Here is a 559,085-nt window from a genome sequence, read left to right on the forward strand (position 1 = left end):
TGATTGTGACTGTGAGGATAATAGACCTCTTCCTCCTCTCTCTTGGCAGTAGATTTATGAGGGAAGCAAAAGATTGCTCCAGTCTGTCTCCTGAAGCACTGAAATGAGCCTGGCACACAGCTACAAGAGTATTTCTGTTAGCTTCCCTTTTTTTGCCTTGATCTTTTGAATAGTCCAAGTCATCCAAACAATATTTTATTTTTTGGAAGGGAAGTTGGGAAAAGCTATTTTTAACCAGGTTATAATTAACACAGGAAGCAGCTCATAGGTTTCACAGCGTACACAATAGCTTGCAGAGCTGAAAAGCTGCCTTAATTTGGAGCGTGTGGTGCGACGCTGTAGGCAAGGATGTATACAAGTAACATGTTTGGATTCAAAACACTTTATATGTCAGGAATGCTCAGTTTCCATTTTTGCAGCAGGAACCAAGGGATGCCGAGGCCATCTTACTCAAAGCAGTTTTTAGAGAATCAAAGAGCATGAATCATGTGCTCCTAATTTTAAGGCTGACCTCTTAGCCACTGAATTGTTTTCCTTCCAAATAATACTCAGTTGTACAAGCAAGTCCTGCAGAGACACAGCCAAGCCAAATAACCAGAGAGAGGCAGCCAATAGAATAAAGAGCCTTAATGCTGCACACTCTGACTTTAGAATCACAGTATGTATTTGTTTTATAGGTGATATTTAGGTGATATTTTCTAATTTTAGAAATGATCCATGGGCAGCAAGGTGTAATTCAAAATTTAATATGGTTAAATAGCACTAGTAATAGTAGCCATTCATGTTAATAGCTACTACATTGTAGTGACTGATTTCATTAAAGAGATGGCTGATCCATGAGAATGCACTCAGATCCCTTTATGGAGTTGGTGGTCCTGGGATGAATGGACGTTTGGAATTTTTACATCTGCTGAAAAGTCCAATTACAACAGTTAAAAATGTGTGAAAGGCAAAAGCCCTTATTTCAAAGTGAAATACCTTGGGTTTGTAATTGGCATGATCAATGATTTTAATTGGATTTAATTCAAGAAGCCTATAATTTTAGTGCCAGAGGACATGTCAGCAGCAGAGACTTGCCTGTTTGGTGCTGGCTGTAACTTGTGAAAACTTCAGGTAACTGTTTGGTAGAACAAAGTATTGGGTGTTAAGTTAATTTTTGGCGATGACAGGACACTACTAGAAACTGCAACTTCTGTGGTAATTTTGAAAATAGAAATTTTCTATTTTTTTTCCCCCCTTCCTTTCCAGACACAGCCTTGGCAAGACCTACAACATAGTTCTGGGATCTGGTCAGGTGGTGTTGGGGATGGACATGGGTCTCCAGGACATGTGTGTTGGGGAGCGACGGACAGTCGTTATCCCACCTCACCTTGGTTATGGAGAAGATGGAGTTGGTGAGTGCACATCCACGTAGCATCTCTAGAGTGATTGAAACACAGGCATGCATGTTTTATTAGCTGCTTGAACAGGATTTTTTATAGGTTTTTCATGTCATTTTTTTGGACACTCCCCCTCCTCCCCGTTCCCCAGTGGAATGAACATGCTGTCTGTCTGTGTTGCATTTCGAGTCATGCTGTTGCTGTGGCCAGTAGAAAGACTGTCACAGTACAAAAGAGAACACATGCCCCCGGTGATGTTGCTTTGTCAGAACAGAAAGCTCCAGGCAGTCTGGTGTTGCAGAGGGATGCAAACACTGTTTTCCATGACAGGCAGTTGGGTGCTTGTGTTTGGACATGGGATATGTTATTCAGGAAACAGAGCTGTAGGGGACTGGTCAGCACTAATATGGTAGGAAATTCAGAAGATACATAAACTGAGCGTAAGATGTGAAACAGTGTATTGGTGCTGTTAAAACTCCAACACAAATACATTTTAAGGCAGCTTTAGGGTATTAAGGCTTATCAATTTTTAATTACAAGGACAGCAGTAATAAAAAGAATGATACAGACAGAAGTGACAAGAACTTTCATGTCCAGGTACGTTGTTTCTGGTCTTCTGGGTTAAAAGATTTGAAGGAAAGCAGTCTATCACGAGATCACCAAGATCACCAGATTCTGATGTGTATGGAAGCAGTTGCATGAATTGCTGTGTTCTTTGAATAGCTCCAGAACAGTTTGTAGTTTATAAAGACTGTCAGGCATCATGTGCAGAGCTTAATGGAGAATTAATTTGTGTTAAGAGATAAGAATGTATTTCCACTCGTAGCTAATGCATTACCTAACTCGTACCTCGTTACTAATTTGAAAAATTAGTAACATTATATATATGCAATGTTTTATATGTGGTTTTATCTATTATACATTATATGTAATTTCATAGCTCTACATAATAAATGGAATATTTCCTCATAATGTGAAAAGTCTGCTGTGTAAAATACCTGTCATAAGTATTTGCCATTGTTCAGGTTACATTTGATACGTGTTCTGAAACAATGCATGATTTGTTAGTGTGTTGGTATTTACCCTGTTATCCGAAGAAATAACTTGTTTGCAGTCTCTTACAAACAGATTAGAGGTGAGCTTGATTTTTCTTTTTCAAAACTAAATTAAACTCCTTCCATGGTTTCCCTGAGGTAATATCCCAAGCGGTTGCAACACTTGAGTCTCACAGAAGTATGCTGATACACAGTGTATTGGCAAGATGAAAGAAAATGGATTATTCCCACAAGTTTAGTTTTTAAAAGTAGAAAAAAAATACATACAGTTAGAATCATGGAATTATGGAATGGTTTGGACTGGAAGGGAATTTAAAGATCAGCTAGTTCCAACCCCCCTGCCATGGGTGGAGACACCTTCCACTAGAACAGGAGGCTCAGGGCCCCATCCCAACCTAGCCTTCGTCATTCCTGGGAATGGGGCATCCACAGCTTCTGTGGGCAATCTGTTCCAGTGCCTCAGGTTTTATTATGAAAGGTTCCTTTTATGATCACCCTTGGTGAAATGATCAGGAAGATTTGATGGGCCAGGGACCACACTAGAGAAGTGCCTTTTGGAGCAGGAAGATAAATTTAATTGTGGATTAAAAGAAAATACCCCATTCAGTGTAAGTGAGCGTAAATGTAAGTGATGGATAAACCGTCTGTGTAAGTGAGGATTAATACCCCTCTTTGCCATTTGTTGTGACAGAAGGAGAAGTGCCTGGTAGTGCTGTATTAGTTTTTGACATCGAACTGCTGGAATTGGTGTCTGGCTTGCCTGAAGGATACATGTTTGTATGGAACGGGGAAGTCTCTCCCAACCTTTTTGAAGAAATAGACCAGAATCATGATGGAGAGGTTCTTTTGGAGGAGGTAAGCTGAGATGATGGAAGTACCTGCAGTGGTTTTCTTCTACCACCATCAATACTAATATTGAAGGATGGAGTCTTTTCTCTTTTTTTTCTCTTCTTCTGGAATGATGTTTGTCATCAAGGGAACAGGAAGGCAGGGTGCCAGCTAAAGCACGGCTATTCAGCTTTAGAGTTACAGAAAAAAGGACTGTCAGAATGGCCATCCTGCGTAAGATCATTTACTATTGTGGTTTCCTTGGTCAGCAACAAATCCTTAGGATATAAGTTTAAGAGGCAGAGTTTGTATCCAACATTCCTTTGTTGTACCAGCCTTCTTGGTGTCTGTCTCAGTGTTAGCTGGCAGTTTGTGGTGAATTCTTGAGCCAAAGCTGAGCCTGCAGCAGTGAATCCTGGAACTGTCTAACCTCTTCTGGAGCCTGGCAATGCTAGTGCCACTCCTCTGACACGTGTGAATTGTGGACTGTGCAGTCAAGTTCTTCCCCTTGCTTGCTTTTAAAATTGAAATTGTGAGAATGTCATTGGGTGCCCCGGTTGAAAGCCACTTGCTTTTGCTACCATCTCTGATGACATAAACCTCTATGAGATTTTCCTCTGCCTTTTCTTTTAACTCAAAATCTATTCTTTTATTCTCTTCTGAAGTCTTCTTTGTCACTTTTCTCTCCTTCTGTTTTGCCCCTTCTTTTCTCCCTGGAGTGATGCTGCCTGCAGTGCTCACAGGGCAGGTTGTGGCCCTGTGGAATAGAATGAATGCCTTTGAGGATTTAAAAACCGAATATGGTAAAATTGAATTCTTGTTTTCCCTTTACCTACCACTCTCTTCCACCTCTTTGTTTTTCTTCCATCTCTCTTATGTTTACCTCCATGTCTGTCCTTGCAGGCAAGAAAAAAGCTTTTACTGCTTTAGAGAAAGAGGTAGGGTGAGGCTGTTGCTGTCCACATCAGCAATCACTCTTGTGTGTTGTTCCCTCTAAGATGCAGGTGGGTTTCTGTTTTACAGTGTGAGGTTCATGTGTCACCATGCAAAATTACTGCCCTCCATCCATGCAGAGCTGTTCCTATGTCCAGCTTGTCCAACCATCTTCCTCCTAAATGATGAAAAAGACATTTTCTTGTTATGGGTCCAAAACCCACTGGAGCGAGTGAGGGAATCCCTGCTGAGCTCCAAAGAGTGATTTAACCTCATGTGTCTGTTCTAATTAGTCCAGTTTGGGTGGAAAACTTTATAAGGTAGTAACAGTGTCCTATCTACACTTATTAAGTAGTAAAATGCTGGATACTCTTCTTTTTGAAATGTCCTTTTTACTGTGAGCTGTTTTCTTCTCCCTTCCCCCCTCTTAGTTTTCAGAGTACATCCAAACTCAAGTTGATACTGGCAAAGGAAAATTAGCTCCCGGCTTTGATTTTGAAAAGATTGTTAAAAATATGTTTACCAATCAAGACCGGGATGGAAATGGTAAAGTTACTGCTGAAGAATTCAAGTTGAAAGATCAGGAGGCCAAAGAGGAGCACGATGAACTGTAAAGATAAGGAAAAACCCAAGAATCCTGAGCTGACCTACTGTTCAAACATGTGTACCAGAAGGAGTTTTGGCAAGCATGGTTCTGGAAGGATTGCCCTTGGATAGCCTGCCTCTGCCTGGGTGTGGGTAGGCTGTTAAAATAGGATGAGATTTTCAGTTGGATTTGTTAGGTATACCTGAAAAAAGTGTTAAGTGCCTCAAGGTGGGATGTATAGACAGGTAAGGAGTGTCCTGCTGTATGTGGTGCCATGAACCACATGTGTATGTGGGGTCTGCTTTCATGCTAAAGATCCAAAGTTCTCATGGAATAATACATGGTGAGTTGGGTGGATGGTAGAGAGAAAACCTACCAAGTGCTTTTAAAAGAGTTTTAAACACTTCTGTGTCAGAAATATATGTGTAGGAAAACAAAGCAAAATATTCCCCATAACAATAACCTGTAAAAATTGTCAGCTGTTGATCCCAGTTCCTTTCAGAAGGCATGAGTACTCTTCCCAGTAACTGAACAAACTCACATGGATTTTTGCCAGCAGGAAATCTGATTTGCAAATTGCAGAACATGGCTGTGCCATTGCAAAATTTACATAAGCTGTGACTGAAATTAAACAGACCTAGAATTGATACTGTGTATGTGTTGGGTTTTTACCTCATGGAATAAAAGTTTCCTACCATCTGTGCTGTGCCAAATTAGTAACCTTGACTCTTGCTGGCCAGTGTTCCCATCAGTCATTCCAAAACCTTTCTAGCTGTGACCTTACTTATAGTTTTGTTAGACATTAAATATTAATGTACAGGGTCCAAGTGCTGTCATAAATACCGGACACAGTTGATTTTGTGTTGGGCTTCTGTCTCCTGTTTTGGGAATTGATAGATTAAGGAATAAGTACGTAGAGTTTACGCAGCAGAGCAGTCTGCAGTGGCAAACAGACAGACAGTGATAGAATCAAGAAACAGGCCCATCTGTTTGTGTGTGCTAACGTTCTGGCCCAGCCCTCTACACAAAGTGAGCCCTGGGAGTGCTGCTCAGATTCGGTGACTTGAGACCTGTTAGCTCGACAAATGCAGCAGAGCTGCTCAGTGCTAAATACACAGAGCAGACCCATCTTCTGGAAGGCCATGGGATCCCCCTCAGTACACAGCATGCAAAGAGCACAAACACATAGAGTGAGACACTGTCAAAGAGGAGTGGGAAGGGAGTTGTGCTTCCATTATAAGCTTTGTGTCTAGTTTCTTGCTTTCCTTGATCTGTACATGTGGGATGTAAGCTCCCTGAGATGCTCTTTCTAAAAATTGGTATTTCAGTTGGATGAAAACATTTTGTATTGGTTTTTAATGCAGTTCTTACAAAAAGTGCAGTGAAGTATTTTTTGAGTTTGATACCATTAAATGTTGGATAACTGATCTTTTTGTTAAATAAAATGTTGATTGACTATTAATTTTAAAGTTTCTTTCTTTTTTTTTTTTTTTTTTTTTTTTTTTTTTTTTTTTCTGGAGTTTTGGTGGGTTGGGACCATGAGTTGGAGCAAATACCCCTCCTGCAGCTCTCTTCCCTTAGTCACAGCAGGTTTACCCTGAATATGTTCAATACTGCCATTAATGTCCAGGAAAAATATTTTAAACTACAATAATAGATAATTTTATACCAGATGTAGAAGCTGTGGATATCAGGGACAGGCACTTCCATTCCAGAATTTGGGTCCAGAATGGCTCCTTACCATCTTGTGAAAGCAGCTCTCTCAGCAGACAGTTTTTCCTTTTGCTTTACTTGGAAGTAGGTTGCTCACTTTTTGCTGTGGTTCAGATGCAGTCCCTTCTGTGTGCTGACAAAGCTGAGAGAAGGAGTGGGAAGCAAGTTGTGATTGGAGTACTGCCAGAAGCAGAATTCAGTGTGGAAACAGCTCCTTACTCTGTTCTCATACGTACCCCCCAAAAACCAAGTCTGTCTTGTGGATATCCCCGCTCCTTTCAGGGGGATGGAACTCAATGATCTTTAAGATCTCTTCCAACCTAGACCATTCTGTGATATCCTGAATTGTGTTGTCTGAGAAAACCTTAGTGAATGAACACAATGTTTTTGCATGGAGGAACATTTCAGATGGATCCCAGGAGGCGGGCTGAAGAGTTCCTGGTGTACCAGGATAAGAGAGTTGTCCTCCAAGGCAGATGCAGGAGAAAGAGCAGCACTGAACTGCCGTCAGTTGGTGATCCCAAACATTGCTGTGCTGGACTTTTTTTGAAATGCTTGTCAGGGATGGGATAGCAGGGATGACTTTACCAGTGCTTCTGGCTAGGGTAAGTACATCTGAAATTCCCATGCCATTGCTCCCTAGGACTTAGCAAACACAGATCATGATCCATCTAAAGATGTTTTTCCTTCAAGAGGAAGTTTTTTTTGCTCCCTCACCTCATCCCTCCAAGCCTGCAAGTTGCCATTTTGGAAATAAGAATGCAGCTTTGGGGGAGATCAGAGAATATATGGAAAAAGTTGCAATAAAATAATGGTGTTTATAGGGGGCATTACCCAGACAAAGGCAACAGAGGCCAGGTCTGGCTGCTGTATTAGGCTAAAATGCTTAAAATCCAGGATTTCTGATCACTAACATAGACCCAGTCCTTTTCCTTTCTTTTGGCAGCTATCAGCTTGGGGCCGCCTTCCTCAGCAAAGGGTTGCACTTAGGTTGAATCCTCCATCTGTTGCTTCTCAGGGTGGCAGCCCCTCGAAGCGAGGGCCCTCTGCCTGCCAAGCCAGAGCCTGGGGGCGGGGGGAGCTGGCTGGGAAGTGAAATTGTGCTGATGTGGGCTGGGGGAGCTCAGCACAGCCCCTGCTAACCCAGCTCCAGTGATAAATAAATCCTTTCAAGTCACCATCCTGTTAGAGAAGGTGGCCTGTGAGGAATATGGATATAAGAGAGAGATTTTCTACATCAAAATGTAAAGTAATTTTTTAAGGAGAAAGTAGCTATTTAGAATTAATCTAGCCATCTGTTTAGAATTCATCTCTGTATTAGTATTTTATTGTTATTATTTAGAATTTGCCTATGTAGAATTTATCTCTTAGTGTCTACTATCTTCTGGTATTTATAACTTATATATTTAGAATTACCTATAGAATCGCTGTATTTTGGATTTATTTATTTATTGAATTAGTATCTAGATAGTTTTTTTACCATACTTAGCTGAGATTACTTTATAAAAATAGATTACAACTCTCAAGGGTCATTAAGAACCAGATGTAACTGGGCTTAGCTAATGAGGGGCTCTCCAGAACTCAGGCTGTTTCTACTCCTCTAATGAAACAGGCAGGTGCTATTCTCAGAGCTGGCAGCTGACTCTTGTTTGGAAAGGAAGTTGCTGGCAGCCAAGGTTGGCAATTGGTGACTGAATTGTCAGGGGCTCAATGGAAAAGAAAAGGAGCATAGGTGCATACCCAGAAAAACCCAGGTATTTATGAATAATTTTTTTTCTGTGTGATTTTTGTGTTCTAATTTGATAGCAATACTTTCTGCTTTGTAACTCCATCTGGTCCAAGTATAACAGACATTATACTTAAATCCGAATTTGCAGTTGTTGAACTTGAATATTATGTTTTTCTTTGTGAAAAAAAAAAAAAATTGGATTTTCCTTTAAACTTAAAGATGACATATTTAGCTAGTATGGGGTGCAAGTTTTTCACTCAGTTCAGCACTATCAGTGTTTGTTTGACAGTGAGAGGACATTTGAGCTGGCTGCAACACCCGCTAAGAGGAGGATTCATTTTCAGCTAAATAAAGGTTCCAAATACTTGACCTTGGCCATGTACCACAGACAGAACAAATACTGTGAGTAGAAGAAGAAAAAAGAGTAACAAATTCGCTTAATTTTGTTTATTCATTTCTTTTAACTTTAGATATACTCTTTTGCCTATGGGAAAATGGTCTGGGAAATGCTTACCTTTCTTTCCAAACTAAATCATAAATTAAATAAATTTTTAGGGTTGCAAAATGTTTCTAGTTAGAAATTTTATTTAGAAAGACATACTACTCACAGTATTTGTGTCTTAAAACTGAAAGGAGGATCTTGATAGCAAGTGCAAGAATTAGACTGGCTGGAGAAGGATGACTTAACCTGTAGCTGTAGAATTAATTTTCTTTGCAGTTAATTTTGTTCATGGTTTAGGAGAGGCAACTGATAATAGAAATTCTAATTTCTAGTCAACAGTCTAGTGATAAAACAATGGGATTTTGATAAAGTGGAGGAGGATATTTAAAAATTAATCTTGTGTTTTCCCTTAAGTATTACATAAGCAAGAGTTACGGTTGGCAGTGGGATGTGATACAATGAACAGACAATGATAATCTGTACAGCACAATGCAGATTTTTAAAATCTGACCTCCTGGCTCAGGCTGATTGCATAAGTACCTGTTTTGTCTATAAGGCTGTATGAATGGCATTTCAAGAAGTAAATTATTTGGCATGGAGATACCCCTTGTACAGCAATGGGGTTCTATCAAGTAACTGCAATGTGGCTTAATTGCTTTCAATTCCTAGCAAAGGTTTACTGCTCTAGCAGATCCGTTACACAGCTTCTGAAACTAAGAGGATTTAACGATAGGAGAAAAGTGTGTTGGACATCTTAACTTACCTGCATCTTCATGGAAGGGCAAGAATACTTTTCTTTAAGTGATTGTCATTGTGGACTGAACATTTGGTAACTGAACATTCACTGTCCAGCTCCTTAGAGGTGCGATTGGAAAATCTTCCTTACATAATGCTTGAAAGACCGTGGTTTCACCTGAAATCCTCTACCAGTTTTAGATGTCCGTGTAGTTGGAAAACCATCTCATTTCCTTCTGATGTGGGTGGGTTCTAGGGAGGCTGAATACTAATTTCTGTAACTCAAACTAAAATGTAGTTGGAGATCTGTTTTGGTAACTGCTTTTAAAAATGCTTCCTTGTCCTTTCCTATGTTGCTCTGCTTGTGCTCTTCTGTATGGTTTTGTTTATTGTTTGTTTGGTTTTTTTAAATTGTGGGTTGAACAAGATCTTAATCATGCAGAAGTAGTGGTGGTTTGCTCACCCACTGAGTGAGGCTGAGGAAAACTTCTGGAGAGAGGATGAGTTTATGTGTATCCTGAGGCAGGTTTGATGAAAACATGGGACACTCTTCCCTTCTCAGAAACACTGCACAGAGACCAGAACTGTCCCCCTCCTTTTCACCAAGTGCTGGGATAATCAGGGACATCCATTACACTTGTAGTCAGAATGCCAGAGTGTTGCTGACACATCTCATGCTGTGAAGCTATGATCAGCTACACTTCACATTCTCTAAATTTTAGGTGTTATCTGTATTCCAAAGATAAACTGCCTGCAAATGGAAAACTTTGTCCCAATGTAAACTTTGGGAGTAATGCCTGGTAATTAGACTCTTGCAACTAGAGGCTGGTTGAGTAAGCAGTGCATCCAAACACCTTGATGTTTTTTCAGAAGGCCTTTGCCTTTTGGACTTCTGTTTGGCAACTATGACAAAAGAGCCAGCATGACTGCATGTTTAAAAAAGCTCTAAACCCAAATTCCCTAACCCTACTCCCTCTCTCCTGTAACTGTAGCATTAGCCCAGCTGATGTAAGTTCTGAAGGTGCCTAAAACCCCAAATGTAAACTTAAAGAAATCGTATATGCTGAGCTCCCCTGGAAACGCTGCAGCATTCCCCAATCCTTGCTGTGCCTGGGTGGTGCAGACCGAGTCACTGGGTGGGCAGCTCATGCTGATGCCTGTGAGGAGTCACATGTAGTAGAGCCCTGCTTGTCCTGCCCACGGTGCTGAAGCTGCAATGCAGGCACAAGGGAGGCTGTAGGAAGGCTGCTCCCTCTCTCTGTTTTACCATGACTCTCCTGCTTTCCTTCCTGCCCCAGGAAAATGGAGGAGACAGGGAGGGAGCCCACAGGGACTGGGCCAAACTTCACAGCCAGGCCCTGTGACCGCTGACTCAGCAGCTGTGCTGCTGCCTACAAGCTCTCCCCATCTTTTGGCTCTGGCTGACAGGCAGCTGTTGCTCCCATCTCCTCCTGTCCCTGGCACTGCCAGGGTGCTTTCAGCTCTTCCAGTTTGCTGCTGCTGCCTGAGTCATGCCTCTGGAATGGAAGCAGCCAAGGCACTATCCTCAAGATCCTCACCTTGGTTGTTCTACTGGTTTTCTTCTCAAGGCTCCCTCTGGCCTCCTGGCTGTCCCTGTGTTAGACCAAAGGAATTGCTTGACCATAGGTTTTGTACATGGAAGACATCAACCTTCAAACACTCTGCCTATTCTAGATGCAGGCTGGAATTTCTAAAAGGTCCCTGTGTTCAGCAGTTCCCTGATGGCACAGCATGTGCCATGTGATTTGTGAAAGGATGCTCACACTACCTCAGATTGTGCATTGAGCCTCTGCCCTGCATTCAAAATACAGGGATAATTAATTTCATTTTACTGCAGAGGATGCAGAGGTGGGGTATGGAAACTATCATCTCTCTCCCTTTCTCAGAAAAGTTCTAGCAGGTTTGTAATAACACATGTAAAGCTGCTGATTCAGAAAAAAAGCGTCTGGTCACAAGTCACAATTTTAATAACAGACCACAGTCTGTAAGGAAAGAGGCCATTTCTTGAGATGTGTATTAATTCTGGTAGAAGAGAATGCAGATCTAAGCTCTCCTACATTTTCATTACAGTTCCTCAGGGAATGGAAGATGGCACAGTTTTTGCTCTGTATAAAAGAAAGCAAAGGGGAACAATGATTATATTGCACATTAGGGCAGTTGTATGATTTGCTCTCTTTTATTAATGAATAGATTTAGTACAGCTGAGACCTCACAGGAGCAGGGTCACAACATCATCTTTAACTTATGCTGCAACATATCTGAGCAAGCTTCTGAGATTGTGGCTGTATTAGGCTGTATCACTGTACAAAATGCTGAGAGGTGCAGTTGTGCTCAGTACAGGGGAAACACTTTCTGAATAATTTTTTTGTGGTGAGGGTGGTGAAACTGGCACAGGTTGCCCAGAGAGGTGAGAGATGCCCCATCCCTGGAAACATCCAAGGTTAGGGTATGGAAATGGGGCTCTGAGCAGCCTGGTCTAGTTGAGAATGCCCCTGCTCATTGCAGGCAGGCTGTGGACTCTCAGCTGTGAAACTCTCTGTTGTTACAAGGATGGGAAATTTTATCTCAGACACATTAACTTAAAACATTCTTCCCATTTCATAGAAGATAAAGAAACAATAAGGATAGAGAATGTTTTGCAGTGATGCAAAAATACCAGAAGAAGAAACGCTTTGCCCGAATTGGGTGCATAGAAGCATTTTTACTGAAGAAAAATTTATGTATGAAAAACTTGTGTGAAACTATGTAGCATGTGAATAAGATCCTTCAAAGTAGAGCTGAGACTGAAATGTCTTTGAAAAAGCAACAAACGCACACTCTCTTTACAGAGCATTTACATCTTCAATTTTACAAAATAGCCACGTTTTATAAAATGCTCCTCTGAAATGCCTGATTAAAAAGGACTGAACCACAGTATCCCATCAGCAGCAGTTTATCACATCTATAAATCCAATTTAGATCTCGTTATAACAGGAGTGTGAGACAATAAAGAACAGCGTAACAGCAGTAAAAGGAACTTGTAGTTGACAACTGATACCATATATATATCCCATAATACCAAAATGAAGATAAAAGTTTTAAATTAAATCAAACAGTTCCGTAAATGAGTAATAAACACATCTAAGATAGCACATGTGTGCTCTTCTGTCCAGTTGCCTCCTGGAAGGAATGGAGTGACTTGAGACTGCAATTTACAGGATTTTCTGTAGAATGGAGTTGGCAACTTCCAGGGATTCATCTTTCACCAGGACAATATCATAAGAGTCCATGTATTTTTCCAAAAGCTCATCTACCTAATTGCAGAAGGGATGAAGAGAAAGACCACCTTAGTAATAGAATTAATTATTGAAAGAGTTTTTATCATTAAAATATTGCTCAATCTTTCCACCAAATTCTGGGAATAAGCCATGCAAATAATGTATCACTCCTACAAGTGAATTCTACAGGAGGATGCAGTAGGAGTGGCCTGACCTAAAGTGCATTCCAGGATGTAATACACGTTTATTCCAAGGTCTCACACACAGAGGTACGGAAAGAAGAACTACTTCTGCAAGGGCAGGGAGAAATATAAAACTGTAGTTTTCTCCCTCCTCAATGCAAATGGATGTTCATTATAAGTTAGCAAATAATCAGTCAAGTGTCACTTAAAACCCCCAAAAATTAAAAGAAAAAGAGGAGACACTGCCTGGATTTGTTATTTGCGAGATTATAATTTTTCTCAATTATCTATTCAGTACTGACAGGAGGAGAGGCCACAGGAATTTAAGAGAATTAATTTTTACAGCCTCTGAATTTCACTTCTCTAGGAGACACCTCTTTGGAAGTAGTTCTGTACAAAACCCAAGGCAATATACTTGTGGCTCTGAGGTTATGGGTTAGAAAAAAATCCATGAAAAATGTTTGAAATTTAAGCCCAAATATAGGCTAAAGACTTGGTTTGATATCTGAACCATATTATAATGAACCTGTTTCTAACTCCCAGTGTTCCATCCAAAGCTTACAAGGTTATGTAAGGCTACTTACTTTATCATTGAGATAGCCGATCTTAAGAATGTGCTCAACATTTGCTACTCCATCTGCCATACTCAAGTCGCCTTGAGAATCACCCAGCAGTATGATATTGCTGTTGTCTTTTAGCTGTTTGAAGTACTCTGTGTTTTTCAAGGCACCATCATGTTTGTTGTAAACATGAATCAATTCTCCTTTAAATCCTTTTAATATTCCCTATGGGAAAAAAAGCAACACTGGAGTTATTTCTGGTACCATTCAGGCAGGACAGAATCTAGAATGGAAGAGGTGATATTACTGTTGAGCCAAGATTGAACTACATAATCTGTGCTGATGAACAAGATAAATTAGTTTAGAATAATGTCACAGTAGTGACAGCACAGTTAAGAGCAGGCAGGCAGTGATTCTCCCTGCTCAGAGGAGTGTATATATCTCTATATATACATCTATCTTGTAGTGTGTAAAAAAAGCTACTAAATACCACAAACATATGTGGTATTTATCAAACATATTTGATAAGAAAATATTATCTCATACATACATTTTCATCAAAATCCATGAAATTGGAAACCACTTTGACATTAGAATGGTAGACCCCAGCCTGGTGGATTACTTCCTCAAGAATGTCGCCAATCCCAGCAGAAAATATGAACACAGGAATATTATGTTCACTGAGCTTATCAAAGAAGTTCTCATACCCTTCTCTGCAATACAGAATACAAATACAAATCAAATCTCAAATAAAGAAAGCCAAGAAAAGTCTGAGATTTTAGGAGACAATCACATCATCTTCGGAAAAGAGTTAGTATTTCCTGTGCACTTTACTGCATTTCTTTTATTTCACCTTTTCAGGTCAGCAAGAACCATCAACCTAACACAAGGCATGTTTGCAAGAAACTGCTGCATCAAGCTGTTTAGTCTTGATCTGTATAATTTTTCCCCCAAAAATATCTAATCATGTTTTAAAGATTTAAAAACACTTCCCCCTGCCCAAGTGCTCCAGAACAAGCAAGCAGCTAGCAGACCTCACTCTAGCTACTATCAGGCTGTACATTTCCTTTCACTCTTCCTCGCTTAAATATGTGACTTTCTATAGGGTCATTACTATAAAACAAATTTTGCTTTTTAATCTTGAAAACATTTATTGTTGCTCTCTCCTGTTTTTAGTTTTTTAGTACTCAGTGCCCTATGTATAGTATTTGAAGAACAAGTAATATTATTTCTATATGCTTTCTCCATACAGACATAGATTGGTAGAATTTTACATTTTAAAAAAGTATTGTGAAAGGTCTGGAAAGAATTTTAGCTTGCGGATGAAGATTCAATCCACATGGACTTAGGTTTTCAGACAGGCAGAGATTGGGAGCTTGTCTGTTGCACAAAACATAAAGATTCAGTCAGTGTTATAAACAAATACTTCTACAATTTAAATTCTAACATTCTGTTTCAGTATTCCACAATTTACAGACAGGTTTAGAGGGCTTTCAAAGAGGTGGAAGCCATAGCACATTTTGAACAAGGATTTTGCTGTCTTTTAAACTTGCTTTCAGCCACAGAGGAAGAACAATTTTTAATACAACATATGAAACGTGTTCCTCAAGTGTTTCCTAAAGGAATTAAGTTAAACTTTACATTGCTCTTAAAAAAAGAAAAGGATCACCAGTGCAATTTAAAGAGGATGAAAGTCTACAGAAAATTAATCTTGTAGAGAAGGGACTAAAAATAGTTCCAGACTTCTGCTTTATATATTATTAGAGATTATTGTCTGCATTTAGATGCAACACACCAATTAAGTGTGTTACATGGAGAACATGGAGAGCTCAATGTGGTCCAAGGATAAGGTGTCTCATTCTCAGGAACCTATGTGGGTTTTTTAAATTTCCCTTTTCTTTTTTTCTCCTCCCCCCCAACACTCAGGAAGAATTGACAGAAAATACTCTGAAAGAGATTGATATAATTCAAATCAAAAGAAACTTACTTCAGCATAACATCAGATTCTCTTACAATTTCTGCAAACTTGTCCTTCTGTAAGCCTTGTTCAATGAGTAGTGCATGAGATTTATGGTACCTAGAAATAAACAAAAAATGGGCTGAATGTTGGTTACGAAGGGTCACCTTTCATTAGATTGCATGATGAAAAGCATCCTGTATGGTTAATTCTTGCCTATTCACGTTGAGAGCAAAACAAAACCAGTTGTACCAAACTTTAAGAGATTAATTCAGTTAATGTGACAGCTAAAAGCTAAGTACTGCCATTAATTTGCTTTTAAAAACTTACTAAATCTAATCTTAATACAATCTGAAAATAAGTGTCTCTTACCATTCTACCATATATGGGTATTTCTCTTCAATGGTGAGAGCTGGATCAATTTCAATGGCATAATAGGTTTCTTTCAGCTGCAATAACTGAAGGGAAAAAAAACCCCATATGATGTTTAATATATTTCATGAAATACATTGGTATTTGGTCTAAGTAATCAAAACAAAATTCTTATCAGGAAATAATGACAGGTATCTGTACAACAAACCAAATGCTCATAGGTTTTTTGTTTACCTTTTTCCGACACTCATCTGTGATGATCTTAGAGTTATCAATGATGTCTGGGAAAGGGGTGAAAAAAAGAGAGTCAAACAAGACAGTACATTTCTTTACTTTGCTCTACAACACTGTAAATGGCACAGATGACAATGTCTCGTGACATACCAATATGCTTCCTCAGAACTCTTCTTACCAGCAACCACCAAAAAGCACATTTTTCTTCGTAAGTGTAAAGATGCCCTTCCCTTCATCTCTGAGTTACAAGGTCAGTTACAAGCTTTGGATCTGTTTCTTGAGATTTAATTGTTTCCAAAATCATCCTGAAGCATCCTATATGTTTTCAATTTCCCACGTCTTGTTTGTTCCAAAAGACTACAGCATAAGGATAAAATTGCCAAGAATTCTAAGGCGTTTACTATCTGGTTCTTGCAGGTGTCAGAACTATGATGGGCTCTTGAAAAACAAAAGTCAGCCATACCACATTTTGCCACTAATATCTGAGAGTGCAAAGTTTAATGCTTTAATTGTGAATGGCAACTTATCTGTTTTAATTCACACAGATTTTAATTAATATATATATATACACATAAAAACACAGTCACTAGAATACTTTGTCAGTAGAATGTACAGATTAGGTAACAAGTCAGTATAAAATCTCATTAGGAAATAAATTGAATAGAAAATTAAAATATAGGAAAAACTAAAAGGAGCGAACAAATAAATCTATAAAAAAAAGTACTCACTATGACAAGTTGGACATCTTTTTCCATTGTAGGAAAATCTACTTAATGTCATATCAAAATCTGTAATAATCTATTTAAGGAAAGAAAAAGCAAAACTGTCTTACAACATAGAGGAACAAAATAAAGAATGGCTAGTAATTCTGAACGATCAACAATAGCTGCAGCTGAGTAGCATGTGTGGCACAGAAGCCTCCCTATTCTATTGAGCCATTGTCATGGAAGCTAGCATATCCCAGAAGAGTAACATTTTTTCTAACAAAACTGTTTTTCTCATTCCTTTGCTGAGAATATTTCCTGAAATTACTAAGCTTCTATGCTTATGTTATTTCCTTAACTAGTGTCTGGCTGAGTTACGGTTGAATCAACAAGGGCTATTAAAAGAGTTAACATGCCTAAGTTTTGGAGATTTCTTGAAGGTTGAATTCTATTACATATATATAGATATGCTTAATTTTTTTGGCATAGAGTAACAATCCCACAGTTGCTTTTACTCCAAACTTGTTACACCTTTACCTGAAGTTTGGCAGCTCCACCTTTGATGAGGCCACAAATAATCTCCTCTACTCTTGCTGGGTCCTTAATATGGACAGTCTTCTTCTGAAATTCTGGCATCTGTGAAGAGTAAGAACAAAGACATAAATACACTTGGAATGGAAAACTTACTAGGCAGTAGCTGCTGTCCATCAGATTGGAAGCTCTGCATCTACAAACAGTTTCATGTGACATCAGGACGTGGTCAGGACAGAAAGACAAGAGTAAGAAGAAACAGAAAATACTCTGGATATATTAATGACTGTACTGTTCTGTTTGCTTGCAACATCTGTTTTCATTTCCTTTCCTAATGTCATATTAGTCAATAAGTTGACACTCACAGAAAAGGTCATTATATTTGTAGGAATAAAGGGAGATATGTAGGAACAGGACATATGGGATCATCTTGTGATTCAGATATGTCACTAGGAGATGGTGAACCATAAAACTAACTCTCTTTGCAATTAATATGCCCTTAAAGTATCAGCCGAGGTAAAGAAGACATCCATTGTTTCCTTGAGAATGCTGAATGAGTGTCAACTGAGTACTTCAATACAACAAGGCTGTGCAGTAATCCCTCCTCCTTAGCCAGTCCATCAATTACAACCATTACCTATTTCACTGCACACTTTTGAAATAACACATGATATCACACTGTATATTCCTTTTGGATGAAGTATATTTCTTGAATGTTATGATAAATGCTGTATTTGGTGTAAAACAAGAAAAAAAAATCCAAACCCACAAAACCCCATTCTTCCCCAAACAATTCCCCAAGCCTTTGTTTACTCTAAGAGTTTACCTTCGAAATAGAAGAACAGTAAAAGAGCTATTTATTTACAGGAAGTTCCCAATGTAGCATATATTTATTTCCTTTATAATCATGTACGGACCCATTCTATAAAAAAGGCATCGGACATTTGCAATCTGCCTAAACAGGCATTTATGAGTAGAAAGACTTTATTTTCTGTGTATAAAACTTCAGAAATGATAAAATGTTAAGAATTAAATTTTTAACATTCTGATCCTTCAGCCTTCCTTTTCTTATAGCTAGCATGTAATCTTTGCTGCAATGAGCTAAAAAAAAATAAAAAATGGTGGGAGAGCTTCTCTTTCAGGACAGTTCTGGATCCAGAGTTCTTGTATCACCAATTGTCAGTAAGTCATGCAGAACTCTTTCTTCCAGCTCTTGATGCTACTAAGTCTTTTCTTCATTAGTAACAGCAAATTTGCAGTCAAATTGCAATTTGCTTATCACATAAGAAAATGGTAGCATTTTTAAGTATTGCAAACATATGTTTTTCTAAGGGAAAAGACACTTGTGTGCCAGACACAAGAAGGATCTAGATATACCTTGAAATATCAGCTCTAGTCCACTCTGTTCTCAGGTGGGAGCAAAACATTGCAGCTACATCCTTAACAGGTGAGCAGAGGCTCATCTAACTCATTCTTCAAAACCTCCACTCACATATTCCTCATTTTCCTTAACTACCTTTATGTTTAGAAACATAAATGTTTGCTTAATGTCTAATCTTTCTTACTGTATTTCAAGTCATTCAACTTGGAGAAAAACTTTCTTTTTCTCAGATGCTTACTGGATAAATTTTTCCCTTCTATCTGAATGTAAAACCCCAGTGTTCTTCAATCTTCTTTTGCAGAACACAATTTTCTAAATCTCTGATAATTCTTAATATTGTCTTGGCCTACCCACTTGAACAATATTATTTTTCCAACACAGCATCCATGATTGTGGGTAAAACCTTTCTGCTCTGACAAGGCCTCGGCTGAAGGGCCACTTTGGCCCTGTCTTCAGGTAGCATCTTCGCATGTACATTAAAATACAAGCCCTATGTTAGCAGTAATATTGTGAGAACGATTCAAATTCAGTTGGTAATGACCAAATATTCTTCAAAATGACTCCTAGAAAGAAATAGGTATTTGTGAAAAGTGTTAAATTTTACATTTAGTCTTCTGGATTGTATCTTTTCTTCCATGTCAGTGCTCCTACCTTTCAGTATAACAAATAATTCTAATCCCACTGTGGTAATGGTTATTTCCTGGCTGATACCCTCAAAGACACTGCTGAAAACAGAAATCCTTCTAGAACCCTAATCATGGTTCTCTGATAAATTTCCAAGTTTTTCCAGCCATTAAAATTTTTCACCTATATCACAGTATCTTTGTCAAAAATTCTGTCCTGAACAGGGTATTCTATACTTCTTTCCTTTAAAAATCTCATAAAGAAACAAACTGTATTAATTCCACTTTGATTAGAAGAATTAAGGTTTTCCTTTCTGATCCTTTGGCAAAGACATTTTCTGTAAAAGTGGTATCTCCTAAGCCATTATCCCTGAGTTCCTTGTGTTGTTGCAGTGCCTTGCTACTACTTCTTTTAGCACAGTGAAGTCACAAGAAGTACATTAGGATTGACTTCCAGCTCTTAGCTGCTTCCCAGGCTGGGAGTCATTGAGAAAGCTAATGAGCGTTGACAAGAAATAGAATTCCTGAATAATGTCTATTAAATAAGTCACTAATCTTTTGAGATATACCTTTACAAAGTATTTCTTTATTCACGTTTAGCAGCACATCTAGCTTCACAAACCAAAATATTAATGATCTGTAACTCTTTTAAGGGGCTTTACAGTATTTCTTTTGTATGTTATATGATACTGGTAAACAAAAGTGAGCTTTCCACTTTTTCCTGCATATACAATATTTTTACAATGAAACACAAAGCACATTGACTTTGGACATTTACCAAAGCATTTTGACGAAGTTTGGTGATTTTTTTACTGTAAATTGACTAATCTAATTCCTTTAACTTTCAGCAAATTATATATATAAATTTAGATTTGGAATGCAAAAATTAAACAGTGAAATCTAAGTGCATACTTTTCTAAGAAGTAGTTCAAGTACTATTTGGTTTACTTAGATACTAAGCAACAGATTTCCTAATATAACTAACTTAAACAGATGTTGGGGTAGATAGAGAGATCAGAGGAAGGGACTGGACGAGGAAAATTGGATTGTTTGGTACTGTTTGATTTCAGACTGAGCCCTTTCGTAAGTTTCTGAAACAACCTGAGGAATAGATCTTGGTAAACACTTTAGTAGATCATGTTAAACAAGACATTGCTTAAGATTGTAAATGTGATGAAAGCTTCCTGCTTTGATGTTGTAAACTCCTACTCAAGATCAGTTTATAAGATTAATTTATTTCTAACACACTTTTAACTTTTGCACATGAACTAGTTGAAGAGTATTTTAATTTAGGGGTGGGGGAAAGTCTTCTGCAGCAAGTATAACCCAGACATTTTCAGTCTCACAGGCACTTTCAGAAGAAAAAACAAGTCTACATTATGAATGTGATAGCTGATAACGCCTCAGACAAATACAGTGAGACAAAATAGCCACTTTTCTCATCACTAGTTCCTTGTATTAATATTTGCAACTGAGCATTAAGTAGCAATTCTTTAATTTAGTCTTTATCATTATTACAGTAGAAGTAAGTGAAACTGTCTAAGGAATGTGTAAATGAAACTGAAACTGCAGCCACCAATTTTCTGGGAAACTCTCTCCTCTAATGTTTTACACTTCTGCCCAGTTTAGCTGTTGTTGCAAACATTGTTGCATATTTGCCATTCTTCAGAGTTGAAAGAGAAAAGCAGATTCTAGTTGGAAAGAACTGATAAGACAGATGAAAGAGCAAAGGGTTAAAAGTTCAGTCAATTTGATAAAATTTTTGTTTCTATTTACTGTTTAAGAAAATTCAAGCAGTCAACTCAGTGTGCACATGAACCTCCCAAAATTCTGATGCACCAGTTGACTGGGATGAGCACAGATAGAAAAGCAGCCAAGCAAAAATCTCCACAGCACTTAACCAAGTCAAGGAAGCCTTTCAGAACCAGGAGCTTCTACATACAGAACTAAAACTATACAAGCACAGGAAAAGGAACTCATAATTCATTGTGACATCTAAAGTACATAATGGTTTATCACTTAAGTGCCCCTGTTTATTATATATATATATATATATATATATATGTAATATTATAAAAGTGTGAGAAGAGTTTTGCTTTCTTACCAAGAGTATCTGTATGCTACTGAATAGCTCAGAGGCTGAGCTTAAAACACATGTATGACAACTCACAAGGGTAATTTGTGGTTGGCATATACACTAGCCACAAATACATTTTAGTTTCCAGTCTCTGACAATTTTAAGGAGCCTTTGAGAGAAGGAAAAACAAAACTGAAAAATATCATTTTAAAGGCTGAGCTTAGTTGGATTTATGAAAAGGAAAAAGATTATCTGCTTGTTTGTGATAGCAGGTACCTGGAATAAGGATGTAGGAAATTATTTTGTAACTAAGAATGTTGTGGCCATACCTTGAGGAATGAACAGTAATGGATTCACGCAGGTTTGGAAATCCCCCAGTCCTACAAACCACAGAATGGGTCATTTACAACAAGGATAGTTCAGAAAATTACAAATCTATTTAGTACATAAGACATGCATCTGTGTAGCTGGGTTAAATAAAGAGAAGTATTTGTCATAAGGACAGCACTGAATTCTAATTTTGAAATGGCATTTCTTATATACCACTGGATAACAGAAGTGCAAACAGAACTGCTTTTATGTATCCAAGTGCTGCTTAATATGCAAGTTGTATGTACTTCTTAGTACATACATACTTCTTAGTATGAGAGGCAGCGTGCTTTTAAGTGCATGCTGTGTCAATTTGATTATAAAACAGTTGCTAGTGATAAAACCTGTCATTCATTTTAGTGATCTAAGTGAATTTGCAGCTGACATTGTAGGCATTTCCAATGAGGCATCCCAGGAAATTAATAACTGATTGTGTCCCCAAGGAGTAATGTCATGTTCTGGAGCTAGGATTATACTGAATTTTTCAATCTACTAAGTGTTAGAGATAGAGCAGTTACTTTCCTCCCCCTATACAGTAAAACAAGTCCCGATGATTAACACAAAATTTTAAAAATGTCAAATAAAAAACTCCATACAAAGATCAACTGAGTGACCTTTTGTTTTCACTGTCAGTAATTTGAAATAGGGAAGGATGAGTTGATGAATTACTTGCTATCTTAACTACAAAGAGATATGGCTCATTTCACAATCAACTCTAGACACAGAGCCTGAAATATTACTAATAACCCAAACTGTAGGAGGCTGTCATCATAAGTCTGCTAAGTAATGCTTTGACGAAGGACATAAAAAACTGGTGCAGAGTATTTTTATACTGACACCCTGTAAGCCTACACTACTTGGCAAATACCAAGTTTTCTTATTTTATAAAGACTCATCTAGTATGGAAGTCTCCCAAAATCCAAATCATTCCTAAGTAAACACCCTGGATTTTGGGTGGACAAAATGTTATGAGAAAATATCAATGATTGACAGAGTACTTTGTTAGATGTCAGTAATTCGGAATCACAGTAAGAACTGTTCTCACACTTGGAAATGTATTAAAATACTCCACAAAACTTCAGATTACCATAACGTCATAAAAGGGATAGGGCAATACATAAGATCTAAATAAAGATCTAGCTGTAATGCTATAGACAGTATGTGAATTTCAAGTACAACACAATTTCTATTTTCCTACTTTATTGATAAACCTGCCTTAGACTAGACTAGGTTTCAAACCTGTTATCTTTTGATAGAGAGAAAACACAAGGGTGGGCTGGCAGGGAGAGAGCACTTATCCATGTTATTTCTGAGCAAGGCAAATGGAAATCAAAGTGATAAATTGGATAGGGGCAGATTATTTGTAAATTTTATTCTAATCTATGGTGAAAGCTTCCAGGTAAGAGAATATAAACCAAGACTAAATGATGTTTATTTTGGGAACTGCAGATGCATGATTTCAAGGTCTTAGACTAGCTATCACATATATTCACTTATGGACATGCACCAAAAAAGGCAGGGCATGGTAGCAGTGATAGCTGTGAAAGTTGATACCCAGAAGCTACAGAAACTGGTTTTGGTGTTCTTGGTGGAAGAAAGTAACAGTTTGGTGAACATATGAAGAAATGGGACACATTCCTTAATTTACTTGTTATTTTCCAGTAGGTGTGGGTTTTTTTTGTTTGTTTTGATTTTTTTTTTTTTTTTGGCTACTATCACAGAACATTACTTGCTCTAGAAAAAAAAAAAAAAAGCTTAAAAAAACTCCTGAAAAGCATGCAAGCTTCTCCATTTAACTTCTGCTACTTGCAACATTTCAGTTGCAAGAAGCAGGGGGAGCCATAACAAAATCCACAGAAGGACACTGTGAGGATCTTTTCCTCCATATGTTATATAAGTATAAAGCAAGACAGCCTGTAATTCAGACAATTTGAATTCTGGCCCATAAGGGCAACAGAGGTTTCTCTTAGCTGCCCCAACTGTTAGTAGGCTTATATTTTAGACAGGAACATCAAAAGGTACTGGTAATCCCATCAGTCACTCCATTATGTGCAGGTTGTCAGGAAAACTTTACTAGTTATTGGGCACTCTGGTAGCATGATCTGAGCTCAGGACAGGGACTCACTAATTTATAATTCCCAAAACCATAATACATTTTATATTCCGATGATGCAAGCTCAAATATGGTAAGAAATCCTTAGTAACTAGTAATTACCAAATTACTATTTTAGTAGTTCTGCCAAGAAATAGCCTTAGGACTACTTAGCTAAAAAGTAGTTATTATGGCAATGAAACAACAGAACACTAAGTATCTTCACAGTAGCTTGATAACATGCTGTAAAACTAAATACCCAGCACAGGTTATATGAAATAACTGAAAATGTGTTCATTGCCTAAGCTATTTTAATACATGGACTAGGATGCACACTAAAAATAATTTTTCCTGGTTTACTTTGTTAATCTATTTACATCTTTTTATAATTAATGTGCTGGGTTCTGATACTTAATTTGGAAAAAAACCCACCAAACTCTTATAAAAATCTGGAGAGAGCGCTTTCACAGAAAACATGACAACAGTGTTCCCTCTTGTGTTTTTAAAGGAGAGTACCTGTGCGTTGAGCTTAGGGCACTCTTGATTCTTCTGTCCTTGATTTTGTCCTACTGCAACAGCATAGGTGGCAAGCAGAGTCCAGAGATGCAGGGCTTGCATGCAGGCTGCCAACAAAAACCAACCAAATCCTTTTAAGAATTGGTCTGCCATATTATGTGATCTTTCTATTCCTGCTGTATAAAATAAAAGCCAACATGCATGGTACATAGCGACGTCACTGTGAAAATACCAACACTTCTGAATAGTCTTAAAAGTAGAGGAACATTTTAGTTGAATTAACCTATTCAATGAAAACCACTAAGAATACTTATTCCTTTGATGCCGTTGCTCATTCTATGCTATCAAATGCTAAATTTAAAAATACAGCTTTTTAAGTTTTTTCCACAGTCACAATTAACAGCTGTAAGTAAGCCCTCAGCTCATAACCTTGGCCTAAAAACACAGGCAAGAAGACAGAGTCGATAGCGCTGACAGAAGCTGCACACACTTACCAGAGGGTTTTGCAGGAGCAGCTGCAGAAGCAAAAGAAAATTCCTCTTGCTTGAGACACACTAATATAGCAGCACAGGGTGCAGTTGAGGGCGTTTCCAAATACAGCCTGACTAATCCCCGTGCAAAACCCCAGAGTCCTGTGACGCACGTCAGCAATGCACAGCAGTTTGTTATGCTCAGCAGTACAGCCCGACGGGCTTGCAGATCATCAGCTGGTTCACCAACAACAAAACCTTTGACCTTCACTGAATGAACAGCTTTCATGGATGCAGCAGGCAAATTTGGGCTGCTCTAACAAAGGAAGGCACTTGTTTTTCAAAGCAGAAGTTTATTAGTTCATTACTTTTTAGCCTTTTTACAAAATCTTTCCAAATATTTTAGGATTTCCTGTTGCATAGTGCCACAAATTTCTTAGAGCTTCACTGACATGGTTTCATTAATGTTTACTAGGTAGCACACATTTATTCATGTAGAGAGAACAAATGAATTAATTAATCTTTGTTTTGGCTGTAATTATCTGTGTGATACTGAAACAGGAAATGAAGGAGCCTTGTTTGTCAGGATTTTTGAGAGACAAGGCAACTCCACATAATTTTAGAAGTTTGTCATTAGGCATGCTGCCTGATCAAAGACCATAACTAGGTGACATAGAAGATGGATTAAAAAGAAATAGTTTTTAGGGTGAGGGGATGAAGGAACTATTGTCTAATCGTATATTACATTTTTAAGTTTTGTAAATGCTTGTAAGTGTCATGCAAAGCTGACTATTGCTTTAGCAGCAGTGCAAGCTTCTCTATACTACCCCATGACTCATGTTCAACCTCAGGTTTATGATCTCTGTTTCAGGATGCCAGGACTAACCACCAACAACAGGCCAATTCATACATGGCCACCAATGTGACCAGTGCAATCCTCAGAGCTGAAGCAAGGGCAGGTTACAAGTGTAGCATGTACAAAACCTGTAACGCCATAAACCCTCCCACAGTAGCAGGACTCCAGAAATTCATTAGTTATGAAAATTTCCTTCAAAAGAGGGTGTGCTTTCTACATTAAAAAAAAAACCCAACAGACTTTCTGAATGGTCCAGTATATCCATATATTTGTGTCTACATTCCAACTGTAGACTACCGTGTAGTCTATCAGGATTCCTTAGTGTATCTGACCTACATGTGCACTTTCCTTTTGTTTTCAGAGGTGTTCTCTGTTTTGAGCCAACAAAACAACTCAAGTGAATACTTTATCTAATACAAAACATGCAACTTTAATCAACATTTATCCTCTTAGAATTGACCAAGATCCTCCTAAATGTATGTTAAGGTCTGCTGTATCCTGAAGCAACAAAAGAGTTTGAAAGATATGTTCAAAATATAACATACTCCCTGCAAAGACTGTATACACTAAATGAAACTTACCTGGCCATTGGTATTGCCAGGATTCATAGCTACCACTTAACTACTTGTTACAGCATTTGTACACTGCTGTAATAGGTAACATTCAGAGAACTTTACCCTTCATAGTATTTTAATACGGGCAGCATGCTTTTCATTCATCTTTTTATAGTGTTTGGGAAATATAAGTATAGCGCAGTGTCTTGAGTAAATATGAATTATTTGCACAACAAAAAGCTGCAGCTTATGTCCCTGCTAGATTTCCAGTGTTAAAAAAAATCTTATGAATAATGAAGTAAAATACACTTGCTAGATGAATCATGTACTTCATGTAAGACATCACTTGATACACTCAGTTTGCAAAGAACCTGCCTTTGAGCTTTTATGTTTTTGTATTATATATAAACGAGTCTTGTGAGCCTCATAGATGAGGCTGGGATTTGGTGGGTCAGCAAGCTGGCCTGTTGCTATTCTGGTATTCCTCAGCTACGATTCAATGAGAAAATTAACTCCACTGCTGTCAAGAATCTAAAGAAAGTTAGTTTCTCTTTCAGAAAGCTGGGGAAACAAAAACAGGGTGGTTTTAAAAATATTATTTTATTTATTTTTTTAAGATTAAAAAGAAAAAAGAGTTACAGAAATTATGTCCAACTCTTACAGACTGTTTTTTGGTACACCAGACTAATTGGAAAGCATTCTAAATGAACAATTACAGTCTTAGTCAAAGTCCTAGAAAATGTCATGAGCAAAATTTCTGTAAACATTAATACAGCCAACACCTAATTCCTAGAAAAATATCTACTCTCTTTATCAACAGTGTACTTTCACTTTAATGAAAATGCTGCACATGAAACTTCTCATCGACAAAACAAGAGTGTCTTTGCAACTCCAAGAAATCTTTGTATACAACACTTTAATTACAACAGCTCCTACTAACCACATTCTATTACTGCTGATTTGAGTCAGTTGAGCATTTTGTTTACAGTGTTTAAAGTCTGGTGAAAGAGGATTTTTCTAAAGAGAGAGAAATAAACTCCAGCATGACATTTCTACTCTTGAAATATGGAAGGTCATTTAAACATATTTTAAGAACCACAAACTGGAGAGGTGTAGTTATTTCAACAGATAGAATCTATTTTAACATTTTCTCTTTGGCTGAGGGCCACATCTTGACTACAGAATATTCTACGCAGAAAGAGAGAAGAAAAAAAGAACAACACTGAAAACACTAGTTGATTTATAATTTATGTAAAACTGGGAAAAAGTTCAGCTTTATATTGTCGCGTGTTAGGTGAACTTGGTTTGTAGAGGATGCTCTCAAATATGAAGTACCGCAAGTTTTGGTCTAAAGCAAATAAAAGTTGGTTCTACCAGTCCTTCTCCACCCGTGACCTAAGCTGCATCCATTTGTGGAAAGAATTAGCATGGGTATATTGCCTAAGCAAGTAAGCTGCGCTTTTTCTTTAATAAACTGAATACTTCAGCTAAACTGACATTAACTTTTAAAGATAAGAAAGAGGTCATGGCTTTTTAGACTATTTTCTACAAAAGTTAGAGGTGACCTAATTCTGTCTGCAGTGTAAACATTAGCTAGTGTCAAGAGCTTACTAGCTTTTATTCCTGTTAAGCAACCCTTCCACAACAGAACAACAACTTTTGAATACATCCTCATATATTTAGTATGTTGCTCGACTTTACCTGAACAATACCTTGATTTATTGTAGGGATCGATTTTATCATTACATTAAATAACTGTATTTGTTGTCTAATTTTGCTTTCGTTTTAAGTTTACTTAGTGCATATTTTCCAAAACAGCTTACTTAATATAACCTCATGAGACAGGGAAAGGTACCTGAACCTTGGGACTCAAGTACCAAGACCAAGCAGAAGAAAGGAATCAATACAACCCAACTGTACTCAAACATGGTTATTATTCATGCCCTAGTGAACTGAGTTAATGAACAGCATAATGATTCCAGGAAGAGCTTTTTATATCTGTGACAATTACAAGGAAAGTAAGATCAATGGTCAGTTTGATGAAACTAGGGTACATAAAGGTTTAGAAGGTTGCCTTGCAGGAATTTTGGATACCACTTATCTTTGCAGTACAGGTTTGGTGTAAAAACCCATGGTAGCCATATTTATAGTTGCTATGATGTGATACAGAACTATGATTTGTATAAGAATGTGTGTGTCTTTCATAGAGATCACTTGTGGGGAGTGTAAGCAATTTTAAAAACAATGAGCTTGAACATCACTTTAAATGAAAAAAGTGCTAAGAACATATTAAAGACTGAATTCAACAAATTGCAATAAATCCAGAGATGACTCATGCTAAGAAGGTGAGGATCTTGTGTCAGTTTGACACAAGACAATGTGATACCAATACACAATGGTATCACAAGACAAATTCAACACCTTTTTTAACAGAGTTGTTGACCTGATCAGAGATCCAGCTTTCTTTACAGTTTAAGAAAACTGGTGATCATCTGATACTCTGATCATTTATGGCTGTACTGAACACAAAGCTTAATGTCAACACACGCACTAAAGCAACTCTTTAAGCAATTCTTGTGTTTAACACATCTTTCTGATGAGAGAATAAAAGATATTGTAGCATCATTGTCCCTTAGGCAGCTTCTTCTTGTGCTTACAAAATAATTCTAAAAGAAGGTATTTCTTTTGGTGGTAGATCAACAGACATTTTGAATCTTACAAGAAGATGAAGAATTAATAGTAACTAAGGTCTACATTCCCAGTATTTCATGTGATCCTGTCAATTACTAGTTTGGGCAAGAATTTAGTCTGAGAGAACATGAGAGGCACAGAACATACAGAACAGTGCTGTATGTTCTGAGGTGAATGAATACTGGTCAGGACAGGCATTTTTTCTCTGATTGTGTATAAGGGGAATCACCCCATCTCTGTGCTTAGTTCCCATTCTGTCACTGTAGAGAGAATTAACCTTTATAACTGGCAGGCTAAAATAAAAGGTATGTATTATTTAGTTATCAGTTAGTATCTGGAAATGATGCAGAGATCTTCAGTCATTTCTAATGAGTATCTAGGACATACCACACCTACCTAGCCAAATTTAAACTGATGGGGGTTTTTATCTTCATTGTTTCTCTCCTACCCTTGTAAAAAAAAAAAAAGATTATAAATATATTCTAAATGTAAGCAAGTTCAAATCAATACAATTTATCACACTACACTTAAATTTTAAAAATAGCTTCTAAAGCACCAGAATTGAAAGAAGAACTCAAGGTTGTAACACCCTTTCATTGTTCGGCAGAAGAAAGTGGAAGCTTTTTTCTTGGCCTTCATACATATATTTCACTGATGCCTATGCTTGCCAGGACTTTCTGGATAAAATCTTTATATCTTCATTATGAAGTAGGGGCTTAAATACCAAAACCAGTTCTGGTTTCTCTACCTTACAGGGAGTAGACTAGTCCTGGGAAAGGTGCTGAGAAGGGCAGTAAGAATGAGCCATGAGAAAATATTCATACAATGAACAATTGAATATTGCTAAAATTCCTTAACCTGGAAATTACAGGGTGGCTTAGAAAGGGTTAATAGGGAAAGATTGTTCACTATCTGTGACTACCTCTTCCAGTATAAGACATAGAGGTCATCAACTAAAATTAAGAGGAGGGAGGCTCCAAACAAAGGAGTCAGCTACAAGTCACACAATTAGGTAAAGTAGTAAAATGTGGAATTCCCTTTTGTTGATACTGTGAATTTACACAACCTTAAAATGGTACTAGGTAATAACATGAAAAAAAGCTCATCCTAAGTTACACTGCCTCTGAAATACAAGCTGCTGGAGGAGAGAAATCATTCTAGCAAAAAGATTCATGACACATCATCTCTTTCCTATGCTTTCTTTGGGCCCGTTACAGACCACTGTGAGACAGATCACTCTGTCAGTATGAGCTAAGACTTCATGGAAGGCAAGTCAGCACTCCCTGTTGGTAACATGTAATGACAAGGAGAATAATTTGCTTTTCATTATAATGTTCCAGTTTGATCACAAATATCTTAGTTTTAACTCCATCCTTCCTTTTTCTTGCCATTTCTTCTTCATAAAACACAGATATAGAAAATTAATTTTTGACAAATAAGATTTTTTTTGAGTGGTACTCTCATTTTCCTTTAGTACTGCTATGGAGTGTGTGGAGTCTGCCTGCCTGAAAGATCCATTTCCCTCTCACATTACACAGAATCTAGTGCTTTCTTAAAGAATGCTTACAGGTGAGGCTGCTGGTACAAATAATCTTTCTTCAAAATACCTAGGCAAACTGTAGAATTCTAGGAACTGGCAGTATGTAAACATATTGTGTTACATTTACAAATTCTTATTTCTTAACTAGCTATCAGGTAGGCAAAAGCTCACCTTGCATAATAAGGCAATTTTGATGAGCTGTACTATTTTCCCTACAAACTGTATATTTGCATGTATACCTTCTATAATTAAATATCTTGTCTATATCTACATGGACATGCATTGAAAGAACTTAAATGCTTGTTTCCCTAGAACCTTCCCATGTAACACTATCTAGAATGGAATTTGCATTAAGGCCAAGGCTTGGACTGAAGCAGTTGCTGCTGATTCTCTTCTTCTCTTATCTGCTTCTAAGAAAAAAAAAATCTGCTTAGATTTTTTTTTTCACTAAGCCTAAGAATGCTGTATCTAGATCAAATAAACTCTGACCCTTGAATAGTGGAGTTTTGGGACTCAGTTTGAAAGCAAAGTCAGCAGGACAAAGTTTAATCTACAATACCTTACCAGACACTACATGTAATAATGTAGTGCTAATATAATATCCCAATTAAATTACACATTGAGACTAATGAAGTTTTTAACTGTTATGTTCTCTTTGATTACAAATCCTTTTTTAAAGTCCTTGAAAAAAATTGCATTAAATATAAAGATGAAATACAGCTACCAAAACCTCCTTTTAATGGTAACAGGCAGAAGCATCATGACTTGAGGCATGAAGGATTGTTTTGACTCCACATCTCATTTTCTGAGTGTTTCTCACTGCTGAATCCATTCAAAGATGCACTTAGATGCCTTATTTCTTGTATGCCTGTGTACCTGTCCTCTGGAAGTGTTCAAAACCAACAGGTAATAATATCACTACTATTATTTGCACTCTACTACTGCTTAAGTACCAATACCACTACTACTTTGTGCTAATTCCTACCCTTCAGTTTCACTTATGATTTTCCCATGGGAACATGCAGACCAAACTGAGGCTTACCCATCACTGCAAAGGCAGATGCAGCTGATAATAGTAAGTGTTGCAATAATAGCTGCTGAGTGAAAAAAATCACATTTTTGGTCTCATAACTAGTAAGATTCTGACAAAGATAGAAAGCTTTAAGGGAAAAAGATTAATGGAATATTTCAGTGGTATTAATTCTGTTAGATTAAGGTAGAGAAAAACAGCTCCTAGGTAAAAAAACCCAAAACTATACCACAAATAAACTTGGATTATTCCAGTGATCCAATTTGCAGAGCAGACAAACAAATCTTTATATGCGCAGAAAGGAAACGACAGTTATCGAGTGTGGAACAAGTAAGAACAAGCACATTTGAACAGGAATTTTCTTGGTGGCAAACCCAGCTCTGAAAGTCTATATTCAGACACTTAATGAATCTTCAGTGTCCAAGCCTGGGCTTTGCCCCAGCCCTTTAAAAATATAATATAATACAAAATTAAATAAATTAACTATTTTAAAAAATAGATATGAGAGTAGAAGCCACATTTCCTCTTAGCAATAGGTATTATTGCTATAATTTAGAGAAATATTATTTAAACTTATTTTTGTAATTATTTTCTGAGGTAAGTCAGTGCAGTTCTCTATTCTTCTGAGATATTAGTGAATGAAAATACCGTAGTTACTTTTAGTATTTAAACATGGTGTCTTCTTTCACCAGTGTGCTGCAACATCAAACATATGTCCACTTGTACTAAAAAATGCCTTCTCTCTTTTTTTTTGCATTCATACAAAGCACTCTTGATGATTAGCCAAATTAAAACAATTCTGTGGACTTTTAATGGACACTGATTTATTTTTCTTGAACTATCAGAAGCTCTACACAAAAAGCCTAAGAAAGACTTGACTAACAAAACAGCCACAGATTCCCATTTAATGGCACACTGCTCATCAAGTTGCTGCATGATAGACATTGGACTAAAATTTTGCCTACTGCAATCATAAGTTCTCTGATGTTTTAAAGCAGCTGACCCCTGGTGATTGATGACTTTTGGATGGGAGAAGGAGACTGACATGCAGCAACTGGTCAAGACGAGCTGCATGAAGACTGTGCCCCAGGAAGAAGCAGTCGCTGCAGATCAAGTCACTGCTGCACAGTGCCACGACTGCAAGAAGGTCAGTCAGACTTCACACCCTAACTTTTATTTTACACACTCTCCAGGACAATATAATCGACTCTCTTGCCCAGTCTGATCTGGCCTTCTATCCCTGCACAGTGGTTAGGAAAGGAAGCCAGGAAGAAAAGCTGTGAGGTTTTCCTGCCTCTCAGCTGTGCTTAGCCTGATTTCAGCGCTGAGCACCTGGCAGGCAGCAGAGACGTGGCTGCTGCTGTGGTGCAGCAGGAGCAGCTCAGCTGGAGGTGTCCGAGCGCGGTGGGGCAGTGGCCGAGAAAAGCCGTCGCTGTGGGCCAGGATTCCCTAAGGGACACGTTCCCTCCGACGCAGCGGCCGCCGCCTCGGACACGGCTCGCGGCGCGCCCCCTGCTGCTCGGAGCCGACTGCTGCAGCTCCACCGCACCGACAAACGCACCACAGGACAGCAATAAAAGCTAACAGTCGGCTTCTCTTCTAGCATTTTTCCTTAAGCTCTCTCCAGTAATAAACCGTCGTAGGAGGTGAAGAACACACTGTAGCTCACTTGTACAAAATACGCTTGTGTATGCACACATGGCGGGAGGAGTGGTGGTTGATGGCTTGAAGGCTATTACTGCAAACTGGAGCTAGGCAACACAGAAAAGGGTATGTACTTTGCATGTATGATGTCATTCATGCAAGTGAAAATAACAGGTAAAAGGCAGCTGTGGTGGGGGTTTTGGTACGATTGTTGGTTGGTTGGTTGGTTTTTTTAAAAGAAAGAACTTCAAAAGTCCAGGCATTTTGCAAGTCTCCAGTCCAGACTTACACAAACTGTGACATTTTTACGTTTACAGGTACATTGCTATTGAATTCACCACTAGTATTCTCCTACTTAGAAATGCATGGATCCATACCCTGGGTCTCTTCAATGCTTATATTGATCAGTTTAGATACTTTCTATAAAAGCTAGTAGTTCTTGTTAACTCAAGACTGAATGGTATGATTGCAATGCTATGTAACTTTAATTCATAATATGAACAAATTTGCAATGATATGCATATTGAGACAAAAAATATCCCTTATTACTGCTTATATTGTTTGACAGTTAAGTTAACATTTAAGACTTGCAATTAAGGTAACATTTAAGACTTGCAGTGTTTGCTATTGATTTTAAGCTGCAAAAAGAGTTTAACAGGACAGATGCCATTATAGCTCAACTGGTAAAAACAAATTATCACAAACAGGAGAATATCCAGTCACTTAAAATATGACTTAATACATACCAAGCATTTAATAAAAGGTAAATATATTTCAGAGCAGAATGAGTAATTGAAAGATTGCTTTTCTGTCTTGGAGAAAGACTATATGAAAGATAAAAGAAAGCTGCAAACAAGCACTTCTGAGCCTATACCTACAATCTATATTGTATCCTGACATGTCTACATCGACTACTTGGAACGCAGCCTTCAGGTATAGATCATCAGTACATTTTTGGTAACTGCTATAACTTGCATAAATGAGTTCTAAAGAAACTAGTGTAGAATTATAGATTTAATTAATCTTCCCATACCCATCCCTTGTAAGAATGTAGGTTTCAAGACCTACTGAATTAAAAAAAACCCAACCCCTCCTCCCCTCCAAAAAACCCCAACACAAGCAGCAGCAATTTCAGAAAATTAAAACCTACTTCTGAAACAGATAGCTGCATTGAAGGATCAGCTCACTATACTAAAAGAAGTAAAATATTAGTATGTATGTAATTTTGACAGTGAGAGGAGAAAACAATGGAAATCAGTCCATTTTTATTCTCCTGGGATACAAATTTCTTAAATTTCCAACGGAATTATTTTACAGTGAGAACCCAAATGTTACTGCTATCCAAGTGGTATCAACATGCATTGTCCTTAGGGTTTTTCACGCCCTGTGAAAACTTGCTTTACAAGCCACATGTTAGGTGACTTATATGATACACAATGGCACACATTAGGCAGCCTGATATCATGCATATCTAGGTGGCACGTGTTATGATTATCTCTGCAAACAGCGTGTGGGCAAAAACAACCTTGTTTTGCTATTTGGTGTCTACCACCATCAGTTGATTTTTCTACTGAGAAATACAGTCTAAAGAAAACCCGAAGTTTATAGAAATAGTTATATAGCATCTCCAGTACCCATGTCAAGTTTAACTTGGTTTTAAAATGTTAACAATAATCTAAAAGCAATTCTAATACTCTTGTAATGTAAGGGCTCTCAGTCACATGTCAATAGACAGCAGTGGTATTAGGCCTGAGCAGTTCTTTCGCTTTTCACTACTTAGGTTCACATATCACGGCACTGTACTTTTTGAACAATATTATTCCCAAATGAATCATATCACTGCATGGCTCTCGAGTGCATTCAGACAGTGACAATGTCCTGCTGAGGCATCATTAGAGGGAGTCCATCTTCCTTCCATTCCCCTTTTAGTGATTCCAGTTTACTCAGACTCAAACTCTTTTCCAGCTCTGTATATGAATAAAGTACACACGAAGGAGCTGCAAATAGCAACCACTTGGATTCCTGAATATGTATGTTACACATTACATACTCCTCTGCTTTTTACTCTACTGAGAGGTCAACCTGCCAGAGTAACGTCACAGTTACTATAACAACTAGTTACCAGCAACAAGACAAGAATAAAGAAGTGGTGTGTGCTGCCAGCTGTATCTTCATCTGTGGCACAAATGCTCTTATGCCCTATGAAACAAGAACATGGTCTCACCTGAGACTGCCAGGTAAAAGAAAATAATAATTTAAAAAATACCCCCTCCCCCCAACCCCTCTAACAGTCATACTCACAGATAATGCTCCTTTATTTCTTAGGGAAGTAGATAAATAGCAGTTATTAATTAAATATCTGCTTATACATAACTGGATTATTCATTAATTCCTTGCTTCTTATAATTTCCCTCCAGGTAAACTCTAATACTGCAAAAATCTCTGCTTTTCTTTCCTTCTTTAAAACAAAAAGTGCACTGTCCAGAGACAGTTGTGCTGTTGAAATGTTTCCTGTAAACTGAGAAACTGCTTTGAGGTTGATTCTGTTGTTGCTGAACTTTGATACAAAGTCTCTTTTTAATGTAATTATGCCTCTCACTTCAGGGGCAGATTGAAGAAACAGACAAATGTAACTACACATTTACCCAGTTTTTGGATAACAAACCAGAGAAGAGAACCTCAGTTTAAGGTTCAGCAAGCTCTGTTGCGTTTCTTATTCTAATTAAAAAAAAGATCAAAAACAACAAACCAAACCAAACCACCCCAAGAAACAACAATAGAAAGCTCCAAAACCAAAAAGTGAGGAACAAGCTGCTGAAAAAAACCCCAAGATTTTAACAACTTTGTTTATGAAACAGACAACAAGAAATACTGTTACTCCTCTAAGAAGGTTTTTCTTATGTTACCTCCATATTTCATTTAATTTGGGCAACTGGTTACAGGAGAATGTTTTTGAAAAATTTAGGCAATGTTTTTCGCTCTAGTTCGTGAACACGTGCTTTCTGCTGAGCTGATAAAAGACTCGGCAAGGAGTAACCAAAAATTGAAGTATATTGGCAGTACAAGTATTTGCTGTATAAGAATCCGCAACTTAATTTCAAACTTACCTGTGGCTTGAAAACTCCAAAAGACTTAATGTTACTGTAAGGTTTAATCTCTTTCTAAAATCGCCAGGAAACACTTTCTAAAAAGTTACTCTGAAAGCTAATTAATTGTTAATTATCCTTGTAAATGAAAAGGTAGCAACCTTGTGGCTAACTTTTGCTTTCGCCTGGCTTTGGAAACACTTATACAGTTTCAGAGAATTGGCAACATGGCTGTGCAAATAACAGAAGGCTTGGGGAGAGACGGCTGTTTCTTACCACACCGAGTGAGCCTTCATGTGACCATTACTATTAATGCCTCTGTTACTTCAGAAGTGGAGCTGAAGTAACTCTGTCTACATTCATGAGTGCCTCAGGGAAACTCCCTGTTTGCAAGCTACACACCTTGCATGAAGACACAATATTGACATTTCACTTACAAATTTAAACCTTTTTTATCAAATAAGATGAAGTAATTTTAAGGTGTCTCCATTATGCTTGAATATTTGTTCCAGGCTAATTGGCGTGCTTAAGGAATTCATCTACTGAAACGTGAGCTAGATATTTAAGAATTACTTGATTTCATTATTCAGCAAGGAAAGAGGGTTACCCTTTCCCACAATGCTTGTGAATCCTTTCCACTTTTCTTCAGAATAAACATTCTTGGCATCATAATCCTTAATATTAACATGTCTTAAAGATGTTCTATTTGATTTGTAAAAGTCCCTTTTTAGCACTTAAAGACAGCTGTATTTTTTTTACTTACACTTGGGTTTTATATTCATCTACATTTATTTTGACTCAGACAATTTGACTCTTAAAAATTTGTTGTAGTTAATTATAATGAAATAATATTTCATTCACATAACTCAGGTATAAATAGGGCCTGCTCCCTACTGCTTTTGATAAAAGTTATACATCACAGTAATTCTGACTCTAATGTGGATATAAAACTGAAGTACAATGTTCCCCAAAGAAAATTGGAACAAAAAATCTGCTGAAAAGACGAGAATGATCCCATAATTTTAATCTAACACAGAAGACCAGCCTGGTATGGGAAGAAAATAAACTTCAATAAGGCAGTATTGTTCCTTACCACCACCCTAAATTACACTAAGTTGCAGACTGGAAAACAGTATCTTCTCCTCCACAGCTCAAAGAAAGGTCTCTCTTGTCATAAAATAAAACTGATACAGTGTCTTGTAAATGACAAACATTGAATCAAATCTGCATTGGTGGATAAAAGAAAGTTCTTCAGAAGGCAGCATATTCAAGTAAAATGCATGTACACATTTTTGCCCATACTTGACAAACTCAACTCCTTGGTATGACCTTTACATAACTATTTCACTTATTTCAAAGAAATTGCACAGCCTGAATACACGTCCACTGAAAATACTACTCAAGGAAGAAGATTTGCATCTTTAGAAGTAAGGATGTTTCCTAGATGAGGAAACTGCCAACCTGAGTATCAGCTGAAATGCTCACTCTCTGAGTGTGAATGCATTGCATCCAACTGACAAAATGTTTCAGCATGAGAAATTGGATGTGCTTTCAACAAGCTTCATTTTTCCTTCCCATTTTAAAGCTGAGAAAACCTCTAACCATAGAAGCGGAATTTTGGAAATGTCTACTTAGGGATTATAGGTTTGTGTCCAAAAACATAGCTCTGAAAATGTTATCTGAAGTACATGCTTGAGAAAATCACTTACCAGAAATCGAATTAGCATTGACATGACGATTTTTTTCCCTTACCAAAGGCAAAATCTTGGCAAAGTTCAAGTCTTCCCAGACAAAACACCACTTAAACATTGGGCAGAAAGTTAATATAAATACATTTTAGCAATTATTAGGTACTTTCTAAACTACAGCTCAAATCAGGTATTATGAACATGAGTTAGTGAAAGCATTGCATTTGCTTTTTGAGCACTCATATGATCAAGCTTATAGATGCTGTTATTTTATTGTCCACATAACACACAAGTAAGTTCCAGTATTATAGTACTAGAATTAAAAAAAAAAAAAAAAAAAAAAAAAAAAATTTATAGTTAACCAGTGTTATGTCATTGTAAGTTTTCAAATGAGTTTTATAAAATCCTACTATAGAGCCCAAAGCCTTTTCACAGCAATAGGTCTAAAACCTCTCTAAAGTGGCAATTCAAACTTTCTGCTTTCCCACAAGCTGTTGGAAGAGGGCTGGAGTAACTAGAAAGCAAGGTATCCCCCTCCAAACTGTCAGATGATATGATTGATAATTAGAAACAGTATTTTTCCAACAGTAAGTGATGTCTCCGCAATTAGCAAAAACTCAAAGCAGAATTCTTCTTTGAACCCACGTTATCACCAACTGCACCGCACGAATTCCGCTGGCAAGCATGGCAATGCGTAGCCAAGTGCGTACATAGGCAGCTCGTAATTTACATACGGAATCCTAGCTCTCATGAAAATCTGTTTCCACGTGCAATTATAAAAATCATCAGAACTTTCAGTAAAATTCACCAGGGGTGATCACAAGATACCCACTAGCTAACAAGTGCCTTGAGGATTTTGGTTCAGTTCTTCGGTAGGGTGGTGTCCAAATCACAAAATTTGAAGGACTTCCACATAATCAGCACGTTGTCCAAACTAAGATTTTTTTACGACCCAGTTATTTATAAGCAGATATTTAAACAATTTCCTAAACAACAAGTATAACAAGGGCAGCAAGAGAGAGCGAGTTCCATCTTCCTTTTATAGTAACCCTGAACAGACTGTGCTTCCCAGTTTCAACAGATGGTTGAACACGTGTGTGCGTGTCCATTTTGCTTTTAATCAAACTGCAAGCAGGCTTGCAAATTACCTCCAAGACCCACGGATACATTTGTATCTTACAGGTACCTATGGGCGGGACAGGACAGGGCAGGGCAGGGCAGGACGGCGCAGACCCTTTCCACAGGCACCTTTTCCGTGCTAGTGGGTCATGCTGAGGCGGAACTGTTCCTGCCTCCAGCGCCTGTCCTTACAGAAATCCCAAACCGAGCTCAGGGTCCCCCCTCTGCCCCATGGATATCCGCCTGGCTCCACGGGGGCGGCCGTGAGGAGCCGCCGGCCGCAGGAGAAGGACAAGGAGAAGGGCGTGCGTCCGGGGCCCGAGGGACTCTCGGCCTCTTACCACGTACCATCTCGATGATCTTGGTCTTCTTACCCGTCTTCTTCTTCATGGTGAAGATGTACTGCGCCAGTACCACCCCGCCCACCAGCGCGCACACGCTGGCGCTCGCCACGGCTCCCATCTTGGCCACGGCGGTCCTGTCCATGGTGGTGGTTCCCGGGTCGCCGGGAGCCGCTGCGGGGAAGCGGGCGGCGCCCTCGGTGTGGGCGAGAGAGCGGGGCCCGGCCGCTCCTCCCTCACCGACCGCCGGGTCGGCAACGACGGCGCCGCACGCGCCCCGCCGGCCCGGCCCCTCGCCGGCCCTACCACCACAGGGAAAAGGGGGAGCGAAAGGATGGGCGCGCGGGTGGAGCTGGGCGTCTCGACGGTAAGAGGTTTCTGTGAGAGGTTTGAAGAAGAAACAGCACATGCTCTCGAGTGCTTATGGTTGTTGTTTTTTTTTTCTCCTTTCAGAAAATATAAATGAAATGTTTCTTTTCTTTGCTCTTCCCCCAAGTACAGGACGAAGTGAAAGAGCCCAACGGCCCATGGCGTCGCTTCCCAAACTACATTTCCCAGCTCTCCCCTGGGCGGGGCGTGGGGCGGTGAGTGGTTGGTGCCGGCGGCGGGGAGGGGTGGATGCCGGAGATGGCGGCGTCGGTGGCAATGCGCCTGTAGCCCTGTTGCTCTGTTGCCCTGTGTCTCGCCTCGGGCAGCGCCTGAGCGAGAAGCTCCTGTGAGGAAGCGGGGCTGCCGCCCCGGAGCGGCTCGGACTGCGCCGTGCCAGAGAGCTGCCGCCTCTCGCCCAAGTAAGCCACCGCCGGGCTCCGTCTCCCTTCTCACGCTCCACAGGGATGTGTGTCTGTGTTTGTGTGTCCGTCCGTGTCCCAGGCTCGGTGTAGGTGCTGTGTGTGCTGCTCAGGGACTCTGTGAGGGAGGGCAGGAGGGAGTGAGGGCGTGTGTGTGGAGGGCTGTGCTGTGCCAGCCCGCGCTCGGCAGCAGCAGGTTGCCTAGCGGACATAGCGACGGGATAAAGGTGAGAAATTAGCGGGTTTGTTTGCCGGACTTGGTTTTCTTGAAAGAGGAAAAGGCGTGTGCTTGCGGGCTGCGTTTGTTCCGAATCCCAGCTTTTGCCCTCGTTCCCGCTGGAGCTGCCGGTGCGGGGCAGCCCCTCGGCTCCTGCGCGGGCTGTGGGATCGAGCGTGTCCGGGTCCACAGGCACTGCGGAGCTGTGAGTTTTGAACTAGGATTATGTTATTGTCTAGCTGCCCGCAAAGGGATTAGTCTCCTCGCTCCTTCCCTCTTCTTAAAATAACATCAGGTAGGGAGCAGAAAAGCTGATTTGTGCTCTGTATGACCGAGTTCTTTAGTCGTGTCACTGGAGCATCTTCAATGCGATTATGCAGTGGAAGTTTTGATGTCGTCTGTTTATGTCTCCATTTACTTGTCTAAAAATAATAAAAAATAATTTCACTTTTACACTTGCAGAAGACTTGCATCAGAATCTTTTTTTTTTTTTTTCTTTTTTTTTTCTTTTTTTTTTTTTTTTTTTTACTGGTATTCCCTGGTAAGAGAAGAGACCTCAGTTTTGTGACTTGGAAAACTTTTTTATTTCTTGGTGCTTGTAACAGAAGGCATTTAACAGTTTTTAGAAGCCTGGGTTTTTTTTTTTTTTGCCTTTTCTTCATATAACTAGTAGTGTCTATCATTACTAATTTAACTAATGACTATAGGATTCCTGGGGTTGTTTTCTGAACTGTGTAACCAGAAAGTCCAGACACCTGGAATTAACGTTTATTTAGCTCACAGTAGTGCAATGTGAAGCTGAGAGGTATAATATACTCAAGGAAACCTGCTGCTAACGAACAAAAAGTTTTTTTAATAAACATTTACATGTGTTTATATAAACTTTAACAATGGTTTGTTTCCTTTGCAGTAAAGAAGAATGTCTTTGTTTAAAGCTAGAGACTGGTGGTCCACCATACTTGGAGAAAAGGAAGAATTTGACCAAGGCTGCCTGTGTGTTGCTGATGTTGATAATAGTGGCAGTGGACAAGGTAAATTCAGACTTAAAATTGCTGGCTTTTATGCCACACAGCTGTAGGCTTGCTTTGACCAATGCATGCTGAAAACTTGTTAGCCTGGCTAGTTGGCTAGTTAGTTTTACGTGTGCTGTCTTTAATGTGTCCTTGTAGGCTTAAGAAGGCAAATTCAGTGCTCTCTGTTTTTTCATATTTGTATGATGCTAAATGTGCTGATTCTTACTTGTGTTCACTAGTAACTTCTCTCATGCCTTATTCCCTCAATGGTAGATATCTTTACAATAAAGAATTTTCAGTTAGTCATGGAAGCAAACACATTGTGACTGGTAAAAACCCAAGCGGAGAAGAAAGGCAGGTGAGAGCTAAAAAGTTAAGAATTTAGAAAAACAAATGAACAACCCTTTTGATCTGGAAAATAAGTGATGGTTGAAGTAAGTGTCTCTGCTTGAATAAACCCTGTGTTTCTGTGTAGTCATTAATAATGTGAAATTATCTTTGCTGTCAGGGAGAATTTTTGTGTGTGTTTTTTTAAAATTAATAAATTCTTGGTGTCTTTATGATATTATTCTCACCTTGGAGCTTCATTTTTGCCCAGTAGAGGTGCTTGAGTTTGATTCCTTACTGCCATACTCTTCTAAAATTATTTTCACATAAGATTCTCCCTTTTCAGGGACAATTTGAATTAAGTTGAACTGTTACTGATTTAGTGTACAACCTTTTTCAGTAGAAATTCTCAAGTCATTTAGGTTGGAAAAGACATTTAAGATCATTGTCCAACAGCTAATGCTGTGTTTGCTACTAAACCATGTCTTTGAGCACCACATCTGCACATCTTTTAAATACCACCAAGGCCGGTGATTCAGCCACTTCCCTTGGCAGTCTCTTCCAATGCTTCACAACCCTTTTGATGAAATTTTTTCTAATATCTCATCTAGGTTTTACAACCCCTGGTGCACCTCTAAGCCCTTCACTTGCTTTGTTGCTATTCTTTGGTCATGCTCCACCACCTCAATGACTTTCTTGTAATGAGGGGCCCAAAACTGAATACAGTATTTGAGGTGCAACCTCACCAGTGCTGAATACAGGGGTGAAATACTTCTCTGGCCACATGGTTTCTCATACAAGGCAGGATGCAAGTGGCCTTCTTGACCACTTGGGCACATGCTGGCTCATGTTCCAGCTGCTGTCAACCTTCACCCTAGGTACTTTTCTGTTGGGCGGCTTTCCAGCCACTCTTCCCTGTCACTATTAGGGACACGAAAGAATGAGCAGGCAGCAGGAGGTCATGCAGGAAAGTTCTCTACTTTATTTTTTCTCACTCCGTATATACAGTTTTATAAGCAGGTCAAGATTGGCTACACAGGTAGCCATCTCTTTGACCTCGTTGGTGAACATCACCATTAATCATCTTTCTCCTCCCAGAGGAGAAATATGTAAACAATAGATAATTTCTAAAAATATACATAGTTTACTTGAAGCGGCATGAGAACAAATGCAAACAGTGAAAAGCAGGCAAACTTGAGGCAACACTTCCCCAAGCCTGTTGTGTTGCATGGGGGTGTTGTGACTGAAGTGAATTACCTGGCACTTGGCCTTGTTGGACCTCATAGGATTGGCCTCAACCCATTGTTCCAGCCTGTCCAGATTCTGCTATAGAGCCATCCTACCCTCCATCAGATCAACCCTCCCACCCAATTTGGTGTCATCAGGAAACTTACTGAGGGTGCACTTGATCCGACATCCAAGTCATTGATAAAGACATTAAACAGGACTGGCCCCAGTACTGAGCCCTGGGGAATGTCACTTGTGACCAGTCACCACCTGGATGTAACTCAATTCACCACCATTCTCTGGGCTCAGCCACCCAGCCACTTTTCTACCCAACAAGCAATGCACCTGTCTAAGCCAGTTTCTATCTGTGACTATCCAATTTCTCCAGGAGAATGCTGTAGGAAATGCTGTCAAAGCCATACTAAAGTTGAGGTAAACAACATCCACAATCTGTCTCTTTTCCATTAAGCTGTTCACCTTGTCATAGAAAGAGATCAGGTTGGTCAAACAGAACCTGCACTTCATAAACCCCTGCTGGCTGGGTCTGATCCTCTGGTTGTCCCATACAAGCTGCATGCTGGCACTAAAGATGATATGCTCCATGACTTTCCCTGGTACTGAGGTGAGACTGACTGGCTTGTAGTTCCCTGGATGCTCGTCCTGACCCTTCTTGCAGATGGGCATCACATTTGTTAACTTCCAGTCAACTGAGAGCTCCGTGGTCAGCCAGGACTGATGGTAAATGATGGAGAGTGGCTTGGTGAGCACTTTCACACTCTCTCAGTGTTTCTGGGTGGATCCCATCTGGCCCCATAGACTTGTGTTTGTGTCTAACTGATGTAGCAGAATACTGAGCATTTTCCCTTGCTTTATGGGGGCCTCATTCTTCTCCCTGATCCTGTCTTCCAGCTTCGGGGCTGGGTACCCAGAGAACAATTGTTACTCTACTGAAGACTTAGGTGAAAGCAGCTCTATGTACCTCAGCCTTTTCTTCATCCTTTGTCACTCTGTTTGCTCCCATATCCAATAAAAAACGGAGATTCTCCTTGGCCATCCTTTAGTTGCTGATGTATTGCCAGAAACATTTTTATTGTCTTTTGTGGCAGTAGCTAGATTAAGTTCTAGTTGGGTTTTGGTCCTTGTAATTTTCTTCCTGCATAACCTTATGATTCAGCTGATTCAGCCCCCCTGATTGAGCTGCCCCTTCTTCCAAAGGTCATATCTCCTCTTTTTCCTGAGTTCCAGCCAAAGCTCTGCGCATCCAGGATGATGTTCTTCCCTGCAAACTTGTCTTTTGGCATAAGGGGACGGCCTAGCCCTGTACCCTTTAAGACTTCTTTTGTTACATATGTTCAGCCTTCCTGGGCCGCTTTGCCCTTCAGAACTGGCTTCAGGAAGTCCATAATAGCTCTTTTGCTATTTCCCCTCCTTCCTTCTCTAAGAATTGAAGATAAAATTTTATGATTGCTTTGCCCACTGCAGCATCCAAACATCACATCACCTACAAATTCTTCTCTGTTCACAAACAGCAAATCTACTGGGGCACCTTCCCTAGTTGGCTTCTTCACCAATTGTGTAAGGCAGTTATTTTTCATACGCTCCAGGAATCTCTTACACAGTTCCTCTCTGCTGTGTTATATTTTCAGCAGACATCTGGTAAGTTGAAGTATTCCAAAGGAGCAAGGAATACTGGTGACTGTGAGTCTTCCTGAAGCTGCTTGTAGATTATTTCATTGCCTCTTTGCTCTTGTTGGGTGGTCTTTACAGACTCCCAGCATGACATCTGCCTCATTGGCCTTTTCCTTGATTCTTACCCTCAACTCTGTTGCTGCCATCTCTGGTGCTGACAGATATTCACAAACCTGCAAAAAATGTAATTGCTAAAGTTAAACTGGAAAACAGAGCATAATGAACATTAATTGAATCATGTCTATCTTTCTAAAAAGATAGAAATCTTTTTAGGGTATTATTTGAAGCACTCTGTGGCAAATTGAATTCCACATGTGGAATGTGTTGTTTTGTTTGCGTGTTTGTTTGCTTTTTAGATAAAGTTATTGTGGGCAGTTATAAGGGATATCTCCGAATCTTTAATCCACATCCTGTGAAACCTGGAGATGAAGTACAGCCTGAAGACTTGCTCTTGGAAGTGCAGTTGCGAGAACCAATATTGCAGGTGGAAGTGGGAAAATTTGTTTCGTAAGTAAATGACAGGCTATGGTGCTGTTTATTTAAGTCTTAGATTTTCTTCCTTTGTTTTGGGGGGTGAGTTTTCAGTTTCTAGATGGACAACTGTGTGGGAAGACAGAGACGGTGCTGAAGGCAATCTTGACCCAAATATTTGCAGCTGTGTTAATTACCAAAGAGTGGGAACAGCCTTGCCCTCACAGCTATGGGTGTGATACAAGAGTGAGTTAGCAGTTAGGGAGTCAGTTGGAGTCTGCTGGCCGTGTTGTGAGGAGGGAGGGACAGGAGTGTGCGAGGGACAGAAAGGGTGAGGTGGCTATTCTAGGGACATGAAAGAGCTAGCCGGACCTCCAGAAGGAAGAGAGAAGAAGGAGAGAAAGAGCCAGAGCTGCCCATGGGATGCTACACAAAAAAGGTGTTAGAGGCTTTTAGGTAACAAAGTGCTGATGCTTGTAGCCTTCTTTGGTGTCAGTTGTACCTCCTGTCACAACTGTTAATCACGTCTATGCATTTGATCTGCATCTTGAATCATCTATATAAGAGAGAATTTTTGCTTAAGATATATATACAGGATACTCTTCTAGATAGTTATACAATTTTTTAGATGTATATAGAACAAGAAAAACTTAGCATTGAAAATTATCTTTTAAGGCGTTAAGAATACTTGACTAACTTGTTATGGGCAAGGATGTAATACTGGCCAATTGTTTCCTGTTTGATAGAGTATAGAACATCCTTAGTTCCAATGAATTTAGAGGGAACAAGTGGCCAGGTAGAGGAGAGATACTGTGACTCTAAGGAAAACACCTTATAGTTAACTGGTTGTAAGAGAATCTACTTAGGAAAACTTTATTTTAGTAATAAGTTCTTGAAGGCTTCATTTTAATTTTGAGCTTCTAATGTTGTAGCATGAACTTAGTTTAAAAAATGAAAGTAAAAGCTGTACTAACCATGGGAAAGATTCATGCTCTGAAACCAAAGGTCAGGTACTCATGGAGTGACCCTTTGCAGGAATGAAAATGTCTTACTCTGTGAAATGAGCTAAAACATTTTTTGTATTCACAGCAGAAGTACTTTGCTAGAAATACTATTTGTATTTGGATGAAGAAGAATGTAGGGGTTGGAAGGTTCCATGTAGCTAGTACAAAAGTGAATTAAAAAAAAAGTGGTGTCTGATATTGCTGAAGAGTGCTTGTTTGGAGGGATGATCTGCGTGTTGTCCCTCCATTAAGGATTAACAGCACCTTATTTCAAATGAGTTTCAAAGCAGACTGAGCAAATAGTTGGTTTGCTCTTTGTATTTGAATCTCAAAATATGTTCTTAAAGGATTCATTTTGATTTTGAAATTACCCAAACCTTTGCATTTGGCCTACACATGAGAACAACTTTAATGTTGTTTGGATTTTATCCTGTATGAATTCTATTCGAATTTATCTGAAAATATGTGTTTTTATACCCTTTTTTTACAGTGGTACTGAAGGACTTCATCTGGCTGTGTTGCATTGCCGAAAACTCTGTGTGTATGCTGTTTCAGGTTAGTTTACAGATCCAAGCTTTCCAGTGATTTTATGTGTATTCTAAAGTTTGGATTGAGTTAATGTTAAACTTGGCATATGCAGTATTTGGTCCTCATTGCTGAGGATCTGCAGTCATGTTCTTTTGCTCAAGGCCCACGTATGAAGAGGAGATATTAGTAATTAGGTTTAGCAGAGGTTTGCTGGTCTGCTCCTTGCCTGAGATGCTGTGATGTGTGTGATGGGCTGTGGTTAATAGTGATTGTGGGCAGCTCGTTCTCACTATGGTTTTATGAAGTGGTATTGTTCAACATGCTGATGAAAAAATGGCTGTATAATGCCAATGTACTTAGCTCTTTAAAAATAAACAATTACTATTCTTTCTGAACTCAGAAGTCTAGATAATTTTTTAGAAAGCCAGAACATTGGTAAGGTAGCCCATGAGAAGACAGGAGGTTTATACTGGTAAGCGGGTAAAACCACTCTGTTTTTTCCTAAATCCTTTCTTCTACTGCCTTTGGCTGGAAATTCTATACAATGTGTTCTCTCCGTATGTGGAGAGCCCAGTCATGGAATACATATCCTATGCTTTGATTTTTTTTTTCTTCTATATGCTTAAAGCAAAGCACAGATTTAAGAGATTTATTAATGGTACACCCATCTTCAAAATTCAATACATAACATGGTGTTGTTAATTTTCTCCACGCAGGGACACACTCTGTGATTTCTTTCATTACAAGAGCATGGTTTTCTTGTAGGAGCAGCTTGTTTCTTATTTACAGGCTTGTAGTTAGGTTACAAAAATGTGCTCTCTTTGCCTGTCTGGAGACACCTGTGAAAGTGGTCTTTGCTGAGGAGGAATTCTTAGAGATGTACTGCAGTTTTTGTGCTTTCTCTTTGCTGTAATAGTGTTTATGCTTTAGGATTGTAGCCTACCAATATAATTTTTATTAAAACAATTTATTTTAAAATTTGCATTGAGAGCATATGATAGTAAGTCTAGAAGTCTTTAGTAGTTATAATTTGCTGTTTGGTCTACATGGCTTAAGCAGTTAAGTAATAATAGAAGTAAAATTTTGTTATCTTTTAATAGACTTTTCATACTAATCTGTGAGCATTCATGCTTTAACGGTAATTTCTGTCATCTGAGTGGGTACTCTCAAATGAGCTCCTTTGAGAAATAACTGTCATTACTTCTTTATGCTTTTAAGGCAAATAACACACAAATAACACTTTATTCCAATTAAGTGGAATCTTTACTGCTTTATACATGTTAGCATATCTGTTATTCATAAGAAAAAACCACTATGCTGCTTGTTTTGACAAATGAAAGCATCCTTCAGGGATGACTAAAGTATGGCCTTCATATTGTATTACAGTCAATATACACAGACTGACTACTTTCTAACTTGTTTATCCTGAAATATTGCTTATTATCTAGTTACTACTCAGCAGGGCTTTTTCCCTCATGTCTCTTCCAGTCTTTTCCCTCACGTGGACCTGCTTTAGGGGTAATTGTTTAAAACTGTTTGATTTGATTGAAGAAATTGCCTAAAAGGTTACCGTAACCTACAAATCTTTCATAGGATGTTGTTTAAGTAGTTGTTGGGATAATCTTTGTATAATTAAAGCTGTGGTAGGATTTAGCACAAAATACCTTTTTCCCAGCTGATGTGATTGTTCTCAAAGATTTTATTTTATTTTTTGTTTACTAATATTATTCCTGAAGTATTACAGTATGTAATGAACTTTACTTTCTTCATGGGATTGAAGAAAAACTTGATTCTTGAAAGAGGAACTTAAGTTTCTTTAGAAGGACTTTTATTTTCTGCTAGTTCATTGAAGCAGTCAAGAAGTTAAAATTCATGCTGACCTATTCAGATAATGTGATGTATATCACAAACTTATTTTTATTACTGTATGTTTGTCTTTTATCTTTGCATTGCTGACCACTCCATTCAGTTTCAGGCAAAGTAAAGGCAAGTGATGAGTGTGCCCTAAACACAGCTTTGTCATTTGGTAGCTAATGACCAGCTAACTTGAGACAGAGACTATTGCAGCTGGAGCTGGCTGTTGTTTGTAGTACATTTACCAAATAGCTAGAGAATAATAAGAATTCCCCTTTGAGCAGGGGGAATCAAAGCTTTTTGGCTGGTCTTAGAGGTGTGCTCAACATGACAAATACATTTAAGTAATAAAATCTCAGCCTTTTACAAGGTTTTATACCATGTTTAATATAATGAAACCTAATTTCTGGTTCTGGCATTTAGGAATTTTGTAGCTTGGTGGGGTTTTTTTCTCAGAAAGCAGCAGTGTGAGCCTACATATCTCAAAAGTCACTAGAAATTAAGTTACTTTTTCTTGAGAGTGTTTACACTGATACTCCTTTACTTCTTCTACTGTATGTGGTTTATGAATAAATATTTACTCTTTTTTTTTTTTTTTTTTTTTTTGTAGGAACTCAGGGGAATGTGGAGCATGGGAACCAGTATCAGATTAAACTTATGTATGAGCACAATCTCCAGAGAACTGCATGTAATATGACTTATGGCCCATTTGGTGGTGTAAAAGGTAAGCTCCTTGTATATTCTTTATAATCAGCTGTTTAAGTGAATTTTGAAAGGCAGCATGGTGCTGCTGTGTAGAGACAAACATTATTCTATGCATGATGGTACTTTTTATCTGGTGCATATTGAAAATAAGTTGAAATAAGTGAAGAATATTAAATGCAGAGTAGATTTTTTTCTCACATTTTGAATTGGATATGAGTTTACAAGGATAATATTGATTTTAAAAAAATGTGACAAAATTCCAGGCTCTTCCCTTGCAAACTACTTCAACATCTAAAAATGTTTTCTTCTGTACTTTAATTCTGTTTTACTTTTCTGTGCTTGCTTATTGTGGACAAATGAAAAAGTTAACATCTTCTTTTGCCGAACCTAAGGTATCAAGTATTTTGAAAGATATGTAATACAGACTTCTAAAAAACTGCTTAAACTTAGACTGGGAAAACAGAACACTGGACAATAATATTTATGGTGTGTTTGTAGGTTTGAACAAGTTTAATAGATATCAGTATTTTTTGAACTTGTGAACTTGTTTTTGTGCTCTGATGTGGAATCATTTAGATTGGTTTTGCATAACATCATCTTTTCTTCAGAAGTAAAGATTGCCCAAAAATATTTGGGGAGGTGGCAGTCATCAGCTAAAGTAATGTCACTAAACTGTAGGCAGAGTGATAAGTCACTTTCAAAGACACAAAATCTCCTGCATCAATGCAGCAAATATTTGCAGACAGTCCCTCAGTTCTGTACCTGTAATAAACTTCTAGTAATAATGCTTCTTTGCCTTACTCTAAACTCAGGCTTGTCCCTGGGCTTAATTTCAGCTGACCAAAATCCTTACTAATTGCAGGCATTTTCACCTACTAATTTCTTACAGCTGCCTTGGGGGTAATGGTCAACTCATGTGGGTAAGAAGTATAATGTTTATGAGTATCTTGAGAAGTGAGTGTATATGGTATGGGCTTGTTCCTGTTAAAAGCAGAATACACAAAGACAGTACAGAGGTTCCTAAATCTGAGAAGAGCAAATAATATTCTCTGACATTGTACAGTGGAGTTGCATTAACAAATGGATAGGGGATAGTAAAGGAAGTGTTGTGAGTGTCTGGAATGGTCCAGAAAGAATAAAACAAGTATACATGTACCACCATGCAGTTCTGCAGAAGAAAATCTCTGGACTTTTGACATGCATGTTTGTTTGCTGTGGAGGTGTGGCCACCAGCTCAATCTTGATGCCAAACTGGTCTCATGAGCTGTGGTGGATGGAAGAAATCCGATGAAGAAGGTGTCTTTGCAAGCTAGGGAGACAGGAGGTAATGTTTATCCTAGAGCCTACTCAGCAAGCCAAACACTTTTCAAGACCGAGGATGGTTAAAATGAGGGCCAATCCTAAAAAAGCAGCAAGATCAGCAGAAAGAACTCCAGTAAGTTCTGTAAACTTTTCTGAGTTTTCTGTGTTAGCATGTCGTGCTAATTACCTTTTCCTTTTTTTTTTTTCCACCATGTTCCAATTCAGTGTGTGTGTTTATTACCGTTGGACAAAGAATGATCTCAAGTCATAAATAAAGAAGGCAGGGATTTATTTTATGTAATGAATAATACATGTTCATGTTGTAAGATCAAGATGCTTTCTGCTTAAGATCTAAATCTAGGAAAATTATAGTGAATGTTTAGATACTTGATAGGAGACTAGTAAGGCATGTGTTGAGGCATCAGAGAAATTGGCAAAATGGTCACTGGGGAAAGTTCCTTTTGGGAATTGAAGGAATATTCTTTTTTTGGTAGATTTCCTGGACTGAGTGTTCTTTTTATGTGGCTTTCCTGGACACTTAGATTTCTTATCAAGGACATGTTTTTAATCTTGCCCCAAGCCTTTTGCAGTGAATCTATTTCAGGTTTTTTAAGTACCATTTTTAATATCTTGTTCTCTCCTTGAGGTTTATGAAGGACGGTATTGTGGTTTTATTTCCATTTTGCAAGACCAGCTAGAGTGGAATCTCCAGAAAGGAGATCTCTCAAGTGCTGTTGATTTTAGTAAACAGATGCCTGTCCTGGTCTAGCTTGGCATGTTATGTGTATTGTGTTTGGCATATGTTCTGGGGTGCCACTGACGGTCTGTAAACAAACAAACAAACATACATTTATTTTTTTTTTACCATCAGCCTTCCACAGGCTTCTCTGGAATTCTTTTCAGGCATCTGCTAACTGTGTCTCTTGCCTTCAGCAGAGGTTCATGGTGGTGCTGTCAACCTGCAGCAATGAGCCTACTTTGCTAGCAGTCTGCCTTCTGCATCACAGTGTGGAAGTAGAGTAAGAAAATCCAGGGAGAAGTTTTGCATTTATTGCTGTCTGTTTCTACTGTGACTAATACGTGTCTTACTGCTGTACTCAAGCATGTTTGAAACAATGTGAGGGTGAAAGAGGCCCTTCACAGGTCATGTTCACAGAGCTACTGAAGCAGACACAGGAGAGTGGCAGTTGAACAGAAGGAGGAAAGCGTGCATACAGGGAAAGCATACTATGGGTGGGTTGGGGAGGGGGGTAAATGTCAGTCCCCCAGGAACAGGATTTTCATCAGAGTAAGCAAAGAGTACTGTAGGAGTTGACACAGAAAGCTTGATCTGTTAAGTTGCTCAGTCTTGCTCAGATTTCTCTTGCTGAAGGTTATGCATTTTTTTTATGGAGCTCTTAATCCTATACTTTCTGTGGTAAAGCAGTGCATTCTACTCAGCCATATGATTTAACACTGACAAAAGAAAATGAGGGAGTTTGCAGTCCTGAGGGGTATGGGACAGGTGAAAAATAAAGTTAGGACCATGAACTTTAGGCAAGCAAACTTCCCATTCTTCAAAGGAGTTAGTTGGACCCCTTGTGAAATGGCCCTCAGGCACCAGGAGTCAGAAAATGGCAGATCTTCAAGGGTGCCTTTCATAGAGTGCAAGAGCTCAGGATCCCTAGGTGTGAGAAATTGGGAAAGGAAGGCAAGAGATAGACATGTCTGAGTTGAGACCTGCTGGTCAAACTGAAGGGCAAGAAGGAAATGCACAGCCAGTGGAGAAAGGGAGAGGTGACCTGGGAAGAATATAGGGATGCTGTCTGGTTAAGTAGGTTTGTGGTCAGAAAAGTCTAGGTACAGCTGGAGATGAACTTGTTGAGGAGTGTGAAGAACAACAAGAAGGGCTTCTACAGGAATATTAACCAGACAAGGAAGGTCAAAGGAAGCAACACTAGCAAATTGGTAAGAGTGGAAGGCTGAGGAATTCAACAACATTTTTGCCTCAGTCTTTCTTCACTGGTAATCTGTCTTCCCACATGTCTCTAGTAGTAGAGAGCAGAATGGTGACTGGGGGAACAAAGTCTCTTCCCACTGCAGGGAAAGATTCTTTCTGTGACCAGCTGATGAACATGTCTATGCAACCTCACTAAGAGGCATCCCAGAACCCTGATGGAATTGTCTAATGTAGTTGCCAATCTGTACTCCATGATTCTTGAAAAGTCATGGCAGCAGGTGAAGTCCAGGGTTACTGGAAACAGGGAAGCATTGAATGCATTTTAAAGAGGCTGGAAAGGAATCCCCCAGGAAGTAGTGACCTCACCTCTGTGCCTGGAAACATCATGGAAAAGAACTTCCTAGGAGCTGTGCTAAGGCACATGGAGATCAGGGATGTGACTCTAGAGAAGCCAGCATGGCTTCACTATGGGCAGGTCCTGACAGATCAACTAGAGTCGATAAGGTAAGGGTTATGGATGTCATCTATCTGAACTTCTGTAAAGTCTTTGACACACTCCCCCTCAACATCTGTCTCTTTTAATTGGGGAGAGATAGTTTTGACGGGTGGGCTGCTCACTGGATGGTGAGTTGGTTGTATGGTTGCATCTAGAGCATCTAGTTACAGAAAATCCTGAGTTTGAAGGGACCCATCAGGATCATCCAGTTCAACTCAAGACCCTTTGCAGGACACCCTAAGAATCACACCATGTGCTTCTTGAACTCAAACAAACTTAATAGTGTGACCACTTCCCTGGGAAGCTTGCTCAACCACCCTTTGTGTGAAAAACTTCTTTCTGATATTCAACCTAAACCTCACCTGACTCACCTTCTGGTCATTTCTTCAAGTCCTGTCACTGGTTACAAGAGTGAAGGATCAGTACCTGCTCCTCTACTTCCCTTCAGGAGGATGTTGAAGAGCATGATGATATCTCCTCTCAATTTCCTCTTCTCTAGGCTGAACAGACCAAGTGATCTCAGTTGCTATAAGACTTCCTCTCCAGATTGTTTGCCATCCTATAGAAGCATAGAATGACAAGTGGTGCTCCTTGGGCATCCATAGTAGGGCCAGTGCTCTTTAGTGTCTTTGTCAATGATCTAGGCAGTAGGATTGAGTGCACCCTCAGCAAGTTTGCAGATGACACCAAGCTGTCTTGTGCGATTGACACACCTGAAGGATGGTAGACCATTCAGAGGCACTTGGACAAGCTTGAGAAGTAGGCCCATGGGAACCTGACAAGGTTCATCAAGTCCAAATGCAAGGTGCTACACCTGGGTCTGGGCAATCCCAGATGTGAGTACAGACAGGGAGATGAATTAATTAAGAGCGGTCTTATAGAGAGGAACTTGGGTGTTCTCATGGATGAAAAGCTGGATATGAGACAACTGTTTATGCTTACAGCTTGGAAGTGTGTCCTGGTCTGCATCAAAAGCAGTGTGACCATCAGGGTGAGGTCATTGTCTCCCTTGTGAGACCCCACCTGTAGTGCTGCTTGTAGTTCTGGAGTCCTTATCACAGGAAAGACATGGAACTGTTGGGGTAGGTCCAGAGGAGGGCCATGAAGATGATCAGAGAGCTGGAGGATCTCTCCTACAAAGACAGGCTGAGAGAGCTGGAGCTGTTCAGCCTGGAGAAGAAGGATTAAGGGAGACCTTAATGTGGTCTTTAGGTGCTTAAAGGGAGCCTAAAGGAAAGCTGAGGACAAATGTTTTGTACTAGAAGAGGGACAATTTAGATTGATATAAGGATGAAGGTTTTTTTACAATGAGAATGGTAAAACACTTAAGGTCAGATTGGATGGGATTCTGGGCAACCTGATCTAGAAGATGTCTCTCCTCATTATGGGGGAGGTTTGGACTAGATGACCTTTAAAGAACACTTCCAACCCAAACTATTCTATGATCTGATGATTTTATTATCTCTGGAATTGTTTCACGTGTTTGAAATCTAGAAACAAACACCACTAGATGTGTATTGTGTTTTCATTCAGCATCTTCAAGGTAAGTTTTTGATGTTCTATCCCTGTCAGTTTATGGCAAGCTTAGACCCTTGTAATATTTTGGTCTATTTGACAGCATATCTCTTTGGCTGAAATCTGTTGGAGATGTAAAACATACAGTATACAACTGTCACTTCTCAACTGGTTGCTTTTTTTTTTTGTCTCTTGTATTAAGAAAAAAGCTATTAGTGATTTCTCCGTGGGGAGTATTGTGAAGCAAATAAAGAAACTTATTTTGTAGCCTAGTTTCTAAATTTCATTCTTGCTACTGTTGTCAGATTAATGATTTGATCTATAAGTAATTTTCACACGTGGAAGAATTGAGACAGATGTTCTTATACCAGGAACAGACGAAGAAACAAAAATTTAAATAAAATTTATTCTCTTCATAGAAAGCTGAAACTAAATTAAAGAAACTGTTAAAGCTGTGGAATAAACCCCCCAAAGACTGAGAAGTTGACCAGTGACTTGCATAGATTAACAGTGTACATTTTTCCTAAAAAAAATAGCAGGGTGTGAATTGTGGTTGTCACCACTAGATGGTCCTCTTACAACAGTTACCGCTCAGCATTTCTAAAGCTGCATTTACTATTGAACTGATTCTACAGGTATATTTACTGCAACACTTAGTGAGATATAAAAAGCACAAAAGCACTTTCTGAAAACCTCTATAGCTAAAAGTCTTTTATTGATTGAAACATAATGTATTCTGTTGGTTGTAGAACTTTAGCAAAAAGGTGAAATTAACTCTTACTTTCAGCAGAACTACTAAAGGCCCAAGGGTGTGAGAAATAACTATGAAATGCCTTGTAAGTTTTGCTAGAATTCTAAACAAAGTTAATGGAAATGTTTAAAAATAGTAAATGGAAAACTCAAAGATGAAAATATAGAAGTCAGGCACAGAGTAGGCAGAGTTGGTTGTGACTTAGAACTTTAAAATCTGTGGCAAAGAATTGTAATGCGGATCTTTACACTTCTTTGGTGCTTTAGCTATACATTTGTTCCTGTCTCTGAACACTGGTGCTAAAATGAAAACAAGAAACTATCAAGAAGGGTCATACATAGGAAGATCAGCTATTGATTTTATATTTTAAAAAATCAGTCCTGTTAGACCAGACTTTCAAAAGTTGAACTCAACTTTAAGACACTGCCTTTGTTGTTTAGAATGCATGTCTCCTTTTAATTTCTCTGAACTCTTCCTGATGGTCTTAGAGCTATAAGTTGAGTTTGTGCTCCAGTGCTCCAATTCTAGCATATGGGTCATTTCAGAAAGGATGATTCATGATAAAATGAGTCAATTATGCTGAACCCTGGTTTTCAACCAAGTGAACTCTTAACCTAGCCACAAAATGTCACAGCCCTTAAGTAATGAACAGATTGTAAACTTCATGGTTTACTTCAGATATAAAATTTAAAGATCTTGAGGATAGTCTACCCTAAGCTGTTTTTTTTTTTTTTTTTTTTTTTTTTTAGAAAATGAAGGTGAAAATGCATGTGTCTTTATGATTTATGTTGTACCCTTACTTATGGTGAGGAGTCAGCCTTATAAAAATTTTACTTTATTTAAACCCATTCATCACATAAGTTTTATAAGGTCAGATTATACTATTATGGCATCATGCAGTTACTCCACCAGAGACTTTTGTGCTAAGAATTCAACTGTCATTAGATGAAGTGATGTTTGCTGATAGTTTACACTAGCTTGGAAAGTATTTTCTGTTTTCACATCTGTACTATGTTCTGAGTCTTTATGAGTCAAATACCAATGACCTGGTATTTGGCTCAAGCTCATACCTTCGGATGATGAGCTCATTAGAGAAGTTAAGTTTGGAAGCAGCCTGGGCTGTGGCAACCTTGGCCTGGTTCAGTTTGTGATCTCAAGGAGCAGGGTCTTGGTAAGAAGCAAAATCAGGACCCTCAGCTTTGGAAGAGTGAACTTCCAGATGTCTAAGGAGTTGGTGAATGAGATGCCCTTTGTCCTTAGGGACAAAGTAGCTGACCAGAATTGACACTTTTCTTAGAACACAAAATTCTCCATTGCAATGTGTGTGAAATCAAGCAAAGTAGGGGAGACACTGGCATAGGTGAGAGCAAGCATCTCATCCTCAAACTGAGAAGTAAGAAAGGAATGCACAACCAGTAGAAACAGAAGACAGGTGACCTGAGGAGAGTACAGGGGCATCGTTCAGGTGTGTAGGGTGGAATCAAGAAAATCAAAGCACTGGTGGAACAAGTCTTGGTGAGGGATGTGAAAAATAACAAAAAGATATTCTTTAAATATACAATGCCAGAAAAGAAAGGCCAAGGAGTGTGCACTCCCTAGTAAATGACAAAGGAGAATCAGTAACAACAGATATGGAGAAGATTGAGGTACTCAATTTTTTGCCTTGGTCTTCACTGACAGTCAGGTTTCCCACATCTCTCAAGCCCCTGAACCTCTGGTGAGAGTTGAGAGAGCCAGGTCCCTCCTGCTGTAAGTTAAGAGCAAGTTTGGGACTACTTGATGACACTGAATAGCCATAAATGTGGGTGGGTCCTGATGACATGCATCTCAGGGTCCTGTGGCAACTGACTGATGCTGTTACAAAGTCACTCTCCATTGTATTTGAAAAGTCATAGCCCTCCGGCAAAGTCTTGGTAACCGGAAAAAGGGAAATACTTGTCCTATTTATGATAAGAAGAGAAAGGAAGATCTGAGGAACTTCAGACTAGTGAGCCTTTCTTCTGTTCCTGGGAAAATTATGGAGCACATCATCCTGGAAGCAATGTTAAGGCATGGCTTCGCTAAGGGCAAATTATATCTGACTAATCTGGTGGCTCTCTGTGATGGAGTTACTGCTCCAAATGGTTAACAAAGGACAGTGAATAGATATCATCTACCTAGGCTTCACTAAGGTGTTTGACATGGGCCCACATGACATCCTTAACTCCAAACTGGAGAGATGTGGATTTGCTGGATGGAATGTTTCGTAGATAAGAAATTGTCTGGATGGATGCAGCAGGAGATTTGCAGCCAGTGGCTCTATGTCCAGGTGGGAGCTGGTGACAAGTGGTGTATCTTAGGGGCTCTGTCTTGCTACCAGTGCTCTTCAATATCTTTGTCAATGATGTAGACAATGGGATTGAGTGCACCCTCAGCAAGTTTGCAGATGACACCAAGCTGTGTGGTGCAATTGACACACCTGAAGGATGGGATGCCATCTAGAGGCACCTGGACAAGCTTGAGAAGTGGGCCCATGGGAACCTGACAAGGTTCAACAAGTTCAAGTGCAAGGTGCTACACCTGGGTCTGGGCAATCCCAGATGTGAGTACAGACAGGGAGATGAATTAATTAAGAACAGTCTTATAGAGAGGAACTTGGGTGTTCTCATGGATGAAAAGCTGGATGTGAGACAACTGTTTGCACTCTCAGGCTTGGAGGCCAAGTGTGTCCTGGTCTGCATCAAAAGCAGTGTGACCATTAGGGTGAGGTCATTGTCTCCCTTGTGAGACCCCACCTGTAGTGCTGCTTGTAGTTCTGGAGTCCTCATTACAGGAAAGACATGGACCTGTTTGAGCAGATCCAGAGAAGGTCCATAAAAACAATCAGAGGAGTGGAACCTCTCTTCTCCAAAGATAGGCTGAGACAAGTATGACTTTTCAGCCTGGAGAGAAGGCTCTAGGGAGACCTTGTTGTGGCCTTACAGTATTTAAAAGGGGCTTACAGAGAGGAGGGAGTGTGACTTTTTCCAAGGGCAGATAGCAATAGGACAAATGGGAATGGTCTTTACTAAAAGAACAGCGGTGTCCCGTCCCTGGGATTTTTCAAAGCTAGGTTGGATGGGCCCCTGAGCAACCTGACCCTAGTGGGTCCCTTCAATGAGCAGTGACATTGTTAACTTGACCAGGTTGCTGTGAGATCTGTCCAGTCTGATCCTGAATGTTTCCTGGAATGATGGACTATTTCCAGGACTCACCTTAGTGCACTACCTGTTCCAGTGTTTTACCATCTTCCTTATTAAAAAGTTCTTCCTTATGTCTAATCTAAATCAACCCCTTTTTATTAAAACCTTTACCCTTTGTGTTATAACAACATTTTCTTCTAAAAGTTTGTCTGCAAAAGTAATTTAAAATGTTGTACTTGGCTGGTAAACCCTAAGTGATGGAAATTTTTTTTGCTGATTGAAAGTCACTGCTGATTGAAAGCTTCTGATAAATAAGTTGCATGTTTTTCCATTGTTAAAGATAGGAATGGAGTAAAGCAAGTGAACTGGATATAGTGTTTTAGTTGAGAATTCCTTTTCTTCTTCTCCTTTATCAGTGTGCCTCCATTTCATTTTCTAAGGCATAAGTCTGGTTTTAATCTAGAAATAGTCAAGTCTTATTAAACAATAATAAAACAGTGAGAAAAAAAATTAAAAAAGTTAATTGAAAAACAGTGAGAAGGGTTTTTTTCTGGTAGCTAGTAGTGTTTGGTTTTTGAGCCAGTATTGTTACATTTTGTGATTGATATAATTTGGTCATAATTTTATATAATTCCTATATTTTGTTTTTCATGGTTACACCAAAATCATGTATCTAGTTATTTTAATTAAAATAGTGGTGAAATGGATTCTGTTCTACCTGTACAGAATTTTGGTTAATCAATTTACCATTGTTGATATCAGTTGTATGGAGTAGTAGTAGTAAAATATTTTCATGTAAAAATATTAAAACTCATTATAGATGCATAATCACACAGAGATTAGTTGAGATAATTATCAGCTGCTTAAGAATCTCATGAATTTACATATTGGCACTGTAAAAGATTTGCAGCGAATATGCATGAAGCAAAACTAATTTTTTACCCAGTATGAATAAATTCATATTACTTCATTATTAATTTTTATTGTTTTTTCCTAACATGATGTTTAGATAATTGGTGTTGAAATTACCTTAATTTTGTCCCTACAACATACAGAATAAATTCTCACCTGTGCCTTGAATTTGTCATGTCCATATTGAAGGTATTTAGACATGTCATGTTTTCCTGCCGGTAGAGAAATCTGAGAAAGAAGACAGTAGGTTGGAAAATTACTTTTACTCCTACTTTACCATTTTGTGCTGGATGGGTTAGGTTTAGTAGCCACTTTATACTGTTAGCTTAAGTCTTGAGAAGCGGTCAATGTACTTCTTGTGCCTGACTGTTCTTTAAAAGAGAGATTTACTGGTGTGGAACCTGCTTATAAGAAATGACGGTATTATGCTTTTTATAGGGGAAGAAAAGTGCCCTTTTTTGTTCTTTGAACAAGTTTGCAGATCAGGCCACAATTTCATTCTTTGCCTTGTTTGCTTTGAGTCAGATGTGACTTATGTTTGAGGAAAGTTTATGCCATAAATTTCTGCTGAAGTAATGTAAAGAGTAGAGAAGGGCTTTAAAGTAAAAATAAAGCCACTGTTACATGAAACTTAGGCAGCTTTACAGATTATCACATAAATTTCCTGTGGTCAGTTGTGCATAAGACTGAATGCTGGGCAGGATAGTAGCTCATATATGAACAAACAGTGGTGTGTAAGAAGTGGATACTGGAGTTCTCTGCTTTGAGGACTGGTGAATTAAGTGCAGGTTTCCTGAGCTGCTCTCTGAAGTGCTTAGGTAGTGTGTGAATGATCACATGCTCTAGTAGGAGAATGCCCTTTCCCAGGTGAGCATTGAGTTCTGTGGTTGTTCTTCAGGGAATAAGTGGTACATTAAGGTCGGTATATAAACACTCTGAATACTTCCAGTTTGGTGGTTGTGGGTCTTTCTTTTATTTTTTTATTTTATTTTAATTTTTTTAAAATTTTTTATTATTATTATTATTTTTAATTTTCTATTTTTCAATTTTAAAGATTTTTTTAATCTTTCTAAGAACTAAAGAAACACCATATTGATAGCTTACCAATCGGGGACACAATCTGTTGGGTTGTTCTTGAATAGAATATTAATTTTATTTAGTGACAGGCAGAAATCATAGTTTAATAACTTTGCTTTCTTTGCTGCTGAATTATTTTGAATGGGGTTTACTTACAGATAATAGTTTTGCACTGCCAAAGCACTATTACTGCTTTATGTGGTTCGACACACTTGTGTTATCTCATAGTCTGATAGTTAAGTAATAAGTGAATTAACCACAGTTTTCTATAACTCTTTAAATGAATTGATAAATGATTTAGTATTGGATTCCCCTAATAAGCACAGTCTTTGAAATTTACATTTTCATCTGAAACCTTAAGGCATTAAGTCAGCTTCCAGAGTAGTTCGGATTTATTTGAAGTTGTTTCATGGAAACTCTGCCACTAAAAGCAGATAATAAAACAATAACAAAGGGAAGGAAAAAAGAAAACACAGCTTTGACATGACAACGTTACAAGCAGAAAAGTGTGAAAATACGTTGAACCTCACATTTTCTCAGCAAATGGCCTTGAATTCATTTTACTTTTATTATAGCACTGGCCTAGAGGCAAAGTATGTTTGAGTGCTACAACAAAGAGAGTGCTATATGGAGGAATTTTTAAAATAATGAAATACAACATATGCATAAACCATGCAACCTTGTAACAGGAAACTTTGTGAGGAGGGTAGACTGTGTTTTACTTTTCTACAATTCTGCAAGAATAAATTTTATTAGGTGCTAGTCAGAAAAAAAATTATCAGCTGAGTTTTATGCTGTAAGGTGAAATTATTCTTATGAGTATGTTTAAATACTGGAGCAGTATAAACTCAGACTTTGATTTATTGGCTAGTTCTGTTAAGGAGCATAATATTTAATGGTGCCTTCCTGTTAAATTGCTTCTGCATAAGAGCAGGTTTTTGGAAAGGTTTGGGCTTTGAAATTTTTTTATGGAATAGATCTGCTGATGACTACTTCTAAATGGTTTCTCACTCAACTTTGGAAAACCTAGTGGGGTGTTTTAAATTTTGTTTTCTAATAATGAGTTAGAACCTCTTCTCTAAATTGAACAATTGGATGAAAAAATAATCAAGGGGAATATTCTCTGACTCTCTTACCATCTGTTTCCTTTTACCTTCTTCAAGTCTTCTTAACAGTAATGATTGTAGCCTAATGATCACAGCCTAAATGAAATAAAAGTTCTCATTGCCTTCAGTATGCCAGAACTTTGCCTCAATTATGAATTCCTAGGTAAATCTCTTAACCAGCAATTTGTTTAAAAAAAGAACTATAATTTAAGTAAAGTAAGATCAATTTGCAGAAGTACATAACTTTGGGAGCAGTTGTATATATACGTGATGGACTTGTTTTTCAAAACTTTGGTAAATTATGTATGACACTTTTTCTAATTTCCCTTGTTGAAGTATGGTGCCCAAAAGTGTGCAGTCTCTGTGCACTGGTAGTATAAAATGTTTTGTATTTTACATGTGGGGTTATGGCTCCTGCAGGGCTCCTGCCAAGAGTCAGTGAGGTCTAAGGCAGAACAATAATTACCTCATATGTTTTTAATAGCACATGTATATTAATTATGACCTAATCTGTCTTTTGTCTTTTTGATGACATATTGTTGACTCATTTTAATACATCATCCTATTTGAATCTCCAGACTCTTCTTCTTAGTGCTATTGCCTGCCATTCTCTGGTTTCCTGTGAGTCAATTGTCTGAGATCACATCAGATGTTTTATTTCAGTTTAGAGATGCTGTCTCTGAAGTTTAGAAATGCAGTGTATGTTATTACCCTGTCTAATAAATAATTTGGCATGATGAATTTTCTGTTACTTCAAACCTATGTACAGCTTTATTATTCACATATGTACTTTCTTATTTAAATGTTCCAGTGTTTCATGTGAATGCCTTTGTCTGTAAGATTTGTTTGCTGTCCCATAGTTTTTCCTCCAAAAGAATGCAGTTTTAGTTTCTAATTATTTAGCCTATTTTGTCTTCTCAAAGGCTCTTTCAGAAGTGTGTGTATATAGCTTTTGTTTATTTTTCCACTGGCCATCAGTGATGACTCCATTACAAAAAAAGTCTCCAACCTATAGAAATTTGTTTGGAGAGTCACCAAACTCGTTACTTGCTTTTCCTAGAGGGCTGAAATATACTTTGTACAAGCTATAATGCTTTATACTAATTTTATTTTGAGTTATTATGTTTGGTGTAGATAATTCCTATAAAATCACTTTACTACATCATTGTGGTAGCTTAATCCTTAAGTATCATGCAGCTGCTCACTCACTTTCTCCCACTTCCCCCTCGTGGAATGGGGAAAAGAATCAGAAAAAGGTAAAGGTGCGGGTTGAGACAAGACCAGTTCAAAATTTGAAATGAAGTATGATGATAATAGTAATAAAAAGAAGAGAGAAATAAAATCCAAGAAAAAAAAATAATGCACAGTACAGTTACTCATCATCCACTGACTGATGCCTAGCCTGGCCCACATCAGTGATCATCCTCTTTACAGCCAACTCCTCATTTGAGTGCTCTCAAATTTTTGTGTTTCCAAAAGTCTTAAAATACAGATTAACAAATTGTTCCTGCTTGTTAAACCTGTGATTTCATTTCTGAGATTTCCAAGAAGGAAACTAATAGGATGGTGATTTTTTTTTTGATAGAGATGTAATTCACTGACTCATTTGACCACAAAGTAAGAGTTAAGCTTTTCTGTATGTTGGTTACTAGCCTAGGATATATGTAGACAAATTACTTGAATATGAAAAGTGGCTGTGTTTCCTTGGTGTTTTTCAGCAAGTTAAGTCAAGCTGTTTATTTCTAATTTTTTAGGGTATATTTGAAGATATATTGGACTTTCATCTAATACTCTATACAGTAAACCCACACTTTTGTGTTGTAAGCTTCTGACCATCTGACTTTGTTATAAATATTCTCAATGTGTTCTTTGGCTGTGACTGCAGTTATTCTGGGGATTATTCTTCAGTGCATATCTTTAACAATTCTTTAGCTAAAAAAATTAGTAAATAGTCACACAGAGGGGGTAAAGTTGGAAGGTATCCCTCGAGGTCATCTAGTCCACAAACCTTGCTTGTCCCTAGAGCATGTTACTTTGGGTTGTTTCCAGATGGCTTTTGAATATTTCCAGAGGGGGAGACTCTAGAAATCTGTCTGGGCAGATTAGTCCAACGCTCAGCCACAGCTTCACTGTAAATAAGTTGTTTTTCTTGTGTTCAGGTGTAACTTTGTGTGTATCAATTTCTGCCCATTCACTCTCATCCTATTGGTTGGCACCACTGCTAAGAGTCTCTGTTCATCCTCTTGACACACTCTCCCTTCAGATACTTACTTATATACATTGATGAGGGCTCCTCTCAGTCATCTTCCTGAAGCTAAGTAGGCTCAGCTCCCTCAGCCTGTCCTCACAGGAGAGATGACCTTATCCCTTAATCATCCTTGTTGCTCTCCCCTGGACCTGCTACAGGAGCTCTATAATGCTCTTGTACTCGAGATCCCAGAACTGGACACAGTGCTCCAGAAGTGGTCTCACCAGGGCAGAATACAGGGGCAGGAGCACCTCCCTCTGCCTGCTGACAATGCTCTTCCTAATGCATCCCAGGATAACATTGGCATTTTTGGCCACAAGGGCACACTGCTGGCTCATCTTGCTCTTTCACCCAGGTTCTTCTCCATGGAACTGCTTGGGCCAGCTGTCTTGGACCCCTTGTCCCTCTAGGACATGTTTCCCTGGGATTCTTCGAGAAGGTCCCTGAAGAGGCCAGAGTTAGCACTCCTAAGTCCAGGGTTGGGATCCTACTCACTGACCTGCTTCTTCCTCACAGGATACTAATGATCTCATTGTAGCTAGCCAATGCTGCTCCCAACCTTCCTATCTCTAGCCATACATTCTGTGTTTATTAGTAAAGGTGCAGCAGCACACCTTTCCTACTTGGCTCCTTCACTACCAGTGCCAGAAAGTTATGGTCAAAGCTTTCCACGAACCTCCTGGGTTGTTTATGCCTCACTGTGTGGTTCTTCCAGCAGATGTCCAGGTGGTTGAAGTCCTCCATGAGAACCAGGGCCTGTGACTGTGAGGCTACTTCCAGCTGTCTATATAAGACTTTACCTGCTTCCTCCTCCCCCTCAGGCAACCTGTAGCAATCACCCACAGCAGTGTCACCCTTAATAGTTTGTCCTTTAATCATAACCCGTAAGCTCTTGACTCATTCATCATCCTCCCTGAGACAGAGCTTCATTCATCAAAGAGCTTTGGGAAGTGCTTAGCAGTCATGAAGCTTCTCAGTCTAAGGAGACTATAGAAGGAGAAGTAGGAGAAAAGAGGGATCATGTAGTTCTGTTTCACTGTAAGTTTTCAGGTCTGTTTAAAATGGAATTTTAAAGATCATAAATTTATGGTGGTGACTTAAGATCTTATTGATAACTTTTGAAAGTACCTAAAATACTGAAAAATAGGGCATGTATTCAACTTCAGCTTGACTCAGTGAAAGGTCTGCTGCTGATTTATGATTCACTAAAAACATCCATGTGCCTGAACTATTCAATCAAATGTTACTGATTTCAAAGGACAACTGGTGACAGTACTTGTTTGTGGGAGATTTGCTAGTTCAGTAAGATGTTCTATAATATTTATATAATGCATGATGGGTGTATAACTTCAGATGAGAGCAGAAAGGTTCACAGACTGGAATTTCTCCTACTTGGTTTAGAAAAAGTGTGTGTCAGTGTTGTAATGCCTAAATGAATGCAAAGCTCTTCGAAGAAGATTTCTGCAGCTGTTAGGGCCTGAAAAGTAGATACTGAACAAGTTATGGCAACAAACAATTTAAGTAGAAGAACTTTACCATCTCTTCGTGAATTGTCATTTTTCAGGCTATATCCACACATATGGCCATTTTCAAGGCCTCCTCTGTTTATTCTATCTAGAATTAATCTTCTACATTAAATAAGATAATAACTTTGAGTGACCCTGATTTCACAGCTGCCTGAACATTGTTACTGAGAATATTTCTTGCACTAGGTGAAAACATCCACTTTTAATTGTAGAAAAAAATATTCACTTAATATGGATGCTGTAATAAGCAAATTTTTATACTATGATCTGTTTAGGGGAAGAGACTTTACCTGGCATGTGTACACAGTGCCAAATACTATGGTTTTTTTCAGTAAGAATTTTAGTATGTTGAACATTGCAGCTATGATACTTTGAGATCTTTATACTGCATGCTAGTCTATCCTACTCCTTTCAACCATACTAGTGTTTTTCCTAAGGGTCCTTCCACCACCTCAGGTTAATATGAGATTTAAAGGCATCATTCCCAAGTCACCTGATTTAACTATGTCATCTGTGGTAAGACTTGAATCAAGAACAAAGGAGTGTATCACAAGTCTCTAAGGGATTAATTGTGTGAGTGAGGGTTGACTGGCTTTTGGAGATATTTCAGTAGTTCAAGATTCTCTTTCCATCTGAAATCCTCCTTATGTTTTATGGCAGGCAGAAATCTTCAAGGGGTTAGAATACAGTAGGATGGGTGAGAGAAGCAAGGATATTTTTTTTCTTGTGGCAGCTCTGGCTCCATGCTTTACTATAACTTGACCAGGTAGGCTCATTACAGAGAGCGCTGTTAGAGAGAGAGCATCTCTTGTGTTGAGACTTATGAATATGTTTTACTGTAATGCTTTAATATCCAGAATGGTTTAGGAAATAATTAAAGCTAACAGTAGAATAAGGACTCAGTGTTTTCCTTAAACAATTTTAGTTTCTCATAAAGTTCTTCTCTTCCTATCTACTACTCTCTTTTTATTTCCTTCTCATTGTAGTGACTTTGCAATTCCAGCAAAGCACCCAATTAGTGTCAGCTGAAATGTATGTACACTTTGTGCATCATTTGGGATGGGTACTTGCATTAGCACTGAGTGATGCAGGGCAATTTCCCTCTCTGCTTGTGTTCAGGGTATTGGCAGTCAGATCCTCTGGCCTAGGATGAATGGCCACAGCTGAATCCCTGAACTTTGATTCTTTTTGTAGTTATGCAAGGATAAGCCACCAGACCACCAAGCTAGTAAATTCAGAGTTCTCTCCGAATGTACTCTGACATGTGCTTCCTGCACTGGGTTAGGGAGGTGATGTAAGACTTGCCTTTTACTAGGCATACATTGTTTGATGAACTGCTCAAGTTATTTTCAAATGGCTTTTCCATTTGTCAGACCTGATTTCTGAAGTTCTTTTCTCACAGTTGCCCCACCCAGATCTCCTTTGCTAAAAGAGCTACACTTGGCAGCAAGTAGAATTTTCCAAAATGGGTTTGAACTGGAGAAATCTGTGTTCCCTATGCTGTGAGAAATTTCAGGGGCAAATTTCAATAACAAAGGAAAAGGAAGACATACTTGGTTGTTTCAAGTCAGGACAGGAACTTGTCTTCCTGTGCATGGAAATATAGTTTATGTGCATCACTTCACTGGTCACTTTTTTATCATATTAGGAAAGCATTTCCCATGTATCATTTGGGCTCTTAGGCTCCTGAGTGTGTTGTAAATGCCAATTAATCTTTTAATTTTATTTCATTGATGCTTCCTTCCACATGAGGCTTATTTAGTGAGGCATTTGATTACCATTGACGGTGGTTAGAAGTTTTCTCTGCTGATGTCTTCCTAAACTCTGTAATTTTATCAGTTTTTTCTGATTTCCAATTTATCCCACTGCAGTTTTCGTTGCCTGATGTCACATGGTGCTCAAACCCTGTGATAACATAATGTACATTTTATGAAAATGATTTGGTGCCAGAGAGGAAGCTCAGAGTACAGGAAATCATTAACATGGAAAAAAAAAACCTGAGCTCCAAAATTGCTTTAATTAGAAACTTATTTCAAAAACTACCACCTGCCTCTCATTTTGTCTTTGCATTAACTCTAAAAATACATTGTGGCTTAAAAGTATGATGTAAATATATTAATGCCCCCCTAGAATAACAAAACTATGAAACAACAGTAGCTAGGCTTGTGTTTAAAAGTAGCACTTTCTGGCTAAGGGACATTCCTCTTGAGATATAAGCTGCTGAAACTATGTAGAGTACACTAAGTGATTCCATCTGATATGCAGAAAACACTGTGGTTTATATTTTCGCTTTATAAATGTGTCACTAGCAAGGCCAACTGGCTGCAATAAGCTTTTTGAAATGGACATTTCTGTTTGAGTGTTTGGAGGACTGCATTTCTTAAAGTGAAATGTAAAAACTCCATTCACTAGACACACATTAAAAACAAATGGCTGAAGGAAATAAGCTGACTTATAAAAAGCCGGAAAATAAAACTTCATACACAATTTAATTTTCTTTAATTATGCTTTACATTAAGAGTTTGGAAAACAGGATAATAGTACAAGCTAGTTAAAAATTCCAAATTTGAAAATTAGTGAGTAAGAACAACACAAATAAGCTGAACAGAGGTGGTGGGTATATTAAGATGTGCTGCTCTTCTTTTAAAAGCCAAAAGAGTCTCAGTCACGTGCCTCTGTTTCTTTGGACAGTGCAGTTCAGTGCTGCAATGTGCTTGCAGAACATTGGAGCGCTCTAAATACTTGTAATATTATGTCATGTCATATTCAAGTGTGCTACTACTGTTAAAATGGGAGATTTTAACAATGGTATTTGTGTGTGATTGGGGATTATGCATGCTAAAGATGAATGCTTCCATTCTTTGGCATGAGCTGTAGCTTCATATACATTGCAGGAAGTGCTGTAGTGTTTCTCTTCATCACTTTCATGATATTATGGAATTGGTAAGAATAAGATTGATATTTATAATATAGAGAAGAACAGAAGCTGTTACTATTTGTTAATTAAGCAGTAACCTCAATATTTGTAATGACTTTTTTTTCCTGAACTGTAATAAAATGACTTTTAAAAAATGTAATATGTCAACTAGATTCACTTCATATCAATTGTATCTGCTATAGTTTTCATCAGAAGAGTAGAAATGAAACTTAGTTGTATATTTTAGACAAGCTTAAACCCTAAAAATTGTGGGTAGCAGTTGTCTATGAGACAGTTTTCTCACCACTATCAGTATAACCAGGAATACATGAAAATTAATTTTATTACAAAATATATATGATTTCTGTGGTAGTAAGGGCATTCCCTTTGCAATTAAATGTCTTTTGCTTTTGATCTATATCAAACAATGTTTAGGACTTTTCTAAATGTAGTAGCAACATGGTAAAAATTTAAACATACATAACGTTGTTATTTTTTTTCTGTGACTTAAATAGTTTTATTTACAGTTTTAATTTTTCATACTTGGTTGGTTTTTTTTTTCTCTCTGACATTATATCTCTTTGTTTAAAAAAAATGAAAACCAGGAAGCCTTAAAAAACCCCGAGGTACAAGTGTGTTCTGGTACAGTGCTGTTTAAAATAAACATTTCAAGCTGCGATCTGTAATCGACTTGTCTTCAGGTTACAGGTGCCAGGGAGCTCCCCTGAAGTTAGATGTTGGAAGTTAAAGTTCAGGAAATAGGGCTGTCAGACAGCTGCAGATTTCCTCTGTTAGCACACTGCTGATGGTAGGAGAATTCATAGGAGACTTTGGAAGGGGATTTGAAGATTCTCTATACCCAGTTTTACAGGTTTACATTTTTGATAAAGGTAAATAGAAGTGGGACCAAACAGTTACTGCTATGAAGTGATGGGAGGGTTTACAGTGTGCCTGATGCTGAATGTGAACATATGAGATTTTGAGGTAACAGAGGTAGTCACACAGACACCTGGGTTATGAAGCACTGTTTTCTTGCATGTAAAATAAAAATGCCACTAGTTTTTTGTAGTAGCCAGTGACTATACTTCAAAATAACAGTATCTGAGAGAGTGTGGCAACCAGTGGGCTAGCACCTTTTACTACATATCAGTATATGTACTAGTTTCTCAGGGAACTTTTACTGGTTAATCATTATTTTATATAGCTGGCTCACTCATATTCTTTCTAGACGGCATCAGCAGTATGACAATGATGCCAGCAGCTGTTGGGAAGTGGAAGCTGCGTATCGTTAACATCGGTAGCATACTAGTACAGAACTTCTTAATTTCCCCCGCTGGTTTCTAGTCTTTTCTGATCAGGGGCATGTGATAGAACTAAATCCTGTGAAGAAATTTCAGAGCTTAGAGGAACAGAAATCTGCTGTAGATGCCTTCGAGTAGTTCAGAGATAAAAAACAGAATGACTTCTTTGAATGTCTGATATGAATGGTTCTTTTGTTGTTATCATCTAGTCCAATCCCACTTCCTGAGAAGGTTTGGCTAGAAGTTGTTCAGGATTGTGTTCTGTTGTATTTTCTGTAGGTCTATGGGAGAAGATTTTACAACCTTTCTGGAAAATGGGCTGTAGTGTTTGGTGACATTCACAGTAAAAAGCCAAACCAAAACAATAACAACAAAACAACAAAAATCCTCCAACCTATGTTCAGATAGAATTTCATGTGATACAGTTTGTTTCTGTTTACTTTAGTCCTGTAAGTGGATGCCACAGAGAAGACTCTGTCTTGCTCTTGTCTTTTCACTAGAGACTGAAATATTCAACTTTGCCTCAACCAAATGAATGTGAATTGCACTTTCAAATGTCCTTCTTATCTGACGGTTGTTGTTGGCAACAGGGTTTATGATGCATGTTATGAATTATATGCAAAATCTGGAAAAGTGGATGGTAGATCTTATTTTAGAAAGTGGGAAAATTTGAAAAAGAGATGAAGGAGGAGGGAAGGACCCTGCTGCTTGATCTTCCTTTTTTTTTTTTTTTTTTTTTTTTTTTTTTCTTCCTTGCTTTTACACTAGACTAAATTTTTATTGTGAATTCCAGTAACAAGGACAAGTAATGAGAGGTACTTTCTGGCCTTTTACACTGCTATTTATTTTTAAGTAGTTAAAGTTTCTGTGAAGAATCACAGTGGAGATGAACAATGTTTTGCACTGTACATTTGTTGCTTTTCAGATATTGACTATTTTGTTGGCTTTTGTTACCTGTATGAAACTGTAAGAATGAAGTTTTAGTCTATTTTTGTTTTGCTTCACCTTCCCATGTTAGAAAACTTATTAAAGGATTTAGGGTGGAATTTAGTGAGCAGAGAATTTATTTGGGTCATTCATGCATGCAGACTCATTCCTGAGACAAAATAGAGTATTTTAATTGAGGTGAATACACATTTTGAATTACATTTGAATAGACAATAGACGTTGATGTATTTCATGTGGTGTTTGCAAAAAAAGAGCTTATGAATTCAGGAGAATGCATCTATCAGCTACTGAAAGTGTTAGTCTTAATGGTACAGCTCTCTTTGAATGTCTAAAAAATATTGTTTGCACAAATTATTACCCTTTGCATATGAAGTGCAAACTGTGTAATCAGCTTCTGATCTCAAAATCTTCCCAATGAGACTTTGAATTTAGATTGGTGTACTTGAGGCACGACAAACCATGTCTTATGATATGTCTTATGACTGCTGAATAATGCATGAGGCTTGGAGTAATTTACTCCAAACTGATTTTTTTTTATTTGATATTTTTTAGACCTGTTAGTAATACAGAGTTGGACTTTGTTTGTTTTTTCTTTCCTTGAAGACAGAAAATGTGGATGTAAAACATGGAAGACATCACCACTGTATTATTTTCACAACAATACATATTTGTAAGACTTTCTGTTATGTTGCTTAAATAGGCTTGAAAGAATAGAATTGATTATTTTACACCACAGCTGTTATGACTACTTGTAAAGTATGGAAGAATTTAGGAACCAGAATAAATTGGTGTTTTGGGAACATTGAAATGTTTCTTTAAACTGAAATTGTAATAGTTATATCCTTAGGAATTTTGTTTTGAAATAAAATATCTTGCTGTGGGATTTTTTTAAATTTTTAAAAATATTTTTTTCATTTTTTTAGCGTATGCTGAATATTATTCCCTGTACAGTCTAGTTTGTTTATTTTAGAAAGTAAGCTTTTATCGGGGTTGGAATATTTAGTGTTTTTCCTCTTAGTAAACATTCCCATAGATGAAAACTTACTTTTGCTAGGTTTACTTATGAGTACAAATTCAATTTAACTCACCATTTTACTATCAAAACTACACAAATAACATTGCTTTGTTTCCTTTGTATTTCTTTCTATTGCTTCCCTTAGGTCGAGATTTGATCTGCATACAGTCCATGGATGGGATGCTCATGTTGTTTGAACAAGAAAGTTACGCTTTTGGCCGGTTTTTACCTGGTTTTCTTCTGCCTGGTCCCTTGGCTTACAGCTCTCGCACAGACTCTTTCATTACAGTGTCTTCTTGTCAGCAGGTTGAGAGTTACAAGTATGTGTTTATGTTCAGTAATTATAGTATACTTCAGTGGTATCATTTACTAGGTAAACATTGAAAGTAATCTTGTTTAATTTTTAGTGCACTGGAGTATCCAAAAGCCAAGTAGTTGCAGGAAAGATGTATATGTTGAATGATTACTTTCTCAGTACAGTCATAGAAGAAAGTGTGCTGTGAGCCCTGAGGACTTTATGGTCCTATTTTATTTTTATAAAGGTAGTAAGTCTACTAGTTTATCAAGGCTCTGTTGCTCTTAAGTGCCAAGTTTTTTCCTTCCTTTAATTCAGTCTAGTCTGTGCTTTCAGCATTGGAACATGGATGAAACTGTTGTGAACTATTTTAGTTTGTGACTATATTAAGTTTATGGGTTCAACATTTAGAAAAAATAGAACAATATGGGAAGACTGCACAAAACATTTCCACTTCCTCCAAGCACAGGACTATGTATCATAAGGCCAACTGGACACAAATCTAATAGAGAATAAAAGAGAGAATGTGAAAGATTTTGAAAGACATAGGAGGGAGCATTTGTGTTTACTGTGGAGGAGGGACTTGAATCCATTGGGCTCTGTGATGCAACCACCATGTTGAGAGTTTATCAAGTCTCCATCTGTTTAGAATTGGATGGATGCTTGAGCAGTGGGACATTATTGGGGCTGTCTGCTGTGAAGCCTTTTTCAAACATGATCTTTCCCTGTTGCAGACCCTTGTTCTCACTGAGAACTAATGTTAGGGTTATTGAATCTCTATCCCTAGTGGCACATTGGGGTGTGGTGGTGTTTTGGGCAGAGCTAATACCTCTGATGACTAAAATCTATACTCCTTAAGATGGATGAAAAAGTGGCAGAGGGTCAGGCTTACAGAGCAGAAGTTGTTCACAATTCTAACCAGCAGCCAAAGATGAGTGATGATGATACTGGAGCCAGTGTTTAATATCTTCATCCTGGATAGAAGGACAGAATGCATGTCCTGAAATACAAGGACACTGTCAAATTTTTGGAAGTGGCTAATAAAAAAAGGTTTGGTAGGGGCAGCCATTCAGAGGAATCTCATGAGGCTGAGGGAATGGGCAAGTACCTTAAGGATTTTTTTCAGAGGTAATCATACATATTAAAGAAAATAAGAATGCCCATTTTTATAAATAATGCTATGGGAATAGGGAATGTTAGTTGAACATGATGCTTTGTCACACTACCCTGTTCTGTCACTTGCTGTTCTCAAGCAATATTCTTTTTATTTTCCGGTTTAAAATTAATCAGATTATAGCTATCATATATTGTTTTCTTAAAACTGGACAAGATATATGTGTTGCAAGTAAAAGTAATTTAATAGAAAACTTGTAATTTTCCTAAGAATTTAGAATTAAAATTCTAGTACAATATTAGAATAATAATATAATATAATCTATTAATGTTGCCAAGGAAGAAATAAACATTTTTTCCTTTAAAATGAACATCTCATATGTTTAAATTATGTTCAGATTCTTGACCTTTACAAAAAATGTGACTACAGTTATTCATCAGTCTGTTACTAATTCGAAAGTGTTCCATCCTTACTATAGTTTTAAAGGAATTTTTCACTTGGTTATTGGTCTTTAGTGTCAAATGTTAAGACACTAATGGAACTAATCTCTCTGAAATATTAGGACATTAGAACAGAGTAAAGTAATCTTTTTTAAAATGAAGGAAACAGAAATGCTAAGGAGAGAAGAGGTTATTTTTATGATATTGAATAAAAATACAGCACTTCTATCTAGGGTTTTTAGCAGAATACATTGCCAAATTTCAAATTATCCATCTTCTTATAGCTCTAACAGACCAATAGCTTCATTTGAAAGCAATTTTTACTGTGTTGATCCTGAATTCTTTCAAGATCTAAAAGCAAAATGCCTCTTATATGCTTGATGTGATAGCTGACTTGAAAGTGGCTTGAGTTTTTTCAATCTGTGGCTTGAGTTTTTTTTCATGAAAGACTATATGCAGGTAGCTGATACTTAAATGTCAGTATGTATTGCTGTTTGATGTGAGCTTGATTTGAAACCTCCGTATTACATCTCTGATTAGTTAATAAAATGTTAAGGTGGTTTCCAAGACTCTCAGTAAAATATGGTGAAGAGAAAATTTTTATTGGGTCAGGATTCTTCTGGCTCCCTTACAACTCAGCTTATTTGGTGATTCTGTGAATCCACTTCTGTGAACTTCTCTTATAATATGGAGGACTGTTAAAGACATCCTAGTTGTACTAAAAACAGCTCTCTCAATATTGTTAATTACGTCATAGTATTCACCTTAAACAATTAGATTTCATACTCCAAGTACATAGTTTACTTCTGTAAGTAAAGCAATTTTAGAAATACTTCAGTAGCAAGCAGAGAATCACTGGATAATTAGGGTTGGAAAGAATGTCTGGAAATCATCTAGTGCAAGCCCCCTGCCAAGACAGGGTCACCTTGAGCAGGAATATCCAGATGGGCTGTGACTGTCTCCAGGGAGGGTGACTCCATGACTTCCCAGTCAGCCTGTTCTTCTGCTCTGTCTCCCTCAATGTAAAGTTTTTCCTCATGTTGAGGTGGAACTTCTTGTGGTTTAATGTATGGCCATTACGCCTTGTCTTTTTGCTGCACCACAATACATGCATGAAATGTGAGAAATACTGTTTTCATCATTTTAAATCTCCAACTTTGACAATGAAGAAAAATATGTACTGTTATTTTAGATTGAGTTGGAACGTTCATAATTGTGTTGGTTTAAGCTTAGGAACTGATGGCACTCCATGACTTTAAGAATTAAATGCTGTCTTTTTGGATAAGTTTAAGTTGGGTCTTACTCTATTGTATATTTCACTTATGTAGAAACCTTCAGTGTTCCACAGATTATTTATGTGCCTAGAAACAGGCACATACAGGAAACGGGGTAGATCAGTGAGTTATGATACCAGCACAAATTTAGGAAACAGTTACAAAAGAATCAGTGAGGACACAGTTTTAACAATGAGGATTGTACAGGTGTAAAGAGGACAGATAGATGTGCAGAGCTTTTATGGCAGTTTTATCGTTTGTTCAAATTCTTCATTGCAAATTTTTCTTAGTATGGCTTGTTGGCAGTTAAAATGGAAAGTTCATGGTGGCTTTACCAACTTCTGCTAAATGTGCCACCTATGGTTTCCAGTTTATTGCAGTCACTTAGATTGGAGCCACTTAGTTTACCTAATGGAGGTGCTTGCAAGTTTCACTATTAGACGAAGCAGATCATATTTTTGAGTGGTTTAGGAAGTTTTTTAAAAGCTTAGTAAGAGCAAAAAAAAGTCATCATTGGTTAGAATTCCAATTTTACAATTTGATAATTTATTTCTTCTCTCTTTGTGGTCTGTACTTCTATTTACTATTATTTAGACTGTTGAATTTATTTTAATTCCACATAAAATCTGAATAGAAATGCTTGTTTTAATCTCTACCTTTACACTTAGCTGCTATCCTATACTGATACTAGTCTTAACATCTTTGCTGATGGTAGACATGTTGCAGTAGGCTTTCTAACCATCCTTTTAGACTGTGATTTTACTGTCTATGTATACTTACTATAATTATTATTTTTTTTACTTAATGTAGAGGTATTGACTACAAAGGTATAATGTTTTTTTAAAAATATTTTTAAACTGCCTGTAACAGATACCAAGTGCTGGCATTTGCTACAGATGCTGATGAAAGACAAGACACAGAACAGCGAAAACTCAGTTCTGGAAAAAGGCTTGTGGTAAAACCCATTTATTTTACATACTCTGTATGAACACTGCACAAGTATTGAAATAACTGGTGCTAAGTAACGAATAAAAACACTGTCTGCTGACAAAAGGTCTGATCCATTTGCTGCTAAAGGCAATGGAAAGACTCTGGTAGATTTCTATTAAGGTTTCTTTGGGCCTCAGTTGTTTAAGGCTGGGCCTTAAAACTTGCTGTTGTTCTAATGAGAAAAGAAAAACAACTGCTGTGGAAGTAGCTATTTCCAAGGAATTCTTTGTAATACAGAAGCTACACTGTAGTAAGATAGATAAATAGGTACACCTGAATTATTGCTCATGTTTTTAAATGATGTCTGATATGACTTTGTAATGTAGAAAATTAATCTCATTCTCCTTGAGGAATCCTTTGTACTTAGAGAAAAAATCATGGTGAAATGTTTCCATAAATAGTGTCCTGAACTCTTTTTGTGAAAAACCTGTGGATTCAATAGTCTTCTGGTAATTTGTTTAATGTTTGAACTGCCCACTCTTAAGAGGAAGAGAATTTAATTCTTTGTGGTCCTGAAGTGGAGGTTGCTTGTCTGCTAAATATACTGCATATATAAGATACTAGATTAATCATATTTCAGGTACAACAGTGAAATACTGGGAGAGCATCTTTCTTCAGCTGGTTAATTGTAGAATTTTTCAAATACACATAGGCTGAATCCTACATATAGAAGTAGGAGAAAGCAATTTATAAATAAAAAAAACTGGAGACTTCATCAGATTTACAGCAAATAAAACAGTTTTTTGAAATCTAAAATGTGAAGCATGCGTGGAAAACAAATGTAACAAGCTGGGCTTTTCCCTTTAACTTTTAAGGTGACACTTCCAGTTTCATATATGCCAGGGGTTATTTGCTGACACATTCTATGCTCTTTAAGCGAAATGATTGATGCTGTTCATATTGGAAGTGCTGACAGTTGAACTTTGATATTTTTTACTTCAAAATTTTAAATTTCTGTTTAATCAGTTTGGCAGAAGTCAAAAGCATTTTTTGCATGTGTGTTTAGCTGAAATTTCTCAGAGGAGCTGAAGAAACAAACCAATAAAATGTGTCAATAAGCAGTAGTATTGTTTAAAGATAGATGAGGCAGGATTTCTAGGTAGTTGTTTATTATATCAATTATGTAGTTAGAGAAGTAAACAAACTATGACATATACGAAAATTCTCCAGGTTAAAGGGGTGTACATGAGTAACTGCAAGCACAAATATTGGCTTACACACCTAAAACATTTGTCTAGTTTTCCATTTACATATATTGGTAGAATAAATTGTCACCTTCTGCTCTCTATCCTTCTCCTTAATAATCAAGGAAATGTACAGAGGCAGATGAAAATTATTCTAAATACCTATTCTTGGATTCATTAAAGTATAAGGCATTTCCATTTTGAATAGGATGTGTATTTTAAATTCTAAATGTACTTAACTGAACTGCATAACCAACAATTCATGACTGTTTTAAAAAGAAGTTTTTGTTGCTTGAGTCACATTAAGGAAAGTTACAGACTGCCCTCAGAATAAGAGGATAATTCTTATCCAGAAAAAGACCTTGATTTTGCTTTTCTATCTATGCTAATGATAATGTAATTTGATTAGTTCTGAGCCTTCTCAAAGTTTTGTCTTTAATATACAGTTGTCATTTGATTTCTGGAGCATGCTTTTTCTTTTGAAGGTGGATTGGGTTTTAAACATCGGAGAGCAAGCACGGGATATATGCGTTGTCTCATTTAATCAGGGAGTTTCTTCAGTTTTTGTGCTTGGTGAGAGAAACTTCTTTTGCCTAAAGGATAATGGGCAAATACGATTCATGAAAAAGCTTGATTACAGTCCGAGTTGCTTCATTCCTTACTGTTCAGGTTTGTAAAAGGAAGATTTAACTTTAGCTTGGTTACTTTTTTTTTTTTTTTACCACTTAATAAATTTTTTTTTTTGAGTAAGCAGATTGGATGGAGCATTGGGGCTGGTGTAGTGGAAGGTGTCCCTGCCCATGGCATTTAGATTAGATACTAGAAAGAAATTCTTTACTCTGAGGATGGTGTGACACTGGAACAAGCTGCCCCAGTGCTGGCAGTGTTGAAAGCCAAGTTGGATAAGGCCTTGAGTGACCTGGTCTAATGGGAGATGTCCCTGCCCATGTTAGTGAGGGCTGGGACTTGATGGTCTTTAAGGTCCGTTCTAACACAAGCCATTTTATGATTCTGTGAGTCTACGATCTGTAGAATCATAGAATTTGGAGCTCTCTTTTTGAATGAGGCAGGCTTTTTTTTCAGATGTTGCTTTTTGTGAGGTGTCATAATTTTTAGAATCTAAATATTTTCTTATCGCCAAATTGACGTGCTTGTCTGGTGTCTAGGCTATCAAAGCAACAAATACAGAATGACAGTCTTCGAAAGAGTAAACTAATATTTGAGGACCTTCTATTTGAGGACCTTTTGATTTATGACCTTCTGATACTTACACATTCTTAAAATATTAAAGTTCATTGTTATTTCGTTGATGGAAACAACTTGGTTAGATAAATAAACTCTATAAATGCATACACATTTAATTGGCATACAGAAGTTAACGAATTAATGAATAGTGTAAGTAGCAGATATTTAATCAATGTGTATTTTGTCATATCTATCCTAGCATATCTCATACTGGCATGTCAACATGGCCAGTATGAGTCTTTGTTTGCCATGTTTTAAATTACCAAACATGGTTGGCCAGAGCCTTAGAAAGTTGTGGCATGGATTGTGTAATATGCAATTGAAATTGGTATCCATAATTAATTTCATATATCCTTGGTTAGTGTCAGTGTAACTTCCCTAACTTTAGATGCTTTAAAATGAGTTAATTTATAGCAACTAATTGCTAAAAAATAAAATGCAACTATATAATGTCAAAGTAAAGTACTGGCTTTTGAAAAATCTTCCGTCCTAAAATTGCTTTCTTTATCTTTGAACAGTGCAAGAAGGAACAATAAACACTTTAATTGCAAACCACAGTAAAATGTTGAATGTTTATCAAGATGTTACTTTGAAATGGGCTACTCAACTTCCCTGCATTCCTGTGTCAGTAAAAGTAGCAAATTTTCAGTAAGTAACTTGTTTAAGTTTACTTTTTACTTAGATTAGTGGCTGGTTATGTAATTTGCTTCTAGGTTGTAACAAACGGTTCTGAGGTATGTAACAAATTAGATAACTTCTAAAAAGAATATTCTGAGTTTCTTTCCTTTGTTTTGTAAAATGTTCCTTTCATTAATGAGTGTACTAGTACAGTACTAGAATTGCTCTATTGTGCTTTATGTTTTCTGGATTTTTTGAGTGAAGTTTGAACCTGGAGTCTCATAGCTTCAGCCCAGTAGCTTCTTTTTGAAAAGAATGAAAAGTGTGGTTGTGCAATCTGGCAACGTCCTTCCCTGAGACAGGAAAATAGGGAATCTCACTGGAAATCTGTTCTTCATTATGCATTTAAGAGCATATGCATTCCAGAGATGATTTGTTGGAACAGATGATTAAAATCCAGTGTTAAATTATGGAAATTAAGGAACTGTTTAAATTGCTGAGGGCTGCACTACAACAGACTTTGCGGTCTTTTTGTAAAAGAAACGTAAAACAGATTAGGGAAAAACTGGTTGGGTGAGGGATTGGGCGAAGAGAAGGTGGGACATGTTTATAACTTGTGCTGCGACTGTCACTGAAATAAGCAAACCATAGAAAGGTTCAGCCAGTGTTTTTAGACAGCCTAATTTATGCCTGTACTGTGTGCCTCCAGAGCTGGGCTGGGTGCTGGTTGCACAATGCCTATGACCATAGGGGATGCAGTAGGAGTGTCCTTGTCACATAGATCTTCTGATCCTCAGCAGACTGGTTGCTGCTGTGCCGACATACACTGGATTGCTAAACATTTTATCATAAGTCAAGCATTTTACCTCCAAACAAATGGAAATAGAACATCTGACTAACTAGCTTTACTGAGTTGTGCGGAATAATCTAAGGGATGTTTGTGGTTTGTTACTAATAGATACCTAATTTTTTAAAAAAAATTATTCATAATTTATTTTTTTTAGACTCTGGAGAGAGTTGGGCTGGTTTTCATCCAACAGGTGTTAACAAGTGAAATATAATGAACAGTCTCAGTGGGCCACTTAGTATAACCCAGAAGTTAATTATGCAGAATATGACAGTACAGCTTTTGAAGTATGGAAAAAATATTTGTATTACAAAATTTTGGAAAAAACCAGACGTTTACAATAGCAGATTGTACTAACGTTTGTATATACAATTACTTGTTTGGAAGCCCATTATATTGAGCCATCTGTTTCAGTAATGTGTCTAAAATGTTTATGCAGATTCTGCCTGTTCCCTGTGAACTTCAACACCCAGCAGTTTGACATTAGGGAGAAATCTGAGAGCCTAAAATCTGTCCCAGCTCAATATGCCAGTTAGATTCAGAATTCCCACAGACCTACAAATGCCAGGGTTTGACTTGGGGTTGTGTTCTTTAGCAGATAGAGAAACAGCAATCTATTTATGCAAACCTCTCGATACAGGAAGTGAAGGAACATCAGTGTGCTTACACCCAATGGCCTGAAAGGCAAGGAGAAGTCCAGGACTGTGTGTTTCTGAGCTGTGCTTTTATCTGTCTATTGGAAAGTATGCAGTATGCTTGTACTTCCTCCTGGCATTAAAAAAAACATGAGCTAAACAGCAAAAACAGTAGTAAAGCCTATAGAGATAGTAATTTGGCTTTAACAGGGCATATGTGATTGTTTTGATGTTTTAAAAACTATTTTGAAAGGGAATTCTTTGTGGGTCAATGTCATAGTGATTTTCTTGTACTCAGGAGAGACCTCAGTCTTAGCTGAGGCCTCTGAGCACAGCACTGCTGCAAAATAAATAATATTAAGGACTTTAATAAGCATAAAGTTGTTAATCCTACACTGCTGAAAGATTGAAGTGCCTTAAATATGATGTATGCCAATTAATTGCTTTCTTCACTTTATTGCAATAATTCTTACAAAGTAAATGGAGCATTCTGAAACAGTTGTCTCTACAGTTCATACACATTCATGTTTTGTCCTTTAGGCATAATGGCTGTTACTTCTAATGTGTGACTAGCTTGCTGGATAAGAAAAACACTATTAGAAGCTATTTTAGGTAAATCCCTTGGAGCAGGAGTAGTGATTGTCTCACAAATGCAGCTTGTAATTCCAGTGTATGCCCCTACTTATTGTTTATGAATTGACTTTTCCTCTTAAAATAACATATAATACAGCATTTCTCTACTGCAATACCAGTATATAGATAAATATAATAATATACTACAACATTTGAGATTAAATTCCAGTACAAACTGCTTGATTTCCATCACATTTTTAGAAACGGGGAAGTAAAAATAAAATCAAGGAGAAGTGGTCACTTAGAATACTTTTTAGGTGTTACTGCACTCTAAAAGTTATGCATTTTTAAGCTGTTAAATTACACTTTTTTGCCTTCTGTTAAAACCTGAATGCTGTCTTTTAGGATGTTGAAAATTTTCTACAAAAGCTTGTGATCAGGAACTTGAACTGCAGGCAAAATTTTGAGTGTTTATCTTATTCTGGGTTTTCTCTGAATATCTCTATAACTAGTCACTGAACTGGAAGTTCAGGTCTGGTAATTGTTAAAGAAGTTTGTCCCTTATTTTGTTGGAAGTTTATATTCTGGGTCTGTTAATATATATTAGTTACTGTTTCTGACATATTTTTAATGTTAAGGAGACTCTTACATATTTCACACTGCTTAGATTGCTTCAGAAGTGTAACCACTTACACTGACAGCTTCAATTAATTTGAACTGCTTATGTCTTTGTCTCAGCACAAATTTATCTTCCCTGGAGATAAGCAGGGAAATGAATAAGCTTGCTTGTACAGTTATATTTTTGATTGCCCTGTGTTGTTATCCTTCAAGTTATGGCTGTGCAAACACATTCTCACTGAAGCTGAAACTGTTGAAGAAAATGGTTTAGGTGTTCTGCCTGAGTTAATTAAAAACCCCCAAACATCCCCCCAGCAAATCTACAAACGGCCCCTTCCAAACCTTTCTAGAGTGGTTTGAAGAGAAGCTGTCCATATGCTGCAGTTGAAATCTAGGAAAGTTACACAAAGGAATGACAAGAATTCCTACTCTGCTCAAAGTTTCAGTGTTGAAATAGTAGTTGTAAGCAGCAGTATTTACTTGGTATCAATCATAATTATGTAAATATCTTCAAAGAACTGACTTTAAAGTCCATTCCCTTTTGTCCTACCCTTGAGTTTCCGTTTTTCTGTTTCATGAGACACCTCTTTTCTAAGACCTTCTTTATACCTCCGCATCTCCTTTGGAAAGGACGTTTGAGCAGTATCTCTCACACTTACGCATTATAAATGCCATGAAATTGTCCCTGGTTGATACTTCTTGAGATGTGCTAAGATTTCTCTATCTCTGTGTCTTTCTTTCTCTTCTCACTTTTTGTGAGCTCACAAGTCATATTTGTTTTCTGTATTTGAATTATTCTGTCTCCATGTGCTTGACCACAAAAGGTCCTTGGAGTTGATTATAATACCTAGACAATTACTTTTCTGTTTATTAGACATTTGGCAGAGCTGTTTCTAGGAATACATCTTTTAATGGCTGGTTGATTGCACTGAGTATTAATTACTCTGTCCTGGTTGGCCTGAAACAAGAACTTTTTGTTACAGTGCATTCAGTCTGAAGCAAAATAGCTTGTGTTGCTAGCCTCTGGGATATTTGTCACAAACATCTGAAATGCCAGTGTGAGTTGTTAGAACACATAGATAGAGTATTATATATACACACGTATAGAGTTTGGATGTAGTCTCTGGAAAGGGGTTTCTGTTTTGATTGCTACCAAGTTATGAGCCTATGTTTTGCCATAGGAAAGTGTGAAACCCTTAAACTGGGGACTTTTCTTTTTTTCTTCTGAACATTTTTAAAGCTCACTACTCTTCACTTTATTTCTTGGTTTTGTTTGTATACAGTCTTCAAGTTATATCTGATAAGCCTGTGAATGCTAAAAGGTAGCCTGACTTTTTTCTTTTAAAACGAAACAAACTGCAGACTTGCTCAAATACTACTTTTCTTCAAATCAGTGTTTCATGATGTCTCTAATTTTCTTATTTGTACTTTTGACTGTCCACCAAGAAATTAAGTCTGGTGGTATCCATATGGCAAAAAAATGTTGATTTCATGTGGAATTTATCAGCACAGTTCTAACAGGAAGCCGACCTTAAACTTTAGGGAATGTGTTGTGGGAAAGAGATTTCTTCTGTCTCTATTCTACTGGGGACTCTTAGTACTTAAGGCACCAGTTTATCAGCAAACATAATGTTTGAATGAAGGATACTTTCCCCTCAGCCACATTAGAATTTGGTTTGTAATACCCGAAAGAAAAAAATTTAGAGCCACTGTAGTGAGGCAGAGATTTGTGAGTTTGTGCTTGGGGTAAGTCACCTGTTCCGAATATGGCAAATTGTGATTTAATTTTCCACATTTGTGACCCGTTACTTCAGAACCTGTGGCTTTATATAGTCAGTTGTGCACACTGTTGTCCTGTGCAGGTCCAGGAGTTGGACTTTTGTGGGTCCCTTCTAACTCAGCATATGGTGATTGTTGTATTTGTCTATAGGCAATTGGATGCTTTGCATATATAGTGCCTCTTGTTTTTAGGAGCTACATCTGGGAATTAGGATACAGTAACCAATTTTGTTTTGTGATCAGTTGTATGTACCTCTATATCTGTGAGCAAGACTGTTCTTCATGGAAGAAAGATTCTTGAAAAGAATAAACCACATAATGATGTCTGTGCATGTGCCTTGTAAATTGTGAAGTTGCTTTTATTATCTTGGGTTGACGGGTATGGACAAGTTGATGAAAGTAGCTAGAATATTTGTTTTCACTTTCATGTATTTGACAGATAAATATAATTTTACTTGGTAGTGGGACAGCGTGTTTTCTGAAGAGGAAATATAAAGAAGTCTGGAAAGTTTTTTTTATGCGAAAGTAATTTATTACCTCCCAAGAATTAGAATTTCTGAGTTTCTTAAAATATTAAATTTGCACCACTCAACCTTTTAAAAACTAGATTTTCATTATTTGAGATGGGGAAAAATATATTTTCTTTTTTAAACGAATGAAACTGTTGAAAAGTCAGGACATAAAGTAGACTATATGTGTTCTAAGTGACAAGCAGGGTTACTTAGCAAACTTTATCCATGCTTCAGCTTTTTATGAACTTCAAGTCTGCCTAGGTTTATTCAGAACAGTGATCCCATAAATATAGGTTCCCCTAGAATCACCACTGATTCTGTTTTTCTCAGTTTGTAATCAAGAAGTGGTTTTTGTCTGTGAATTGCTAGTGCTGCTTCTCCAAGTATGATCACTGCAGTCTTGAGTGTTGGGGTCATGCCTGAACTCCTAACATTGGTACATGAACCATGAGCCCATTATGACTGTGTCAGATAGTAATATATTAATCAGTCATCTCTTAAAACCAGCTACCCATAGGCTATTTATGTTGATTTTTTTGGCATATACAGTTTTGTATTTCATTTTCCTGAATTAGAGGCTAAAATTTATTACTCTAAGGTTGCATTTTGTAGGCTGAGATGCAGGAAATACTTACTGAAGTACTGAAAAGCTTACTGAATCACTAAAAAATCATTGATTTAAATTGCTATAGTAGTGTCCAATTTTCTTATGACTTATAAGACAAAAAAAAGTAAATCATTGCATCTAAAATTTGTAATAGTGTTCTTCTATGTCTTTCCTGTTGCATAAATCATAAAGAAGCAGAGACTATTTGATTATGAAGGGACTGAAAATTAATTTTCTATGTAATCATGTTAATAAGTGTTTGAATTTAAAAGAATATTAAAATTTGCAATCAACTTGGAAGTGAGGAAGTATTAGCCTGGTTCAAATATGAACTTGAATTTAAAACTTTTTTTTCAGCGCAGAATTGTAGTATGTTGGGTGGTCAGAGGAACATGCATTATATGTAGCTCCAAACAGTAGAAAGGTAACAGGAATTGAATTTAACTGGAAAAAACATAGAGAAATATTGTAGTTGAATTAAGTATATAAGGTGTAAAAGTGCAACCACATATATGGTAATAGTGGGTGGAGTCAAAATCAAATTCACCTCATTGAATTTTTTAGCTATCCAGATACTTGAAAATACTTTGTTCTTCATTGCTGCCCATCTGTTATTCCTTATTATAACTGACATCACCACAGCTACCAAACTGTTAAAGAATCACTGTATAAAAATGGCAAAACTTACATATAAACCCAGCAAACTTAGCACTTATTACACAGTTTTATGGAAAGAAAACTGCAGGAATCAAACTTTATAGTTTGCTGGAAGATTTTCCCTTTCTGTATAGCAGTACTGTAATAGAGGCAATGCCAGTTATGACACATAGTATGAACTGTTCAGCTATATACATGTAAACATATAAATTTTTATTTGAGTGTTCTGGAAGAATGTTGCCTGATCTGAGAAGTTAAATGCAGAGATTTTTAGAATCTTTGTACTTTAACATAGTTGCATTTTAAAGCAATGCTTTTTACGGAAAAAAAAAGCATCTGTTTTTCTCATTGCTGATTTGCCACTGGATTTTTGAGAGATGGCAGAAAAAAATATGACCCTTTTCAAAGGTCTTTTGAAGAGATAAATTTAATACTTGTATCCTAGCCACAAAATATGAATGTGGTTGTATTTCTTTTACTTTAGTAGGATTCTGATCCTGAAAGACAGAGATGATGCCACATACTATGTCCATCATATTGCTGTGATTCAGGACTGGCTTTTCTAGCAAGCTAGCTTCAAATGGTGTTTACTCTACATGTAAGCTAAGCACATGCCCATATTGCCAGTTCTCCTAATTTTATTGCATGTCACTTATTTGCTTTTTAAAAGAAACTACTTTTTACAGTCATTTGATTTTGTAAGGGTTTCAACTCCAGAATAACACTTAAAATATTCCTACCTTTCTCGTTCTAGAGAAAACCTTAAAAGTGGAAATACTCAAGAAAAAGAAGACAAGTATTTTAAATAAGATCTCGTATTTTAAATATTGTTTAAACAAACATAATGGTTTTTTTTTTTTTTTTTTTTTTTTTTTTTTTTTTGCTAACCTGCTATTTGTGCCAGTTGTGACAGAGTGGACTATAACTTGTATCAGGTTCTGAATTCTCAGTCAAGCAGTGGCGGAGTTTATGGATGTATTCTGACACTCTACCCTTGAAAGTGCTGGATGCCTTGTTTGAAAAACAGTTTTATAAAAGTTTCAGTCTGTTGATTTTTAATGTCTTGATTACTATGCTATTAAGCTGAAGAGGAGCATATGGCACATTTATGTCAAGCTGTAGAACTGAGAGGCAGCAAGCAGTGCAAAGTGCTAGAGATGCTTTGAATAAGCAGCTTTGTTCTTTACCAGACAGGGTGAGGCTACAATTATAAATATTGTTGAAGTGATAGTGGAAAGTGTGCACACTTTTTCCTTAGTGAAATGCTGGTGAATTTTGAAACTTGCAGGCAACTCTGAGGAGAAAAAAAATGTAAAGTAATTTGAGTGTTTTAAATTTATGTAATTCTTCAAGCTTTCAGAATAAATCTGTTTTAAAAACACATTGTGGTTACTCTTATTAACATATTTATAATCTGTGCATAGTCTAATTTTCCTTGTGTATCTCCCAGCATTATATTATAGGAAGCCAACCATTAAAAATAAACTGTAGATTTTATCAGTGAAGCTTCTTCCATCTCTTTTATGTTGGAAGCAGAGCTCCTAGGAGCCTCTCCAGCATGCCTGAAGTGGTATGGGCTCTAACCACCGTCCTGAAGTGAGAGAAGGCTTAGAGGAAGGATAAACTTCTGAGGCTCTCCATATCCTAAATTCACATGGCATAGCTGTTGGTACAGCCTTTGAAAGCTGTTATATTACCTGTCTGCTGGTGGGGGAGCTTGGGCTTGAAACAGACTGTAGATTTCACATGAAGGAAGTGCAAATGCAGAAATATGCTCGAAGAGAGAATGAAGCATGGAGATGTTTTAAATGTGTCACAGTTGGTCTTAATTTTTTTCTTGTTGATAATGCTGGTACTGTCAGAGAAATCACAATGCAATTTCTCTTGTTTCTTATTATTTAGAGCTCTGACACTCTAGGCTGCACTCTTACTAAAGTAATCAGATTTGCTTGTCAGTCCTCACGTTCCTTTTCAATGCTGCTAATGCCACTGTCTTAGATATGGAACTGTGATTCTGAGAAATGCAATGTGTAAATTATGAATTTTTCCTTTAATACATTGTACTTCAGTGCTCTTTATGTTTTTTTGCTTAAAGCAAGAACATATATTTCTGGAGACCTGTGTCATCACTCTGAATATTATGTTTTAATTCTACTTGGTGACAAATTTTGCTTAAAAACTTCAATTTGGATAGCTATCTGCTGTAATTTTTAAATAAAACTCCTATTGCCTCTGAAATAGTTTTTTATTTTACATTTAAAACAAGAAGAAGCAAAGTTGATCAATCCTTTAGATAAAATTTTGCATTTTGTATGCAACTTTTGTAGTTTGAGCTTAAATTTCCTGCCTCGCCTGCCAGTGTTAGTGTGTGGTGTGTGTGTTCCCTGCCCGGAGGGACCAGAAGGTTGTCTCGTGCAGGGATGTCTGTCCCAGGGTATACATTGTTAAATAACAATGATAAGATTCCCTTTTGCCAAGAAAGTGGCCTTAAGATGTTATACTAACCCTGGTAAAAAAACCCCACAGCTTCTCCACGTAATGTGGTGTGGTAGCTCTCGGAGCTCACCTATATGAAAGCTCTGATGCCCCGCAGGTGGCAGTAGTGCTCTGGGAGAAGGGACCCCCTTCCCAAACTTCTGTGAATAGCGCTTGGTTTTAACTTGGCAGTAAAAATAAAAACAGTCAATTTCCTTTCCTTTCCTTTTATTTTTTCTTTTCCTTTTTCTTGCTTTGTTTTGTTTTGTTTGATAGAAAATGCTTCTTTTTATTTGGTTGCTGGACAGCATTTTAGGCAAAGAGTCTCTTTCAAAGAGGTAACTACACAAGGAGAGCTGCAAAAGCTAAAGCCTGGTGAGAGTTTGTCCTGGTGCTTGCTAATTTGTTGTTCTGCTGTGTAGTGTCACCACATAAAGTTGCTTGTGGAGAGGCCTTCACTCAAAAGTTGGGAACAAAAGTACCCTTTTAGGATTTGGGAGGTAGAGAATTCTTCAGCTATTTAAAGTGCCTACATTCAGGTAGGCTTTTACTCAGTTCTGGCTCTCTGCATTTCAGTGTTTATAAAAGGTGATAAATGTTATCCTGTTGTTCTAGTCATAACTTCTGTTATTTTAATGGCTTTTCCATTGGTTATCAAGATGAAATCATGTTTCATTTCCTTCTTCTTTTGCATGCATTTCATGATTTTTTAAACTAGATGAGTATGTGGTATTCTCTTAAGTTCAGTCATCCTAAGATATCATACAAATGGGAAAGATGAAGAATGCTTTTCTGTAAAGCAGCTAATTTATGCTATTTAATATAATTACATATTGTTAAACAATTATATTTGAGCACTATATTTACATTATTTGTTTGTTTGCCCTCTGCAGAGTGTGAAAAGGATGTTAAATATATAATATAAATAGTTTAAAAAGAATTCTAATTTTTGAGAGAAATTTGATTGTCTGTTTTCACTTGTGATAGCAGAATGGGGAAAGCTTACACATATTGCATTACTTCTAATGTAAGTTGAACCAAGATTTTTTTACTGAAGACAGCATTTCAAAGAAGCCTGAGAGTGCTCCACAGATGTGCAGGGCAGTTGGGTATCAGTAGTTGCTTACATTGAGTCACACTGGATGTACTTTGAATATTCAGCTGTGGATTTTGGATTCTGTGTTTAATAAGAGTAAGATGGCTTTATACTTTTATTTCTATTAGTTCACGTTAGAAAATTCCTACAGTTAGTTACTCCTAGTCTGATCATCCTTCAGTGTTTTGTCAAATACTTCATGTAGTTACAGCTTAAAATGACACTGAAATGGTAGTGAACTTAGAATAATTTAGGTTTTCAAAAGCACTAAACTAAAAAGTGTTATTGAGGTATCGTCTTGCTTATAATTACCTCAGAGGGTGATATAATGAGGAGAGAAATGGATTCAAAATGCTTGAGCACAATTCCAGGAATTAGTTTCCTAATTTAGTAGTTTTTAAATAATACATTATCGATAAGGAATGGAAAGTAGTATTGCAGATAATCTTATTTTCTAAAATGGTTGGTTTGAGTAATAGCAGTTAAGACTAATTCTGAAATTGAGGTAGAAATTCTATGAGATATTATAAATATAAATAATTCAAGCTGCAAATGGTGTCAATAACCAGACTTTATCTTAAGAGTTGTCCAAAGTTTAGCATGTGTCATTCAAGTAAAACTCAGAACTACAGATTCAGCTTCTAAATCGTTTGAGTGATCAGTTTGGTATTATATAACTGGAAACATGCAAAGCATTTTAATTTCTTCAAGAACTATGTTGTGAGCAATTTGTTTAGTAAGAGAAGACCTACAAAAAGCATATGCCGTTATTATTACCCAGAATCCAATAAAAGATAGTTTTTCAAATTATTACCATATGTATGTAGGAGCTGCTTTGTACTGTGAAGTTATTTTAGATATCAAAATAATTTGTTTTATACTTTGAGTTCCTCACTGTTAAAATGTCCCTTTAGGTTTACTATTACTCTGACTATTGTGTGATGCATAGTAAAAAAACCCAAAACCTTACAATAAAAGAAATTTAACAAGTAATTGAAATTCCAGATTGTATTCAAAATGTGCCAAATGAAGTAATGGTATTTGCAGGGATATTGTGTGAGAGCAGTAGCTGTGGGGAAACTACTATAAAACTGTTAAATGTGCTTCCCCTCCCCCTGCTGTCCTTAACCACTGTTAAAAAAAGATTGAGAAAATAATGCAGTTTTGACTGGCTGACAAACATTCCAACAGAGAAAAGAAGCTATTACAAAAATATATTAGAACTGCTTAGCCATATTTTTCTTATTGTTTCTATTGATGTGCAAATTCATGGACCGCTTTTAACAAGGGAAGATTACTGAGAAAGGCTTTTTTATACTTATGTATGTTTCATGTTGAGCAATCTTCTTGGGACCCAGCGGAACACTAACTGAAGCAAAGAAAAAGTACAATTTGTAATGCTGCTTTCTTAAGCTAATGCTTTTGTCTCTGAGATAGCGTAGATTTCAAGGATGCCGTGACTATCAGAAAAGCTGGTTGAAACGAGTTAATTTTAAGATAGAGTTTCTGAATGTGCGTTCTGTAATGCTGACTCGGAAGTTAAGCCAATAATAACTTATGTAGGTAAATCACCTCATTGATTTAAATGGATCTTATTTGACAGACTGATTAGCTGCAGATAACTGCCAGCTTAGAGGTGTATAGCAAACCACTTTTGAATGTATTATACCTTAGTAGTCTATCATCAAAGATTTATAGCTAACTTTGTAGTTATATTTCTTCATGTGCTTTTGATTTACATTCAGATGTCCTCATGGATCTTTCCTTAGTAGATTAACAGATGCAGATCTTTGGGAGAAAATATTTAAGATCATCCAAAGCCATTGTTGGACAATTCTAGAAATTGTCTTGTTTTCAGAAATTTTCTTTCTCCAGCTGTAGAAAAAGCTTCTGACGCTGTTTCTCTTGTTGTGCCCTCCTACCCCTTTAAAGCAAAAAAAAAAAAAAAAAAAAAAAAAAAAGGTAATTATTTGCTATAATTCGATAACAAAGAGAGGGGCAGTGTGTTTGGTAGCATGCTAGCATCTGCCTCAACAATGCCCCATTTTTAAAGACTTTCCTGCATCCCTGACCAATATGGCAAAGCTCCTTGCAAATATTTGGCAGATGTTGACAAAATCCTGTATATTAGGTGTTATTTGCATGCATTATTAAGATTGTGTTGTGGTGCAAATACTCATAAGAGTTTGTCTCCTAGCATTGCTCATATAGGAGAACTCAGGGTTAGCCCAATGTATTTGTTTCACGTGCCATCCACAATTCTGTAAATCTGTAAAGCACAGATTTGTGTTCTACAGAGCTTTTTGGATGTAAGAAAATTAGGATGGGCAGTAAAAGCAACAGACCCAGTCTTGAGCAAGGAAACCAACTATAGTCAACAATAAATAGTCAAGTAGTGAGAGAAACCAGGACTCATTCAATTCCTGCTAATAGTTTACAGTTTGTCAGAAAGTCCCTTTAGGCTGCAAGCCCCAAGCTCACAGGTCACATAAAGGTTATGATGTTCACAGGATGGCTGCTAGCACAGTACTGGATATGTAAGTTGAAAATCAGTATTAAGTCTTCCACTTTCTTTTCTTTGAGTATTTGTTGGGAGAGTCTTGGCATCTCCAGGCTTACAAAAGGAGCTTCCTTTTACCTTTTTGGTAGGGAATGCTGAAAAATGGAATGTTAAAAATTGCAGTGGTAGACGGAAGCTTTTCTGTTTCAGTAAGCAATAGTCCCAAAAAGAAGACTGTTTCTAATTAAGATGAGCTTATTTAGTAGATAAGAGGAACTTTGTGTTTGAGCCCTTTTATGTGTATTCTGTTTCAGAAGGCAGTTCAGATTTTCATGTTCCATCTTCAGTGAAGGGCTGACTGGAGGTGCTTGTTGTCCAAAAAACCCTCACAAGCAATTCCCATACATTCATAATTCAACAAGGAGATTTATTTCTTTCACTCAGTAACAATTGCTTTCTATAAAAAGAGAAAGCTTAAGTTTACCTACAGCAATTACTTCTTTGTATAGTGCCCAGTAGGGTCTTCATTCCTGTGTGCAGTTATAACTATACAGAGTTCAGATGATCTGCAGCATAGTTTTTCCAGATTATTTGATGGCAGCTGTAAAACCACCAGTGGGATTGTAGCCTTAGAGTGCTGTAAAAAGACATTGTGAACAGTACAGTTGGACTATCAGTGGTTAAAATTAATCTGTGACATCTGTTGGCTTTTGTATTACTATTACCATGGAAAATTTTGGATTGAGGTTTCCTATCTGTGTGTTCTGGAGCCATGCTACAAGACCGTGTAGGAAACCAGTGAGAATTTTATTTCTTTTACATAGCTACCTGCCTTTTTATTGTATTAGAGGAGACATTTGAAAGTTGTTAGTGTATGTAAGTAAAAAGAATTTTTGTTAATTCTGTATGAGTTATAGCTTGAACTCTTACATAAATTCGATATTTTACAGGGGTTTAATTAGTGTGATAGTGAATTAGGCCTTCTTGTCCAAATAACTTTTTAAATCAAAGAATTAAATTTGGTCTATCTTTCCTTTTTATGGCGGTTGTGTTTGCTATATCTGCTATATCAGTATCTGCTATAAAGTATTCTAAGGATGGAGTAAGAGCAAATTACTGGCATGAATGTGTAATGTTGTGACTATGAAAGTGAATATAGTAATTTAATCAAAAATAGGCATTAAAAGAATAAAGTGAAAATTTATGCTCCTAGAATTTGCTGTTAACTTCTGTGCTGGTCTTTACTGTTCAGTTTCTTTTCTGTTAGGAAGAAGCTCTAAATTCAGCAAAATACTAGCAGTAGTCCCTATTGTCTCAGTTTATTAAATACTTTTCTAAATCTTGCATTTTTATTGTATGGATCAGATAAACAAAGCAAGTGACATTTTTGTAGGAGCAATGAAGTACTTTTCCCTTGAGAGAAAAGATACTATAGTGCAGCTAATAAAACACTCACTTGTATTGATTCTGAGGAGTGTAAGGGGAATGCTCTGAATCCATGTGGTTTCCTTTCATATGGATACTGCAGGGAAGAGCCAGTCAAGGTTTGGAGCCAGCACAGTAGCTGCAATAGCAGCCAAAGATTTGGTTAGGAGAGCTATTGAAATCATCAAAGTCCTAAAGCTGTCTTCTTTGTGAGCATCTTCCATCTGTTCGTGATTTCTTCTAACCCCTCTTTACTCTTCCCTTTCCCTTCTATTCCATTTAGCAAATTCCTTTTCCTGCATAGTAACCTAAATATTGCAACTTCAAAAGACTTAAATGAATAAATAGGTTACAACTGTCTGGTTGATTCAACTTGTTTGTTCTGATCCTTTCCATTACCTCTCCTGATTGTACAGATTCACAGATTCTGAGGGCCCTATAGTCATCTAAGACATTCTTAGGTGTGATTGCACCAAGTGGGAGTAATATTCATGAAGACATCTGAATTAAGGAATAGGTATTATTATTAATGTTATTGCTTCTGTGATTCTTCCCAATTTCTTAGTAAGCTTTTTTTTTTTTTTTTAATTTTTTTTGTGCAGAGACTTGAAGGGTGTTATAGTCACTCTGAGTGATGATGGCCATCTTCAATGTTCATACCTTGGAACTGATCCTTCACTCTTCCAGGCTCCTAAGGTTGATTCTAGGGAAATAAACTATGAAGAAATGAATGCTGAAATGAAAGAGCTTCAGAAAATCATCAGAGAGGCCACAAAAACACAAGGTACACTTCTTTCTTGTTATGTATTTTTACATGTCTTTTTAGCACTTTAAAATGTTTTATTTTCAGACTTTACTCAAAGTTACAGTTTTGTAGAAAATCTAGTATTTAAGAGAAATAAATAAATCCTAGATGGTAAAGCCCTTGGATTGTGTTTTCATAACGTTGTTGGAAGCTTAAAGATGTTTACATCAGGTTGCAGATAGTTCTCACTAGCGCAAGGATTCAGAATAAAGACTGCCATGGACTACCCAAAGGCGAGAAAACTTGAAGAATTTCAATGATCTGGTGTAGTTAGGCTTCAGAGAGAGTAAAAGTATTGCCAAATTCTATTTATTAATACAAATGACATTTTAAGTTATGAAATTAACAAAAAATTGCTTTTTAAAGCAACTTTTCTGCTGGTTTAACTATTCAAAAGCATATTTATAGAACAGAGTGGCATATCTGATTATGATAAATTCTGGAATTTGTATACATTGCTAATAACTTGCATTGATTTTGTTCAAGTAAGGGCACATAATTTCCACAGAGATCCGTCAAAGTTTATGTTTTCATAACTGTGGTTTTATACATCCCAGCCTGTGCAGGGAATTGGAAGCATGTGATTTTACAGGAAGCTATGGAAAAATCTTCAACAAATAGAAAGAACAAATTAATTTTTTTCCTTGATGATGGGTAGCATGTTCTTAAAATGCATCAAGGAAATAGTCATGGTTTTACTATGTGAAAAAAGAAGTGAAAAACCTCATAGTTGAAATTACTGGAAAATAAAAATTATTTACCTGCAGGCATGAGTTTGATTCTACAACACAAAGACTTCTTTGTTTTGTAATTACATGTAACTTCATCCATTATCATGGTAGACTTATATCTGGATTTTAATTTTCCCAACCCAGTAATGTGTTATTTAAACACAGATGTGGATAAATTCCACTGATTTTTACCACAGTTCATCCTTATAGGTATTTGACAATTTTGTCTATCATAACCAAAGGAAAGAAAAGCATGATGGAAAGAAAAAATCCGTTTGAAGTGAATCAACTTCAGCTTATTAGTTTCAGCATGTTATCTGGAAGATCTAAGGAGAGAGAAAGGATCTGTAGCTGTCCTTTTAAAATTTTGTAATAACTGTCATGGTATGAATGATAAATTTGTTATGAATATTTTTTATTTTTTTCACCATTCTTTTTTTTTTTTTTTTAATTTCCTTTTCTTCCTCAATTTGTCTAATCTGATTTAAGTGGTGTTTTCGAATGAGGTTTTTATGAATGCTCTTTTTGTTGTGGAGAGATGCCCTAATGATGTTTTGTTTGGCTTTAACGGCATGTAAAACTTGTATGAGAACCTTTTTATACAACAAAATATTTTACTTATGAAGAATACCTGTCAATTTTGGATGCTTTGGCTTTGTTTTATTTTGGCTTTTTTTTCTTCAAACTTTAGCTTGAACCTTGGTTGCCATTAAGTTACTCCTTAGCACAATCTATAAAATTACCAGTTGGTTTTCTTGTCTTTTGAATTCATGCTTGTGCAGTCAGACCTTGTGTTGTTTTGAAAATATCTACCCTTATATGGAAATAATTTTTCTTTGTTTCATTTTGACTTTCAAACGTGGAAGGTATTTAGAATTAGGTCATCTTATTAAAAAAAACTTTAGAGTAGTTATTTCCATAAATGTCTTGTATTTCTGTCCAGTGCTGACCATTAAACTGTTGAACTTAAGCTGTTTTATACATTTTGAAGAATAAGGATTTACAGTATAAACTGATGAAATATTTTAAATCTTAACTGTTATACTAACTTAAATCTAATGTTACTTGCATCAATCTGGATGACATAAGTGATTAAACATACGTGTTTTGGCTCAGTTTAATAGTAACAAAAAGCCAATACTTATATGTAAACCTCAGTTGTGATCTCTCTTGTACTTCTAATAGAAAAATAACTGTATGACAGAGGTTACATCATAGCTAGCTTGAAGAAGCAACCCAAAGAGAAATGGTTAAGAAGGGATAGAAAAAGAATGGACCGTGCTGAGCTTTATGTAGTGGCAGGACTTGTTCTTTGCAATTGTGGCAGTATGAAACAGGCCTAAACTTCTTTTCTAGGTGATATTTTCCAGGAGAAATATGTTTAGGTTTTGCTTTTTTCTCTTGTAGTAAAGGGAGGCATTTCTCTCTGAGCACAAGAAAGTGAATACTTATTTTCTGCCTTCATCAAAATCTTTTCCCTTGACTCTCTTGTTAGAAAAAGATAATGTGCTGTCTACTAGTTCTAGGTCATTTTCAGGACCCTGTGTGTCCTGAAAATAATAAAATTCTTGCAGCTTTCTGAATGTGCTCATGCTCTCAGTTATTCACTTAATATGTTAATTGCCCCTTTACATCAACTCTTTACTCATTACTTTAGGAACTATATATTTCCTGTTCAGATTTTTCATTTTCCCATATGTTTGGGATATTAAAAAGTAGAAGTGCTCTTCAGAAAAATGCAAATACCCTAGAGCTCTACTTCTGGACTCTAAAGAGAAGCTTATGTAATTCCTCAAGGTTTTTAAGGCTTTAATTTGTATAACTTGTTTTTTACATGTGTGAATCAGCATAAGACTTTGTATCATGGATATAAGTGAGTTTGTAGCATTCTTTTGCCTTGTAAGTTGACAGTCCTGGAAATCAACTGGTGACATATTTTAATCAAGCCACATGTAATGGTCTATACATAAAACTTTGATATACCTTCTTATGCAGAGGAATTTGCTGAAGATTAGAGTGTTAGAATAAAATCTTTCTTTTTTTAACATATTAATTTTCAAATTATTTAGATGAAAGTGCCATGAGATGTGTGGTGTTATTTTGGAGGTAGTTATCCATGCTATATGCATGTGTGTATATGCTATATCCATTGGCATATGCATGTGAGGACAAAGTTTAAAAATACCTTACCAGTTACCTTACCTTGTTATGGAATGCATCTAAATTCTTTTTCATACATAAATCAGAAACCCAGAATGATATCCAGGTTTAAGTTGACTGTAGAAATCTAGTAGGACTTTGAGAATTGATGCTGTTGAAGTTGTATGATTTTTAGGAGTGTAGCTGAATAATGGTTAAAGGAGAACTGATTTGCTTTTTTCTTTTTCTTTCAGATATTTTGCCTGAGTCTGAAAAACAGAGAGATGTAACTGTCACAGCAGAAGTTTCACCTGATTTGGATGAAGAATCTGTATGTACCTGTATAAAAAGGGAATTATTCTGAAAAAAAACATTGATTTCACATGAATAAATGATGACTGATCATGCATAATGATTCCTATTTACATTTGTGTGACTGAGCTTCATGGCCCTCAGTTTTCCATCAATTAGAACCCAATTTTATTAAAGATTTTAACTAGAATTATTACAATTATTCATTTATCTTCTGTTTGAGGACCTTGAGATTCTTGCCTAAGCAAATGTAAGTGAACAAGAACTTAGAGTCTGGAACAACTTTGTAGTGGTGAGAAGTACTGGTGAGCAGTTATAAACACTGGGGGAAACAGTCAAAGTGTCGGCCTCGCCTCTCTCCAAGACAGAATACTCAAACTACTCCAGCTGATTGTAAGAAATAATCTTTCTCCAACAAGCTATCATTCAGTATTCTTTAGTGTTGCAGCCTAATTAGTTTATTCATGTTGTATACATAGGTGGTTTACAAATTTATTCAAATTAAGAATTGGGAGAGGTTATATTGTCTCTTAAAACTCTTTGCTTTAAACATTTCAGAACATACTTGTTGCACTGTAACATCTTTATCCATTTCTGGCCACTAGTTTTGGCAAAACTGATTTTTCACAGCTGCTGACTGTTTAAAAAATACATTAGGATATTATTCTTTGATAAATGGACCTCTTTATAATGTGTGCTAGTGTCCTAGCACTTGTCTGTGGAAAAAAAGAACAGTGTGACGTGGTCTTGGCTAGCTGCAATAATCTGCTCACAACACTCGGACTGTTAGGTGCAGTGAATGGTCTAATGCTGCTGTGCTCATTTGCTCAACCTTCCAGATGCAACTGGTCTGTTTCATGTGTAAGTAACTCAGTCTATCAAGAAAGCCACAGCCTTGAATCTTTATCTGCCCATATATCTTAGTTTCCTGTGTGGTCTGCTTTTCTGTGGGCTCTTTCAGTAGCTGCCTAGGAAGGAAAAATCTGATAAGATACTTTGTGGGGAATGATCAATAAGCAAGTGTAGGAACTATTTTAGGGCTTCTTCAGTTACCTTGGGAACAACAGGATTTTCAATGCTACTTCTGCTCCTGTGAAAAGTCTGAAATTGCAATGTGTGTGATAAAAGCAAAGAGGATATAGAGTATTAAAATTGTGTAGATGAACAAGGGGAGAGCCATTCTGTTAATTAATGCCGTCTCCTGTGTGTATCCTCTGACCCAAGAAATCCAGGTGATTTCCGAAAGCTGAATAAGGTTACAGATATGGTAAGGTTCCATATCTTTACACCCCTGCTATTGTTTCAGATTCAACCACTGGGTCGCCAGCGAGCATGACAACCCAGTATGAAAGTATCTGTCTTTTTTCGCTGAGAAAGGTGCACAGTACACAAATGAAAGTCCTACTTCTAGAAGCCAGGGAGCCTACCAGCTTTCTGACTTCTTAGGAACTTTGCACATGTAGCCCTTATACTGTTTTAAATTTACTCTCCTATAATGAGAAGGTGTAAGTTCAAATCAGTAATCTGGTGTTATAGCAGAGGTGAGAGATGTGTTTCTTTATAATAAAGAAAATGTTCCCATTTAAATTAACTGTAGTGACTGACCTGTTTCAAAATGAAATATAAGCGTAAAATAAAATTAAAATTGAACCACAAGGTCAAGATAAATTTTGAAGTAGATGGAATTGCCTATTGAAATAGGAATTGGCAGGAGTATTGAAGTGCCTGCTAGAATTTTCTTTTGAAGTTTCAGGTATATTTCTGATTGTAAAATAGTGTGTGATGATTTTATAGTTGATGCTATGTTGTATTTATAATATATTGGCCAATTGGAAATCACCTTTCCCTACTGAATAGCAGAAGGTATTTCCAGAATTTGAATAAATACACAGTGAAAATTAGTGTGCCAAACAAAACAGTTTCAAATATTCGTATATGCATCAGATTGTATTAGTTTCCTATATGTACAACATTCATGACCTTCTGCTATCCTTTTGCAAGGAATTTCAAATGGAGACTTCACATTTTCAGAAGGAACTCAGAAATGTATTTTGTGTATTTTAATCTGCCATAGGAATGATAAGTCCTTTAATGTTAATTCTGTGTTTACCTAGTTGGTGATAGGAAAGTAATATTGCTTTAATTGTGTTTTCTTGTTCATGTGGAACATCAAACATGTGAACATAACATTTTTCATCTTTTTTTCTTCACAGCAAGCCATTGACAGTGACGTAAAAGCAGGGGCAGTACCATCAGTCACAGTAAAGGTACTGTGCCTAGCTCAAACAGTAGCATTTGAATAGTGGTGGCAGATAGTAACAAGCTTATTGCTTTCTGTCTTTTCACTTAGAACATTAAAATGAGTGAGTTTTGAAATGCGATATGTACTAAACCTTTTTTTCTCCGTAGTATGATAAGGTGTCATTCTAGCAAGCCTTCTGCTACTGTCAGAAAGTGATTGTGGTTTTATTTTTTATAGGCTTATCAGTAAGCTATTGCAGATATTATTAGGACAGAATGCAGTAGTTTTGGAAGTAATGAGAATATTTTTCCAATGGCAATAAATGTTTGGTTACTCAAATGGGAAGTTGATAATCTTCAGCTGCCTTTTTAGTTATCAATAAGCAAGAAACACTTTCTTTTGTATAAAGAATTTCAAAGCTATAACAATTCAAATGGTAGGACAGTCTAATTGGAAAATTGCAGTTCTTCATGAGAGCTCGTGCCTGTAACTGATTATTAAGAAAGTGTGTGTATGTGTGCACATGCATGTGCATGCAAGTGTCATTTTTCCTCAGTACTGCCTAAAAAAATCATGATTTTTATTTCTGACTTCAAGATGATCTTTTAAAAGTATCAGTGAAATTTCATTTTTGAGAACCTTGCGAGTTCTCTTTCTGTCTAGAGTGAAAAATTCAGAGGGTAACTGAACTGTTTGAACCAGATCCCCTTGGACTAGTGTGGTTTACTTGTACTTGGTCCAATATCTTTCTCTGCATTTTTAAGTGTTAAAAATGATCCAGGATAAAACCACTATTTTGATAAAGTCAGTGATAAGTCTGCTCAAAGAAGTTCAATTGAATTATGTATTTACATATTTCATAAGCTTTTTAATGGGAAGACATAATTAATTCCCCATTCCCTTTTCTTGTTTATGCATCTTGTATGTTTTAGTGAAACAAAAATAGTAAATGTAGGACTAACCATTAATTCAATTTTTTTCTAGAATCTTTTTTCTGCAATAAGTTCCTATAACTGGTATATTGTTAAACCTAAATCAATGTTGATGTTAATTATGGTAAAGTAGTCAAATTAGTTTCCTAACATTTGAGTAACTTTATAAGTAATAATATTCTAAACTGATCTAACCTGGCTGTAGTGAGCTCCTTGGTAGACCAGCAATGCAAAATAGATGACATTAGATATATGGTCTCTTTCTGTGCAGACCACATTCAGATCTCAGTCACCACAATACTTTCATTTTAGATATGAATTAGGGACACTGTTTTGATATCCATTGGTGTTGCAGAGGAGTAACTGTGCACAACAGAAGCAATGAGGGCCACTCTATATTTAGCCGGGCTTTCATTATCTGTAGTTGTTGTGCTGAGTATCTGGTATGTTTTCTTATATTTTTTGCAGTTAAAAAAATCAAATAAAACTTGAAGTTATTCAGAAGACTATGCATTACTGTTGGCAGTTAAAGGAAGTAATTTCTTTGGTTATCTTTGATTTTATTATTCTTGTGTTTTTTTCCACTATAATCACCTAAAATTTGCAAACTTTTATATTTCTTTGGATTAGAATGAATGCTCATGACACTTGCAGAGTATTAAGCATTCAATTCGTACTTTAGCTTTTGTTTGTCTTGGGTTAAAATTACAAAAAACTTGAGAAGTCCCCTCAGGTTTTTGTAATCTTTCAAGTTACTATATCTTGTTATTGGCTGTGAGGCAGTAAGAATTGTAAAATGAAAATACTGATTTTGAACTTGAAATTTTAAGTTCTTAATTGTTGTTGCCGAATTAGTCTTTGCAGATCAATTAGTCTTTGAAGATCTTTTTTTATATCTTTCTGTTGGTTATGGATTTTTTTTCTGCTGTAGAGATTAATTAGTTGCTTCATTTAAATACTTCTGTCTGTCCCTTGATCTAGATAACAATCCAGAGCAGAGTGACTGCGCAGAAGCCAAACATGGCTGTGTGTGTGCAAGCTCCGCTAGCAGTGACCTGTGACCAGTTTGTCTTTGATGATTTAGGTAAATTATGGCACTATCATCACAGCTGTTGTATTCTGTTACTTTTTCTGAGGCTTGAAAAGGTGTAGCCCAGCTCCAGTGAGTGCATTGTTGCAGATATACAGCAGTTAAAGCAGTTACAAGTTTGTCTTGCCTTCACCCCACGGCTTTTAGACACTGCTTGGTGGAGGAAGACGTTGTAGATAGGAATGGAGTTGTTTCCCTGATTGTGGTATGATGTGTGACAGGTGAAGAGACAGGGTGGCATCTTCATGATGGTGGCGAAACCCCCCCTACTATTCTGTAGTATTCTGCTGGGTTATTTTGTTTTAAATGCCAGTCTTGGTCTACAAACAGGGACAGTAAGTTTGTCAACGGGGGACAGTCTAGCATCTGTTCCCAATGTAGCATCAACTGTTAAGGGATCATTTTTCCAACTCTGTTGGTAAGACTGCAAGTGGGATTGCCTTTAGGACCACGTGGAGCTGAAGGTCAGACAAGTGTGCCTTGCTGCTTCAGTTGGAACTGAAGGCCATTTCTGCTCTGAAATGGGAAGTAATAGTCCCTGTTGAAACAGGGCTTTACTGAATGCTACTCTCATTTGAAGGGGCAGTTCTTACATTTGCTCAGTCTGTGGTAGGAGCAAATGGCTGATGGCTTTGTAAAATACTAATATTGCAATGTAAATCTCATTTCTTTTTATATTCTCCATGTTCATTTTGCTGAATTGTTTTATATGTTATGCTTAAGATACTGGGAGGCCCTAGTTTGCATTTTGCAAATTAAGGATTTAAAAAAACCCCATGTACAGTAATTTGATATAGGTGAACTAATGGAAACTATCATAATTTAGTAGAATGATTCCAGAAGTACTAGAAAATACATTGCTTTCATTTGGATGATCCTCTTACTTGACTTAATTTTATATTGTTTTCAGAACCAGATTCATCTGAAACTGTGGTTGTGTCTGTCTTTTTGAAGGAGAATTGTTCTCCATCAGAACTAGAAGGAACTTGTATAGTTTCATATAACATACCAACAGGTAAGCCACTGGAGACTTGAAAGTGATGTGGATTTTTTTTGAGGGCTTTTTCTTTATGTATTTCTTGCAAATGTTCTTTTGAAATATTCTAAAGGCAGTAGTAATTAAAGAAATAGTGTTTATCTAGTCTTCAGTTTTAGTTACTGTTTTATGTTGCATCAATTTGTGTAATTGGTTTTGCAGAGGTAAAATCATAACCTTATTACTTGGGAAGCAGCTATACCAGCTTTCCCACTCTGTCCTATCAATTTGCTTCTGTTCTGCTCCACCTCTTGAGTGAGAAGTTGATTAGATCTTTATTCACCTTTCTGGTCTGCCAAAAAATGTGATGAAAATGCCTCCCCCACAGAGAATGAGACCTGAATAAGCATTGGGAGTGATTATTACTCACTTCCTTTTTAACAGATGAACATACTCATTCCAAACAATAAACTAACTCAAAGAAATAGAAGTCAATTTGTTATTTTATGATGTTACAGTATCCTAATGATAGAATATGTAAATTTGTTCTGCTATCCATAACTAAAGATTTATTAGCTTAGTGTTCTACACACAGCCTTGTGAATGTGTCAGGCTACTGAGAAGCTGTGTTTAGGCAGGGCTTCCATGCTAAATGCTGCATAAACCAGTTTAAGTGTCAGTTCTTCACTTCTTACTGCTTGGCTTTGCTCCTGCACCTCCTCCCCTGTTGTGGTCATACAGTCACCAGTTGTTTCTCAGCCAGATTTGCTGATTTGGTTCACTGTGCAAAGACAGAGCTGTGCCAGCACAAATGGATAGATTGGCGTGAAAGAAATGCATGTGTACTAAGGGCTTCTGTGAAGGACGGTGGTCTTGAGTACCTTATCCAATATGGACACTTCTATATAAATATTTTCTTTGTATCACTTCACACTTGAAACATTGTGTTTATGATAGTAGTCTAGGCTGTACCATGGTTGAAAAGTTTATTTCTAGAAAAATAATGAAATGCATGCTTTTAAAGGAAAGGAAGCCTTCCCTTTTAATTGAGAGCCTGCAGGAACAGCATGTACAACTTCAGTCCCTCTGTCCAGTGATTCTGACTGCATATTCCTTGTGAATGAGATGCTGTGCATTCATAACTGTCCAAATTAGTGATGTGGCCTTAGACAGGTTTTTGGCATAACTGAATAGGTAGCGCACTAGTGAATGTCTTGGATCCTTTGATTTTGAAAGCTTGCTTTTTTGTTTTGCTGGTCTTGTTTCTGTAATTTTGCTTCCTAAGACCAAAAAATAAATGTAATATTTTGGGTAGTGCTAATAAAACTTACATTTGTATTTTAGATATTAAGTTGGATTTTGTAAGCCTTTTGATTAGGGAAGTAAGAAAATCTTGCATCTTTAAAGTGTTTGATGGTTTATATCCAATAAAAAAAAAAAGAACACGCATACATGACATCTAACAGAATTATAGAAACGGAAGAATAAATTTTAAAAACTTATCTTTGATTGTTGAATTTCAAAGTACAGGAACATAATTAGGCTTAGGGCTAGGATCTGCTAATTCTTTGATATTTACTTAAATTATTATCTGAGGTAGTTCTGTGGAATTACATACAAATACTATTGCTACTTGGCAGTCAAATCCTTAAGTGCAATATCTTAGTAAACAAACTTTAAGTGCTTTTTTGACTTCTTTTTATCTGAACAGAGACTCTTTCTTCTTTACTTCTTGAAGATATCTATATTTGTGGCCAAACCAATCTTCAGTCTGTCTCTGTGGGATTCATACAGCTGAAGCTTGATGAGTCAAACACTTGGATGGGGTTGCGCTATTGATGAATGTGGTCTCATGTCTAGTTTTTGGCTAGTATTGTGTCTTTATGTATTGTCTACCTAACAAATGTGGCTTAAGTTCTTTAAACCCTGTTATATTTCCTTTTTCTTTTTTGAAAAATTTAGTAATATCTCATGCAATTTTTTTAATCTCTTTTTCCTGTTGCTGGTCATATGGCAGAGCTTAATCCTGAAGGTGAGTAAATGCAAAAAATGCAAAGTTTTATGAGTGGCAGTATATACTGAATTAAACATACTTGGAAGGGAGCTGTTACTTTGCCTATAATTTTTATAAGTTCTTAATGTTCTTGATTTGATGGTATGAAGGTGTGGATATAGAGACTAGAAGGTCATAAGGACATTTCTTGGTGAAGCATGTTGTACTTTCTCCTATGTAAACATGGGAATTTGGCAAAGTATTAAGTTCCTTACACACTGCAGTTGGAAATTGGAAACGAATTATACTTTCTTTCTTTATCTGTTTTTTTCCCAGTTGTAGCAGTTAGGCAGCTAAGTTATATCTTTGGTGCAAATGAGCTATTTGGGCATTTATGCTGTTTGGGCTGAGTAGCTCTGAGAATGATGTCACAACATGTCTTCCTTCCAATTCCTATTGCAAACGTCTTATTCAAGGCTGCAAGGATGCTTTCTGTCTGAGACTACGAGCAGTACAAAACTTAGCTGTGATTGTGGTAGATCCAGTTCTTGGAAAAGTTACAATTAAGAGACAAAAAAAATTGGAAGCTTATGTATATGTAGACTAAAAAGAGAGAAGGGTGATTTTGCAGAGTAGCTGTAGATGTGTTGAAAAGATGTAGAAGACATTTTATGAACTTAAAAATAAATATATTAAGTACACATCGCTTCATGTTTTGGAAAGGTAAAAAAGTTGATTGCCATAGATTTAGAGATCCACTCAAAGGGAGTTTTCATTTCTGCAGTTTTCCTAAACGAAAGTTATAGACATATGTATATTTGAATCTTATTTTTCAATACTTATGCTCTTTTAAGCTTATTAAGTGCAGTAAAAAGAAGCAAGAAGGTAACTGTTGCCGTTCCCCTCCTTTTCTGGTTTCCAGATATTTTAGTGGACCTTGAGGTGTTGTACAAAAAACAGATGCTTGAAACATCTCAGTAAGATACTGCTCTTGACAAGAATAGCTGTGACCTTGTGGAATGTTTCTGCTATACAAAGTCATAAAAAGAATTAACTATCAATAAACTATAAAAAAATAAGTGTATATCGTTTGAAAGAATGCTATTCTAAATATGAAGATTGGGGTTTTGTTTTAAGAAATATTGAAACAAAATAAAAACTTTATCCTGAAAAGAATATTGCAGAGTACAGTAAACTTTGTAGAATTATCTGTGACAAAATCTTTTGGGGTTACTGTGGGGTACACTGGACTATGTAAACTCAGGGTCATCAATACCAGAGCAAATATTAATTCTCTGAATATTTAACATCCTAAATTGGGAGATCTGAGTTTTAATACTTTTTATCATGCACATTAATTTTATGTTTCAAATATAACTAAACAAATGCATGAGGAATTTTGAAATGAAATAGTATCTACAGGGCATATGACTTTTATTACTTATAGCAGGTAAATGCATAGTATGCCTTTAAATACTAGTAGCATTAGATGGCATCTGCTTTGTTTCAGATTGGAGGAGAATCTGAATTTTTATTTCCACTTTTTTCTTTACTATAGTACTAAAATTGTGTATCACGCGAAGTATCATAACTCTAAATGAAGTGAGATGTGTTGCTAGACAGAATATCAACAGGTTGAGGAAATTCTGACTCCCACACATGACTACTACTTTGTTTCCTTAGTACCATTTAAAATTCTGAAATACTCTGAAACATTTCCCAGCAAGTTTCCACTGTAGTGATAAATTTTGTTGGAGCTTTTTGGTTTCTTTTTCTTATATGTAGCTGTTTTAGATTAATTGACTAGAAATCTCCCCAGTCTCTCCCATAAGCTTGATAATACTTGATTTAGTTTTGATTCGACCTTTGTCTGAAATATTGAAAAGTTATGTTTATGATGAGGCAGACTGACAGCAGACTGTGCAGAAAAAGGTGATATGAAAAAACAAGAAAAATGTCTCATTTTAAATATAAAATAATCAAAATCTTTTTGCCTACTTTTGCTACCATTTTTTTCCTGTTGATACGTCTCTAAATCTAAGTTCAGTACTAAAATGTTTGTGTTATGCTGTCATCAAGAAAAATTTTACTTTTCCCATGAGATGATGAAGATATAGTTGACTGAATCATTCTGACAGATCATGGGGTTATTTTCAAGTATTCCTTTAGGAGTTTTCCTTGGAACCTGGAGATACTCTAATTTCAAAGATTTGTCTTTGATTTGAATGTATTTTCTCTGATTTTATATTTATAAGCTGCTGCAGAATAGTTACTTGGAGGCATTATCAGCCAGCCAAAAGAGCTTGTGAATTATCAACACAGGGAATAATCTGAGCCTTATGGCAGCATTTTTTCCCTGAGATGAGTCTTAGAAGTAATTTTTTTCATTGGAAGAGATCTGAGAAGCAGCAAACAAACAAAATTACTAGCAAAAAGGATTGCTTGGATGGCTACTGAATGTTTGAGCTCAGTTTTGATACTCTCTCTATATACCCCTGTGTAGCTATCAGTTTCATGACTTTTCTGACAGTAACTTACTTTTTTCTCTAAAAATCTATTTTGTTAAACAAGGTTTTCTTGTAGGTACTTCATCAAAAAATTGTCCTTAAAAATCCCACAATCTTTCTTCTCAACAGAGCAAGTACTCCATATTTCATAGCAATGAGCATTTTTGCCTTTTGCATAGAACATACCAGGCAATTGCTGACGTGCCAGCAATTTGAAACAGTATTTTTATCTGAGAAAAATTTTGACACATTCAAATGTGTTTTCTAAATATTAGTGTTTAAACTTCGTCTTTTCTCCTCCACCATTCTGATGAAATTGTTTGTGATAGTAGATCCCAATATTCAAGGCAGTAGCCAGTTCTGCAGTTCTGTTTTATTATGATGCAATAAGTTGAAAGATAGAATTTAATATACTTTTGGGTAATAACCTCCATTGGATACATTATTTCTCTAAGTCACAACCTCTGAGAGATAATTTAAGAGTATATTAAAAAAAGGGTAAGTGTGCTCATAAAAAGCATTTCGTTTGGGATATTCCTGATGAAAATGTTGATGCTTCAATTCTGTATTTGAAACCTTGGGAGTAATCACACAGCTGTCATTTATTATATTAAAGTGATATTGTTTGTCTAGAGCATTTAATAAAACTAATCTTCATTTCATGTTAATTAGTATAAATACAGTATGCAGTAGTTTTGTTAATAACTGTTGCTTTCTCGTCCATATAAAAATGTTCACTTGAGAAGGTAATTAAAAATATTCAAATTTAAAGATATTTTAGGTGGATTTAAAAAAAAATAAATTATATAGTTTTTGTTTTAATGAATACCTTATTCACATTACCTGTCTTGTTATACCTCTTTGGGGACAGTGGTATAAAGTATCCTGTATTCAGAATGTGGAAATGAAAAATGAATCAGTGTCCTTTCATTTTAGGAATACCAAGAGTTTCACAGTGTAACTTCAGTCTGCCTTTGAAGTTAGTTTGCTTTCCAGTTCAACCTTCAAAAGCAGCAAACCACAAGCTAACTATTGATACCAACAAACCTCCTATCAGTTTTGTCACCATTTTTCCAGGTAGGTTTTTAAATGTAAAAAGGTGTTAGAAGCTCCCAGTGGGAATTGTTTGTCCATATGATGTAATGAGGTAATTAAAAAAGTTAATGTTAGTATATAAAAAATATATTTTGAAAGAAATTATGGCATAATAGTTCAATAATAATACACTTGGACAAGTATACCTGCCTCTGGTAAAACTACAGATTTCTTTACATGGCATAGATCTAATTTTTATGTATGCAGACAATTTTACATAAAATTGCTTAAGCAGTGTTGTAATGGGGAAAACAGGCAGTCATTTAAAAAAGGGTGAGCAGGGCAAAGCAGAAGTGGTAAATGTTGTACATAAGGGGTATAGTTGCTTTGGATGATGACTTTTGGAGGATTTGATGTATCAGTCTGAAGCTGATTATATTTAATAATTTTAGTAGCCTTCTTGGACCAAAAAGAAGACTTGAACATAACATTATTTTCTGATGTGCAAACCCAAGCTATATTCTCTATTCTCATTTCTAATATCTATTCTCTATGTTCTCTATATTCTCATTATATTAAAGTGGCATGAAGGAGAAGTTCATTTCCACTTAGGACTGGAAAAAGAAGAATGGCATTGAGTACTATAAAGTGTAATGTTACAAAAATAAGTTTTGCTGTAATTATGTGCTCACAATTTGGTAGAGAGGAGGTGGAAGTAACCACAGGAATACTCTGTGGTGCAGTATGTTGTAATCATAAGCAAACAAAAATTGAAGATGCATTACACAAAGTGTTTCCATGCAGGAAACCAATATCATGTTACTGTGCACTGGCAAACTGAGTGCTAGTTGCTGATATTAAATAAAATATAATGTATATAACTCAAAAGTGTAAAAAAATGTTATCTAGAGATTTCAATAGAATTAAAAGAAAGTGACTCATTTAGCTTAATAATACACAGGCAAAAAAGGATTGACTTCAGTAAATATTTTGTGGCTATATCATGGGTTTAGATGATCATATTAGCACAAAAGGAAATTAATAAACAGGGCTTACAGAGTGATTGTGAGTATGTTCAGTCTGGCAGTGATTAAGGTGGTGGAATTCAGATGACTAAAGTTCTGGAACAATTTCCTGAGAGCTGTATGGGCCAACAACTTTGCTATTTTTTTTTAAGGAGTAGCTGCATCACTTTTAAGGCTTATATAATATATATTTGTCTGAGAACAGTGATTTAGGCTTTGTTGGTGTGGGGTTTTTTGTTTTTGTTTTAGCATAATTCTCTTCATTTTAAGGGTAAATACAGCTTTTCTCTTAACTGGATGTGCTGTGTAATGCTTGAAACACAGCAACATTCTTTTTAAGGGTCACTATTTCAAGGTTTTAATAATGGGTTTCCATTATAGCTAAGCAATAATGCTTTCAGAATAGCACACTGTATTTGATTTTTAAGCTAGGGATGCATTGTTGAGAATACAGCACAAAGTGTAGGACCAAGAAGGCATTAAAATGTTCTGGTTTTTGTTCATCCCACTTACAGTGGAATAAAAAGAATAAAACAGTGGAATACAAGATAAAAACAGTATGCTGTTTATTATGTTTATATTTATTATTATGATGTAATTTTGTGAAAAACCTCTGAATTATTGGTGAATGCAATAAAAGTTGTATCTCTTTTCCCTGTTTTGCCTTATTTTTAGAAGTGGTGGGAGTAGTGGTGACAAAGAATAGTTTTTTAAAATATGGTATTCTAAAATTAAACCTTTTAAATTTGCATGATTCACTATGCAGAAAGAAAAGAAAGGTGAACATGGATGGACTTTGCAGAGTAGCTGGTTTTAGCAAGCTGGATGTTTGTTTTGCTCTGTGCTTAAACCTAAAAAGAGAGTGGGCTTAAACATTTTAATGATAATTTCTGCAAAAGTTTTGCATAAATATCTGAACTAAAGGTGACCTTGCATCTGGTGAAAGGTGGTAGTCTTTGGGCTCTATATTAATTGGGCTCTATACTAATTGCAGTTATTTTAGAATGTACAGACTGAACCTCTGAGAAACCAACCTTTTTGTTTTCAGGCTGGTGGAGGGAAACTGTGTGGCTCATATTCTACCTGTGAATGAAGAAAGGGTGTACCAAACTGCTGATATTTGTTATTTTTGAACCCGAAGAAGGGAAACAATCTAATTCATCTGCTGATGCAAAGATTGATATAGTCCTGGCTATGGATTGAGGTTTGCCTTATGCCATTATCAAATTACAGAAAATGGTGCTTAACTTTCTTTTTCAGACTTTGTTGATCCGTCTGAGGGTGACCAAGCAAATGCTCTGGGATTTCAATTTTTAACTGGCTCAAAAACCACTCTTCTTGCTTCAAAAACATCACGTAAGTTCTATCAGAATTATAGTAAAAGAAGCCTGCAGTTAGAATATGTACAAAAAGAGAATGTGGATCATACAAAGAAGGATAATCAGTGTTTGCAAATTAATACAGGAGTTTCAGTGTTAATTGACGGTTTCTTATTTCCTCTCAAGTATAAAATGATATGACAAAATTTTGTACTTAAAATATAGTACAGTACAGTGGAACTTCAATTCTCTGAAGAAATTGGATTTTCTTAAAGCTTCTAGCAATGTTTTTGTTCATAAACTAATACTGTAATTATAATAATGGCAAACCTCCTCATCTTGAAGGCATTTCAACATCTTTGTTTGGAATTAGTCACCTACTGAAATTTTTGAAAGGATTAAAAAGCAAATTTCTAACTTCCAACTGACTTCTTGACTTAAATTAGGCATCAGACTCTCTTCTTTACATCTAAGTAGATGCCTATCTCTTCTCTTTAGGTGCCTGTTTACCTTTGTAAGTAAGAGATTATGGATTCAAGATTCTTCTTATTATGCTTAAGAAGAGTTGTATGAATGTATACATGCAGATATGCTGTTATCTGGTCCAGTATCTCTTGTATAGAGCAGTTTGTGATTTAAGTAGTCCTGTTTCAGCCACCCGAATTTGTGCTCTTTGAAACAGATAGGTTCTCTTTATTTTCAAGAGTTTATGGTCTTGCTCTGTACAACTGCTCAACTTGCTAAACTCTTTCTTGGCATGTGTCTTGGAACCAAATAAGTTCAATTGTGTTTACCATTTTCCATTCTAGCAGAGCACAAAGTCTTCATTTATTACAGCAGATTACAAATTGAAAACCTAGAAAAGCAACTGTGCACTGCAGGGGGTTTAGTTGGAGCACTGTGTGAATGCTTTGTGGAAACTGCTTTGAGTGAAAAATCTCAGTTTGGTTTGTTGATGTGAATTTTTTTCAACACAGAGATAATATTCCTTACTGTTTTCAGAAATCCATATTTGTGATGGGCTGTATAAATATTGGTGGATTCAGCTGTGAGCTATGAGATAATATTTAATATGTTTTCTAATGTAATCATGTGTGCTAAAACAGAAATCATCTGGACAGTAATTTTCACTGTACCAAGAATCATGTACCAAGACTTTTGCATTTCTGAGGATCAAATCCACCTGTATTGTTTTTTGTGTGCATTATTTAAATACTGTTTTATTGTTACTTTGTTTTTAATATTTCTTTGAATAGGAGGTCTTAACCAGTTTTAACTAAACTAGAAGTGCAGTGATAGTTTTTAAAAACTAAAGAATTGAGAGGATTTACAAATAACTTTTTCCTGGATTGCAGTTTAAATCTTTGATTTGGGCTTTTTCTTGCATAGTTGTTAAATTTGGTTGCTGTAAGGACAAATTTGTTTCTATGTAATGAATATCTTTTAGTTTCTACTGAAGGCCATAACTTTTAATCTCACATATCCCCACCCCCAATCCTCAATCTTTTTCTTTCAGGTTTGTTTATTCACCAGCTAGGAATGATGCTTGCAGTCTTAGAATAAACTTTCCCACACTGCTTTACTTGTGAAGTTCACTTTACAAAGGAGCTCCACAATATCTGTTTCTCTTAGTGTGGCCACTCATTTACTGTGTATGGGAATCCTAACTTTAGAAGACAAATGAGTAGTATGATGTCACTTTCTGTGTTAGCAGCCTGTTTCCAGCATCCTCTTCATGCATTGAATTGAGTTGGTTAGAGAAGGTTTTAGGGGGAATTTGGTAATTTGAAATGGTACCTAAGTAAAACTTATTTAAAGGTAAATATATGTAAAACCTCAGATAGTCAAGCATAATTCTGAATATTTTTATAATCAGAGGCTACTGATAATACAAAAGCATTGTTTGGTAGAATATCATGATACTGAAATGATTGTGCTTGACTGAATAGATCTTCTGTGAAACTAATGAATGTAGATGAAATTATATTACTTGGTAGGTACTTAGTCTGCTATGTAACACTGAGCTTATGCCTTGTAAAAATACTTATATAGCATTTTAATGGAGGAAATGTTCTTCAAAAAGAAAACTGTGTGTGTAGATAAACTTGGACTAGAAGTAATGGTGTTTCAGAAAAGTAAAAGTTTTTAAGATCAAGCCTTATTTCTGGTTTTCCACAAAAGGAGTTAATCATGGACAATGTAAGAAGACCTCTTCTTCCAGTATTCCTTATCAAATGGACCTTAAGGTCTGATTGGGAAGAACTGCATGTAGTAATGAAGGTTGTCAGATTCAGTTGGGTTCCATTGCTGAAGCTGCAAACAGGAGCAATCATCATGAAAACAACATCTGTTTTCATGTTAGTTTTTAATTCTATTAGCTAATCCATTCTGACCAGTGTAGCAATTGAAGATATTACTTCAATTTATCAAGACTGTTGCAAAGAAACCCAGCCTGAAGTACTGTGTACTTCAAGTACATCTTGACAGAAAAAATGTATTAAAAAGTAGCTTGCACCAGCTAGATTAAGACTTAAAGGCAGGGTTTTTGTTGCTGAAATTTTTAAAACTGTATTTTAATCAAAGTTTTAGGAGTACTTGACTGCTAACTGGGGCTGTTCTTTTTTTTTCTTCTGATGTGAGTTAACTAGCTGAGAATCTTCTGAACTTCCTACTGGCAGAACAGCTATTCCTAATGCAGATTGTGCTGTTTGGACAGCTTGTTGTAGTCTGAAAAGACTTTATAACCTATTTAATTGTTGGTTCCCCTCAGTTTCCTGCTTTTCTGATAGAGAATTTTCTGAAAATCTGTTGTAATTTTCTGTAATGGACCTTATTTTAACAAAAAGCTTATACGTGTTGGTTAACCATCATAAAAGCATGAGATGAACAGAAGCACTGTTATTTCTTTTTTCCTTTTCACTGTTTTTCTGCTTAAAGCATGTGCTTAGATTAACTACAGATTCTCAGTTTTGTTGTGTTTCTAAATCTAGTTTGTCTTTTCTGAGACTTGGAAGATCACGTAAAGCAAATGATTGCAATGTTCTCTACTCAGGCCATGGTAAAATTAGATTGTGTTTGTATTGACCAAAAAACAGTATATGGTAACTAAATGTGCAATTTGGAGGAAATTAGTTTTGTCCATTTTAAACCATTAATGTATTAGATATGTCAATTATAAATGGAATGACTGTTGATTTGGCCTGAAAACATCTGAGCTAATTTCCGTCAAGGAAAAATCACTTAAGGCAAAGTATGATGATACATCCAAGTAAGTCCAGCCATTACATTGTGAGTGTTTAAAAAATGGATATTAGGTCGAATGCTATCTTTAGCGCAGATGGTGTTCTTTTCTTTAACAAGCATGTTTTTAAATAAAACTTGCTTCTTTCCTGTTACACTGTAAACAGAATTTGTCATTCTGTATTCAGTGAAATACATATCCTGGGAATGCTGCCAGTGGTAATGTCAAACAATCTTGAATTACTAATGTTGAGAAAATTTAAAATAAGTACATGCAAGTTTAAAAGAATTCTGGTTAATTTGATTTACTGTGGGCCTTTTTAACAAGGGTGAAAAAAAAGGAACAATTTTCTGTCAATTCCTCATAGCTGCATTGCTGTCTATTCTTATTTTGTTAGTTATTGCGAGATGTGTAATGAAAAGATGTGAGGAACTTATGTTTGAAAATGCTTTATCTGAAAAAATTAAAAGGCTGCTATGACTTTCCACAATGTTTTTCTCAATATTTATTAGTTAATATCAGTTAGTTCTGTTAATTAAACTAGTACTAATATTAGTCCATTTTGCTTTCCTAGAAGCTGGAGAGAGGGCTGAAAATGTGAACTAGAAATAAAATCTCATTCCACTAGCCTGGTACTTTGAAATTCACTAAAATGTGATGTGTTAAATTTATTTGCTGGGACAGATTTGGTTTTATCAGGATTTGGTTTTTCACTTCAGTTTATATTAACACTTTTCATTTCTGCGCTGAGCAGTTTTCCTCGAGTCATAGTATGTAGTTGGATAAGAATCACTTTCTACTAATATTAGTTGTATTTAAAGTGAAGCATAGCGCAGTCAATAAAATACAAGCATTTCTTTAATACTAGTGAGTGTACATGTTTTAAGGAAATCTCTTGTAGGCTTTGGATACAGTTAACAAGTTCTATTTGTGTGTTAGCTGAACTACTGTATAGCAAATTTATGTGTCTGAAAACTGTGTTTATTAGTCTTGTATTTGTTCTTATACTCAAAGAACGATACAGGATTCAGAGTGATCAGTTGGAAGACCTTTGGCTGGTAACGAAAGAACTCATATGCCGACTAGAAGAGCATTTCAAGAAGCAAAACTGCAAGGATTTTGCATGTACCTTTTCTGGTTCAATTCCCCTGCAAGAATATTTTGAACTAATTGATCAACATTTTGAGGTATGTTACATAATACGTGTATTGCTAATGGTCTGCTAGTTTAAAATTGGCTTTTAGTTCAATGATTAATCAGATTATAACTATACTATCATAGGGATTTGGCTTTCAGAAAATACAAAGCTGTATCTAAGGGAAAGACCCTTCAGATTTAAAAGAACCTGCTTTTGTAAAAGTAGCATTGGAGGCTCAAGGAAGTTTGCCAGACCAGATATAAAAGCATTTCAATTACATTTTCCTGTTTGGCCATGCAGGTGACAATGAAAAATCTTCAATAGTTCAGCTAGCTTGTAGAAATAGCTAATAAAATAAATGCATTCTTTCCCCTATACCTTTCCAATAAAAAAAGAGAATTTGAAAATTTCTAATAAACTCATCTATTTGGGCAAAAGCAACAACACACATATGCAAGAATGAGAAATACCATTGGGTGTTCTTTCATGCTGCCAGATTTTCTTTGAGGTGGAGCTGTCACCACAGAAAAAGATGGAAGTTGTTATTGGATTTTCTGGGATTTTTTTAAGGCATCAGCCTAGATCCTAGTCTGTATTTCAAGCTCTCAAGTAGTTATTCTATTGTCTTTCAATTAATTTGAGAGTAAAAAAAAGTGGGTTTTTTTTAAGTGACTCTTATTGTAAAAACACCTTAAACCTAGGTTTCTTTAGATTGTATAACAAGCTTAAAAGTTTGAAATACAGGTGTGATTTCTGGGATGCTAATTTCAACTCTAATTGTGTTGCAACTGGCTCTTTTGAGATTTCTGAATTTTTACTGTAATTATATGGTCTAAAGAATGTAAAATGATCTATTAAAGACATTCTTATGCTTCCATCCTTGTTAGTTTCAACACACTGTTTTTTTGGCAAACTTAGGAGAATATTATCTCATTTATCCCTTACCTGTGATGTCCCTTTTTCCCTACTACTTCTAGTAAGACTTCATAGTATTTCTTTTTCCCTTAGCATCTCTGACATGTTTTTCTTAATAATGTGCTGACAGAATGACATTTGCTTATTTTTAAATATAATTTCATATGTAAATTTAAGAAACTTATATTTTCACTTCATTTTGGGGCACTTTTGCTTGCATTTGGAAGGTTGTGTGTCTTGATGTTTCTTCTGCTAATTATAACATCAGCTGTATGTAGATATCATGGCTTTTTGGAAGACTCATCTTTAGTAATTTTTATTTTTGAGGCATATACTAGAAAGTGTACACCAAGTGCCCAGATAATAAAAGTTCCTATTTTATCGTCTAATAATTTTATCTATTACATATTCTTTTGTGAGCACTTCAAGGAATTTTGTTGCTGTTAGCTTATCAGTGTAAAGGGAAAAAGGATTTAACTTAATAAAAAGACAGTCATTTGAACAGTATGGAATTCAGTACTTCTATTCATGCTAAGGGAATAACCATTTGCTTTCTACTGCAATGAATATCAAGTCTAGTACACTGTATTTGTGTCATAAACAGCATACCAAACCAACAAGAAGCCTTTGTGTCTTGGTGATGAAATTTCATTCTTGTTAATTGGCTTTTTGGTGAGATATTTATGCATTTTCACAGGTTATTGTGGCTGTTGACAATTAGTTTTGATTTCAGTGGCAAATGATAATTCTTGAAAGCGTTAAGCTTTACAAGGCGTATAAAGTATGAAACTGGCGCAAACAACATCATATTTCAGTATTACTCTCTGTCTCAAAAAATTTTCCTATCCTTCTCCCATTTCATTTGGAATGTGCATACTTCAATGTATATGACCCTTCACCTGAATTCTTGAAAACCCTTAAATTGCAGCTACGTTTGAATGCTGAGAAATATCAGGAGCTGTTATCTGAAAGGGCCGTACAGTTTCGAGCTATTGAGCGGCGACTGCTGACACGATTCAAAGACAAAACTCCAGCTCCTCTTCAACATCTGGACACCTTGCTAGAAGGAACATTCAGAGAGGTCAGTACAGTTTGATTATGAGCCTAACCTTTCTTTATCTTGTTGGTAAAACCCAGCTTAAAGCACATAAGCTATGCTTTCCTGGTTACATTTACCATCCAAGAGACCAGGAAGCAGTAATTTGTTTAACCTAATAGTCCCTGTAACTTTCCAGATGATTTGCAATAGTTTTATTTAATCTGTGACCACAAAATCTTTACTCCTGGGTCATACCAGCTTGACAGCACATCATTCTTTCCTAACTGATGTTGATAGTGTAAATATTTTATAGTTCATGTGAAAATATTTTATAGTTCATAGCTTGTGTAAATATTTTATGGTACACTGTAAACTGGTGGAATGATTTGGCTAGTGTAACATTCACAACAAAATTGTCTGAGACTGACCATGTCCTTCCTATGGGGATTTATGTTCTAATCATTTCAGAATGTGATATCTGCAGAAGAACACTGTTTAAAAAAAGAAATCCTTCCCAAACCATCCTCATGCTGGACAAAGAATAAACCAATTTTTCTTCCTGCCTCAGCTCTGCGTTGCTTTAGGATAACATTTTCATGATGTGTCCCGTTTGTTAAGAAGTTACTTTATATGTTTTTGGGCTTTTCTGTTGGAGGATCTGATTTTACTTTCTGACATGCCTTGTTTGAGAAGCTGAGTCAGAGTCCTTAATAGAAAAAAGACTTACCTTTGCAGTGTGTTGTGTATCAGAACAACTAAAATCCAAAGGTATTAAGGAAAAGTATTTTCCCCTATGTTTTCATCTAAGAAAACATTTCCTTAAATTGGTGAAAACAGAAAACTGCCTTTCTGTGTATGCTTATATGTAAGTCAGATTTGCTTTTATGTCAGTCTATACTGAGTTCACAGTAATATTCCAGTCACATGTGATGATTTCTGTGTTCACATGAGATGATTTAAGTTGGAAAGTGGGTATTTTCTGGTTGCTTTAATAAATACTAGCTATTGTGCTAGTTAGGTTATTCTTTAACACTTCAAAATGGCATGACTAAATAAGCCTGAAAGATTGACATTAGTGAGTTTCTTCAGTCTCTTTTGCTGTGTGTAACTTTTTGCCTTTAAACTTAAGAGCAACTGGGATATGCTTGACAATTTCCTTATGTAGTTGATTTGAAAGCTGAATTCTAAGAATATGGCAAAAGTTAGGTTATTGAAATAGACACATATTGCCAAAGCTTATTTTATAAAGTCCTTCAAACCAACATTAGATGGGTGCTTTTTTTAACATTACTGTTGTAGACTTTTTGAATTGGAGTAAGTGCAGTTGAAAGAAGAATGAGGAAAAATATTTCTTTTCAAAGAACAAATGTTTACATTTTTTCATAATTGTTTAAACTTGGTAGATTTCTTAGTAGATTTCCTTTGTAGTTTCTTTTCTTTGTGGGAATCCCCTTCCAAAAAAGAAATGTTGTTATTGTTACTATAAACAAAGCGTAGTAAAATGGTGATTTCCATGGAGACCCCACTGTTGCATGTGTTGCTTTGAAAGTGAGAGCTGTGGTGGGATTTAATATTGTCTCTTCTCTGGGGGCGAATTGGTCAATGTTGCATTTTCTGTAATTTTTCTTGTTTCTTCTTTCTCTGTTGCATTTTCTTGTTTTCTTTAATTCAGTATCATATTTTATATTTATTTGAACAAGTATGTCTAATGCAAATAGTTGAGATATTCAAAATATGATAAATGTGTTTTCTGAAAAGGAGTAATGAGGCCATTTAAATATGAACAGTATGAAGGCTCACTCCAGAAATTCTTTGAGGCATTAGCTTTTTGACATTAAAATAAATACACCTTTTATTTTCTTACAATCGTCTGAGAATCTCATCTCCTCTTGTATGTTAAATATTTTTATGAGAAAAGAGAAAATTGCCTTGTTTTATTCCTTCATTTTTCACTAAAGTAATTGTTATGTGCAAAGCAAAGTAAGGTTTTTGTTACTTCTCACATTGTGTTTGCATTCAGAAGGGAAATGTCTGTGTTTTGGTTTTATAGTGTATTCTAAACCTTTTCATCTTGAGCAGAGAGGGGTTTCCAGTTAGTGAGTGTGTGATTTTATTAGTCTTTTTAACACAGAATCTCCAGGACTTGGGCACTATATGAATTACATTCTTAGGAAAATAACTGTTACAGCGTGGGTTGTTTTTTTTTTTTTAATTGAAGCTTTAGTATTATAACCTCTGCACATCCATAGGGATATAAAGATGCCTTGTATTGCTGCCTGTATTTCCTTGCAGATGTATAACCTTTTTATGAACAACCTTTTAAATACAAATCAAATAATGAATATTCAACTCGTGTAGTTTCACTGCCTAGGTGTGTACTTTAAACATGTTCTGTGTAGTTTCTTTGCCCACCTGCAAATTGTTATAAATTTCTGAACTGATTCAAATTTTACAACTAAAGTAGATTGTAAATGTTAATTTTCAGCTTCAAATCACAGTTGTGCTTGTGTGATAGGTAGGTAAATATTCAATGCACGTTGAAGTTATAGTTGTCAAACTGGAGAAAATTAATCAAGCTGCATTTCATTCCCTGGTAAAAAGCATTTCTATTTTTGAAGTAATTTTTTGCATTATTCCTTCTACGTTACCAACAAGGCATGCTTTATTCAGTGTCCCAATGAAACTACTGATTCATCTATTATAAGACAACTTTAGCTCTACTTTCCGTCTTGACAGTAATGAAATGTGTAAGCAGGCATCAGTGTGGGCAATGACAAAAAGCTTGCTTTTAGTTTTATAGTCCTGTTTACATTTTCTTCTAGATTTTGACTTTCTGAAGCAATATTTAAAATCTAAATAGATTCAAGTGAGTGTTAACAACAGTTAACAAATCAGGCGTTCCATTCTGGAAGGAAAAGGAAAGCTGTTATGTACATAGTAGTCTTGCATGTTTGAAACAGGAAATGTTTAAGGAGGATTTGTAGGAAGGTACTATGAAAATAAGGAAAAAAATCAATTTGCAATGGATGGTATTTAGATGCCTGTGAAATTCTTGATCTGCTAAAAAAAATTTAGCAGTGCACTTGGACATGCTGCTAAGCACTTGCACTAAGAAAGGATTTTAATTTGATACATTTAAAAGCCATTGAATGGTTGTTGAGATTCCATATATGTTTTGTAGTTTAAAGGACTTCAAATATGAAATGAGATTGCAGCAAATTTTATGGTAGCTGTTGTAAACAGCATGTACTTTGTATAATGCTGCCCTACTAGAGACATGTTATTGCTTGAAAGTGCAGTTTAATGATCTTTTATGTCTACAATGTGTTTTCTGTCATAATAGAAAAAAATACTCGTAGTTTGGCAGCAGCTGCACATTCTTACCCTGAAATCATAATTTTCATGCATTGACTCTTGGCAAACATTACTTGGATTTCCAGGTACAAGCTGGAATTAATCATTGTCATAAAAATGAGATGCTTCAATTTCTTATTTCAACCCACATGGATTTTATCCTACTGAATATAAGCAATATTAGCTGTAAGCTGTGTTTAACCCTGTTTGGAAGCCTACCACCATTACATTCTTTTAGGGAAGGAGGAGGATGAATTTTAAATAGGGGGTGGAGTTCTCTGAGGGCACTGACTATTCTTGAACCAATTTTAAATACTTAAAACATTAATCTGAGACAAGATTGAGCAGTTCCAGTTTACAAAAAAGAATGTAATTACAAAGCAATCACTTCTACCTTGCATTGCTTCTGTTTTACAAAAAAAAAGTAGAAAAAGCGAGACAAATCATGCTTTTCCCTGTATCCTCACACTTCCAAAATATATGGTAAAGTTTCTGTCCTATTCTTTGATGACGCTATTGCACAGTACCTCAGGTTTCCCCATGTTCTGAGGTCTCTTCGTCCACCCTGTAAAACGGCTGACTTTCTTGTGCTTTCTCATGATGAGATCTTATCTTTTGCCCTTGGCACCAGTATCCCTCTGACAACTGCTTATTTGTGCACTGTCAAGCCAATGCACGAATTAGTGCTGAGTGGCAGCAGCCACCTACGCAGACAAGAGGGATGATACCCTCTGTCCCAGTAGAAACAGTTAGTCTTTCTCCCCTCCCAGTCTGCAAATTAAAATACAAACAAACAACAACAACAACAAAAACCATATAGAGGAACTGAATGATTTTTTGCTCTTCATGTTACTGTAAAATTTTGTGTGGTCATTGGAAATGACAGTTACTAGGAATGGACTGGCAGAACAAATCTGACATAAATGGCCAGCACACTTCCATAACTTAGACGTCTTGACTTAAGAAAGACATGTTTGCCAAATTTGGTCCTTTTTTTAAGATCAGTGGTACATTTTATCTTTTCCTGCAGGTACTTTATAAATTTGAGACCGTCTTCCATTAGTGAGAGGACCTAACACACTTTTTGAACCAGAACTAATTGATGCTGTAGATTTGCTTCCTTTATTTTCTCCTAACTCAGCTATTCCTCTGTGTTAATCTTATTTATATTAGTATTGAATAACCTGTCTCCCAGAAATACTTGGCTGTAAGTAGTAATAAGGTGATTTTCAATGTGATTTCCTGATCCTACTTATTAAACAGTTAGAAGCTGTCCAGATTATTCTGCTGTATGTAGTATAGAGTTTGTATTTATCTTATCTTGATCTTCCATCTTGTAAATTCTGTATATGAATTGCATCTCGAAGAGATAAATGCATGTGGAAATTTTTCACCTAAAAACTCTTCTTGAAACAAGTGGAAAAGCTTCCAAATAGTCTTTTTTGTTTCAAGAGGTGCTCATAGGTTTTTCTTATCAGGTAGTAGGAAATAACACAATTCCTACAGATTTGTTTTCCAGTATGACTTCCCTCATCTCTTCTGCCTTCTGAACAGTAAGTGTAATTTTTTACCATCAGTCTGTTAAAAGTTAGCAGCCAAAGGAATTCCATCAGGAGAATCCAATTTAATTACTTACCTGGCAGTAAACTGTATAGCAGTTTGTTGCCTGTTACTGAGAAAGCTTTATCCACGTATAAAGGTAGCCCTTTTCCTTGAGGTCTGTGATGTGAGCTGTCCCTTCATATACAGCCCTGGATGTTAGATGGGCATCTTGAAGCACTCAGTAGAGACTTCTGAAGAAACAAGTGAAGGATTTGGAAGACAAATGTCTCTAAAAGAATGCACTGGTTCTTTTAGGTAGTAATGTCATGGGAGTTATTATTTCTCTTTCACTTGGAAATCTTGAAGAAAGGTGCATATATTTTCAGAACTTTGTGAACTTCATTACACAGCTGTTTCTCTGACATAAACTAGTTTAAACAGAAAGATGGACTATATAATGTTTTTGAGATGAAATTTAAACAACTATGCTATGAATCCGAACTGCAAAAACTTAGGACTAGCCCACAGTTTTATGTTGCAGCACAAGAATGATGCTTAAGTGTCCTTACTTTTGTTGTTTGTTGTAGGTGTGGTTTTTTGTTTTGTTTTGGCAACTGTTTTGATTCTTTCAGAGCTCTTTGATCCCATGTCATTTGCAGAATGACTGTGAGTAGCTGTACTACATGACAGGATCTGTTCTGCTCTCTGGTCTTAGAAGTTGATGCTTAGGTAATTAAATCTAAAACTAATTTTGTGGCATTCTTTTTCTCAAAGAAAGAAAAATATTTAGAGCAGCACACAATTAAAGTATGTAAGATCAGAGTTGCAGCTCAAAGAACATGCAGCTCATGTTAAACAGTTAACTGATTTCTTTTCTTTTCTTTTTTACAAAAATCTCCAAAGGGGAAAAAAAAAAAAAAGCTGTGATACAACACTTTCCAAACTAAATGTATGGAGAAAAAGAAAATCTTTTTCATCCCTGAGCAAACTTAGAAGGCCAAAGGAAGTGCACTAAATATTTATGTTTCTTGAGATTTCAGCAGAATGTGTAATTAAACTAAATTTTGGACAGAACTTAAAAGAGCTTGCTTAGAATCCCTCTGAGCACATCTTACTTAGCCAGACACTTGTGAGGAATTTTTAGCCGAGTTCTACTCATCATGCATGTTATGTCTGTCTTTTGTTGTGGTTTGTGATTAAGCAAGAGTGTTGAAACCTTGTCAAGCAATATTTTATGTATTAAAATGCTGTGTGCTGGTTCTTATCCATTTTATAGTGCTTGATACTATCAGACAAAGTTAGTTTTGGGTGTAAATAGTTACATGATTGAGAGAGCTACTTGATTCTGAATTGTACCTTCCAAATCATATGATTTCCTCTCTGAAATTTGGCACTGCATATAAAAAGCAATTAACAGTTGACAAATATCTAAAGGTTAGCATATTTTGTCCTCCTTGTTGAACACTTGTGATCACTTTTCAGTACAGATCATTAGCTGATTTAAACCCTGATTTTTCCTGAGAGCATGGTTATAAGACATGGGGTTCTGGCCCAGTGTCCAAGGACTTGCCTATTCCTGGGTCTGTTGTCACACATCTGGTTCACCTGTGTTCAGCATCAGCTAGCTGTGAATGTGATGCCACCTGGCCTTACACCTGTGTCAAAGTCAAACAAAAAAGTGTACTAATACACCTTCCCATAGTACTGCACTAACGTAGCTATGTGGCTCCCAGATAGGGATGGTTTTCCATCTCCTATCTTCCAGCTCGTGTGGAAGAATTCTGTGATTCTGTGACTGTCTGCACCATTCTCTGCAGCTCTGTTTTAGTCTCTTGCTGTGCTGTTGGGTGCTGTACTAAGCAGTATTTCAGGTGCTCTGTCTTTTGGTCTCAAGGTATATGCTCTAGGTTTGATTTTGTATCTCTCCTGCTCATTTTCTAGAGTCCAATTAACTAAAACTGGTGACAAGTCTTCAAGCTTTGTGCCATTCCTGGTACTGAATTCTCCCTCTACTGAAAAGAAGTGTATTTGACACTTACACTGTGAGGGAGTTTTTAAATGTGCACATGTACATGGATTTTCTTGTTATAGTGAAAAATAGACAGGTGTGTGCAAAAGAGACCCTTTTGGAAGGTCCAAAGTTATTTTCATGTGTTCAGCAAGAGATTTGGATCTCGTTGCTATGTTTGTGCTTCCTTTCTCCCTTGTTCGCTTCTGTTTGTTTCCCATTTTTCTCTGCTATCAGAATAAGATTCCCTCAGCTGTTGAATGAAACCCTTACGTTAGATTTTTGAGTCTGTCATTCTGGTTCTTTGTTGGAGACTCACATGCTTGAGCTGACTTCTGGCTAGACAGTTATTTTGTTCAAGGGAGATGGAAATACTGTTTCAGAGTGTTAGATAAAGTAATTTCTTTTGATATTTCTGTAATGATTTCAGCACAAAGATGGAAAATGTATTGAAGGCAAATGCTTTTGCCCTCCGAAGATGTCAGTGTTTGTGTACATGTGCACATGCATATCTATAACTACTCATCATAACTCCGTTTTAGTCTTCAGAGTTGTTCCTGGTTGTCTTTTTAGTACTGTTCTATATAAAATCCAGATTTCTGCATCTGTGATAGTTGATGTTAACAGGTCCAGCACCTAAAATACTGCAGAAAAAAAATATATATTCTCCTAACTTTTCTGCTTATTTCTTTTCCATCTACTGATTAGGAATCCAGTCTCTTATTTTCTTATCTGCAATTTACTACAGTATTAGGTGTAATACAAAGTAAGTGTGTTCATTACAACTTTTGAGGTAAATATAGTTTTCTAATGTTTTGAAAGGCAAAGTACTGTTCGTTGCAGTATTTTAACACTTGCAGTGTGTGGAGCACTTGGATTGTTGGTGATTTGCAGTCAGTGGCAAATAAAATTCAATATGTCACTAAAACACTGGAAATGTCATTAAAGGTCCATTAACTCTTTGTTCAAGCCCCTTAACTCTTTTCCTTGCTTATTAATCAGTTGATAAAAATCTCAAAAGTGATCCTTAATGATTGAGTATTCTCTCTCCATGGCACTTCTGACACACAAGGCCTCAGGAACTTGACATTTTAGAAATGATTCATTACTTGATTAGTAAGGACTTTTACCTCAAAGCAAAATCATTAGGGTTTATCATGCATGACTCAAAGGCTATATATCACACTCTCTCCTGTAATAGTCATTTTCCCCAGATAATGTCAGTGAAAGCTACACCCATAGTATAAATTAGCTCTTTTTGGCTTGAATAAATATGCTGTTCCTTGGAGGAGTTATATTTAACTTCTCTTGTTTTATTGCTGTTTCTGCTAAATGTAGTTTTTCATAGCCACTAAAAGTAGCTTGCTGGCTATTATATATAATTAAAATTCTGAATTTTACTGGTGTTCAAATAGTGTTATGTTTCTATTTCTTTAGACTTATTTAACTTTAACAGTGGAATACTTACAATATCATCAAAGCCCCTTTTTATTAGAAGATGTATTCCAAAAATATCTGCAAGTAGTTAGCTGTACTTGGGAAGCATATTACTGGCAAAAATCTTCTGTATTTTGGTCTGTGGTAGCATTACTTATTTCAGTGTGGGACAGTCTTCTGACAGGTTAGTCAGTTTGTGGGACAAATAGGTTAAATTTTTCACATTATCAGTGAGAGTTTTTTTGGGGATTGTGTGGTGTAGGTGGTTTTTTTTTGGTTTTTTTTTTTTTTTGAGAGAGTTAGATACATGTAAGAGCAGGAAACAGCAGAGCCATCACAAGAGAAAGAGATTGGCAGTAAAATGTTCTTGTGTGGGTAGATATGGCAGAGTATGCCTCAACTTGAGTGTGTTGGACTGCATTCAGCCTAGTCTGTCATATTTTCCACATAGGAGGGTTCCAGCTACACTGTGCTGTGTCCTACAGCCCCATCTACTGAATTACTCCCCTTCAGCCTGTGAATAGCCAGCTTTGAACACCCACTGCTCTGTTCAAATCAGTAAAGGACAAGAGGTGTGATTTTTATTAATTTTTTTCCAACCACTCTTGGGATGGGATTCCCATTTTAGACCTATAGCACCATTGTGACCTAGCAAAGGATTCCCCAGACTTTGGTTCGGTCCTCAGGGGTGTGGGGGAGATTGTACCCTCTGGTGTATAAAGACAGCAGTAAAAAATGATTTTTTTCACTTCTTGTGATGTAAATATTCTCTGGCACTTTATGTCATTTGTTTCATTGGCTTATGACTTCTTGAAGGGGAAGAAATAATATTCCTTTGTAGTGGTAGATTTTTGTATCCTCAGCCTAATATGAGGTCACCAGACCATGTATGAGACTTTCTGTAGGGACTGAAAGAGCCTGTGTGCATTTAAATGAGTGAAAATAGAACCAGTTGGCTACAATTCCCCGAGGATAGGAACACTGATAAGTTTAATTTCTTTGGAAGAAGTGTCACATCAGATAATCTGAATTATTGGATACCGTTGTTGAAGTTGAAATCGTTGACAGCCTCACTGGGAGAAGTGTACTCCATAGGCAAGGGAAGAAATGCTATGCAGTAGTGTAATCAGAACTTGAATGAAAAAAATTGAGACCATTTTCATGGAAGGAGGGAAATACTCTTATTTCATGCTCCCTAGAAAGTTTTCTGTATCAGCCCTGTAATTTTGTAGTATGGAAACATCTGAGGTGTAAGATATATATAGCTAAGAAATAGTGAGCATGTCTGGTGGAAGTCACAGTGTTTACTTTTGGAGTTTCTTTACATGGTCTTCATAAAATTTCTCATTTTATTTGAACAGCCCAGCTGTGATGAATTAAGTGATTATTGATTATTTGGTTGATTTCTGCTTGCTGTACTAAAAGCATTTGTGGTGGCTTGGGATGTGATTTTGATAGTTTGCCTTTGGGTGGCTACTATATTTGTTTTAGCAGTGTCTGTGTGAGTGCAGTGCCTTCAGATAGCTGAAATAACATTGCACTAGATAATTTTCTGCTGTAAGGTTGAGATAAGTATACTGATTTCTTTGATATACAGGAGATGAGAGTTTTGCATTGTGGATGAAGGTTAACTGTATGTTAGTTTCAAATTCACAGAGTATATTTTTCAGAGACTTTCATACTTGGATTCAGTGAAATGCCTGGTTATACATTCATTATACCAACAATAAATACAAAGGAGGAGAGCTACACAATTAATATAATTCAATAGCATTTTATGCCAAACTTAGATTTAAACCAAACAAAAAGATCTCCCTCCCCAAAAGAAAACCAAAAACCACATAGGAAGTGTTTGTTGGCCAAATTAATTAAATTATTTACTCATGTAATGCTTGCAGATCTTTGTATGAGTTGGGTAATGAAGTGGATTTGAGTGCTGTTGTAACTGTACTGTAAAACCAGCAGTACCGACCTATTTTGTATGCAAACTTAAGCTGGAAATGTTTTACATCAGTCTGTACAACTACTTATTTCTGTTACCATATAGAGAATGAGTATCTAAATTGGTATTCAGTTGTTTGTGGGTAGTCTTGCAGGTGTGAAATATGGTTTAGTCACTGGTGATGGCTGGCCCAAAATGACTTGTGTAGACCAAAGTCAAAGATGGAAATAAGACCTCACATTCAGTCCCCTGCCTTGCACGCTCCTGTTCATCTCAGTTAAGATTCTGCATGGTATTACTTACTAGAGGCAGTAGAGTAGTAGACTGTGGATTCCTGAAGAAAAAAAAAATTCAAAAATAGTATGATTTATCAATAAAAAATAAAAATTTCTCCTTGTGTGTGTGTGTCCCTTGCAGTCAGCTCAGAGCTGCTGCTTTAGCCACTACCTTTCTGCAAAAAAATGTAACTTGTGTGGTCATTCTCCCGAATTAGATCTTTTTAATAAAAGGTGCAGTTTATGTTGGAGCTAAACTGTTGGTAAAATCTGTAAACTGACAAAAACAAAAGGGAAAAGAACTTTCTTCTCCATTTCTTCCTGCCAGTTGGCATCTCAACGGGTCTATTTTATGTCTCAGTTGTGCTTAACTACTAACTTCTACAGAGTAAGTATTTCTACATTGTGAAACCTTTAATTATTCTATTGTGGATAGTTTAAACCAGTGTGAAAAGGGGAAAGTTGGTTAATGAAGGAAAATTTGGCATAATGAACTGTGGAGTTCAGAAGTCAGGAATGAAGACGATGGTAATGATGAGTATCATAACCAAAGACATAATTTCAGGCTTTTATTCAAGAGAATGTTCTGTCCATTGTGCTTGCTCTGAGTTCTTTGACAACGTTTTTGTGGCTGCCAATTTCTTGGTTTAATGTTAGCAATTTGTTTTGGACACAGACTTAGTGTTATTTAGATATCTTAAAATTAAGTGTATGCTTGAATTTCTTGTTGGATGGACAACAAGGACCCAGAAATGTTGAATTGACAGAGTTTGACAATAACAACTGTAGTCCTTCTTTTTCCAGAAGGCCTCTTGGTGAGCCTAGAAAACTATATATATAGCTGCTGAAGGCTGTACTTGCCAGTTAAATTCCTGTAATATGGGAAGGAGAAGTATGGAAAAAGACATTATATATCACAGTAACTGGATTTTTTTTAAAAGTATTTTAAAAGGAATCATTCCATTTCCTTTTAGGAAATTTGAAAGTGTTTGGAATGGATAACATAAGTTTTATCTTGTTCATTGTTTATATTCGTAAGGCTAGTCTACTTAGAAAAAGCAACACCTATTAAAGGCCTTTGAATTCAAAGTCTTTCATGTTACAATGAGTCTATTTACTGCTGTCAGTAGGCTTGTAATATATTTAGCTAGAAGAGGTTAACAAGCATACCTTGGAGTGTTACTTTTATTTTCTGTTCTGTGACACTTAGCAAAATCCCATTATACAATTGAGTAGTATTATAATGTTAAAATGTTAATTTGTTCTGCATTCCGTTAAAATTGGATTTTTTTTTCTTGTGCACTGGCCCATGCATTTTGTATAAAACCTATAATTTAAACACTACTCCATAGAAATGCTCCAAATTAGTAACCTTTTGCCTTTGCTACCTTAATTATGTCTCATTATTTCGTACTTAAAGAGCAACCTCTAGCTACTGGTTAAATATTTGCTAGCTAAATAGATTTGTCATGTTAAAGAAAACAGTAGCGCTTGCCTCAGCTGTAATGTGTTTGTGATTTCAGAGTTGAGAAAATTACATGCTTTATGTGCTTTAACTTCTTTGAATTTTCTTTATTTTTTCATTTCTCCATAATGAACGTTTCATTAGCTATTTGTTGCATTTCAATAGGTAATTGAAAATCTGTCTTAAAACAAGTATTTTGAAAAAGACTCATGTTTCAACATGCTCTATATCTTCTAGTTACATTTATTCCTTCTAGCTTTTATAAGCCTCTGATACAGTAAATTTCTTGTTTTATTGTGGAAGCAAATATAAAGCAGATTACTTGTTGGCTACTAACAGCTATATTTCAGGTTTTTACCTCCTTTTGGGAGGAAGGCTGTTTGTTTGATCAAAATCCCAAGGAACAGTATTCATTAAAACATCTGATGAGTTATCTTTTCTGACAAGTTTAAAGATAACTTCTCTTTCTTCTTTTAATTGTATGCCAAAATTACACTGCAGAAGTTATTATCAGCTTGCAGGATGATTTAATCTTCAGTATTTTATTTGCATCCACTAAATTGTATTTTTTGCCTTTTTTTCTTTGACTTCTGCTATTTTTTAATTTGTATAAAACCATGTGAAGAAGTTATAATTTATATTTGCAATCAATTAGAATTCCATAATCTTAAACTCCCTGTTATATCCAAAGGTATCCTGTTTAATGTCCTATTTTTACCTTTTTTTGGTCTCTTTTTTGTTTGTTTCTTTTTGGCTTTTTGTCCTCAAGATCCACAGTAGTGGAAGCTCGTTTACAACAGATTTGTCTCTCAGACTTGATTTCTACCCAGTACCTAACTACCGCTCTCCTTATCTGGTTATTAAATTCTTGTCTGCATTTGTCCGTTTGCTTTTGGAAGCCAATGTCTCCAAAAAGTTCCATAACCAATTTTTCCCATTTATTTTCTTACATTAGAGGTTAAAAATTGCAACTGGCATGGTTATAGTTTGAAGTGTAACTCTCCATTTATGTGAATGGTGGTAATACTGCTAACTTTATTTTTAAGAAAGGCAACGGGGCAAATGGAGAAAACACATTGATGCAAATCTTCATGTTGTTCATGTGTTTTTGATTCTGGGAAAACCCATCTATGGAACAGATAAATATTTGCCCTCTAGCGTATACTTTTGTTCCTGTAAAAATCGGTTTTGATTTCTGAAACATATTAAACTTTTTCTCAAAAAAAGCTAAATGGTAGGGGGAATACCAGCAATACATTTATAGGGAAACTGGTGGGCCTGTCCAGTTCTAGGCTAAGTACTTCAACCTTGGGAGTCGATAGTTTCTCTCAAAACTTTTTTATGTGTTGTTTTTTGTCACTGTTTATACATTCTGTATCCATAAGCCTTGAAACCATTACATCACTATTTATGCAAAGGTTTGAGTGATTTGTTGCTTGTTGTCTGTACTTATTCTTGGGTTTGTATGTAGCGAGTCAATCTGTAAAGGCATTGACTCCCAAAGAGGGCCTGTTTAATATATAAATATATATATATATAATTTTTTTTTTTCCAAAACTAAAAAAAGCTCTGTGGAAACCCTTCTCTGAGAAGAGTTTTTGAGATTTATGTGGATTACAAAGCATTAAGAAGGGTCATTCCTTAATTTTCTTTACTAGCAAAAATGCCAAGATACACTTTTAGCAGATATTAGTAAAATTGAAAAGCATGCTTTGTGTTTGGGGACTGGCGCCAACATCTGTGTTTGGAACACCCAAGACAGGTCTAAGAGTAAAGGCTTTTCCTCATTGCCCTCAGAGAACTGAAAGAACATGCCTGTGACGTTCTGTTCAGTTGCATTTGTGATATTTACTTCCCCCCACTCCTTTTTTTTTTAAGTTAATTTTTTTTTTAAGTTAATGGCCATTGCAAAGGAGTTTTTAGTCTCTGGAGAGAGGAGAGGGGAGAGATGGGGGAAGGAAAGAAGAAAAGTAAGAACACTTTGTGTAGATCACAGGTGCGTTTTTCTAGTAGGAGGTTACATTTAATTTGTGTAGTATGTTTTGGTAGTTCCAGAGCAGATACTCAGCCAGAATGATTTTTCATGGGAGTTGATAGCTCTGACTGTTAGCACAAGCTAGGATCTGTTCTCTAGCCCAGGTAAGTTTGTTCATTTTTTAAAAATTGAAACATGCAACAGAATTGTAACATTTCATTTAAAAAATTGCAGTATCTTTTTAAAAGAGAGTCAAAGTCTTGTCTCATTTCCTGTGAATGTTATAATAACCTATGTTGTCTCCTAAGGTGGTGTTGGTTTTTTTTTTTCTTTCTGTATTTTAATTCTGGATCAAATGAAGAGGGCCAGCTGTCTGTGCATATGTTGCTTTTTCAGAATAGCGTGTGTGTCAGGTGAAAGATATGAAAGATAGCTAAAATGATGCATTTGCACAACCAGGCTTTTCTAGTCCCTATTTCAAGAGGCTTTTCTGTGCCTTGCTGAGACACTTAATTTATTGTAGTTTTGTTCTGAACTTGAGGAACTGTCTTTAATTCTGTTCTGTCTAGGAGTGTTTTAGATGCTCTAACACTGAAAATAGTCTACTTTATTAGACCAACTAAATATTGGCTTTAAATGTCTAAATTCTGGTTTGACAATATATGTGCTTCAAAAGAGTACGCTTCTTACAAGAAATAAATTGCCCAGATTTTTGCCTCTCTTTTATTAAATTTTGCATCGTGTATAGAACATATTTGCTTTCAGTGGAAAAATAGATTGTTCCAGCAGAGTGCAGCAAAAGACAAATATTGTAAATATGTTTGGCTTTCTTGTCAAAAGATGGTATGTTGTAAAAAAAGAACTTAAAGAGCCCATCATATGTAAAATATCGAATTATGGAGGAAATTTATAAGAAGATTGCAGTCTAATTAAAAATTTTCTGCTATTTTTTTCCTTCTGAAACATTGATAGAATTTACTAGGAAAATTATAATTAAAGAAGTGTTAGTATATAATTAGATAAATGCTAAGATCTCCCAAACATTCCTGATAAATAGAAGCAGAACTTGGAACAGTAGGTAGCTGAATGCTACTGGTTAGTACCAGTATTTATCTGAGGCAATCTGATGGAAGGGTTGAAACTACAATTCAGGATTCTTGCCTTCTTTCCGATAATTAAACTATTAGCCTCCCTTGTCTTTTATAATTTTAGCTACTAATATTTATTTCTTTGGGTTTTTTTGTTTCTTTTTTTTTCACCTGCATAATTGCTTAGAGGTTTGCAAGTCTAATGGGTTTGGCCTTTGTTTCACCATAACATGCAAACATTTTACTTTAGCCTTTTAAAGCTTTAATGTTATTGACCCCATTAAAAAATGTATTTTAAAATATAATATGTAGTATTATATTAAAATATAAAATCTAAGTAAGAGTAGTATGCAAATAGAACTATCTGGATAATACATACAATTTGAGTCAGTCCTAGAGAAATTGTGGGGGGAAATCCCCAATGATGCCAAAGGATTCTTGCATGTTCCTTATGTGTCTGCATGTCTAAACCAAACTTAAGGATTTTTTTTTTTTCATATGGGCAAAACTTTGCTAGATAGGAGCAATAAAGAAGAAGTGAAGACACCATCTAAAAAGTATAGTTTTTTTAACATTGGACCCAGTAGTAGTTTTCAGAAACTGAAAAGAAGAAATTTAGCCGGAAAACATGTTGATGAGTCTAAGAGCAACATATATTCAGTATTTTCTTGGCTAAATTTTTGAATATGTATATTCAAAAATTGAAAATTAAAATAGATGTATAAAATATTTCTTAAGAAATGTCAATAGAATGTGGTTTTCCTTAACTCGTCTGTTAAAATTCATGTAATTTGAATCAAGCCATCGTTTTTTACTAGTAGTTTCTAGTGTTGTTCCCATGTCAGAATCTGGATTTAGAGCTGTAAGCAGGGTTATGTTTTCACTGTTTGGGTTGCTGCCTGATCCCCTGGTCGTCCTGATCCTGGGTTTCAAAATGCCTTGCACTGCCAAAGTTGAAGTGGGAACTGTTCCCAGAGAGTTCATTCTCAGCTCATTAATCAACATGAGCAGGTCAAATGAGAGACTGAGGATGAGTGAGTCTGCTGGGATCCCCATCCAGTCATTTGTGGGCACTGATGACCCGTCACCTCACAGTCTGCTTCCCATCTGTCAGCGGGTCCCCTTCCCCTCTTGTCACTAGTGGCCCTTCCCTGACACTTTTGCCCAGTAGAAGTGCAGGGTTTGTTGCACCAGTCCCTTCCCCATCTTCATTGCTGGTCAGATGAGGACAATTCCCCAGGGCACAGTGGGAGAAGTAGCATATGAAGAAACTAATCTTGCCATGCTGAAGGGGCAGGGATGTTTGGAGAAAAATCAGATCAGGGCTTTTAGGGGACTATCCCAACATTTCAGTCTGCTGCAACCAATAGTTCCCTAGTTCTCCATGTTCTCTGGATCTAGCAGCTGTTGGTAACAGCCTCTGTGATATGCTGGATGATTTTCTTTTACTGTGACTTTGGATCTCTCTGAATCCAATAAAAAAAAGTTTTTGTTAAATTTGGAAATTCCCATGTTTGTTTCTGATCAGGCTGTTCAATACAGTGTGAAGTAAATACAGTGTGAAGTTTTGTAGTACCTACAGACTCTAGTTAGTCTCAAGGCATCCAGTGTATTGCATGTTCTGGAAGCACAGAATAAAGTTTTTCTTTTTTCCCCCTGAAGATCTTGCCTTTTCACTTTGCCAAATCCTAACCAAGTTTTGAATTTAACTGTTTTACTGTCCTTGGGTAAGGATGAGGGCTAGAATGGTAAGAACATGGAGGTATTTAGGAAAGCTGTTACACAATAAGATGGATCTTGTTAATTTATTGGCATCTAATACTGTTATTTGTTTAAATTTTTGGATCTGTCTCAGTCTGTAGTCTGAAGGGAATTAGTTACTGACCTTTCCCATACCAGAAAAACTTAGCAGAGCAAGAATGGTGCAAAGCTCATCTGGTGTTCTTCTGGCCTTAGCTTTGTAAAGATTTTATTTACCAGAAGACAAGGGGAAATATATATTTAAGAATCACTCACTAAAAAGAAAATGTGCTTGTTAGAATGGCCATTATTCCTGTGAAAGTAATACTTAATTTTACAAAGCACATTGTTAATTTTGGTAAACTAAAGAAAAAGTGGTCAAAAAATACAGGCCATAAGGTTCACAAAGAAAAGTTCAAAATTCTCTCCAAATAGTGAGGGACATGTGACAATGACTAATTTTAGCCCTACCCTATGTTATTGTTTTAATCTTAACATTTCTTTTGTGGTAGCACATTGTGGCCATACTCAAGTTGGAACCTTTCTCTGTGGGCAGTCCAAACTTAAATTACCAATCGTTGCCTCAAATACTGTACAGTCTAATACAATATTTATCTTTCTTTTTGTAGCATAATAGATACCTTCACACTGATGGATTTTTACTTATTTTTTACTTTTTGACTGATTCAAATTTGGAAAGAAACGAAGATATAAAATTAAGTGTTTGATTGCAGACAAAAACCGTATTGTTTTACTGAAGCATAGCCTTAATACTATAAAAATGAATATTTTAAATTGGCACTGACTGCAGTAAGGAGCTGGCCTATGATTTTGCCTTCTGGCTGGCTCATCTCTATATCTGCCACCAGAATGGACATTCTTTGTAGGTAGTTTTTATTTGTATTTTCAGGTGCTAGTTGCTTCATGAATTCTGCTAGGGAGACCACTTGTAGATATAAAATTACAGTTTGAAAAACTTGCTGAGTTTTCAGGTGGCTGGTATAGATATATCATAGAAAATAATAACATCAATAATATGAGCCTGGACACAGTAATAAAAGCCTTTAGTATTGAGGAGTCTTTGGGATAATCACTACCCCTTGATAATTATCATAATGGGATTTGGTAGGTTGGTTCTGAAATTATTTTATGATGAAGTCTATAGTGTTTGAGAACCACTTTCTGTAAGTGAAAGGAAGATTTCAAAAATTGGGCAAGTGGGAAGAATGTTCTAAGGAAGTGTCTACAAAGAATATTCTCACTGGGTTTTTTTGAGGTAGGAAAAGAGAAGGTGGAATGATAACTTGAAGATAATGTGATGTGGCCATGTCTTTTTGCTTCAAGGGTGATAAAAACTGTATGCCCCTGGGCTGAACTGTTTTACTATAGCACATGAACTGCATGCAGGGACAGAGAAGAGTTTCAAGGCCCTGGAATACAGAGATGTCTTTGTTATCATGATATGAGACCCTTTGCGGCCTTCTTTTTGCTTTTCCAAGCACTGCAACTAGTAGGGGGTATTTATGATCTGCACAGAGTCTGATTGTTCTTGAGGTTGTGGGGCAATAGAGAAGGAGATCTAAACCTTGGATGGATTTGTGAAGCCCCCGGGAGAGGTGAGTGCAGACAATTTTGAAGTAAGGTATTGTACAGGAAAGCACTTTCTACCTACAGTTCACAAGTGCTAGTGAAACTAACAAAGACAGATCTTAGCTCAAGGGAGGTACATATGTGTGAAAGGTTGTTACTTTTGGGTAAGAAAATAAGAATTTAGGAAACCTGAAGGCCAGAGAAATACAGTATGGATCGTACTTGGCATAAAAGATGGGTAAGGTGACACTGAAGAAAGGAAGAGAATTTGGAACTTTCAGACAAAACGAGACAAATTATTTTTACACCTACAACTTCATCTTAGTTTTTAAATCCACATCATCCATGGAGGCCTAAAACTTATTTAAAGCAGGAATGGGCATTTAGATTTTGTATATCGAGATTGGGAGGGAAAGCAGGGGGGGAAGGGAAGAATTCCCAGCAAGTACAGAAGCTAGTCATGCTTCAAAGAAATAATAAATATTTGGTAAAGAGAGAGCAACATTTATGCTGCTTTTACACTTTTGTCACTCAGTTGATTTTTTTTTCATCTCGTAAAGATAATAAATGAATAATCATACAATATTTGTGTTTGGAAGTTCTTCCTTGGTGTTCATGAAGAGTATTTATTTTCCATCAGCCTTTTACAGTGTAACATTGATTGGTGTGCATAATGTATTATTCATACTGTTCTAGTTTCATCCCATTAGCAATGCCAACATTATGCTGAATTCTGCAGTGGTAATCTTGTATGAAGTCTTTGTACAGCGAATTATGCTGTGGTTGAGATCCTGTTTCACATATAGTGACAAGACAGAGTGAACTGTGGCACCTTATTGATACCACTCAGACTCTGTTCCCCTTCCTCCATCCAAAGAAATGAGAATTTTAAGTGTACTGTAGACCTGTAAAGGCAAATTGCGAAAGGCAGAAAGTATTTCAGAATGGGTTTATTTTGGATTCTTTTATTATATCTTTGTTTTCCTGGTTGCTAATGCCTTTAGAAGAGCCCAATGACTAAACCCATCATATTGAAAAAATAGCAAGAGCAGAATTAAAAACATCCTTCAGATAAAAAAAGTCTGGCATTTTGGTCCACGTGTGATTCTATGGGTACAGTTTTGATTGTGTAAATTGTTCTGTGTAGAGCTGATTTAAATATGTGCCAAATCCAACTGCTTATCATGGTTAAGATTACTGAAGATCTATCTAATGCTAATACAAAATGAGAAGCATTTCGTTTATATCTGTAACATTTACTTCTTTATCATTTAGTACAGGAACTTTTTTTCATGTGCAATAGGCCCAGCCCAGCATGCATCAGATTCAATGATAACCTGCTGGTTGACTGGCTGATTTGAGCCTGGTGTCCTTAGATGGATTCTTAAGGTTTGGGTGGGTTTTTTTGTTCCGAAATAAATGGACTTATCCAAAGACTTTTCTGAGAATCTAGGTCATAATAAATTGAAAGGTTTAGACAGGCGAATGAAGATTAATTTAAAAATATTGTAGTTCCTCACTTACTTATGATGTGGGATAAGAAGGAAGTAAAATTAGATGTTTGAAGAGCTTTTTTTTTCTCAAATGTTTCATTGTTTAAAACACCTGCATAAACAAGGAAACAGTATCTTCTTGGCATGAATACTTAAAAAAAAATCCCTTACTTAAAGGTAGATACGTCATGAAGGAGAAATGGTTGGCATCTGTGAAACTGTATTTTGTTGGATTTTTTTTTATCTTTGTATACAGGGAGAGCCTCAACAAAGGTGGAAGGTCTGCTGGGGAAATTGGAAGCTCACAAATTCAACCAGACCCACAGTTCTGAAAAAAATGAGATGAGAGTGGCAAAGAGTGTCTAGATTTTAAGGAATAAATAAGATGAAAGACAGACAGCTTGAGGGACAAATGGAATAGATTCACTAGTCAAGGAAGGAACACCAAAAGAATAGAATTAAAAAGTTTTGCTTTTTAATGGTGATGGCAGGAGAGAGTGATTATTTTTGGTTGAAATTGAGTGCTTATTCCAAGAGGCAGGATTGTACTATGGTCTTTATTGGAGCTGGGGAAAAGACTTGCTCAGCCTTTTGAAGAATAACTAGGCAAGCATTCATTAACAGGTTCTAGATATTCTGAAAGACAGTTGTCTTATATATGCAGATCTTTTTCTATTTTTCTGTAAAAGAAATGTGCATGCTGGAACTTATGTCAATAAAACACTGACCTTTCAGAGCTTAAATGAGTGTGAAGTAGAAAAAACTCAGTTATTTACAGTGGTGTTGTCATGTCTTAATTATAGTAAAATTGTGTGTGAGAGATTTTGAGTAGATTTAATATAGAAAATCTGGGTAAGTTAGTGTTTCAGTAAAAGCTTACATATTCCTGATTTCTTTGCTTTTACCATAGATTATGTAGAATAGACTTTGATTCATTGCCTGATGTGTTTATGATCAGCTTTTTAGAAACATGCTAGAGTAGACTGTGTGGTTAAAATAATCCGTTAATTGCAGCATGCTTATATGTGATGTTAGACAATTATAACAACTTATTTTATAATAATTAATCAAAATCCTAATTAAAACAAGATAGGATGAATCTATTTGCATGCAAAAACCAGAGAAGAGGCTCAATAATCTGGCTGGCTCAATAATCAGTAAAGCCTACTCCCCAGGTTATTTCCTTACCCCTATACCTGATATTATCCAGCATATGAGGAAAACAGAATTTTGTGATATTTGACCTTCATAATGGTAGTTATATCTGAATGTATTCCATCGAATAGCACAGTTATGGGGAAAGAATTTAGTCTGGCCAGAGTAAGATATGCCATAGCCAAAGAGCTCAGTGGATTATAAAATATTTCTTCTCACTGTCTTGCAGTTTGTATTAATTTAATTTTTGGCATTCTAAGTTTTGCATTCCCTACTTCATTTGGGTCCAGCTTTGGTGGGTGCTATTCCAGGGTCTTTTCATCTTGGTGACTAGGGAGCTTAGTAGGAATTAAGGAGGGTTGGGACCTGGAATCACAGTTCCTAGGGCCATGCTTTAACTCCTCTGTAAAGGGTCCAGCATAAAGATACAGAGCATCAATTAGATGCTTTCCTGGATTTGGCTTTCTGAGTCTTTAGTGGGTAGCAGGAGCTACTGTAAAGCCCCAAGCTCCCTTGGTTTTCCCAGCTGCAGTGAGCTGAGCCAGCAATAGAGATACAGGGACAGTATAGACACAAGGTGATGTTTTGTGCTGGAAGCTGCTGGTCCCAGTTAAAGAGGCACTCGCACTCTGTAAGGCATCACTCACAATGCTGTTCACACACTGTAAAAAGCATCCCTTTAGGTGCTGGAAACCCCAGTACCACCTCCAACCTATGTGCAGTGTGCTGGGCAGACACCCCCTGTGGAAAAGCTTCTCCCTTTTGGTCATTCCAGCTATTAAAGAATTATCTAGGAAAAGAAGCAAACAACTCTCTTTAATTTCCACAATAGAAATGGAATGGTGTTCTTGGGAGACCTTACTGCATGTTCAGGTAAAGACAAGGCCATGCAAGTGATGTAATTGCTGATACAGAGGTGGAGCTGCCAACAATCTCCTCTGCACAATGTGTTGGTTCCGTGTGTCTGGTGGCCAAGGCATTTGTGCCACGCAACAAATGTGGTCTTCCCCTCCCCCCTGCTTTCCCTCCCAATCATGATGTACAAAATCTAAATGCACAGTTCTGCTTTAAATAAGTTTTAGGCCTCCATGGATGATGTGGATTTAAAAACTAAGATGAAGTTGTAGGTGTAAAAATAATTTGTCTCGTTTTGTCTGAAAGTTCCAAATTCTCTTCCTTTCTTCAGTGTCACCTTACCCATCTTTTATGCCAAGTACGATCCATACTGTATTTCTCTGGCCTTCAGGTTTCCTAAATTCTTATTTTCTTACCCAAAAGTAACAACCTTTCACACATATGTACCTCCCTTGAGCTAAGATCTGTCTTTGTTAGTTTCACTAGCACTTGTGAACTGTAGGTAGAAAGTGCTTTCCTGTACAATACCTAACCAATAATTTAGAAAGTGTAAAAAATCCAGCAACAGCAACAAATACTGTTTTGGCATCAACATTTCTCTGTGTATGTTAGTAGGTTTCAAAAATAGTATTTCTACCAGGTTGGTTTGGTAAATTTTGATCTTTACACTTTTCTGGTCAAGGGTTCTAAAGTTAGAGGCTTAGAGCTGTGTAAACATTAAGGAAAAATAGATTGGCAGATTAATCTGTCACATTCAACCTCTAGATGTAAAAAACCCCTTGATAGACTATGTTAAATCATTTTGCTCATGGGATGCTCTCTTCTAGCAATTTTGTGTATTCCTTCAAATGTAGCTTGGGATCCACTCGTGACTCCTGTTTTATCATCCGTTTCAACTGCTGATTGATTTTAGCAGTGAAATTGTAAACCTGGAGTATAAGAAAATGGAATTTTCCATGTCTTCACAAATTTCACATTACAAGCTTGTGGGGTGTGTAAGAAGTAGTAGGAAGACTGATGAAGAATGTTCAACTAAACTAAAACATCAGTTTTACAATGTAGCAAAGGTTAAAAAAAAAAAAAAAAAGACTCTTAGTGAGGACTCTTAGTAAATTTTGAGGAAGCAGTAGAACACTGCTAGAAGAATTGAACTAAGGTGGACCAGGAAGAAATTTGGGAGTGCTTGAGCTTTGCTGAGGGTTTGCTATGGTTTGTGTTTGTTTTCTTTTCTTGAAGTGAAAGGTATACTAAAGTGTACTGAGATTGTACAGAATGCACTGGCTATAGAGAGCCTTATGGCTGAAACAGTAGGAGAAACTGTTCTTCACAATCACTGTTTTTAAAGCTAATGCTACCTTCAGAATGGATGTCTTGTTCCACCTCAAGGTTATTGTAATATTGAAAGCATACTTAAGGCAATGACTTCATAGCACGGATTGTCATCTGAAAAAAAAGTATTAAAATATTTTGAGCTTAAGCTGGAAGTAATGTTATTACTCTAATTGTATTTTCTTCTACAGTTTTATGATCTTGAGTGTAAATAGGAAGTAATGTTATTATTTGATTTTATTTTCTTCCACAATTTTATTTAATTTAATGTCTTTTAACACCTACAAATCTAGAAATCCAAGAGCCACATCTTTATGTCATCCTGAATGTCTACTGTAAATATGTCTCCTTCACGCTTTAATTTTTTTCTACTTTCCTTTTTCTGCCACACTAAACTTCTCTTTTTTATGCTTTTTCTACACATAAAGCATTATTCATTATTCTGGAGAAAGCTGTCCCTTCTCTTGAGCTCTTTAGCTTTTTTGATGGAGCATTTCATCAGAAAATGCCAAATCACTAAAACTGTTCCATTAATTAGTATTAGCCAGTCTCCAGGCTTTCACAATTATTCATAGTTATCAGAATGTTCTATTCAAACTTCTTCTGTATGGAGCATATGTGAACATTTCTTGCTCATCTAGATATCTGAAGTGATTTGCATTTCCTAATGCATACTAAAGGAGGAGATTGAAAAGGAAACATTTTGAAATGAGGTAGCTGAAAAGTTATTTTCCACTCTTGATATTTTTGGGTTTAAAATGTTTTTTTGTTGTTCATATTGATAGCATGACTGTCTCAAAGCTCAAACCACACAAAATTAAATGGCTCAAAAATGGAATGGTTTCATAAATTCAACTGGAAAGTTTAAATACTATGGGTTTGCATTGAGATTTTAAATTGCCAAATATTCTGCAAAATGAAAGTGCTAAAACTTGCAATTCTTGTTAATCATATTTTTCAAGCTGTTATTCAGGTATGTTTTTATATTCATTAGAGAGAGGAATCATTTAACAATTTCTTGTATCAGAGAGATGTCTGAATCCTTGTTCTCAATTCACTATTCTCAGTATAGCATTCCCTTTCCAGCTAAATTCTAAAGGGAATCCAGATGTTTATTTAAATATTCATAACACAACTGCTGTTAGAGCTGGGAGGATCATAGATACCTGTGTTCGTTTCACACTACATTCATCTTGTAGTTAAAAATATCATATTCATTACAGTGCTAGCAGATGAGCTCTTTGACAGGAAGAGGCATTTTTTCCATCCTCTACAAGTAAGGCTTTATGAAAAGTAGGCAGTAGAGCTGTCTCAGAAAACATAATGTATTGAGTATTGACCCCAGCCTCACAAAAGAAGCTTTGTGTACTGTATTTAAATATTGTGTTCTCAAAGAATTCTGAATTTATTTACACTTGCCTTAGCACTGGACATATCTAGAAAGGCCATAAAACATTTTAAGGAGCCATTGAGATGGAGCTGAATTACACATTTAAGACAGAGATTTTATTGCATTGTTTGTGGAAGAAGTTTACTATCTTGCCTGACAATCAGTGAAGCGAGGAGGAAAAAAATTGAGACCTGCCAGATTTGTGTTAATTTGCAAAGCATCTGAAAAAGACTATTTAGTTGGTGCTTGCTGGCAAAGTTTCCTAAGAATTATGATGAAAATTTTAAATTTTAAGCATATGTTAACTGATGTGGTGAAATCCCGATTTGTATTAAATATTTATATCAGGCCTGTTTTTTCCCTTCAGATATTTTTCCATGAGTGTAAATGGTTATGCTGATAGAATGTGGTATGTAGGATATATATTCCGGAGTAGAAGGGAATGTGTGCAGTGGAAGGAAATTTATGCAGAGGAGCGTGAACGCCACCAAACAGGGAATGTGGGGTATGTGTATAGAAAGTCATGGGAAGATGCACACAGCAGTGGGAATCTGTAAGGTGAAAAGGAGGAGAGGAATGTGCTTTTTGGCTATTCTAAGAAAATAAAGCATCTGTAAAGCTTTATTTTTATTCCAAACTGATACTGCACATTTCTGCTTTTCTTCTTATTACTGAAAATGGCTCAAAGTCACAGTCTCTCCTTAAAAGCTTTAAGGAAAAAGCAAGAGTAAGGAGGTATGATTGGTAATGCTAAAATACATAATAAACTTATAGTCAGCAAAGATTATGTAGATTATCAAATTACTAAGGCCCTGACACCACTCCATTCTTCACTTATTAATGGGTGTACTCCTACACGTTTCACTGTGGATTTAAATAATGTATTTAAGCATCTAAAATGGAAATTTTTAGCAAATGAGAACAGGAGCATTAGAGGAAAGCAACAAGATGAATGAGCACAGTTTTTATAAAACTATTGGAACATCTTCTGTGGAAGATTAGGTACAAAGGGTGCTTTTTTCAGATGTTTTCTTTCATCCTTACTCATGCATTCTTTTTCCAATATGGTATCTTGTCTAGGTATCACTGTTAGCAGCTGTGACTTTTCCATCCAGATTCAGATGATGGTGAATGATGATAAAACATATTTGCACTCTAAGCTCATAGCAGTGGCGTTTTATAAACATTGTAATAATGCATTTAAAAGTTGTTTGTGGGGTGTCCAGCTTTATTTAGAAGACAAGTAATTCCTGTAGGCACGCAGTATGTACCATTACTGTCTGAAAGAGCTAGACAGGTATTTGAAACTGCTGGGTTTTTTCATTCCTTTCAAACCTGGGGAAATAGTTTAATATACATTGAATTTGCCAGAGTGAATGGTATACATAGGAAGACTAACAGTAAGGGGGCAGAAATGAAGGCTTTAAATGCCACATCAGGAATAAGGTTCATGGACATGAAAGAAGTTTGTTTCCATCGGGTTACCCCATCAGAGAACAGTCTCTTGGGACAGAGCACACTAGGAAAGCTGTGCAACTCAGCAGCTGCAGTGCTACATATTGTATGATTCGAAGCTTGCTTATTTTCTTGTTTCCTGCAGTGAACAATGATAGTGGGAAGTACTGGTCAGAAGGGATAAATTTTAAATCAGTCATTGGGCTTCCTGCCATGTTTCCTGATGTTTGGGCCACCTTATTTATAAACTCAGGAGAGTTTAGTAATTATTAGAAGAAACTGTAATTAATTTATAGAGTTCTAGTTATTTTGCTGAGTACTGTCATTGGAAGTACAATGAAGCCTTTAAGTAACATTCAGTCACTGTATAAAGCTGTCTTGTGGCTGCTAAACTTTCACATTATGCTGAAGTTGGATATAAACACTCCTTTTATAACTTGCATGTCACTGAAGTACGCAGATGTCTTGGCTCTGAAAGCACGTTTATGAAATGAGTGCAGTGCTGGAGTTATGCCAGGACTGAAACTCAGTAGTTTGAGGAGGAGTCCTAATACCTCTCAGGATGGGAGGTCAGCTGAAGAAGTGGGCCTCCGTTGTTCTGGAAGCAGAATACTAGCCCTGGGAGAATGTGCTCTGTGCATATTAATTGTATTATGCTACAGTTCACTTCTGAAAAATCTGTGCTGTAACACTGCTTTGGTTCTTATTGAAAAAGGCCAGTTCTGTTTAGTGTGGGTATTTCAAGTTAAAAATGAAAATTAGAAGATAAAATCCCCCAAAAGAGTAAAGTTGTATTATTTTTTGACCTAAACGCACAACAGTTTTGTGAAAAGTGAATAGGAAATATAAGGATTCCTCAAGCTAATTTTACACAGCTGATATGTGGATGTGCATATATATAGTATGTTATATATCTAGTGTGTGCAAATATGTATTTATGTGTATAGATTCATATGAATATAAAAAGCAGAATTTATAAAGGTAACTCTAGCATACCTCTAGCAGCATACATTCTGTTTGATTTCCAGAATGTTTCAGTTTCTTAAATGTGAAATGTTTGTACTAAAACAGGTGGAATAGCCTTGTCTCCATGGCTTCATGGATTGAAACGTGGCTGTACAACATCCAAGTTGGATGTTATACTTTCTCTTGTTTAGACCTCATATATTATATAATCTGACAGAAATTTGGTGGAACAGATTTCTTTTTTGGATAACTTACATCGTAGTTTTGATCTGTCAATTGAGACTGAGGTGTGAGATTTTATTCTAGTTAGTTAGCACATGAGGAATTGATGGCAGAGGGTTGAGCCAGGAGTTGAAGCACTTGTTTTTTCAACACTCAGCCTCTTTCTTCGTTTTGTGATAATGATGAAATGTGAACTAAAATTAAAATTGGAATCATATATATTTTACATCTCAACATTACCTCTATTTGGCAAGATCCTCAACTCTGTGGCAATAGTGAAAATTAATCCATGAGAGTTCTGCTTTTGGTAGGGTTTGTGTACACATCTATAATAGGCAGATAGGAGTTACTTCTGGCTGTGCTGCAATTCCGAACTCAGTGTGCGAAGTGGTGTGCCTAAGATTACTGGGTTAAAACAGTGCTAAAAGCACCTCAGTAAAATTTCTGGCTCCAGCTGTCTTGCACCTGACTGACTTGTTCTTGTTGTGACTACAGAATCCTGTGCCATCTGTAAATACCTTCTTAGATGTGGGTTTTTCAGATCCTTCTAGAAGGATGTAGAAATACCAGTTACTCATGAGACCTCTATAAAGGGTCATGCTCAAGAACCCCTGAGATTAGATAAATTGGGAATAGCTGCAAGTTCCTATGGCTGCAGTTAATGAAGAGGTAGTGGCTCAGTTCACTTCTGCCAAAAGACAGCATAATGCACCATTGGCACAGAGCTTGGCCACATAAGAGAGCATGACTCCTTATTTCTTTCTCATTATTCCAAGGTATTAGGTGCTATCTTTCAAATCTATGATGTAGTAAGACACTTACAAAATAGTTTTGCTTGAATGCACAGATCTCATATAGTTTCGTACTCAACCTTACAGACAGTGTGGGAAATTGCTTTTAAATAAATACTGGATTTTGGAAAAAAATTATTGTTGCTTTTTTTAATTGTCTATGTTTTTTGAAAAAATTGGCTAAGGTATTAAAGCTAGCTGCTACCAAGAGTAAGATAAAATATTTAGTTTCAGATGTTTTTGTGCAACGTCTTTTTCAGGAATACTAAGTGTAATAGAAAATTGTAATATCTCCTGGCTACTGTAATACACTGCAGTTAAGCTGTAGAATTGAAAAAATCTAGTTGTGTCTCACAGCTCATTAATCTAAATATGTGTTCTACCTTTTTGCAAGTAAATTTTGCTTAATGAACAGTGTAACAAGTTAGCTATAGATATCAGGAAAAAAAAATTGAGAGGGAAATAGAGTGATGTGGGAATGACTAATGTTAGTAAACAGAGTCTTTATTTTAATGTTTAGTCTTTTCACGAAAACATAGAATGGTTTGGGTTGGAAGGGACTTGAAAGATCACCTAGTTCCAGTCCTTGGGGCTATGGGCAGGAGCACCTTCCTCTAGGTGCATACTGGCATTAAAAGTTGCCATTCTCAGGCTGCCCTTTATATGCATTACTTCTCATTTCATATATTAATAATACTAATCTACTATGTCAATACGGTTGGAAACAAACGTAATTAATTATGGATTCAAGAATATGAATTCATCTTAATTCTTTTGATGATTTATTTTATCAAGTGCTTGGCAATAGTTTTCTCATTAAAAAGTTATTTTTAATTAATATTTTCCTTTATAAATGAAGAAGCTAAATATAAATGTTTGGGTTTAACTATTAGATCACTATAGTATCTTCATAAGCAACTACACTGCATGTGCAATCCTTAGACCTGTCTGACATAGAACTTGGGAAAAGCATTGGCTGTCATATTTATATATTGCCTCTTAATCTTTAGCATCAGAAAAATGACCTGTCTAGTCTGTTAGGAGAATTTGGGGAAGTCTGTACCTTCTGTTTTGCTGTCATGGGCTTCAAATGCATTTTGTTTCAGTCAAAATTACTCAGACAGTTGTTCTTGGGGTAGAGTATGGCGGCATGTTATAGATTCTCTGACCATATTGCCTCTTGAGAGACACCCCAGCATTCCCTTGAACATGGGGATGACATGCCAGCATGTGCCAGATGTCATCAAGAGCGCACTAAGACCTTGGCATCTGGGGTACTTGTGGGCTCTGTGTGCTGTGGAGCAGCTTCCAGGCTCTTTGTGGGGCAGTGGGTACAAAGCAGAATCTGCTGTGCTCCTTGGAATGGTAGAGACAGTTTGGGCAGACTGGCAGGGAATCTTGCATGCACAGAGCTGGCTTTGCTGCTTTGAAGCTTCTGATACTGGAGGAAGCAGTGTAGGAAGTGACCCCCATTTTGGCTTCGATGGTATGCATTTACTGTGTGTTAGCAGAAAGCAAACATCTGCCTGGTTACCAGGATGTGGTCCACTACAACTAAAACAATGTGTATTTATAATGTTGCATCAATCTCTCATGTTATTTCTAACCACTGTTATCTACAGTTCTACAGCACAGTCAAAAGAGGAGATGACTGATGGCAATAATAAAAATGAGAGTGTACTGTAATAAATGGCAGATGGGTGAAAGTTTTTTCTTATATTAAAAACACCAGTCTTTACTTTTGAATTTTACATAATCCGTGGTAGGTTCCCATGCCTTATTTAGGTACCTCACATAACAATGGACTTTAAGCTGCTTAGATTATTTGTATTCTCCAAAATTACTGGAAGAGATTTGGTGCATTTCAGCATCAGTCTATTGTACTTAAGTAGGCTACATATTTCTGATTTTGCACTTGTGACTCTTACTGATGTTTTTCAAAGGAATTTTACTTTATTATTTCTTTTTTATGTTCAGCAAACCCTACTGTCTCTATCTATCTATCTATAGATATTTATATCTGTCTATATATCCACACTAGAATTTTGCAAAAATGCTGTGGATGACAAAAAGCTTTTTTTTTAGTCCTTTGAAGGGTTTGCAGAGTAGAATGTTTCTCTATTGTTTCTCGTGTGCTTGCCTGTTCGTTTTTCATTTTAAGAAAGGCAGGTTTGTAAATTAGAATGACATCATTAGTGAATGAGAAATGTTGTGCACTTCCTGGATTAATTTGCCTCATTCATTCATTCATTCATTTTTTTCTAGGGTATATTTGTGTTAACTAAACTAGACTATCGGCACTGTTTCTTTAGGTGGAAAATCTGAAAGCCGTTTCTGTTCTTTTCCCTGTTTTCAGGCACCGTTTGAAACACCTTAGATAAGTAGTCAAACTGAAGGTTGCAATTAGTTGTCCAGAACATGGGAATGGAATGCTGGTCTGGCATAGCCCAAATGAGTTGTACTGAATTTGGCATGGAGCATAAAAGAAGGTGAAGTCACTTTTAATGATATGTCCCAATTCGTAAACAGGTGTTTGCCCAAGGGGAACACACCAGTCTTAGTTTGCAAGCATTATGGCAGAGTGATTCACAGGACTATGTGAACATTTCTAGCCCTTCCCTCCCCCAAAATATATTATGTCAATCCTTTTAGCAATTCATGTTCAGTGAGGTATTGCTTGCAGCAGTGAAAGAGATTGGATTCCAGAAATTGTGGCAGTTTTTATCTATTAACTCATCTAATGAATGGTGTTTAAAATTTTGATTGGCAGCTTCTTTTTCCATCTTAATTAAATTGCTCCTTCACCCCAGTGTCTTTGAAGGACAGAGCCTTTGTTAAAAATGTCAAGTTAGTCTTTCATTGTTTGTTTCTGTGGGGAGCAGAGCTTGCTGACAAGTTGAGATAAAGGTGGGGAATCAAGAATATGCTTGTTAAAATGCTCATTTTAAAGGTCTTAATAGTACTAACTAGGACAAAGAGGGAAATGTGCTCAGTCACATTATTCTTCTCCACCTGAGATGCAAAGAGCTTGTAACATTTCCACTATATAAAATTTTTTACTGAAGATAAAGATTAAAAAGAAGGCAGTAAGTAATTTTGGAAAACAAATACTTCTGAAAGCATGAAAGCAGTTAAATGTGTAGAAAAATAAAAAATTATTCAGTCAAAAAGTATTCTGTTTTTTGGCAGAATCCTTGCTTAATTTCCATTGAAGGGAAAATATCAAATCAGCATTACAGAGAAATAATATAGCTGGTAAGAGAGGAAATATTGATGGAGAAAGTAGTTGATAAAGGTCTGCTTATTAAAATATCTGGTTTTAAATTAAGTGGGGATTAGAAGCATATTATTTTAAGGACGGCAATTGTGAATTTTTAGATTAATCTCCTACAATTTGTATTTTAATATGCATCAGCAGAAATTGCTTTCTTGAAGCATTTCAGGGCTTTATTTGCATGTACATTTGACTTCAAGTGTCAAAGTGCAAAATGTACTATTTGAAGTTCAGTGACACTTCTCATGTGGATGTATTCCTGTTCATCAGAACCTGGTGGCTGTCAAAAGTTTGTCAGTTTAATATGACAGAATTTTCTCTGGCTTGAAGAAGACACATAAACCCAATTAGAAACAATAAAGGTCATCTTATGCTATGAGGAATGTGTTTGCCATTTACATTAACCTTGTAAGCATGGAGGACTGTTGCTTGTAAAATTGTCCTTTATGGTCACAGCTCTTTCCAAGGACTTTACAGATTCTGACCTATTGCAAAACACTTTGCTGGCAACTGAAATAATCTGATGAAGAGTTGTACTTTGGTATATAGCCTATAGTGATGTACAGTTGTACTTTATATCTAGGGTATGTTTTATATTCAGTTCGTAAACTTACTCATCCTTTGTTTGCCATCATGTTTTAATTAAGCTGGCATGCAAAATTTTTGATAAGCTGATACCACTTATGGAAATGAAGTTAAAATTGCCCTTAAGTCTTGGCACTATACTATATGATAATTAAGTGATCTTAGGCAAAACTAAAGCATGACTTTATTAAAAGGAGACTGAGTTAAGACTCAGAAAATATAGCAAACCAATGTAAAAAATATCCAAATTAATGATTAATATTAAGGACCATTCAATTAATGCTTTCTAAAGCAATTAAAAATCATGTTGGAATGAGAAAAAAATCAGGCTGCCATCTTCTAGCAGTGACATGAAAAACGTGGTGGGATTTTGCTAACTTGCTTTTCTATTAGTTCTGGAATGAAAAACTCTATATTATAGAAGAAGATTAGGGAGACCAGTTTCTTTTTTAAACTTGGCATTTTTACATTAAAATATTTTTATGGGCTGCCAAGCAATCAGAGTAAGGTTGGAAACAAAGTGGTGAATATGCAATGAAAACATACTTTTCTTGCTGCCCACACAGTACATAGCACTATAGGTTAATGTATTAGGCTTTCAATTATAGGGATCTCATTCAGTTAATATGTGGAATATATTTGTTTTGACAAGTATATTTGTACCTACTATCACATCATCAATTTTTTCAAGGTCAATGAAAGTAGTTGTAATGGGATATAAGGAAAAGTTTTTTACTTTTTAAACTCCTAAAATTTACCAGGAATAAGTCCAGACACAGAAGTCTCATGTTTTGCCTGACAATTACTCAAATTAGCTGCTAATTGCTTTCTTGAGAGAACAGTTTGCAGCAGTGAAGATGTGTCCCTAAATATATCCTTTCTGTATTATATATAGTGTATGCATGTTGCCTATATATGGAGAAAATGACTAATTCTCCTTCTCTCAAAATATCTCATTCTATAAATATTCTATCCTATATTCTCCCTAGCTGTGGAGAATAAAACCCAGAAATCTTCAGTAGTTGAATCCTGACAATCTGAACTCCCATGACGAATCCTGAGTACAGCTAGTGTCCCAGCCAATTTAGAGGGCTGTGCTTTATAAACAAAACACAACCCTTGCTGGGAAGTAAACACCTTTCAAACAATGCTGTATTACCACGGAGCATAACTACTTCTGTGCTTCCACTTTATATGGAGCTTTTGTAGTACAATCAGAAGTTTAAAATATAGTGGAAAGTTTAATTACAGCCACCCAAGACCTTGCTTGATAGTATAATCATCTTGTAGCAAATTGACAAAAACATCAGTTTTGTAGTCATAAATGCCGCTGATGCTTTCCAACACATTTCACAATGCATTTACATAGTAAAAACTCTGTATACATACTGAGATACTTTGCTCATTCTATGAAATCTAGGAACACACTGCTAATAAAATCTAAAATTTATGTGTGAATAAACTGGGCTCTTAGAAAATGAATTATCAATTACTTTTTGGGTTAACATAGATGAGAGGATATTTTGCTTATTGAATTTGTGGCATCAGATGTTTTTGAAGCAGAGATGAATGGAAGGTAATGGAAATTCAGTTGTTGCAGTTGAATTTGTGACAAAGATTAAGGAAAAAGCTCTAAGAACACATTTAGTGCAGGTGTGAGTTTTCTTTCCTGCAGAGGTATTTGTGTGTCTCAAAGCAGTATCGGTTGAGTTGAGAACAGAAGATAGAGATAAAAGACCTCAGCACAATAGAGAAGAAACCTGCTTGATCCCCTGCCTATTTAAGTTAATTAGTTAATAGCATATTTTTCCTAAAGCTTTCTTCTGATTGGTTTTGAAATGCATGTATAAGGGTCAATATGAGGGAACCTTCAGCAAACGGGAATGTTAAAATGTTATATCGTGTTTAAATCTTTTAGAATCTGTAGAGTTTCAGTTACCTGAAACAGGTACATTCATACTTTTTACCATTAGAAGTGTTACTTTATTGTTCATTTAGGTTTTTTTCAGCTATGATGTGAGGTAGTAACTTCAAGAAGAGAAATGTTCAATATATATTCTTAACTGATCTAAAGGGAGATGTTTTTGTGCTCATCAAATGATGTAGTAGTTTCCAACAGTTACTAAGGAGAATATGAAACATTACTGTAAAACTTTCAAAATCTTCACGAAGTTTTGCTCATATTTAAGAACAGTAAAAGTTTGGAGAGACAATTCTGTGTACAAGGAAGGTCAATAAGAAGTGGCAGGGAAGGGCAGTTCCAGATAACTGAGTAAAGCTGATATTCAAAAATTAGATGAAGACTGAGATAAGTGTAAGGATATTGGCCTGATATTAATCATGAATAGCATAATGGAATGGCTGAAATGAAATTATGTTAGAAAGTTATTTCGGAGTATAATATAACCAGTACTGGTTGATACAACTCTATGGAAAGATATAAGATAGATATTTCTCTTCTTTTATTATGTGTTTAGTTTGAACTACTAAAAAAATATTTCTTATTGAATTTTACTGTGCAGAGGTTAAGAAAAAAAAACATATGTTCAGGTTTGTTGTTGTTCAGTATAGTTTGTCTCCCATTTCTACTGTTTGTCCTGGGTATTACTTTGCAGAATCACCACAAAAAGACAGGAAAAATTGCAAGTACCTGAAAATAAAGGAGAGGGGACAAAAACGATATTGCTTTTGAAAGACCTGTAGATGGATTGCAGATTCAGATAATATATTTTTTTGTAAAATCTGTTTGTATGTCAGCTGTGCAGCATCATCATCAAAGCTGAAAGAAAAAAATAACTTGATGTCCTGTCATAAATAAGACATACTCCTAACTCATCCACCAGTGACCAAAAAAATCTTTTGCAATATTTTCATAGATTGATAATAAAGAAATAAATTGAGAAGCACACAGATGAATCTTGTTGTGAACTGGAAGATATTTGAAAAGAGAACAAGTAGTTATGGAGGGGTAAAACTCTCTAATGGAGCAATGGGTGAACTGAGAGAGGCACTGGCTGATATCACATGGAGAAAAATAGATAAGAGGACCACTCACTAGAAAAGACTAAATGAAAGAGGTCAGTTTTCAGTTAGCAGGGATAATTACTGCCAGAAGTACCCCTTGCCATTTTGAAAGGGATTTTGTCCATCAGTACTTTGATAGTAACTCTTGATAATGGTAGTGATCTTCAAATGTTGAAAATGCTAAATATTAAGTTGGAGAGAAAGATTTATTTTATTTAACAGAAAGCTACTTTTTATCAAGTGAATTATTGCATCAAGGTTACTCTTTGCTTCAGTTTGTTTCAGTTTTTCAGTTTCCTTGAATATTGTTATGACTGATAGCAGCTGAAGATGTTTCCTCCACACACAGAAAACTGCTTTTAAAGAATAGAATTATATATTAAGAGATATGCATATATAATGTATTTGTATCTAATTATATATTAAGAATTAGGATTATCTATTGGAAAAAATGTGTTTTTCTAGGTTGCTTATATTCTGCATTTGATTTTTTTCTTCATGTTAAATCTCTATTATGCTGAAGCCAGTGACATAGCTTTCTTTTCTGGTTTCATTAGATTCAATTCTATGTTTTATAGTTGGTCAATATTTATTTTTTTAAAAAAACATAATTACTATAAAACAACTGTGTAAAAATCTATTTTTAGTCTTGTTAACAAACGAAAAATAGACTAAGAAGTTTGACCTGCATATTCTATATTTAATAGATTTATTTAAGTTTATTTTAAAGTGCTCTGATTGTACTAGAAAAGATGACTGCAGGATACAATAATGCTTTTTCCCCCAAATAAAGCAAACCACATCAGTGAGATTTTCTGAAGCGTTAACTTCCTAATAAATATTTAGGCCACCTTCTGTATAACTTGGCTTATAAGCACTGTGATACCGTAAGCTACCAGAGGTATGTGAGGTATATGCTAAACTGTTTTTGAGTCTTCCTTTTGTTAATACTAATGCATTTTATAGTATGGATGTGTGGTTAGATCTACAGTATTTCATACTGTGTTTCAAAACCTCCTTGCTATGTGAAATCTGTACAGTTGTCTGTGATAAAAATTCAGGCAAAATACTATTAACAGTTTTCAGATAAAGCTTTAGATGCTTATAGCCAGAAATAAATTTTTTGGGGGCTTTATAAATCATGAATCAAAACCCAAATAAAACTTTCTTCTTAAGGGAACTAAAAATATTTGTAGATAATTTCTCTGTGGACTACTTTTCTGGTTGCTTTTACCGATTTAAAACATGTACACAATAAAGGAAAGTTTTGGTAATTTTGTGTCTTTAATACTGTGCTGCTGTATGGAAGGAAAATGTACGGTAAATACCAGCATGTAACATGATCTTATTTCTGTTCTCCTTTTTAAAATTTGCTGTCATATTAAGACCTGGCTGAGAATTCATGCCTTAATGTGTATGCACCTCAAGACACCTATTGTCCTTCGAGGATATATTGAAGAAAAATGGATCAAGGAAGGAAGAGTAGGCTTCTGTAGTCATTTACAGGAGATTGGTTGTCCCAGTCCAACAGGAGTTGTGGAAAACAAAACCTAATGATATCGTGGGTTGTTTTGTACTTGATCCTGAGGAATCACTGAGTGTCTCCAGTGTGCAGAACAGGAGGACTGATAAGTGGTGTGACATATTCATGCCTCTCTTCTCTTGTTTTAAGAAGGCTTAGGGTAGTGCCAAGTAACCTGATAGTCTTGGGGATAGCTTTGTTTTTTACTCCAGAAAAAAGCAATGAAAACTGCTTGCAGGATATATACCTTTCATAGAATATCCTGAGTTGGAAGGGAATCATAAAGATCATCAAGATCCAGCTCTTTTGAAGATGAGTAATATTTTCCAAAACAAGTAACTTAGGGATGCAGGTTTTTTATGTATTTTAAAAACTATTTCCTCTACCACGACTCTGTATGTGGGTAGTTCAGTCTACTGAGATATGGGTTGCTAATCAGCCAAGTGACATGCAGACTGTAATGTACAGAAATTTGGTAAAGTGGTAGTTAAATCTTTGTCAACAGAGTGTGCAGAGAGTCAAACTGATACCTGAGGAAACTTCAGTGCCTGTAGAGATATCCATGTGTGTGCTGTGAGGGAGAACCTGTGCCTTTAACTGAAAACCTCCCTGTAGGAAGCAGTGGAAATAACTCCCAATGCTTGCAGTGAAATGCTGGGAGTGCTTCTCAAGTAGAATTAATGACCTATGTCTGTGCAGGAAATTAGGAATAGCTAACCTACAAAATTGATTAGTATGCTTAAATTGGTAGATGTAAAAAATTCAAACAAGATCTGTCAATGCTTGGTGCAATATTAAGTTCCAAATGATTCCTTGATTCTGTATGTCATTTTTAATGAAATCTAGAAAATTATTCTCATCACATGGAATTGACTGTTTTCTATATTTTGTTTTTGTTTTGGAGTGTTGTGAACACTGGGGGAAAATACCATTCATAGGCATATGTGTTGCAAAAGCATTGATCTTAGTTTATTTGATTGTCACTTGAGGGGTAATCACTAACTCATGCCTATAAATGCTGTATTAAGGGTAGCTGGTATTGTAAAAATTAAAATTTGTAATCTCCTCCAAGCTTTTTAGCTGTTTTTAGGGAAGAAGAAAGTGATGATCTCCTGCACCTCCATCCACTTTAAGGGATCCTGATACAGTGTTGTGAGGCACCAGAATACATCTGTACTGAAATACTCAAACACAGCAGCATCTTGCTTACAATCTGCTGGTCGTTTCAATAAAGTTAAGGGAAAGACATTTACTGATAATGAATTGATTGGCTTTGATGAGATGAAATTGTCCTTTGGTTCTATCTCTCATGCAGACTTCATGGCTAAGGGTCATCTATGGATATCTCTTGAAAAAGGTGGGAATGCTTTGCTGTGGTATAGGTGGTTGAGATACACAAAAGCGGATTTCATCTAGGGAAATTTGATTTTCTCTGTAGTCAATGGAGACAAAAAAGAGTCCTCTGGAGTCAAAGACACTGAAAGGTAGATACCTTCTTTGGTTAAAAAGATGGATAATGGTCTCTCCACTCTTCTAGAAAGGAAATTAAGGGAAACTTGCTACCTCATCTTACAGTTTGTCTTTGTGGATCTCACTCTGTTTTAAACAGCTGTGGTCTTGTATTTGCTCCAAACGAAAGCAAGAGTACATATCTTCCTGGTTCCTCCTAGTTTCTTTGCACTAGGCGGGGTAGAAGGCACTTCTTCCTCCAGGTCCTTTAACGGTAAGCTCTGCAATGGAGTTATTTCCATTGGGAAATTATTTTTGTTTTATATGTTCCCATAGGAATTTTCCATTTAGTAAAGAACATTGTGTTTGGTTCATATTCTCATTGCACAGTGGGTTCTCTTTAGTAGTTCTTTCCACAGGAATTTTGCTCAGTAATTCTCTCCAGTCCTATCATTTAACAGCATGCCAACTGTGTGCTTCCTTACATGATCAGTGGAGCTCAGGAAGCTTGTTCTATACCTTATCTATTTTAATGTATTTTCACTGTTAACTTTTGACAAGTGGCTCAGCATCACTCTAGAGGAATTGCTTACATGGAACCTGTCAATGTAGTCTGATTTCAGCTGTATGGACCTGCAGTGTGAGTCTCAAATGCCATCTTTCTTTATGGACTCCTAATCAGATTCAAGGCATCTGTTGGTAACAGTGGAAGCAGGCACTGGAGGTGGTCCTAGAAAAGATATGAATATGGACTGTTCATGAATATGAGTGAAAGTAGGCAAATGTTTTTCCTTAAGTTCCTATCATTTTATCCATGTTGAATTTTGTCCTCATCCATAACAAATCCTTCTTTCCCCCCACCTCTCCTACCCTGACAGACACTAAAGGAAACGAGGGTTGCTACTCTTTCAGGGAATGTAACTGTATAACTCAGGTCACGTTTCTGAGCTCCACCAACTGAAAACATCAAAGTGAATTTGTTCTGATATTTGGCCAACTTACTTAGTCATCCCTCTAGACAGAACGTTTATCTGGATTTTTGGTCTGCAGTGTGGCTAGGATGTACGCTACCCAGATGTGTTTTCCTAACTTTGATGCAATAGAATAAAATACATCTTGGTATGGCCAGTAATAGTTGAAACTAAGTTAAAACTATTAGATTTGACTGAACCAGGGCATGAACTTCAGCTGTATTACATCAGGGAAACAAGAAAAGTGTTTAAATTAAGCTTTTTATTAAGCAAAATCTTTTCTTATCAGAAAGCCTATCTCAGCCAGAATCAGTAAAAACATTTGTTACTAATTTAGTGGGGTGTTTTTGCATGTGGTTATATATTAGTGTTGAAAAGTGAGCTCTTTCCTGCTCTACGTAATTGAGTGTATATCCAGTAGAATTATCCTTAAACTTCTGCTCAGACAATGAGGATATTTTTCTAGATTTAAACCAGAGGAAGTTACAAGGTTAATTATCACATTTCAGACACTGAATTGTACCTGACACTTCCTATCTCTACCCTGTGCTCCTCTACATTTAGCAGCTTGTCCCATCTCCTTCATAAAGTCAGCTGCTTGTTAGAATAAATGAGAAGTTGAGGAATCAGATGTTTGCTTGGAAGGTTGTTATCTAAATGCATTAAGGCTTGTGCATTTGGTGATAGGCTATTTGTCAAAATTTTCCTTCATGGATAAAATGGCATTTTTCTAGGAAGTAATGTTGAACTGTGAATCTTTTTGAGTGTGACTCCAAAGACTTTGTAAAGGTGACAGATTCTTCCCCTTAATTCCAAGTGGCCTGAACTGTCTTGCTTTTCTATCAGCATTCTAGTAGTGAGGCTAGGTCAAAAACTGGTAAGTTTTCCACACAGCTTTTTTTCAGTAGAGAATTGATGCTAAACATACTGCTAGGTGTTTCATTATACAGTTTAATAGCTCTCCCATATTTTCTTTAATTTTACAAAGAAAACAACAACAGGGGATATGAGTGGAGCTAGTAGTTTGTCCTACAGCACATAGGTAAAAAGTTGTATTTCCAGACATGAGTGAAGGACTTTTGCCATTACTGCCAACTGTGAATTGTTTTTTGTGATATTTATCAAAGACTAAGAGGCTATAAGTGTATCATTAAATACTATATTTTGAAATGGAAGTCAGAAACGCATATAGCTTTAGCTATGTTTAGAAGTACAGCAGGAGAATGTTATGATTAATAGTAAAGTCTCACTCCTGTGAGGATGTATGTGCATATATAATTGACACACTTACTTTTTCTGAAACTAACCTATAGCCTATGGTGAGACATGCATACTTCACTAGAATAATCCTCAGATAAAATGATTTTCACACTCTAAAATAATCACTTATTTTGTGGCTCATCTTATTTTGAACACAAAATGAAACAGTTTTTGGGATGAACCTTTTTTTATTTTGATGGGTGGTGTTGGTTTTTTTAAAACTTTTTTTTAAATTTTTTTTTTTTTTTATTTCTGTCTAGGTTCTAAATCTTATAAATCTTGTATTTACATGGAAGAATGCACTGCCTGAGTTTGTGTGGCTAAGGCAGGTGTGCATGTAAAGAAAACTGCACCTGCTTGTGTAGCTGTAGGCTTTGTGAATTAGCATTTGTGCTTGTGAATTAGCAGGGTATTTCAGGTGGGAATTTTCTTAATTTTTCACTTTGAGAGAAGATGCAGTTCCACATGTGCAGAAAAATGAGTAGTACTATATGTCCATTATCTGCAGCACAACTAATTTGGTGACCTAAAAATATACGTTCCTGTCATCAACATTTCATCAACACCTGAAGATGTGCTGTTGAACAGGTTGTAATGTTACTTGAAGTGTTTGGTGGTGTTTTTTTTGTTTTGTTTTGTCTTGCTTCTGTAGATGAGGGATTCAGGCAGGGGTATGATAAGCTTTTTCTACTTCATTATTAGGTTACGACTGCCTGCTCTGTGACTTGGCAGTAGGATATTTTTAGTCTTACCATACTTGTCTTGCCCCTAGAAACTACCTCACTGAAAATAATCATACCTGTATGGCATCCAGTTATGACTTAGAAGTTTAATGTCATATGAAGTAGGATGCAGTTTGTAAAGGTTTTTTTTTTTTTTTTTGCTGGGTATTGTAAAGCAAGCATTGATGTGATCTGTGCTGTACTTCATCTATGGAGAAACACGAGAGTTGTCTTTATCTAAAAATTGTTGTAGCACATGGAAAAGTGAATTTTTACTTTCCTAAATGATGCTCTTAAAACTTACAGTTTTTTTGCTAATAAATCCAGTGTCCTGGGTTGTAGTATAGGATGTATTTTATCACCATCTTCATGAACTGATGAATCCAATTGTTGGAGCAGTGCTCTTCCCAGGCCTCCCTCCCTCTGGGGTGCCTTCAGTTAATGGCCCATCAATGCCTTGCCCATGACTCATAGATAACTCCCTCTGGGAGCTATCTCTCTTTAATGGGCCATCAAGGACCCCATGTTGGTATTTAATAGTTGTACCAAATAAGAATTGGTTACTTTTATTCACTGTTGCAATTTCTCACATGGAAAACTGCTTGCAATATTTACATGTAGGTAGGCCATTGAGAGGAGGTGTCAAGTATTTAAATAATCATCTTTCTCTTGCTACTATTGACCATATTAATTTACCTGGTATCTCAAAAACAGTAAACTCTTAACAAAACCCCAATCAAACTCAAAAAGCCAATAACATATATAAAAAAAAAGCAGATAGACATGAGTCAAGTTAAAATAATCTTAAGTGTAATCCTTACTGCAGATGAAACACTAGAGACAAAAGGAATTCCTCGTTTGTGTTCCCATGGCTTTATATAAGGAAGCTCAGTTAAGGATGGACAGGAGTGTAAAGCACTAAGATGTGTTTAAATAAGCAGTGAACTGGCAACATCAGTTGGAACAAGTAGGTTTTTGCCACTGTATTAGTATTGCTAAGACAGAAAAAAAATTGAAATTTATTTATGCGCATGAAGAGCTAGCTGCATGTTCAGAATCAAAGGACTATGAATTTTCTTACAATTAGAATGTACCAATTTAAGGTAGAGCTAACCAGGTGGTCTTCGTGCTTGGATTCTACAGGAAAGGCTGTTTATATACTTAGTACAGACAAAACAGAAAATTCCTATGGAACAGGGTGACATTGATCAATCAGGGTTTTAATTTGGGTTTAAATGTATAAGTAATCAAGTACTTTTGGATAATACACTCAGTTGCCTAGGGTTCTAAACCCACTAGATATTTTGCAATAATTTTCAAAAAAAAAATCTATTCAAGCTATAATGGTGTAGAAAAAAGCTGAGGAGAAAGACTTCTGAAGAAAATGTGTATTTTCCTATTGAATATTCTAAAGAGGAAAAAATAAAAGCTGGAGACTTTTTTTCCTTTTGAATTGACCATATTCATACTACTATGCTGCTGTATAGCTGAAATTATATTTACATTATTTGCCAAAGATTTTCTTACTGACATCATTGTCACTAGTTCTTAAAATGAAAGAATTAAAATAAATGATGCAGCATGATTCTCTGTGGCAATAATCCACTCCCACTTTGGTTTTGTGGCAGTAAGACACAGCTTTGATACTTGCGAAGTTTTAAAAGAGAGTTCTAAATTTAAACAGTACATACATTTGGCTCTTGTCAAGTGTTTGAGTTGACTGTCATCAAAATGTGTAACCTTTGTTATGCTTGCAGACAGTATTGTTTTGTTGCAAAATCCAATTTAGAAAGGTGCAGTAGAGCTGTCAGTGATAATTCTGTCATGGAAACAAGAGAAGAAAACAAAACCACACAGCTTCATTGGCATCCCTCAGTACTTCCTTAATCTAACTCTTCTTGTTTCCAGAGGCACAGATTGCTGTAGTAAATACTTGTGACATTTCATGTTCATCAAGTGAGGCAGTAGATTTTCATAAGGTAGCTGTGTGCATGCAGATAAAGCATGGATCATCATGCTGCAATGTCTTTTGTCTCTGTTGTCTTCTGTCATCAAGGCCATGTTGAGTTTCACTTGAAAGTCGAGTATTTGGTGTCTAGTGAATTGATGCTTTGTTGCCATCATGGTGGTCCCATGCAATAGCTTAAAAAGCTGCAGTCACGGTTAGCCCAAGCTGAGACATTCTCATCAAGGTTGGATAATTTTGGCCTGGGGTACTTAATCCCAACATTCACTCTCTCGTTGCTGCTGCCGTGCTGTGGGAATGCCATGATGTTCAGAAGTGGTCCCTTGTGAGAGAGGCATGGCTGTTCTTCCTGGTGATGGAGTGATCGATAAAGATCGTTCTCTGACATGGATATCTCCGCCCGCATTCCATAAAGCTTTAGTCACCTGTCAAAAGCTCTGTGCACAATGGCTGTTGAGTGAGATGGTCTGCACAGGGAGTCAGGCTGCTAATCAGTACTTCTCTGTCTTGGAAACTACTGTGAGGCTTGCATGTTTTAAAAAAAAACCAAACAAGTATTTTCCTAGAGTAAGGGTTTTAAGGATTTTATATATTAAGGTAAACAAAGGGGCTTGTAAGAAAAACCAGATTTGACTTTTAATGCTTACAAATCTTGTGTGAATTAAGATATGTGATGGAGACTTCTTAAAACTACACAAAATAAATGGTCTTAGATCTTGTTTCAGGTTTGGCAACTGAGTTGTATTTCCTTCTCTAAAATGGGGAAAAAGGTGAGACGAGTAGTGAATGTCCTGTGTCGATAGCAATGAAGAAATCATAATTAGCAATTCTCAGGTCTCCATTTTTTCCTGCTTTATATTCATTAGCATCCTGCTTTATGAAGATCTAATTCTGCTTAAAAATAGTTGCAAGGAGTTGGCTCAATTAACTTCCTTGCAATAAATTATTCTGTAAAAACAATTGCCAGAAGAGACCTGTGAGCTTCAATGTCCCTGTGTTAATTTCCAAATAATTAAATTTCCAATGTTATCTTTCATATTTTAACAAACTTTTCATACAAGAGTTGCTTATAAGTGCTATGGATGACATGTAAAGTAATTCTCTATTCCTTAAATGCCAAAATTCTGTTTCTTCAAACTTCATTTCTGCTAAAGATAAAGTTACGTCAAAATTCCAGAAGCTGAACCCAATGTATTAGAACTAAATGACAGTAAGACTAGTTGGCTAATTTTTCAGCAGTGGGGAATAGCTGTTTTTTCCCTTCTGTTTAAACAAAAAAAGAAAACTAAATTATCTGTCACTTTTCCTGTTCTCCATTTTAGGACATGGCATAAAATCTGGCAGAGTTTTTAGTCCCAATGGTGTTAGGGAGTCCAGGAAAATATACTACCAACACAAAGGAACCTCCCTGGAACTTCGTGCTCATTTCTTGCCCTTTACTTTTTCAAAGTTTTCTTCAACTTTCTGTCCAGCTAAGAAGAAAATGTTTTGTATTTTTGGAATTATATTTGTATTTTTTTTTTTTTTGTGTTATTAGAGTTAGCCTGAGAGAGTCATTATTGTGGTCGTTATTGCCTCAAGAAGTTTGTCTACATGTACAAGAGTGGGCTATGTTGCAAGTCTTTTTCAAGAGGCATTACTGATTTTGAAATTATTGCTGGATGTTATAAAATGCCTTAAAAATATATTGCCTTACCACTAATGATGGAGAACTCTGACTGGTTTTAAAACTTGCATCTCCATTAGTTTACAGTTTTTAAATGCCTGACATCTTACAAGGCCTACTTAGCAATGAAGCGAGCATGGAGAGACATCTTTTTGCTGAAACGCTTAAGGATGAAAACATGGAGAAATGTTCTATGCTTGGAAATTATTTGAGTCAAAGAATTATAATAGTGTTGGGATATGAAGTTCTCAAGATCATAAAAAAATCTGGATTTCAGCTCTACCATTGCAACTGTGAATATGAAATTTAGTAAAAATCTTTGTTTAGGGAGCAATTCCTTACTTCTATTTACAATATGCTTTCATAATAACTTAACTGGCTGTTGCTTTTCTGTACTTACATGTATTGGAGCAAAGTAGGAGTCTGTTCAGAAAAAAATGTAAAAATTATATAACTTTAAAACAAGTTTTGATACATTTTAAAAATATATGTACAATATTGTGCTTCCAATTTTAGTGTCTCTTAAATATTTCCTGGTCAGATACTTTCCTTTCTTTCATAAATTTTTGGAATAGAGTTTGAAAAATTTGATTTTAATTTTCTTTGTTTGAAAGCTTTGTGATATTAAAGAAGAAGAAGAACGAATAATATTAAGTAGACAATGATGGGTCTTAAGCAATATAGATGGACTTTTTACTTAATAGTTTCCAGTTGGTCTAAAATACTCACATGTAAGCTACATTTGAGACTGTCAGTTGCAATGTATTTTCCTACTTATCCTGTGAAAAAGTGAGACAGGGAGGGGTTTTCTTTTTAAATAAGATCTTATATCTATCTGGAAAGATGATAAAATAGATATTAAACAGATTGAACGGCAACTGTGAGAACCGAAAACAAAATTAGGAAATTATGGAGAATCAGGAGTCTGAAGAGACTAGAATCTCAGATTGCAAAGGGTGGAGATCATTTATCTTCCTCAAATATTACAAAATATAAGTAGAGATGCTCAGGTGAAAATAAAATAATTAAAAACATGAATGTCATGTTGTTAAAAATACTTATTCCTAAATTCTGCAAATGTTTGAATGAGAAGCACCAGAACACTTCTAAAATTTGTAGCTCATGTCCTGGGAAATTTTTAGAGTAATTTTACTCCATGAGAAAATATTTCCCTTTTTTCCCCCCTGCTATCAAGTATTTACTGTGTAACCATGTATTGTCAAGGAATCTTTAGTCTTGAGGCTTTTTAAAAATTACTCCATCTGTGTGTGCCTACATTATAGTGTGGTAATTCTTATTGTGTTTTCCTGTGTCCTGGATATTCCAGGTCTCAGAAAGCTATATTGGGCCCCTTCATCTGTTAAAAGAATGATTAGTGCTTAGAAGTGTTTTTTTCTCTCCTTAGTTTTTCTGCAAGTGTAAAGTAGAACTTGTGTATATACGATTACCTGAAAATTTAATTGCTATGTTTCAGTGACCTGCAATGCTTAAAGACTGCACTTCTCCTTTAGAAACTTAGGCCTACCACTTTTATAACATTTGCCCTGTATTATTGTGCATGAGAACTGTAGAATTTTGTGCCAAAGAAAAACTTCTATTAGTTGTTCTTCTTAAGGGTTTTTATGAAACTACTTTGAAAATAGGTTATGATTTTGGTACATCAGACATTGTTTGGGAGTACTGGGATATTTGTTTTACACCTAGAGCCTGTGAAAAGGTGAGCATCTCCTTTGTTCATGGTTATAAAATGGGAAGAAAACCTATCCTAAAATGAAGGCTCCATAAGATAAAAGGCCATGCCAGTTACTTCTCTTTATGCTATTTGTGTTTCTGAAGTACGTAGGAGAGTGTCAGTTGAAATATAGCGCAGGGTGAGAAATCACCTGGGAATTTATGAATTACTAGAAAGTAGCCTTTGCTTTGTAAGTGAGGTTCAGGTAGTTGTCACACAAGGATAACTCTATTTATCTGGATCTTCAGCATAATTAATATAATCTGAGCATTATCCATAATAGGGTGCAGGTAGCTTGCCAGGACTTCTGAATTATGCTATCCCAACCAGTGATGACATAGGAAGCATACCAGTGAATGAGCACACCTCATCTGCATGTTAAATTCATTCTCATTCGTTGTTCTTCTCAAATTTTCAGTTGTATATTGGGCAGGAAAAGACACTAGATATTTGAAGGCCTCTGTTAGACTGAGAAGATTTTACTGTTGTTGCTTGTCTCAGAAAGATGTATACAGTGCATACAATTACTGGTTACGTGGGTCCGAGACAGCTGGTGTAGATCGCTCCTTAGTGTGGTGGCTTTGTCACCCAGAACTCTTGGAAAGTGACTGTGATATGGAACTTCACCTTGTATAGAACATGAGGTGTGGAGAGCATCAAGGCTTTGGTCAGGACAGACTGAATGCCAACACAAATGCATCGGTGACGTATCGGTGATATTATTCCTATTCTCTGACCAAAGTATGTTATGTTGGTTTTCACTGCTTGGGATTAATTTCTTGGTTCTCCTTCACATGGTTAGCTGGGGTTTTTTGTTTGTTTATTTTGTTACTTGGCTCTGATTTATGTAATGTTTGGACTCATGAATGTCCTGTGGGTTCTCTGCTTTATTTGGAAAGATTACATTTTAAAATCTAAAACAAAAGCTATCAACACATTTTGTTTGAAATGCTTAATATTTATAGTTCCCTAAAATTCTGTTTTCTTTATCTTCCCAGTCACATGGGAGCTTGGAGGGAACACACATACATCTCTAATGCCAGCATTGCGGGTTAAAAATAGTTTTCCTCCATCAAATGCTAACAGCTGGTTGGCTCTCTTTCCCTGCTGAAGATGCATCATATAGTATTTTCATTTTCCTGCTGTTGCCAAAATGTTAATGGATCAGACTGCAAGTTTTACTGTGTAAATTCTGTCATAGTACTAATTACACTGTAACTGCATTTCTGTGAGGCTTTTCACAACTCCAGTCAAGCATCTATTACCCTGTCTTGCAGATAAATAAACAGAAAGTGGTTGAGAGGTGCTTTATGTTGGTTTGAATAACAATCAGATAATCAACGCTTCTGTAAACCAAGTATTATTTGGGTAGCATGGAGACATAATGGCATTCCTGAGAACAGATCTTCTAAATTGTGCTCATCTGGAATGAACCACTAACCTGTATACATTTCCTTTACTTGAAGTACTCCAGTGCAAATACTGTGGAAAGTCTCTTGTCCTATTGATATTATAGCAATTGCCTATTGAAATCACTGTCATCTTCTCTTTTCACAAGTGATGGAAAATGTCTAAGCATTGTATTTCAAGAATGAAGATATTAATAGCAATATTTTTCAAAATATCTTTTTTTTTTAATGCGAGTGGACATTATTATATACAATGACAAATTACTTCTGAACCAAGTGTCATATAATAGCTTTTCTGTTTTTCCCCACCTTGAAGTACTCAGCAAAACTCGTACCATATTAGAAGAAGTGAATCTGTTACTTTTATTTTATTTTGAAAAATTCTTTCATAATGTCTGGCACTTAATGTGATATTGCCTTCATAGACATGATCCATAATGTTTATTTTTTGGCATAAAGCTGAAGAAACTAGGGCAAAACACAGAGAGACATGAGAGTTAATAAAATAACAGATGGCAGCTGTGTTCCAATGGAAATAATTATATGCTGCCTTTTTAATAGCATAAAAGCAATATGTTGTTTTTGATTAATACAGTAGGCTTACTGGTCATATGGAGATTAGTATGTGATATAAGCCTGAAAATTAGTTTGTTGTCACGTATTATGTGATATGATGGGGATTAATTTCAGGAATGCCTTAAAAATATGCTCTAAACAAAATCCTTCCTACACTGATTCTACTAGATAGATTAATCCTGTTGCCATATGGACATGAAATTGCCTTGGGTATGCAAAAGAAAAATCTAGATAAATGATAACTCATTTAATATTCTGTGGTTTTTGTTTATGGAAAACAGAATTCCTCAGGATCTTCTAAAGGAAAACAAGAGTGTGCCAAAGGTAATTTCAGTGTTGAGCGTTCACGGATGGTAAAATTATATTTAACAGATGTTTGTAATTTTTGCAGGTAATAGCTCTAGCAGATGCAGCTGAAGAAAATCAAGCCAACATGTTCCAGGCATTTACAAAGTTGAAAAGTGCCACCCATCTGGTGATTATGCTGATTAGTTTGTGGCAGAAGCTCAGCACTGATCAAACTGCTATTTTGGAAGCTACACTTTTGCCATTAGCAGAAGATACACAAGAGCTGGTAAGAATCTGTAAGAGCTGCTTGAAAAATGCTCTTTGACAGAGCTTTAAGCCCCTTAAGCACACTACGCTAATTTCACAGGAAAGTGGAGAAGGAGGAGTAGATTATAGAATATTTCAATAGAGGATATGGGTGGTGCCAGTTAAATTCTGCTTAACCTTTCCTGACCAAGCCAAGTAGAAGTGTCTCACATAAATTTAGCTGATTTTTACCTTCTGTCCTGTGGTTAGGACAAACAGAATAATAACCCCAGGTTTTGAAGACTCTAATATAAATACTGTATAACACACATGTCCACATTCCAATAGAAATATAAAATGTACACCCAGCAAATACAGTACATGCATTTAAGTCTATTAATCATTTGCCATACTTTGTCTTCTGTATATTTACAGTGGTTTATATAATTGATGAAAGTTATCTAAGCAAAATACTGTGAATAACCAATTTCCTTGTATTCCAAACCACGTGCTATATAGTTCTGCATTCTGTAGATGTCTTGCTAATTCTGTTTTGATTTAATGAGTGTGACCAGGTGAGATTGTGTATAAAATCTGGAGAATGGTCTGTGAAGAAAAGTCATGTTCATGTATACACCTCAGGTCCACAGCTAAGCCCTACTTTAGTCCAATTAAAGAATGTCCTCAACTTAATTAACAGTTGATCCCAAGTTAGTTTCAAGAATTATCTTAAGTACACAATAATTTTAATTTTTATGCTCTGCACAGGGTTTTTGCAATGTACAGTGCATCCAGATTTTGGTGCATACCTGGAATACTTAGAATGGTTTGTGGTCTTTGAGAAAGTTTGTGCTGGGTTCCAAGTGAATCTAGGATCTTCTGCCACTTCTGCCGGGGGGAGGGGGGCGCAAAGAGTGTTTTGGCATTTTTGCATGATATTGACTCATAGCAGGCAAAGCAAAACAGTTTTGTTGAGATTTGTTTTGGATTTAGTCCTCATTTGAATTTGGAAAATCAAGCTTCACAACTGAGGAACGTGCAGTCCCATGAACTGAATTCAAAGAAAGTTCCTACGAATCTCCTAAAAGCCCAAACAAACATTTTTTACGTGAATATTTTTTATTTTACCATCAGGAATTGGGTTGCTTTGACGCAAATTTTGATAAAATATGGTACAATTTGTTGTATCCTGTAATGCAGGATATTGCTTCAGCCTGTATCTTGGTGTGGTTTAACGTGGTGGTTAAGAATGTTCTGTGTTGAAGCTGTAAGACTTCACATAAATCGTGTAAGGATGTATATCCTGCAGAGCAGTCAGGATGAAAAATGCAAACCAACAATAACTGGAGGTGGAAATAGAAACAAAATCTTTACAAAATACTAATTATGTGCCATATTGTAGTTGTCATGGTACCACAGAAATCTGAATGTAATTTAAAAACTTAGGCAGGGAATGGGGAAATCTTCTGACATACCAATGATATTTACAGACAGAAGATCCTAGCTGATGTTCAGGTTTCCTCTTAAGCAGTGAAGTAGAACACTGCTGAAAGAAAATACTCTAAATAATTTTTATTTAATCTTCAAACAATTCTGCATGATGGTTTATTGTATTTTTATTTGGAGGGTATGTGTTAGAAGACAGTTTGGATGCAGTCTACATCTCCAGAACATATTCTGCCTTGTGAGCATTAAACCAGTGTTTTCTTAAAAAAAAGGGAAAGGTTTGGAATACACTGTTAACATAAAAAGAAATGCCTCTTTTACCAGAACATCAACATTATTCTCATACATGCCATTTCATTTAGAACAGATTATATATTGTTTTCTAGACCTGGCAATCACTTCAGTTGGATATTTAGCAAACATGAAAGTGACATTTTCTGTTCTCGTTGTGTCATCATTTTTTTCAGACTGCCAAATCGTTTCTGTTGCTGCAAACTTTTGTCTAAAGACATATAAAATTTGGGTTTTCTTGTCTGCAAAGATATAGTGGAAGAAATACTGCAAATTTGCATATTTTTTGCAAATAACAGATATTTGGCATCATAATTTGTTTCTGGCAATAAACTTCTAACAAACACCTAAATAGCACTGCTTTGATAAAACTGACTAAAAGGGTTGTTCAGTGTTGGAAATACAAGGACTTTCCTCTTTTTCAGTGATTCTTTAATGAATGCTGTGCAATTGTAGAAGTATAGCATCAGAAATTGAATGAGATTTCTCAGGTGTCAGTGTGATAAATGAGTTATCATTCTGCTAATGAAGTCATTAAGAAATTGATGCCAAAACTGAAGAAAAGTAGTTGCAGGGAAGTTAGATGTGGTTTGTCCAATGTACTTTGTTACTGTGGTGCTTTTGGAGAGAAAATAATCCATGATTTGTTAAATTTGTTAAAAATGTACCAGAGATTTTGTTACGTAATTAATTTTTTTCAAGAGAGTTGGTCATTGTTCTGTTAGCCTAACATATTTGTTATTAGCTTGTTACAAGTGCGAACAGCAATTTGAAGTCCTACAAAATCTGAAATTACCCCCTCACACACACATTTCTAGGGGATGTTTTTCAGTGATTATCCTTTGCCAAGCTGAGTTTTCTGGATAGAAAAAGATATTTGAAAAAAGCTGAGTTTGTGATAAAGCATATGTTTACAATAGGAAATCCGTTTGGGAGAGGAGGGAATTTGTCCAGACTAACTTAAAGGGTTCAAAGGGTTCATGCTACATGGGGTAGTTTTGATATAATGGTTGGATGGCGTCTGGGTTGACTGATGGCTCATATGCCTGATCGTTAAGGTATTAATGCTTTCTTTGTTTAAGACATTACAAAGGGAGAATATGTCTGTCGATACAAACATTCTGACTTTAAGACTGATGGAGGGCCTTTGGCAGTACAGCCATCAACAGCAACTTTACTGAAGAGTAAATATTTTCATAGTTCTCCTGATGTTACCAAATAATGACACACAAGTGCTCCATTGCTCAGAATCATTCCTTGCTTGTCACAGTCACATTTGTGTTACTGTAGTTAATAGTAACAGCTATAAACTGGTGTTGAGGAAGTACATTTCCATCTCTCTCTATTTATGTTTGGAGTCATACCAACCAAGTAAATGTCTGTATCAGATCTTAAGATTTTATTGAAGTTCTAATTTGAAAGAAAAATATGCCTGAGGGTGAAATGCATATTTTAATTGACTGTGATTTACAGTAATTAACTTACATTAGGGACTATAAATTTATCACTTTACAGTGTTGACTAGATAAAGTTGAAAAGTATACTTTAAGGCAATGATGAAAAAGAAATGGTGCCAGAAAAATCTCCTGAAGTGCCTATAAAAGTCACAGGAGTTACTATCAAAAGTGTCTCTGCATTCTGTAAGAAGATGATCTGAATGTAATTCACGAGAAAAAGAAAAGATCATTTGGGAAAGCCTAGATAGCCTGCTACGTTTTATGCATGATAGAAGATGGGTTTTACTCTAGAGTTCTTGAGTAATGTAAAAAATACCATTTTGTGGAAAGAATCCTTTACTGAGATTAAACCCCAAAAATCAAAGGTAAAGGTTATTTCTGTAGTCCCAGCAGAATTAATTCTGTCATGACTGACATTAGAAAAAATTTTCTCTAAATTTTCCATTGCTGTCTAGGACTTTTGAAGCTTTGAGCTAATAGTTGCATCTTTGGCAAGAGTAATTTTTATAAACTCTAATGTTTAGGATTTGTTGGAAATTGCCACTTTAATTCTTGTAATTAATCCAACCTAGCTCTTGATTGCATTACAAATCATCTGGAATTAGTTGTTTGTACCTTATATTTTCTATATTCCACTTGTCATTGCAACCAGTTTTTAAATGCAAAGCTCCAACTGTGTACCAGAATGAAATATTTAAAAATAGGCTGATATATTGATTTAATTTAAACAAAAAATTCTGTTTCCTTGTTTTCCACAGGCAAGTACAAATTATCTTTTAGTTAAAATTTCTTAAATGTAACAAAAAAAACCCCACCCCAGACCCAATACACCAACAAAATCGCACAAAACCACCACAAAGCAGTGGGCCGGGGTGACGGATAACTTGCAACCAGTTTTCCATATGGTTGTATTCTTTATTTTTGTGAACAGACAAGTTTACAGCAGATACATTATGTTTATTCCCCTCCTCCTTTTTAGAAACAAGGTGGACGATGCATCTGCAAATATGTAATTTTAGAGAGAAAAACACGTGAAATTTGTTGCCCTTTTTCCCGCTTGGAAAATCGCATTAAATGACATTGAATAACTTTTTTTATTGATCAAAACTAATAAATGAGTCTTCCCCTATTTGAATCAATGCCATCCAACAGAACCATTCAGAAAGACTCTTCTGGTACAATGAAACATCTAAGTAAAAAAAAAAATGGGGGCAAGAAGCTCTTAAATCTAAAACATTTAATCACCAAAATAAAACGAATATGCTTTCAGCTTTTCCCAAAAAACCCCATAATTTTTCAGTAAAAAGGTCAGTGTCAGCTTGAAGTTTAGTTTGGTTCAGGGTAACATAAGATTGTCAAGTGAGGGCAAGAAGGTGGAGAAATAAGATTGCCACTCTTCCCTGGGCAGGGAAAGTCCTGTATTAAGGAGAAAGGTTAAAAATGGAGTAGTGATGCCTGGTTCCTGTCAATGTCCTTTCCTTATGTGTGTGTATGTGACCCAGCTGGACAATAAGAGAAGCAAGACAGTATGGTTCAAGTACCTTGAACATTCTTTTATAGTATGTTTTTATATGGAAATCAGCAGCCTGCTAGCCTGCTTTCAAGAGGACCAGAGTATAGCAGAGATAAGTAGAATCATAGGAGCTTTAAAGTTGGAAAAGACTTGCAAGATCCTGGAGTCCAACCTTTGTCACATCCAGTCATTTCCTGAACACCTCAGGAGGTGCTAGTCACCACCTCCCTGGGCAGCCCAGTCTGATGTCCAACCTGAACCTCCTCTGGTGCAACTTGATGCTTTGCTGTCTTGTCCTGTTGCTGGCTGTGCTGAAGAAGAGGCCACCTTCCGCCTGGCTAAAACCTTTTCAGGGAGTTGAAGTGTGTGGTAAGGTCTACCCTGAACCTCTTTTTCTCCAGGCTAAACAACCCCAGCTCTCTCAGTCACTTTTAACATGAGTAGGTGGACAGAAGGACACGTGGTTGTAAAGCCACTAGATTTCTGCAACTGTTTCTACTTTTTTTTATCCTTAAAAGCAGAGTTTCAAATTGATTATTTGACAATGTTAAAATGTCTAAGCACAGAAGACCAAATGTTAAGTAACTCAGACAAAAAAGGGAATTTGAAGAGGTGATCTTACCACTACTGCAAGCACTATCACAGTTCATTTAAGCGTCTGGTAATATTTTTTTTTTTCCTGCAGTTAATTTTATTTACTGAGAAGCCAGTGGATTATGGCAACAATAACAAATTGAAGACAAATTGCACCACTGTCTAGTGATCTTTGCAACTAAATTCATGTGATTCCTCACAGTGAATTCTCTGGGTAGAATAGAAGAGTGCCAATATTCTGTTGGTCTGAGAAAGAAAGGCTTAATGTGGTCTGTTGGAAACTTTTATGGATTACTGAAAATCTATTATATATCTTTATCTGATGCTTTCCCCTTCAAAAGATTATCAAAAGAAGCTACGCTAAATTGTATTTTCAATTTTTTTATCATTTGCTGTTTTTCTGGTTATTTGATATGAAGGAGCTGTAAGATTTTAATTTTTTTAACAGGCTTGGTTCTGGTGGTTGGCAATAGTAATGGTTTTCAAAAAAATAGAGCTTTCGCTATTTCTTCCGTATGACATAAAATTTATTTAAACAAAATTATGCAGAAATATGTTTGGTATGCATTATGAATTGTCTAACTACAAAGGACAGAAAGAATTCTTGTATTCTTGTCTTGTTTGGTTGTATTCTCTGAAAATTTATCAAGTTAGAACAAGCAGTTGACCTTGGTAAAAACCTTATGCTAATGGATAATCTGAACATATCTATGCATTTTATATGTTATATGTATTTTAATTAAAAAGTTTTGAGAAATAATCTTAACTGGAGCACTCATCTTATTTTTTCTGCTTATATTGGAGATCCTGAAGCTAATCTTCAGTGCACTGTCTCTGTTGTAAGCAGAGACTTACTTAGGAATCTTATTTCTTGGTGTAAATTAGTCAAGGCAGAACTGTGTTCTGCTTTGATTAGTTTGCTTCCAGCATATATCACCTCCATTTAAAGTGATTTGGATACCCTTTGAAGTACTGCAGTTGTCCCAAGAGATGTACTCTTTGTTTGATAAATTAAATAAGCTTCTGTTATCAGATATCTTTCTTTATGTAATATTTCGATGGGGACCTCTAAACTTTCTCTTTGTTAGAGTGATCTGTCTAGTTCAGGTACAAAGAGCCATTTTAGTGTAGTAGTAATTACTGAGTATGTGGTGCATACCAGGCGTTCAGATCAGTTGTCATCTAAACTGCTTAATGACAAGAGTGATACATCACAATGATTACAGAAATGTTGTTCAGCAAAGGGTCTTAACACTCAATATATAAAATCAGTGGCTCTTTTTTTTGCTTTTCTTTTTTATCTTCTAAAGAAGTTTATTGTCAGTGGAGAATTCCCTTGATATTGTGTCCTAATTGCAAGATCCTCAGACTCTTGGTATGCAGCCTTCCAGGAAAAGGGTTTACAAGAAGGATAGAGAGGGATTTTACACAAGAGCATGTAGCGTTAGGTCAAGGAGGGTAGGTTTAGATTAGGTAATAGGAAAAAAATCTTTGCTATATGGGTGGTGATTCACTGGAACGGGTTGTGTACCCCCCCAACAATGGAACTGTTCAACGCCAGCTTGGATGGGGCTTTGAGCAACCTGGTCTAGTGGAAGATGTCCCTGCCCATGGAACTGGAGGAGCTTGAAAGTCTGTTTCAACCCAAACCATTCCGTGATTCTGTGTATTGATCTGCATTATGCTAGTATGAATGTAATGGGATTTATGAGTGATTGCAAAATTCTGATGGAGTTGCTTATATATTGAAACAACACATCTGTTTCAGCATCCTTAGAGCATGACCTTCATGTTTCCTAATAGGATAGGGTTTATAGAATTAAAAATTGCATATTTATTGTTGTTTTTACTTTGATTGTCAGTCGTCAGTTCAAAACTATGATGCTTTTATTATAGTAGCACTCTGTTAGTAGCATTGTATCTAACCATAACTCCTGGCGTTTTCTGAGGGAATGAGTTACTCCTAATAATTTTGAGAAGCTCTCTGTGTATATTAAACATGTGACAATGGTATGCACCTAAATTCATCATTTTCCTTAGATCTCCTGGTCAGAAAGGTTTCTGAGAGGGTGTATCAAGACCTAATAACCAAACTAATCTTTGTTATTTGGGGGAAGTGGGGGAAACCATTTCTGGTGAGACTGCTTGTGTTTCTGAAGTTGTTGATGGTTGTTCTTGTTTTTGAGTTGCAATCATGTAGCATTTTTTGGTCATTACTAGGTAAGAGATAGCTATTGCTCACATGGTGTGCTGTTGTGAATTCTGCCAACTGGAATTGACGACGACATCATGTCACACAGATAAAGATAGGTAGATAGAGATATCATACAGAGGATGAGTTTTTCATCTTGTTACAAGATCCCAGAGAGAACCACTTTTTCCCCAAGAATTTTCAAAGTAATAATTTTTTCAGATAGATTTTTTTTTTTTTTTAGTTAATGGCAAGAGGCTTTGTCCTAATTCCTAGATTAACAATGATATGCCAGTATTTTCTCATATTTGCACAGGTAGTGAGAGATTTACATTAAAATAAGCCAGATTAAAGGAACATAAAGATTGCATAATTTATGTCTTTCATTGTCTCCTGGCTTTTTCAATGAAGTGAAGGTTTGATAAGGCCAAAAATATGATTTGGATATTTCAAAAGTAAAACAGCTTATAAATCAAATCTGTAAAAACAGTGGAAGAGTTAATGAACTTTGTTTAAGATACTTGTTGTAGGAAAAAAACCCCAAAAAAAACCCTAGCATAAATTTGAAAGCTGGGCATCCAAGTAAACATGCCAGTCCAGTTTACCACTGTCCTCTTTGTCCTCAACTGTGCATTTTGGGAGAATAGCAATTCCACAATTTGAAGCAACAGAGCTGAGTTTAAAGATAATGGTGTGTAGATCTAAACTAATGTGAGAATTTAAATAGGAAACAAACTTTAAAACAAGTGCTTTCCAGATCTAAAATATTTTAATGTGTGTCCTTCCATATTTCACAGGTTTTGGAAACACAATCTCATTAATCAGTATTTCATAGCATAATGTATTGTAACCTAATAAGAGAGAGAGTGAAAGATGAAAAGTTCCTCTCCAAGAATATCAGTGATATAAAAATGGAGTATGGGCTGAGATGCAATGAGAAGTTTCAATAACCTTGTTTTAGCATGTGTTTTATCTACTTTTTTTCCTCCAGGCTGAGTGTAACAAGATCTGATCCCTTTTCCCCATATTAAAAATTATCTTGCTGGACCTAATTGTAGTGTTCATGTATGGCGGACCTAATGCTGGATGTGACCCATTCTTCAGCAAGATGCACAACTCCTGGTGTGTTTTCTTGCCTGTAGACAGCTTTGACAACCTCTGTGAGACCCAAACAGCACCTCAGTTTTTCTAACTAACTGGCGAAAAGTCATTGAGAAAAAGAAATATGAAGTGTTAGATGATTTCATTGCTAAAAATCAAAACAACAGACTTCTGAAGCTGGCAACAAAAGAAGTCAAGCCATTCAATTCATGTAGTGCTTACAAAAGTTTCTTTCATCAGTTCCCAGAATGGATCAATGGTCATAAGAAGTCAAGCTAAATAGAAAATTAAGATGAAAATAATCTCTCAAAAATTCAGGATTGGGAATGGTGTCTACAGAAACTCATGAAGTGCATGAACTTTCATTATTCTGGATAGGATGCATTAATATTGCAAGAAACAAGCATTACTAGATGAATAACTGTAGAATTATATAGTTAGAATTTATCTTTTGAAGAAATATGCCCTTTTCCCTGCTTGTTACCCAGTCTTGAAAGACCACTGTAGCCCAGAAAAAATGTCAAGAAACCAGGTGTTAGGGAACACTGTATTGCTCCAGTTTTGAGATATGAGACAATTTGAAAGAAGAGTTGAGTAAGATAGATTCATTACTTGTCAAGAAGAAGCATACTGATCTAATTCTAATCTAATTTTAACCTAATTTTGAAAATCCTTTTGTGCAAATGAAGAACATTCAATGCAAAAAGATGCAGCCCATATGGAAATTTGGCTGCATATACAGAGGTTAAATTCTAATGGAGAAGCTAATGAAACCATCATCTATAGTTATCCTAGTATATAATTTTTTTGGTGAAGCATGCACTTTGCAGAGAGTAAGCTGCTAATCTCCAAAAGCATCTAAGGGTTAAGCAGTGTTAGAAACATTATTACTGTTGTCCCCATCCAGTGTTTTGCTTTCTTACAGGTTTTGCTTTCTTATGCTCTTTAATCATGTTACCAGTTTCATTAATATAGAAAACCCTACAACTGCTGATAACCATAGCGTTTTTATGTGAGCGGGATTTTGCTCAGAGTTTGAATTGAAAAATAAATTGAAATCTCAAAAGATAGAGGTCATCATCCTCATGCATGCAGCTGTCAGAACCTTTATTTAGTAATGCTCACTTGGCTAGATAAAAACACCCACTGCTTTTAATATTGCTCTTCTTCAGTTTGATTTTTCCATTAGATTATTTTAGGAGCACCACTCCTAAAAGGAAAATATCACCTATTCTATAACATAATTTTAAAAACACTATTTTGATTACTAAGCCATATGCATTTTTAACTTTCTTTCCATATCTGAAGACGCTACAGATGTAGAGTTTGGCAAATCTTGTTTTAAAGTTAAATGTCCATAGAATAGAATACTCCAAAAACTATATTTACATTTAATGCAGATGTGTTTGGTGGTTTGTGAATTGAACTTCAGAGGACAAAAGTACCAGAGAAACTAAAATGACAAGTGTACTTTCCAGGAAAGAATCTGTCATAGAGATTTTTCTCAGGTGAAGTTGCCATAGGCTATCAATATATGCTTACCAAGTAGGACTCAAAATGAAAAGTTCTTGTAGAGAGTTGTTTGTGCTCCTGGAGTTCCTATTAAATAAATATTTCTACATAGAACAGATAAAGTTACTGTTTCTGTTACGACTGTCAATTACAGCCCAGCTGTACAGGAATTACAAGTGTGTCTGTGACAGACTTCTAAATGAACCCTCTTTATTCACAAAGGATTTTTGCTAAATCTGATTTTTGCAACCTATTAAGCTTAAAATGTGAGAGACTAGTACTTGAATTAGATCTTCTTAAGTAACTGGAAAATAATTGCTGGCATAAATACTTAGTATTAAATAACTCTGCATAGATCTGTTTTACTATACTTGTACCAGTTCGACAAATATTGTAAAGAGATCTCATACAGTTTCCTGTAAAAGTCTTGATTTGTTTCTGTAGTCTTTTATTTGTTAGTCTTCATAGAGTCTTCAAGCTTTTACCTTAAATATCTATTATATCAGGATCCCTGCAGAGCTTGATTGCTCATATTGTGGTCAGAGTTATCAAGATGTACTTCTCTGGGATTTGTATTTTCCTTTGTCCCTTGTTTGGCTTTTATTTCTTGTGTTTTAAGTAAATTGTAATTTGTTTGGAGTAGGCAAATTTGTTTGGAGTAGGCAAACTTTTAATAAGATTTAAATGTCCATAATGCCTGTACTGTAGCTCTTCACAGCAGGTTTACTTCAGAGTACCATCTCACAAATAAAGATGATTTCCATGATTTAAAATGAAATCAATTCGTCTACTGTTTTTCATATCATACTAATTTCCTTCCCCCTTTTTCTGTTGTTCTGTCTATTACTTTGTCTGGGATGTCCAAGTATATCCTCACTTTGATATTGCTTTCATCAGTCTGTGAATTCCTATTAGAACTGAATTTCTTTAAATGGCAGAAAAAAAAATCAGATCAGTTAATATTATGAACATTATGCAACATAAATGATTTAAAGAAAGATATGATTAGAGAGAGCAGGTTTAATAAAAGAATTTCAGTTGTGATTTTTCTATCGTGTGCTCGATACAAATGTCCTTCTTAGGCACTTAATTGATTTGGAATGTATTTAAGCTTGAGTAATTTTTCTGGATTTTCATCAGGCTTGAATTCCAATCGTCTGTAGGATTTTGGCAGTTCCTTGTTTTTCATTTATCCCAGTGGTAACTTTTTGTTATTTACATATGTAGAGGTACTTTTGCTTTGGTTTTTTGTTTGTTTGTTTGTTTGGGTTTTTTTTTTTTGTTTTGTTTTTTTTTTTGTTTGGTTTTTTTTGTTTGTTTTTTAAACACAAAAGTGAGTTATAGAAGATTCCAGATAATCTATGATTGGTGTTTTGAATGCTTTTGAATTGTGTTAAATAAAACTGGATTTATATTGGTACAAGGATAATTTGTATTTCTTATTCTAAGAAATAATTTTTTCTTAGAAAACCTTTTCTTAAAAAATATACCCTTGACACTGTTCAGATGTAATACATTACTACTTCAGTAATATTTTGCTGCATTTTTTTTTCTGAGTGCTAGGTAGATATTGAGTATTTGGTTTGCCTTTTTCTTTTCTTTTATTCTGATTCTTTTCAAAAGGTCTCCGAAAGGCTTTATGAATTCTTTTTTAGCTGTAATTTTTCAGGGACACTCACAAGGAAGGTTTGTCATTTCCATTTCTGACAGCACAGGCAGATGTTGTGTGCTACTTTATGGATTCTGTGGCTTTTATCTCCTCTTTGAGATAAACAGATCGGTTAGAAATACCAAATATGCTTGAAGAATATCAGTTAGGAAGACTGCGACCACAGGAAATTCCTGGCCAAATTTGCTGATGGTCTGTGCATCTGTGGATACTACCAAGTCAGTACCCATGGATTAGTGGATTACTGGTTTGTATGTGTAACAATAAGAATTTTTTTTAATTGCTGTAAAAAGAGTGCTGAGAGACACATGGGTGATGTTTCTTGTGAGTTAGCACATACAATGTTTTCAAATACAGAAACCTCTTCTTTGGTGGTTAAGCATAAATGCCAGGATTGTAATTCATATTGTGAGCTTTCAAATATTCTAGCATTTTTGAAAACTGATGAAATCACTATTGTGTCTGAAATAAAGAAATAAGATATAGCCAGGCAAGTTCCTGAGTTAACAGCTGTAAGAATTCCGATAACTTGACTGGCACCAATTTTGCATAGTTTATGCACTATATTTGATTGCATTTGAATTCTTTCAGAACTGCCTTGATTGTCACTCCAGGATAAATTACATCATAGGCAGCTTGGAAAATGGCTGTTGCCTTAGCAATATTATTAATAAACATAAAGGCTTTCAAAATAAAAGATACCCAATCAAGTGCTTGTCTGGCTCATGCACACAACTTAGGAATTCTGTTCAAGTTTGACTGATACAATATTAGAATGATTTATTTATACTTAAGACAAATAGTATTAATTTGTGGATCTCTGAAATATACTAACTCTATAAATGTGTTAAGAAGGTGTACTAGATGACTAGACTTGCCAAATCTGATCACAAGCCCTGTCTCAAACTTCTCTCTACATACATGTGCTCTGTGTATCTTAGTAACAAAAATGTGGAAATCCTTCTCTCAGATCCGGTTGATGTTGTTTTTGACCAGCTAAACTCTGGGGGAAAGGAATCTTGCAGTCAAGTGTCAAGCTACAAACAAGGTATTCTGGATGAAGCCTTATGCCAAAGTGAGATTGAATGTATAATTATGGTTACATTCAGATATGCCATGACATTTGAGGGTCCTTTGTGGCAGTTTGTATGGAACACAAATGATGTGTACTAATATAATGTTAGCCATGCTAGTACCTCACAAGTCTGCATTTGGTCTTCAGGCTCCTGTAGTGTATTTGACTTGGTTAAAAGAAAATGCCAATCTCTACCTATTACCTAAAAGAGAAAAACAATAATGTATATATGCAAAACATGAAGCCCAGCCTTTCCCAGTGAAAAGTAAAATTGATGAATTAAGTATTTTTTCTTATCTATTTCAATTACATGAAGAACTTTGATAATTTAATAATGCCTCTTTCTGTGAGTCTTGACTGACGTCACAGTCATGCAAAGCTTGCTGGTTTACTAACATCACAGTCCTATTGAAGGTGTTCCTTTTGGTCCTCAAATATGCAGAATACTACACAGAAAGCCATTAGTGAATATTACAACTGTGGCAGTAGAAATATTCTGCAGTGTAGATTATAGACAAGAACACTTTTATTTTCAAATATCTTTCACCTCTTTAGCATGTGAAGAGTTTTTCTTATTCCTTCAATTCTCCCCTTGCACCAATAAAAATTGCTGACAAATGTGGTCTTGTTTGCAGCTGTTAATTCTTAGTTGTCAAAAATCACCTGAACAGTTTTCCAACGAGTTTTTTTGTTTGTTTGTTTGTGGGTTTTTTTCCTTTTTTTTTTTCTTTTTTTCTTTTTTTTTTTTCATTTAGAGGTAGCTGTTGTGTACTCTTTCATTAATCATAAAGGCTGCTTTGGATTCAACTGGACTTATTAGGTCAGCAGACCTTGAATTGGAGAAGATAGTTTTATGGTCTACTGAGAAACCAGTTTTACATGGAAATGAAATATAAGAACAAGGGTTGGAAAATGTTAAGGCTGTGGTATAAAGTAAAACATACCTGTGTGAGCCAAGGACAGAATACTAGCCACTTTTAATTTCCTGACTTTTGTTAGCTTGTAATTCAGTGCTTTTATTTAAGTGCTTTTGCTGCATTTTTACAACTTATTTGGAGAAACATATTGGCCAGCTTCTGAGCTACTGTATGCTGACAACAGTTAATCATGTGTTTCTTTGTCTTTTAGTGAAACTCAAGATTCTTATGTTTGTGTTGTTCTTATTTTTCATGATTTGTAGTATAATTAGGAGTGGCTGGGTTGGCTGTTTTTGGTGTTTTGTACATATTAAGTTTCATTGCCCAGAATGTGGGAATGTAGACAGCATTTACCAGCTCATTAACCTCTTTAAATTGGCTGCAGAATGGATGATTTCCTGTCACCATCACAGGTCAGTGGATGCATTGCATTCTAATGGACTCTTTAGAATATTTGAAAGGTATTAAGCTACTACAGCATTGATTGATTGATTGGCATGATTTTTCTAATTTATGTGGGTTTTGTTCTAATTTATGGATTTTTTTATGGGGGGCACATCCAGATAAGATAATAGGTTGATGTTGTTTTTCTGAAGTCAAAAAGGAAAATGCTGACTAAGAAAACCTCACTAGGTGATTCTGGTCCTCTACAAAATGTAAATATATTATATACACCCATCACATTTCCAGGACACTCAGTACAGAGAATGTTTAGATAAGGATGAAGTGCATATGACTCTCTGGTCTCACTGGTGTACTTGACTGCTAGTAAGCATCTGCCCTGGATCTGTTCTTAGGAATTTAACAAGTTCAGGAAGGTGGCCTTTAATTCTCTGTGTTAAAGATAGTGTCCCTTGCAAAAGCCATTATGTATTTAATTGAAGAAATCCATAAACGTTTTTGCTTAGTGGGCTGTAGCAGGGTTGACACCATCATTCTTTCAAATGTTACTCTTACTGAGTCATGTAAATTTGCATAGGTGGGCAATTTTGCTGTTCAGCTGAGCATTTTCAATCAAGTAGAACACATTGTGAAAAAGGGCTTAAAAATGAGAAGATTCTGTGTTTGTATTAACTACAATTGGATATCCAACTTTTCTTTTCTGAGTACTTGCCTCATAAAGAGCAAGCTTGGTGTTACCTTCTGTTAGTTTAGCAGCAAGTAGAGCTGGGTGATTCCAGGTTGTCATGTCAAAACTACTGAAGTCACTAAAGACTTGCCAAAATGAGTGCCAGCCCATCAGGAGCATTGAGAGGGCAGACACTAATACTACAGTGATTAAATATACTTTCCTGTTCTCCTGTTCATGTAGGCAGCACATCTATAGAACTGGTTTACAGGTGGCTGAATACTAAGCGAGTCATGAATTCAGCAGACCACAAAGTCCTTTATATTGCTTGTTAACTCTATCCAAGCTCTGTAAGATTGTAGTGAAAAGACATGAGAAAGCTTTGTGACTGTCTTGCAATTCATTAATTATAGATGCTGTGGATTAATCACATAGGCTCATGACAGAGTGTAATCTAAGATTCCAGAATGCATCGGGAGAAGTCAATCTGCATGTCATACTGCAAAAATGAGATAGATGTCATATATTAGATTTTATGCACTAGCCTAATAACCTTGTCACCAATAGTAGGATTTCTTCTAAGTAGGAATCCTGTCCAGGATTCTTACTTAAAGGAATGCCTTTGATTTGTTTGAGTCTCTGAATACCACAGTACAGGTCACAGACTCAAAACTAACTTTTAATTATGCTGTTCAAGGTTCTTAGTGAAAAGAAACTTACTTGCTTTTACTGAGTGTAATTTGTTTAACTGGAAGTGACTACTAAGCTGGTCTTTTCATAAATATTTACTGCTTGACACTATGCTGAAATCAAAGTCCCTGTTCATCACAGCACTGACACTCTTGTGCTCATAACTTAAAGTTAATTGATATGATAAATGGGTACTGAATAATTGTAGCTTTGTGTTGCAACCATGATGTTCTCTGCTATTGGCATATTATGAGAATAATTGTGATTCCAAGAAATGTCTAGTTGGATACATATTCTTTTCCTGGCCTTGATGTATCATCAGCATAATATTATATACTACATATTATGCTTTTATTTACATCTCCATTCTGTTCTTGATTTTGAATGTCACAGCCAGGAACTTCTAGTTTTCATTTTTTAAAGCAACAACTGAATTTAACTGTTCTGTCAAGTACTGTCCATACATTGTTGCTATTGAAATTAGATTTCTCTGTCTACCTCAAAGTTAGAACAAGTTTGTTTTTTCAACTTTTGCTTGTACAAGTTGCAGTTGGATGTTCACCACACTCATTAACCCCAAAACTATATTTTATGTATCAACATAGTTTGAAAATTTTCAGTCCATGATTTGTCCATATTCTCAGTCCATGTATTTTTAATATGCTATATCATATTGCACTTTACCTGATTTTATTTAATTTCCTTTTCTCCAATGCAGGGTTGGGAAGAAACTGTGGATGCTGCAGTCTCTTACTTGTTAAGAACTTGTTTGTCAAAGAGCTCCAAGGAGCAGGCCCTGAATCTCAGCAGCCAGTTGTCCATGCCCAAAGATACCAGCAGACTAAAGAAGAACATCACCCTCTTCTGTGATAGATTGGCCAAAGGTGGTCGCCTTTCATTAAGTACAGACTCAGCCACTCAGCAAGCTGCTGTCATGCCAGGTAAGACATGAAGTTCATGAATGTTCATAATCCAAAATATTTTTTGCATATTAAAACCAAACATTTTGCACATTTTATCTTTTTGCAGTTTTGTTTTTCATTGATTGTGGAAACCAAACACTGTTTGTGTTCCTGACACAAATGAATGACTTAGGTAATAAGATAATTTGAAGTCTGAGGTTTTTTATGATTTTATTCAACCCTTACTATTGCTCTTACACAGTATGCACAGTAATACAGCAAATAAAACACAGATGGTCATTGTTATGCTGAAAATTCTTATCGCTTATTTCTTTGCATGTTTCAGTTGGATGTGTGCATATGTATGTTTCTAGTGTGATAGGAAAAGGAGGAGTGAAAAGTCCTGCTTTCTTGATAAAAAATTAATATATTTTTATTAGTGGCTTTATGGCATATGCATATCACAAATCATGAAATAGTGGTAACACTAAATAAAAGATCTCCAGCTTTAAAAAGTATTAATTGAATGGGTGATATCTCACAGAAAGCATGAAATCGGAGATGAAACTAATTTAAGTATGTGTTGAGTAGTATTTCCCATATAGAATAAGAATGTGGGTACAATTTCACAGTACACAATGATTTACATGAATGTCATGGAATTACTATTTTTAAAGAAAATTTTATTCATGTCCTTTTCTATATTCTACTTTTTAGTCATAGTGGGAGCAAAGTTATACTTTTTCTGTAGAGTCTGAAGTTTACTATCTTTGTACTGTTGCAAGATATTTTCTTCTTGCTGTTTTCCTCCAGTGAAAGAGATAGATAGACAGACTCTTAGTAAACGTCAGATACTCCTGGTGACTTGGAAACAGGTATTTTTTTCCCCATCTTTCTGCGCCAAATCTGGATTGGCTGTTCATTCAACTTCATACTCTCCTAAACCACAGTATCACTACTGTCTTTGACCTCAATGCCTTCCATCTACAGCTGTCTTCACATCTGTAAGGAAAAATTTGTATTTTGTATTTACATCATGCTTAAAATAGGGAGTTTATTTTGTTGGCTTCATGGATATTGTTTTTGATAAGGATTGGAGTTATGTTAGGACAGTATCTTGATTATCAGTATTTTGCTTTCTTACATTGCAAAGAAAAATTAAATTCTTGTTTAATATAATATGAATGACCTATACAATGTTTCAGTAACTCAAAAGTCCTTGTTATGTGCAGCCCTTCTTTACATGTGCCACTATAAATGATCTGGTAAAACAGCTGCAGACTATGAAGTGGCAGAAATTCTAGAAACATATATTAATTTACTTTAGTATTACACTGTTGCCATATCTGGAACCAGACTCATAATCATGTGAAGTGAGGAAGTGAGGCAGAGTAAGTGTCATATTGGCTTTGCAAATTTCTGTTCGTATTTCTTTACAAGACTAAAGTATGTGTGAAGGGCATTTCATTTGTTGAACTATGATTATATAACCATTGTTTTTCCTTCTAAGAATTTTTAAAAGGTGTGAATAGCTCTAGTTCAACTTTTTCCACCTAAGCTAATAAGGTGAATTGATATAATAAGGATATTCACTTCTTCCTATTCAGTTGACTAGTGTTATTGAGTTCAGGGAACTATGCAATTAGATTATGATTCTGTTATGAAAAGAGTAAAATTTGTAAATGTTGTAAACAAATTAGAAGAAATATCGCTCTTGATAGACTTTGCATTTACTCATTAACTGTTGAAAGAATATAACTTTTGAAAAAGATTGAAAGTAAAAAATGTTATCTTAATTAATGAGAAGCTCATTAGAGAGAAATACTTCTGTCAAATGCTCAGAATAACATAGTATGTAAATTACCCTTCAGCAGAATGTGCTGTGCGATTTGAAACTCTGTGTGTTTGTCTTTGAACAGATTGAGAAAACTTGAAACTTCTTTTTGAGAATAAAGGTTTTACTGACACTTTTTAAACATGTTTGTCTTGTCGCCTGTTCAGGTTTTCTCTGGCCGTCTCTACCTTGGCAAGTAATGTGGTCTGTTAGAAGCAGATCTGCAGGCAGGAGTTGAGGCTGGCAACATGACTTGTATCATATCTGTCTTTCAGAACTAGCTTTGTGCCTGTACTGGTTCTTCATTAGCAGTTGGAGTGCTCTAGGTACATTCCTGGAATTCATTTGCCTGGTTAGATTTACCTAAAAGAAATTAATTCCTGTGCTCAAGATCACTCCTCAGTGTGAAAATAGTGTTGTTAGTGGGGATAATAAAAAAAAATTTAGTCACTGTTGAGTCCAGCTATAAAAGCACCTGTTGTGTCTACACATGGAAGAAGTGGAGAATGTTGCCTTATAAAGGGAAACCAGTATACAGAATAACTGTGCTGTTGAGTCAAGAGCTCTTTGATAATGCCTGGAAAATAGAGGCACTCCTTTTCCCGGCCCTTAAAGGAGAAAACAGGAATAGCTAGAAAATAAGGTAGAACCATATGTGGAGTGGGAGACTGAGAATTGTATTTGTGTCTGAGGATTTATGGTTCAATACTGGATGGTAATGTAGGGGAAAGTTCTTCAGGATGTTTAAGCTCTAAGCCAAGCCAAAGATGGTCCCATAATTATTCAGTAGCGTAACCAGCATTAGCTTGAGGATTTTGTTGAATGCAACTTTTTCTTATGCCCATTCTTTTTCTTAGTGATGAAACCCCCTTTTTCCATAGCAACCAACTTCAAAAATTTTAAAGTGCCTAGGACCTTTCTAGTAGCACTGTAATAGTAGGCCCAATTTCTAGAAGTTGTCTCTAATACTTTCAGGATAGTGTACTCTGAAATCTGGAGAAATTGCCTGAAGCCACATTGAAAAGCTGATGATTATCTTGAAGTGTGCAACTATTTGAAAGATGGCTTCAAAAGTAGTTGTTAGTATTTGTAGTTATTCCAAGAGTGTATGTTAGAGGTAGACTGTGGCCTCTCCTGTGTTTGGTTTGTTCACTATTTTTCTATAATAGCCTCAGTGGTGGAATATGGGCATGAATGTTAAAATTGTGGTTTTGCAACAAGTTTGCAGTAGTTTGAGGCATATTGAGAGAGCAGTAATTCTGATCTTGATAAATTAGAGGAAAGGTCTAAAATTATTAAGACAGTTTTCAGTTGAGACAAGTGCCAAGGATTCTAGCAAGTAAGAATCTGACAAACTAAAATTTGAGGAATAGTTCCATGAGCACTATTGCCATAGGATAGGCTCATGCGGTTACATTGGACCATCAACTGAATAAAAGACAGCAATATGTTTCCACTAAAGGTGAATTATTTCTTTCTATTCTTCATGAGTAGGATGCACAGGGGAGTACAATTTAAGGAAAACCTGGACAAATTGAATGGAGTTCTGTTTTGTTTCTTCTGAGGGAAAAATAAAGAGAAATGTCTCAGGGGAGACATGATAGTTTTCCAGTATGTAAGATGTTCTTATATGGGTGATTAAAATTTAATCAGAATCATTGGCTAAATATGATTATAACTGTAAACCACATCAGGCTATATCATGTACTGTGTTGCCTTTGGCAATGCATAAATGGCTGGATGAGAGGAATGGTGAGGGGTTAAGGGAGTGGTGCCAACCCAAAGTGTGGGTCAGTGCCAGGGAAGTGCTTGGAAAGGTGCTGTAGACCACCCACATTGTCATGTATTGAGTTTAATGGGTGTGAGAATTTATAGCATAAATCCTGATGACCTGCAGTGAGTTAATTCTGTAGCTTTTAATGGTCTCTTATAATATCTCTGTGTTGTGCAGGATTGCTTTTAAAACCTTGATGAGTATTAAATGTGGGTGTTTGAAGACTTGTTCAGATGTCAGTCTGATTGGAGCTCTGTTTACAGTATTGCTTCACCCATATTTTGGGAGGCTCAGTTACTCTTTGACTAGAATGTGATCCTGCTTTTCCTATAAAAGGTCCTGATGTGATATGCAAATAGTGGCTGCATGAGTTCAAGGCTTTGTTCAAGGAAGGATTTTTAAATTTAAATTAAGAGTTCATTTTTCTATAGACCATCCTTTTTCTTCTGCCTTGTTTTTTTCACTCGACTTCAGTATTTTTGCTCTCTTGGCTTCATTAGGAGACCATTTTGCTATGCTTTAGCATGATTTACTCACATAGTTGAATATAACTGGAGCAGTAGAGAAAATATTATTTAACTGGAAAGTCAATTACTGGTCTCTGAAATCTGTGAAATGCCCAAGACTGTCATCTTTGCAGATGGCTGAATCCTTAGAACAGAGATTATGAGAAAAAGGATGAATATTTTGCATCCAGGAAATAGACTTGCAAATAGTTTTGTGTAAGTGTAATATTTGAAAGTTTTGTAAAGTTAGAGCTAGAAGACAAGATGACAGTCCATCTACTTTTCCCCTTTGTGTTGCAATGGGATTAAGGGATTCAGAACATCAGTGACCAAGTTTATCTGAACTCTTAAACACTGAACGATGTCTTGATAGCTGTTATAGTAGCTTAGTGTACTTGTTGGAAGGTTTTCCCAATTTTTTGGTATACATGGTTTTCCCTGTAAATCAGAGTGTTTTATTGTGAACAGTGAAAGAGGAGCTGGCAATTAATGATGCTCTTTAATTGTTTAAAACTTTGGAATGTTTTAAGTACATTCCTCCAGTTACTTTTATATGAATTGTGACAAAATGCTAGCATTCTTTTTATGAATGATTTTCAATCTCACTCCTTGTTTTCTGAAACAGAATACTTTTCCTTTAGTCTGTGCAGGAAGTATATTGTACTGTACTCCATCTGAACTTCAAGACCCTTTTCTACAAATTTGTTGCATAACCAGATGTTTCCCATTTTGTATTTATACAGAATCAGCATGGTACTGTTTACTTGACTAGATACTTTGTTTTCATAGTTTTTTTAATTTATCAAGTTGATTATAATTTTACTTTATATAATAATGTTTCTTCATTTAGATTATGAATGGTTAAATGCAAACTTTAAAGACAATGTTTTTACCACATTAAGTATATATATGCACCCAGAATCTATATTCATACTTTAGAAGATAAATTTTTTAAGGGTTTCTTTTCTTTGCATGAGCTTATAAAAAACTGTTTTCAAAATCTTGTGGTGGTATTTGTGAGTGAATACTGCCCCTTTGAAAGCTGTTTTCTTCACTGGAAAACTGGGATGAAACAGAATGTGTCATATATCCTTAAGGAACTCTCTGTTTACATGCTATTAAACTTGGGGAGAATGTTAGTACTAATTGGAAAAACATGTGGATTTGAGATCCTGGGGGAGTAATATTAATTTATATATGAGAATTAGACATAAATATTGCTGTAAGTTCTTAGTACACTGAGTATATCTGAAGAAAGACTAGTAATAGTTTGAGCTGAAGAAATAGCATTTTTGTAGTTGCAAATTCCTTACACCCTTAATTAAGAATTCTTCACTGATCATTAGCCGATGGGAGCATTCAGTATAAATCAAATATTCTCCAACTTTAACAGACTTAAATTCAGAATGTCTTGAAAAATGTAGTGGTGTTCATTTGTACTCACACAGGTTCCAGTCTGTGTTTGTAATGTTATCTTGGTAGCAATTACAGTAACTTTTTTTTTCCCCTGGAGAAGTTAGAACCATGTAGTTGGAATTTCAAGTAGCCTGAAGGCAGCACAGATACAGAAGCTGGCCCTGAGGCCCAGACAATGCTTTTGAACCATCAGCAGATACTTATAAAAATCACGTGAGGCTGACAAAGCATGGCTTAAGATCTTTTACTGTAGCTAAACTATTGTGAGCTTGAGACCATGATGCATTGTCAGTTTTGTGTCGCCCCTCATGGTGGTGCAAAGTGTATAAAAATATACATTGTTTTTCACAAATGTGATGCAAGTCCAGTGTTGTTTATTTCTGCGGAAGATTATAGTCCATAATGAAGTGTGATTCTCACTTAAGATATTTACCTTATATTTTCTGCAGGAATAAAATACAGAACTACTTTCTTGTTTTCCATTTAGTAACCCTTAAAATAATGTTTTTAGATATTTTTTCTTATTTTAGTGTCAATATATTCGGTATTTGTAAAGCTTTTTAGAGCGGCCTATTAAATCTATGTAAGGAAGTGTATTCACAAAGGTTTTTGAAAGTACTTGAAAGGATTTTGTAGGCCTAAGCACTGCTCAGCATTGACTGAAGAAACTGGTGGTCATTAACTGGTCATCAACTAGTGGACCGAATTAGATTCAGCATTTACCCATCTTTATCATAGTATCCCTCACCTGTTTCCACTATTCCTACATACTTCCATTCAAGTGGCATCTACAAAAGTGTCTAAAGGACATTGGTAAGTATCTTTGAATTCAGGAAATCTAAACCTTAGTAATAGTGCTTATTTCTCATTGCAAATCACTTTGCTAAGGATTTTTTTCTTAGATGTACTTGGAGTCTTTTACTGCCCAAAGCACTGTGTCAATTTATTCCTACAGATTTCTCGGCACAGGCCAAGACTATCAAATATGAACTTGACATTATGTGATTTTAACTGTTGTAAGGCAAACTCTAACTCATTTTTTCTAACTTCCTTAAAATCGTACAAGTTGGTCAATTAAATAACTTTAGGGGTTTACCTGAGAAGTTGGTTGTTTACAATTAGTGAAAAAGTATTGGTGAATGTATAATATAAAACTGAACTGCTAATTTAAATAGAAAGACAGTAAGATTTTTCTTACATTTGCTGGCTAAATTTATTTAATGTATGTACATGAAGTGTAGCTATGTTTCATTGAAGTATTGCATTCATTACTCTTCATTTTCTTAAGTGCTTAAAACTTGTATTTACCTGTTTTGAAAGATAATGTATGTTTACAGGTTGAAAATGTGTGTACTACTTGCATTGAAACCGAAACAGATCTATCATCACTGTAAAAGTCTTTCTGAAATTCCTGTATTTTTCATAGTGCCTTAAGGCAAACCTATATTTGGTAAAATAAGTACTTTCTATATTCTCCTTTTATTTCTTCCTTCTAGTAAGGCTACAAATATGGCTCTGATTAATTTTTTTTCCTCTCTGGTTTTCCTCAACTTTTTTCTGTATTTCTCCTCTCTGCATTTGGCTTCACTGGTTTCCTTCTCCATCCTGTGCCCTTTGATGTCCATGCGACTCTGTGACAGTCTCTTCACTGTGATAGCTGGAGCAAGTAACCCCGTCACTAGCCACCCAGGGGAGTAAATGAGTCTGACAGACAGAGGTAGCACCAAAAGGGTAGGAAGACCTTTTCCTGGTCAGCTGTCAATCTGGGGCTCCCAAAGCAGTAACTGCAGGGAAAATCCTGTGGTACCAGTCTAGCAGGCAAGGAGATTTTTTACAAGGTTTGACAAAGGCGTAACAGAGACTAAATCCATAAACAGTGCAATCATTGTGAACTTCTGTGTCCAATTTGTGCAGCTCTTCATGGCTGAGCTGCTGTGCCAGGTTAAACATAACTTTCTTCTCTCTGTCTAATTGCAATGATAATAACATAAGAATGATAAGAGCAAAGAAGTTGCTCTGACACAGCCCTTAGCGTTGTCATGCACTCCTGTTAAATTGTGTTGGGTGCGCTAACAATGAGACATGATACAGTATAAAATGGGACATGATATAATGCTGCAGCTTTAATTTGACTTCTGGTTCTTTATGTGGAAAATATTTTTTCAGAAAATTATCAGCTGTTCACGATGGACAGTTCTTTTAAGCCTAGAAATAAGTGAATAGTAATATATCAAACGTTTTAAACTAATTGTTTGGGTTCTGTTCTTGAGACATATCTTAGTGAAAAGGAGGGGGAGTAGCAAGTCATTAGGGAGAATTTTGGGAGAGCTTACAGCAACAAGTTTTTGTGGTTCCTTAAGAAAAGCTTAAGAACAGTTTAGTGGAGCCAGAAACATGATTGTTTGGCTTCCTGATATGGATCTTTACTCTTTGTAATTTCTTTCCATTGTGACTTCCTCAGATCCTCAGAACTTTTATTTCTATTGTTTTAGTAACTTTGGTAATTTATTTATGTGCAAAGAAAAATTGAACTGTGAAGAAAAAAGTGATGTTCCCAAGGTCATACTGTAAAACCTATGTATAAACAGTGTTCAAATATGCCTTACAGTCTTGTGTTGTAGCTCCTATGTATACTTTTTTTTTTAGCTGTTTTACTGTTAAAAGATTACAGATAAATAAGTTGTGGTTAGCCTAATACTTTGCAGTGTGTTCTTGCATCATTTGGCTTGGTTCAGGTAAGCACACTGAAAACTGGAAATTGAATATCAGGTATGAGAAGAAAGCAGGGAACAATGTCTGAGGTGGTCTTTAATTTGAATTCACTTCATCAACTTTCATCACCCTGCAGGACTCAAATGATATTTCTCCAAGTGGTTAATTTTCAGGGATTACATAAACAATGGTAAAGCATTGGAATTTTATTTTTTTAATTGAAATGAAAGCGCTGATAGAAACTAGATACTTTTTTTCCCCCAAGGTATTCCAAGTTCCAGAGTTGTGAAAAGGGGAAAAATAAGATGGAAGACTAACAAGACACATTTTTTTTACAGTTGTGAAAAGGTTTTTATTATGTTGTTTAGAACATCTCCCCTCCTCAATTGATATTACAGCTGGCAAAAACCACAGGGGGAAGGAGTACAAAGGTTAAGAAGGCTAAAGCAATAATATTTTTAAAAAAATGAATAATTTAAAGAGGAAAATGTCATGCATAATGAATAAAAAAGAAATCCCTCTTGAGATTTGGGATTCATTCATTTGTGGTACTGTGAAATTTAGTTGGCAGCATTGCAATTCCAACTTGCCTCAACTAAGTACAGTTTGGATCAACACATTAGTGCCTTGGTGTGCACGATTCTATTGCTGGCTCTATGCGTTGAAATCCATTAAATTTTAATATGTCCTACTTAGGTATAAGTGGTCACAAATGATTCATAATGTTGAGGTAAGCTTTTGGTGAAAATAATTGTCAGTTGAAAAAATTTCCCCTAATGATCCTGCTTGTCACTAGACTTTATTTTCTATGTTGTTTGAAACCTTTAGAGACCACAAGCAAAAATAACCTTCTAAAATCTGCATTAATAAGGTGATTGTTCAAATCTATGGAAAAAGAATTTCTAATGGAGAAAGTATACAGTCTCTGACTTTCCATTTCAGAAGATTCAATAGTAGCAGGTAAAAAAGGTAAGGCTAAAACCTGGACAGTTATTTTACGAGGCTGAAAAAATTATGCCATTTTTAAAAAAAAAAAAATTAATAATGTGGCATAATAATTTTATTTAAGGTATGATATTAATAAAGATTCAGTCTTGTATGTCTAGTTAGTCTTGGGATTTCCACTTACCAGATTTCTTGGTTCCTCCAAGGGTTTTTTTTTCTGTGATATTTAAAGAACAGTCTAAGAGAACAGCTTATATGATGAAGTGCACTGGTACTTGTACATGAGCTATAGGCATTTGAAGACCATAAGTAGCTCTGCAGTTTGCGTGACATTACTTCTCCTTTCCAATCCCTATCTGGACAAGACCACCAAAAAATTACAGGGATTGTCTACTTTACTTCAGTACAACCATGGCAAATGATCCATCCACAAACATTTACAAGCAGAGAGATGATACCAATGAATGAAGCAGGTTATGGCAAGTATAATGACTTAGTTTCTTCTGACTGGGAGTAGCATCCTTCTGTTAGCAGAAATGCAACTGTTTACACATCAGGAGATGTCGTGGCCATTATTTCAGGTACCACGATCCCTTCATTTTGCATTTGCTGTTCTTTTTGGTTTTCTGGGACACTGAGGTTGAGAAAACCTGATCCTCTTACAATGCCATAATTTAGGTGCACCTTAGCTGAAGTTGCTAGAGTTACATTATTATAAACTGTCCTAAGCAAGTGTGCCCAGAATGAGATAATTGTTTGCATAGTTATTTTTATGTAAATGTTATCACTGAATTTGTCTTACAGCTTTTGAAGGTCAGTTTAGTCTTGAGTTAAAAAAAATTAAGTGAATGTTTGGTCTTTGGTTAAAAAAAAAATAATTTAAACCCCACTTGAACAATAAAGGTATCAATGTTATTTTTTTCTTAATATTCAGGTCACTTTAAAATGAAGATGTTTGTATATGTGGGATTGATTTCATAATTTCTATTATCTGGGCAGTGTAATTAACATGTCTATGGAACTCTGTAGTGAATTAACAGTGTAAAACTATATGTACATCACTAACACCATTTACAGCGTATTTGCTCTTCCACATTACCATAAAGGAGTCCAATAAATCTAAACCTAGTGAAAATTTCATATTTTGTACATGCAGAACTGATTTTTCAATTACTTCAGACTTTTTCAGAGCCTAATCCAAGTCCTGATGAAATCTGTGGGAGTTTTTCCATAGACTTCAGTAAGCTTTGGCTCAGGCCCGCACTTTTCAATTTTTCAAACAGATTTGCCAAAAATCTGCAGAGAGCCAGGCACTTGGAAAGTTTTTACTTGCAAAGTACAGCTGATTTTGAGTTGCATGCAGGAAAGTTCCCAGTGCTTTTTCGAAACAGAAAAAAAAATAGTTTTAAAGGTCTTTTAACTTTAGGTAAAAGAGTGGCTTTAAGATTTGAAGCTGAAATTGCCTTGGGTCTTAGTCTAAGCATGACAAACTCTGTACCAGAAGATTGTTTTTTAAATGCATAACTGTATGATAACCAAGCTGTAAACTGCAGTTTTAATAAAACTTTAGCTAAAATTTTCTTGGGTTATGAGTTTCAGAGAGCCAGGGATGTCTGTACTAATAAATGATTTCTCTCCTCTGTCTGTCTTTTTTTTTTTTTTTTTTTTTTCTCTTTTCTGCTGTGGAAAACTACACTGCAATTAAAGAAGTATTCCCTGAGGTTAACTGCACTAATTTGAGAGAGTGCTCTTGAACTTCAGGGAACGTTTTACCCAGCCAGATCCATCTGGTGATGTAGGGCAGTTTTCACTGCCTCTGGGGGCTTGGATCCCAGACTTGGAGGTAGATGAGGTAGATGTGGTTGGACATGCTGAGTTTTAGAGATGGTGAGACACAGCCAGTGCCTTGGCAAGTGGCACTCACGCCCTTGCATATCAGCCTAAGAATAAAATAGTGCCATTTTAATGCAGCATCTTGGGTTATGTGCGACAGTCAGTGAGGTGTAGAACCTTTCTCAAATTCACTTGTATTTTTTGTCTCTCTGAGTGATCACCTCTAGCACAGATTGGATGCAGATCTGGCTGCAGTAATGCTCCTGTGTAGCAACGTTGTGAATTACACCCCCATAGTCTTGCACCCCCATAGTCTTGTTGGATTTTTCTTGGGGAGAAAAAGGGCAACATTTTCCTGAGTCTGAATGCCTGACATTGTTACAAAGCTGTGTATCATCAGTATTAGACTTGCAGATTTTTTTTTTCTGGATTTTTAAAGTATGAGAGCATGTTTATGACTGTTCCACTTTTTTGTGAGCAGTCAGCTGTTAAGTCTACTCATGAGCCTGGAATCAGTGGTTCAGCTAATGTTCACATGATAAGTGAAGGCCCATAAATTCATGTTTCCCTTGTCCCTGTGTTTATTCAGACTCAGCCATCCCTAAAACTTTGATCTGGTATCTAAGTTGGAAAATGTCATCAAGTCAAACATATAAGATGCTTCATGACTCTGGCAGATTAAATTTTTTTTAAAAAAATATTTTTTCCTAATTGTGTCCTGGCTGAAACACAAGGACTAATGACAACAGGGCACACAAAAGCAAAGAGTTCATAAACTTGAATCTTTAAGGTTTTGTTTTGATTCGTTTATACTTTGAGGCAAAGCTTTAGCTCACCCTTTACTAATTACAATATTGCTAAAGAACTATTAAAAAAGTAATGTGTAGTTAGCTATATAATGCTGAAGTCTTTTTTTTTTAGGATTGTAAAAGCCTGCAGCAAACTGGTAAAAACCGCAGGCTGGATGAGTTTCATGCAATTATCATGATAGGCTGCATATCTGGTGTGCTTGCTATATGTTATAAGTGCAAATACCGCAGCAGAGTGCATTGCCAGGAGCTCTCTGTCTTTTGATGAAAGATGTACTTTATTAATTCTGACCCTAACCAAAGCTTGACTTATTCCACTTTAAGAAAATTAATTAACTGTAAATTAGAGATATCACCAAAAAGCGTATTTCTTCAAAGTTGGAAAATGATTAGGGGGATGTTCCACTGTTTTAATGGAGTTTCAATTTTAATGACTTACTGTCTTCTGTGTAACAATAAACAGCTGTGCCACACTGTGTTTCAAAGAACATTTACTCAGCCTTTAAATTTACCATTAGAGATCAAAGAGAAGGTCTGATGTATATGGACGATGAAGGATGCCTCAATTCAAATGAATGGGTGAACAGAAATAGTGCAACTAGAGGTAATAAATATTATGAACAACCTTTTTAATGTAAGTTGTGTGATGCTGAACTATATTAAATTTTACAGCTCCACTGAGAAATTTTTGTAATTATCTTAAAACTTTCAGAGTATTGATAAGCATGTGTTTCTTCTAGCACTGTTTTCAAATAAAATTTTCAGTCAAAACTGAAGGCTTTTAAAGTGAAAACAATTGTTGGTGACACTCTTGAAACCAGTTTAGAAAGAAATGGGTGCTTGAATTACATATAGGAATTTGTGGAGGACATTTCAGGGTAAAATCTTGCTGAGTGATCAGACTTTCCAATCTTAAAATCTATTTAAATAGACATGAATTCGTTGGGTTTTATTTTCTCTAAAATAGAGCAGGTTTCTTGTAACTGGAGTAGCCATTAGGGGTATTAGGTTGCTGTTCAGAGATGCTTAAATGAAGTTATGAACTGACATTCTCATTTGAATCAGGTTGTTAATAAAGCATGGAACAATGCGACAGGAGTTACACAGGAGATTAAAGTTAGCACCATAAATTATGTTAGATTTCCTGGATCTGGTTACATTTTACCAGAAAGTTGTGGAAATGGAGGAGATTCTATGGAGTAGTGTAAAATAGACTGCAGCCAGATATGATGAAGTAGTTAAAGATGTTAAGATCTGGTGAGAGTCATTATGTGTTACACACAGGATTTTCTTATGCTCCTGTGATTAAAAGTCCTTCGGAAAGTAACACAAGTTCTCATGATGCCTTTGGCAGTAAACAACTGCCATGTTGCTCTACAAAGGAGCTGTATTGGCAGAATTAATACTTTGCAATATTTTCCCAATGAGGAGAAAAAAATGAAGCAGTTGAGCTTGGCTACTTCATTTAATTAGTTATCAAGGGAAAAATGCTTGTTGTACAATTTTACAACAGATTTCTCAAATAATTCCAAATAAAAATTACTGGTGTCTATGTCAAAAAGAGCCTTGTTTTTGGTCATTTTTGCAGCACATTAAAACCAGTTTTCTTCTAGCTTAGTGTGAAATTGATTCTCATGTGTATAAGTTGATTCTCTCTGGATATTGAATTGCATATACATGACATCATTTTGGTTAGTGTAGTTACGGTGTATATTGTAAACCCTGTGAAGAAATAGAAGAGGTGTTGAGTTATACAACTCACAGTTAATCTACTCTGAATTTGGGTCCATGGTATGCAGAAGATATCGCTTCCAGCTTTGTGATTCACTGTAAAATAGGAAGCTTTATTTGTAACACAACATTGCCAAACCAAGAAAACACTTTATTTGTTGTGTCAAATCATTGTTAGTTAATGTGGGTATGCCATTTCTGCAGGCATGACCATCAGTGGTTGGGAATAGATGTTAAGGGAGTGAAAATAATTCATTTGCAGACCTGTGGTAAGGTTATGCTAAGGAGAGCTTTGTTATGTCTGGCCCACTTGCTAATGTGAGGGAAAGATCTTTTTATGCTGTTTGGATACTGTTTATGATGTTATATTTTTGTCAGTTGAAGAGTTCATCTTAGTAGAATGAAAAAGGGATAGTTACAGAGGTATATGCAATTATGACTCACCATGGTAGGCTGCTTTAAGAAATTCTTGGCAGGTGCAGCAGCCTGGTCCTTCTGAACAGTGAAATAATTGCTTTGATCAAGAAGATAGGGATGATATCCTGGCCCCATTGAAGTCACTGGGAGTTTTGCCATTGACTTAATTTAGTCAGGATTTCTCCTGTTTACTTGACAATTCTCTGTTACTATTCTACTAACATTCATGTAGTGATTGGTGACCTGACTTAGCAGAATGCATGAGAGCAAACCCTGAAGTAGACTTCATTTTAAAACTACCTTCAGAGTCTGAATTCACATCAGGTGGGTCTTTTTTCAGTGTTTGGACAAAAGGAAGGTACAGAAGATGGTTTTTATCTTATTGCAAATTTGGTGTTAGTAGAAAGGAAAACACAACTATGGAATTCCATTCTGGGAGGAAAAATAACTAGAAGACTGCAGAAGCCTCTTTTTCCTTGTAACTTTGATGCTATGATGGCAACGCAATACTCTTGTCATTGTGACAAGTACAGAGAAAAAAGCATAAAGAAAATACAAAAATTTCATTGATTTATTTCTATTAATTCCTACTGAGCACCAAATAGGAAGCACTCAGCATGCAGTATTAATAGCTGTCCCAAACCCTTTGCAAAGACCAACTTGAGCAAATCCCACAGATTTGTTGAAATCTTCAAAGGAGAAGAAGGTGAAATCTTCAAAGGATCAACTGAGGAAAAGAAGAAATAGTAAGAATATGGAAGTGCTTAATACTTTCAGTTATAATTATCTTGCTTTTGTTGTATATCAAATGCAGAGAATCTAATGATGTGTTATCACTTTTACCATAGGCTGTAACAAAGAGGTGATTTTTTTTATTATTTTTTTTTATTATTTTTTTTATTTTTTTTTATTGGTACTTAACAAATTCAGCCATTTAGATGGTACACAAAAAGCCCCACAAGTGTTAGAGAGTTCACAGGCTAAAATGGACAGTTTGCATTAAGTAGCATTTCATGTTAGACAGAGTGCAGATGCTGCTGCAAGATGTAATATATTTCCATAATCAGTGATAGATAACAAGAATTGTTTAACAATCCATATCCTATGTGTGCACTTAAGCCATGGGCAGATCAATAAAAAAGCATTAAGGCTGGTGCCAGCTGAAGATATTATACCTGCAGGCTGTTTGGCTACATAACGGAAACTGGAGCTGGATTTCAGTAACTCTATTTAGGTAAATCATTATCTAGACAACGTCTTTTCCAATTTCTCCTTTAGTTCTGGGTCATTTGGAATGGGAAAAACCCCCTATGTTTAGCCAATGGAGTTTCTTTTTTAGCATTTTTAACAAACATTTTTTCTATATATGAACAAAGTATAGCTAGTGTTTTAATTTAAATTATGTAGTGCTTCATAACAAAAATATAATCACTTCATCATTTAAATTAAGTTAATCATGAGTTCATCTGTTAAAATTAATTAGAATAATCTTTCTCAAGGCTTTGAAAACCTTTAACTTGTTGTCATATATTCACAATGTTGAGGGATGTGTTGCATTCTAGATTCTAAATCTAGGTCTGATTTCATAAATTTTTTATGAGGGAGAAAGTACATTGTTCTGTAGGGAACTGTTGAATATGAAATAATGATCAAAACTTGAATTTCAGGAAAGAACAGAGTTAAGAAGCATTTAGAACATGTTCAGAGGGGACACTGAATCTTCAGTGTAGTCTTACACTCTCAAGATAGGCTACCATTGCTCTGCTTCACTTGCTGTTGTAGACATGACCAAATTAAAGCAAAAGGGTAGAGAAGCCTTTCTTACAAATGAAATGTATCCATGCCATTTGTTTATTCTGTTTTTGAGGTCATTAAGCTTATTTTGTGGTGGGGAGCCAAGACAACCTAGCATGTTTCAGTAATCTTGAGAGAAGATTACTTAAAGAGAATAGAATCATAATGCCACAGTAAGCTTGGCTATACAACAAATTCTTTATATGAATTCAGACTTTTCATGGAAGGAAATTAAGAAGCATGATGTTTACGTAGTGGGATTTTTTTTTTCTTTGTGGTAGTTTGTGGGGCTTTTGATGGGAGTTGTTTATTTATAGAAATTGTCCCACATCAAGTTACTGTTTTTAATGAAGGGGTTCAGATCTTACCAAGGTCTGCAGGAGTAAAAGTTGGTATGAAGTCCAAAAATCCCCCAACCCATCAGTCAAAATGATGTAATTGTTTTTTCGTACATTCTTCTGTGTAATGACATGAAGAGAACAATGTTTGGTATTAATGTTTGTAGTAAATTTGACTCTAAAATATTTAGAGTAACTTCAGATACTCCACGATTGTGGGCACCAAGAGATTGCTCATGGTATTAATGAACTGTCAAAAAACGTTGATGTCACATATCACAGGTGTGGGGTCAACAAGCTACAGTGATGATCTTTGGATGCTATATTTTTAGGTGGTCTTTGGTTTGCCACTCAGATACAGATATTTGGACTTGTTAGTTTGTTTCAAGTAATGTAGAAGTAGAGAAAGTATAACTAGTGAGTCTGTGCAGTGGCAAGATAGTTTAAAAAAAGAGGAGGACTGTAAAAAGAACCAGTAAAGGAGGTATAGAAGAAGCGGCAGGCATGGTGTATAATCAGTGGCTTCATAAAGTCCACCAAATAATTTCAGGCATTTCAACATTTGCAAAATCCCAGCCTTGTTTGAGAATGGCTTTAAACAATAAAAACCGATTTTAAATATTTGACTTTTCAGACCAAGTAGTGTTCATAGCCTAGAAAAAGGGATACTAGTCTGTTCTTTTGGTCTGGTTCTGTAAGTGGGTGTACTGAGTATTGCTTGGCTGAGTTCTGATAGCAGGGGGCTGCAGGGGTGGCTTCTCTGAGAGGCTGCCAGAAGCTTTGCTCATGTCCAACAGAGCCAATGCCAGCTGCCTCCACGCCAGACCCATCGCTGGCCAGGAGCCATCCCATCAGGGATGGTGGCAGCACCTCTAGGATAGTGTATTTAAGAAGGGGGAAAAAGTTTGTTAAGCTGCAGCTGAAGAGAGGAGTAAGAACCTGTAAGAAAAACAGCTCTGCAGGTGCCAAGGTCAGTGGAGAAGGAGGTGGTGTTGGTACTCCAGGTACAGGAGCAGATATTCTCCTGCAGCCTGTGGTGAACACCGTGGTGAGGCAGGCTGCAACCCATGAAAGTTGATGGTGCAGCATATTATCCACCTGCAGCCCATGGAGGCGGATGTGTCCAAAGCAGGTTGGGACCCCATGGAGAATCTGGCCTGGAGCAGGCTCCTGGCAGGACTTCTAAACCTGTTTGCTTTCTTTTTTTCTTGATAGGTGTGATTGGGCAAAGCAAGCGATAAAATCTCTCCAGTTTTGTGTTATTTGTCCAATACTTCTAGTTGTGTTTGGAATAGTATATTTCACAATTTAGTCTTTATCTTGCTTTGTGTACTTTCCTTGAAGATGATGTGGACATTTCTAAGTTATGCTTTATTTAAAATAAGCATTACAAAATGTGTATTTGAGTTGAAGTATACTTTCTCTAGTGTGTACAGCTGATGTATGAACAAAGAAAAATGTAATTTGGAGGGGAAGGGAAACAGGGACTTCCCTTTGCATACAATTTTCACTTTGTACTTTAGCAGATTTCAGGGTATCCAATCACATTTAGAAATTAAGTGTGTTTTAAAAATGAGTAGGTCCTTGTCCTGGTCAAGCTACAAGGTGATCCTTAAAAACGAGAGAATTAAATAAGCAGAAGGCATAGAAGTAGCAGACTGAGAGTATCACTTTATTTGCTATGGCACTTTATTTGTTATCTTAGACAGTAGCAGCCATGTCAGCTTTTAAATAAAATGAAACAGAATGGTTAATCCTCTGCTTTCTCATCTAAAAAGCCATTTGTTTGAGACATAGCATTTTTATTGTAAAAGCAGACCTTGCTTTTGACAAAAAAAACCAACTAGCCAAACAAAAAACCCCAAGCAATGCCCCCTCTCCCAAAAGACAAAACCCAAACAAACCCAAAACAAAACACAGAAAAAAACAGAACAAAACAAAACCCCCCAAAACCCCTCTGAATTTGAACAGTTTTCCCTAGCTATTCATTATCTTCTAGCAGATGGAGTTCATTTTATGACCTCAGTCAAACTGAATATCTTCCCTATCTCTGAAAAGTTCAGTGCTGGGATTCTTCCCAGTTATTGAAGATTTTTGGAAGCATGTTTTTTCAGATTTTCAGATACCTTGTGTTTGATCAATAGATACTTTGCAATTTTATAAAGTCGATTCTATTTAAGGTTTATCATGTGAAACACATGAAACTCCTGGCTACTTCTTAAAATGCTTGCAGGAGATATGAGACAAAATGTTTACATATGCAAAATTGTTTATCCCTCAGTTATATAATTTTCGTAGCATTTGAATGGTAGTGACTTTAGTAAAATTACGTGATTTACACAGGTATAGGTGAGGTACTAGTGAAAGAATAAAATTCTATGCAGTGTGTAGAGTAAAACTTTCTGAATAGGAAGTTCTGTAAACAAAGGAAAAGGTTCTTTCTATAGGATAAGATGTAATTTTAAACTGCTATGTACAGTTTTTTGCCCATTTCCTCCAAATAAACTAAATTAACTAAATGGTATTATGATACTTAGTGGAGCCAAAGTTGCCTTTTCTTTATTTCCCTAAAGTCAATCCCAGAGATTTTAATGCTGTAGAAGGTTGGGCTAACGCAAGATAATACTTGGATTTACTTGCTCAGTGGAGAATAAAGTGAATTAAGTATTAAATACTAGTGAAAATAAAGTAAATATAAGTAATTTATGTTTCTTATTGCAGTGTTGGAGCAAAGATGAGTTAGTATAATTGGATTGATTCTTAGCTCCCAGTGCAGTGAGTAATAGTCAGAGTTGGTAATTATGTTAAAACAACATTTTTAATGACTAAACAAATGCAATGTTATTTGTGTTCCACATACTATGGACAAATCTAATATTTAGGTACAACTGACAAAGTAGAAATTTCCAATACATGAAATTAATGCTATCTTTGATATAATTTTCAGGGAAGCATGAATTTTCAGCAGAGGTTGCTTTTCAGTTGTGGCAGGGAACTTCAGCATTACAAAAAAGAGAATTCTCTTTTTTCCTTATGAATGCTTTGATTTTCTAAACTCTTAGTGCCGGAAGAATCTATATGCAGTTTGCCTTATAAATCCAGCAGATAGATGTTGGTTTATTTCAATAACATTAAAAGAGGATGCTTTCATCTGTTTATTTCATCACTAGATAGATAAATGAATAGATAAATAGAGAATAGTTATTTATTTAAGTTCTAGGAATTGGATCACTATTCATAATTAGATAACAGATAATTGGATAATTTCAGAATGCTAATAGATATATCTGTTTTGATCTCTATTCCCTATATTTTTTATTTGGAGGGGATGGAAGGGAGGTAAGAAAAGAACCTCCTTGTTCGGAAACTCCACCTCTGTGTTAGAATAAGGTAATTTAGTCTCATTCATAAACAGAATTATTTATCACCATGATTTCTGTTCAGGGATGATTCAAAGCCCTTGCTCTCTCGGTAGTCAGAAACCTAATTTCTTGTAAAAATTAATTTGTGAACAATTCCTTCTTGTTCTAAGAGTGTCTTCTATTTTACCAGACACTAAGGGTTTCTGGCCTAATTGCATTATTGATAAATATCAGTCTGTTTCCTTTTTAGTGGTCTTAGCTCAGCAAGACTAGTCATGTGTTCAATAAGACATGTGATTCCTATTATATGATCTTTGTAATCTTCAACTGAGGTTTTCCAGGTTTATTTAACCTGTCATGAACACAGTAACAGGAATTGAACTCACTGTTCCAGATGTCTTACCAGCATCTTGTTCAATAGTGTTACTCCTTTCTTGTTCCTTGCAGGAAACATTTTCAGGTGGATTTCAAAATGTTACTAGTCATCACACTCAGACCTTTTCCTTCTGTCAGCCTGTGATTATTTCTGTGGGTTTTGTGTCTTCTTTCACTTCCATAAAACCATAATTTCTCACTCATAATATTAAAGCAACTGCAATTGCTATTGAAATAAGATATTTGTGTTTTGTTGCTAAAATTTGACATTTTGTGTACTAAACTACTTTACAATAGTTTTCTGAAGTGACCAGTTCTGTATACTTCTCTTTCAGTAGCCCATCATAGTAGTGCTAGGAAGTATTACTCTACCAATTCAATTTTTTTTTTCTGAGCAACATGCATTCTTCAGTACCTACATTTTAATCACAGTTACTAGTCCACTGTCTTCTGCTATCCACAGCATATCTGATATTGCATCTGATGTCAGTATGTTTTGTTCCTGTATTCTCTGGCCCAGAGTCATGCATTAGCATACGTCTGAAATGCTTTTTCTTTGATTTCACTCTGTTTCTCATCTGGATTAGGCATAGGTCCCTCATCAACTGGTTCTGTCTTACTACTGTTCTATCAACGCTGTCCCAAACATCCAAAATATCCAGCATAACATGGCTTCATGCGGCTAATTGCATTGTCTTTTATTTGTTGTTCACAGCTAAGATCAAAATCCCATTTTCACTAACCTGCATCTTTTACCTTCCTCTTATTTTTAAGTGTTTTGCTTAGGCCGATATACTGTAAACTCCCTGCAGATAAATATTTATTTGTTCCCCTGACCCAAAGACTGCTCATTTTGACAGCCTTTGCACTATGGTTGTGCAATGGAACACTTTGGTAACTCATGGGTTACAGTACTGCAAACCAGGCCACCTTTACAGCCTCTTCAACTGAGTGCAGGGAATGAGGACTTGATTTTTCTTCACTAGTAAGTCCAAAATTTGTGTGTATATGCACATATATACAAATATATGGTGTTCATGAATTGAGTCTTCAACTGGAAGAAAGTTTCATATATGTGCTCTGGGAAATACAAGTGTTTTAAATGTGAACAGGAGCAAAATATTTCTTTAAATTTTTACAATGATGTATACCAGGAGGGTTTGTTATCAAGACTAAAAAAGTCAGTTTTAGTCTGTTTGCTTTCACTGTATGCTGAAGAAAGGTTAGAGACTACCTACAGAAATATTGTGAAAGCTTTTTTGACAAGCACGCTCCAGAAATCCCAGCTGCTCCAAACACTGTCTTTGAGGTGCACTCTGTTGTATGGGCAGATAGAAACCAGAACTGACATTGCAAATGCACTGAAATATGCTTTTAGGAAAAATAATCAGGAAAGTATTTATCAAAGGGAGCATTGCCTATTAAAGTTTTTGATGTAAATTTCTATAAAAGTCTGAAGGTCTACTTTACACAACTGTGTATTACCAAAACAATACAGTGCGTCTCTACAGATTAAAAAAAAGTCTTACTAAAAAAAAAATTCTGTATAAAGTTATTTATGTATTTCATATGTGCATATATCCAAATACATATATATGTATATTTATGCACACAAAATGAGTTTATCTGCTTAAACCAAAACAAAAGCCTTGCATATTCTTGCTCAGCAAAAGAGTAGCATGAAATTAGTTTGTTGCTGAATGAAGAACATTGTCCTGAGAATAGATTGATGAGAGTATATTCTATAACTTCTGTTACTGCTGTATTTTAAGCATTTTGAAAGAAAACCATGTTAAGTTATGATAAACGAAAGTTTTCCTTAGTGATACACTGAATATGGGGAAGAGGATGTGAGACCCAGTCAGTAAAACCCACCAGGTGTTTTGTGAGGCAGTGTACTCTGAAAAAGTAGTGATTTTTGTGGTCATGTTGTTTGTCAAGAGTTGATATTTGCCTTAAAAAATTCCTTTGTAAGCTGATTTTTCTTTTCTGTTGTGCAAAAGCAGATGGAAATCCTCCAAACACTACAACATTCACTAAGTTGCCTCTCCTAACACATATCAGAACACAGAGCATCTTTTTCAGCCAGTGTGCTCATCAGGTGAATAGGTGGCTGGATGGAACAGTGCACTTATGTGGCTGAAGTGCAACTGTAATCATCCCTCCTTTGTTCACAGTGTGTAACAAGTGTCTTTGGTAAACATTGGGTGGCATTTATACAGTTCACTCTGCCTGCATTCTCAGTCCTGAGTCAGTAAGGGTACTACTGAATGCTGATCTTGTGTTCTTGGCCAAATGTCCAATAATGTGTCTTTAATGAAAACAGCTGTTGGATCTGCTCTTAGCAATGTGTTTCCCAATGCCATTTGTATGACTTGCATACCACATGCACTGAACCTCATCCTGGAAGAATGGCCAAGACTATTTGACAGTTTAAACACCACAGTTGCTCCCATAAAGAACTTCTGCTGCCAAAGTACCCTGAACTTTGTAAGTCAAGGTTTTATGAACTCAGGCATGTTCAAAATATTTGAATGAGCTACAAGCTCAAACAGAAGCCATGCAATTGATGTGAATTATTTTTGCATAGTTCTCCATGCAGATAGTGACAACTCATTATAGGAAAAATAAGCTATGGAATTTAAGAACTGGAAGTTTTGTTAAGCATTTCAGTAAAACATGACTAAATCAGAACAACAGTCTAGTATGTCTCTCTGTGCTTCCATTGAAAATATGTTTTGGTGATTTTCTATGACCTTGGACTACATATTCCGTTGGTATAATTTTTCCCCTAATTTATTATTCTACTGGAATGTAATGCAGAAATAGTTTCTGTCATTTTGTTTAATTTGGTTGTTCAAAGGAGACAGAAAACAATGGAATTATCTGACAGCAGGATTGTAGCCACTGTTAGATTTAAGGGATATGTTCCAAAATCTGTAACTGATTATTTAGTGACTCTATACTTTGTAAGTGATTGTCTGAACTAAACCTGGGCTATTTGCTGTTGTGAATTGTAACAGTGTTTGTTACCACACACCCATTTAGGAGGAAAAAACAAACAAACACACCTTTTTCTCTGCCTTCCCTCCTCCCTGCCTTCCTTTCTGTCTTGGTGCCCCACCTCCTCTTTCTCCTTCTGTCTTTCTCTCCCTTACTTTTGCCCTTCCTCATAGTTCTTATCCCTCTTTCTCCTTAAGCTCTGCAATGGAAATGCATTTATATTCCTGGAATGTGTGTGTTAAAATTATAGCCTCTAATCCGGGGCTGGTGTGTGAATAAATGTTCCATGGATCTCATAATACACTCAAATATATGTTGTCTTCTTCTATAGATTGTGTTGTTTTATCATCCATTTTAAAAGCAGCAATAGCATTACTTATCTTCACAGCCTGCATGCAGTGTTTATTTCAACAAGCAGGCTACTTTCTGATAGGCAGATCCTAATAGAATTTACAGGACTTGAATAAATTCAGCTAGCAGAATCAGTACAAGTAATTGATAAACTCTTTTAGGGAGAATAACCTCTAAAGCATTACACTGCATTTTTGTGTACACTTTCATAAAATTGTTGGCAGGATAGAAAACTCAAGTGAACATGGTTTTGGGTATAGCTTTTTTGGATCTCTATGAAATAATTTTACTATTTAGATTATCTTCATTTTATAATATTATACATATGGATGCAAAACCTACTATTTACAGAGCTTCCTACTCACATTTTGACTATCTTGCTGCCAAAGACTGCTCAGGAAGCTGTTTTTTCTTCTTTCTGTGGATTTTTGTAAGAGTTAATTTTAGAGGAAAATGGAAACTTTATGCATAATTTAGGTTGTGATTGAGTGGTAGAGAAAAAGGAAACTCAAATACTCTACCTCAAAGTGCCTTTTCATTTTTTCTGATGTATACCACTTTTGTTTTCCTGTTTTTCAACTTTTCAAGCCATATTAAAATGCATAAAACCATGGTGATAGGAGCCTGTAGGAAAACTGTCAGTACTTAATTTTTGTTCAGTATGTGTTATATGTTTATGTTTCCTTTGGGGTGTGGGTATCTTTTTCCAACTTAAGGACCAAAAGTGTTACAAAAACAGATGTAGTGAAAATAAGCAAGAGAAATCTCATTTCCTTTGGTGAACAAAGTTCGCAATTAGCTTGAATGTAATTTTATGCATGCTATACCCTATCAAGCAGTTTTGTTGACAAAAGCTTGCTTTCTTGGATTTATCACAACTGATAAAAGATCTGTGATGCCAGACAAGAATTTAGCTACACAGAAAAGGGGGAAAGAGTGGGTCAGATGTAATAACATATTCTAGATGTTATTCCTGCCAACAATTAATGGGGGAAATTCATTTTATGAAGCTCTGTTTACAGACTGACATCTGGAGGACTTCTCAGCTTGGATAGTTTCCAGTGTGTAGATTTATGTACTACTATTCCTCATCTCTTCCCCGTTTTTTCTTTAAATATTTCACTTTTCAGATCTGTACCATTCAGTTAATTGTGAATGAATGTGAATTATTTTGTTGCTGTGATTTCTTTTAGGATTCTATGTGCATAAAACCTGAAAATGCTTGCTAAAACATTCAATGAATACTTGTTGAAGTGTATTTAGAGAGATAAAAAATTCAAAGAGTTCTTTTAACTTTAAAAGTTCTGACAAGTGAAGTCAGAATATAGACCATGAGGAGAACTTTGGAAGTATGAAATGAAAAGCTTGTAGTCCTAGCAGAAAAATCCTGGTCTACCATGGTTTAAATGTTATATTCAGTAGTTTGAATTTGTGCCTTATCCAGTTTCTTTTTCAGTCTAGTGCAAGTTTGAAATTTGGTTTGAATGTTTCACTTTTTTCAGTGTGTCAATAGCCTTAGTGTGGTCTCTACACCTTCCTTCCTGTGGGAAATCATAGCATGTTGCCAAGGGTATCCATTGTTATCTTGAGGATGTGTTATCTGTGCCAATTGAAGCAAGAAAATGGAATTTCCTGTTAGTTTCATTGGAAGAAGTGGGTTCCACTTGTGTTGAGGAAGGCCATGTGTAGATGAGGGTCCAGTCATGCTACCCAGCTCTGTGTATCTGAACACGTTAAGGGACATGCTTAGCAAATTTGAGTAGCTCCTTCATTTAGAAGGTAATACTGGTATTAGAAGAGCAAAGTAGAAATGATTCTGTAATCCTTGATCCTGTAAGCCTTATTGTCTCAAAAAAAGGTAAAAGTATAACTATTATATTGCTTTCTTGTCTGGTCACTTACTTAAATAATTATTGTCACAAAAAATCCTAGTGAAAACCTGCCCCACTGAGAGTAATGTTTTTAGCACGTGGAATGTCTTTATAAAGCAGTAGTATTTAAAAAATGATTCATAGGAAACAGTTATTGGCATCCTTGCAGAAGTAACATGTAATTATTACTCTTGATATTGATGCTGGTATTACTGCACTGTGTGTTCTGTCTAAATTTTCTTTTTATGTAAAATAGTATGCCACTGGTAACATTCCAGTTGTCAATATTCTCAGTAAAATAAATTTATGGAAGAAATTAATTTTGCTTTTAGTTGTAATAAATTCTGATGGTATTATAACAAGTAAATCTCAAAGTATCTCTCACATTAAAATCAAAATCATGACATCCTGCTTTCTTTTCACAAGCAGTATGTTGTAGCTAAGGGCAAATAGAGCTTTTCCAACTCTTATTCAGTTGCTGTTTTATTCAGTAGCATTAAAAACTAATGAAATATCCTGGCACCACAGGCCAACAGTCTTCAAGGACTGTAAGTTATTGAATTTTGGATTTTTGAATCAATGTTAGAAAAGTTCTCTATTTCAGTGTAGAAATTCAATAGATCCTAATTGATTTGGTGAGTTTTTGCTCATGCTGTTACAAAATGTTATAATATTAAAATGTATTATGCTGTTCTTGATAGTTCTTTGGGGCAAGAAACCTCAATTTTGTATCCTGCGTTTACAGGCTAGTGTATAAGAGTGTAGATTTTATCTGAACAATAAGAATGAAAAAAACCCCTAAATTCACTTTTAAAACACTGATTTTCATTTCCTTAAATCTTGTTGTTTACGTTTTAGTCACAATTTTCAAATGGCAGCAGAAGTATTGTTTTACAGATATTAATTCCCATTTAAGCTGTTGGTACATTTATATTTAATGCAATGTCAGACATGACCCCACAGTTACAGTATTTTAACATGAAGAGGTTTTTCTAATTTCCAGTTTCTCTTCCATTTTCATAACAGGTATCCTAAATATATGAAGCTGTCATGGATTGCAAGTCTGCATGCTGACACACTTACTCCTGACCTTTCCTTCCTACTGACAAAATTTGCTTGCTATAAATCAAACATAAATCCTGTGATGCACCTTATACTTTCTCTCAGGGTGTATTTTCATAAAGTAGCTTGTGTCTTTACTCTTGCTTAGGAGCAAAAGATGCTGTATTAGATCTCTGTCTGGTAGGACTGAGTGTTTTCTAAGGGTTCATTGGAGCTGCTGTGCTTTACCCTTGGATTTCTGCAAGGCATGGTGCATTGGTTTGCTGGCGCTTCTGAAACTGTCAGGGAAAATGCAACTCTCCTACTGAGGAATGCAACCGTATTTTTAGTTGTTTTACTCCTTTAGTTTAGTAAAGGGAGGATAGGCTGTGTTGCTGCAAATTTGACGGACTTTTTATGGGGCCTGGAGTAGAATGTGTCTTCAAAATAGAACAACTCTTCCATGAAGGTAAAAAGTCTGCACACCGTTGGGAGTTGGTGTGCTGCTTATAAATGTGCTTTCAGAGCATAGTGGATGAGTACATGGATTTGTTTTTTTGCTAGTGATGTTCCTGGGAGGGCTGTGAGAAAAAGATGCAGCTCAGCTGTGTACTGTATTGTTGGCAGTGCACTTACTGTGAGGCCATCTTTTTGCTGTAGAATAGTGACACATCCTCCAGTGTCCTGACCACAGCTGCTCCGAAACAAATTTACATCAGCCTATTTCACTGCAAACCACTACAGCTGGTATTACTACTACCAGATTTTACCTCTCTTCAAATTTTAAACATAGGCATTTAAACCTATTTGAAGAAAAAGCTGTAAGTAATTCTGCTGTCTAATGAACAGCTCATAAAACAATGTTGAAACACAAAGAGAATGTTGTACCATACATCCTATAATCACTTGAGTAAGGCATGTTATTGACTCTGAAAGTGTCCCTGTTTTTTTCATATCTTTATTAAAAATACTGTATTTAATAGCTCATACAAAAAAAAATCAGCACGTTGTTCTTTGTGGCAAGCTAACAATCTTCAAAAGGTTTGTTGATTTTGTAAAGTTATTCCATTCACACTTAATTACTTTATTATAAAAATAGCTCCCAGTAATCTGATCTTTAACACAAATCACCTTATTTTCCATATTTTATGTGGAACCAGTTTTGTATATTCTGTGCTCTTCATTCATTCACTTTTTTTCAAGATGACATAAGTAGTAGAGAGAAGTCATTAAAGCATAATCAGCCTTCTAAACAATGGTAATAGTTTTCTTTAGCAAATGTTTCCTTGAAGTGAAACTAAGGACTATTTTAGTTTTGTATGTTCCTGTCAGCTAATTTATCTCCCCTTTTCCTCAATTATGCACCAGTGAATTTGTTTTGTTGCATAAACACTCCATTAAGTGTCTTCCATTTTCAACTAGGTGGCTGTGCTACAATCCCAGAGTCTGATTTAGAGGAAAGGACCATTATACCAGGCTCCACAGCAATGTTTGCCAGTCACGAGCAGACCACAAAGCAGAAATCCAAGCCTGGTAAGAAAAGGAAAATTATGTTATTTCACTTGGAGGTGTACAGCTCATCTTTTCAGAATGCTTGTGGACGTATGAAACAAATGGCATATATTTCAGTCTTTGTTGGCATAATTTCTAGCATTTCTTGCTACAATAGTACAATGTGTAGGATTCTGAGCTTATTCAGCCTCTTCTGTCAAGAGCGGCTCAACTGTAAAGATCAGTCTTGGAATTAAATAACTTCACAGTTGAATAGTTTTGTGCTACATAATACTTGAATGTGATTCTCACAGGTTTTATTTGTGATCTTTTCCACAGAGACAAAATGAAACTGAGGGCATTTTGGTGTAATAAAGGCTTTTTTTTTTTCCTGTGGTATGGTGGTTCACTTTGTGCCAGCTGATTAAAATATGGTCATTACTTATCTTTTGTGGGGAGACTTCCTAGAATTTCAGAAAAATATTATTGGATATAATAAAATGAAATTGTACTGGCTATAAAATATGCTGCATACAGTGATGACACATTTTCTGGAAAGACTTCATGCTGCCGGGAACTGTGATATAGTGTTAACATATTTTAAAAGCAGCACTGTAAAGTACTGCCTTGCAGTTTAATAAAGTGTCTGGTAAATTCTCAGGGTTTGATTATAGCAATTTCACATTTTGCTTACTAAGTTGTACCTTCACACTTCTTTTCCCCTTTCCTTGTCTGATTTTATACTATAATATTTATTATAAAGTGTATTTGAATGTTGCTTGTAAATCAGAAGTGTTCATTATGGATAGGTGTTGAAGTTAACAAAAGCAGCTTAGAGGTTGCAACCAACAACAGTCAGAAATAGAAAGTCCTTATGCATCTGCAAAACTGAGTTAATTGTTGTTTAAAAAAGCATTCACATGATGGTTTGCCCAGCTAACTGTAGCACAGACAGGCAGAGAGTTAGAATAGATAATTTCAATAGCAGAATTTACATTAACAGATTTTTAACAGTGGGCAGGGAAGAAGGATATCTAATGCAGCAATGTATAATAATGTCACAGTGTAACTTAAAACTTAAAAATTAGTACCTGCTTGCAAAAACAATCTGAAAAATCCCCTGAAGGCCTAATGCTCTGACTTTTCTAGAGTGCTAATTACTTGTGGTCCTCATGGACTTCAGGTCATTAGAAGAAGAGGGCTTGTCAAAGTTGACATAAATATAGATTAACCTTTGCCGTCTGGGTATATTAAGTAACCTCCTGGTAGTGGAAAAGTAGATCATCTCTCTGATGTCGCATACAATCCTGATAAAATTCCAATTTCAGGCAACTAGACTAATAAATCACAAACATATGGCAGGGTATTTCTCTCTGTCTGATGCTCCAGTCTTCTGATCAAGCACGTATTTGTTCTTCAGTCGATAGTGTTCTCCTATATTTAAATAACATTATTACTGAAAAGACTAGCACGAGTGGAAAAGTGTAGAAATGTATTCATGGGATCCAGAAACAACAGCATGGGGACCTGCATATCCTAGTGTAAGTCTTAGCCCATGATATAACTTGAGACTTAGGTCACATAGCTGGCTGGCTGTTGTTGCTTTGTAACTATAAAAGACAGAATGAAAACTTTGAAAGCATTTAAAAAGTCTTTAGGTTTACAGCCATGTGTTATACGAGTGAGTTTAATTCATTCATGGTAAGAATTGACTGCCATCTGCCAGTTAGTGCTGCAATATAGAGAACACCTAGAATATCTGCCACTAAACTGTCTGGAAATTCTAATTGCTATGAGTGTAAGAGCCAAGGGAGCTACTTAAACCTGAAGGTAACAGTAGGCATGAAATCACAGCCTTTCAGTGTTTTTCTGTAGATGATATTTTTGGACTGAATTCTTGCTCAGGCCCCACAGACTGCAGCAGGACCATGGTGATTACAAAGGACCCTCAAAGAGTATTTCCTGTATCTTATGTATCTTTGTATTTGAGTTTGCATTTAGTTTACCTATGCGCAGTAAATAAAAGAGAAAAAAGGACAAAGTAGACTAAAAATAATTTTTCTTGCTAAATCTTCTTTCATTTCCTAGTGGAGTTCAAGATAGATTCTCATTATAAGTTGTGAGTTGGTTGTTTGATGACCCTAGTAGGTTACTTCCAGGTTGTTCTGTGATTATATGATAAGGTGTTCTATGAGCTGTGCAAAGAAAGAACTGAGGGAAATGAGGGACTGAAACCTGGAAGACTGTTCTGTGACAAAGTCTGCTGTAGGGCATCATCCTGTCGCAGACTTGCAAGTTATCTCATGCAAAGTATTATACTGAGGCTTTCAAGGCAGCTGCTAAGCATGTGGGTGAGACTTTTGGGTTTACCTGGAATAGCTACTTGGGAGAGCAGAAAATGGCATCTAGTAGTCATCTACAAGTCTGTGCAAGGACAGAATTAATGGTTTTAGCCCAATCATGGAGTCTCTTTGGGAGGGGAATTACTGGTTTTATGATGTTTTAATTGCTGAAATAGTTATCACTGGGTTATTTTTCTTATTTATTTTTTTTTAATCCAAGTATGTTGGGATTTCAGAGTAGAGAATGGGATCACATTCATGATATTTGAAAGCTAATGGTATTGCAGTTGTGGGAGTAGATTCTTTTAGATGGCTTTTGCTTTGAGTAGGTGCAAAATACTTCCTTGGACATTCTCTGTCCCAGTGAATGGAAAATAATTCTTCTGTTTCTTGCCATCTCAAGATATGGAGTCTTTGTGCATTGCATTGGGAGGAATAAGGTTAGTGTGATAAATCTCTGCTAATTTTGTTCTTGCTGTTTCAGTTAGAAAGTGGACAGAGCAGCATATATTGCATCTAGACTCTGCACATAGACTGCACAAACCTAGTGGAGAGTTTGAATGTAATTTGATGTTCACTTGTTATGTCTTTACTACTTCCATGAGCTCACAGCTATAGTACCAATGCTGACCTCTACTGCATTTGCAAGTATGAATGTAGTGATTTTAGACTCTATGTAGGTACCATGGAATTCCTTTCTCTTTTGGTGTACTCTTCCTACTTTCTTCTGTTTTCTTCTTAACAAGTTATGAATTTCTAACTAGAGTTGCAGCTACTTGAGTGGTTTGATTTTATGGAGAAGTTTTCACGTGTTCTAGAAGGTAACAATTAACAGAGATTTGTGAAGCTCCACTTCTCGAGCTCTCACTTGTGCTAGAATATTTCTGGTGGAATTAAGTGAAAATATGGTTTGTCACAAAGAGCTATAAAGAAGTTCTTATACCTGCAGGCTTTTTAGAGGAATTTCTAAGAAATAAGGGAAACAACCTTAAAAGAACAACTAAACTGTGCTGGTGGTGAGCTTTAGGGTGTAATAACAACATATGTGTTTATCAGGATATACCCCTTAAAGTAAGTATTTTGAACTCCTTGTGTGCTCTGTGCTGCATGCTTCTTATTGTGAAAGGGAATTTCCTAAGACCATCTTTTCCAACCAATATTCCTACTAAATATTTTACACAGAAAGGATTTGGTAGTTTTTTTTTTTTATGAGTAAAGAGTTCTATGCTGAAAAATCATGACTAACTTCACTAAATTGATGAAAAAGCAGATGAAAAGTTAGTATGAATAAAAGAATGTTTGGGTTGAAAAATATATCTTGGTGTTTTTGTTGGTTTTGTTTAGGTCTTTTATTTTGTTTGTTTGTTTTTTGTGTGAAACAACTGTGCTGAATACTTTGTAAATTCCTTACTTGTTCAGGATTTTACAGCACCTGGAGTCAGATTTGTTAAGCGTGATGACATGCAGGTATTGGAATTTTCGCAACTTGTAAGACTTGATTTCCTGGCAGAATTTTTCATCTAAGATCCATTAAATCTATTCTGTAAATGATCTATCTAAACAAGAACAAAAAATCTTTAATGTTTAAGGGAAATATTCGCCTGACTTTGCCATGATAATCCATAATAATTGTCTCTTCCTGAGAGAGCAGTATGGCTCAGTATTTACATTTATTGTTTAAACACAAATATTTCTGAGAAGCTATTCATAAGACAAAAGATTTAGCTTTTTGATTTGCTACTGTGCTTCCACTGTTTTAGTTAAATTGTTTGTATGTTGCTGTCAGGCAAATATTTAGATGACTTTAAGATTAAATTTTGAAGTTATCATCTTCTATGATTATATTCAGTAAAGTAAATAAGCTTTCATATTCAAAGCATGTAAGACCAAACCCGTGTCAGCATTTATATTTATGATTGGAATAGATTTTTATTGTCTTTAGTTTGAATCTGGCTAATTATTTTTGATTAAATAGACAGGCAGCTATACTTAGATGACTGTGAGGTTGAGCTATAAAGTACAGTAAATCAAGACATTCTGAGTCAGATTTTCAAAACACCCTCCAAAGTTTCACCCAGACATTGTACAGCTGCATGTCTTTAGTATATTTTATTTATTTTGTTACTTTTTCTCCAGCGTTGAATGGCAATGCTCATGTAAATGTTGTAGTTCCATTCAAGGGTAACTTTAACTTCACCCTTTTAATCAAAGATTGCTGTTTTTAATAGCCTAGATAATTTTAGGAACTATCCCATGGTTCCAGCCCACAAAAATGTTTAGTTCACTAACTTTTTAGTAAACAAGATTGAATTGATTATTTTTCTTTAAAGGGTCTAGGGACACATTTAAATTTATCTATGTGCTTAATTTTTCTTATGAATACCCAACTGTGTGAAACTGCAAACTACATCTGCTAAGTAGCTCATCAAAAAGTGATGTAATATAAGATGAAATTTTTTGATAGTATTTCATGTTTTTGATTTTAGAAAGGAGGACTCTTAAATGCTTGGCTTTCTACAAAGAGTTATATAATGAAGAGGTTTTGGATATAAATTGCTGTCAGCTCTCCACTGAGTCTTTTTATTTTTGTGCTATACGGTTCTTAATATTATTTATTGCCTACACATATAAGGAAAGGCATATCCTGGAATTTGTTTTGAAGGGTCCTTAAATTTGCTGTAAAAACTCTAAAGTAGGTCTGTGAAAGATTTCTATTTTCTCTCAGACATATATTGTTTCTATATTGGACTAATAACTGCCCTACATTTTCAACATGCATGAGTAAAGTACAGATGGCCTTACTATTGTTACTGTAATTATTATAATTTGCTGCACTAGTAATCATTTGGATACTGATATTTTTTGCCAATTACAGCAAAAGTATTTGCAATGTACAAAGCAGTTAATTTTTCCAGGTTAGACAGTATAACAGGACAGAAATGAATTGCAATACTAACTGTATTGTACATGAGAATTAATAAAAGGGAAATGTTTAAGCCAAGTTAAGGATAATTTTGAAGAAATGTCCTTACTGTCTGGAGGGGGATTTCATGCCCTTAGTGAACTTTCTAAGCAATCAGCTGAATGAATCAGTACTGTTGGCAACAAAGCCTTTTCAGCTGCTCATGGCTACAGTCTTGAACCTGAACTTCTGTCTGAAGTTTGGTTATTGCACTCATGGCAAGAGTAGAGATCAACAGACTTATCTTTTAAAAATCATTGAAGACCCAATTAACAGGGCACATCTGAAGGGGTAATTGTGATGCTGACAGTTTTAGTACAGTTTCAAGCATTTTGACAAGTGATTTGCAGCACAATATTTGGTCATTGCCTAGCAAAGACTCCTGAAATTAGAAATAAATTTGTAAAAAATGAGGAAACTTGTGATGGCCTCAGGTAAGTGAAAGTTTCTTCAGACTTGACTGCCTTAGTTGCTCACTTAGGTATTTCCCACTGGTGTATTGTGGTATTATGAGACTAGATCCTTGTTTCTTTCTGTATGGACGTTGCTGTGCAATAGGAAAGATACCAGGAGCCTGCAGCTGGGCCCACCTAATACTTTAAAATTGCTAAGCTAATTGTTTCCACAAGAAAAGGTGCAAAGAAAATCACTGGGCTACAAAAAGCCCATTTTTCTGGAGAGAGCTGAAGAGATTTATGGAGGTTTTCTTTTCCACAGAGTCTGTTTTTCTAAAGAGCAGTACAGCTTAAGAGATTAGCGTGAGAATTCCTTCATTAAGTCAATACCAAACGAAGTGCAGTTTCTCTTTCTAGTAGGAGCTTGTATATACATCTTCTCTGAAATGTAATATACCATATGAGAACACAGCAAGTCTTACATATGTTCTATTATTTGCAGATTGTACTATATTATGATGTATATTGCCAACTGCAGTGAGTAAAGAGATCAGTCCTGTGTTTGCCCCATACCTATAGTTAGTATAGTGTTTTACAAAATATTTTCATTTAGAGGTTAAAAAAAGTCTCTGATTAATTCTGCTTTTGTTTCATGACTGTCAATGTAACAAAGAACTGAGGACTACCTTACATTCTGCTTTGTGGGTTGTCTCAGAATTTGCTGTGACATCACAGAAAAGAGGTAGGGGATGAACAGGTCATGGTATAGCCTGACCCTTTTCCTCTAAATTTGGTGGCTTCAATAGAAAGAATTGTTGTGTATAGTACTTTGTTTTGTTTGTTAACAAAGAGAGAATTCAAAGGCACTCTTAAAATTATTGGCAAAATATTACTATTGCTGCAGTAAAGGAACAGCAAAGAGCAGTACAAGGTATAACAACATATTCATGGCCATATCCAAAGCTTTCTGGAATCTATCAAAAAGCTTTTTCTTAACAAGGAACTTTTAACAAGACCAGAGCATGAGAAATCCTGAAGGATAATGGAAGGTAAGGAACACAGAAAAGATAGGTTGAGAGGGCATGCTAAATATGAAACAAACCCAAAAATCAAATCTAAACACATTTTTAGGAATTATGATTAGGTTTTGTAGGCAAGAAAGGGGAATTGTAGCACAGTGGAAAGAAAAAAAAAAGAGAAGTTTAAAAGATTTTTTTGTGACTAAACATTGTTTTTCATATTTCCTTGGCAGTTTTCTTGCATAATTAAGAGCTTAAGAGAAGTAGATGATTGTCTGTCACTAGGATTCATTCACACACTTGTCTTCTGCAAGTAAAGATGGGCAGGAAAGAAACTAGTCATACTTCTGTTATTTGCTACTGCTTACTTTTCATCTGTGTTGTTGTAGATTAATACACCATTTTCCTTATGAGTGTTTATAAGACTTCTTGTGTTGCTTTTGTTTCCTCACACCAGTTATTTCCTCCACTGCATGAAATATTGCCATTCAAAGTGCACACTACAAATATGCCCAGTATTTTGTATTTGTTCTCATGGTTTTGAACAAACTCTTTAGCTGGAGTGAAATCTTTTTACAGAATACTCAGTAAAACTTGTTTTTCAACACATGTGTTTAGCCACTTAATGCATTACTGACTCTCCAGTTCTACAACACAGATTTTTATACCTAGTTTTTCGTTTAACTGGGAAATCATAATTTTTGTTCGGAACATGGATAGTTTTGGATACATACATTCTTTGGATTAGTGCATTATTCCTGGCTTCACTTCTTTTGTCAGATCTTTGTTGGTTTCTGATATAGTATACAAGTATCTGTATTATCTGTATTACTTTCTTGACCTTATAGAATAGTATCTATAATTTACATTCTGCTGTTGACTCTTTATATTTATTAGTGTTAGATATTAATGGTTCCTATATGTTAATGTCAGTCTTTGAGAACTGTAAACATTTCATTCTATTCTGATTTCTAATGAGGGGTTATTATTAAAAAAAAACCCCAAAAAACCAAACAAAAAAACCCACAAAACAAAACAAAAAAAGAGAGAGAGAGGATAAAAGGACAGAGAAACTCATCAATGTATTATTTGAATGCCTGCTCCACATTCCAAGAAGAATTTAGATGCTGCCAGGCCTATTGAATCCTGCTCAGGTTTTCATAGCCTGGACAACACAGTTGACAGACAGACACTTTTTGGCTTCTGCCATCCATCTTTGTATGAAAGAGGTAATTAAATCAGAGGCATTAAATAGCACAAAACAGAGCCAAGCTCTCCACTGTAAGATCTCCTCTACTTCTGAAAATTAGTATTGCAAATTTTAGGAAATCCCAGAAACTAATTGAGCCCTCCAAGGAGGAGTTTTTCTGACACAGAAACCTGGAATTGTATGACTTAAGTTTTATATAAAGTCAGATTACACTTAGTAAAGGTTACTTCTATCCTAAAACTCTTTCACTGACATTTTTTAGAAACCTAAAGTTAGTATGTGATTTTTTTTTTGTGATCATCTGATATATCAGATGAGTATCAGTTATTTGTTAATTCCAGGATGAACCTTTAAAATGGTTTTTCAGGTCTTTTTTTCCAGGTTATACAAAATGCCAAGACTCACTTTATAGCTTGTCAACATTGGCCACCAAATGGAGATTAGCTCTAGATCTTTAGGAACTGTTTGCTGGAAAAAAATGACATTGTGGAGGTGTTAGAGGTTATTTTCCAAAATATCTTCTTTTAGAAGTAATTTTAGCATCTTGCGCCCCTTTCTCCCCTCACTGTTCCAGAAGGCAGCCATCCATATTATGAGCTAATGGCTTAAACGTTCTTTAGAAAAAAGAAAAAAGGACTGTTTTTGAGATACAGGATTGCATGAAAGCACCTGAAACTTCTAAGATCAGCCCTCTCCCTGAGGGCTGACTCTGCAACCCCCTGAAAAATAAGGGATTTGAATGGAAACAGTGACTCTCAGTTAAAGAACTGCTGACATGCCTCAAAAGAGGGAGCACATTCCCACATGCTCTTTGTTGGAGAGTGTTACTGGAACTGCAGATATGTTTTCCATGTCATCTTGTGGAAATTATCAGTGCCATTATAGGCCAGTGTGGAGCTTTGCTGCAGCTTTGAATTGTCACAGAATGGATATTATTGGTAATATGGATGATGTATATTGCTAGTTCACATCATCTTAGTTAAATAATATTGTGAATAGTATTGAAATATTTCTGGGTCTGGAATCATATTTTTCTTCCTCTTCATAATTAGAATGAAATAGCCAAAATGCTACTGCACCATCAAGGTTCTACCATTCATAGACTTTCTATGGAGGCAATATGATTGCCATGCTTGTATACAGGTGGGTGATACTGTGATGCTGGTGTTGATATGTCTCAGAAGAGGTTTGTACCCCAAATCTCAGTAGTCAGTTGTAGATAAAAATGTTTCTCACTTCGGTCTGCTGGAGCAGTACACGTTTTGGTAATGCTGGCTGTAGTTCTTAAAACTGGTTACTTAAAATGGACACTAAAATTCTTATTTTACATTTTTATGATGTACCATTAAGAGCTCTTCCACAGTTTTTAAATTCTCCACTCATTTCTCCAGAGTGAACATATGCCTAATCCACATTCTACTTTTAGAAGCAATATCTTTTGGGGGCCCATCCCTGTGTGCTGCCACAACCATCATAGCTGATGGACTGTCACAAACTCCTTGGTTCTTGGATTGGTTCTCATTGCCTGTGGTTGTGAGATGCAGCACATGTGATTATGTTGTACCTAATACTTGAATCTATCGTATTTTTAACTTCACTGGAGAATTAAATGTAGTAGTTATTGACACTTAGACTGTAGTTAATGTAGGTCTTCTGATGTTTACTGATCAAGGGGCAGATCAATTATAATGGCAGAATTCAAAAGTCAGGCTTCCAGAACTGATTCAAGTTCACCACAGTGATGAGGGTGATAGGATGAATTTGTTAAGGAATTGTTTAGTAACCTGGGACCAAACAATATTACCCTTGGGAAGATTTCCACAAAAAGGACAAGCAACAGCAGAACCATCGCCCTTGTTATTGAAATCAACAGTTCCAACAATTCAGTGCTTATAACTTACCCTGAGGTAAGCAGTTATTTTGTCAGCCTCATCAAATATTTCTCAGCCATCTCTGCTGATCACATTCTAATTCTGAGTTATTTTGTATTGTTGTACTCCACAGAGTATCCTTTGATCTGTTAGAATAATTATGTCTTCCTGTGGTTGGGTGTCATCCTCACCAATTTAGTATAAGCCATACCAAAATGTTTCCAAAAGTAGGATATGAGGTTGACGTAGGAATGAAAAACAGGATAAGTGCTGAATTTGTATTAACTACTGGAACATACAACCAGATGTACTCCTGCTGCACGAGGCAATGCAAGAAGCAGGTGTGTCTTCCCAGCCTGTGTTAGTGTATGTCTGAACCCATGCATCAGGGTTACTAAACAGAAGGTCAGTGCACAAGGCTGAATAAGTTTAGGACTTTGGAAACATAGGCTGGGAGCAAAAATAGTTTGTATTTTCTAGAACAGGTTTTGTTTTCAAATCTTGGTTCTAGTTTAAAGGGAAAAATAGAAAGATTTGAAAAATATTAATCAGAACATGATATGATATTAAGAGTGGTGTTAGAGCTAGATCTGATTCTTTTCATGGTACCCCCAAAACAAATGTATTATATCACTTAAAGAAGACACATTTCTTTTATTAATATCATGTTATTTTGCAGCCCACATTGCCTCACAGCACAAGGTAAACCACAAGAGAAACCCTGTAGCTTGCTCAGTTTCTACATAGAGTAAAACATTTTGTGGCAGCTGTAGGCTACATAGCTTTTCAGCTCATTCTGTAGTTACTATCTAGGAAATAAGATAAATAATAAAACCTCAACCCTTCATTTAGTTGTCTTTAAAATTTCTTTAGGGCACTTGCCCTGTAGAAGGCCCTTGTGTTTATGTTCATAATTGGATTAAATCAGTGACTTATTTTTTCTAAATGTATGTTGTCTCATAGATTTCATAGATATCTTCAGATCAAATACCTTGAGTGTCATGGACAGAGTGATGGTCTGTGTAGCACTGTGCAATACACCAGCTATGTGTTAGTACCCTGGAGAATACTGCTTTAGAAGTTAGAAGTTTATTTTGTTTGCTGAAAAATAGCCTTAGCAAAATGTTGTAACTTTGATTTTGATGTGATCTCAATCCTATTCAAGAAAACCTTAAATGGAAAAGTTAAGAGTAAGAAACAGTAAAATTATATGGAGTTAGAGTCAGAGGTCTCCTGTGGCTCTGTTTATCTCTGTTTAGAGAATTTTCTTTTCTAGCTTTATTCTGTTGTGTATATGCCAGAAAATAATGTATTTTTTTTTTCATGTTATGAGTACTAATAATCTGTCACTTTGAGCTTGTAACTGCTGTCATTAGTGGTGAGAAAGATGAAAATGGAGCAAGGTGTAAGAACAGGGAATAGAAGACAATAGCACAGTACAATTAAATGTACCACATCACATGGGGATTAGTTCTCTCCCCTGTAGTCATAATTTGGTAAAGCTTTTAATTGTGGAAAGTGTGATTAAAAACACATGCACGCTTTCCTCTGGGCTGCAAGGCTAGCAGCATAAAAACAAGCAATCATTGCTACTGTTCCTCTGGCCTGTTGCAAAACATGCCTGAAAAGATAAGTTCTGCAGAGCTGGGCTGCCATCAGTACCCGGGGTAGCTGACTCAAAACTAGAATGGTTGTATCTGAATGAGCTGCAGCCTAGAGTGGGGGAAGTTGCCGTAGCTTTATCTTCTCATCCTCTCAGCCACCAAGTGTTTCTCTATTCACTGGTGCCAGGACAATTTATAATGACCAGGTTGTAAGGCAGCTTTAGGGAGCTGAACAGATTGAAATTTCGAAGTGTGGTTCAAGCTGCTTTTTTTCTAATCTTAATCCATATAGTTATAATGACCATCAGAAGGAAAGGTTACTGTCTTAGGGGGTCAGTAACTATGTCCACAGCTGCAAAACTGCTAGTTCTGCTGTGAGAGAGGTTGGTAAGTGCATCATGATGCAGGGAGGAGAGCACGAACATCCCTGTGGCAGCAGGCCATAGCTGTGTCAAGTATAAAATGTGATTGTCTTCTAGCTTTTGACTTGATCAGCCGTCTGAATGATTCCCCTCATAGTGGCAGGAGCATGAGTGCTTGATCAAGGAATTAAGGGAATGGGGAAGCCACAATTGCCCCACCCTTATGTTAGCTTATGCTGTCACAGTAGCTAAAGCACAATCAAACCCTTAAATAGGAGCATTGAGAAAAGAACCCAGAATGCTAGCAGGATATTTTAAATTGTATGCTATGCCTTCTTAAATGTAATTGTAAAGTTATTCTGAGTTCTCTTACCTAATGAACCAGTGCTAGGAGTACTAGTTCATTTTTATGCCATGGAAGGTGGTTTGTACCCCTGGTTTGTGCCTGAGATGTTTTAGTTTTCTGAAATTCTTTTCCCAGGGAATTTTCTGTAAACATGAGGCATGTTTTTCTAACTGTAACTTTGTTTACATGCCTCTGCCTAGAAGGGACTTCCTGGTGTGTCCTCTGGTCTGACCAATGTGATTTAAGAGATTTGCCTTTGTTTTATCAATCAAATTGGTCTGTGTGGAATAGTATAAAAGAGAGATATATCCCAAAAATAAGAGTAATTTTCAGCCTTCTGAATCTAGGAGTCTGTGTCGTTGTGGTGTACAACAGCATCAGTGATTTTTGTATGATGGGGAGCCTCTTCATTCTTGGGTTTGCTGTCCATTGTGCCAGAACTCATTTATGCTTTTTCCTGGCAATTTTCTCACAGCTCTAAAATTGTGGACCCAGGACCTAATCCAGCAAAGTTTTTAAGCACATGCGCTGCCAAGCATATGTAGTCTCACTGGACTCACTAGGAACTCACTAGTATAGTAGGCAAAGTGAAAATGCCCTCTGATCTTTCTATATCAGCTGTATTTGGTCCATCTTGGAGTAAAATTGGTTGTAAGCCTGAAAGAAATGTCATATTAGGACAGCTGCTTCTCCTGTTCTCCTTAGCATTTGCTAGGTTTTGTCAAATGGAGAATAGGTCAAGACTTCATCATGAACATGAAGCTAAGCCAGTTAAAATACCCTTGAGCAGCAGTTCTAACATTCTGGAATATTTATAGCTTACAGCTAAATTTTAGGATAACAAACTGTTTAGGGTTTGTGTTAGTTAATTTTCTCTAAAATACAATTTTTATTCTGGATGAATTCCAGATGTCTGAGCAAGGACTAGAGATCAGTTTGGAATGGTCTAAAATTAAATGCCATTCTTGCTTTTCTTTTCCCTTTGTTAATAGGACTTTTCAGAGAGGCTATCTGATAAACATAGTATAATAATTTGCAATAACAATAAATTATCATAATAAAATTATCAAATAAATTATCAAAATAAAAAATTTTGTTTAGTACTAAACAAAATAATTGTATTTCTTTTGCTTTCTGAAGTACTGTTCTGACAGTTATGCACTGACTGAAAATCATGTGTCATATCTTGTATTTCAGAGTTTCTTTTCAGGGTCCTTACTATTTGATATTTACAGTCATGTAATATATCATGGCCTTAATTGTGTTCTCTAACACAAAGACCAACTGGAAAACATAGACTGTTTAGCCAAAATTGATTCATTTTTACATTAAGTGATAACCTTTAAGATCTGTATTTCAGATTTTTTTTCTGTTGATCAGCTTTGTTTTGAATTGATACCCCTTCTATTCCGACTTTTTTTTTTTTTTTTTTTTTTTTTTCTCTCTCCAGTCTTGGAGTCATTTTGCTTACCAGGGAATATTAAATTCTTTTCAGTACTCAGCTTGTAATATTCAGTAGAGGTGTCGAAGGTTGTAGCAATTATTGGTAGTTACGAAGGTGAAGGTGATCAGGACTGCTGGATTTTCTGTCCAGATATGATGGCTGCTCTGTAATTCTGTGATTTTGTAGTCTGGGTTTCATTCTGAAGATTTAGGTAACCATTTCACAGTGTGTTGCATGTTTCTGAATTTTAAAGAACAGTCATAGGTGGCATGTAAAACTTACTATATTATATTTAGAGAAAGGTAGTTGAAATAAATGCAAGATTTCAATCGTTTGCTCAGTGATTAGAGTATGCTTTCCCCTAGCTGAATTTTGTCTTGTCTGTATTTACTATCCATTTGTTTCGTCTTTCAAATACAGGGTCATTCTTAAGTTGTTTTAGTCAATGCCTATCAGGGTTCCCTCCAGAACTGAGTATTGCCACTCAGTTCTTATTGCTCAAAAGAATGATTCTCTGCCAGGTTACATTCCTGAGCTTCTCCAGAAGTGTGAATGAGTACTAGTTGTTACAAGCAGGAATTTATATAAGCAGCTACAAAAAAGGCAACAAAGGCATTGGCTCAAGCTCTTCCAGAAGCACCTCTCATAGGTTTGTATGTGAAGCTGATTTACAGAATCACAGAAGAGAGGTGAGAGTAATATATAATACAATTGTAATAAATAATCAAAAAGTAGCTGCCTAATAGTAAGTATCCATGCAACTCGGTGTAGAAAATCAGAAGGAGTTTCCCAACTTATCTCTGTAAACCAGAAGGAATGCATTTGTGGAAAAGATGGTAACAATTGAAGTTTATATAGGATTTTAAAAATTAATATAAGATAAATTAGGTATTCTAAACAATTTTCTAATTCTCAAAATCATCTGCCTAAATCATTATTTCAAACACAAACAATTTTTTTAACAGCTGTTTAGTCTTGGAATTATCTGTAGTTTTAGTACTTCTCAAAGTAGTTATCTATCATGGTTTACCTGCTGAGTGCCCTGTAGTTGTAGGAGAAACAGCCTATTAAAAGCAACCTGAATGCTAATGTCTCTCATTTTCAGAGTAGCAGCTTTGAGACATACCTAGTTCTTTTGCCCCAAAAGAAGGTAAAGAAGGTGGAGGGGCTCTTTCTTAACTCCCAGTGATACATTCTGCTACCTCTTTGAAAGCAGGTGTTTCATGCTTGTCTGCTCGCCATTATCTGCTTGCACAGAAAAATAGAAGGTGGATTTGAGTTCCTAAGGTAGGTTTTTAAAAGCCGTTTTAGGTCTTTGGAATGTGATTTTGCTAGATATGTATTATTGTCCATATTGCATATCCATGGTGATATGATTTGTTCTCTATTTTTACAGCAAATGGGATGAGTTTTAAAATCTGCAATATACATTAAGCAATGCTTGTTGCCTGATTTTGTCATAAGTAACAGTTTCAGGGGAAACTATTCTTGGCAGGCACTGCTTAAAGTAGAATTAACAGGCTCATCATGATGGAGATCCCAAGAGACCTCCTCTCTTTGTACAGATATAAAATAACTGAGAAAACTTTCCATAAGAGTCTCTGTATAGACATTCCTTTGTTTTGTGAACCTCCTTTCTCCCAGAAAAATATCTCTCTCTCCTACCTGTTCATATTCGTTTGCCCTGTCATATGATGCCTCTTTCCACCTGCCATTCCAGTAGAAGCTGGAATAATTATTTTTGAGTTGCTCTGGCAAGAGGAAATTTTCCTCATGTTGAGATGATTTTGAGAATTTCTAAAAAATTTACTTTGATTTCCAACATAGATTTGCAGTCTACAGAAATGGGAGTGTCTTGAAAATAGATTCATCTTTGCTGAAGTGGCAGAATAATTCTGATACTGGGACAGTGATAAGTAAACTGATTTGTCAGGTATTTTGGTGATATAGACATTGCCACTGGACAAATTTTTTTGGCATAGACTCAAATCTTTCTCTTGACAACTAAGGTTGGGCATATTAATTTTGTTTAAGGGTGCTCTACATTCAGGTGAAATCAGAAACAGTATCATGTGACTGAAGGAGGCTTAGTACAGATTGATGTGCTGAATAGTGATGCTTTGAAATTATTTGTTCATAAATTTATACAGAGATAAAATACACTGAACATTTATGAAATCCAGTTTTTTTAAAGACTGAACAAACCCTGAATCCATTTTCAATTTGCTTAAGTCCTGTCCTGTATAACAGACACCTGACAGCAGCTCTTGATTTATTTTGGGCCAATGAAGGATAACAACATTATATGGAAATATTTTTCAAAATCTAAGGAGCAATTCAGTTAAAATTTAATTTTAATAACAAAATGGAGAAAAATATTTTCAGGTGTCTGCACCCCCACACTCCCATTCAGGAAAGTGTATTAAAACAGAGGTACATTACAAATTTGGTATTCCCGTCTTTATTTCTTCCGTGCTGTCTCAAATCATTGCTATGGTTTTAGATGGTGTGTAAATGACTGAGTATTTAATAGAAAAGGCAAAAAATGGTAGCCAAGTACCTGCAGGAAGTTTGACAGGCGTGGAAATACAGGACACCAACAATGGCAATGCAATATCAAACACAAGAAGTACAGTTTTGTTTGAGTATAACTTATTAGATTGATCCAACACAAAAAGGGTGTCAATAGGAAAGTATAAACTTTTCCACTTTTGGAGGATATGCAGAGATCTGTGCTATGATTCAATGGTGCACTTGAAGCCTGAAAGTATGTTTAGCCAAGTGCATTACTAAGCATGTGGTAAAATAAAGAAAACAATGCTAAACATGTGCGTAAGACACTCCTTATGCTTCTGTGACTTGAAATACATGTCCCCCTGCTTACATCCCTGAAATTCTACTGAGCTCACAGCAGTGGAATGAGGCAAAGCTGCCAGTATCTTATATTTTATTCATTAAAACTTTAAACAAAAATGTCTTACTAAATGATGAACATTTTAAATCTCTTCTGGAATGCACTTCTGAGTTATTTTAGGTATAATTTATTATTTAAAGGTTTATGCCCGTGTAGTTTTGAATTCAGCATCAGGATCTGTATAAGATTTATGTAGAGCTATTCATATTTAATTGGAATGTTTATCCAAATATTCAGGTTATTTACTTAATCTATTAGATTTGGAAAGAAGCAGAGCTTTGCCTTCTTCAAAGGTCAACCCTACTAGATACCTAACATTTTAAAAAGATAAAAAGAGAAGACAAGTTTCTACTGTCTCAAATGAATCCATAGGTCAGGGTTTTGTTCCACTGACTTCACTATTCAGTATAGCAAAAGTAGATGGCATAATATTTTCTGAAATTGTTTTGAATATTGCTATTGGTTAGTATATTGTAACTCCAATTTATTTAAGATCATTCGTACCACTGATAGGTTGCCTTTAAATTAAATGCACTTCTCATCAAGCACGAATAGCTGTATTTTGACTACTCACTTCGGGCCCCTACGAAAGTGTTTCAATATCTGAAAACACAAGCTGAGCTTTGGTTCAAACCTTATCATTCATTCCACCTACATTAGCAGCTTCTGGATAGTTAGTGAAGAAAACAGTTTCCTCTAAAGAACTAGTGAAGATACCCATATCTACCCCTATCTTTCTCCATGGATTGTTTTGGATCTTGCTCTGATGCCTGATGCAGGAGGCTACGTGGCATTGGGGGAAGCTCTGCTAGGTTCAGGCATTCATGTCTGACAGTGCCTTTGCTTTGGAACTTCTCATGCCATGCTTGCACATTTTGCTAGTCCCACCTCATGCACTTCTGTCAGCCACTTCTCTGTGCAGCTGCAAAAGTGTTTGAGTCAGTCCTGGAAAGTTAAATGATGAGGGTTGGAAAAATGCTGTTGCCGATTTCGGAATGAGTATTGTTTATGCTTTTTGACTACGTTTGTAGAAGTGTAGCATCAGCAGATTATCTGTCTGCCTGGGGCTGTGGAGACCAGAGCTCTTAAATTCAGATTCCAAAGGGTAGGAATGAGTAACAGGTTCAGTGCAGTTTGTACAGTTTACACTGCAGTACTTAAAAGCAAGTGCATGTGACAGTAGGCATAATTTGTGGTCTAAAATGTGTAATGGCTGTGCTGAGCAGTGCAGGGCAAAAACCACTCAGTGTTTGTGGAAGGAAACAGTTTGTGTGGAGAGCTTGCTGTTCACTCTATCTATATTTCAGGGTGTTTCACTTCCGACTCTCCCTAATCTGGTCCAATGGACTCCATTAGTGGTTGGAGTACATTTTCTAGCATTGCTCTATCTAAAAGGACTCTCATCTGTATTCTTTTAGTTCTGTGATATATGAACCACAGTACAGAAACTGGGGATGACTTCAAAAGCTCACTTCTGTTCCAAATTTAAGTTGCAATGTAGATGCATCCAGTATATGTCAATGATAGTGGCAAAATAATTAACTGAATATGTTATTTAATTTTTACTCATATTTGAGTAAAATGTTTCAGTAATTGGTTTTTATTTATTAAATATTCAAGTTCTGCCTATGGTATTTAAGTTTTAAATGAAGTATTTCCTTATGGTAATTGTGATTGTTTTCATCTAGAATATTTTGTCCCTCTGTTTCTGTTTTTACCTGAATACTTCCTGTTATGGATCATTCAAATGTTGATATTATTTAAATATATTCCCACATTCAAGTAAAGATTGAAAAGTATATTTTAATCTCTAATCTCCCTGTTCTTACCTACCTACCTACAGCTTTTCCCCCCACTTGGAATAGGAAATGTTGCTACATTGTGACATATGACTTAAAGGAACTTTTCTTAGTGCATCTGTCACTGCTTTATACTGAAAAAAATTGAACATCTTTATCTGGTAAGGGCTATGTTACTGTATGAAGAACTGGCCAGATGTGTCTTTATCAGTGGAATGAAACATAAGCTGAATATTTAAGTACCTGAGAGATACCCTGCATACCATCCATGATCAGCTTTTGCAAAACTAAAAGTGTGCCTTTTTGATAAAAAAATTACTTCTGACTGTCTTCAATACTGGTTTAGTTTGCCTTTTACTACTGTCCAGGACTTCTCCCTTTTAAGGCTATGAAACAGCCTTTGCAAAATTGATCAGCTTTTCATTCTGTTTTGTGGATGCCCTGTTCAGTTATCTTATTGTAGCAGCCACAATTACATTTGCCATTCAATGGGTGCATCTTTAATATAAGCAGAATAAAAGTTAACTAGGTGGTGTGCTGTGCAGTCTTTTTAATCTACAACCCTTTTATAAATGCATGAATAACAATCATCAGATTATGAAATTTTAGAATTCTTCTAGTCCAAGAGCTTGACTAGTCAAATATTATGGGAAGTTTTGAAAAGTCTCAATATAATTTTGAAACAAGTTCTTTATTGCTCAGGTGCAAAGTTTTGCAATCAGTTTACACTTATCCATAAATGAAATGAATCTCTAATTACATGCTCAGTGCACTTCAGGATCTGTGTATTATTTAACAAAGAATGGTGTGCTCAACACATGCCAAATTTATAGAGAATTAGATTTTCATGTGGTTGGGATTTTTTCAAGGGTTCTTTTAAAAGGAACCAGCTTGAAATTTGATGTGACTTGATCACCTTTATCCTCTGTATGAAAGCTTCCCCATGCATAAGGTCAGTCTAAAAGTGTTCACCACAACCACTTTTCTTATCCTTGCTGCTTCTGTAGACTCTTAACTGTACTTTTCTCAGTCTGATTTAAATGTATTTCTATGGAGAAAGGAAAACTACAGCTGTACCTTATTAGGTTTATGCATCCAACTCCCCCCTGATTCAAACACATTTCCTTTAGAAACTGTCTTGGTAAAAAGTGCTTCTTTGAGGGCACTCTCCCTTAGGCATTGCTGGTCTGACAAGCAAACCTTTTCTCAGAAGAATGCTGTACAAGGGATGAATATCTTTCAACTCACTTGTTTCTTAACTGAAATGAAATTTTGTTTGATTTTATATTCTCTCATCTTGTTCTGCAGGATAAAAAAGGAAGTATACTTAAAAAAAATAGAACAAAAACTTTGAAGGTTCATTATAATACCTTTTTGGATCAACTATGTATTTGTAGTCAGTTCTAGTTTCACCATTTGTATGAATGTTTTTAATATTACAAATTGAATATTCAAATATAGCAAAAATTCTGTGATTGTGTTGGGCCCTGGTTATAAAGCTATGACAGTAAGTTAGTGTATAAAGCAATGGTGCTATTCAGAGACAGGTGGTTTGCAAAACTGAGGCTCGAGCTAGTTCAGATCTTTCTGGATTGTCCAGAAGATATTTATCTCTGCTTTTTGGTTTAAATGTAGAAAAGTATTTGGAAGCTAAAACACTTCACTGCCACTAGGGAGCTGTGCTCTTAAAATATTTTGTTGTAACTATTTTGAATTGCAGCATTCATAGTTGTTCTTATGCAATGTACAATGAATTTGTGGTTCTCTATTATGTTTTAGTGAAGTATATCAAACTACTTTTTTGAAAAGAAGTGTAGGACAAACCCTGATTTTTTTAAGTGTTCTTGTAGTTTAATCTTTTATAAGACAGTATGTGAAAAATAAATTATCCTCTTTACAAAAATTACTGTATCTTGTTTGTGCTTCCTTTTGCCCATGTTCAGTTATCATAAGGAGTGCTGTAAATTGCACTGATTCACAGGCTTAACAGGGGCAGAAGTTTAAAGATCTACATCAGGAAAAGACCCAGAAAGGAAAAAGCAACCAAATTGACTTCATAATTGGCTCTACCATAAGACTTTATAGTTTTGATTCAACAGAAATGTGAAGGCAGTTACAGAGAGAGGCATTTCTTTCTCTACCTCCACTTCACATTGGTCAGGTTGGATGGCTTCATGTGTTTGAACTTGTCCATAGGCTTCTGAAGGGAAAAAAAAATGTATCATGGCTTTATAAACATGGTGGCTTTAAAGAAGAGCACCTTACATCTGTGCTAGTGTAGTCCAAAGTGATTTAATAACTTGATCCGCAGAACAGGGAAACCTCAATTAGAGTTTTGGTTTAATCAAGTTTGTAAATTAATTTGGCTCACTTGGATCTGATCAGATCTAATTATAAATCTGTATCAGAGATTAAACACATAGCTATTACTGATGAACCTCTTACAAAGTCCCTTTCATTTTAAGTTATTTCATTTGTTTCATTCTAACAGAAAATTTCGTTCTAACAGAAAAACCCTTGGGTGCTGAAGTAGAAGGAACCGTTGCTTTGTAAATCTCAGAGAAATTATAAGGAGCCCTCTTTTTATTCTTTTCTTTCCTTTTTTTTTTTTTCCTTACCCTACGGGGTTGTTTTTGAAAGATGACCTATAATTTTGTAAGCACAAAATTATTTTTGCTGTTTAATTGTATTTGCTGTTTAATTGTAAAAAAAGCTGTATTTTGGGAGTCACCTACTCACTTGATTGCACCTGCCTACTAGGTAGTTAGATGACTAACCCCCTTAATTTGATTCTCCAGTTAATGGCAAAAAGAGCTCTATTAGAGTGAAATACTGAGGAGTGAAATAAAAATAAAAAATGGTGCTAGATTTTCTTCCTCTATTTTTCTAAAACACAGTGTAAATTTGTTTACCAAGATTTTATTGCTGTCTCCTCTGGCTGCAGCCTTGATGAAATTTAATTTTATTAGTAGATTTCACTGACGTTATGTTTTCTGACATTTCTTATTTTGACTGATAATGTCCTATGAAAAGGTCTCTCTGTGTGGTATATTTAACTGTGGTGGAATTTCACTTTCCGTTTGTATTCGCATATTTTTGTTTTCTGTCATACAGGTGGTATGTTAAGCGAAATAAATGGTTGCAGTGATATTTTCAAAGTGGCAGTCACTGTTTTACTGATGTCCTTAATACATGTTGGAAACATGTCTTTTTTCAAAAAAAAAAGAGACCAGCTTGTCTTCAGTGCTCCTGATTCATAACCCATTATGTCCCATACTAAAGATAGCCTTGCTCATTTACGCTGATCTCATTCCAGGAATGTGTTGTGTAACAGCTGGCAGTATGCAACCAGAGGCGTCATCCCAAGTGCCTGCAAATTATTTCAGCAGAGGCTGTAGTCTCTTAGGACCTTGCATGCAGTGTTTGGCACTTCCCAACATATGGCATCTACTGGCTGTCCTCATACACTATATTAGCATGGTGCTGAGCCATTATTTTAAATGTTTTATATTCTGGTTGTTTGCGTGTTTGTTGCTGTTATTTAAGTAGGCAGGAAGGGAGGTTTCTCCTGAGGCGTGGAAGCAGCAACAAACCCAGTATGTTCAACTTTCTGCCAGAATTACTTTTCCTCTATTGTCTTTCTGAGTTTCTTCCTCTGAAACAGTATACCAGGTGAAACTGAGAAATAGTGCAGGTATATTCACTGGGCCGCGTGATTGACAATTGCTGGCTCTTTTTATAGGCAATAGCATGAATAGTGAAGGTGGCGCCTGCAATTACGAATAAATGTTCACTGAGATACCATAAAAATCTCTTCCTGAGGAAAGTTGTTGGTTTCTCTTTTTTTTTTTTTTTTTTTTAATTCTGTTACTATACAGTGTATACTCATCATGAAAGGATACAATTGACAATAATTATTTTTCAAGAACACTTAGATCTTTATTTTTAAAGGATGTATACAGTAGGTTATCTGTCTATTGTATTACATAGCAGTGTAAGATCTTTTCATGATGGTGTAGTGTACTGAAATTGATTTCACAGTGTCTGTTTTCTAAAGGCAAGATTGGAAACACCTGCTTTGGTGTTTAAAATAGGACTTAGAAGTGGACAAAATTCCTAAAAGAACAATAGTCAGCTTATGCTCTACTTTAGCCTTAGAAATGCCCTGAATGCACTAAGGATGTCTGTTGGACTGAAAGTTCCCTTATTTCACTGCCTCTCACCGAGTAAGGCGGGGATATGCCTAAAGGTTCCTGGAGTTGCGTTCTTCAAGCATTATTAGAATACACCCACAATGTCTGCTTCAGAGCACAGCTCAGCATAACAGCTATACATACTCAAAATAAAGAGGTTTTTGACCAAGAGACAGTGGCTGTCTTCAGTGGGAAATTCTGTCCTTGATCCATTTCAGCTGAAGAGTCTTGGTAGGCAGTCGTGCTTTTGATAAAGAAGAGAGATGAAGTTCCAACACCTGTTTTTACATGTAATTACAATATTTTCTACTCACTGTACTTACTGTCTCTAAGCACAGCTTTTTGTGGTTTTGGACCCTTTACTGTGAAGATTTTTTCTGTGTCCATAGACTGTGTTAGGCAAGTGACCAGGACTGCAGTCTGGAATCAAATGTCCACTTCTTAGGCATTTCAGTCCTTAATGTAGAGATTCAGGAGGAAGTACTTCTGGATATCTCGCATAATTCCAATTCAACTTTCGACACATTGGCCATCCAGTCTGCAGAATCAAATGCAGAATAAATTAAACTGCTATGTTGTTGCCTCTTGTTTTTGCAGCCTGGTTTTCATATCCAGATTTGCAAGTACACTTAGGGTCCTAATTTCCCCTGGATTAGATCCTGATTTGTACATATGAATGCATATATCTATGGAAATTTTGGAAAGGATCTGAATGCCAAGTAGATGGATAATTAGTTCTAAGGAAGGGAAGGATAGAGACGAGTAACTCTGAGGTATCTATTGAAGGTGTCAGGAATACAAGAGAGGTAGATGAATATGATTGGGGGCATGGAAAAGAGCAATGAGGGAAAGAGGATTCATCGGGGGTGAAAAATGTGAAAAAATGAAGCCCATATGGATTTCTTTTAGCTGCTTTTTCCATTGCTGAGGTCTGCCTTGTTTTGGTTTATAATGATTTTCCAAGTACAACTTACTTTAAAATAAATCACTGTTTTCATCAGAGTTTATGCACTTGCAGTCCTGATTCTGTTTTTAAAGTGCAGCTGTTGAGAATCACTCAAGATAGCTTACATTTCTTTGTGTTTTCCCTGATAAGTTATAGTCAGATTTTTTTGTCTGCTATTTCTCACACAATGTCAGAATGGGTCTTGTAAAAACTATTAAAATGGAGTTGACAGGCAGAACTAACAATTCTTCTGGGGTTTAGTGCATTTTTAAAAATTTTTGATCTTACTTCAGACTCAGTTTTTAGGCTGACTGATCTGCTCCCTGAAAAGTAGGCCTGTGGACTTAGTCTCAAGACACTTAAAGATTCTATGGTCATGTATAAAATTCTGTGGGGGAAAAAAAGATCCTTTAGCCATACTGGAGGATTAAAATAAGTCCATTAGGGAAATAGATAACTATTTTTAAGAACTGTCTGTGAAGCAGCATGAATTAGCTTGAAGATATTGGTCCTGCTCATGTGCAAGTCCATTGAAGGGCTTGTTTGAATTTTTCTAGCAGCTAAAACTATGCTTTTGATACATTAAACGTACAATAAAAGATTTCTATAACTCTCCATGGATATGTGATTGCACATTACTGAATGGATGCTCTAACTGGAATATTCAAGCAAACAAACAAAAAACCACCCTCCAATCAACCAAACAACAAAAAAATTAATTCTCTACTTCCATTTTTTTTCTTAAACTATACTATCATCAATATTTTAAATTCTCACATTTATGGTTTTAGGCCAGTAAAAAGGTCCTATGTTCTCATTCATTCAGGAAATACTGTGTAGTCAAAACATTCCTTGATGCTATAACCTTTTGCAAGAGATGCTTGAGGTTGGACTATAAGATCTGTATGTTTCTTGACAATTACATTATTACAAGAAACAACAACCTGTATGACAAACTGACAAATTTATAAATTGTTCTTAAATTTTCTCCACGTAAGTTAGATATGCTCAGATAATTTTTAAAATTGTGCCTGACTTGGATTGTGCTGACCTTAAGTCTGAAGAACTGATTATATCCTGTCTTAACAGAAGTGGATTGGGCTGATATGATCCTAGCTTATCTCTTAATTATGGGTACTTTCTCTGATTTTATGTATATGTGTTTAACCAATTGTCCTGCATTTTCTGTATGTCTAAGGAGGTTAAAAGGAAGACTATATTTTAGCATGTGGAATTCCATATTTGAGCAAAAGACGGTTGGATGAAATTGAAGTGAATTGGGAGATGACTGGATCTTTGAGTTAGTTGAATAGACTCCGAGATTACTACTTTCTTCTCCTGCTGGTCTTTTGCTGATCTCTCTTTTGTAGCCTGTATTGTCTTTGCTTCAGTTAGAGATTTTATTATATGGTATATGGTATTTTTTAGGGGTTCACAGCCATTCTGAGAGAAGGGAAGTACTTGGAAAAGGCATCAGAGCTCAGGTTTAGCATCTTGTGGCACACTTTATATGTCAGATGATGGAGAGATTATAGTTCCACTTCTTAGCTGTATTTTCTTCGTATGACCATGGTTATGTCCCTCCTCCAAGATAAAGAGGTTAAAAAACTCCCCGAAGTTATTCAGGGGCTGTATCTTAATTTATTGGCAAGGAAAGATTGCCAGTTTCTTAAAAAAGATCTGCCCATTCCCTCTATCTCCTAGAGATATTGGCCACATCTCTAGATAATCTAAACCAGTTTATTCTTTCCTTCATGTTTGATGATGATGTAATTTGAGTGATACGTGAATTGGAAAGCAGAAGACTTCCCTCTGTGTATGAAAAATGCTGAGACTTTCAGCTTCTTGCCTCGAAATTTGTTCAGTGTATTTTTGATGAAGTGGAATGCAGTAGAAGAGGCTTGCTTAAAGTCTTGTCTAATTCTTATGCCATCACCTTTTATAAAATTAAGTACAGATTTTGGTCAGGTTGAATAACTTTTTTCTGGTTTATGTATTTTATTAGAGGCCAGTATATGGGATGTTCTTCATTCAAACCAAAGGAAATATTCCTGAATTGTCTACATATTGTCATTGGTATGATTCTGTAAGGCTTAGAGTTTTTCTTAAAATTACTACATTTATCTAGTAATTCCTCCTGCACTTGTAAATTTTTAAAATTTATTTTCCACTGTTACTCCAGAGGCTGAAAACAGTAGCAGCCACATAAAAAGAGAACAAGTACCTTTTAACTGGCTAATAATGATGAGAAAATAACATTTTATAGTCTAATACTTACTATGCAAATGAATGGGGTCCAGATTTTTCAGCTATCTCTCTTCATAATGGCATTTAAATCACTGAGGCTATTAGGATTTTATGATGGAGTAGCCACATGGGTACCCAATTCATTAGTCACCTCTTTTAATGTGATAATTGTGATGTTCAGACCACTGAAGTGAATGGTTTCCAGAATGTGTTTTAAAATCAGTGGACTGTTATACTGAGTAGGAGTGGATTTATGCATGTGATTATTTCATCCACCAAGCTGGAATTTAAAGCTGTTAACAGTTCTTTTGTATGTGCAGGCTCTCTAATTTCTATTGCTATCACAGTATGAATATTAAGGATATTCTCACATGTTTGCAGGATGCAATATACCTGGAATTATTCATTCTAATACAGGTAAAAGTAATATTTATTTGACACTAATCTTTGTGTTGCATTGCTTTTCTGCTGTCTGGAATTTTCAGAATTCTTTGGTTCTTCTGAACTCCAGTATTAACTATTTGGAAAAATAGCTATGTCACAATCACAGGAATTCATACAGACTGAAAAGGTGAGCCTTTAAATATGATGAGTTTTCTTCTGTTGATGAGTAACCACCGGATAACACCTGATCGTGAATTCTTCACTGTGCCTAGTGACAGCTTCGTGATAGAGTTCCAGCCTACTTGTCTGCTTGTGATGGGATTTTTTTTGTGTTACTAGGGTCAGCTTTCATTGAAAAAATAATTAAAGCAGGGAAGTATTTAATGGAAATTTAACCTGAGTCACACTGTTCACGACAACGCAGTCTGTTTAAATGTCATGAGTGACGGATTAGGAGATTTACACTGGCTTTGCTTTTCACTCAATGGTCAAAATAGAACCAGCTCAAGAAGAAGGGTAGCAGGAAAACCAATTAAGCTCCTGCTAAAGTCATTGGTTGAACTGAGACTTGCGAGGCAGCTTCTCAGAATTTACCGCATACTTTCATAAATGATATTGTGTTGACATTCAGTTTCTCAGAAGTTCCAAGTGTTCCTTGGCTTTGCTTTAGGCCTCACTGCTATTTGCAGCTCCTGCAGAGCTTTTAAAGCTTTCCATAGGGAATGTGTGTATCTATGCTTAATGCATACTGGCTTCAGATTGTGAACTCCTTGCATATACTTTTATCACACTGCAAATTTCATTTCTATTGGAAAACTACTTGCATCCTTGCCTCTTTTTTCAGAGATTTTTTTTCTGAGTAGATTTCCAGGCTCATGGCACAGTGCTAGCAATGGAAAAATTTTGCATTCTGAGAGAAAGATGGGTAGGTCTAGAGAACAGGTCCATCCAGTTATATTATGATACTTACAGCTTTTTCAAAGACAAACATCTTTGTTGAAAAAATGGCTTAAACTTTATTCTTAATTTATTTTCTCAGTGTTGAATTCTGAACAACCCACTGCCCTTTTTTTAAACTTTTCTGTTGATTACAATCTTCATCAATACTGAACAGATCATAAAGTGAAGATAATCAAGGGTCATCTGCATGATGAACAGCCACTTTAAAAAGGTTGCTTCTCTACCAAGTAGTTTTGAGAGAGGAAAAAATTCACAGCAACATGATAATTGGAGGAAAAGAACAGGAACACATAATTTATTGATTACTTTGGTATGTAGAACTCTTTCACTAAATGAAGAGTAGTTTTTTTATAACTCTTTTTGCTATTTTTTTTCCTTCATTTAGACACTGAAGCTCTTGGAAGACTGTACTTTAGCAGACCTGTGGATGCTGAATTTTAGACCTCTGATTCTTTAGAAAGGTTACAATTATCTATGCTCAAAAAATCTACTAGGAGCAAGAAAGAAAATGGAGCAGAAAGGAAAGCTAAAAGCAGCTGGGTCCAATGGTGGGACTTCTTGTAAATTAATGAATGAGGTACCAGAGTGTGTTTACCTCAGCACTGGCTGTCTTTGCTTTCTACAAATTCTTGCACATCTGACTTACTCATGCCTGGCAGCACTGCCTATGATATCTATTGAATAAAAAGAATATTAGATGCAGAAGTATATTTGACTAAAAACTATTAATTTCTCTTATTTCAGGCTAGGCTGGGTTTTTAAAACAATGATTCTTACTGTGGTTTCACTTCGTTTTTTGGGGATCTTTCTGTGTATGACTAGATAATATATTTGATACTGTCAATGTCTAAATAATGCAGATACTGATGCATTCAAAGTAAAATATATAGGTAAAGAAATGCCTCCAACAACTCCAATATACCTTGAAGCTTTAGTTTACCTTGGGGCTTCATGGGATTTAGAGGTTCTTTTAAGACCTGGATTCACAATTAGAGGATGCCTTACATCTTTTGCTTCTTTTAGGATGAGATACCTTTACAGTTAGAAAAAAAATAGTGCTGCTCTTTTACAAAGACTGCTACAAAGAGTTGCAGGTGTGTGTGTAATTTGTGTTTGGTTATGATAGGGTTTTTTTTTGTTGCTGTTATTAGGTTGTTTTGTTTGTTTAATTCATAATAATCTAGAGTTGACTTTATTAATTGGCAAGTGGAGAGGAGTTATATTTTGTACATGTTATTTTTTATCCCAGTGTCTTTGAAACTGCTTTTGACATTCTTAAATGCATGGATTTTGATGACATTTCAACTTCAATGTGTAGTTGGTTACTGTTTGTAACAAATTTTTATTGTGAGGGATGAAAAAGTCATTTGTGTGCATTCTTCCTTAGTTATAATTTATTGTCACATTATAAAGCTGTCCTCATATTTGGGATGCAACAGTTTGCTCATGTCATATTTTGACAGTCTGCTTATTTCAGTCAGTTGATCCATAACTAATATAAAGTTTTTCGGTCACCAAGCCTTTACCATTCTTACAGAGTTTTACTCTCCTTGTCTGTGCTAATTTTAATAAGTAATTTTAGCAGAGGATGTTGTGGTTTAGCAGATCTACACTTGATTATTAAATGTATCAACTCTTGGATAAATATAACCCACTCCAGGTAGATTATTACTTTCTAGCTGAGTAGAAAGTATTGCTTTGTATTGCTTTTTATTACTTCTTTCCAAGATAAAATAATTGCTAAATAAGCATGCACTTCTTCCTTCTCCATCTCTCCACTGTGCTCTCTACAAAGCACATTGGTGCTCTTAAACAGCTTTCTAGTAAGATTCATTCAGGCCAAGTGTAGTTTTAAGATGAATTTTGGTAACATATGAAATCGTTGCCAGCAACACCACATAACTGGTGTCTGTAATAACTGGGAAATTTCTTTCAGTAATTCACTCCGAAAATAGATTACTAATGTGCTTCTTTTACTTACTAATAAGTATTATTGTATCTTTTCAGTCCCTGCTATTTGAAGGTAGATATTAATTCTGAGCAATAAATTGCATTTAGTGAACTACAGCAATCCCAACAGCACATCATTCATCATATTGTGTCTTTGAAGTCAGCCTAATTTTTTTCCCCAGGATTTAATTGGCCAATATTGGCCTGGATAGTGGAGATTTCCTATCAGGTTTAATAGGGTAGCTTCAATTAAAAGTATACTTATAATAGTAAATGTTATTTACTAAGTATTTTGAAGTTTAAGACAATGTTTTGTGTTTTATTATAAAAATTTATCTATTTTTAGTCCCACCTGTTGAGTTGGAAATTTGGACCTGTGTGTTTGCAGTGAGCTGAAAAACCTAAATGTGAGGACAAAAGAACTGATTTGTAAAAGTTCCTCTGAGTAACTCATAAACTATCGCTGAGAGCGCCTCAGGACTAGTCCCAGCACACCACACAGGAACTAGGATTGGCTGAAATAAATGTATCCACTTAAGACAACTGGAAACTACTAAAGTGGGGGTGCATTAGGATAAATAGATAAAATTACACAAGTCACTGCTTAAGACAGGTGGTCTGTCAGGCAAAGGCATGTTTATATTGCTTTTATATTTCTGACAAAGGTGATGTGATCATTAATCAATAGTTGTCTTGCTAGATTTAAAGGTAAAGGGTGCCCCTAACAACATTAAGTGAAGGACTGCGGTAGAAGCCTCCTTTAATAAATAACAAGATTTTGCACTTACATTGCAAAATGCCTTTCATCTAAGCAGGATAGAGATTTATAGAGGTGGGTATGTTATGGTGCATTCATTTCAGAACAGGAGGAGCTGAAGTATATTAAGTTTGCAATTTAGCCAAGGTCATGGAGAAAGTCAGGATCAGAAGTAAGTTTTAGGGTTCCAAATATTTTCTTAAAAGTTATGCTTCATGCCAAATAAACATAGCTATGACTAGTAATTCTACCACATCTTGCGGCTCTTGCATAATTGCTGACCAGTGGAACTGCTTATGGAGTAATACCTCATTCCAGGGATGAGAGCTTCCTTCCCTGACATAGGTTGGAGGGCCTTCCCTTTGACTGCAGTATGTCCAGGGTCTCAAAACATGGTTTATGTTAGTAAAACATAACTATGGTTAGGACAATCTACCTGCTCCATGATCTTTGGAAGCTGCTGCTGAATTTTTAATTGAGCAAAAGCTGTAGATAAAGTTAGAAAGCTTATCCCTTGATAAGAAGGTCATTTATATAACCCTGATATTGTGTTGTTTTCCATGGTACTAGGGAAGCTTGCTCTGAAAAATGCATTCAGGTGAACAGTGATTTTGAGTGCTGTTCTAGTGGACTTTTCTCCTAAGTTATAAATTTTTGGAAAAGAAAATACAAATTAGCAGCCTGTATGATAAATTACCCCCATTTATAGACATGCAAGAGCCTGTCAGTACTGTATCTTAGAATGGTTTTGCAAATAATCAGTTACTTTAAACTGGATTGCGCTAAGAGTGGGTGTGTGTTGCAAGATCACTTAAATTAGGGGGAAGAAATTTTAAAGGCACCAGCTTAATTTTGTTTTCAAGCTGTTACTGCTTTTAGTTTCTTTCTCAAATATCATGTACCTTAGGAATCGTAGCAGCCGAAAATATGGTACAATAAAAGTTGAAATTTTTTAATGTAGAAAGCTTGCACACATGAGAAAATAATGAAATGTGGAATGTTTGGCCTTCATACTAGAAGATCACATCATACCACAAATAGCATATTTTATTAAGTCATATTCTTATCAACTGTGTAAAATGAGATTTAATTTAAAATGCTTCCAGAAGCTAAATTCCGGATATTTGAGGTTTTTCTGACCTCATGGATACTTTGTAATCAAAGGCATTTGCATTCAGGCTAGTGATTCTGTTCAGTTGGCTATTTCCAGAGAAGGTACAGTGCAGAGGATAAAGTCCAAGAACCGAAAGTTCCAAATGATTTTTTACATTCGATATTAGCCTCACTTGGCAAACACCTTGCTGAGGGCATTGGTCTTGGTCTCATGGTCTGACACTGATCTTTTCTTATTGGAATCTTGGGTCCTGCCATTCTAGGCAATCTAAGGAGCTGAATGATATTGCAGTAGATTTCAGGAACATCTTTTTTTGTCATGTATAGCAGTTCACAATTACACAATTTGTGTTTATACAATCTAAATTTACATTTTTCTTGTGGCTAAGTATGCTAATGCTGGGGGTGTTTTCAGAATCATGGAGCATGGACATGAGGGATTATTTTTTTTTTTTTTTTTTTGTCAAGTGAACTTTGAAAATGCACACATTCTCAAATTATAACAAAAAAATATCCATGTGTCTCTGCTATCCAGTATCCTTGTACTTCAGTTCAGAGCTAGAAATGGTAATGCATGCAGAGGCAGTTAAAAGATTTTTAACACAAGCCTGAGTCTTTATTTACCTGTTTTGTCTAATTCTAATGTCAAGAAGTTGAATGCAGTTCTGGTTGTATTACTCCTCTCCATTACACTTCTATTCAGTTTTCTCTTCCTGGCTGCTGTGTTCTTTACATTAACTCTGATTCAAAAAAATCCCCATGCATCTTGCTTCTGCTTTTATGTACATTCAAGATGATTTTTTTTCAGAAAGACTCTTCATTATATGCTTACATCAATTCAGTAATAATCTCAGCTTGAGAGACCTGAGAGAATTTTATTCCCCTTCATGGGAAGCTTGATCCTATATATTTTTAGCTAATAGGAGCTTTGCCTTTGATTATTACTGTGAGCAAGATAGTGGTCAAAATTTCTTATTTTTCCATAGTTTTATCTGTCTTGGGCCATTGCTTCCGCTTCTCTTTCACCAGTTTCCATATGTCGTCACAGACTATAAAGCTGCTTCCTTGGTTATGCTTTATGTTAGTTGCAAAATTCCACTGTTGAGTGTTCACTCTGTGTTATCCGTGTTCTTGTGGAAACATCTTTTAACATACATGTTAAAATTATTTCCTAGCACTAATAAAGCACCAGGATAGAAGGAGCCTTTGTATGAACTTAGACTGGTTGCAAAGAGCATGCCACAAGGAAAAGTTTAAAAGCCCTATAGGAATCTATAGACGAGAGAGGATATTAATTAAATGTGTGTTTTGGAGTAGTGCATTCCTTGGGGAGTAAGACCAAGGACCAATTCCATTGAGTTACACTAGGGATTAATTTGGCCTGCTGTCTTTGATGTTAAAAAACTGGGGACAAACTCATTTCTTTGGTATCTGCTTTGAAGAAGAAAATGTATAAGGGTGAGGCAGCAAGTTTGCATATTGCCAGAGAGTGTGTCGATGTGGTTCTGAAACAGTCTGTCTGCTGACACAGTATTAGATTTCTGGTCCTGTTCTGTGCATGAAAGCAGTGAATATTTAACTACTTTCCCCCCCCTTTTTTTTTTCACATACATGTCTCTAAGTGCTACAGAATGGGCAATATTTCAAAATGTACAGTATTAAGACAGAAGTACTATTTTTAACAAGTAAATTAGCAGAAATCTAAAATTGAAGTCAGCAATACTGGCCAGATTTCTGAAGAGAAGTGAAACTATTGGAACAGGCAAGGGGAAAATTCTCTGAAACTGGAAAATTGCTGTATTCCTAAGGCAAAGCCTTACTGATAAAGGGTTAATCAAACTGACCCCTTGGTGACAGTGAAAGTCCTTGTAAAATTTGGTTGTTGATCTGTAACCTTACTCCCTTTACAGACAACAGCTCTCCACATAAACTTGTATGTTCCTTGTGAAATCTTTAACAATAGACATTGTAAAACAAATACATAATGCTGTAGTGTTTTCCTTCAGGAAGAAAAAAGGATGGTGGTTGTAAATAGTTTAGCTCTTAAAAATTTTCTACTGCTTAGGATTATGATGAACATGGTGTGTGTACAGTGACAGCTTAAATAGGTATAAAATCATCTGTGTATTAGGATGAAATTGGAGATATTGGCAAAGCTTTTCCAATAATAAAGTAAAAAGTGCTTCTATCTGTGCCATGTGTCTATTCAGTCTTAAAGATTTCGTCCAGAATCAGTCTCCCCTGTAGATGTGATAAATATAAAGTCAGTTTAACAGGGATGTAATATTTTCAGTCATCATTGTGTAAACTGGAAGTTTTGCAGAAAATGTCTTTGTACTAAATTCCCATGTGCATTAACAGTCAACCTGGGAAGGAGCTTTTATGGGAAGATTTGTATTTTTTGTATGGGTTGTGTTTTTCTTCTTGCTGTTAAAAAGTCAAAATGGGGAAGGTAGTTAAGTAGAAACAGGCTCTCTAGGGTTACTGTTTTGTTGGTTTCGGTGTTGTTCTTTTTTTTTAAACTGAAATGCAGCTTTACTGTGCAATTAAGTTTGCAAGATGTGAAGGAAGTAAATATAAAGCTTTTTGCTGTGTTTACTTAGCCTTCTTTTTTCCCTTTTGTTTAGAAGGGTTTGTTTGCAGGCTGATCAAAGGAACGAACGTACACTTGTGTATTATTTGATAGCTCTGTTAAAAATCACTAAGAAACAGGTTAAGAGTGTAAATACTCATCCCAACTAATACTGGGGTTTGAGGCAGTAAAAGACAGTCATATCCTTAGCTGTGAAAATCTGCCAGCTGTCTTACACTTTGGTAAGTGTTGTTTTTTGTCTTCAGACCAAAAAATGCATTGGGTGAAATTGTTTTATTTAGATACAATCGTGCTTAGTATAACTTTCAGTATTCCTTTTACTTAGTATTTACTTAGTATTTCTTTTGAGACTTCTACCCAGGAAGTTTATCTTTATTTGTAGATATGGTACCTGTGGTCGTCAGAAATGAGATTTTTCAGGTGTGTCATTGTGTCATTTTGCTTGTGCTCCATTTACTGCTTTACTTGGTTCTGGCTATGTAGGAAAATATAATTTCTGCTGCAAGTTGCAGCAAGTTTATACATATATTTCTGTCTTAGCCAAAAAAAAATTTCATTTTATGATCCATAGCTCAGAGTTTAATTAAAAAAAATATAAAAATGAATTACAGCAGTCCATCACACTCATCTCTTCCAATTCCATTTCTATTAGCACTGATGATTTCAATCACTGAAGTAATTTTCAGTCTTTCTATCAAAGCATCAAAAGTGCCTGATCAAATCAGACTTTTGTAATGAGTAGTAAAAGTAATATTTTGCCGTTTAGAATATCTGCATTAGATGATGGAGCAGTAGTTTCATTCTTCTGATCTCTGATTATGAGAAAGAACCCTTACTGACAGTTTGACCTGATTGGAAAGTATTTGTTTGTTATGTTAACCGTAGACATCTACTTTCCTATTAAAGTATGGGATTGCATTAATTTCCTTTGGTCTCTCTCTAAAAAAAATTGATGAAAGAAAGTGTCAATGGTATTTGAATGGATTCAAATGCCTCTATTTGATAGTGATATTCATTTTTCTTTGAGATGATTAAGATGGAAAAGTGGTGTTTTGGCTGAGTTTATTGCTATGTATTGGTAAAGAGAGAATTTTAAAGTATTTTCTAAGGTATTATAAATATGCTATTACCTTTTCACAGTTAAAAAAATGTATTCATATTCAGAAACAATTTTAATTTTGTAATCATGAAGCTTTGAATTTGCATAACACCGTAGAATCCTGACTGGAATTTAGCCAAATGACTGCTTGGGTGTGGCTCATTGCAGCAATGTAAACTTCATCTGCAGAAGGGATCTTAGCAAAATCTGTGGCTTTTAAGCACTGGATTTACTATTAACTAATGATTTAACATAATTGAATAAATTAATTACTCAGTGTGGTAGTCTATTAAGTAATAAATAATGTAGTTATGGAATTTTAATTTATGAAAGGTTACAACGAGTGGTATGTGAACTTGTATGCAGAGTATTTGTTTTCGTAATGGACAGCTAAACCATAATTGATGGGTCTGTGCTTAACTTGTATTGGAGGTTACATTTGCATAATTTTCGTGAACAGTCTTTTAGAAGACTTGGGTGTAGCGCAGAGAAAAATCCCTTATTTATTATGGGATTTATTATTTACTTATATATAAATTAATTATATATAATTAATTATATGTATAATTTAATTATATATAAATTAATTCCAAGTAATAAAGAACTTATTTAATGACACTAAATTCACTGAGTACTTAGTAAAGAATCTGTGTGATTTACTTCATTGTGTATTTAACTGTGTATTTCAAAGGAAAAGAAAATCAGACACAGCAACGGTACAGATTTCTCCATGCCATATTCCCATGGTATATCTGTAATTTATTTGAGAAACTAAGTCAAAGGATATGTATTAAAATTTTTGGCCTCTGAGGTTGTCAACTCAGAGTTACTTGTTGTTTTCTAATGTTCAGGCTTCTAATGCAAAGTTCTTTAAAATTTATTAATAGTTAAGACCTAAAATTTCCAAAAATCTAATAACTCTGTGCGTTCTAAACTTGTCTGAAGACATTATTAGAAGTCAGTGTCAGTTTTGAATCTTCCCATAGAAATCTGAGAGGAATGTAATTAAATATGATAGAAGTGTCAAAAAGGTCTGTCAAATTCTTTACATTTTTTTATGGTGTTGATTTCTTGGCCACTGGTACACTGATTAAAGACATCAAGATCCCTATACCAGTGGTACTGAATGCGAACCCATATGAAATGAAGATTTTGAATTATTATAATATTCCTGATCTGTTTAATTCCTGATCTGTTTAATCACGGAGGTGATGTCGTAGTGAAATGTAGGAGATATATGGACTTGCTTATACTTTTTGTATGAAGTTCATGAGGCTTTCAAATATCTGAAGACTTGATTTTTATAATAATAATAACAGCCAAATCAACTTTGAAGCAGATGATTTTATGGTTTTAACTATTAGATGCTGCAGAGGAAGCAAATGCCTGACAATAATTCTTTTAGTATTTTTTTTTATTATTCAGTTAATTTTCCAAGTAAAACTTCTATGTGGGGGAAAAAATTGTCTTGTAATGTCTTGTCAGTGCTTCCTGTCATTCAGCTGTTTAAGAAAATTAATCAATTTTTTTTGACAACCTGTAGAACAGGTCTTTGCATTTGTGTCTTCTTGGGACTAAGATGATGAATTTGTTATTACTGCCCCTTAGAAGGAGGTTTTTTGTGTTAAAATGTTTATAAGGAAGAAGGCTGGCTTACTATAGGGGCTACGCTTGGGAAGAAAAGGCTGCTATCAGAGTAAGGAGTACATGTTTTTCTCCTAGCTTGTTTTCTTTGTAACCTCTGGACAGACTTTCCACAGGTGAACAGGAAATGTCAAAATGTAGTAGGTTAGCTAGAAGAAAAGATAAACAGAAGGTTGTTTCTGGATTTGTAATCCATAATTACTGCTAGAAGCAATGTAGGATCCAATGACTTACCTCATTGAACTTAACAGTGAATTTTTTAACAGCTTCTTTCCAAATCGATACTTTTTTTTCAAGATTCATAAGGAGTATTGCAGTAATAAATGGAGAGGACACATTTCTCAGTTACTGATTTCAAGAAGCAAGGAAGGGTATTCTTCAAGGGAGCTCTTTCCCATCTGCATTGATGATTCAGTTTTTATTGTCTGTCTAACCAGCTCACTTGTGAAACAATTTGGCCTGATTAGGCTTTCCTTGGGAATGAGATCCAACTCTTGAAATGTTTTCAAAATAGAAGCTATTCCATTCCTCTGCTTTCAGAGGTAGCCTGTAAGCAGTCTAATCTTAACCTCACTCATAATTCTATAATTTGCATCAGCACAGAATAAACTTGTGTTACTGATAGTTTGCAATCCTTTCCCGAAACATACCTTCAAACTTACTATCAATAGAACATTTTGGTTAAGGTCTTGGTGTTTAGTTATTGAAGGTACTTTGGAAAATTCATTCTTCAGATGTACAAAGTAGTTGTTTTGTCTGGAAATCTGTATTAATATATGTCAAGCAAGTGCATTGTCATATGAAATCAGTGACAGCTTAGCACTTAGAGTGATAGCAGAATAACTCTCTGCTCTACTAGTTCCAGTTTGCAAGATGGCATAGATAAAACCCCCCACATTAAGTAGACAAGCTCAAATGATAGACATCTATTTTAAAAGGGTGAGAGATGATTCTTACTCATTACGTGATAAAGCTAATTGCTCTGTATACCAGGCAAACAATATGTCCCACAAGCAGGAACTGGGTGAAGAAACATATTTCTATTGCTAACTTTGTCTTTCAATAGAATATTTGCTCTACAGTCTTATTTATATGAGGATGAGGGGTGCAGGGATGATACGACACTGCAAAACATATAGTTACATATACTTTGAAGTTGTGCAAGCCAGTGGATATGCTCCTTGTTAATGCTTGTGGCTGAGGATTCAGACCTTTTCTTGTTTTCCACTGCTTTTTCAGTTCCTGCATCAGGAAGAAGCATTTCTCTGTCACTAAAGAAAGAGTATGACAGTTACTTTGGTGGAATACTACTCCTTACAAGAAGTCATTGTACTGAGGAGTAGCAGCATAAAAGAAAAAAAGAAAGTAAAATATTAGGATCCACTTTTATGAAAGAGGAAAGTATTTTAGATATTTATGGCTGAGATTTAAGCCTAATACTGGCTTTAAAAGAAAATGAAGTTTTCTACAGACTTTCTGCTTTTCTTGTGACCATTCATTTGTTTGATTTTATTGGTTTTTAATGTTTTCACTCTTTGGAATTTTTGTACAAACATCATTGCAAATTCAACATATTCAAATAAAACCTAATAAATCTGACAGAAAAATATTGTATTACAGTTCCATTTAGATGGTGAGAACTCTGCCATTGAAGACTCCTATGGCTTTTTTATGACTTTATTTTTTAATGTTTGGTTCCTAGCTTCTATAAATTATGCATGTTGGCTTTTCATTAACATAGAAGGTAAACATAATTCATTGCAAAGAATTCTTTGGTCACACATGATTGAAAAGTTCAGAAAGATCAAAACCACTTAGCTTTGTGGTAGGAACAAAACTGTATTTCATGTGGAGGCTCCAGCTCCCTGATTTTTAATATTGATTTCCCCTCCCCAGTTTCACAAAACTTCAGGAATGCTGATACATTACACAAAGACATTTTGTAACTGCTGGAACTTGACAAGGAACCCACAGAGCAATGTTAACCTCTTCCTAACAAATGAAGAAATTGTTGCATTGCTTTTTGTATATATAATGGGACTCATGTATTACAATAATTATTTTTACCTACAAAAAGATTTAAGGCACTTTTTTTTTTTTTCAAAGACATTATGTGGGTTGAGAGAGAAAATTGAAGATACTGATAAACTGAAAAGATCAAGATGACAGCAAATAAGGCAGGCTTTGTTAGCAAGATTGGTAAGGTTTTGTGGGATTTGGTGTTTTAGTCTGAAAAAGTTTTATGTTCATAAGACTTCCAATGAAAAGTGTGACTTGAAGAAATAACGACCGAGATGTATGAAGGAAAGATGATGCTTTTAAAAATGCAGCAGTGGAGAAAGATTAAATTTTACAGTGCTGAAACCAAGAGCTTTCTCTACTGTGACTATAGAAAGTAGAGTACATCATGAACCTGGTGTATGGGTCATCCAAAGCAAGGAAGAACCCAATCAGAGGCAGAGAGTGATTTTAGTACTTTAATTGAATAGTTATGTAGGAATTAGTCCAAAGATATTGTTAGCTAGAGAAAATGAGAAGTAAATATGAAAAGTTGATGTGACTTTTAGTACTTATATCTGAAAATTTATTTTTTGAATAACAAAACTATTATGAGAGAATTCTAGTTCTTTACATGCAGGAGATCTATTATTTCTAAACTATACCTGATCTCTGAACAAAATTGTGTGGAAATACATTTCTTGGTTAAAAAAAACCACTCCAAAACCAGTATATAATGACAAATATTGATATAAATAAAATATTAATAAACTGTATACTCAGAAAAGGATATGCTTTATCGTAGGAGTTTGTAACTGTATCAGGATACAGGCAATGTGTTTTATATTCTTTTTCAAAGTCCATTATATTAATATTTCTGATTAATGACTACATTTAGATTCACTCAATTAGTTGGACAAAAAACCCAAACAAAACAAAACCTCAAAAAACATTAAAAAAAACCAACAAAAACAAAACCAAAAAAACCCCCACCCAAACAAGCAAAACCACTGTCAAAAATCCCACACAAACATGAAAATATGCACATGGGCAGTATTGTGTTCAGTTTTGGTCCCCTCCAGTGCAAGGAAGGTGTCAGTAAGAGTGTGTAAGATCAGCAGTGGACTGTGAAGCTGAGAGCTGGAACTTTTCTGTGAGGAGGAGTAGAGGTGATGACACTTGTTTAGCCTGAAAAAGAGGATGCTTTGGATAGTCGTTCAATGTAGCTTGCCAGTATTGAAGTGGAGGTTTCGAGGAGAAAGAGCCTGGCTTTCACAGAGCCGCAAGACAGGAGGAGAGGACACACAATGGTTGTGAATTGAAACAGGACAGGTTCCCAATTTATATAAAGGGAAAAAAAACCTCAGTGACTTCCCATGATGAGGATGTTAAAACTTTCATATAGGCTTCTAAGTGAGACTGGGACATGATCTTCTTTGGAGGCCTAGATTTGTTAGATAAAACCCTGAGCAACCTGATCTGAACTCAGTGTTGACTCTGTTTGGAGCAGAAGATTTGATATAGACTACTTTATTCAGAGTTATTTTATGAATCTGAAGAATAAAAAGTCTCATACTGTCTTAGTATGAGTAGTGATTTAGTATGTAACTGAAGTACCATTCATATGCCACTGGATGAGAGAAGTGTTAAAATACATGAAATTATTGTAACATAGTTTAGAGATTGTAAAATAGCAGGAGATACTTTCTCCTTACATATTCATGTTAGTTTTTGTGTTTAATATGCCTAGGTTTCACTTTGCATGCACCTAGTGCAATCTTTCCATTGTTATATTTGCTTCAGAATTACTGATCTATATATGTACTCCTCTTTTTTTCCTGAATTAAGTCAGTGCATATTGTGGTCTTAAGTTTTAAAATAGGTTTTTTCAAGATCATTTTACTATTGTGCTACTATAAATGAGATATCACTAGAAAAGGCAATTGTAATTTGAATAAAAAAATATGGCAATTCCCATTTTTCAAAGGTACGTCTTAAATATGTTTCAAAAGACATCCTGAAAGCATGGTGTAATTTTAGTTAAACAAACTGGGTCTACCCTCTCAGTGCTAGCCCAGTGTCAAAGCCACAAGATTAATTGTTTGCATTTTAAGGCTTGACTTAGGTATCACACTGTTATTTACATAATTGGGTAATACTTGGACAACACGTGCAAAAACTAGAAATGAAGTCTTGTGAATTTGTCCTACAAAATTCCTGGCTACTATCAGCAGAATTCAGTGCACTGAGATGATATTCAAGTACCTGAAAATGAAATAAATAATGAGATTCATTCTTGCTAGTAATTTGTAAAAGACAAGTATTTAGTGCTTTGTAACCCCTTAGATGAACTCACCTCAGTGAGTTGCAATCTTGTGTAAATATGAGTATGAGATTTGTTATTTTTACAATTGATTATCTAAAAAAAGGGGAGATGTAAGTAAAATTTAAAAGTTAGCCCTTCACAATAACAGACCAAATTCTGTTCTGTAAATTCAGATTATTATCAACCACTTGTCTTATCCTCCAGATTGACATGGGGGATTTTATGAAACTGTAAATTACACATAACTTCTATAAAATCTCTGTTAATTTAATTTTGAAACCAATTCCAGATTAGGAGATCAAAACTGAAAATAATTATTTTGATGTTAAACAATGGCTCAACCCAAAATTTTAATAAGTATAAGGTGGACAGAATAATTAGTTATTCAATTAAAAGTTTTTAAACTCCTGCACTATTTTGATACATAGAGTAACAAACCCACAGGGGTATTGGAGTAAAGCAGTGTGCTGAGGCACATGTTAGTAATATTCTGCACCTTATTTTTGAAAAGTGTCTGAGAGTGACTAGCCATAGCAGAGCATCTCCTCCATGCTAGTTATGGAGGCCGATGGGCCACTGGTTCTCTGTAAATCTAACCCCAAAATCTTGGCTCAAATATAAAGCTTGCTGAAAGGTGAAAAGCGGAGAAGGCACAGGTAACCTACATAAGTGTCTCTTGAGCTAATTCCCAAGTTTTCCATATAGCTTTATATGGGGCTTAACTACTTCAAGAGCCTTGCAGCAGTTTTGTACATTTCAGCTCACAGCCTTTCCTATACAGGGGATTAGAAATATTGTCACGTACTGGATTTATCCAGTATTTATCACACACCTTGGAAAGTGGTCAAAACATAGTACTGTGAAAGCTGGCTAATGATAGTCCTGTGAACTATCAGATATGAAAAATAACCATGCTTTCTGAAATATCAAGGTTAGGAAAGGGAAGTTATGGGGTCACGAGTGAAATGCAATGCATGGGATATGTTTTGCAATTGCTGGCTACATGTACTTGACCTTTTCCAGTTTTCTTCTGAATAGCTGTGCCCTGTGAACTGGATAAATGTTAATAGTTAAAATAAAGTGGCCCTAGTAAATCCCTCAAATTCCATAAAGGATGATAAATAATGGCCTCAGAGTGATGTATTCCGCATGTGTTTCGTTTAAGTCTCTGCAGTATTGGGAAATAGTATTTGGCGTGGCCACGCTCCCATCATAAAAACAAGTAATCAAAATCTTTCTTCGGAACAACCACTGAACTGCATTCACAATCAATTAAATTGGCATCTCTACTGCCTTCATATTGATCTTAAATGTCTGAGCCTGATAAAAGTTATATTGCGCTCCTTTCTTACCTCACCAACTGCAGTTTCTAACCAGAAGTTCTTTTCTCAGAGGCTGGTTGTAGCTTTTAAGGTAGCTTCGAGGACGCTTGAATAAGGCCGGCAGGGAAATATTTCCCTTGGGAAAAGGGGAACTAAAATATAGCTAGATGAGGGAGGAGATGAGTGTTCTGCTAGTGATCCTGCTTTGCATCCAGAACCTTCAGAATACATTAAAGAAACTGTTGATGACTCCTCTGAAGAGGAACCATTCCTGTACAAACGTTGATGTCACATGTTCACTGGTTAATATTGATAGCTTTTTATATTTTATAATATAATTTTTATGTAAAACCCTGTAGAATGTCAGGCTTTCCCCAGCAGTTTATAGGATCTTTGTCTACAAATCTATTTCTTAACAGTGATGTCATATATTCATACACACATATGCACACACATGTATATATTCTAATAATTTTAATTTAACCTTCTTGTGGTAAGAAGCATGACTGAAATTGATAAATGTGAAATGGTAACTTGGAACAATGTTATATGGGTTCCTAGAATGCTTTTGACTGCAAGCACACAGAACACTGTGGCTGCAGTTTTTTGTGTATCTGTGCTAAAAACGTTGAACTGAACCATTTCATGTGCCTAATCCATAGCAGCTGTAATGGTCAGTGAAACTATGTCTGAAAACCACTTCTGTTGGCATTCTGAGCTTCTTTTAGTATTGATTTAATTTTAGTCAACCACTCGAACTTTAACCAGAATAAGCTGGTGCCAGATTAAGCATTAATGACATATGTATGCTGTATTCTTCAGAAACCTCACACAATTGCAGATTTCACTTGCCTATATGACCACTTTGTAACTAATCAGACCAGACGTGCCACTACAGAGAAACCACAAACACAGCAGTATGCACTGATAGATATTATACAGTCCAGTCTGTTAACAAAGTGAACAATTGCCCAAATAATGATTTCCTGCTGTGGACTTTTGTGCTTTGTTTGTTAAATCCTATTTTCCTTCCTACTTTCCTGTTGACTACAGCAGAACTGAATTTTATTCAAGCTGACTTGCACTGGGTCAGCAAAACTCTTCACCTTTGTGGAAGAAAAGTTAACTCATTGAAGGCTGTGTGAACTTGACCATATCTTTTTGATGCACTGAACTCCCACCCACAGCCAAAGGGAAGGGGTTAACAGTGCTTTATGAAATGTGGGAGAAATGAGGAGCTGAAGAACATATTTGCTCATGTGTTTAAGGCAAAGCCAGAGTTCACTGGACCATGATTTGCTGTTTTCACTTTCTAATTGTTCATTCTTTTCTTTTCTTAGTATTTTCTCACTGCTTTAACGATTTAGCAAAAGACTGTGCAAAATATATTGAATAAAACATTAGCAGTGATTGTTAGTATAACATCACTACAGACCTGAAGGTGTAGTGGAAATTAATCCTGTGGAATACCACATCACTAAAGCGAATGGCAACAGCTCCTCAGCATATTCATTCAGCTGCTAACATGGAAGTAAGGTAATTTGTGACATAATTTGCAGAAATAAATGTATAAATACATTTATATAATGATAGGCAGAAAGCAACTTGCTGTTGTATAGAAGGGAAATAATTTATTAACATTCTAATGTTTGCATGTGATATAATTTTGTGCAAATTTCTAGGACGTCATTAATTAACATTGCTGCTTGCTACCTTTACAGTTAGAATAACAAACAGTCCAGTAGCCTTTAGGACATTAGAGCAGTTGCAAGAAATGTTTTGTATGGAATAACTTTCTTGCAAGTACAGGAAAGGAAAGGTCATAGTTTTTGATCAAGAAGGCTCACTCAAATCTTGGTAACTTTTGATGACCTTCCTCTTTCATAATTCATCCATGGATAATTTTCTTCTAGTAAACTGACAGGTGCCACACAACTTGCTCAGTTTTATACTCTGAAAATATTAGGCTCACAGGGATGCAAATGATTTTTATTGTTGGAATTAATCATCAGCAGATAATGATAAAATATGTTTTAACCTTCGTATTTTCTTCTGTTTTGCACACCATAAAACCTATTGTAGGGATATAATCAGTCAAGTAAAGATTCCATACTAGCACTTTAAACCCTTAATTGCTACACACACTTTCAATCTAAAAGCCATGTTTTACCAGAGTGGGAAATTGTCACTGTGGTAGATAGAAATACTACACTTAGAGCAGTAAATAAGTGTTAAAGTTGCATTTTCTTTTGAAAGAGTTTCATATTGTGGCTTTCTCTGATCTTCCAAACCACTCAAGACATCTGAATTACATTCATGTTTTCCCACTTTTACTGAATTTTTTTGTACTTTCATCTACTCAGATGTTGGGCATGCAACAAAGGAATGCTTCTCATATCTAGGAGAGAAAGGTCTGAATCTAAGCCTCCCAAAATTGCTTTCAATAGGGCAATATTTGCACAAGTCATTGACCTGGCTATGTCGTGTTTCCTGTATCCTTTAGAGCCCTTTGGAGTGTAGAAGGGCATCCAGGCATTTATTTTTGAATTCTGGGACAAAATATACTTCCAGTTGGACAAGTTGCTCACCCCAGAATTAAGAAAATGTTGTATTTGGTCCACCTCTACAATATAGGAAACAAAACAAACATAAAAGCAGCTTCCAAAATATTTAAACTGTCGTTATTTAAGGGCATCTGCCAATTATAGATGCGTTGTGCAGGTGTCCAAAGTGGGTCATACCCACTGCTATTAGTTTCTTTGGAGGAATCCCTGAATCAGTTTCTGTCCTTCAACCACAGTTGGTGTGCTTGTTTCGCTACCTTATTTCCCTTCCCAGAAATGATGCTAACTCCTTGACGCACAGTGCCTTAAGCAAACTTTCACAGTATTTGCAAGAAGCAACAGTGTCAATGAGGATTTTTCTATGCTCATTCTGCAGATCTGAGCGTAAGCATTTCTAGATTTCATTTGTCAGCAAAGTGGTCAGTGATGCAAGTAATAGTAATTAGATATATGTACACAGAGAGAAGCTAAAGCAGACGCATTACATGAATTAGATAAATATAGGAGGAATTAGAACCAAAATATAGAATTTACTTAACTTGAATCTCACACTTCGTATGGTAGACCATGATAATTTTATGATGTGTTTATACTTATGGAAGTCAAATTCACTAATTGCAGGAACATATTGGAGAAATAACCTGAATCATTGCCCTGGCTCTGAAAGCTGAGTTTTTCCAGACACTGATGGCTCTGATTTCTTTTCACTTGAAGTTCAAAGGAAGTGAAAGAACCTCAATGATTAATAATATTTCAGAATAAATAATTTAATGTATCTTATCTGGCTTGTGGAGGGGGAAAAAAAAAGCTAAGAACCAATTTAAAAATCTTTGTAATTAGCTCTGACATTTTAGATTTCCAGTATGCAGAGTTCATGAATCTCAAAGCCTAACTGTTCTTTGTTAAACTTTGCTCTGCTATTACGGGAATTATTCTTCAGTATTGAAAAGACAGCTTCGGTATAGGAATATATAGCAAATTTTTTTGAAGTATCAAGAGAAGGCAGTTGATGTCCTAAGTGTCTGCATTTTTTTTGTGAGGTAAATAAGCAACAGTGATGTCTTTTGTATCTATTACATATGACCTTTAAACGCTGCTTTGGATCATCACAAAAAAAAACTTCAGTGGAGCGGAAAGGTGTAAGTTGGTGTTCCGCCACCAGCTGCTTGGTTTCCAACCACATGATTCACTATTTTCCAAAGTTTTGAGGGGAGCAAAATCAGTATCAGGCTACCAGTATCTAACCAAAACCATTGAGGTGTGATATTGGACCAATGTTTTCTTATCAAGGAACTCTGAAGGAATTTGGGTAGAGGTGCAGCTACTTAAGACCTGATATGAAGGGTAGACTTCATTGTAATCCATAGAATGGGGAAAAAAATCAATTGCTTCTACAGAGAAATTAGGTTAGTGCATTTTTATTGTGCAAATAATGAAAAAGAACGAGGGGCTGAGGTTTCCTCATTATATTTCTGTTTTATCATATTTGTTCAAGCCAAATTTGTGCATCTGTCTTCAGATCCCGTGATTACAGTCAACCTGGTTAATTAAATGCAGCAACCAAATCCTCTCTCTGTCTAATGAGGTAAAAATTTACTGCCATCACTTTAGAATAAACTGTTTGTATAAGGGAACATCATTGATTTTAACATGGATTATACAAAATATTAACAGAAAAAAAATTACAATCCAAAATTCTGATGTGCAGATGGGTTTAGGAAAGAAGAGTTAGAAGATCACTAAAAGGTCTGATGTCCTGTCCAAGAAGGCACTGAGGCAGGCATGTAAACGTGCTTGCATTTCCTACTCTGAATTGCAGAACAGGCATAAGTCATCTTCAGTAATCCTGCTAATACATCCTCCGCCCTGGGCATGCTAAACCACTTGACTATCCTGCCCCTGTTCTTTTTGAAGAGACATTTATATCCTGAGTCACATAATTTTTACTTCTTTGAATTCAGAGACTTCTGTCCTCAGCAGCTGGTAAGCCATATAATATTTTTCCTGGCAGGAAATGCTGACTTGGTCCTGGTTTGTTTTCTGTATGGTTTTATGTAATGAACCTTGTGAGATGGAACATAGGATTTTGCATGTTTGTCTAGACTGGTAGTGACACTGTGAATGGTCCTGTCTCTGTCTTGTTACACTTGGTTGTCCATGTAAAGCTTTTTTTGTGTTATATTTCTACGAAATAGCTTTATCAAAAAGCAGCAAGACCTTATTAAATCTTGGCTCCAGACAGAACTCAAATATTATAATACACGAGTTCCTCCCATCTCCCTGTAATACACTGGAGCAGTTTTGTTTTGGCAATATCAAAGCTGAGAAACAGCCTTGTAAAGCCTTGGCAATCCTTAGTGAGGCCATGGGTGACGCAAATTACTTGAGAGACACATCTGACCTCTATTCAGAATGAATAGGAGAAAAGCAAGTAATTTTTCCTATTTAGATGCTGGAAAAGTTATAAAATACACCTTTTCTCTTTTTTAAATATGATGAAATTTATGACCTTCCCATTTCTAGAAGCCTAGTTTGTATCTATATTGTGTCATTGATGGAAGAGGATAAATGAAGTATAAATTATCTTGATTGTGGCACATATATTTGGAGTGGGAAATTGGGACTTTCTCCTTAAATTAATTCTGCCAACAAGGAGGCAACAAGATGACATGAATCTCAAATTTCATTATCCACAGTGGAAATATGGTTATCTTTTTCCTTTGATTGTTAAGAGGAAGTTGGGAGGGTTATGTGTGATTCTATAACTCTTCTGTTTCCTTTTGTGTTGGAAGAATTGTTATTGTTCTCTGCTGCCCTTGCAAATAAAACAAATTCAGTGGTCAGCAGACGTGCAAACTGATGGATGAGGAATGAAAAATAATCCTTCACCTTAGTTTTCTTTATCATTAGGCCTTTTTTGTGTGTGACAGCAAAACAGATAACCCAAAATTTTATAGAAGTCTACTACTGGGTGCCAACCCATTTGGGGGGTTACAAATATTTTGGGGTGGCTTTAGCTTGTTTTCTGGAAGCTTTGGGAGCAGTGAGGACTAAGCATATTTTTCAGCTGACTAGGGCACTAAGATTTAAAGATTTCTTCTGAAAATGTTGCTATTGAACTTGCTTGTTCCTTCCTATTTATGTGAGAGGAGGTAATTTGTAATGTGATCATTAAGATCTGGTTTAAAAATCTGAACAGGGTCTCATTAGGGTTTATACCTGTGTAGAGATTAGTTCTTTCTCTGAAGTGCGATCGAATTCAAAATTGATCAATCCCAACCAGAGAAGGAATTTAGCAAGCAATGGGGCAGTACAGTTATGCATTTTCTTGCGAATTTTCAGTGGCATATGTGCAACTTTCCTGGCGAGAAGTAAGTTGGTTACCTCTCACTTGCCTGGACATGTTTCTTCAGGTTGTGTGACAAGAAGTTACCTCCTTGCTTGATGTTTCCCAGACCCATTCCAAGAAAATCTTTGCACAGAAAATAATTCAAAGATTTTAGCAATTATGACTGACCACAGAGGACAGGTTTATTTTTGTCCCTGTTTTAATGTGGAGCTAGAATTATGGAGCCAGTTATTTCAGCAACAAACGTCAAAAGTAGATCCTTTTTTTTTTTCCCTGCTGTTCTCTTTCTTGCAGGAGTTTTGTAGCTAGAATTTCCACATTTTTATACACCTACTGGGGAAAAAAAAAAAAAAAAAGAAAAAGAAAAAAGAAAAGCCACACTAACCTGCCTGTGACATTTAGAGATGAAAGCATTTGGTGCCAGCAACAACCAGGCATGATCACTGCAGTGAACCAGTTTATTAAACTCGTGCCTGAATCCAGCTGGCACAGGGAACAGTGACTCAAGTTCTCCCTGTGGCAAGACATCAGCACACACTCACTGCCTGCCACCTTCGCTGGCTCGAGTGGTCAAATAAAACTTCTTCTCCTGGACCAGGTCTGAGACCTGTGGCACATTTTAATGGCCTGACAGAAGGCACGAGCGACTTGGTGTGTCTGGCACCGTTACTTCAACAGTGGGGGCTGGATTTGTACTTCACAGAAGCGCCATGGTAGTGTAACGTAATTTGAGATGAGCTGCCTGGCTTAATCCAACTAAAAGCATTCATAAATGTGATTCTAGTTTGAATGTATCTGTTCTCTTTTTCTTGGCCCGTTAGCCACTAAGTTTCCATTTTCCATTATGCTTTCCTGATACAACCATCTCAAGATACTTATTCATCTTCCAACTGTGTTCATCTCTTTGCCTTTGGCCAGCTTGACCAGATGTAGCTGGTGACCTCCAACTACCCTCCCCCAGAAGCAGTTAGTGATGTTCCTATCCATTTGTTTCCATTTGATTCTGCTGTCATCATTCACTTGCTGCAAATCTGCTGCTTGCTATTTGTATTTGACTTTTGAAGTTTAGTTTAAAAAAAGTGATGAAGGAATCGAGTACAATCCTAAAGAAAGAGACGTGGTATTGTGTTTCTTGATCATACAGAAAGCAGCTGAGCTCAACTGATCCTTCTTCATGTGGAGTTTTGTTACCTTCTGACCTGCCTTTGAACTTGTCTTTCATAGTTGCCACAACACCATTTGTTTTTGCAGGCTAATCAGGCTGGGTGGATGTATATGCAGGGGTTTCCTGGACTCCTAAAGTGTGGTTTTGTCAAATTTTGAATACATGAGATAGGAAGAGCAGACAATGCATAGTGGCATGTCACCGTAGCTAATGCTCATGTTACCACATTCAGTCAGATGATGGCTGAACATGCAGATACTTGAACTGATCACTTATCTCTAGAGTCATATGGGGAAGACAAACCCTCCTGGAATTCTGTGGGTTTTACATGTTAAGAAGTGCGAGAAGTGCCTATTGTTGGCTAGGTGACGTGAATTTTTTGTGGTTTGTGGTATGTTACCTTGTTCCTGGTGTATAAAATAAGTTTCAACATATATTTAAAGTTTTACATAAATGTGGCTAAAAGTAGTGTATAAAATTCTGAGTTCTAGTTTTTCAAAACATCATCATCATCATCATTATAATAATCTTTAATAAATAATGATAATAATTTTTAAAGGGTGTAAAGAGAGGAAGTGTGTGTATTTGTGGTTGTCGTATCTCTTGGTCTTTATGGCAATACAACCCAGAGTCTATGTTGATTTAAAAAGAACAGTCAAAAGCCAATTACATGGCTGCTCATACTTTGAAGTTGGGTTAAAAGAGGTGTATAAATATTATTATTCCCTATGGGAGATTTTATACAGTACATGAAATCTTAATTTGCTGTAATTACTCTATGAAAATTGTCTGAAGATAGTACTGATTATAGAATTTGTCATAATTTCTTATAATGAAGAAACAAGAGTAATGCGTATAAGCTTTTGAATTAATCCTGTTTTGCTGTGTATTCTCTGTTCTTCTATTTGTACTCACTTATGTAACTGGGGTAATGAGTATGAATGTGGCAGGAATGGCTCACGATATATATGCTTATCAGTTCTCATAACAAGGAAAAGTGAAAAGTAGGTGGAATTTCCCTGTTTCTGCAGCAAACTGGTAAATTCTACTTTGGGCACACTGTTGCTGTCAACATTGTTTATTCTAAAATACAAGACAGGACACCGTGGCTATCAGGAAATTCCAGCAGTTTTCACAGCTGGACATTTCCCACAGGAGTTCCAAGGAAGCTTACATTGTTCATGTCTAGACTAAGCTGTAGCAACCAGCTACTGCTGGGAAAAATCCTCTAAGGATGGATGGAGTATACAGGACCAGTGTGGTCCTGTGTGCTCCATCCATTTCTGTCTCATGGTCGAAACATGAGGATGGCTTTGCTGATAGCAGAGGAATGCAGATTGAGTTGCAGTCTTCCCTCTCCCAGCTCCACCTCCCTTCCCACTAGCACTGCTTGCAGGCAGTGCAGTCTCAAGAGCAGAAAGATTAATTTAAGTGAAGCTGCATCCTACCCTAATAGATACTTTTCCCACAGGACTGAGACCTCAGATACAAACGTGTATTGAGTCATACCCTTGAAACTGGAGGGTTTATGAGGAGGGCTGAGGTCAGTGTGGATGAAGGGGCAGATGGTGGTACAAGTTGTTGTTCTTGTTGTGCTGCTGAAGGTCTTAGTTTGCACCAGCAGAGGATCTGCCTATAAGGTGCTTTCCATAAGTCAAGCAGAATTTCAGTAATTTGCACTAACAGCCATCTAGCTCATTGTGGAAAACTGGATGATTTCATAAATCAGGAAGAGAAACTGCTTAAGAAGCCATTGGGAATCATGCGTCACCAAAAATACTCAGTTAATTTGCTCTGACAGGCCTGTTGGCCGTGGTTGTTTATAGTGTTTTAGCACTCTGGAATTTGTTTCACAGGCTGTGACCCTGTTATAGTAGATGCTGTATAAACGGAGAGCAGCCTGGCCGCCTGTGCCCGAGCTTTCAGTCAGACAACAAAACAGGAGGGAGGAAGTGGAAATAGAGAAGACAATGGAGTACAAGGGGACAGTGTTAGTTGCATGCAAAGCAGTGATTTCAGCATGCTTTAAGCCTTACTATTATTCTACTGCTGAATTACTGCTTCATTTTGGGGGAGGTGGTAAAAGCTCAGTTCCGATAATGCTTCTTGGGAAAATTTTGCATTAGAAGCCGTAAAATGCCTAATGTGTCCCCGAGTGGGAGGTTAAAAGAGGAAAATCACCAACAACCTGGCATTTTAGTATTCTAGGAGGAGCACAGTGTGGGTTTTATTCTGTTTTGCAAGAAGGAACTGATTCCTGCCTTCTACATCTTCAAAAACGCTATGTCCTCTAGGCTGGCTCTGGAGAGGGTGAATGCACACGTGTCTTGCTCAGTTGAATGTGCTCCCTAAATCTTAGTAGATGACACTAGTAGCTGTTACTACAAACTTTTGTTTATTATTTAAGCTCTTCTTAATTGCACTGTGGAGAAATTTGACCCCATCAAGTCATTACTGAGGTCTCTCGCCAAGTATAGGTAATCCAAATTCCATCTTCACCTTGTGTTTTATGTTTAGACGGTTCTGCAGGTTCATACCATAGAAAGTAGTGCAGGAACATAGATGGAACTGACTCCCTCTGGTGTAATGTATAGTAGTATAATGCCTAAGATAGTTGTTTGATCCTTGCTGTTTAGCCTCATATGTTAAGGACCTGAGAATTTTATTTTCCTCACTGGAGAATGGTAATACAGAATCCCTGTGTGCACCTGCTGTTCAGAGGAAGGCTCTATTTGCCATCTCAGCTTAGGTGTTCACCTTTAGTCTCAATTAGTGTAACACAGTCGTCACAGCCTTTAAAAGAAAACTTTGAGACATCTTAGACTCACTCACCTGAAATATGGAAAACTAAATATGCTGCCTGGTCCATGGGGCTTGTTGACTTCACCTGTCTCTAAAATGTTGATGTGATCGATGCTGATAAGAAAGGAGGCATTGAAGAAACTTGGCCTCATTGCTGCTGGGCAGGCAGGCTGTACAAATAGCCTGAACTCAGAAAAAGAAAAATATTGAGTTCTGGGTCTTGAAGACAGCCTGTGCTTTGAAGTACTTGCATGATCTCCAGCCTAAGGAGAACATAGACCACAGGCAGGCAGAATTTTCAGATTAGTGAGGAGCTTTGTGGGCAGGACTGAATGGCACAGATTCACGTATGTTTCTGTTCTGTGCAGGTATGATCATACTATATAAATATGTTAATTAATAACTTACTGTTTACTACTGTAAACTCTGTAAAATACTTTACATAATAGCATAAAATGTTTTCACTCAGCAATAGGAGACGCAGGGCCATCCCTTTCTCCTAAAGCTGTGTTAAGGTAAGCTTGCCTGCCTTTTTGGGGTACTTACAGGGTTAAGATGGTTTGGATTAACGAAATATAGTGCTTTACTTCATGGACTATCTAAGTGGTATCATTAAATATAACTTTCCTGACCCCTTTGATGTATTATTGTGCTCACTGTGGTAGTGGAGGATAACTCATGCCCTTTATTGCAGAGAAATGTAATGCAAGATTCTTTTGTTTCATGGATGAGAAAACCATATAAATCAACTGGATATAGTGAAGGGTTTGTTCTTTAATTAAGTCATCCTTTCTTGTGTTTTTACACAAGTAAAGGATTTTCATTTTCATTCATTCTCAGGCTAGTGATTTATGGGTTTGGCACTCTATACTTGATGCTGTAGGAACTCTGAGATGTTCATTGTTAGGCTCAAACTATTTCAATAATTCTGTTGCTTTTTGTCTCCATGTGTAATTTTCATTCAAAGATTTACAGTTATGCACCCCATGGATCCTCATATTAAATTGTATCATCTGCAAAAATGGATATAAATGAGTCCCTTGGCTATTTTCCTCATAGTTACACAGCCTGCATATGGACACCACACAATAATACTCACTCCTATTGATGTAAGAGCCAAGTCATGTTATTGCCACTGTCTGTAGGTGCACTTTTTTGTACAGTTGTTGTAGGATAGCATTATCCTTGCTCCATTTTGTCCTTTAATATGCCTTAGAAAGCTATGAAAAGCAGATAGATCTGTGTTGCAGAAACATTTGCAGCAAGTTCTATGTTATGTTAGTCAGAAGGCAACATTTTCTCAAGTGCACTTAACTTGATTAATTTTTAAAATTAATTTTTTTAAATTAAATTTCAATTTACATTTTTTAAATTTAATTTTTTAAATTAATCATTAACTTCAATAGTCACATATGTTGACCATAGTTTGTGAATCATTTGGGTTTTGAAACCACTTGGGAGTTACTCTTTAAAAGCTAGTTTAAATTAAGAAAAAAAAAAGCATTTCCCTAAAGACACAGTTTTGATCTATAGAATAAAACAGAATGTCACCTGTAGCTTTCTAAGTCAAACATGAAGCATTTTCCCATTATTAAAAAAACCTACACCACTCATTTTAGAAATTTCAGTTCTCAAAACTCAGCCTGTTACACAAAGATTGGTTCTTATGGACTCCCTGTATAGGCATGCAGAGCCCACAGTTCCTCTAGCTGGATTATTCTTTCTTTCTGATATTTTTCTATTATAGATAGTTTGGAGATGTGTAAATCTGTTGCTTTTTTGTGTAACTTCTTAGTGCTTCGTGTAAGTTTTTAGAAATATTTTAAAGTTTAAAAAATATTGTTTTGGAAATAAGCATAAACAGGCTGGTAAAGCTACAAGGATAACTATAATGGAAGCAGGGTTGTAGCAGATAGAACACGGCCTTTTTTCTTTTCTTGACCAAGCTGCAGCAAATCAAAAGATACGGAGAACTTTCTAAAATTTTGATGGATTTCAAATTACTCTGTTCTGGGCTTGTTTATGCAAAATCACTGCCATTCTGTTTTGTCTGGTTTTGATCAAAATTCTCTGTGCATTAGTAATTTTGTTTTCCTGTGCACATCACCTATGATTTGAGCATATTTGCTTTTATCTGAGATGTATAAAATAGTGGGCAGAGAAACCGTCCGTCCCAGAATTCTGGCTTCAGTAATGTGTGGGGTTTTTTGGTTAGGTTGTGGGTTTTTTGGGTTTTGTTTTTGGTTTTTTTGTAATCCTTCAAATTGCAGTCCACCTTCTTTCTTGCTCATGTTACTAGACACAAAAAAAGGAGCTCAAATGCAGCACTTAATATGACCTTTGCATGACTCCATAAAAAGCTATGTCTCCAACTTGAGAAAGGGGTTAGTATTGGCCTACAAATGAAATTTTAAGGAGAAAGTGTCTTGTTTTTGATTGCTGGTTATATCAGTGCTGAAATAACAGTTTGACATTTTAAGAATTTGACTTGGAAATGTTTGATTAGTTGAATTAGTGCTGCTTACAGCTTTTTAGGTGTTTAATTTTCTGTACATTAATTTGTCTAATTATAGAATCAGAAAGAGAGTGCTCTTTGATTTTGCAATGTGTAAGTTAATCATATACACTATTAGAGGTGTTCCTTTGGAAAAATATTGTTTACTACTAATTGTCAAAGTAAAAAATACCTTTCATGTTTTCTGTGATTTTTTTCCACACATCGGCGACTGAAGTATTCCAGATTCATGAGAATAGGAAAGTAGTTTACTTACTAATTTTTTTGCTTCCCTTTTGCTGTTCTTATACTTGGCTAGTTATAAAAAGAAAGCTTTTGTTGTTGTCCTGCATTATTCCTATAATTGAATAATCTTTGATTTGGTTGCACATCGTGCAAGTACATACTAATTCTCAATTTGTGGCATAAACTTCATGGCTTTGGGTTCTTCAATATGGTTAAAGATACTTGATCTTATCACAGCTTCACAGTTACTTTTCACAGTCAACCATGCATTACAAGTGGCCTTCAGTTGTGGAAAAGCATCTATTATGTCCTTTTGGGAAAGTGAGCTGTTCTCTGTTGCTCTGCTTAAAACCATCATGTCCCGTGTGCATACCAAAAAAGGGCTGGGGGAGGGAAGGCTAGACACCAAGGAGTCACTGTATATAGTAGGAGTCTTTTTCTTCCCACTGCTTAAAAAGATAAGTAGCTGAAAGAGAGTCAAGTGTTGTTTCTCTATAAATTGTGTGCCAGCAGGTTTATCACTAAATGCTGTAGGTTATGTTGAGTGAAATAATCTGGAGGAAGAAAGGGAGGCTAAAATAACAGAGCGGTAGGACTATTTTGACTCCACAATCAAACTCTCCTTGACTTTTGCCCTTTGGGTGGAAAGTGCTTATGTTACAAAACAACATGAGGTCAACCTCTGGGTTCTGCAGTTTCTTTCTTTCTTGCTGATCTACACTGAGGGAGTAGTAACCTCCCATTCTGTGCTTTTGTGTTAAAAGTTATGTACTTTTACTGTTTGGGCAATAAGAATGGCGGTTGTTTTCCTACACAGTGTAAGAAAAACGGCTGAATTGAAGAATGAAAAATTGCCCAGGTAGCACTGAAGAGGCATCCATGCCTAGGCTCAGAATGAAGATATTCTGAAAAAGATGGGAGCATCCACTTTTCAAATATCTCATTACCTCTGAAGCAGTGTACAGTGCTACAGAGATTTTTAGTCATGAAGTGGATATATTAAAAAAATTGGTTTAGATGCACCCAATTGATCTGATAGCACTCTATAAAAATTCTACCAAGTTCTTTCAGGAAGATAGGTCATACCTGATCTAGTCAGCTTTTTTCAGAACTATTCCCATTTTAGGATGACAACTGCTTGGTCAGTGATCCAGTGATGGACCCATGACGTGGAAGAGGTGTGGGAGCCTGAGTGTATTATTTAGTGGCTTTGGTACAGTGGAGGAGGCCCCAGCCAGGAAGCAATAAAGTAGTTATTGGGTAATGACTGTGGAGGCACCACATATAAGGTTAAATTGATATATGTAAATCACCAACTTCAAGATGCTGAAGCTGCCTCTTGGTGCCCATCTTTTTTTTTTTTTTTTTACACTAGTGGGGATCAAATAGTCACTGTTTTGATAAATGGTATGCTGCTAACCTACATTAAAGACCTTAAGGGAGGTGAGCTTTTAAATTCCTTTGAAACGTAATGGAATTTGGGTGCCAAGAACTCTTCTTTTTTAAAAAAGCTGCTGCCTCATTTACTTTTATTAAACTGCTTTTTAAAAATCATGCAAAACCTTTGGAAGTGGCGCAGGGTATACAAGCAAATAAGCACATCTTACTTCAAGGGGTCTTGGCTGTGGTAGAAACCAGCTGGGATTAACTGTTGATGGCTTTCTACTGTTGTGTTGGAAGTGTGATGTGTAATACTCGTGGGGGTTTTTAGAGGTCTCTGCACAGGCTGTGTGGGATCATTTGAACAGAAGTGTTTCATGTTGGCCGATTGTTTGGGCTCCATAAATGTTAGTGAAAATGATGTATTCTAAAAGTGAAAAAAGCCTGTAATTTATTGGAGGTCCAGCTCCTGTCTTGTATGTGATCCTAACGTCAGCAAAATCTATAGGAACGTGCCTGAGTACCTTTCACTTGATTATGTACCTTGTCTAAAAATGTATACCTGTTATACATGCTAACTGTTAGAAAATCTGGTGTGATTCTCATTATTACTCAAATTCAGAATAGATTAAACAATGCTTAAGGCTCTTGAATTGAAGTCTCAGTCCTTGTGTATTATGTAGCTTTAGAGTATCTGTAGGGTATCCTTGTGTAGTATGTAGCATTAGGGTATCTATAAACATTCGTACATACAGTACAAAGGTAAAAATGGGTGTGAGTAAAATAGATATACACAAGATGTTACAGTGCTCTGTTAGCTGCAACTTAACAAACAAAACCTGAGATCCTTTTAGGAATGTATAATCCTTTCCGCTTTTGAGGTTTGAGATGCCTTTTCTTTGTTTGTAAAAATCAGTGTTTTGTATTGCTGTGTATGGAGTCTCTTTATGGGGAGCTAAACCCAAGAAATTATCCTTCTTCAAACTAGTTTTACTGGGGTTGGGTCTGCAGTTTGTTTCTCCTCTCATTTTTCACATGACAGTGGTGCAACACAAGTGCAAACTCCAGTATTTATGGGGAAGGGATTTTTAGTTTTTGGTCTGGGTTAGAAGCTTCCAATGTAGTTCACCCTACTCAAGCAATACGAAACAGTTTTTAGTTGGTGCTCCTTTCAAAAGTATTTGTAAATTTTTTTTAGATTGCAATCTGAATTATTCAACTTTCCATTTGCAATGGAGATGGTTAGAAGGTTTTTCTTGGCCACACCCAAGACTCTTTTGAACAGTGTTGAATTATACAGTTATTAAGAAGTCGAAACAAAACCAAAAAAACCCCCTTCAAATCTTACACATCTGTCAGACTTTAAAAAAAACAAAACCCTTGGAAACTGTGAAGCATTGTGGCAGTGAGTAAAACAGAAAACTATTGCAGTCTGCATTTAATAAGAGATACTGGGAATTAGGTCTCTGCATAGGCTTGCAGTTAATCTTGTGTACCCTGCTGGCTGAGTGGGTGATCACCAGGGGAACAGACTTGCTTTTGTTTGTGAAGGTATGTGAAAGAAATGCACAGTAAACATTTGCATAACATCTTATATCATGTAAAAAATGCAATGAAAATGAAACTGAGTCAAGTGTAATTTTTTTAAAGTGTTCTTTAATTGTGTGAGTGCAAATCTTTCAAGTCTTCAGTTATAAATTCAAATTTAAATTTGAAAGTTAAGCTGTAAAGTTAAAACAGGAAAAGTACCTTAATCAGAGTTATGCAAACCTATAGAATCAGCATGAAAATATTTTTGTACTGCCACATGTGATACATCACTGCTTTGCTGTATAAACACAATTAAAGGGTGCCTTGGGGACTTCCTCAACAAGAGATTAAACAGGGAAACAAGACTGGCAATTCTAACACTTTGCATCTGATGATTTAATCAATCCAGACAGGCTTTCATTCCCAAAGATGCATATTCCCTGAAATATGCATTTTAAGAATTTACAAGTGCAATTTTCTAATGGATCACAAACACGTTCTTATTCTGCCTCTCAGTGAAAGAAACAATTTGTAACCTTTACACAGATAACCATTATTTTTCTCTCCCTCTTCGCCCTCTGTTTTTTTCCCCCCTTTGTCAGAGATTAGCAACACTTTAGATTTGTGAGTGGAGCTAATTGCTGAGTGTTGTCTATATGACCTTAGCAAAATCCTACTGCTTAAATTCTTAAGTCAAGCTTACTTGTTTTGTCTGAAATAAGTTAAGGAAGCAGACTGTAGGCTAGTCTGGAGGTGGGCATTTCTGCATTTCTGATGGGGAGGGTTGAGATGAGTAGCTAGCAAGCCCTTCAGGGAGCATGAGATCCGTTTACTGAAGTAGTGGCTTGCTGAGCATGTATCAGGTGAATATACAGAACTGGATCCCGACAGGCTGGAATGATGGGCTGAGGCCAATTGCATGAGGTTCAGCAAGGCAAAGTTCTGGGTCCTGCACTTGGCTCACGACAGCCCCCGGCAGTGGTACAGGCTGGGGATAGAGTGGCTGGAAAGCTGCCACATGGAAAAGGACCTGGGCTGTTGGTCAACAGCAGCTGAACATGAGCCAGTGTGTGCCGAGATGGCCAAGAAGGCAAATGGCATCCTGGCCTGGATCAGTAATAATGTGACCAGCAGGACCAGGGCAGTGATTATCCTCATGTACTTCCCACTGGTGAGGATACACCTTGAGTCCTGTATTCAGTTTGGACCTCTCCCTACAAGAAAGATGTTGAGATGCTGGAAACAAGTGCAGGGAACGGCCACAAAACTGGTGAGGGGCCTGGAGCACAAATCTGATGAGGAATGGCTGAGGAAGCTGGGCTAAAGCCTGGAAAAAAGGAAGGCTCATGAAAGATCTTAGCTCTCTCTACAACTGCCTGAAAGGAGGGTGTTGCAAGATTACTTCTCACAAGTAATAAGTGATGGGACAAGAGAAAATGGCCTAAAGTTTTGCCTAGGTTTAGATTGGAAATGAAGAGGAAATTCTTGAATTTCTTTCAAATTCTTTAGGGGATTATCAAGCATTGGTATAGGCTGCCCAGAGAAGTGGTTGAGTCACTACCCTGGAGGTGTTTAAAAGACATTAAGTGTGGCACTTGGGGTCCTGGTTCAGTGATGAACTTGGCGTGTTGAGTTGACAGTTGGATTTGATAATCTTAAAGGATTTTCTCAACCCAAATTATTTGATAATTCTTGGAGGACAAGAAAAATTCCGTTTTTGTTAACTTAGTTTTGATGCAGGCTGTGTTTTGGATTATAAATTATTTTTAAAAAATTCCAGATGGTTAAAATATTTTGTAAAAGAAAACGAATTTCTTTTTGGCTTGAATGGTTTTGATTGTCACCCTTATATCATAGCAAAAATGTTGGAAGAATTCCATTCATAGCCAAATCCTAGAATGCATTGCTGCAGCATACTGCTCAAAGTCTTTGCCTTGGGTTGGATTGAGTCTCACCATGGGCAGAAGGCAGGCATCATCTTTTCTACTAGTTTTTTGGCTCCCCAAAGTGTGCCACACCTTTGTCCATCTTGTTTCTAATTTTGAGGAGGCTAGTCAATGATATTGGAATACTTTGAGATTTGTATATTTTGCAAATGTAGAAATACTTACGTATTTATGTCTTTTTGTATGTCATGTGTAGAGAATGGGTCTCATCTTTCAATTGTTACAGTGATCATATGCAGCTACTTTTGGGGAGGTTTTCTCTTTCATGGCTTCATTTCTTAGGTCCAAGCTACTGGAAACAGTTAGTTATGAAAATACAGTCTTTGTAATGGACCCTAAATTCCAGTACCTAACCAACCTGAGAAATAGACTGTGAGAACTGTTTGCAGCTGCTGGCTCTTAGCAAAGAGCAGTCACAGCTTACAGCTCTGCAGTTAACTCCTTTTTCCTTCTCCATGGTGCACCGATGTGCAATGATTCTCTAAAACAAGTTTTATTAACAATTCAATTGTTCTCCTGCTACCAGAGATTTCCTTTAAAGTAATACAATTCCTAGTGGCTTAATCCGAAAAGATTACCCAAAGGATCAAAATCCCTCATTAGCTGGTTGTGAAGATCACCTAATTTCAGAAATGGAGTTTACACATTTTCAAAACTAAATCCAGATGAAAAATACTGTCTTTTAAATCATCTTCATGGGCTCATAAGAGAGAAAAATGTATTCAAAAGAGTAAGAAGTAGAGAGGTGATATTAAAAAAGACTGTTCTTTTTCTCAGCCCTCAGTGCAGATGATAGGAATGGTGAGTTGAAACTGTAAGACATGAAATAAAATGAAAGTTTCAAAAGAAAAATATACAGACATGGTATGTATTTACGTACTTGATTCCAAAAAAGTAACTTTAATTCAGAATTATTGTACTGTTACATCCGAAGCCTTCAACAGTACTGCAAAGTGATGAAATGTTTAAGATTTTGTTAACTGTCCAGGAATATTCAGTAGCTAAAAAAATAAATAAGAAATGGTAAGGGAAGGAAATGGATTTTAAACCCCATTTAAATTAAACCTGTTTATTAGTATCAATCGTAATAGTAATACTTGTATTTGAATATAGTGTTACCAGGAGGGAACATTCCGTCTATTTGGACATGCTGTGAGATCCAGGCAGCTGCTGTGCCTTAGACATTCTTAAATAGTAATAAACTGGCACTCCTAAACCTGACTTATTTATTATTATGGACATAAAATCCCACAAAAGAAAGCCAGATGTTTTGGGAAACAGTTTGATTTCAGGGTTTTGAGCTGTGTGTCATGCTTTTCATTATAAGATTTCCTATTCCCAGTATATCTGTATTTTTATGTCTTCTGATAAGGCTTCCAAAAATTCTTGCAGATCACCCATTCCCCACTAAATAAGTTGAATGAAAATTGTAAGGATAAAATGTGTGTGGTTCAAATGCATGCTTCAAGGTTTAGTCTGATTTCAAGAGTAATGTGAATTCTGAGGGTTATTCAGAGACAGCAGAGTGCTTTTAAGGCTTTGCAAACTTGTTCAGCTCAAATTGCAAAAAGTAAGCTGGGGAAGTTTCAGTCTTCAGAACACTGTTGAAAACATGTCCTGTATCAAATCCCACTCCATGTGGTTGATCTATGTGACTTCTTCTCATTCTTTGTCCCATTTTTACATTGTTTTCATTCTGTCTCTGAAAAATTCCATGAACTCCAGTTTGTCTGTGTTTCCTTTCATATATATCATCCTCCCCTTGCTGGCAGTGTTGAATGGCTTGGGTTTTGGTCCTCTGTTGAAATCTCTCTTGCATTTCAAATTTTGTATTGGTATAGGCTGAATGTTGACCCTCACTGAAATTCTATTTCCAAGAACATTTTTTGTGTGGAAGCTTACACTGGCATATTAATTTCATTATATTTGCATCACAGGAGGGTTGATTGTTCATCTTGGGCACTGTATTTTGCCAAACTGGATTCCTTTAGAAGGAGTTTTGTAATATCTGTAGCAACTGTTGCTTGAAATTGTTTAAGATTTGTAGTTTGTGTATAGCATTTAATTAAATTTTATCTGCGCATTCTCTGATGAAATGGGACTTGCTAAGGAGTTTGGAAGTCAAAAATTATAATAGTAGAAGAAATCATGGCCAAGCAGAAAGTAATGTTGGTTTAGGAAGTAGTCTTACTGGTTATAGAAAATGACTGTCTAAAGGTCAAGAAAACAGAAGAATGGAAGAACATGCATGGATGTGGGAAGTGTGTTCACAGCAAATTTTTAAGAAGCAGCTTAGGTACATTCAGACTGTGACTTGACTCTTGAGATAACCTGAAATGCCATATTTCATCTGGCCTAGGTTAATAAAGCAGCTGTGAATGATGCATTTTTACAGATAATTTTCTGAGAACAGTTTTCTTTCAGAAAAGTTTTATTAACTCTTGCGTAGAATTTTGGTACCAGGCAAGGAGAGAAGGAAAAAAAAAATCCAAGTGGTGGAATAAGGAAGTAATTTGAAACTTGGGTAGCTACAGTTTTTTCTCCTCAAGCTGCAGTTTTCTGTGATCTTTGGGATTTGAAATTGTCTCTGTTTTAGTTGAACAGAGGAAGAAAGTAGTGAAGAAGGGGACAAATGAAATATGCATTTTGCACATAGAGAGTCCTGAATTGCACTAAACTTCATCTGTCCTGACATATGTGAAATAACCAATTAGTAACTTAGCGGCCAATACCACTTCAGATTATGCATCCTGACAAAAATATCATTATCCTTAGTTGAGGGTTTTTTTCTGTGCTAAAATAGTCAATATATGTGCACCAGCACTGATGTAAATAATTATATAGGAAACAAAGAGAAGACTAATGTGTATCAACATGCCTTATATTTCCTAGAAGGTAGCTTCAGAAGACCAGTGCAGAATTTTAAGATCGGTGGCTACCGATTGATACTTAGAGCACAGAAAACTGCTGTGTTTACATGTGTTTATGCTTTATCATATTTATGGGATGAAAAAATGTTTTAAACAGCATAGAGACTGGAGAAGAAACGGGGAATATAGATTTATTTTCAATTCTTGGAGTAGATGCTAAGCATAATAAATGAAAATAATGGAGTAGCCGAGTAAGTTGTCTTTGAAATAAGTATGAGAAGGATGCAGAGGGATGTTTCTAGGATTTAGGGATTTAGGATTGAAATCTGAGTAAGTATGTTCAGTAGAAAAATATCTTTTAAAAGATAAGTCTTGTAAGACTTTATCAAAATAACTTATCACAGCAAATAATAAATCTTAATGGCTATTTAAAAAGTGCATCATATTAATTTGCGTGCATTTTTCTCTACTTCTAAATGTGTTTGAACAAAATGTTCTCAAATCAATGTCATAAACGCTGTCATTTACAATTCTGAATGTACTCTTACAGATGTGGGTTCATGCTTAGGATGTGTAGGTACCTTACATTTTTGGTGGAATAATCAAAGGCTAAAAAATAAAGGATTGAAATTGCTTGAATACTGACATGAAACATGAAGTGTCTGTTTATGTAAATGGTGGAGTTTATGTCATTTGGATCTTAACACTGAGATTGGAGTGTTAGTGATCTTCTCTTTTTATGAGTGCAAATAAGTGGAGCATTTTCAGCACATGTTGGCCCCAAATTTAAGCTTTTAATTTTAATTAATTTGAGCAGCCCATGTATTTTTATTGAGACTTCGTTGTTTTCAGAATACCTCTGAAAAAAAAAGGGTGTTCTTTGGATGTGTTGCATATGAAATTAATACACAAAGAAGATTATCTAAATTTCAGTCTTTCTCCTTTTTATATCCTTCTCTCCCTCCAAGTTTGAAAACTAAGTATTTAGTATTCAAATTTTCTTCTTGCTTGTATCCATAGCAAAATGGTTTTTTGCAGATACAGTACTTTCTGTGATGGAAGATTCTTCTATTTTCAGTGATTTTCTTTATTTGGATAAAAATTTGTTCCAAGTCTGAAATTAGTAAATGGGAAATAAGATTGTACTATATTGTTTCTCTAGTTAATATAAATATTTATTGCATTTATGTGTACAGCCTAGTTTAACATATTGAATGCGTTTATTACAGGTAGAATATAGAGAGCAAATAAATCAATCTATAACATCAATTTACTCCAGGTATCTCTCATCAAATGTGACCCTTTGTACCATGTATGCCTGTTGATTTAAACAAAATTTAAAATGAACAAAACCCAGTGTCCATGGTTGTGTCTTAAATGGAGTCTGAGAAAGAACATAACTCATAATGGTTTTCTGTATTGTACAGTCACACCTACTATTGCACCTCTGAACCTCAATCAAGGGTTGTTTCTGTTCCACAGACTCTGGCTGGAGCAGGTGTAAAGTGGAAAGCAGATTTCTGACTGCTGAGCCCAGCAGCTAACAACTTCCTGTTGTAGTTGCTCGTGCATTCCCTGTAGGGCTCCTAGTTCCTTAAGTGCAGTAGAGGTGCAGCTGGATAAGGACAGTTATCAAAGTGGTAGTTCAAAGTGAATTCCATGTACTGAGTTCATAAACTGGTACCCTGGAGTACCAAGCTGGTGCCTGGCTGTTTCTGACTGGTTACTGCACTCCTGGATAGAACTGGCATGATTTCTAGGGCAAAACACAAATGTTATGTGCTGCATTGATACAGTCAATATACAGACACCGTACCTGCATCGTATTTTATTGACAGTCTTATCATTAGTTTCCCTAAAAGCAAAGGTCATGTGCAGGCACAAACTTCCCCTTTCTTAAGCTGCTTTTGTGTGTAAATGTTTGTATGCTTGAGGTCTTTTTGCTATGCAATAGCTTTGTTTTTCCATTTGAACTTTAATGTTAGGCTTAGCCTAGTTGCTTCTGGCCAAATCTTGAATATTCTTGAACACAGTAAAATCTGATAGTGTATGTACTATTTTGATTAGACTATCTAATTAGCTGTGGTAAAATATTCAGCACTTTGGAGTGGAGATGAGCCTGGAGTATAGTATAGGATTCTGATTTTGGATCTATAATATCAACTGTGAGGTTCAGAAATGTTCAAATGTCATTTGAATGGGAATGGCATGTATGTACAAGTCACCTGTGAATATCTGGATTAAAAGCCAAGAGTGATTTACATCAAAACATAATATAGATTAAATACAGTTAAATAAATTAAATAATAAAGTTAATATGTTTCAAAAATAATTGTATGTTACTGTGCTATTTTGTGGTCTGCATTAAAATGCAGAGAAAAGGGTGTTGCAACCCTTTGATTAATGTGCTTTTCACCAGGATATCAATAAAACCCCCAATGCCAGCCTTGTCTGTGAATAAATACCTATAAACACAGTATATAACACGTTTTTACATAGTTGACCTTTGAACAATTCCATATGGTTTTCATTTATGTGGAATTGTTCTCTCTTACTAGGCTCCATTCAAAAAAAATTTATTTTAGACTTGGTTTAAATAGAACAGACACCCTAAATATCTTAACAAGCATAGCTGACCCTTTGTGGAATTCGAAAAAAGGATTGCAGCTGCCATGCCCATGGTGTGCTTATATCTGGGTTGTGGAATGAATAAGGTAGAGCAATCCTTGGGAGAGTTTGTACAAGTGGAGTGTAAAAGCTACACAGGGGGAACATATTGGCGCTGGTCAAAGAAGTGTATGTGGTACATAAAATTCCCAGCAGTTGTGCTGCAGTGCCACTACATGCACAATATATTGGTTAACTGGTAATAGGAAGCCATTGTTTTCTTTACAGACAGAAACATTAACTCCTGGCATGTCATTGACATGTGCATAATGTAATAACTTAAGTATGTGTCACTGTTGTAAGGCAGGTGTGAAACCAGATATTCAAGCTGAAAGATCCTGCAGCCGGCTTTAGAGTCAAGAGAAAGGCCAGGGGATGCATGGTCTGGAAATAGACAATATGAATGCTTTAGGAAGTTGCTTTCATTCTGTTACAGAAAATATAACATCTTCATACATAAAAGTCATACTTAATTTAATGCTATCAGGGTTTTTTCTTTCTCTTTTCTTTCTCCCTTCTTATCTTTGGAGGAAAAAATATCAAGATGCCTTTAAATGATTTTTTTAATTCTTATCTTGTTTTTCTTTAGCTATAAAACTACTTTCAGTTTTTCAATACCTCTGCAGTATAAAAAATAGAACTTTGCATGCTTGGTCTTAACAAAATTGTTTTTTGCCATTTTTGAGATAGGGGATTCATGTTGATATTGCAAAAACCAGATTAATCTCTATTATATTGAATGGCAAATTATTTGAAAATAGTTGTGTAATAATATTATTTTAATTTTAATTATTTTTAATTTTATTTTATATCATATACATTGATAGCTTCAGTATTATGTCATTCATCTGTTCTAGCTACTGAAAGCACCAGCTCTTAGTCTGATGACAATCTGTGCTCTAAATAGTCATTTTAAAGTGTATGGTCATTCCTGTTTGTAATGAGCAAACTTTCTCTGCTCATAAAACCCAAAGCAGCCTTAATGCAGAAGTAAAACTGAGGAGTGATTTAGCTGTATTATGATCTTGATTTTGGATTTACTTCTGTCCTTGTTGCTAGGAACCTTCAGAACAACATATGTTTTAAATGTACAAAATGAGATTTTTAAGTACAGAGCAATCCAATGGATAAATCACAGATTCAGAGTTCTGTAAACTGTCTCTGTCCTACAGAAAAGTAATATTCACATCATTGTGGTATAAAATATGTCTAAAGTTACTTAAAATTTCCTGTATCAGATATTTGAATGTAGGTTGTATCTGTTTTAAATCCTTAATTTGTGGATTAGGATAATTTGCAGAAACTGCCCACTGTTTTCCTGAATGGTCTGGGTCCTTTTTTTTTTTTAACTGAGTAAAAATTCTTATAAGTGTGAAGTCATACCTGATATTTTCAACTTTGTGTAGAAATTACTCCCTCCACAAATCTGAAGAGTTGGAAGGAAAAGAACATTTTAATTTGTCATCGAGACTCAAATATTTCACCATTCACAGAGAAAATTTCTGTAATATAATTAAAAAAAAAAGCCATCCCTCCAAATGAATCTTTTGCATGACAGTGAGAAGAACAAGAGAGTGAACTGTTTCCAAGTTATAAAAGTGGGGGGGGTTGAAGCGAAGGGTCTTCTTTGCTCCCTCCAACTTGTTTATGAGTTGGCACTACAGTGGCTCTGCAGTATATTCCTGCTCTCCCCAGGGGTCAGCAACAGTAGGGGGAAATGCAAAGGCTCACCCCTTCTGAACCATCATTTCTGTCTTCAGAACAGGCTCCCATTGTGGCTGTAGCTTTTGAGAATGGTCTGTGAAGCCTTGATGTGAAGCAAAGGAAGTCTGCCACTGACTACAGGGGTCTTTGGATCAGGCCCTGAGCTTTTAGGTCTGTAACTGTCATGGAAAATAAATACTGCACTTGAAGGAGCAAGCTCCAGGGTCTCCTAAAAGTAGCTTAAATAGCTCAGAGAGGAGCAGTATAATAACTCCAACTTTCATATAGTAGGTTCTCACTAGTTTTACGTCCCAGGGATACTGCTGGGACTCCCAAATCACTGGTCAACAGTTGTAATGATACATGGCAAATTACCTAGGTAATGGCAGTTGGATAAATCACCTCCAGCCAATGCTGATTAGTCAAGCAAGGGGTGTGCTATGTATTAACTGGAACCAATTCCCCAAAGACAAAATCAAAGGGAAAATGGACCTGAGAAATTTTTTTAACCCAATATGATGATTAGCAGTCATTAGTGAAGATGATTTATTTTTCCTTATGGAAAGGCTAGTGAGTGATTTAGAAAAGCAAATGTGAATGTGTAAGTTTTTACAGAAATTGCTGGAAGGGATCAGAGATTTCACGGCAGAGCTGTTCACCTTTATAACTGAATTTCTGTTTATATTCTTCAAATAAGGCAAAACAACACAATGGAAAATTTCAGGAAATTCTTGATTGCACCCAAGGTTACAAACCAGACACAATGACTTTGCATTATCATTTTCATAAGAAAGAAGGGAACAATGACCACTCACAAATATGTCAAATGTATTGTGGGCGGTGAAATAAAGTTGAAGATCAAAGTGCTGTCAACTTGATAGGAATGGAAGGTGCTGAATGTGTCATAGATCTTGACACAGGAAAGTGCTGTGACTCGTCCTAGCCAGAGAACAAACTGTTTCTGGAACCAAACCAGAAAGTCAACTGAAGTCACAGAAAAGTGCTATATCTTTCATACCTCTATCGAGAAATGGAGGACTTCTGATCACATCTGATGCTCACACTGAGCTGTGGAAAAGTGAATGTAGCTTAGGCTGATGCAAATTACAATAATAACTTGGATCATAGAATGTTTCAAGATATTTTTCTGGCAGTAATGGATCATGTGTTAGTAAATTGAGCAAGTAAAGGAAGGTGTTAGTGAAAGGTAGGTTCACTGATGAGCATTAAGTACATCCTGTACTGGGCAGTGATGCAGGAGTCCATGGTGGTATTTTTGGAACTTCCTTTATAGAGCATTGTTGAGTGCTAGAATTATCACCTCTTTATGAAGGCAGAGGCAGGAGAAAAGAAATTACCTATTTCTGTTGCAGAGTTCAAATTATAACTGCATTATTTTCAATTTGGGCATGTGAACACAAGTTTGGAGGCTCCCATCTTGTTTTACTGATCATATTGCTGGTTTTATGCTGTTGTGATATTGGTCTATGCAAGATTTGCACGTATCTTAATTTGAGTAATTAAGATGATGACTCACAGAATCACTCACGTGGGGTGCCATCTGAAGATTGCAACGATTTTTGTGCAACATTCAAAGCCCTCTGAGAGTTAGAACTGCTGTTTATATTTTTCTCTAATGAGCTTGCTTTCCTAATGTGACCTGCCCACCTCTGGCTCACCTGTAATCTTTCTGACAAAGAAACATTACAAGACAGTTATTCTTTTAATGCTGTGGTCTGCACTCCTGACTAATCTTTTTTTCCTGGTAACTTGGATATAATGTGGCAAGAGACAAGCAGATATGATTCATCACCTACTGTAAAGTGCAGCCAAATCATACATTAATTCTAAAAATGAGTAGAGGTTGTATGACAGAAAGGAAGACTGAGGTACTCATGGAGGATTTGTGAATACAAAGTGAATACACTGAATACAAAGAACCTCACCTGCTGCTTGATTAAAAGAACATTTACCTTTTTAGTAGCTTTTCAGAGAAGAGTAATCCCACTGATGAATCTTAATCTTTGCATACTTTTCAGTATTTAAATTATAGATAGCATAATGTATCTGGAAATTCTGTTAAATTCTTCCTCTGTGACAGTAAATTCCATGGGCAGTTATATTAATGATATAAGAAGAAGTGAGCATCAGTGATCATAGGAATGAATTTCTACTCATTTTAAATACTGTCCAAGTGCTGCAGGGGCTTAGGCAGATTTTTATTAAGGATGTGGCTAGAATACAAAGAGGAGTAGTAGCAATTGAATCTTGTTTCCATCTTAGCTGATGTTTTGAAAGGTTTTAAGTGGTACTTTATTTTTCTGGGATTTCAGCTTGTTATATTAACAGCCAAAGCTGGATTGAAAGTCTATTCTTTAAGCATCTGTAGTTTCTTTCTATACTGAGAAAAATAGAGGAGCTGAGGCTTTCTCTTCTGAAGAGGAGTTCCTTGTGTCTGCAGAAAACACTGAGTCTTACCCATTTTCCAGACTTTTTGTAGGTGAACTAATTGTCTTACAGAGGTGATTCTTCACTTTCCTAAGGAGTACACAGGGATGATTTTTCTGTCCCTAGGAATTTGTTCCCTCATGCTGCTATTTCTAGTTTCAGCCAGTTCTCACTCATCTGAGAATGACTTCTGTAGCTTCCTGGCTGACTCTTCTCTTCCCTTCTTCTTTGAAGATGCTCTTTTAGCAAAAATTACCAGAACGCTCATGACTTTATGGATCATACTTCTGACCTTGCTTTGAGTCACTGATGGAATCAAAGGCTCTCTCAGCATCATTCTTTTTTTTTCCCTGTAGGTTATTTTCTTGCTAATATCTGATCGAGAGAACCACCCAAATACTTTTATAAAAAAAGAAAAAGCAATTATTTTCAGTGGAATAAGGAGATCAAAGGTCTGTCTATTTTGTTGTTTGGCCTTACAACAGGTTATGCCAAAAGGAGAAAGTGACCCTTATGAATCAAGAGGGCAGTCTAATGTTTCAAACTGGCCAAGAAATCCAATTTATTATTTATTTATTTGGAGGCTTACACCATTCTTAAGTGAATAATGAGTGAGTCGTATTTTCTTTGTGCTTAAGTTTTAATATGGGTGACCAAGAAGTTGAAGTTACACTCCCAATAAGAAATGGATCAACTAGCAGTTGTAGTCCTAGGCGATGGCTGCCTGAGTTTGCCACAGGAACAAAATGTCAGTTCTTTCGTAACATTAACTTTTCCAGGATGCCTCATCTCAATCCCAATTTAATCCTTTCCTTGTTGTATGTAGCTGAGAACAAAATTTGTTCTTTCAGTGCATCTCCTAGTTTATTCAATGGACTCTGTTTTTCCTTTAGTTAATGAGAACATGCTTTTCAGTGTTGTGAAGATATTTCTTGTAAACAAAGAAAACAAGTGGAACTTCATGCAGTCTGAATTATCTAATCAGAAGAGTGCTTAAGATAAAGTCAGGAGGGATTAAGATTCCTGATATAACCATTAAATTGGATAGCCTTTCAAAGGTTCAGAGAAATGGGGCGGGGAGGGAGAATAGAAGACTCTTGTTGAAAACGACATACTATATGTTATGTTGTTACACTTTGGAGTTCTTAGCAAACTGAAAGTTGACTTAAATAAGACATTTACTGTGATTGTATTTAGCTGCTTTGTTTGCATGGTGCTGATACCATAATCTTGCTGAGCAAGAAGATTTGCAAGTCATTCAAACTGAAAATAAATAATGATCTAAATATTAAATATTTTTAGACAAAATCTCTGACAAACAGATGCTCAATTTGTTATAATTCAGCCTGCATGTCCACCCATGACGGACCCTTGTCTGAGCATTAGAAGTATAAAGCCTAAATCTGCTGAACTAAGTGGTGCTGCTGCTAGTTTGGCAGTCTTAGTAACCAAGTTGGGCTGGGGAGAAACTAGGAACTGCATGTACTTAATTCCTATGACAATGCTTTTCTTAATTGCTATGGTAATATTTAGCAAAATTCAAGGAATACTCTAAAATCATTAATTGTCTAAATGATAGATCATATTTTGGAATATAAATTATGATGAATAGCTGAGCAGCAAGATGATTTCCTTAAAGAAGCTTTGGCTTCTGTGTCTTAGGTCTCTTTTTTGACCATTTGTAATTGGGGAGTTTTGAGGAATAAAACAGAAGATATGACATGAGAACATAGCTTTGCACTATCCAAGCTGGGGCCTTTGTGGCCTGGAATGGGGGGACAAGCAGGTGAGCAAAAAACTGTTTAAATAATAGTAGTGAGTCATGCTCAGCCTGGAGGCCAGTCACAAATGAGATTTGTCTGTGACTAAATGCTATCATCCATCAGGAGAAGGATAGGAGTGTGCTCTCATCAGGTGTGCACTATGTGAAATTGGGGTGAGCAGCTTTGACCCTCAAGGTCAGGATATGTTCATCCCATTCAGGATGGCCCCGGCAGGCTGGAGGACAGGGCCAAGAGGAACTTCAGTAAATTCAGCAAGGGTACTGTGAAGTGCTGCAGCTGGAAGAATTAACCCCTTACAGTGATACTCAGGAGGGGCTGGCTGGGAGCAGTGGGTGAGAAGGGCCTGCAGAGGTTGGACAGGTTGCTGAGCATGAGTGCCCAGCACGTCCTGGCAGAGATGGAGAACAGCACTGAGCCCTGATGGGCAGGAACACAGCCCATAGGTCGGGAGAACATATTTGTCCCCGCTCCGCTTGGCACCTGTTGGATATGCTTGGCTACATGTAGGTACTGCATCCAGTCTGGGACCTCTGGAAGGACCAATGGACCATTTCAGGTGGCCAGGACTGGAGCTTCCCCACCAAGGGCAGAAGCTGGGGGACAGGACTGGTTCACCCATGCAAAATGCAGGTATGCCTGCTTAATGAAATGCCTTCAGTAGATTCTGTAGTGCTTAGATTCTTTTCAGTTTACTTTTAGATGGCTTTAGTTTCACAGTAACTTTAATGAGAAAAATCAGTTTTAATTGTGCCTATGGGTATGTTCTGATGATTGATATTTAATCACTCACCTAAGCAGAGGCATGACCATGGCTCTCTTAAGACACAGATGAATGTGTTTGTACCATTAGCTATGTTGATAATTTTGAACTGATTTTTTTTCAGTCTCTCCTGTTGAATTTGTTTCATTTTAAATAAAATATTGATGAGAAAGCCCACAATGAAGGGCTGTGCCATTGAGTTCCTTAGGAAATAGAGATTTTTGATATCTTATCTTTGCTTCAGTGAATTTTAATTATAAAAAAATGTTGCATAGAATACGTCAACCACCTCCAAGGAGCCAATATATTGATAGGCAGGGCATGCCCTACCTATCAATTAGCTGGGGAAGTAGTGGAATTCAGCACTTGACCTGAAGACTTTCCTTTTTGAAGTATATCTTCTACCTGGAAGCATTTTTGTGGTCCTTGGTTTTTGAATTGTAAAAATTTACATTTTAAAGTTAAAAAAGTCTATTCAAATCTTCTTGATGAGTTCTAATTTTAATTTGATCTGTAACATAGTACTTGAGATTTTTAATGCTACTTTTCTTCATTTTGTGTTTATCTTTTCTGCTTCTCTGGTCATTTTTATTTCCAAGTAGTTTCACAAAAACATGTCTAAAATCTTCTGGATTTAGAACTACTAGAAGTGAAACTTCATTCTGTAAGACTAGTAGCTAGTGTAAGGTGGAGAACTGTTCTTGCCATCTATAGAACATTTGTTAACAATGTTTATTATCATAATGCTAAAAGTATGTTATTACAAAATTTGTATGAATAATATTTTTGTGCAAGTTACAGCACACAACAAGGTGTGCATTATAAATATTGTGTCTTTGACTGAGTGACTTAAGTGACTTGAAAAGTAGAATTTCTGTATATATCCACACAAATGTATTCGTAGCATTAAAATTTTCCTAAACTAATTTCTTTCGAATGGTGGGAGAGATTAAAAAGGAAAGAATGATTCTGTATGATCTCGTGATGGAAAGAACTTTGAGCTAAAGACTGGACTGTAATTTATAACCTCTTCCCATTTTATTTTTTCAAGGTGGCTGTATGTTTTAAGCATATTGTAGTTAAAGATGGAAACAATACTGCTTTGTGATTTTAAAGGAACTTATCTTCACTGATTTGTTGAAAAACATTGGTGTACACATCCTGTCTATTTACAACTCATACAGTTCCACATAGTTTAAAAAACAGTGAATTTATGGTAATTGTTATTTCATAATGTAGCAGCTAATATGTATATTCTACACTATGATTAATTTGTCTTTCAGCATCAGGTGCACTAAAAAAAGAAAAATGAAATAGCCCAATCAGCAACTTTTCATAATTACAGTGTCAAAGTCAGATATGTGATCAGTGCTCACAGGCTGCAGAGCATGCAGGAAAGCAGGATGGGGTGAAATACCAACCTGTTCTAAGAGAGATGTCTTACATAAGGAAATGGATTAGTCTGTGGTTGTGAATTCCTTTCTCCATTATCTGTCAAAGGAGACTTTTATACTGTTAGAGTAGAAGCCTAATTTTTGCATAATTACCATTAGGTGAGCTGAATCCTACTCTCCCTCCTTCCTCCTCCCTGCATTTCCCCATATAATGAAGTCAATTCCTAGATAAAACTAAAGCTCATAATGAATTAAACATTAACATTATTAGTGTGTCTGTAAGATAATGTTCTAATGCTTGAAAGAAATTGTGTCTTTACTAAAATCCCAGAAACTCATTCCATGTAAAAATCATTGCTGTTCTGCTGAAGTCAATGGACTTTTGCTGATTTTTGTGAGCTGAAGATCTGGCCTGTCCTCTGGAGCTAGTGTGGAGGACCTTTCACGTTTGCTTTTACTTTGTTAAGGTCCCCAAAACACAGTGCACTGCCATATATTTGTGTCAGTCACTTTTTAGTTATTACCTGCTCATGAAGCACGTAAAGATTTGGTAATTAGTTGTTTTTCTCATAAGTAACCAAAATACAAAGCAGTTTTTGCTATCTGGATGTTGGCAGGAAATCAAAATGTTAAGCTCTAGTATATACCTGAAATAAAACTTGACATGAAACAATGAAATGTATAGAGAGGTTTGTTTCATTAACACTTCTGTATTCGCATAACAGAGGGCAAAGTTCTGCTTTCTGTTGAATGGAATTCAATTTCCTGATAACATTAATATGAAAGGGGAATTTGGCCTCCATCTTCTTAAGCCACCCTGTCTTCGTTATGGATAAGCTAATGATTGTCTTGGTCCACTGTGATGGTGTGGACTTTAGATTTGAGACTGAAAAAGAGAAACTTTCCTAAGTATCAAGCAATGTAGTAGGTAGGTGCTGTTTAGTCAACCAATGTTTACTAGCATCAGAGAATATGATGAATTGCACTGAAGTGATACCATCAGGTTTTTAAACAGAGTTGTTCCTTTTTTGGTTTCAAGAAAAAGTTTCAACCACTGGATAAAATTATGTGCCAATTATGTATAACTTCTTTACCACTAGAATAAAGGAAGCCATAATTTTGTGGATTTATGTTTTATTGAGTTCATCTGTTTTCATTTATAAATAGAATGTAAGAGAAGAAGAAATCTGTGCTGGTGGACAGTGAAATAATGCGGCTTTTATACATTTGCAGTGAAATGGTCTCTTTTCTTGACAGGTTGAAAAAAGACTCAGAAAAGACAAACCTACTTTAAGAATGTCAGTCTCGAATAAGGTAGTTGTTAACGTTGATCTTGAATATTATAGTTAATAATCAGCCTGCTCATTTTAAACAGTATACTCACACTCCTCCTGGAAAAAGGATATTTGGGAGGAAAACAATTACTTCTACAATTCTTCAGAGAAGAACTTAGGCTAAGTCTATAAACTCCCATATTTGGGGCATAGTTTTTGGTTTTTTTTTTAATTGCTTCAGAAATTCCTATGGATCTAATTTCATGATTTAGAATGTTTAAACTTGTCCTTTTGTGTGAGGCCTTTTTAAATTAAATACAACTTAAATCCAAAAAGCCATGGTATGAGTTATGTAGTACATAGGAAAATACATAAACCGGGGCAATAAAGCAAGAAATCCAAAAAGTTTCAAGGCTAAAATTCTGCTGTTGCCTCTAGCTTGGATGATTGCTGTCTGGAAAAGCAAACTATATTTTTATTTTAGTTAGATAGACTTGTTCATGTAAACTTCTTGAGAATGATAAATATAGGTGCTTTTAAATCTTGCTTCTATTTGCTACTCAACAGTAATCCTATGTTACTTCAAAGTCTTGAAATTAATCCCTGGAATAAATCATAATTAGGGAGGCAAGCGGTACAAACAGGAATGAAGTATTTAGTGTACCTGTCACTAATGAATAATTAATTTCTCAGAAGTATATTAATCTAAGTATTAACATATAGCTTGCTAATTGAATTTATGGTGTATGGAGTACAGGATGAATATATTCTAAAGTATCCTCATAGATCCCTTTAGTAGTAATTAGGACTATAAGGACAGTCTTGTGGTATTTTCATTACATCATTAAAATGAAATGATTAGTTAAGTAGTCTTGTACCAGAGCCATACCAAAGGGGTAGTGTTAGCTTAAAAAAGGGAGTATTTCTACTTCAAAGATTTAGTAAATTCATGATCAAAATAGTGTGTGTGTATAGATGCAAGTATGTTAATTATACAGAATATGGAAAGAACAGTTACTGATACTAGACATCAAAGGTAAACTAACATTCATTTCAAAACAAGGTATATGCAGTCTGTAACACACACCCCCTGTAAATCCCCAAAATAGCCTCTTTAATAGGTCCAGATTTCAGTAATTTTCAGTGAAATTAGAGTATTTTGGTAGTTGCTAAAAAACTGCTGCAGTATTTACAAAGGTTTGTTATGAGAGTGTTTGAGGTTCAGCGAGCATCTCAAAGACAGAAAGCATCTTCCAGAGCTGGGCTTTTAAGGTGTCTGTGGTTAATTTCAGTCTGAACTGTCCACATCTTTCGGTTGACATCAAGTGCTGTTTTTTTTTGTAGTTGGGTTGTGAATGGTAAGTATTGAATTTTACTTTTTTTTGTAAATTTAAGATAGTTATATATCTCTTGATTTTGCCCCCAAAACATCTACATCTTAGAGCAGTTCTTCAACAGGGTGTTTCTGATCCAAATCAAAAACTTAAATCCTAATCCTTTACTTTTTCATTTTGGTTGTTGGGATTTTTTTGTTTGTGGTTTTTTGGTACAGCTATTATATTGCAATTAAAGACTTAATTCAGCATAAGAAGAAGTAAAACTTCTGTGGAGTCAGCTGGGAGGTGAGGGGCGAAATTTATTTCCTGCCAAGATACAGGGATATTTTGCCACTTTTAATATTAACTCTTAGCAAAACATGTGTGGACTCAGCAGTCTTACTGCCTATTGTCTACATGCTTACATGTCTGAGCAAGGGAATCAATGTGACTTCAGCACAGGAAGCTTTGCTCAGCATTGCTGGCACCAGCAGTGGCAATGTGGTGGCACAAACCAGCAGTCCCAGAGAGCACTGAGAAGAAGCAGCAGGCAGGCCTGTAACTTGTCTTTGGGGCCACATCTTCACAGAAGTGCCTGTTAAAATTCCTGATAAGCTTTCTCTCTCTCTCTCTCTGTGGAAATATATGGAAGACTAACTAACCAAATCTGTGGAGAATTATGAGACACACAATTGTGAAAACTGAGCCTAGAAAAAACAAAGACTGAGCTAAGATGAGGCCAAATCTGGGGGGAAAGGCAAATAATATCATTAATAAGAATTTGCTTCAAAGAAACGTGCAACTTTCCCTTCATTTTCTCTTTGTAATAAAAATACCCTAAGGATGCTGTATTTTGCCTTCCTGCTCAGGCCAAAAAGAAGGAATGTTACTCATGCAAAACTCCCAAAAGATCTATCCAATAAAATTGTATTGCTTTCTTTGATTGCTTTTCACTGACTTAACAGAGATTTAGATGACCTGATGTACATTAGCAGTATAGATATCTTTGCTTCTCTGTTGTGTTCAAAATAATTCTTCTAATATCTGTCATAAATTACATGTACCTGTCCTAAACCTAAAAGGCTGACAGCAAGAGCCTACTCAGAGTTAGAGCTACTACAGCTATTTCTCTTTTTTCCTTACATTATTCCCAGCAGGTGGGATGTAAGGAAATATAGGCGTCATTATACAGAACATCTGAGAGGTCCTTTGCAAAGGTGAGCCATCTGTTTACTACGGAATATAATTTTTAATGATTGTTTTTCAGCACCAGAGCACCAATGAACAAGTTTTAAAAGGTCAGAATGACTGCCTATATTTTGCTGCCATGGGAAATCCATTAGGCAATAATTTAACCTGTATGCCCCTACATACACATATGCAAGTTCCATATTGTATTACACATCTGTCATCTACTTTGTATTTCCCCAAACAGTCTTTTTGACTCATAGACTGTGTTTTCTTTAAAACTGTAGCCTGCATAATTCTCTGTGGAGACAGAGGAAAGAAAAAGGATTGCAGTGCATTGTTTCCAGAGTGCTTGTGTATAGAGGGATGATTAAGAAAGTGAGAGTGAATTTATTTAAGATTGGGAAATAAAGCATGTAAATCAAAACTGGATGGATGCCCTTGTGAAGGGTCTCTTTTTGGAATTAAGATGATGGTAGAGTGTGCCACCAGGGTGCTAAAAATATACAAGCTGTAACAAATGTTATTTAATGCATTTGTCTTCATATTTTTTGCTTAATCACTTTAACTTCCTTGAATGAACCCAGATGCATGAGGCTAATCCAGCCAGTCGATCACTGCCTCACTTCTGTGGCAGTAACGTGAGGTTTCTTTGGGGCTTAACTTCATCATGTGAACAGAATAGGAAGATTTTGTTCATAAAAGCCCATGACATTTTTCTCCAAAAGTGAAAGTGGCATGTGGAGAGAGTTATGCTGCTCCCTCAGCCATTGTGTTACACTTGCCACTCTTAAATATACCTGGTATTCTGTAGCCCTGTGTAGACTGACTTCCTTAGGCTTCTCCAATCTCAGCATTATTCTCACTGTGCATCGGGAGACCACTGTGAGAAAGTTTGGTCTCTCACTAAATGAAACATCGTTCGTGAGAAACCATCCTAGGAAACTTTCCAGGAATCATAAAATGTAAAATGGTGTCATTTTTTTTTTCAAGCACTGAGTCAATAATCAGTAAGAGAATGGGGCTGCTCTAATGTGAGTATACACCTCGAAAGGATGCATTACTGATTTAATTTAATGACTTTTTACTGTGCTATCCCAGTTCTAGTTAATGAAAAAAATAGTTCTGCAAAAATGTTTATGATTTACTGGTATATGTTTTAAAGAAGAACCAATAAGGTTGGAGATAAAAGATGACAGTTGGTGTTCTTAAATTTTGGTGTGCCAGACCAATTATATTTATTATATATATAAAAAAATTTATATATTTATATGTATAGATACGTATTGGTATATATTTATATATATATATAAAATATATAATAATAATTTACTTAAATAATTTTGTCTTAATAAAATTGTTTCTTCGTTAAAATTTTTTTATTCCTAATTTAGGATAGTCAAAATTCTATGAAAGCATAAATTCTTTAATAGAGCTTTTGGGAGATGGAAATATTGGTATATAGAAAATCAGGAAATAGGCAATAGATATATTGAGAGACTTTTTTTTTTTGGTTATTTAAACATTGATTCTAAAATCTTACAAAGTTCGTGTTCAGGTCTATTTATCAAACTCTGGGTTTTAGTTACAAATTTTACTTGAATAATGGGGTGGAAAAGTGACATAAGCCTGATGGGTTACTTGCTTCAGAATTTGCAGCTTACTCTTGTCTTTGTGCATGTAATGGAAAACCTGTAGCAGAACTATGTAATTTTGCAGTGCCTAGACAACATGATCTTATCAGAATGTCATTATCCATACTGTCAAGACTGCAGATATCAACAGTAGATGTATTTTCCCGTGAAAGACTGGAAGGGGCACTGTATTCACAAAGCATCTTTGGTATTTCCAAGATGGCTGGAGTTAATTTCAATCAAACCAATTAAGTTCACAAGCTATTTAATAATACTGATATTTTCTTTTGTTGAAGTTTGTGGAGAGTATTAATTTTTAAGAAAATAAATTACATATCCTAAACGAGCATCAGCATCAATGTTGAAAAAATCCCTGCCTGTCCAATTACTAGATAAATGTTTGATACATTTAGTTGCTTTCAGTTTTTCTCCTGCTCTTTCTAAAATGAGAGATATGAAGTTGGCTGGTTCTTGAAGAGGTTTTGGTAATTTTAAGATTTAATTGAAACATCTGAATCTGCAGGAATTTTTCCTGTAGTATTCATGTAGTTGTTATAAAAATTAATCAATTTGAAAAGAATTCTTTCTTAGTTTTGCAGCAGCCTTTGCTGTCTGACTGGGGGAAAACTTCAGTGTCCTCCCCTGCAAGGCACAATAGCTCAATTTATTAGTATTCACTATATGCATTATGTTTCCATTTAATATTTCTCCCTTGTCCTTTATGTCCCTCTCCATTTTCTGTGCATAATGTTCATTCTTGTCTAAGTACAGGAGGAACCAATTATTGTTATAGTATTTCAGTAAGGTGACATTGTATATCAAGGCACATTAGGCGTTTAGGAAATACCACAGATAGATGGCTGATGGCTTGCCTGCTCTGATATTTTATTCCTCCAGGTTACAGACAGCCAGGCTGTGTTTGCTTATGCCTGTGATCTTTGGGAATCTTTGTCTTTAGCCCAGCAATGGCTAATGATCTTCACAAATATTGCAGAGAGATGTTTAGTGCAGAATTTTAAGATAGCTGTGTCTGTATTCCCTGTTCAAATAACAAAATATCGTCAAGCTTATATAAGGACTTAGCTGCAGAGATACTCATGGAGTAACTGGACTAGTACTTATTCAAACTCTTTTGATGTGTAAATTATGTCACTGTTTCCAAAAGAGCTGCAGAACTGTAATGAAAATTTGTGTTTTCAAGGGCTTTAATTGACTGTTTATTACAAAGTAAAGATGCCTATTTTTGAATTTTATTAACTGTCATTCCTAAGTGACAATTAGTACAATTCTCATAAAAATTTTAATCTGTAAACCTCATATTTTTGTCTGTTTTACCCTTTATGTCCTTTCTGTCATTACCTTGACAGTTACAATCTTCTCTTCATCATGGCTTCCTCTCCCTCATCTATCCTGTTTAAAAATTATACAGATTTCTTTTTTTAGGATAATTTTTCCTCTATCTCTGATGATCTCTGTTATTTTGTCCCTTACCACATCACATTCAATCTCTCTACAATCTAATTTATAAACTGAGATATTATCCTGCAATAAAGTGTGCTTTATTCACAAGATGATTTAATCTTACGATATTTTTATAAATATCTGTTCTCTGAAATCTACACAGATAACTCTTTTTTAAGTTCTAAATATAGGACAACAGTAACACAGAACATTTCAACCAGGGTACCAGTAATCTAGCAACAAAAATGCCTGTGTTACAAGGTTTGAGTTCAAATGTTCAAGGGTAGAATTGGCTGTAATGGTATATCTGTGAAAAAAATAAGCCTGTGGTGAAGTTGGAACCACAGTGCCAAAGCACAACATATAATTGGGCCTAATTTTTTCCATATGTATCAACAAAAACAGTCTTTGCTTCCATGAGAGATGAAAGCTTTCCTTTCTGTCATATTTTTATTTTGTATATAATTCCTAACTCTTTATAATTTCATAGGCTTTTATAAAAACATGCCTAGATTTAGGGAGAGATGAGCTGTCACCCTGGATTTGAGTTTATGTTTCTAATAGAAAAGCCTTTTTTGGTGGGGAAGGAAAAACATGGCTATTTCCCCTCCCCTGCCAAAAGGGCTACTATGTTAAAATCCTTGTACAGTGCCTGTGAGCTATCCAAGTTGGCGTGGAACAATCCATTTGTGAATTGATTTAAATACCTCATTTAAAATAAATAATCTAGTGGAATTAGTGTCATAAATCTTCATAGAATAAGCTTACTATTTATATAAGATCGAAGAAGTGTTAAATACATTTCTGTTCTGTCAACAATGTATGGCGGTGTTTCTCCCTCTGTTCAATTTTACGCCAAGTCCCAACCAAATAAAGGATGCTTTTTTTTTTTTTATGCATTTGTTCTGTTGTTTAATGTGGTGTCTTTCCAAATAATCTTTCTTCCTGCTGTCTATATGTTCAGCTAACACATACATGAATTCTGTAGAAGACTGATGGTCTAAATTACATTTCACCTATATCATGGTGTATTATTTTACATTCAATAAATTCACTATTATCAGGATGGTTGAGATATCCTCTGCTCTGCATTTTACCTCCTCTTGGAAGTTACACACCCAGGCATGCAGACATTGTTGTACTTTTTGCTTCAGTGCAGGGCCAATCAAAACTGCCAAGCAGAGTATCCCAAAAACCTTCTCGCAGGTGACATTGATGCAATGGCTGCTAGATCCAAGTACTTTGCTACATGTATAAGCAATCTTTTGCCACACCAGTCTGCTTTCCCTGTTTGTGTAGTGGCAGCCACTGAGACTCCCAAGTGTTTCACTGTGTTCAGAACATAGTTAGGGCTCTGCATGCTGCTTAAACAGCCTTCTTGTGTGTCTCCTAAGGAGAAAAAAAAGAAGTTAGACTTCATGGAAATGTCTCACAGGATGCCAGCGGTACCTTGCTGGTTTACTAGTTCACCTCACTTCAACTCTAGTTACATCTAGAATTTGTTTTGTAATTTATCCCTTCCTTAACTGATTCCATGGACGTGAAGGGATTATTTTTCTCTCTGCCTTTACATCTACACAGAGTTTAAAACATTTTGCTCTAGACATGGTTGTTTTGCTAGGAGCAGAGCTGAAAGTTGCTCTGGCAATGGAAGGAGACGCCACTGAAGCGACCTTTGAGTTCCTCATATTGCTGGCTGTGCAGACCTTACTTGGATGTGAATGTGAGCTTAAGCCATCTTCAGAGTTGTTTCTCATGGGCTGTTATGTGTCCTGTAAAGATGATGTATATAGTGCAGCACACCTTTCCCAAATTACTTTATACATTCATTTTCTGTTTGCTAGGGGGAAAAAAAGAAAAAGCAGGCACTGAAGGAGGAAGAAGCAATTTTCCTTTTCTGATGAAGCTAGACAACATCTAGCTAAAATCAAGGAAGGTGGCGTACCTGATTTCCATGGACCCCCACTAATGTATTTTTGTAGAAGCTGCCTTATGCATCTTTGCAACTGGTTTAAGAGACTCCAGAAAAAGCAACCAGGTCAGAAGAATGACGCAAAGAAAGTTTTCCTGCCTTGTTCTCATTTCAGGTCAGCCAGAAAAATATTCTCTTGGACCATAGGTGACTGCTAATGCTAGGGCCCTCCTGTAGTAGGAGAAATCCCTTTGGATTTCTTCCAAAGAGTTTCTTTGAGTCTTAATGGAGGTCAGCCACCTTAGAAACAGGACCTGCTACTCATGGGTGTTTGCAGCCTCCAGGTGCAAGCCCTTTTTTCTTCAGTAGTCTGCTCCTATGACTTGATTCACTTGTTTGACTGGTTCTGCTTCCCTTTGTTGCATCTATTCTCCACATGTACCGTGCAGACCTTTGAAATCTCCAGGCAATGGAGCCTCACCTTCAAGTATAGGGCTGAGAGAAGTGAGAAGTCTTACCTGTATGCCCACTTCAGACTTGGATCAAACCCACCACTGAGCTTCTTATAGCACTTCTAAAAAACCCCTGCTAGCCGGAACCCCTTCTGACAAACAATAACCATATTCCTTCCACCCAACTATGTCAAATGAACTGGACTGCACAGTAGATACATCTCTTCTCTCGTTTCCTCTATTGACAGCCAGTGGTTTTGCTTCCATTAGTTACTGTTTCCTGCCCGAATCACCCGTTTTCATCCTCTCATTCCATTGCTTTAAAACTGTCCTTTCAGACTTTCAGCTGTGCTTGTGCTTCTCCTGCCATGGTTCCTCTCTAGCTGCTCCGAACTTGTCTTCCGATCTTGGCAGTGTGTTTTTATTCCAGTCTCTGAATCTCCTCTTCATAAACTCTAGCATTTTGGACTCCTTCTACCTTCTCAAACAGAATTTCTTCAGCCAAAATTTTAGGAATGTAATTCTGGCCCTACTCAATTCAACTGGCTGAGGATTTTGCCATCTGTCTGTGTTGGTTTTTTCCCATGTGTTCGGGCACTATTTGCATACATAATGGTTACATATGGATCTGTCTCAAAAAAAAAAAAAAAAAAAAAAAAAGCTGAACTTCATCCAGTCTCTGTATAGTCAGATGATTGATATATGACCAGGATAGACTAACAAAAAGAACATTCTCCAATGCACATATTGCTTTGATTACTGAGGTTTCTAGAACGTCCAAATGCTGTACAAAATGAATAACAAACATCAGATGTTTGAAAAGTTAACTCAATAGAAGTCAAGGACATAATGCTTAGTAGCAACTTGCTACAAAGGGTTCAGGTTTTTCTATTAATGGAAAATGACACAAAGATGCCCGTAGGCCAGCTCAGTATTTGTATTAGTAAGTGACCAAAACTGTGTGTCAAGGCACTCACACACATACTAATCACTTGCATTTGTAACTGCTTCCTCTGTCATCCTGGAAAAATATCAGCATTAGGAAATTGTGACTAATGGTATGAAAAAAGAGGACTGAAACACTTATCTTAATAGGCACTTTATCGGAGCAATCTTTATAGGTGTCAAAGAAAAAATAAAAAACAGTTTGATTAACCTAAATAAGATAGAGTGTGAATGAAGCAGGCAGTTCTTTTGAAATGTAAGTGAAAGTGACCAAAACAGCTCCTACAGTTTGCTTTTATTACTTATTATTTTTTATTGCGTTTGTTAGGAACATGAACAGTGTATGTACTCATTTCTTTAACACTGAATCAGTTTTGTGCATGTACGAGCATGAAAGAAAGTCTACAATGTTCATCTGTTTTGATTTTTGGATATTTTTATTCCTTTTAAAATCTAATATTTCTGGATAAAATTTACATCCTTTGTTCCCTTGTTTAAAAATAGGGGGGGTGTTTTTGTTTTGAATAATTAGTTGTGGCGTCTGATTGTATAAGAATTGCTCTATTGTTTGGACAGTATGACAGCCTCTTGTGTTTTAAGGATTTTTTTCAGGCAAATGGCTTTTGAAAATGGCAGCATTTCAAGATTATGAAACTGCCGCTGATGGTAATGGTTCTGTGATAATTAAACTGTCCACAGTGTCTTTCTTTTTTTTTGTGAAACTGAGACAAGGGTAGTTGTGATTTCATCAAAGGCTTTGTTTGAGCTCTGGCATCTGGCAAGGCAGAGCCCTCTGCTTGCAGACTGAGCTGAGTACCATCCTGAAGAGTTTTCACTATACATTTCCTTCATCAGCTGCATATTCATCACATTTCATCTTTGCCCATCTTGTAAGGAGGCTAGTCAACTTCTTGGTGTTCTCTGTTGACAGAATGGCCAATTTGTCCTCTTAGTAGTAATGTATTAAAACTGGTTTGGGGGAGCTTCTTAAGCTGATGATAACTTGGAGTTTTGTTCTTTGCATGACAGTTGTGTAAGAAAGCGCAGTAACCTAAACTGCCCTTAAACTAAAACTAAAATTATAAAATACATTGCATCCTTGCATTGAAAATAAAAAAAGGCTTTCTTATAATGTTTTAAAGGAATGTGCATCCTATTCTCTGAAGAGGTCTGCAATAGCCTGTGTGTCTGTCTTTACACAATTGTGTTGTTCTCCTTAATGCTGTAGGACTGGTCAAGAATTTACAGTTAAGGGTGAACACAGGTTCTTGTAGCTGGAGCAATCCTGAGAGGTTTTCACAGATGCTTTTGTGTGAGTGATTGTGCCATGTAGGCAAGAGATATCTACTATTTTCTGGAAAAGCATTCTTGTAAATCGGGTCTCTAGAGATTCATGGGAGCAGAGCTATGTAGCCTGGCATATAAACTTTGTTCATATCAGTGGTGGCATATTGTTGTTGAGGCCTGCTCAACAACAATATATATGCTGCTCAGTTGGTAACCCTCATGTTAAATGCATTGGACTTCCGGGCATTCAGAACCTTATGGGATCAAGTCCTCCTACTGAGGATATTGCTCAGCTCTTATTCTGTCCCTTTTCATAAGGTTTTTCATTCAGCGCTGTCTATTAACACAGTCTAATTAGATCTCAATGTAAGGTAGAGAGCCAATAGATAGAAGGTGAAATTCAGTTTCAAACTTACTTGTGGTGTGATGCTTGTCACACATTTTTAATGGAGGTAACCATTCTAGACTGACAGCCTCTTGTTACAATAAATGCATCATTTAGTAGCTGTATGGTTTCTATTGACTTGTGTGTGTTGGGATGAGATTCTGTTGTGGTGTGTACAACAATTTTGAGGTTGAGAAGGAGGTGGCCCTTCTTCACTAGCAGAGAGAACAAATTGAGTCTTATGGGAGCTAGCTCCAAGGGGAAGGCTGGAAATTCAGAGCTGTGCTAGGGAAAGACATAACTGTAATAGGAAGTAAAACTGGGTAAATTCCACTTCTAGTGAAGAAGTTAAAAGGAGAACAACATTTTACTGTGAGAAGTATTTTGAAGAAATTGAGTAAAAGGGAAAACAGTAAAGGAAGATGAAGGGGATTTATGCATAGAAAATAGGGTGATTCGGAGTTTGGGTAACTAAGGAATTTGAGTCAGCAAATACTCAGAAAAGCTTAATAGGTGAATTTTAAGAAATTAAAAGCTAAGAGGTTAAGAAAGAAAGTAGGAAGTCAACAAATACTGGCAAACAATAAGTGGACAAAAGGTCTTTAAGGCTATTTGAGATAACAGCCTGAAGTGTTTGCAAGTACAGCACTAAACAGGCAGTACAGATTTCTGGTTAATTCTCTCAACACTCTAGCTTGTGGCCCTTTCCTGTAGTGTGGAGTTACATGAGGTGACTAAGCTGGTCCAGGATCACCCATTGCTGGAGAGAGGAGGTTGTTCCCCTTTCTTTCTCCTACTCCTCCTGCCTTGCCCACGTGCTAGCCCTTTGTTCACTAAACCATCAGAAAATAAATGTTTGTGTAATTTGTATCACTTTAGCTTTTCTTGCTGTTCATGTGATAATTCAGTAGTGAAGTCTGGTGGTCTTAGCACCAGTACAAGGAAGAAATGGAAACAAGCAACTGGAGTAAGGGACAGGAGGTAAGCACTCCATTTTGTATTAATGACTCCTTAGAGCAGCCATCTGCCTGTCTCTACACTGTGGCTGCAGTTTTACAGGCATCTGAATCATTTAAGTTCAAACTCTTGCTGAAAGGAGCAGGAGCTATGCTTGCCTGTCAGCCGTGTGTTTTCCCTGCCTTGTGGTGACACTACCAGTGCATGGTGGGATGGTCAGCTGAGCTGAGACAATTAGCAACCTGACAAAAGGAAAGATCTATTTTCAGCAGTGTCATCTGTTGCCTGATTTGGCTGTGTGAGCCTGTTTGCAGGGACCCAAGAGGAGGGAGGAGGAGGAAGGGTGGACCTCCATTCTGGGCTGCAGCCCATACTTAGATGAGCTTCAGCCAAGGGTGAAGCCAGCCCATAGGCTTTTCTGGTCCCTGCTGCATTAGATTCTGATTCTGCAATGTGGATATAGTCTTACTTGCCCAGAGGGAAGAGAGTTGTAAATAAAGAGGCAGTTCACAAAGTTATGGTAAAACTTAGTTTAAAGTGTTAAGTTCTTCAAGCTTTTTGGATAGAAGGTATTGTATAAATACTGTTTATATTAAACTGCAAAAATAACTGTTTAAAATTTTTGGAATAGCTGCGGGAAATAATTTTAGGCCTCTGTAAGGAATGCATGTTGTTTTAAAAGAGGGAAAAACACTGAAAGAGAAAAGTTACAGCAGAGCAAAGAACAGCTGGGATAATGTAGTAATGTGGGCATTTCAGGTATGCCAAATAACTACATCTGAGTTCTTTAGGATAGAAGAAGGGGGTCTTACTGCATTGAGAAGGATTCCACTTAAAAAGTGTGTAACTTTAAAGAGAATTGAAACAGTGGGTCTTTTTAGTAGTCTGGGGTAGAAAATGAGAAGATATAGGCAAGACTTGAAGTGCCATGTATGAAAGAAATTGAGGAGGAATTGCACTCTGTTGCCTTCTCTCTAGAAGTTCTACAATATTAATAACTGTTTGCAGATCGTTATTAATATTGTAGAGCTTCCAGAGAGTAGGCAACAGAGAAGCAACAATTGCAGTTTTCAGAAAAGAGATGAATAAGTATTTGAAAGAAAAAATCTAGTGACCATATGAAGATTTAAGTGAGGAGAATGTCCTAGGTGGGTTCTTGCTCTGGATGAATGGAAATCTGTGTGTGAATGGTTCCTGGCCAACAGTGGTAAGGCAACACAGGTAAAAAACCGTATGTGCCAGGCTCTGATAGAGTGAGTTTGCCATGGAAGTCGCAGTGTGTTTTTGGAGTGTGTACTCTAGTGCAGTCACCAGATCTGACGTCTGTGGTTGTATGTGAGCAGAATACTCTGTAGTTTGATCAGTCTTTAGCCTGGTGGGTGTTTATCTGCTTGTCAAATTGCACTGTCATATCATGCACATTCTGTGCATTATATCATCTTGCTTGGTGCTGATACTCATGTGCTTTTTAAAGAGAATGAGTATGTTCTATGTGGTTTTGCTCAAACTGAGCACATATTTTTATATGCAGATGGCAATTAGAGTGAATATATATAGGGCAGAGATTGGGACTTCCTTCCTTTTAACCACAGCCTCCTCTGTTCCTGTGTAGTTACCTAACATAAAAGTAGTCACGAGCAGTCATGCATACTCAAGGTTAAAAATGGTTTCTCACAGTAGTGTTATACAACCTGTAACTAGATGCCAAACCCCCAAAGTGCACTGAATCAATAAAAATTCCTCTTGGTCTGCATTGAATAAAGTGATACTGAAATGGAGTAGCCATATCGTTTTATGTACCCACATCCCTCAGTACTTTCTTGCAGGTGACAGAGTTTCAGCATTCCTTCCCTCATTTCCAGACTGTAAAGGAAATAAATGGTGACAGACGAATCTCAAAAGAATTAAAAGCTCAATTTCTGCAGTTTTCTGTTTAGAATATTTATTCATATTAGTTTGACCCAGAAAGTAAGATGGGAATTTCATGAGAACAAACATTTTCATGAGTTTTCTGGGATTAAATTACTTTTTGTTTTAGTACAAGTTTTACATGTCATGACATGATTCTGATAATGCTCTGTGTTTATGCTTTTTAGAAATGCATTTCTTATATAGTTTTCAGCTATGTGCCATGTAAATGGCTAGCCTTGGCCATGTTAATAGAGACCTTTAATTGTAATTTATTTTTTTTCTAACAAAGGAGACTAGGGCTAGGACCTCTTAAGTGTCCTATTTTGAACATATGAAAAAGTATATTATTCCAAATGCAGTCATGGAGGCTGAGAAGAAAACCCCACCTCTCCAACCTATTGTTTTCTTCTCTGAAAACTATTGTTTCTCTTGTCTGTAGACTCAAGAGGATGATGGTAGTTATAGCTTGCATTTTCCTTTCATTGTGTTACTCAGAACACTTATGACTGGGCTAATTCTCCAATAACAATTGATTGCTAATTGCAAAACTGTAAACTCACTGAGGATCCAAGGCATGGATATTTTGTATATGATAAAGTTGCCTGCATAGTGTATCTCAGGTAAAAGATGGCTATCCTCTTCAGCAGTGATGAGGTTTGAAATATCGAGTGCACCTTTTTAAGCAGGGTAAAGTTGAGGCTGAAAATGAATGAGATATTAGTATGCTTTGTCTTGTGCAGCTCTAAAATGGTTATTTAAATTGAAAGTGAAGTCAGGAATTGTAAAGGTCTTAAAAATGAAAACAAAATTAAAAACCAGGTTAACTGATACTCCAAAAATTTTACTTTGAGGAAAGATTTATGTAGGTTTTTAGTTTATTCAAACTGCTTCACCTATCCTTAGAAACACTAATAGTACTTTGGATTTCTGTAGCACCTTTCATCTGAGAACCTCAAAGCACTTTGCAGGCATTAATTTAATTAAATTTCACAGCACTCCTGTGAGCTAAGCAATGTTTAAATAAGATCACTTCACCCAGTACTGAAAGGGAGCCACCCCTGGGGTGGAATGTGGTAAGTATTCAAAAGCACGTAGCAACACTCCACAACAGCTCAGGAGACAGTGTGCAGAAAATACTGTATCCCACTGAGACTGTGGGGTGAATCGTATTAGACAGCATATCCCTTTGCCTGTTACTTTTCCTTCTTAGTTGTAGATTATATTCCACCATCTTTTTGATGACTTTGAGGGCCTGGGAGCTTGCTGCTAGGTCCCCTCAAATGATCTTTGCCTAATGAAGTCTGCCTGACTTAGCTCAAAGTGCTGCGATGCTCTGTTCCAACAGGATGTCCCCTCTAATAAACATGGTCCCTCTTACATTCATGCCTTGGTACTGTGATGCTGATTTATAAAGAGGAGGATATCATCTGTTCTGTGACTCTAGTTGTAGAGTGGCAGCACTTTTTTCATCTGCCTCATTCTTGTAGCTGATTTTACTTTTATTTTTTACTCTTCAAAAACTGAGCAAATGCATTGAATCAACAAAAGTCTGAGACACAAATCTGCATTTTTCCATGGAATCTTAACTTTCAATATGCTCTGTATGACATCCAAACTAGAAAATATAACTGAGGTGGGGAAAGGGTGAAGGGACTCGTGCCAGTTGTGCTTAGTTCTTAATTCATGCTTTGGTAACCCTGACTGGGACATTGATGGGCCAACAACACATTGGTTATTGAAAGCAGATGGACTTTTTTTCCTATTGTCTGCAATGATGACATTATCTTGAGATAAAAAGAAATTTCTGTAACAACTCTTACTTTCTATTTCTTTTCCATCACATTTTGCACTATATGTTTTTGTTTTACTAACCCACTGAGATGCTGAGCATACCCGCTATTAAAAAAAAAAAATAAAAAAGAGAGTAGTTTTTTGGTTTTAACCTCCTTTGTATGCATTTATCCTTTGCAATTGTCTACCTTTCTAGCATGACACTGAAAATCTCCTGTCTTGTAAGGAGTATAGGGGAATATAATGAGAAATTCTGTTCTGTCATAGTGAAGGGGCAGGTGGTTTCCATTATAAGCTCAGCTGGAGCTTCCTTCCATGCCAGCAGCTTCCCACAACTGAGCTGCAGTGCTTGTCTCTGCCCTTTTTGGTGGGAAATGTGGAGAGGAAGTGGAGCACAGCCCTGACAGATAAGGGATTACTCACATAGCTTCTGTCACAGTTTGGGATTAGGTTTAGTTTTGAATCCATTTATTTTGTGAGTCCTGTTTGTACTTGTGACAGTCATGAATGAGGACATTCTGCTGGCAGGAATTTGGCATCTAAGGAACAGGGTTGGAAGCACAATGTCTGGAAGGGTATGAGAAGGCAAGCTATCCAGTTTGGTCTCTCCTGTCTCTCCCCTGCTTAGAACAACAGGGCCTTTTACAAACAGAAGTGCTGTCTGTACCTGTGCTATCCCCTCTTGGGGCTGCTGCAGGAGGGAAGAGTACGTGACTGGAAATCTTTTTGGAACACAGTCTGACTGGGGAAAAAACCCATAGTTTACCCAGCTGTGACCCCTTACCCAGGGAGGGACAAATTCCTACTTGAGTTAGGAAATTGGTGTGCAGAGGTGATAGACTTACCAAGGCACTTACAGGATCTATTAGCAAATGGAGAGGGGAGATGCTGATCCATGAGGACAGGAAAGACAAAGAGAGAGGAGACTCATTCAAAGAACAAAATTTAAGCTAGAGCCACGGTGCTTCATGGTAACATTTTCTAGACTAGAAGAGAGGTGAATGATATGATAGAGACATAGAAAAGCTTGAATGGTGTGCGGTCAGTCAGGACATCTTCAATTAGATCAGTTTTCTTTTGGAGATCTGTCCAGCCTGGCCTTGAACGTTTCCAGTTATGGGGCATCCACAATTTCTAAATCCTGAAAATTCTATAATTAGGGCCATTGAGTGAAATATCAGGCAGAAGGTTGCAAAAAAACTAAAGAGGATGCTCCTCTACATGGCGTGTAAATTGCAGTACATATTCCTGCAGGATGTTGTGGAAACTCAAAATGCAAATGGATTGGATGAATTTATCAAAGAAGCATCAATTGAAAGCTAACAACATTCCTGTGCTTTTATTTAAGTAATGTTTGAAAGATTTTTTTTTCTTAAAGGTAAAGAAAGGTTTGGGTTTTTGGCAGAAATGGAAGGCACAGAAGGAAATGGAAAGCAGGAGTTACCCAGTTTATTCTAAAAAATTGGATCATGCTTAACTTTAAACTTGTGAGTACTGACACAGAAATAAATTGAAATGTGTGTACTGAAATGTAAGCATGAATTAAGTTTTTCCCTGGTTGAGTGCCATGGCATGTGGCAGCATGTGAACAGTGCAATTGCAAGTCAACAGATTTTAATTTTTCCCCCCCCCCTGCAATTCACTGTGAAAATAAGTGAATATAAGTCATTGCCAGAGAAATTTTGGGGGTTTTCCCCTCTATTGGCTAATTAGGAATTGGAATCAGTAGATAGGGAGCAAGATGTGTAGCTGTTTTGGGACGTAAGAAAATATGCGGGTGATCAACAAAAGCACTTCTTTCTCTTCCCTCCTCGCCTTGCTGCCAGGACTGAGGGTTATCTGTCCAGTTTACAAGGGCTACAAAATGTGCCTGCTCTGTACTTCTGTACTTGCTGGAGATAGCTTGTAAGTGCCCGTTTGATCCCTTTCAGCTTCCCATCATCATGCTGAAAGACTGTTAAGGAGAATAATCATAATCACGTTCCAATGAGATCTGGGTAACTCTGAACTCATTTGGGAATTAAAGTTCTAAACAGAGTTTTAAAATGCTGTTATTCCAATTTGCTAAATTGGCAAGTTATATTTTTAAGCAAACATGCCACCTGAGCAACTTTAAGCAGGTTTTTGGACTAGAGAGTTTACTTTAATCCTGAAATTTAATTTTGTAGGAAGAACTAATCCCCAAGTTAATTAAAAGAGGATAAATTGAAAGTATTAGATATGACATATCCATAAAATGTTACAATGGATTTGTTTATTTACAAAATGCTTATGATATTACAGTTTTAAATGCGATTATTTGCAATACAACATGCATTTACCAGGAAAAGATAGGAATTCTAGCTTTTAATTCAGCAAGTGACTTTTAAGGTCATCAATAAAATAAAAATTCTAGTTCTATCCATAGAGAAACAGCTAAAATTATGTTAATCTTGTTCTTTACATTTTATATTTTGGAGCCATTTTTATTCCTGTGTCTGCATTCATAGTGAAGGAAACAAGCAGAATGACAGCTTCAAACTTTAAGAACTTTTCCCAGCTTAATTTTCTTTGTATTCCAGAAATAGCTGGCCTCTGTGTCCCAGGTTTTGAATGAACTTCCAGTTTATTTACACAGCCGTTCTTAAATTTGGTTTTCTATTTCAGCGATGGAACAAATCTTTCTAATTGTCTGGAAGAGCTCAGCAGATAGTTCAAACCAGAAGCATTGGCTTAGCTGGCAACTGGTCTGACCTGTGGCTTAGGTAGCAGAGAATGAATGGCCCCAGCTCCTTGGGTCTCTGGTCACAAACTGCAAACTGTGCAGTATTCTTGTTGTCCCTTGAGGGATATTGTTTATTTTTATTTTTGCAAATCAAATATAAACCAGGTGGCGAAAGACTAAATAGCCAAGCTGTAGTCAGGAAGTGGTTAGAAACAAAGCAACAGTAGCCTGTTGATTCTCAGCCGGGTGACCAGAGCGGGAGACCTGGTCCAGTATCTATGTATATCTGAATTACTGAGCTGCTATCTTTGGTCTTGCCTTCTGTGGAACAGCTGCCAGGAATGACTTTAGCACTTGAGGCTATGGTAAAAGATGATGTAGATGTGAGTGTAATTCTGTTCCTGGTATTGTTCTCGGTTTGTTGATGAACCTGGTAAAATGATATTTTTCTGAAATGTTATGTTTACACTGTGAATTCTGTTACCTCAGTTCAGTCAGTGTCCAACAGAGAGCTTGCACTGCTCTGTCATTCAATCTTGCAAGCCTGGCTGAAGGTTTTACTACCAGCCACAGTCTTTTGGTCAGTGCCATCCATGGTTCAAAACCGGACTTGCCCTTCCCTCTTCTACTGATGCATCTTGGTACAATTGTATTGCCATACTACTTATTTTTCTACTTCATGTGCTCAAATTTTTAGGACAGTGAACAATGATGTAGTTTGTCTTTAGCTCTCTAAACGCTGCTCCTCTGACTTTCCTAATTTCCTCTTTATTGATAAAGTGTGCATCTTTCATAACAAAAAGCTTATTCTACCATTGCTACTGTGTTATGGAACTGAATTTGAAGGCTTCTGGGGAAATATGTCTGCCACTGCCTCCTAGTGAGGAAAACATCAGCATCCTTCCCAATCAGCAGGGAAACTTCTGGTATAAAGTTTCAATGTGCAGAGTAGCAAATTTGGTAAACAGAAGTACTGTTATTTTATAAAGAAAATTATCTTGCAGTAGAATCACTTAATAAAGCAAAACCTTTTGTGTAAGCCAGGTTATCTGACTTTCAAAAGCACTGTGGAAAAAAGAGAGAGAAGTCCACCAGACTATTACTTATTCTGTGGAGAAAAATCTGCTGAATCTGCAAAAGCACAGTGTAGTGAGTGTCATTTCTGTCTCCTTCATTCCTTAAGTGCTCCCTGACAAATGAGGAAATTGTCCATGTTGGGCACAATTTGCTCAGATATGGGCTTTACTTAGACTTAATCCTTCTAACACTGGCAAACTGAACTCGCTATCCAAGCAATGGCAATTTCAGTCGACAATCTGTGTTATATTCCAGATTGCTATCTCATAGTTTGTATGTCACTAGCCATGAGATTAAGTGCTCTGTAATGTGCATATTACAGCTATTTTTTACTTCCTCTTGTGTTTTGTTTGATGTAAAGTAGAGATTGAACAAAAGCAGATAATGATTTTAGAGCCAATGTATTGCACATGTACGTGCCTGGAAGGCGAAGCAAGAAAAATTTGGACCTAGAAATAAAGGAGAATTTTGGGCAGAGAGCAGTAACTTCCTTACAGATGTGATTCATTCTTTGTTTGAAATTTTTACTTCAAAAAGCTCAACTTGAAGTTAAGGGTTTGCTGAGTAAATTATTGGGTGAAATTCTATATTCATTATTATTCCAGGCATCCAACTAGATGGCTGTATTGAGAACATCATAGTTGAAGCCCTTCTGTTCTTTAAAATCTGTGAAAAGTGAGAGTTGCTTGCATATGTTTTCATGTTACCATGCTTTGTTTCCTGAAGTGGTCTGCCCCAGTGAATAGCAGCATTCGAAAGGCTGCTCAATAATATCCAGTATTCCTTTAAACTAGACAAATTCTGCTCAGTTTAGCTCCAGCTAACTTTTTTTGAGGCTCCTAACAGAGTTTCACCAGCACAGAGGTGCTCTGTGTTTGCTGTGCACGTGCCAGATGCATGACTACATCGTCCTTTCCTCTTCAATCCATTGAAGTGTCACTTTGGTGGTGCACCTTTAGGGTTATATAGTAGCAGCTGAAAGAACTCCACATCATTCTTATGCTTCTGAGGATGAGACTTTCAATTTAGGATTCATTCAGGACTATATGTTTAAGAAACAAAAAACCCCAAACCTCATTATTGCCTTTTGAAAATGAGCACCTGTTTTGCAAACCTGTTTTTGCCCAATAGGTTCCTGTTCTCTCCTTTATTCTGTGAGCAGCAACCCACAGAAATTGGTTTCCACATTTTTCCTTGAAATCTTCTCTATGCCTTGAGAGCAGCTAAGGGTCAGGAGGGTGAGCAGAGGGATTACAGCTCTCCTGGTCACATCTCACAGGGGCTCAGGATCCATGGGGTCTCCAGTGCTGACCTTTGGTTTGTACATGTGCACGGAGGTATCTGATCCTGCCAGTGTGGTGTTCACACCCACGTGGGACAGAGTTTTGTGAGCCCCATGCTCTGTTCTGCAGAAACATGAGGGTAAAAACTGGGCATCTCAAATGCTGTTGATTCTTTCTCTCTTCAAATGACGCAATTTTCAGTACAATCTTTTTACAGAACTTTTACAATCAGGAAGGAAATTTTAGAGGTATTGAATCCACCCTGCTTTTTAAATTATGGTTGTTCTTTAATGTGTGGCATTTTTGTAAAGCTAACTGGTGGCAAAATCGTAGGGTTATTTTTTAAGTTTAATCCAGCCTTCAACTTAGAAGTACTTCCTTATGGACAATTTTCCTGGTCATGTATGTAGTTAAATATCATGATGTGGCTTTTGATTCTGAAGTTTTTTTTGGTTCTCCAAAATTTCTCATCTAAAGTTACTTTTATCCAGGAAAAATCATCAATACTATTTTTTTCCACTGAGGGGAAATTAGTGGTGAATTAATTTACATCAACTTTTTCACACAACTTCAGTGAATATCTCTGAGACATGTGCATTGTAGGAAACCAAGCTGAAAATGCATCTATTTTTGTTTAACATGAAGGAATTAGACATATTGAAATGGGGCATTTGGATTTGTTGAGCTAGAACATATCAAAATTATAATTTCAAAATGGTTTCCATCTAGTTGTTTTGTATTGAACAAAAATACCTTTCAATTTTAATCTGCTTTGAAACCTTATCTGGTTTTTAACCATGACCATTGATTTACATTATCTCCTCACCCTTGTTCCACCCTCATGGCCAGTTTCTTATAGAGATAAACATCTCAAAAATATATAATTTCATACAATTTTCATAGAAGTTTCCAGATGGTTGTAAAGGAGAGGTTCAGATTACTAGAAAGAAGGCTCAAAAAATAATGGATTTAGGTCAGCAGTTATGTTTAATACAAATTTGAGTATGTACAGCCTTATGTCAAAACCAGCCTAATTTGTGGTTCTTGCTTGGGAAGAAATTAGTTGATATGAAAGGTGCTGTGTGCTGTGAGGTGAGATGAGAGGAAACATAGGTGGCTTTAGCTGGGCAAACTGTGGGAGAGGAAGCACGTAAATCTGACAAAAAAGTCAGAAAGAAGAATCAGCATAGGAGTTTTTCACGTCTGTTGTTCTTCATAGCATTGCTGATCTGCAACTTAGTGAAACATTTCTTTATTTGCCTTAATTACATGTTTTGATATAGCAAATACCAACATTTTCCATAACACAAGCATTCCATTTCCAGAATTGAGTTACAATTTGCATTTTTTCGGATGTATGTTTATACACACACACACACATATATATATATACATACATACATATACATATATATTTATGTCCAGTGCCAGCATTGAAAGTCAGCCTTAAAAAAATTCTGATTTGATTGTTCTGGCCTCTTGGCACTTCAGTGTTGTATTCAGATCTCAGAGGAATTTCCTTTGCAAATTTAGGTGACAGTTCACTCTTTGGCAAGTCAGATTTCAAAGAAAAAAGCTGTTTTTACTGTAACCCCTAACTGTAGTGTTTGATACCAGCCATGAGCCAAATTTATGAGATTTTTTATGAAAATAGGTAACTAGAAGTGGAAAGAATGAAAGACACTAGAAAGTTATCTGGAATTTTTAGTACTTCCCAGTGTTTCAATTTGATTTATGGCCATTATTTTATCTCAGCATGTTCAGCAATCAGCAGATTTACCATGTAAACCTCTGCTTTATCTTCTTTGTTTTTCTTTCTCACTGTTACAATTGAACGTAATGAGATGCAAGTTATCCTTTTATCTTCTTACGTTTAAGTTAGCAAAAAATGAATGCGGTAGAAGTTTTGTTAGCAACTTGTAGATCTTTAATGAGTGAAAAAGATGATGCTATCTACTGTTTACAGTTTTAAAGAAAATTGTCTAAGGAGTGTCTTCCAGCTATCAGATCAAATATAAATAATGGTGATGGTGCAGAATTTGGCAGAGTAAGTATAAGTATGTACATGATTACCTAATTATATATGACTGTATAGGTATATTTAAATCATGGTAACAACGTTCCTTTTCAGTTTTAATCTCAATCCTTGAAGTTTTAATCTCAATATTTTTAATTTTAATCCTTTAAGTTTTCACCAGTAAACTAAGGAATTTGAAAGAAGCTGACTTTAGAAAGTTTTCTTTTTTCTTATAGATAATAAGATATAGTCTGTTTGTAGTGTAGAAATCACACAAGTACAGCACAGTTCACTAGGAAAATTAGTTTAGTGTTCTCCGTTCAGTCCAAGTTGGACAATTCAGTCCCATGGAGGGCTGCCCTTCTTCTGGTTCTGCTGCTTGGTGTGAGGCTGGAAGACACGCTATTTGGCACAATCAAGTGGCCTCACTTTAAGAGAAGTATAAGACTGAATAAGCATAGAGTTTTTATTATTTGAGTGAGCTGAACTGTACACTCGGAACGATGAGAAACCCTTGTGCTTCATCCCACCTTCTTTCAATTACACTGATTTTGTAAGCATTGGATTTACAGCAAAAAAGTCTCCCAGAGAAATACTGTTCTTTCTTATTGTGTATAGATGAAAGGATGCATAGTTCTGCCTTTGATGCACTGTGTTTGTGTAGAAAAGAAAAGTTGTGTAAGTTTTTTAGAAACACTGATAAAATGTTATTGCATATTTTCAACAAAGGATGTTTTTCAGAAAACCAATATGAGATATTTTATATTCAACAACAACAAAAAATTTGTTATGTTGTCTATTACTCTTATGGCTTGCCTGTTGAACAAAACCTACTTTTAAGTGGAAAATGGCCTTTTCTTTGTTCAATCTTAATGGCTCCTTGGTAAAATGTTCGCTTCTACTGGGGTACAAGTCTTAAATTATGCATTCAGTTCCTGTGAATTCCAATGTGAAGGAGGATGAGACTCATGCATTAAGAAAGAAGTCATTCCAGTCCATGGAGAGTGTGCCTTGTGCAGAAAGACTATGAAAGAATAAACTGCCAGTAGTGAGCTTCCCATTGTGGAGGTCTTCACAAAGAGTCTCAGTTACCAGTTGGAAAGAACTAGCTCAAAGACAGGATTTATTCAAAGCATGACAGAAGTCCTCAGTCTGGTGTGTCTGATGCTTTGCTCAGAGGTGTTGAGCATGGGGGTCTGAATTTTCAGACTATGATTGCAATAAAAGGATGGGATTATTAAATGAGGGCCTTGCAGTTCACTCATGGGTTGAAGAGGAGCTATTGAATTGCATTTCAAGAGGAAATGAAAGAAACTGTTCTGTATACAGTTCTGTCTTGGACCTAAAGTTGAAATGCACAGGGCATTTTAGATGGCTTGAGCTGAGGTTAAATAAATAAACTGTGAAGTTAAGTGCAGTTATCAACTGCTCAGTCAAACAAAAAATAAGGCGGCCTTTTTCATATACTCTTGGCCTTCTTGGAGGTGCCAGAGGAGGAACTTCAGAATTAAGAGTGTTGAAAATAGCTAGTAAAGCAGAAGCCAATGCTAATAAACAGTTTTGGAAGTACTATGAGTGGTTTAAGCATAGTCTGGATTATTGTTATTACTGTGTTAAATCACAGCAATCAAATGGCCAAGCATCGCTTTGAGTGATTAAGTGGAACGGCCGTCAATGAAAAGCCTTCAGGCTGCAAAGCAGACACAGGGAGGGGTGTGGTCGTGGTCAACTCTCACAAACATTACTTTGGATGCTGTTGTAGATACAGGGCAGGGTGTTACATGATATTTTCAGGACCTGGCAGATTTTAGTTTGGTTTGGATGTTTTTTATGTACCTTGGCAGGCATGCGTATCCCTGCAGCCATACAGCGCTCGGCATTAATGGCTGAAGTAACACCTACTGGTGAGGCAGAGTCAATCAGCAACAGGCTGCAGTTGACTCATTGACTTCAGTCGACTCATGATCCCACTGAGCTTTGAGGGTCACTTTTGTTCCCACCCTGAAGGCCAATGCCAGTTTCTGTCATGAATTTTAGTACCCATTGATTAAGAAAGTAGAAGATGTGCTTGTGGACAAATGACCCAGGGCCTTTAAGAAGTATATGGCAGGGCCTTATATTATTTCCATCCGTTAATTAAGTTAATTAAAATTATTTATTCCTGTTCATAATAGTCTACACCAAAGATTTTAGGTAGATTGCACTAATAATAGAATTATAGAAGCATAGAATTGTCTAAGTTGGAAGAGACTTTTAAGATCATCAAGTCCAGCCATTGAGCTCAGTGCATTATTGAGTCCAATAAAGAGCGGAGTGTGTCAAAATGATACAAAAAGATCTCACAAAGAATGGGATTTATTTCAAACTTTTCAGACTTTGTCTTCTTCCTCGTATATTTTTGTCTCTCCTGGAAGAGCCTGGAAAAACGGATGAAGCTTGAAGTATGCCAGATCTGGGTATTGTCTGATGAATGCCATCATATGCCAGATAAATGGATTTTTAGATAAGATTTAGAGAAAGAATAAAGGAAGAGAGCATTTTGATCCTGGGAATCCTGGAATTTAGAAGGCTAAAAGGCATTAGAAGCATTTCTATGGTGTCATTTAGAACAGTCTTGTCTTGAAAGGGAAGCAGTGTTGCAGAATCTTGGAAGATAGGTATCTCAATATGATCCACTTAAGCTTTACAAATATGAAGTAATTTAGCTTATCATCCTATATATGATGATGTTAAACATGAGAACAGCTCATTCTTTCTTAAATCTGTATGTAACTTGTTAAAATTATTTGCCTTCCTTTTCCAAGCTACTGCACAGGAACTCAGGCGGGTAAAAGCTATGGAATCTTGCAGGCAAATACTATTGCTGATGGTAGAATTTGATTTCTCCTGTGTGAGTGCAGAAGATAGGGCTGTGTTAAGCATATTCCACCATGCCTAAAGGAACCATCTGTCTTGAGCTGCTGGGTAGTCCACACAGTAACCCATTAAATTTGTATTCTATTACCTGGATTATTTCAACAGTGCTTCAGTTTTGTTGCCTTCTGAAAGGCATGAGAGAAGGGTAGGTGCTACTTTAAATGGTGTGTTTAAAAATTTGATACATGTTGTTTTTTATATGTTTTGCTGCTTTCTTGTTCATCATCTATGGATTGAACTTGTTATCTTCATGCTTGAACGAGTGGTTTTCAGTCGTTCAGTCATGCATTTCTGCTGGCCTGTTTCTTTCAGGTGTTCGTATCTTTACACCTTTAGCTGAAAGTACTGTGAGGATGATGTTTGTTTTCTTGTTTAGTTCGACTTCATGGACTGCAGACCATGGTTTCATGGATGTGAGGCTTCAAAACACTCTCACCATTCCAACCCAGTAAGGATTAAACCAAAACTGGTCTATGCCTTAACTCACAGCCCCTTTCAAAACATTTCACTCATGAGGTATATTGCCCTTCTTCCAACAATACCCCCAATTACAGCAACAAGACCTATAAACTGCAAATACATTGGAGGAGAAGCAATAGCATCCTGCTTGCTTTAATATCCTAACAGAACAGATAATGGGCAGGCACAGTAGGAATATGTCTACATTTTTATAAATCTTCATCTAATGTATTTGGATTTTGCTCCTGCTATAACAAAATGTCTCTTAGTAACATTTCTCTCACTATAATTTTGCTGAAACTATCGCCTTGAGAGGCTCCAATGGAGCTTTTGGAGCTCTTTGTGAACTTTGATGTAAAGCTCTCCTGCAGTGAGAGATCAGAACTGCCATGTGTAAAAGCAGAGACTCCTCTGAGAATACTCTCTTAGGAAACAGATGCTTTTCTGTCTCAGAAATTTTAAACAAAATTGTATTGAGTTAAATGTAATATAGGACTTAGGCATTTCCTTGGGTGATGTCACCAGATTCTTTTTAGACTTATAACCTCCTACAAAAACCCCATATCAACAGTACTTGCAAGTCATGGGCACAATAAAGTATAAAAAATTAAAAAAAATTGTTACTAAATGGGTGTTGTTATCAGGGAAAGCTAAATTTCATACTTCAAGGGAGATCGCTGTTTGTATTAATTAATAATATTTAATTTGTAATGTTATACTACTCATTAGAATAAAAAGAGAAAAGTGGTTGGCAGTATGAAAATAGTATGAAAATTAGGCTTGACTGCAAGCATTTACATGTGTGAGAATTCCTACAGGACTCCTTAAGTTCAGTTGAATTACTTATGCATAAACCACACTAAGTGTTTACAGTACCTGACCTTAAATCAAGGACTTTTTTTTTTTTTTTTTTTTAACTATCTGTGGTATACCCTTTAACCGTGTTGGGATTCGGCACTTCGTTTCAAAATGTGCCAAGCCACTGATGTTGTTTAAACTTCCTCCAGAGTTGGAAAGAACTGCACTGATTGATAAATTGAAACATTGCACAACAAAAGGTCTCCTTCTTCTTGTACTTCAGTGTATTTTCTGGATTTTTTTTTATCATATTAGATCTTTTGGGATTGTTTTTTGATTTAGCATGTTTGCTGTTGCTGTCTTAGCTTTATTCAGGCACTTACCCTGTTAATCCATGGTCAGCGTTAGATAACATTATATAACCACCGGAATGAAATCTTGCTTTTCCTAGTGTCATTTGTATTCAGTTCTGTGAAAAGCCTGTGATCAAGGAGTTGTGTTGCATTGTAAATTCACATCATTTACAAGACATGAATTTGTTTTGGGCAGTGTCCTTGCAGAATACAGTAATTTCAACATAATCTGCATTTGTTGTGGGAATCCCATAACAGTGACATTTCCTATAAGTTTGTAATACTGAACTGGCTGTCTATAAAAGCTGAGCATGTTTTCCCTAAAGTCAGAAAAATTATGAAAGCTATATTGGTTTCCTGCAGTCTGACTGTACTTAGTTTTTATTGCTTCCTGAGCCCATGAGAAAATCCATAATACATTTATGTTACTTTCATCATTCCAAGCCTTAGATGCCGGTGTGTTGGCTTCTACTCTCTTTCTGGAGGTGGCTCAGTCTCACAAAGTGCTCCCCTTCTTCTGTTTCTGCTGATTGGTGTGAGTTTGGAGGGTACAGAAATTTCTAGTTGTTGTTCAGCTTTGGGCCTTAAAGATCCTTAATTGGATCGTCAAATTCGGAGTAGCTTTACAGTTTTTGTTGTGAGTACTGAAATTTCCATTATACTTACTATGGCCAAGATATGCCTGGAAATATTCAGGGGTGTAGTAGGGGGTAACTCACTTCTACTTGTATGAGACAAGATTGTTAGCAGTGGGAAAATAGTGGATATATGGAGGTCTTTAGTATGTTGAGATATTAAGACAGTTTAGAAGACGTATCATATAAAAAATACAAAGTGCTTTTGTACTGGAGTTGGACTTAATGGACTTGATCCTTGTGGGTACCTTGCAACTTAGGTTATTCTATGATTCTTTGATACACTGCCACTCCATCCCCCAAATAATCATCCCTTATATTTGCAAATATAAGGTTTATGAAAAAGGGCAATGGCACAAAAAACCTCCCCAAGAGAACAACAAGAAAAAGCAGATTAAAAATGTTGGTGAGTAATAGAAAGGAGTTAAGTGTCCATTTATAAAACATTTCATCTGTTACTTTACTACAGGCTCCTTTTATTTTTTCCTTTTGCTTTTAAGCCAGCTCTGAGACTTATCAAAAGATTACATTGGGGAAAAACCTCGGGCAGCATTTTTCTCATATACTGTACCTTAAAAAGAATGTGTGAAATTCAAGATTGGAAAGTATTATACAAAAATAGTTTTTCCTTTTTTAAAAAAATTTTTTATTAACACATTTTTCCTCAAACCTACTTCTCTACCAAAGTCTTTTTTCCCACAAGACTCAAAAGGAAAAATGACATCAAATGGTAAAATCCTGTTGTATGTTATTTCCAGAAGAATCCATGGAAATCTTGAATATGATTTTATCATTTGCAGTGTAATGTTCCATTTTAACAAGCAGGAACATACTGAAGAGCATTCAGTTGCTGAATACTTGATGGTAAACAAAAGCTGATGTTTCTGTGAATATTACACAGCACTTAGGAATTTGTAGCACCTCAGATCTGATGTATGGTAATAGAAATTAGAAATGGAAAACTCTTGTTGTATCAGCTTGACCATCTTCCTGACCACCAGATTTTTGTCTTCATTGTTGTACTAATTTGCAAATGTCATAAGCCATGTGGCTTCCACTACTTCCTCAGGGAAAATACATGGCATTAAAGCAGCCTTGAATATTCCTTTCCTTGACTTCATCTTCTTGATCATCTTTCATATCTGTTTTACTGAAAAATTCCTAATGTTGCTGTGCCTTTAGCTATTTTGTTTTTCTCCCTTCCTGCTGTTTTCTACAATTATTTATGCTGTTCTTTTTGGAATTTCTTCTATTTTTTTATCTCTTTCTGGTGCTGAGGAGCAATGGGCTTATGTGTACTGTAGGCTATAATGGACATGCTGGAAATCTCTACTGGAGAAACAAGCTGATGTTTATATACAAAGGTACTCTGTTGTTTTGTGGCCTTACCAGTTAAACTCATACAAGAAGCACAGCACAGGCCCTAAGTACAAGTTCGTGTCAGACTCTCTGTTAATGCAAAAGTGAGGTTTTCCCTCCCTATTAATTTAGTAGATTTTTATTCTATGTTTCACTGGAGGTGGTGTTGGATCCAACTGCCTGTGCTTCGTATGGATGTATCATAGATAAGTTTGTTGAAACCTTCATTCTAGCAATGATATCATGCATATTGAGAGGATAACAGCACTATTTTGACTTAAGTTACAGGTACACAGTAACAAGAATAGAGGTCTGTGAATAGCTGGTTGGTTTGGGGTTTTTTTTAAGTTTCTGACTTGAAGAAAAAAAGATTGGAAAATTTGTGGGTTTGGGACAAGCGCCAATGATTTATTCAAGTTCTTTTTTTTTTCTCCTTGAATGAAATATTTTACTTTGACTTCATATCCACTAACTTATTTTAAATATATAAATATATATATTCAAGGAAGTTTATTTACTTCAGTATGAAATAAAGATTCAAAGGATTTTTTTAAAATTTAAAAAATGCTGTAGTTATTTAATTTTTAGCCAAATTGTTCTGATAAATTTAGCAGAAAATAGACCTGTGCCTTATTTGACCTGTATTTACAGATTTCAAATGAAAATAATCTCAGCAGAAAATTTGAGCTCCGTGTTAGCTCAAGTGACATTATGTAGATGAGGAATGTTTGAAGAGGGAGGTTGTAGGTCTTCAAGACATCAATTATGAGTTGCAGCCAATCTGTAGGAGTAGAAATTGACTGTAATATATATATTATATATATTATATATATATATATGTATGGTATCCATGAAGGCTCTTAGATCTTCCTGCAGGCAGACACTGGGTGGTTGTCTCCAGGAGTAGGATTCACTGCTATTCATATGAAAATGGTGGAAAATCTTGCCCTAAAGCTAACCTACCCCTGGAGTTCTGCCTATCTGTCATGGTGATCGAAGATAAAGGATTTGTTAGCAGTCAGCTGACTGGTCGTCTGTCTGACAAGTCAGCACAACAGCACAGCGAACCAGGCAGGCAAAAGACTGATTGCTACGGCATTGCTTCTCCCCAGGAAAAAGCCAAGAGCTATGTCTACACTAAAAAGACCCCAGCTTTAATATATTATAGTCTCTTTAATCTCAAGGTACATGGTCCAAGTGGTTGGGCTTTTTTCTTAAAGCAAATTCTTAAAGACCTAACATTTCTGAAAAGCTTAATAGGATTGTGAGTTGCAGTGAATCAGAAGATACAGGCATGATGAAGAATAAATTGAAATGGTGTTTGCATGGCCATAATTACTTCAGTCTTTGATTTGTATTGTGAATAATTGGCTTAGAAGACACTGAATTAATTTACCACCCTGACAAAGGCAGATAGCTAATTAGAAGGAAGGGAAGTTTGGCTACTGTAAAGCAAACTTATTTGTAGGATTTACTTTCTGGCAAGAAATATCAGTTCCAGCTGAAATGTGTCATTTGTGACTTTTTGAGATCATCTCTAAAGGAAAACAATCAATTTTCAAAACCTTTGCAAGCTTTCCAAGAAAAATGCCCAGGATTTGATGATTGTGAGAAGTCAGATATTTGGAGAAAACGAGTGGTTTTCATCCAAAGTTTTGGCTTCATTGAAATTATGCTTCCTATAGTAATGATAATTGACACAATTTTAGATAGGTAACTGGTTTTTGAAACAGCTTGGCATCCTAAAAGCATACTCAATTTTCTCTGTATTCATTTTTGGATTTATTTTTTGTTGCTTTTCCTCAGTGGAACTTAAACCACTCTTGTTAGAGTGCTGCTTTCAGTGGTCTACATTGCTTCAAATTAACTAGCATCCCATTCGTCATGACCTCCTTAATATCTATATATGTAAGCTGGATTTGGTGGCTTGACAACCCCTTGGTTCTTAGAGAATGTGTTTATTCCAGCTGTGTTGTATGTGGAGTGCATGTGTGTGTATGTATATATATATGTACACATGTATGTAACTGGGGTCATTAGAAGAAGAAGCTGTGCACCTTGGGAAATTTTAGTGTTGCCTCTGGATGTTTTTCCTGGTTTTCAAATTTGGTAACTTTATGTGAGAAACATTTCATATATCCTGGGCATTTTCCAAATACCAGTCAGAAGAAATACCTAAAGGAAGCGTACTGAGGGCTACTGAGGACTAATGCCTAGAGGCAAGAATGCACAAGAACTTTGTAAGTTGTTTAAAACTTAATTAAAAAAAACCCCTATGTGGACACTTGGTAAATGTTGCCTTTGTCATTGTTACCTCCTTATTAACTCTATTGTGTTACACAGCTACTACATGTCACTATTAAGTCAGAATGACAAAAGGAAGACTTCAGCAAGGTTTTTGTGAGTTTTGTGGGAATAGACCCTCCTCTTTCCCCATGGTCAGAGCTGCCCCTTCTACCCCTGCTAGTTTGTGGCATTTAGAAACTAAGCAGTGGATACCTTCATGTAGGTTGTATTTGTCATGTTAGTCACAGTTAGTGGGGGGCTCATTTACAGGGATGGAAATGGTGGTCTCACATTATCCACCCTGTGATTTATATGGTCCTTTAGAACAAAAAAAGTTCACTGAATGAAGCCCTTTCTTTCAGTCACACTAAATGAAAAACAAATTTATTTGTTTTACACAAATCTTTAAGAAATGAGTCAGCCATGCTTCCCACTTATTCAGCTACCATCATTCCACTTTCTGATACAAAAATCTGAACGTTTCTAAATTATGTGTGCAGTGGTTAGTGACTCACTGGTGACTTGGGGAGGCAATGCTGAGGCTTCTTTCAGCTTATTGGCCCATTAAAAGTGATACATAATACCAATGAAGTCAAATTTCTCCCATTAAAGCAATATAGGAAAGTTTGTAGCTTGTTGATTTTACAGTAATCCATTTTTCACTCCTACTAAACTCGGTCTGTTTGATAAGCTAGACTGCTGCTTTCCTCAACCTTTTGAAAAGCTCTTTGGATTGTGTTTACAGAATGAAGGTTAAATACTAAGAAAAAGGAAGTGGTATACATTTCCTCAAGCAGTTTTTAATGAAAAGAAAATTATTAGTAATGAATAGATGGGCCTTCTTGAAAGAAGAATTATGATTTTCAGAAATATGACTTAAAGGTGCTGGGGAAAATCTGTCATCTTTTGTTAACAAAAAAGCAAGAAAGCTATTAACTTTGGTCTTTTGGAACATTTAGTTTTGGATCCAAAATTTTATGAAAAACAGTTACTTTAAAGCTGTAGTTTGTTCTAAAGCTGTCTTATGTCAGATCTAGAAATAGCAATACTGACCATTAGGCCATGAGACGGGGTGGGTTTTATTCCTCTTTTAGGTGAGAATAGCTGAAGAACAGGGTGCCTCCCTTTTCTAACTTAATCTGAACTCAAAATAACTTTTGTCTTGTTATAACAGCTCTTTTCTGAGTCACTGTATGAAAAAAGAGTGGAAGTATTGGATATTGTAGATCAAACACTTCAAAGCCAACTTTGACTTAGTTTTATGCATGCTTTAGAGTAGACTAATGTACAATAGTATCCAGGAAACTCAGCCAGTAATTCATAAGGGTCCAAAATGTTCTCCTCAGGATGAATCATAGCAGCATAAATGATAGGATTGGAGAATATTCTTTAGGTCATCCAATTCAAAATCTGTGTATCTTCCTTTCCACTATCCCCATTAGGATTTCATCTGCCCTATCTCTGCAAACTTCCCATATCCCTGACTCAGCCACCTCCCTGGGTAGTTTCTTCCATTGCCTAATTGTTTAACCTGAACATCTTTAAACCTTACACCATCATGCTCAGTGTGAACAATTTATGACTACAGAAAATGATTCTTTCTCCTCCCTTCTGCCATCATGCTCAGATATCATCTCTCCCTTTAAATGTGTCATTGGTTTGTTTTGTTTTGTTTTGTTGGGTTTTTTTTGGGGGGGGTTTTTTTGGGTTTTTTTTTTCTTCTTCTAACTGCATGAGCAATAATCTCAGGAAAGTTGTTTTTTTTTTTCTGTTGTCTTTGGTGCTTGTGTCACTGTAACTGATTTTCTTTGAACTTTTGGTTTTCATGCCTCAAAAGTACATTTTGATCTACAAATGAATTTTTTGTGACTCAATTATATGTGTGTATTAAGTCATGCTTTTGAAGAGGTAAATAACATGACTGAAATATCCTGTGTCTTTGTTTATAGAAGCTGCTTTCTTGAGGTGCTTATGGACAAATACATGACATTTGAGGAATTCAAGTGACTTTCTTGGTGTCAGATATCCTCAATCTCATGTTACTAATCAGGATAGTAAATATAATAATGTATTCTGACTCTATTTTGAAAACTGAACTCCAAAAGCTCTTGGAGTTGCTTGGAGTGGCATGCTGCTGAGTTAAAATTTATCATGATAATTTCCAAAAGCATCTTCCCAGTTTGTAGCTGTGCTAATAAACAGGGCCACAAACCTTCCAATATACATTTCTCTAAGTGTATGTGCTCAGACCAGTGTTATTATGATAGGATTTTTGGATGCTCTATAAAATGAAACACTGAGAACTTAATAGTGGGGGATATGAAGATGAAAGGAAGCTTTTTATTCCTGATGAAATGAGGTAAAGAAGCCTTAGTCTTCAGAATTTATCTTTATACCCTGTATTTTTAAGGATCTGCCTAAGCTTGTTGGAATATGCTAATGAGAAACCTCTCTGATGTTAATTATCTCATCTGCTATAATGTAGAATGTGCCAGTTAGATCAATGTGACATTTATGTTGTTCTCCTAGATGACTAATAAAAGTTGTTGGATGTTGGAAAAAATACAGGGTAGAGGTGGGAAGGCTGATTATTGCAAGCTGTATTTTCCTGATTATGTACTGCCTTCCATTTTGGAGTTTCACAACAGAAATAGCTGCAGTCTGTGCCTCACCTGTCAGCTCACCTCTCCCACAGTTTACTCATGTAGTAGTTCTTTGATCCATGCAGAAGTATTCCAGGTTCCCTGTAGCTGGAACCTACATAGCTGTTGCGCAAATGTGTGTGAAACCAGGGTAAATCCTGCTCTGTGACTTCAGTTCTGCCAGCCAGTAATTACAGTAAATGTGTTAGATTTAGTGGATCCACGGCTTTTCGTGAAAGTAACCATTCATGGTTCACTTTGGCATGGCAATTTGTAGAAATAGACACAAGGGTTATTTGTAAGAAGTTGATGTCAGGGAAGTAACAGATTTTTGAAGACGGTGTCTTGGGTACTGGGTACTATTTTTTGTCTCAAAGAATTTTTTTGAAGTTTCTAATTACACTTTAATTTTTAACAGACCATGTTTTCAGCCTAACAAAGGAAAAAAAATGCATTATGATATATTATTTCCTTCTCATTATAAGCTTTTTTCCCCCACAGATATTTTTGTAGACCTCCTTTCTTTAATTTCTGTTTTGTTATGCTTCTTAGAGGTCCTGTAGCCAGCCAGTCCTCAAATGTCAAGAGGCTGAGGGCACTGTGCGATGACATGGCTTAAATGTGTAACACCAATGCACAGTTGGCAAACTCTTGGTCTGTGGTAAATCTACAGCCATTCTTTTTGGGTACAAAGAGCTGACCATGGTCATAACTCCTTTTTTCTGTTCCTCATTCAGATTATGTGTGTGTCCAGCTTTTATAGGAGTGTGCAGCAGGCAGTTTTATAATTCTGGCACTATTTTTCCTGACTGTGGTGAGAAAGCAATATATTCTCTGGTACTTTTTATATGCAGAGCTCTAAACAGCTCAACAAATCTACGTAGTCAGGAAGAGTGTTAGCTGTAGCTTTGCAGTGATTTCTACACTGCATTGAGCTATGGTGTTTCACTGCCAGCACATAACTTGGACACACATACTTGCTGAGGTATCTGTGCCCTGCAGAAGCCCTGCAGAAGCAGCACCATGGAAAAAGTTAAAGTTGCTTATTTCAATGGTGCATTTCACGCAGTATCTCCTATCTTCTCTCATGTTTGTTAATCTCTTAGTCCTAGAGCAATATTTCTTTCTCCTCAGCGTTTGTAGCTCATCTTGGTTTCCTATAACCCACAAGTTTCATTATCATGCTACCTCACTCCTTCCCCATGATTATTACTGCAACAAGATGGGACCTGCTGCTGGTCCCTTTGGCATCCCAGCATGTGCTTCGTGATGAGAGCTCTGAACAAAGAATGGCCATTCGAGGGCTGACCTTTGAAACCCCAAGTCAGTTCTTAACATGGTACTTTTAATTGTCCTTAAAAAAAGTAGCAACTTCAGTAAGGGGAACTCCTTAGGCCCTTGGGGCCTTGGGCTTCCAGCTGTTGCTGAGATTTTACTGCTTTAGTCTTTTGTATCTCAAGGCTTGAGATAGCATTCGTTCAGTTTAGTACCATCACCCATGAAAACCACTGCAACTACTAAAATCCCCGAGCACCAAAAACATTGGAAGTGCAAAATAAAAGCTGGGAAATAAATCTAGATTGTTTTGATCATGTGAAATTTCACAGATCTAAATGAAAACATATTGATTTAAGGTTTTGTAGGTTGTTAGGACTAAATTCTGTGTGAACATGATTGTGAAAGCAGTTAGGCTGACAGGAGACTGCTGGCTTTGGTTTAGAACACTGGATGCTCAGATTTTATTCTGCTGACCTGCTGGATCATTCCATTGTGTGTGAGGGTATTTCAGCCTTCTTCAGAGAAGAGGGAAAAAAACATATCAAAACAAATCTCATAAAATCTCTGTGTTATTTTATTATTACTCATATATCATTTGGAGATGGTGCCAATTTATTTTGGATTGCTTAAATTAATTAAAAAAGGATTTAGGTCAAATCATTTTCAATCTAAACTAAGAGAGCATATGTAAGAAACTGCTGGGTGAAATAGCCGCTTTTAATTTTAGTCAAGTATGTGTGTGTACAAATTTGTGTGATAACCCACTGTTTTCCTTCTCCCTAGATATTTGAAACAACTTTTTATGAGCCTCTATCCCCTTTTTAAATTCCATCAAGTTCATTATTGCAAAGATTATTTCCTATCCAAGACTGTATAATTTCTTGAACTAATATTTGAAAATGGGAAAAACTCATTCTCTTGACTTAAGGCAGAAGTTATTGTCAATACAAGAGTTTGGCTATTTTCCTTTTGCCCAAACTGATAGTAATATATATGCATATGTATAAATATGTATATATATATAAAAAAGTATATCCTTGTTAATGAGTGTGTGCATTCAATTTTCTATTGTTTTGCAGCTTGTACTGTCACTTTTTTTCCCCCCAGAAAAAGGGACAGGATAAATGCAGGTAGATTGGAGTAACTGTGTCTCAGATCATATGCCCGGTTGTTCTCTGTCATTTTTTTCTGATGCGAAAGTAGTTCATGATTTTGTAGTTTCAACTGTCATTGTCCATGATACGTATAAAAAAGCTGATGTGAAATTGCCTTTATTGCATTATTTTTTTATTTTCTGAACTTGTGAGTGCTTGAATTTGCAAGTTAAGCACTTTTATCCTAAGTGTTTTGCATTTAATAAATTGCTTCCTCCAGCTATAACCAAGGTTTTCACGAACTGATAGAATCAACAATATAGTGCATGTAGCTGCCAACTGCAGTAAATTTTTAAGCATCTCCTTTTTGTTTTACAGGTCTGTCTGAGGATGCAGCAGAAGAAACAAAAAGCCATGAACTCTGACGACAACCCTCAGGAGAAATTTCTATCTGATGCCAGATACATTTATAATGCAGCAGTACCAATCCATTTTACTCTGTAGTGATTGCAGCTTCCAGAAGGAAAGGACTAATTTATATAAAATCACAGGAGTTCCACTCTAATAATTTGGTTGGTTCTCTCTGCCAACTGCTATCATCCTTTCTGTGAGCGCAGTTTAAGCACTAACCCAATTGTGGTAGGGGTGTTGTGTATTGCGATATATCATCCCTTTCTAAGGATTCAGTTGATTGATCAAAGACTGTTTATACATAGTTAAAAGCAACCTTTGTTTCAGGATATGCTTTGTCTTTTTTAGAAAAAGATATTCTGAACTGCACCTCCCTTTGAGATTATATTAACATTTGTTATATCACAGTTTTGACAAAAGATAACTATCTCGTTTCCTCCTGTACTAACACTCATGATTCCAGACAGCTGAATTCACCACCAGGAGTAAAACTGGTAATCCATCAACTCTTTTCTCCCCTCTCTCATTGCTTATACAGACTCCTGCTCTCTAGAGATATAGAGTAAAATATGGTTACTGGACATAAGGGGCAAACCCTTTTGCCATTAACTATGCCGCTATGAATGGGAGTAAAGTTTACACTGTAAGTACCTTGAGCACAGCAACACATGAATCTTTTTATGGTTACCTGTGATTTCTGCTTTTCTTGTCAACCAATCTGCTCTAGGTATAGGTAAGATTTTCAGAAGTAACTACCAATTTTTGAGTGCCTTAATTTTTATTAATCCAGTTGGAGGGTGCTTTGAGTGTTGTGTATTTAGAAAGTGCTGAATATTCACCTTCAGAAGGTCAGGCCTGTGCAAGGTGCCTGAAATACAACACCAAACAACTGAGGCAAACTTTGAGAGGACCTTGGCCTAGAGTTTGGAAGAGTCAGGCTTGTGTCTGAATTTCTGAGAGTGAGTTGAGCTATTACTAAAATATACTTGGTACTGAAAATAACTGAGACCTGGATCAAGTGTATAAACAGGCATTTGAACAATTGTTGCTAGTTCATACCAAAATATAAGTTGCAGTCTCTTGGATGGCAGATACAAAATGCACTGATAGCTTCAGTTTAGTTTGTGGTAGATGCTATTGCATGAGCCATTTCCACATCCCACACTCCTGTTGGTTTCCTCAACAGGGGTTCACCAGCTCCTGTTCTAGCTGTAGTAAAGGTCACTCCAACTCACGTTTGTGCTGTTTCAAAAGAGCCTTGCTTTTCCACAGTTGCTGTGATCAATGCTAGTGTGATCTATGAATCATAAGGAGACATTATTTTTCAGAATGTCTTTAGCCATCAACCTTCATCATCTCCCTGTCTACTTTCAACATCTTTCCATCCACCCACCCTTAAAACAAAACCAGCTTTGCAGCCTTTCTGCATCTGCTGCTTAACCCTCTGGCCCTACTCTGGCTCAGTAAATGATATAACTGTTTCAAGAAGCCTTTTTCAGCATGTTAGCTATTAAACAGCTCAGTAGCCAAGGAACTGGGTAAGACTTCTGATACCTCTAGGGCTAAAGTGAGCTGTAACTCCCAACAAAAAATGACTCTGTCCCCCAGGAGGCCTCAGATTTATCTACAAGTTGTGGGGCCAGAAATCTTGCTTCTTTCCCAGGAAGGAAAAATCCTACCCCCTGCTTGTTATGGAGTGATTCTGCTCTCTGAGTTTTCTTCACTCTGATCCCTCCCCCGTGGTTTTTGTCAGGAGGGTGGTATCCAACCCATTGTCAAGGTACCCTGCTGCGCTGTGAAAATTACACAATAAAATAATCTCCTGTAGTCTCTGTACACACCTCAGTGACCAAAGAAAATCTGTGGAGAACTAATCAATTACTGTAGCTATTAGGCTTAAACGTTAACTATAGATCTCAAATCTTTTGTCCTCTTGTCAGCGGCTACTAGGGAATCTAGAAAAATCAAGCACAGTTACTACAGAAAGCCCATACCATAATGTTGTAGAATCCTGGACCAAAGAACCTAAATTATAGGCATATAATATAGCTGGAAAGTACACTGCTATGAGACTCCTGTGAAATATATTACTCTGTCATGATTCCCATTATTGAATGTGATCCCAGTGCTCAGAGCTCCTTGGCTTCATTGGTACTTTAGGGTAAATGACAAGTAGGCACTCAGGTCAATTATATCATCCACTCTTATTTAAGTTATTTTCTGTCATTTTAAGATGTAATGCTCAGAAGCACTCTTATTTGCCTTTTCTGCTCCATGCTTTGCAAAATAAGGTCTCATGAGAATAGTTTTACAAAAAGAAGAAAGTACGCTGGTAATAAAGGGGAGGGGGAAAGGAAGAAAAAGGTAGAACCGTCTATAGTAGTAAAGTATGACCTTTTTGTATATTGTGCTAAATTGCAGTATTTAATAGTATCATCAAGATTTAAAAGTTGCTTTGAATAAAAATTACTTATTTTCCCCCAATGCCAAATAGTCCATCTAATTCAGAGGAAGGAAGTAATTGAAATGTAGTCATTTATGCAGCAGCCTAAGAGGAAATATTGTAAAGTAATTCTTAGCAGTTCTCAAATGTAGTTTGAATCTTTAAGAAAGTTCTTTTTGGCTGGAAAAAAATCAGGCCAATTACAGGAAGTTTGGAAGCTAGAGAGGTGTAAGGAATGTAAGGAAACATTGCTAGTTTGGGAGAACCATATGTTTGGTTCTCATCAGCGATGTTTCTGAGGCTGAGAGAGGCACTGGTGGCAAGTGAAACTGTTCTGAACAGGATTTTAGAATAATGCCTGTTCAGCTCTTCTGGTCAGCTTAAATATGCAGCCTATCTGCACATTTAGCTTTTTGAGTAGGATTTTATATGGTTTATATGGCTTAGTCACAGACTAAAATTAATTTTAAATGACAATTTTATTGGAAATAAATCTAAAAGGAATTTTGTGACATTTTGAAAATAATACTGTGAGTCATGGCATCTTTATTATCTAGAACTTTGCAATACACTTTCTAAAATAAGTCCTAACATAAAGCATATATTTTTCTGTTGAACAGGTAAATGCTTCTAAAGTTTATTTTCTTGGTAGAAGTTTATTTTCAGAATATTATTGTTCAATGGGTTTTCTTTAATTTTGTTTTTCTGCCATTACATTTTAGAAAAACAGATTAAAACAATTACTACTTCGATGACCAAAATCTGGAGGTCTGGATGCTGCTCATCTTTTGGGCTTTGTACACAATGCTGAGTTCAGACTAAGACTGTGGTTTCCAGCCCCAGATTCATTCTTCTGTCCAACTATTATTCAACTGTGACACAGAAAAACAACATTTCTCTGCTTTCAAGGGGTTGGGCTTTGCTTTGTAATGTCTTGTTATTTTCTCCTCTTCAGCATTTACTGTACAGAGAGAATTAGAGATAAGTTTTGATATTCTTGTATTGCTTATAAAGAGTGATTTACTGCCATAAACTGAAATTTGTTGAGCAGAGATTGTATTTCTATGTGAAGTTCTTCCAGCACTGGAAAAAAAAAAATAAAAAAATTACAGGGTATGCATCATATTGAATAAGTATCTTTCCTTCTTATCAGCATCTTCTATTTATAAATAATCTACTAAAAAAGAAACAAAACTGGTGCAAAAGTACTGTAAAATATATGACATACTCCTGAAACCAAGCTTCTGTTTCACTTCTTCATTTGAAATTAACCCTGTGTTTCCCACAGCTTTGTTTGCTGTCAACCATTCACATCTTGGGGCTTTCTTCATTTACTCCTTTATAGCATAAGGTTGCTCTGGTGTTTATGTGGTATCTTCATGTGCTGTTGGCAGGTGACTTAGCTCCTTTGCAGCTCAAAGGTAAAGTTTGCACAGCATCATGCTGCTTCATGAGCCTTGATCTTGCTGAGGGCACATGCCCACAGGGCCAGGCTTGTAATTAACAAAATTCACCCAAGCAGGAAGTGGTTATGAATGCATTGTTTCAATGAGAATTTGTCCTAATACTCTAGGTAGACCAAGTTCAACACGAGTTTGTTATTTGTATAAACACTGAAAAAATTTGCTCTAGAGTCTTGAACCTCCTCTCTATTTTTTTGTTCCCCGTCTTGTAAATTATTATAATAGTCAATAGTATTTGGAATGATTGTTTCTATCCTCCTTTGCAAGACAGCTGGTTGTTTGCTGCATAGAAGCTACTGACCTGAGGGAATGTGCTTTTTCCAGGAGACCAGCAGATCACAGCAGAGATACTTTGCACTTCTGTTTGCATTAAATGTACGGCAAATGCGGTAGTTAATTATAGAGTGGAAGCACAACCCAGCTAATTGAATTGACCTGGTCTTGTCTGACAACGTGTCCTGACTGCTCTATCTTTACATCTGCCATATCAAGGAGTACGAACAAATGCAACAGAACATAGATTTAAATAAGTATAATTGTTATTTTAAAACACTCTGGTATTTTTCAAGAGTTTCATGTTGTTGCAGTCAGGGAAGGGAGTAAAATACCAATTTATTTTCATGTGCAGTTACTGTATGTTGGTGTTTCTTCTGCATGATTTTGGATGTGTTTGGATTTACTAGGTCCGTAAGAGGCATCCATGCTTGCGAGATGCACCTCCTGTATTGAAGATTTCAGTATCCATTCTTGTGCTTTAAATGAAAGGATTGAGCAAAATCCTGCTTACATATCAGGTAAAGAATCTTGAAAGTAAGCAGGAGCCCTAGAAGAGATCCTCACTGTCAGGCTACACCATGTAAATTGATGTTAACTCTGATGGGGTAGTTTTCCAGTTGATATAGCTTCAACATATTGTATTGTTCATTTGTTTGCTAGCACCACTGTAACATCACACTGTCATCATAAAAAAATGTTCCTTTGGGAAATTATTTTTTGCAAAACCAGTTAATGCTCTAGAACAATATGATAACAGTGTTTGATATTTTCATTAATCTTTATAAGCAGAATAGAGGCTTGGAGTGCTTCCTAAGTGGGAATGATGAGTGCCAATCATAGCTCTCCCTCCACCACAGCTCCAGCAGACTGACAGTATATTCACCTGAAGAAACGAGATAAAAGCTGTTCAAATTGTGTAAGCTGCTGCCTGGCCTGAAGTCTTGAAGGGAGGTCAGCCATCCTGAATCATTACTGTAACCTAATTAGAGGACCAAATCTACTTTTCATAATTTTAAGTGAGTATTTTGCTATTGATTTTGACAGGAGAGCATCCATAGTCTCCTGCTGGGGGCTGCATGTCAAAATAAGATGACATATAAGCACCACTGAACTCCTAGAGAGATGATGTAATAAATTATGAGTGTCTCTTCTAAAGGTACTATTCCTAAAATACAATATGCGTGAGGCTCAGCTAGTGGGTATTCATTAAATAGCTGCCACACTGCACCCTAGAAGTGATTGCTTCTCTGCAGAGTGATGCTGCATGTGAAATAGGCCCTTGCAAAATAAAACCTCAGAGCATTTTATTCATGTTACTTCAGCCACTTATAGATGAAGCCACTCTTAGGATGATGATAGCAGTTTTTCAACAATCATAGCAACACTATTAAATAGTTTAGGAAATCAAGCAATGAGCAGCATGTTCTCCCTCTGCTCATCAACCAAGAGAATGTGGAAAGAAAGTATTTCCAGGACACATTCTATTATGAATGAACTTAATTTGGCATTTGATCAGCACAAAGTTTGGCCCTCTGTCTTTTAAAAAGTTGCAATGGTTTCTCTAAATTGATACTGTTGTTATGATTACTGTTTCCTGAATTTCACATACTATTTAAAAATGTGAAGCTGCAGTGTCCTCTGACTATACTGAGACATTTTATCATTGTTAATGAATGTAGCACAGGTGCTATTCTTAGACAAGCTTAGGAAACAGCAAGGGTTTTGATCCAAGGATGACTTAGACCAGTCCTTACTTTGCAAAATCTGATGAGACTGCTCACAAAGTTTACAGTCTCTCTGGGAAAGAAAGGAGTATTTATTCTATTGATTTTAATACTTCATTCATTTTAAGGGATAGATCAGTCCCACAGCATCTTGGAAGTGTTAGAGAATATATAAAAAAGCTGGTCTATAACAGATAATATTCCAATTCATTATGAAGTGAGCAGTCAGTAATTAATAGTTATTTCAAATGCTCACAATCTTTTATAATTATGGTTGGATTCAATTACAAGAGACATAAAGGGCATTATTGTACTTTTTTTTTTCCTTCTGATGGCATAATGAAGTCAAGATCCATAAATATTGGAGAACAGTCAAGTTACTGCATATATAACAGAAATTGCTTTTTCCAGCTGCCTGGATGTGTAGTGTCTTCCTTCCAATTGAGCAGTGAAGGCCTATGAACTTGCAAGAATACAGCGTGGTTAATATGGTGTGATTGCTTCTGATCCAGTAGAAACAAAGAGAATTTCTCTTGGCAGTGTGTTTGAATGCCCTTTTCCAGCATTAACTAGATATTTCATGGTGGTACAACATGATTCTTTTGTCATGACACTGGACCACCTATTTCAGGGTGCAAGTCTCAAAAGCAGTCAGGAGGAGTGTGACTTGTGAGGGGAGCATTTCCCCCATTGTTCTGGGCAACAGTATTTCAAGTGTAGAGGTTTGTCCGTTCTGGCTGCTACTTAGAAGGCATGGAAGGAGGAAGAGGAGACCCAAAGAGCTGGATTCCCAGCAGAGTCGTGTCCAAATGCTCCCATGCCAGATGCCACAGAGAAATGTTTTGGGGTTTTTTTTGTTTGTCTTTTTTTTTTTTTTTCCTATTTTTGTCTCTTATTTTATTAAAAAGTCATCCCATGTTTAACATTTACTAGCTCATTTCATGGGGAGAGAAATCTTTGCTTTTAGTCCTTCTTCTCATCGTCTATATTTTTGTAGGTAGAAGTCAGCTCTTTCAATCTTGTCATTCATTTCTTTTTCCTTTTGCCTTTTTCCTACCAAATTCCACTGACTGTAAATTGAGGATTTTTCCCAGCAGCCACTTCGTAAGTGTGTTTTAAAAATCCTGAAAGAAGGAAAATTTGCCGCAAACTGTGTGTTTTGGTTAAACTTTTGAAATACAATGTATCTATTCTTCTCTGGGATGAATAACATTGCTTTCACCATCAGGAAAATAATGAATGGAAAACCAAATGTGCACTAAAGAAGCTGATGCTTTTTTTTAAAGGGCTACTGCCCAAGTATGTTATCCAATAGAGGAAAGTTGGTAGCTGCATTGTTTTTTGTACGACAGCTACCCAGACGGTGATGTGATACCTTTTATTGGGCTAACCAAAGTTAAAATTAGAACTGAGCAAATGAGTCCCAATGACTAACAGAGCTTCGTGCATTTTAACCTTTCTTGCTGCTCACCAAGATGAACTTTTCAAGCCTAGACACTGCTTTTGGCTTCCAGTTTACAGAATGCTGGGAGGTGCTAAGCCTGGTAGGCTCCCTACCTTCAGCTTGACAATTTGATTGCACAAAAACACAGTATGGTCCTACTTGTTCAGGATCATTGCCCTGGCCAGAAAGACAACTTCTACAGATGTTCTTCCACTTCATTGTCATTTGGTGATATCCAGAACACTGATCTGAACCCTGAAGTGTTCAGCTGAATAAGCCTTCTTAGATCTCAAATCAGTGGGCGTGTCCATAACTTGAGGGCTGAGCTAGGAAGTGAGTTCAGGAATTTAACTGTATCTTTGTTTACTTGGATTGCGGCAGCAGAGTTGGGGGAGGCTTTGCCGTAACATTTATAGGAATCTGCATGCAATGTGACCTTTTGTATAGGGCTCCTTACCAAATAATTTCCAGGTTGACTTCTGATTTGAAATTTGTTTGTCTCTTTCTGGTGATTACCCTTGCTACTGTGAATTTTTATTCACCAAGTTCAAAGACAAATTATTCCTTCTCCATAACATTTTTACTCCTGGCTACCCATTCTTCAAAACTGATTATGCACAACCACAGGCAGAGAGAGCAGCACAGCAGATTTAAGTGGGTGAAACCTCCCATAAATAGCAAAGTTGTATAACTCTCCCTGATTCACCATCCCACGGGTGTGGTGGAGCAGCTCCCAAAATGGTAAACTTACTCACCAACGTGGCCAGGGGACATTTTTGTTCAGAAAAAAAACCCCAGCCATAGGGCATAAGCAAAAGGAGCACCCTTCTTCTTAATTTTTTGTGCCTACTTCATCATTGCTCGAGGCTAGACTGTTAGTCGTGTGGCTTCTGTGGTGAACAGAGTGTGGGTTTTATTCTGAGCAAGGACAAACTCGATCTGGGTTCAGTCAAGGCTCAGACAGTGCCCCTGTGCAGTCCCAGAGCTGTGCAGTAGCCCTTTTCCCCCTTCCCCAAATCTGCACAGGCTCCCCTATGCTCCTGAAAAGAGCAGAAATGGGTTTTACAAAGCAGTTTTACTTCTCAAGGGCAGGTCTCTTGCTCCAGCACACAACTCCAGCAGAGGTTGTGCCAGCATGCCTTAAAACTCACCACAGATTCCTGCAGCTCTGTGCCTTCACCTGGTTCATGTCAGAGGTGTATTCTGGCTCCCCTTTATGTATTTTCTACCCATTGTAAACTATACCAAAGAATGGTGCTTAGAAAATACCCATAAGCTAGTATTAGAGTTTCTGCCTTTCCTTACCGTTTTCCACACCTCTCTTCATCTTCATTGTGTGCCCAGGGGAATATTGTAGGGTTAGTGTACCACACTCTGCTAGGCTGGGTTCAGTACCTGTCCTTTCCCTTTCTAAGGCCTGCATTATCAAAACTAACCAATAATTTTTTGGATTGCACTCATTTTTTAATTAAACTAAAGGCCTGTGGCTCAGTGTGGGAACTCCAGATTTGGACAAATTGTTTGTGAGAGAATAGAGCTATTGTTTGACTGCTCTCACACTCATACCTTTGCAATCTGGCTGGATCCTGCTAGCTGTAAAAAAAAAAAAAAAACTTAGATTGCATTATCCCTCTTCTAGGACAAAATAAAGTATAGTTTTCAGAGCCATCTTTTCTTCCTGATTATTCTAGTTTGCATCATGTAAATTCAAGCTGTCTTGCCTTAAGCTTTCTTTGCACTTGGGCCAGCAGCTGAAAGCCTGTGAAAGCATGTGCATTTTATCCTCCGTGTGCTCTGCAGAAGCAGCTTTACAAACCACAGACTATTCTAAATTAAATGGCCATTTTTTGAAATCCTATCATTACAAAGCTGAGGCTTGATTGTTGTCCTCAGTGTGCTTCATGGCAGCAAAATTCCTGCATTTTGCGAAATGTGCTGGCTATTTGTTCAGCTGGAGTGGATCCAAAAGCAAAGTGTGGAACCGTTGTGAGTGCTGGCTAGTGCTCACTGAATTACTTTCTCTAATAGATGGTCTGCATTGTCATTTTGTGAAATGCTCAGATGAGAACTCATCATCATTTGGATCATGAGGTTGATTTTTTAAAAATACAGATGCACAGAAATGGTCTTTTATGAAGTCCAGTTGTTTTCATTACTGCTGGCACAGCAGCAGTTGAAAGCAGCTCTACTGTGGGACTGAGAAACCCTCAATTCTGTAATCTGTTTTTTGATATTTTTCTTTCCTCATAGGAGCATTTATAAAATAAACACCTACTTCAAAACAAATCCATCTAAGAAAGTTATTGTAAAAGTTTAGAAATGCCATCCCTTGATGTCTAGGGAAAGGTTTGGATTCTTTATCTTGCAGCTGTCCCACTCAAGCCATCCAAGAGATACCAGTGGTCAGCCAGTCATGCAGCTTGCACGGTGTGGTCTGTAAGCATGGAGCTATGGCACATCTTTTCTCCAGAGGTCTCCAGTTGGACTTTTGGGTTTCTTCCTGTCTAGTTTCCATGACACCACTTTGTCCCAGGGAAGTCTGGGAGACCCTAGGTGCAAACAGCTGCTTAGCTCAGTTTGTGGATTACATTAGGTCTGTTGCCAGTTGGAATGTGAAGGATAACTAAATGGGGTGGAGTGTCCTCAGTAGCTTCTGGACCGTGATCGTGTGTCCTCAGGCCAGAGCTGTGGCTGGCTGGTAGCACAGCACTCACTGCTACCACTTTTAGAAGGCTATGGACCCAAATGTCTACTCTTGGCAGCTTCAGGAGGTGCAGCTCCCACGGAAGAAGAGACCCATTTCTCAGGTAATCCAACACAAAGTGAACCTTTAGCTCAGGGGCACCCTGATGCTGCAGGCATCCCACTTTTGAATGGAGTTAGCTTCCTCTGAGCACTTGCTGCAACTAGTGCCTGCAGGAGAGGACCTTCTGCCCATTATTCACACTGACCTTATTGGGGCTGCTCTAATGTGTGAATGTTTCCCGGGAAAAGGTCTAAATTATGTGGTCTATTAGCATGGTGAGCAGTTTCTGAAATACTTCCCACACCATAATTTTCTCAGTTTAATAATAGCTGTCTCATTTATTACCTGACTTCCATACTGATACAAGCTACCCTACAGCCATATAGACTGACTTCAATTTAAGCCAAACGTAAAAATAATAAAGATAATTTGATCAATATTAAAATAATATTGAACGACATTCAAACTCATTAGAATTTTAAGTAACTAGGTAAAGAGGCAGCTCAGTGTTGTTTTTCAAGATAGCTTAATTAAAACGCCAGATCCCTTAAGCCACAAATTCTGTTCTGTCTGAAAATAGTTTATCACCGAACAACATCTCAGAAGATGTTTTTTTTTTATCTTGGAAGACCTGTCAGCTGCCAACTTGAGACTGCAGAGTCTAGATTTAAAGATACCTAAAATAAATAGTTTATACCACATGTAAATACGTTTTAAAAATTCTGTGAAGCCTTAAAACTGTTGATTATTGTTTTCTTTGGTCACAAGTAATTCAGCTGCCTCTTCTGGGTTCAACCTGCTAATATATACAAGACATGTGACTGATACTTTCCCAAAGTAAATACTATTCCCTGTCTCTGTTCACCTCATGCTTCTAAATGATGTGTTTGGAGGTACGCTACTGTCAGACAACTCGGGGATTTGGCAAAACTCCCTGCAGATTTGTGTAATGACACCAAAAGCCCACCTCTGGCACATTTAATGTTGCTCTCATCTCTTGAAAGATATTATCTATATCTTAGATAGTTGAGAGGCAGGTAGATAAATTACACTGCCTTCTGGAAATACTTTTTTTTCTCTTGCCTGAGTGGCTCTGTGTTTTCTTTTTGGTGAAGGTCTGAGATTAATCTGACCTGGGTAAATCAGTAGCAAAATGAAATGCATTTTTAATGAATTTCTGCTTTGTTGTCAGTATACTTTCTTATTTCTGCCTTTTTTTTTTTTTTTTTTTTTTTTTTTTTGGGGGTGTGTGTGTGTGTGTGTGTGTACACACGTCTACTGAATTTAAGCATATGCAGAATATCCAGGGTTTAATTAAGCCAGTCATGGGCAGCTCAGTATAATTACGAAATCTTGCAGTATTGCTTCTTTAATAATGGTTATGTTGCTCAATGTGAAACTGCATAACTTGCAGAAATTTCAGCAATCGGTGCAGGATTACCCCAGTTTGCTCAGGTGCATTATTTGAACATATCCTGATTGATGGAGCTTTACAAGACTGCGTATGATTGTGGGGTCATTGCTTCCTGTATGTGTGGTACAGTCAGTCAGCAGGACTGACCGGGTATTGATGTTTAATTGAGTGTGTTCCACTTAAATCAGAAGGCAAGAAGAAAGGGTAAGGAGGATTTCTTACCTGTACAGCCGTAATGTTGTATAGCCAATATACCGAAGATAATCGGTAATCAGTAAATTGATTAGGCTTTGTATTTGGAAAACAACAATAAATAGGGGTTCTTTGTAAAACTCTTTTGTTTCCGGATAAAATAAGGTGTGTTGTACTAATTGCAGGGGCAGCAAAAGCTAATATCCTTTACAGACAAAGCCAGAAGAGTGAAAAGCAAAGCTGCATTCTGAGAACAAACCAAGAGAGCACTTCGCTGCGGCGGGAGCGAGACTCGGTGCCGTCGGGGTTGGCCGGCTCGCTCCGAGCAGCCCCGTGGCTCGGGATAATCGTGGAAGCGCCGCCGGCTCATCCCGCCCCGCGCTCGGCGCTCCCAACCGCGACACCTGCCGGCGGCACCGCGCTCCCACCGCGGCCCGCAGCCTCCTCTCATCCCTTCGCGGGGAATGACGGAGCCCACGGGAAGGACGGCAGGGGCCGACTCCATGCATTTCGTTCCTGAAACCTCACCTCTGAGTGTTTAAGCGCGTGCTTGTCCTTCAAAAGTAAAAACAGTCCTGGGAGAAATTCTGCTGTGAAAGGAGACCAGCAGCGAGAGGAATGAGCTCATGGGGTACAGGCTTAGTAGGTGAAGTGATGATCTTACAGCATGCATGCCATGGAGACTAGTCTTTTAGCAAAAATTCAACCCTTTGCCTTTTTGTGTTGGGTGGAGGCAGCTGCTTCTGAACTGGATCCTGGCTGAAAGGAGCACTCTTCTGTCACAATAAGCATATTTTGTCTTTCGCAGGGGCAGACAGTAGGATAAAGAATCTCTCTAGTATAGACAGGGTCCATCCTCATCTGCAATCAATCAATTAATCAATCAATATTCCATTTTGTAGAATGTTTTTCGAGTACTTCTTGTTTGTTGCACTCATCAGATAGTAGAGCAGGCAGGCAAAATGCAGGGTTTGGTTTGTCTCACAAATTGAAAACAAAGTGGTACTTCATGTATGCCACTCTTCGTGTGATTTCATTAGCTCTTATCCTTTATCAGGCACAGCAGATGTTCAAGGGTAAATGTAAGAGAAACCCACACAACTCACACAAAATAATTTTTATTATCTCTGGAAGGCAAGCTATTTACAGCAGTGAAATAACAGAAAGGAGTACCAGCATACACTGCTTTACTCTGTTTGCTTGGCCTGTGGCCTCCCGAACAGCTTCTGCTGGGAATCCCATCATTAGGATGGCCTCAGCATTTCTGCAGTAATTTACTTCTTTTGTTGTTGTTTTAGCATATTTGATATGGACTATTACAGCAGTCTATTGTGTCCATATTGGAGCCATACTTTCTGCTGCACACAAGCGTTTTTCAGTTTGAGGTACGGCTGGCGCTTGTATCCAGTTTAGTTTATGCTGTTTGCTTTTCTATGAATACAGATGATGAGGATAATTTTGAATGCTTTTGCAATCAGAAGCTCCCTTTTTTTTTTTTTTTTTTTTTTGAGTTCTTAGAAAATATAATTTAAACAATAGAAGTATGTAACTATGACTGTGCCAGAACATTCTATGTTAATAAACTTTTAAAATGCTGCTCATTATCTTTATCTTGCCACAAATAAATTAAATGTTTTGCAAGTTCCAGGGGTTTATGGAAAACTGTCAAAATTATGAGTTGTTTGATAAAATTTATAAACATTTATGCAAGTAAGTCTCACTGTAAATTTCAGATACTTTTTGTACTTTGCTTTTATTTAAAGACTTTGACCATATGTGATTTTTAATCCTGTTACAGTTTTAAAACCTCTTGGTGTGGTCTCCAGGCCTTGTTTGCATCCATTTAAGTTTTCTGAATATTTTGCAGAAGGGGAGCTTTGTCAGGAGCACCTCTTTGACATAATCAGGCCACTCTCGAGGTTTATTAACATCATCTCTTAGAGAAGTGGCTGTGCAAGAAATACTGTTGCCCACACTGGCAGATACTCTTAACTTTAAGACAGGATTAAGCACTGAAACGAATGAACATGCAAAAGCATTTGAAAGGCTGCAGCCCACTCAGTACTATGAACTGCAAACTCCCAGCTGCTCTCCTGGAAGAAAGTGCCATGTCTTCATCACAATCCTATGAGTTACAACTGAGCTTCTCAATTGCTGTGTGCTGATGCACCATGATAGTAAAACACTTTCCCAAATTACAGGTCTCTCTGCAAGAATTTTCAGGGCTGAAGCTTATCAGGCCCACGCCTCCAACTACTGGCAAATGTGTTCCCCTGACCTTTGTTGTGATGGTGTAAGTTACTGGATTGAAAGTTCCTTATCTTTTGCAAGTTGTTAATAACAATAGAAATGTGTAAGCTTGATCAGATATGCAATCCACCTTCAGTACTTTGTAAATGCACAGCCGTTTAGCAAGCCAGAACTGGAAACAATAAGTTGTGCCAATTCACAGAGCCTTCAATGAAGTGTATATCTGGGTCATATTTTTTTCTTTATGCTGAGAGTCTCATAAACACACAAAGAAATTGTGTCAAAATAATGTATAACAACATAAAAGCGATAAAAGCAAGGAGACTCACATTGCTGATGTATATGTAACATGTTTATTGCACTCTTTCTTGCATAGTAGGGAAACCCTAGGACAACCTACGCCCTAGACCTAGAAAAGTGACTTCCCAAAAGAAAAAAACACAAAACAAAACAAAAAACCCCCCACATGCTAATTCTAATGACTCATTGTTGCCTTCTGCCACTTCTGGAAGAATTCCCTAGCCCAGGAAGAATGGGCCTCCTAGCAATTTGGACTTGCCAGTAAAAATCATGAAAAGAAATGTGAATGTGATCACTGTCTTCTTCACTGTTGCTGTTGTTAACCATAAAGCTTTGTTTTTCTTTTGGGGTGGGTGCTGAGTGACCAGGTAATGTATGACATTCTTTTATGGCTGACCACTGGGAAAGCATCCCTGGAGAAGGAGCTGAGCTGCACACAAAGTGGTAATTGTATACAGCTATTGCTCCATCAACTGGAAGAGCCAAGGCCGACCACTAAATAGAACTAATGAACATATCCTTTCAATAACAACTGATACCATGTAGTGCTTATACAAAAGAGGTAAGTGGTCTGATGACATGACTTCTGTTTTAACTGCTGGCATACCACAAAATCTCTGTATGTATCTGATAGCAGGACACCGTTTTTCAGTGTGACCCTCTGATTTTCCTAAATGATCACAGCTTTGAATGTTGCTTGGAAAAATAAGTACCTCTTGAAACAGGGATACAAAAGGAAAAAAAAATAACCAACCTACCTTGAAACTTAACACAACATTACAACAAAAGGATGCTGATCCCTGATAAGGCAGGCTTGGGAGAGTGGGTAGGAGAGAGATAAAAAGCCAAGACAAACCTGTAGCACTGAGTGGGTGAGACTAAGGTGGGGGAGGATTAAGATGGTTTATTTCCCTCCCAGGCTGGGTTTTACTTCATGAGAGATTTAAATGAGTGATCTTCCCCTGTGATATGTCATCATTATCAATATCAAGGAAGCAACAAAGGTTGCTGCTAAGGATGAGCGTCTCTCTCATCTCCCCTCTTCCCCGATGACAGAGGAGATAGGGAACCAGGGAGACTCAGAGGTAGCACCAGTCCTCAGCAGGCTCTTCCACTGGACAGCAATAGGTAGTGAAGTGTGGAGTAGGCATGGTACAGGGAGACCTAAAGTCCCTTTTCAGGAGGTGCTTCAAGCAAGGAAGACAGGCAAATTCCTCACCTGAGTACTGCTGCTGCCACAGAAGATGCACAGACGGAGCGAGCTCACCCCACGGACAATGTTTTCATGCTGCACATGTTCAGAGGTAAGTTTCAGGCCTAATCAGTGTGCTGAAGGTGCTTTAGTGATGATCACAATGTTTTCTTTCCATGGGAAAAGGAAAATCACATCACAAGTCTGTATATATTACTTTGTGACTGCCCTGCCTTAGTATGATTTCACAAAGTATTTGTCTTAAGTGAATGAATTATGGCAGGGATTGAGTGTGATGCTCAGTTGACACCTCTCGTCTTCATTTTGTAAGGAACTTTCCTCTTTGCATTTTCCAGACCATTTTAGCATGTTCTCTGCTGTTACTTGGATGCCTGGATTGTTATTTGATGCCCTCATTGTGATTTGTATGTTTCTCACACCGGGTGATGTTAATATTTAATGAATTTTAGACCAGCATAAAGAGAAGATTCGATACATTCGATAATATAAGTACTCTCCTGTGGTAGTTGTCACTTAAGAAATTATTAGGGTAGATTTATTTTTCCTATGGCTGTTGCTTCAGAAAGGCTGTGGCTGCACTGTAATTAGAAAAGGGAAATGTAACCACTGATTACAGATAAAGAAGTAAGAAAAAGCCAGTTTACCAGAAGATTCAGTACATCTTTCCAATGGAAAAAAACATTTGGATGTGCAAAAATCTATTCTGGAGTAGTGCATAATGAAATGTACCTCAATTGGCTTATCTTTGTTTAAAATGCATGGAAATGTAAAAATGACACTTTCCGGAAAAAAAAAAATTCCAGCTTATGTGCACTGTATTTATAGACTGAGTTTATCATGTATTCTACACAGCATGGAGAAAGTTTAGGACCACACTTGTATTTTTAGGGAATATAAAATTCTTATAATGGCATCTAAATTATTCTATGTTCCTATTCAGCTTCAACCTGTGCAGATTGAAGCTGGAAGAAAAAAGTACGTTTTCTTTCCTCAGGGAAAGGGATTTTGATAGTGATGTCCAGAAGGTGATCTGTATCAGTTTTCTGTAGTCCCTCCCATACGTGCAATTTCAGCAATTTTGAGACTTTTGCTTTCTACACTAAAGGTAGGTGACAAGTTGTATTGGAAGTGAGGTGTACGCATCTTGCTCGTGGGCTTTCAAAGGTCTTGGCTTTTGGGTTTTACTCTCAAAATGAACTTGCAAATCAAATTGTCTTGCATCTTACTGGGAAGTAAAATGTATTTGAGGCAGTCCTGTACACACCAGCCTGCCATGCACCTGATTTGCCACCACTTGTAAGCATTTTGGAAATCGCAGCTCACACGCAGCCCCCAAAGAAATAAAATAAGAACGTGTAGGAATATGAAAGCATTTTTCATCTTGTTGTCAGACCAGTTTATTTCAGAGAGTGTTCATCTCTCCACATGAAACATCACAGTTCCAAAGAAATCGATTTGTAAAACAAGCTCGGGAAGATCTGTCACAGAAGAGTGTCCTGCCAAACCCCGCTAGTGTCATCCCGTCCAGACCCCGCGCCTGCTTCTGAGAGCAAAAGCTGGGTGTCAGCGACGTCTATCGCTAGCATAGCCCGTGTTTACACCTGGGGTAGCAAAGCGTGGACCTGCAAATGGCAAGTGTTAAGGAGGAGCTGCAGAAGCTACAGCGGGGAGCGGCGAGCCGAGGGACCCTCTCGGCGGGCCGGGCTCGGGGAGGCTCAGCGCTGCCCCCGGCTGCTCCCCAGCGCCTCGGCCGAGCCCAGACCGGGCCGAGCCCCGGGCGCCCCGAGGGGGAGAGGCAGCCCCGCAGCCGGGCGGGGAGGGCCGCAGGGAGCCCCTTCGGGGGGCAGCGGCCCCGGGGAGCGGCCGGCTCCGGCTGCGGCGGCGGCGGGAGAGGGAGGCCAGGGGAGCAGCGGCTCCGGCAGGGCGGGCAGCGGAGCCCCTCCGCGGAGTTCCCGGCGGACAGCCTCCGAAATCTCGCTCCCTCCCTCCTTCCTTCCCTCCCTTCCTTCTTTCCCTCCTTCCCTCTCGCCGCTCGCTGGCGGCTGGCAAAACCTGCCCGCAGCACGAAGGGCACTGACACAAGACGGGGACGAGCCCGCCGGAGGCAGCCGGCGCCGCCGCGCTCTGCCCAGGTACCCCGGCACTGCCCGAGGATCCGCGTTTCCTCCCTGCCACTGCTCTTCTACCTTTTCCTCCTCTTCTTCTTTCCTCCGCGTCTCCTCGGTCCTCTCCCTTTCCCCCGCCCCTCCCGCCGAGCGGCCGCGGGCGCAGCCCCCCGACGCCGCCGCCGGGCCGGGAGGTGCTCGGCGGGGCCAGGGAGGGAGTGGCCGGGCATCTCCCGGCAGGGAAACGGGGTCTGGGGCTGGCAGCCTGTCTGTGCGTGTGTGCGCCGGGGGGGAGGGAGCCATGGGGGCCGGGGGGTGCCGGAGGAGGGACTATGGGGAGAGGAAGGTATAAGAAGGGATGCGGGCAAGGGAGGGGGGCGATCCAAAGAGGGGGTGCGGGGTCGAGGGGCAGGCGCTGACAGCTGCTTTCCCCGCACCCGCAGTCCCCTCCCCCGGTGCCGCCGTGGGGTGGGACTCCCCGGCGGGCCGCGGTCTCCCGTCCTGCTCCCCACCCCCCCGCCGCTGCCCGGCGCCGGGGGTCGGTGCTGGGCCGGGCGTGCCGGGGGTGGGCGGGCTCCGCCACCCGACGGCGCGTCCCGGACGCTGCCCCGCAGCCGGCGGGTGGGCAGCGGCACCCCTGGGACGATGCTGCGGCTCGGCGGGGTCTGGCCGGCGGCCCCGCGCCTCTCCCCGGCCTCCGCCGCCGTCCTGCTGGGCGTCCTGTGCCTGCCCGGGGCGCCGGCCTCCTCCCTGCTCACAGGTACGGCGGGGCGCGGGGCCCACCTGCGCCGGGTGGCATTGCGTGGGAAGGGCGGCCCGAGGCGTAACCGCGGGGTTTGGGGCAGGTGAGCGCAGTAGCCGTGCTTCTCTCCCCTCCAAAAAAAAGTTTTCTTGTTCCTTTTCTTCTCCCTCCCCATTCTCCCTGTTTCCCCTCGAGGGTTTTATTTTCCTGAGATCTGGGGCATGGAGGGAAACGTAGAATCAAATTCTAGCGCAAGCGAGGAGCCGTTAGACTTTGAGGAGTGATGCCAGCATGACAGAACACCGGCTAATCAGCGTTAGGGCCTTAAAGGGGTTCCCGGTTTGATTCCATTTGACAGTTAGCCCGCTAATTTTGACTCATTTGCCCACGGCAAGTGGTTGCCGTGCATTGAAAGGATGCTTGATTTTTGGACTTGTGCTGGTTGAAGTCCTCAGAGTGCAGTGCTTTCTGCTGATTTCAGTGAGCTCTGGATCTATCGTTATAGACGTATCCTGCTTTGCATGGAGTACTCGTTATTCTCCACACGTCATCTGAGAGAAGAAAAAGCGTCCTTCTTTGCTATAACTGGGGCACAAAGAAAGTCTAGGTTTGTGCGGCAATAAAGGGCCACTCATTTCCCTGTTCTCTTTAGAATCTTGCATAAACGCTGAACATCCTTGCCTGATTAAACTGGACAAGTGAAGGCAGGGTTTAAAATCGAGGGCTAGGAATGGAGCAAGGGTTAAACACGAGTGTGATGAGGATAGTTTCCAAAACTGTCAGGGTAAAATGAAATATGCTAGTATTTTAAAATTTTTATTTCTGTTTCAGGATCGGTTGCAAAATGTGAAAATGAAGGGGAAATTCTGCAGATACCTTTTATCACAGACAACCCTTGTATAATGTGTGTTTGCCTGGTAAGTGTGTATTTCAGGTAGTAAGAACATTCAGACGTGTGCTAAATGTAACTGTACAGAGCAGGGAATGTTTCACATAATCAAATCTTGGGTGACTCTGTTGCCTTTATGTAATACAAGGTTATCTCAGAGCTGAGCTAATGGAAAGTAACCCAATACATGATCTGGCAATCATTTATTTGACTTTAAAGCCCGGGCACAAAGTTGTACATGACTTTATTTCAGGACATTGTGAAACCATATTTACCATGTGAATTTGTGGGGAGAACTTTCACTGGGTTGGGGGTGCACCCAGAAGTCTTTGCTCGTAGCTCAGCAAAAAGAAGAAAAGATAAAGTTTCGAAAGGCTACTGCTTTGAGCTCCCACGTGCTCCCTGTCACAGTCCTGCTGGGGGAGGAACTCCACGAGGGTGCAAGGTGAAGGCAGCAATGTGACTGTATGTGCTGTAACAGCATGACAGAGAAAGCCCAAGTGATGCTTTCATCAGAGTGCTTTGCCTGCTGTGCTGGGAGTTCAGTGGTTAATGATGTTGCTAGCTGATACACATTTTGGGGAGAAACATTCTGCTTCCTTGTTGTTCTATTTCAAAGTTAAGCATTTTTGGGAGCAGTTCAGTTGGACAAGCCAAGGCTTAGGAGTTACTGTAAAACAGTCATTCTAAATAAAACTTGCTATGATATTTTTAAATAAAAGCCATAAACCGTAATTTTCTGTTGAATGCAAAGAAAAGTATAGGCTAGAATGCCCTATGTTTTACATTTTGGAATTTAGAGTAGCTGAATGTACAGAATGTGTTCTACTTCAGAATTGAAATATCAACACGCCCTCTCCCCCTAATATAATTGCTATTATTATTGTAAGTCTTTAAAAGATGTAAAGAATTGTTTCAGATTGCCTTCTAGAAGGCAATTTTGGCAACTGTAGGACCAAGATTATCTTGAGCCCCTCGAGGTTGATATCTGTCACCGCACTGAGTTCAGCAGATTTTAAGTGAGACTCATTGATAATTTTTTGGTAATATTGATAAAGAATATGTTATTGATTTCTTCTGAGGAGAGTCGGTTGGGAAAAAGAGGAGCATGGGATGTGGCGAGTAAAGAAATCAAAGGGAAAACAAAAAGAGAGATGAAGCTGTGTTTTATCACGGATCACCTTCCCAAATATGTCTGCCACCACTTTTGCTAATGGAAGCTGGTGTTAACCAGCGAGGAAGCAATTTATCTGTGAAAGAGCAGAAGTTCAGTCTTGGGCATCAGGGCAATAATGCATGAGGGTAAAACACTTGTATTTATAGATCTCTCTAGACCTTGGCTTTATTAAATCAATGAGCACCCTTTTAGTGTGCAGGCATGAAGAACTGCAAAAAGCATTGGATGTAAGAACTCTAAATCCCTGTGGTTTGCAGGGCTTACTTTAGTGAAATGGCAGCTGAGGGCATTTGGCTCCCTTCTGTGCCAGGAGAACACTATGTTTTATTAAGCGCACAGATGCCTAGTGAGTTACTGCAGTTACCTGCCCTGGCTACACTCCGCTTTATTTCTGCCAAAGGATAAATGTAATCTCTGTTTCTTGAGTTGGAAGCTGGGGGACTTCGTAGAGGAGAAGGAAACCAGTCTGGAGATACTGGCTTTAATGCTGTGCAACATCCAAACCATTGACTTACTGGACTGCCCGTTACTGAAATCTTGGTTTTGGCCTGCCACAAGGGAAAAGATCAGTTTTAAGAGGTTGGGGAAGAGATGAAACAAAAGAAACAAAGGGGTGATTTGTGACCAGGAGGAAAGAGAAAACCAGACTGCCTTATGTTCAACAAGAAATATTGATTAATATTGTTGAATAACAATTCAGCCGGGAGCTTTCTCTGGGAGAGTGATCATACTCTTCAAGGGTAAACCAGATGGATGTTCATACTGGAAGAAGTGAGCAATTAAAAAGAGAGCTCAATCAGCTGTTACAGAAAGGAAGCAATTGCTGTTTAAGAGAAGACAGAAATTCCACAAAGGACACCTATATTAAAAACACCAGTAATGTGAGTCACTGAAGTTGCAGATTGGATTTGGCATGTCTTCCTTAGTGGTGATGCATTTCTATCACCACAGGCTGCCATAAATAACAGCACAAGCTGTAGAAATCTGAACAGCTCTGGGATGAAGAGGAATATCTAAATAACTATGGATGCCCCATCCCCTGCCAGTGTCCAAGGCCAGAGATGGGGGTCCTGAACAGTCTGATCTAGTGGGTGGCCTCTCTGTCCATGGTGGAGGCTTTGGAACTGGGTGATCCTTGGGGTCCCTCTAATCCAAACCATTTGATGATTCTGTTAACTCCCTTCCAGGACTTTGCCCATCTCGCAAATTAGAGGATACAGAACTGAAATGCAGGGACTGTATCATCAAGTGTTTGACAGAACTTTGAAGGCTGTCCTGTGGAGCGTGCGGATGTGTCCTAGCAAGAGGGAATGAGAGGCAGCATAAGCAAAATGATCTCTGGCTTTCTCTTAACAGGCTAAAAAATTTTGGAGGGTAAAGCAACAGGTGGTTCTCTAGGAGTAAATGTGGTAAACATTGGAAGTTCATGGATTATGAGTAAGTTGCAGTAATGAAATGAAGACTGCAAAGAGCAATTACAGAATCAATTCCTTTTACACCACTGGAAAGTCTTGGCAGGAAGACCAAAACCAAAAGTTGTCTTTTCTCATTGATTGGCAGAGACAGGGTGGACTGATATTCATGCTAGGAACGTGAGCAGAAACAATGCAGCTAGAGCACAGACTGCTGTCTGTGGACACTGCTTTGGTGGAAACTTGTAGCTCTTGTTTTAGAATTTTATTGTTAGCACAAACCCCTTAATTTTGAACACAAAAGGGACATTGGTGAGGATCTCCTAGAAATAGCCAAGTCTAGCTAGCAAACCAGATTTGCTCGTTCTTGAGCACTTCCTCTAACATGTGGAAAGAGAAGTTGAAGTGATAGAGGAGTTGACACAGAGGGTCATGTGGCGGAGGTTTCATATATGGTGTGTGGTAAGCCATTCACTTCTGAACTAGAGGTAGTGCTTTCTAATAAAAAGGCACTGCACCCACAGTGAGATAGCTCTGCTTTGGATGTCCCTGCTTGTCAAAATGAAATGTGTTAGAATGCATGGAACAGCTCTGATGCTTTAAGGAAACAGGTAAGACTAAGGGTGTGTAGGCATGTGTGCATGCCTACATGTGCATGTGCATAAGCACTGTAATGTTCTGCATGATAAATACCAGCTGAATAAATCTGTATGGGTAAAATCTCGAGTTCCCAAATTCATAATTTACGTGTCTCAGTGTTCTTAATAATGCCATAAAAATGGTAATTTTTAATATCTCTAAGACAATAGTTTCAATGTGAGCTTTTACAATTACTTTAGCAATAGCATAAACACGAGTGAATATGATCTCCAGAGAACTCGTCATTAATTACAGCTGAGTGCAACAAATGGCCATTTTGTTTTTGTCCTTTTAGAGAAAAGCATCAAAGTCAAAGAACAGAATGGGGTTTATCCACAAATAATTTCTTGGTGGACTGATGAAAGCTCAGGACTCCTAACTCCTGGTCTAATGGTTTGACTACAAAGAAATTGCTTTTTATTTCATGCACTTCCACTTTTTAAGTGGACGTGGGTGATACAGTCACAATCTGAACATACTCAATTTCTTTTGTGTCTCTTTGACAACAGGCAGGCTGCACAGATGCCAGGTTTTTGGTGTGTCTGCTCTCCTGAGCTTCTTCTGAGGTGTGGATGGGCAAAAAGACAAATAAAAGCTGTCTTCATGATCCAGAGGTTTGGGGAAGTATGCTTTATGACTTGCTGTCGCTATCTGCAAAATGCTGTTAGAGCCAGAGTGCTCTGGTGTTCTGTCCACTTCCCTTCTGAATGTCTTGTGGCTCTGCATCTTGTCAGAGATGCACTGTCTCTGGAAATACTACATCCTACCTTGTTTTCCATAGGATCTGAGATACTGGAAAAGGGCAAAGAAGGCTGAAGGCAACTGAAAGTATCTGCTTTCAGATGCATTCACCTGATATGCCGTTAAACACAGACTATGGAGAAAGTACTTAGGCTTGATGGGTAAAACAGATACACAGAACTTGCACTGGAAAATTGTTTTTCTGATTGTGCCATGGCTGAGCATCCCATTGCAACTGTGTTTATAGCTAAAGACTTTTCTGATGAATGGATGGGAAATGTTCTCAGCTGCCACAAGTTCTGTAAGTTAACCAAGCCTATGAAGAAAAATTGTCAAAAAAAGGAAAACTGTTCTTTCAGATAATGCTGTGGCCCCTGACAGAACAACAACAACAACAAAAAGTTAGAGAACATATGATTTTAACATTATGTCATGCTTAATGGTCAACATTAAAAATGTCTTAAGCCTTGTTGGCTTCTGAAAATCAAAGTAGTGAAACTGTGGGTAACGAAGATGAGTGAAAAAAATTTGTGTTTTAGGGAGCTAGTCTGAATTAGTAATGATGATTATAGGTAAAAAAGAATCTTGATTCATAATGGAGTTATATTTATTCACTGTGAGAAATTGATTCCAGTTATTAAATGCTTTAGGACTGCAAGTGATTATAGCTACGCTACCTAATGCAAAAATTATCTTCTAAAATTATCCTCCCACATCTGTGGAAAAATGATCTTTTTTTTTTTTTTTTTTTTTTTTTTTTTTTTTTAATCCATAGGAGCACTTTGCACATCTTGTGCAGATTGAGGAGCCCAAACATGTTGTGTATGACAATCTCAGATCTTTCTGTTTTATATGTGAAAGTTTTGGGCTGGAGGTAGTGGAGGCAGAAGTAAATTTCTTTTAGTAGAACCCAACAAGACTTCATAAATATGAAAGCCTAACACATTTTGGTAAGTTTGGGACTTTTTGTATATTGAGGACTTTGAAATGTCAGAAGAAAATGCTATTAACAAACTATTAAGGGAATTTTTTCTTAGATGTCTTTTATTTGAGTGTCAGCATTTAAAACAGGCATGGAATATTTAAGTTCAGCTCTGGTGCAAGTACAGTAAATGATCGAATTCATCAGAGTTTTTGCTGGTACAGCTTTTTGGCTGGAAGGTATCTAACACTCAAAATAGAAGTAGGCCCACAACTGATGTTATGGCATTTGCTTTCAAGAAATACGTGCTTCAACATACACGTGGAAAAGACATAAAAATGCTGCAGTCCATTGGAAATAGGTGAAATGAGAACCTGTGCATAATTATAGGGTGAGAATGTAAAAAGACCATGGAATTAACTTAGCCTGAGTTAAAGTTCTGAGTGCTGAGTTTTTAGAAGGTGAGATGAGCTCAGCAGTGACAACGATGACAGGTGGTTGTGCCAGCGGTGGTGTGGAGAGACATGTCATTTCATGCTGGCTTGTCGTCATCTCCGTGGACCCTGAACACCTCACCAGAAGCAAGCAGGGATCCAAGAATAATGTATCTATTGGCCAGTGGAGTATGTAGTTTCAAAACAAACGTGCCAAAAATGCCAGGGTAGAAGTGAGGAACTGCTAGGAAGTAGATAAGTGTACCTCAGCTAATGCTGGTCTTGACATTGCAAGGGCTTTTAGAATTTTTTTGGAAGAGAATGAACGATTTGAGTTTTCGTATGGTTTTTGTGGGGAGAAAGGGTCTTTTATTATCTTTTTTTTTGCCCAACATAGTTTAGAACAAAGTGAGTTGTGTCAAGAAATAGCTGATAAATGCCAGTAGTGATCTTGACAAACCACATCTAAACCAGAGCCGTCTCCCCCACCTTTTCTCCTCCTCCCTTCCCACATGCTTGTGCCTCAAGCTTGCCACCTGAGGAGTGGTAATCATGCCTCAACCTTTTATCACCTAAATCCAGACCAGAAGGAAATAAATGTGAGCCAGAAAGGATAACCAAGTGTTGGAAATCTGAGAAAAGTTTGGAGACAGGAGCTCAGGAAACTAGAAATCAGAGCTTTGATTGCCGTAAGTTTTATTCAGCATGAAACATCGTTCTGTAGTTTAAATTTCCTCTTTTAAATCCAAATGAGCAGTGTATAATTTGACCTTTGCTCGTAAAAATTATGTCAAATTTGTCATTTTAACACCTAATGTTCTCCCTAGCTTGAACTAATAAATCGGTAAAACCAAGTGCATGCAAACCGAAAAACTGAAGAAATAACTTCATTTGTTCCCCCCTGCGCACACGCACACCGCCCCACACACCCACACACCCCCAGCCAAAAACAAGCCCAATCCTAAAAATCATGTCCTCATTGCAGACTAAAGCAAAACAGCTACTAGATGTGCTGGAGTTCTTTACCTAAAGCATAGCTGATTTCTGTGGCACAGTGCACAAGTTAAAAGCACGTAGCTAGCCTGAGAGCAAGTGTTTGACACATGTTCAGTGAAGATGGCAGTGTTTTAGTACATGAGGATTCAATTGTTGTTGCTTCAAGGTATAATGCAGCCCAGATGACTTTTAGTGGAGTAGTGCATATTAAAAACCAAACAGAAAATCATCAAACAATTCTTTCATACCTATTTTATTTAATTTAATTTCAATAGTTTACATACATCAGCTACAGAGTCTATCAAGACTGCATCTTCTTTCAATTTAAATATTCTTGGCCTTTATTACTGTATATTACAATCAGCTTTCTCTTCACCCACGAAAATAGTAAACAGAGAGACAAAAAAGCCTACGATACAGTAGTGTACTGATAGTTTTCACCCCCATATTACTCCAAAAGAGAATGCTTTTTTGATCGGTGCATGAAGGGTTCCTGAAACACAACATGCTCCGACATGATGAAAGTTTTATTAGGTTTTTTTCCCAATTACAGATGTATATGCCATCTCTTAAATGAAGAAAACCCAACACCCCCCCACCCTAAAAAAAAAATTCTGAAAATGAAAATCAGACATAACGCCATGTCTGGTGCAGCAGGGTGTCCCATATGTGCTTTGTCATACAAACTAGAGAAATCTATGTATGAATATGTATATATATATGTATATATGAAGGAAATCTTGCAAGAGAGAAGTGACTTGGATCAAGACCCAGAGGTGGATTGTGATTACTTTGGTAGGCTCTTCTGGAAGATGATTCTGGTAGGTTCAGCTGTACTTGTTCTTAATTCATGCAAAACACCTGTGAAACAAGACTTTGACCTGCCTGACAAACTGTATGTGGTAGAGGATGGTTACCCTGGCTTGATCCTTAGTTTCCATCTTCAGTTTTGAGGAATGCTCAACTCAATTTAGTTCCATATACAGGTATGCCCACCGTAGTCAAGTATAAGTACCACATGCAGCATCTCGTCTGATTTCCTCCTCTGGGGAATGAGCATGGATTGTGTAGTATTGTTTGCTGCATCTGTGCTATCTGTGGACCTTTTGATGTCCACTTTCTGCACTTCATATCCAAGAACTGCCTCAGACTGTGGCACATCCCTGCACAGGTATGTTTGCCTTCAGATCACTCTGCTTTGTTGTGAAAATTATTTGGGGGATGTGGAACACAGTCATGTGTAACAGCTTATGATGAAGCCTTTCTGGAAATCTGCAGGCTGGAAGAAGCTATTTCATGTTGTTCTCAGACCACATGGGATAGTGAAGAGTTCACTACTTGCACATTTCTAATGTAGTCAGCTGCACTGAGCAAATACACATATGCACACAGTGCTGAACTGATTATAGGTCTTGGCAAAACCCTTCTGGAGGAGAGAGCTGGTGATATGTCACTGTAACGATGATGAAGATCCAATCCATCACGCATGAAAATGAGATTCTCTTTGGTGTAATTAAAGGATCAGATAGCTCAAATACAAGAGAACATGTATAAATAATACATGGAAAAGTATGAAGGGCACAAAAATGCCGTAAACTAAATGGAAAAATGTAATATAACTTGCAAATGTCTTTGGAATGCGTCTACAATAAGCGCAAAATGGATCAGTCTAAGTTAAGACACTTTTTTATTGCCAATAAGAAAAACATTATTAAAGAGCTGGTCCAATATCAAAATGGAATTTTAAAAGCATACAGTTACCTGTATATAGTTTTTATTAGCTTTCAAGTTTCTTCCATTGAGTTGTTAATGGTCCTTTTAAGAATTATGGTTCTGTAAGTGAATGGCTCGTAGTGTCAGTACTTTCTGCTGCTCTGCTTTGTGCTGCTGTATAAAAAGAGGTGTTTTTTTTTTCCCGCACCAAATATCTGGTTTTATTTCCCCATCATGTTTTAATAGAAAATTTTGAGGGAAGAAAAATACTAAAAAACAACCAAAAAATCAAATGAAAATGCAACCTCTTTATATCGAGCTTATGGTCAAATAAAAGGCCATTGTGATGAAAGAAACCAAATATTACATAAAAGCTTTTACCTGTATTGCTACTAGTAAAATTACTATCCTACTGATACTTGCTTATAGTGTACCTAATAACTGGTGTGATTACTTCCTCTGGGGCTTCTTTGCCTCTTCATCTTATGCATTAAGCTGCAGTTAAAACATCCGTAGTCTGACTGTTTGGCCAGCCAAGCTCTGTGCAGTGTTTTGCATCCAGCTGAATCAAGTGCTGAGCTCTGGGTCCAAGTACACCATGGATCTCATCCCTTATCATCCCCAGAAGCTGACTTTGTGTGCTGACATCTGAATTTAATATACTTTTTGTCTGTCTCTCCATTTTATTTATTAGACTTTTTTCCTGACCTTTTTTTTTTTTCCCATTTTCCTCATGTCTAAATCCACTTGCTCTAGATGGTTCTCCATAATCTGGTGCTAAAGTAGGACTGTGTACCACCACCTTGCTGAGAAAATAACTTGGCTTCATGCATTATCTATGATTTGTATCCTTATTATTTATTTTTTCATCCATTCTACACATCAACCTCCTGGCTATAGTTTTCATTTTCCTTCTTGTATCCCAGATTTTTCAGACAGGGAAGCATTGTACATGTGTGCTGGGAAGTGCTGTGGCAAAAGGCAGTACTGTGAAACAGCATTAGAGTTGAGATATCTTTATTCTTGTGAGTACTAAGGATGGGGATGTGTTAAAATACCATGTAGACAAAATTATGCCAGAGACCTGATGTTTTCCCAGACAAATTGCAGTCCCAGTGTTTTTGAGTCCCAGTTTTAAGTAAACCTTTGCATGAAGCTTCAGTGTGAGGGGTTGAGTGGGGCCATCTTTAACTCCACCTTAGAGCTCTGCTGCATTGGTTTCACTGCATTTGCTCCAGAGATAGTCTAGTTCACATCAGGCATTGGCAGTCACTCACCTGGTAGCAATACAGCCTAAAATATGTGTAAACCTCTCCATGCAGTATTGAAACTTCCTGCAAGACTTGAGAGGTTGGAGACTGCCATTTCTGCTTCACACTGAAAACCAGGTGTAGCTCAGCCCTGGGCAGATCAGGTGTGCTCACTGTAAGCCCAGGCTCCTCCCCTGTTGGCTGCAGGATCAGCTGCCCCTTTCCCCAGGAGGCCATGGTATGGCTCAAATCCTCTTTCATGGCTAAACATCTTGTTTGAGGCACCTTGTACTCCTCCATAACCAGGGGGATGCAAGCAAATATGTTGCAAAGCCCTGGCCAGGAAAATCAGATTTCTGACAGCTCATAGGCTAGCAGTCTGTTTTGTATTGTGTTTCCTTGTTCAGGAGTTTTTTTTTTTTTTTTTTGTTTTGTTTTGTTTTTGTTTTGTTTTTGTTTTTGTTTTTGTTTTTGTTTTTTTACCTGCCCCTGACACATTTATGTTCAGTTATATTAAGTGGCTTCAGTAGAAAATGGGAGTTTCCCTAAGGCTTGGAATCATCAAAATTTGTTTTGAGGGGCAGCTAGAGACATATGTTTGCATTTGTTTTTCTGTTTTGTCTTAGGCTTTATTGGTGAATGAAGAATAACAGAGCTTGTTTGTCCTGAGATTGTCTCCTTGTTCTTTTTTATGTCTGGATGTATGGTCGAGGTATGGTTTGAGAGAGATTGAGAAGAGCTGATAAATGACTGCTCAGGGCTATCTAATGATTATGATCTGATTGTGCCAATTAGTGAAACATCTCGATGTTGTATCACCTAGAAACCACTGGGGCAGGATGGAGCCAGGCAGGGTGGCTGGCTTTGAGATAAGGCTGTTAGCTGAAGGGTTGCCTGTAATACCTAAAATACTGACAAACCAGAAGGCTCTCCTACTACAGGGAGGCTGTTGTTCATTTGCTTGTGACAGAGAATATTTTTTTTTCTGTGTATGACACTGCCCAGATGATAATTTTCATATGTAGCACTTTACCCTTCTACCCAAACCGTCCTGGGGATAGCTAGCCTGGTGATTCAATCTGGAAAATCCTTTTGATTCAAAAAAATTAATTAAATTCTTTCGGCTGACAAAATGCAAAGCATGCAAGTTCTTTAGCCTGTAAACCTTGGTGGATGTTTGTAAGTACAGTGGATAAAAAATGCTGGAAAATTAAAATTGCTACACTTTAAAATGTTGGGGGTCTGGTGGTGTAAGAAACCTTTTTAACAGATGCATGTTTGAGGCATTGATCTGTCCATGATCTACAGACATGAAGCATTTCTGGAGGAAATTGTTGATGTAGACATTTAAGATACAGCAGAATGCACTGAAGTGGAACCAGAACTTGTTTAACATGAAAATGCAGAGGAAACTGAAGAAGTCTGCAATTTGTATGGCTTCTGAGAAAATGTCTTTGGATGTTCAGCAAGGTTTTCAATCCTCAAGCAAAAATCATTTGACCCAAAAATCAGTCTAAAGCTGAAATTTATGAAATATCTAGAACTTGAGGCTATGATAGTAAGAAATTTAAATGGCTTAATGTACTTTTTGTTATGTGAAGCATACATATTTGCTGCCTAAAATTTTGTAGAATCATTTTAATATAGAAGGAATATCTTTGATATCATTGGGTTTTTTTGGAAATAATTAAACCAGTCTACATACAGTCCACAGACAAAGGTGGGAACCAAAAAAGGGAAAAAGGAAGCAAATCATGTATCAGAAAAGGGAGTTTTGCTGGAAGGTAGCCATTTGAAAAGATGAAGCTTGTTCAGTGGGCACTAGGACTGCTGGTGGGAGAGGACACTGATGCAATGTGACTTCAGGAAAGCTATGCATGGCTCTGGAACCAGATGTTTAGAAGGATTTCAAGTGTCTACTGGAGGATTAATTCGACTCCTGTGTGTTTGTAGACAACTTGTGACTGGCCACAGGGTACTGTTCCCATCAGAGGTTAACCCACTGAGTGGTGCTGAGGTTGGGCTGCTGGCCCAGGCAGCCCATGCTTTCTGTCATGTCTCCTCCATTGCAAAGACAGCTCCAAACAGGAATTTCTTAGGGCCGTCATGCCCAGCAGAGAGCTGACAGCAGTTGCTGAGTACAAGGTCTTTCCCTAACCCCCCTCTATGTTTTGGGGCCAAGCACCTCATGCTGTGCCATTCAGGGTTCACTGCTCTGACCTGGGTGACAGGAGCATCTGCTTCTATATCAGAGAGCTTAATAGTTGGAGGCTGAGGGAGAACAGCGGTTTATTGTATGAAGCAGTATGTGAGAGTCACTGATGAAAAGATTAGTGATTTCATCTTGGTTGGGAAATCTCCCTCTCTTCTCTACGGTAGAGGAGTGCGTTTCAATTACCCATGTAAAACCCAGCAGTGTGGACAGGCTGGATGAAACAGAGTTTCTCTTCTAATCTAGACCTGGCTGTGACTTGGCAACAAGGATTTTTTCTAATTGCAGATGAAGGTACAATTAATAAAAAATTAGGTTTCCAAGACCTCAAGTGGATTCTTTTTTTAGTTTTCCTCGATTCAGTTGCAGGTTCTCTGTTTTACATTACACTTGAGTCTCTCATCATAAAGAGCCCTTCTTGTGCTAAAGGCGCGAAACTTTTTTATTTCAGATCATCTTTCTGCCTCCCCTAGCTGTCCAGGTAGAAGGATTGCTGCCTGAGTTCTTGCTCAAAGAGAACAGTGCTGTCCCACACAAGGAAATCATGTCTGTCTGCCTTCAGAGCACTATGGACTTTGAGCCAGGCATAATCTGTTTCCTGACATTTGAGTCTCATTAATTGGGTTAACAAGATGCTATCTGCACTCCATACTTATGTAAATAGAACCTGCTAGCAAAGATCTTAATGGCACCTGATATATCACACTGCCTTTACATCTATCAAGAGGTACCATTGCAGGAGTCACTTCCAAAAGCAGGTTGTGTTCTTGGTCCCATGGGTCCCTTTATAAGCAGTAAGAAATGCTGGTGGTCAAGGCCAACTGTTCAGATGTCTTTCAAGTGTCCCACTGGTGACCCAATCTCACTTTGTCAAGATGACAAATGACTTGTGCATACCCTGTTCACCTTTGAGCTTCGCTCTAATGTCAGCTCCATTTACTTGTCAGAAACAGGTATTTTTTTTTTTTACTTCCCACAGTGCAAGTGTGGCAGAGGAAAGGAAGGAGTGAAGGGAACACAGGCTGAGGAAAAAAAAAACCCTTTTTGTATGGCTTCTCTTCAATGTATTATTATAGTTGAGATTTGCAAGCTTTGGACATACCAGGATCTGTTTGTTTGTACATGTGCAAAACAGAAAGAAGGGAATTTGCTTTTCAGAAGTGAGAACTGTCCCTGCAGGGCTATGATTATGCAAAAACATGTTTTAACCACTGGATTTTTCAAGAAGAAAGTGGTTGTGCAAGATGAGTTTCTTATTTTGGACAGCAAATTTTTTCCAGAGCAGCATTTAAAAATAAGTGTTTAATTAATAGGGTCTACGCAGAGCATAGGGCATTATGCATGTGTCTGCACTGAAGAGCTTGACTCAAAGCTCTGAGCTCTCATGGGTGGTTTCATTGACTGCAGTGGTATTGTTATGTGGCTAAGTGATCACTGCTGTGATTGAGGGCTGTTACATCTCACCCAAAAGCAGCCATGGCCAGGCCACAAAATATGGTCAAAGTCAGCTCAAGGACTGTGAAAGTGACATTGACAGCTTTGGCTTTTAGTTTCTTCTCAATGACTTCCATATCGCTTTTGCTTAGTCCACAAGTCAAACTATGCTTTTTCTCCTATTAGCTACGATGTTGGCTGAAGTTCTGAAAGTCACAAACTTACTTCATTTGGCAGTGTGATTAATCACAACAAACGAAAGCTTATTCTACCTTTCTTCTTTGCCTCTGATGGAAGCAAAGAAGTTTCAGTAGATACGGGGCAGAAACACACAGAAGTGAGATGTGTCAAATTAAACATCATGGTGTCATAAGATTTTCTGACTAATTCTCCCATGACCTTGAGCCTTCCTTTGCTGGCAGCAGCTGGATGAATACAGCTTGAGGGTGATGCCAGCTGTAAGTTGCCCATTACCCAGGATGACCACAGGCCCTATGAGAAGTAAAAACTAGCAGCCAAGCAGCAGTTGCAGCAAAAATGAGTGAGCCTTTGCAAGTTGAAGGCAGCATTGAAAGACGCTGAAAGCTTTTCTCTTCTCTGCTCCTACTCCTTGTCTCTTCCTGCTCTTCTCTATACTGACTGACAAGCTGGAGGCTGCGCCTTCTCTCTGCAGACTGCTGTGAATAACCTTTTATTTTTTTTTTTATTTTCTAAAACCACTGTGTAGCACAGGCAAGATCACATAAGAAAACAAATTCAGGGTCAGTGCTCAGTTTCCTTGCAAGTTCATTAAAACAGCAGTGTCTGGAGGCCTTTTGCCTAAATAATTTCATAATAGAAAACAGACTCTCGTTGCTTCTTTCTTTTGGGCTACTATTTTTATTTGGTTGTTGTTCCTCAAGCGTTTTGGTCCTATTTCAAAACTTGCTTCAATTAAATGAAGAGACTTTTTCTGGTGCTTTCTGGTTTAAAAGCCATACAGCAAAACTTCTAGGAGTCCTCTGGATTATAAAGCTACAATTGACAGGGATTTTCCTCTCAAAATAACATTAGAAAACCCCAAAGTGTAGCTTAAAAAATTGAAATAAAATAAAAAACCCCTTCCCTTTCTCTCCCCCAGCTGAGATCTCCTGTCGCTGCTTCTGGCATGCATCACATCTTTGAGGATACAGTATCATGAGAAAACTGTCACTTGGTGATGTATTAGGGTAATGTATCATGAGAGCATCGTTTCTTTAGAGGATATGGGCAGTAAAAGACATGATTCTGGCCAGACAGAGCAGCAGGGGACCCTGCTCTTTCTCTTTCCTTTTCTTTAATCTAGCCCTGTTTTTGTGTTGTACAGAAGTGAATTTCTTCATGGGATATGACTTGTTGCAGAGTAAGTTAGGAGGCCCATTGGGCTTTTTAAAGTCTTTAAGAAGTACACAGGCCTCAAGGGCTGCTTTGTTCAAAGGTTTTACAACAGACTGAAGCCAAAAACTAGAGCATTTGCCACTGCTGAAATCTCCAGTGTAAAGACCGAGTAAGCAGGCTTCAGAAAGAGAAGGTAATAAAGATGCAGTGACAGGTAACTATTGTTTGGATAATATATTTGTAGATTTAGCCTATCAAAAGGCATTGAAATGACACTTATTTAAAAAGCAGTCAACGCATCTCTTTTTAATAAATGTCAAATGAAATATTAATTCACAACATTAGAAGAAAAAAATACTATTGGTCAGTATTCAATCTCTAATAGAAAATATAGTTCTCAAAAAATAGGAATTCTGAACTGATAGACTTTGATTTGATATGCTTTGATTTGATATGCTTTGATTTTGATGTCCTTTTTATTGTTTTAATGGCTTTGTTTTTCTCTTACTGGCAATATCTACTGGAAAATAACAGTGTGTAGTACTGGGATAACATTAATGAATAAACAGAAGCAGAATATTGTTTGGGTGCTCTTTTGATGGGCAGGGTTAATTTTTGAGATGAGCCAGAACATGGCACCATGGCTTGATCTAAAATTTGCTGAATTCAAATTATTTAATAATTTATTTTAAACTTTTGGTGCTATCTACTTTGCCCTCTATGAAATCGCTTGATAATTCATGAGTGTCATCTTCAGTGATTTTCAGGACTAGAATTTATTTAGGGTGCTTTCAGACCAATTTTCTCGGCAGATTTCTCCAAGCCATCCTGTGGCATTTATGGGGAACCAGTATGCTCCAGGAGCTAATCCACTCAGGATAGCAATGCTGTTCCATGTCTGCTGACTTCAGCTGTGTTTGGTTGATCAAGCTCAGGTGGTGGAATCTTTTATGGCCCTCAATTACCTGACGCTTTTCTGAGAGAAGGAATTCGCCACCAGCTTCAGTCAGGGTAAACCAGACTAGGACTAGGCTGGACCATGCCTTCAGCATCACCAATTTAGCTGAAAATAAGTTGCGCACTAATCATCCAAAGGTTTTACTGACTGATCTGTGTAGCTGAGAACATCCAGCAAAGGGAAGAATTCACAGAGTTGGGTCAGTGAGCTGTAACCTTTTACAGCAGCATGGGTCCATGTTTGCAGCTGGAGCTTCAAATTGACAGGTATTGCCACTGACTATGTTTTCCTTAGGTATTGTTATCAGATTTAGGTAATTGATAATTAATTCAAACTCTTCCTTCTCAAAGTAAAAATATAATCCTGTGAATTAAAATTCACTGAAAAATATGTTAATTTTAGAAGTATGCATCTCATGAAATGTGAAGGTGTGGTCTCCCACAAGAATCCCTGTGTGTAACCCTTCCTTGAAATCTGGCTCCTGGATTACTATGGGTATTTTTTTCACTATGGTATGAACTGCTGGAAGTTTGTGAAGATCCTGTCGCTTATTGCTGGAAGACTGCCATGCTATTCTGCTGCCTATGACTGTGCAGCTGAAGAACTCTAATCTGAAGTTGCACTTGGAGGTGGAGGCAGGGAGACTGAGAGCTACATGGTCTGGATCCTGCTCTGGCTTTCCAATTGACTCAATCTGCAGTTACAGTAATTGTGTCTGGCCATGTCTTCTTCCTGGGCTCACTGGAGCAGGGATGTGCTGCAAAATGTTTGATGTTCTGGGGCGCTGACCCCAGCTGCAGCCTCAGTATTAATGCCAGCAAATGTAGGAGGAAGAGATGGTGCTCTCTTTTCACCAAATACTGGCGCAGAGGGCTGCTGTCAGGCAGTGTTGGGATTGCAGCAGGCCACCAAGGTCACTTTCCTTGTGCTGGTGAACATCATTAAGCTCGGTGAAAAAAATAAAAAAATCTGTTCAGTCAGTAAGGGGTTGTGAGTGATTTGTCCTGAATCACTTGCACATACTCATGTCTTCCTCACAGCAGTGGGGAATACCCATTTGAAGTGAATTTTGGTGTCGTCTTTCAGCAGGCCCTTTGTTTTAATCGTCTTTCCTAGGGAGCAGGGAGAGCTTGAATTATGGAGGGGGATGGTTGATGCTGACTGAGCATCACCACAGGGAAGGCTGCAGCCTCCTCCCAGCTCACCCTGAGAGGCCAGATAAGCTAAACAGATTACAGGGATGAGAGGGCAAATCGGAGGCTACTGAGTGCTCTGCTCAAAAAAGGAAAGAGTGACTGTGAACTGAACTAAAATATTGTCATTTGTATCTAATGCAGTTCATGCTGAAATCATGGTCATGTTCTGCCACAGGCAGGGACCTAATGCTGGATGTACTGAAGCATATGTTTGACTTCACTTCTGTGAGTTGTCCCGTTACAATTTTATGTGCTTAAAATAACGAGACCTTTCTCTTTCTTGGTAAAGCATATGCCTTGGATTTTGTAGGTTTATATGGGCAAATAGAGAGAACTCTATTATTTTCCACAGAACATAATTTCATAGGGAAATATTTTTCCACCTTGATTTAGAAATGCATCTAGTGTGGTAAACCATTTTTTTTAACTGTACCCACAAAATTTGTTTCGGAAGGGAAAAAAACTCCAGCAGACAATTGGAAGGGAACAAGGGAAATGAGGCCTTGTCCTCATCTCCCTTGACAGTGGTTCAAAGGGTCTGCAAACATCTCTCCTTGGGGAGTGATGTCTCCTCCTTGAAGCCTAATTGTGTGACTCTTACTCAGGTTGAGAAATGCTCATGAAGACAGCAGTCCCACAGTTCTAGCAGGGATCTCTCGCTTGCATCAACTCTGCCAGTTAAGGCGAGGTTTGTAAATCGGACCTGAGACAGAGAGTTCCAGGCAGGAGTGCTAAAGAAACAAGGGTACTATTTTCTGAAAGGGCCTCAGGATTTGTCTAGACCATGAGTCAAGCATGTGTCTGAGCCTGTTCTTGAGTTCAAGTTGGCCCAACATCAGGGTTGTTTGCACGTAAACATAGGTGCAGGCACAGGCTTGGGAGCTCCCAGGCTTTGCTGAGGGACAGAGCCTGTGACCACTGCTGGCCCAAAACTTTGCTCCTGTGGCCTGTGTGGCACGAGTGTGGCTTCTTGTGTGCTTGAGAGGATGCTCTGGCTGTGTGAAACACCTGGCAGAGAGCCCAGCAGCATGGCTGGGAACACGGGGATCATGGCACGTGGCAGGAGCCTGCGTTCAAGCCTGCCCTTTGCCTTCCGATGGAGAAGCTGCCTGTGTGAATTGAATACACTTGTTTCATTAATTTTAAATGGCTCTTTCTTCTCCTAAGGTCACATGTGTGTGTTTGAAAGCTCCATCCCAAATTCCTTGGGGGTAACTTTTACCATTGTTTGAAAATTGCTATTGTTTTCATGAGTAATCCCACAGGCTTCTCCTAGCAGAAACTTAAGGACACCCTTAAGCTACTTGCTGAGGAGTCCTATCAGAATTCCCAGTGGGACTGTGAAGAATAATGGTAAAAAATGAATGTTTTCAGGATTAGCCATTAATGGTAGTTGGTATTTCTACCTCGTCTGTCTCTCTTGCTTTTATTATTTTTCTTTTCACAGCATTTTTTTGGTTAAATGAAACTTTAAGTAACATTTTTCCCATTCAGTATAAATAATTAATAACCTCGGGCTATCAGAAGTGCAATGCAAGCTTCCTAAAAGCACTTTCAATACATAAAAAGAAATAAAGAAGAAAACCAACCCCAGACCATCACTGTGGACATCTGGCCCCCTGAGAAACCACATCTGCAATGTTTTCTGCAGCCAGCTGTTATAGCACAAGAGTGGGCTCAGGATACCACTGATGGAAGCAGTCCTTGGTACAGTCCTGAAGAAATGAAGCAGACTCCTGTTTTTCTTTTTTTTCCCCTCTTGAAGCCAAATCCAGGTTGAAAAGAGCCATCCTCCTGGTGGCTGCTGTGAGCCAGCAGGAGTCCAGTGGGGGACCCTGTAGAAAGTTGGCCGTGGCTTCCAAGCTGTGGTTTGGCACATATCCTCTCCAAGATCTCTGCCAAATATTCAGACTCCTTTTAAGTGTGTGTGTGTGTGTGTGTGTGTTTTTCTTTTCATGTTGGCATTTTATTTAGCTGTACCATGTGAGTTTAAGGCTGTTAGTTTGATACAATTTGTTACCAGAATGGGCTGTTTTGTGTGGGGTTCTTTGATGGAAGGTAAAAATATGAGGTGTATGTAGAAGGTGAACAAATTGCGTTGAGAGGAGGTTGTAGTAAAGGTAACATGAAGCAGTAGCAGTGATACTGTGTCTGGTTAGTGTATCTCTCCTGTATGGGAGTTTGACATCACCTCTGCATGCCAAGTTAAGGAGATCTTGGTTCTCAAAGCATGAGAGAGGGGAGAAACATGGACACCCAGCAAAATTTCTGATCTTTCCCCCAGATGTATTAAAACATGAGTTCTCCAGCAGTTGTGCTTGGTGAGTGCAGTGAGGAGTCCAGGGTGATCCTCCAGCACTTCCCTAACTCTTCCTTTCCGAGGGAGTCTGGGATTCCGGAGTGAACCCTTTGCTGACCTGAGCACTGACTGGGGAGTTGCGTCAGATGCAGCAGCATTGTTCTGGATCAGCCTGACCTCTTTTAAAAAAATACGTATTTTTCCAACACTAATAGAAACCGTAGCTGAGGTTCTCTCCCTTTCTGTGTGTCTGCCTGAGCACTAAATTAAAAAAAAAAAATAATCCCAGATGTGAATCTATAAACCATCTGTTTAAAATAACGATTGTGCAGGACTATAATTAAAAGTTATTTATTATGAATCTTGGGATCCTATTATGGATTTGACTGACTCCCAGGTTTCTGACTTAGCAAACGGTTTATGTATTTATGGGCCATGTGTCTCTTCCGCACTTCTCGGTGCCAGAGTGCATGTCCTTTAAACAAAAGGGGGAAAAAAATCCCCCACTCTCCCATAACTGTTGGCTTCTGATTATTGCCGTCTAAGAAAGGTTCTCTTAAGAACAGCAAAATTCAAAGTATCTGAGAGCTTTCAACAGATTCAGAGATGCTGTTGACAGCACAGATGGAGGCTTGGTAATACAGCTCTCCTGCATGCAGCTACTTAGCGACTTTCTAAACCTATGGCTGGGACAAGTAATGAAATGTTATGATTACTGGGGGTAGGAGGGGACATAATTGGAAGGAAAGGATTTGTTGCTTAAGTCCCGTTTGCTCGCAGCCTCCACTTTGCCCTTGTGAAATGGGAGGGGAGGAGGCAGCAGAAGTGAAACAAGCAGATGGACAGTAGACATTAAGAGCCGTGTTTTGGGCAACTGGGTGAAGGAAAAAACCCAGCCTCCAGATGACAATTACTCTTTTGTTTTATTTTTGTACTTTTACACCCAGTGGATCCAGGAGATCTGCACTGGATAATGCCTGACTGCAAGAGACAGACTAAACAATGATTTACCAGCCTTGCTTTATCTGCTGCAGGCCTGTGATGGATCAGCAGGGTACATTAACCCTTTCCTCCACATCTGCTGAGCTTCTTTTCCACAAGATGCAGCATTGCAATAAAACAGCAGGACTTTTTAAAAAGAATTTGGGATAATAGTAATAATACTAATAGAAGCACTAGGAGGATGCACTTCCCCGGAGCTACGTTTATATCTTTCTCAAGAGGGATTTTGCCATGAGGACTGTGCCAGGGCAATATGTTGCAGTTGTGGCTCTACTGTATGGTTTTTTTTCAGCAAAAGGCCCCACATGGAGTGGTGGGGCTGCCACCCTGAGTGATGTTATACCTCACACCCTGGAAGAGCAGCCCAGCCCTGATGACAGAGAGTTAGGCAGCTTGGGATGACATCTGAAACAGCCTGTTTTGAAGCCATCTGGGCCTTGCCTGTAACAAGCTAGAGAAGATGAACATCATCTTTGCAAATCCTACCCTGTTTTAGTGCTTAGCTGCTCTTCTTGTGCTGGCAGAGATTGGCTCTATTTATCTGGGGTACATGGAGCAGTCCTTTAAGGCAGGAAGATGCAGCTTCTGCTTCAAGGGACAGAGCTAACCTTCCTTTTTAATTTGGGGAAAAACCAAGCAAGCAAACAAAAAAACCCAAAAAAACCCCCAGAAAAGTGCAGTGGGTGGTGAGTGTGGCACCTCCTCCCCACCTTTTAGCACTGTGCTGTAATAACTGAGCTTTGAGTCAGTGATCCAGATTTGTTGCCCTCCACATCCAGAGGCAGTTTAATGGCTCATCTCCTGCTTTCCCCACAAGTACCCTTGCTGTAAGAACCAATGACTTGTGGGAGCATGAAGAACAAGCCCCTTTCTGCTGAAGCCAGGCTACTGAACAGCAAATAGTTCAAAGTCTACTGAGATACAGAAAGGAAATGTGAATTTGTAGTCTACTGCTTAAGACACCCTCCTACGGGGAAGCACCCTTCAGTTCCTGTCACTGCACTGTGGGCCACTGATATTCTTCATGTGGAACAGCTGCTTAATGCAAAACAGCCCTTGGCATCAGCACATGAATTCCAAAATCTTCCCTCCCAGAAAACCTGCTAAACCAGCTCCTTTTCTGGTGATAAGGAAAGAAGAGCAAGACCCAAATCTGGCTGGCCCTCTGGGGTGACTCAATGATACCAAGCTCATCATTGGAGAGAATTTTTCTGATTTCATCAATGGAAGGGAAACAGGAAGCTTCTACTGGGAACAGTAACTATCAAGTATCTCCTGTTTGAAATGCATGTGTTGGGGTCATCCTTAGGAGCTCCCTGCATTCCCAACCAGAAGCAACCATGTCAGGATGTACCTGAGGGCAGAAGGAGGCAGACAGTGCTCAGGGCAGAAATTGTCTGGGAAGCTGGGCTGCATGAGGAGTTTGCCCCAGTAGACCTCAGTGAACTAGGGAATTAAAAAAAAATGCAGAGCTCTGTTATTTTTTTGTCCCTCTCTCTGCCATCTGCAACAAAAATGTTGTCCTTGAGGAGGGAGTCCAATAGAGAGCTGCCCACTGGACCCCTTACACACATCCAGCCCAGCTAGGTTGGTTCTGAAGGGCACTCTGCACCTCACTTCTCTCAGAGGTGCATGATGCATGCTGCAGCTGGGTGAACCATGTTCTCCACAGGAACACACTCTAAGCTGGGTTTTGCCTTTCTTTCACACACGCTTTCATCAGGCTGAATATTTTCCTTTTTCAGGGTAGTGGGGCTGATAGGCTTATTAAATCTTTCCTTAAGCAAACTCATTAAAAAGAATCAGATCTTAGCAGAACCCTTTTAAATACAGACTGTAGCTGAATTGGTAAGCTTGATTTTGCTGCCCTTCAACAGACTTTATGGGGGCACCATGTTCCTGTAAAGGGAATCAAGATTCCACTGAGCACTTTAAAGGAGATATTGAAGCAGTTGCAATCCTGTGTCGTGGCTGCTTTGTGCCAGTCCAGAGCTACAGACCTGCCATAAAGTCAGCTTAACCTCCTGGTTTAATTGCATTTATGGTTGCTCTGCAGTGCTGAAGTGATGCAGAACAGCCAGCGTGTAGCAGGGACCTGGCTTTTACAGTAATTGTTTGTGTTGCTGCAGCTGCGCTTTAGGGCCTGATTCTCATTTGCTGATTTCACACCGTCTTGGGGAGAGTGAGTCCTCATTTACACTGATAAGACTGAAGTGCCTTTATAGCTTCCATCAGATCAGGCAGTGACTTTGAAGTAAATAAACCTCTGATTTTAGACAAAGGGCTGGAGTGTAATAAAAGCTGCGTGTTATTCTTCATAGGCACCTTGAATAAGGCCACAGGGAGCAAAATAAAAAAGACTGGAAAGCACAGCTTCTTTTTCTTTAGTTTTATGATTTACATTTTTCTAGCCCTTTGATTTTTTTGGTCTCTAATTAAGTCATAAGATTGGGTGAGGTGGGTACTTGCATGTGCTAGATGGCCACCTGTGTCACCTAATGAACTGAGCTACTAATTATAGGTGGAGGTGACTTCAGAGGCTACTTTAAGTAAGGAATTTGAAGTAGCAAAAGTTTACTAAAAGAAATGCCCAAAGTATTTATTTTCTGCACCTATTTAATGGCAGGGATAACCAAAAGGGTTAACACCACTGGGACAAGGTAGGCAATAAATGGAATATTTCTGCTGCCTGCTGTTGCACATCCTCCGTTGACATTCCTTAATGTGGTCAATGTATCTTTAGCCTTGGGAAATCACTGGCTTTTTGCCACAGCGAGACGACACTAATGTGCAGTGACTCTGTCTGCTTGTGGTGTTTCATTGATTCTCATCATTTTGGGAAGAAAGATGAATTACACTAATCATCTTGTCTGATACAGTACATAGTAGCCTCTTTTAAAAACCTCTAGATAAAATTGATTTTCTGCAGTGGCAGAATTTTGTCTTCTGTGAGGTTACCACCTCTTTCTCTGCTGTTTGTCCTTCTGTCACTGTGAGAAGTGATTCCTGAGCTGTGCAGTTCATGGGGCAGCTCCTCAGACCCCAAGGATATTTTAACAAGCATTTAAATAACATGAATTTTTTCAGTGCAGCACATTTTCTGTATGAATCTGAGTATTAGTCATGAATTATTGTTTAATTGGGCTTTAAAAGCCATTTACTTGGGCTTCTGGATTATTCAACTACTGTTTTCTGCTGTGTTCCTTCAAGAGAAGAAAGATGTATTGAAACACAAGGACCTCTCCTGAAGCAAAAGAGCAGACTGCTGGCCCCAGATTTTACTTTCTGAATTGCAAGAAATGGTAGCCTTGGGTTTGGTTTGCTTGCAATAGCTTTTGTCTTTTTTGTTGTTTGTTTTTTTTCCAGAATAAGGAAGTGACATGCAAAAGGGAGAAGTGTCCAGTGGTCTCCAAGGACTGTGCCCTCGTCATTAAGCAGAGAGGAGCTTGCTGTGAGCGTTGCAAAGGTGCCATTCCCTTCCTTTTGTTTTCCCTCTTTTGAAAATGTTATCAGTGCACACTTAGGTTGCCAGAGATGGGACGAAATTTGTAGCTTCTTGGCTGTCACCAGAGGCTAGAAGAAGGCATTAACCATAATTGAATATATATGTTTACAAAGGTGAGGGAAATACATAAACTCACATATTTGTCCTGCAGTTATTAATTCTTGCATAGCAACAGTCCTTTGGGAATACATATTTTTTTCTTCATCACTATATTGTAAGTTTTTTAAGAGTTACCCTGTTCTAATTTTATCAGAAATATTTTAGGTCAACATCAATCTGCTAGTAGTCACCAGCCAGTAAGAATCTCTTTAAGTTTTTATGCGGTTGGAAAGAATAAAAATAATACTTCTTAGTAATAAAAAGCAGGATAATTGTCCGTGGCTATTCCTATTTCTCCTCATACTGGAAGCAAACCAAGCAGACTTTATTCATTGTATTAAACATTTCCTGATTCAAACAATAATATCGTGTACAGTTTTATGAAAGCCAAATAAGCAACCATATGATTATTATACATTTATTTATTGGCCAATATTGTATATTCCTAGCTGTTTAAAATGAGATAATGATTTAAAAAAAGTGTAAGCATGAATGGCATGTATCTGCTATGTTGAACCACATAAAATTATGCAAATAGATGAAGTTGAAAGGTAGTCTTTTTTATTTGTATTGATGCAGTAAGTAATATGCTTTAAAGCACAAATTTTGCTGAGGGACTGCTTCCACAATCAAGGAGGTGAAGGATGTCAAATTCAGACAGCTTTATTTTATTTTTCCTCTGTCATTTTTCAGTTCTCCACTGGTGATTGTGTGGGATTAAAAGGAAGATAGGGTAGGATAAATTGTTGGGAAATAAAAGCATTTCTTGCCTTCCCAGAGGAAATACAAATGTAGGAAAACAGATTACGCTGAAAATCTGGAGGAAGAGACATGATGGATGTGTATTTTTCCTGGAAGGTTTCAGAGGTGTGTTAGATGCTGTGCTTATGATTTGCTTCTGCGCTGCAGCTTTGGAATAGGTTTGGCAAACCCCAATTTGAGTATTTTTCTAGATACATGACACTTAAAAGAAAAGGAAATGAACTGGAAAAAATATTAAAGCATTACTGAAACAAGAATTTGAAATTACAGATTTTACATAAATTACGTGTAATTTATTTCTTTTGTCAAACTGTGTTTAGTATCAGCCTTGTAGGAAAAGGTTGCTAAGTGTCGGTTGGATTAGGATGTAGTTTGATTTTTCAATTTCATCATGGGATGTGTATTTGCTCAATGGTCTGAAAATTCTATATACATACATATGCATATGTGCATACATGCATGCAAAATGAAAAGAATGAATGTTTCAAAGCTGAACAAACAATATTTTAATTCAAGCAGTATTTTAATTCAGACTCCTTTTAAGGTTTTCTGTTTATTCTGAATTGGAGTGGATACCTGCAGAACATTATTCATAGGCTTGAGCCTGGCATCTGCAGATTGGTGTGCTTGACATCTCTAATGGGATAATTAATAGAAACTATTCAAAAATAGAATTAGGAAGCACATGGATACTTGAGATAGAAGAGGGATGAGTTAGCTAGGGTCCTTTGAATGCATCAATGGACAGAGAGATCGCACTAACAGGTATCCAACAAGATCCCTCACAAGGAAACTGCTGGAGAAACTAAGCAGCCCTGAGCTTTTAGAGACGCTCTTTTCATCAGCAAATAAGTAACTAGTGTATGATTGTTGTCGTAGTAAAAAAAGGTTGCCAACATATCCTTGCAAAGATCTCAAGTTGTCAAAGTACTCAGAAATGATCTTGAAAAGGGGTGCAGCGGGACAGGAAGTTTGCTGCTGTTTGACCTGATCTCTGTAGCATAGTAAAGCAAGAGGACTGCCTGTGAAGAGCTGCAGAAGGTTCTCAGGGCACTGAACAGCTGATGACAAAGCAGGAAAGGAAGTTAACATGGATGAGAATAAATGGATTTATTCACACAGGACAATGCAGCCCTAACTTTACAAATACAGTACTGGGCTCTGAGTTGACAATAACTGAATGCCAACTGTTTCCAAGTGTTCTAAAGGATACTTCTGTGACACTATCAACTCAATTCTCAGCAGTTCTTCAAAGGGAAAATTGAATGCTCAGTTTGTTAGGAAAGGAGCAAGGTAGAAACCAAAACGCCCTGTTTACCCTCTGAGTCAAACAGGCTGCTTATTCCTGTCCTTTTGGAGGCTAAGCTAGAGCTACAGACCTTGGTCTGTATTTTTCACACTTACTAAGGTGTCTCTTAGTAGCTGCTATCAGACAGAAGATTATTGACTAGAACGGGTATTGGCCTGATCTAAGATGGCAGTTTCTGTGTGCTTAAAATGGAAGAACATTAAATTTCAGATTTCAATTGAAAAAAAGCTCTCAAGGACTGAATTTTCAAAGTAGACGTGAAATTTCTGAGTAGGCTTTTCTGCACTTTCTGAAAGGCAAAGCAAAATATGCACCCATTTAACTCCCCCAGTCTTGACACCACACTCTATCACCAGGTTGTTCTGGTTCCAGGGGAAGAGGCTAATGGAACCACGTCTACCCTAGGGGAGGCTGCTTGCTCTTCCACCACTCTGAACACTGCTGAAGAGCCTGCACTGTTCTGTGTGAGACCTAAAATGAGTGTCCCATGGAGGGGTAACTGGGAAATCAGGGCTGCAAACACCAGCCTGGCAGCACTGGTAGCACTTCAGCTACTCCCTTTGGTGGCCCAGCAGCTCCCCAGCACTCCCAAACAGAGCTCAGCTGCAGCCAGGACTTGGCCCGGCAGCATTTTTTATTCTCAGTTACTATTTTGTCTAGCTGCCAGAGTGCCCATGGGGAATGCAAGCAGGAAAAGGGAAAGAGGGATTTTTTTTTTTTTTTTAACTAGTTGCATTTCATCTAAACATGAACAAAAACGTTACCAAGGAAAGACTTCAGAACCTGCCGTCTTTTTTCTTGGCTTTGTTCCCAAAGCCTGGGAGAGCTTAATCAGGCCTTACAGGCTCTTGCCAGCTCTCTTTGATAGCTTCACCTCTTCTACCTTGTGAAGAAATGAATGAACGAGTGAGTGAGTGAATGAATGAATGGCTGCTGTCATCTGGGTGCAGTATCAGGAGTACAACATTTAGACCAAAGGGCATGTTCCCAGAGCGGGCTTGTGTAGGAAGGAAACCACCACTCATGAGTCATTTGTGACATCTCTGCCAGTGCATTTTATTCTATCATAAGGAGCACGAGGACATTCCTTGCCCATTGCAGGGGGATTGCCTATTCAGAGCTCTTTGTGCAGGAGAAACTGAATGGCTGGTAGAGAACTTTTCCTGCAAATGGTTGTGTGCTGAGCATAAGCTCCTTGCTTCAATTTTGGTATTTGTATGCTGTCACAGTAGGAATGGACAAAGACACCTGTTTCTTCATGCACCATAGCCATACTGTACCCAGCTCACATTTATATGGTTTCCTAAAAGTATTGTGTTTAATTCTGATTGGTTAGTAACTTTTTGCTTAGTTCATTGGTCAGTAGCAGCTGGTGTGCATGTCTGTCAAAAACTTTCCTCTCTAACGATGATTACATACCTGTCTCCTAAACAGAAAATGTTTTACATGAGTAAAGTCTTTCTTCCCACAGGTGCTCATTCTTTTCTCATGGGAACTGGTCAGACTAGCTGTTAGCTGTACTTAGCCGAAGCAGCAGGCCTGAGCCATGGTTTTACAAGGCCTTTCTTTTATAAGGTTTTACCCCTATGCTACAGGATGCTAGATATTTTCTAGCACTTCTTTTTTCATCTTTTGTAATAAACAGAAAAAGTAAGGAAAAGCCACTAGTACAGCTTTTGCAATCAGAAAATTCACTGTGGTGGAAAGTAGCATATGAAAAAAATGGGCTTGGCTTTGTCACAGAATCACAGAATATCCTGAGTTGGAAGGATCCCACAAGGATCATCAAATTCTGACTCCAGGCTGTGCACAGGATAAGTATGTGTGTGAGAACATTGTCCAAATGCTTCTTGAACTCTGTCAGGCTTGGTGCTGTGACCTCTTCTCTGGGGGTCCTATTCCAGTGCCCAACCACCCTCTGGGTGAAGAATATTTCCCTAATATCCAATCTAAACCTCCCCTGACACAGGTCCTGTCACTGGTCACCACGGAGAAGAGACCAGTGCCTGCCCCACCCCGGCCCTCTGCTTCCCCTTGTGAGGAAATTGTAGGCTGCATGGAGGTCTAAGATTTAAATTAAGATTTAAGATTTAAATTCTCCAGACTGGCCATGTGTTTTAACACTGTTCTTGACTTCAGGCTCATAGGACCTTGATTGTAAAGTTGGTGGGGCAGAGCTCGCTTCTGCTGAGTGTCTGGGAAAAGTCTGGAAGAGAGAAATGTGGGCCCATGATTATGGCTCCCTGCTGCAAGGAGAATGCAGGCGCTCAGTCTAATAGGAAAAGTTTTCAGTAAGATTATTCCTTTGACAGATATTTACTGTAGTTTATAAAACATACCACATACCTCTAGCATGCTATTCATTTTGAAAATACTAAAAAATTAAGCCCTCATTACTTTTGCATAGGATAAATAGGCCACTTTTCATCTCTCATTTTATTTAATATATTTAATGAAAACCTATGAGGTCACTGAGATTATAGAAATAGATTTGGCAGCATTATTGTATTTAGTTGGATGGAGACCTGCCATTTAGATATAGAGCTCTCTACACATCAAATAGTAAGTTACTTGCACTCTGAAGAAGTGGTATTACTGGCTCAGGACTGCATAAAGTTTGCATTTCTAAAATTGTATGCCATATTCTACTCTCTTATCTTAAGAACCTTAATCTTCTATGGTTATGCAAAGACATAGTTGGTGGGAATTCTTCTACAACAAAGAAAATATGTTCAAAATTTTCTTTCAATTCCCGTGTTAAATTTTGCATTTTCTGTCCTTGTTAACTTTTGAGAATTACTGTTTTGTTGTTGCTTTGGTTTTCTGTGCTTTTTTTTTTTTTTTTTTTTTTTTTTTTTTTTTTTTGGTAATAATTATTGATCTTAGAAATTCTTGTGCTATGCTCCATTGATATGGAATCTATCAGAGAATGGAACCCCAGCCCAGGCAACAACAGTGCTAGGTCTACCAAATACTGAATATCCAAAGATAGCATAGTTAACTGTGCATTTCTTGGAAAGGATATCAAATATTATGGTTGAGGATTGTAGCCAATTTCAACTATTAGGGCTGGCTTGCAAACAAAGTTAGAGGGAGGTTGTGAGGTTATCAGTGTTCTGGCTGCTCGACTGACACCCTGCAGGATCCATATGTACCTCTGTGCTGTGTTTGCCTCTGGACACCCCTCGTATGAGGTAACCAACACCATTTTGGTGTCCTGCAAGACTGACTGGGGGACCTTTTTGGGGGGCCCCAGTGGGGCACTATAACTTGCAGCCCATCCTTGCATGCTCGAAGGCAAGCTGTCAGAGGCAAGGGATGGTACATGGATGGCGGAGGCTGGGATGTGAAGATGACATGTATATTTTCCTAAAGAAACTTCTTTCACCCTCACCTGAATAATCTAGACCCAGCTTCTTTCAAGGGCTGGCTATGAGATGATTTGAGGACATAATCAAGTCTTAACTTTTCTTTTGGCCCTTCTCACTGCTTCTGAGTCTCCTGGTGTTCCAGCTTTAAACTAGAAGGTCTGTTTCTTGACGCTGGAAGTACAAATTCATCTCAGTGTTCATTCAGATGTTTGTATTTGAAGAAAAGGCAGAAGTTTTGAAGCAAATAGCCACAGGGACAGTACCATTCAGTATCATGACAGTGCCACCTTTGATTACTTCTGGTTGTGCCAAAGAAAAGGTCTCTTTTCTTTGAGCTGACTCTTCTAACAAAGGTTTTAGCAGGCACATTTACCATCTCTTGAATGTCTGGTGTATACTGTTTGTTCAGGGGTGCCTCAAATTTCAGATACTCTTATTACCTTGGTGAATATAATTTTCCATTATGTAAGAAACTTATAATGAAGAGTCTTGTCATGTTGTCACAAACAGTTTTTCAGTTAAACATCAGTTACCCGGATTTTCACATTGATGGTTTTGCACGTGATGTTTCTCTGCAACAAAATGATAAGCATGTAGTACTAACATTTAGTTCTGGAATAAGAGTTTTTTTACTATTTAATTTTGAAGGTGTAAGCTGTACAGATCATGGATGATTTTGCTGGTGTTAAAAAACTAGGTACAAGAGCAAGTAATTTTGTCACTGAGCAACATCATTCATGACAGCCTTCACAACTATAAGAGGTGGAAGTTCTCCAGCTGCCAGACTTGGCAAGCACATCATGTATCAGCTCAAGATTCAATGGCAGCTCTAACTGTATACCATTTTGTATTGCAAGGTTCTTAGGAACCCTGCAGGGCAAATTTTTTTCACCCTATACGTGGAACACATGACATTTGGGAAGGGAAAAATTCCATTCCAGTGGTTTGCGTGGGGCAAAAACAGCACTGGGAGGAGTGGATGTCTTTGTTTCTGCTGCTGTGTGCTCAGCACACATGGGCTGCTTCACATCCTTCGTGTATGAAGTGTCCTAGCCCAGCTCACCCCTGCCATGGCCTCTTCACTCTGCTGACTCTGCTGTGTTGGGCAGCCTTTATATGGCCCCTGTGCATCCCGTGGGTATTGTAATTGCCATGGCCGGGCTGCAAATAGGTTTGCTTGTACTTGGTTACAGAGGAAGGAGTTGGATTTTCACTGTTTAGAGCTAGACTTGATAAGCATGGGAGGTTTTGTATACATTTTCATGCTTCTGTGTTGACAAATGAAGACCAGGGTTACTCAACAGGAAGTTTAATTTTCTGGTAGCTGTCAATGGCTCTACCATCACTACAACATGTGAAAATATATTTCATAATAGATATATGTGTGATTCACAGTTCTTTTATTTTGGCTAATGCATTTCATGCCAGGGAAATACTGCAAAATGTGCAAGTTATTGGTGTTTTGGTTTTTTATTTTTTTTGTTTAGGGTTTTGGGGTTGGCTCATTTTTTTGGCTAGAACTGGTATTTAGTGTTAGCATGCCTGGATCTCTCCCTGAGGATTAATTTATCAAACACTAAATAAAACATGTCTTCTGACTCTTTTCTTTTTCCTAATGTTTATTTCCCATGCCAATAGTGAGGTTACGTTTTTTTAAACAGAAAGTGGAAGGAAAGCAAAAAAAGACTTAATAGGAGAAGAAAGATGCTGAAGAAATGAGGGATGAGGAGCCAGTCTATTGTGCACCAATCTATCACTTTCTCTTGGGAGAATAAGGAAATGACTTGTCTATAAAAATCTCGTTAGACTAAAATAAGCACGAGTTTCTTCTGGAATCTAATTAGGCAATGTCAAATTGAGTAATAAAGGGTTGTTTTTTTAATGAACTCCTGAGGACACTGGCTGAGTTTTAGCACTACTAAACTGTCTCTTACAGTCAATTCCCCTATCTTCATGGTACTGTTATATGGGTGGGTATCTGTGGGAGAAAAAAAAAAGGATCATTTATCAGAGTTGTACGGTTTGGAAAGACAAAGGGGTTCCTGATCATCAGCTTGTCCGCATGCCAATAGAAAAATACGCTATAATTTGCCTCTTTTGTTATTCTAGTCCAATTCTCTGTGAGGATGCTTGTTTTAGAATGAAATTGTTCTTTCAAATTAAATTGGCCAAGGGTTGGTTTATTATATTTGAAACAAAGGTGCCCAAGTATGGCATGCACAATATTGAAACAAAGTAGCTAAATAATTATATTAGAAGTTATTTAACTATTTCAGCATCTTTTTTGGCGTGTGCCAGAAGAACTAAATCTGGAGGATCATTTTCCCTTTAAGAGGTGACTAGAAGGTAATTACCATTAGTTTCTACTGAATATGCAACAATTGACCAACTTCAAAGTATTTAGTGGTTTGGTTAGATTCAGATAAGCAACTTTAAGGTTGTATGTTTATTCAGGACTTATCTGAACTATTTGGGTTGAAGGAGGTAATGGCAACAAAACCTACAACTAACTGAAGGTTAATATTTTACATTAATAAAACACCAGCTATTTTTAAAGAAAAGAGCAGGAAAGACTGAAAAATTAGGACACACTCCTTGACTGATATGAATCACTTTAGCATTTTTAAAATCGATGTAGACCACTAATATTTAACTTCCTTCCATATGTGGAGTCCTAAAGGTTTTCCTTATGGGGAATATGAGAGAGGATCAGATTTACTTATTAATGTCAAATCTTTCACATACTCCTTAGAGCGTTCTCAGGCTTTTTGGGTTCCCTTCTTGAAATCTTCCTCTGTAACCTTTTAAAGTTTTCTTTTATGTAGGTATTCAGGCAGAAGTAAGTAGATAGCATTTAAGTCATAGTCCTGAGGTGTGATCTTTCTTGATTTATTATTTTCTCCTGCTCTTCCTTTGAATGGTGGATGGAGAAAGTAAGTTAATGTATACTAATATTTCCAAAAGGCTTTTGGAGAAGAAAAGAAAGCTTTAAAAGGTTTTTAGGAACTTCAAGTATGTTCCGTCATGCTCTGTTGTGGAAATTGACAACAGGGACTTTGCTGATGCTTTTGAACACAAAATATTCGGTGACTTCTACCTTCCAGGCGAAATATGGTGGACCTTTAACCATGGATGAGCCAGAATGGCTTGACTGAGTTGGCATATAGAATGCAGCAGGTTTCACTCAGATGAATTTAGGTGAGGCTCAGAAATTTCCATGCTATGAGTAGGGGGAGTAGGAAAGTCCAGCTATATGTTTGCAGGTGTCAGCTGAGAGATTTGTACGTTGAAAGCGAGGTTCAGAAAAACTTGCTGGTATGTGGGCTTTGTTTCTTTTTCCTTTTGAAGAGTAAGCAGTGGGTGTAGCTTGGGGTGTCCAAAGGGCAGAGTGTCAGGGCACACCTGTGGTCAGAGACAGGTTAAAGCATCACCCAGAGATTATAAAACGCTCCTTTCTTACCCTTTTCAGTTTTGCCTGGCATTCAGCCTTCCCCCATCTCTCCCAGAGGCTGCTTGTTATACTGGCTAACTCTCCCTTTCCTTCATGCTGCTCCTTCTGCTGAGCATCTGCTGAAATCCAGCCCCCACCACGCCCCGCATGGTGTCGGGCAGGCGCTGCTCTCCCTCCCTCATTTAACCCGCTGGCCCATGCCAAAACTTGAGAGCAGGCTTAGTAGCTCCAGTGCTTCTGCAGTCTTCTCCATTCTGATTCCCGTTTAAAAACTTCCCTTTAGGTGCCTGCAGACTCTCTTTACCGTAGCTGCTTCTGGTATGCCCTCCTCTTTGCTGCTTTCCACAGGGGCAGTGGCTGGTGCTGCAGGGCAGAGGATTTTGTTGCATAGCTTGGATATGCATTTCAAGCAAGAGCAGTGCTGACTGCATGAGTACACCACCTTCATGCTTTGTCAAGCAGACTAATCCTTGAGCTGAAAATTTCAGTTTAATATGCACATCTGTACATGCAGATTAGCCCAGGGTCATTAGCTTTCTTACAGAGGAAACATTTTACATTAAAGAACATAATTGCTGAGCAAATATGTAAGGTATTTTGCAGTTGCTGTTGTCCAACCTAATCCTTGATTCTTGATTCTGGTAAAATACACACACAGCTATTTAACAACAGAGCTCATACCATGCTGAATGTCCTGCACACTTGAAAATTGCTTCTCAGACTGGGACCAGTATGACCTGGGCTTCAGCAACTTGGGGATGTTAAACACATTGAATAAGCTCTACATTCATCAGGGTTTTCAGTGAGCATTAAGTGAGACCGTGCTGCAAGATTAACTCAGTGTTTTTCAGAATGGAACTTCAAAATGCGTAAGAGGAGTATAGGGCTTCACACTCCTCTCTTGATGTGTTGACTTGCATGTATGAGAGGTCAGAGAACTGTATTTAATGCACTGAGAATCTGAATATTTCTTTATTATTCAAAAAAATTTTATAGGGGATTTGCTGCTCAGTAATATGAGACTCAGATGTATACTTTGTGCCTTTCAATGTTTGTCAAAGATGAAATAATCAACCAGCTCTGAGACTATTGATCATCTCTTTTCAAAATATACCTGTTTCACCTTAGGTAAGTGAAATGGCCACAGCATCTACAAATTTCTCCCATGTTGTTTGTATTTATCCTGGAAAAAGAATTTCTGATTACTGCAAATTCTGAAGTACAAGTCTTCTGTTGTTTCGGAACTTAAATGGAGGCAGTTAACACATTTGCAAATGGTCTTTATATATCATGATTTCTTTAAATTTTGTGTTGAATTCAAAATGATTTTAAGGAGATTTAAAGTTCCTGAATACCTCAGAACTCTGACTTTCAGTTTTCTTTTACAGCGAGCTCAAAGATTTACTGGTGTAGGGCTGATAAATGGCCTTTATTTTCAGAAGGACATAAAATGTATTCCAAAGCAGGACAGTGCACCCCACACAGCTGAGAAAGACTTAAGAGTAGTTGTTGAGGTAGGGTGTGGAAACAGAACGGTGCCATGGGCATTGTTTGACTGATTGTAGCTTTGTGATTCTGTAGCTCTATGTACACGGCTGTGTTTCAAAGTCTTTGGCAAGACTCCTGCTGGTTTCATGGGCTCTTTGATCCAGTTAATTTTGAATAAAATATACTAGGAAAAAACCTAAAAGCAGTAAATGGAAAATGGGCATTTTTCCCATAGAAAATGGGGTATGTGTTATTTCCAAAATTTTTCTCAGAACCATTCTAAGTCTCCAAAGAATTATTTTTTAGTTGAAAGAATTTTGCATTAATAAACTAACTCTTTTTAAACAAATATTATATTTCGACTTTATAAGTATTTTTGGTTGGGCTTCTCTGGTGAGTTATTTTATTATTTTCTTTGTGCTAGTTTTTGGTTTTCTTTTTTGCAAAATATCAGAAAATGGCAAAAGGGAAAACCAAAAAGGAAGGGAAACTAGTAGGAACGTGTAATCAAAAAAGTGAAAATTAATGTGGTTTTTGTTTGTTTGTTTTTTTTTTTTATTTATTTATTTTTTTTTTTTTTTTATTTTTTCCCAAATGGCACCATGAAAATTCATTTTGCACAAAACAAATGTGGGTTGATTGAGTGCATGGGCAAACAAACCTGTTTTCTGTTAGCAAAGTTGTCATATAACACACTGAGACGAATAAAGCCAAACTCTATGAGAGTCCAGAATGTATCCCATGGAGATTCACCACATACACAGGAGAACTTGATGGCTTTTAGTTCATATGGATGGTGATCCCTCCTGTCATGAACATGAGAAGGCATAAAAGAGTGGTATCTCTGACAGTGTCAGCTCATCCATGCTGAGCTGTGCTTGCTGAAGAGCTCTCCTGAGGGCTTTGGTTAATGGATGAAGATAACATGACCAAGCTATATGATGAATGCTTCCAGCTCTTCTTTTACCCTCTTTCCTCCCTCCCCACATTCCAATGCTTGACTGAGTAGCTCCTGAATGGACTGCAGAGTAAGCACTGATATCCATTTTCAAGTGAATTGTCACGATTTTGGTTTGTCTTGACCAGTCAGAGTTAGTAAGGAGTTTGGCCAGTTGGGCATCAGCAGCAGGTGTCTGGGGCAGTGCTGCCAGTCCTCCCAGGACACGATCCTTCTTCATCCCACCTCTCAGCTCTGCCTCTTCCAGGGGAGAGGGGGGGTTGCATTTAGGATGCTGCCCTGTGATCCTCAGCAGCAGCCTCCCACAATATTTTGTTCAGCTGAACTGATGTGCTTCTCTCTCATCCTCTAGATTGCAGTTTTGGAGGAAATACGTACAACAGCTCCATGAAATGGCACCTCCCCAGCAATCCTTGTGTTACTTACCAGTGCCAGGTAAGGATGTCATAAAAATCATGCTAATTGAGTTGTAAGCTTTTCCCAGGAAATCCTGAGCCTTCATTTATCCAATCCAAATAACCTGAAATATTTTATGCCCAAAGCACAATATGGACTTTGCATTTAAAGTAATTTAAATCCACTCAGATGCAGCCAGCTGTAACCAAATGTTCAGAAGTATAGGTTTTAAATTACTTGAAGTACCCCAATACCCAAACTTTGCTGAAGGAAAGGTACACAGCCATGCCATTTCCTGCTGTCTTGACCTTAAAGTTGTCCACTTTTCTTCAGCATTCTAAGCCTTTTGTGAGATACAAATTATTTTAATAATTGGACACTTCTGTGTGTATGTGTCCATGGGTTTTACCTTTCTTTAAGAAAAGCACACAACCAAATCTTTTTTCCTGGGCTCCTGCACTGTTAACACAATGGTATTTTTGGTAGCTTGGCTATATGCAACCATAGCATTTTCAAGATTGTTGCTTGTCAGGCTCAGACCAAGTAATTATGTAGGCAGTTTTAGCTTATGTCTGCAAATAGGTCTGCACTTTTTGCTGACAATTTGATCTGGTTTTAATAGTAACATTCAGGCAGCTACTAAGAATGGCAGTTGGAAAAGAGGAGATGAGTGAGTATGAAGAGCCTCCACTTAGAGGAGAAGAGAGTTTCAAGGGTTTTTTTTCTCTTTTTCTGTAACATTTCTGCTCTGTGACACCAACTGATTTTTGAAAATAAGTATGCTGAGATGACTGAAGCTGGAGCAGTATTCTGCTCTTAATACTGCTCTGAGTATTCTTGCGCTTAATGAAAAGAAACGTGAGTTTCTACATGAATATAGGTATGTTGAACGAAATGGTCAGTTCTTTATTGCCTGTTTCAGTGTCTAAATGCAAATCTGGGTGACCCTATTTACCTTAGATTCACACATTTAAAAAACAACTTTGCCTTGCTTCAGACAGCTGTAAGCAGAAGAAAAAAAGTAGCAGCTTTTATGTGTAGACCCTCACACCCAGGTTTGTTCAGGACTCTTGACTTCTCAAATAAGTACAGGAAATGTTAATTTACTAATACTTATCAGGCAAAATATCAAAGATAAGCGTCTCCCCTCTACAGAACAAGATGCTTTCATCTGTTTTCTAGGTCTATTTTCCTCCAATAGGAGGGGGAGGAGAAAGCCTTGTGTCCAGCCTGTTTTCACCAGAGCTACATGGCAGATTACTGAGGTTAAGGATTCCTGATAAAGCAGGATTCCTTTCCCTAAGAGGATGCTTGGTTTTTTTACCCTGATGCATTTTAAGGCAAATCCCATGTCTGGAGTCAGGGAGACTGAAGTGGGTCTTTTGACTGTGGATTAACCTGAATCCTGATACCAGGCAGCAGGTACAGAAAGAAAAGAAGTTTTGAAACCCAGTGCTTTGTGGCATGTGCTGGGCTTTTATTCTACTGACAGTAATTGTGAATTTTTATTTGTTAAAGCAACCACAATGCTAACAATGAGTGTGTCTAATCTGCTTCTTTTCCAGGAAGGAGTGATAGTAGAATCAGAAGTACAGTGTGTTGTTCATTGCAAAAACCCTTCCAGACTCAGGGGAATGTGTTGTCCTGTGTGTCCAGGTGAGATTTCATGGTTAAGATGCTGTTCTACATGTGCAACTGTATATCTAATGATACCATCATCACCTGTGAGGCTGCTTCTCTGTTATATTCAACAAGTTACTAAAATGTGGGCTGGTGACTCACAATGAACGAAATGACACGAGATCTTTTTAATATGTTTTAGTAGAGGATATGCAGACCAGGGGATACATAGGCAATATCCTGTGCTAATATTCACAAGTGTGTTTATGTCCTTTTTTTAGAGGGTCTGTAAGGTGGGTTTGCATAACTGATGACCACGATTTTGTTAGGAGAGGAAGGACAAGAGTAATCATAAAGAAGGAGACTAACTCTTTGAAGGGGAGTGAAGCACAGTGGCAAATTATCACGCTTTTTTAGGTTCATTTGATTTTATCAGAGATTTGAAGGTAAGCACTGCTCCAGTTGCGATAGAATGGATTTATTATGTTTTGATTAGTTATAATATCTACTAATATCAAATATAAACTCAGTAAGAATGAATTATTAAAAAGCAAACAGCCTTAACAACTGTTTTAAAGGCACTTCTAATGGGAGACTTAGCCTAGCCTCGACTTCATTTTTGCAAATTTATCTGCTGTAGAAGGATGTTGTCTTCCCCCCTCCCTCCACCCCCTTCCCCAAAGAAGACATGTAGGGTTTCTCAAGGATTTGTTCAGGATTTTGAAGTGATTTGTTTTCTTCTGAAGTGATCGCCTCTCTACAGCTACCTGAAAGGAGGTTGTAGCAAGGTGGGGATTGGTTTCTTTTCCCAGGCAGCCAGTCACAGGACATGAGGACACAGTCCCAGGCTGTGCCAGGGAAGGTTCAGTCTCCTCTGATGACATCAGGAGGAATTTCAGCATGGAAAGGGTTGTTAGGCTTGTAACGGGCTGCCCAGTCACTATCCCTGGAGTCACTATCTTTGAAGATGTTCAAGAAATGACTGGATGTGGCATTTAGTGCATAGTCTACTTGCCTAGCTAATAATCAGTCAAAGGCTGGATTTGATATCTTGGAAGTCTTTTCCAACTGAAACAATTCCATGATTCTGTACGGAGAGGATGGTACGATTTACTTCTCATATTGTTGTACAGTGGGGTGTGTTAGGGAGAAAACTCAGCATTCTACCTTGAGTTAAACTTATTCAAATTCTGTTTTCCAGGTTGTGTATTTGAAGGGAGACTTTACAATGAAGGAGAAGAATTTAGGCCTGAAGGAAATAAATGTACCAAGTGTTCTTGTATTGTAAGTATTTGCCTTTTGGCATTGTATCTCCCTGTATGAACTTCAAAAGGCACATCATTATTGCCATAACAAAACAAAAAATACAAGGAATCCAACACTATTATGCTTTCTTCTCTTGGAATTCAGGTCTCTGTTGAAGAATTTATGGAATTAATACATCCTATCACTCACATTTTGAGTTTATAATCTTTTCTGTGACCTTACACTGTATGTAGATGGAGCAAGTAGCTTGGGAGAGGGCTGATCTGTTGAATTAGTGATGCCTTTTTTGTGATAGGATCATACAAGAAGAGACAGAAATCTTTTTGGCCTTCATTTATTGATCAGAGTTAATAGATGCTTCCTTAAGCCAAACTTTTCCAAGGATTCCTTTCAGCTATATGCAACAAGACCCTTTGCTCTGAATTACTGAGTGAAAGAATGAGGGTTGCCTCCTGAGGCTGTCCCAGGTGGATTTTTGACTTGACGCTTGATGAAAAGGTCATATCCTGGATTTTGTTCTTGACTAGCAACAATATAGAGAGGAAGTAATAACTGCATCCTTTGAGTAATGAGTGCAGGCTTCTTTTTCACTTCCATTAAGTTAAAAGATAATGCTGTGTGAGTTGGGGCAGATAACTTTGCCTTCCTTTCTGTAATCTGTGAGATGAGTAAAACACGAAGTTCGGATCTCTGCTTTTGTTGCAATTTGTGGGCTGATTATCTATATTATCTATTATCTATACTTAGAATGTGTAAGGCTTTACATTTCACTAGAATGCCAAGCAATTAGTACCAGATACTGGTCATCTGAATAATGAAAATAAAAAAAAAACGAGGAGAGAAAGACAGACTTTAAAAACAATGTATCTTTACACATATACACACATTTAATGAAGCTGCTGCAGAGTTCTTGAATTGTTCTGTGGGGGAAAAAAAACCCTGGTAATCTGCAAAATTAATTTATGCTAAGTCATCACTGCTCCTGTGGAGATCAGGGTACTCAGGTAATTTTTTTTTAAGGTTTTAATTGTGTAATAATGAAAGCGTGCTGTCACACATGTCACACTGATACATGCCCTGGGCTCCTTCTCTGCTGAATGCCTTATGTCCCTGGCTGAGAACTTCTTCTGTGCTTAGTGGGTCCTCCTCTCACTCCAGGTGTAAAGCAGTAGCTTTACAATCTGGCTTTTCTTAGTTATGTTCCTCCGTGTAAGGCAGGTCTGAATGGTTGAGAAGTCTGTGGACACATGTGGGTTGTGCTTCGCTCTTTTTTAAGTGCTGTACAGATATTGCCTGTTGCCCAGTTATTGGTGTGGTCATCTCCTTGATCAACTTTCATTGTTCTCTGACTATCAAAAGCTTCTGTGCTGAGAAGAGCATTGGAGAGAGATACCTGGGGAGAGCAGTGTAAAGAAATAGAGGAATAAAGTGTCACACCTGAAGGTCTGACCTTGAGAGTTACTCATCTTTTGGTTAGAGAAGGAAACGCATCAACTATTGAGAGTAAGAAGTTTAAAGCCACTTAACTATCCCTTCCAAGAAAGACGGCATGATTGTTTGGGATGTTAATGACATCCGTATAAAATGTCCAGCTCTCAGTCTGAATCTTTCTGACAGCTAAAGGAGTGCCATCTATGTGTAAGCCACACCAAACCTCCCTTCCATCTCTCTGCAGAGCCTTTTTTACCCACTTGCCAGTTTTCTCCAGAAGTGGAGCTAATTCCTATGTGATTTTAATTTGAAGTAAATAAAGGGAGCATCCTCGGGGCTGTGATACAAGTTTGCTGCCTGCTTTGCATCCATTCCCTTTTGGGAATGGGTCCTCAGTGAATCTCTTATCTAAGCAGTTGGTGGATGGATGTCTTATTTGAAGATACCTATCTCGTCATGCAAAGTGATGGAAACAGGCTTGTGTGTGACAGGCTGTAACTTGTGCAGGCTTTAACAGATGGAGGGAAGCTCTTCAACCCAAGTTAGATTTCTTCTGGGATTTCAGTCTTTTGTGGAAACTTGGCATAGGAAGTAGCATAAACTGTTGCTAAGGTATTTTGGGGACCTGGGTATAAGGATTGCAGCTACTCTCACTTCAGGGTGAATTCTGCATTTCTTGGGAGCAAACTCTTCAAATGATGGACAATTTTGGATTCTACAGGCCATCACTGTCCCAGGGGGAGCTCAAACTCGGGACTGCAGATGCCTTTGAACAGGAAGTCAGTAAAGAGGCATGGCTGTGGTTTGTTTTCCTGGAGAGATGTAGGGTTGATCAGCAGTCACTAAATGTGTTAAAATGAGGAATTACTTAAATGAAGTATTTTTATTGTTGCAAAATGATGCACCTAGAAGTAAGTACACATCTTCAGATCTGGACTGTGGGAACACATTTTGGGATAGCATTTTGGTAGTTCTGGTTTGTGGTATTACCAGCTCCAAATGGTGCCTACTAGATACTACTGAGCTCCCAAAGAATGTGAGATGGCTGTTGTTTGTTTATATGTTTTTAACGCATTGTTGGTGCAAATGAGGGCAAAACTGGGAGCTGGGGGTCCCCAGCTAGTGGAGCAGGCTGGCCAGTTGCAGGGCTTCCTGTGTGTTCCATGGCCCTGAAGGGCAGAGAAAGACACGGCATGGCTACACCTGGGCAATTCACTCGGTCCTTACCTACCTGGTGTCAACTCATTAATATGGTTCCTAGCTATCATCTACTTGTAGTCCTAGCTATCGTCTACTGAAAGTCGCACCAGCCTCATTTCATGGAGGTCAGCAAAACAAGCCATTAACTAATAACTTTCGGGTTGTTCCCGAGCCAGGCTGCGCTCGCGGCGGCGAGGCAGAGATGAAAGGCCCTGTATTCCATTACCACCCTCCTAAGTGAGCTGCTCCTTGGGGCGACTAAGATTTCTTGCTGAAAATGAGAATGTATCACCTCTCACTCAGTGCATATTGCCTGTCAGGAGTGAACGAGCTGGCTTTTAATGACCCAGTTTCTCCGGGGAGAGGCATTTGTGTAGGAAAGGTGGACAGGATAATAGGGATCTCCTCGCACCCCGGCTGAAACCCAGCTGTCTCGCAATAATTCATCTGTCTGGCCTGTTCCTGCTTTTCGTGATAGGCCAGTGGCCTGTTCTAGAGAAACCCTGGCTGTTTTCCCTACCATAAGCACCTACTTAAATGAAGGACTGGCTTCTTTAATCAAGTGTTATTTCTCAGATACTACTTTTATGAGGTCGAGAGTGTGTTTCTGCTTGCACAGTAAGAGCACTTGGCTTACATGTTTCCTTTCCTACAGCCTGCATTAAAATAGTCAGACTGTGATTATCGTAAATGTTTTCATTTTCTCCTTTGATGTAGCACGTTTGGGGAAAAAAAAAAATGTGGAGGGAGAAGGAGACAGAGCCAGGCAGGGAGGAGAGGAGGTTTGGCAGGAAAGTGACCTTGCGTGAGAGCGGTAACCATGGAGAAGCTTATCTTTAGGTGGTAGTATCCAAACTCATAAGTAGCCCCTTTTGAGTGCTTTGAGCGCTGTTACCCAGACCGTGGGCGCTGCGCGTTCCGGCATGTGAGGCATGCGGCCGTGCGAGGCAGCGCCACGCTGGGAGCGCGCAGCGCCGGGCCCGCCGCGCTCCGCACCCCGCGGGGAGAGGGAAGCGGACCTGCTTGGGAAACGGAGGCCGGGTTATGGCACTGCTGCGGTGGTGAGAGCTGGGAGTGTCTGTCCCGCGGAGAGGCATGTCCCGGCGACGACCATCAGCAGGGTGGTTGTGTGTGTTTGGTCCCTGAACAGCATCGTTTCGCAAAAGCAGTGCTGTCCTCTTAGCTGCTCTTCCAAAGTGATTTGAAGCAAATGAAACACACATAGCTGGAAGCAGAGCACAAGGATTGAGGGTTCTTGGAGAGCTGAGTCAAAAAGGAGCCTCTGCTCGATCTCCTTTGCGTCATCGGGGGCTTTTAAACCGCTGCTCAGAGGGGTTCAAGATGCGCTCAGCTACTGGTCTGCAGGTGCGCTTGTGGGTGCGTGCGTGCAGGAAATGTCTTGTCACTTATATTCCTGAGTGCTAGGATACAAATACTGAATAATAAAAGTCTTGCACAAAGAAAAGGAAATCACAACGGCAGAATCTGTTTCTAAATCAATGAGTAACAGACGTTTCAACTGTGATAAGTAATGAGAAACTACATATGTAAGTGTTTCGGATGCTGAGGGTGGAATTAATCTTGTCTAGCTGCAGCTATTCAGAAGTAATGTGTCTGATCTGAACTACTTATCTGGGCTCCTCTTCAGTTAATTCAGAGAGAGAGGTGGGATGGATTACTCTCTGCAGATGCTTATCTTCCTCCACTAACTAGAGGGGGAGCCTACCCAGCTCCTGGCCTCAGAGATGGCTGAAGATAGCCAAGACCGATCCTGCCCTTGCAGTCAGCTGGGTGATTAAGCACCCTGATACTGCTTTAAAGGCTTGGCTTTAACCGATATTGGGAGCTGCTGGAATACATTCCCACCACAAAAAGCAGTGGGGGAGGTACGCCAGTCTACTGGGAAACTCAGGGGAATGCGCAATTAAATGTATCCTCAGTGAAGGCTGAGGATAATTCAAATTCAAATTTCCATCCTTAGTGCAGTGCCAAATGCTGATCTTCCCAAATTTCCATGTATTTCAGCTGCTTTGATTCAGCTCCAAACTGCAGCAGACACTGTCTGCCCTTACTCTGGGGCTAAGAAACAGACAAGGAGTTGCAGTGAGGGGTGGAAAAGCAATGAGTTGGTCTTTTGGTAGGAGCAGTGTTCACATCTTCAAAGTTAGTGACATTAGAAAAGTGGTTGGTTTATGTGTGGATGCAAATGGAGATCAGGGAGTGCTTAGAAATGGGATGTGGAGGGTTGGTCACTGTGTCTCTCTGGAACACCCCATAATTTTGTCTGCAGATTTTTTGCAAGGCTAGAGAGTTTGACTTTCCCAGTAGCCTAATAAAAAAAAAAAAGTCCTGCAGGTAGGTGAAGTATGGTTGTGGAGGTGGGTGTGGAAGAGCAAGGCCTTGGTATGTGCTGAACTTCAGCAAGAAAAATAATGCAGCATGGAGACATAGGCATTCTTCTGTTATTTATATTTTCTTTATCTGATTTTCTTCAGGCTTCAAAAAGTATACCTACTTTCATGGGGATTGTACACTACCTGAGCCATGCCTAAAATATTAAATGCCTTTAATTTTGGACATACCAGTGCTTAAAAAAATCTGAATATTCAAAAAGAAAATGTTAAAAACAATGTGTTTTTTCTTTTATCAACATGCATAGCCATTTTTAATATTTTTTTCTGATTTCTCTCAAAAACATGTCTCTCAGGAAAAGTTAAAAATTCCTTTAATAAGAGTCATGAAGTAAAATTAAAAATAAAAACTATTCACAGTTTCTCTGAAATAGAAGTAAACTGTGGCATAGCAGTTCAAGTGGGCATGATTCAGTGGAGTTATTCACTGTAAATAACTTTGATTCCTAAGCACTTCAGATCTTAGAATTTGGGAAGCATTTTTGTCTGTCAAGGTCTCATTTCCTCCCTCTGTAGATATTTGACTTTCATCCTACATCTCTCCTAACTTGCAGAGCTTCTTAGCTCACCTACTCAGAGTGTGTTCCCAACTCAGGCTGCAGAAACCTTCATCATACTTTCAATTTTTGGTTGGGAAGTGAGTCTTTCTATGCAGCAAGAGACTGTGCCCTGTTTAGGTACATTCCCATTGACCAGCGCCCTGAAGGTCTAGATTACTCCTTAAGGATCACAGGCTCAGAACACACAGCCTCTTTCTCACCTCCCTTCCTTCCTTGGAGCCTTTTTTCTTGCCCCTCCTACTCTTCAGGGTTCAGCTCAAATTTGCCTTACATGCTTCAGCATGGTCTCTGTTTCCTCCAGCTGTTCTTCCTTGTCCATTGTTTCATACAGATAGCACTATTAGTTACTATTTCTATGGCATATATGGGCAGCAGTAAAAGATGAGTGCCTGTTGTACTTTATAGTCTAAGGACATGTATTCTGTCACCGAGAAAAAAAAAAAAAAAAACGTGGAAAAAAGAACATGAAGAAAGATGAAAGCATGATTTAGCAGATTTCTGTGGGGAATCTTTCCTGTTAGAAAAGGAAGGTGGAAATGCTGAGAAGCTGGAGGAAGGTGCTCTATATAAAGCTCTTGTTTAGACAGAGACTGTCTTTCCAGTTTTATGATTAGAGATGGTATTGTGATAATGAATGAATGAAGTGATACTAGAAGCCATGAAAGACTTAAAGCTTCTTGGGTACCTGAATGGCCCAAATGAACGTTGATTAACAGTACTCCTGAATGGGGCATTGCAGAACAGAGAAAAAGTGTCCAGGACTTCTTGTCATCTAAAGGAAATAAATACACAAAGCAGGGTGGATTTTGCATTCCTAAAGCATATAAAGAAAACAATAATGCAGTCTGACCACTTTTAAATGGTGATAATAAGGGCTTATACCACGAGTGCAGATTGCTGTTGTTCCTGACAGAAAAGGAACAGAGCTTATGCTGTCAGGTGTCTGTACCCTCTTAAACTTTTTCTAATTAACAGGCTGAGATTGATTATTCTTACTGACAAAGAAGAATTAACTACACTGAGCTTTAGCAATAAAGGAGAGCTGTTAACAGGCAGCTTCTAATGAGGGGACTATTTTTTATTGGCATTGGGGTGAAATGAGGACTGCAAACATCTCTGCTTTAACTCCATCCTTGCAAAGGCAAGGATCTATCTTAGAGTAAAAACAAAGCAGTGAGATGGCAGAAAACAAAGAATATGGTTAAAGTAAGTAAACAAACAAGCAAAAAAGAACCTGCTGTCCATCAGGGGATGAAAGGGTTGCACGTGGTTCCAGAAGTGCCCAGTGAAGACAAAGGTTTTATGAGGGAGGCTGTAGCACTTCTTGTAAGTGGCTTCAAATGGGAATGCGTGTGGCATCTCATGGGAACGCTTGTGTGCAGAATTGATTTGGGTCTAAAAGATTCCCACAAATTGTGGTAGGAAGCAGTAAAAGCAATAGCTTGTCAATTAACAGGGCCTTTGTTGCCAAACATTTTATGGAGAGTCCAAGACCCTTTTGGCTGGTGAAGAAAATGCTGAAAAGAGTAGGAGTGCTTGGCTTTCATGTTTGTCATCCTTTCAGTTTAAATAAACTTGGGTGTTGCAGGTTTGGGCTTGTTATCACATAACAATAGTTAATGATTTTACACTTGCACACAGCCTTAGACAAGATGATTTAGTATACACAATCCTGGTAAATGAATTTATACAAGAGCTTAATTAACTGTATAACACCTAGTTGTTTTCCTCTCTCTGATTTTCATAAGCAAAAACCAAAAATAAAGTATTGGAGACAATGCGTTGTTACATGTGGGCCTTTAGGTTTTATCATAGAACCATAGGGGGTTAGAATAGACCTTAAAGGTCATTTAGTCCCACCTCCCCTCTCACTAGACCAGGTTGCTCAAGGCCTTACGCAAGCTGGTTTTGAAAGAAAATTAGTATTAGCTCAGTTGGCTAGAGCATGGTGCTAATAACACCAAGGTTGTGAGTTTGGTTCCTGTATGGGCTATTCACTTAAGAGCTGGACTCAATTATCCTTGTGTTTCCCTTCCAACTCAGAATCTTCTGAAATTCTGTGATTTTCCACCCCTCTTTCTTAAGTCTCTCCTTGTATCACTTTGGGTACTGAATTATTTTAGTTAATCATGTTGTTGTTGTTGACATTGTTCATACTCAATGTATTTTCTAGAAGATGTAAAGTGAAACTTGGGATCAATAAGTTTGAATTGCTGTTGAGCTCGAGTGTGGTTGCCGAATTCCATTTTGACTTAGTATCACTGCCTAATTTCTCCTTGCTCTTTTTACTGCATCCTACAGTATTGTTTTTGTTTTCTGTCCTTAAAGCATTTTGTGTTGATAAGGGAGTAAGTTTCCAATTCTAACTGATAAACTAGTCTCCAGCTGGGAAATGTGGTAAATTAACATTTTTAAAAACAAACCAATCGTATTGAAAGGATAGCTAAAAACCTCCTTGGATTCCATCAACTTTTTAAATGTTAGCAAAAATACTTACTGCTTTTGCCTTATTTAGTGATTGGAGACAAACACATTGGATAGTCAAGGGGAGCAAAATGATACCCAGCAAATTATTTTCAGGATTGTGACAGGCTGTAACTTTTTCATACATTGCATCCTGTTAGGCTGAGAGCAGAATAGGCAGAATAATTCATTGGCTGTCAAAATAGACATGGGAAATAGAAAAGGAAAAAAAAAAAAAAAAAAAAGAGTGCTTTGAGACATGACAGTGATTTACTCCCTCTGGTTTAACCTGTCAGAAATAGAATGTGACTAGCTGCCAAACTATCAACATCCTTGGCACTCTGCTGTGGGTATATCAATGTGAAGCTAAGTTGCAGAAATCCTTGCAGGCAGCAAAGGGTCAGGAGTGGGACGTAAACACCCAGCTTCCGGTGTGGGTGCCTGAATATGAAAGGTGATGCCTTAAAAATGCTTTCTAACTCTTGCCATAGAAGTTGCCTGAATGTCTTAGCTTTCGTCCAGGAAGTTCCACTCCCACAGTACCTAAACTTCTGTCCCAAACATGACTAGAACACCATTAAACTTAACAGCTCCAAGGGTCATTGAAAACCCAAGCAGTTTTCAGCTCTGTGCCAGAAGCTTTATAACGAAGCATCGAGATTTTCTACAGAAAGCAGATGTGTGTGCATGTGCTGGATTTTTTTCCTTTTTTTTTTTTTTTTTCTTTTTTAACTGGAGTTACTGGCATTACTTGTTATTTTGTGCTAAAATCATTGGCATGGAAATTTATTGCCCCTACTTGGGTGTCAGAGTTGATGCAATTGAAAGACCAGATTTCCAGACTCAGATCTCATGTTTGAGGCATTGGAACCCAAAAGGATTTGAGTAGCTTGTGTGCTTTGTGTGGTTCCTTTTCCCTTTTTTTCTTTTTCTTCTCCAGAACACAGCACCAGGAATTTTCTGAGAGTAGGACAGAAGCTAATGTGCCTTTGCCAATAGAATCCTTTTTCACAGGAAAAACAGAGCCAGTCTCAACTCTGAGAGCATAACAATGAGCAGAGTCTTGTTCCTTGTATTACACTCTGCCTTGCACCCAGATATTCAAAATGCTCAACAAAAAATTGAAAATGAGTTAATACATGTGAAAATAATTAACTGCAAGAAGTGTAAGGATTTTCTGCTTTTCAGTGCTCAGTCTGTTCTCTGCCCTCTCTCCTAGGGGCAGCATAACTTTCCTTCTCCTGGACGCAGCTGAAAAGCAGTTCTCCCTAGCAGACTCAGTTGCTGATGTACTATTTATTCTTTCAGCAGCCAGCTGAACTGCCCTGCTCCTTGTCTTTTGAGGTCAGTTTTTTAAATTCCCAAAGGTTCCTGCAATTACCATTCCTTCCCCATCTAGTTTTTTTAATGCTGCACTTAAGCAGGTATGTGTATGTCTGGGATGATGTGGGGAAAGAAAATCCTATGTTTATTATATCTTCTACTCTCCACTGCTTTTTGTAGTTGACAGGCATATGTAAAATCTCTTATCAGTAGTACTTGCACAGCATCTGCTACTGTGACTTTGTCTTTTTGACTGTGAGCCTGATTCTAACTTTGTGAGCATTTTATAAAGTAGCTAAGTGGGAAAAGAGCCCATAAAAGTTGACACCTGGTGGTAACCAAGCCAGGGAGGCATTTTCTTTCCTCGTGGTGGTGTTACATTCCTTGTGGTCTGTAGTAATAGCTCTGCCTCCTGAAGTATGGGCTGTGGGGTTTTACTCCATGTTTAAATTGCCATTGCTTGAAGCTTTAGCATTTGTGGTATTTGGAGCACACATTTTGGCTTCCTGAATATTCAGTGAAGCAGAGGTAACAGCAAGTGATTATATAAAATGAGGAGTAAGTTACAGGCTAGTTTGAGGATGGAGGGAGAAAGAACACCCTTGTACATCAACAGAGGCCTCATCAACCTGTGTAACACATTTGCTGTCGTTCTCCTGAGAACAGCAATTTGCAGTGTTTCTCTGAGCGGTATAAGAGGCTAATGAGGATACTATTAATGTATCTAAAGGTACTTTTAATATGACGAAAGGTACCTTTTGCAGTTTTACTAATGAATGCCTGTTTCTAATTCTAAATATCTTATCCATGTGCCTCCTTGCTGTCTCTGGGAAATCCTTTATCTCAGGATTTCTTCAAACTTAGGGAAAGGTGGCAAAGTTCCCAAAGAAGACTTGGATTTGACTTGCTTGTTCCCTGATACTGCTCTTCAAACTTCAGTGTGTAGCCTGGTATACTCTGATTATAATAAATTTTTGATTCCTTGTCTGATTTTTCTTGTAGGGCAATGGATTCCGAACAAAGAGGATGTTCCCTTCTCAGTATGTAACAAGGTTTAGCAGAAGGGAGTCAGGTCATGCCTAGGGAATAATTTTGTCATTCGTGACGTAATGTGATTCATTCATTCGTGATGTGGGGGTTGCAAAATAATGTGTGAAGCACACAGCGCTGTAAGGGAGCAAGCAGGGATCAAACTGGCTGGCACCCTGGAGCTGCTACAGAAAACGAAGGTGTTAGCTTGCCCATGAAAACCCAGGGCTATCCAAACAGTACAGGGATTAAAATCTATAATTTCCAGTTCCCAACAAAATCCTTCATATCTCCTTCATTTTGAAGTCTATCTTTTTCTAAATACTTACATTTATTAAGGTGGGGAAGCAAGCATAAATATATCCTGGAAGTGGGCAGATGGAAGCAAAGGTAAAAAGGAGTTAATAATTTCTGATGTACAGGATTTATAAAGTATTGCGCTCTTGAAAACAAAGTTAACCAGTCATGATGGGAGTAGGAGCTTTAAGTCGGTATCATAAAAAATAATTCTAAAATCTCATTTGAAGTTCATATCAACTTGGATCAGAGAGCAGATTTCTCCTAGATTTGCCCACAGAAGGAAAACTAAAATAAAATATAGCATACCACACATGCCTAGTCAGAATAGCCTGAAATATTCATATCTGAAATGCCAACAAACATATTTGTGGTTCAGCTACAGAATAAATAACAATTTATTGCTATTAATTAAAAATTATTTAAGCACACAATCTCTGGGAAGTGTGTAGTATGAAAACTATTAAACTCTTCTTTCCCGGTGCTTACGGAGGAATTTGGATAAAATCTAGTCTTCTATAATAGCTTTCAAAATTATTGGTTTAATAAATCAGAACCAATATGTTGAAAATGTGTAGGAGTTTGACAATTTGTCTTCAACAGCCATAATACCAGTATGAGGATGTGTCAGCCCTATGAAATATTATCAAGATGTTTCTTTGCAGTCTGTTGACAGAAATGAAGTTGCTGGAGTTTTTTTAGCATTCAGGGTTTCAGCATTTCTGTGCAGGAAGGAGAGCAATGAAAAGAAATAGGATGGAAATTTTCAAATATGATAACTTAGGATTGTGCTGTTAGTTTTTAATTTGGCTCCAAACTCTGTGTGTCTTCAAACAAGACAGTGCTGAATTCTACCACCTCATTCTCAAGTGAGAAAGTCTCAGCAGCACTGGCTTTGAAATGCTGGCACTTAAAGAAGTTTCTAGTCCTTTTAAACCAAATTTCATTTAGACTCCATGTCTCCTCCGTTTATCTGAATTAAACAATGCTGAACTTAAGAAGTTACAAATATTTAAAAGAATGTGGTTTTCCATTATAAAATTGAGATAACTTTGTTCGTAAAAATGGAATCCAGGAGCTGGGTTGGATAAAAATGAGGAACTAATTATGTCCACCGCATAATTTTATCACCTATTGCTAGTGTGCTGTCATAACAGCAGACTGCTGTCTTTGGAGATGACTATGTGCTATCGCTAAATTTTGAAAAACAAACTGTTTTTTGTATAATCCCACACAACCCATGATTTCCTGGTTTAATTAGGTTCATTTCAGTAGTGCTAACTACTACAACAGATTGAGTCCTGCATTTGTAACTTACTGTTTTGATACTCAAGAGCAAATACTGGCAAGCTTTACCTCAACATCCTGCATAAAGGCTTGGAGGCCAAACGGAAAGTTTCATCTAAATGGATTGCTTTGCCATATCGAAAAAAGGGGAGAGAAATGGGGGCAGGGGAGGGTGGCCGTGGGGAGAGGGCATTTAATTTTTTTTCTTTCTTTTGGTCGTTTGTTCTTCCGTTCTTTTCTCGTTCTTTTGCTTATTCTTTTGTTCTCTTGCTATTTCTTGGAGCACCCCCAGTGGCACGGGAAAAGCAGAGTGTGCGTGGGTCCCTCTGCCTGTGCACACGTGTGTGTACATCTGTGTCTTGCACGTCTGGTGCTGCTGCGTGCCCCCGCGTGAGCATGTTGGTGCGAGGGCACGCACCTGTGCGCACGGCCCTCGGTGCCCTTGGCCGCGTGTCCCCAGGGTCCCTATGTCCCTGGATCCCGTTGTCCCGTGGGATCCCCGCGGGTCCCTCTGCGGCTGGCTGCGCGTTCCCGCCCCGCCGCTAGGCGGCGCTGCCGGGCGCGGCCCCGCCGGGCGCGCGGGGTCGCGGCGCTGTTGCCCAGCGCCACCTAGCGGCCGCGCGGGACACAGCCCCGCTCCGCGGTCCCGGCGCCTTTCCGAGGGGCCGCCTCTCGGAAAACAGCATGGAAACCCGCTTGGGGTGGCGGATTTCGTAAAAAAGACCAGGAGCCATAAAGTGAGAAGGCGGCCAGAGCGGCGAAGCCTGTTGGGTGAAGAGTAACTCATTAAGATGGGTGGTGCTGGTCCCGCAGTGACTTGGCAGGGTCGCCTCGGCCACGCCGTGGTGGCTCGGCCGGAGCCAAGGCTCAACATCACACCGAGGTGTGCCTGACATGCATAACCCAACAGCAGGGGGACAGCAGACGGGGCAGACAGACACCAGATCATCCCCCTGGGCCTGGTGCAGCCGCTCCAGGGTATACCAATGTGAAGCCCGGGGGCTGTGGGCCATCCGTGTGGGGAGCGGGGAGGTTGAGCCCGGCCGAGCGGCGCTTGCCTTTGCCAGCAGCACAGGGAGCTGTGCTCCTGGCAAAGGACATAAATTTGATGCAGAGTGATAAAGAAGGAGGAGATACCCCTTGTGACAATACCTTACCAGTAGAAATGCATTGTGAAGTGCTACAACAGCCTCATGGGCTGTCCTTGAGTCCGGCAGCTCCTAAGAAGAGTAATGGCCAACTATGACTAACTGGGCAATTAGTAACAGACGTTTAATAGGAGCCGTGTTCAGAGATTCCAGCAGCTCTGTTTTTGCATGCAGTGAAACCCTGATTTAAATATAATTCTCTAGAACCTGAAAGTACTTGACCTTTTTTTCTGTACGAGCTGACTTCCCAGCTGGTGGTGTTCCTGTGTGTGTATTTGTGCTAGTGAGGCCTTTTACAAGGGCTCCTGCTCTCTGCTTTTGCCTCTCCCCATCACTGTTCCTCTGGTAGTGAAACTCAGGTCAGCAGGGTAAAATTGCTGGATTTGATTTCTGGTGACAGGGCAGTTTTTGAAGGAAACTTTTGCATATAGAGATGGATAAAAAAACTGGCAATACTGGAATAACAGGCATTAACTTATGGCTTTCAGTTTTAGGCCTAATTAAAATTATAGGAGAATACAAATGAATGAAACCTGAACAGTTGTGCGCTGCTGGGCAGGAAGGTAGTATTGAGTTGGAGTCTGGTCAGCTGCAAGCGCTAAGTTGGAGTTGTTATTTATTATCAGAATGAAGATAAATGAAATCACCACTCATTAACCCATGATGTATAAAGAGCTCTGAAATGCCTTTCCACACATGCAGACTCCCAAGGGACAGCTGCAGCCTCTCTGCCTCATTGCAGCAGTTAACAGGATACAACAGCTTTGCTGCAGGGTTATCCACACTTGACATACCTTCTCTTGGGCTAATTTGATGGGTAAGATGTGCCCACGCAGGGAACCAAGCTAAAACCAGCATGGGATGAGTGGGTTACTGGGCACAGAGCTTGACTTAGGAGGTGGTGACTGGTCAATGGGTGGGTCAGCTGGTTGGCATTCACATCACCACTGAAGTCACTGTGTAGGGGACAAATCTAAACTACAACCTTATACTTCATAATACTTTCATTTTTGCAAGGCTGGCAAGGATTTAAGGGGTGGGAGGCGTTTGTAACTACCTGGAAAACAGAAAATGGTTTCTTGGTGATGGGCCTTTCTCTTTTAGACCTAAGGGGAAGCAGTGCCAGAAGACACTTACTCCTCTTGTTCTCTCAGGTGAGTTAGCAGGAAGATCCACTCCATGAAGTAATTTAGGAGTGCTTGTCCAAATTACTATTATAATTTAAAAGGAGAAGTAGTCTGTACCCTAGTGATTCCCATTCACATTTTATTTCCCTTGTCTTTGAAGTGAAGGACTTGGGGATGGTGTAGCAGACATGTAGAATAGAATGTAGACTTTTTTTCCTTTCTCACTTTCCTTTCTCTCCTTTTCACTCTAGTAGACAATGCCTTGCTAATCCTGGGAAGAAGCATCCACATGAATTTCTCTAGGGGCAGCTCTGGCTGCCACGTGCTTGACTTCACAGAGAGACAAGCAGGTTTGAGTCATCACCAATTCACTTGCAGTTGACTACTCAAAGGGAAATGTCTTGGCTACTTAGCCAGTGTCTTTGTGTTCACTAGGACTGCTATGGACACCTTTCCATTGTGCCTGCTGCTACAATAACCTGTTCAGGTGCTTTGTATATCTGAATCCTCTGTTTGCTTGTTAAGACATAAGGATTGACAGATTGAGGCAGAAGAATGGTTCATCTGGGCAAGTGTCTTGTCTCCAGCAGTTCCTATAAGGAGGTGTTAATTTATTATTCGTACTAATACAATATATCAAGTTTTATCACAGTTTCTTCAGTTGACTGCAAGAGGTGCTGAGGCTAGGAATATGGTGATTAAAAAGCATAGTAAAACTATCAATCACAAAACCTTGGATAGGTTGACTTCATCCCTGAAGCATCACATAGAGCCCCATCATACAGTAAGCAGAAATCAGAGGGTCAAAGGCATTTTAGGGTTGGATATAGTTAGAAGAAATGCCACAGGTTTGCCCACGCCATCCTACTTCCCCTGAGAGTGGAAGATAGAGAGGAGGAGGCCAGTGCTGTCTTATGCAATAGAGACTGCAGGCTCTCTTCAGGATACAGAGGGAGACTGGCATGATTTAGAAATTGAAAAGGTTCCTGAAATGTTGGCTCAGATGAAGGAAGTAATTTGTTATTTGCTAAATGTTTAATCATGCATTTGTGGTGTGTTTTTTTTTTTTTTTTCCCCTCCATTATTGCTATATCCTGTGCTTACAGTACACGGGCTCTCTTCACCCTTGTTTTCTCTTCCTGGTAAAGTTGCTTCTGACTGGTGTGGCACATACTGTACAGTGGTATCCCTTTATCTAGGGTATTAGGATGCTCTTACTAATTATCAGCTTTCCAATGAGCTGCTGCAGTGTAGCCAGAGCATGGTGGTGACCACCTTCCTGGGTTGCCTGCAGAGATGACATTCCAAGAACAAGGAGAGGAAGAAGTGTCTTTGGTAACTAGTAATAACTGAGGAAACTCAGGCATATGGCATGCTTTGAAAAGCACTTAGGCTTTTAAAGAGAGAATGTGACATACAGCTGTTGGACTAGCATTAAATAGCTACAAATGGAAACTGGACAAACATGACAAGTTCTGGGAGCTTGCATCCTGTGAGCAGATCATTGCCTTATGTTGAAGGAGCAGGATTAGATGTGAACTTTGAGTTTAACTGTAGGTGATGGAACACATTATTTGTAGCTTTTACAAATGGGATAAATGATTTTGTGTTACTTCAGTGATAGCTCTAATGATGAAAAATTTTGGGAAGTGGGGAAGGTCCATATGACTCAGCTACAGCTATATCCCTGGTAACACTTCTGGGGGAAATGGGCATTTGGCCAGCCAAGCTTAAGTATGAGCTCATCTTCCACTGGGACTGCCTGTCCTGCTTTCTTGAAAAGCATCTGTATGGAGGACTTACTCACAGTGCTCTTTCCTTGGTTGTGGCTTGTCCTGTTGGAGACAAAAGAGAAAGCTTGATCTGGCTTCACACCTTATCCTTTCTCCCCACTTGAAGGCAGGCAAAGAGCCAGCAGGAGAGCAGCAAAATACATTTCAAGCTGCAACGCTTTATGCATTTTCCCAGGAAGCATGGCTTTCCCTTTCCTTGCACAGTATTTTCATGGTACTGAACATTGTCCATTAATGTGATATCCTTGAGAACTGTCAAAAATAGAACGCTCATGTGAGTTGCAGGATTTATTTACCTTCCCCTGCAACGTGGAAAATTCTCAAAACACAGGAAATGTATTAGAAGAACGAATTTTTATACTGAGGAATGAGGTAAAAGAATGGTTACTTATTTTCCCCTGCTGCTCCTCCTGCAATTCAGACCATTAGGAACAATAGCAGAGGTGTACTTATCAAGCATGGAAGAAACAGAGCACAAATGTGTTCATCTTTCTCTGTCGGTAGAAAGCACACAATTTCTGTGTAATTTGCAGTGGTGGAAAGGGAACTGAGAGGTGCCCCCTCCTGGAGGGGAGGCAGGAGGTGAACAGACAGAAGTGCATTTTCTTGGGAAGCTGAACAGGATTTGATAGAAGTCGTAGTGAAGCAGCCAGAGAGAGAAGTGGCTTCTTATGTTCTCAGGCAGGAATTCCCTCCCCAGACACAGCTGTTTGAAAACTTTGTTGGCTAATGAGAGCAAGGGACTCTCTCATTGATGTCATGAGACTAGGAGAGCCTAAAGACATCACCAGTAGGAATGTGTGAGATGGAGTGAAATAACAATTGATTGCACCTGGGAGCAAAATAAACTTCTGTGAGACACAGGCAGTGTTAGTGGTGATTTCACGTTGGGTGAAGCCAGCAGCCCCAGGGAGGCATGAGAATAGGGTATTTCTAGGCCAGAAAGATTTGTGATAAGCACTGGGTGGTGTTTCCCTTCCATCTGACACACTTCTTTCTGAAACACAGTGTGCATTCTTAGGTGGGATTGACATGACACTCAAGATCTGCTCTAGGGCTTTGAATTTCCAAGTTCTAGAATTCTCTGTGTCTTAACCAACATCCTTTAATTGTGGTAGTGCTTCCCTCTGCATGATACCGGGTGTACATGACATGGTTAGCTGCATCTAAGGGGCTTCCAGATCTTCCACAGTGCTTCAGAGTGGGCCCCAGACAGCTTGTAACCAATGGCATTGGCTGTGTATGGGACAGCTGACTGATAACTTAGTTAATTACTGCGTGGATAACAACTTGAGGCTTTAAGAATCTAACCCGGGTATTAGGTTCTTTAGGAAAGAAGTATTTTGAGGTAGTCACATTTTTATTATCCAACATATATGCAGTACTGGTCATGCTAAAAAGTCATACAGAATATTCTACTAGGTGTTACTTCCTCTCAGGTTCTTTTCTGGCTCATTTACACAAGACTTGCAATAAAAAAGTTAGTGTGCTTGATGCTGCAATATACTCAAGTTAGCTGTTGATATACAAACTAATCTAGCCATGGTAACACAAACCATTTCGTGGGCTAATTTACACTGTGGGCAACCTTAACTATGGCTAAGGTACATAGTGAGGGAGCAGATACTTGTATAGTATGCAGATGAGCTTGTGGGAGAGAGCATTTTCTTTGTGAAAAGAGACCTGGGCAACAGACTGATGTTCACTTTGCTGGCATCTGTGCTGGTAAAAATGTTGCCATCCCCAGATGCTCCATATTCCCATCTTGCATACATTCCTGTCTCCTGAGTTCTGCCAGTGGAAGGGAGCCAGGAAGCACTTGCTAAACAGGCAAAATCAGCTGCAAAAGCTCAAGCAGCTGGTATAGGTGGCTTGAGATAGTCTGATCACCTTTTTCTGAAGCTGATAGACTTGGCAAACCTCTGAGTATGGGATATTCTCCAGCTGGCAGTATTAAAATCAGGAAGGCAACCATCAGCTGGTGGTCTTGGAATCACAGCTGCAACCCTTATTCTCCTTTATCCCTTCTGTTGTGTTGGTCAGGAATGAGGTAAATGTTTTGTACCATCTTTGTGGGCCCTACGTTTTTGAGTTGGTGGAGGCTTTGTTCAGGTAATGAATCCCACTCAGGGCTTCAACAATTTATTTTGTGTTTCTAGATCTCGCTGTAAGATTAAAATTTAGTTATTGTTCTTTACTTCCATCACACAAAGCAAAACTGGAATGAAAATCCTAAGGTGGCCCAGCGCTGAATGTGGAGAACCTTGTAGTGATGGGACCTTGGAGAGGTTGATTTTGCTTGCAGTGTTTGATGTTGTGAATTCTTACCTGAGCGAAGCATGATCCAAACTCACCTACACTCAGCCTCTGCTCTAGCAGAGTGGTTAGGTCCCTCTTGGAAAAGAGTGGGCAGAAGGTTACCAGCTCATGGTTCATTGCTGTAGGCATTTGGAGGATCTCAACAGAATTCTGCTGTGTACAGGGAAAGCATTTTTCTAACTAAACTTAGAGATTCTGGCCACTTTCCTGAAGCTGTCTAGCCATCTTGCCTGACTCCTGAGGAACAAGCAGCTGAGTGAAAGTAAACAAGGTCTGTTGTGGCATCAGGGAGAGAGGACTCAGCTGGGGCTGGCTCCAGCACAGAGAGGGAAGTGGAGAGCATCATGGCATTATAATTTGTGCTGAAGTTATGTAAAGCAGGAAGAAAAAGGAAGCATAATTCAGACCTGTCTTGATTTAATGAGGTTATTATGGAATAGACTGAGTCTGTTAGAATTTGCCAGAATAAAAGCAATGGGAAAAAAAAGAAAAAAAAAAAAAAAAAAGCACAGTTACCATCTATCAAGTTAGAAGTGTGTGTAAAAATTACATGAGGAGTCCAGAGTTTGCCTCCGATGCAATAATGGCCTCATTCTCTTGAGTGATAACGTGACTGATTATCCTTCCTTGCTTCCTCTTAGAAAGAAGGGAGGAAAAAAAAAGAGAGAATAGTAATACATCTCCTGTTTCTAATGCTGATATGCAATCCAAAGGGATTTGAGCCAACTTGGAGTGCTCTTTGAAACCAGCAGTAAAATTAATTAAGAAAGTTTGAGAGGGCCATGGATAGGAGGGATAATACAGAGAAGATTTCATTTAGCTTTGAAGAGGAGCCCTTCCTAAGCAAGTGTTTTACATTTAGGTAGAGGATGAAATTGCTAAATACTCTCTTTCTCTCTACATTTATTTTGGTCGCTCCTGATTGTTTGAAACAGAAGTGGGTTGAGGGGGAAGGTCTCACATGCAAATTGTAGTGCTGTTATCTAGAGTGATGCACTTTGTTCTGTGTCTTCACTTTAAAGACAATTCTCTTGCCTCTGGTGCATACACTTACTTGAATGGCATGGAAAGAATATTCAGTATTTTGAGGGAGGCTCCTGGTAGGAATTTCCCTTCATCCCTATTTTGCTGTTTCTACTTCATTTATGTGTAAGGAATGAGCTGTGTCATGCCTCTGCCAAATCAAGATCCCTATACTGCCTCTCCAAGGACACCTCCCTTGGTTATACTGCCTCAAGAACACCTGGGACACAGTGGGCATCCTTCCTTGAAAAACAGGGTAGATTTCTAAATAGATTTTGGGTTGTTTTTCTCTTTGCATAGGTCTTAGTTAGTGCCAGGGAAGACAGTTTGTGCTTACAAGTTACCATCTGAACAACCTTATTGCATGATTTTTACAGAGGCCTTGGGAGAAAGGGAAGCCTCAAAGTTGAAAATGACCTTTTTGTCTAATCCTGTTTTCTCAATACTAACCGGGGCTTGCAAGTGTACAGGATTTGGCAAAGTTGTGCTCAGGCTTGCAAAAAGTTCAATCTGACCTTTTCCTGCAATCTGAAAATGCATGAGAGAAAAAACATTGTCTCCTAAAGAAATCATAAAAATATTTTGAAAATAAAGTCCCGGTAGAGTCTTTGAACTACAAAAAAATGGTGTTGCCAATTGGATTCCCCTGGTGTTACTGAAAAAAAAATACAAGCTTAATGTCAGTCAGAATAACTTTTCTTTTAGATTATATGCGTGATCAATCCTAGTAATTAAGAGTTCAGGAATATTAAGCATAGCCAATGGAAAAAGTGCTTGTCACCCACAGAAAATTGTAAAATAGCCCTTAGCAAAGGCTGCTGTAGAATCAGTTTGATTTGGACACAGAATTGCAGAGACCTCATGCGGACCTCACTTGGCAACCCTTAGTTTCTTCAGTCTTCTGTTTCTATCATTGCTATTTTTAGCCCCATCTGTAAAAATATGTTTTTGCCAAGGACTAAAGGCAGGATAAATTGCAGAAAGCTTGTAAGCAAACAAAGAGATCACAAAGCTTACAGTCACAGTTACAGTTTTGTTAAGCTGCTTCCCATTTGTTCCCTGGCTTTGTGTTACCTATTTTGATCATAAGGCTGCCCAGGCAAGAACTTGGTCTTTAGCCTTCTTTGTTTATGCTTAAAGCCTGCAGCACATTGTTTGTACCTATGTAAATAAATTACTTACTCTTACAGGAGAAGATCTGCACTGCCCCACTCCAAGGAAAACTGGGAATATTTTGCTAAGTAATTTAGTGATAGCACTTTGTACCAAGTGCCCCTGTAATGGATGTGGGCAGCCTCAAGTTCTCAGCTCATGGGCTGCTCTTTCTGAGACTTATTGCCTCGGCACACTGCCATACTGAGAGGTCAGTGTGGCCTGCAGGCAAGCCAGAAGCGATGTCTCATCTCTGGCCAGCTCAAATTGTTGAAATATAGATATTTGTCAGCACCTTTCTCTGCAACCGTTCTGGAGAGGTTTTGCTGTCACTGAAATGTTTAGGGTAACAACCTGAGCGTTGTCTGAATTAAAAATAGCTGGCTGTGGAGAGCAGCTACCAGTTGGGGTAGGATGGCTTTTGGTTATTCAACAGAGAAGTTTTTTATGCAGTTGTATAGAACACCTGGCTGCTTGCTCTTGTGCCAGGAAGGTATGGATCTTCTGTAGAAAGCCCTTTAACATGTCTGCAAGTGCTGTGATCATGAGTGTCTTGGATAGTCACTGGGGATGATGTGGTACAGGTTAGCAACATGTAGGTGGATTTTGCCTGGAGGGATTTTTTAGCCAGTGTGGTCCATGCTTGCAGCAGCTCTAATTTGTTCCAGCTGCTCACTAATTCTAAGGTGGTTTCTCTTGGGTTGCTGATGGTTAGCAGACACCTTCTAATTGCTGTTTGCTCGTATGTCTGTTCATGGTTTCATTGTGCAGAATTATCCTTGAGTGATGTTTTCTATTGGAATGCGTTTCTCTGGGAGGCAATGTGAGTACTGCAGAGCTCTTCTGTGATGTAGGAAGTGTTCTTTGTGTGTTTGTAGTAAAGTATAGGGCATCATCTGCTGTATCTACTAACAGGACTATGTAAATGATTAAAAGAACAACCATTACTATACTAAATATGAGCAAATGAAGTAAAGAATGATAGCTGGGTGGGCCAGAAGGCTGGACTCCTTGAATTCAGTAGAAAATTCAGCTGTGTGGAGCTTTTTATTTGTTTTCTTTTGTGGTTTCTTTTTTTGTTTTGTCCTCTTTTTTTAAATATCTTTTAATCTCCAGTGACCCCAGGAGCTAGATACAGCATTTTCATACTGCATCTCGTAACTTTAGCAAATTCAGATTCACAGAAATTGAGCAGTCAGGTGGGAAATTCCTGTCAGGGAGGTGCAGGCCTTCCTCATTGCATGGGGAATGGGCAGTGGAAAATGCTCTCTATGTCTAATCAGACCTAACAAGTGTAGCACCAGTGACGTGCTAATAAAAGTGTCAGGCCTTGGGACCAGTAATTTACACCCATGTTTTCAGATTCTCTGTACAAAAAAAAAAAAAAAAAAAAAAAAAAAAAAAAAGAAACTCTCGTTGTGAATGAAAAATGATGTGTGAATCTGTAAGGCTAGGCTGAAAAGAAGCAGATGTTGACATTTCTAGAATTAATATTTTTTGCCTTAAAGACGCATCTGTCATCAGTCTCCACTTTATAAGAGTGGAGGAGCACTTATCTAAATAAACATGGCAGCTGTTATATATGATGGGTCTATTTTTTAAATAGTAAGAAAATATTGTATCATTTTGAAAGGTATAGCGGCCATTAATGTTAACTTACAATCATAGTTTGGTGTATATAGCTATTCTCTGCTGTAGAATAATTTCAAATGACACTTTTCACATAATCGGAGAACCACCCTGCATGATTAGAGGGAAGGTTAACAACTGAAAGTGTGTGCAACTGAGAGCACTGCAAATGCTGAAAACTTACTGAGAAGAGAGTTCTGCATTGTAATCTCAGGAGCACATTAAGTAAAATGAAGAGTAGGGAAAAAAAGACAATAGCTTTTGGAGAAGTAAATTATCAAATTCTCTGCTTATGGATGATGGTTGCAGTATAAATAATTCTTTTTTTTTTTTTTTTTTTCAAATATCTTTGCTTGGCCAATTAAATCCCTTTTTCTAGTACTTCAACAATCCTACACGCAAAAATGTATGTTTCTGTTACCCTGTGAGAGTTTTTAATGAGTTATTTTACACTGATTTTAAGACCATTTTACATCATTAGGCAGGTACAAAGGAGACTTAACAAGGCCAAGGAGACACATACATTTGCACCCAACCCCAGATTTCATTTGCTTGCTTATTGTCTCTTTGAGGGACTAATAATAGTTTTCGATGATGAGGCAGTAAGCCAAGTATAAAGTTCTATTGTAATTTGCATTTCCAATTGCCTGTGGTCTGACCCCCTTTCTTAGTGTTAATATAAGTGTTTTCTGAAATGTGAAATGCAGAAAGATCTTCCTGTATGAGAAGTTCCAGATGTGAAAAATTCTTCTTGGGGTACATGCCCCTTTCACCAGGTTGTGGAAACATACTCCTCCTTTTTAGGCAACCTCATGATTCTTATGGTTATTTTTGTTTTTGCCTGCTCTGTACTTCTGTTTTGGAGTGCTTTGGTTAGCAGGACATTATTGGAAAGGTAGGTACAAGTGTTTCCACCTCTTCTGTCCATCTTCTTGAATGAAGTTTGCTGTATGCTGTGACCTGAACATGGCCTGTATATATGGCCTTGCTAAGAATTTGGGTACGGCCATCCACTTCGGGAACCTCATGTGAGCTTAGCTTGGAGATAAGTTCCAAGCTGGTTGGCTTGCTGTAATGAGGCTGACACAGACCAAGAAGAGCAGCAAGCCTTTAGGCAGGTGCCAAAAGGGCTGGACTGCCCAAAATATAGCCAGTCCTGGTGTGCTAGAAATGCTTAAATGGCATCATATTGCTGTAGGTGTTTCACCATACCTAAGGTGTCTTTGAGAAAATTGCTGTCTGGCCATCAGCCAGGTGCTTTGCTGCCAATGAGAAGCTGTTAGTTAGCAACAGGATCCCATGCATGAAGGAACAGCAATAGCTGGATATCAACTTTACTGTGAAAAAATTGGAAGCAAAGATGTGGAATATGTGAATATGTGTCATGGTGGGGTGTAAAGGAAGAATGGATTGCTTAGGGTTTCGTTTACCCTCTCCCCATGCATGTGCAGATTGTTTGCAAGCTAGGAATGAGAGGGGAAAAACCCCTGTTATTCTTTTATCAGTCTTGCTAGTCGGGACTGGGAAATGTCAAAATCCGAATTTGCTGCTGATGCTTCTGTAAGTCATTACCCCTGGAGGAGGGAGGAAGTGGCAGAGGAACTCTGACTTGTAAATGATTCCTAATCAAAATGCTTCCCAAGGCTATTTGTGGAGAACTGCAGATTCCTCAGCACCCCATGCTCAGGCTTGTGTTTAAGATTAAAACATGTTCCTTTACCTTGATCACAAGCCAGAGTGTGCCCTACCCTGGAGTAGAGTCAAGTCACATCTCTGGGGATGAACACCTCTATGTGGTACTAAGCAGTGGAATAATGCACTGTAGTATTACAGATATTGCTATAGATAGGTCCCACTGGCTGACAGTGAGTCTAGTCTTATACCAGTTTGGGTAGATTGAAGCTACCCCTGTGACTACTTCACTGTAGAAATAGTTTCATAACCTACTGGTTTCATAAAAGTAGCCTAGTTTTCCTAAAACTTTATTTTCCAAGAAATCCTCTGAGTGAGCTGCAGCTTATCTCTTTCTCACCTAACATTTTAAAGTGCATTTTTAACTCACTTTGCTAAGTGCCTAGGACAAACAGGGTCTCCTGTTAATGAAAACCTTTGATGGATGCATTAAGGAAGCAGTGTGTATGTAATCCTATATTTCCTGAGGCTACCTCACCAGTACACATGGAGCATAACATTTAAGATGCATGTATAAAGGTCTTGTAAAAAGCTAGAAACAGTGTCACTGCTACTACTACAGCAGTATGATTTATTTTATCATGGATGTTTGTCAGATACCAGTTTGCTATATCATCAGACCCTGAGGCAAGGTCATCCATAAATTGTAGAAATAGATGTTGAAGGATTAAATCTTAACCTCTCCAATACCTCACTGCCCTGAATAACAGAAGGAGATTTGTTCTCGTTGCTTGTGAATGGAACGGTGATTTGATGTGAACTATTCTGGTAGGTTTTGTCCTAGTAACAGCTTTTCAAAGTTAAGGTGTGTAGGTACCTGCTTCTAAATTGTGTGCTTTTTTACTCTCCTGAGAATAACCCTGAGAATAATTGATTTTATTTATGATCTTTTTTACTCATTTGCATCCCAAAACCCGAAGTTCCAAACCATTAGATGAAATGACCTTCAAATTGTCTACAAGGAAGTATCTGCTGAGTAGAAAGTCTTTACTTTGTATCTAAATGCCAGATGTCAGAATTTGGGCATTTAGAGATTTAATTCACTCAAGCCTTGCAGTTTATTCCTGCAGATAACTTAAGGGGAATTATTTAAAACTTATGCTCTAAGGCAAAGCTGTGTGGAGACATCTGCAGAGTTTCTGGTTGTGACCAAGTATTTTAAAGAATGATGATGAAGTGAGAGTTAGAACTGTCGCCTTTCTCAGGGCCACAATGGTACTAGTATTCTGTGTGTGCAAGAAACACACTGGGGACACTGGAGGAACTTAGTAACTGTGTCTCTGTGAACAAACTGTTCAGAAGGAAAAGCTGTTCTCAGAAGGGAGGCCAGTACTGCCCTGTAATGTGGGAGTGAAGGGTGTCATCGATAGTTGCCAAAGTGTGGGGTTTATGGGAGTACCATTTATTTTGGGATGTAGTAAGAAAAGATTGTGAGGTACTATCACAAAGCTTATGCTGTAGAAAAAGGAGCCAAAATAAAGGAAAAAACACCCTTTGTTCAAGTTTCTCTTAAGAAAAGGAAATGATCTTAATATAAATACATTGCAGCAGTGGCTATCATTTTGCAGGCATTGAGTTAGGACTTTGAAATGTTATGCAAATGCACTGGTGGTATATACAGAACTGTACACTCACTGGACTGTGCTTCATGTGTTCTTGATGCCAATGAAAACAAAGCAGGCTCCACCTGATTCAGGGGAAAAGTCGTGGCTGCAAGAAGCCAGGACCTGTTTTACAGAGCTACTGCTCTGCTTCTAATAACTGAAGTTAGGAAAGTCCCTTAGATTTAACCCTAACTTTCTTATTATCTGGAATAGGACACGAATAAGCTGAAGAAGCTTATTAGTGGTTTTTAATAGTTTTTCTGGCCACAGTTTCCAGCTTAGCATGTTTTATTGCAATTTTTCATAGAAACAGTCCTTTTTGAAGAGAAATAAATAATCACGTGGCTCACAGAAAAGCTTCCGTAGTCACTGGAGACCTCTAGTGCAACAGTTAAATTAATCATGAATAGCTGCACTCCCTTCTGCAGTGGTGAGCCAGAATTGTTTCCTTGCCAATGTCTTTGCTTCCCATCTGCTGTCTCCACAAAGTTGCAGCTCTTTACCCCCAAGGTGGTGAAGAGCCCCCTTTCTGCAGTGTGCAGCTGCCTTCCTGGCCCATTCTAGCCTAAGTGTTATCTTGGCTCATTTTTCACCTTTGCCTGTGCAACTTCTGGGACTTCTGTTCAGAGTGCTGTCATCCAAAGTGGACTGAAAACCAGTGGAAACACTCCCACTGGGTTGTATGACTTTTGGGGCAGTGCTTGACTACATCCTGCCTTAAAATCCACCACTTCCACCTGGTTTGTATGCTCTAACCTCCAGCTTTGGCTCTGTTTGAGTGTGTCCTGTGCAGCAGCTGGCAGGGAGATGAGAAGGGGAATCACAGCCTGTATGAAGATGTCTGGTTCATAGAAAGCACCAAGGTATATAAAGGTTAAGGGGCTGTGGTACCTGTGGTTGTGGCATTACTGTTGTGTAGCTGCCTGTTAAAAATGATCTATTTTTAATTTCAAAAGCCCAAAGCCTTTTGATACTATTACCCAGCATGGACCTTATAATGCAGTGACAGCAATCAGTTTAACAAGTCCTGCAGCAAGGAAGAGTTTGGTTAGTGAGTGAAATGGCAGCAAGGGATGGAGGTGATGTGAAAGGATTCAGATCAGAGGAAGAACTGGATTTGAGATGCTGGCCAGTCATCTGCATGCTGAAAACGAGGACTGACCTACTATGCAACATTAAGGCATTAAGTGTAGTTATAAATTTGAGAAAATGAAGGTAACTTTTTAGATATTCTCTCACTGGAAAAAAAAATGGAACGTGTTGATCTGTTGCTGGAAATAGTGTCTGGGATAATTAAATAGTTCACAAAGGTGCTTGTGGTGGAGTGTGAGTCCAACCATCTCTGAGTTTTTGAGAGATACTGTTGTTTCAGGGAGTTGTTGTTTGGTGGGTTGTTTTTTCGCGTGTGTGTGGTGGTGGGGCGGTGTTTTTTTTTTTTTTTTTGTGTGTGTGTGTGTGTGTGTGTGTGTTTTGTTTGTTTTTCTTAACTCACTGTCAACTAGCAGAAGAAGGAATAGATTATGCTGTTGGAAGCTCTGCCTTCTAGATGAAACTTCAGAGACATTAAAAATCACCTAATGAAAGACAGTATGATATGTGGGACACATCACTTCTGGTTACAGGAGAGATTTGTTTTGTTGGGAGAAACAGATCTAACCCTGGAAAAAGCTTCAGCTGTTGAACTGTCCAGGAGAAGGATCAATAAAATAGTGGCTCTCACAGCAGAACAAATACATGGGCTGCATCTGAAAGTTTCTGGAGTTTCTGCTAAGAAAGAAATTGGGGGCTCTCTACTCTCTGCAGCATTCTGGCTTTGAACAAAACCTGTAGGAACTTAATGTCCTTGAGATTGTATTGTCATTTTGATTTTTACTGTTTTGTCTCTATATACCTTTTTCAGAGTGGTCCCTTGATCATTTGTGGCTGGAGCTGGTCAGTGGTTCACAAACTACAGTTGTCCCTGGTTTCCGCCTGCATAAGCCTTCTTTTCTTGGGAAATCAGCCTGAAAGGGACAAAGTATGCACCACAATTTAAACCTTTCAGGGCTTCCAAGAGAAGCGGGGGCTTTTTACAACACTTTCAACAGAGCCAAGAGCTCAGTGTAGAAGCGCTGGAGGGGAGAGGGCTGCTGGCTGTTCAGCTGTGTGACTTTGCAAGTAGGCTATTGGGTCAGTGAACTGTTTGATTTCAGCTGGATTGTGAAGCCAGATGCAAAATCATCCCAGCAACACTTCTGCATAGTGCTATTAGACTGGAGAAATGTAGCCAAGTGCTGGTTGTGCTGTCCCCCAGCTGAGAGCAGAGTGCCGTGACCTCCTCCTCTAAGGAGCTCTTCTGCAGTTCCAGCAACTGTGAAATTTAGCACCAGAGTCTCTGCCTCTGCATACCTTAAAATCAGTTACTGTGCAACCCATAATTTCATGTTGCAAAATGGTCCCTTTCACCCAAGGCAGTAAATACCCTGGTCTTCCACCTCCTCCCACAGGACACTCATTGCAACTCATGTTTTTGTGAAACTTGAAAGAAGCAGGACCAGCAGCTCCCCAACAGTCTGATTTCAAAGTGGAGAGCTGTATCCCAGAAGAATGTACTTCAGTCTCTGGGAGGATGCTGGAATATTTCAGCAAACAAACAGCAACTCACTTCCCTCTATGGAAGATAGATCTATTTTCTTAATCTAACCAATCCCAGGAAAAGTGTCTCTTGTGAACTGGAACGGATAGGAAGACTGGATAGACCTGGCACCTGTATGTCACTTTGTACATACCATATTTGGCTAACATAACACGTAATTTGGAAAACATAACAGAATTTAGAGCACTCATTCTATCTATCCTATTTACTAATTAATGAATTAATGTAGTTAATCCTTCAGCAGATGGATACAACATACACAATACCTTCCAAAAGAGAAACACTTTTTGGTTCTTGGTTTTAGGTCAAGATCTTCTAACTCTGTGGCACTTTGCAACTGCACTTGTAATTTTCTAGGAACTTAGGGATATGAATTTAAATTATTTGGAGAGAACTAGTCAGAGTTTTTGTTACTGCAGCTTGTTGATGACATAGACTGTACACCTAACAAGTTGTATCATAAGGGTGCGTAAGGAAGGAGAGGTGGTGAAAGTCAAACTTTTACCTGCTAGAAACTGATGGATTTTTTAATGCTTCTTTTGCATTCTTCAAGGAATGCCTTTGCATCAGACTGAGAAATTGAAATAATTTCAAGAATTGTGCCTTTGCTTTGCCCCAGAGTTGGTTTAGTAATTTATTTATAAGAACCTTGTATCTTACCATATCTAATCTGTATAGATTTTTAGGTGATTTTTAAGAAACTTAGAAGATTTATTTATATCCACACAAATCTGTATGACCTAGTATTAGAATGTATGTGAGCTCTGTAGAGAGCAGTTCTTTAGACTCTGCTTTAGACTGTCACCTGGGCCACTTTCTAAAGCCTTGAGATCTTGATCCAGAGTTTAAAAATCTGGCACATATAAGACAGTATAAATACCTGCTGTTTTGAATTGAAGCTCAAGATCTCCCTATTCCGAATTTTATCCAACACTTTCTAGAGAAGTGTTTTAAAAATCGTAATCTAGACAATAGATCAGGCTGCAGGGATGTGGGAAGCTCTGCCTTGCCTGTCTGATGGATGTGCTGATTGCTTTTATGCTGAGAACTGTATTGCTGCTTTGTGCATTTCCTAAAAATCTTGTTTCTCCTGTGACCCTTCCATGGAACTCTCACTGTACATGACATGTCTGTTTCAGGGGCCTTGAAATACTGTGTAGGGGTGAAGTTATTTCCAGAAGTTATGTCCACCCCATGCTGCACCAGATTTCTTACAAGAAGTCTTTCACCTGATTTGAGAGAGAACACATTTCCAGATTAAATTTCCAGATTAAACCCACACTATAAGTACAGTGTCCTCTCCCTTTTGTACCTGAGATCTAGTTACATGGCACATCAGGGACTGTAATCTGATTTTAAACTCAAGGTATGGGTTTTCTGGGCACATTCCATAAGCATTTTGGAGATGCTTGCATAGTACATGCTACTGACCTGGTTTATGTTTTTAGTACACGTTTGGAAGATGGTCCTAAAGTCTTTATTATCACACAGTAGTTAATAAGTCAGACAGATCTCCTGGAGGCCACCAGGTATGTGCAAGGCAGCACATCCAGTTCACCTAGGAAGCCCATGTGGTGTAATAAAATGAGTCCTGGAGTGCCTCAATATTTTTTTAATTCCATAATGGTAATACTCACTGTTATCACTCACTTAAATAATATGTCCATCTCTTTATAGGTATATGTCTATTTATTGCCTTTATGCTGTTGCTGTCCCAGAAATGATAGTGTTTCTTATTATGTTCATGGTGACTGTAGTTACTTGCACTGGGGCACAGTAGTTGAAGACAGTCACACAGTTGTGTGTTTATTTGGCTTCTTTTGCCACTGGCACAGGGCAGACTTGCTCAGTAGTGACCCTGTTGAACTTTGAAAGTTTTTTTTTTCATGCTGGTGGCATAAAATGTTTCTTCATAGCTGGAGACAGCCTTAAACATCTGTCTTAGTTCTTACAATAACCCTGCTGAGTCTGCAGTGTCTGACCTTGCTCTTAATGTCTGGAATATCTTTCCCAGAGTTGAGAGAAATGTTACTTTGATATTTCCTTTTATTCTTTTTTTCTGTAGAGATAGGCTCCCTGGTAGCAAATGAAACCTTTCACACTTCTTAAAAAGTGGAAGTTAAAAATAAATGTTTGCAATCTACTGAATCCTAATGCCAGTCAGCACTTAGACAAAATATTCTGCAGAATGAATGGAAATTTTACTTCTGTTAGAGGATGAGCAGTCTTTCAAGTGCAAAGTGAACACAGGGAAAAACTAAGGAGGAATCTTTTAAAGACTATTTATAGCTTCTCTAAAGCACAGAGATAAAACCTGAAAGTCAAATAGAAAATTTGACCACAAGAAACCTGGTTCTTGATAATACTGATGTTAACCTTTAACCTTAAATAACATGTATGTAAAATATTATGAAGTTTAGATATGCTCATTATCAGTAGCAAACAAATTGGCAGTGTGGAAATCTCTGTCCTACTGGGATTTCATGAATGCGTTAAAAATCTGCTAAAGATAACCTGTTGGTGGTGATCACTTTCTTGGCCTCATGGTAGATGAAGTCCAAGGTTCTCATAATTACAACAGACTCCCAACCTGCAGACATTTTTCTACAGACACTTTTTTCTCCGTCCGTCCCAGCACACAGGTTGCACACATGCTGTGCACCAGGCCTGTGAGTAGCCTACCCAGAGATTGCCCTTTGTCCTCCATCTAGTGTGTCCAGAAGTCGGTCACAGCCTGGGTGGGTGTCTCTCAACCCTGCCAAGATACTTGTGTCCTTATTGAACAGCAAAATATCATAACTGAGGTAGGAGCTGAGCAGAAGAGAATGGGTGTCTAGATGGACCAGCTCCATGTTTTCATTTAAAGAAGGATTTGTTCTCTTTCTCAAAGATGGACCTCTCCGGGGAGCATTAGGAAGTGCTGTTTCATGTCCCCCTCTCTTGTCTCTTGAGAAAATTGTTTAGACAAGACAAAACCTCAGTCCACACCACCTGCTGAGCTGATGCTTCAGAGCCTTTTGGTTTGTCTTGCAGATATAAAGTGGCAGCAGGAGGTACAGTGGTTTTATTTGCCTACAAGGTGGAAAGTTAATATTTTCTTTGTAGACAGTAAATTTCTTACAAAATCTGTTACCTCCAGAAGATTGTGAACTGCAGAAGACATCTCTGCTTAAAGTTTCATGTGAACTGTTGCTCAAGAATTTATTTGCCTAGATCTTGAATAGCATTTCTCACAGGAAGCAGATGTCACTTGTACTTTATTGGTCTTTGCTGGCTTCCAATTCAAGTTTAGTTTTACTGGGACAGCTAGAGGGCATTGCTTCTGACCTGGAGCATTCTGGCTGTCTGGGAGATATCATACAAGGAAATGTGAGCTGTAGATGCTGTAAAAGCTGTAGATGCAAGAGAAGTGGAAGAGGAAAGGTGTTCACTGTGCAGTTCCCATCCTAGCTTAGGTCATCCAAAGCTGCTCTTCTTCCTCTCCTGAGTTCTTTTTTCCTTTGATTTTGGGTTTTTTGGTTGAACTTTTGTTGCACTCATTTTTTTGCCTACCCAGCTCTATTCCATGCAATTTAAGGCACTGCCTGCACCTGCTGCTTTGATAACAGGTACTCTGAATGCTTTGTGTGTCTTGAACTACGATGACTGAGACTTTCAAGAGAATAGAAATATTGTGTGTGTTTTAACATTCAGTGAGTGCCCAATGAATGATCTCTCTAAGTTCTGTAGGGCAGGTAGAATTATTCTTAGTTTAAATGGTACAGGTTGGTTCGTTTCAGACTGTTTTTGAACTAGCATAACATTCAAGCCTGGGAGAGCCTATTTTGGGCAGCAGCAAGTTAGAAGATAGTTTTGTGTTAAGAAACAGCATTCCAGCTGTAAGGAGGAGTAGCAGTGAGATGAAGAGACAGGTGGAACTAGTCTTAGTTTTGTGCAGAGGGGCCAGTACAAAAAGTAAGGCAGGAGCTATAAACAAAAGGATGAAGTGAGAAAATACTTTACATTATCCATGGCATTTTGTATTTTACAAATACCTGTGCAAGAGGCTACAAAGACAACATCTCAATAGTGTGCTAAGCCTGAGCTTTGATTCAATCTATGAGAGAAGCAAAAGTCCATGGCAGTTCTGCAGAGCCACAGCTTATGTGAGTTTTAAATGCAGCAGCAAGAGTGCAAGAAAGGACCTATGCTCACCATGTGTTGGAGTATTGCTTTATCTTCACAGAATCATAGAATAGCTTGGGTTGAAAAAGACTTTAAAGATTATCTAGGTTCAATCCCCCTGCTGTGTGCAGGGGCACCTTTCATTAGACCAGGTTGCTCCATGCCCCAACCAACCTGGCCTCGAATGCTCTCAGGAATGGAGTACCCACCACTTCTCCTGGCAACCTGTTCTGGTGTCTTTCCACCCTTTCAGTAATGAATTTATTCCTAATACCCAGTCTAAGCCTGCTCTCAGTTTAAAGCCATTTCTCTTTCTCGTGTTGCTAGATGTTCTTCTAAACAGTCTCTCTCCATCTTTTTTGTAGGCTCCCTTCTGGTACTCGAAGGCTGCAGTTAGGTCACCTTGAATCCTTCTCTTTCCCAGGCTGAACAGTCACAGTTCCCTCAACCATTCCTCATTATCTTCCATAGATATATCCCTGATCCTGTAACCAGTCTGGCTGAGACATCCATGCCCTGCTTTCTCTTTTGCTGAATCGTCACCGAAGTTTGAACTTTGGCTTCTTGTAGCCTTTTTCCCTGGGGTGAATCACAGCACTACTTTAGAGAGTCCTTCTTTGTTTTATTTTTCATTCTGCACCTGTGTCTCTTCTCACAGAGCTATTCCCTAAGCATACTAAGGAACATCACTAAAGAATTAATTTAGTTTTGTCAAGTTTCTGGTCTGACCCTTAATTTAGAGCAGTCGTTTCAGTCTACAATAAGCTCTGTGTTTCTGCATGCCGCGGTGGAAGAATTACGAGCAGTCCTCAGCCATGTGCACTCAGGATGCTTTGGTAGTCCCGTGGGACAGGTAGACTTCAGTGCCTGAAAACTTATTATAGAACTGGGTACAGTCAGCATGTTGTTTTCTGTGCAACAATGGATCTTCCTATATGTAAAAGCTTTTACATGATTCACTGAGGCCATTAGGAGTGGAGTGGTATGCCATCATTTCAGGCACAGAGCTCTTCAAAATGAATGGCTTTTTCCATCTCTCCCCAGGGAGCCCCGAGAGCCATTCAGCATGTAGGTTGGAGGAGACTGCTCATAAGCCTTCCATCACAGCATCAGGAACGCAAAAGCTTATTGCTGGGATGAGCCTGCAGCTCTGAGCGATAAATAAGGCAAGACAGCTAGATGAAAAAAACTGACTTTCCTTGCTTAGAAAAAGGTGGACTGATTTTAAAAGTTTGGCGACCTGGACCTCTCATGAGCATATGGAGCACATGTTGGTAGAGGGTCTAGAGCTAAACACAATGCTCTGAAGGCATGATGAAGTAATCAGGGAACAGTGCAGAATGAGAAATGAGATCTCTTTTAACTGACTCAATCCTTGATATGTTTTTTGTGCTTTTGTCTTTGCCTGTGTTTATGGTATTCATTGATACACGAGGATGTATCCAGTCTTGTTTGCCTTTTTTTTTTTTTTTTCCTTTTTCTTGTCCTCATTACTTCCCAAAATTTCATATACCCACTTGGTTTTCAATCCTTTGAAGAAAGCAGACCTTCTGGATTTGCATAGTTGGCCTTGGAGGCTAACAAGAATGTTCTTTCTTAAGTGATTTTGGCTTATTTGGCTTCTGAGGTCACAGACGTAGGGGAAGAACACCTGCTCTCATCTTGCTTCAGCACTTAATCCCTGTCCCAGACAAGCCTAGAAGGGCATGACACAGGAGATGAAGATTAACATAAAAAAAATTGCTTCATAACTTCTTGGAACATCCAGAAACATTAATGAATTATGATTTTATTTTCCCTGATTTTATCATATCCACACCAAGAAATAAGATAGAAAGACACTGTTTCTTCAATTACTACATTCATGGTTTGAGAGATTGAAATGAATATGAATAATCGAAGGTCTCTGCAAGCAATATAGAAAGTCTTGAAGGACAGTTGTACATGTCGTGTATGCCTGATGCAAGCAGAAATTTCTGTTGGCAAATACTGATTTGGTAAGGCTTTTCAAGGTCTTGTTGCCTCTGTGTGTGTGTGTGCTCATTTACTTGATATTTTGCTACTGGATTTTGTTTTCTTCTAATGGAGTCTATTTTCCTTTAGGGTGGAGGAACACAGTGTATCCAAGAAGTCTGCCCCATTCTCTCATGTCCCCAGCACCTAAGTCACATTCCTGCTGGACAGTGTTGTCCCAAATGCTTAGGTGAGTGTTTTTTTCCCTAGGAATTTTGCAATTAATACAATATGTTTGTGCATAACATCTTGTAGACCACAATACTAGTAAATTCCAAGAGATGAAAGAGACTCTATTTCTCAGAGTTTATAATCCACAGATTTTGAACAGGCACTCAGTGTTAGGGTTGTGGTGGGTGGTACTAAGCAAGCAGCTGCAGGAGAGCATTTGAACTTAGAGCAGTTGCCCTGCTTAGAAGAACAAATACAGGGATGCTTTCCACCTTCATTATATATTTTACAAAGGAGACTGAGGTGGGAGGGAGTGTTCTTTTGGAGTTTGCCACAAGAAAAAGGCCTCACCATCTCATATCATTACTTGAGTGAGCATTTGCATTCTTGGTTTTGAAGAAATGCAGGTCAGAGGAAACTTCTGAACTCATTGCATTTTTAGAAACTGCTGTCAGAGAGGCTACAGATCCAGGAGTCCACCTCATGATTGCCTTGTTAAGGTGGAATCACACTATCATCCAGGAATATTTTCAATTACACCTTTCTAACACATTTTAAAAGTGTGAGTTATAGGCCTCTAAGAACAGCTGGCTCTTCAGGTCATGACAAGCAAGGCAGTGACAAAATAAGGCACTGCTTTGATTTGCTCTTACTTTGTCCACAGATCCCTCAGGTTAGCATTCCATCTATTTCATAAACACGGAGCCCTTACATCCTACCAAGTAAATTAACTTCAGTTTGGTCTGTGGGTTATAACTAGATTTGGAAAAGTTTTAGAGCTAATTGCTCCCAGTTCTTCAAAGGAAACTTTTTGTAATTTTGACTGTATTTTTATATGAAATTTCTCAACAGGTTAGAGATATAGAGATGTCTGGCCTTGGAGCCAGCAAAGCTATATAGAGTTCCAGGTTCTGATAATACTTAACATTTTTGCTTGAAACAAACCTGAATTTATTTATTTGCTAAGTGAGAAATGCTACAGATAAATAAATGTCTGCCCGGAACATTCAACCACAATACCAGAGAGTAATGCAGTAGAGGAATGAAATGGAGGGGAGAACAGTCCAAACGCAGAGCTTCTGTTTTGGCTTAGGACATTTTTTCCCTTCCTTCTGAAAACTCCCCTTGTCCTCTCCTTCCCATGCTTTTCCTGACTGAACTTTCCCCTCCTTGAACCAGGCATTCAAAATGTAGCTTTAATTTTTCACTGCTTCAAGGATATCTTTCTACAATTTCTTTTTCCCTTCTTAGAATGTAATCAAATCCAGTAATAATAATGAATTTCATTTTATGTGGTTTTTACTCTAAAGCATGTCATATACCTGGGAACAGATTATGTCTGTTTACAGGGAAGTGTTAAAAGTTTGGTGAGGGGGTAAAGCCAGGGGATGAGTAACACATTGCATGGCAGTCAGGAAAAAGAAAGTTTCCAGGGATGCTGAGGCATGGTTTTTAAATATCATGTGGAAGACCTCCCTGCAGCTGAATTCCTGTTACTCAGCGTACATAGCGTAGAAGAATGCTATGGACTCTACTGGGACTTGAATTATTAGTTTAACTAGTGGTTATGAGCCAGCAAAGACAACCATTAAGCCAATATCTTCATCACCACATCTTTTAAAGTGGTGCCTCCTTTGACAGTGGTTTTTAACCAACTATTTGAACTGGGTTGGCCACCCGGAATTGTGCTGAGCAGTTTGCAAGGCATGGCAAGAGGGTGTGGGAGAGAACTGGACTTTTGTTCACTTGCTGACACAAGCTCTGCAGTTGATGTCCTGACCCCACAGAGAGCAGCAGAAGTGTGGTTACGGGCAGGACTGTGGCGTGGCTTTGCTGCTAAGTAATGCATGGATGTAGAGCGGTTCTTTTTAGGGCTACTGAGCATCCTCAACTGATTCCCTATGTCAGTCGTGCAAGAGAAATTAAACTTTCTGAGAAAGACACACATCCTGTGAAAGTAAGCCTGGCTATGCAAGCACAGGTTAATTCCAAGTAGCTAGTTTGCAGGAGAGGGATGTTTAAATTGTATCTAATTGAACAAAAGCAATTATTTAATAACTTTAGTTTAACATTCAATTTGTAAAAACTGAAGGTAAATCCAATGGATTTTGCTATGTGCTTATCCTTTTATTCACTTATATCTGAGAGGAAAATGGAACCCTTTTTTTTTAAGATGCTCTACTTTTGTTGAGAATTACTGAAAAAGGAAGGAATTAGTGTGCCAAGACCTGATGGTTTGAAAGCTAAAGTACTGGCCTAGTATTTAGTACTTCAAGTGTGTACTTAGGTAGGGCATATCCTACCTTGGATTTGATGCCTATTAAATTTTAGACCTCAGAAATTGTAAGGTAGGAGAGCGACAACCACTCATAAAATAACTTATTAGTTGGCTGTCTCCAAAATCAAACAGAGCAGTTCAAAATTAGGAAGGTAAGTATAGTGTTTTTGTGAAGAGTTTGTGTATGTATTATAATGGTCTCTTTTTTAAAAATAACTTACTGGGAAAGGAGCTGAGTAATAAGACAAGCTTACAGGAGTGTAGACTGTGTTGTAACTTGTGTCTGAAAGTGCTTGCAGGATTGCATGACTTCAGGAAGGATTTGATTTTGGTGCTGCTTTCCCTGTATAGTGCCCCAAACCCTTGCCTCTCTCCCATTAAACCCAAATAATTTGAAGATTATGCACACTAAATATCTTGTGTTGCCTTCATTTTTTTCATAAACAATGCAAAATCCTGTATTTCTTGCAGCCTTTTGTGAACACATGGTACACCAAGCTATCTTAATGAGACTGGACAACACTTATGATTTTTTTGGATCAGTGTCACAGATTTGATTTAGCTTGGCTGCTGTGAACCCCTGAGGTAGAAATGCTAAAAGAAATTAAGATTGCTTTGTTTGATAAGTTATTGCTTAAATTTAAAGATTGTTTAAACTATTTTAAGTGTACCTACCTTAAGAGTTTGCAGTGCTTACTTTTTATTCCTTTAGCTGCACTGTGCACTTTATGATGAGAAGGAGAAGAAAGATTTTTCCTATATAAACATGCCATAAATCATTTATATTCCATCTCACAATATAATTTGTAGAGATGAATGTGTACTAAAAGAAGAGCGAACTATTAAAGTACGTATTTTTTCATACTGAAGTGGAAACACATAGCAAATGACACAATGCACATGAATTTGGTCTGGTGGCAATAAGCCCTACTATTTTTGTTGACAGTGTGGCATATTTTCAACCACATTTTGTTTCTATTACTATTTATTTATATTCAGGACAGAGGAAAGTGTTTGACCTCCCATTTGGAAGCTGCCTCTTTCACAGCAATGTGTATGATAATGGTTCCTCATTTATGTACGACAACTGCACAGTGTGTACATGCAAGGTAAGTCCCTAGTGCTTTGATATTGTGTGCTGATGGTTGCCTGGCATAGCAGTAATTTGTAGGGCTGTGGTATTGTAAGCTTGATGCTGTTCTTTGGCATCTTGTGTGGTCTCAAAGAATCTGATCTGAAGAGAATTGTGGTTGTGCTGGGAAAGTTTAAAACATTACTGACTTCCTCAGCTGAGACATGATGCCTGACCCTGTGTAATGCAAAATAAAGTTGCTCACATTATGTGGTCTTCTTTAAGACTGCATTAGAATGGAAGAAGAGTCTCTAAATGATGTATTACCATGTTTCTGCTGAAGGTCAGTGTTTTTTATTTAGTTCCCTAACCTGGCTGCAACAACTTACGCTTTTTTGTGGAACACACCAAGGCAAAAAAATAAAAGTGCCATCAAATCAGTGAGACTTTGCAGGCCAACAGAAGTACAAACTGGGCTTTAGCTTCATAGACCATTAAAGATTCCCTTTATGTATAAATAATATTTATTTTCTCTGAGCTGCCCTATTCAAAGCAGCTGGCCTGTAGCTTGGGTGGATGCAATGACTGAGCAAGCAGAAATATATAAGGACTTACAGGAGCACAAATATCTTGGTGATGATTTTATGATTTCCTTTAACCCTTCTACCTAGGATTCAACAGTGATATGTAAGAAGAGGTGTTTACCTCCTGGCGAATGCAATAAAAACAAAGACCGCTGCTGCAAGGAATGTATCTCATACATCTCTCCTGAAGAGGTGAAAGTGTGCAAGTTTGGCAATAAGATCTTCCAGGTAAGGTTTCAGGTGTGGCTCAAGGCAAGGTGGCATTTTAACAGCCAAAATAGCATGAGTTTGCTGTAAAATAGTATTGTGGCTTGTTTTTAGCAGAATTTTCACCATCCTGGTTGGTGATGGAACAACTCAGAGGCAAAGCTTTGCAACATTTGCCATCTGTTTATTTTTTTTTTCTGAGTTTGCGTAAATTCTGCTGATAGTCAACAGTTAAAGATCAGTTCCTCCTTGAATGTTGCATGTTGTCTCCCTCTCTGTATGTAGAGGTTCAAGCTGCTGTTTCATGACAATTGACGCATTTCTAGTAAGAGATACTAACGCTCTGCTTTCTCAAACAAACACTGGTACTCATGGAGGAGATATTCTGAGTGGTACGTAGGCTTTATCGGCTGAGCCAAAGAGTCTTTTCCGTAAGTGAGCCAACAGGAGCTTTGTGAAGTTCGTTTTGGCTGGAAGTTACTTGGTTTACTACATTTCTCTGCTAAGGACAGCACCCCTGACATCTTATACTGGGGTAGCTATGTAATAACTGTTACCTACTGCACTCTCACCCAATGTATTCAAATCATGAGGGATTCCCTGCAGAACACTTCTGCTGTTTCTGAGACCCCGTTTGTTTTTCCAAGTGGTGCAAGCTTTTTTTCACACTGTGTCAGAAAAAGATTCTGTCACCTCATGGGCCGTCTGTGAATTAAGAGACCCTTGAATCAGATCAAATGTTAAGTCCTGTGTGAATACTTGGTTTGCTCAGCCAGAATTGCTTCCCATTTATTCCATCTTTTGTGTACATAGCAGAAGTGTTTATTCTGGAAATTACATGTGAACCTACTGTATGCTGAGACTATGCTCCATCTGATTGGCACTTTCACACTGGCACCATTGTGCTTCAGGAACAAATGCCTACTTCTTAGGCACCCAACTAAAATATTCTGCTTCTTGTGAAGATTTTATTATATTACTAGTATTATATGGAGTGTGAAAAAATAACGAGACAGTACATCCATTTCTGGCCTTGTGTGCAAAAAAATAAATTTAGTGTTGCTCTGTTGAAGTCAATGGTCTAACACAGGTAGAATGGGCACAGCAAATGTGTTTTTGCACTCCTATGCAAAACCAGCTGTAAGACAAAAATTCAGGGCAGCTGCATGCAGTCAGCTGTGATATATTCTGGTACTTTGGCAGATGCCTGGTGAGTGGTCATTAGAGACCGAAGAACATCAGAAACACCAGGCAGTAGAAACATGCCCTAGGAACAAAAAATATATAGGAGAGAGACAGCCTTTGATGAAGCAAGCTGAATAAGTTAGGCTTCTTGGCATTTCAGATATAGTCTGTTTCTGTTTCTGGTCAGAACATCATGTCGAGGTGGGCACATAATTATTCACAGCTGTCTGGTTGAACTGCCTGTTCCTGTCAGGTCTATCCTCACCCTTCCTTCCCAGCAGCCCTGTAAACACAAAACATGCAGAGTTTGGCTCTAAGTGGACTAGCATAAGGCAGTAAGTGGGTGAGACAGAATGTTTTAGGAACTACACGTGGCAGATGCAACACCATGTAAAAAGGAGCCAGGGCACTTCCACAAGCAATTCATCCCAAGTGGGGACAAGACCAAGACGCATATTATAGTCTGCACCTCATATTTTCAGAGCTATACATAGGCTGTCTTACATGCTCTGCTTTTGAGAGATTCAGCACTGTATCTCTTCTAAATATTTTCAGACGTTTGGCAGATCAAATACCGGTGAAAGTGGTGTAGTAATCTAAATTAGAATTATTTGACCATTCCTGCCCTATATTGAAATGATGCTACATATGGGAATAAATCACTCTCTGCTGTCATCTTAATCAAATATTTTCATGTGCAACAACTTAAAGATGTCACTCAACCCAGTGAATCAGGCTTTTCTAATTATGTGAACTTAAGTGAAAATTTGTGCCAGGTGTGGTCACAACTCAGATGCTTATTGGAGAGAAAACAATGCAAATAATCAGGACATTGTTCAAAAATGCAAATGTGATTTGGTTAGCTTTGGAAAAATGAATTTCTTACCAAAAGGGCCAAAGGGAAGAAAACCTGGCTGAATTTGATATCTGTCTTGAATCCAACTGGCTGTGGACAGACACCTCAAAATAATTTAGACTAAACAATGACACAATGCTAACAAGGAAATTCATCCTTTCTTGTGCAATGTTACATTGCTGAAATAGCTTCTTGCTGCCACCCCAGCTGATACTGTATCATGTTCCCTCTTGCAGGATGGAGAGATGTGGTCCTCTGTGAACTGCACCATCTGTGCTTGTGTGAAAGGCAAGACAGAGTGTCGCAAGAAACAGTGCATTCCAGTCAGCAGCTGTCCTCATGTGAGTTTTTTAAAATAATTGAGCTTTCTTCTCTTTTCTGCTCCACCATTCTCTTTTCCAATGTTTCTTGAAAGTGTGTTCATGACATTGGGGCGTGCTGCTTGGAAAGAAGGGCTCACGTGGAATGTCAGTGTAGGTTGGCATTCCCCAAATGTGCTACTGTTATCCTGAGTATGGTCTTCCTGCCTCTGTCCTTTCTCTGAAGAGTCTGTGCTCCTCCTCCTCTTCTCCTTTAACTTTCTATGTCTCAAGTGTCTGCATTGGAACAGTTAGGTTTTTACTTTTATTTAATAGTTTTATAGAGTGGTTAGATAACTGTATTAATATTTCAATAGTGTGTATATTGTTAAGGTAATCCACAGGAGGTTGTTGTACTTGCATTTCTCAATGCATATGAGGGTTAATACTTGGTTGAAAATGTAATTTAAATAAATCAAGGAAAATTAGTTCAAGTAAGCCATGCTGCTTTCACTAAGGTTGTGGCCTGGGTATTTTTTATTTGAAAGTCTGAACTGAACCCAAAGAATGCTGTAATTTTAACTTAATGGCATCAAAAATTAGCTTTACTTGAAACCCTGAGCTAAAATCAGCCTTTGTTTTTTTGGATTTCTGACACTGGCAAAAGGTTTTGGTCTTATGGGTCAGGCTTTCACAAGATGGAGATCTAAATGCGACCTCATGTAGGGGCAGATCTAGGGGCAGGTGAGTAATACTGCAGAAGAGAGAGCCAAGTTGTTAGCATTACACCTTGTCAGTGTTTCCTTTTTGATCCTGGAAGCCAGTGGGGAAAATGTGAGTCACAGACACCTACATATAATTTTTTAAAATGAAAAACTCTTACTTTGTAGAATTTTATATGTGAAACTTTTCACAGAAGTGATAGGGTAAAAAGCCTGTACCTTGACACTCCCCATTCTGGTGTGACAGTGGGCTTCAAGACCCTCAGAAGAGGGAACATCCTTTTCCTGTCACTCTGGCAGTCACTGCAGAGGGCAGTTTTCTTCTTAATGCGTCTCACACAAGATGCTGCATAGACATCAGGAAGTGTGAACAAATGGAGCTGTTCTTCTGGGAATGTTAAATGGCTCATGGCAGTCATGCTACCTTCATGCAATTCGCAGTAGAAGCAGGAAGTGGAAGCTTGGGCTCTACAGCTCTCTCACACATTGCACTGCAATTATATTTTCCTTGTGCTGATGCATTTTAAATGTTTAAGGTGCTTCTGAGATCAAGTAGCTAATATGACTTAATAGAGACCTTCAGTGAAGTGCAGTGAAGAACCTGTATCCACATAAAAAGTTAAGCATTGAGATGATCAGTTGAAGTGATTTCTAAAATGTAAATAATGGTAGGTAAAAATTCACCAGTGACAGTGCTACAGTGTATAAGCGAGACTGACAAACTCATTCAGTGCTGCTATAGAATCTGCTCCAAGGCTAATGTGAAGTCCTAAACTGCCCTTGACCTCTGAGGAGAGTGTGCAAACAAGGCCTGTTTCTTTAGGGCTGGGAAGATAATCTTTGTTACTCTGCAGCACCATTCCCCTCAGTATACAACCAGTCAGCCAGGTCCCACCTTAAAATGCAAGCTGCAAGCAAACCCACCCTACTCCACAGGTGCACATTAGATTTCTGCTCTTCCAAGCTAAATTGGAAGGCGAAGTAGGGGAAAGAATGTAAACTCTACAGTAAGATTTATTTTCTTTTCCGAGTGGGTACCAAGTAGTTTTAAAGCAAATGTATGCTAATTGATTTAAATCTTTTACTTTTCATCTCTGCTCCATTATCTTTGAAGAGATTTTCTCTCATAAATCTGTAAACCTCACTTAAACACACCATAAAGAGATATTAGTGGTTGTGATACTGACAGTCTGAGTGTCATGCACAGAGTTATGCTGCTGTCTCTGCAAACTGTAGATGTGTCCATTCCTTTTCTCCCTTCACAATATTTTTGACAGTAAGCAGTTTCCAATGACTGTTGAAAACTGCTGTGGAATAAAATGTGGTTTATTGTCCCTTAGGTGTCAGGCAACATAAAGTTATCTCATTAAACATATATTATTATACAGACAACTGAGTGGGAAAGGATTGAAGATTCATAAGGAATTTAGAATATTATTCCCTGACTTAAGCACTTTACTATGCAGTCATAATACTCTCTGCATGATATTGTGGGTGGGTTTCTTTGGTTACAGAATTTTATTTTATTTATCATAATAAATTTTGGCCAACTATTTCTTAAAAATATGGGTTTTGAAGTGGTAATTCTGCAGAAATTTCCAATACTACACAACCATTTATATTATTCAATCTATTGGTTGCAGGCTGACATATTTTTTAAGACTGTTTCTGCCATTTCCTTAGTTTTCTTCATAGAGCTAGACACAGATTTCTGTTTCTTTTGTTTGGTTGTTTTTTGTTTTTTTGTTTTTTGTTTTTTTGGTTTTTTTTTGAGCATTTAATCCCAGATCAGCAATTGCAAGAAATGTCTTTCTTAGATTCTTTTCATGTGCTGTGGAGGCAATACATTTTTCAAATTCAGTCCCTCCTGTCACATTTATAGTAAGATTGGTCCTCCTTGGCATTCTAGTGAGCCTTGTGGCTTGTGGGTTCTGTTTCTTACTTTCTGACAACTGGCTTCACACAGATATTCTCTCTCTCAAGTTAACTGGAGTGTCAGCCTGCAAGGGGTGGTACATGCTGGCCCCCATTCAGCAAAGCTATTAAGCATGTGTCCAGTTCTGCTGAAGTTAGTAGGCCCTCCATGTGTGCTGAAACTTAAACACGTGCTTAAATACTTTATAGAAAGGGAACAGTCTCAACATTTGGCAAGACTGAGTTTCAGAGAACCTTTAGACTTCTTACTGAATTTGCTATTTACTTGCCCTAGCTCTGCTCTAGTCTGTTCCTTGCCTTGTTCCAGCTCTTTTCTGATTACCCATCGTTATAATTTGTCACCTTGTCCCCTCTCCTTATGCCTTTGGATTCCTCACTAACATCTTAAGTCTGTGGTAATGATCAGTGGTCGTGAACATGTCTATCTCTTTTTGTACTGCTAGAGGAGAGCTTGGTGAATTTTACAGCATATAACCTTTTCTGAGCTCCAAGGCTGTGCAAAAGTTAATAGAATTAAATTCATGGCAGGTGAAGACATTTGCAGAGTTCCATTCTGTGGGTAAATTTTGAACCCGTGAACTTCAAGTGAGCTGAAAATTTATTCAGAACACGTTCTCCCATCTCTAGCACAGACTGCATATAATGTTATACACATCTGTTATTATTACAAACAAAAAGTTGCTGTTTTTACTCCAGTGCCAAATGAGGCACAAAAAAACAACAGCTGTTGCTATTGCACAACCAAACAACTGCCTTTCCCCCAGCAATTAGTCTTGCCTTAAAAAAATAGAAAATAAAAACCTCAGACACAAAATTGAAAACCCCATAAAAAGGAAGAAAAATCCCCCAAAATAAGTAGACTCAAATGTAGTCTGCTTATAAATATTCATAGGGAAAAATGGGATCACATCACTTAGCCCACTCCTAAGGGAACCCTCAATGCTAACGAACTCTAGCAGCACATGTTAGCAATAATGGGTTTCCTTATTCTACAAGACAAAAACAGGATCTCGGGCCAACATGGTGGCTCAAGTAACCAGCCTCAGCAGGCTGCCTTGGAGATTCCAATTTCACTTGAATTCTTGCCACTTCCAGCTCTGCTGATGATTTCAACTCTTTTATTGAAACAGAGAGGTAAGGCTGTGCAGTGCAGTGTGTGGCATTCAGCTGCATGTCTCCATTTCTACAAATCTGTGTTGCTAGGCTTAGTATTTCTGTGTAGTTTAAGGGTTCTTCCTTTAAGGGGTTTGCTTCTAGCAGGTGCTTGGTAGGCCTCCCTGTTGCAGCCTGGTCCTCAGCTATTTTCTTTGCCCAGGGATCTGGCAGTCACACAAACACTGAAGTGCTGCTCACTCTGCCAGTGCAACTCTTATCCAGCCCTTTTCTTAAGTCCAGATGTGTCTCAAGTCTGTTCACATGAAGCTGCATATTCAAAGACAAGCTTATGCTGAACTGGGCTCTGTGGATGATGTGTCCAAGTGCATTCATGACCAAGGATTCCTTCACACTGTGTGTGTACATCAGGGAAGAGCAAGATGGAACATGATCCACTCCAAGTAGCAGATACTTGGAGCTCATGCCTCTGCATACACATTGTCAAAGCTTGGCATCACTGTTGGCAGAAAGCAAGTCAGACAGCAGTAGGTCTGCCTGTGCCCACTTCCCCACTCTTTGCATGGACCTGTCACCACTTTTTTGTCTGTTTTCATGAGTTTTCTATACTGTTTAGTAGGCAGGATAGCGCAGCTCCATATGCTCACTCTCGCTGTCCTCACCTTGCTCACCTACTTGGTGGGAATAGGAGCAGTAGTCACGCAGAGGGGACTTCTCTGTGTCCAGCTGCTGTTGGAGCAAAGGGCCAGTGCTGGGAAACAACACAGCTCCATATACCTCTTCATTCTCTGTGTAGAAATACAGGTGAGCTCCAATATCCCTGTAAGTTCTGTTAAAACAACATCAGTTTTTGCTTGGAAAAACACATTGTTCAGTCTGAAATTTTTCAGGCTTTTCTGCTACCTTGCTGATTAATTTTAGGTAATTTAGGTAAAATCAGATAAAACATTTTTAAACATATTTTCAGCTGATGTGGACTGAAAAGGAACATGAATGTACATATACAGAGACAGCCTGCACCTATATAGCCTTGTATAAGGCGCAACCAGAAGTAGCATTGACCAAGATCCATCCTCTCTCCCTTCCTCCCTCCCTCCCTGTGACTCCTTTAGCTATCTCTCTGCAAGTCCAAAATTCTCTCACACTCTGTCTCTAAAGAGAAAAGTGGTAACAGAGAACCCTTTTAGTATTTCATTTCTTATAACACCACCAGGAAGCTCGTTGAATAGTTCTGTCTGTTTTTAGCACCTGATATTTGAAGTTGTAACCAGGGCACTGAGTTAAAACACAACTTGAATTATTTTCAAAGGCTTATCCAGTCTTACAACATGACACAGTCATTTCTCCAAGAAACTCTTTCATTAAAACAGTCTGTCTTTCTCCCAATTAGGGTAAAATCCTGAACAGAAAAGGATGCTGTCCGATTTGCACTGAAAGTAAGTTCTTTCTTCACATTCTTTAAACTATTTTTTATTGTTTCTGAAATAATAAACATATAGAAGTAAGCTTGCTTTTCTGCTTTCTTTTTTGAAGCAGCTAAAGGACAAGTGATTATTTTTAGCCATGGATTTTGCCTTTTATAAATCTGTATTTTTAAAATAAAATGCCTGTGTATTTTGTTTTTATTTTGTTTTTCAAAATAATGCTATTTTTGTCAAATCTGAGGTGCTGCATTTTAAAAGATATAGTTGGTTTGTGAAATTTGTATCAATAGAACAAGAAAATGAATGGAGTTATAACTTTTAGGACTTGGGTACCTTTTACACCTGTAACTAACAGTCCAGCTATGTGCATATATAATCACAACTTTGCAGATGATTTGTGAGAGTTAAAAAAAGGTGTGCAGAAATCTGAGACACAGTCTGAGGCAGCAGTGGAAAGTAGAATAGAAAACTATTTTTCCTTGTTTATGATGTTTAGTTCAACCCTTACATTCTTATCCCTTTACTCCTCTCTTCAGGAATGACCATTAAATTGCAATATCACCTCCTAGTCAGCAAAGGATTTACACAAGTACTTATCTTTAAGCTTGTTCTATTTACCAACAGGGAGGTCTGAAGTTCATAAGATACCATTACGTATTTCCTTCGGTATATGTTTGAGAATCTTACCAAATAGGGACAGACTGCTAAAATGGATGTTTATGACCTAGAGGAAGACTTTTGAAAGAAGAAAGTGTTCCTATTCTTTTGTCTAAAGTCAAATGGTTTTGCTGTTCAACTCAGTTCTGGGTTCTCTTGAATTGCACAAATCCTGTGTGCTAAATATCTGGTTTTTCACTCTGTGGCTCAATTATTTTGAAATGTGTATCTTGGGATAAAATAAATCTAGCTTGCAAGTCTTCATTATCAAAATGAGAGTAAATACAAGGGATAACCTCAGAAACAATTGAAATAATATTGAGCAGAGGAAGAAATGAAAGAGGATTCAACTGACTAGCAGTTGATTTCATGTTAGCTCAGTTTCAAGAGAGAAGAAATTTGCATAGACCTTTTCTCAGATATGACATACCATTAGTGTAATGAATTTATCAATATCTTGGCTCTTTTTTAATGTTTCAGTCTCATTTAACCTTTCTCTGGTGTTCTTCCTGTGTTCTTCTGTAACATGAGAAGGGGACAAAAAGAGTGGGGCCAGCCATTCCCTCAAAGCACAGAAGACCCTCTACTGTAAAAGGTGCAAAAGAAGTCAGTACAGTGACTCCTTCAGAAGTGCTGCCAGAGTGTGATGACTTGTGATAATTGTTTTGTGGGAGAAGGAGGCAAAAAATTACAGTTCTTCAAAGTTAAAAAAAATCATCTAGGAGCCAGGTTACCTAAAATCTCAAAACTTCTTGATGATATAAGAAAGGAATAATCATGACTACAAACATATGAAATTAAGGCCAGATCATTATTGCTTGTTGTCCTGCCACACAGATCTGTAAAGAGCCTGGCTTCTTCTTCCCAGTGACCTCTTTCTCTGTACTGGCAACCTGCTATTAGTTCTTCCCAAAGGATAAATAACTCTGTGCTCTTACAGGAAGGGAGCAAGGGTCTTAAGGGTCCTACCTGCACTGCACTGCTGTGCTTGAGCCCAAGAGCCTAAGAGGCTTATTTTCCTTGTCTCACAGTCTCATGCTCCACCATTGCACATGAAATAGAGGAATTTTTTTTTTACAGTGTTATCTCACTGGGGCTCATTTAGCACTTGGAGAAGAGCTGATTCCAAATTTTTATGATAACCAGGGCATTCTTGGTTTTTACAGAGAATGTAATCAAGGAGCTTAAATGGCCAGTGTCATACAGCAGTGGTGGCTACCAGTAGCTGTTTTTTCATTGGTATTTTAACATTTTCCATTTGCAAAGAATTAATTCCACCTTTGCAGCAGAAGTGCTGTAAATCTCATCACGACTATCTTCTGACAGTAATTGGAAACTTCGCTAATTCAGCCAGTTGCTGATAAGATGTACACACAGCCCCTTCCCTCACCCTCTCACTCATGTTGATCCTGATCCTGTCTCCACATACTAACACACCAAACATTTCTGGTGCTCCAGCAGATATTAATTTCCTGAAGTAAAAACAACATAGGGAGGTACAAGAACATACTGTACACGGGAGAGCCTTGACTACAGTTTAAATGCAGCCAATTTCTATAAAGTGGGTCAAAACCAGTCACGTTGTGAAAGGATACACTTTAAACTGAAAAAAAAAATAATCAAAGGATTATTTTCAAAGCAGTTTGTTGCAAAGAGAAAAAGTACCTCCTCTCCTAAAGGGCTGGAGAGTCTCCTTTGTCTACTGTTGCTGAAGTTAACTATAGTTAGTTTTGGCATGTTGCTTTTTAAGCTCCATGGCTGGCGTACAGTTATCACTAATTAAACACAGTGGTCATACCAGTGGAAAATTCAACAGTTTAGTTTATGCTGCTGTAAAAAATTTAATGAAATGTACTCTTTTGGGCTTGATTTAGAAAAATCACCACTGACGTCAATTCCATAAATTAGTAATCCTATATTAGACCAAGGTCATTTTCATATTAAAAATAAGAAAAAACTAAACCTGAGTTCAAATAACATTAACAGACTGCCCTCAACTTCAGACAAAGACAGGAACTTGCAGTGGAAGTAAAATCTTTGTTCTTGACAAAGAAGAATTCATAGGCCTTGCTGAAATTAAAATACACAGGATGAAAATTTGTTACAAAAATCACATAGATATACTCCAATTGTTATCTATAGTCATAGCACAATATTACACCAGTCATTGTGAGATTTTGAGGTCGAAGCTTTTCAAAGTGGACTGCAGTCACCTAGGTTTGCACATACGGTTCACATGATTGATCTTGCAGTAAATGTTTCTTTTGGGACAGAAAATTTTGTTCATCACTAATCATTCCACAGTTTTTTAATTGACAAAATGATCAACAGAGCTAAACCAATTCAAGGGCACTTGGATCCACCTTAGGAGTAAGAGGTTCGTACTTCCGCTTGGTCCTGCATCCTTTTTATGTGTTTTTGTAGAGTTACTGAAAAAAGTGCTGTCTTTCAAAGAATAGGAAAAAAAAAGAAAAAGAAACAAAGTGAGGTTATGCATTGTGGGTACCTGTGAGAGCAGGAAGTGGGACTAAAGGACCACTTAGGTCCCTGTTTTTTTCTGTTATTTCCTTTCCATGAAGAAATACAGCAACAAAAATACACCAATTGTTTATTCATACTGGAATACTGTTCATGATTTATCTCCCATTTTAGCTGTGATGGTCTACTGTATAAATATATATTTGGGCAAATTGGAATAGCTATTTTATTTATGAAATAGACCATAAAGACTCCTGTGGAGTTTTTGACACCATACCTTGTAATGTGTATTATATCAAGCTGCACTATGCAGCAGTTATGAGGAAAGTCCTCTATGGCTATGCATTTTTACAGAAAACATAATGAAATTCTATTATGCATGTTCTGTAGCTAGTTTTTAGAAGTCAGTAATGTGTTCTGTTTGATTTAGGGCTTAGTTCAGCATATGGGCTAATTACATTCAAAGTTTCATTTTATTTTTAAAAAGCTGAGATATTTTTTAATTGTAGATCTGCAACCAGAACACTCTACATGGGTAAACTTGTGTTTTTTCCTCCCTCTCCTTACTTAGAAAGTGTCCAAACTGATTTTAGTTATAATTTAAAGTATATTTTTCTTGGCCACTCTTAACTACCTACAAGCCCAGCAGAGTGTGACCAGACATCTGGACATCTTGGACTTCAATTGACTGCTCTGATCTCCTGAAAAAACAAAACAAGCTATTCCATGAGCACCAGAGCTAACAGAGCCTGGTTTCCTATGGATTTGTGTCCCATTTCCTTTATATCCCAACAAATAATAAACCCAGCTAGAGACAATATATCCTGTGGCTGGTCTGGAGCTACAAGTGTGCTAATTGCCCAGCCAATATGCTCATGCTCTCGGCTGGTCAGGATGTGTGTGCTGACTGTCTGGCCTCCACCATGCAGTATATATATTTTGCCTTTCTAAAAAGGCTAAATCCTGTCTGGGGGAATGGAGGCATTGGGTGGAATGCAGAAAGGTACTTTTTGGCAACCACTTAGTTTAATAAGTGGCTTTTACCTGTACTTAGCGTAGTACTTACTAGAAATGAGTGGTCTTTCCGACTTTTATCCCTCCGCATTGGCCAAACAGGTTGTGATTTTTTTTCTTCTTTATGAGAGTATGTTGAAACTTAGGAAATGCTAATGTGTTCTTTTCCATGCTGTTGCTTTTTTAGCTTCCTTTTTTTGTACAGCTACATGTGTTTTCAAAAGCACTGCCTTTTCTAATGAAAGTCACTATTTCATTTGAATTGGGAACATGATTTGAAAATTCAAGGAAAACATACCAACAGTTCTATAGTATTCACTTTTAGCACCTAAATACTGTTATTAGTTTGCAAGTAAGCTGTAGAGCCTTAGGTGGGAGCTGAGCAAACTGCATTAATCACACATGTAGTTTAATATTTTAGTCAAATGTAAAAGTGTGAAGTCCATATTTAGTTGCTTAAAAAACAAATGTGAAAACTGCCAAGCTCCCAAAAGCTTTTATGAATGCCAGAAGGTCTGAATATTGATTTGGGAGCAACATGCGGGATATCCAGAAGAGGTTTAGTGGCGTTTGCATCCAGCTCTCAATAATGTTTAATCAGAGTTGAGTGCCTGAGGTGTTTTGAAAATCACAGCCTCCTGAACATAGTGCTGGGGCCCTCCTTTGAAAGATATGTGTTTTTCAAGGATAGAGAGGGAATGGGTAAATTTGCATTCATTTGGATGTCTAGATGAGCAAAAGAAGACACCAAAGATCATGAATCCCACATTCAAAATGAGGAAGAGGCAATGATTCTTCATTTCCTTTGCCCAAGGGTATTGTAGATATTGTAGATGCTAAAAACATTTTTGGATTGGAAAAATTCACAGAAAATATTTCTATTAAAGGTTACTAAATTAAAAGAAACCATGTCTAGTTCAGAAAGTCCCTAATCTTCAGAAAGTAGTTGGAGGTTGGGGGAGTCTCAGGGGGAAATATGTGATACAATTTCCCTTTTCTAGCTCTACCTTAGACAGCTGACACATGTAGTGTTGGCAATAAACTGGGAACAATTTGCTGTAGGGAAAAAAAGGAAAGATCTACACCTGTGACCGTATGCCTTGTTGTCATAATCTAGCAATATTCATACTCCAGGGTTGGGGAACATAACTTTAGTGATGCAGCAGCATGTCTTCATCTGTTATGTTCCAACAGAGAAGCAAGTGACACACAATCCTACCTAGAGATCAGTGGTTCCATCAGAGTTAAAAAATTGCCAAGTCAAAAGACTGGTTTGTTTCAGAATGGAGAAAGAAAAGAAAAAAGAAGAAAGAGAAGGAAAAGAAAAGGAAAAAGAAAAGAAAAAGAGGCAAACTATAAAATATTATGTGATTGAAACTCTCCCGAAAGGAAATAAACAACAGCCCAAAAGCTAAAAATGGCAGGAATTCTTTTCATGCTGACAGTCTTTTGCAGTCTTGTTACACCCGGTATTTAAGGTTTATTTCTAGGCCAACCAGTTTTTCTTACTGGCAGTGCCTGAGTTATCACACACACTCTCACAGGGCGTGGATTTATTTTTAAACCCCACAATTTTAGCAAGCCTTTCAAGAATGTTTTACACAGTGATATCAGAGAATCAATTATTCAGACTGTTTTTAGATGGATTTTCCCTCCTCTATTTCCTTGGTTATTAAAGAAAACAGCAGAATTTGGATCAGACCTTCAGCTGTCCAGTCCAAAATACATTTTTAACTGCACAGCATCAAGTTGACATATGACGTGACACGATATAACATAAAACAACATTACTCCCCATAACACATTAGAAATTAAAAATAAATATTTCCTTTGGATCCCATTGGTACTATCTTTACTTGGACATCTCTAAATTATGTTTGTTCCTCTCATGTCTTGCCTCTTAGTCACTCGCTTAGGTGAAGAATCAACCTCCTCCTCCTCCCAACAGGTTTGTTAAAAACATGTCTAACATGTCCACATTCTTGGCCTTTAGAAACACAGAGAAAAATCAGATATTTCCTCTAGAATCTGCACTTATGTTCAGCTGATTTTTGTGTTGTTGTTGTTGGTGATTTCCTTGTTTTCATAAAAGTTGTCATTAAATTTAAGGAAAAATTAAAGCGGGAGTAGCTGAAGTACAGTCTGGGCTGGTAATAACATGTACCTTTAATACTCGTCATGCAGATACTTAGATGTATACATAAGGAAATCAGAAGCATGTTAGTATGATTTAATAACCGGTAAAGTCACATGGCCTCCATACAAAATCTACAGATTATTTTTCCTATTGGTAAAAAATGATGTTGTTAATTAAAAGCCATATGGTTCCTGCTAATTTATGGAGAATCAATTTATCTTTTAATGAACTTTGAAAAGTAGTTGTTGACATCCTCATTGGTATCAGTGAGGAAAACTCACAGTAGTGCACATTTTTAAAAGCACTCTTTTGCCTAAATGTTTTGGTTTTCAGGGTCTGCCTAAAGTTTGTTGGGCCTCTTTTTTGGAGATGTTGATCAAATATGGATAATTTTGATTTCTGATGGAGTTGTCAACAGGATGTCCTTGAGAAATTGAAACATTTGGTCCCTAGTTTCTCTACGCAGTAAAGAGGGGTAATAATGATGGCAAGAGGAGTTACTGGCTTAGCTAAACAAGCATTCATGTGGCCAATTAGGGGTAAAGTACAAATTACCCAGGTACCAGCCCTGTGATGGCTCTGCACTGTGCAGTGAGGGGAAAGTGAGATTAGGCTTTAGGCAGACATTTCTTGAAGCAGGGACAGACCAACATTGCAGCAGGTTGCCAGAGGTGGCAATGAAGTTGCTGTTTCTACTGCTCTTTATGGGCAGGTTAGATAAACGTCTATCAGGGATAATATAGGTGCAGATGATTCTTCATTGCAGCTGGAGGAGAAAAAGGTAATGTCTCCTGGGGCTTCCTTCAACTCCATTTTCTGTGTATCCATGTAGGTTATCTTGGGTGCTCTTTACGGCTAGAAAAACACTAGAAAGAGTACAGTTACTTTAGCCTAGCACTCTGCCTAGGCTGAAAAACTCTGATGGGGAAGGTCTATTGTGTAGTTAGCACTGTATTGTGCTCCATGGTAGGAATTCCCTTCCCCTTCTCCATAGCATTCATGTCTCCTTTTTTGTAGATTTGAATTTGGCTTTTATAAGCTGGTTTTTCAGGCTGGTTTTTCATTGTTAGTTAAATAGGCATTGTCTTTCAAAAGCAGCCTTAGCCTATGGGTATACATCTGGCAATAGCACTGTGCATTTCTCTGCCTTGAGACTCCTTCTTCCAGCAACAGCAGCAATGTGTTTAGAATCTATTGTTATACCAGAAGACTGCGATGCAAATATATTTGTTGTTATCTTTGATTGTGAGGCAATTCAATCAGTTACTGGGTAGCTGCAAGGTAACTCTGCATCATGTCTATGAGTATAGAAATACTCTGTCTTTGGGCTGTGACTTCTCCAACCAGCATATGGCTTCAAAGATCCATAAGACATCTCCATCCCTTTGCAGTGGTGCAGATGATTGGTAGACACACCATGCTCTTTGGCAGTCATTGCATCATGTTAGTCATGTACTACTGACTTTTAGATGCTAGCATGATATCAGTAACTATGAGTAAGTTGTGTATAAACAATAGCTTGTAACAGTGAATAAAGATGCTGGTTCTACAAGTATTTTGGGGAAAAAAACATCTAAACACACCTAGTTCATAGATATACTATATTTATAAGTGTGTATATGTAAAACGTGAACCAAACCAGCTCCTGCTAAAATGATCTGATGGTTTTTAATTTCAGGGAGTCATTGAAATTTGCAAGTGCACAGGCATTACAATAACCTAAACTGTGCATTATGTTTAAGGGACAAAGCTAGAGGTTAATCTTCCTGTGCTCCCCCAAGGATGAACTGGCCTTTGGTTACCAGCCAATTTGGGAAAGATTTCTAAAGCAATGAAGGTTTTATTTTTCAGAGATATATTTAATCCCCGTGGACACCAGTCAAAATCTGACCTGTAGAGCAGATAGATTAGATGAGAGCAGCACCTCTAAGTTCTTATCGACTGCTTTTTTCCAACTTTGATCCTGATATGGCGCTTTTGTTTCTCACTCACCTGCAGAGCCTGGAGTTTGCACTGTATTTGGAGATCCTCACTACAACACTTTTGATGGACGGACATTTAACTTTCAGGGAACATGTCAGTACGTTTTGACGAAAGACTGCTCCTCCTCTGCCTCGCCCTTTCAGGTGCTGGTAAAAAACGATGCCCGTCGGACCCGTTCTTTCTCCTGGACAAAGTCAGTGGACCTTGTGTTGGGCAGAAGCACAATCAGCCTCCAGCAGCACCTCACTGTGAAGTGGAATGGGACCCGAATTTCACTACCTTGCGAGACACCACAATTTCAGATCGATTTGGATGGTTATTTGCTGAAAGTGACAACCAAAGCAGGTAGAAGTGTATGTGTGTGTCTGTGTATGTGTTTGTGTGTCTTCTTTCTCTCTGAAGAACTTCTGAAGTTCAACATGAACAGTAGTCAGTAAAAAAACATGATAGCAGTAATAAATACCATCATAACTCTTTAGAGATCAGAGAAACCCACAGCAATTTCAGAATTCCCGCAGCCCACAAGCAGACAGAAATCCCAGCTATGAGTTTGAAGTCTGCAGGATATTGCTAAGCTGTGTTTCATTCTGTGGTTGACAATTAGCTGCCTGAATAAAGTGTGCCATGACTTTCACTTCTACTAACTTAAAAGTGGCTTATGGAGAGTGTGGTGGGTTGACCATGGCTGGACATCAACCAAACATAGCCACCAAAGCCACTGTATCACTCCCCTCTTCAGCTGGACAGGGAAGAGAAAATATAGTGGAAGACTCGTGGTTCAAGATAAGGATGGGTAGAGATCACTCATCAATTACCATCATGGGAAAAAAATAGACTCAATTTTGGGAAATTAGTTTAATTTATAGCAAATAATATTAGGGTAGGATAATGAAAAATGAAGTAAAATCTTAAAAAAGCCTCCACACTCCAAATGCTCTTCTTCACAAACTTAACTTTATTCCTGATTCTCTCTACCTCCTCCTGCCCTGAGTGGTGTAGGGGGGATTGGGAATGGGATTTGCAGTCAGTCCATCACTTATTGTATCTATCAGTTCTTCTTCCTCACGGGGAGGACTCCTCACACTCATTCCTTGCTCTAGCAATGCGGTCCCTTCCACAGGAGACAGTTCTCTGCAAAGTTCTACAATGTGAGTCCCTCCCATGGGCTGCATTTCTTCACAAACTTCAAAAACTAAGGTCTCTTCCACAGGGCGCAGGCCTTCATGAACAGACACCAAAGTAGATTCCCTGTAAGGTCGTAAGTCCTGCTAGCAAATATGCTATAGGGTGGGCTCCTCTCTTCATGGCTCCAGGTTGGGCTTCCCACAGGGTTACAGTCTCCTGTAGGCACCCATCTGCTCCAGTGTGGGGTTATCCAGGGGCTGCAGGTAGGTCTTTACTCCAGCATGGACCTCCATGGGCTGCAGGAGGGTGGCCTTGCCTCACCATGGTCTGCACCCTGGGCTGTAGGGGAATATCTGCTCCAGTACTTCCTCTCCCTCCTTCTCCACTGCTGCAGAATTGTTTATCTTAGTCTCCCTCCTCTTTCTGAATGCAGTTGCACAGGGCTTTTCTTCCCCTTCTTAAATATGTTATCCCAGAGGTGCTACCACTGTTGCCAAGGCCGAGCCTATCTTGGAGCCAGCTGGAATTGGTCCATCTTGGAGCCAGCTGCAGTTGGCTCCATTGGACATGGAGGAAGTTTCTGGCAGCTTCTCAACAAAGCCACCCCTGTAGCTCTCTGCTTCCAAATTCTTGCCATACAAACTCAACACACTGTATTGTTTGATACTTAGATAAGAAGAGAGAGGGTATCAGTTCTTAAACATATAATTCATGTTTTCCGAAGCTGAAGCCACATACCTTGCAGTTAAAGTGATCAGTTATATAAATTCACAGTTAAAGATGGCTGGAATGAGTTTAATTTGTAAAAATTATGGAAATATTTCACTGGGGCTATCCAACAAAATGGAGGCACTGGTTTGAAAAGCAAGGCCTAATTTACTGTTCAATGCCATCTTACTTGGCTTGCTTTGTGCCCAAGTAAGAAGTTGTCTGCAAAGAACAAAGTGTACAAGCACCGCAAGCAAGAGGAAATTAGAAACTTATAGAATGTACTTCCTTGTTTCTAGAAACAGGGAAGGGAAATAGCAATCTCTCAGGTCTTTCGAGCCTTAGAAATAACATTAATTGTCAAAATGCTAAACCAGAAGACTTACTTTTGTTTTGATAAAATGTTCTGAAATTGTAGTATCCTTGAGTAGATAAATACTGAGGGGAAGTTTAAAACTTTCTCGTTAGCATGTGTTAGGTACTGCTGTAGTCCTGAGAGATTTCACTTACACAGTGAAGTACTGTTTCAGTGAGAATACTGTTAATTCAATTAAATGCTGTGTGAAGGCAGTGAAACCAGTCTTTCTTATGGAGTGGTATGGTCACCGGTGTGACACATAGTCATACTCGTTATCTAGCATAATTTTTTTCTAGGGGGACACTAGCACCCGCTGTTGAGCTGAGAATTTAGACACCTGTTCATATAGCCTCTGGAAAAGTGAGTCTGCATAATGTGAATCCCGGCTCTGGGCTCATTCCTTAAAGTGGCAATGCAGATTTTTGTGGCTGTCTGTAAAATGCACACAAGTTGACCATTATTCACAACTTCTAATTAGAAGCATCTTGAGGGTTTTTCTTTGCAGCCAGCTGAAGACCATGAATTCAGGCGATGTGGATTTCATTAGCAACCACAGGCCAAGGAAAGGTTTTCAATTGAAGATGAATGACAGCTAATCCTGTGGTTATTCCATTTGTCTCTGGTGCAAGCCTAATAAATGACTACACGCATCCTTGTCCATGTGTTGGCAGAGGAAGTGCAAACATGGCATATGACAACATACCAAACAGTGTGTAATCACTGCAAATTATAGTCTGAATAATTCTTCCCCTTAACGGAGCAAGATCAGGTTTCTCTTGCTGAATACAGCATGATGGGCCAAGTCCTCCTTTCATCAGCACATAAGGCCTGAATAGTAGCAGAATGACCTGGCTCCATTTTGCTGGGAAAGGACAAGTGGCAGAGAAGCTGTAGAAGAGGAAGAATGTGCTGAGTAGAACTGGTTTATAGGCAAACATTTTGTTCCACAGGAAGTTCTGAGTACCGGTGGAAAAAATTGGAGAAATTTCTGTTTCAGAAGGAAACATGGATTTAAAAAAATATATATGCTTTCCCAGTGTAGGGTGAAAAAAGAGAGGGAGGAAGTAATGAAAAATCAGCAAAACTGCTGCACTAGAAGTAAAATTCATAGTAAGATTGGGCTGGGAAATGCAGGACCTGGTGCTTACAGCTCAGCCAGCATTCCCACGGATTTTGGTTTTCCTTTTGCAGAGCTGGGAATTGAGCCTTGGATAAAACAGGGAAGCCCAAACCTTCAGGAAGTCTTGTGGTCCTTGGCTACAGGGCAACGTGCATGACAGGGCAGTCCTGGAGTTCCATACCCTGATTGCTCAGGCTTCCAGGCAGCCCACCAGGCGAGCTGGCAGGAAACCAGCTTGGAGCCTTGCTGGTGCTGTGTTGGAAGTCCATCGAATATGATATGTCTCCCTGAAGCATTTCAGATTTGATGAATTAGCATTTTCCAGTGAAAACCTGTTTTGTTGCTAAATTCCTCACCAGCTGTAGCCCTGGATGCTATGCAGCAGCAGTCTTTGCACTCTGCACTGGCATCTGTGGGTGTGCTTGGGATGTTTTGAGTCCTTATCCAAATTTCTGTGTTAGAAAGACAACAGAGTAGAGTTTCACGGGGCTGTTGTTACTTATCTGTTCCTCTATTGCATAAGCGTTTTGTTGTTGCTGTTTCTGTGCTATTTTTTTCACAAAGCCACTTTGCTGCCCTTTTTATGTACCCTTTTGGCTTTAAATCTTTAGGGAACAGTCATTTGTCAGTTCTTGAGGATGCGTTTAATCTCAAGGATGCCATGAAAAATGCAGAGCAACTGATGAGAGCTCCCATAATGGGAACTCAGTCTGTGATATACATAAATTCAAAAAGATATGTTTAAATGGACTAGACCAGACAATGTGCCAAGTTAAGATGTGTGCCAATCAAGTAACCAGTAGGTTAAGCATCCTTCAAAGAGAGGTGGTAATCGGAAAAAATGAAAAAGTAACTCAGAAAATATTCCTTTTCTGCACATCCCCAGATGGGACACATGCTGCATCCTTTGGCTTCTCATCTCTTGGATTCTGATTCTTGTCCAAGTGAATGGGAAACTCATCCATTTTGGGTGGGGGGAAGAAAAATGGGATATAGGCACCAAGAAACTCTTCCAAACAGTTTCTGTCTGCCAAAAAAACCATTTCAAACACTGCTTTGTAGCATAATCCTGTCTGTCACAGCACTTACCGGTTTACAGAAAGTAACTGGCCTTTCTGCTTGTGAACAAACAAAGGGCACACACTGCACAGTGTGATCAGGCTCCAACAAAATTATCATGCATGTAGGATTAAATACCCTTCATTGTTACTCCAAAAAGGAATAAGCTCTGTTGTGGACAGAAACCTTTAGGCTGTTCATCGAAGCCAGAAATTACCCTTCCATCTGAGCAATTACAGCAGAATAAAGTGCAATTAAGCCATACCTGTTAGAGGAAAGTATGTTCATGTGGGAGTTACACAGTGAGTCTCTTGAATGAATCCAGTTATCAAGGCAGGAATTTCTAGATTTCAAAATGTGCATTTTTATATGCTGAGAAGAAAAGCCGTAATTTTGTTCATCTTCTTCTGCATACCTGCGTTCCTTTTGCAGGTCTACAAAAGCAACATGTAACAAGTAAATTAACTGATAGGAAGAGGACATAAATATCCAGAAAAATTTTCAAGTTAACCTTTCATACTTAATGTATTTTCATTGAAGGCCAGTAAGTTTTGTGTTAAAGAAAAAAAATAGTCCTGAAAGGAAACTTAAGGTAGAATCTTTAGCCAGTCTTTTCTGACTTTGTTTTAAGTAGAGAGCTTCTGAGACAGCTTCTCTGGGGGAAGATCTTGAACACAGCCTTAGAAAGTATAGTTATTTTCTGAAAAGAACTGTCTGAGAATTTGGATCTTGATGCTTTAAACTTTGAGAAAGTTTATGTGATTCTCAAGTCTGAAGAAATCTTGGTTTATAAGTTAATGGCAAGTATTTTCTAAATGCCAGCACAGCAGTAATAATCTTGTGTCTGTAAATCAAGCTGTGTTTTGTTTTGTTCAGTGTTGTCAGAAGCAAAGACAGCTGGATTTTGAATTTGTCTAGCAACGATAATGTATGAAGCAGCTTAAAAGGCAGCTTTCCCCTTTGCCACTGTGCTGGCCTCATTAACAGTTGTAGTCTTGCACAATTTCTCAGTTGGCTGGGTGTAAAGTGCCTTTGGAGGAGGAGACAGTGGCCCCATCCATGCTGGGTTTATGAGAAAATTTGAAACTGATTTCAGGCATAGTTAACTCAGGATACATTTGTCCTACTATTGCAAACCTATGGTGGTAAGAAAACAATGTCATGGACTGTAGTGACAGGTGATACAGAATTACCTTCACAGCCTTGAAGAGTAAATCATTCCCAAAGATTTTGGAGACATAGTGTAACCTGCACAAGCACTGGGGCAGGATGTTAAGATGGACCCTTCTATGGCCATAATTTCCTCTTGAACCTCACCCTGTTCCTCTGCAGCGCAGGTAGGAATTGTCATAGGAGACAATGGGATGCGTTGCTGAAGGAAGGGCTGCAGCTTTGAACTGAGTCATTGGTATGTTAATTACTTACATGAGGATAAGGACAGGATTTGGATCACACAGTGACAAGCCCTGATTTACAAGAGGAAAGGGTGGTGCTAAACCAGCCCACACCGCAAATGCAGGAAGTTGGAGTGAAGCCCTAGTCCTGCACCTCAGAGTGATGCTCTTTGGTATTCTTGGCTAAGCAGGGGTAACAGGGTAAAATCTGGGTTATCCTGTTGAAAAGCAAGTTCCTGTGTTTATCCTTAACTAATGGCTGCTCACAGGTATTTTATGAGAATGATTTAACACCAGGAAAATGATTTGTGATCTTCAGATGCAGGGTTCCTGCAGATGTGACATAGAACCATTCAGGAGACATTGGAAGTAATTACAAGAAAGGCTATTTTTGGGTAGAAGTTAAACAGCAATGTTTCTTGGTGTTGTTTTTATCCCAAATGATATGAAAATTCTTTTCCCTTATGAGCTGCCTATTTAATTCTCAAAGAATGGAATTAATTTAATTCGTAGTCACTCAGGTAAAAACTAGGAGTTTAGTCTCCACCTGATCTCTGGCCCCTCTAGAATTTCACTGGGAAAAGAAAGACATTCAGAAAGTAGTTTATTCCTTCTGCATTAGACAACCCTGTGATCCAGAGCTGCCTATTTTACCCCATCAAAGGGCGTAGACAGCTGACTTAAGCTAGGCACCTAACTTTTGGATGTGTACAGACAGATAAGATGGATTTCACTCACAAAAAGTAACTTTGATTTTGGTGTTCCAGAAGTGCCAAACCTTCCTGTAAAGCAAATTGTAGCAGAGGGCTTACATCCCAGCCACTAGATGAAGGTTAGATGTTTACCATCATTTCTCAGTGTTGTTAACTTATGCAGACAACTTCAAGAAGTTGGTAATTAATGCCTTTTGAATGAACAGTTTGAATCCAATTCAGAATGCTTTCTTACAACAGTTTTGCCCATCTGATATATCTTTGTTGTAATTTTTTAAACTCTTTTTTACTCCTACAAAATAAGTCAGCTTGTATTGGAACAGCAATTCACCCCAATGAGTGATTAGTGTCAGCTTTGTAGGCAAGAATAGGATGTTTCCCATAAGGTCATGGCTGGAGTCTCATGGGATGTGGACTTGTTTGTATGACCACTACCTGTGCAATGGGTAACAGTGGTTGAAATTCAGGGTCCCCTGCAAAGTCAGCTAGAAATTTACTATAGAAAATTCAATTTGCAGAATTTTGCAAGAGCCCTCCTTTGATACTGATGTCCTGACTTGGCTCCATATTTTTTAGGATAACCCCGTTCATTAGCAAGAAGGAACAGAAATCTAAGAGCATTTTCATAACTAAGCGAATGGCTTTGTTCAGGTTCCCATTAACACTGTTTCACAAACATAAGGCAACGTAATGTGCAGTTTGTTATCCTCAATTTCTTCTTTCTCCCCCCTTTTTTTTTTTTTTTTTTTTTTTTTTTTTGGTGCGTTTTTGTCTTATGTTTTTATTAGGCTTGGAAATCTCATGGGATGGAGACAGTTTTGTGGAAGTCATGGCTGCACCTCATCTGAAAGGCAAACTCTGTGGTCTATGTGGAAATTACAATGGGCACAAACGAGATGACCTGATTGGGGGGGATGGGAATTTTAAGTTTGATGTGGACGACTTTGCTGAATCCTGGCGTGTGGAGTCCAATGAGTTCTGCAGCCGCCCGCAGAGAAAACCCGTGCCCGAGCTCTGTCATGGGACAGTCAGGGTGAAACTCCGAGCTCACCGGGAATGCCAGAAACTCAAAGCGTGGGAGTTCCAGAGCTGTCATTCAACCGTGGATTATACCACATTTTACCGGTAAGTGTGGCTTGCTGTGGAGGGAGATACTAAGTTACTGTGTGAGGAGAAAAACCACCTAGTAGGCCCAGTTTCGGAAGCATTGAATACGTGTTGAGATATGTTTGCTAAGAATTAATATATAGGTTTATACTAGGGGAGGTTTTCTGAGTCCAGAATCAGAAGAAGAAGATGGTCCTGATCAAATAGAGCTGAGCCGCCAACAGTGAGAAAGGCAGAGAGGCTAGTGATAACCTAGAGAAAAAGTACTTTTGGAGACTGAAGAAAGAGGGAGAAGAGACTTCAAAACATTTTTGTAAGCTCTCTCTGGTTTCAAGCTCAGTTATAAAGTTGAGGCTGACTTCAATTGCTATTGCTTGTGGTCCACAGAAGAGTGTCTTCCCAGAAACATTTTGAAAATTACTTTATTAAAGCAGGGATATTAAATATGTCTGATGCCTCTTGGATGGTGTGGTTTGTGGGTTGGGGAGTTTTAAATGGGAGAGTTAACAAAAAATTCCATGCATGGCCTGTCATGCCCTGTGAGAAAAAAAGACAGATGAGGATCTAGAATCGTTGCGAGTGAATTATTTAAGATTCTTTTATCTTTAAAATGCTTACAGTCTAAACCACAAAGACATATTTTCTGTTCTTTAATTGGCATGAGTTTATTTACCCCTCAGTCGGTAAATACAATTGTCTATTCTTTTGATTGTCTGACAAAAGGTAAGAGCAAGCTAAGTCACAGTTGTATGGTTGTGGATGGAGCTGCCTGATCTCTGTGCTCCCATCTTTCCCCACTTGGGCACATCCACTGAACTACTTGATTTATTAGCAAAAGCTTTCTAGAATGACTCACTTTCCCTTATGAATTGCCTTTCCTCCTTTTTTTATTATGAGACAGAAATACTTTTATCTAATCCAGCAGAATACATTGGAGACTGGGAAATGCTAGAAGAAGACATACAGTTTGGCTTGTAGTCAAAGTGCCTCTGCGCTTATTTTGCTATGGTGTATCCCTGTGCTAGGAGCCTAGCAAAGAGTAAAGATTATATTGTATACAGGTTATAAGACTTTATCTTTTCCAATGGCTGAAGGCACCACAGAGAGCACTAGAGAAACTAACACACACACAGGGTATGTTGAATGCATTTCAGCAACATTCCCATCTCACTTCCATTGTCCTTTAAAGGTAAGTGATGACAATGCAAATGGAAAACAGGCACAGAGAGATTTGTTTAATTTTGCAGTGGATTTTTTGTTCCTTTTTAAAAGTAGCTCATGATTAATTTAGTGCAATACACTTCCTGACACCACAGCAGAAAGTGATTTATATTTTGGCTACAACAGTCAAAAAAATTCTACAAGCTTGCACTCAAGAATTACCATAGAGCTTTTCTGTTCCTTTAAAATGATGTCTAATGTTTGTGCTGGAAGGACAATGAAATCAAGCAAGTATTTAATTTGATTGTGTCCTTTTGTAGAAAAGTGTATTTTTCCCTCAGGAAACGTTATGTTGAAATGACCATCATATTTTGTCAGGAGTAGCTGTTCATTTGTTTCCATTTAGAAGTTACTAGCTGTTAAAATGCTAAGCTTCCAACACAGGAATGAAGATAAACTATAATTTATAGCTAAAGCATTGTGTGCAATAGCATGCTGCTTCTTGTTAGAAGCTGATAAAGTTGCAGCAAGGAATTTTGTCAATGACCATGGCCATTTTTCATACCAGGAAGTGTCTGCAAGGAGGTAGTGATTATGGGACACACAGTCAAGAAAGATTTGCATTTTTCATTAGTTTATTTTTAAGGACTCATTACTGGTGATGTGCTTTTGCAGGAGATTCAGATTTCCATTAAAATAAATACAAATTAACACAGCTTTTACATTAGGTTTTTGTGTTGTTGTTTTTTGGTTTTTTTTTTTTTTTTTTTTTTTTTGGAAAGCATATTTAGTCAATGTTCTCTAATTTCAGGGCAAGTTTAACTAAAATTTTTTAAAATCTGCTTTTTTAGCTCTGAACAGGCTCCTAGCAGTAAGAAAAGGGAGGAGGCAGAATGATAGAGTTATGTTCTTTTTTTTTCTCCTAATGTCCTCATTGAATTGAATAGCTTTTCAGTTTTTACCCTCCAACATTACATGTTATGGAATTTTTCCTTTGGAAATACTACATTTTCAAGAATTAGCATTTCTTGGTCATTCTTGCCTATATTACTGACTCGTTTCATTTTCATTTTTCTGCTTGGGTAGTGACCTGCTGTTAATACAAATTCTCTGAAATAGAAATAAACTCAGCAGGAACATTAGGAATTAGGGTGTGTTTTCTCCAAATACCAAAAAAGGCAGTGAACAATGCATTGCAAACATTCGTCTGACATTGTGTTACTGAGGAGATTTCTGTGAAGATATCTCAAATAATTTTAAGTCTCATTCTTTTTACAGCTGTAGTTTCTCCTTTTGTTAGCCATCCAAAAAACATACAGTGTGATTGTCATGATTGTTAAGTGAAAAGGATGTAGTTCATGTTTTAGAGAGTAGAGACCTAGCTACACGTTAACTCCTGAGCTTGACCTTGAGAGATCTGTGACACCTTAGGTTTTGCACCTTGCCCTTAACCTTTTTTTGTGATGTTTTGACTTTGGTGACTTGTGTTTCCCTGCAATGCATATGGCAGAAGAAAGTACAATGTAAGCATGTGAGAAAGGATTTTGACATAGCTCTGACTGCAGGCTAACAAACTTAGTATCTAATTTTACACCACTTTTTAAGTGCTTTGTTTTGTAAGTAAACACATTCTATGTTGGTTTTTTTTAATTGTGGTTTGCTTTGTTTAGTTTGGGGCTGGTATTTTTTGTTTGTCTTTAATACATTTGTAGTTGTTCAGTACTTATGAGTAATACTCTAAAAATAACTCCTAGGGTTCAACTTTTTGGAAGCAAGTTCATTAAACAGGGAAACTAGTTTTTGAATTTTTAGGAGATTTTGGTAAATCTTGTGTGAAGAAGAGATTAGCAGTTAGTGTCATCACCATTGCCACTTCTCTATTTTGGTATTTCATTATGGCTAACCACCCAAAAATGGTCCTTGAAAAAAATAAGTAAAAGAAAGTTACCAAGTTTACTCAGTATCAAGTTTTAGGCAAGATATTTGAACCATGTATGCGATAAATCTGTCACTTAAACTCCTGAAACTGCTCTTGAGTATAAGCAGAACTAAAAATAGATTATACTATCTCAGTATCTGTTGTTACCAGAAAAAGCTCTATCACATTATTGGGAAATATTATGGTACCATTTAAGCTCATGGATGAGGATTTGGAGCTCTTGAGAGACGTGAAAAATGAGAAGAGGATGACTTTCTGTGTTCACCAAACGCCGCCCCATGGCTGACCTCATTGTGCATCTTTGAGCTGTGCTGTAGCAGGGGCTAGAGCACCTGCAGGTGTCTCCAGCAGGTGAGGCCAGGGAGCAATGTGTTCATGCAGGGTAGGTCTACACTGTGGGGCCTTTTTTTTTTAAACAGTTGCATCAGTGGACTTGGAATGTGACATCGACATGATGTATCACCTGTCTCTAAGACACCTACATTGCAGCTGAGTTCATAAATGACTAATTAGACAGTGCTTGAGCCTCTTATTACTGCCTCAGTGTTGGAAAAAATTCGATGTCTTGGTTTTGCTATGCAGTAGATTTCTCTATTTCACATTGGAAAATTTGTGTCCCTAACTTTTTTATGATTATTACTCTTCCTATTATTTGCTATATATATTTGCTATTGTTATTATTATATTTTTAGCAGGCAATAGCACTCTGAATAATTAATTACTCTTCTTCTCTTTCATAATTGTCCTGGGATGCATTTTTCTCTTAAACACTTTAATCATCAGTATTTTAGGGCAAGCAATGATTAACATACTAATAGCATTATTTGCTTGAATCTGTTAATCACATGCATTCAAGAATTGCAAATTTACTTTATTGCAATTCTTGACTTAAATGTTCCTTGTGATGTGATGACATTACTCCATCTACAGTTCTGGGTTAATCAGTTAATCAGTTTCTCTCTCAATTAACCTATTAACTTTATTCAATTAACCACTGTGGTATTGCAGTTTTTCTAAAGCTTTCCATTGAACTAGAGAAAATATTACTGCTTGGTGTTAAAGCATAAATTGCCATGTTGTGTAGCCTGTTGGATCTCTGTTACTAAGACTGGCAGTGATGCCGTAAAACGGCTACAGAGAACATGTGAGCCACTGCTTTGCAAGGATAATTACAAACTTTGAAACATGGAGACCAAGGGTTTGTGGCTTTGAAGCAAAAGGTTTGAAGGTCTTTTTCCCTGTTAACAATTATGTCCTACAGCTGTAAAATTCATGTGATTATGCCACTCTGTTCACTCAGCAGGATGGTACAAGAGAAATGTACACTGAAGAATTACTTAGGAAAATCCTGTTTCAAGTGTTTGAGGGGTGGATGGAACCGGGATCTCTGGAACCCTCAGTTTACTGCCAAGGTGCATATTGCAAAATTCTCCTCACAAGGTTTTCAGGTCCTGGCTGTGAATTGGGGCACAGCAGTTGCTCCGGCTGAGGCCAGACTGCTCCAGGGCTCCTCTGTGGTGTAAATGCAGGGCAGCTGTAGCTCTTAATACTCACCAGGGTGACTCTTATCCTGGCTCCTGCTCCTGAGCCAGCCTCCACATGTCTTGCCACCCACCCCAGGGCAGAGCTGGCCTGTGTCCCTCTTTAAGACAAAGCCAGTGGTGTTGGCTCAAGAAAGGGACTGATGGCATGAAACTGTGACTGGTCTCTGTACAGACCTGGCACAGAGCACGGATTGGCTCTTGATTCCACTAGCCCTTGTGCTGAGGAATGGATGCTTCTATGCCTGTCAGACTATCTGCCTGAAGCTGGCCCTGAGTCTGGGTACTAGCAGCAGTGTAACCACAACAGAGAGGAGCTCAGGATGAAACTATTCAACTTCTTGGGCAAACTGTCATTGAGCAGCTGCACGACCCAGGGAACTTCTGGTTAGAAAGGAATTTAAAAATATTTGAAACAATTCTTGATTCTTTTTTTTATTTATTTTTAAGCAAATCTGCTTGAGGATGTAAGTTTTCTATAACCACAGAATCACAAAATGGGTAAGGTTGGAAGGAACAAGAGTGGGGTCATCTGGTCCTACCTCCCTGCCCAAGCAGGATCATCCTAGAGCACATGGCACAGGATTGTGTCCAGAGGGTTCTTGAGTATCTTCAGTGAGGATATTCACCTCCTCAACCTCTCTGGGTCATCTATTCCATTGCTCAGTCACCTACACAGCAAAGAGGTTCTTCCTCATTTTTAAGTGGAACTTCCCGTGCATCAGTTTCTGGCCGCTGCCTCTTTTCTTACTGATTTGCACCACTAAGAGCCTGAAAACATCCTCTTGGCACCCCACCTTTAGATATTTATACACATTAATGAGGTTCCATTTGAGTTGTCTCTTCTTGAGGCAGAAGCGACCCAACCCCCTCATAAGAAAGATGCTCTAGTTCCTGAATCCTTGTTGCCCTCCCTGGACGTGCTGCAGGAGCTCCATATCTCCCTTATACCCAGAAATGGACACAGCACTCCAGATGTGGCCTCACCAGGGCTGAGCAGAATGGCAGGATCACCGCCCTCGACCTCCTGGCAGTGCTCTACCTGATGCACCTCAGGGCACAGTTGGCCTTCTGGGCCACAAGGGCACACTGCCAGGTGCTTCTTTGCAGAGCTGCTTCCCAGCAGTATGGCCCCCAGCCTGTGCTGGTGCATGCAGTTATTCCTCCCCAGGTGCAGGACTGTGCATTTGCCTATTTTGAACTTCAGACACTTCCTCTCTGCCCATCTCTCCAACTTGTTGAGGTCCGTCTGAAGGGCTGCACAGCCCTCTGGTAGTAGATTCATAGGCACTGGGAGAGTCAGTGTGTCCCCAGCCCTTGCAATAGCTCTGGTGCTTGGAAACCAGTTCTCCATGCATATCTGTCTGGGCTGCCTACTGCCTTTCTTTAATGTCCCTATATGAATTAATGGGATCCCCCAAACCACTCAATGTCAACCTGTGCATTTTGTGTAATACTGTGATGAACTGCTTGAAATACAGGTAAGAGGCACCTTGACTGAGACTGCTGGTGGCTGACAGTGCTGACAGTGAGAGAGAAAATGGACTTTGTGGTGTCTGATGCATTTTGGGTTTTCTAGGAGCAAGCATCAAAATGTCCTGCCTATATGCTAGTGGTAAGGAGTAGTGCAGAACTGCTGCGTATATGTGTCTATGGATCACCACTGTTTTAAGCCTCCTCCTTGAAGTATTTTTCATCTGATAAAGCCAAGAGTGAGTGCAAGCTGCATGAAAAATACTGGTTAGATGTAAAGATTAGAAGTTTGGATTTGGACAAATGAGTTGAGTGGTCAGAAAAGATGAATCTAAAGCCAGGCTGAGCTCAATCATCTGCAGATCATGATTCCTCTTTGTCTTCCCCCACACCCCTGACCCCAGTGGGGTATTTTTCATGTAACCCAGTCCCATCCACTTGTGTCTGTTTAGAAAAAAGTACCTCAGGAATTTGGGGCTAGAAAACATTCTTCTCTTTGTATCAGTCGTTATTACAGCTGTAAAACATTGAAGCAGTGCCAGAGGATTCACAGATGTCTCCTTTCCTGTTGAGGTATTGGGATTCAGTGGGGGGGAGGGATTAGGGTGGAGAGGGCTCCAAAATCTGACAAAACAGTGGTGTTGGATAGACAACATTCAATGGTGTTGGACAGACACCATTCACCTGGGACTGTCCATAGCTTGCTTCCAGCCGAGGAGTGCATGCTTCCCCAGTGACCCACTTTGTACTTCCCTATATGGAAAGTTAACTTTTTTTTTTTTTTTTTTTTTTTTTAACAAGGAGAGATCTGTTATAGGAAAACCAGATGATGCAGCATACTATATACTATTATGTGATTAAACTCCTGGAAGTTTCCTTGCCTTCAAAGGATGGCATGTCTGGAATGTGTTTGTTTTGCTTACTTAATTACATGATCACAGTCATACATGTCCTTTTACACTGAATGAGATGTTATTTCCTACTGCTTGTAAGTGCGTTATGAGGCTTCATTTCTCACTTCTCCAGGAAAGAACTTCATTTGTCATTATAATAGATGGAGGTATATAGAAACTTATGATGAAAACCTGCTTCTGCCTACTAAAACTTCATTTCTTTCTGGTTTATTACCTGGCTCAATGAAATTCAAGTCAGGTGTTTCATAACCGATTGCTGTCTTCCTCATTGTCCATTGGCTGACAGATGTGAAAACTCAGCATGAAAAACTGTAAGGTCAGCCTGACTGAGACAAAAAATGATCCTGAAGGATGATAGGCACTATGGAGTAGGGAGGAGGGGGGAGACATCTGACAGAACAGTAGGGTATGCCCAGTGTCCTTACCATTTGTCACTATGAACTGCATTCTTAGAACTTCTTGTTCCTAGATTACTTTTAATAGAGGTTTGGTAGTTTGACTTTAGGATTTTTTTCCTATAGTGCCTTGAAGTCATGCAGTGAAATTCTGATTCATTGAAGAGAATGGGAATTTTGCTGTATTTGAGTGACAGGTTTTCATCATTATGAATTTTCCTGTCCCAGGCAGCTGTATTACAGTAATCTTTGCATCACTTAGTAATCCTTGTCTTCCCACCCTTTGCTGTACTACAGATAATTTCAGAAATCTTCAGCTAGTTGTTTCATCAGCATTCTTTACTGGAGTAGACAAAAGAAAACACATTCAAAACTGGACACCCATATTCTGTTTGCTGGTCTCTTTTTTCCTGGGGAAAAACTAAAGGGTGACTTTCCAGGGCAAAACCCCTAATTTGTCTGGGCACAGGTAACTGAGAGAGCCTTTCTATGTTTTGCTGGCTAGAATTCGCTTGTGGGTCTCTTTTCTTGTCTGTCAGGATCTTCTAGAAAAAACCTGCAATGGTTCTGCTGTCCCTCACATTTTTCAAAGATTATTTGATAGGCTTTAAAAATGCTCTAGGCATAATTTCTTTAATATAGAGTTCACCATCATAAATGCCCTTATTAAAGCTGCAATATTCAAATGCCACTATTTCATAGTGAGCATGAACATGCTGTAGAACTGCCATGGTGAAATACAAGCACATTCCTGTTGCATACACTAATAAATAGTTTTTGAAAGAGCCCATTCCCATTCTGGAAAGCATCACTAATGTTTCAGTATTATAATAAAATGCGTGATGTTTAAAAAGAGGCGAGAAGGTGTGGAGAGGAACTGGTAGAAAAGCAGTGATATCCTCCCTTGTGGAAATATTTTAAAAAGATGCTGCCTGCGAGTTGGTGCAACTTAATCCATTGCCAAAGAAAAAATACCTGCTACAGTGAAGTATTTCTTTTTAGCTGCAAAAATAAATCCCATTTTTGGAGAGATGCTATTTGGAAAAGTTTTAAGAATCACCAGAGGAAACCACCATATGTCTCTGTCAGGTACCACAGATTTTTAATTATAGCTTCTACAAAATCCAAGACCTCTGATCTCATTTTAATTAACCTCTACGACAGCTTCTCAGCAGGGCTTTCTTTGCAGATTTGTTTTAATTTAATTTTAGCTTTTTATATTTTGAGCTTTATTGCAGTATTGACTTTAAATAAAATGCAGAGATGCTTAGATGATGACAATATGTCTGTTTCTGTAAATAAATAAATCAAGAAACCAACCCATCAGATCTCATATTCTACCTTAGGGTCAGTGTTGCAAGGAAGAGGAAACCCACCCATATGGTAGCTGGCCAACTGTGCCATGCCATATATGGGGGAGAAATCCTTTCAGGCCCCTGAGATGATCAGTTTACATCTCATAACATGACATTTTAATTACCTTTTCTTTAACGTGCATAACTGCAAAGCTACTTTATTTCAGTTTCTATTTTAAACCACCTGCAGTATATCCTACCTAATTAGACACGCAGCAAAGATGAGCAAGGGTGTTTATAAGCAGGCAAATGAGATGAATTTGTGGGAAATGTTTTAAAAATAAGCTTAAACTAATCCTCCTGTTAGTCTTATGAGTTCATTTATGTTTTTGGCAGGATAACCAGACAAAGCAGGACGTGAGCTGTGACCAGCACAAAAAAATTCTGCAGAAAGTCTGCCTTAGGAAAGTTTTGACAGCTCCAAGGAGCTTATCAAGCTTGCTCTCCCTGTATTTTGGAGAGCTGACTCGCTACATGTGAGGGGTCCATTCTAGAGACGTTGTATGGGTTAGATTTAACTGAAAGCTTTCTTGTGGGTGTTTTTAATAGCTCATGGTTTTTCCTTAAGTTTTTTCTCTGTCTTCTTTTCTCAATCTCACAGGGCATCCAAAAAATATGGGATGTTCCCAGGCTTTGAGATCTCTGTGGACTCTGCATTATGTCAGCTTTTAAGTAGCTGTCTGTGGTATAAAGCAGCAATCTGGGGTATAGGCAAATCTCCTTCTTTCCTGTCTGTCCCCATAAGGGCTTGCTGTACTGAGAGATGTGTGAAGATCCCATACTCTGCACTTGCTCTCTCAAGTGCACAAACTGCTAGTCTGTAAAGCAATTAACTTCTAATTACCCATGCCTCATTTTTCCGTCATTCTTCACAGCACGTGAAGGAATCAGCACTTCACAGGACTTCTGATTTAAACAGTCCCTCAAACAAACACAGCACAATCCATTTTGGCGGTCCTTTCCTGTTGCTATTCAAGCTGCAAAATGTTCATGCAATGTGCAGTGAAGCACTGAGAGCAAGAGCAGGCACCAGCAGTGAGATGAGAGACAGATGCAGCCCTTGATTAATTGTGAGCACACAGGTTCTACGTATGTGGCAGGGCAAGTGCTGGTGAGGGCTTGGGGCATGACAACAAAAGGTCATGACCCCCCATGGCAAGTTTTGGCACTTGAGGATTATTGTACCCTCGGGCATTGCAGCACCAAAGCAAAGAGCAGACTCAGTGGGAGCAGATGAGAATGTTGGCACAGGTACTTGTGCTTATCCAATAATATGTATTTATCCACCTTAAATGTTTGCCACTACAATCCCTAATCTTGGGTAATGTATGGATATGTGTGTTGAGTTCACCCACTCTTAAACTGTTGAGGTGCCCATTGGAAACACACGTATGGCTGTGCTCCCACAATTAACTCTGTCTCTGGTGGTTCATCAGAGCAGACAAACACCTGAGGAGATGGCCGGTGTCATCCTGGAGCAGGGGTAGAACTAAAATTCCACTGGATCCAAAATACACTATAATGAGTATCTTCCTCACTCAAAGGGTTATGTTTTCCCTCAAACTAGAGGGATGTGCATATGTGAGAGTGGGTGCTGTGATTTCACCTCTTCATCATGCAGAGCATGAGAGTGTTAAAGTCTTTTCTGACTTCTCCACTTAAGCCAGTGGAAATTACAATTTTTGGTGAATGTGCTGGGAATACTGAAGGGTTGGAGCCATATGTTTTCTTGCATTCTTGGGTATTCCTACAGCTACATTCTGTTTACATACTATTCCTAAAACATAAAAGCTAAAATAAATCTAGCATGTGAAAATTAATAACAAGTAATTTCTCTTATGATAAGTCCAGAGGAAGCTGTTGTAAGTGTTAAGGTATTCAGACAGCTGATTTTTGTACATCAGCTCTCAAATGAGGTATGTAGTTTATAGAGAGTGAGTGCTTAAGGTTATGTAGTCTATGAGTACATGAAGTAAGAGCTTGTTGAGGATGGTGGATACCACGGCAAAGAAAAAGATTACAAAGTTCATTTCCTAAGTGCTCCTTCTTAGCACTTTACATTTTCAAATCACAGTGTAAACATTTAATTCTCACTGTACCCTGGTTTGAAGTTGTTGAAATGAAGAAAGACTTCTTTGCTGTACAGGAAGCCAAGAGCAGAGTTAAGATTAAAATGTGAAAATGCCTGGTTCCTGGCCTCAAGCTGAAGTCCTTCTAATGGGATTTAAGAGGCTTCACATGCACAAAAAGTGTATTGTCTTATTTTTGTCAAAGCACAAATTCTCAAACTTTGAGAAAAAAGCATTACTTGTTTTTTTAAGAGGGTCCTAAATCTTCTCTGGTCCTTTAAGGCCCAGTAGAGATGACAATGTCATTAATATTCCATGCAGCAATGTGTCTTTGGCAAGTAAGACTCTTAAAATAAGTCAAAACCAAGTAATGAATTGAGGCATTGGCTATAAAACACTTGAATTTGGAGCAGGAGGAGACAATATGCAGGAAAACCCACACTGAACTCTGTGTTCAGATATCAAAGATTTGGCTGAGGTTTGAAAGCCCATTTTTTGTTGTTCTGCTCATCAGTCTGTCTACATGTTTTTTCTCTGTTGTATTAATTTTTCATGCCATTGTTAATGAAAAAAAATTTCCATACTTTTTTGGGGTGTGGCAAGGTGATGACACAGATTATAGATGTCCTTGTTGTCCTCAAAGGATGATGTGAAGTTTGAATTATTTTAAGATGTGCTGTGGTTATAGAAAACATTGGCAAAAACATCTTATGGACTGGATGGCACGAGGAATACCCTTCTTGGCCTTGTGTCTGAAGGCAAAGACAATTTGCTGACAGTATAGAGAAAGATCACCAATATATCACTAGAAGGGGTTGAATGTTGTTCAGTAATCAGAGAAGAACTTACACAGATCCCACAAAAAAGTGCCGATTTTATCTTGTTAATATGATCTCAGGTTCTCTATGTTAAATAGGCTGTGTTTTGTCAGCATGTGAAAAATGTAGCTCCCACTATTTGCATCGCAATTCCTCACTTTACAGAAGGCCCAGATCTTCACTGCAACCATTAGCAGTATAGATCTGACTTCAAAATATCCACTAGCCCAAAATCAAAATACAATACACAGGCATTTCAGCCCATTTGTAGGGGATATTTGATTTGTATTCCAGCTCTCCTTTTAACTCACCTACTCTGATTTTCAGATCATTTGTCTCTCTGGTTATTTTGATCTCTATACAGTCATTTCTAACTGGTGTCCACCCATACCCTGCAGATGAGGAATACAATTAGCAGGCATCTCTGAACTGTGTACTCTGCACAGCTGGGTGAGATCACATCAAACACGGTGGCAGAGAGACACCAAAGGAACAAATTTCTCTGGCAGGGTGTTGTCTCATGAGCCTGTGCTTTCTCCTAGGTTGTCTAGACTGCTGCCTGACTTGACATAATCTATTCCATAGCCATAGGCTGTATTTTGTGGTAGCCAGTGATATGCCTGGCCAGAATTCCCATCTGGTTTTTGAGGCAAGGAATTCACACTGCATGGTTCTTTTTATCTGCTGCATGCAAACTGTGCACTGCAGCCCCAAGGAATTTCTTCACCTGCCTCCTTTATTTTTCTTTGTCTCTTAGTACTGTTCATATTTCTCTACAAATGATAACGTACTTGGCCAGGCACACTTTTTAGTTATGAAATACCACAGGGATTTTTGTCAACTTTCTCCATCTATAGAAGTTAAAATTTCATATGGGCAGAGGATATTTAACTGTGGCACTAGAAATAATAACATAAGAAGATGTTATTTATTTGCTTCACTGTCCTTGCAGCAGATGTGGGCTGTGTTCAAAGTCATGCCAGGGTTTAAAATGTAAATGCTCATAGAATGTTGGTGAAATATGTTTCAGTTCCATAACTGTGATGGGAATGATCGACAGTGGTCTGTGCAGAATGTTTAAAAGCTTTTCCATATGACTAGGAAGTCAAGAGTTGATAAATTTCCTCAGTGTTTATAATTAAAACCCAGAAGAAGATATTAAACATTTACTGGTTTCTATGTTGTGGTCAATATTAAGATTTATTGACTTGAGGACCAATATTGACGGGGGGGAAACTTGGCCTGATTTTTCCCTTAAGAGCTACTAAATCTGGATGGTGACTGAAAGCAGAAGGTTGCATGGTTTAGACATCCAATAGCAACCTATTTCAAGTATAAGAACTTCTTTGGCTTTCTGAAAGACTCCAAAGTTTTTTCTAATGTTTTTTACCATGCTTTAGGTAAATTGGTATTGCAGTAATGCTTTTAAGAGCCTTTTATTTGTGGAAATGCCCCATTGACATTAATTCACATCAAGTTATGTGGAGTGCATGAAAATGCTGGATTGGCAGCCTGAGGGAGAGAGTTTTGTGTGTTGAGTTGGTAGAGTATTGAATGGGTACAGTATGGACAATAGCAACAGAAGTTTCTTGTCATGTCTTACTGTTATATTTCCAGCTCAAGGTGTGACACCATGGCTACTGAAGTCCACAGAACCATCCCTGTATCTCTCCAGTCCTTGACTGTCTCTGAATTACTGCAAATGACTTTTGTAACATAACTGCTCCTTCCTGAGATACATGAAAATGCACCTGAACTCATTCCAGGTCACCACTACTAATGCTTTTGTATAAAAAGTTTTATCATTTGAAAACATCAGATGCTTGAGAGTTTGAGCCAGGAAAGTCAGAGTCTGATCTTATAAACCAACATATTATGTGACTATCTCTCCTACATACACAACATATGTATTTTTGCCTGCTCCTAACTGTTGCCTGAATTATATGCATTGCTAAAGATCTGAACACAGAAATTAATCTCTTGCAGATGCTGACTTGTGGCTGGCAGCATCCTTCATTTTCAGGCTTAAGGTACTAATAAAGTGCTTAAGTCTGCTTTCCATTTAGATGTGAGAAAGTCATCCAGATTGACATGAATCAAATCTTTGATTCATTTTTTTTGGTGGCAAGAGTGGACCCAGGTCATGTCTCAGGGTTATAGACACGATGGTATTTCATGAAGTAGCCCAATAGCCCACTCAACAGTTAGATCCAGCAAAGCAGTTTATCCAGCAGCTTTTGACTCCTCCCTTCCTGGGCAGCTTGGAGCCCATAAAATTACATGTTCAGACTGAATTCAAGCTTCTTGGTGGTTCAGCAAAAGGATTTGTTATGAGCTGAGTGTGGAATGACCGAGAGACGATTACTGTGCTTATGTGCAGTAGAAACAGAAACAATTTTTGTAATACTGAATGTCAGCTGCAAGAAAACCAGTTTTATCTTAAGGTTAGTGGTATTTCTGAAAACTGGCAGACGCAGGGATTGATTTTCAAGACTTGTATTGGTTTTGTCCTCCTCTCCTCTAGGGTCCACTGTCTGCTTGAATGGAAAAGTAACACCTTACTTATCCTAGGAAAATGCATTACGTTCAGGTAGCTAGTGTTTCTGACTAACAGTTACAATTTTTTACAGAGTTTACCAGAAGCCAGTTGCCTCAATGTTAAAAATTTTTAGTGTTCCTTTATATATCTTGTAAATATGAATGCTGTCTTTCTATGCAGTAATCCAAATGAAAGTGTGAAAGGATATACATTCCTTTTATTTTTGGTTGACTCTTTGTTTTCACTTGTTGTAGTAGAGGTGTTAGAGTGATGGAGGAACATGTTTACAGATCTGTGGGGCTGCTGGAAAAAAGATCCTTCCCAGGGCTGTTCACAAAGTGAATCCTTAGCCTGACTGTAACAATAAATACCATGACAGAGAACATGGAAGGATTTATCCAAAGGTCACAATCACCCAGAAGGTTTCTCTGCTGAAAGAAGCTTGCAGCTGTGTTAAGATTAAAGAGTGTCAGAGAATCATTATGTGTGTGATTTTTTCACTCTGAGTAAAATATGAGCTGTTTGTCTAACAGCCCCAGGTGAGGGATACTAGTGTCAGATTGCCTTGGGGCTGTCATATATATTTCCAGTGGGTTTTTAGTGTTCAGGAATAATCCCTTCTTTGATACATTTATCTGACATGTCCTGAACTCCTGCGATGCCTAGGAGGAGAGCTTTGTCTCGCTATTCTGACTTTAATAGTCACTCAAAAAAGCGAGACATAATGGGAACAATTCTGACAAATGACTGAGGTCTAAGTTATGTCCCAGAAATGGAAATAGTCCAAATGAATCACTTACCTTCTTACTTCAATGTGCTGGTGGGCTAGGCTGTGATGTAATAAGCATTTTATCTGCAGCAACAGGCAGTTGCTTGGGTGTCTCATCACTGATGGGCTTTGGTGAAAACCCTTTTGTGACTTTTTATGCATGCATAGAAGGGCACAATCATGTAGTTCAGTATGTGGCAATAGCTCTGTGGTTAATCTGGTTAACGTACTTTTTCTTTCACTGATAATATTTAAAGTCAGGAGTGGTGTCGTGATCATTAATGTGGTGTTAATACTGATTTAGAAGCAAGAGTTTTACCTTTAGTGGCGTAGGGTGTACTGTAGCCCATGGCTGTATGAAGTCTCTCTTTGGTCTATCCTTAGCAGATAGTATGAGTTTTCTCCTCCCCTTCCAACAGTGAGCCTGGCTCTCTGAGCTCAGGCAGGACACCTTGAGCTTTCAGAGTCGTTCTCAGCAATGGCAGTAGATGCTGTGGAAAAACAGTTGTGGCAGAGAGGGCTATGGAGTGGTGCTGTACTGAATGTTCCTTGGGAAGTAATTGTGGTTATTGTTGCATCTGTGGCCAGTAAACAAATTAATCTTCTGACATGTTGCAGAAAACACCAGAGAAAAACCATGAGAAAGTTTTATATAATTATTGTAGTGCTTTGCAATTTCCTACCCACAAGTCACTTAATTTTTCATCAGAGGATTCAGCACTGGAAGTGCCCATGTGGTGAATGTGAGAGAGAGATCTGCTAATCTCTTCTACTGGGTTTCCATTGAGTTGATTTTTCTGAAATTTTTTTCCTTGTATTTTATAAAAGCTTCAAGTGATCACCTTGTGAGAAATGGACCCTACTAAGGACTGCACAACAGGTTATAGGCAGATATTTTAACAGCCCAGCAAGAACCCTTTAGTAGCCATTTAGCAGGTTTTGTATTTACAAGGGGGATTAGAAGTGGCCTTGACTGACAGTGCTCTCAGCAGTGTAGCCATGCTGGTTGTTTGGATCATCTCTGAACCTGCTTTCTGACTCTGAGTCCTCATGGTTCTTATGTTGGCTTGATCTAGGGATTCACATAAATGATTTTGTGGATTGCTATAAGAGACGGGTTTCCACGTATGATAGCTTTTAAATATGGAAAGTTGCCATGAAACACAACATGAGGAAAGAGAAAAACACCTGGGGCTGAACTAGTGTCATGTTTCTGTTTTACTTCCGAAAAACCTAAGGTTATATCCCAATTGCACAAGATAAAATACCTTAAATTAGTTGTCTTAGCTTGAGCAGAGCTCCTAGAGGACATTAATCAAAGCAAAGCATGCAGCTTTTGACAGAAAACCCAGAGCTTTTTGTTGTTTGAGGTTTTTTTCCCACTTGTTTAATACAAAGGTGATTCAATATCCTAGTGGAGAGCAGTCACTATAATCAAATATTTCTCTGGATTATTATGATATTAAGTAGAAAACCTGTAAGCAATGCAGTGATACTCTCAGTCGTAGCCTAGTTAGACACAGGAAAAGACCAGAGTCCCATTGTAAGGAAGTGATCCCTTTTCTTCAGGTGGCATGGTCTTTCATTTTTAATCTCCAAATCTTTTTAGTAAGCATATTTTTTAAGCCTTCAAGAGGTGGCTGGTGTTTTGGAGGTGAGTGAATGGGAGGCAAGAGGCCTGGTCCGAGCTCTGTCCTGTGTCACATATGAACCAGCTCAGGGATACATCAGTCTCAATATCTGAGTATGTAAGATAAATCCTCCACAATCAGAGAGAATTGGTTGTCAGGTGCTATGCTAGAGTCTACTCATCTCCACTGACCTTTTGGTGCAGGTGGGTTATCAGCTGCGCGGAACATGGGCTGCCATTAAACCACTGCCAATCAGTGCAGAATTTTGCAGATGCAACCATTGCACCAAAGGCTGAAAATATGTACCTGAACCATCCAGGCAAAAAGTACTTCAAAGTTTATTTTTGTTCTCTTTTATAAATCCATTTCTTCTCTGTCTCTCATACTCTAGCTTTATTGATGCATGCTTGCAAAAGAAAAAACATAATAAAGTCTCTTTTTAGAAAAAGACACTGAAGCAGTGACCTTCTTCTGAAATGTATGTCATGGTTTCCATTTGCTGTTATGCTTGGTGCAGTTTGGAATTTCCTGGCATCTTATCCATTGGCTCAACACTGCAGTTTTCAGTTTGTCTTCATCGCCCGGTTAGTGTGCAGAGACCAGGAATGTGCTTCTGGAGTGGCTTGCTCTGCTGGGTTTAGGTCTCCAATGAACCAACCCAACAGCTTTGTTAATGTCAGTGTTCTCTGCTGAGCTTATGTGAGAATGTTGCTTGAGAGTGTATTTCATGGAAGACAAGTTGGAGAAGCAGACTATAAAGTTTAGATTTGCCACCTTTTTCAGTGTAATGACTGGAGCAGAGAAGTTAGCACCAGATTTTAGAATTGTTGTGAGCTAGAAGTGGTGGGGGGAGTCCATTGCTGAGGGCAGCAGTTGGCTTGATCTAGCAAGTGAGAGGTATTTGCCACTTAGCTGATCTCTGGTGTCTGCATTTCCTGACTTGCATGCTGTGTGATTCCTGTGATGGTTGGAAACAGCAATAAAAGTGGATTTAGAATAAATAGATTCCATTCTGCCATGTGGTCTTTTAGAGTGCCATGGGTTTTCCTATGCAGGTTTCTGGGAAAAGGGCTTCTTCAGGGGCCAGAGGTGTTTACTTCATGTTGTAGGAATTTGCACTCCAACCAGAACATGAAGCTGTTGGAAGTTCCCTGGAGATAAGACCATGAGTGTGACTGACAATGCCAAGGGGATATCTAAATGGAGAAATTTACTTTGACTGTTGCTATATAAATGGATATTTTTACAGGCTCTGTCCCTTTGTGGGGGAGAGTCCGCAGAGAGCTCAGACTGAGTTTTGCCAGTTTCACCGGCTCCAGGGCGTATGCTCAGTGCAAGCCTGGGGCAGGACAATTTCTTCATGTCACTTCCATCTTACATCAGATGTGGGTCAGACCTTAATAGCACAGTTTTCATCTGTCTCATTGCAGGTGGGATGATATGCTTGAGGCCACCACAAAAAATCACATGTCTATTTATGATTAATAAGAACGTCTTTTAAACCGACCCTAGACTGCTGTGCAGTAGGCCTGTGGGCTCTGCTGGATAAAACAATAAAAGTACTTTGATTGGTAATACAATAATATTAACAATAATTATAAACGATTGTAACAGGGAAGAATCATTGCTCTTAGCCATGTTCTTCTATTTAGCCTTTAACCTGATATTTCCTGATTTTGTTTCATGACTGGAAAAACATCTCTGGGCACTTTATTGTACAGAAAACAGGAAAAAGAAAATAGGTGCTGGTATTGTCATTATGGTTGATGAAGTCTAGTCAATTTACAGATTTTTCACAAAGTTTCTGGAAAACTGGTGCTGTTTCATTTCAGGTTATAATATGGGTTAGCACTTGCTGCTTCTGTTGTCAAGAAAAACTCTATGTTTTTAATATCACCCCTCATGACACCCTTTTTGACCTGGATAGCTCAGGCCTGATTAATCTAAAATTACTCTGCCAAGACCTTGGGCCAGGGGAGTGTATGTCTGTAAAATCTGGTAAGTACTAAACAAATAATATGATAACAGTGATGAGGTATGGGCATCTGCCACCTCTGTGCATATTTCCCATTGCTTTTGGAAGTCAGATGCAGCAGACTGTGTGCTCTGCTTCCTGCTACAAAGAGCTGGGATTTGGAAAGGCCAGTTAGCATGTCTGCTATGCTTCAGGCAGCATCAGAGGAAGCGCTAGGAAGCACTTGTACCCCAGAAACGTGATTTACATATTATTCTCTAGTCTCAGAGTGTGATCTGTGCATTTTGTTCATCCTGATGAACGCACTGGAAGGAGGAATAAAAAAAGGAGAGAGAGGCTCTGCTTTCCTCAGATGGTCTGAGGCAAAGACTTGAAAACAATGAAACACCTTGCAAGAGAGAGCAATGGGGAGGTCATGAGGTGGGGTCAAGGCCAGCTCTGCCCTTCCCCCACTGCTGAAGACATGATTTGTGAGGATTTGTGGGACAAATCACTTCCCAAACTGTCATCATTCCTGTGCCTCCCCATAACTGGGTCCCAGAGGTGAAGGTACAGGTTCTTTGGTTGGGTCTGCCCACTGCCTTGAGCTTGGAAAGAACAAACTTAAGACTTGGCGTCATTTCCTTCTTGCATCCCACAGATGGGAGATCTGACTGTCAATGCGCGTAATTTGGCAACTGCCTCTGGTTTGAATTGAGCCTGGGGTTAAAAGGTGTTTGCATTCAGCAAGCAGTATGCAAGTTGCATTTTTCTACCTGTACAGCTGGATCATTTTTAATACTGTGAAAATACATTGCTTCCCTTCATTTCTTGTTAAATGGAAGATTTTAAATTTCTTGTTAAATGGGAGCTGGGCTCTTATCTTGCCTGTGTTTTGTAAGTGCAAACTTTAGGATTTTTCACAAGTTAAAAAGTGCACAAGGTGCTCAAGGTTAGCAGGAAACAGATGGGGGAAAATGGCATTTCAAGCTAGTCTGACTTTAAAAATATTTACTGTAATAGTACATAAATGAAGGTTTGAGGATCCAGATTGCCCACTTACTTGGTGTAAAATGAAATATGGAAATGGAACATGGAACAATGAGATGCTTCTGAGACTTTCCTTGCTGGTCTCAAGTATTCAGGGCTGCTTGCTATCATTGCAGCTTCTGACTGGCATAAAACCCACCAAGTGGTACAATGGCTGTTACCCTCATGGAGCTCATAATGAAAAACCACAATGCATTTTTGTGTGACCAGCTCCCTCCCTAGCTTGCAATTTGCAATCTTTGGAGCATGTCAGCAATGTATTTCAAATTTTCCCAGCTTTTGGATTCTATTTCAATGTTAAGGTATTCTGGTTGAATGTAAAGAGAAGGGCACTTTTGAGAAGAGGATGAGCAGCTGAGGCAGGGAGGGGATGGGAGGACTCTTTATCTGGCATCACCATGGAAGATGGAAGCAGTTGAGTCAAGGCCTGAGGTTAGTTAACTATCAGACCACCACAGCTCCCTGGAGTGTCCCAAACTGACTGGCTGCCCAGCTGGCAGATGCTTCAACCCTGGCTCTTTTGTGCTGCTTGGCCAAGCTGCTCCACAGCTGGGCAGCAAGAGGCTGACCCCAGCTGCACAGTCCTGGGCTCCAGTGTCCCCAGAGCAGAGGGATCTTGCTGTCTTTCACAGCTCTTCTTTTTCCTCTTGCTACCATATTTCTAAAACAACAGGGGTTCAAAGCAGGGTTGAGAAAAGATGCGGTTTTCATGTGATTTCTGAACATGGATGCTAGCTCTGTGAAGGAGCAGATGTAGAAGGGTTAGGGGGAACAGACTCATAAATTGTTGCTTCTGAGACTGTGATCACATGTGATACTATTCCACTGCTGAAAACAAATATAATGTACTGCTGCAGAGCCAGGTTTGGGGTTAGGAAAGTTGGGTAGAGATTCTTGCCTGGGGCTCTCTGTGAATCTTTGCTCTTTCTAGTGAAACTGAACTGATTTATGGTTGTGTCTGGAAGCTAGAAGTGGCCCAACATGGATCCAGAGGCAAATGTTCTTAAAACTGAGTGTTCCATTGTGCATGTGTGCAGATATGCATATGGGGGACGGAGAATGAGTTTAGTTTGTTACTAAGTTGGAACAGATGTCAGATCTGGGATTGGAGATTTCAGTTCTTCTTCTTGTCTTGTGGAAATAATGCAGTTCTATCATTAACCTGGTGAGCTGGAGCTGGTGTGCAGCTTTGTTACCCTGTGAGCTCTGAGACTTCTCTGACCTGAAGAACAAAATACAATTCAAATGTTATGATCCTGAAAAATCAAAATGAAAATTGATGTTGGGAACAAACATTGATACTTCTGAGGACAGAAACCTCTCACCTTATTACTGTTCTTCTAAATGGGTCAGACTGTGTGGGCAGATTACTATCGTATATCGAAAAGTAGATAAACTGCTTATCCTCTGTGTGAGAGAATTGAAAATGAAGGATTTTTTAAGACTTAATCCTTCTATTCACCATTTTGAAATATGGCTAAGGAAAATCCTGTGTGAATCAAGTGGGCAAAACCAGCATACAAGAGAAAAACTAATGAACATACATACTGAAAGGGAACATTTTATTCTCCCCAAGTAATTCATGCCATTTTATGGTTTATTTGAAATGAAGTAGTCAGTCCTGGCGGGATAGTGAGCTACTTGGCACATGTTTGATTGCATCCATGGAGAAAAGAAACAGCTCTTTCTGGAGAAAAGTCAGTTTGTGAGCATGAGAGAACTTTTTCAGAGCTGGTTGTGTAGGATGGGACGTCAGAAGCAGGTGGTGCTGGCCAACCATACCTGGCATTACAGACAAACAGAATTTTACCCTGGGCTTCAACAGGCATGGAGTTATACCAACACCAAGTGTTTCTGGAAAATGTTAACCATGAAAGAGCCTTCTTTTCTCAAGCCAGGTTGTGTCCTCCTGTAACCAGCTTTTAAAGAGAAGGGAGAAGTTGGCCTGAGGTTAACCACCACATGCCCAGCTGGGAGCAACTCAGAGATGGTGACGGTAGAAATGCTTAAAATATAATCCTTAGCCAAAGCTAGTCCTATTTTCCTAATATCCAGACACCCCTAGCAGTTCCTTAGAAATACAATTAGTCATGTCCAAGTCCTAGCTAATGTTATTATTTAACTGTAACATCAAAAAGCTTTACGCATAGGTTAAGATCCTAGGGTGCTAGTGTCAAGCACATATTAGAATCTGCTTTCTGCCCTCAAAAAGTTTAAGTTTTAAATATGTATATTTGACCGTCAGAACAGCCTGTCCTGGCATTGTTTGCAAGTATTGAACTTCATTTGATAAAGAAACAGCCTGCTTCATTGCCACAACTTACCTGTTAAAGCAATTCCTCCACTAATATTTTGATGGCATTGAAAAGTGGGTGTAATAAGAAGCAGAAAGAGGGAATCATAATGGGGTGTCTGTAAGATTTCCTATCTTCATTGGATATATGTCATGTTCTCCAGCTTTTCCTCTTGTTCTTAAGAAACATAGTCAGATCTCACTAACTCAGCAGAGTCAGGTAAGAGTGCTGCTTACATGGAGTACCCTGTGGGTTTGAAAGCACACACAGCAAGAAGTTTGTTTTAGGACTTACTATATGGCACGCTGCCTTGGAAGGCAGTGCTGTAATATAATCATCAAGATGCCTTATAAAAACAGATCTGAAGGAGTACAAAGGAAAGCTATTTGCAGTGCACAGCAATACATTTTATTGAGCATACAAAACCAAGAAAGGTATTTTTCTGTACTTCTGAGCACATCTGGAGACACCGCTACAAGTATACACCCGTGGAAGTTCTTTTTTCCCAATGAGAAATAAAGACCAAAGACTAACCACATGTGAGCATAAAAATTAATGTGACAGTTTGCATTAAAAGTAAAGGGAGAGAAGGGAGGGAGTGTTAATACTATGTTTGTCTCAGTTTCTTTTTCTAAATATTTGATTCTGACCACCTCAAGTCTTCCTCCACTTGAACATAACTACACCCTTTTTGTCACTTCCCATTGTGAAAATTGTGTATTTCTGTGAGATGATAAACAGGTGTTACTTTTCATTCTGGCAGCAATGGCATTTAGTGTAGAATGAAATAATCCTACCATTAAATAAGAAGCTCACAGTAGTGTTGTGAAGCTTAATTTGTTTGGAAAATGCTTTGCAGTATTCAGATAAAAGGCACTCTGGATATTCAAAGTATTATTGCTGCACAGCTGGTGGTCTACATGCTGCAGATGTTTCTTCCATGCTGTTGCATAGTTACTTAAGTGGCTTCTTAGTGCAGATGTTCATGAGTGAGCATGCACAACCTCCTCTGCCAATGTTTTTTGACATGGATTTTATTGCTGCTTGACTTTTGATCTTGAAAATAATATTCTTCTACTGGTGAGATGCTACGTGTGTGTATGACTACATCCTTGTTGGTTCAGCCCCCACTGCAAACAACAGCATCTGCAGATATTTACTGTGGGCCTTTCTCTTTAGCCTCCATTTCCTTCTGTGGCTTTTACTCATTCCCACAGTGTTTGACTCTGGGGATTCTGACTCTTCTGTTAATACTCTATCACCATCACTCTCTTCATGCAGACGTGATGATTCCCTTTGTACTCTTTGCCCAGATGGGATCAAGAACTTCATTGCATCTTGATTCTTTCTTGGTTGCTGCTGCTGTTACATAAATGGATCTCTAAGAATTTCTGGGCTTGCCATTCACAATCTCTCTGAAAAGATTTGAAGATAAGATGAATTCCTAACTTCTTCAGGTTCTGTGCTAGTCTTTGTTACAAGTAGAGAGAATTAAGGTATGACTTCAGCTGACATCCACATGGAACGTGCTGAATATGTGCAAATCTCCACACCTATATGATTTCATCAACCTATTTGGTGAGAGAACTAATACTAAAATTTACTTTCCTCTTGCGTTGCTGTATTTCCAGCAAATGACAGGATGACCAGTCCAATACAAGAGCAACTGAGTAATCAAGATTTTTTGTCTAACCTGAAATGCATTGCATTACTGACCCAAGACTAGAAAAGAACCAAACCTGTGCACACACCCATTGCACACAGAGAGAAAGAGAAAAGTACAGCAGAATGGTACTGTTCTGGTTAACATAGACCTTATTTACAACATTCACATGGAAGACAGAGAATTTGGTATGATATACTGGAGCGTTTGTACTGATTAGTGTTAAAAAACTGAGCTTTCTGGGCAGCATATTAAAGAGCCACAATCTTGCGGCTTAGAAGAATGAGTCTTGGCCTTTGTGAGAAGGCAGATGCTTAAAGCTGACTGCATCTAGACAAATAACTTCAGAAAGGAGAATCCTACTCCTTTCTGTAGCATTTTATGCAGAATTCAGCATAAATCAAACAAAAGGCTTAGTCTTTACCTGTAAAAATTAGCTCTGAAAGAAAGACAGCTTGAGAAGGCTAGATCCTGGCTACATTGTGAGGTGAATTGCACCTTAAAGACATTCTCCTTTCCCCTGATCTTTAAATGTGTAACAATTTGTCAGAGCTCATGAAATCTTCTAAATGAAGTCCGTGGAGACTATGGCTGTCTTTTAATACGCAGAGCTGATAGGGTTTATGCACATCTATACCCTCTGACCCTACTGAAGTGTCTCATTCTTTCTCTGGGTTCATCTTGGTAGGCATAAATTTCCTTCTCCTCCCTAGAGTCTCTGAACTATAAAAATGGTTACACATATGTGTAACAGGATTTACTCCACCTAATTTCCCCACTATTGCTGCTCTAAGAGGATAGACTCATGGTATTGCTACTTGTCCAGATGCCCGTATTTTTTCATCCTTGACTGCTGCTACTCCTCTAATTTTGGTGTACCTATTTCTAATGTTGATGTACCCAGTATCACTGGAAGGGTAGAGGGAGTAGAGAGGGAAGGGGAAAAGAAGGGAAGGAAGGAAGTACTTCTAATGTTCTCTCATTTCTCACTTCATCTTCCCTGTTTTATGACCAATACCTCCTCCCCTCTTCTGATATATTCCTTTGCTCATTCTGGTTAGGAATCCCAGCTGAAATTGAGTCATCTTATGGGTAACATTTGGATTCACGTAATTTTACTCATTATGATGTGATTTACTATTATTATTTGTGATTTACTATTGCTTGATAACAAAAGATTCTTTTACACATTATAAAATCTACATTAAATCACTGGCCCCAGAATGGAGGCTGAAAATCAGTGAGGAGAGGCTTTTACTCCTGCCTCTTTGGCTTGAGTTTGAAATGTTTCACACAGTAGCTCTGCTAGGAGTAAGCTAGGCTTCCTTACTAATGTAATAAAATGCAGACCATCCTAAGGGGATGAGGGAGTTGCATTCCAAAACTTGCACTGCAAGCGACCAAAATTTAATGGAAAACGTTGAAAAGATTCTATTAAAAAACAATTTTCCTCCTATATATCATAAACTCTAGTTTATGCTTTCCCCACTCCCTCCTTTTTTTCCTTACTGGCACAAAAACAGGATCTTTGTTTTGACAGAGCTAATCTGCTCGTGCTTTCATATGGGCCCTCAGGCTCCCCACCTGTGGAAGGATCCATGGGAGCAGAAAAACTACTGAGTTCCACATGCTCACCTCAAAGGGAAAAAAATCAGTGGCCTCACAGAGGCATGGACTGTAAACATTGTGGTTCCCAAGGACCCTTGGAAAACATGAACACAATCTCCTGCACAATCTGCACAATTTCTAACTTTTCCTTCTTTATTGCCTTCTGGGATTTCTCTCTCCATCTATCAGCTGGGCTTCTTCAGGAGATGTGCTGTATGGGCTGCTTTGCTGCAGTTCTGCTGCCTCGCTTTTCCCAAAGTCTGAAAGGCACACTTGGGCCTGACAATTTCCACCCGCAAACTTTGCTGGTGAGAAAGGATATAGTAGCTTGCTGCCACTGCCAAGTTTGACAGCAAGCTTCATAACAAACTGGTACAGCTCTGAGATCTCTCCACTGCTTCTGTAGAGAGGCCAGGGAAGATTTTATGGGGTGAAAAGTGATGGAGAGAGAATGAATTGCTTTGCAGCTCCATCCAGCAACATGTTTAAGGTGGCCAGCATTGAGTACTGATCTGTTCCATAGTCTCAGCCCAGCCAACAAAAAGAGGCAAAACCATATTTAGATGTTTAGTACTTCATATAAAAGACAAAGCCCAGAATTTATCTTAAAGTCTTTGCCATTGGACATGACCCACAGATGAAAGGGGAAAACAACTTCTATTATTCTATGATATGGACAGTTTGCTAATGTGGCTGCAATTTCTCGTTAAAGTCAGCTGATTTACATCGGAGCTGCCTTTGTATCTAGCCAAGTAAGTGACCATGCCCAAACCAACTCACTGGAAGGTAAGTTTTGAGAACAAACCTTGGCTCTGTCTGCTCATATCATCTTATCCCACTTTACCCAGAATTAGGTCATTCTGGCTTTATAACCTCTGTGTGGGTTTCTATGGTTCCTGGGCCAGGCTGATATGTCTTGGAGTCACTATGTCTAGTACAGGAAATTTTAATTCCTAGCATTTAAATGCAGAAAGCTTGAATTTAATGTTCAGTGGTGTCCTGAATGAGTCTGGATCCTTCAAAGCCTTGAAGTACAGAACTGAGGAAAAAAAAAAAAAAAAAAGGGTTGATGATAGTTCTGAGTCTTGACTCCTGTGTTGTCAGCAGGGAAATCCCCATCCATTTCACTGAAGCCAGCTTTTCATCCAGTGTGTTTTCATGCTCTATATGGAGTTTTGCACTTGAGACTTTGCAGTCAGGAAGGTTAAAGAACTGTGGCAGTATGCAAAGCTCTCTGCATGTGAAGTAGCAGGGTATGTCAAACTGACTAGAGAGCAGAAACCAGGTCTCTGCCTCCTGGCTGAATCCCTGTCACTCAGCTCACTCTATGCCTCTGGTCTATTGAATCCTGAATGGGACATGGCAGCACTGCTGCTGTTTTAAGACAGCCGTCCTTGATGGGCCTCACAGCATGTTGGGGTGTCAGTCAGGCTTTATCCCTGCCAATGCCCACGTGGTTGTGAGAACATGCAGAGCAAAAGCAGAGGTGCCTGAGGAAATGTAAAGGCAGGAACTAAATATCCATCATGAAAAAGATCAGCCTTGCTGGAGTCAGGGTAACCCTGCCAGGACTGGAGTTTTGCATTCATGTGTTTGAATCCTGTCTCAATCATGCTTTGTGTGCCTATGTCTTTGTATGGGTCTGGGCCAGGACCACACAGGAAGCCATAAAACCCAGAAACAGAGTGGAGTTTTTTAATTTTTCGATTCAGGTAAGATAGCTGTTGTGCCACTTCATCCAAGTTCTATTTTTAGCTACTACTTTGATGAAGAGCAAAGAGGGAGACCTCAGAGGTGAAATGCACTGTGAGGATGCATTTGGCTGGAAGGTGGCATTCTCAGTGAGTGTCTTTGCTGAGATGAGAGTTTGGCTCTTGTTTTCTAAAGAGAGCAAGATGACAGAGAAAGCTGTTTTCTAAATAGCAGTCCTATCAGGTCTTTCCCTTGCTGTCTTTCTTTCTTTTTCCATCTGGAGCCAGCAACTTTTTAAATGCTCTGCAGCCACCTAGAGGAAAGAAACTGCTTGACTGAAGTTAATTTTATATGGATTAAGCCAGGGAGTGGGCTCTGCAGAGTTTAAGAATGCGAGTTCCTGAACTAGCCAGCCTGTTTATTATTATATCACAAGACCTCCTTGGAAATATATACAGTGAATCATCATCAAAAGCTGAAGATAACTTCAGTTTATGTTTATAGTTCAGAAATATTTCCTGCTTCGTGCTCTCATTGTGCTTGTTATTGGATATGACATATTTTTATGATAGATAATATAGCAGGCCCACAATACATTTTTTCAGCAGACAGAAGGAGATGATCTGGTTTAAATTTTTATTTCGAAGATTTAAAACCTGTATCATTTTATATGTTTATCTAATGACTATGACAATATGCTTTTGGTATATCTACATGGTTTATGTTTCTGTAAGGCCATGACTTCAAAACCTCCCAATATTTCTGAGGTTCTATCTAGGATGTTTATAAGCTCATGCAAAACCTCTGGCTTTTCTCAGATGAGGGCTGTCACACAGAATACACTAATGGGCTCTCTGTCTACCAGAGTGAAAGTTGATGCAGTCATAATAGAACAATTTAGTCCATGCTATGTTCATTTGCAATGTATAAAATCGAATAACAAAATTTAACTGTTGATTTAAAGTACTTTAATGTATAAAGTTAGATATTAAAATACGTCTGTCTTTTTGAAATTGAATTAAAATTACTAGGTTTTTTTCCTTTTCTAGATAAGATATGGCAGTTCAGTCTCCCCTTGACTAGAGAGCTGGGGGAAGTATTCTTTAAAAATCAAGTCTAGACATGGAAAAAAAGATAAAATTTTATGTCAGTTGCATAATGTAGAAGATCAAAACGATGATGGATTTTCCTTGGTAGCTGTGCCAAGGACATTGAAAATTCCATTATGGTGGAGTGTCTCTGTCATAAGGCAAATTCACTTTAGCAGTGTAAGTGCTAAGCTAAGCATTGCATGCAGTGAATGGAAATGTAGAATACTGATATGGATATTGAAAAGGTCCACTAACACATTCTCTGTTTCTTTTCTTCCCTTAAGAAAGACTTGGTATATGTGTATTATGTGATCAGTCGAATAACTTGAATACTCCTATGTTATGTTAGAACAGGATGTGTAATAAGGAGTCCTACTGGCTTAAGAAATCCTATATATTATGAAATTTAGGAATTTTTCCAGGTTGTAGCTTGGGAGGGAGGTGATTCTGCCCCTCCACTCCTCTCTTGTGAAATCCCACCTGGAGTGCTGCTTCTAGTTTTTGGTCCCTAGCATATTTTTTGGAGCAAATCCAGAGTAGCGTCACTAAGATGATTAGAGGAATGGAGAACCTCTTGTATGAGGAAAGACTGAGAAAATTGGATTGTTCAAGTCTGGAAAAAAGAAGACTTCAGAGTGACCTCATTGTGGCTTTCCAGAACCTAAAAGGAACCTACAAGAAGGATGGAGAGGAGCATTTTACAAGGATTTGGAGTGATAGGTCAAGGGGGAGTGGATTCAAACTAAAAGAAGGTAGGTTTAGCTTAGATAGTGAGACAAAAGTCTGTATTGTGAGGGTGATAAGGGACTGGAACATACTGCCCAGAGAAGCTGAGGATGCCCCATCCCTGGCAGTGCCCAAGGCCAGGTTTGATGGGGTTTTGACCAACCTGGTCTAGTCAAAGATATCCCTGCCTGTGGCAGGTGGAACTAGATGACCATTAAAGTCTCTTCCAACCCAAGACATTTTATGATAAATGATGGGGTACTGGAAACACAAAGTAGGTCAGTTTGACCAAAGGAAATCAGTGATGAGTACTGTACACCTCAGGCCCCATGACCTATAAAAGATGGGATTTTGGGCAGAAATTCTTTTAGGAGTTGACTTTCTTTCTGAACATTAAACCCACAGAGCATCTATATTATGTTTTCCCAAAACTTTTCATAAATGCATGATAAGCCTTATCATATAGCTTTAGATATACAGCTGCTGTTACCTTTGCCAGTTATGTGATGGATGTTTGCAAGTGGATGACTGTGGATATTAATTAACTGAAGAAATACATATCTTCAGAAAGCAGATTCCAGCTTTTGAACCTTCAGTGTCAGATTCCAGGTCATACTCTTAAATTTGGTTCTCTTATTGTTGATCCAAATATTTTATTGCAAGTGACCTCTTTATAAGGGGTTTGGATACTCTGCTCTAGTGCAGTGTTATTATGGCCTGGCATTTTCCAGCTAGATATACAATCCACAGATCATACAACATATAGGCTGCCAAATCCTTTTAGCAGTAATCTCTTCAAAGAAGGTGGAACAAAACTTTATTTATACCACTCCAGTGTGCAAGTAAAATGAGAATATTTTTGATGGGGATTTTCCATGTTATCTTGGGCAGTTGTTTGAAATGGCTTAAGAATCTTATGCTGTTATTCCTCTTTATTCCAATAATTCCAGTTACAAAGTCGTATATAATGTGCACATAGGAGTGTTTTTTAATTGTTTCACTTCAAAATATATGCCACATATGAACTCAAACCACTTGTGTTCTCCTGCATACAGATATGTATTTCAGATGCCAGGACTATATATTTCAAATGCCACGGCTGCACAAAGAAGGTGAAACTCTGCATGGTGCAGAGAAACAGAAACAGAAGAAGAGGAGATGAAAACTCTTTTCCACTTTCTGAAAATGTGTGGGAGTACAAGGGGTCAGCTCTTCCACAGCTATGGGTGGCATTTCCATGCTCTGTTGAGAGCTTTTTGAGCAAAAAGCCACTTTTTCTAAAGGTGGCAAGTCAGCTGCTCAGCTGTAACCTTCAGCTCTAGGAAATATTCTGAGTCATACCAGATGCTTTTTGGAGTCCAGCATGGGACTATATTGTCTTCCTTAGTCATTGTTCAGCTGTTTCCCCATGGGGGGTGGTTAGCCAAATTTTCCATTCTCAGGACCAGAAAGTACAATTAAAGCCACAGATGCCTGTAAGGATCCAAGCACAAGATGCAAAAAGTCTACTTGACACATTAGTAGGACAAATATCATGAAGAAAAAAAGTAGGTAAGGTTATTGTGCCATTTCATTCTTTATTTGGTTCTCCCTCCTTCCTTGTGCATTTACCACTGGTACTACATATTGAGAGAGATTATAAATAGGTGATAGGGTAGTGCTGTCTTGACTACTTCTATTTCATGAGGTTTTAAAAAATGTTCCAGAATGTTTCATTGTTAATTTTGCCATATTCTTGTGGGTAATGTTGGTTAAGGCAATGAAACACAATTCTGGCACTGAATGCTCTTTATAGAAAGGTTAAAAATACATGCAGAACACTCTTTTTGGCTTTATCCAAAGGCTTTTGGATAATATTTTTAGCAGCACATAGTGTAGGCTTGTGGTGATATTATGCAGCACAATATGGTTTTTTTCAGAGGTCTACATGGACATTCATTTATTCAGCATTTCGAAAATACCATTTTTACTTATCGTTTATGAGGGAAATGTGGGTTCTGATTTTTTAAAGAAGACGTATACACAAAGAAATCAAAATTGAATTGCTGTCTGTCTTTGCTATGTTGGAAATTTCTAGCAGTAATTACCACTTGCATTGCAAGCATCCTTTTGCCATGTTGACTCTAAGTAACTGCTTTGGAAGAGTTCCTTGGCAAGGCAGGGATGGATGTGGGTATCTTGTGTGATTCTGTTGAATTATCTGTGTGCCAAGTCTATATCTGGACCAGGAAGGATGATACTCAGAGTTAAATTAGGACTCTTCAATGTGTGTGCAACATGACTGCTATGCCCCAAAAATCTTAGATCACATGCAGCTCTTTCCTTTTGATGGAATTATGTATTTTATAATTCTCTCTGCTTAGCTCAGTGTGGCAATACAGTCCATGGTTGAATCAAAGCTGCACAAAAATCAGGAATCAGGATGAAATTTCAATGTGTGATTGAAATGCCTACTGCTGCAAACTCCTCCTCTGCATTCTGCCAAAAACAACAGTCATATTCTCAAGCATTATGGCCAATGCTTTCTTTATAGGAATGAGATTTCCCCATGGAGAGGATGTGCCTGCAGTACATTTGCTATGCACAGCTCACTGAAGATGAGCTGTCAGTTCCCTTTCTGCTCCCACACTCAGGGATGTTTTGGAGCCTGTTGAGCCGTGTGGCAGTACTTCAGCATGAGGCTTTCTCCAGTACAAAGTGCACTTAAGCTGCTTGCCCATTTTTGTGGGCCCTTATTTTCACACTTACCAGAAAAAAGGGTTTGGGCACTGACGATTTAACTTTGTTATGGATGCCTTTATCAGATCCCAAGTTTAAGGCAATGTTACCAATGTTAAGGTATGTGGGAAAACCACAGGGGGAGTACAGACATGGTTACCTGGTCCTGGAAGAAATGATCCTTGAAAATGATTATGCTGTATGAGACAGTCTGTTCCCCAGGCAAGTGCTTTGAATGAATACTCAATAGATATAAGGATTTCTGTGTTTTCAGCAGCCTCCAAAATTATTTTCTTTGAGTTATTTGCTGGTTTTGCATTAATATTAGTAAACTCTGGAGAAAGAAGGAATGATCTCAGGCTTTTGATCTCAAGCCTGAAAGCAAAAAAAGGTCTCCAGCTCTACATGCTGTACTTCTCATTATATATTGGAAAAATGGCTCATCTCATCTTCTTACCTTGTGTATCTTTTCTATCTGGGGCCATAAATAATGACAAATCATTGAACTTTGTCGAAAAAACAGCCCAAACAAACTTCCTCATACCAACTCAACTACTGATGGAGGCTTTAATTTTTCCTAAAAATTAGGCCAAGCTTGTACCAAAATTTGGCTTACCCAATAAAAGGCTATCACAAGAAATCATGTCTCACAGGATGGTGGGGCTGGAAGTTAATCTTCTTCTCTAGGCAGATGACTCTTCAGACTTTGAAATTTGCAAGTGTCCAGCTTATTCCAAGTGTAGAGGACAAACCCCATCACCACCTGATGCTGCTTCTTATATATAAAATGCATGTAGTGATGCACTGTCTCTAACTGCTTTTGTAAAACCTCTTGAGATCTGCTGCTGGAAAGAGAAAGATGTTATTGTTTTCCATCTATGTGGAACAACTCAAAGGTACCAAAATGTTTGAAAAATGAACTGCATCATACTCCTGTTGGGAAATGGGGGAGGGGGGGGGGAATTAAGCCCCTCCTAAAATGATTGATTCTGAGTTTGGATTCATGTGTATTGCAGAGGAAAATGAACTGCTGGTGATTAGCAAGTGAACATCTGCAATTTCAATCCCGTGTGGCACAGACTAAGGCTGTAGGCTTCGTTGCTGTGATCTTTTCTTTCTCTTTTTTGAAATACTGCGTGTAGCACAGGAATCTGTTCTTTGCCCTTTGTGGGACTTGGAGACTTTCCATGGTTTAATATGAAAAAGGGCTGTTGCTGAAGGAGTGTAGTCATCCAGTTTGCTTTGAAGATGTGGCAGCAGAGTGTGTGTTTGTCTCCTTCAAGGGTGTGTCCCACAGCTGCCGGATGCCTTCACTTTCATGGATTTCCCCTTGCAACAGTTTGTGATTATACACACCCAATTAACGCCATCTCTGACACATACCCTGCAGGCAGCACAGACAGCATCAAAAGGGATCACAGTGAGGCATTTGGTACCAGCTGAGGACTCAGAGGTTGGCTGTGCTCCTGTGCTTATTGGGAGCAGCGATGCCATATAAAGTGCATGGTCACATCCAAGTGTTTTTCTTCTTCTGAATGTAAATATGTCCTTAAAATAAATGTAATTTTCTTTTCACCCACAACATCATTGCATCTCTCTATGATTTCACTGAGGGCAGAACTAAGACTGCCTGAAGTATCTTGTTTGTATTTCCATAGCTAGTAAAATAGCTTCATTTTATAAGTAACTTGTGCTGCAGTCTTCTTGTGGGATTCTTTCTGTCTGAGTGTAATGTTTTTATGTTTAAGTTTCTAATACATTTTTACTTCTTTTACACAAGTGCCTTGTTCTTGGGTAAGGAGTCACAATACCTATAAGACCCAAAGTCTCCATTACTATGTAGTACAGTAAATTGTCAGTAGAAGTTCATTATTGACGTAATTCCAAAGTTTTACTAAAATGTATTTTTTTCTTGTTTGAAGAGTCAGTCAGATTAGAGTACAGGTAAGCTGGCTGTACATGCAGTTAATTCACCAAATCGCTTTGTCAGATTCAAAGAGTGATGAGAAGGCAGAATCTAGTGAAGTAGAGAATATTTTTTGAAATGCATCACTGGAGAGATTAAAAAGATAAAACCTATGGGCATACCAAAGTTTTTTGCAAGGGGAAAGGATTACGATAGCGCACAGGAATCAGTTTTTCAATTTGCTTGGTAAATCATCCCATAATAGCCCTTTAACACAACTGTAGCATTAATGAATGTGAGAAATGTAATTAAATGCAAGAAGTAAAAAACTTTTGATAAAAATACAGACCCAAAGTCGAAGCTTGGCCATGAGCCATCTGCAGGTCACCCTCAGAGTCAGCCCCGAGAGAATGGACATCTTTTACTTCTATGTCCTTGCTCACAACTGCCCTTTCATTAGGAAATAAAAGGAGGTTTTATTTTTATTCACTTGGCTTGGCAGCTGTGTATATAGGTTTCTTTACTCTCATTTTTGATTTAACATTATTAATTAATTTAATTAACTCTAGAAATAATTAGAAATTGTAATTCATTAATAAAACTGCTGCATTCTGACAATGGTTCCTCAGCCTAGGGCTTGGCCCAAGCAGCTGTCCCCACGATTAGACAGTTAATGAAAATAAAAATTACACAAGCAATTTGGTATGTAATGAATCAGCAGATTCTTTGTGTTGCACATGGCATGCTACCTTCCTCAGTGGACACCCATGCTGAACATTGTAGCAAATAGTGCTGATCCCAGCCAAAGCTCAGATGTGTCACTCTGGAGCATGCCTGGATGTCCATGGCCATTTCAGTGCCAAGGATTAATGGGTTGGTGTTGCTCACAATCATATAGGAGCTAAGCTCTGCACTCTCAAAGAGCATGGCTGCCCTTCTGCAGACTGGGAACAACGCCTTCCCTTTGCTAATCCCTCAGACTATGCCTAGGACTTGCCAGGGTCTTGCCAGGGTCTGTGCTAGCGTTGCCATGAACATATTAAATATTAAAAAGCTTGGGTGATTGATGGTTAACCTGGAGTTTTCCTGGTCTTGCATCTTTTTCTGATGCAAGCCTCTGAGGTAGCTGTAGGTTCAGTGCAAGGAGTGACGTCTCTCTCTGAGTAGTGGTAAAAAAAAAAAAAAAAAAAAAAAAAAAAAAAAAAAAAAAAAAGTATGCTCTAAAAAGCAGAGCAAGTACCTAAGATTCAGAGTTTTATAAGTTCTTAGTCAAGGAAGTTTGGTGGACATGTAGCCAGGCTGATACTGGCAAGCATCTGTAAACACCATGGACATCAATAATAACTAAATCCGAGTGAAGAGCAGTGAAATGTGTATCATAAAGGGGGCTGGCACAGAAACAAAACCAGGATAAAATGATACCTTGATAATCAACTATTTATGGAGGTTATATACAGACTTTCTTTGTGATAATGATTTGTTTCAGTAGCAAGCATCTACTTCACTGTAAAAATGAGAAATACACGTCTTAAATTGCATGGGGTTATATGGAGCAGTGCCTGCTGCAGAGATACCAGGAAGAAATCACGAAGAGATGTTGTGGCCGAGGAAATAATGTGAAGTTATTTAATGTGTCACGTAAAAAAGGTGACCCTTTGTGCTTATACAAGGTCTTTTATCAGTTGACAGTATCAAACTACCCCAAGGATCTTGTGCTAATCTATTCCTTGCCTATCAGCTGTGATCTGCATACAGAAACATCTGTTACTAGAAAAGATGTAAAGGGACCTACTGCAGGACTAAAGTGAAATAAAATTATATTGTCACTAGAAAGTAAAGTTGTTGCAAGTGAAAACAACTGGTCTGTAAATTCAAGCATGTTATGTATTTGATCCAAAGCAATTCTGTTTATTCACAGCACATATATATCAGTGAATCAAGGACAGGTAACCTTTTTACATTAGCACTTGTGTTACTTATTTGTCACTGTGATTTTTTAGGTAATTTCATATTCTGGGTCCATTGAGAGTAAATTTATTAAAACTCATGAAAATGTCAAGAACTGTCAGGTCACTAAAGCAGCCGGTGACTTTGGCATGGTGAAGTACTCCTCCTTAAGGGCCACTGTTGGCTTACAGACACAGACTTGTCTGTGTTCAAGGGATCACTAATCCTTTCTCCTAGTTTTGAGTAAAGGGTTCTCAATTACTCTTGAGCAATGTGTGGGCATTAGGGCTCCTGATTACTTTGGCTGGGGTTTTTGCACTGTTTCCAAACTATTACCTCTTCTGCTGTGGAAAGAGTTTCTGGGAAACTAAACCTACATCTATCCTTTTCCTATAGACAATTCATATTATGGTCCACAGGAACAGTGACTAACATGAAGAGCACATTTTTCATTTCAGCCCTTCATCTTGTGCTCTGGATTTGTGCCTTTGTCCTCTCAGAAACAGGAAAGTCTATGAACGTGCATGGAGCAGAGGGCCTTGACCACTGACACCCAAGTTTCATGCACAGATTATCTTCAGTGGAAAGCAGAGGAATTGAGGGCGTGATTTTCAGAGTATGCCTTCCCTGCCTTTTGATGTTTGTGGTGAGAGCAGTAGATACTCATAATTTCAGAATTCACATTGCTACACATGCAGAAATGTCTGAGCATTTTGCATATGGAGAAATCACAAACTGCAAATCTCTTTGCTCTTGCCAGTTACATTTTAGGTCTGTGCCAAACAGGCACATGTTCTGAATGAGCTAACTTGAAATATAGTGGTGACATCCACGGTAACAGTTTCACATAGAGCCGTGTTAGCAGCTTTGCTCCCTGTCATTTGGGTGCTTCCATGTAAGAATGCAATGGAGAAGAGACTGGGTGGTATGAACTGTGCTTGAGGGATTTCCTAGCATGAAACTGCTCAGTTATGCTGCATCAGCCCTGTTCCTTTGGAGTATCTTAAAGTCTGGCACTAGTGATGCTGCTGAGAAAACAGGCACATAGCTATTTTCATGACTTCAAAGCAGGAAGTCTGGAGTTAGCCTGGAGAGAAGGCATCATCTCTCGCATGGAGAGGCATGTGCTCATTGCCTACAGCATTCATACACTTAACACTACTGCTATGATTGTTGGTAAAATTATTAAATTATTGTTTTCTAGGAATAAAAAGGTTTTGTCTTCTGTTGACACAAAATCATTGCAAAAATGTAGTTTGCCTTCACCCGTTGTGGTCTCAGTCCTCTCTACATGACATTTCTTGGGTCTTCTCAACTCCGTGTTTCTGGGTGATTCCCTGGTGCTCTGGAGGCTTCTCTGCATTAAAGTAGTACACCAAAAAAGAGATGAGCCCTTGGGATGCCTTTAATTGTCTTGCCATTTAGCTCAAGTTGCTGTGGTGTTGAATGCCATGTGACTGCAGAGTAAATGACTCCAAACCTTGGGCCAATATCTGCGAAAGCATTCTTATTTGTTCTGGGGCTTTGTTCTGCAGGTCCTGTGTGACAGACATGTGTGAGTGTCCGATCCATAAAAACTGCTACTGTGAGTCATTTCTGGCATACGCCCGAGCCTGTCAGAGGGAAGGCCTGAAAGTCCAGTGGGTGCCAGAGCACAGCTGTGCAGGTAAGCATTTTGGGACTGCTTCTTTGTAAGCCTTTGCCTGGGCTAATATGCTATGATCATACTACCCTTCTACTGGTGGGGTAGGATCAAAAATGATACTGGAATTTTACCAGCCTCCAAGTTCCTGGAAGCTTTTCTTTCAGGATATGGAAAAAGTTTAAACGCCTTTGACCTGTCAAAACGTAATTGTATTTCTGGGAACAGCGTGTACATATAACTGCGACAGGTTCAACAAGGAAAGAGGAGCAAACTTATTTAGTGGAAGTACTGATATGCAAACTTGCAGTAATTATTGCATATGATCCCTACTCACTGTGTGATTTGGACTGCATTACTTGCAAGTAATTGTGAGTAATTGCTTCCATGAGAAGCAGTGGCCTGTGGCTATGGGCACTTGAACTAAAATGCTATATTGCAGTTGAGTATTTCCCCTGATGATGGTCTCATTAATTTAGAATACTCTGTAATGGCATTGGTTTGCCTGGAATCGTATTCAGATTTATGTAAAGCAATTAACAGTAGTTGAATAAAAACAACAAACATTGAGAGGAAGATACTCAGTGCTGGTCTAAGAGCTATTACTCTGTGGTTCATTTTGGTGATTGTGTGTGGTTCAGGGTCTACTCTCTCTGCTTCAATTTCCTCTTCTGTTGAAGGCATTTTAGCAGGGGTGTGTGAGTGACAGAGCAAATTGCGTTTGATTGACTGTTCCCAAAAGGTTCAGTTTTTTTCTTGCAAAGCAACAGGACAATCCAAACATGGTGGTACTAAGTGAAAACCCTATTCAAGGATGTGGTCTTAGAGAGCACTAGTAATGTGTATAATTTTAATCTATTGATCTGGTAGCAGATCTGTGCAGAACCTGAAGCAAGCATTGTGATTTTTTTTCCAAAGCACTTCAGACTGAGACCTCACTATGGCAGATGCTGTAAAAATAATAAAAACTGCTTGCTGGCAGCCCCTGCCTTAAGGAGTTTATACAAGTGTTGACATATCACGACTTAACTAATTGAGGCTTCATTTAACAATTTTTTTTTCTGGCATCTTATCAAAGAGAAGAAAATTTTCTGAGGCAAAAACAGTCCTTGAGAGAACATTATGAAGGAATTTGAACACACAGCCTCCATTATAGCTAAAGAAAGAAGTTTTTAAATCAACATGGATTTTTTAATCTTTTCTAGAGGGAAAGGGGAAATCTTGTTAAGCAGAAAATATAGATAAGCTGTATAAGCCTAAGTGCCCTCAAAACACTTATTTAAGTATCCAATGCCAGATAAGTAGTACCATCTTCTAAGTAAATCATAGAGTAAGCATTAAAGTGCATCCACTGCTTTCCATATGGTAGCAGTGGCCAGCATCAAGGTTTTAATCTTAAACTGACTTTTTTTTTCTCTCCAAAACAAGTAGTTGCAATTATTGTGTCCCAATTACAGATAAAAAGTTCATAGGTGGGGAACAACATTTCTGTAATAAAACTTTAGCATTCTATGACTTTCATTTCCTGCTTGAAATTTCATAGCTGGTGGGATACTTGCAAGAGTTGTGTTCCAACGAAAATGTAGAATAATTATTAGTAAAGTCAGGTTTTAATTATACTTTTGTCCGTTTTAAAACCAGATCTTGTGTGGTTGCCAGTTGCTCTACCCTAACTGCTGTAAGCTTAGCTCATTTTTATAGTCTTCAGGAAACTTTTGTTGTCTGGAGGGCCAGCCAAACAGGATGCTCAGGAGGCTGAATTGCATGTCCTGTTCCCTACATGCTCTTCTCTCTCTCCCAGTGCAATAGCTTATCCTCCTCTACATTATTCTCCAGAACACTGCTGCTTGAGGTTTGACATCCTATAAGGTTGTCTGATTAAAAGGAATGTCAGCTGTCATTTAGCTGGAGGAGTGAAAAGTGGAAGGATTGGAAGATAATGAGTAAGGAAAATGGTTAAGGTAGGAAAGGGTTGGTGAGATCCACATGAGAACTGAGGGGGTTAGGAAGAGGCTATGGATTGCCATGGCAAGTAGGTGGGAGTTGGACCTGTTAGGATGGGTATAGGAAGAAATAAAGTTTTTGAATGAGAAATTAAAAAACCAGGAGAGCCAGCATGAGGGAAAAAAAAAAAAAAAAGTGATACATCGAAGATGGAAAATAAAGGATAGAAATGGAAGGAAGGGGTTTGAAAAGAAAAGGAGAAATTAAAAAAAATTTTTTTTTTAAACCCAAGAAAACAAGATGTTTATAAAGTACAATTAGGTAAACTGAAGTGGTGGAATGTCTTGGAATATAGTAATTTAATACTGCATTTCTCAGGATACAAGAGAAAGAAGACTCAAGGATGGTAGAAGGCAATAACTTCCTGCCTTCTTGTAGTCATGGGCATGACTACACATGCAAGAAAACAATGAGATAAGGGCTATAATATAGTGCAAAATGCACTGATGTGTTAACATGCTACAACAGTTTAATAAAATCTGAACAATTTTTTCTTTTCCTCTGTGATCAGTTGTAGTGGAGGGAGATGAGTGCATATCTGATTTTGACTCTTCTCCCTTGGATCCCTTCTCTGCTGGAGAGTTTTCTGTACATGTCACTCTTTTCACTTGCTATATGTTGCTTTCCTTTAACTGCTTTATTCCCTTTGTAAATGTATCAAGAGGGCTATTCTGGCTTTACTGAAAACTGAAAGTTGAAAATATTAACAGGAGTGTATCATGGAAAGGTCAGTGCCCAGATCCATCATGTTTAGCTCTGTTAGAAGGAGATGTTGTGAATTACAAGCACTACGAGTGAAATGTCATTTGGAAGTGTTACAGACCTCCAAACTGTGTAAGCCTGAAAGAAGAAGCCAGAAGATTCAGATGCACAAATATTAGTTCAGAATTTTCTGTGAAATCAGATTTACCAGATATCATCAACCAATTGAATCCTTCAGCAGTTACGCTACGTTTTTTGGCTTTTGTGTTGGGGAGTAAATGTTCCTCCTAAATAATTATGGCCATGTCTACAAAGATAGGCTCAGAAGCCTCCTCTGTGAAACTGCCAAAGTGGCTGGACTAAACCAGGTCTAGTCTGCAAACTGTAGCCTTATTAGGCCGGGTTTATGAGCTCAAACTCAGTGCTGTATTTATGTGACTGTATGGCTTCTGGGCTGGAGCTGGCTGTTATCCCGCCAGCTCAGAAAGTGGTCTGAGGAAGCTCACTTCTCTCATGCCAAACACATGTTCTAGAAGAAGAGTGGAAAAATCCTGTTGGGACTGGTAATGTTTCAAAATACAGTATTATTAGTAGCTTTTGTAGATTGGATTTGGGTTTTTCAGGGTTTTTTTTTTTTTTTTTTTTTTTTTTTGCTAGTTTACTAAGGAAGTTATTAGTCACAGAGCTCCTTTCTTTAAGAGAGGAATCTGTCTTAAAAGATTGGTGCAAAGACACCACTTCTGTTTTCCATGTTTACATGGTAGTGAATCACTTCAGCAGTTCCTGGGAAGCCTTCTGCAGAATGTCTTTATTTTTATATTTTAAACTGTTGATGAAGTGGAATGTTCTGGATCAATCACACCACATGTTAACAACTGAATCACTCAACAATAAAAGCCATCCAGGGAACTTAAACAGCAGCCATTGTAATTTTCTGATTTTTCCCTTGACAGCATGTTAATAATGCCATTATAGGCTGCCTACAGCAGAAAATAGTCATCATGTCTTCTACATGGCATCGTCTGAAGGATAAGGAGGTGTTTTGACATCCCACATCCATGTGTGGTAAAGCAGAATGGGGAGTACTGACAGACGCTGTGGCTGCCGAGGGCAGGGTGTAATATGTTCTCATTTGCTCTGGGGCAGAGATGAGGAAGTGGAAAGGAGCCCTTAGCCAACTTTCCTTAAACCTACCAGCTGAGGAACCAAACAGAGCTCAGGTGGAAGGAATGGGCCAGCTATTACTGCACTGAACCTTTGTGGGATGAAACTTGTGCAGCCTTAAAAACTGAAGGTCGTATTCCTTTCTATATGGAAACCACATGTGCTGAAGTCTAATGTTTGTTTTTGGTTGGTCAATTAGAGATCCTACAGGGGGGGTGGTCATTTTCGGAGAGAAAGCATAAAAACTTTTAATACACAGCTCCTGTAAGATAATTCACATTGTGTATGGACAATCACTAACTGTCTTTGAACGTTTTGGTCTACTTTTCTAGTCAGTTAATATGTTGTTTGCAGAGCTCTGGGAAGAGCTGCACATTTTCGTTTCCCCTCTTACAGAGATTCAATCTCTATTCTTAGCACACTATGTAAGCGTAGAGTTTCCTGGGAATCTGACATTTAATTCTATGCTTAGTATTGCTTGCATGTTTTTCCCACCTTCTAAATTTCCTGTTTAATTTTTTTTAGTTTTTCCTTTTGTTTTTTTCCTTTTTAAGTATGCATGGAAGTTATCTTAACATTGTATTTTACATAACATAGAATTATTTTACATTTTATTCTATGTTAATGTTAAGTTGGAGAAATATTCTCAAAAGATCTATGCTCACAAACTCAATAAGCCTATCTTGAACATAGCTGACAGAGAGATATTTATTTCTAGACTATTCTAAAACAATGTTCAATTGAAGATGTCTCACAGTTTCTAGGTAGGTTGCTCTTGGTGCTTTCCTATGTTCAAAGATTGAAAATTGGGGTTTTTTTCTCCCCTGATATCTAATATACATCTAATATTCAACATTTGATTCTCTGTAACACTCAGCTAATTTTCCTCTGTACTAGGAGTTTTTTTACAATTTTGTGTTTATTAATATCTGTGTCCTGAGAATTTTATACGCATAAATTCCATAAAATGCACAAGAAGTAAAACTTGAAAGAAGCTGATGCTGTTTTGAAGAACCTTTAGTGGTAAAAAGGAACTACTTAAATTTATGATATCTTAGCAGTAAGACTTCCATCCTCTTTGATACACTCATATATATTTAATCAATCTATTTCTGTTTTCTCTTTATGAATAATAGCCGTACTGTAATGACACTATAGGCCAATTCTCACAACAAAACAGTATTTTCTGTCCATAACAAAATTGTCCATTAAAAAAATCTTGACCTTCAGTATCTCTCAAAGTTGAAGAAACCTTCCTAATGCAATCACCTCTCTGAAAATAGCATGAGACGATTCTGGATGCTTGAGAGTCCCTTACCATTTATGAACTATTTTATCCTTGTTTTTGCCATCAGCACATCTGTTAAAAAGCATAACAGGCTTGTATTTGCCATTGAACTGTGTATTATTCTCCATACTAAAAAGGCAGGATATAAAATGTTGAAAGTTTCAATATTGATCTGGGGGTGTTATAGTGCTTTTAGCTGAGTCTTCAGTGATCTTTTATGTTGAAAATGCATTGAACTGTCATCTACATAAATTAATGAATAGCTACTGGAATCATTAAGTACAAAAATCCTCACTTTCAGTGATCCCTTGGTAAAACAGGACAAAGCATGGATATGATGGATTTTTAATTTTTGTTTGTTTGTTTTAGAAATGGTGCTTCTGCATTAAAAACATTGTTTTAATTTGCTGCAATATGAAATATAGAAATTATAATCTTAGTATCAGAAATTCTAATGGGGTGAATGACTCTCCATTCTCTTCTTCTTTCTGTAGGAGTGGAACTGATAATAACTGTCTGTCCTTGTAAATGTTTCAGAAATCTTTGGAAAAAGGCATTGTAATAACAGTGTTAATCCTTTAATATAAAGCACAGATGTGCATATAGATAGAAACCTTTCCAAAGCTATATATACAGCATTAATGCTCTTAAAATTCTCAGAAAGTCCAATACTGTTGTGGACTTGATAGCTTTTGATAAGGAATTTTGATACTTTTGTATTTACTATGTAATACAATGGAATCATTTTACAAGTAATTTTTCTTCTAGATAATCATCATGCCCAAAATGTACTTTTTGATATTTGCAGTAGAAATTAAGAAAACTGATAAGTAAATTTTCTTGTGGGGCTCTGTGTAATATGCATATTTTGTTCCTTTTAACTCGTTTCAGCAACCCAGTGTAAACATGGTGCAGTTTATGATACCTGTGGTCCGGGATGTGTCAAAACATGTGACAACTGGAATGAAATTGGACCATGCAACAAGCCCTGTGTTGCAGGGTGCCACTGCCCAGCAAATTTAGTTCTTCACAGAGGAAGATGCATCAAGCCAGTCCTGTGCCCACAGCGATGACATTCATTCTCTTTCCGTGGACACTAATGCAGGTGGTTGCTGACACTTCTGATGCTCACAGCCAGTGAAGGACTCCAGCTGTTTGTGTGCAGTTTCTGCAATGTACACATCTGTTCACAGAGTGTAAATATGCTCCTCTGTGTGTATTTGTGTATCTCTTAAGTACACACACTTGGCACCTAGAAAGAGATATAAATATATACTGTGTGTATTTGGACGCAAGTGTCCATACACAAGTGCCCTGAACGTAAGTACAACCCATATATTTATATATATATATGTCCACATGCAACTATACATAATTTCTATATACTATAGAAGGATGAATTATAATATGTATATTTTTTGCTATAAAGTTTATGTATTATTATTTCTAGGACCCTGATCTGTAAGTCATTGTATAAATAAACCAGGTGTTTTTAATATAATATTGTGGCATGAAAAGATTGGATGACTTTGTTGTTGCGTAAGTTTGTCGTTACCAAGGAGACTTTTCTAGGACCATAGCACTGCCAGGCTGGATTAGTTTCAACACAGAACCTGGATTTACAGTTGTACAGGAAACACATTTCTCTGGAGATGGAGGATTTATCTAAGAATATTTCATGCGTACCTTTGAGCTGCATAGTGATTGGTGACAGTGCTTAATCAGGCAGAGAAAGCTGGGGATTGGCTTTTATGCTTTACTGAAATAACTGTGGAAAATGATTTCCAAAGCTGTTTGGATAATGGCCAGGATAGAGATATTTCTTTCTGGAATGGCACCAAAGAGTCGGGGCCAGATTTTCATAAGTGTTAGGCACCCAACAGCTCACTTTGAAAATCTGACCACTTCCCATTTTATATCCTAATGCCTCATTTCAGTTGTTGTGTTTGGCAGTAGCCGTGAATACACAATGAGGAGCTTGAAGAAAATACTCATGTGCATATTAGCCCCCTAAACATGTTTGAAACGCCTAGGTTTGTTTCATGTCTCCCCCAAATATTATGCAGAAAGCAAATCCCACACTGAAACGTTTGATTTCAGTGTGCCTTAAAACATAAAATAATGCCAGGCTTAGTAACTCATTTGATTTATCAGCATGGTTTAGAAGAAAGACAAATTCACCCCACCGAAAACCAGTAGAGAATGTCAAATGCTAATTGGGGAACTGCAATTTATTTCCTTAGTGGTCTTTTGGTTGAGGTTTATGAACATGTGGGCTCTGTGAAGTTTGCAAGACTTTTGAAGTCTCCCAGGGGAGAAGCAATAATAGGGGATTTCATTAGAAACAGTTAAAAAAGCCATACAACTTTCTCAAGCCTGAAGGGATAGGGGGCTATTTTTCTTCACTGCAAAGCCTCTTGTTGAGCCTGATGGAATAGTCTCTGGAGATGATAGAAATCTTTGTGCATCTGATTTAGGTTTATAATGAAGTAATATCCTCCCACGCAACTACTTCCATCATGCCTTGCATTGAAATTGCACATTGTAATGCTTTTAACAACTTTCCCCTTTAATTCTTTTCTATCAAAGAAGTTAAACAGGGCCTGAGTTTGCAGTAAATGTGTGGGTAAAAACACTTGGGTTATACAACATGTCTGTGATCCCACCCTGGAGGAGGATGCTGAGTGAACCTGGTTAACTTAGGCACCACACTATCCAACATGCTGTACCACCACAGTGTTAAAAAGAGTTGGGCATATAATGCCAAGAGTGTTCCATGGATGTTCATCCAAATCTTAAATAAATTCAGCTTGATCTTTTTATGTCCTTTTTGTGTTCGTTTTCTTGGAACAATCAAATAATTCAGTTTTACTGGCAGAGAGAGTTTTGAAGACTCATACGCAAGTGCACTGGAAAGCAGAATTGAAAATGTGCAGGAAACGAAGAATTTTATGTGGCTCATGTACTAATTGAATGGCAAAATTGAAATTTAGAACAACTGCAGTGGGCTGAAGGAGTTAAAATATAAAATAGCAATCACTAAAATAATTTGAAGTGTTAGTTAGACCGAAGAGCTTTTTAGCCTGTGAGCTTTCAATGCTGCAATATGGGGTCTAAGCCATTAAAAAGAATATTTGCCTACCTTTAGTTTAGGCCAGATTTTAATTATTTACTGGTCAATATTTCCAAAATAAAAATATGTGCAATATGAATTGCATATGTGAACAGCATATACATTTTTCTTTCTCTTTTCTCCTGACTTAAAAAGGTGATTGAAAGTTGAAGGGAAAGCCCTCCAGCTCTCTCAGTCCACTGATCACATTCAAGGAATGCTTAATTTATTCTAGGTGAAGAAATGTCTCAGTCTTTCTGTAGGATGAACTCTATTTTTAGATCTTAAAACGGTTCTGTTTGAAACCTGACCCAGGTCATCTCAAAATGACGACTCATTCCTTGGTTTAAATTTTTCATATCTGTCTTATTAAGACTAGACCCATGCTTTTCAGTTTACTGATGTAGACTGAGGAAGAGAGGAAGATGGTTTTTCCCTCTAAGCCAAGTGGTTGTGCTCTTATGGTGCTGTAGAGCTTTTTCCTCCAAAATCCCCAGTTTTCAAGGCAAGAGTAAGTGCTATAATCTGTCTGCTCAGTTCACGTGTACCATCTAAGAAAAGGTTGTTCTACTTTTCTAGAAATTTCTCCCAAATTTCCACTTGGCAGAAGTTTTACATTTTTTGTATTGGTGGTTACATGGTTACCCTGTGCCTGACTGAACTCTTGAGACCCTATCAGGTGCAGGTGGACCTGTTGTACTCCATCTTCTCTTTGTCTCTCTCCTTCAAGGCCATTCAAAAGTTGAAAGTCTAGCCCAATACCATAAATACCATTATTACTACAGGCCTCATAGAGTTTGGGTTGAAGACCATCTTCTTCCTGCTGTCTTTCCTCATGGAATATTGCCTCTATGGTGCTAGAGCTGGAAGTTTCTTAAATATCACTGGGGATTGATTTTTTATGAAATTCACTGGTAATCCAATTTTAGTATGCTAAATATGTTTAATATGGCATAATGTTTTAAATAATAACATTGATAATTCATGTGTACATTTTGTATTGTGAATATACGATGCATATGGTATATTCACGATACAAAACTGATGGTTGTGTAAATTTTGGTCTTGATAATGCTTATGTTAATCTGTGCATATAACTGTACCAGTTTGTAAGGTGAAATATATTCGAAGGAGCAGAGGTTCCAATCAAAGAGTGATCCAAAAGGGAAGTCCTTTTGGAAGAGAAACACCTCTGTTTTCCAATGGAGAGAGTCAAGTAGAGGCCTGGATCAATAATTTCACAAGTAATCTGCTGTGTGTTCTCTGGCAAGTCTTTTAATATTCTAACTTCATTTTGGAAACAAGGCTCTGGATTTATGCATCTTTTTAAAGTTTATGGATGGAAAATGTTCTAAAATGCTATACCAAGGTAATGACAGCTGATGTTGTACCAATCTACTCAGGTCTACTTTGCATCAAGTTGTCCCACCTCTCCCAGATCATCATCACTTGGAAATCAGCTTTTAGTTGGTGCATGTGGAGGTCAAATGTATTTACTTTCTCCTCATGTATTTGTGTTTTTAAGTTTTGTCTATTTTTGTATTTTGAGTTTTATTAACCATGGAGGCAAGCCATAGCCAAACAGAGCAATTTGAGTTTTATCTCAAGAGTCCACAAGAACACTTCTGTAGAATAAGGATGGTTGCACTCAGTCAAAAACAAAACAAAACAAACAAACAAACAAAAAACCACAAAACAACACCAAAGAAAAACCTAAGAAAAACCTACAAAAAATTAAAAAAAAAAAAGAGAAAATATTCTTAATGTCTGACCCAAATGTGATCCCATCCCTGTATCACAGAAGTAGTTTTCAGCAGCTAACCTAAAAAATGTAAGTTCTCATAGTTTCTGCTTTTTTTGAGCACAGGATTCAAATACAGTTTGACACTGCCTGGCTTCTCACTGACAGAACCTGACATTTGCAATGCCTGGACTGATCTTGAACAACTGTGCAGGGGTACAGTGGTTTGCTTTCTTTTGCCTTCATCAGACGTGGACACGGTGATATCAGAGCTAACAGATAGGATAATAACAACCCATGCATTTTCAGCTGGACAGACTGGAAAGCAAGTCAGTCAACCGCATTTAGCGCTGAAGTGGTAAGGTGTTCAACTATTTCAGGAACAGTCCCAGCTACAGGATATTATTATGCCAAGGTCTCAGTATCTGACAAACAGGAACTTTATGTTACATAAGACTGATCAAATGCTTGTTCTTCTATCCTAGATTTTACAATTTGTAGAAAGCCCTGTGGCAAGAGAGATGTTTCTGCTCCCTTACAGAACCATTTCTAGTCCACAACTGCAAATGTTTCAGGACACAGGCTTACCATGCTCCCATAGCAGTATTCCTTTTCTCTCTGTTAAAAAGTTGTTGCACAGATCGATATTTCCAAGCAAAACAACTGTGACACCTCAGCATCAGAATTTCTAGCAATAAAGTAAGATTCTCCTCCTGTGAACATAAGGTAGTTCTTGATCCCTCACATGCCCAAGGCAAAAAAATCACCTCACCAGCCACTCAAAACCCCAGTCCAATGGCAGTGTAGTCACGTATTGAGATCTGATTGGAATAGATATATTGTGAGCTGTAGAAAGTCAAAATAAGATTATGAGTCTATTCCTACTTTTCTCACAACTGTTACATCACCTTTGAAGAAGTCACCAAAGTTAAGGAAAGGGATTTTATTTCCAGGGTTGGAAATCTCCCAGCACAGCAAACCTGACTCGGTTTCCTCCAGGGTATGTATTTTAGTGAACACACATCGCAACAACTGTCAGAACAAAAGCTACAAATGTGCTTTTATAACTAGTCATGTTCCTGGCCTTGAGATCAAGTTGCAAGTTCTCCTTATTGGTGAGAGAGCATAAGTAAATTTTTTTTATAACACCAGTTTTACCAGGCAGCAGCATTACTTGCCATCAAGCAGCATTTTAGAAACTTCAAGTCATGTAGCATTTGCTATTTGTGTGACTTTAGCCTTTTCATGTTGAGTTGAGTTAATACCAGCCCCGCACACAGGAGGAAGTTGGCTCTAATGGGATGCATATGGTGGTAGGAGAGTGCTGGCATGATATAATTATCATTATCATTGATAGCACTGTCTGTTTTGCCTAAGTGATGCTTATACCTGGGTATCAATATGGTTTGGTTTTGCACATAAAAGTGAATTGACGGGAATGTAGGAAATTCCTGCCCAGACAGACCCACCTTTTTTTTTTTCCTTATCCAGTGGTGAAGAAATGCTTCAAAGCATGCTTCAAAGAGCGTTTGTAAGCCTCATAATGGACAGCTCTGCAACAAGGTGCCCATAGCGGCAATTTAGCCTTGCACTCTGGCAGTAAGTGGTTGGTACTTTAATGACCCAATCGTTCAAAGCACTTATCTGTGCTCAAACTTTGAATAACCTCCTTTGCTTCAATAGGGCAACATGCATGCTGACTTCTAACCACATGATTAAATGGTTTGTTAGGCCAGGGCCAGAGAGTTCGGCGTCTGGCAGGATCAAATATTAAGCCTTGTAATATTTTGTATTTCTTCATGATTTTCATGCATAAATCTATTTTATAATCATGCTGCTATCTACTGCTAGAAAATCATACCAGTTAAGGCTTTTTGCAGCTTTTTGTTTTGAGACTTTAGAAGACTGGGGAATTTCTTTCTGTTCATTTTCTATGTCAGTGTAGTAATTTCTTCCATCACTTTGTAATTTCCTACTCTATTTTATTTGTTGTTATTGTTAAAATGAAGGGACATAGTGGTCTTGATTTATTTTCTTTTGCACTGGTAGAAGTGGGGAACAATTTCGACAAATTAACTGTTTCCAGCTATACTGGTTTTAAACTGGGTTGAGTTCATACTAACACCATCCTGACTTTATAGCAGTGGAGATAATCCACAATCCTGGTGTGGCTGCCCTCAGCTGTTAGACCCCCAATTGCTTCTATCTGTAGTTCATTCTAGCACTCTGATAACACTGTATTAGAATAAAAGCTTCTGTAGCCCAAATCAGTATAAATAATTTACTGCAAGAGATGGCAGTAAATGATGGGGGGAAAACGAATTTGTTTTCCTATTTTCACAATAGTTTTAGAAGTTATATTAATAAGGAAAAGGAAATTACAACTTTAGAAAGTGATGAAGAGAAGATAATTAAGAAAATCAGTATTTTTTTAATATTTAGTGCAAATATTCAGCTTCTTTAACAAGTATCCTTGAATGGCTTTCACAGCTCACAGAAAAAAACTTGATTGGGCTCTAGAGAATATAAATCAAAACTCAGAAGTGGATATGCGCTGATGCAGTTCTGCAGTTAAAATTTCACTGTATCTTGAAGGGAGTGAAATAAATAAGTAAAGTTTGGAGGAAATAATTTATCCCATCTTATGCATCTGAATGTTTGTTTTTTAATTTGGGGGATGCAGGTGTTTGAACTCCACTATGTTGAATATACAGCCCTGACTTTCTTCATATTGGTATGCATCAAGCATAACTTTAGTGGAACTCATAGGATAACGTCTATGTCAAAAGACATGTTTGGGGTTATTTGTTCATTTCGATTAACTGTTACCCTGCAAGTTATGAAGGGGAACAGAAGCTGCAGGGAGAATTGCAGAGTGTATCACATTTTGTAGAAGACACTAATGTATGGGTGGGTTACATGAAATATTTTATATGCAATTTATGGAGGATGCTCTGTAGTGTCAAGAGCATTGCTGCAGAATGTTTACATTTTAGCATTTAGAAGTGCTTTGCTTATTCATGCTAAATTTTTAATAGATTTCACCTGAAGTGCACTAGTATAAAATGATACCTATTTAAAATTTTACTAAATTTTTGTCTTCATCAATATTCTGTGTTAATATCTTTGTTGAATTTAAATTTATTATGTAGTTTAATGTCTCACAAAATTGCAAACTGTGCAGTAACCTTGCCATAGTTTGTCTTTGAGTGTCCATACAGTTTTTGTAAGAATATTGTAATAATGCAATTTTGTAAAAGTAAAATTGTGATGAGTATGTTTGTAAAGACATTATTTATTCCCCTATAAACTGAATATTTATTATCTTCATGCAGATAAATATTGATGCCTTATTATTTAATAGCTGTCAGCAAAACTGTTGTTATGATTTGCAGGGTCTGACTCAGAAAAGCAACATCTCCCACACAATGGTTGATACTGTGTCCTCCTAGGAATTTAAATACTATTATTTCTTGGGATGAGAGGAAGTAACCATGCAAATTCTTTTCCTTTACTTTTAGCTGTGATTAGGGAGATGGAATTTTGGGACCTTTGGTTCAACTGGTGAGCCATTTATGTGGCTTGGCCAAGTTACTTCACTGCTATTTGCCTTAGTTTTCTCACTGGTGAAACAGAAATGATGATGCTTTACAAAAATCACAGAAACTTTAGGAACAATGAATTTGTTTGAAATCCATTGGTCTGTGTTTGAGCAAGGCTCCTGTTCATGCCCATTAGGCTCCAGGTAAGTCCTTAAAATTGTCAAGTATTTTTATGTTTTTTTGTTTTGTTTTATTTTGTTTTTTTTAATGGTTTTTTCTTTGCTAAGAGCAGCCTGTTCTGCTTCTCAAAGTGTAGATTAGTCATGACCCCAAACAGTCAGGACTGAGAGCAAGCCTTGCTCTACTCTGAGCAAGAAGACTTTCTTTGATGTGCTTCTTCCTCCTGGAAGGAGGAGATGACAGGATGAGGAGAGCACAGAGGGTAGGAGATTTGGCACTTTCCTGGAAATTCATAGGACTACTGGTGCTGCATCCTCTGTAGCTGTGGAAATCCTTGCTTGGTCTGTACTAACTAAATTCATGTGAACCCCCAGTGACAGGCTGCTTCAATATCACGAGACACTGAATGTTCATTTTGGGTTGTGCAGGCTCGTCCCTTCAGACTGTTCCATTATGAGGTGTGAGGGCAATGCAGACATGGCAAGGGCAGTACTTCGAAGGCTGTGTGATCAGGCCCTGCAAGCTCCCTGTGCCTGCTGACGACTCACACGGTCACACACAACTTCTACCCCAGAATAACCACTCAGTGGTCACAGTTATTACATATTATATTTCCCACCCATTTTTGATGCAGCCTCTTCACCAAGAATGCTGCAGTAATAATTTTCCTCAAAACAATGTGCATTTATGGATTTTATCCCCACATCTCTCTTGCCAGGCTTCACTTGGCTCCTGGTGAGATCAAGCATACAAACAATGAACATTTTGTCTCTGCCCAATGTAGAGCTTTACAGACTTGAAAATGCAAGCATTTGCAGAATGCTTGCACTGTTTGTGGAGGCAAAGTCTGGGTGCCATGGGCATCTCTAGCACAGCACTTGGTGGGCTCTTCCACTTCTGCTGTCTTGTTCTTTGGGGCAGCCTGTGCCTTGCACATCACAGCAGTAATCTCTCCCTCTCTCCCTCCTGTGCGACCTTTTCTGAGCTCAACAGCTTGTGACACTAATTTATTTCATATAAATGCTCAAAGAGAAACATCTTAGTTAAGAAAACTGTGGAAGAAAGAGGTTACATGGAGAACGGGAAAAAAGTCGTGTCTGCTTTTCATTTAAACAGTCTCTAGATTTATTTATTTCAGGCTATTTGCTTAATTCAGACTAATAATTGGAGTACTTTTCTTCATCATTTACAGTTCATCATCAATAGAATTTTAATGTTTGAGAGTATTGGTAATAATTGTTTTCCTAATTAAACCATAATGACAAGCTAATAACCCTCATTTAGGATTTTTTAACTGGTGCATAATTTCTGTTTTTATGGTTGTGTCCTGTGGTTAGCACATGTTAAATTTGCCCTAGAAAGACAATGCTTTGTCTTTGGTTGTATTCATCCTGTTTTATTTAGTACATCTGGAAATCAGGCTCAACATTGCTGTTATTTTCCCATCTCCTTCCAGTGTTCTGTTATATGACACAGTGTTTTGTAATGCAGTTTCTCCCCCCAGTGTCTATCCCGGCCTGTTGTCTAAATATAACTTTACATAGATAGATAATGCGTTTCTAGGACTTGATGAATACTGTAACTGAATTACAGAGGTGAAATATTTTATTAGACAGTTAACAAAACTTGAATAATTTATATTTTTTGAAAAGCTGGAAAGAGATTAGCAATTTTGGTTGCTATTTTCTGAATGTACAGCAGATGGTGCTTAACAAATACGCTTTACAACCAATGTCTGAAAACAGCTAAGCCTGGCAACTTGAATTTTAACGATGCTTCCCAGTCTTTCCAAAGAAGAAGTTTGAATGGAAGGCCCCTGACAGGATTGACTTACATCAATGTGCACAATGTACACAGTGTTTGAATGATGGGGATATAACCACAGCTTTTCAGAAAACATCTCGTGGGTGCTATGAGGAACTATATATTTGGAAAGGAATTAGGCATTAGCAGGATTATTTCAGTCTTGATTGTTGCCCTTTTCCTTGAGGTTCATCATACTTCACTTAACTAATGGGAAGGATCCAAGCCCCCAAGTACTACTTTCCACGTGGACAAAAAGATGTGAAGAAAATGATGTGCTGAGACCTAGTCTGATGTGTCTGAACTCTCCTTCACACTCCTGTCAATGAGAGAAATTATTTTTTTTTCTGGCACCAGCAGATGAGCCTGTGCTGTGGGTCTAGGTAACCCTTTCCTAGCGTGGGTGGGACCTGTCCCAGGACTAAGCAAGAACTTGCATCACTGTTTCCCCTCTTGGTATCTTATTAGCAAGATAAGGAAGGTGCTGCATCTCTGAGGTGCTATTTGCATTCTGCAGTGTCAAAACATCCAGATTTATCTCTAACAAGGCAGCTGTCATCCTAAAGAGGCACAAGCTACCATGAGCCTAGGGAATAATATGAAGGGGGGCAATGAGTCAGAAAGCTAAAGAGAATTTAATGACATGCCTAGTAAAGTTTTAACTAATCTTTATTATTTTAGGCCTGTTTCCTTCTTCCAAAAAATAATAATTTCTTTTTAAATGTGCGTTTTTTTAAATTACTGATTAAAGTGATCACAATGAAGGTCTCAGAGAGGGAAATTCCTTCTGCACAAACAGTGATAAGGTATAAACATCAAGAATACAAACATTTACACCAGGCTATAGCAGTGGTTCTATCAACCCCAACCTTGCTGGGTGTCTTCTGAAGCCTGAAGGTACTTGGCTGCAGACTCTGGGTTGTAGTGACAGCCAGCCAGACACACAAAACCCATTGGGAAGACATTTTGTGCACACATCAACAGCATAAAATCTCTGGAGTTACTCTGATTTTCTGGTGCCCTGCTTGTCTGCTAAATAGGCAGTCATGCCCCAGTGCTGCCCCAGTCTCTCCATAGAGTCAATACTTGATTCCTACTAGAACTGAGACAACTGGCTGTCCATAGGAAAGCAATAGATCTTACGTGCAGCTGTGGGGGATGCAGTCCATATCCTTGCCTACAGCAGTTTTAAAGGCAAGCCAGCCTTTAAGTCAAGTTAATGCAGCTGCAGGCCAAGTGCTGGTGTTAAGACTCCTTTAAGAGCTTAAGCACATGAGTTGGGTGCTTTTCCAGCACATCTGTATAGGGATGCACATGATGACCTGCCAGTTGGACTAGGATGTAGAAGTCCCACATCTGCAGTAGATTTACTAGGATTCAAAACCACAGTGATTTCAAATACAGATCTGATCAGATTAACTTTGAAAAATGCATGGTGCCATGAGACATTATGAATCATACCTACTAGTCCATATGGGGAAGAAAAGACATCAGCTTTGCTGTTTAAACCAAGCCAGAATCCAGGTTTTAGCACAAAGGTGAGTGGTCCATTAATGACTCAGATCTCCTGAGCCCTGAGTGGAAAAGCAGCCATCAATTCAGCAAAGAGGCTGAAGATCTACCAGGACCCTACATGTGCAAGCCCTGTGAAGGGGCCCTTGTTCCTTGCTCCGGGGCTGAGGAGGGAATGAGAATGCATCTCTCTGGCATATGACTGTATGATTGTTTATGGGCAATGGGAAATGATGTGAATTTATCTGAGGTGTTGCCAAACAGAAATGGCCAAATTCTCTCTGAAACCTTTATAATACCAGACAATTAAAGGAGCCTCTGTTTCCTGATCCAAAGAACATTTCAAGGAGTAAGTGATTGCAGCTAAGATTGCTGGGAACCTGTGTGCAACTGAGTGTCTGTTTAAGCACCATCTGCAGCTGTTGGCCCACCTTCTCCTTTTGTTTAGATTTCTATTCTCCACAGGCTGCTGAGAGCAGATTATGGTGCCGCTGAGACAATAATCAATACTGCTCTCATTTTAACTCTCTTGCCACTGAGAAAGCCAAGTCTAATATTGAAGTTTCTAAAAACAAACTTAGGGCAATAGACTCCATTGTTTAAGTTGCTACTTCATTGCAAAGCTGTAGGAAAAAGATTAATTGATATATTAATCTGTCAGAAATTTACAGCATCTACTCCCCTTTCATCAGTCCCATTTTGTAGAGTACTGGGTAAATGCCAAAGCAGACTGTAAAAGAAATCTTTCATAGGCTTCAGAAAGAAACTGTGATTTACCCAGTCCTTAAAAAGAGTGTGCTCTCAGTCATGGAGTCAGGTCAACCCAAGTGTGTGTGCACATGTGTGTTGCATGTGTACCTTCATTTGGGATGGGGGAAGGCAGAGAAGCAGGATCACTGTGACTGTATTTTATGATGTAGGATGCATTGTCCATTTTAATGGTGAAGGCAGTTTCTCTTTCCCCCTCAAATCAGAAAATTCCTTTTTGGTATGGAGAATTGCAATGTTTCCCTGCTGTGAGTACTTGAGCCAAAATCCTCCTGGCTACTTCTGTCCCTACCACAGTCAGTAATGTCTTATTGAGAGCTGAACAGAAATGTAGGTTTGGCTCTCCACAAACCTCCGTGAAGGGATGGTTAAAATTAAAATAACATTAGAAAAACCACTAAGCAAATCCCTGAAGGAGCTAAAAGAAACAAATTTTACTGCTGTATCTACTAGTACCTGATCAGAAATTGTATTCCCATATTTCATATTTAGGGAATTTCAGAACTGCCATCCATCTAAAGGGAGATATTTTCAGTACCTGTTTGCAGTGGGGAAAACAAAATAAAAATTGATAATGGAACCAAGCTAGTTTGCAGCATCACTTCTAGTCTAAAACTTGTCCCCATAGCCATGAAGAGTCTGTGCAGACACAGTGAGAGGGGAAAGAGCTTGGTTGCAGGTGAAATTTAGAAAGGTATAAAGGGTGTCCTGTTATTTAGAAGATTGGTCTCTATAATGCTTGCTTAAATGTAGCTGGATTTCACAAGTTTGCCCTATTTTCTCGAAAGTGGAAATGGTGATGTTGATTCTACTAAAGGCGTTGTCAAGAGCAGAAGGCATTTGCCATATAATTTAAAGTCTTAAGAGCTGCTGATTCTTGTCTTTGGGTTTCACTCTATCACTGTGAACTGCACTAAGCAAACAGAAAGAAAGCAACTTAGATCAGGGAAGGTGTAAACTCCAAAAGATTTGGAGACATACAATAGAAATAAATTCTTAACACTTTTAACACTGAGCTGGCTCTTGGTGCGCCCTGTAAGGCTGTAGGTAGCTGCCATTCCATCTACATCCAAGTTCAGCTCTCAGTGGCACTAAAAGGTATGCCATGTACTTTTTATACAGAGGAAAGAGAAAGGCAATTGCACATCTTTGTTTCATTTCACTTGGATCAACAGAAATCCCTGTGCCAAGGCATAGAGTGGAATGATTAAGGTCTGAGCAGGAACTCTGCGGTGGGTCCTTTCAAACTGGCAGCAAGGACAGGGACTGGGGCACTGGCTTCACTGTGCTTGTGTGTGACATGAATCTGAAAGTGAGTGAACAACAAGCAAAAGCAATGTGGGAGGAAGACTGAAGAGAAATCCCGACTGAATTGTGTTTAAAATAACTGCTTTCTGCTGCCTGTGTTTGTAAACAAGACTACAGAATCCAAAACAGCACCTCCTTACTCCAGTCAGAAAAACATGTCCTACACAAGCAATTTCTAAGAAGATTCCTGTCGTGGCTAACTGCTTATGGGGTTGTGCTTACAAAAGCAGGTTTTTAGACTAGATGTTTAGTACCATAAATTCACATAACGTGTTTCTTGCACAGCTCCAGTGACATACCAGAAAGTCTACCAGCCTGTGTCAGCTGACACAACTCTTTGGCTCCTGCCATTAGCAACCAGTAAATGCATCTAGGGCCCTGTCTACATCTCATAGGTGCACCCGACCTGCCAAAACAATGATCTTCTTCCTGCAAGGTGTACATTATGATCAGGAATGGTTGGAAGAACAATAGATTTAGGGCTCTGATGTTTCACACGTCTTCTATAACCCTCCTTTCACAAGGAAAGGAAAACTTGTCCTTTATTTTTTGAGTGGTCTCTCATCAGCTCCAATCACTCATTGACTGCTGTGGCTGTGTTTGTTACTGTCTGTGATTCAGTTGCACAGGAGGAAGATGGAAGAGTAGCTCACTCAGATGAATGCTACAAAGTGTGTCCACTGTGAGTTAGACCTGACTGCTTTGTGTCAGTGCTCTCTGGAAAGACCCTGAGGAAACTTGTCCGGATCCTTGCTTTGTGGTTATCTCTAAGTAGGAAAATGAACAGGATAGAAACAGATGTCTTTAAGATTACTGACCAAAAAGAAAGTTTTTTAGAAAAGTCAGAAATATTAGTCAAATAATCTATTTGCATAAATCAGTAATATTGATTCCTCCTGACATTTCCTGGCTTAAGGAGCTGGATTCCATTTGGAAGTAAAAACAGATACAAATCCATCTTTAAAGCAGCCTAAACAACCAATTTGGATCTGGACACTGGTCTGATGAGAACTTAATTGAAAAATCTGTCTTGTACTGCTGTGGGACTGTCTCCACAGAGGCTCTATAGGCAGCTCTGAATCAGAATCAGAATCAGGAAGTTTAGGTACTGCTCCAAAGCTGCTCTCTTTACATGTCTCTGTTGCTATATCACATATGTGCAAAGTGCAAACCTCAGATTATTTTCAAGCCATAGCTCTTGACTAAAAATGTTAACATAGTAGCCATTATACAGATATATATACTATTCTATATCAAATTCATTCATTGTGGTACTTCCCACACCCACCTACTTTAACTCCTGAGCCTCTTCCAGACAGTCCAGAAAGTCTAATTCTAGACAGCTTAGTGAAAAAGGGGACAAAAGCTTTTCAAAACTGAGGGAAATTCCATGAGAAGAGATCCCTGAAAAATTATTACAAGCACTGTCTAAGACCTAGAACAATGCCAAATATTTGTCTCCATAGAGGAATGAAAAATACTATTGGAGTGATATGAAATATTTACTACAAACACCTTATAAATATATTTCCTCCTGTAATTGTAGGGGCAAGCTTAGCTGAAACTCTACATAGCAGCTATATTTTTTTGTAGGAATTTGTAACCATGCTCTACTGATAAATTACCTGTACCAAGAGGAAATAAACCAGAACAATTTTCAGTTGAACCATAAGCTACTGCTAGTGCGTTACTAAAAAGCTATATACATTGTTTACAGCCTTTAAACTAAAAATTCAAGGAGATTTCTTTTTGTTATTTTGAAGACAAGCAGCTTTGCAAATTACTCTTTGTGAATTGTTTTCATTAGCTGTAAACAAGAATTTCATAGCCATGCATTTAATTGTACAGAAAACTTGACTAGAATAGGGTTAAAATGCATTTCTAGAACTCAGTTCCTCCATGAATTTGGTTTTAATGTTTCCTTTACTCACTGCATAGAATAAACAACAGAAATAACATTTTAGATGGGTAACTTTGACGATCTTATCTATACAAACTGCCATTATTAGATATAAAGTATCAAAAGTTTTGCTCTGAATAAGAAAAAGCCATTTAAGCTGTTCATAAACCAGTTAGTTCTTAACAAGTGGTAACAGTCAAGGGGGAAAAATGGAACAACTGCTAACAGATTAAGGTTTAACTCTTGCAGGTTTTTTTTTTTTTTTTGGTGAATGTCTTAATTCACAAGAAATTAATATATAAAGTGATTTTGCTTTGAAGACAGCTGCGCATCAAGTGTTTAAGTGCTTTACTTTGAGGACAGTCGGGCTTGGATGGCTGCGTGGCAAGGAGCGGCAGCTCTCAGTTTGGGAAATGTTTCACTTCAGAGATTCTTTCAGCAGATGAAGGGAGGCTACAGGCAGCACAGCAAGTCAGGAAGGCTCTTAAGGTGGGAGGTGTCAGCAGAGCTGCCTGAGTGGGTGTGTGAGTCAGATGAAGTGTGCACATTTCCCTCTGTTCAGTGTAACCAGTGGCGATTCCCAGCCGCATGTCCAGGAACATCCACCCGGAGGAACAACGGGGACACGTATTGCCAGTGGCTTCATAGAAGGCAATTTGTGTTTCCACTGTCTCTTCACACAGACCTACTTCTCCCTGCTGTGCCAAGACTTCCCTTTTTTCTCCCCACCTGCCCTCAGAGTTAAAATTCATCCTCTCTCTTGATTATTGCCATCTGTTTTGCTGCGATCTCCATCAGGGTGTGCAAAATAATTACCAGGCTCATTTTCTGCTGGGCTGAAAATACAAGTGGTTTCTCCCAGCATGCTGAGGATTCCTCTGTCCTGTGGAGTTCAACTGCTTTTATTTGAAGGCCCTGGCAAGAAATTAATGAAACCTCCTTTACTCAAATTTTCAGCTGGAGTGAATATTTTAAAAATTCTGGTCATGCTGCATAAAACTCAGTCTTCTCTCTGAAGATTTTTTTCTCTTTTATTTCCCTGTGTATTTAGAGGCCTTTTGGTCAGCTTTTCCATCTGTCTCTGTGGGTTTCTGCTGCTGGTAATGGTTGAAATTTGGAGCTTGAGTGGACGCCTCAGAGTGAAGAAGACTGAGCCTCTTTCTAGAGAATATTACTGCAATTTTAGTTTGGAGTGCTCTGACCAACAGTTGTAAAACTGCCAGCTACAGCACATGTTGATTTTCTTTCAGCTCAGAGTCACTGCGAATATGTATTATGGTGTTCTCATCTTTAAGGGGGAAAAGAAAGGATTTTGGGATACAGAAGGGCAAGGTTTACATAAGTGCTTCTGTAGAGGTGAAGGGGTATTACAGCATTTCAATGTGACTCATTTTATTAGTTAAAAGCCTCCAGCCGGATGGACTGCTATGAACAGCAAAATGTCTGAAGCAAAGGGAAAATATGGTTTTCAGAACTGGATATTCACCATTGCAAACCAAACGTTTGTTATAAGCTGTTCCCATTTGATATAAAGTTGTTGGAATATGTACAGTTGGTGTGTACATATGGAGCACATAGAGAATATAACAAGGATTCCATAAAAATACAACAGCACCTAAATATTAAACCATTCATCATGGTTACAAGAATACAAGAAATTGAGAGTCTGAAATTATGTTTTGTTTGCAATGGGCAAAGAAGGACTTAGTATGGCCTATTTAACTTGGTGCAGAATAAATTTTAATTTTGGATTAATCTCTCTAGGAATAGTTTTTTTTAAATTCTTTCTAGCATCTGTGATCTGCATTAATATATGCAAAGCATTGTAACAGTGTATTCTATCCAAAAGCAGTTCTCTTCAGAATTAAATGCTCCATTTTGAGAAAGGAAATTATCTTTTGTTTTAATAAAAATCCCTGAATTTTTTCCCCCCATAGTAATCTAGATTTTACAGCAAAATGCACAAAACATCTCGAAATACCAATTTTAGAAGGTTTCATTTTGCCTGTTAATAAACTGGATAATTCCTTTACAATGTATGTATAGAAGCTGGTTACACTGGAATGATATTTAGAGCATCTATGTGTGTATGCATATGTATGCATAACTATTTTCTACTTATTCTGTGTAAATGGCAAATCATGTTATTCTTTCCTTTAGTAAATCTGATTTTTCAATCCTGAGTTTGCTACTCAGCTGATTTAGGACAATTTCCTGCTCATTTCACTGAGAGTTTTGCTCAGCTACTGAATAGAAAGTTAATGGCATCTGAAAAGGAAGTCAGTGGTGTCTTCAAATTCTGAGTGACTGTGACTTTTTTCTTATGGGCTTCAGAGACCAGACGCCCTTGTGTACTCAGCACTGGTGAGGTTGCATCAAATCCTGTGTTCAGTTCTGGGTCTCTCAGTACAAGACAGACATTGAGTTGCTGGAGCATGTCCAGAGGAGGCCAATGGAGCTGGTGATGGGTCTGGAGCACAGGTTGGATAAGGAATGACTGAGGGAGCTGGAGGTGTTTAGCCTGGAGGAAAAGAGACTCAGGAGAGACCTCATTGCTCTCTACAGTTCCCTGAAAGGAAGCTGTAGCCAGGTGGGAGTGGGTCTCTTCTTCCAAGTGACAAACTATAGGATGAGGAAATGCCCTCAAGTTTCACCAGAGGAGGTTTAGACTGGATAACAGGAAAAAATTATTCACTGAAAGGGTGTTCATTGAAACAAGCTGCACAGGGAAGTGATGGAATAACCATCTCTGAAACAGCTCAAAAAACCCACAAGAGAATGTGGCATCTGGGGTCAGTTGGACTCCATGATATTGGACGTCTTTTCCGAACTTAATGGTTCTGTGATTCCATAACTGTTTCACATTTCCTGATATCCAGAAATCTTTTTGTCCTATTTGTATGGAAACACTCCCAGTTTATGGTGTTTTTTTTTTTTTTTTTTTTATTTCAGAATAGTATCAGCTTGTACCCTACTGCAGGTTTCTGGATCATGATGAAGAATATTAAAAAATTTCAAAAACCCTTGTGGGGACTGTGGCCTGCTTTTCTTTTGTCTATTTAAGCTTTTTTTTTTTTTTTTTTCAGATTCAAATCTATCTTAACTGCATAGATGTCCTCAAAAGGCCAGAAGAATGGCCATTTGGAAAGGTAAAATTATGTATTTAAGGCTGTATCACTTTTCTTTTCATCTTTTTGATTGCTTACTTTGTTTTCTGTGACTGAAGAATTCATAGTCATCTTAACATTTTCCACACTTAGCTTCATGAAAGAGCCCCACGGCCTGTAATTAATGAGAAATGCTATAAATGTCACCACTTTGCTCATGAAACAGTTCTATTTTTACTTGATTTTTGACATTCAGATTTGTTAGCATGCTGATGTGTATTTTACAACATTTCTTGTTTTACAGCTAACACAGCATCTCAACTGTGCAGGCTAAATGGCAAATACCTTTTCATAGATTGGAGAAATGCAACTTCACAAAGGATTCTCCATGGTCTATCACATTTCTTTGTTGTCAGATTACTGGGACTTTTTTAGTCAGTTTGAGTTTAAATGCATCCTTCTTCTGGTCAGTTGCTGGAAATCTGTGACAGAAACCAGGCCAATTTTCGCCAGTTTTTGACGTGGGCACAGCAGTGCCTTCCTCTTGCAGGTGAGGGGTGCATAAGGCCCTGTAGCCTCTGGACTTAGAGAACAACTGACCTTATAAATCCAGTTTTCGAAACCTTTGGTTTTCTTGGTCCTAGTTGCCAGCGCAGGTGCTTTCATAAGAGAATTTGAGAAGTGCAGGTACAGAAATGTAACAATTTTTGTGTCTTTCAGCATAAAATTGTAATTCTTGAAAAAATAAGATCTAGGTATTATGGTCATGGTCTGATGTCTGATGACTTATGAAGGATAAATGCTTCATTAGGATAACTAAAGAGTCAAAAAATCTGTATTGGATTTTAAAAACCATTCACATTCAAAATAACTAATTCCTGTGATTTTTCTTTTCCTGCTGTTTACTCTGTTTCTCTTGTAGAGGTTTTAAACTCCTGTTGTGCCACTTTGCCCACGGACTATAGAAAACATAAAATACATATAGTAGTTTTCTGCAACAGTTAATGGTAGATCTTCCTTTTGTCTTGTAAGCCTATTTGCTTTCTAAAGCAAAGTTTTTTGGTTTCACATTTTAATTTTGGTATCCTCTCATTTCACATGATCAGATAAACTGTGCTGTTTCTCCCCTTACAGATAACTGGAATAGAAAGATTGCATTTGTATTTGAAATTGTGGCTGAAACAACTGCATTACCAACTCACCTGGACTAAGGATAATATCTAGAACTGGAGTATTATTGCCATCTCATATTTAGAAAAAGGAAGTGTGAGGGAGGAGTTCCAGAATCAATGCCTTCCTATCATTCCTATCCAATCAATGCTGATCTGTGTTGGGTTTATCACAATAATATAGCATAGAGAGTCCTTGAAGGTGAGGAGATGGGTGCAAGGCACACAAAAACCAGGACTGGTTGCAGCCCAGAGCAAACAAGACTATCTCCTGATAAATATATGAAAAGAGATTTTTTTTTCCCCAAAATATCTTGAAGGGGATCACACAAACATCTAAGCTTCTTAAACATGCTGCTTCAGTCTTAAGTAGCTGCTCTATGATGAGATAATGGTGTGCTAACTCTGAAATGTAGAACATGAATATGCTCTTGATTCAGCTATTTTTATAAAGTAGCACATAATTTTTTCCTATTCCAAAAGCATGCATTAAACCTTTCAAAACTGAACATCTTTTAAGATGACATTTTAAACTATTCAATCAGCTGGGAAGTTGTTTTCAACAGAACTTATTGTTTAAAACACAGGAACAATGCAATGTATTCATAAATAACTTGCTGCCATTGCTTAATCTGGTAGTGATTTACATGCAGAAGGTTTGTCTCTGTTCATGGTGTACGTTTTTAATTCTTTTTTCTATTAGAGGAGGAAAAAGAAGCTAAATTTTGACTCAGAAAGTATATAAAATGATCGCACAAATCAATACTCTGCTTCCAATTAGTGTTTCTAATTTTGCATCACTTTTCTCGACATTTGCTCTTCATGAAAAAGCAAGGATTTCAACAAGAGTTTCGTTATTTAGTTTGGTCATTCAAACTAGCCAGAATTTCATGCAGGGACAATAATGGGACAATAATTTTGGTAAAATGATAGTGACTGATATTCCTCTGGGGGGGCTGGAAGACCTTTCTTCCCCCTTTGGGTTTTGGCAATGGGGGTTTTCTAATACTTTCCATCCTTCTCTCACTTTTCTCTGTTAGACAGTGGAATAGAAAATAAACCAAAAAGTTCATAAGTGAGGCAAAACACTTGCTCTCTCTGGCCCAGGTGTTGGTGTCTAGGAGGGACCAAGGCAAGAAGAAGAGTTCGTGTGTGTGTGTGTGAGGATGTTGAGTATTGATGGATTTGTGAAGGGCTGTGCAGGGATGGAGGATGCACATCCATAGAAACCGATATCTTTGAGTTCTGCTTCTTTAGAACCAGGTTTCTTCTCTATCTGGCTTGCTCCCACTGGCTCCCCGAAAAGCATAGTGCTGGTTGTTGCTGGCCCCCTGCACCCTCTAAGGGAACAAAAAAGTCCTGAGGTACTCGGTAACAATCCTGTTTTATGACAGCTGCAGTTCGGGTGTTTAATTTCAGAGAAACTTTATAGGTAACAAAATATTTTCCTCGGAAGTCGGCAGGGAATGTTTGTTTCATTTAGGACACCCACTAGAGGGAGTACTGATAATGTTTTAACGTTGAAAACATTTAAATTGCATTAGTAGCAGTCGTATAAATCTGGGGCAGTAAGTAAAGATTTGGGTTCCTGCCTCTCTTGAAAGCCCTATTACACACTAAATCAGGAATCAAAGGGTTTCTCAGTGCTCTGGAAACACTCTGGATAAAATGGTTTTGAAGCAAGGCTGATGTGTCCTTTCTAACTCACATAACTTCATTGATGAAAGACTGCGCTGAAGAGAATTTTCAATGATAAAATGAACTTTAATTGCCATCAGGAATGACTTAGGGGTGGAATGTAAAGGATTTTTTCTTCACGGGTAAGATTTGTATGTCAGAATGTGGCCCTTCTGATCTCCAGGAGTAATTTTTTTAAGCTGAATTTAGAAGTTAAAATTAGGTTGGCAGTCAGAGGTTTAGGGTTTTTCTCTCCAGGGTTAAAATAATTTCCAGTTGGAAGAAGGAAAATAAATGAAGTCTTTTCTTTTGAATTGATTTTTTTTAAGCAAACAGCTTAATATTAATATTCTGTGAGTGAAAAAGCAAGGCAGCTTCTGAGTAGCGCCTAGACGCTTAGGGGACTTGGGGACTGCAATGCCTGAGTATTTATGTTTGTTGTGTGTGCATCCAGCCCCCAGTGGGAGAGCTGACAATCCAACGTGGGATACCTACACTCAGCATGCAGATAGGGGAAGAAGTGATGCATTCAAAGAGGAGCTGTAAAAATTTGGGCAGTGAGCAGGAACTGGTTAGCACAGGTTGTCAACTGCACAGTGCTGGTGGGAATGCACACAAGTAGCTGTCACAATAATTCTTTTTTTTCATTTGATCGAAAATCTTTTACATCCTTGGGAAGAGTTACTTATGTGAATCAATTTTTAGTTCACTCCTGCACTTCTTTCCCATTCCTCTATCCTTTGGTAGTTGTGTGAAATGTGACTTATATACCCACAGCTATAATGCCTATTTGAGTGTCTTCTGTTCTTTCTTTTTCTCTTCTTTTATTATCCTAACCCCATGAAATACAATTTTACTAGTATAATGCTAAGCAATAAATGTGCTAGCAATAGTGATAGCAATAGATTTTTTTTTTGGTTGTTTTTTTTGTTTTGTTTTGTTCTGTTTTGTTTTGTTTTGTTTTGTTTTGGGGGGTTTTTTTTGGACTCATTTCTACAGCTAGCAAACAGGGGGGAATAGCGTATTCAGTGATTTCCTACCATGGAACTATCCTTTTAACCTATTTGATTTCCCTTCCCCTCTTCCCAGACTCTCTTCCTCTCTTAGGATTTCTGTCTCTGGCAGTGTGCAAGCAAGGAGAAGGGGATGTGATGCTATTTGAGCCATGCTCAGCCTGGCAGAAAATGTGGGTGTTCTGTCACAGTTGGAGAGGGCCCCAAAGCACCTTACCATACACTGGGTTCAGAACAATCCCAACCCCCTGAAATTTGAAGACAGCATTCAGGGAAGCAGAAACATGACACAGATTTTCACAGGCAGTGAAAAATGGAAAATAATGAAGTGCCTGTCCTGATTTTTTTATATTCAATTCATAAAATATTTTATTTTGAGAGATGGAACAACTTTTACATAGTTACTATGTAGATTATAAGTCTATTTTTGATCCTGAATCAAAAGTTACTGGTATGGAATTCAATAGATAACAGCAATAAGCATTTCTTCATGCCAAGGAGCTTCACCTTGGTGACTAGAGATGGGAGCAGCATCTTCTTGCTTTTGACTCTTGTCTCTTTGCAGAGGTTTAGTCTCAGGTTTCTGTCACCTTTGAACACAGACAAGTCGACAGATGTGCATAGCATAGCAGAACCCACTAAAAGCTGAGGCTGGCAGGGATCTCTGGAGATTGTACAGTCCAAACTTTTGTTGAAAGCAGGGCCTTAAACTGAGTTATGAAGATTCCTGTCAAATCTTACCATTTCCAGCAAGGCAGATCCTATAGGACAACCCATTCTAATGTTTATTTATTCTCATATTACACAATTTTTCATTGTCATATGCCATTTCTTCCAAAAAAATTTGCATCCACTGCTTTTTCTGCCTTTTTTTTTTTTTTTTTTTTTTTTTTTTTTTTTTTTGTCGTCCCTATGCATTCTTGTGGAAGGAATTTCTGTCTTTCCTCTGTAATTACATTTCAAGTATTGGAAAAATATGAATAGATTCTCTCAAGATTTCTCTGGGCTGAACATACCAAATTCCTTCAATTTTATTTCATCTGTCAAGTCCTGCTACCCTGTCGTCATCTGTGGCCCTTCCCTCCCCAAGTTTTTAGTGTCTTTCTTGAAGTGAGGGATCCAAACCTTGATGTAATGTTACAGGTGTGCTCTAACAAGTGCCAAATGGACTGGGATAATTACTTAGCTCACTTAGCTGATTGTCCCCTTGTTGATGCAACCTGTGGCAAGGTTTTCTTTCACTGCTGCAAGGGCACCCTGCTGAAACACATCCAGGTTGCCATCCATCAGAACCACCCAAGCTGTGCTTTCAACTGCTCTGTGGTGCAGGGTGCAGCATTTATCTTTGTTAAACTTTGTGCAGGCCTTCTTGGCTGGCCTTTTTTTTTCACACTGTCAAGGTGTGTCTATGAGGAGGCTCCTCACTCTTCTCCCAGTGTGGTGTCGTTTGTGCACTTTGTGCATTGTGGTCTGATATTTGAACGTGTACCCTGGCAGGAGGGGCTCTGGGATGCTCACAGGTAAAGGTTCTGTTGTCTGAGTGGACAGGCAATACCCAGTTGGGTCAGAGCTGTATCATGTGGTACTCAAGTGTGAGTTTAATGCTCAACTTCCCTGAGAACGGAGAGAAGGAAGAGAGCATTCTGATAAAAGCATAAATCGCCAAATAGGTTTTTATTTTCAAATCTGGCATAAAGTGACTCAATTTTGCAAAACCAAAATACTGTTTGATAGTGCTGTCATGGAGAATAAACGATATTAGTGTAGCTTTCAAAAAACCTAAAAAAGTATGCCTTTTTCAGCTGCCTTTGTAAATGTACATAACATCCATCTGCTGTCAAAGACTTCTAATCCTAAAAAGAGAGAACATGATAGATGGGGAAAACAGCACTTAGGCAAGTTATAATTTGAAGACCAAAAAAAAATGTCATCGATACAAATAGATTGTGTGCCCAGAATAGACCAAATAAGTGAAAACTGAATTAAAAAAAAAAAAAAGGATCCAATAACCAAGTTTTTGCAACTAAATCCAAATCTTTGAACAAAAAGTGGAGCATTCTAGAGTTAACAGTATAATAGGAATAATAGCATTAGGGGTGTTACTTTTCACATTCTTCTAGAACAGAACAAGAGAAAATGAGTCTATATGTTCAAGCCTGCTCGTGTCACTAATTGTTTCCTTATTGTAAATTCAATCTGATCTGAAAGAACTGTAATCTGTGTGTCAGGTCTGCTTTTTGTCAGAATTGCTCTCTCTGGTTTTGGAATCCTTGGAGTGTGTCTGGTGTGTCCACTTTACAGGCCGATTGTCCAGCTGAATAAATGGTACATGTACCAAAACCACAGGCTCAGGTAAATGCATGGCATCTTGAGATCTTTACTGTATAAACTGCAGATAGATAGCCTGGCTATTCTCCTTTTTTTTTTTTTTTTTTTTTAAACTCTGGATGATGTGTGTGGACAGCAAGCAGGCTGTTGTGTTGCCAGATGGCATCTGACTGCCTACTTCCTTATCACTGCAAGAAGACTTTAACTTTGTTAAATGAAAGGAATTGGTTAAATAGAAAGATAATTATTATACATTTGGAAGAATAAAACAAGGCTAAGTGCAATATGGCCATGTCATAATTATTGAACTAATGATACAATAAAATCTCTCTCTTAAAAATCTTCAGAGTGGGAGAAGAGGGAGTTTCTAGTACATCACAAGTTTAATATGGAATGAGAAACACTAATACATAGTAATTGTTCTGCAGCCATCTGTGCATAAGTTATATTTTTAACATGAATTTATTTGCTCTGGGACTAGTCATGCACGAAAACACTCCCTCTCATCTATTTCCAGAACAAAACCATGAGACTTATCAAATGTTTAACACTGAGGCTTTGTGCTTAAACTAAAAATTCCTGCTGTTGTTGCTTTCTTCTTCCCCAGCAGATTTCATTGCTGTTTTCTGTTTCTCCTTATGGACGAATGCTATAAAGGTTTTTGATTGCTTTAAGAGACTTGCTGTTATAACAATAATTTGTTATTCATGGTCTCCTTGAAGTTTCAAATGCCTTTGGATAAAAGTAGATTTGAAGCTGGTATGAGATTAAAAATTCTTGCTAAATGTAAAAATGTTGATAAAGAAAAAACACAGTCTGAATTATTGAGTGTTATTAGTGATTGCTCAAGCAATCCAGCAGCTTGTAATTTTTTTTCCATTCACCCACATAGGCACACAAGTTACTGCTCTTTTTTCTGCCCCAGATTTCTCTGCAGCTCTTTAGAATGCTTCTCTCCATTGGCTGGATGATTGTCAAGACTTCCCAAAGCGTTCCTGCCAGAGCAGCCTTCTGCCCAGCCGGAGGACCTATGTGGCACAGATGCACTGTGGCATCTCTGCTTGGAAATGTGTTAACACATTTGTCTTTTTCACAGAAATATGTTCTCCACTACACTGCATTTTGTTTTTAGAGGAGCATCGTGGGCCTGCTTCTCACCTCATATGAGCTAACAGGTTTAAAATATACCTTTTAAGGCCACTGGTATCTATCTGTTATGCTATGAAAATGGAGTTTTGGTTTAAAGAACACAACAGTAAAATTATTCGAAATACTAGATGAGATGTATTAGCTATTTTAATTTAAGAAGAGGCCATTTTAAAGGCCTATTCTTAAGTTGGGGCTTAGTAAAATACCCCACAGGCAGTGGTGAAAGGCATAAACTGTGATGAGTATGTTGATTAGATGGGTGGTAAATGTATCTTATCTACATGCTGGATCTTTTTCTTTATCTCTGTCTTCAACAGAACTTTAAATAATTGTAACAAGGTGTCAAAAAAAGATTTTTCCCAGGGAAGTACTAAAAATATCTACAGATCTGTCAAATTGCCATTGCCTTTCACACTGAAAGAAGAAATCTCTAAGGAGATAACTCTGAAGGATATGAGCAGGTATGCTGAAGGAGCACATCTTTCAATGCTGCTTTTCAAGAAGTTTTCCTTGCTTCTGGTAGAGGAAGAGGGTGATGGCAGGGTTTTCTGTTCTGGGGTTATAAGTCTTGTACAGTACTGCAGCTTCCAGAGACGAGTGACATGATCTGAGTAGCACTATGGGAAAGCTATGGCAAAGGGTGTTGAGAGAAGAAGTACTGTCTCATCTCTCAGCTCTAGTACAAAGAAAATGTTTATGCAGAAAAATGGATTTTCTACCAGAAAGGCTTTAACGATCACAGTTATATTCTCAAACTCCCAGTCTCAAAAAGGTAAAGTAACTATAGTGCAATTTGCAGTTGTGTTTTTTTTTCTTTGCTTATGTATATGTACTGCCAATAAGAGGAGAATGATATGTCCTACAGACTTTCTCTTTTCTGATTTCTGTTGCCTGATTCTCTAGCAACAAGTATTAATACATAACACAAGGTAGACACGCATTATTTCTCTGTGCTTACTGGTTTTGGCTCAGTCCCTGCTGCATCATAGCACTCACCAGAATAAAGACAGTGCCTTATAAACAGGATTTATGTCTGACCAGGTCTAGATGTTTGCTGATTTTTTGTTTCTTTTGGGGACGGTAATAGGCTGGCAAAGCCCCTGAAAGGCACTATAAACAACCATACTCAAAAGAAAAAGTCCCTGACCCTTTAAAGTGTCCAAATAGAATTTTAATACAGAGTGTTGCAGGCCATGTTATTCACAAGTTGATGTCCCTGTACACCCTCAAAAGCTAAACAAGAACACTCACTTTTTATCAAATGCAGTCTGTCTTGTTCAACTTAAGGGGTTTTGGTAGTTACCCTTTATAGGTGTGAGTGTTAATAAGAGGATAACTTATACCACAGTTCTTGCTCAAGGTTTTCTATGATCTAGTGATACAAACTCGTGTGCAAATAGAAGTGGAAGCAGACTGTCTGGCTTTCTGCGTTGCATTTGGAAACTGGTTTGTCTGAGGCACCAGGATGTCTGACTCACCGTCACCCCTTGTGAGGACTTAAAGTATAATTAGCACTGATGGCATTAGAAAGCATAGTTGAATTGTGCAGCACCACGCTGCCCCCAGCTCATTCAAGCATTTAGTTTCTGATGGATCACTTGGCTGCAACATCAAATTCAGTTAACTAGGAGGAGTTTGCTGGTGGTGCACAGGGCTAGATCAGTTTACTAGATCAGATTTGGAGGGTGTATATTTTATCATTCTTTGGGCTTCCTCGGCTCATCACAGGAGTAGGGAGAGATGAATTCTACAAGGTTGTTAATGAGCTCAGACTGAGAGGGGATGGAAAATAAAGATTTTGATTTGTGTAGTTTTAAATGTTAGGAGCAGAGGGATTCTGGAGTCTGTCCAGAAGACTAAGTGGCTTGCCAGATACTTAATAGACTACCTACAGTTAAACTGGGGTATTGCCATGTACTGATTGGAAACATGAAAATCTTGTCTCTGTTCACTAAAGTCATCCATAATTGTCATCTTCCCATAATAGTGTCTTGAATAAATGAAATCACTATTAAAGGAAGGGAAAAAAGGATTACAGTGCTACATGTTCTATTTTTTGTTGGACACAATTGAGGTGGGAAAGATGTTAACAGTTAGGTAGATCAAGGGGTGATTTATTTTAATATGGACCTTTTGCAATTAAAGGAGTGACATGCCTCCTTTCATAGAAAGTGAAGACATGCCCCAGACTTACTCCTCTCTCCCCTGTGAAGTTGGGGTTCCCATAAGATGTCTGTTAAATATCACATGGAAGAGCTGCTGTGTTCTGCTGTGTGGGAACACAGCTGTTTGTTCCCTATGCAGAAAACTGGATGAGAATCATGGAGATGTACTGGATACAGAAGGAAAAATTTCAGTGTGAGAACCACGTACTATCCAATGGCTTTATAGCTCCTAGCATCTGAGATTTCTATTAGGAAGGATTATAGTATTGTGACGGGACTTTACAATAAGGCGTTTACAGATTGGATGGCCCCCTTCACCACCTGAATAGTTGCTCAACATAGCCATCAAACCATAGGAGAGCCTTTCTCCAGAGCAGAGTGTCAACTTCCTGTCCACTTATTAACAAAAGAAATATGGAAACCTGCTCTAAGGAGAGGGGCTGAAACTTGATCTCCATTGTCAAATCTTACTGGAAAAAGTAAACCAAGGTAAAGTCTATTTTATAAAGTATTGACAAAACACCCACAGAAGACCTTTTATCCTCTGTTAAAAGACATAATGAATGAGAATTTTGGAGGCATACATTAATTGAAAGAGACTTCTAGTGTAGGCTGTGTCAGAGTCAATATTAATACTTCTAGAACTGCTGGTTATCTCTTATAACCTGGAAGCTGCAGATTTGTTTCATAATCAGACACTGGTTACACAGGAAGGAGGATGGTTGCCAGTGCATAGGGATTAGTCCTGGACACTGTAGATGGACTGTGGTACTGTTAAATTTGTAGGAAGGCTTTTGACAGCTGTAAATGGCAAATAGAACTCTCCCAAACAATTCCTCAGCAGGGGCCAGAGGCCAGCTTGGGCCAGGGGCCACTCTCAGTAGGCAGTTTAGATGGGACTGTCTTGCTTTGGAGGGTGGGAGAGATATAAAGTATAAATGCAGGTGCTCCTTTGCACATTAGACCAAATGGTATTTTAAAACTCCCTGCCAAATGTATGTTTGCTTTTATCTTGGATACTACTAGTACTAATACTAACACTAAATACCTGCTACAACTGCTGCTGCTATTACTATTATTATCATTATAATTATTATTAAGCAATAAGAGTAAACCATAATGTAAATTTCCATTACATTATGATTCACCCATTTTTCCTCTTACATGTAAGAAATGTTTCAAGAAATGCTATTTCTAGCCACAAACCAGACTATATTCATTTGCTCATTTCTTTGTTCTGACATTACACCTGCACTGCACTCTTTAGGGAATTACTTCCTCCCCTCAAGCAGCTTATTGGAATCCTGCCTTGTGGCACAAAATATTGCAGTATTTGGGTAAAAAAAAAAATCTTATCAGGAAATACTTTTGCTGCTGGTAGGTTGCTTGTTGTCCCATTCCATGACATCTGGTTTCACAGGGTTAAGCAGTAACATTTCTCTGCATGAACCAGTGTTGAATTTTTTATTTGCTAACAGAGATTGTGAATGTGATTTGAAACATAAAGATCCTGAAGTGCAGACTTGGACTACTTCTGCCCTTGATATTTCTCAGTGGGTTTTTTTCCATGGTTTTCTTTTTTTTTTCAGCTTTCAGGTGTGAAAGCTGCATTCAGTGCTTCTGCAGATGAGATGTCAATGATGTGGCCTTCCTGTATACTTCTGAATCTTTGTAGTATATAGTTCTTCTTTATTCCTGTTTTTTTATTCAGCAGGTAAAAGAATGATTGAAAGAGTAAATCTAAATCTTTTGTAACTCTGATCAGTTTAAGCATCTCTTGGTTCTCTAGATGTCAAAAGATTGTGTGTTTTGTTAAACTTTCAGCAGCGAAACTCTCTGTAATGTACCAACTTTTCATATCCAGAAATCAATTTATATAGAAGGCACATATAGGAAACTGTTTGGATTTCCTTTTGACTTCTCAGTAAATTCTTCATTCTTTCAGCCATTTCTTTACTCTTCAAGTATTTTTTTGTTTATTTGTTTCATCTTTTTATGGTTTAAATGGGTTGTAGAATCCCTTCACAATGAAGAAATCCTGCAGATTATTATTAGTTGGCAGTTAAGGAGGTTATAACTTCTAATCCATCTGTCTTGACCAGTATGCCTGATTGACAAATCTTGGAACAGTGTATGATGTAATATTTTTACTTAGTTTCTAAGTCATTTTGCTTTTGTGCAACCAGAGTTATGTCAGAGTCAGAAAGAAATAATTACAATAGCCAGGCAAAAAGAATGCATGTATTGAATGCATCTTTTTAGGTGGGAAAATACAGTATCATGAGAACATTTTTACCTACAGCTCTCCTTATTGTGAGAGCATCCTATACATTTCCTATTCCTGACTTTTCTCACATCCATAATCTCAGCTAAAATCTTTTGCCATCACAAAAAAAGTGTATATATTCCTTCCTCTGTTGGTTAGAAATGGGATCCCTGTCATACCTTTAGTGCAACATGCCAAGGGTGTAACTCATGGTACTGACAGGGCCCCATGCCAAAGGTGATGAGAGGGGTCATTTTCCTGTGTGTCCACAAATACATGAGGCCATTCAAAATAAATGGAATAAGCATCTGCTTCAGAGCATCTCCCGGGCTGTGGGAGCAGCAAGCCCAGCAGCATCTGGCTTTACACAGAAGTTATATCCTTCAATCATCTACTTGAGTGTTTTATATTATTATCTATGAAGTGGGTGATCAGCGCACATAAACGTATAGTCTGAGGAGAAAAACTGTAACTATAATTATTGCTTTCATAGATCTGTAATTTCTGTAAGTGGATATTTAATCTCAAATATAAGAAACCCCAAACTGTAGAAAGTCTGTATCAATTGAAGATGTAGGCATTGAGAGAGGAAGAAAGATGCTATAGCTGTTGAACTACATTTTCTTTCACTTCCATTCACTGCTACTGTAGTCTTCAGGTTTATTTAATGTTTTCTTAAATAGAAAAAAACCCAATTGTACTGGGTGGATTTTCCCCCAAATTGAGAAATTTGGCAGCTGACATTGCACTGGCATTTTAAATTGCTCTTCTAGCACCAGGTGCACAGTCTCCAGTTGACAAGTTGAATGGTTGCCAAGAAATACAGCTGGAAGGTACCTGCTGTCACTGTGCTGCATAAGCAAAACCAGATGGGGACATGTGATTTTGGAAACAAGTGTCTTTGAGCCCATGCGTTATTTTTTGCTGGCCAATACAGCCAACTTCTGGGTGGCATCTTGCTGTCTGTAAGTCTGACTACTGCCAACTTCACTTTTTTTTTCTCTGCTGTGGTGGCTTGATTGCCTATTTCCTGTCAAATGGGAGTTGAGTTAAGCTAAGCCTTTTTAAAACAGGTTCTTGTCAGAATGAGACTATTCTGAGAGAGAAAATGTCATCTGTCTGTGCTTTACTATCATTTGACTTTTCCAGAAAGCCCTAAAGGCATGTCTGCTTAACACCTGCAAAATACTAATTATAAGGCTTTTGATACTCAGTGACTATCCTAACAGTGCACACATTCACCAAACGTTTAATTAGAACTGTTTTAGTGCAAATCCCTTGGTCACAGAAAGAATTCTAATGATCCTTGTCAAATTAAAGGAAAAGCTATTAAACTGTGCAAATATGACAACATGATTGAAGTCCCTCCTGGAAATGCAACAGGGAAAGCCTCTCTGTGTTTTATTATGGTATCTACATTTTAACACATAATATTGTTTTACCATAAAATTTTGATTTGAGAAGCTTTTCATAACATGCAGTTTTGCAGAGTGTTGGTTTCTGATGCTACCAAGCTTTGAAAACAATTACACAAAGTACAAGTTTATATCTTTCCATTTTACTAATCTTAGACCACATCCAAAAGCAGTTTAGATGACAGTTATGTATGCAAATGTTGATTAACTGCTGCAGTTTAATGTGCATTCTACAGTCGTTATTGTCTTACTCACATTTACAGTGTTAAAGTGCCTGAAACGCTAAACTGAGATTTTGGGGATTAGATGAGGAAACTCCTTGATGTTCATGAAACTACTCTGTGATGCTGTCATTAAAAAAACAAAAAGTGATGCTATGCAGCCATTTGATAGATAAATCTGAGCTTGTGTAAGTCAGCATTTCTTCCATTTGATCTAACTGAATTTTGCTTGACCTTCTGCTCTTCTGCTATGTAGTTATATTACAGTTATACTACAACTTGCTTGACCTTCTGTTCCATACTATGTAGTTATACTATTTTAATTGCTTTACTAGTCCAGTAAAACATTGTGGGTGGAAACTTGCATTGGATCTGTGTCTTGCAGCAAGTTTGACAAAACTTGAACTTGACACAGAACCATTTTTGGTCAAACATGAGCAAACTTTGATCAATCTTTTGTGTAACTTTTTGTAGTAGCTTCCACTGGAAAACGATAGAAAAAAAAGATGGCAGCTGAGGGTTTTAATGACCAAATAATTGATGATCCATGATTGAGATTATGATGGAGACTCAGGATTAACTTCCAATCATTGTGAGTTAGACAACTTTGTTACAGAAATATTTCTATCTGTGAGGTATAAACCTGTGTGTAAGTGTGGATACAGATGCCGGTATCTCAGTACCTTTTCCTAGTTCTCACTCTTGTGTCCTCCTATGACACTGTGAACTAAATATATTCTTCTCCATGCCTGCTTAGTGGGGCAGGTGCTTCAGGCAACATGGTGTCCCACGGGAATATCTCACACAGGAGAGATTTTCTATGATCATAATCCCACTAGGACGAAAAGTCATAGACACCAAATGGAAGCAAGGTTATCAAGGACAGGCTGCTTTTCTCACCTGCTTCTCATGGGGCCATGTAATAGCCATGTCCATTTGCACTCCAGATGGAGAAAGCAGTAATACCTATGCACTCCTGCTATACCTCTTGCTCACCCACCGACAGTTCTCTCCTTTGGGCAGTGTTGCTTGTCTTTGAGATTCATGGCTTCCAAAGCAGACAGGTGTGAGGATGGTTTGTATTGTGTAGGAGGCTGAGATACCAGTGTAGTTTTAAAGACAGAAGGGCCTGGTCTAGGTCTAATACCTTTCTGCTGCAGTTCCCCTGTTTGAGAAAAGACCTCAAGATTTCCTTTTGCTCTTTTATTATTTACTAGGTTTAGGGGGAATTATTTATCCTTAAGGAATGATGTGACGGATTTTAATTATCTGAGAAACAAACAGCTGCCTCCTGCATGTGGTCAAGTTAGTTATATGATTCAGGAGAAATCCCAGAAGTCCCAATTTTGCTGTTCCATGACTGCATCACATACACCTCACTGCCTTCACTGCTGGGGGACTTCCAACTGCATGGAAAATAGCCCAGAATTTCCTGTGCTTTCTGCATGGCTTTCTGCATGGCAAGGCACGTGATAAGCATCCCATCTGGGATGAAGGAAAACCTACCACCTGTTTGCTCCCTGTCTTCTTGAACAGGGGCTGTGCAGTCCTGCAGGGTGCCGACCACCTTCCCATCCTCATGAGGCTGATGGAAGCTGTGAGCACCTGAGAGGACTAATATATGGCTGGCACTTCATGAAGTGCATGAGAAAGAGACCAGCCCGTCACAGCTCTGTTCACATAACCTTCAGAATTGATTGCTACAGATACAGATCTGACTTTTTTTTTTCACTTTGAATTTCATACTACTTTCCAATTTTCACTGAAAATCAGCACTTCAGGAGAAACTCCAAGTTTCTCATGCCTTTGGCATTGGCACAATAAGTTGGCACAGGCTCTGAATCCTGTGAAGGGCCCCAGAGGAAATTCTAGACTGACAACAGCCAAAGGATTTTGGGACTGCCAGTCTGCCGACTTAATTTTTGCACACCAAGTATCAAAATACCACTGTTAGAAAATCGTGTGGGGAAGTCATTACTAGATACCGTGATAAATCACACTCCTTTTGGTAATTTTCATGTAAACTTTTAAATTAGTATGAATCTAATGGTGACCCTACCACATTGCTGGTGAGGTTTAAAATACTACCTTCATCTGCAATCCTTGCCTGACCCTGTTTTGTATAGCATTTGATTTTGCACGATGACATATGGGACTGGAATGCTGAGTTTGACACTTGCCAGTCAAAATCCTATTGCTGCCATCACCTGTAATCACCTGTCAGCTTCTCCTTTCTGTTCTGTTGTCTCTGGTGTAAATTGCAGAACACCCTGCCAGTGCTCAGTGGCACAGAATAAACAATAAAATTATCACCATTTTTGCAGCCAGACTGGCATGTTCCCTGTGCCATAATATTGCAAAGCTATGCCATTTTGAAGAGACAGATTTGTCCCTGGAAGGACCTGAGGAGTGGCAGAGCTGAAGCTGGGGAGGAAGCAGGACCATATGGGCAGGGACAGGAAATTATGTGCCAAAAAATGTGGGTGCAGCATCATTCTCCTTTGAGAGGAGGGAGCCCCTGTCCTGGCTCTGCTGCCTGCTGAGCCCTGGCCTGGAGGCGTGCAGTAAGCACCTGAATCCCTGTAAGGCAGATAGGAGGGCTGTGTAGCCTGAGTGGGAAGGAAACCCTTTCTAGCGGCAGCAAAGTCTTAATTCATACAGCTGGTGGTCTTGAACTTACCCCAAATTCTCTAGCCTCCAACTATTTCATTCTCTTAAATGAAACGGATCTGCAACAATTCTGAGCTCAACTCCAATGAGCAGCTCTCTCTGTTTTCCATTGCAGGAAATCTGTGTCCCTGTTTCCTAATATGTGTACGTACATAGCACAGACATCTGTCAACTGCATATTCATTATCTCGCTGCGTCACATCTGTCAGGCAGATTCAATTAAGTGAACATGCTTCCATCTCCAGCGGGACTTTCTGTGCATGCAAAATGCATCAACGCCAAATGAGGCTTTGGTAATCAGAAAAATGAGCAGAATGAACCAGGGGGAAAATGAGAAGTCAACAGAGCTTGTTACTGTTTCCAAGTTCGATGCTGGAAAGACTGTTTCCAGGTTTTTGGAAGTGTTTGCAAATACTGGGCTGTACAATGTTGTGCAGAGAGAGGATGCTGGAGACCAATCAGACAGTTGGAAACATTTACCTGTTAATTATCTATAATTCCCTTCTTTTGGTAATTCTTTAAAAAATGCAGTTTAATCTTAGAAGTATCCTCTGTTAATGACTAAGTGCTGTCCATCCTTTTGAAGCCTGAAGCGCAGGCATGGTTTTGGGTGCACAAGTATTTGATTTTTACACTTAAGAGTTCAGTATTCTTGCAAACCAGTGTTAATGTATGAGGTTGTGCTCTGCCTCCAGAATCCTTTTCCAGATGACATGAAAGTGAAAACAGCCTTTGCTACCTTACAGGGCAATACATTGCAGGAACAAGGCTCCCTCCTCTTGAATCACCTTCAACTGAAAACATGATATAAGAAACTTTGGCACCTGGCTGAGAAATAACCACTGTAGGATCACCCAGGGAGTGTGATGAAGACACAGCAGCATGCACAAGTTGCCTGTGACGAGCAGCGATGCAGAAATGTCTCTCTACACATTCAGCAGTCTCCGTGCTGCTCGGGGTGGCTGCTGGTGCTCGCCCCAGAGCAATGCAGAGCAGCCTGGGACTACCCCAGCTTGTAGCAGGTAGGCAACGTAATGCCATGATTTCTTACTAAATTAACTTCTGCCTTCAACTCTGAGCAGAGGGAAATGCAGCCCTGAATGTCTGAGGAAGCTAATGAGCTAACAGGAGTCAAACGCTCGGCTCCCAGGTGGATGTAACGTGTTTTGCATACCTGCCTGTACTCTGTGTTACTGCTTTGGACCTTGAATCCTAGCAGGAAAGAAATTCAGGTAGCAGTCCCTGGTTAGGAATGACCAAGACCTGTAGACAATATGAAGGCAGAATTTTGTATTAGGAGATTCTGGAAAAGAATTTACATTGTCAAGTCATAGAATAATTAACTCTGCTGAAGTCCAACAGTTTGCATAGGTGAAATAATAGCAATTATAAATTATTGGAAAGATCTGCCTTATATTCAAGCTGGTTTTGAATACCTTCCTTGGCTTGGCTTCTATGTGAACAAGATAAAGGTGCCACATTTCATTAATTTTTACATTAAATTTATTTGACAAGCCAGTTTTGTGTGTTGAACAGTCTAATTCAAATATGGATGTTGTAAAACGCTTTTGTAAAACTAATTTTAAGATCTAGAACTGCCAGGCAGTTTCAGAAAAAAATCAGAAAAAGAATTTTGTGGCATCTAATTATAATGCAATCTTAGTATCCTTCTAGGACTAGATAACTATTCAGAGGCGGGCACAGTAACTTTAATTAAACAGTTTTTCCCAGTGGATCAGTCATGAAAAGGTTTCTAATATCCAGCAGAAACGTTTCTTTTGAAGAGGAGATTTCATCTGGCACATTCTTACCAAGAAGATTCTCCACTCAGCTGGGATTGGGGACAGAGGGGCAGAGGGGTCTCCTGTTGCAGCAGCAGTGCTTTGTCAGGAACCCAAGCAGTGTAATCTCTGGTGGTCTCTTTTTAAAAATCTTTAATCCTGTGATATTTGGTGTAATATTTTACGGTGTTATTTTTAAAGTTCTAGCAGCTTAATTCATGTTATTATACGAAAATCTCCGTCACAGAAGAAGCAAAACACCTGTTTCAAAAATTATGATAAAATTTGAAGTCTGAAAATGAGGGCTAAAATTATTACCTGAACAAGAGACTAACAACTGCACTCCTTTCCAAGACTTTACCATTTTCCAATGTTCACACTTTCCAGAGCTCTGTCAAATTTTATGAAAAAAAAAGAAAAAAACCCAAGAGAATTTAAAAAATGACAACTTAGCAGTATTACCAGTTTTATCTCACCCAAATTGTAGTTGGCAGAATTCTTGCTCCTGAACATATGTAGGGTTATGCTAACCCACCCCTGCCCTTTTTTTGTTGTGGCACAAAGATGATTTCACTAAAATGTCCACCTGCCAAAAAGCTCAGAAAAACTGATCCTCCAAAAGCAAACAAAACTGTGGAACAAACTTGTCCATGTCCCAGCTGTTCCATGGTCCCTGGGAACTCTTGTCCTGCTCTTCCCTTGTCTTTCTACAACAAGGCCCTTCTGAAAGTTCACAGGAACTTTTAAACATAGCTCAGTGCCCTGGAGTGATTTCATGTTCATCAGGAGAAAGAGATGTCCCATTTTCAGCTGTGATTTTTATGTATGCAATGAAAGGTATCATTAGGTAATTTCAGAACAAGCTTAACAGACACTTGGAATCAATTTAAGTAGCTGTGGCAATTTGAGATAAGGTGTTTTGACATCACTCCCAGCTTCTTCGTGTATTCACAAAGTTTAAAGGCTTAAAATATGAAGCCCAAGTGTTTGTTTGTTGTAGGAATACGCATGTGTTGTACATACACTCATTCTTTTATGTCTGCAGCTGCAGCCCTGTGTAAATTGCTGTTTCTTGAATTCTCCCATTCATGGTCATGGTGGTAGATTACACATTTCCTTTCTGCAGGGCTAATTAAAGTCATCCAAATTCTGAACAGTTAATTTCTAGGTAGTCTCAAGGCAGCTGCAACATCTATAACCAAAGAAACAATCTTTACTTGAATAAATGGTCCATGTGCTCTTTGGTATTTTATCAGCCTGACTTGGGAAAGGCAGATGTTTAACACTCAGATACTGCTCTCATGGACGGGGTTCATCTGGTCCCTGCTGAAATCAAGAGGATTCTGCTTAATTTGTGAGATTAAAATCACAGGAGGAGGCAAGTGAGGCGGTCAATTCAGTACTTTTTCAGCAGAGCTCTTCTCTGGTGGCAGGCTTAGCACTTGGATTTCCATGGCTGCTTCAAAATAGGAAATACACACCTCTGAAATCAGAGACTTCAGCTACACATCAGCTCTTTTATTCTGATTTTAAACCTGCCTTTTGGGGGAGGGTTTCCACAGTCTGTTTCGTTTGGCAGATGATTTGCTTCAGTGAAACAGCTGTCTTCTTACAGGTGAAAGTAAAGATTAACAGAGGAGTGCACATACTTCATGTTTAAATTTAGATTTTAAGTTTTTAAATGGGTACTTTTTTATCAACCTCGCTTTTATGTTTTCATGAGATTTCTGTCATTTCAGCAGTCTTTTTACTTCATGCTCTCCTTTTAACAACAGTAAAATACCTGCTCTTTCTCCTGCTTAGAAGATCACCGTATTTTTGTTTTCTTTTCCCCCCTCTGTATTGCCACAGAATAAACAGGGATCAACCAAGCTGTCAAGTGGCCTTCTTTCTAGTACATAGTTCCACTACTGGTTTTTGCAGCACTGCAGCTCAGAGTAGCCCACTAGCTATTCTTTTCTCCTGGCAGGAGCAAGTTGCTGTGAGTCCAAGGAACAGACTAATGTTCTTCAGTTTAGCATTTTAAAAGCTGGTTGTCCAGATTGAGTTTTCATCTAGACTCTCTCCCTTGGCTAGGCAGAGAAAGACACTTTCCAAGGTGATCCAACACATCCAAGGAGGTGGGGGGGGGAAATTTTATGTAAAATTTTCTCTTTCCTGAAAACCTGGGTTTTTTTCAGTCTGGAGGCTGCATTTCTTATCAGGGTAGCATTAGCAGGATGAATATTGGTTCTGTTCAGTAGCCAACATCTCCTGGAAATGAAGAAGTTCAGTTCCTTCAGTCCCCAAATAAAACCTTGTTAGGCTAGATCAGTCATAGCTGAAAGCAAAAGAGGAACAAGAGAAACTATTTTGTTTACTGCATTAGTGGAAAAATAAACCCTACATCAGAGTGTTAGAATGAAAGAATGTTTAAAAATTTTCAGTTCAGGTTTCCCCTGAACTTGCACCACTACATTCATCAGTGCAATCAATATAACAATTTGTATGAACTCATCAGCAACATGTATGAACTCATCAGCATAACAGAAATCCCTGCACGTCAGAGCTCTTTAGCCTTGCCCTCTTCTTATCTAAGTGTAGATAATAGTATTTAATTTTTATCACTGTATTTTGACATTGATACACTTCAACACTGCTTCTAGTTTCTAACACAGGCTACTAGAGATGATAAATCTGCTGGGCAAGATTTTAGTTTTTCCAGAAGATTTGTTATGTACAAGAAAAACAATTCCAGGCAATATTGATATATTAAAGTGCTACTTTAATACAGTGTAAGGATTGGATTTCCTTACTGGGATGCCTGCAAGAAAGGGAATCGATTGTTTGAGGCTGAGAAAATACTAAACAAGGAAGCATAAACCACAAAAATAGTAAATCTGATAGGCTGTTTTACAGGTCTCTTGAGGTAATTCTATCTTGATACATGAATGTCTTGACTGTGAAGACACAAAAAGTAGTTGAGTCAAATCAGCAGATCTCCACTCGATGAGGCCACAAATTTCAATGTAAACGATTGAAGAAAAAGTTGCTTTGGGAATAATTTGTCTTTGGCAGGAACACTGTGGACATGCCTGGCGCTGATAAAGCAGGAGTGTTAGCCATGCAAGAGGTCAAGTCAGGAGACCAGTGGGGTAAAAGAAGACACTTGGAGTTTTTATGTGTAGATCAGCAGGAGACCTGTAGGAGTAGTTGCATGGCACTCTCAGTTCCCAAGTGTACAGCACAAGGATACTTAATCTGTCTATATGTTGGTCTGCCACTTGTAAATGGGAGATAGTTTAGTTTATACATCCCTCCCCAAGGTGTGAATTTGGACTCTCTGAAGGCCGTGAGCTATGTGCACTGGAAGGTCTTGGGTGGATTGTTTTTAAAAGCCAAGGTAAATGCAAAAGTCAAGTGAGCTGCTAAGTCTCTGCGAGGAAACATACGTTCGTTTTATGTATTTGTTTTTTTCCCTGAATATACTGAATTTGTGCTTTGTTTTGTATTGCAGCTTACACTGGCATATGCTTTACTGATTGCAGCAAGTTGAGCCTGCAAAATTCATCACCTAACAGAGGAAGGATGTTTACATCAAAGGTAAGAAAACTGGAATGAAAGGACAGATATCCAGATTAGTTTTAAATATGTCTCACTGCAAGATTTAGCTGATTGGGAAGTTCAGAGAACAAATGTGAGCCTACTTATTAGCAAATCCATTTCAAAAGACTGAGGTTAATTTTAAGAGCTCAGTCTCAAAGCTTTTTGTTAAGGTTGTAGAGCTGTGAAAATATTGGAGGCACTTAATGCTTTTAGGCAGGACTCAGTGGACTGATTCCTTACCAACTAGATGATCAACAATTCTGCAGTGACAAAACTTTAATCTGGATATGTGCACGTATCCATCACAGCAGTGTGTTGGTGGTTACTGTTCTGAAGAAAAACTAGTGTGGCCATTTATGTAATCTGTATATGCATTCACTGAGTTTTTGAGCTACACAGAAGTGTTTGGCACTGAACTGTTTGGTTATGAAAAGTGGTAGTGTTCTTTGATGTCAGGGTCAGGGAGGAGAGGGACGACTCTTTGGCAATAGTGAGAGAAGCTAAGCTGATGTTCTTCCAAGACCAGCTCACTAAAAATTTACAGTGCCTATAAGTCATTGTGGTATAGCTGGAAGTGCTGTGAGAGGCTGTACATTGCACTCCCAGGACAGTAGCTACCATGGGCAGTAAAGCTGCCAACTGAGATCTCGCCTCCTTCTTAAAGAAAGATTAAAACTTCCCTTTCTAATCAACATGATTCACTTTTTAGCATCAAGCAGCCTATCATAATTCCTTTTTTTTTTTTTTTTTTTTTTTTTTTTTTTTTTTTTGACGAATAGGTACTCAGGGTCTTTTAAAATAAGATAATACAAGTATTGTGCACTATTTGCCTACTTCTGGGTCAACCTGGCAAAATGGGCCTCTAGAAGCTGATATAGTCCTGGGACAAGGTGTGTACCAACACTGAGGTGTTACAAGCTACCCCACGGAAACTTTCTGGTAGCATGGTGTTTGTTGTTCATTAGAAATAAATGCCATCATGCCCACTGAAAAAAATTTTCTTTTTCCTTTGTCAAGGCTGTATATGTTGGTGTAATTGAACTTAGGGGAATTAGAAGTAAACTACCTTTGTCAAGTCATCTGCAATTTGATCCAAAAACCTGAAGGCACGTATCAGTGCTGATAATTAGATGCTTGGCTACCATACACTACTGAAGTCCAGGCAATCTGTCCCACTTCAGACATCCCAAGTAGACCACCATCAGATTATAAAACTCTGAACTACGTCTTTAGGGCTTAAATGACACCCTAGAATACTGCAGGGCTATGGCAGGCAGGGTAATTAGATAGGAGGAAAAGTCTGACCTCTCTGCCTTCTTTGCTGATTGCTTCATGTCCCAAGAGCTTTGGGAGGGGGCAAGGTTTCATTAAGCAACGTTTTGGTGCTGTTCCATTGCACCTTCACACCACTAATTTAGAATTTGCTGTTTCTGGCATTCGGTCACTGAAAGGACCAAGGGAATCAACAGAAATAGCATCACTTTAATTAAAAAATAAAACTAGTGCTTGGCAGGAAATGCTAATGACTTGTATTCCCTTCAGCCCAGATTTTAAGGGTATTTAGATACTTAAGGATATAGGTAGGTACTTGGAAGATTTTTCCAAAGTAGCTGTATTCTTAACTCCAATTATTTTTAATGAGACTATTGTGCCTCCTTATTTCAAAGATGTCTGATAGGAACATGTCTGAGGATTAAAGCACTGGAGGGTCTTAACAAATCTGCTACAATGTCACTACTGAAAATGAGGCTTCATTATTTAAGCATTACTAGACTGATTTGCCATTAAAACTATCTGTAGATTGTACCAATGCCTTTAACATTTTAGTGGGCTTACAGAATCCAACACTGAGTAGCCAAACTCAGCCAAAGCCAAAAAAACCCCAGTGTTTTCCAGCTCCTCAGAAGAATAATCATATGTTACAGTTATGGTCTGAAACTGTGCAACTCCAAAATGCAGGGGAGGAAGAGGCATGTGTACCACAAAACATGAGAGCTTGTTCTGCAAGTACTGCAGGGAGCCATGGTGCTTCTGTGCTGCTGTCTGAGGACAAGTGGATCTCAGGTTTGAAGAATCTCCTTTCAGTGGCCTGAAGGTGATGTGCAGCACATGGGACGTGGATTTGGAACCACGAGAACCAGGGTTCTGCCTGATCACAGATACTCTTCTTTGCTGGTCCAGCATCAGCTCCCTTGGAAGCTGTTTTGAGATCTCCTGCTGCATGAAGCTACTTGCAAAGAGTCACCTTCAGGTGGCAAAAGTAGGCAGTGAAATAGGCACATCACCAGCCAAAGGGGCCAGGAAGGTCTGGCTGCCACCTCAAGCAGGGGCTTGAGAAGTTTGCCTGTGCTCACTCATACACCTAGTTCATTTTACTCTCACACGCACACAGAGATATGCACGCATCCTTTTCTCCTCCTGGCATGCTCCCTTGCGTATTTACCACTATAAATATGAATTTTAATGCTAGAAGAGAGCTGTGCTGATAATGATGCCATTAAATGCTATGGCTTCTCAAAAGCATAGTTTTTTGGATGAGAAATGAAAAGCAGTGGTAGAGGTGGGAAGGAAAGGTGATTAAAAGCAATCTGTACTGGTAGAATATTAACGCATGAGCCTACACAGGAAATGTGTGCTTTGATTTGATTCTAATTCTTGTGGAAAAAGGGGATACTGGAAAAAAACCCTGAAATCTAAAACAGACAAACATATGCAGTTGAATAATAACAGTAATTGTTACAAATAACAGGTTGATAATGGTAATTAATAAGGTCAAAATAGTTGTGGTAATGATTTCTTTCATTACTGACTTAATTTTTATGTGACTCTGAAGCTGCCTGCCACATTTTGACCTAAAAAAATCTTTTTCCCTAAAATAGTGACTGTAATATTGCATTACTGCACTTAATTACTTAGTTATGAGGTTGCCATGGGTGCAAGATGTGCTTACAAAGGAGTGGCAAGGGCTTTGGTATTGGTGCATTAGCACTGTGTGTGCTTGAATGGAGTTTGGTGAAAATTTGGATCAAATAGCCTTTTAGTTTTAAAAGATGTGCGTTTTCAGACTAGCTGAAAGAATTTGTGCAGAAGTCAGTGAATAGTTTTATCTATAAGCAAAAAAGAAAAAAGAAAGCAGAACTATGTCTCTTTTAAAATAAAAGCACTGCAATATGATGCGTCAAAAGTGCATTCTTCACAGCCTGCATGAGTCTGCCCCTGGGAAACAGTGTGACAGCCTCCTGTCGTTAGTGGAACTATTTGATTTTGTATGAAGCAAAATATGAGTAATATTAACATATTGTTTACAGTTTTCCATCTTGACCAAAGCACAGAAATCATGATTCTGTGTGCCAGATTGTGTGTGTATGCAAAACTGAATTGAACCAAGTTAATATAGAGCAATTTTTTGAAAAGGAAGATAGCAAGAGTAGAAGCTTGTGATGGTTTAGCTGATTCCTTTTATGTTTTGATTCCTTTTCGATGTTTGCTTCAGACCAAACCTAGCAATTAACTATTCCTGATTTGACTTTTTTTCTCTTGTCCATTATTTCAGAGGGACTGTCAACATACCCCTTTAAAATATTACAGTGCAAAAAACACCTTCATACTTTTTCAGCCTGGTTTTTGTTTTCATATAATTGGCATTTACAAAAAATGCAGAACATTTCCATAACAACAGTCCAGTGCATTTCTTTAATTCCAAGCACAAGGACAGATGTCTTTTCATTTCCATAGGAACATAGTAACAAATCATTAGTGAAGGGCTGGGGATTTTTATATATATCCATAAGGAGTAGTTGGTAGTTTTCTGTACAGGTAAAATCTGAGACTGTGGGCATTTGAAAGCAAGTAGGACATTGGAGGCAAGTTAATCTTGAGGCAGTATTGCTTGAAAGCCCTGTGAGATAGTACAGATCAGTGATCTGGTAGGTACTGACATTGCTGCAGGTCTGGTCTAAATCTTAACAGATACGTGGCAGTTTACAGTTTACAAGGAAAAGCATTTGCATGTTCCCAAGATAGTAGTGTTATTCCCAAAGACAGTAATCTGCTTCTTGGCAAGCTGGAGCAATAAATTCTGTAGCAAAAGATCTATATCCAAAATTGGAGCTAAGCCCATGAACATCTATCTGTATGCCAAAGAAGGGGGCAGGCAATGACTTCTGAGATGTGAAGAGTTCTGTCTAATGCTGTGCTTTGAGTGTCCATAGCACTCATCCAGACAAGATGCAAACCCACCACTCTTCCACTTTGAGAGCAGAAAGATCACTTCCTTTTGTGTAGGCGTGAGTTGTCCCTCATGTCCTTTACTGATTTTGGGTTTTGATGTAGTCCTTATGGAACTAGGAGGGAAATTATGACGGTAGTCCAGCATTGTAGACAATGATTTCTGCCAGTTTCCTCTAGAAAATTATTCACCTGAAAAATGTGTCCTGGAGTTTGCTGGAAATTATTTCCACATTTCCAATTCTCTGATGTTTTTGATTTTCCAGACTGTTTACTCATTGCCATTTTGTTTCCTTTTGCTCTCGTTCCAATGTTATCTTTTAATTTACAAGCTCTTCTTTCTGATGGAGAATTAGATGCCCCTTTCCTCTAGTGTGATTATTGAAAGTAATCTTATTTCCTCCCAGCTGTAGCTCACAGTCTTCAAATGCTCAATATCAGGTATGATTTCTCTACAAAAAGCACGAACAGTAGTCAATGCAATAAATGACAAGAAAAAAAAGGTGGGCAGCTCAGCAGAAGAAAAGATATATGATTCCATTATGACCTGTTTGATTAGTTCTTCGGTTCTTGGCAGAAATATTTTCAAGTTGGCCAGACTTCCGTGTGGATTCCTCTCTTCCAGCCTCTCTCTCCTGTACCCTTTCTCTCTGGCACCCTGTGTATCATGGAATAAAGCTGCATTTTTCTAGCATCAATTCAGCATTAAGGGTCCACTTAAATTAATGTTTTTGTTTGGATCAGAGTGAAGTTTTAAGTGAACCTTCTGGTTGCTCTCACTTCCTGCACCTAATTTTGTACCATGGGGTGGCCTTAGAGTTCATGAGCTGTGTTCTTTCAAGAAGAAATGAAGGTTGAATATGTGCTGAAGTGCAACATTTCAACTGCAAATGGGCATTCTGGCCAGGAGGCCAAACTAGAAATAGTCTGAAAGTAGCACAGGAGAGTTGGAAAATCAGGTCCTCAGCATCATGTGTTTCACTCTAGAGGCCCACCTCCACAGGTCACAAACCTTCCCATGCAGATGTGGGCTCAGCCCGTGTTTCCTGGGTCTCTGGTGGGTGGTACAAGTAGATCATACTTACACAAAGTTTTCTTTGCCCTTATATCATCTTTGCATCAATCTTTATCACCTCTAATCTGCTTCAGATTTTATCCTTCCTTTGGGCAAGCAGATGTAACTGTCAGAGCAGTGAGAAGCAGCTATTCCTGCCATGCATGAATGCAGTCTCACAGAAACACATCACTGATAATCAAGATTAGGATCCAGCAACACATTTACCTCCTTGAAACAGATTCCTCTGGATGGTATCCCTTGGTAACCTACTGACTCATAAATAGCAATTTGAGGATAAAGAAGACAATTGTGCCACTGAGGTGGATTAATATTTAAAGGCTTGAGTTAATACGACAGATTTAAACCCTACATTTGCATATATTGACTTTTCTTCCTTTGATGCTGAAAGCATAAACATTTGTCTTTAAGTCTTCTTTATTAGCTGAAAAATGCTGTTTTAGCAGAAAGAATAACAAACTGGTTATCTGTGTTTTAGTCAGCTGCATTTACCAGAGCATGGAGTAGGAACAGGTACTTTATGATGGTTTTCTATCTCATTCAAGATGAGTTGTTCTTACAGTTCCTACATATGGTGATATACAGAAAAAGGCTTGCCTGACTGCAGTGCTCAGGACCTGGTTCTGCATTAATGTGGTCTGGCTTGAGAAAGAAGGGCTACATGCTGAGGGAATGCTTGCAACACAGAATACTTGGATTAACAGCTGATTAATTAGTCTAAGACAAGCCATGGCCTGTGGCTCTAGTCCTGCAAATTTATCAGTTTGCTTTTCCTCTGCCTGTCTGAAGGATTTGTGATATGGTTTTAATGGAGAATTGAGATCTCTGTGTGTGAGCAGGAGTTGGTATTCCTGTGGCAGTAATGACAGGATTGTTCCTGATGTTGATACAACATTGAAGACAAGCCTGAAGCAATAACATTTTATACTTCTTTTAATGTAGCCTCATTGTGGAATGACTGCCAGTTCCAGTGAAAATGAACCCTAAATGGAGTACACCATTGGCTGTCTGCAAAATTGTACTATCGGTCCTTCTTTCTTTTAGTTTATTAAGTTTGTGAACTTGGTTATGAGATGGGAATGAGTGATTATGCAGGATATGAACAAGTGAGTTATATACCTACATGTATTTCCATGTTCATGTAACTTCTGCTGAAGTAATTTATTCTTGAATGCAGAGAACATAAGCATGGCTCTCTATAAAATATCTTAGTTATGAGTATTGCCCAAGGTAACATCATGTTTAAATTTTAGACTTTTATACAACTCTGTTCTTGGAGTAAGTTGTGTTTGGCTCACTAAACCTTTGTAGAGTTTATCTCATTGTTAGTAACACTTTGGAGAGGAAGAGCAAATATTCTATTGTCATGTTCATTAAGGGGCTTGTGACAGACAAAGACTGAGATATATAGTTTGAAGAGCTCTCCTCAAAACCAGTTTAAAAATATTGAAGCAAATATGGAAAATCTGATTGTTAATCCCTGAAAACTAGTTATTTTCACTTCCTGACCCAAATCTTAGCTATGGGATTGGTGGCATTTTGCCTTGGATGAGTGGTTTCATCTTCTGTAAACCTGAATTATTTGTAAAATGCGGTGGGAATGTTAATGCATTGAATGCCGTAGGAAAAGGACTCTTCTTGGATGACATACTCCTCCCTGAGTATTGGTTTGTACAACTTATGGACACTCAGAGCCTGCAGGATGGGCCCCATAGGAACAGCAGTGCTGACTGGCACTTGCTTTGGGAGCCTCTCAGAGCAAGACAGCATCACTGCTCTCTCCCTGCCAAAGGGAAGGCAGGAGAAGAGGGCACTGGTGTGAACCTGTTCCCTCCTCATCCCCAGGACAGGAGGGCCAAGGCTGGTGGGGGCTCTGCACTCTCGTGTGCTGTCTTTGAGGTTGGACAAAGTAGGAAATAAGGATGTAGGAAAAGAAATTTTTCTTCAGTCATCTTTGCCTGTTCCTTATCCAGCTGGGAATGGTTTAGCAGAAGCTGCAGTGAAGGATGAAGGGCCTTGAGGGGAAGCCATACAAGGAACTTGGTCTGTTCAACCTGGAGAAGAGGACACTGAGGGGAGACCTCATTGCAGTCAGCAGCTTACTCATGAGGGGAAGTGGAGGGGCAGGCACCGATCTCTTCACCCTCAGACCAGGGGCAAGACCCAAGGGAATGTCCTGAAACTGAGTCAGGGGAGTTTTAGGCTGGATAGCAGGAAAAGGTTTTTGACCCAGATGGTGGCTAGGCACTGGCACAGGTTCCCCAGGGAACTGGTCATAGCACCGAGCCTGAAAGAGTTCAGGAAGCATTTGGACAACATTCTTAGGCACATGGTGTGACTTTTTAGGTTCTTCTGTGCTGGGCCAGAAGTTGGATATTGATGATCCTTACAGGTGCCTTCCAGCTCAGAATATTCTGCAATTCTGTGATTGCATGGAATTGTTAAAACACAGACTTTTACTCTTTCCCTAGAGTACTAGTTCTGGTTTAAGCTAACTTTCTTTCTTGTATGCTTTTTAATGCAGACATTATTAATTTGGAATTTCATGGAATGTTTCTCCTCTTTCCACTTAAAGACTCTTTTCTGTCTACTGCAATCCTGCCGGCAGGCAGTTCAGAGGAGAGCTTATTTTCTCATCTTCTGGACAGGCTGACAGATATATCCTTTGGGGCTACTGATAGGAACAACCTAAGAAAAACAAGAGAAGAGAGTGGTGGTGGAGAAGAAAGCCAAGTGACACACTGAAGACAGTGTCTCCCAATTATTCCCAGCTGTCCATGAGCACTTGGCTACCTCTGTGCTGAGTTTGCAGGCTCAGCATGGGAAAAGTCCCCTTGTTTCTTTCACTGTGGCTTTGATACTCAGACGTTTAGAAATGTCTTTTCATGAAGACCTACCTTCAGTAATTTTTTTCCCCCATCACATGCACTAATTACAGCAGCAGAATTGTGAAGAACATTGGCTATATATAAATTATGGAAAGGAATTAAATACAGCTCCCAGCTGAGCTTAGATTCCCAAAAAGTGTTTTAATGTGTTCATCTGTTTCACCACTTACGGTACTTGATAATTTTATCCTAAGCTATATGTTTTCTTGGAGTTCATCCTACTGCAGACTTTGTAGAAGTCTTGCTTTTTCACAGATTTCATGTGCAAACTCTGGCAGACATCCTGCCTTTTATTCCAAATAAATACAACTTTACTTTACTGAGCCATCTTTTTAGTTACATTACTTGGTGTCCCTGCCAGAGTCTTACCAGTCTGGGAATTGCATGTGGCAACCCTCATGTCATATTAGTAAAAAAAAGGTTAGGCATCCGTAAAATAATGAATTAACTGAAAATAATTAATTGAGTTAATGTTAACAGATGTTAACTTTCCTTGTGTCTCCTATGTCTTACTATTGCTAAGTTCTCAGATGAAAACCAAGATTTTTCAGAACTGACAGGTGCTTTTCAAATTAGGTGTGTTGAATTTAGGATGACAATTTAAAAGGAATTACTTCTCAATGTTTGGCAGCACTTCTTGGGTAGTTAGGTTGTTCCCAGGTTGCTCAGGCTGAACAGGGAAAATAGAAGTATCCAGTTTTGTACAGGTTTCTCAGACTGACATTCAAATTTCATTTGTGGAAAGCTTTCCTCTCTCCCTTGTCTTTATAAAGTGGCTTCTGAGGTGTGAAAGAGACTTTTTTTTTTTTTTTTTCATTTTTTTAGATACTCATTTTCAGCTGGATGATATTTGATTTGGCCCAGCACCCGGAGTTTTACTTGTCATATTTTCTTTTGCATTTTCAATGTTTTGTAAATAAATTTGTTCATTTATTCTTAATGGAACTATTTTAAGAAAGGTGGTCACATGGTGCACAAAGGGACACGTGGCCCTGCTGTGTGAATAATCTTGCAAAGATGTAGTAGCAAATGCACTTAAAGCAGTGGTATTCATGGAGGGCTGAGAGGGAGGAGTGTCACCAAGAGAGGTCAGGAAAAGACAAAAGGGCTGTTCATACCCTCAAGACTCTGTCTGCAACTCTAATGTTATCAAGAGTTACAGAACCATCAGTAGTTTGGGATTTATTAGATGTTTGTAGATAATATACTGGCAGTAAATGAGGTTGAAATTTGCTAAAGAAGTTGGCCACTATTAATAACTTCCCTTGATCAAATTAATGCATGTCAGGATGATAGCACATGGTAATCTCTCCTTGGAGACTGTTCTTGGCAGGGGATAGATGCATGTAGCTCTAGTTTCTCTGTGTCTGACAGGATGGGACAAGTGAGCTGCTTATATGTGGTTATATTTGTATTCCCTTGCTTAAATGAATAAGCCCTTCTGCTTTGAGTTTGACATATTGGTGGTATTAAAAGTGCCTTATAATGCTGCCTTTCTGAGTCTTTCTTATAAGGATTATCAGGCTGTGCGCCTTGTGCCCAGCTGTTGCTTTTTGCTGTATACTTCTAAGCTGCTGCAGTGCTTCACCCCAGAAACTGCTGCTCACTGAGCTCTGAGAGAAATGCCCTTGCTGTGGTGTTACACCTGCCAGAATGTACATTCATCCCTCTGAGCCTTGTGGGAAAAAAAATCAATGCAGCACAAGCCAAATGGGTGCTCAGAAATGTCCATAAGGGACTTGGTTGACTTAACTACGCTCAGTCTTTCAGCATTTGAAGGCTTTAGGCTGATCTTAAGCACTGCATGGCCATATATTTTTCAGCTGAGGCCGGAAGATGAGCAGGCTTATGGATCTCCAAATTCACTCTGTATTATGATTCTTCCTAACCAAACAGATTGAGGGATGTTAGTTATTTCTGGTTTATGGCTTTGTGTTCATTCCTTTTCCAGGTGTGCAAGGAGAATTGCTCAAACTTCAGAAGGATCTGCTTCACATTACATCCAGCAGAAGTGCCACATTTCTGACAAGTGGGTAAATACATACAGTACTTTTAGTCCTGTTTTGGTGCCTTAACGGGCATAGATGTGTTTGAAGAAAAACCCAAACATTTTGAGGCATTGCTCAATTCCTGCCTGAACTTTCTGAAAGTTCACAGCAATGAAGCTAAGATGGAGGAACCAGGAGAAGGAAATGCTTGAGGAGCAAGACATCTGGGCTGACCTGGGCTGTCCACCTGCATCAGTAAGTACAGTGGAACAGTAGTGGTGGATCTGCAGAGGAAAAGAGCTGACCCTGCAGACTCAGCAAGATACACACATTTTAGGGGGATATGGTTTGGATTAGTCTTGTCCTGTAGGATCCACATCTGTCAGTGACTGGAGTCCCCTATGGGCAGTTGTGGAAAACTCCTTACAGGTAAGTTTTATTTGAAAGACACCCAGTTAGTGTTCTACAGGACTGCTCAGCCATGTGAACCAAAATGTGGTAAGGGGGAAAAATTGGGAAGTTCACTTCAAAAGGGCACTCTTGATCCTAACTAAAAGGCTAACCCGGATGGACCTGTAATCTTTCTCTATCTGTCACGATTTGTAGTAAGTAGAGTAGGAAACTGCTGCTCAAATCTGAAAGCTCTACAGAGGTCTCACATTTATTTCTTCTCGCAGTGCTGGCAAAGGCACTATTTTTCCAAGCTAAATGTCCAGTCATGGCTCAAGTACTGTATTTAATTGGTGATAAAATCCACTGTGTGTGTTGGGGTTTTTAGAAAGGCCAATTTGCTGCAGTCTAACAGCCCACACAGACTGTTTGCTTGAAAGCCAAATTACTGGTTTTATTCAAGTATCATTAAGGGCATGTGAAAACTGAAGGAATTTCTTAAGACACAGGGAGCAGAGAATCTGCATTAAATGATATTTGCCAGAGGAAGAAAATTCTGGTTTATGTTTTCTGTGGCACTGTTTCTGCTATGAAATTTCCAAGGGGATTCTTATGGAACTGTAATCCAGAAGCAAATGGATCAGCTTTAATTGTGTTTTCCTGTGGAGCAGAAGCACAAGCTCAAAAACCCTCCAGTGCTTCTTGACTGAAGCTTTCATCTCTCTTGTACTGGGGTTTTTTTTCACCAACTGAAGGTGAACTGATTTGAGAAGTCTTTTAAACATGTAAGAGCTGAGGGAGGTGAATGGGGTGCAAAGATGAATTAATGTTTGTGTGCTGAACTTGCTGGAGTTTTGTGCATGATTACAGAAGATTATTCTTTGTGTGTCATGGTCTGGGTGGTGGGAGGAAGCTGAAGCCACTGATCAGAATTCAGAATGTAAAATTGTTTCCCCTCTCTAAGTTCAGCAGGATTTTGCTAATGATCTCTGAAAACCAGGATCTCATGGGGAATATTTAGACTGTTCAGTTGTGGTATGGCAACTTGAAAAATGTGAAATTAGCTGGGAAAAAAGAGGAATAGAGACAAGTAATCCAGGAGTAGCTTTTCAACAAAGACAGGGAAGGAGTTTGGATCAAGTTCTTGTGAAAAGACACTTTAAGATATTATCAGGACAAATGTGTAAACTTTGTGCAGTCCTTCCTTTGGAAAGATGAAGTCATACTGGGTCAGTCACAGAAGGGGTGATGAGTGGAATGAGGAGCCTGATGTCAATGTAGAGGACATAAAGGACATTGTTTCTTAAACAATGTCATAAAAGAACATTGTTTCTTTAACCAAACAAAATAAAAACTCCATGGAACATTAGCATGTCAATACTCAAGAGTGTTAGCTCCCAACAAGAAGGATAAATCTGAGAGAAGTGACAACAGAGGCATATGAAAAAATGATTATTAAAAAGCCATAAAAAATATGAAGATGCAAATTGGATTCCCAACTGTCAGGAGCATGAGGTTCTGAACTAGCTTTCTGACGGGGGGCGGGGGGGGGACAAAAATCCATGTCTAAGACTGAGTTGGACAATACTTTATGAAATGAATAGTATGAGGCTGTGCCTGCAAGAGGAGGGGGCCAGATACAATGGTCCTTCAGGATGCTCCTTCAGGTTCTGTGTTCTGATATACAGCTCTTAGAACACACTGAAGAAAACAAAGGAAAATTCAACTCATGTAAAAGCATATATTTTTATAAATAAACAAGTCAATAAATGTGTTTCCTCAGGGTCATGTTTTGAATATGTAACACAAACTAAAGGCAGTGTTGTTATCTTTGCTGATAGGGCTGCATTATCCAATACCCAATTGATCAAACTGGTCAAATGATTATTGTATTCTTGCTTCTGCATTAGGTTTGGGTATGTTCTGATTTTACTTGCCTGGAATTTCTCTTGAGATGTGTACATGATATAGCAATGCTGAGCATGCCTGTAAACAGGAAGGCTAATTATTACAGCAATATGGATGAGGTAATGGAGCGTGACTGTCAGGAGTGCAACTGGTGAGCAGGCAGATAACAGGCTAATGACTGAGACCTTGTCAGGAAAATGAGAGTTCTGTGCGAGATGCCTGCAGTATTGTTCACGGGGGATATGGAGGCTGGAAGCAGCCAAACACAGCGATTGAAGACACATGGTTTAAGGTGAACACATACTGCTGGTGATGACTGAGGCTCAACTGTGTGCCTAATGGAATGAAGCATTCTAACTAATGGGAAAGTACAGGATGCAGTGTTTGAAGATTTGATTAAATATATGTCGACAGAAGCTGTGATGCGGCTGCTTTCTTGGGTAGCTACATCTGGACCTTCCTACATGCTGTTTGAGCAGACATAGAATCACAAATTCATAGAATAGTTTGGGTTGGAAGGAACTTTAAAGGCCTTTGAGTTCCAACATCCCTATCATGGACAGGGACAACCTCCACCAGACCAGATGGTTCAAAGCCCTGTCCAGCCTGGCTTTGGTCACTGCAAGGGATAGGGCATCCACAGATTCTCAGAACAACCTGTTCCAGTGCCTCATCACAGTCACAGTAAAGAACTTTTTCCTAATATCTATTCTAAACCTGCCCTCTGTCAGTTTGAAGCCATTCCCTCTTGTCCTATCACTACATGTAAAAAGCCCCTCTCTAGCTCTCTTGAAGGCCTCCTTCAGGTACTGGAAAGATGCCATAAAAACTCTTCTCCAGACTGCCAGCTCTCTCAGGCATTCCCCACAGGAGAGGTGCTCCAGACCTCTGCTCATGATCCTTACCTGCCTCTGGACTCACTCCTACAGTCCACATCCTTCTTGTGTTAGAGGCTCCAGAGGTAGATGCAGCACTCCAGGCTGGGTTTCACTCTGGCAAGAGGGGCAGAAATAACTCTTCTGACCTGCTGGTCACATGCTAGATGTTGAACAGACAAAGTCTTTCAGGTGAAGGTGGTCTTGAGGGAAGACTGTGGTTAAATGGGACCAAGGATGTAGGGTCTATCTCTAGTCAGTGAGAGAGAGGCAGATAATGATCTACTAATTGTGATTAGTGGGTATGCACTTGTGAAAAAAACACTGTTACACAGCTGAGCACCAAGACACACCATGGAAGTGACCTATTCATCAAACAGAGCACCTTGATGCACATTAAGTTTAATATGAGTAGTTTGCTGTAAAAGATGGCTTTTGTTGTCTCTCAAGATACATGTGATTCTTGCTCTCTTGGTGTCCTGAAGCTCAAAGCACACACAGAGAAGTCTGTACAAAATTTATCTATATTGAAGAGGTCTTTACATGATCAGTACTGTGAAAAGATGTAAAACCCAAATATTTAAAGAAGGATAATAACATTTACCTCTGACACTAGAGGAAATGTATGTCTGGCATGGTATATTGTGCACAGATTGGATTCTAATGACTGGAGCCCAACACAATCAATTATTGGAGCCCAACCAGATCAACTCATCAAACTAGTCAATGAAAGCATTCCTTTGACTAAAATTGCTCAGTAAAGTGGTCATGTGGAAATCTTAACGGGCAGCATGACTTGTAAAAATTAATTTAAAAGATGCAAAGCTTTTGTGCCTTGTTGGTTTCAGACAAGTCTAGTGCAGCACCACAACAGAGACAAGTTTGAATGTGGCAGCACTGTCCCAGTAGGGGCAAGGCAGCTGTTGAACTCTGACAGTATTATTATTATTATACTGCAGTGGTCTTGTATCTTGTTCTATGAGGCAGAGGGGCACAAGTTCCCTTAGAGACAGTGTTCCCAGAAGGTTGATGGAGGAGCCAGTTGGGACAGAGCAACTGGAGAAAAATTCAGCTGAGGATATGTGGAGATGTGCCAGGAGCCTCTGGGCCAGGAGGAATATTCATAGAATAGTTTAGGTTGGAAGGGACCTTAAAGACAAACTAGTTCCAGGCCTCTTGCCGTGGTCAGGGATACCTTTCATTGGACCAGGTTGCTCAAAGCCCCATTCAGCACCACCCTATACTGTAGCAGAGCTGTCAAGTGAGTTGTCTGAGAAGGCTTCTGCAGGTCTTAATTCTGAAAGTTAGGAAAGTGAAAACAAGTGCTGTTTAGGCAGCAAAGCTGGATACCAGCATGGCAAATAGGATGTTGCCTAGCTCATTAGGAGGTGAGTTTGGAGGCCTGCAGGTTGATGTGATGGTTAACAAGCTGCTTGCTGGGTCCCACATGCCTGGGGAAGAGAGAGTTGCTCACCTGAGACAACCTTGGTAAGGCTGTTGAAATCGAAGACCAGCCCTTTATCCAGGGTTCAGTGACTCACAGCTTTTGAAGTTGTTATCAAATTCTCCTCAGCTTACAGTCCAGCAAGGAGTTAAAGCAGAAAATCAAAGGGAATGCCACTTCCTTTTTGGACCACAGTATATCTACCAAATTCAAACCAGAAACTGTGTGTGCATGTATAGGGAATAATATCTCAGATGCATTAAAAAAAAAACCCAACTTCAAATCTATAATGCTCAAAAGTAGGTTTTAATTATGGTTTTGGTAGTTTGTGTTTGTGGTTTGTTGTGTTTTGTTTTGGCTTTGTCTTTTGTTTTGTTTGCCTTTTTTGTTTGTTTGGCGTTTTTGTTGTTCGTTCTTGTTTGTTTGTTTGATGGTGTTTTTTTTCCTTCAGTGCATCTAGTAGAAGCTGCTTTCTTCAGCTACACTATGCAGATGAAATAGAGGTGATATAGTAAAGCACATGGTCACCAATTTGTGACTTGAGGTGCAGTGTGAAGGGCATTTTTTACTTAATCTACTCCCTTGGCCATTTAAGGGTAGGAGAATTCTTGTGTACAACACTGGGATTTGAAGTGGAAGGACAATGTATGGATCAAGATCACTCTACAGCATCTCTGACCCATTCTGTTATTAAAAAGCCACATTGGTGTCCTTAATTCCGTTCTCTGCTATTGTAAGCAGACACCTTTCCAGCCTCTGCTTAATTCATAAAATGGTGCTTGCAGTGTAAGTTACAGCAACAGTTGAGCTGCAGTAAGGGAGAGAGTGGCAAACCACCCCTCCCCCCCCCCGCCCCATTTCCCAAGAATATTCTTAGAGGTATAACAGTGATTAACTAAAGAAGCAAAATCAATATTTAATTGTGGGAACCAGTCTGTGAAAACTTGCTGAAATACATCATCCTGAGAAGACTACTGCACTTTCTTTCAAATCTGAAGTATCTTCTTCCCTCAACAACATATTCTCGGTTAAATCCATATACAAGAATGATACTGAAACACAAGCTTTGTATTTCATTGTCACTTCTTTGTATTTCATAGTCAATACTACAAAAAGTGCAGCAAATTGCTTCATGTGTCCTCTCCTTGATTTGGTCACTCTAAGTGTTTACAAATCATTATCCTGCAAAATAATTGACTCAGTGCTGTTAGGACTTGAAACTTTGAATAAATGCTGAAATTCTGAACACTTGAGATGTATAAGAATAGTGACAATGGTCATTACCATCAACAAAAATAAAGGGAAGACTGATTTTACTGATTGAGCATTTTGCCTCAAGACTAAAGAAATAAGTGTGCTGTTGCAGAACAGAATGTTCTCTGGGCATTAAAAATGATGCATTTTATATAAGAGGGGGTGTTTTCCCTTTATGTTTCAAAGTTAAAATTAATGCAATCTCTCATACAATTCTTAAGGCATGATAGGTATGTCTCCTTAAATACCGTATTGTATTCACCACACTGTTCTCCTATATTCCCTTCTGTCTTTGGCAGGGGAGAAACCACTATGTACAATAAATTGTTCATGCAGTTTGGTGGCTGTACCATACATTTTGATAGCTTCTGTGTGTACTCATCTGTGTAAATGTTGGGTGGCCTCTTGTTGCTTGTTGCTTGTTGGAAAACAGAAAATGATTCCAGCAGATAAAAAAGCATTCTACTTTGTGGCTCCTCTGAGGACCCCAGTACTCTCTGTAGCTGGTGCTCATGGAGTTGCAGGATCTCCATGTCTTGGCCACATCCAGTGCTCTGTGACATTGCCAGTGGACTCAAAAGGTAAGAATTGGAAAGATGTACAATGTAATTGCAGGTTTTGGTTTGTTTGTTTTTTAATAGAAATAGCAGTTCTTTACTAGTATGTATAACAAAGCAAACAAAAAAAGCCAACTGCAGCATTGATAACAAAAACAGTATCAAGAACTTTGAGGATTTTGTTTCACAAAAACCCAGGGCAATTTGGTTTTGGTGCCTTGTAGGATCTTCAGAGCACCAAGCTGGCAACTGTGGAAAAGTCCTGGGCTGGTAGCTGGGATGGCAGGGTGTTCTGGCAGGGCAGGGGGATGCAGGGTCACGCTTTAGCAAGAGCAGCAGTGCTGACCAAACCGCGATGGCGGGGCAGGGCTGGCCCAGCTCCTGCAGGGTGGCAGAGGAGCTCAGAATTCCAGGATGATCAGATGATGGAAGATCTCCCAGGACTGGACTTCTCCAGAGAGAGTGAACTCTTCTAGCAGGAGCACCAATCCAGCTGTGCTTTCTCCCTGAACACCGAAAACCAGAGTGCCAGGCTGCCCCAAGCTCTGCCCTTTACCTGCCCCAAAACTCACGTTATCTCCACCCCCCCGCCCCAAGCTTTGACCACTCCTTTGTTTTGTGAAATAGTCTTAAGTACGACACTTAAATCTTCTTGGTAAGTTACAGGGAAAAAATTCTTTTGAGAAAAAAGGAACAAAACCTAACATTCAACAGTTTGTCCTACAAGTAACATTTAAACTAAAGAATTTTTAGGCAATATTTTGAGCCCATGGATTCCTGCCATGTTATAAAACACCTGACTGCAACATGAAGTGACTTGAAGTACACATCCTGAAACAGAAATGAGCATAGGATACCACCAAAGGAATAAGTGATGAAGTCTGCTAAGACAACAACAAAGACTCTCTGATGTGAACAGTGCTATGAGGAACCTCATGGTATTTTGTTAAAAGGTCAGCTGTAACCATCGGGTTGTTTCTTCTTCTGAAGCTTTATAAATGTCATTGAAAAAAAAAAAGATAAAGAGCAAAAACTGCATGAACATATGCATTTCATCAGATGTTTATACTGGTCACAGATAGTAGTCCTTCTCTAATATTTGTTCAATGGCAGTGCAAAGTCTTGTCTAACACACACATAAATGTATAGAGACATCCTCTGCACATAAAGCAAATATAATGGCATCACAGAATCAGTGTTAAACAGAGCTGACCTTGAAAGTACAGTTAAAGAACTGAAATTTCTTTCTTCCAACTTCAAGATTTCATGAGCTTTATACAGAGACCCTCGATGCTCTGAAAAAGAATCCAGCCAATGCCTTGCAGATGAACCAAATCTCGGTAAGTGAGAAGCAACACTAAGTCTCCAAGGCCACAGCAGAAAGGATGCAGCTTGGCTATATCAGCTAGCAAAAATTCTTCTGTCTAGTCCAGCTATGTAAGCTCACGTTGCTGGCATTTAGTATTATGAGCCTTTTTGAGGGCTAAAACAACTGAGCAAACACAAAAATATGTTGTATCAAGTTCCTTAGTTTTTCTATGGATTTCTTAAGTACATTTTCAGTTGTAGAAGTCTTGTTAGTGTCAAGTTTAAAAATAGTCAAAAGACCTGTAATATTTCCATTTTAATTTCCATCTGTTAGCTGAATGGGAACTGAACCTGAATCCATTAAATATGAGTTAACCAAAGTATGTGTTAAACCTAAATAAACCTAAACCTGCACTCTTTCCTCTCTTATTTATAATCCCACCCTCTGGATATCCTGGCTCAAGACATCCTGGCATTTATTGCTCTCCAGTGGAAACTGTTTGCATGCTTGACTTCGGTAGAGGTAAGGTGGCTCCTGTGGCCTTCACTTATGTAGTGCCACCACTCAAAGCTCTCAGAGCATTTAACAAACCTTGCACAACTTTCACGGAGGTGCATAACCATGTCTTTACCTTTTCATTGAAGCCAAATTAACTCTGTGTTTTTTGAGATTCCATACATGTAAGTCCTTTGCTTGGTCATATCCAAAAGGGTGTATTGTGGTTTAACCTCACCCAGCAGCCAAACCCCACAAACTGCTAGCTCACTCCCCCACCAGTGGGATCAGGGAGAGAATGGGAAGTGTAAAAGCTAGAAAAACGTGGGTTGAGATAAAGGCAGCTTGATAGAGATAGCAAAAAGCTGTACACACAGGCAAACAAAACAAGGGATTAATTCTGTGCTTCCATTTGGCTACCAATTTCCACCATTTCTTGGTGAACGTCTCAGACTCAAAACCTGCACAGCCTTGTATCATGTAAGCCCAGCCAGTTTGGTTGACTGGAGAAGGAAGAAAATTCTTGGAAGTTCTGACTCCAGGTTCAACCAGCTGATTAAGAAGGAACATGCCAAAACTTTGAACTGAGTGTAATAACTGTTGACTCAGTGTTAAAGAAATTATGACAGACCACTTAGTGTTAAAAACTGCTGACAGACAGAGAATACTTTTGTCACACTCTTTTGTGACAAAGGCCCATACCTTGGTGGAAAGAGAAAGAAGTAGAGGAAAATAGGAGGGACAAAACAATATTCCATTGCAGAGAAATGACAAAAAGGTTATATTTGCATCTTAGCAACTCATTTCAAGATTGATGCCTAGCTGGAGGGTAGCTGTTGACTTATGGCAGTATTTGACTGCAGTGCTGAATTTATGTTACTTGGCAACAGTAACACACATTTAGTAGGAATGCAGCACACCTCCTTGGTTGGGCCAGCCTGTATCCCTTCAATCACGCACACCAGCACATAAGACAGATTGGATCTGTGGCTTCTGCCAAATTCCTTGGAAAATTTAAGTGCAAATGCCTCTCACAAAATTAAAGGCTATTTTAACTGTATTTCTCTTCCAAAAATACTTGTCATAACATAGGGAGGACCCTTACTTTTCTTTTAAGGACATGAAATGCTTAGCACATCTAAGCTTCTAATGTCTCTCTGCAGGGCACAAGGCACCAAGTTACCCAATCTCTCAGGATAGAGCTGACCTTTGATGTGTGTTGCGGAGTTTCTTGGAGAGTGAGGACATGATTTGTATTTGGATCGAGGGTGAGCTATCCAGCCCGGGCCTCAGTGCAGAACTGTGCTGTGTCTCAGTGCGAAATTATGTTAAGGTGCCACATGGAGATAGTGGGTTTCTAGGTGTAGTATTGTGGCATGAACAGTTCAGCCACCTTAAAATTAAGCTAAACAATGTTTGTTTACATTCTTTCTATGCCCTGTCATTGAAAACCATCCTAAAAGATATATAACCTGCCATTTGAGAGAGAATAAATGGAGAGTGCCATGATAGCCGCATTGGTTCTGTGTGTCGTTTTGCTCTCTGTCTGACCTCCTAGTATTTAGAGTCTCTGCTACAGATGTGCTTTTGCCACTTTACAGGAATTTATCCTTTCCAGTGCAGCTGAGGAGGGAAATGTCTCTTATAGTGTTGTGGGACATTCATAGATGCACAAAGAAAGTCACATAAAAAAGAAAAAAAAAGAACTCTAATTAAGAATAGCTGATGTTTACCAGTTTGTTCAATGGATTTTCCTATTTTTTTTTTGTTGGACCAATTTGCTTAGGTCTTATATTTTTAAATTTCTTGCCCAAAGTAACAAACAGCAAGCAAGCTAAGCTTTGAAATACTCACAATTAGCAGGTACAGTTCAGAGCAAAAAGGGGAAAATGAGTCCCATGCATCTCAAATAGAGCGGGATCCTTCCACCCACCCTCCACTCATCTCTCTGCCTGTGATGGGTTGACCTTGGCTGGCTGTCATTTGCACACCAAGCTGACCACTTGTTCCCCATCCTCAGCAGAATACAAGGAGAAAATAAGATGAAAAAACTCCTGGGTTGACATAAGGACAAGGATGTCACTTACCAATCATTCTCATGGGTGACTTACCTTGAGGAATAGCAATTTAATTAATTGCCAGTTAATAACAAAGAAGGATAAAGAGAAATTAAAAATTATCACCTTCTCCCCACACCCCAGTTCAGTCTTCCTAGACTCAACTTCAGTCCCAACTCTTCCACCTCCCCTTCACTCCTCAGGTGTCACATGGGAGTGGGGAACAAGGATTGTGGTCCACTGACAATTCTTCTCTCCTCTTCTCCTTCCTCTTCTTGTATTGTCCCTATTTCATATAGGGTTCCACCTGTAGGAGACAAAGCTTCATCACTGTGGATTGCTCCACCTCCCGACAGGCTGCAGTGCTTCAAGAAGTTCTCTAGCATGGATAATTTCTAGGTGACCTGTTCTTTGGGAATGGACTGCTCCAGTGTGATGGGTCCCCTATGGGCTACCAGTCCTGCCAGGATGGTCTCTGAGCAGTCTTTAGAAACAGTCCTGTGAAAGGTGTTGCAACCATGCACCCTTCTGGCTCTCTGCCACTGGTGGAAAAGAGCTGCCTGGAAGGACAAATTAGTTGCATCTGACACTTCAGATTGGTTCAGTGTAGCATTTAGGGCCGTATTAAAACATGCTCTCTTGAACAGAAGAGGAGATAAAATTCAGAAGCTTTAAGCAGTGACAATTTCAGCAGCTAAGTGTATCCGTGTCAGAAATTCAAACTGAGTGAGCAAGGAAAATAAATACTGAAGAAACTTCCACATGTGTAAGAGAAGGGGTATCTTCCGTCTCAAGTAAACCTAATTTGAAAACATTTGAAAACTATTTAGTAAGGTTGCAACCCCTACTAAAGAGGTTGAGAACTGCAGTTGAAATGGAGCAAGGAGTGCAAAGCATTAACATTTCTCTCTTGTGCCATTGCTTGAACAAACATACAAATAAACTACATTCTGACAGATTGGCTTATAGCAGTGTATTTAGAGGAAATGGAAAAGGAGAGAATCATGACAAAACATTTATTTTGCATTTGCTTTCCAAAATGAGAAAACTATATAGCAGTTTAATAAAACATGGTTTCCGTTATAATTAACTAAGCTACATTTGCATTACAATACATTGCAGCTTGAATAGTTTGCATATATCCTAAAGATTTCATGAGAAGATCAACTTTTAATCAGCTAAGGTCTAAAGCTCTGCAGTTACACTGAGCCAAAGTTACATTGCCAAGGCTACTCAGCTGAAGCATTTTGAATGTCATTCCTATTACTCATTCATGAAAAAGCATTGCCTTTCATTAGCAGGACTGAACAAAGCACTTAAAGACCAGAAATCTGATGATTCACACTGAGGGATCAAAATATCACAATTTCCAGAGCTTTGCTTACATTATCTCAACAAAAGTTGAGTGTATCAGTTTAGTTTAGAAAATCAAGTCCTTTCTATTTTATTTTTTTTCAATCAAAGAAAAACATTGTGATTAAATTCTGGGGGTGTGATTTTCTGAAGATGCTCAGTAAATAAAATAATAAGAGAAAGACAATTGCTGTGACATGCTAGTTTAAAAAGCCTTCCCACCTAGAGTTTACCAGGAACACAATGAGATAAAGAAAAGAGGGGAAAACCAAAATGACCCCCCAAATTAATACACAGTTATTAATAACAGGTGCACCTGATAATAACAGGTGCTTCTTGAATATGTTCTTAAGCTGGCATAGCTGGTGGAAAAAAACTGAAGAAAATTTGGAAATGTGATTAGACAGAATCCATGTGGCTATTAGTTTCTTCTGTTCTGCAGAAGAGTATTGCTGTATAAGTTTACCATACCTGAAAATGATCTCCAGTTTGAAACTTCTAAAGAAAAACATTGGTTAGGGAAACTACTGGAAAGATGATGCTTCATGATATTAGATTTAGATTAAATTTTGAAGTTATGACTAGATAGCTTTTAAATTTATGGAAAAAATGCCAATCTATTCTTAAAATACAGTGCTTTTTCTGACAATACTGTTTTCACTGTGCCCTTTCTTACTGTCTGGCTGACTTCTCAGAAAGGAAGAGATCAGAGTAGGAAAATGAAAACTGAATAGCAGTACATCTTGTTCTTTGGGAAAGATAAGTGAACAAACAAAAGTTTGAAAAGTTATAGACTAGCTACAAAGATAGACAGAGGAACACTGAGGAATGTGCAGAAACCTATAGCAAAATAAAAACAATTTAAGAAATGTTATAAAATTAATCAAGCTTTTTATCTTCTTTTTTTTTAGAAAATGCTAGGTAATAGTTTGTAATTGGAAAATTATTTATTATGGTTGAAAATTGGGCACCAACAGAAAGCAACACAGTGTGCTGGTGAAGTAACAATGCTGTTGTTGTGTTTTGGGGCAAATTAAAGGTCTTTGATAAAGAGCTCTCCAGCTTGTACAATTGGTGTGAGTCCTTGGAAAACAAAATCATACTGAAGTTGTCTTTCCCTGCTCAAAACCCTGCACCTGCCTACTTGCAGTGCTCTTGTGGAAAACTCTCTTTGGCCACTAGCAAGGGTACAACAGTGACATGGTGGCAGGGCAGGGGTTAAGAGGTAGGACTTTGTGATGTCCATGCTGAGATGCTTCACAGTTTCACAGCTGACTTGCCTCTCACAGCTGTCCAAGTACAGAAAGGATTCCCTGTCACATCAGAGAAAGTGTTATGTCAGAAATGTGCAATAACTGAACTGAATGGATGTAGAGCAGGTAATCTATAATATGCACAGTTTTATCTTTTAAGAGTATATTAAGTGGTATTAAAAGGTGCTTCCAAATATTTTAATGGTGGGTTTTGTTGAATTTCTTGGATGATTAATTAATATCCCTCTCTCTCTCTCCAATACCTTTTACTGTTTTAAATTCAAGTAGTGTGTTGATCAGAGATGGAGGCATTAAGACATATAGGTCTAAAACCTAGGGAAAAAAACGTATCCATGTGTGTCTAAAACCCTGCACCAGAACTAGAAAACATGCTGGTTTTTGCAGGATAGAATTGTAACCCTACTGAATTTATTGGGAAGCTTTCCGTATATTTCAGAAGGTCCTTTAGCTTTTTTTGTTGTTGTTAGAAGGTAATTCATATTTCAATTCTAGATCTCCTATGAGATGCAGATTAAAAAAAAAAAAACAAAAACAAAAACAAAACAAACAAAACAAACAAAAAAAAACAAAAACAAAAACCAAAAAAAAAAAAAAACACCAGCCCAAAAAAGCCGAAAGTAAAAATATCCAAATCCTTACCTATAAAAAGATCTAGAAGAAGGATGAGGCAGTTTGCATAAAGAGAGAAGACCTAGATGGTGTCATGGATTAAAATACCTTTTTTTTGAAAGGAGGAAAGGAAGTGGTTATGAGAGTGATTTTGGGTAGCATAAAACACATATTGAAAGATGGAGGATTTTTGAATAAGATTTACAGCTTGCAAATGAACCTGGAAGTTTGCTTTGTTTAGATTTCAACCCAATAGGTGAATGGAAAAGCTCTAAACTGAATAAATTTGAAGGGAATTGCTAAAGACGGAAGAGGAATTAAGAAAGCATGTCCCTTTCAGTGCAAGACAGAGAAATCCAATAAATAAGAATTACTAGCCTGTCATTTTTTTGCCATCAGCAACATTCCCTGTAAAAATGAAACAGTTCTATAATGATCTCTAATATTTCTGTGCTGCTTCTGGGTGAAAACTGTCAAATATGTACATAGGTTGCAACCTCAAATAAAATGGCACCATATTTAAAATGTATCCTGAGGTATAGCTGGAGAAAATTACAATAATGTTTTTCCTATTGGAAAATAAAACATTTTTTGTTAATTAAAATCAGATGCATAAGGTATGTCCTACTTGCAGGAAGGTCAACTGCTGAGAACAGTGTCACTTCACCTAGATAATTTCAATCCTGTTAGGACTGCCAAGCACAGACCATTTATACAGCTCGGTATAAATAATAAATGGGTGGTAAAAAGCCCCAGATGAGGGCACAGCAAATCTCATTGTCTTCCCTTCGCAGTGTTGTTTTGTGCAGCTGTTCAGAGCATGTAAAAATAGCTACCATGCCGAGTTGTGTTGTACATCACTTCTGTCGCGTCGCTGTAATGGGCTGATCAAAGCACCAACTGGTGGAGAGGTGATGTCTGATAATTGAAGTGTGAGCCTTTCTGTTCATCACAAAAGCTCTTCAGAATGCTGCATGGGGTTTGTTCCAGGGTTGCAGACAAGCTTTCAGGCTTTGGTGGCTGAAGTCCTACAGATTTGCACACTGAATGAAGCAAACTTTGCTGAAACAATTTTAAAATTGGGCTTGCTGTAATTGCAGCTGGAATGACTTTACTAGAGAAGTACCTAGCATAGAGCAGATGTGCAAAATTGCCCCAAATATATTGGTCTTTAGCTAATTGTTCACAGAAAAACTTGAAAAGAGATTAATTCTGCAAGTACTTGGTCTTTATTCTTCATTAATATCAATATCACTGATTTCAGCTGATATTGGAATAGTAGCCTAAAAGCCTTCTGAAATTTATTTAGTATAAAAGCATAGGAAAAGCTGCCAACAGAAATCTTACTTGGAGCTTAATTCTGTTCTGAAATACACTCGTTCTTACATCTTTAGGTGTTGTGTCTTTGAGGGGAAAAGGTTGTTCATTTTATATTACTTATGGAGAGCAGGATGAGCTTTCCTTAATTGCAACCAGAACATCAAGGTAATTGCAAACATTTTCAGGCAGGCTTGTGAAGAACATAATTTTTGTTCCCTTTGAAACATCACTGAGTTTAAGGAATTCACATATACCTGCGTTCAACTTCTAAGGGATCAGTGGGAGTACTAAGCAAAGCAAAGCTATCAGCAGAGGCTGAAATTCACTGAAGACAGTACATAGCTTTACTGGAAAACTTTTATGGGGTCTTCAAACTGAAAAATACCAGTGGCTTACATCAAAGACCAGAAAACATTTTCTCCTTCTGGCTATTTCTCATTTGATTCATAGAGTTCTGCTTTATTTCTGTGCAAAGGAGGCTGTGTGCTCAGATTCATTATATAACTGAGTCTGAAACTCATTTTATGACTCACACTTTGATGCTGACCTCTGCAGCTGCTTGGATTCTGAGCATTTAAAGAGGGAGTATGAGTCAAAAGGCTTTCAATGTGAAGATGCTGTCACATTATTATAGACTCAGGCTGAAACTAATTTAATGAATGAGGATGCTCTCTGTATCAAAGATTGCTTCCCACGGTCAGATCTATCACCTTACATCACCAAAGACCAACAGCAGGAGCTAGTTTTGCTAAGATAAAGCTTGTGTATATATATGTGTTATGTATATGAAAATGGCAAAGAAACCTATGGTCCCTCATTTGAGCAGAGAGCAAGCTACCAGTAACACACAGGAGATGCTTTTGCATTTATCTTAGTAAATGGAAATTACCTAGAGGTCTGTCAAGTTATCTGTGAGAAATATCTCAGCCTGTGCCGGCCCTGTGTGGTGTTTTGTAGACTCCAGGACATCTAGACAGCTGACTTGTACTGCTGAGGTGATACAAATGTGTGCATCATTAAGGGGTACTCCAAAGAGCCACAACTCTCCAAGAACAAAGTAGCATCTGTCTCTTCAGTCTGGCATAAAGAAACTAGCATGATATTTTCTCCATTTTCCTTCCTCCATTACTTTCTACTTAAAATTTACCCTGGAATTAGAAAAAAAAACAACCTACAAAAAATGGACGAACCGCGTGTCAAGAGACATGCCTCCTATCCTCATGGCAAGACAAATTTATTCCTAAACCATTCCGCATGGATGTTTCATTAGCTGAACTAGAAAAACCCCTGGGAAGGACTTCCATTACATCCCCAGGCAACCTGTCTCAGAGATTTCCATTGCCTTTTAATGTGAGACATTTTTTTTACCCCTAATATCTACCTTAAAATCCTCGCTGCAATCTGTGTTCATTGTGTCATATCCCTTCCCATGCTGATGGATTTGAAGACTGGGTTCTGTGTCTTTCTTCACTCACTTCCTCGCCTGATTAAATGGTTCTTTTGTGTCTTTGCATACGCCACACGTCCTGAGATTTTGATCATTTTTACTATTACAGGTTTTTGTCTTAAATCAGTGAAAAAGTAATTATTTGTATAAAATAATTGTGCTAAATACTATAAAGACCAGACAATCCTCATGGCTTGGTGAACAAAGCCTTTTTAATGAAAGTGATGATTATGGAGAATCCTTAGAGAATCTAAGACAGATGCTTAAATGTTATTTAAGGAGATAGAAATGCCTGCACACACACAATACCAACAAAGAATTCCACACATATGAAAATCACAGGCAGTCTGCAAAGATGGAGACTGAATGTATAAATTTAATGTTCCATTCCTGACTGTCTTGCATTGTTGCCCTAGAAAGGCATGAAAATGATGGGTAAAGAAGGATGGCTTATCTGTAACAGCTCTTAGATGTATTTAAGCCTCCTAAAGCAGTTTTTCACCAGCAAAAGCACTTTAGTGGAAGGTAAAAAATGAAAGCTTACAGGAATGCCACTTATGCAATCTGGAAGGAATGCTAATAGAGTTTATTTTGTCAGTGATATTTGTTGTTATCAAGGGAGATATGCCTATGTGTTTGATGGCTTTATGAATTTCCCTGAAAACATTGTTTATCCTGTAGACTTGGATAGAAATCACTATAAATGTCATCCTCCTTTAGATCCTGACACTGCAGAACATTTAAGAACAAACTTAATTCTGAATAAAAGCTGCAATTCCACTACTTCAGTAAGAAACAAATATGTACTTAGCATAAAGCACATCTTAAAGGACTTTTGCTAAATCACTGTGTTATTTTCAGGTAGTTTAATTTTCTTTAGCATTCCACGATTCAGTGCTGTATGATTTATTGCTTGTTACAATGCATCTTGCATCACTACCTTTCCTGCTCCTTTGTTGTTCAGATGTGCATTGCTGCTATAAATAATGCTGTTGTGTGAGTATGAAAAAAGAGTTGCCTCCAGCAACTATCATTGTATGCTGTCACAAAGTTTGTGGAGGTTAAAGATTAATGCTTAAATAAGGTACTTAATAATGTTCACATTATATATCATATATCTTCTATGCACTAGCATTATTTTTTCCTCTTTTGCTAAGGGAAGATGTGTTATTGAATAATGATGGTCGCAATAGCTATTTGAAAACATTGAACAGTTGTTTTATAGCTGCAAATGATTCAGACCTTTAAAGTTTGGACCATTTACTGAAGCTGATGGGCTTGTCTTGCTTTGCTCCTGACTGTTACATAGATTTTCTGGATGGAGAATTCATCTTGCTGTGTGCTAATGCTCTGATGCTAACCTACACCTAAAGGAGGAACAGCAAGTTTTAAGTTTCTTGCAGCTGAGAATATGTAAATGTAGCTGAGGTTTAAGCAGCACTTTTTCCTCTCACTTAGCTCAAGTTTTCTGTCATTTTATTTGTTGACTTTTAAGACCTTTGCTCTAAGCATCGATGTCTCTTGTCACAATATGTATGGATCTTACCTGCTGACATCAGTGCTCTCTGCTCTCCTTGCGGGGTGTCATATGGGCTGATGGAGAAGAGCAGTCCAAAGTTCTCTTGTGATTTCATAATTGCTCTGACAAAGCTAGTTTATTACTGCATTGAATGGGATCTATAGATGAGAAGATGTTTCCAGCAAACTCCTGATTTAGGAGACGCTTCCCTTTAGGGTGTCAACATCTTATGGACAGTAAAAAGGATCATTACTGACTGACAGGCAGAACTTGACAAAACAGCTGCTAGTAAAGTAGCAGGTTCAATTCTCTTTTATTAGAAGGCAGTGATTTATTTGAAGTACTGGATCTCTCACACATCAGGCTTCGTGTGTGTTTTCTGAATCCCAGGCAGTTCCAACAGGACCATGCCAGAGTTTACAGTGTCTGTGTTTGAGTTTAGGAAATCGAAAGCTCATTAACTTTTGGCTCTCAACAGATAGCTGCTCAGTGAAGAGCCCTGTCAGACCTTTGGCTTGTCAATTTGTACAAGAGTTTGGAAAAATGAAGTGGAAGAATAGGGGCTTGGGCAGCGAAAGGAAGAAAGTTTCGGTGAGCTAGAAATCTTTTTATCTTCCTCCATTTCAAGCTAGGATAATGAAACGTATCTGTGCAGCAACTGGAAATACTTGAAGGTGTAGGTATGCCCATTGATACAAGACAGTGGAAAATTCAATGATATGGGAGGACTAGCTGTGCAGTAGTGTGACTGATACTGTGGTGAGCTTTATGTAATTTGCCAGCTGTGTCCTTCCTCCAACTTTTAGCTGGAACCATCTGTAGCCACCAGGATTGGTGTGTCAGTAGCCTGTGATCACCTTGAGAAACCCACCCTGCTGCCTTCTGCATCTCTAGGGTATTTTCTTCTGGTTCCAATGGGCAGTATTTAGGGCTTCTGTTGGAGATACTGGGGATGAGTGCTGTTGCTGCTTTTTAAATATCAGCAGAGGCAGTAGTCCTTTATCTTTTTGATAGGTAAAACTCATGGAGTACCTGCTCTTCCTGCTGTCACTGATGGTCTGTCAAGTATCTATCAGCTTTTTAAGGCAACCCATCAATGTTTAGCTGGTTTTTATATGCTGGATTTGTCCTCAAAATTCCACCTGAGTTTGAAAACAAGCATAATGCCTCACACATAGGAAGCAGCTGATTTCTGCCTTTTAAAGTGCAGACCCTGTACAGCGTGCTTAGTTCTCTGAGAATCCACCAAAGTGGTCTTTGGAAAGCGGTCTGGAGGGAAAAAAAAAAAAAAGTCACAATAATGCAAAATGCTAGAAACTGATCAGCCACCTGCAAGCTGCTGTATCCAAGGTTTCTTATACCTGATTGTGGTAGTAGGCTTCTGGGAAAGCTGTTTTTGGTATCATCAATGTACTTTACAATAAAGGCAGGCCATAGGACAGCTGTGCCTATTGATTTTCCAAATATAATTATGGGACAATAACTGTGCACAAATGAAATTTCATCTTGTTTCTTCAGGCTGAGGATCAAACTAAGTTTTCACTGTGAAATGGGAAAAAAAATCACGTTTCTTTGTTCTCCAGAAGAAAAGTAGGTGTCAAGAGGTTTGAAGCTTCATTTTAAAGTCATGCTAGTCACAAGTAGCCTTTTTCCCACTGCACACGTGTAGGGGGTACACCAGGGCAAGCTTGACAATTCACCTCCATGAGTGGATTTGTTTTGATTGCTCCTACAAGTAAGTTCCTGGTCCCCAGAGAGTCTGCCCTGCTGCTGCTGAAACCCTGCCATCAGCAATCAAGAGCAAATGGGTTAACTAATGAGGAGTCTTTATGAAGTGAAATATACCACCAGAATGTGGCCACTCAGGCAGTGTGGTCACTTTACAACCTGGCTCTACTAGCAGGTATTACCTTGGGTAATTTCAGGGTGCTCCATGCTGTAAAATTAACTGCTGTTCACCTCTTTCCTTTTAATTGCTGGTGTCAAATAGTTGGGTTCACTCTTCCATTTGAAAGGCAGCAGTGAAGGTGCAGAAGCCACTGATTGCTGAACTCATTATTTATCCACTTTCTAATGTTCAGGAGGGAGGTTCTGTGGTTTAATGGTCTCTGCTTTAAAAAAGCATTTAAAAACCCAGTCACTACGTTGATGCTGCAGGTGGTGGCCAAAAACCCCAATCTACCTGCCACTGGAACTATATCCCTAAACTTGCATGGCTGTGTTCCCTATGCTGGGAAACTTGAGCCTACTGGGGGACACGCAGGGCTGGAGGTGAGCTGTGTTACACTGTGGCAGAGGGGCTGGGCCCAGGTGAGCTGTAGGTGAATCTCTGGACAGCTGGTACGAGGAATTCTGCCGACCTGTATATTTTAGAACACGTGGTTTTATTGCAAGGGTCGTGGGTAAAAGGGCCTTGCCTTCAGCCACCAGCCTCGGCTGAAGGGAAGTCCCAAAGAGAGAGGGAGAAAGAACAGCAGGGTGAGAGCTGAGAGAGAAGGGAGCGAGAGAGCAAGGTGGCAGGGGAAAGAGAGCAAGAGAGAGCGAGAGTAGGGGGAAGAGGAAGGGTAAGAGAGGAGTTCAGAGGAGAGGTAAGAGAGTTAAGAGTTAAGACGTAAGAGGGTTAAGAGAGTTAAGAGCGAGGTCCTTGTTACAATACATTACATCTCCTTTTGTGATGAATATTCTAATTTACAGTGACCAACCAATACAAGACACAAAATCCTACAGAATCTACATACAGCCTTTAAGAACTACTATATTACCATACTGTGTTATATTTTAAACTCTAAAAACTACTCTTAGGCTTCTGTTCTGCTAAGTTGACCTTTGGATCCCTTAGCCAGAAGAAAGGTATTGTTTAATCAAAAGGGATTCTCCTTCAGCCAGCTAGGCTATTGTTTTCAGGTTATATAGTAACTAAGACTCAGTATCCTACAACTCAAAGTAAGCTTTCATTTCTATTTCGATTATAAGTTTCATATTTTCAGAATCCTTGCTGAGCAATCATATTTATAAGGTTTCCCTGATTCATCTTCCCCAACAGTGAGCAAGGTAGGAGGATTCTCCCTCTCTGTTATCCAACTCTTCTTACCCACCAGCTTTGTTGATACCAGGAACAGAGGAGAGGAGGAAAATATTCTGCCTCTGACCTGAACTGAAGGGTGTTGCTCTCAAGTGGTAACATGCAGATAAGATCTGGGTTCATCTGCAGGCAAACCACTAGAAGCCAGTAAGAGGCCAATGTGATAAAATCTTAATGGTGTTTTTGCCTTCACAAGCAGTGTTCAACTTAGTAAAGACTTTATTTCAGCTAAAATAAAAGGATTGAGAAATTTCAGCTTCAGCACTTTCCCCGTGGAATATTTAATTTTCTTCATTTTACAAGTTTTGAAACATTATAGCTTGATCCACTTGTAATTAAACTAGAAACCCCATTACCTAACCTAAAGCAACACAGCTGAAATTTTCTATTTTCATTTCACTACGAGTGAGTTCATACCTCCTGTCCTCATAGTTTATTAGCACAGTTCCAGAAAGTAGTGTAGGAGAAAAGTACAGGAGGTTAAATTCATACCCAGTCTCAGCTAGACAGAGCTATGGATATGCTATGATGTGGTACAGGCTCAGGTTAATTTTGGGCAGGTATCACAAAGATTTCGCTATAACTTATTTAATGTAATTGCTGACCTAGTATTGAGTATATAGAGAGTCTGGGATGAATTAATTAAACCTATATTTTTCCTTTTTTTCTTTTTTCAATTACAAAAATGGAATGAGAAATTGCACATATATATTATACACATATATAATTTATTTTTCTGTCTTTGAAGTTTAATCTATTTGACAGTCTGGAACAGTGATTCTAAATTCACCTGTGCCTAATTATTTGATCTCCTTTGACTCTCTCAACCTTCTTCAAACAGAAGAGATTTATCCTTGGAGCTTGACGGGATTTGAACAGAACAAATTAGATGTTGACAGGACTTTTTTTTAAGCATAATTAAAATGCAGGACCAAGTCACACTTCCATACTTTTAAGAAAACATTTTATTACATTAAATATTTAATGCTAGGACAGTTAATCCATATTCATCTTACAGGACCACTCAGTGACTGCAAAATTGCGGGCCATCAAGCCTTTCTTGAGCTCCTTGGATCTATGATAAACACATGGGCTAAGATTGCCTTATGAAGTTCAGGCAAACACTCCTTGGAGTTGAGCCATCTTTAAATCAGTGGGCCAGATCATCCAATTCTGTTCTCTACTCCATCCACGAGATGCTGTTCCCTGCCATACCAACCATTTGGTAATTACTTGACTGTGCTCGTCAGGAGGAGTACCACCTGCTTTTTTTGGCCTTACCTGTGCTGTGCTGCAGGGCAGAGACCTTGAGCACCTGAGCAAGGGACACTGGTGCTCATCAAACAGGGCAGCAGAAGCTGACAAGCCTTTGCCTTAGACTTCATGCATGATGGGGCTGAAGAAATGAAACAGATGAAAGACAAAAAAACCCCAACTGAGCTTATTAGGACCCAATTTAGCTTTTTATTCTCCAGCAGAGCCTTTGTTTTTGTTTCCTTCTTTAGATCTTACTTTCAGTTTGTCACTCTTTGCTTCTTACTTCCTACACTTTTTGGTATGGGTTATGCACCTATTACATAGATTTTTTTGTGTGTGTGTTTGGGTTGTTGTTTTGGTTTGGTTTGGATTTTTTTGTTTGTTTGCTTGGTTTTGTTTGGGTTTTGGTGTGGTGGGGTGTTTTTGGTGTTTTTTTGGTTGCTGTTTTTGTTTGTTTGTTTGTTTGATTGTTTTTAAACTATCCATTCATTGTATGTGAATGATTTTCAGTACAGGAAGCTCTGCAATTTAGCAGAATCATTTAAATTTCTGCTAATTTATACATATATATATACACACACACATACATATATGCATAAATTAATGTAAACTTGCCAGATATTTCTTTTTAAAAAATGGTACAGTTAAAGGATTGCTGATGTCAACCTCTTCATAAAAGAGATGGTTGGTTTTCAAAAAAAGTTAAGAATCATAGCTTTTTTAGTCTTGATGGCTCATAATCAATATTTTTAGCATTTTTTAAAATTACATTTGTTCAGTAAAATACCTATTTCTTTCATGTCAGTGCTGGAGGGAATTCAGACAGTCTACTGACATTTCTATCATGCAACAGATAATATAAGATTTTAATTTTTTTTTTTTTCACTTCAGCTGTCATAGATTGCTGCTTTATAGAGAGAAAGGAGGCGGGCAGGCACCAGCAGGTATTCTATGAGGTGCTCTAATTTGTGTCATTCCTTTCACCAGGCCCTCAAAGATGTCTCCAAACTTTAACACCCTGAGGTAGGGCCAGATTACTTGGATCTTCATCCAAGTTCTCTAAAATACCAGCTGCTAAGGTCTGCAAATAAACAAAAACCAATTGTGTGTGTGCAGGCTTCAGCTTTTTGATGACAGTTGAGGCCTTTTGTCGAAAGAGAAGTAAAACTTTTCGCAATATGATCCTGAAATTAAAAATGCACTTAGATCTATCGCTGGCTAATAGACTTTCTAACCAGTTTCACTGTTAAGCACGGTGAAATATGTAGCAAAAGGACAGATTCTTATTGATGTTTAAGCAGTATTTCCTCAGCTCCTAGCAGTAGATTTTCAGTTTTCTAAAGGAGACTCCCATGATTCAATCTTTTTTTGACATTTTGAAAGCACGTTAAAATCCCTTCAGCAAGTCCTATGAATAAAAATATAAAATTATTCCTTTTTTTGAAGAAAAAGATACAAAATGAGAAGTCATCAAATACATTTCATTTCTGTAGAGAAAAAATTCAAAAGCTCTATATGCATATGAAATTATTTTGCTCATCACCTTCCCAAAGAAGACAGATTTTAATTAATCCTTTCTCTGAGAAAGATATTAAATCCTCATCTAATCCCCAAGCAGCAGTTCATATAAAGTATGGAATCTTTTTGCATGTTCATAACCACAGAAAACATTATTTTCTCCTGAAGCAAATTGTGCTACAAAGCTTTGAATGCTTTGAGTGCAGCGACATTTTCCTTTTCCTTCATTTAATCTCTCACTGGCTTGATACATGTGGATGCATAACAATAATTATTTTCCCTTCCAATTTTCTTTCTGTTCCAAAGATAAAACCTAAGGAACTTTTCAACAATTTTGGTCTTTTTAAAAGTTCTGGAAACTTAGCTCTGAGCAGCAGGCACAACGAATGTCTCCCACACTGATTTCTGGTTTGCTTCTAATGACTTTAGAAAATTAGGTATTGTATTTGCTATTTCATATATTCCGCCCACACCGCTGTTATGCACTCGAAACTTCTCGCACTCCTGCTTCCTGGATGATACTTATTATTTTATCCTGTATTGCTTTATTGCAAGAACAATATTACCTGTTTCAGAGGTATGTTTGGACAAGCACTGGAAATTTCTCAGCTAATAAAGGAGATGTTGTTTTGTCTGTATAGACAGTAAATCATCTCTGCTTATACATATGCGCATATCATTACTAATGTGAAAAGAATCCACAGCTTACCTCCCAAATGTACCAAGCCAGATCAGCTGTTCACATGCTTGGGCACAACCTGTGAGCTGGAAAAGGCTGATTCTATTTATTTGCATGAAGATTTGGTGCTGCTGGTCCTCGGCTTACTGCACATAGAGCAGCTGTCCTCAGCAAGCTGGTGAGGGCTGCCTGTGTGCAATGCCATTGTGAGGGTAGTCATACCCACTCCAAAAACAACCCCCTAGTTCACATTTCTCTGAGCATTTGTATCATAATACTCACATTTACAATGGTGAGCAAAGAACCATTACCATGAGATATCCACATCATTGTCTCCTTATTGCAACGCAGATCTAAGGGACATAACACTCTCAAAATGTGGGGACATAAAAATATTGGATTGAGTTTATCTGCCTAGTTAGAATTTGCAGCCTGTTTGCTCACTGGGGTGTGAACACTTACATCAACTGTATCCACAACCTTAAACTGGTTGCTAAATTTTGTATTTTTCTTTAGGCAGTCTTCTTTCTTTGAACCGTGCTTTCTGTGTTCAAGTCAGCATGTGAGGCAGTCCTGCTTCACTTCTTCATTGGACTGGAACCGTAATCGAATGATTTTATTTGTGCAGAAATGGAAATGACAGCAGTCCATTTCCACATTTTTAATGAAAGTATATTTCATAGTAGGATCAGGAACATCAATGTACTGCTAAAGAATATCAGATAATATCCAAAGAAGTATGTCTGAAAAACATATTGGCAAAAGAGTATATTATTTTGGAAATGAAGGTTTGTATCACCAGACTAATCTACATCTACATTTTAATCTAAATATAGCTGGCTTGCAGAAGACTACTTTTTTATATACAAAATATATGTTATAGAAATGTTATATATTTTTTTGATCCTGCCCAATCTTTTTTTTATTATTTGCTGAACACTAAAGAAAAAAAAATTAAAAGAAAGAAAAACATTTTATGGCATTTGGTCTTCTGGCCAATGTAAGTTTTTAAACACCTTGCTTGTGCCAGTGTGCAGTGACAGATAAGCATGAAAAAAGCCTTAGAGATTTGAGTCATGAGAGCTCTCTGTGATGCTGAGACAGTTTCTTCAGTGGGTATTTCTTCACTTCTCTCTGTTCCTCCTCCTTTCCACTGCTCTGCAGTTCAGTGCATCCAAAGTAAGTGCTGGCACAAAGCTGCTGGGGTTTGAATAACTCAACCCTTTTGCTGCCTGAAAATATACGTAATCCCTCTTTATGGAGGTGACCTGCAATGCAATTTTATATTATGGCCAATATTGTCTTCTTCCCCCCGTCCACATACTAGTTCTGACCTACATCATGTCATTTCACAGGTTTATTTTCTGTCTGCACACTGGTTTTGTATGAGAGAACAGAGGGTAAAGAGTATCTTTTTCTGGAGATGGTAAAAAACTCAGCTTCAGTACTTGAGAGTCTTACATTGTCCAAACTGCTCTTCAGGTGCAGAAATGATAGCAGTGTGGTACATTTATTTTACTCTACCTTAGGCTTTTTTAAAGGGAAATTTGGTGTAACTTGTTCCCCTTCTGTACAATGACTTTTTTTATTTCTCTCTCTGTGTGTGTGTGCATGTGTGTGTGTGTAGCCATGTGAAGGCAGTGAGCAAGAAGCCTGCTACTGCAGAGCACTTTTAGTCTGCTCTGTGTCATTTCTTCAACCTTTTTATAAGAGGAATTAAACCAAAGAGCAGTTAGAATTCAACTGGCTGCTTCTATAGTTAATAAATAATAACTCTGCCATGAAATTGCAACTGGTAATAAAAGGTCCTGCAATTCATCTAATGGCTTTCTATCTCTGTTGTAAATCTGCAATTCCACTCTGCTGCTCATCGCCACAAGACAGAGTGTATTCATTACTTCAGGTACAACTTCTTCCATAGAAAGGAGAGCAGGGATGTAGGCTTTTAAAATTTTTTCTTCCCACAATTTCTTTTCTTCCTACTACCTCTCTATGGGGCACATTTTTTGGCCTGCATTGTGGTTCATGCTGGTCTTTTCCCAAGCTTTTAGTATTGGTGGGTTAGACTAATTCCCTTTGTTGCCCTCTTCTATCCCTGTAGTGTCTGTGGTACTATTTGATCACAGATTAAAGATGGCAGTGTAGTCTGAAAACATGTTATGTATTAATGACCATCTTTTCCTATGTTTTGAACTTTATTTTAAACTTCACCTAGAATTGCATTTTTTTAAAAACCATCTGCCCAACAGAAATTGATAACAAACCTTGTTTGCTCTGAAGTGAACAGCTAATTTGTTGTGTGTCTTTACCTACTCCTTTGCAAAGGAGGCTCAGCACAGTTTTAGCTCACTGCTGATTTCACTAGCTCAAATTTGGCATGTGAGGACCAAAATTGTGGTTTCTTTAAACAGAGAACCAGGTCCCTGTGTATAGAGCCTCTGTCAAAAATTACTGCCCAACACCACCTGAATGCTGCAACTGCTCTGTGCGCCCAGAGCCAGGGATAATTATGCAGGCAGGACCATCCAGGAGAAAGAGGAGTGATGTCCAGAAAGACCTGAGTTTCTGTCACGTGTTCACTTTCCAAAGCTCTTCCCTATGGGAGAGATGATCTCTTGGCCACGGTGAGAATGGGCATGTGCAGAAGAGCAAGGTGCTTACTATCTTACCTGAAGTCCAAGCCTAAGTTTTAGCCATTGGATCACTCCCTGCAGGAGAAATGAGAGTTTATCAGATCCAGGCATCATCTAAGATCTAATCTAATTCCTATATCAATGCAGGCTTGAACGGGAAAAATGGAAATGACGTCTTGTGCGCACCCACCAGAGGTAGCAGACAGAAAGGTAAGGAATAGGAGGAGAGGAGCATTTCTCTCCCAAAGCAGATACTATGTGGCTATCCACACTCTGTAGATTAAGATGAATTTGGCGCTGGTGTAGAAGAGATTAGACTAGACTATTTTCAGTTGGAAGGGACCTACAATGATCATCTTGTCCAACAGCCTGTGAAATTTGTTTTGGTTCAGTTAAACATGGGAAAAGGAAAGAAAACTTATTCTAAGCAGCAATGAGAAAATGGAATTGAAAAGGAAAAGGATTCCTATTTATATATGTTAAACACATTATGTGTCAGTAGTGGCTAAGAAGTTGGCTTGTGGAAATTCTGAACCAAATTTTCCTCCAATGGCCTTCCTGAACACTGGAAAACAGAGCTCTGGGCTACTGAGGCTCTGGCTTGTGGCTCAGGAGACTTTACAAGGAGCTGCTGATGCCAGCTGTAGACAAAATGGGATCTAGTACCTGTGTCTGCACAGCCTCCCGGCTCACTCTCAAGGTACATTGGTGCTTATTGTAGTTAAATGGGACCTTGAGCAGAGGGAGGAGTGGGGCAGGACGAGCATATGGTCGGTGTTTTGTTCCCTGCAGCTGCCTTGTTAATGAGCATACGGTGTGCTGGGCAATGCAGTCGGGTGGGCTGGCTGCATTCCTGCCGGCTGTGCTGGGAGCTGGCCAGGGCTCACCTGAAGCCACCTTTCCCTTTTGGCAGCTTGGCTTTATTTTTGTGCTTTTTTTCCTTTTCCAGCTGCAGTGCTTTGAGAGGGGCAGACAGTGCCATGGCAATTGGAAGTGAAAGATTTTGAAGGAAAAATGTTTCTGGTGGTGATGTGAGCTGGGAATTTATTCTACCTACTTACTGGCATCTGTACACATAACTACATGCCAGCACCTGATGGATGCCATACATCCTGGCCACC

The 559,085-nt window shown here is 37.9% G+C and overlaps 4 protein-coding genes across 12 annotated transcripts in view; 3 read left to right on the forward strand and 1 right to left on the reverse strand.

Annotated features, from left to right (window-relative positions):
- FKBP9 (FKBP prolyl isomerase 9) overlaps window positions 1-6,243 on the forward strand; it is a 17,999-nt gene extending 11,756 nt beyond the window's left edge. Inside the window, exons 8-10 of the mRNA XM_066321655.1 lie at window positions 1,249-1,394; window positions 3,126-3,289; window positions 4,627-6,243. Coding sequence (XP_066177752.1) covers window positions 1,249-1,394; window positions 3,126-3,289; window positions 4,627-4,809 — 493 coding nt within the window. The 3' untranslated portion in view covers window positions 4,810-6,243. The remainder of the gene's footprint in view (window positions 1-1,248; window positions 1,395-3,125; window positions 3,290-4,626) is intronic.
- Window positions 6,244-11,365: 5,122 nt separating this feature from the next.
- NT5C3A (5'-nucleotidase, cytosolic IIIA) lies at window positions 11,366-39,595 on the reverse strand. Of its 7 annotated transcripts, XM_066321706.1 has the most exons (12): window positions 24,771-24,802; window positions 24,277-24,383; window positions 21,629-21,679; window positions 17,225-17,323; window positions 16,712-16,781; window positions 15,984-16,030; window positions 15,750-15,835; window positions 15,408-15,497; window positions 13,971-14,133; window positions 13,445-13,645; window positions 12,617-12,714; window positions 11,366-11,526 (listed from the first exon to the last, which is right to left on the reverse strand). In XM_066321706.1, the coding sequence occupies exons 4-12, from the start codon at window positions 17,321-17,323 to the stop codon at window positions 11,496-11,498; spliced, it is 885 nt and encodes a 294-aa protein (XP_066177803.1). In that variant the 5' UTR covers window positions 21,629-21,679; window positions 24,277-24,383; window positions 24,771-24,802; the 3' UTR covers window positions 11,366-11,495. The 7 variants fall into 7 exon arrangements, with proteins under 7 accessions (XP_066177803.1, XP_066177792.1, XP_066177774.1 ...); XM_066321695.1 differs by lacking the exons at window positions 21,629-21,679; window positions 24,771-24,802 and adding an exon at window positions 39,303-39,425; XM_066321677.1 differs by lacking the exon at window positions 21,629-21,679 and having other exon boundaries at window positions 24,771-24,920.
- Window positions 39,596-39,703: 108 nt separating this feature from the next.
- On the forward strand, window positions 39,704-322,858 carry BBS9 (Bardet-Biedl syndrome 9). 2 transcript variants are annotated; one of them, XM_066321643.1, is made up of 23 exons: window positions 39,705-40,083; window positions 41,211-41,331; window positions 44,913-45,063; window positions 46,522-46,586; window positions 49,024-49,137; window positions 71,478-71,652; window positions 75,326-75,410; window positions 77,115-77,298; window positions 78,393-78,522; window positions 92,819-93,000; window positions 96,146-96,222; window positions 98,417-98,470; window positions 100,359-100,461; window positions 101,378-101,482; window positions 103,461-103,475; window positions 106,880-107,020; window positions 109,264-109,359; window positions 113,578-113,750; window positions 115,545-115,697; window positions 164,275-164,457; window positions 180,661-180,883; window positions 208,379-208,489; window positions 319,143-322,858. In XM_066321643.1, exons 2-23 carry the CDS (start codon window positions 41,220-41,222, stop codon window positions 319,187-319,189), a joined length of 2,679 nt encoding a protein of 892 aa, XP_066177740.1. In that variant the 5' UTR covers window positions 39,705-40,083; window positions 41,211-41,219; the 3' UTR covers window positions 319,190-322,858. The 2 variants fall into 2 exon arrangements, with proteins under 2 accessions (XP_066177731.1, XP_066177740.1); XM_066321634.1 differs by lacking the exons at window positions 103,461-103,475; window positions 319,143-322,858 and having other exon boundaries at window positions 39,704-40,083; window positions 208,379-209,171.
- Window positions 322,859-336,683: 13,825 nt separating this feature from the next.
- Window positions 336,684-483,216, forward strand: BMPER (BMP binding endothelial regulator). 2 transcript variants are annotated; one of them, XM_066321774.1, is made up of 15 exons: window positions 336,684-336,772; window positions 338,319-338,404; window positions 361,484-361,583; window positions 373,413-373,495; window positions 375,022-375,112; window positions 376,278-376,360; window positions 410,733-410,832; window positions 414,091-414,200; window positions 414,835-414,975; window positions 417,232-417,336; window positions 422,455-422,500; window positions 430,773-431,102; window positions 438,023-438,359; window positions 475,130-475,260; window positions 481,286-483,216. In XM_066321774.1, exons 2-15 carry the CDS (start codon window positions 338,390-338,392, stop codon window positions 481,465-481,467), a joined length of 1,854 nt encoding a protein of 617 aa, XP_066177871.1. In that variant the 5' UTR covers window positions 336,684-336,772; window positions 338,319-338,389; the 3' UTR covers window positions 481,468-483,216. The 2 variants fall into 2 exon arrangements, with proteins under 2 accessions (XP_066177871.1, XP_066177864.1); XM_066321767.1 differs by lacking the exon at window positions 336,684-336,772 and adding an exon at window positions 337,391-337,505.
- Window positions 483,217-559,085: the final 75,869 nt, after the last annotated feature.

The sequence above is a fragment of the Sylvia atricapilla genome, chromosome 1, assembly GCF_009819655.1.
Source record: "Sylvia atricapilla isolate bSylAtr1 chromosome 1, bSylAtr1.pri, whole genome shotgun sequence".
Lineage (NCBI taxonomy): Eukaryota > Metazoa > Chordata > Aves > Passeriformes > Sylviidae > Sylvia > Sylvia atricapilla.

Bases quoted from the DNA above. Each gene is read 5' to 3' on its own strand.
- BMPER (XM_066321767.1), top strand. From the start codon at position 337,391: ATGCTGCGGCTCGGCGGGGTCTGGCCGGCGGCCCCGCGCCTCTCCCCG. The intron at 337,506-338,318 runs GTACGGCGGGGC...TTTCTGTTTCAG, and splicing joins GGCCTCCTCCCTGCTCACAG to GATCGGTTGCAAAATGTGAA. The intron at 338,405-361,483 runs GTAAGTGTGTAT...TTTTTTTTCCAG, and splicing joins GTATAATGTGTGTTTGCCTG to AATAAGGAAGTGACATGCAA.
- BBS9 (XM_066321634.1), top strand. From the start codon at position 41,220: ATGTCTTTGTTTAAAGCTAGAGACTGGTGGTCCACCATACTTGGAGAA. The intron at 77,299-78,392 runs GTTTGTAAAAGG...ATCTTTGAACAG, and splicing joins CTTCATTCCTTACTGTTCAG to TGCAAGAAGGAACAATAAAC. The intron at 107,021-109,263 runs GTAGGTTTTTAA...TTTCTTTTTCAG, and splicing joins TTTTGTCACCATTTTTCCAG to ACTTTGTTGATCCGTCTGAG.
- NT5C3A (XM_066321726.1), bottom strand. From the start codon at position 39,440: ATGGACAGGACCGCCGTGGCCAAGATGGGAGCCGTGGCGAGCGCCAGC. The intron at 16,031-16,711 runs GTGAGTACTTTT...CCCCTTTCCCAG, and splicing joins AAGATGTCCAACTTGTCATA to ACATCATTGATAACTCTAAG. The intron at 13,646-13,970 runs GTATGTATGAGA...TTTTTCCCATAG, and splicing joins TCATGGATTTTGATGAAAAT to GGAATATTAAAAGGATTTAA.